Source organism: Lynx canadensis, chromosome C2, assembly GCF_007474595.2.
Source record: "Lynx canadensis isolate LIC74 chromosome C2, mLynCan4.pri.v2, whole genome shotgun sequence".
In the NCBI taxonomy this organism is placed as follows: Eukaryota; Metazoa; Chordata; class Mammalia; order Carnivora; family Felidae; genus Lynx; species Lynx canadensis.
In genome coordinates, this window is record NC_044311.2 from 37,460,942 (window position 1) to 38,006,438 (window position 545,497).

Below are 545,497 nucleotides of genomic sequence, written 5' to 3' on the forward strand. Positions count from 1 at the left end.
TGCTCACAGGAGCTTCCCAGTGGGCGCCCCGCGCTGACACCAGCACTCAGTTCCCCGGCCGCCTGCGGGGCGGGCTGCAGGCCTGAGGCCTAAAATTTATAGACACGCCCTTTTCCCCTTCCTTTACCTCGGGCTTGGGTCGGAATCTTGACTTTTCCATCCAACCCCATCCCCCAGGCTCGAAGCAGGAAAACCCCATCTGTCTTGGAAAAGGGGGAACTAAGGTGGTAACATCTGGGTCCCCAGGCCTTTGCTGGCTCACCCCTGGGGAGCAGCGAGGAGGGGGGTGGGGAGGAATAACTCTGAGGCATGTGTGGGGCACCCTGAAATTAATTATTCAGACAATGGGTTAGGGACCACTGGGGACGTGAGTTCTTCAATATCCGGGCAAGCAAGATCCACACCAGGCCAGGTCACCATGTCACTTAGAAGCTAAAGAGAAAATTGCGGCCCACACTCCCAAATACCCATACATTTTGTTCAAAAATGAGAACACTCTGCCTATTAATTCAGCGCCTGTGTGAAAAATCACCTATGAGCTTACATTCTAGTGAGTTGGGAAAGAAAATACGCAAAAGAAATAAGCAAAATGTAAACTATTACATGCTGATAGGTGCTATGGGGCGGGGGGAATAAGCAGAGAAAGTGTTTGAGGGATGACTTTTTATTAAATAGGGTGCTCAGGGAAGGGCAGAAAAGATGCCATTTAAGGAAATACCTAAAGGAGGTGAGGGAGTTGAGAGAGTACCTTTGGACTTTTCTCTGGGGTGGGGTGGAGACAATTTCTGCATAATTGTACATAGATAAACTCCTAGGAGTTCAAGAATGCCAAATGCAGTACTCCTCCTCAGACTCATTCTAAAATGCAAAAGCCCCAGTGGAGTGATTACCGAGCATTTTCCAGTAAAAAATCGATAGGATTAGTCTAGTTTTGACAGAAATGTTATTAAAGTTTCAAGTTAACGAATACTTTTCAAACACTCTATGCATGATACAAAAATGAGCAAGACAGAAAAAAAAAAACAACCCTCCACCCTCAAGGAACTCAAGTCTATCAGGGGAAATGGATTGTAAACCACTTCACTACAATGTGTAAACCACGATAGACACATGTACTAATGCGAATAAGATGGGTGGATGTTATTAAGGAGCTGTAACTTTCGCAGGATTTATCTATTGCGAAAATTCAGTGCTTAATTTTGGAGGAGGGCTATGGCTATTAGGGATTCTCTAATCTCTTTATAAGTTTCTAAAATGAGAGTCTGAAAACAATATTAAGTTGAACCGTATGAATTGCTAACATTTGGCAATTTTCATATGGCTCAACTTACTCTTATAAAGTTAATATAAGGATTTTGCTCTGTAATATATATATGTAGTAAGTGTTCAATAAATGATGGCAATTATGATCAATAGATAATACTGCTTTTGAAAAAAAACTATTTAAAAGTCAATGTTTCTTCCAGCACTATGAAATAAAATGGGCAGTGAAAGTTTCAAATTTTCCATATACTGGTTTGATCTAGCTGTGAATTTCCATGACCTAATCAGGGTATGCTGTAAAAGACACTAAATGCTAGTTTCACAGCAGGCCAAGAAATTCAGAATAAGGAACAGCTTGGTTTTGAAGCCAAAAACTGAAAATTCTCCAGAACAGAATAAATTGTCAAGTTGCCTCTGGGAGGAAAATTCATGTAAATCAATTTTTCGTTCCCACTCACAGTTCCAATTTAGCAATTTGCACAACAGTCAGCTCTCTTCCTTCTCTTTTCCCCATTAAGGGATCTTATTTCCTTTGAAAAGGAAAATAAAGCTTCCACTATCTCCCATGCCAGAGAGTAGATGTCTGAAATATGACAGAACACATATTGATTCTGCAAACACTTATTAAGCACTTATTGTATGCCAAGAACAGTGCAAGTCTTTGGAAATACACATATAAGTGCCCAAAGAGCTCCATTGACGGGTATTCCTTGTGCTTGGAATAATTCCCCAGTTCACCCACATCTCACCTACATATATGCCTTCTCATCTAAGCTGAGATTACTTTCCTCTGACTTCCCATCTCCAGCTCTAAAATTTTTTGCTTTCTAACATTCACCAAACTCGTAATTACTCATTTAGTATCTGTATTTTGGAAGCTCCTTGATATTCTGATTCATATCATCCTATTCACTACCCTTTCCTCAGTGCTCAAGGGAAGCTCAGTAGGTTTTTATTGAATGGATGAGAGTGCCACAGCCCAGCACAGTTGGAAAGAGGAAAGAAGCATAAATAAATAAAGTCTCTCCTTACAAATATTTGGGCCAACAAAGAAAGGATCATGGAAGAGACAGATCTGTTACAGTTAAACCTGAGGAGCTTCTATGAGCCGCCCCCTCTCCTGGTGCTGGAGGCTTGCTTGCTTGCTTTCTCTTTCTTTCTTTTTTCTTTCTTTTTTCTCTTTCTTTCTCTCTCTCTCCCTCTCTCTCTCTCTCTTTATTTGAGAGAGAGAGAGCGCGCGCGACCAGGGGAGGGCCAGAGAGAGAGGGAGATACAAGAATCACTTAGAGATCTTATTGAAATTCAGACTCTGAGTCAGTAGATCTGATGTGGGGTATAGAGTCAGCCTTTCCAACCAGCTTCCACCTGGTGCTGGTGCTGCTACACCAAACATCACACTTTGAGTAACAGGTCCTTTGATGACACCTTTTTATTATACAAAAAGATCTGTGGTTGTCTGGACGGTTGCAGATATGACTTTTTTTAAACAGCATCCTGTTTTCACACCTAATCCATCCAGTGACTGACAAAAGAAATAACACTTAAAAATGTATTAAATCAAGACCTCGTCTTCCAGAAACTGTCTTATTATGCACAGTTTAATCACGTTAATAGGGCACAGGAGAATCTAAGCCTTGGAATTTTCTCAGCCAGGGACACAACCTTCTTCTCAGTTCATTTCTGGAATGACTTAGTTGGTTAGGCCAGTGGAAGGATTTCACAGTCACTCTTTTTTATTTATTTATTTTTAACATTTATTTATTTTTGAGACAGAGAGAGACAGAGCATAAATGGGGGAGGGTCAGAGAGAGGGAGACACAGAATCCAAAATAGGCTCCAGGCTCTGATCTGTCAGCAAAGAGCCTGATGCGGGGCTCGAACTCACGGACCGCAAGATCATGACCTGAGCTGAAGTCGGACGCCCAACTGACTGAGCCACCCAGGCGCCCCCACAGCCACTCTTAATAAAAGTAACCACTTCTTAGTATCAAACCTAAAATCTTTTTATGATAAAATATTATATCCTAAAAATATAAAGTATAAGGAATAATGATAAACCCTATGTACCAGCTTAAGAAATGGACTAGTAACACCACTGGGGCTCTGTGTGTGCCTCCCCAGTGTGACCCTCCACCTTTCTCTCCCCAAAATAACCCTATTCTGAATTGCAATCTTCTTGGTTTTCTTGAAAATTTTAACACATATATATGTAACTCCAAGCAATATATTGCTTAGTTTTGCATGTTTTTGAACTATGTATATTTGGGGTCAAACTTTATTACTCATCTGCAAATTATTGTTATTATTTGTTCATTTCCTTTGAGTCATCTGTCTTGACATAGTTCATTCATTTTCACTGATGGAAAAAACAACAAAATTTACATAATCCATTCTCTGATAGGTATTTGGGTTTTTTCTCTATTCTGCTGTTATGAATATACTTGTACAACTCCTTTGAAGATGTGAAAGTTTCCATAGGATTTTAGTTATGTACAGGGGTGAGAGTCAAAATATTTAACAACTGGTAATACATAAATCTTTACTTGTTCTCCTTCCCCACTCCCACTCTGAGACAAATTCTTCTGTGCAGGTGGTTTGTTTTGGAAAATGATTCCAAGGAACAGGAATAGGGGCTGGGAAGCTTGAAACATGAGGGAGGAAGAGCCAATCCAAGGCTGTTTCTGAGATGATCACCTGCTGGAGGCCACTGAGGCTTGATAGGGAAGATTCTGCAAGGGCCTGTGAAGAACACACCTCAGAATTGTCCACTTAAGGGGTGTGTATTTGTATACTGGCTACCATCCCCATTGTTTAAAAGATGGACCATAGGGTGCCAACTCTCTAGCACCTCCTGGTTTGACCATAGGTGAAAATGACAGAGTGAATTCAAATCAGTTCCAAGCTGTGAGGCAGAGAAAGCCCAGCCCAGAAATTATGGTGATGCAAGGTGCTGTCAGGTTATACCTGGACAGCTGATTGCTGCAACAAATGGAATAAAAAGGTGGGCCAAGAAGATGTCAAGTGGACCAAAAGAAGACCAGTACTGATACAAATAATTGAATAATAAATGGAGGATAAGAGACAGCTCTTCCTTATGGTACAATTCTAACAAATAAACGTAGAGAAATAATGTAAGTAGAAAATCACAATTATTAGGCAAATAGTACAGGAATGATTGTTGCCACCAAGAAACGACCACAAAGGCTTAAACTAGTGAGTGAAAGTGTAATGGGAAACAGGATGTTTACGACCCCACAAGACACTTATTAGCCACAAAGGGGTGAATAGTAACCTTACAATGGCAGATCAAGGTTAATGTCATCAATAAGACTACATGCTAATGGCACTGAGAAGGCCACATCACTTTTGCAGCATTCTAACAAAAACGCAGAGCCTTAACCTAAACCTAAGAAAATATCAGGCCAACCAGAATTGAAGGGTATTCTAGAAAGTAACTGCCAGTACTCTTTAAAAATGTCAAGAAAAAAGACTGAGGAACTGTCAGATTGGAGGAGACTAAGGAGACATGAAAATAAGTGTAATGTGGGATCCGTGATTAAATCCTGGGCTAGAAAAAGGGCAGTAAGTTGGAAAATTGACAAGATCCAACTAAGATCTGTAGATTAGTTAATCCTCTTATATCAATGTGAATGTCCTGGTTTGAGTAAGATGTTAATTAGGGGAAGCTGGGTGTTGGGGGGAACTCTGTGTGCCATTTTCACAACTTTTTTGTTAAGTCTAAAATTATTTCAAAATACAAAGCTAAAAAACTAAATACTGGGGGATCTTATTAAAATACAGAATCCAGGGGCACTTGGGTGGCTCAGTTGATTGAGCATCCAACTTTTGATTCTAGCTCAGGTCATGATCTCACAGTTGTGAGATGGAGCCCCGTGTTGGGCTCTGTGCTGTCAGCCCAGACTGAGATTCTCCCTCTCTCTCTGCCCCTTCCCCACTCACATGTACTCTCTCTGAAAATAAAAAACAAAACAAAACAAAACAAAAGAATACAAAGTAAAATAAAATAAAATAAAATAAAATAAAATAAAATAAAATAAAATACAGGATCTGATTTAGAAGATCTGGAATGGGGCCTGAAATTACGTTTTCTGAAAAGCACTTTGGGGACACTAAAGCTACTGGTCTCAACAACGTATTTGGGACTTTTCTTCCCCCCCATTGTGTTGAAGTGAAACTGACATGCAATTAACTTGCAAAAAGTAAACGTAATTTGGTGAGTTTTGACATATGCATACACTCATGAGACCACTGCCACTATTAAGATAATGAATTTATTGTTGAGAATCAATTTTACATGGCTCTCTCATTTGTTTTTCTTACAAGAAGAGGCACTGAGGCCTTTGTCCCCAAATACACATCTCCATCCAGAACAGAGGGCATTTTTGCTTATTATCCACTATAATAAAAATAGTTTCTTCTGGAGTAAGCATTGAACATGTTTACTAGCAGCCCATTACAAAAGACTCAAATTTCCTCAGCTTGAGAGTCCTCAGCTGTACAGAAGACTCAGTGTGTGCACAGCATCAACCTGGACTGCTCCATGTAGGAGTTGAGTGGCAAAGGAAACCAATGTAAATATGAAGATTGTGATGTTTGCTATGCCATGAGTAAAAAGTCCTTAATCTCTGACCCAGGAGTCTCCTATCTTCTGCCAATATCCATAGAACTGTGGGACACTAACTTATTACTTTCCAAGTAGAGTAAAATTTTTTTTTTTTGCCTTTCTTATTCTTTTTTTTTCCCCAATATATGAAGTTTATTGTCAAATTGGTTTCCATTCAAGTAGAGTAAAATTTCAAACTCCTTTTCAGTTCTTGACAGCATTTGGTGATGAAGCCGAGATGCTGACAGAGACTGGACTTTGACAGGACGAGAGGCTTGTGGACTGCATGAGGATACAGGAATTTCCTAGTATCTGCTAGCTAATAATGTTCTTACCCAAGTGGCAGGTGAGAAGGAAGGGAAATTAGCAAATCTAATATATCTGCCCTAAAATCTTCACCTCTTAATGGGTTCTGTTCCTTTTTCTAAGTAGTAAAAAACCCATCATTATTCCCTACCATCCCCATTTTTTCCTACAATTTTTTACAATTGCAAGGTTCTTTAAAAATATTGCTATAAAATAAATTTCAGAAAAGTCAGCTCCACATTATCTCCATAATAGCCCCTTTCCTTATCCTCCTCTTTAGACTAATATTACTTTGACCTAAAATAAAATTAAAAGAAAACCCCTTTACTCTATTAAGTGAATGTCTATCATCCTTCAAATATCCTACTTTGGAATGATACCATGGTCTCCATTACAGTCAAGGAATGGAATCCAGACTGACTGAATCCTTCACCATCTGGATGTCACTTCACCATACTGGATGTGTATGTGTGCAAACCCGAAGCAATGAACAGAGAAAGACTAAATAAAAATGGCCTGAAAACATAATATGTATAGAAAAATCATTTACTTTTTCATTGTAGTTTCCCAAATAATTTTAGGTAATTTTCAGAAGGGATTTTTAACTACTAGGTTGATTCTATCATATTAGTATTTGAATTTTTCCTCATTATTTAAAATCTAAGTATTTAAAAATACAGTATATTGTCACAACAAATTATAGCATCTTTTTCCCACCGCAAAGGATTAACCCTCTTCTCTAGTAATTTCCCTTGTGCAAGAATGTAGAATATAGAATGATAAGTCTAACATGATCTAAAGAGGCAGGGTTACAGAAAACCTTTCTTCTCTGACCGTATTAAGCTCACATTTATCTTGAGTAACAATTGAGTAACATATGCTTATTTCTCTGTGACCTTCTTAATGTGCAAAAACCAAAACAGGAAATAGTATTAAAGAATTTCCAGGTAAAATTAAAAAACAAATCCAAAAGTTAAAGTGGAACTATGTAAGGGAAAAACTTACATAATACATTTCTATTGCAATGCATCCTAGATTTTAACTGTAGATCTTAACATTGATTTATGAGGTTCTCAATGACTATTTAGTATAATTCTGAAATTTGTAAAGAACATCAGAGAAATAAGATTACAAATTTGTTGATGCATATGAATTACAATCAAAATTGTCTTGCACAAATAGGGAAATTTCAAATTAGTTTTCCACAAAATCATTCTGAAACATTTATACAAATCAGCTTATTTTAAACAAAAATGATTACAAACATTATGATAGCTTATGTACAAAATATGTATTTGTACACCCTATTTAACATTCTAAGGAAAAGTATCCTTGAAACTTTTTTGCCATTATACAATATTACGACTATACTACACGAATACAGAAAGAATGTGAGAACTCTTCTGCTCCCTACATTATAATATCACATTCAAGTGCTGTATACACTTTGCCTAGAAGGATTTAGGAATGTTACTTAATGACTTCTTAAGTCACTGGACTGATTTTAAAGTTGTTTTTTTTTTTTTTTAAAGAGATTTAATCTAAAGATGGCTCATTTAGCAAACACCCCAATTAGCAAATGGACAAAAGATATGAACAGGCATTTCACTGAAAAGGATAAACAGATGGCAAAAAAGCACATGAATAGATGTTAAGCATCATTATTAATTAGGGAAATGCAAATTAAAACCACATTGAGAAAACTTCACACCTATCACTGTGGCGAAATAAAAAATTGTGACATCAAATGCTGGTGAGGATATGGAGAAACTGGATCTCTCATCCACTGCTGGTTGGAATGTAAAATGGTACTGCTACTCTCGAACAGTCTGAAAGTTTCTTGGAAAGATATGGCTCATTTAAACTCAAATCTTACATCATTTATATTCTAAATAGTATAGATATCTGTACAGATACAGCCACTTTATTTCAATAAACCAAATTTATAATAAAGGAGGGAAAGGCAGTAGAAATAGAATACAGAGAACTTCAGAAATAATCTGACTGTTCAGGTTCCTGTCTCTAACATTCCCACTCCCAAGATCATTCCTGCATTCCCCTAAGGGCAAAGGTCCCATGGGAATGTGGTGACAATATAGCCAGTAACTTAGAACCGATGCTGGTACCAAAATATTTATGACTATGAGGCTCCAAAACTTAAAAACATGTGATTCTGGATCACCTATTTGACTTCTCTGGGGTTACTATTTTGACTGGTTTGAAACAGATGACCCAGTATTGGGTATGCAAGATGATTCTGGGACCAGGCAAGTCCAGAGTACATTTTAATTCTAACTGAGAAACATGATCTAGATTTCCCAAAGGGATTCAGAGTCTTTGGGGGTAGCTCGGAGCCTTCTAGGCTATCTCTGGATGACTCTAGAATCACTTCAAGTCGAAGAACTCCAGGGTCCTCTTTCCAGAGAATTATAAAATTCTTGCCAAACTCTTGGATTAGATTACTTTTAATTAAAGCCTGGTCCCCGGTAGAAGTCCTCTGCAGAAGGGGCTGTTTCTGAAGTTACTTCCCTCTAAAGCCAGAGGGCTTGGTATTCTTAAGATTCAATCGGTGAGCTGTATACAATCAAATACACAAAACCTGTGAATGAACAGGCTTTAACCATACCTTAGAAAGTTGATACAACTATGTGTATTTATAGATGTGTATCTCTACACAAATATATAAACATGAAGAATTTAAAAATAAACAGTATGAGGATTCTAGCTCTCCTAAGTTGACCCTTGAACAACATGGGGGTTAGGAGTGCTGACCCCCTGTGCAGTCAATGTATAATTTTTGACTCCTTCCAAAACTAAACTAGCCTACTGTTGACCAGAATCCTTACCAATAATATAAACAGTTGGTTAACACACAGTTTGTATCTTATATGTGGTATACACTGTATTCTTACAATAAAGTAAGCTAGAGAAAAGGAAATATTATGAAGAAAATAATAAGGAAAATACATTTACAGTATGGTACATATATTTATGGAGAAAATCTGCATATAAAGCAGACCTGCACAGTTCAAACCCATGTTGTTCACGGGTCAATGTTGTCCTTCTTAATCCAACAAAACATATTTTATGTGCAACAAATATAAGCTGCTTCCTATCAACAAATGCATGTAAATCAAGGATAAAATATATGTGCAAAAAAAAGTTGCACTTATAAAGCAAAAATTCACCCAACCAATAGGAAGGCACAGAGTTAAGTTGTAGAAATAGACATGGTTTCTGCTTCTGGGAAGCTTCCAGTTTGATAGAAGTGTTGCAAGGAGCCAGATAAAAGAGTGATCATCTCTTTTGTTCAGAGATGAAAAGGAAGCAAAAAGGCAGATCACATCAAGATGTTTTACAGACTACATTAATCCTATAGTGAAGTCATCAACCCACTCTTCAAAACCACAGAGGATGCAGGCATGGGGATGAGGGTGAGTGGGTAAAAACAGCAGAAGGCAATTACAGCATAAGATTTTTTTTTTTGCCTTAATAACCAGTAAAGTAGAAACACTATTTAAGATACGACCACCTCTTTTTGCTAATAACCATTTCCTAAGACAAAATGAGGCAGAGAGAAAAGGAGTGTCACAGATACTACATCTGCAGAGTCTTCAATTTTCTTCTAATAGTCTATATTAGTGGTTCTCAATTGGGAGTGATATTGCCTCCTGAGGTCCATCTGGCAGTGTTTGGAGACGTTTTTGACCACCGCAACTAGGGGGATGCTACTGGTAGCTAGTGGGTACAGATCAGGGACACTGCTAAATATCCTATAATGCATAGTACAACATCCCAAAATAAAGAATTACTTGTACCAAATGTCAATAATGTTGAGATTGAGAAGCCATATTATGGTTGGATATAAAAAAATTAAAAATCAGTAAGTCTCAGTATGAAAGCAATTAGTACCACTTTAAGGATTGTACAGAAACATTCTCTTCTGATAAGATAGCTACAGATCTCCTAAAAATACCTGATTGATCCATAATAGGAAAATAAAACATGCTGAGAAATCTTAGCACAATTTTTTTTAAATGCAAATATTAGCATACAAATGAAAACAAACTTGGAAGATGGAAGGGATAATTATTTTGCTCAACTGATTTTGAATAGCAACTGTTTCTACAACTACAAAAGCAAATGTGGTCATGTTCCTGATTTAGGTCAAATCTGGCAAAAGATTTACTAAACTGTGCCACTAAAAAACAATGCGAGGTAGTAAAAATAAATTAACTCCTAGACAAACAGAAGGAAAAATTAGCCACTGATTTTTGAGATGCTCAATTCTGATGAGACATATTCTAAGTTACTCTCTCACATTATCTAAAAGGTATTTAACCTTTATTTTGTGGTTTTATGATGTAAAGAAGAATGTGAAAAAGAAATGAGCTAACAGATTTTTAAGTATTAATAATATTACAATTCAGTATATCTTAATACAGAAAGACAATTCTTTCCTATGAAACCATACCCACTGAGAAGCAGAATCTGTAAGAAATAGTAAAACAGCAGAGATGCTTGCATATGATCTGATTTTGGTTAAAAGGCCTATAAATGCTCACTAAGCTTTGTAAAAAGGACATAAAAAATGAAAAAGAATAAAAGAACACTATCTACATAATGGAATCTAACTTGTTACAGTGAACAAAACACCTCCACTTAACAAAAATATTTCCAAATCTTTGTTAATGGAGTTAATGATACCATTGGCTATAATGATTCCATCAAAAATGTTAATACTTTAAGAAGACATAGTTTACTGAAATAGAATTTGGTGAAATGCAATGTGGCCCCTAGATCTCTATCACATCTGTCACTGAAATAGATACATGTGACAGCAACCACAAAATTCCCTGCAACAGTCACTTTTTAAATTACATTAGTATTTAACAACTAGTTCTAGAACAGTAGGACTTCATGTGACAAAGCCTGACTAAGAGAGAAATAAATTCATTATTGCTACAAGTCTAAATGGAACCTAGCCCAAATAGAGAGAGGGCCAAACAGTATGAGAACAGGTTGGAAGGTAGTCTCCTTCCATAGGACAATTTTACACCAGGCCTAAAGCTACTCACAACTCTGATTCTTTTACATTTGTTTCTATCAAGAAAGTTTGATATTGTAGAACTGCCCCTGCTCCTTTCTGTGGAGCTCTGGCCCAGGTGGTTATAGGGCAATCATTAGCATGGATATACTCTGATTACCTCTGTCCGCTACCCACTGATGTTATCTGAGAGAGATGAGCAGAATGGACAAAAATAAAAGATATCTGGACAAGTTAAATACCGCAGTGAAGGCAATTCTTATGTCACCAATGAATTAGGGCACTTTCTTCAAATTAAGCACTGTCAATTAGGCACTTAATAAAAGCAAAAGACATTTATGCAAGCATCTCAACAACAAAGATAAAGAACAGGAAAAGAAAAGCAAGATTTATATTCACTAGCTGGATTTTGAAAAACAAAAACAAAAACGGGATGTTATACTTTAGGCAGAAGTTTTTGAAAGAAATGCTGTTTGAGGGGCGCCTGGGTGGCGCAGTCGGTTAAGCGTCCGACTTCAGCCAGGTCACGATCTCGCGGTCCGTGAGTTCGAGCCCCGCGTCAGGCTCTGGGCTGATGGCTCGGAGCCTGGAGCCTGTTTCCGATTCTGTGTCTCCCTCTCTCTCTGCCCCTCCCCCGTTCATGCTCTGTCTCTCTCTGTCCCAAAAATAAATAAACGTTGAAAAAAAAAAAAAAATTAAAAAAAAAAAAAAAAAGAAATGCTGTTTGAGAAAGAAAATATCTTCTTGTTCCTGATGAATCAAGACCCTTTTTAGTTTCATTAACTAAAGTTATTTTTCCAATACATACAGAATGTTCAGATTTTGGTTAAACAGGTAAAAATTAAGGCAGTGTCTTTAAGCCCAATAAAGGAAAGAACTGACTAACAAGTAAGCCTATCTGTGGGGCATATTGAGCTCATATTTGGATACAGTACTGAACAATTATAGTTTTAAATATAAAATATTAATGTTTCAAAATTTCGGCATTTCCTCATTCTTTCTTTCTAGCTGTGTGAACTTCATATAGCCCATTTAATTTTAAAGAATTAAAGGAACACTTGTCACTTAGTTTTGGAACAAAACATGAACGGTGCTTGACCCAGAACTAGTAACTCAGATAGCAAATGTTTGTATAGATAACTGACCCCGTATAAAAAGGAGGAGGACCCATAGCTGTAAAAATATGGCTGGAAATGGCTAATGTCCTTTGGAATTTACTATAAAACAGAAGATACAAAGTTTTGAGGTACTGTTGCCTTACAATTTACCAAGGTTTATATTAAAAAATGAGGGATTTTTTGTTTTGTTTTCAAAAAAGCACTGTTTTTTTTTTCTCTCAGGTTGCAAAGCTCATCTTAAATCTTCTCAGTCATCGTCGTATTGGTTATTATCCCTGAGCTGTGTCTCATCTGCATGTCACGTCAACCAACCATTCCACTTAGTGCTGCATCTTGTTATACCAATTCATGGAGCGTTTCACTGCTTTGACCCAGTTTTCCATACTCATTTCATATTCTTGCCATTTCTTCTGTGGCTTGAAAACCACTTCACTTTGCCTCAGTTTCTTTAGTTCCTCTTTGTCAGTCCAAAACCCTATAGGGAGAAAAAAATTACTCTCAAATTCTAAGGCAAATAAGGAGTCCATAAAGTTTATCCACAAACCTATGTGAACTGGTACACAGATAAACAACTATTGTTTATTTTTTTAACAACTATTGTTTTAAAACACAATCCAAAATATTTTGCTGCTTTTGAATTTTGTTAGATTGACTATCCCTAGGAATAAATACACCAGGATTTCACAATCTTTTGTTTCTAACTATCAGCTTTATTTCTGTGTGGCATGTTGCCAAAGCATGTCTAGAGCAACCTAACCCTGTCATCATTTACTTTCATAACTTGCTAGAAGGAAAAAAACAAAAAACAAAAAAAACCCCGAAAACAAACAAAAACAAAAACAAAAAACCCTCCACAAAAACCAAGTAAGAAAGAGTATACTTTCTTTTTACATAATTAAAAAACTAAAGATAAATTAAGATTTTTGTCATATATCCTGAGGTATGAGGCAACTCCTGGGATACTCGTAAATCCAAAGTTGGGATTGAATATAATAAGTAGTGTCTTTTTCAAACTACTGTATTTCATCATGATAATATTGCTTTGGCATATATTGTTCTTCACAAAGAGGATCGTGTGATTTATAATAAAAAGCAGCAAGAAAACACATTTATAACTATGACCATAGTTGCGATTGAGGTGTCTTGTGAATTAGGTATATCTTACCTACTTTGAAGTACTAACATAGTTGACAAATCTTCATGAAATACATTGTCTGTTACCAATAAAGCCGACACAAAATTCTTTGCTCTAAAATTTTGTCAGGTCACATTCTTTCTAATTTACAAAGTCAGCATTTTAGACTTACCTATACTTAAAGATATTAACTAATTTATATAAGTTATTAAAAGACTCAAAAATGGTTTTTATTAGTATAGTACAGTTAGATAAGTCTAGTCAGGAAATTAATAAGCATGTTCTTAAAATCCCTATTTCCAGAATTATTTACTAAGGATGTACATATTTTTTGAAGTAATTTTTTAAAATATGTATCAAATAGACTCAGTTTCTAGGTGAACTTTGAATATACAGAAGATGTGCATAGCCTTCAAGTCTCAGATGCTCTCTGTAGTCAGTGAAGTCTCTGTGAACTGGAAAGGTTTGAAATTCAATATAGACAAAAGTGAAACAGATAAAGCTCAAGCCACTATATTATGTTTAAGACAAATTTGTATGTGGTTGTTAAAGTATATTTAAAATGTTCAAGAGAATCTGACATTTTAGTCTTACAACATGAAAAGGTACAGAAGAATGTGATTTACCTTATAAATAATATTAGAATATTTATGAGCATTTGATTTACTGTAAATATAAGCTTAATTTCTTCATTTTGCAAAAGCTGTTTAAGTTCTTGAGAAGACTTTTTTAGTTACACTTGTAAGTTTGCTCAGTTAGGCATATGCAATTATTAAAAAGAAAATCAACTGTATTAAATTTATATTAGTTGAAATATACAAAGGAATTTAATAAATTTTTAAATGGGAATGATTATTTAAGAGAAAGTTATTTTCTTCAATTTAAATTTACCACACATTAATCAATGAACAAATGAAAGTGACTGGTGTAGTTTTATTCAAAATTAACAGATTTTTAGTAGAATAAGGTTTAAGTTGAACTTACAAGATTTCATGCTTTGGGGATTTATAAGTTTAACATGCTAAATATTAGCCTAAAAATTTTAACTGTAAGATATCCTGTTTTGTATGAACACTCTTCCCTTCCACAGAGGAACACATTAAATATTCCCAGTGCCCTAAGGCAGCAATGTTGCTTCCTAGGGAGCCCTCTAACTGAAGTCCATTCTTCACCCCTCCCAACTAATCCTTTCACTAATTGCCAAAGAGATCTGTTCAAATACAGATCTGTCCATGTCCCTCCCCTGCTTAAAATTCTTCAGTGGCTCTCCAGTGCCTTCATGATAAAGTTCAAACTCTTCCTTATGAGGAGTCCACCCCAACTGGACCTCTCTTCCTCTCCAGCCTTCCATCTTGCTGTTCCTCTAATAGCACTTACCGTAAAGGGCTGGGATATTGGCACAAGGTGCTTTCTTTATTAGACCACTTAGCTCTTATGGCTCCTCACCTCCTCACCTGCCTGTCTGCTAACTCCTTCAAAACTGAGCCTCCTTGGAGAGCCTATACCACTTGCTTAATGCCACGGCTGTTCGCCAGGTTTAACACACAAGTATAATAATTTGTTGACTTGTCTGACTGTACCTAGAGACTCCCATAGCAGGGACTACTTGTTTAAACCTCTTTATTCCCAGCAGTGACTGTCATGCAGCAGGTACTCAACCAATTTTCAATAAAGGAAAGAATGGAGTGGTTCCTAATGCCAAAGAAAAGCCTATCTACTCAGAAAGTCTACCCAGAGACCTTCCCTTTGCAGAAGACAGAGCGGCTGAGAATTAATTTTCCCTGCCTCATAATTCTGAGTGAAGAAGTGAAACGAGGATGGAAGAAGTACAACCAGACCATCCATAGAGGAGGTCACAGGAATATTTTGTGAGTAATGTGCATCTGTGTATGGAGCTTACTGGACACCAAGGTTTTCCAGACCCTCTCTATAATTCTGTCATTTGGGAAGAGAAATGCTATTGGCAAGAAACAGCCTGCAAGACAGCTCTCACTTTTATAAAATCCACACATACCAACAGCAAGGCCAGCTAGAGAAGCTGCACCAAGGCACGACATGTCTGTGTTGACAGGTCTCTCTATTTTCTCATTAATCAGGTCTGAAGTCATCTGCATGACAAAATCGTTCTTACAAACTCCTCCATCTGCCCTGTGGGGAGCAAGATATTTGAGATAAATTATTCCAACAAATGCATAAAAACATTATTCATCCTTTTTAAAAGGGCCACATATAATTTTTTAGATCCTTGATATTTTTTTAAGCTCAACTTTTTAATTCCAAAATTATATCACTTGGCACTGACCTGAGGATAAATAAAGGGCCTTGCTAGGTAATTTTCAAACATTTTTCCTTATTCCTAACATCAATTTTCTCACCTGTCCTGTTTGTCCTGGGACTAGTTTAAAATAGGCCAAGTAAATTAAGCCAACATAAAAATTCATTTGGACATCCCAGAAAAGAAAATTTGATGTTTCCATGTCAAAAAGATGGCCACACACCCGAAAAAGAGATTTTAAAGATGCTTAAGATAGGGGTGGCTAGCTGGCTCAGTTGGTGAAGCGTGCAACTCCTGATCTTGGGGTTTTGAGTTCAAGCCCCACATTAGGTGTAGAGATTACTTAAAAATAAAATCTTAAAAAAAAATAAAAACAGATCTTTATAATATACATCTGGGTGTTAAGATCATCTTAAATTCTATATTGTGTTATATTCTCTATAAATCCAAAATTAGCTTCCCTTTGCTCTCCAAATTCCTATGACCAAGAATTTTGTTGCAAAGAAGGTAGGCATATGTATATTTTTAATCCTGAATAGTCATAATGATGAAAGCACTAATAGCAGTTACCACTCACTTTGATTTCTAATTAAATCTATTGGAAACAAAGTTTACGTACCGGACTTTTGTCACAGGGATATTGATCTCTTTCTGCATCAACTCATATAACTGTTTGTTTCTAGTCAAAAAATCAAGATAACTGTTTAGAAGAAATTCATATCATGATAATTCCCTATTCTTTTCAAATTGAGAAAAAACTGTGGTTTTATATATATGATATTTATAAAATATGCGAAAGAAAACAAATATATTATGTTAACTGAAGTTGATATTAGATGGGGCCTTGGGCTTTTCACCTTGATAAAAGGGACCATATTTTTCATTTAGAATTAAATTTAATCTATTATCATTCCTACAAATAAAAATTTAAAGCAACCATTCATTTAATAGAAAGCTATAAAGATGACATACCATGCATAACACCTAATAGAATTCATCAAATAAGAAATTATCATTTTGTAATCAGAAATTTTTATTTTAAATGTTCCAAGTGTTCCACATTCATGACAGCCACATTCTTAATTTTAATAAACTACAAATGTGCCATAATGAAAAGATCACAGGGAAATATACAAAAAAGTAATTTTGGTGATTTAATCTTTGAGCATTATATTTAGAATTCTCCTTTATGAATAAGCATACAAAAACCTTTGAAAGTCCAAACTTTAAATCTTTTATGCATAAGAAATTAGATACAGTTGACCCTTGGATAACATGGGGATTAGGGGTGCCAATTCACCACAAAATCAAAAATCTGTGTAAGTTTTGACTCCCCCCCCCAAAACTTAACTACTAATAGCCTACTACTGGTGGGAAGCCTTACTGATAAGTCAGTTAACACAGAGTTTGTATGTTATATGTATTGCATACTATCTTCTTACAATAGAAAGCTAGAGAAATGAAAATGTTATTACTAAAATCATAAAGAAAGTACATTTACAGTACCATATTGTATTTTTTGAAAAAAATTCACATATAAGTGGACCGCACAGTTCAAACCCATGTTGTTCAAGGGTCAACTGTATTTTTTAAAAATCATTCTATTTTCAGATATCAGATCTAAGTGGTATTGGTACTATTAAATATTAAAAAAAAAGATGTTAAGGAAATTAGCAATAATTATGTTATAAACAGTATGAATTTAAAGGTATAAATGCTCATTCAAAATTAAGAAATTTCAGGGGCGCCTGGGTGGCTCAGTCAGATGAGCATCTGACTTTAGCTCAGGTCATGATCTCACGGGTTCGTAGTTCAAGCCCCACATCCGGCTCTCTGCTGTCAGCACAGAGCCAGCTTCAGATCTTCTGTCCCCCTTTCTCTCTGCCCCTTCCCCTCTTGCACTCTCTCTCAATAAATAAATAAAAACATTTTAAAAATTAAGAAATTTCATAATTCAGTTTAGGAGAAATTAATAAAAGCAAATGGCAATACTGTATGGGGAGAGGTTAGTTTAAGGCCGGTTTTGGTACCTGAAAGCTATTGATTCCAATATTGCTCGTACAAGATGGTATTTACTGGTGGAAGGCTTCAAACCCATAAAAGAGGCACATGCATAGGGGTCATCTAATGGAGCCTAAAGAAGAGATAGTAACAATTTTTATTATTGTTCTAAATTAAATCTATGGACTTAAAGACATATGCAATAAAAACATAGCCATGTTAGAAAAAAACAATGCTTAGAGGTAAGAAGTCTTAAAATAAATGACAGTCTCTAAACATGTTAACTATTAGGATAACTCTCTAATAGGACTTAAACAAGGTTGAGTTATAGATATTGGACTTAGCTATACCTTCTGTTGGAGCTCATACAAAGATAAGGGACTAAAGCAGAGTAACAACTTATTAAATATCTAGCCTTACAAGAGGAAATGAAAAGCAATTTTAGTATTTCTCCTTTCCTCCACGTGTGAAGTTTTTACACTGAAATTGTTTTTGTAAAGTAGCTTTTTGAGGGTATAAATTAATCTTAGTAAAAAACCATAATGCAGAATGTGTTTTTCAGTGTCGTAACTTATACCTAATATTTTGTCAGACATTCAAACTAAACTCTTCTATTTCTTAGCTTAATAGTCATATTGCCTAATATGAGAAATGACCCAGCCTAACATCTGTCTTTAAAAGAGCCAAAGTCTTGTAGCGTCCGGGTGGCTCAGTCAGTTAAGCGTCCGACTTCGGCTCAGGTCATGATCTCATGGTTCATGGGTTCGAGGCCTACACTGGGCTCTGGGATGACAGGGCAGAGCCTGCTTCAGATCCTCTGTCTACTTGTCTCTCTGTCTCTCCCCAAATTGTGCTCTTTCTCTCTCAAAAAATAAATAAACATTAAAAAAATAAAAGAGCCGAAGTCCTGAGGTAGAATTATGTATCTATCAGATGAATTTTGTATTCATTGCATCCCCAGAAATCCAAGACAATTCTAGGACACAAAGATGAAGAACAAAGACCCTTGCCAGAGCTTATGGTCTCACTAGGAAACATACAGAAGAACAGTTCCAACATCTGATAACAGGTCATGACAGAGGGACGTGCTAGTGCTGTCAGAAAATGATGGTCCCCAGGAAAAGCACCTTCTAGCTTCAGGGCCTTGACAAATCATCTCATTACCTGGAAAACTTTTTACTACCCCTTCTCCTAGTTAATCCTTCTCCTCTTCCAAAGCTTGGCTCAGATTCCTCTGGGAAAACTTTGATCCCAGAGACAAGGCCAAGCCACCATCATTGCTTTTACGGAGCCTGATGAACTTTGCTTCATATCATGTATATATAGCTACATATGTTTGTGTGGATGTTTGTTGAAACTCTATCTTCCCCATGGAAACTCATTTAATGTACTTCCTATGTGTCTCCAGGTCCTTGCAATGCATCTGGCCCCCACAGGGAATCAACACACACTTGTTCAGTCAATGAACAAACAATACTTTTCCTCATTATTTAACTGAAGAAATTCCATATTACATCTTATCTGTACTGTAGCTATGATTTTCCTCCTATTGTGATTTTATCCTGATAATTTTTCAAATTTATTAACATGTTTTGGTGATCCACTCAGTAAAAGCTTACTTATACAGTAACACTGGTCTATATCAGGTGGTAGAATACTGTATTAGTGCCTAGTAGTGTGCTATGGTTTTTTTTTTCTGCATAAAAATTACTCCTTCTAATTAATACACCACATAAAATCCTGGTATGACCGGCCTGAAATGACTTTTGTAAAAACAGCTATGGACATAATTTATAATTAGTAGTAGGTCAATTTGAGAGGGTAATAAAGTCCATAGACACCTAAACATTTCTTATAGGTTATAATGTCCCTGCATTAGTTAGTCCAAGTGAATCTGTCTTTGGGATGATATGGTAGGAAAAACACTGGGAAGTCCTTTAGGTCTGGTCACATCTCAACAGGGCAGACAGCCTCCAGCCACACCTTCAATCCGTCACTGTCAATCCCTTGAGTAAGCCTCCCAGACCATCAACCAACTAGGAACAGGGAGATTCTGTAAAGTTTTGCTTGGAGCCCTGAGCTAACCTTGCAGACCCCTGCCCAAGGCATAGACTACCAGCCTCGGCAGGCCATTGTCACCATGGGTATCTTAGCCTAAACTGCTGGGTACTTGTAAGATGGTTAATGTCAACATGCTTCTTGCCCATTGTCAACCTTGAACCTAAAGGCATCTACTGTGTCTTCCCGTTCTCATATTTTATGTTATACCATGAACCAGTACAACAGAAGAGTTAATTAAGAACCTGGACTCTGGAGTCAGAACAGCTGGGCCCCAAAACCAGCTCTGTTGCTCACTAGCTGTGTGAGACTAGGCAAGTGACTTAACAGCTCTAAATCTTACTTTCCTCATCTTCAGAACGGGATGATAAGAGTATCTTCTGCCTTGCTGAGTTACTGAGGATTAAATGAGACAATGCATGACATTTAGAACTGTGCCTGACACATAGTTCACTACAAATTTTATATTACTATTCTTGCTTACCAAACCCCTTCCCACTACTGACTTTCTTCATATCCCCTTTCTGTGCCTTCTGAATTCTCCCTTCTATTGTAAATTAATTCTCCCAAACCATAACCAATTCTGAGAAGTTCTTTCTACTTATTTTGTGGTTGCTGTAACAAACCTGCCTCTTTGCTGGGCAAATTGCTTCAGTTGTAGCTATCCAGAGGACTGCCAAGCTTCCATACCACAGGGACCAGAAGAACACTGTACTTCTTTTTTTTTTTTTAATTTTTTGTGTAATATTTATATTTATTTTTGAAGGAAAGAGAGACAGCATGAGCGGGAGAGGAGCAGAGAGAGAGGGAGACATAGAATTTGAAGCAGGCTCCAGGCTCTAAGCTGTCAGCACAGAGCCCAATGCGGGGCTCGAACTCACGAACTGTGAGCTCTAAAACTAAAGGCAGTTCTAATATTCTAAAATTAAAGGCAGTATCACAGATACTTGACCCTTCCTTTCCATTTGCCAATCCCTCGTTTTCTTTAGTTGTTGACATAGGCAGTTTATCAGCAATCTCCCTCCTATTTTCCAAACAGCTTAGAATCAACACACTATTGTCTGAATTAACTTTCGGTTTCTACTTAAGAGTTTCGTGTTACATTAGGAAATACTTGAGTTTGTAGTCCTCCTCCACCCTTCTCAAACCCACCAGATTGCCAGGTTGCAATCATTGCAGGGAAGGGACATATTTTATTAACGTGAAATTAAAAACCGCATCTGTGAGAGTTTCCTCTGATCTTTTGGGTTTTAGTAATACTTTTTATCATATATTTCATATTATTTTTACAGACATATGGATTGATGCAGAAGTTAAAGACAGCTGCCAAGATAAAGTCACTACTAAAGTCCCCAGCAAATATTTCAAAAGGGAAGAATATATAGTAGCCTAACTACCTTGGCTGATGACAACTATTCATCTAAAGCTTCCTCCTGAAATGTCAATCCAACAAATACTCTTCGCCCCCTGTCCTATGATGGATGCTATTTAGTTTCCTCACATTACCCTAAAGAGGACCTAGTGCAATCTCTATTATGTCATTTATAAACTTTTAGTCCTTCAGGGTAAAGTACATAGAAGGAAATTATTACAGATACTAAAATAATGCCCAGGGGCACCTGGGTGGTTCAGTGGGTTAAACGTCCAACTTCGGCTCAGGTCATGATCTCGTGGTTTGTGAGTTCAAGCCCCGTGTCGGGCTCTGTGCTGACAGCTCAGAGTGTGGAGCCTGATTCAGATTCTGTGTCTCCCTCTCTCTCTGCCCCTCTCTCTCTCTCTCAAAAATAATAAACATTAAAAAAATTTAAAAAAATAATGTCCATTTAAATGTCTAGTTTGGAAATATTATATTTTTAGAGATTTGAAACACTCTGATTTAATCCTTTTCCACCAGTTTCTACATTATATTATCCAAACTTTCAAATTTTGGACTTCAACTAATTGCCTGAATATAGCATGGACTAGAAGAGAAATTTTTGTTTTTTGAAAGGAAATAATATTTAAAGAATGATTAAAAGGATAGGATAAGCTTCCCCAAAAAAGGAATTTTGTTCATAATAATATACCTTAAAAGTTTTTTAAAAAGCCTTTGTAATAATATGCTAAAATCAAAGGCAATATTCATAGATCTTTCAAATAATTACAAAGTCAAATATTACAAAGTCATTTCTCTTACTGGGTTCACTTTCTGGTTAGGCAAAGTAACCAATATTCCACCACAACCAAAAGAAAATTTGATTTTTAAAAAAGTTAATGAAATTTATAACTGCACAATATACCCATACGTGTGTGTGTGTGTGTGGGAGAGAGAGAGAGAGAGAGAGAGAGAGAGAGAGAGAGAGAGAGAGAGAAAGAGAGACAGAGAGAGAGAGAGAGAGAGAGAGAGATATCTTAACATTATTTTTCTAATTCTCAACTTCTTCTAAGTAAAAAATGTCAATATACTCATACATTTTCCCCACTGGGAAATGGTTAATTTTGGTTATGACAAACTAATGCTAAGTCTTATGTAAAAGTTCTATACCAAACCTACCAACTTTTCATTTCCATAAGGATGGAGTTCTAAGTTGAATTTGCTCTGCTTTCTCATGGAATTAATGCTAGGTCACAGCTTCTCAGCCCTGGAATATACCTTCACTTTCATACTGCTCAGTGCCCAAACTTTCAAGTAAGGGAGTGGCAGATAAATAATTTTAAATGTAGGTATGAGGAGAGAAATGTCTGTTAATTGCCATTGACTAAGAAAAAAAAATACCTGCAATCCACTAAAAGATGGGACAAAACAGACTCCTTCAGAATCTTCCAAACTTTTGGCCATTTTTTCAGTCTCAGCAACATCTGTGAAAAGGTCTGCAAAAACAAAAATAACAACAACAAAAATGCTAAAATGAAATGGAGGGGTTGGAGAGGAACAAATAGAATTATGTTATATGACTAGTATTTACCTGCATCCACATTTATTATGAATACAGTATGAAAGGTCACTCACTTGAAAGCATCAACACCAAGGCCAATCTGCTCTAGTATTATCTGGGCTCTCACACTGCATAGTTTATGAGCCCATGGAAGGTCTTCTTAAATGGGCTCTGTATGCAGCAGGCCTTACTTTTTCCTTTAAAGATATTTGGACTGTTTAAAAATCAATTCTCTGCTTTTTTGGCATTAAAATAAATTATTCTCCTGAAGATAACACCAATCCTAGCTTTCTGAGGAAAAAATCATCTACCTATAGTAACCAAGAGAACCAAGTGAAAAACTACTCCACCTAATGGGTTCAATAAGGGGCCGGTAATAGGTAGATATATGAAAAGCCAATCTTTAAAAAACAAACAAAAAAAATCAAGATCTAATTAATTTAATATACTATTTTTACTGAAGTGTATAACATACATGTAGAAAACTGCACAAATCCCAAGTATACAGCAAGATGAATTTTTAGTGTGAATACACCTAGGTAAACAACATCCAGATCAAGATACAAACTTCTTTTGTTTAACATAAAGCGTGTGAAATTCATTCATATTGTTAAAAGTGGTTGCACTTCATTCTTACCCTTGTATAATATTCCACTGTGTGACAATACACAATTTATTAAACTATTCTACAGCTGATATGCATTTGGTTAGTTTCTAGTTTTGGGCTAATATACAGAGGCCACTTTGAGCACTCAGACGTTCTTTTGGGTGAACATATGTGTATGTTTCTGTTTGTTATATACCAAGGGATGGTAATGCTAGTCCTAGGGTCTACAAATTTAGGACTAACTTTAGAAGATACTGCCAAACCATTTTCCAAAGTGGTTATACCAAATTAAGCCTCCTGCCAACAGTATGAAACTTGCAGTTATGCCATATTCTTGCCAATAATTGATACTGTCTATGCTTTTCATTTTAGCTATTTTGGTGGATTGCATGATGGTTTGATTTTGTGTTTCTTTATTAACTAACAAAGTTGAAATCCTTTTCATTCATCAGTTGGATATCCTTGTTTGTGAACTGACTCCTGAATGAGCATGTAGGACAGATATCACAGATCAGATGAAAAAGCTCAAGAATCAGTCATAATAAATATTGAAGGCTTTGTACAGCCTCAAGAAAATTGTTTTAATTTTATTGCATGTTTTGTTATTCTTACAATGAAGAATTGAGTAAAGAGAAAAGTTTAAGAAACACCTATGTTAAAACTCAAGTTAATAAGGCTAGTTCAATAATATCTATAAATTTTATTCAAAATGAATTATCAGATCCATAAATCATATTCATTTGGTCAACATGTTCATACAACACATCAAAATATCTCTAGTACTTCAAAAACTAATTATTAAAAAATAACATTGGTTTTTAAATGTATACTTTAAACAAATCATGCCTAAATGTCTAAATTTTTCAATCAAAATTTGGAATAATGGCTGGATGGCTGGTCTGAGGAAAAGTTTTTTGGCGACAGGCAAAGAAACAGGAAAAAAAAAGAAATACAGTTAATTTACATTCTTCATTGGCTGTTCCAATGAATATACTTGCTTGAAGAACTTCTCTAAGTAATCTTCCACTTAAACTCTTCTCAAATGAGCTTACAATGTAAAATCTTCGGGAGTAAGCAGATTTCACTCCATCTCTCCCACTGAATACAACTAAGAATCCTGACGGAATGCATGGAAAAGCTATCTGAGGACTCAAAAGAATAAGGCCGGCAGGGAACTTGAAGTAATGCCACACCAGTGGTGAGTTTCCTGTTTTCACTTTCTCTGATATCAGGGACAGCCCAAAACCTAACACTTGGGTCTATACACTGGGTGCACATATGAAGTGCTTCCATAGAAGTACCCTTTCTGGTCTGAGGTGCAGGACTCAGGAGTCTCTATGGAACAGACAGTAAGTGACAGATAACATTACACACCTATTAGAATTGCAAAAATTAAAAAACAAACTGACAAAAATGACAATACCGAGCACTGGAGCAACACACACACACACACACACACACACACTACACACTACACACACACACACACACACACACGCTGCTGGTGAGAACGCAAGATGGTATGGCCACTCTCAAAAACAGTTTGGCAGGTTTTTGTTTTTGTGTTTTACAAAGATAAACTCATACTTATTTGTGTGTTTGTTTATATAACACATATAACATCATGTTTATACAAGCCAGCAATCCCATTCTTAGATATTTATCCTAGGAAGATTTTTAAAAAATTAAACAGATGTTCACATAAAAACCTGTAGATGAATACTTATAGTAGTTTTATTTATAATCACCCAAAACTGGAAACAACAGCCCACAGGTCCTCCAGCAGGATAATGGATGAACAAACTGTGGTATATCCATAACATAGATTATTGCTGAGTAATTAAATAAAATGAACTATTGATACATACAAAACATGGATGAATTTCAAAGGCATTAGGTTAACCAAAAGAAAGCTTCTCAACTGGTTATAGGATTCCATTTATAAAATATTGTGGATTCCAATATCCATTTATATGATTCCATTTATATGAGAGCCATTTAGAGGATACTGTGCAAAAGGTCAAAAGCTTCACAATACATAAGACTTCTATTTCAGTTCCCAACTTCTGTAATTCATCCAACCAGATCATTCACTGATGTAAAAGATTCAATGAGGAAAGAGGCTATGGGGAAACAGTATCAAACATTTCTGGCTGAGGGGCACCTGGGTGGCTCAGTTGGTTAAGTGTCCAACTTTGGCTCAGGTCATGATCTCAGGCTCAGGCTTGTAAGTTGGAGTCCCACATTAGGCTCTTTGCTGTCAGCACAGAGCCTGCTTCTGATCCTCTGTCTCCCTCTCTTTCTGTCCCTCCCCTGCACTCTCTCTCTCAAAAAATAAACAAACAGTAAAAAAAAGTTTAAAAAAAAACTTCTGGTGGAAATGCAAAATGGCACGGTTCCTACAAAGAGGAATTTGGCAATGTCTAACAAAATTACAATGTATTTATCCTTTGACTTAGCAATCTCTGTTCTGGGAACTTATTGTAAAAACATACCTCCAACAAAAAGAAAATCCATATGTACAAGGTTATTCATTGCACCCTATTTGTATTTGCAAAGTATTGGAAATTACTTAAGTGACCAAATACAGGATATTGGCTGGCTAAACTATGTATATACACATACTGTGCAGCTGTGAAAAGAATAAAGAAGATCTCTGTGAACTGATGAGAAGTAATTCTCAGAATATATTATTAAGTAAAAATGGCAAAGTACAAGAGAGCATATATAGTTTACCTTTTATGTAAGAAATTAGGGAAAATACAAAGCATGTATCCCAAATGTTTTTGCAAAAAGAAATTTATAAAGGATAAACCAAAAACTAATGATTACAAGATGTAGGGAGACAGATGAAGGGACAGGTGAGGGAGTCAACTTCTCTCAGCATATCTTTTTTCATGAGTTTGACTTTGGGAATCAAGTTAAAATTCCGTATCAAAAATATATTGATAATGTGGGGCGCCTGGGTGGCTCAGTTGGTTGAGCGCCCAACTTTGGCTCAAGTTATGATCTCATGGTTCCTGAATTCAAGCCCTGCGTTGGGCTCTGTGCTGACAGCTCGGAGCCTGGAGCCTGTTTTGGATCTTTGTGTCCTCCTATCTCTCAGTCCCTACCTCACTCATGGTCAATCTCTCTCTCAAAATAAATAAACAGTAAAAAATCTAAAAAAATATATATTGATAATGTTTTTAAAAAGGATGCAGGGGGGAGGGAACTAAAACTGGTAACAGAAACAAACAAACTCAACTCTATTTCAAATTAATAAAATCGTCGAAGGAAGAAGAGTAAGAACTAATCGAAGTAACTTTTGAATAGTGTTCTTTGACCATATACTCATATACCCTTAAAATAAAGGGAAAAAAACTTGCAAAGGATCTTGAGTAAATATTGTTTGTTGTAGTGGGACAGTCTAGTAATTCTGAAGATCTTTTGTGTATATTTCAAGGGAGAGTAAATGAATGCATATCAATGTTGTTGGGAGCCAGAATTCTCTATGTAGAAGAGATAAAAATATAGAACATAAAAAGACAAGCAAAGACCCTTAGGGGCTAGACTAGAATTGGAGGTGTGATATTTCAAAAATTGTTAATAAACACACACACACACACACACACACACACTTCTAGCCCTGTTGAAATCTGCTGCCAATCACTGCTGTTACATTCATTCATTCATTCATTCATTCAAGTAGGCTTGACACCCAGCATGGAGCCCAACACAGGGCTTGAACTCACAACCCTGAGATCAAGAATCAGACACTTGGATACTACCCAAAGCAATCTACATATTCAATGCAACCCCTATCAAAATAACACCAGCATTCTTCACACAGCTAGAACACACAATCCTAAAATTTGTATGGAACCAGAAAAGGCCCCGAATAGCCAAAACAATCCTGAAAAAGAAGGGGCACATGCACCCCAATGTTTATAGCAGCACTATCAACAATAGCCAAAGTATAGATAGAGCCCAAATGTCTACTGACTGATGAATGCACAAAGAAAATGTGGTATATATATATATATATAATGGAATATTACTTGGCAATCAAAAAAAGAAATCTTACCATTTGCAACAATGTGGATGGAACTAGAGTATATTATGCTAAGTGAAGTCAGTAAGAGAAAGACAAAACATCATGATTTCACTCATATGTGGAATTTAAGATACGAAACAGATGAACATAGGGGAAGGAAAGGAAAAATAAGATAAAAAGAGAGAGGCAGGCAAACCATAAGAGACTCTTAAATGCACAGAACAAACTGAGGGTTGCTGGAGCTGGGTGGGGGGATGGGCTAAATGGGTGATGGGCATTAAGGAGGGGACTTGTTGGGATGAATACTAGAGTTATATGTAAGTGATGGATCACTAAATTCTATTCCTGAAATCATTATTACACTATATGTTAACTAACTTGGATTTAAGTTGAAAAATAATAATAAAATTATAAAAAATAGAAAAAAAAAGAATTACTTAACTGACTGAGCCACTCAGGCGCCCCTTTATTTATTTATTTTTAAATTTTACTATTATTTTTTTAAGTAGGCTCCATGCCCAATGTGGGGCTTGAATTCATGACCCTGAAATCAAGAGTCACTCATTCTACCAACTGAGCCAGCCAGGCACACTGCCAATCATTATTTTTCAATACCATTTTCCACTCATAGGAATTAGGGCTTATTGGGAAAGTGGCTAATTCCACTTAGGAAGTAGGAAAAACCTAAGATGAGCTTAAAACATCTTGTGCCAGAAACTAATAAAGTGTTAAAAAAAAAAAAAGATATGGACATTTAAAGACATAGAGGATAATTTGAGAAGATTTTCACTGGTTAAATCCAGGACAAACTGAACATGAAAATAAAAAGAACTATAAGATTTGTAACCTGTTGAATAAGAAACCATGAGTTTATAGTGATAATAAGTAAATAAAAGGGGTGAAGTGGAAGCTCTTCACTGCACAATAGAATGCTAACTACTAAACACGGAAGGGATAATAGAGTTAGTAAACACCATTTTGCAACCATTGGAATAAAAACTGATCCAGGCAAGAATTATCAATGAATGCTAAATTTAGAGGATGGGGGAAATTTGATGAGAAATGGGGTATCTAGCTAGTTTCAAAGTATCTCCCCACATATTATTTATTACAAAAGTAAAAACAGTAATTATACAATGGAGAAACTGGGAAACATCTTATGCATGTGAACAAAATTTTTAAAGTTTATTTATTTATTGAGAGAGAGAGAGAGAGAGAGAGAAAATGAATGAGTGGGGGAGGGGCAGAGAGCAAGGTAGAGCACAGAATCTGTGCTAATAGCACAGAGCCTAACGCAGGGCTTGAACTCATAAACCACAAGATCATGACCTGAGCCAAAATCAAGAGGCAGACACTTAACCGAGTGAGCTGCCCAGGTGCCCCACATAAAATTTAATAGAACCAAAAGAAGACTAAAGGACACCCTGCATCTCCAGGTATATATTATAAGAAGGATACAGTTATCATTTATGTATGATATCAGCCAAAACTACATAAGATGGATCTAGTCACAAGAACCCAAATTAAAGGATATTCTAGAAAATAACTGGCCTATATTTTTAAAAAATGACAATGGCATGAAAAACAAAGCTGAGGAAACAGTTCCAGATTAAAGGAAATTATACCATTAAGCAATTTTGGATTCGATCTTGTAATGGGAAAAAAATGCCATGAAAGACATTATTGGGACATTTGACAAAATTGGAATAGGGATTATAAATTTCATAAGGGGTGCCTGGGTGGCTCGGTTGGTTGAGCATCTGACTCTTGATTTTGGCTCAGGTCATGATCCTACAGTCGTGGGATCCAACCCGGCTCAGCATGAAGCCTGCATAAGATTCTCTCTCTCTCTCTCTCTCTCTCTCTCTCTCTCTCTTCCTCTGCCCCTCTCCCCTGCTTGTTCCCTGTCTCTCTAAAATAAAAAAAAATTAGGGGCGCCTGGGTGGCGCAGTCGGTTAAGCGTCCGACTTCAGCCAGGTCACGATCTCGCGGTCCGGGAGTTCGAGCCCCGCGTCGGGTTCTGGGCTGATGGCTCAGAGCCTGGAGCCTGTTTCCGATTCTGTGTCTCCCTCTCTCTCTGCCCCTCCCCCGTTCATGCTCTGTCTCTCTCTGTCCCAAAAATAAATAAACGTTGAAAAAAAAAATTAAAAAAAAAAATAAAATAAAATAAAATTAAATTAAATTAAAAAAAATTTTTTAAGTATTACAGTATAGCCAATGTTAACTTTTCTCAAGTTTATAACCATACTTTAGATAAGTAAGAGAATATTCTTGTTCTTAGGAAATGCACCATGAAGTACTACAGGGAAAGGAGCATGATGCATGCAGTAGATTCTTAAAGAGCTCACGAAATTATAAAGATATTTATCTAGGGGCACCTGGGTGGCTCAGTTGGTTGAGTATCTGACTTTGGCTCAGATCATGATCTTGCGGTCTGTGAGTTCAAGCCCCGCCTCAGGCTCCGTGCTGACAGCTCAGAGACTGCAGCCTCCTCCAGACTCTGTGTCTCCTTCTCTCTCTGCCTCCACCCCTCCAGTCTCTGTCTCTCTCTCTCTCAAAAATAAATAAACGTTAAAAATTAAAAAAAAAAGATATTTATCTATCCCACAGCATATGGGACAGATGGATGGATGGTAGGTAGACCGATAAAGCAATCACGGTAAAACATTAAAAACCAGCAAATCTGGAGGGTGCCTGGTTGGTGGAAAGTGTAACTCTTAATCTCAGGGTTGTACATTCATTCAAGCCTCGTGTTGGGTGTAGAGATTACTTAAAAAATAAAATTTAAAAAAAAGCAAATATGGGGCAAAGCGTATACAAAAGTTTTTCTGCTATTTTTACAACTTTAAGTTTGAAATTATTTCAAAATGAACAGTTAAAACAGTTCTCATTTTTATCTCTCTCTCACTATATGCCTCACTGTATATATTCCCAGTGAAACATATATAGGTACCAATTCTTGGATATTTTAAAAAGAGATTTAGTTTATCAATTTTACTATTTATCATTTCTCAGTTTTATAATTTGTATATCCTTATACTATTTGGCTGGGAAGTTTATTATGCTTCTCTCCTTTTTCTTATTAGTAAGGATTCATCACTTTCCTCTAAGTACTGTTCTTACAGAATTATAGTCATTTTCTATATTTTTTGGACACTATCAAATTATGTTTCAAATGTTTTCCTTGGCCCTATGCTACTCAAGAAAAGACATTTCAAATTTCCACGTGGCTAAGTACCATTTATATATTGTTTTTGCTATTCATTTCTAACCATATTACATAATAGGATGAGATGTTCCACTCTATTGCTTTTCAACGTATGGAACTGAGAAAAGGATTTGTGTGTGTGTGTGTGTGTGTGTGTGTGTGCGCATGTGTGTGCGCACCCACGCATATGTGTTTAGAAAGAGATTTCCTTGAACTTGAAATGAAAAGATAAACGAACAGAAAGAAAAAATGAAGAACAGAAAAAATGCACACTTTGTGGTCTATTCTTGAGCAGCACTTTACCCCAGAAGTTATACACCATGGAATTAAACTCATTTATGGGAAGATGGGAAAAACAAATAAACAAACAAAAACAGAATACATTTTGAAACTTTTAACAGAAAAGTTTCTATAGAACAACCATATATTACACATAAAATATTTAAGCCTAGTTTAATTAGAGGCTCTTTTTAGTCTTAATTTCAATCTCTTAAAGAGATTTTTGTACATTATGTTCCTAATGTACAAAAATAAAGATTTTATATTATAGTAAGATGTCTTTTATCAGTTTGGTATAAGACCAATTCAAATAATAAAGAACAAAATCTGGCCTGCTACTGGGGAATAAAAAACTTTATTTTTTGAAACACACCTTATTTATTATATACTTTGCTTTGCCCATGTTGAGATCTTTGCTCTATTTTCTTTTGGCTAGAGTACCTCCTTGGGTAATTTCCTCAGAAAGTATATGCTGCATGGCCAGAAAATGTCCCTTTTGTACTTAATATGAATGCTATCTTAGCCTGGCACCAGATTACTGACTCCTTGATCTTTCTCCTAATATGTACATGTTCCACTTTCTAAATTTTACAACTACTTCCATGCCAGTCTAGTTTTTTTCTTTAGAAATAAACGGCTCTTCCTATCTTGAAGCTTTTCTTTATTCTTGGGAATCAGATAATTCATACACATAGGACTGTCTTAGTTTATCTTTTTTTTTTTTTTTTTCAACTTGGTAAGCTATTTCAGTCTGTGTAGTAAGGTCTTTCTTCTGCTCATGGAAATTTATTTCCAATTTGTCGCTTCAATTTTTACATTTTTGTAACTCCATTTCCATAATTACATTTTCATATGCCACAAAAGACTAGTATTCACATATTTTTTTCTCTTATCTTTCCTCTGTATCTCTTACCTCTTAGTTTTATCTTCTATTTGTTTCCTCTTCTTTGTTTTTAAATTTTCCCTGATTCCTATTTGGATTTTCAGCACTATTTTTTGTTTTATTAGTATTTCTTTTTACATTTTACATATCTTGGTTTTGTTCCTCAAAACTCTTTATGTTTTCCAGACATTTCTTTGTAATATTTTCTTTCATCCCTTTAAGTTTGACTTTTGTTGGTGTTATTTTAATCTTCTGTTTCTCCCATCCTCTCTGCCTGCATAGGAGCTACCTGTTGAGCTTGGTCACTTCCATTCAGGGCGCTGTATGCTCCTACACTGTGCTCTCTTTCAGGTCAGGCTTATGGGGTTATCAGGCAATGAGAGGTAGGGGAGCGAACTTTGGCTCTCTGGTTTCTGGAGATATGAGAAAGATTAGGCCTCCCCACTCAGATTGGAAGAGGGGCAGTGCAGACCAAACAGTACTGATGTCATTTGGCAGGCTCACCCAGGGATTGGCCAGGCCACCTTTCTTCTCCACATGATAAGGGGATTTTCTCCTGGCTCAGCAGGCTGGATCCATAGAAAACATGTAGAGTGTCTTTAGCAGCGTCTAGTATTTTCACCAATAACACTCAGGTAGTGCCCTCTACAGACCCTGGGCCTGCGTTGTCTACTTGAGAACTCAAGGCTTCATTCTTGCTGGGTTTCACTTCAGCTTCAGCAGGAAGCCACACTTCTCTTCCCCAGGAGGAGAGAGAGGCAGGACCATGAACTAAGATCCTATTCATCACCAGTAACATGTATCTGTTCACTCCCTAAAATTAGTTCACATGTGAGAAAATGCTTATCTCATTCTCTCTAATGAAGGATATGCTATCTCTCTTGGGAAGATAACCAGAGAGGAATCGGTTTCCTTATTTCTAGTAAATAAGAGTCCTCAGTATTTTAAATGAGCATGGGGAAGTCTTAGGGGATCGCCCAGAGCAAGCAGATGTGACGTGTAGCAATTAAAAGTGATACTGCTAGGGAAAAAATGTCCCCTGACCTGTGTTACTGGGGCACAGCAGAGAAACAAGGCTATGTAATATACAGGCTGTTCGTCAATCACAACAGCTAAAAAGTGGAAACAACCTAAATGTCCATCATCTGATGAATGAATAAATAAATTCTGGTACTTCCATATAATGGAATATTCAGCAATAAAAAGAAATAAGTACTGATATATGCCATGACATGGGTGAACCTTGCAATGTTATGATGAGTAAAAGATGGCAGTTACAAGATGCCACATATTGTTTGATTCTATCCACATGAAATGTCCAGAATAGGCAAATCCATAGAGACAGAAAGTAGATCCATGGTAGCTGAGGGGAGGTGGATAGAATAGGAAGTCAATGCCAGTGCATACGGAGGTTTCTTTTAGGGGGAATAAAAATGTTCTAAAATTAGATGGTGGTGATGGTTGCACCGTCCTGAGACATACTAAAGAACACTGAATTTTACACCTCAAATAGGTGAATTATTTGGTTTGTGGATTATATCTCAATAAAACTGTAAAATAAAAGCAAAAAATATTTACATAGACTGTTCTGCAACTGCTTCATCCCCTCCTTAATGTGCCATAGACAGCGTTCTGCATCAATAAGATATACAACTACACCATTACATGTGACCGTACAATGTCCCACTGTATGGATATACTGTAATGCTTTATTATTAGACAGGAACTTATTTCCAACTGCTGCACTAAACACCTATGCATGTACATGTCTTTGCATATCTGTCCCATTGTTTTCTTAGGAAACAAAGAATAGAATGAGGCCAAAGGGTCTGCACTCTATAAATTGACACATATTGCCTGCTTGTCCTCCAGAAAGGCCATACCAGTTAATATTCATCACAAAGGAGGGGTGCCTGGGTGGCTCAGTTGGTTGGGCCTCCAACTTTGGCTCAGGTCATGATCTTGTGGTTCATGGGTTCAGGCCCTGCAACAGGCTCTGTGCTGACAGCTCAGGGCCTGGAGCCTGCTTCAGATTCTCTGTCTCCATCTGTCTTTCTGCCCCTTCCCAGCTTGCACTCTCTCTCTCAAAAAAAAAAAAAAATAATAAACATTAAAAAAACATTCATCACAAAGGAAAACAAGAAGAGTTTTTTCTCTATGTTCCCACCAATACTGACCATCATCAAACTACTACTTAATCTCTGCCAATTACAGGTGACATCAGTTTTTAGATGTGTATTTCTTTGATTATTGAATTGAATTGCATTTTTTTTATTTTGTTTTGTTTTTTAGTAATCTCTACACCCTGTGTGGGGCTTGAACTCAAGACCCTGAGATCAACAGTCACAAGCTCATGTGACTCTGAATAGCATTTTTTAATAGTTATTTGATTTGTGATATCTGTACTTCTGTCCTTTGTCCATTTTTGTCATTTTTTTTTTGAGTTTATTTATTTACTTTGAGAGAGAGAGGGAGAGAGAGACAGAGAGAGAGAGAGAGACAGAGCATGCAAGCTTGGGGAGGGGCAGAGAGAGAGAATCCAAAGCAGGGTCCGCACTGCCTGACACAGAGCTCCATCTCATGACCACAAGATCATGACTTGGGCCCTAATTAGGAGCCAGACACTTAACTGACTGAGCCAGCCAGGTACCTCCACTTTTTTTCATCATCTTTATTAATTTTTCTGACGTATGCTACAAATTGTTCTTACCAAGTTGTTTTTTAACTTTGCTTATGGCATCCTTCTCCTTACACATTCTAATAATTTATGTAAATTTATTATTCTTTTTCTTTATGGTATCTGGCCTTAATGCCTAGCCTTTTACTATCCCAGTATAATAAAATAATGCCCTATATTTTCTAGTTCCTTTTATGTCTCATTTGAACAATCCATTCATTCCCTACTGATCTGTAGTCCTATGGCATTCTTGAATTCTTTAAGTGTGGCCTATGAAATCTGTTTATAAGATGACTTACCTAATTGTTGAGCCCATTTTATGACTGTACCAGTGTCTCCTGCATTGCTTTCAGCTAAGCATACAACTTCTTGCCCAATCTTCCACCCAATTAGTGGATAAAAGCCTTAGAAACAAAGAAACAGTATAAGTCAAATATAAATAGATAATTCATCCAGAGATGACTACAGTAGAACAATTTGATTTTCTTAAAAAATAGCAAAGTGGCAGGGTGCCTGGGTGGCTCAGTTGGTTAAGCATCCGACTTCGGCTCAGGTCATGATCTCGCGGTCCATGAGTTCGAGCCCTGCATTGGGCTCTGTGCTGACAGCTCAGACCCTGAGGCCTGTTTCAGATTCTGTGTCTCCCTCTCTCTCTGACCCTCCCCCGTTCATGCTCTGTCTCTCCCTGTCTCAAAAATAAATAAACATTTAAAAAAATAAAAAAAAATAGCAAAGTGGCTCTGAAGTCAGTGGTCTCACAAATTTCTAACCTCTTAGCCTTAGTTTCCTCAATTGTAAAATGGTCTACCTCAGAGAGCTACTGTGAGAATAAACTGAGTTAATGCATAAAAAGAACTTAGTGCAGTGCCTGATATGTAAAATGAACACTAAACATTAGCTTTTATTATCCATAGGTATGTCTATGTCTCTAGAAACAGAGGAATAGAACCAACTACACTATCTCATTTATTTGTGGAGGTTCCTAAGTAGAAACAACCTGTTGCAGTCAATGATCAGATTTTCTAGCTTCCATTTCCCTAGTTAGGGGAAAAGGAAGAGCTTGAGGGGGGATGGAAGGTAAGAAAAAAAATATATATATATATTAATATATATATATATTTTTTTAAGAGAAACCAAGCTTCTTTATTTTTTTTAATGTTTACTTTCGAGAGAGAGAGAGAGAGAGAGAGAGGAGAGAAAGCGCGAGCACGAGTGGGGGAGGGGCAGAGAGAGAGGGAGTCACAGAATCTGAAGCAGGCTCCAGGCTCTGAGCTGTCAGCACAGAACCCAACGCGAGGGTCTAACTCACAGACCATGAGATCATGACCTGGGCCAAAGTTGGAAGCTTAACCGGCTGAGCCACCCAGGCACCCTAAGAAAAACATTTTAAAATCTACCTCTTAGTAACCACAGTAGGAGACCATAGCCCAGATTAAGAGCCCACAGGCCTCTTAGAGTGTTCTTCCACAATCTAAATTTCTTGGTTTATACATCCTAGGATGTCTTCCATCAGGGAGATCAATTTCTTGGCAATTGCCATTACATATGCATGGAACACTAGTTGAGAATTACCACAAAAAAAATTTTTTTTTCACAAAAAGAATTGCTAACACATAAAAAGAAAATTTAGAGGCCTAGGAAGATGTTTTAAACACATATAACAAATTAGACAAATATTTGGAAAACGGACCAAAATACCCTAATCCTGAGTTTTTCTATAATAACATCTTTCTCATGTTTTATGCTTTTAAGGAAAGAAGGGAAATAGAAATTAACTAAGAATAATAACAAAAAATATATTACAGAGTGTCCTTAATATAAACTGGGAAAACAGTATCAGAAAAGTTAAATATGAAAATAAGTGATATTTGTCAATAAAAAAGATAAATTCTAACTACCTCCAACAGTATGTTGCACGCTATTTCCAGTATTAATATCCAAAAATGTCCCAGTTCCCATGGTAAGTTTCACGTCTCCAGTCTGGAAGCAGCATTCTCCAAACATGGCTGATTGCTGATCGGCGACCTACCAAAAATGTTCAAATGTAAGATGGCTGGTCCTTAGCAGTGGCCTATTTCACTGTATCCCACTGTCTCCTATACTATATTCTCATACTTCAAAATTTTGTTTTCTTTTTTCCTTTTCCTAAAAAAAAAAAATCCCTGGAAAGAACAAAGAGCAACAATAAGACAGAAGTCTCTCTAGGGAATGTGCCTCGGGAATTTTTAGTGGGCAATCTACTTTATGATGTTTAAGTGTCACAGGAATAATCTTAGAAATAAAGGTCAGAATAAAAATTGTGCAGAAAAAACAATGAAGATTTTTTAACTTAAAAGCAGTTTCATTCATTAGTCAAATAACTGACCTCACAAATTTCTCTTTTAACGAGTGATAGGTGTATGCTTAATCTAAATACATGTAGGTCGAAACCACACATTCCCAACCATACATTTTTGTTAGAAGAAAAAATATAACATCTTGTGAAAATAATTAAACGTACATATACATTGTTAAGTAACAAAAATTCAATGGGGTAAATTTTAAAGATCTAATTGGCTTTATTAATTGATGCATGAATTGGGCAGCACCCTATCTAGCAGAGGTGAGCTCCAAAGGGCTAAAGAAAAGGATAGTTTTTAGAAGTAGAGAAAGAGCAGAGAAAAAAGGAAACTATTGGCAAAGAATCCATTGTTTTAGGCAAGGTCACCTTCCTAAGGGGAACAGAGGAGTCTATGGTTAAACTTCCTAGTGCTGACCAGGGAATTCCCATGTTGACTGGTTAAGGGTTATATTTCTGGGGGGTTGAAACTACAGATAGATTAGCTGTTAAGTCTTGGTTAACTGGCTTGGGACCACAATTTGACGCCTGTGGTTTTCTTTTTAACAGTTTCCTCCCCTTTGATCAGACTCTCAGCTTAACTGAGAGATGTGATCAAAATTTAAAGCATTAGCACCATTCTCTGCCATCAGCTCCAGAGCTGATCAGTTGTTACTGGTCCTTTGTGTGTCACTCACAGGTCATGATGGTTTTTTTGCTTAATCTCTGTGACATTCACAGGTTACAACTTCAGGTTCACAATTTCTAAGTCAATTGTCCTTTTCATTCCTTTTCTGACATTCCAGTCTTAGGGAGATCATTTGCTTGGTGGTTAGCAGTTAACATGCATTCAAAGCTTTTGAGAGAATACAATGTACCAGGGGGATTATCACGATAACTACAAAAGATAATTCCCAGTGTTTTGAGAGCACTTCAGAGCCATAGTCCCCAAGACTGAAAACAATTAAAATCAAAGAAAGACCCTGCTGAAGAAGTTATTCTTTTAAACCAAGCAGTTTGCTCAGTGATCTTATGTAATTAAATTTCAATTTCCCCAGAAGGGTTAATCCAGATACAGCAGGTGGTGTTGGCCACAGCAGAGGTACCTCCTTGTTCAGCTAAAAGATATTCAGGGGCTGTCCTACTATTAAGAACAACTTTGGCCAAAGAGTCTAAGGATCTTTGTTGGACAGCAGTTGCTTTAGCAGCAGATTTTGCAATAATTTCAAGAATTGAGAAGTTCCTAATCATAGGTTTATTTACGCTTATCCCTAATAAGGGACGTAGGGACCTACCAAGAGGAATGAATCTTGAATCATAAAAGCCTCCCAAGCAGATCCTTTCTAGCTCAACAATGAAACTTCTGGGAGTTGTCCAAAGAAATGCCTTATTTTGCTTGTGAAAAGTTAGGGGGTCAGTTAGACTTTCTCATGGCCTGAAATAAAAGGTTGTTCTAAATTCCAAAGGTTTACCCCCTTAACAATGGCCTGGGGAGAAACAGATGAGGGCATTTTCTTTCCAGGTCAATGTTACAGTAAAAGAAAGGAGAAGGAGAAAGAGTTTCATGTTTAAAGTTTAAAGTCTTGATCCATAGTCTTGGGCAGAAGCAGGATGCCTTGATGTAAGCAATTTCTCTTCCTCATCAATTTGATTTGGAGGTTTCCAGTGTCTGTACAGGGCCTGGTTGCAGGTGGAGCCTTCACAAGCTGAGAGATATGTACTCAAGGCTCCATCCCTTCTGGTTTTGCAGCAGTATCAGTGATCAGGAGCCCTTGGTAAGATTCCTCTTCAAATGGTGCCTGAGAGCTACCTTCCTCTGATAATGTTTCCCGAATACCTAAATCTCCAGGCTCTACATTGTGACCAACAGGATCATTTGAATTGGAATCTGAGAAGGTTTCTTTAACTTGTTGATGATAGGCTTGAGCATAAGATATTAGAGGTTTACAGTAGTTGGTCTTAATAGCATGAGACAACAAAGGATCAGCACTTGTATACTGATAGAATTTCAATAAGTTTTGCGAGGTTTTCGTTAAGGCTCATAGGATTTGCCCTGTGAAATGGGTGCCTCGATTGCTGGAGATTGTGGAAGGTATGCCCCAAATGGGAAAACGTTTTCTAACAGTTTCTTTGCTACTGTGAGGGCATCACAGCTTTGCAGCAGGGAAAGGCTTCAACCCATCCATAAAACATACAAACAATAACAAGAATATACTGATAACCCATAGTAAATGGCAGTTGAATGAAGTCCAGTTGCAGGTGTTAAAAGGGGCCAGAGCAGGGAGGTCTGAGGCTCTGGGAACAAAATCAGTTTTTCCAGGAGGACTTGACAAATCAGAAATTCCTGGTAAATTGTTTTTGCAATATTATAGAAGTCTCCCTCCCAATGTCTATTCATAATTTGGGTCATCTTAAATGCCCTATGGTGCATGAAGGAATATACAAATTGAAAAATAGTGTTTGCCAGGGAGCTGGGAAGAACTAAGCAGTCATCTTGGTTTTCCGACAGCCCCAACTACTCATTTAATTGGCAATGTTTACCCATCTTAATTTCTCTGACTCAGCACCAGGCTGTTGTCATGTTATAGGACATTAGCATGGCAAAAATCTGGCAATGAGAGGACTTTTTTTTTCAGAAGCAGAATGGGCTTTATGCACATGTGCCAAAATCTTACAACATAAAGAAGGCTTAGTATTACTTCTTTTTTAAAAATTTATTTACTTAAATTCAAGTTAGTTAACATACAGTGTAATAATGATTTCAGGAGTAGAATTTAGCGATTCATCACTTACATATAACATCCAGTGCTCTACCCAACAAGCGCCCTCCTCAATGCCCATCACCCATTTAGTCCATCCCCTACCCCCCACCTCTCTAGCAACTGTTTGTTCTCTGTATTTAAGAGTCTCTTAAGGTTTGCCTCTCTGTTTTTATCTTATTTTTCCCTCCCCTCACCTATGTTTATCCATTTTGTTTCTTAAATTCCAGATATGAGTGAAATCATATATTTGTCTTTCTCTGACTGATTTATTTTGCTTAGCGTTAACACTCTCCAGTTCTATCCACATTGTTGCAAATGGCAAGATCTCATTCTTTTTGATTGCTGAGTAATATTCCATTGTATATACATACCACATTGTTATTCATTCATCAGTCTATGGACATTTGGGCTCTTTCCATATTGTGGCTATTGTTGATAGTGCTGCTATAAACATTGGGGTGCATGTGCCCCTTCAAATCAGCATTTTTTAATCCTTTGGATAAATACCTAGAAGTACAATTGCTGGGTCATAGGGTAGTTCTATTTTTAATTTTTTGAGGAACCTCCATACTCCAGCGTGGTTGCACCTGTTTGCATTCTCACCAGCAGTGCAAAGGGGTTCCTCTCTCTCCACATCTCTCCAACATCTGTTGTTGCCTGAGCTATTAATGTTAGCCATTCTGACAGGTATGGTTTTGATTTGCAATTGCCTAATGATGAGTAATGTTGAGCACCTTTTCATGTGTCTGTTAGCCATCTGGATGTCTTCTTTGGAAAAGTGTCTATTCATGTCTTCTGCCCATTTCTTCACTGGATTATTTGTTTTTTTGGGTATTGAGTTTGATGAATTCTTTATAGGTTTTGGATACTAACCTTTATTTGATATGTCACTTGCAAATATATTCTCCCATTCCATCCAATGCCTTTTAGTTTTGTTGACTGTTTCCTTTGCTGTGCAAAAGATTGTTTCCTTTGCTGTGCGGGGGATCTCATACCCCCCGCTGTTCAGGCAGCCCCCACAGAATAGCGAGGGCAGTCAGCTCACCCCACTCCAGCTCCACAACTCTCCTACATTTTTTCTTTGGCATGCAGCTGGGATTCGAAACCCTAAGTCTTAAAGGACCACGTGGATCCTCTCCCTTCCTCTGGGGTACAGCTAATGAAATTTTGGCTGGCACCTACAGGGTCTTTTGTCCTTGGGGAAGCAATAAACCCTCTTCCAAAAGCCTTCCAGGAAGGGAATGTTCTCTCCCAGTGAACCCTGGAGATCCCTATACCACCCTATGCACTCCATGGCCAGCTCCCTCCTCTCCAGAGGCATGAGCCACAGCTCTGGTCCAGAGAAAGTTGTGCACTTCCAAAACCTCAGAATTTGAGCTCCAAACATTGTTTGCAAAACACATCTGGGACCCTTAGTAGTTCTCACTCCCCAGTCCATGGTCCAGAGAGGTTTTCCCTCTTGTGTCAACTCTCAACCTCTCTCTCTTACCCTCCCTTGTCTCTCTCCACAGAAAGGGTTCCCTCCCCTCAGCAACACCATCATTTTTCTCTCCCCCAGTTCACTTCCATGTACCTCACACTTGCTAAGCTGTCTCCCTCTACCTGTAGGGATTCTTCTGTCACTCAGTGGATAGATTTCCTGGATGTTCCAAGTGATCAATACAACTGTGTTTGAGGGACAAGGAAAATCCCAGTCCCCCTACTTCTCCACCATCTTCAGTGCGACAGCCTCTTAATGAATCTTTTCTTGCCCATTATTACACTGCAACTAGTGATCATTTTGAAATGTAAATTCATTCATGCCCTCCCCCTCACACAGAGTTACTTAAACCTCTAGTGGTTTCCCAATCATTTAGAATAGCATTTCCAATGCTTACCAGAGAATAGAAAGTCCTGCATTATCCACTATGCTACGCATAGCTTTCTTTAATTTCATCTTCTAACACATTCCTCATGGTCATGAAACTCTGGGTGCTCTGACCCCTACCATCCCCTGATCTTTCTAAAACATTTACTCCCTCTTTGGCATCCACCATTCTCATTGCCTGGTACACTCCTCCCATATGTATCTATGTGATTGCTCATCACTTCTTTTGGATCTCTGCTCAGAAGTCACTCAGAGAGGCCTTCCTTGATTCTCATATTTGACAATGCTTCCCATGTCATTTAACATATCAAATAAACTTAAATAGTTTAGCAAATTCTTTGGAATGTTCCAGGCCAAAAAGACTTAAGCCAATCCAAAGTCCAAACAAACAGGGATGCCTGGGTGGCTTAGTGAGTTAAGTAGCCAACTTTGGCTCAGGTCATGATCTCACGGTTCGTGAGCTCGAGCCCAGCATCAGGCTCTGTGCTGACAGCTTGGAGCCTGGAGCCTGCTTAGATTCTGTGTCTCCCTCTCACTCTTCCCCTTCCCTGCTCATTGTCTGTCTCTCAAAAATGAATAAATATTAAAAAAAATTTTTTTAAGTGCAAACTTTGTCTTTTCAAAACAGAAAACCAAACTCTAACTTTGTACCAGCTTAGTTTTGATATTAAAATCAACTCATTCCAATGTGAGTCCTGACCACATATACAATTCCTTTCCAGAGATTCCTTTTTCACAAACTTTCTACAACTATTTTTTCCTAATAAATAAATACATCTCAATTCCTTACACCTTTTTTTTTTTAATCAAAACCATATATTTTACTTCCCTTGCATATGGAGATGTTTCCCTTATTATTTCTAGTAGTGTTAAACAATTGGGAACTGTCTGTTATACCAGCATTCTTTAGATTGGCAAATTTATAAATACATTTTATAATTTTTAGAAGCATATGCCTTTTAAATTTTCCAATGTAGCACTAATGATGTGGGGAACAAAGACAAAAGAAAAAAAAATAATTTCCTTACAACTTCGAGCCTATTGACAAGTCCTTGAGACAGGAAGTAACCTTCCCCTAGGTACTCAGCGGCCTCAATGATAACACTTTGCTAAGGGCAAAAGGCAATTTTAGCTTAACATTATCCTGACCTCCAGGATCCTGTAAGTCTCCTTTAACATATAAAAATTCTTTTAGAAACCTCCTTTATCTCTACGCCCCAGGATATAGGTTAGCAATCATCCTCCAAGCATATGGCCCACTGATACACATCTGAAGGGTCTCATGACTAAGGTTTTACTAGACAGAACTTTTAAATGACCTTTTCCTAACAACAGCTAGCCCTTAAAGGTCCTGGAAACCTTGTTTCCAAAGTTCCTTAGATTTATGCTATCCCTAAACCCCTCCCAAGAATGTATATAATCAGTCACCCGTCACTACACCACAGCAGCTCTTTCCTATAGGTCCTGTCCCCACGCTTTAATAAAACCACCTTTTTGCACTGAAGACATCTCAAGAATTCTTTCTTGGACTTGGCTTTGAACCCCAGCATTTCCACATCACTAAAACATCCAATTATATTTTAGTTTTTCTGTAATAAGAAGCCACAAGTAGATAAATCTATGTTCAATAATTAATGTTTTAGTATTTCATGTTATTTACGAATGATCTAGATATTTAATGAATTTAACTTAACTCATTACTTAACCTAACTCAGCAAAACCTTAAGATGTTGGGTTACCAAAAAGATTTAGGAAACTATTTAAAAGTTTACCTAAATTTTTGGGGCACCTGGGTGGTTAAGTCGGTTAAGAGTCTGACTTCAGCTCAGGTCATGATCTCACAGTTTGTGAGTTTAAGCCCCACGTTGGGCTCTGTGCTGACACCTCAGGGCCTGGAGCCGGCTTCGGAGTCAGTGTCTCCCTCTCTCTCCCCACCTCCCCAACTTGCTCTCTCTCTCTCTCTCTCTCAAAAATAAAAATAAAACATTTTTTAAAATTGGGGCAATTTTGGGACTGGTGAAGAAATAGGTAAACTTTGGATTGCCTCTAGAGCTACATTTTTAGTTTTGTAAAGATTGTAAGATAAGGACAGTTGCTTTCAATTCCTCTAAAAATTGGGTTGTAACTTAAATGACATAGGTTGATCCACCTATCCAACTATATTATTCTCGGTTTGCTTCATTTTCTTCTAGGGACATACTTTGAATTTTCAACATTTCTGGTGGTACTGAATAAACCCCCATGGGTGTAAAAAGGGTCCCCAAAGAGGTGCAAAGGATACTACCTTCCCTAGATCTAAAGTCACTCTCAATGACAGTCAAAATAAAGAACACTGCTGACAGTGTAGAACCTGCTTGGAACTCTCCCTCCCTCTCTCTCTGCCCCTCCCCATGTGCTATGCTCACGCTTGTATATTCTCTCTCACAAAATAAATAAATACACTTTAAAAAAGAACTTTCATAGGGGTGCCTGGGTGGCTCAGTTGGTTAAGTGTCAGACTTCAGCTCAGGTCATGATCTCATGGTTCATGGGTCTGAGCCCTGCATCAGGCTCTGCTCACAGCTCAGAGCCTGGAGCCTGCTTCCGATTCTGTGTCTCCCTCTCTCTCTGCCCCTCCCCTGCTCATGCTCTGTCTCAAAAATAACTAAAAACATTTAAAAAAAATTAAAAATGAACTTTCACCCTTTGCTGGCTCCTGCCAGTTTTTCCAGGAACCCCTCTGCAGGCTCTGATATCTACCAGAGTTTCCTCTTGACTGTTTCATGGAGTAATATAGCAGTGTTATCAGAAAATCCCTCAGTTTCAACAACTCTAAGAGAGGCCTATTTGGGTGTCCTCCTTTGAAGGTAAATACAGGGGTGTCTATAAGGCCATTAATGTGGTAGAGTTTTGTTTATCATTGTGCAGTCTTTTCAGAGTGGAAAAACAATTCAGACTGAGGATGAGTGGAATGAGTATTCCAAGGAGGAAAGAGCGGAGCAGTAGGAGTTACATCAGTCTTTTGTTTGGGGTTCTTCTTCTATCTTTAATTTTTCATTAGCCTTTTGCAATGAATCTTTTAATGAAACAACTTGGGAATTTTGAAACCTTTTGGAGGCTTCTGCTTGCCAATTAAAACAGGTATCTCATTCTGTTTAATTTGGGAATCTTTGCTTCCAAGTGCATTTCTTTTTTTTTTTTTTCTTTTCAATGTTTATTTATTTTTGAGAAAGAGAGAGAGAGAGAGAGGGAGGGAGAGAGAGAGCATGAGTAGGGGAGGGGCAGAGAGAGAGGGAGACACAGAATCCGAAGCAGGCTCCAGGCTCTGAGCTATCAGCACAGAGCCCGACGCAGGGCTTGAACTCAGGGACTGTGAGATCATGACCTGAGCTGAAGCTGGACACTTACTTAATCGACTGAGCCACCCAGGAGCACGCCAAGTGCATTTCTTAAATGATATTATCTAATTGGAATGTTCCCATAACAGCAATTGTATTTCTAGGTTGTAATTCCCTCGAAGGCTGGCAGCAGTTTGGTAGGATTCTAGGTGCAAATGGAGTTAACCCATATTTCTGTCCAGCCATATGTAGCTGCAAATGGGGTGTAACTCATATTTCCGTCTGGCCTTATTTTGGAACCCCCAACCTGATGGTTACTCAGCCAAGTTCCTCAGGACACAAAACAAGCTTAGGAAGATTGTGCCATTTTTGCAAGACACCTGCAACTGCCAGGACTATAGTTCTTAGACATAAAGTAAGCCGGGTGTGCCAGAAGGTGTCATGCTTGACTATTTAGAATTTAAAGATCCCATTAGCAAGCCTTTGGGGTTCCGGAGCTGAACTAATCCTTAAAAGGGACTTCAGGTTGGGGCTGTTGGGTTGGGGATCATGCATATTTTACAGTGTACCTTACTGTATACAAGTTTTCTTGAGGTTGGTGGGTGAACTTGTGTCAATCTAACCTACTCTGTGATCAACTTCTTCTATTTTCTTGAGCTGGTGAGCGCTCTAACACCCTTTAAATGCTCAACCTGCACCGACCAGTTTTTGCAGTTTTTTGGCATCTTGAGATCTCTGACAGCAATAGCTTTTATCGACACAAAACAAGACAAACATGCGCACCTTAATGTATCAGCAACAACCAAGAGATGTTACTGTGTCCTGGCCAAAAGAAGGCCCTGTGCTCACCACCACCAATTCTTGCTGGGTGGGAACCTTGCTGGGGTTTTCCAGCAATTCCAGGGAAATTGTGGTCTGAAAGGCTAGGGATTTGGCTCTGGGCAGACCCTTTTGTCAGCTCAGTTGGGCTCCAGGCAAAACTGCCAGCCCTGGGCATAACCTTCTGGCAGCTCAAGCTAACCCACCCTGTAAAGGAAAGCCAGTTAGACTGAGGGAGCTTGAACGCACAAAGAGCAGAGCTCAGAAGCAAGACGGAACTTACCCACAGCCCTCAGAAATAGCGAGAAAGACACTGAATTCAAAGGGTATGCGGGATACCATGCCTGCTTCTCTTTGTCCCTGAATGCTGCTGGAAATTCACTTTGGATCTTGTTGCTGCCTGCCACCCAATCTGTTTAATAACAAAAACTTTAACCGAGTAAATTTTAAGTTCTAATTGGCTTTATTAGTCAATTCATGAATCAGGCAGCATCCCATCTAGCAAGCAGGGGGTGGGGTGGGGGGGGGCTCCAAAAAGCTACAGCGAAAGAAAGATTTTTTTTTTTTAGTGTTTATTTACTTTTGAGAAAGAGAGAGACAGAACGTGAGCAGGGGAGGGGTAGAGAAAGATGGAGACAGAATCTGAAGCAGGTTCCAGGCTCCAAGCTGTCAGCACAGAGCCCAACGCGGGGCTCAAACTAAAAAAACCACGAGATCATGACCTGAGCTATAGTTGGACACTTAGCAACTGAGCCACCCAGGTGCCCCAGAAACAGGAAGATTTTTAAAGGGAGAGAGGGAGTGTAAAAAAGGAAATTATTAGAAAAAAAAAAAAAAAAAAAATCCATTGTTTTAGGCAAAATTGCCATACTATGGGAAATTTGCCTATCAGTAAATTTCCTAGTGCTGATGGAAAATTCCCATGTTGACTGGCTAAGGGTTACATTTCTGGGGTTTGAAACTATTAGGCCATGTATTATTAAGTCTTGGTTTACTAATTGGGCCATCATTTGGGGCCTTTGGTTTTCTTTCCTTTCTTTCTTTTTTTTTTTAATTTTATTTATTTTTAAGGCAGAGAGAGACAGAGCATGAGTGGGGATGGGGTAGAGAAAAAGAGGGAGACACAGAATTGGAAGCAGGTTCCAGGCTCTGAGCTGTGAGCACAGAGCCCGACACAGGGCTCGAACTCACAAACTGTGAGATCATGACCTAAGCCGAAGTCGGATGCTTAACCAACTGAGCCACCCAGGCGCCCCATCTTTCTTTTTTTTTTTTTTTTAAAGATTTTACTTTAATTTTATTTATTTATTTATTTATTTATTTATTTATTTACTTATTTACTTACTTAAGAGAGAGAGAGAAAGAGAGAGAGAGAGAGAGAGAGTGTCAGGGAGGGAGAGAGAGAATTTAAAGCAGGATATAGGCCCAGGCAGAGCCTGATGTGGGGCTTTATCTCAGGACCAGGAGATCATGACCCTCAGGTCATGATCAGTTGGCTTAACCAACTGAGCCACTTAGGTGCCCTAAGATTTTATTTTTAAGGAATCTCTACACCCAATGTGGGGCTCAAACTTCCAGCCCAGAGATCCAGAATCTCATGCTCCACTCACTCAGCCAGTCAGGCACCCATCTTTTTAAAAACATACAGCAATATTATAAGGATTAAAACTCCATCTGAAGAATACTTTGTCACTAACCTTCAATTCTTCCAGCCATACCTTAATCTGAACCTGTGTCTACCATTAGGTTGAATAAGTCTAATCCTCTCTAAGTGACCAGGAATTTGTAACTTAGGAATTAAATTCCCCTTCCCTTACCCGATTCCTCCATCTACTATAGCAACCATACATCTAGGGAAAGATGGTCTGTACTTCCTACTTAAGCTATTATAGGAAATCAAAGTCAAGGTCAGAGTTTCAACACCAGCCCCCCCGCCCCCCCCAACCAGCTGGTAAATCCTTGAGATTCTCTAAGTTCTAGCTCTTTCATCCAGACAGAAAGAGTACAATCAAGAAAATCCTCAAAAACCTGAAACAGCTAATTTTTCTCTCTCCCACAGTTTCTTTACTGGTACACGCTGGCTAAGGGTTTCATACAACCTAAATACAACATTCTTCTTTAAATTGTCTTGTCACTGTTTGGTTACACTGTATCAAATACAACTAAGCATTGGCTCTATCCCTGTTTTTTGTCTCAGAGTATCCAATATAAACCACGTTACTCAGAATACACATTTAAAAAAAAATTAACAGTTTTATAAGAAGCAATACATATAGAAGTAAGGAAAGATTATAAAGTGCTTTCACATAAGGCCCAGTGATCCCCTTTCCAGAATACAAAAAAATACTTCTGATTATATCCAGCGCACTTTAACTTAAAAAGAAAAAAAAAAAACACTCTAATTTTATTCTGCAAGGATCTTCTATGTCTCTTAAATCTAATCCCAACTATTCATATATATTAGTTTATACTCTACATGGAGAAACCCCCAAGTTTTCTACTTACCAAGGCCACTACTGGTATAGGCACACCAAATATCTCTTCATCCACTGATCCGAAATGGTGGCTTCAAATAAAATTAATTAAAAAGTCAGTTATAGCTCTAAAAATATTAATTCTAAAAATTTGGCAAATTGATTTCACATAGGCCAAAAAATTATATAATGGAGACACAAGCATCTCAAACAAATAATAAAATGCTTTCCCTACTAAAGCAAAATTTTGCTGGTTTCTGTATCCGATGTCCATTAATACCTCGTATCCCTCACAGGAGGCAGGAGAGACAGTGGTATTGAAAGCAGGGAGGTCAGGAGCCCACTCCAACACATCTGAGTATAAAAATATATCATCAGAATCCAAGCTAAATGATACAACAATTAGTGATTGAAAAGGAAGGGAAAAAACCCTTACCTTAAAAGGGTCAAATAGCCCAGTTGCACTGGCATTTGAAAAATCCGTGGCAAATTCAGCACCTAAATTTACATTGAAAATAATATATTATCTGATGGTGTCAATCAACAACTATCCCTAGTTTATAAATTAGACCTTTGGCCTCAAAATCATTCCAAAATGTCTATTTCCAGTACAAGGTCTCCAAAGGAATTTCCCACTTAATCTTTTTGAACTTTTAGAGTTTACAAAAGTACTTTCAAATACATTGTCACATCATGATCCCCAGCTTTAGGATGAGGAAAGGGGTTCAAAGATGCAACATGATTGCCTAGAGTGACCCAGCTGCAAAGTGGCACATGTAGTATTGAACGCATCTTACCACTTTTGAAATTAAGACTGTTCCTCCACCTTCTATTTGAGGGTTCATCACAATTTAAATATCACCCTCCTTGGGGTGCCCGGGTGGCTCACTCATTTGAGCGTCCGACTTTGGCTCAGGTCATGATCTTGTGGTTTATGAGTTTGAGCCCCACATCAGGCTGGCTGCTGTCAGCACGGAACCTGCTTCTGATCCTCTGTCCCCCTCTCTCTCTGCATCTCCCCTGCTTGTGCTCTCTCTCTCTCTCAAAAATAAATAAAACATTAAAAAAATAAAAAATAAAAATCATCCTCTTACAAATTCAAAATTAAGGTAACTTTACTATTGCATGGAGTTACTGGGGTACCAAAAAGCAATGTATTTGGGATACAGGAAGGGAAAAAAGTAACCTCTATTTTTTTTTAGGTGAATCATTTCTGTCATTTCTAGCAGTCAAATTTCAGTTACTTATTGTGGGGGAGGAGTGGAATCCTTGGGTGGCTCAGTTGGTAAAGCATCTGACTCTTGATTTCAGCTCAGGTCATGATCTCATGGTTTCTGAGTTTGAGCCTCACATCAGGCTCTGCAAAGACAGTTCGGAGCTTGCTTGGGATTCTCTCTCTCCTTCTCTCTCTCTGCCCCTCTCCCGCTTGCTCACCCACAATAAACAAACATTAAAAAAATTTCAAATCATGGGAATCTACTCTCGAAGCCAAAACTACACTGTATACACTGTATGTTAGCTAACTTGACAATAAATTAAAAAAAAAAGCAAATAAGTAAAAAAAAAAATTTCAGTCACTGGAGACAGATCCATCAGATCATCTTTACCTTTTGTGAGCTTGTGTAACAACCAGGTATCAATAGTCCCAAAGCAGCAATTATCTTCTTCAACTGCCTTTTGCACCTTGAAAACACAATGGCACAAAACTGACTCAAAACGGTTAAATTATTGGGGCGCCTGGGTGGCTCGGTCAGTTAAGTGTCCGACTTCGGCTCAGGTCATGATCTCGCTGTCCGTGAGTTCGAGCCCCACAACGGGCTCTGTGCTGACAGCTCAGAGCCTGAAGCCTGTTTCAGATTCTGTGTCTCCCTCTCTCTCTGCCCCTCCCCCGCTCATGCTCTGTCTCTCTCTCTCTGCCAAAAATAAATAAACATTAAAAAAAAATAAAAAAAAAACGGTTACATTATTAAGTACACAATTAAAGGCCAAAGAGTAAATACAATATAATCCCTTTTTTTTTTTATAAGAATGAATATATACAGGGGTGCCTGGGTGGCTCAGTCAGTTGAGCATGTGACTCTTGGTTTCAGCTCAGATCCTGATCTCATGGTTTGTGAGATCAAGCCCTGCATTGGGATTCTCTCTCTCTCTCCCTCTGCCACTCTCCCCTGCTCATGCTCTCTCTATAAAAAAAAAAAAAGGAAAAGAAAAAAAAGAAAAAAAAAAAGAATTTTTTTTAAAAAAAGGAATGAATAGGGGCGCCTGGGTGGCGCAGTCGGTTAAGCGTCCGACTTCAGCCAGGTCACGATCTCGCGGTCCGTGAGTTCGAGCCCCGCGTCGGGCTCTGGGCTGATGGCTCAGAGCCTGGAGCCTGTTTCCGATTCTGTGTCTCCCTCTCTCTCTGCCCCTCCCCCCTTCATGCTCTGTCTCTCTCTGTCCCAAAAATAAATAAACGTTGAAAAAAAAATTAAAAAAAAAAAAAAAAAAGGAATGAATATATACATAAAGAAACTATTTTTAAAATATACACCAAACAGTTCTAAGCAATTACTATAAGGTATAAAAGGCTTTAATTTCACATGAAGCATGTATTTTTGTGATGAATAAACAAACTTTGTTCATCACAAAAGTATATATATATATATATATATATATATATATATATATACACACACACACATTTTTTTAAACATAAGAATATGTTTAACTATAAGAGGTCTAAAACAGGGGATGGTACACTATGACCACAGTTCAAATCCAACCCATTGCTTAACTCTGTACAGCAAGTTAAGAATGGTTTTTAAATATTATAATTGTTTTTTTTTTTAAAGAATACTTTGTGACATATGGAAAGTACATGACATTCAAATTTCAGTGTCCACAGATAAAGTTTTACTGGAACACAGCCATGCTCACCTGTTTATGTATCATCTATGGCTGTTTTCACACTACAATAGCAGAGTAGTTATGACAGAAACCTCATGGCCTTCAAAGTTTAAATTATCACTAACTGGCATGTTACAGAAAAAATCTGCTAACCCTTAGTGTAAAGCATGCCACAGGAAACAAAAGTATCAAAAGCTCTTTAAAATAGCTAATAGAGAAAATGAAATGCTTATTGAAATATCATTATTACTATTTTTTAAAGAGGCTCTATGCCCAACATGGGGCTCGAACTCACGACCCTGAGATCAAGCATCTCATGCTCTTCCAAATGAGCCAGCCAGGTGCCCCCAAGATATTATTTCTTTTCAAGATATTATTAACATAGTAGAAACAGTGCCCTACATCACACTTTACCACCTCTCTCTTATTTATCCATCAAGACTAGCATTTCCTGGCTTTGCCAAACTTGTCATCCAATGGCTATATTCTGTGTGGCCATTATCTCACAACGTCATTACTTCCCTACTAGAGCCTAAGCTACTTAAGAGCAGAAACTAAATTGCATTCATATTTATAAGCGCAACACCTAGGAGGGTTCCTGGCATATAACAGATGTTTAAAAAATGCATCCTAAATAAATGAGATAAAAAGAATGACAAATGAATACACTTAAGGATGGATTATATGTTAAGAGTAGAAAGGATCAATAAAATGAAAATGACATAAATTCCAAAAAAAGAAGTCACTTGTAGATTGTTTGTAACAAGTATTTTGAAGATTCAAGTTTTGTAAAACTTAAGTATGGAGTGCTTAAAGTAATATTACTTTATTTCAAACTCTCTTTAAATTTAGAAATTGTGATTCTAAAATTTGTTCCAGATTAGACAAAGGTTAATCTGTATTTCAGTGAGTAGCAACAATGCCTGGCAAGTAGTAAATTCATCTGTTCATTCAAAAAATGTTTGAGAACCCAGTCCTCTGATAGGTAGTAGGTCGATATAAGGCTATGAAGACAGAGTTGATATTAGGGCTTCCCAAGGTAGGAGGAACAAGGTCAACTCTCCATGCTTTGAGAGAAGACTCCAAATGCCTCTACTCTATGAATAAGAGTAAACCAGAAAGACAGGTTTTCACAGGAACTGAAACTCAGTTTTAAATCATCTCAGTCACTAAAGTGGATTGAGGTAATCCCGGTGTCTAGAAAAATGGAAGACACATAAATCTTATCCAGAGCAAGAAAATGCTATGTTAAGGCTCTCATAATTTCTACACACAATTTTCCAAATACTATGTCTAGCTGATATACATACACATACATACAAATAAGTAACTAGGCTCACCGAACCCTTCAAGTTGTATATATTAAATATGTTCAGCTTTTTGTATGTTAATCATACATCCATAAAGTATTTTAAATTTAAAAGAAATGAAATAATCAGGCATCTGAGGAAACAAGAGAACATGAAAATAAAAGAGAGAGAAAGACAGAGTCCATGGGGCTACACATACTAGAATAGTCATGGACTTTAAAATACCATGCTAATTATGTGAAGAAAAAAGTTCTAGAACTAAAAAATTAAGAACTTAATGGATGGGTTTTAACAGCACATTAGAAGCAACGTAAGAGAGAATAGATATGAGAGAGAGGTTAGAAGAAAATATCCAGAATGAAGTACAAAGAGACAAAAGAATGGAAAATATGAAAGAGTGAGAGACAAACGGGATTTAATGAGAAGGTCTAACATGCATATAATCAAATTTTCTAGAAGGAAAGGAGATAAAGAGAATGGACTAGAAATGCCTTTTGAAAATAATGGCTGTGAAATTTTTATTTTTTATTTATTTTATTTTTTTTTTTTTCAACGTTTATTTATTTTTGGGACAGAGAGAGACAGAGCATGAACAGGGGAGGGGCAGAGAGAGAGGGAGACACAGAATCGGAAACAGGCTCCAGGCTCTGAGCCATCAGCCCAGAGCCTGACGCGGGGCTCGAACTCACGGACCACGAGATCGTGACCTGGCTGAAGTCGGACGCTTAACCGACTGCGCCACCCAGACGCCCCTGGCTGTGAAATTTTTAAAAGCAACAGAAGATACCAAGGAATAAACTCAAGACACCCTACAAACCTCAAGTAGGTTGCCACTCTTAGACAATAGGTGCAGAAAATGTATTTAATAAATTTAACATCCACTAATAATAGTCTTAGAAGGGGGGCCTGGGTGGCTCCGTAGGTTAAGCATCTAACTTCAGCTTAGATCATGATCTCACAGCTCATAAGTTAGAGCCCTGCCTAGTCAATATATCCTAGAAGTCCTTGTCAATGTTTAAAAGGAAAAGGCATTATTTCTATAACATCTTGTTACGTTAAAGAACTGCAAATGAAACCAGTGAGACGCTACTTCACACCTATTAGAATGGCTGAAATCCAAAACTGGTATCAAATGTCAGCAAGGATGTGGCGCTCTCTTTCACTGTTGGTAGGGGTGTAAAACAGTACAGTCACTTTGGAACACAGATTGGCATTTTCTTACAAAGCTAAACATAGTCTTACCATTGGATCCAGCAATTGCACACCTAGGTATTTACCCAAATAGGTTGAAATTTATGTTCATACAAAACCTGCACAAAAATGTTTATAGCAACTTTATTCACAAGTGCTAAAATTAGAACCAGCAGTGTCCTTCAACAAGTGAATGGATAAACAAATTGTAACAATCTAGGCCATGAAATACTAATCAGTGACAAAAAGAAATGCACTACCAAGCCACAAAAAGACATGGAAAAACCAGTCTTTATATTTCTTCCCTTCTGCTCCTGTGGGTTCAGTTTGCCATCTTTTGCCAGTGTCTTAAGGTACAATGTTAGATGCTTTGTTAATATAGTCTCTATACATGGGGAACCTGGGTGGCTCGGTCTGCTGAGTGTCCAACTTTTGATTTCAGCTTAGGTCATGATCTCACAGTTTCTGAGACTGAGCCCTGCATCAGGCTCTGTGCTGACAGTGTGGAGCCTGCTTGAGATTCTCTCTCTCTCCCTCCCCCCGCCACTCTCAAAATAAATACATAAACTTTAAAAATTAAAAAAATAAAAAATATATATAGTCCCTATACATAATAGTCTTGCTATTAATTTCTATTTAAACACTGATCTTGGTGCAACACATAATTTGGTATGTTTTCATTTTCATTCATCTCAAAGTATTTTCTAATTTCTCTTAGGATTTCTTCTTTTACCTACTGGTTATTTAAAAGTACATTGTTTGGGGGCACCTGGGTGGCTCAGTCAGTTGGGCGTCTGACTTCGGCTCAGGTCCTGATCATGTGTTCATGGTTTCGAGACCTGTATTGGACTCTGGACTGACAGCTCAGAGCCTGGAGCCTGCTTTGGATTCTGCGTCTCCCTCTCTCTCTGCCCCTCCCCCTGCCCACACTCTCTCTCTCTCAAAAAATTAAAAAAAAAAAAAAAAAAAAGTTAAAATTTGTGTAAAGTACACTGTTTGATTTCCATATATTTTTGAACTCTCCACATTTTTCTGCTAATTATGTTTAATTATGTTTTTAAGGATTTGATTTTATTTTAGCGTTTATTTATTTATTTTGAGAAAGAGAGAAAGAGAGCAAGCACGAGCAGGGGAGGGGCAGAGATTCCCAAGCAGGCTTCACGCTGACAGAGGACAGCCCAATGTGGGGCTTGAACTCACCAACTGTGAGATCAAGCCCTGAGCCAAAACCAAGAGTCAGACACTTAACCAACAGAGCCACCCAGGCGCCCCATAAGGATTTTATTTTTAAGTAATCTACACCCAACGTGGGGCTTTAATGCACAACCCTGAGATCAAGAGTCACATGCTCTACCTACTAGGCCAGCCAGGAGCCCCATATCTGTTATGTTTAATTTCATTCATTATCAGAGAAATATTTTGTATAATTTCAGTCCTTTTAAATGTATTAAGGCTTGTATTATGGTGTAGCATGTGATCTATCCTGGAGAACATTCCATGTACACTTAAGAATGTATATTCTGTTGTTACTGGAGATATCTATAAAAGGTCTAGTTAGCTTATACTGTTGGCCAAGTTTTCTATTTCTTTGTTGAGCTTCCGTCTAGTTGTTTTTTTGTTTTTTTGTTTTTTTTTTAATTTTTTTTTCAACGTTTATTTATTTTTGGGACAGAGAGAGGCAGAGCATGAACGGGGGAGGGGCAGAGAGAGAGGGGGACACAGAATCGGAAACAGGCTCCAGGCTCTGAGCCATCAGCCCAGAGCCCGACGCGGGGCTCGAACTCCCGGACCGCGAGATCGTGACCTGGCTGAAGTCGGACGCTTAACCGACTGCGCCACCCAGGCGCCCCCGGTCTAGTTGTTTTATCCATTATTAAAAGTGGAGTGTTGAAGTCTCCAACTATTACTGTTGAATTGTCTATTTTCCTCTTCAATTCTGTCAATTTTTGCTTCATTTGTTTGAGGCACTGTTACTACATACATATATGTTTATAATTGTTATATATTTCTGATGGATTGACTTATCATTACAAAATGTCCTTCTTTATCTCTAATAACATTTTTTGTTTTAAAGTCTATTTTGGGGTGCCTGGGTGGCTCAGTTGGTTGGGCATCCGACTTCGGCTCAGGTCATGATCTCCTGGTTTGTGAGTTTGAACCCTGCGTCGGGTTCTCTGCTGACAGCTCAGAGCCTGGAGCCTGCTTTGGATTCTGTGTCCCCCCTCTCTCTCTGCCCTTCCCCTGCTCGCACTCTGTCTCTCTCTGCCTCTCAAAAATAAAGAAACATAATAAAAAAAAAATTTTTTTTAAAGTCTATTTTGCAGGATATTAGCATAGCCACTTAGTTTATGGATGCTGTTTGCATGAGAGATCTTTTCCATCCTTTTACTTTTTACTGATTTGTATTTTTGAATCTAAAGTGTTTCTCCTATAGACAGCATGCAGTTGGATCTTCTTTTTTATCAGTCTAAAATCACAATGAGAGAGCACTATTTAAGTACCAAAATGGCTAAAATAAAAAAAAACAAAACCTGATAGTATCAATTATGATGGTAAATGAAATAAGAAGTCCTCTCATTGACTGATAGTGGGTATGTGAATTGTCAAAAACTGTGGGAAACTTTTTGACACTATCCACTAAAGGTGAAGATACACATATCCATTCATGCCCTAAAAATTCCGTTCCCATGTATAGATGTAACAGAAATGCATTTATATGTACTTCAAAGACAGTATTAGTCATAATTGCCCCAAACTAGAAATAACTCAAATGTACATAAACAGAAGGGATAAACAGATAGAGATATAATCATATATTGAACACTAAATAGCAATGAAAGTGTAAGAAAATTAATTTACACCCAATATGGGTATATTTCATAAATATAATATTAAACAAAAGGAGTCAGACACAAAAAAATAAACACGGATTCCATTTATACAAAATTCAAAAAAAATTCAGGTAAAACAAAAAGATAGTGTTAAGAAAGAAACATATAAGTAAAAAAGTAAAAGTGGAAAGAAAATCTGATACACAGTTTCATAATGTTCTGTTTCTTGATTTAAATAGTGCTACACAGGTGTTTGCTTCACAGTGTATCACTGGGTGGTATAGTTTTGTTTTGTTCCGTTTTCTATTATGTGTTATGACTCACAATAAAAAGGTTTAAAAAAAACTGAGTAAAGATTCCTTGTATTCTATCCCAATATGTAGTGGACACCTAATTTTCCCTGAAATAATCAAATTATTATCTTTATTCCTTTAATTTTGTCTTTCCTGTAGTCCATACACACACACATACACAGGCACACACAATCTTTCCTTACCTCAACCAGGTTCTGTAAAATCCAGGCCAATCTCAAAGAAACGTGCTGGTTTGTGAAACTGAACATACTGAATGCAAAAAATCGTTTACTTCTAGTGAAAAAGTGTAGCACTCGGCAGGAGCTCTGTATTAGCTGTTAAGAAAAAAGATATTTTAGGAAAATGCACTTAATGGTGTTTGATATTTCTATATTAATTCTACACATATGAAAACAAACCCAATAACAAATCATTCAACTACTTCTAGTGTTTTCAGCACCTAAGAAAATGAAGTAAAGCAATGTTACCCCAAGTGGACATTTGTATTCTAACATACGAGATATAACATATCTACTATGTCCTTCTTTAATAAACACAAAAAGCTCAAGATAAAGTCTTTTATTATTATTATTATTTTTAATGTTTATTTATTCTTGAGACAGAGACAGAGCATGAACAGGGAGGGGCAGAGAGAGAGGCAGACACAGAATCTGAAACAGGCTCCGAGCTGTCAGCACAGAGCTGGACGCAGGGCTTGAATCCACGAACTGTGAGATCATGACCTGAGCCTAAGTTGGACGCTTAACTGACTGAGCCACCCAGGTACCCCTCAAGATAAAGTCTTTAAAAAAAAAAAAAAGGGAAAGGGACGCCTGGTTGGGTCAGTGAGCAAAGCATGAGATTCTTGATCTCGTGTCATGGCTTTGAGCCCCACACTGGGTACAAAGATTACAAAAAAAAAAACCAAACAAACAAAAAAAAAAACAACTTAAAAAATATAAAAGAAAAAGAAAAGAAAAGGGGGAGAGTCAAGGGATAGGCTATATTCCTATATGAAATATATTTTGAATGAGGTTACTATTAACCCATAAGGGAAATTTCCCTACACACTAAGTACCTAAAATTGGGATATATGATTTCACTGAACACTACCTATACTTAACAAAATCAAAGATGAAATATATATATAGTTTTAAATTTGCTTCTTAGTAAGCAAAATCTTTAGTTAAAAAGAAAAAGCCTCTCACAGAAAACTTGCTTTGAGTTTTAAGGTTTGTAAGACATAGTAAAAAAAAGAAAAAAAATCAAAAACAAAAACTCTATCCTGCCACCTACTACAAGAATGCCAATGGACAATTCAACTTCTGAAACTGATGTTTTAAAGAATATTCACTTATAGAGAATTTACCGCCTTCTTGCATTTTTCCCTCTGTTATTACTCACCCCTCCCCTAAAAAATAAATATAAAGGTTTGGGTTTATTTACTAAAATAATAAGTGTAACAATGAAGAAAATGTATAGACTCAATTCTCTCTACATTTTAGTTTTGTCCTTTGTTTTTTAAGTTTATTTATTTTGAAAGAGAAGGAAAGAGAGAGCGGGGGAGGGGCAGAGAGAGAGAGAGGGAGGGAGAGAGAGAGAATCCCAAGCAGGCTCCTCACTGTCAGCACAGATCCCAATGTGGAGCTCAAACTCATGAACCCATGAGATCATGACCTGAGCCAAAATCAAAAGTCAGGCGGCATTCAACCTACTGACCCATCCAGGCATCCCTTGTCCTTTTTTTTTTTTTTCCTTTTCGTTTTGGTGAAAAGTTCTACTCTTAGCAAATTTTAATTATATAATACAGTGTTATCAATTATAGTCATGTAATACATTAGATTCTCAGACCTTATTCATCTTATAACTGAAAGTTATAGCCCTTTTAACTTCCTTTTCATCTCATTCAGTGCTCAAACTTCCTGTGTTTCTACATATTTTGCACTGTTTATTAAAAGATAAGATGTCCTTGGGGCGCCTGGGTGGCTCAGTCGGTTAAGCGTCCGACTTCGGCTCAGGTCATGATCTCACGGTCCGTGGGTTCAAGCCCCGCGTCAGGCTCTGTGCTGACAGCTCAGAGCCTGGAGCCTGTTTCAGATTCTGTGTCTCCCTCTTTCTCTGACCTCCCCTGTTCATGCTCTCTCTGTCTCAAAAATAAATAAATGTTTAAAAAAAAAAAAGATAAGATGTCCTTGGGATGCCTGGGTGGCTCAGTGGGTTGAGTGTCCGAGCTCGGTTCAGGTCATGACCTCATGGTTCGTGAGTTCAAGCCCAGCATCGGGCTCTGTGCTGGCAGCTCGGAGCCTGGAGCCAGCTTCAGATTCTGTGTCTCCCTCTCTCTCTGCTCCTCCCCTACTCATGCTCTGTCTCTCTCTCTCTCTCAAAAATAAACACTAAAAAAAATTTTTTTTTTTAATTTAAAAAAAGACAAGACGTCCTGAAAGTATTTAAAGGGACGACCCATAATCCTCCCTCTGATGTGTTATATGTTAACGAATGCCTCAAACTGAAAGAGGTTTTTCTTCCCTAAGAACACTATACTTTCCTCTATTTAAAAAATTGATTTCATATCCTTCTATTAAAAGGTATCTTCTATTAAAATGCAGATACCTGGGGTGGGGGAGCACACAAAAAGTATTAAGAGTTCTAACACCTGTACTTTTTTTTTAAGTTTATTATTTATTTTGAGAAAGAGAGAGCACACGCAGGTGGGGGAGGGGTAGAGAGAGAGGGAGAGAGACAATCCCAAGCAGGCTCCGTGATGTGGGCACAGAGCCCAAAGTGGGGCTCAACCCCATGAACTGTGAGATCATGACCTGAGCCGAAATCAAGAGCCAGACACTTAACTGAGTCACCCAGGCACCCCTAACACCTGTACTTTTATATAACATACGAACAATTAGCATTTTGTTCTTACATTTAACAAATATTTATTGAGTACCTTCTATGTACCAAGGGACTGTGCTAGTCCTTGAGAAACTAAAGTGAACAATATAGGCAGAGTCCCTGACTTCTTGAAATTTACACTCTAATGGGAAGAAAAAGACAAGTAATCAAATCAATAAATGAGATAATCTAAGACACCGTAAAATAAACCAATATTGAAGGTACCACCAAAAAAACAACAAAGAATCCTGTTAGTTAAATTACAATGAAATGCTAAGATATAATTGATGGTTAAAATGATTTTAAAAATTGATGGTTATGAATACATCCTGCTTGGGGCGCCTGGCTGGCTCAGTTGGTGGAATGTGTGACTCCTGGCCTAGGGGTTGTGAGTTCAAGCCCCATGTTGGGTGTGGAGATTAATTAAAAATAAAATCTTACAAAAATATATCCTGCTTAAAATCACCCCTTTAAAGTTAGAAAAAAAAAAGTATGTCTTATAATTCACACATTGCTGGGGGGAAGGTAAATGATGCAGCCACCCTGGAAAAAGTTTTCTGACAGTTTCATATAAAACAAAATATGCAATTACCATTTGACCTAGCAATTAATTGTACCTTTGGGGTATTATCCTAGAGAAATGAACACTTACGTTCACATAAATGTCTGTACACAAATGTTCAAAACAGGGGTGCCTGGGTGGCTCAGTCGGTTAAGCATCCGACTTCGGCTCAGGTCATGATCTCATGATTTGTGGGTTCGAGCCCCGTGTCAGGCTCTGTGCTGACAGCTCAGAGCCTGGAGCCTGCTTTGGATTCTGGATCTCCCTCCTTCTCTGACCCTCCCCCATTCATGCTCTGTCTCTCTCTGTCTCAAAAATAAACAAACATTTAAAAAAATTAAAAAAATAAAAAATAAAAAAAACACAAATGTTCAAAACAGCCCTATTTGTAATAGCCAAAAACTGGGATTTCACAGATGTCCTTAAAAAACAGGTAGTGCATCTGTAGCCCTGAATCCAACACAGCAATAAAAAGAAAAAACCTATTGATGCAGGTACAACTTGGATTCTCCAGGGAATTACACTAAGTGAAAAAAGCAAATCCCAAAGGTTTTATACTGCATCATTCTAGGTATATAATATTTTTGAAGTCAGAAAATATTTTTAATGAAGGACAGATTACTAGTTGTGAGGAGTGATGGATGGGAAGAGGCTGGAGAGGTGCACAGGACAGAGATGGCTGTGGTTATAAAAGAGCAACATAAGGGGCCCCTGGGTGGCTCAGTTGGTTAAGTGTCCAACTTCACCTCAGGTCATGATCTCATGGTCTGTGAGTTCAAGCCCCATGTCTGGCTCTGTGCTGACAGCTCAGAGCCTGGAGTCTGCTTCAGATTCTGTGACTCCCTCTCTCTCTGCCCCTCCCCTGTTCATGCTCATGCTCATGCTCTGTCTCTCAAAAAATAAATAAACATTAAAAAAATTTTTTTAATAAAAATTTTTTTAAAAATAATAAAAGAGCAACATGAGGGACCTTTGTAATGATGGTACAGTTCAGCGTCCCGACTGTGGTGGTGGTCATACAAACATATAAAAGAACTGTACAGAAGTCAGAACACGCCCACATACAAACAGAAAAGAGTACAAGTAAAATAGGGAAATCTGAATATGATCTACAGACTGTATCAATGTCAGTATCCTGGTTGTGATGCTATACTCCAGTTTTGTAAACTGTTACCATTGAGAGAACCTGCAAAGCCTATAAGGGATCCCTGTATTATTTTTTACAACTGCATGTGAATCTATAATTATCTCAATTAAAATTTCAGTTGAAAAAATTATACGTCTCAAAATCTGTGAAATATGATAAGTGCTGTGAAAGAAAGAAAGGGCGGTTTGATACAGACTGGACTGGGGGAAGGGGGTCATGCTACTCTATATAAATAAGATGGCAGGAAAGGCCTCACACAGAGGAGGTGGCAGGTGAGCTGGGCCCGGAAGGATGAGAAGAATCCAGTCATGATGGCAGGAGAGCCCCTTGCAGGTCTGAAGGTCTTAAGGTGAGAGGCTGCTTGGGTGCTACAAGAACAAAAGCAGGCTGGCAAAGCTGGAGCCAGATCCTTAGCAGCTTCAGGGAGGAAGGGGTCTGGGAAATGGTCAGAGTTGTAGACAGAGCTGATCCATGGTAGGGAGTTAAGATTTAGTGCTAAAAGCAAAGAGACGCCTTAGCAACCATTAAGCAAGAATCAGAACAACAGTGAGAGGAAGCATGGCTGCTGGAAAGACTGGAGGAAAACAATGGTGCCAGGAGATTGCCAACACACTTTAAATTTTTTTTTTTAATATTTATTTATTTTTGAGACAGAGAGAGACAGAGCATGAATGGGGGAGGGGCAGAGAGAGAGGGAGACACAGAATCAGAAGCAGGCTCCAGGCTCTGAGCCATCAGCCCAGAGCCCGATGAGGGGCTCGAACTCACAGACCGCGAGATCGTGACCTGGCTGAAGTCGGACGCTCAACCGACTGCACCACCCAGGCACCCCTGCCAACACACTTTAATTACTTCATCATGTTGCTTGGAGCTAGCCTTGGCTAAACTGACAACTTTGGTGCCATTTCTGGCACATACACCCTAAACATTTCTAGGAGCCTCAATCAGTAAACCATAAGGATCTGAGATAGGATGGGTGCAGGGTGGGGTTCCTCCACTGGCAGGACAGGCCCTGGAATCATGTGTGCTAAACTGTAAGAATCTGTGCACATTTTTTCCTAAGAGAAACCAAACTTACATCATGTGCATGTTCAATATCAAGTAGATGAAGTGCTTTAAATGCAGAGTTTTGTGTATGAAATCAGTTTTGTTTTTATCATTATTTTTTAATGTTTGTTTATTTTTGAGAGAGACAGAGAGTGAGTGAGGGAGGGGCAGAGAGAGAAGGAGAAAGAGAATCCCAAGCAGGCTCTGCACTATCAGCATGGAGCCCCATGTGGGGCTCGAACTCACAAACTGTGAGATCATGACCTGAGCTGAAATCAAGAGTCGGACGCTTAACTGACTGAGCCACCCAGGCATCCCTATAAATTGTATAATTTTAAATTATACCATTCAAAGTTCATGACATTTTCTTATAATCATTTTCAATTCCTTAATCACTCTTTCCTGTACACAGCATCTCTCAGTACTCAGCCTTACAAGTTATTAAAGCAAGGTACATCCTCATATATTAAACTAACAAAAGAAAAACCAATGTGGGTGACATTATGGCAAAAGTGTTTCTTTCACTCATGCATTGCTGGCATATTCTATAATATATTCATGTTTGTTTCCATATAAAATTAGTGTCTCCAAATAGTTATTGAGTCAAATCAATGCTCCAGATACTCTCTGAAGCACCATTCTGTAGAGGCACCTGAGTTGAAAAGGCATTTAGCTGTGTGGCATTAGAATATGTAAAATTGCAGCATGTAATATTAATTATAACATCACATATTGCAGGTCTGGCCACATTTGGAAAACTGTCTTACCCTCTGACTCAGTAACCCCACAGTTACGCTGCCACTACCACTATTGTCACTGTCATAGTCATAACCATTGTCATTTGCTACCATGATGTGGTAGGCATCAGATGAAGAGCTTGTGGCTGTCAGCCAGTTATGCGTCTTGATATCCATTCTCCACTTTTAACAAAAGATTATGAAATTTGCACATTTCTCTATTTTTTCTGGACATGGTCTGCATTTTGTCCACTTCTCCAAGAATGGTAACATGAATTCTCACTCACATGAGACCCTGGGGTCCATCCTAAACCTTCTCAGGGCTTCTTGAAGTGTAGTTGTTAAGTACTTTAGTCTACCACATATGCTTTTGGGTGACAATTATGAAGTTTCCCTGATGTGAGGAGTGTGCATATGTGTATTCTCTTCTCAACGTTCTAAAACAGCACAGGTAGGAGATTATACAGGTAAGGGACATTTACAGGGAAAACAGTAATATCTAAATCACAGAAGATAAGAAAAAGATTACCTTCATTAGGAATGAATTATTCCAAGATTTTACCAGCTCAATAGCTCTTAGGTCTTGCCAACTAATGAAGTTGTGAAAATGATTTCCCGTTTTCCTAAGAACGATAAAAACAGTATTTTGAGACTCAATATAAATCAGAGACTATAGTAAATAAAAGATCTGGCACAAGAGAAAACAAAATTAGAGGCAACACTGGAATATCAAAGTATAATTTAATTAGATGGGGCTTGCCGAATGATTTTTTCATTTTATAAACTGAACACATTTTGTAACAATTATAATGTGATAAAATGAAATTCTAGATCAAATTCTATCAAAAAAGATATTCTTTTTGAAGCAGTACAACGTGCACATGTCTAAAACAAAACACATCTAATAAGAAGGCCTTTAAAGACTTGCTTATACACTTTAAAAAGCAAGAAGCCAATGCTTCCTCCCTTCATTTTACTTGAAACACACAATCGGATAAAAACATCTGTATGCATCTGTATGCATCTGTAGCTACACAGAAGAGCTGAAATATTGCCTGACCCTATTTTTATACCTCTCACCTTTGGGACTGGCTTATCCTCTGAAACCTACTAAGCTTATCAAAATTTGTCCAGTAAGAAGAAATTCAACAAACTCTGGGTCAACACTACAATAAAAGTACAGAACTAAGAAATATCATAGAAATAAGTCATTTTCCTTTTTGGCTCCTGCAAATTCAACCACTGACATCTACTAATCTTTGACATACAACTCAGGCTTGCTGTCTACCCTATTCCAGGTGCCCCTCTGTGTGAGTTTGGCCACATTCAATTCCCTAGACTGTCATTTCCCACACTTCTTAAGCAGTCCACACCCATGGGCACATCCTCAACTTTATTACCTGGAAACATTCTACATCCAAAATTTTAACATTCCAATATATTAGTCAACACATCTTGCTATTATTTCAGTTCTCTCAATCTTACTCTCTACATACCTTCCCTTCAGGGGCACCAGGTGGCTCAGTCAGTTAAATGTCCAACTCTTGGTTTCAGCTCAGGTCATGATCTCACAGCTTCATGCGTTCACGCCCAGCTCTGCACTGAGAGTGCGGAGCCTGCTTGGGATTCTCTCTCTACCTCCCCCACTCCCACTGTTTCTGTCTCTCTCAAAGTAAATAAATAAACTTAAGAAAAAAATACCTTCCCTTCAAACTCACTGTAACCATTAATCCCTCAGACACTTGTCTTCCTACCAACCTCTCTCAGGCTTCCGTCCTTTCCTGCATCCCATGATCTAGCATACTCTCTACCCCGTGATTCTCTCTCTTCTTAAAAATTGTGGTAAGGGGGCGCCTGGGTGGCGCAGTCGGTTAAGCGTCCGACTTCAGCCAGGTCACGATCTCGCGGTCCGTGAGTTCGAGCCCCGCGTCAGGCTCTGGGCTGATGGCTCGGAGCCTGGAGCCTGTTTCCGATTCTGTGTCTCCGTCTCTCTCTGCCCCTCCCCCGTTCATGCTCTGTCTCGCTCTGTCCCAAAAAATAAATAAAAAACGTTGAAAAAAAAAATTAAAAAAAAAAAATTGTGGTAAGATATATATAACATAAATTTGCCACTTTAATCATGTTTAAATGTGTGGTTCAGTGGCATTAAGTACATTTCACAATGTTATATATTACCATCACCATTATTTCCCAACATTTGGGTTGTTTCTACCCCCTTGCCTTTGTGAATAATGCTGCTATAAAAAACACTGCTATGCAAGTACCTGTTTGAGTCCCTGTTTCATTTCCTTTGGATATATACCTATGAACAGAATTGCTGGGTCATCTGGTAAGTCTAGTTTTTGAAGAACTGCCAAACTTTTTCCCACAGTGCCGCACCATTTACATCCCTGCCACCAGTATACAAGAGTTCCAGTTTTTCCACACCCTCACCAACACTTGTTGTTTTCCATTTTTTTAATTATAGCCATCTTGATGGGTGTGAAGTGGTATCTCACTGTAGTTGATACGTGTTTCCCCAAGGACTAATGATATTGTACATCTTTTCATGTGCTTATTGACTATCTGTATATTATTCAAGTCCTTTGTCCATTTATGAATTGCTTTATTTGGATTTTTTTGTTGTTGTTGAGTTGTAATAGTTCTTTATATATTCTAAATATTAATTCTTTATCAAATACATGATTTGCAAAAAAAATATTTTCTACCATTTTGTGAGTTTTCTTTTCACTCTCTTAATAGTGTCCTTCCCTTTCATTTTTCACTTCTACTAATGAGAATCATAGCATTCACCTACATTCATGAACACGTTACTTCTTTTTCCTTCAGTGATCCAAACAGCCACCATTATCATTAGCACAAATCAGAGACATGATTTTCCTACTGTAGTCCTCTATCTTAGATGAAATTACAAAGCAAACACATCAAGATGCACACCAAGATGCACACCTTCCACATTACAGGCTGTAGTCAGTTTCCAGAAATCTAACTGCACATTTAAGATATCAATGACTAAATTGTCCTAGACATACGTATGTATTTTTTTTATCTCAGACTCGCAACCCTGAGATCAAGACCTGAGCTGAGATCAAGAGTCAGATGCTTCACGGGGCGCCTGGGTGGCTCAGTCGGTTGGGTGTCCGACATCGGCTCAGGTCACGATCTCGCGGTCCGTGAGTTCGAGCCCCGCGTCGGGCTCTGGGCTGATGGCTCGGAGCCTGGAGCCTGCTTCCGATTCTGTGTCTCCCTGTCTCTCTGTCCCTCCCCCATTCATGCTTTGTCTCTCTCTGTCTCAAAAATAAACGTTAAAAAAAAATTAAAAAAAAAATAAAAAGAAAAGAGTCAGATGCTTCACAATCCCAGACTTCAAGCTATACTACAAAGCTGTAATCATCAAGACAGTATGGTACTGGCACAAGAACAGACACTCAGATCAATGGAATAGAATACAGAACCCAGAAATGGACCCACAAATGTATGGCCAACTAATCTTTGACAAAGCAGGAAACAATATCCAATGGAATAAAGACAGTCTCTTCAGCAAGTGGTGCCGGGAAAACTGGACAGTGACATGCCGAAGAATGAACCTGGACCACTTTCTTACACCATACACAAAAATAAACTCAAAGTGGATGAAAGACTTCAATGTAAGACAGGAAGCCATCAAAATCCTCGAGGAGAAAGCAGGCAAAAACCTCTTTGATCTTGGCCGCAGCAACTTCTTACTCAACACGTCTCCAGAGGCAAGGGAAACAAAAGCAAAAATGAACTACTGGGACCTCATCAAAATAAAAAGCTTCTGCACAGCAAAGGAAACAATCAGCAAAACTAAAAGGCAACTGACAGAATGGGAGAAGATATTTACAAGTGACATATCAGATAAAGGGTTAGTATCCAAAATCTATAAAGAACTTATCAAACTCAACACCCAAAACACAAATAATCCAGTGAAGAAAGGGGCAAAAGACATGAATAGACACTTCTCCAAAGAAAACATCCAGATGGCCAACTGACACATGAGAAAATGCTCAACATCACTCATCATCAGGGAAATACAAATCAAAACCACAATGAGATACCACCTCACACCTGTCAGAATGGCTAACATTAACAACTCAGGCAACAACAGATGTTGGTGAGGATGCAGAGAAAGAGCATCTCTTTTGCATTGTTGGTGGGAATGCAAGCTGGTGCAGCCACTCTGGAAAACAGTATGGAGGTTTCTCAAAAAACTAAAAATAGAACTACCCTACGACCCACCAATTGCATTATTAGGCATTTATCCAAGGGATACAGGTGTGCTGTTTCAAAGGGACACATGCACCCCCATGTTTATAGCAGCACTATCAACAATAGCCAAAGTATGGAAAGAGCCCAAATGTCCGTTGGTGGATGAATGGATAAAGAAAATGTGGTGTGTATGTATATATATATATATATATATATATATATATACACATATATATATGTATATATATATACACACACACACACACACACATACACACACACACACACACACACACACACACACACACACACACAACGGAGTATTACTCGGCAATCAAAAAGAATGAAATCTTGCCATTTACAACTACGTGGATGGAACTGGAGGGTATTATGCTAAGTGAAATTAGTCAGTCAGAGAAAGACAAAAATCATATGACTTCACTCATATGAGGACTTTAAGAGACAAAACAGATGACCATAGGGGAAGGGAAACAAAAATAACATAAAAACAGGGAGGGGGACAAAACAGAAGAGACTCATAAATATGGAGGACAAACTGAGGGTTACCAGAGGGGTTGTGGGAGGGGGGATGGGCTAAATGGGTAAGGGGCATTAAAGAATGTACTGAAATCATTGCTTCACTATATACTAACTAATTTGGATGTAAATTTTAAAAAATAAAAAATAAAGTTAAAAAAAAAAGTCAGATGCTTAACCCAGGTGCCCCAAAGACATATTTTTAAAATGCAAATTGTACATTATGTCAAAATAATTTCAACATGGCTTTATTTTTTATTATTTATGATTAAATTTGGGGCAATTTTTATACTTCAGAGACTTCCAACAGTTAAGAAAATTAAAGAAAAATTAGTTGTCAAAAATATGAAAATATTTTAATAGTGTTCTCTGATGCATAAAAGTTTTTGATATTGATGAAGTCCAATTTATCTATTTTTTTGTTTTATTAACTGTGCTTTTGGTGCCATTTAAGAAGTCGATGCTAGGGGCGCCTGGGTTGCGCAGTCGGTTAAGCGTCCGACTTCAGCCAGGTCACGATCTCGCGGTCCGTGAGTTCGAGCCCCGCGTCAGGCTCTGGGCTGATGGCTCAGAGCCTGGAGCCTGTTTCCGATTCTGTGTCTCCCTCTCTCTCTGCCCCTCCCCCATTCATGCTCTGTCTCTCTCTGTCCCAAAAATAAATAAACGTTGAAAAAAAAAAAAAAAGAAGTCGATGCTAGATTCATGGTCATCAAAATCTTCCTCTATGTTTTCTTTAAAACTACAAAGTTTTATCCTTTAAATTGAGTCTTTGATCCATTTTGTGAGTTAATTTTTATATATAGTATGTGGTAAGGGTCCACATTCATACTTTTGCAAATGAAAATCCAGTTTTCTCAACTTTGTTGAAGACACGTTTTTCCACATTGCCTGGTTGGTGTCGTTGTCAAAAATCAGTTGGCCATTGTATTTGATTCCTTAGGCTGCCGTAACAGCTTAAGACAAAAGCAATTTATTGTCTCAGTTTGGAGGCTAGACGTCCAGAATCATAATGCTGCCAGGGCCACACTCCCTCTAAAATCTACAATGGAGTCCTTCCTTGCCTTGTGCTGGCGGTCTGTAGCAATCTCTGGCATTTCTTGACTCATTGCTGCATCACTCCAACCCTTCTCCTTCACATGAAATTCTCCATGTGTCTGTCTTCACGTGGCTGTCTTTGTATGAGGACATTAGTCACACTGAACTAGAAATCCACCCTACTGCATTATGGTCTCATCCTAATTTAACTAATTACATTCGCAGTGACCCTATTTCCCGAGGTCAAATTTTGATGAGCTGTTGTTGCTTCTGTTGGGTTATTTCCCCCAAATCTCCCTCACTCCTAAGTGTGAGATTACTGAGTCCAAGGGTAAGAAGACTTTCCAACTCCTCATATGTGGCCAAACCTGCAACAGTTGATGTTATAGTCAATATTGCATATTGATTATAATACCACTTCCAATGTCTTCTCAGCTAGGGTGCCTGTACCAGATGGTGCTTCAGGGAGCATCTGGAGCATTGGTTGTACTTGATAACTATTTGGAGACATTAATTTTATATGAAAATATTAATTTAATTTATATTAAATTAATTATTAATTTAAATATTAATTTAATTAAATTTAATATTATATATTTAAAAATATGAGAGCAATGTATGAGTGAAACACTTCTGCCATAATCTCACCCAGACTGTTATTTTGTTAGTTTAATATATAAAAATGTGCCTTGCTTTAATAACTTGTAAGACTGAGTACTGAGAGGTGCTATTTACAGGAAAGACAGAGTAATTATGGAGTTGAAAGTGGTTATAAGGAAATGTCATGAATCCTGAATTGTACAGTTTTAAATTATACTATTTATTATGTGTAATTTTATATCTTAATGTTTAATTTTAGTCTTTAACAGATTAATTCATCAAACATTCCTTAGGGTGTGACTAATTCCTTCAGTTAGTGAGATGCGTAAAACTTATTCCTTTGAAAATAAATGTGATAACTCTAGAAATCTGGTTTACCCCTTCCTCAGGGATTGCTGATTTTTCTTTCTTGAGGGTCGGAGTTGTTAGTGTGTGACTTTTCCAAACTATTATTGCAAAGTGTATATTCCTTGTTGTGTGTAGTCACTGAAGTTTCTGTGACTTCTGTTCTCTCTGTGTCAGTGAGCTGACAAAGATTTTCTTAAATGTCTGGCTCCAGAAAAAAAACCATTAAATCTCCCAACAGACACTGGTTAAGAAAGCCACTGCAGCTGAGAGGGCTGGAACCTAGGTAAGCAGCTGTGCCAGTCCCGTGGGGCACCACCAAAGCATAAACATCCAAATTTTTGTAGGACAGTGTCCCTACTGCTTGTCCTAGTATGGGAGCTCACTCCAGTAATGGGAGCTGCTTTTCCCATACCCACAGAAGCACTCAGGAGTAAAAGACAGTGGCCAGTTTGCACACACCCTCTTACCTGAGAGTAGTTGCCGCTACTTTCATCCAGCACTCCCCTAGTTGTTATAAGGCCTAATTAGGTTCTAGAGTTTTGAAGCAGTTTACTACAACCTCTCTTTCCAGCTCAATGGTTGCTTTGACCAATCCTCACAGGTTCCTACTCCATTATTCTGCATGAGGTCCTTTTTACCCCTTACCTTTCAAGTTAACCATCTATCTTCCCAATACCTAACCTGGGATCGTTCCAGCTTTCTTCTGTGTCTGCTTTCTTTCTTTTTTAAAAATTTTTAAGTTCTTTTTTAGTTTATTTATTTTGAGAGAGAGAGAGAGAGAGAGAGAGAGAGAGATAGCACAAGTGGGGGAGGGGGAAAGAGAGAATCCCAAGCAGGCTCTGCACTGCCAGCTCAGAGTCAGATGCAGGGCTCGAACCCAGAAAACCGTGAGATCATGACCTGAGCTGAAATCCAGAGTCAGAGGTTTAACCAACTAAGCAACCCAGGTGACCCTCCTGTGTCTGCTTTAAATGCCAGAACCTTGTGAACTGGTACCGATCCGTATGTATGGAATACAACCTAACAAAGCCTTCAGTGTTTCCTCATAGCCTCTCATTACCTCAACCAAATGTGATACAAGTACAATCCAGATTTCTCATCATTCATGAAAAGTATATACACTGTGGTAACCACTGTCTTCCTTATTTCCAGATTTACAGGCTCATTTCTATTTGACTTGACCATTCTGCAATACTGATTCTGGACCATCACTTCATCCTACCTAAAACTGTCACTTTCCTGGAGTGCCAGGGTGGCTCAGTTGCTTAAGCGTCCAACTTTGGCTCAGGTCATGATCTCATGGTTCAAATCTGAACCCCACATTGGGCTCTCTGCTGTCAGCACAGAACCCGCTTCAGATCCTGTCTCCCCCTCTCTCTGCCCCTCCCCTGCTGTAGCACTTGCTCTCTCTCAAAAATAAACAAACATTTAAATTAAAAAAAATAACTGTCACTTTCCTAAGCTTCCATGATATCACTGTGCTGTTTCTCCTCCTACCTCTCTAAGTATATGTTCTCTGGTTTCCTCTGCAAATATTTCTTCCTTTGACTTCCAGTTAAATGCTGGTATCTGCTGAGGGTTATATACTTGGTCCCCTTGTCTTTTTAACTAACTGTTGTCTGTAAAGAAATCTGACCCACACTCATGAATGCTGTCAGCACAGGACTACTCACCCATCTACAACTCTAGGGCCAGCTTCTCACAAAATTTCCATGCCCTCACAAATAGCTACCTTCTGCTTATCTCCTAGAATTGCTGCATGCCACCTCAAATGCAACACATCCACCCCAAACCTGCTGCCCCTCTTTCTCTAGCGTGCCACACTTGGGTTAATCGTATCCTTTAGCTGCTTCAGCCAAAAACTAGGGGGAAGTGGGGAGATCATCCTAAGTCCACAGGGATTCTGTTATATCCCTGGAGTTTATATTTTAATGGAGGGGAGAAACAAATGAGTAATTAAAACTATCATTTCATATAAGGATGATGCCATGAAAGAATGCATGGTAAAAGAATAGAGTAACTGGGGGTGGGGAGTGTTTTTAGGTATGAGAGCAGAGACTTGAATAAGCAATAGTCTTCAAAGACACTTCCCCGTCTTACTGTCATTCCTCTCAAATCCACTGTCTACTCTGATTCAAGAATATTCTTTCCAGGGGCACCTGGGTGGCTCAGTCGGTTAAGCATCTGACTCGGTTTCAGCTCAGGTCATGACCTCATGGTTTATGGGTTTGAGCCTCTCATCAGGCTCTGTGCTGACAGTGAGGAGCTTGCTTGGGATGCTCGCTCTCTCTCTCTCTCTCTCTCTCTCTCTCTTTTTGTCTGCCCCTCCTCTGCTCGTGCTCTGTCTCTCTCAAAAATAAATAAATAAACATGAAAAAATTTTTAAAGAATATTCTTTCTAAAATGTAAATTTGGTCATATTACCCTTCTGCTTAACAGCTTTTGATAATTTCCCACTACTTATAAAAGATAAACTCCTTACCACAACAAATGGCCTTTCCTGGTCTGGGACCTTGCCTTCCTCTCCAGGTACAACTCAATCACTCAAACATTTGAAGGCCTACTATGTGAAGGTACTGTTCTAAGTGTGAAGGACCTAGTGAGAATAGGGCAGACAAAAATCCCAACACTGGGGGCGCCCGGGTGGCTCTGTCAGTTGAGCGTCCGACTTCGGCTCAGGTCATGATCTCACAGCTCGTAAGTTTGAGCCCCGCGTCAGGCTCTGTGCTGACAGCTCGGAGCCTGGAGCCTGCTTTGGATTCTGTGTCTCCCTCTCTCTCTCCCCTCCCGTGCTTGTGCTCTGTCTCTCTCTAAGATAAATAAACATTAAAAAAAAATTTTTTTTTAAAGCCCAACACTCATGGAACTTCTTACACCTATGGGAGATATGTAATAAATAAATATTCAAATAAGTAAATAAGAATTTTGGATAATGATAAGTGATATCAAGAAAATAAAATGGTAAAGTGATGGGCAAATAAAATGGTCAGGGAAGGTCTCCTGGGAGAATGATCTCCGTGGTGAGGTCGGAATGATGAGAAAGAGGTAAGATCTCAGGTAAGAGCGTTCCAGATAGAGGGAGCAACAAGTGCAAAGCTGCTCCTAACAAAAGTAGGAACCAGTGGGGATGTTCAAGAAACAGAGAGCAGGCTAGTGTGGCTGGAGCACAGACTACGAAGAGGGTAATCAGAAGATCAGAGTCAGGAAGAAGTCAGAACCCTTGGGTATGGTGCCTTCCCTATTTCACCCTCTGAATTCCAAAGTACCTTTGATTCTTCAGACACTCCATACTCTTGTGCCTCCTGTTTATGCCCTTGATTTGCTCTTTTTACTTAGAAAGCATCTACTCATGGGGTGCCTGGGTGGCTCAGTCAGTTAAGCATCTGACTTCGGCTCAGGTTATAATCTCATGTTTCATGAGCTCGAGCCCTGAGTCAGGCTTTACATTGACAGACCGGAGCCTGCTTTTGATTCTGTCTCCCTCTCTCTCTGCCCCTCCTCCACTCCCATTTCTCTCTCTCTCTCTCTCTCTCTCTCTCTCTCTGTCAAAATAAACAAGCAAACAAGCAAACAAACATGAATATATTTTCTACCAGGGAAACCAAATACTCAATTACTCACTTACTACAGGACGAAGTCCTATGAAGGAGAAATACAGAATGCCATGAGTATCCTTAACAGAAGACCTTGCCTAGTGTAAAGGTCAGGAAAGGCTTCTTTGAGAAATGACAACGGAACTGAGCTCTGAAGGATGAGGAGGAACAAACGAGGAGAGTGAACACTGCTGACAAAATGTGTTACACATTCGAAGGTTCTCAGGATGAAGCATGGTGTGTTAAATGTTAGCACAGCTGAAGAACAAAGGGATAAGACCACAAGAAGAACGAGACATCATTAATTCATAGCATGGTAGAAGACAATCTAGAATACTGATCTTAAGAAGTAACACATATTCCAATATTCACTTAGCAGTGATGTGGGTTTGTTTTACCTATGTCAACAATAAAAAAACAAATGGAGGAAAAACACGACAAGCAATATGTAAATGAGTTGCCTTAAACCTCTCTAACACAGTGTACCATTCCGTGGTTCCTAATGTATTTCTATCATAAGTAATTGGAAAGAACCATTAACACAAGTATCAAGTACTACAATAAAAGATATATTTGGTACTGTGGGAACACAGTCATTTACATATTTGTATTATGAGACTGTCAATTTCTTGAGGGCTGGTCTTCTTATTCATTTTCATATTCAGCTCTGTAGCCAGCACACTGCCTTACTCCCTATAAGTCCTCAAACAGTTACTGAGTGAATCTCAGTTTGCCTGCATGACTCATAGTTTATGTTACTAATTGGCACACACCCTGATCTGAGGTTAGCTGGCAGAAGCCTCCCTGAGAGACACAGGGATTGAAGGAACAAAACAGATCCAATTTTGTAGAACAAACGAATTTAAAACAACCAAAATAGAGGAGATGTACTATAGCTATTGTCAGATACAGACTAAACACACCACTGACTAAATACATTGAAAAATACTTTAATCTGAAGAATACGAAGAAAAGTCAAGGCCTGTAAAAAGTTAATAAACACCAAGCATCTCAAGGAGGGGAAAGGAGGAAAAAAAAAAAAAAGAAAGTTAAATGTTTTAGGCTTACTGACAACAACAACAGGAAAACAATGTTTCTATGGCTGTGATGATAGAAATGGACGGTGACCGTAGGGGAAAGAAACAGTGAGTTGGGAGGAGGTGCTGGCCAGGTCTGGAATGCACAGTAGATTGTGCCAGGGTCCTGTCAATCTCTCTCTAGAAAATGAGCTCAGAGCTGTGCCCACTCACTCCTGTGCTGTATCTCAGCTCTTTGTTGGGGAGCTTGTAGATCTGCCAGCATTATGTGCTACATGGCACATGGTGCCCAGGGAGCACTATTTTAAGACTCTATTATTTTAAGGTAAAAGAAGCACAAAGCTTTGTGTGTGTGTGTGTGTGTGTGTGTGTGTGCATGTGTGTGCGTGTGTGTGTGTGTGTGTGTGTGTGTGTTGAATATCTAGTATTTCCTACAAGCAAAGTTTCCAAAACTCATGATGAAAGAATATGAACATCTCAAAAAAGGACAGCCAAGAAGAAAACTCAAAATTAATTGTCTGAGGAAGAAAGCCTATCCTGCCAAAATGACAACACCACCAATAAGGGAAGTGAATGGTCTTGGATGGTCTTGGAATCTGACCCTTCTATTTCTCCTAAAAGTGAGGTATGGTCCTACTGCCACACAAAAACTTTGCATCCTAGTATTTTGACCTTCCTGTCATGAATGACCTGGAATCTAGGTTCTGATGAAAACAATCAATGTGGCCAATGATCTAATCTCCAAATCCAACGAAACATGACACTTCCAATCAGTTGTTTCCCTAGGAACACTCTCCTGCCTCAACCTCCATACCACCCACTTCCCAGATATGTGTTTGTCCTGTCATGCTAGCTTTTTGCTTTCTGACTCCCAATTAGTTGGGGGGCAGGGTGGATACTCTCTGTCTAAATCCTCAGTCTTCTTTTCTTTTATCCATATAATCTCTACCAGAGAACACACCTTCTCTTCTGGACTTTATCTATGTCAACAGTTCTCAACTGGGAGTGATTCTACCGCCCAGGGGACACTGGGCAATGTCTGGTGATGTTTTTGGCTGCCAAAACCGGGGGGGGGTGCTATTGGTACCTGGAAAGCAGAGGCCAGGGATGCTGCTAAACACCCTACAATGCCCAGGATAGCCCCAACAACAAAAAATCATCTGGCCCAAAATGTCAACGGTGCCACTGTTTAGAAACCCTGACCTACACATATGACTTTAAATCCTTTACTCTTTTATCTGACACGTGTATTACCTATTTAAGACTCGCTGTGCCCAATGCACTGGGTGGGGAGCTGGGGGAAGGCACAGAGGGACTGTAGACACAGGCATTCATCTGAGAAGCATTATACCCTCAAAGAAAGAGCACCTATCTGGAGGAAATGAGCCATGCCTCAGTATAAACCAGACAAATGTTCTAACCACCTTTAGGGGATCTCCATATCCCCATGTCCCAAACCAAACACTTTATCATATTCCCTTCTACCCACCATCACCACCACCTAACTGGTTCCTCCTTTTATTTTGTCTATAATTTCAATCATTATCTTCCCAAACATCACTGGTAAATTTAAACTTCTTCCTCTTGCCCAGTACTGGATTAGAGGCCAAGTCCTTGTGAATTCACCCTGATTATGTTTCTTATACTTATTCTTACCCCTATATCTACCATTTTTCTTCCCCACTGCCCCATGCTCAAGATGCCCTTTGGTGTCTAGGGCTTTATAACAAAGAAACATTTTATAGAGTTTTGCTGTTGTTATCATTTTTATTTTTTTTTATAATTTTCTTTATATGAGAGACAGAGAGAGAGAGTGGGAGAGGGGGCAAAGGGAGAGAGGGAGAGAGAGAGAGAGAGAGAGACAACCCCAAACAGGTCCCACGCTCAGCACGGAGTGAGACATGGGGCTCGATCCCACAACCCTGGGATCATAACCTGAGTTGAAATCAAGAGTCGGACACGCAACCGACTGAGCCACCCAGGTGTCCGTTGTTAATGTTTTTAAAGAAACTCATGTTGAAGGTAATATAGAGGTAGTGGGAAGGGCATATGTTTTGGGGTCAAAAAAGATAATTTGGAATCTTGGCTATATTTATTAACTGAGTGGCCTTGAACCACTTACTTATTTCGCTAAGCCTCAGTTTCTTTCTCTGTAAAAAGACATATTACATAATACCTAATTAATAAGTATGTTTGTTAGGATAATAGAACCTGAAATATCATAGGTATTCACTATATGGTAGCCATTATGATATTATAATTATGTTTATACATACCTCATATGTTGTAGGCACTTAAATATCAAATTTGGAACAGACTGAAAATATAAACCATAATTATAGAATTGTGTTTATGAAATTTGTTAGAATCTCCTGAATCTTTTTAGATATAAGCTAATTTTTAAGATTTCAATCCATGCTTATTTGAAAAACTCACCTCAAAAGAAAGGAATGGAGAATTGTAATGACAGTAATAATATTTTTATTGTTATTATTTAATAGAAGTCAAGCCCAAACAACATGCAGGGAGTGTACTTTAAAACGCCAGAAAGCAAGCCACTTTCATCCCTCTTAACCAAGCAAAACTCTTAATTCATAAATTTAAAACTCCTCAAAAAGGTCTTACAGCAGCACACTCACTATGGTATGAACCCAGCAACAGAATGTTTATCAAACAACGTACTTACTTGTTCCATGTAATAAAAGTTGCTCTCTGTGTTGAAATGCCAAGACCAACAATTTGATTCATCTCTATTCCTGCAGCTAAAAATAAAGATAGGTAAAACACATGGGGGTAAAAGCCAGTGAAGTTTTCTTTATAATATTATAGTATGGGAAATAGATCATTCAATATAATCTTTAAGAAAAACATCTGGGTTTAGCATTTAGTAACATAACTGGAGCTAATAAAGAAAGCATTACTAAGATGATTTTGCAGTAATTTTTTACTTAAAGGGAAAAAGGTCATATTTGAATAATAGCAAAATGGGCTTTTGCTTTAAATGTTAGGAAAAAAATAAACAATACTCAAGGTTACTTGGATTGTATTTTCTTCTTGTAATACTAAAAGAATGGATCTTAATTCAAGCAATGATCAACCTGTGAAAATTAATACAGGGAAACCTCTCTAAAATGCAGTCACAGCCATACCACTGGGTCAATTACAGGAAGACCTATCAGTTACAGACCCCACGAAAAGAATCCTCAGCAGAAAAGAATTGACAATCACAGGTCCTGATAGGAAAAGACGTACACTGCATCTTCCATAACAAATCTACTACCCAAGCCAATGAGAAACCATCATCACCCTAAACTCTTGCTTGTCTCCCAATGGACCACAGTTCAAAACAAACCTTCCCAACTTCTTTCTCCTTTTTAACAAAATAACATTCCTCTTTTTTGTTTTTTGGACTAGCCTATGGTTGTTGCCATAGCTTGCTTGTCCCAAATTGCAATTCTGCTATTCCTGAATAAACCCCTATTTGCCGGTAAAACAACTTATTTTCAAGATCAACACACCATAATAGAAGCTGGTTGATGACAATAAAGGAAAATCCCCAGGGAAAGTATTATAATTAGTGAAGCTCAGATCTTATTTTCCATACAAACAGATGCTAAATGCAAATAAAACATGGGTTTTTTGATTCATATTTCTTAAAATACAGCTACTTGAGTATTTTTCATGATATTGTTTTAAAAGAGCAATTTATTCCACTAGGAAAAATAGGGACAACTTCAATTTGAGTACTGAGGAAGACATATCACCTCACATACAGTACTTCTTTCAAAAATATTTAACCTGAAGCTAACCATGAGGAATAAATCAGGACAAGCCCATAATGTAGGACTGTCTAATAAACTGGTCTGTACTTTTGAAAATTGTCAGTGTCATAAAGAACACGCTCTAGATTAAAAGAGACTAGATAGACTGACTGCTACGTGCAATGCCTCATCTTTGGCCGGATTCTGGATGGGAAAAAAGCTATTAATGACTGAGATAAGAGAGGAATATTGAAGATGAAGCATTAGAAAATATTACTGTATTAATGTTAAATTTCCTCTAAGATAAGTGCACTGTAGTTATATAAGAGAATTCCCCTTTCTTTTTTAAAAAATATTTTTTAACGTTTGTTTATTTTTTTGAGAAAGAGAGAGAGAGACAGAACACAATCAGTGGAGGGGCAGAGAGAGAGGGAGACACAGAATCCAAAGCAGGCTCCAGGCTCTGAGTTGTCTGCACAGAGCCTGACGCGGGGCTGGAACTCATGAGCTATGAGATCATGACCTGAGCTGAAGTCAGACACTCAACCGACTGAGCCACCCAGGCATCCTGAGAATTCCCCTTTCTTTGGAGATAATGTTCAAGTATTTAGGGAGAACAGGTTATTATGTCACAGCCAATGTTCAAATGGGTCAAATAAAAGAGTTTGCAAAGGATGGTAAACACTACTAAACATGTTTGAATCTGGGAAAAAGGTATACAGGTATTCCATGTACTACTGGAACTTTTTAAAATAAGTTTGACATATTTCAAACCAAAGAAGGTAAGAAGGAGAAGCAATTCAATCACAAAAGTGAAGTAAAAGATCTTTTGGAATTCACATTTATAAGTCATCTTTTGCCATGTTCTTAAAGAAAGTTGCATTGAAAATGTTCTTAAAGAGCTAAGATTTCAGACTGTCGCTATGGCCAGGACAGCACTTTGCATCAAGAGGCCACACAGAAAAACAAAAACAGGGGCAGCTGGGTGGCTCAGATGGTTAAGTGTCTGACTTCAGCTCAGGTCATCATCTCACAGTTTGTGAGTTCAAGCCCGGCATTGGGCTCTGTGCTGACAGCTCAGAGCCTGGAGCCTGCTTCGGATTCTGTGTCTCCCTTTCTCTCTCTGCCCCTCTCCAGCTCATGCTCTTTCTCTGTCTCAAAAATAAGTAAACATTAAAAAAAAATTAAAAAACAAAATAAAAAAACTTGTCTAACAATAAAGGTATCTCAAGTGTAAATTTCTAACAGCAGGAACTATGTGTTATAACTTTGTTAATAAATAACCTCTGGTATTTTGCACACAACACGAAATCACTAACTACAACTAGGAATGAAGAAGGAAGGTGAACCTTTATACTGCAGTTGAAAAAAGATTTAAGCCAGAGGAGAGAGTTGCCATTACCTTTCCTTGACAAAGTGGTTAACGGCAAACCACAAATGTTGGCTGAAAAATACTGGGAAATTGTGACCCCAGTAAAATACTATGTGTATAATTATAGCTTAGGCAACCCACAAAATCCTAAAGACTGAGGAAAACTCTTACTAACACAAAATATACTTTATTATTTTTATTTTTCTAAATCTAATTACCTTTAACAGACTCTTTTATTACAGCAAGAAACTGAAGCCAGAGAACATCAGGATCAATTTCAACCCAGCCAGTGTGAGGATAAAGACCTTCTACCTATTTAGAAAAAGGAAATTTAATAAAAACAACATTAGAGCATGTCAATAATATCTGGGTCTTAAAATTACTGGTTAAAATGATTAACAACATGATTTTATTATCTAATTCATTTTTATTGTTAAAATGCAAAATAGGAAATAAAAAGTTTTCTTTTGTTCATGACTTATAGAAAATTTTAGTTTTCTTTGTCCTTACTTTCCAAATTTATCTTTATTTTCCAAGTTTTCCAGAATGGAGATGTACCATTTTTGTAACAAGAGAAATATCTTTTTAAATATAAAAATCAACAAATCAAGTACCAGGTTCTGCTTCAGACTATGATGAAGGAAGCACACTCTACCCCGTCTCTCCCACTGAATGCATGGAGCAGCTATTTGTGGACTCCCCAACTGAACTGGTGGTAAGTTTCCCATTTTATTTCCTGATCTTCCCTGGCCTGGACTCAAGGCAGTCCACAAAACCAGAAGTGAGTACCAGGGCGCAATGGAAACTCCAAGAGAAGCTCTCATGTTTTGGCTAACAGAGAGAATGGGAGAAGTCCTCCATATTTCTTTTTTCCCCCCACTTTGCCCACATACTTTTGTACCTAGGCTATCTTGTAGTAGTGGTTGCACCAGTAATCACAAGCACCTAAAATACTGAAGGAGGTAAAACTTCCTCTCCAACCAGAGGAGCTGTGGCCCAAGACCCTCATGGCTTTTTTTCTCTCTCTGTGCTTCCTGATGTGTAGCCCCAGCTGTGGGCATAGGAAGTGCCAGCAGAGTAGGGTAATGAAAGCTCTAGCGTTCTGGCAAGAGTAGCCACAAGGGGAGGCTCAGGGAACCAAAAAGTACCAGGAAAATCTCAGAGAGGGAGGGGCTTGGGAAAGCTGCTCCAGAAAGTTGTGAATGAATCCCGAGGCTCACCTCAAAGCTGCACATGTGTGAATGTAATCCTAAACAGCATAGCAAAGATGTTAAGAATAGAACTAAGGGAGAGACCACTACCCAGGTGCCAGACTGACTACTGGGTGGCAAATACACAGGACAGATGCAAATAGTACCACCAAGATTTTGGAAATAACCAACAGTGAAACCAAAGTCCACAGAAGGGTAGCCTGAACCCAACTGCATTCATTGCCTGGTGAAAGAAAAATATCAACATTCATCATAAGATTTACATAAGACCCAGACTCTTATAACACAATATTCAAAATTCCATGATACAATCTGAAAATTATAAGGTATGTGAAGAACCAGAAAAATCTACCCTCACATGGGAAAAGGTAATAGATACTAACGCCAAGATGACAAATATCAGATCAAGACTTCAAAGCAGCGATTATAAAAATGTTCCAAGAAAGAAGGGCAAAGTATTTTGAAACAAATGCCAAGATAAAAAGTCTCAGCCAAGAAATGTTAAGACAAAAAAAATATTAGAACTGAAAAATACAATAATTAGGAGAATAGGGGAAAAGGAAAGATGATGGTCAAAGGGTACAAACTTTCAGATATAAGATGAGTAAGTTCTAGAGCCCTAACATTCAGCATGGTAACTATGGTTAACAATAATGTACTGTACACTTGAAATTGCTAAGACAACTGTTGTGAAGTGTTCTCAATATACACACACACATGCACAAATAGTGATTATGTGAGTTACTGGGTATGTTAATTAGCTTAATTGTGGTAATCATTTCACAATGTATATGTATACCAAAACATCATGTTGTACACCTTACATATATATACAACTTCTACTTGTCAATCATACCTCAATAAAGCTGGTAAAATCAATTTTAAAAAAAGAAAAATATAATAATTAAAATAGGGGCGCCTGGGTGGCTCACTCAGTTGAGCATCCAATTCTTGATTTCAGCTCAGGTCATGATCCCAGGGTCTTGGGATTGAGCACCGCATTGGGCTCGGCATTGAGCATGAAGCCTGATTAAGATTCTCTTTCTCTGTCCCTCTGCCCCTCAGCTACTCATGCTCTCTCTAAAAAACAAAAAACAAACAAAAATCCTGGATGGCCTCAATAGTAAAATAAAGATAATAGAAGAATGTCAGTAAACCAAGATAGATCCATAGAAATTATCTGACATAAATATAAGAAAGGAAAAATATTGGGGAAAAAATCAAATAAAGCCTCAGGGATCTATGAGACAAGAGCAAAAGGTCTAGTATTTATGTCATCAGACTCCCCAGAGAAGAAAAGAAAGAGTTCAGTGAGAAAAAAAAAAAAAAAAAATTACTCCAGGGAAGTAACAGTGCTAAAAATTTCCTAAGTTCAGTGAAAGATTTAAAATCTATATATTCAAGGGGTGCCTGGGTGGCTCAGTTGGTTGAGCGTCCAACTCTTCATTTCGACTCAGGTCATGATCCCTGGATTGTGGGATCAATCCCTGTGGGATCAGGGTCCGTGCTGAGCATGGAGCCTAAGTGCTTAAGATTTTGTCTCTTTCTCTCTCTCTCTCTCACTCTCTCATTCTTTCTCTCTCTCTCTCTCTCTCTCTCTCTCCCCCCTGCCTGCATGGCCTCTCTCTCTACAATTAAAAGACAAAAGGTTAATGCAGAAGGACAATGAGAAGAGAGCAAACAGGCTCAGACCTAGGTTTTATCAAATGTTGCTAATGATAACAGTGAGTGTGTGGGTGGCACATGGCTAAAGAGAGCAGAAAGATGATACTTCACTCCCTACTCAGATTGCACCACATCTTTATTCAACCCCGGCAGAGATTCCATGGTAAATTAGAGGTACCTCCAAAGGTTGGGATGCCAAATGAGGCTGAACACACAAGATCGGTTCAAAGTCTTTATAAGGATCCCCAATCCCCTCCTCCAGCCCCATCACTGCCCCTACCTAACCAAGCAGATGGTAAAAGGTTTACTCTCCAGAGGGACTGATCCAGAAGAGTTCTTTCCCTGGAAATACCAGATATAGCTGAGTGGGGTAAGACTACTGAGTGGTACTGAAAATATGAACAAATAACCAACCAAAGATCGAACATGTAAGAAAAGGCCAAAATAAAGAAAAAAAAAGGAAAGCTGAGGAGACAGTGACTATGTGGGGAGCATGAGGGTGACAAGGTCTGATATGAAAAAAGAATCCACTGAGTTCTGAGACATATTTAACAAAATCTACTCCCTTTCTATCTAATATTTGCTTTTTTCTAGGCAACGCTTTCATGACCATAGACAAATGGCTCAGCTGCAACAAACACTTCTTCATCCAAAAAAACTCAAAGTGGACATCACTGCCTCAAGTCTACAAACCTTCAGACTTGATGGTGGCACTCCACAGTCACTCCCCCCACTCCACCAGCCCAGACAGCTCACTATCCCCAAACATGTCACAACAGAGAAATCTCTTGTACTGAAGGAAGACCACACCGATTAGACAAAAGTATAACCAAAGCTAACAAGATCTGTTTTGTGGATTACAAACAAAACAAAAAGACAGCAACCAGAAGTTTTCAAGACAGAAGAGTACACAGTAGTAGAGGCCATACTGTTTTCTTTGAAGTGGGCTTTCTATCCTGTTCTTCCCACCAAGATGTTATTGTTTTCCATGGTTTCTCACAATAGCATGATGTTCCAATGGGGAACATGATAAACTTTCTCCATTTTTAAAATTAGAAACATCAAATATTGACATGTGGATTTAGTTTGTAACACCAATATTCAAGAATCTATAGAAAGATTTGCTTTTAAAATAGAAATTAGGGGCGCTTGCGTGGCTCAGTCAGTTGAGTGTCCAACTCTTGATTTCAGCTCAGGTCATGATCCCAGGGTCGTGAGATACAGCGCTGAATCAGGCTCTGTGCTCAGTGGGGAGCCTGCTTAAGATTCTCTCTTTCTCTCTCCCCACTGCCTCCCCCTATGCCTGCCTCTCCCCAGCTTGTACTTTCTCTCTAAAATAAATACATAAATAAAGATAAATAAAAAGTACAAATTACTTTAAAAGCCTAAAAACGTATCTCCGCTGCTAAAAAATGAATGCCACAAGAAATAAAACTGGTCTTCTGGAGGCCTGGTATTAGCCTCCTAACATAAGGGTTCATGTTTGGGATTTCAATTTTATGTAAAAAACTAACACAGCCTATTTTGTTCTTGTCTCTAAAGGGTGATCTCTTCACTTTTTCTTTCTCTCTTTCTCTTTGAAGCTATTTATGCAGCAGCATCAATCGAATCCTATACTAAGAGGTTTTGGGTTTCTACTATGCAGTCTTACCATCATATTAGCAGAGGTGATTTTCATCTGAGAAAATATACAAAAGTTCTGTGTCCAAACCAAAGTTTCATGAAGCAAACTGAATTCTTAATACTTTAATTAAATGCAATACAGTGATTTATTCTGTACCCATGAGGTAATAAACCAGGGGCTAAATAGCAATGTAGGCCAATTCTCAAAGAACTCCAGCTATCTGAAGTAAGTGACCGACCAATTGCTGATTGTTCCTTTCTAATTTGTTATGGACCAACAATTTTTTTTAATGTTTACTATTTATTTTGAGAGAGAGAGAGAGAGAGCATGCATGGGGGAGGTACAGAGAGAGAGGGAAAGGGAGAATCCCAAGCTGACAGCCTGGAGCCTGACCCTGGCCAATCCCATAAACTGCAAGATCATGAATGACCTGACCCAAAATCAAGAGTCTGACACTCAAGCGACTGAGCCATCCAGGTGACCCATGGACCAACAATTTTTTTTAATTTTTTTTATTGCTGAGAGACAGAGCACGAGAGGGGGAGGGGCAAAGAGAGAGGGAGACACACAATCCCAATCAGGCTCTAGGCTCATCGCCGTAAGCACAGAGTGTGAGATGGGGCTTGAACGCACGAAGGGTAAGATCATGACCTGAGCCAAAGTGGGATGCCTAACCGACTGAGACACCCAGGTGCCCCTGGACCAACAACAAAACACAATTAAAAAATTTTCTAGGGGCACCTGCGTGGCTCAGTCAGTTGAGCCTCCAACTTCACCTCAAGTCATGATCTCACAGTCTGTGAGTTCAAGCCCCGCATCGGACTCTGTGCTGGCAGCTCAGAGCCTGGAGCCTGTTTCAGATTCTGTGTCTCCTTCTCTTTCTGCCCCTCCCCTGCTTGCAACGTCTCTCTCAAAAATAAATAAACATTAAAAAAAAACCAAAAGACGCAATTAAAACAATTTTCTAGGGGCTCCTGGGTGGCTCAATCGGTTAAGTGTCTGACTTCAGCTCAGGTCATGATCTCACGGTTTGTGAGTTTGAGCCTGGCATTGGGCTCTGCTGTCAGTGCAGAGCCCGCTTTGGATCCTCCATCCCCCTTTCTCTTTGCCCCCCCCCCCCCGCTTGCATTCTTTCTCTTAAAAATAAATTAAAAAATTAAAATAAAACATTTTTTTTCGGAAAAAATTACATACAAAATAAAATCCCAAGTGTTTCAGTATTAAGGTCAACAGACATAAAATTACTCTACCAAACTGCTACACAAGTTTCTAAATCTTAGTATCTTTATCTCTACCCCAGATGCCCAGGGACTGCACTTTGAGAAGCAGTGCTATAAACTCCTACTACAGTTGGAGAGGCATTGCTAAAAACTCCTCAATCTAAGTGCTTCATCCGTTAGGGCAGGGACTTTTTGTATGTTCATTAATTCACATGTCTTTCCAGACACATCACAGTAGAGAGTGTGAGCAAAACATTCTTTGCTCCTGCTATTCAGAGCAATCTTGATTCACCTTTTTTTTTTTTTAATTTTTTTTTTCAACGTTTATTTATTTTTGGGACAGAGAGAGACAGAGCATGAACGGGGGAGGGGCAGAGAGAGAGGGAGACACAGAATCGGAAACAGGCTCCAGGCTCTGAGCCATCAGCCCAGAGCCCGACGCGGGGCTTGAACTCACAGACCGCGAGATCGTGACCTGGCTGAAGTCGGACGCTTAACCGACTGCGCCACCCAGGCGCCCCATCAACTTTGAGATTCCTACCTCATTTCTCAAAAGTTAATCATTTGCCCCTAATAAAATAGCAACCAAAACTTTGTATTTTCTGACAATCTGTGTCTCCCTTTGGTTCCAAATACTTCAATTCCTTAAACAAACACACATACAAACAACAACAAACAACAACAAAAACCCCACGACTGCCTAAAACAAAAGTACTGTGTGTCTAGAATTATGAGGGAGATTGTGTGAAAAGTATCATTGTGTTGTGATAAAGACTCATAAAAAGATGAGACGCATGCAGTCACTGAAGGACAGTGTTCTTTCAGGTTGGAGGAGGGTTGGTGTGCGTAGGTTTCTGCACAGGTAGCCAGAGAAGGGCCCAGCAAGTGGCTGGGCTCCCAGCTCTCTGTCCTGGTCCTGAAACCAGAATGAAATTCCCCCGTTTTCTCAAAGCAGTAACTTGGCTAGACCTACTCCTGGCAAGTGCTATGGTTGAAAAACACTGCTAAGGGGTTGGGAAGAAGAGAGGGAACTAAGCAAAAACAAGAGTCCAAGGGCTGATGGGAATGGTTTAGGTAACTAATGGCTCCTAACGCGGCAATCAAAAAAGATGTTGATATTGGAAAGAAGGGTAAAAACACCATATCCAATCAACATTATTTTTGGTGCACTTGTAGAAATTAACACTTCATTAAAATAAGAACAGAAGAACATCAATCTGTTGGTCACTTTACTAATAACAACAAGGAGTTGGGAGGTTTCTCAAATCAGAAAAAGCTATTTTTATCAATGTTCAAAGATGGAAAAGATAGGGCCCCTGGGTGGCTCAGTTGGTTAAGCGACGGACTTCGGCTCAGGTCATGATCTCACTGCTCCTGAGTTCGAGCCCCGCATGGGGCTCGGTGCTCACGGCTCAGAGCCTGGCGCCTGCTCTGGATTCTGTGTCTTCCTCTCTCTCTGTCCCTCCCTAGTGTGTGCAATCTCTCTCTCTCTCTCAAATATTAAAACAAACGAAACAAAAAAAAAATCCAAAGATGGAAAAGATAAAAGTAATGACAGCAGCCTTCAAAACTTATCCAATACCTCCCATATCCATGAAAGTCAGTCCCTCAGGTGAGCAACCAGCACTCTGAGAGCAGTTAATGAAGACAAATGAAGAATGGACAATAAATTCTGTTAAGATCTGAAAAATGTAAATGTAAATAAAGACGGGACTGGAGGTCTCCTAAGGAACTGGGGAAAACCTAGCAAGTCACAAAGCACCTTTTGGTTGGATACGCGCGGAGTGCCCTGCCCGGCCCTGCCCTACGAGTCTCCGCAGTCCCACGCAGGAAAGGCTGGAAGGGCGAATCCGCAGGTGATAGAAGCAAGCGAACGACCTGGTCACAAACCCGGCCCCTCCAGCCCTCAGCCAGAACAGGAAGGGCGCACAAGTGTTAGCCCTGTCCGGGGAGGAAATTCGGGTATCTGCCCGCTCCCGGTCCGCGGCTCGGGGCCAAGGGCCCGCCGGTGCTGCAGGTGGCTGCATGCAGCTTGATGAGGCGGCCCCACCCGCTCGCCTCCCGCTACTCGATCCCGCATGCTCTGCGCGACCGTGACCCGTGGCCCCGACGCCCGCTCCCCCGTCACCTTCTGCGCGCTGGAGCCGCGGATCAGCGCCGCGTGGTCATAGACGTGGCAGCGGATCACCGAGGTGCCCACGTCCAGCCCCAGCACGAAGCCTGCGCGAGGCAGGCCTGGCGCGCTCTGCTCCGGGCGCCTCTGCTCTGAAACCGCACGCACCCCGACCATCCCGACCCCGCAAACCTCCCCGCAACAACCGCCTACCGAGCGGGCGCGTTTATAAAGGCCCGCACCTCAGGGGCCAAGCGCGCCCAGCCGGGCCACCGCCCCCGGCCCGCCCCTCCGCGAGATCCGGGAAGCGGCCCGCCCCTGCCGCGGCCCCGCCCCGACGCCGTGACATCACTGCCGCGCAGAGATCCTTTCGGCGCGGGTGCTGGGCGCTGGAGGCCCTGAGGGTTGCGCGGAGGTGAGCTAGTTTTGGGAGGTGGTCGTCGCGTTTCTTTTCACCAAAGTTACAATTTATGACAGTTTTTAAAAATAAAGTGACCTGAAAAGAAGTTAAAAATTCATTCTGAAGTATATATTGATAAGCAGAGCCTAGCTCCTCCCGCAGACCACTCTCCCGAGAAAACCTGGTAAAATTTGTGCATGTAATACACATCGATAAATACTTGTAAATGAAATAACACACGAGGAGTAAGACCTTCTCCAGCCCTCTGGTAAGGAAGAAGGGACAAAGCGTAGGGTGGCCACTTTTACCCCCCGCTCCCCACCGCCCCCCCCCCCCAAGCAGTCTTTCAGACAGGACAGAAAGTCGCAGAAAGGCCTAGGGAAATTTTGAGATTCCTGTAGCTTCCTTTCACCAGCCTTCGCAGAAGGTGGTCCAGCTCCAAAGGTGCAGTCCTGATCTGTAGGGAGCAGGAAGGTGTTAATGCCTGCTTCAGCAGCCTCTCCACTACCACCAGCACTCCAAAAAAACCAGTGCCTGAAAATATTGATTATCTTCTTTTTGTAAAATTATGAAAGTAATATGGATACATGCTTTTTTGAAAATGTTTAACGGTACAATTAAAAAGTAAAGGATCTTCATTTTGAACCAAATTGTCCTTTTGACCAAACTGTCACATTAACCAACTTGCTTTCAGCCAATTTTACCAAACTGGGCTCTTTGGCCGTATTACTTGAAGCTTACAACATACACCTATGAGAGTATATTCTTTTGTCTCTGTATCTTGTTTCTTTCCAGTAGTACTCATTTATTCCAAATGGCCTCAGGATTACTTTCACCAGTGATGAAATTAAGAATTTTGACGAGTCATGTATGTGTTAATCCTTAGTATTGTAACTTGAAATGAATGACTAATGGGTTGTGTACTGATCAGAGTTTCCCAGAGAAACAGACCCAGAAGATTAGAAAGAGAGGAAGAGAAGGAGATTGAGATTTTAAGAAATTGCCTCACATGTTTTTATGTGTGCAAAGTTCCAGAAATCTGTAGGGCAGGCTGAAAGGCTAGAAATTTAGGTAAGAGTTGATGTTACAATCTTGAGTCCGAATTCTACAGACTACAGAATCATATATTCTGGTTCCTCTTCAGAGTGCATAAATCTTTCGCCTTTTATAAATTCAAATAAGTTATCCTATTATCAAAGGATCAGAGAATGTGAAAACGAGGACTTCAGCAACCACGTAGTCTAGTGTTTCTTAATCTGTTTCCACTCTTGAACAACTTTGAGACCCTGATGGATGCTATCTTCTGAGAATATGCTTATATACACAAAATTTGGCATGTAATTTCAGGTGTTGGGTATGGGATAAACTAAACATGAAGTTCTCAGGTTAAAAATCCAGAGCTGATTTCCCCAACCTGGACAGACAATTGCCTAGGAGAGGGCTGAGTAGCAAAGGGACACTGTGTTTCTTCCATGTTCATTGTTCTCTGCTGGCATCTCTTACCCTGCTCTGCTCTCGGGGCAAGGAGCCTGTGGGCTATAGGGCACAAGGTTCACAAACTCTGAAGGTCCCTTTGATAGTGGGCCAGTCCACTGTTCTTGAATCAGAGGCCACTGCTACTCTGAGCTCCACCACCTGGCGGCCCTGGTCTTTATCTGGCTCCTCACATTCTGGGCTTGGCCTCAGAAGGGCCCTGCTCTCCCTGGCTCTTTCCCACCACTGTCACTCCTTACACTTTCTCCTCTTACACCAGAGACCAGGATTACCACTCATTGTATCATCTCGTACACTCCCAAGAACTTGGATTCACTTCCTCAAGACTAGATCAGAAAGTACACAAGGACCACCACACCCTAAAGGGAAATGAATGGTGCTTCAAGGCTGAACCCAGAAACCTCAATGCCTTCCTGCCTCCAAGGAAACTAGTCACAGTCACCTGCTAGGCTGACTAACTGTCCCAGTGTGCCCTGGACTAGGGAATTTCTTAAAACATAGGATTTGAAATGCTAAAACCGGGACAGTCCTCCTCACTACTCAGAGGCTCTTGGGGTCCACCGGTGATTTTCTTTGGGACACTGGCTATCTCATGTGTAGATGTCAGCCACTGCTTTCTAGACATCTTGAGGACAGAGATGGGGGCTTAGTCTTCTTTTTTCCTCCAAGACACACAAAGTAACTGCTCGATGACTGAATGAATAAACAAATAAATTAGTATGTTCAAGTCCCTGTCCGACTCATCCGTGTGACAAGACAGAGAAGTCTTCATAGTCCTGCATGAATCTGGGCATGTCATATGGCCGCCAATGCAGACTTTCTAATGTGTAAGGAAGGTGTGGAGTTGTGCCGGCTGCCCTAAGTCCTGTATTTGGAACTGAGCCCTGGATACCCACATAAATATCAAGTCAGCTCCTTTTTCTTAACCTTTATTTTATGCACCCAGTCTGATTTGGAGTGGACTCCTGCCTCAGTTTCCCGATCTGTATTCACTCCTGTGTCTGGAGTCCTAGCCTGAACACCACTTCGAGACAGAGGTAAATGTACCATGAAGTGCATGAAGCTGACGCTTCATGCCCCCTACTTGAAGGGGCCCCTGCCAAGGTCCTGAGAAGAAACCTAGCCAACTTTTCAGAGTTCCATGCTGTATTTAGCATTTGCAAAAGTGAATTATTTTGGTATTTTTTTCTCTTCAAGCAGGCCCCCAAATTTTACAAGCTTCAGATCCCACAAAACCATAATCTTCCAACGCTTGTGAGTCCTCAGAAATTCCCTGTTTCTCAGTGTCTGCACTCACTCTTCCGGACCCCAGGTGGTGGTGCAGAATACTGCCACGCACCCACTCCGACTCACTGTTCTGAACTCCTTGCATACTGACAGCGGAAATCGAGTCTGTCCTCTGTACACAAATCTGAGACATCATGGTGGTAAGCACTGGCTTCCCTTCTTGGGGCCAAATTAATCCACCCCTGCCCACACCTCACCAGTGTTCCGCCAAGGTGCTTTGCCTGCCTTGCTGTTGAGCCCACTCACACCCTGAAGCAGTCAAACTGGAAGGAATGAGAACCAAGAACTTCAAATTCTCAGGCCTGATGCCCATCAGGATCTGAAAATAAAAGAGGACTTTGGGCCCCACCAAAATCAAGGGGAGAAGTGGAAATTGAAAGGAAGAATAACTATACTAAAAAAAAAAAAAAAAAACCCAGACTAGAGGAAGTTACTTCAGAACCCAAATAAATAAACAAAAGTCCATAGTCACATGCATCCTAGCAAACAAAGCATAAAGGAAAATGTGAATTTTATATCTGTCAGAAAGAGAAGTCACATGAGTAATTGCTGTGCCGATTACTGCACTTACACATGTGTGTTCAGTCCTGTGTGTTATCTCACTTAATTCTCTCCAGAACCCAGTAAGGGTCAGTGTGAACTTGCATGGTTAGTCCATGATGAACCCAGGATTCTCCCCCTGTACTGTGATTCTTCAGTGCACCTGAAACATCAACTGTTCCAGAGGTCAGCAATGAGAACTACTCCTCCACCTGATCGGTATGTCTGTACAAACCCCACAGCATCATTGCCACGATGTGTGGAAGCCTTCTTCCAGCCTTCAGAGAGGGAAGTGAATAGGTACATGGTCTGTCCAAACCTTGAGGGGACCTTGCAGAAATAGTGGCCTCTTTTCACGGCTGAGCTGCTGACAGTCTCAGAAAGGGTTACCATCTAATCTAAAGGAAACCATAGTCACACTTGCCATACCTGCCCAGGTATCTGCCCATCTCCACACTCTTAAGAGGCATCCTGTGTCAGAAACATGAGAAGGCTCATTCCTCTTTCTCTTAAATTCTCCCCACCTGAAGTGTATTAAGTGACAGGAAATCTTTTCATTCACTCACTTATCTGTGTATGTTGTGGGAAGGGAAAGAGCTTTATAATGCACAGGTTTGGGAACATGCCTTTTATGTTTATGATCATCCAGTGTCTGGAAAGTTCTAAAGAGAGGGCATTGCTTAAGAGGAGTATTCTACCTCCCCTTCTGATTTCAATCATCCTGTTTCGCTCATGGTCAGAAGCCTTTTATTCAACTATGGACATTATCAAATCTCCAATGAATGAGTTTTGTGAATTAAGATGAAAACCACATTAGAAAATGGCTAAAAACTTTTTGTTTAATTCATAGATACAAATAAAACTTTGTTTTTTGAGGAAAAATTTAGAAGTTCTGTATAAGGCAATTAAAAATCCAAAGAGTGGTCCTGCATAAGAAAATGTGGGAAATTACTGCTAAGCTTTCAATAATAAAGATTTCTATCTCTGCTTTTTGGCTAAGAAGCCAAAATAAAAAAAGGAAATTTCTTTTCACATATTGCTCAGCTACTGTTGTCACTATTTTCTTCCCTAACACCATAAGATTCTCATTTTTTAAAGCCAGGTTTATTGAGATATACAGTTCCATGAATTTTGATGTATACATCTGTGTAACCACCACCACCACTGAGATAGAAAATATTTCCATCACCTGTGAAAACTCCCTTTGCACACAGCACTCTGAATCATTTACCATGAGCATAAGGTGATATATCATCTGCAAACATAGCTCAGAATTCTTGAATTTAGCAGATTGATCTCAGTCATTTTAGATTCAGCCCATTACAAGAAGTTACAGTTTCCAGACTGACTTTAAATGAGCCCATCCTATGACGCATGGGCAAGATGTGTTGACCTAGGGGTTTTCACCAAATGACATACTTGTGTAAAGCTAAGCATAGTAAGTTACAATTCTGGGTTCATTTGTATGATTTGAGTAAATCCAAACTATTTGATATGATTGTTAGCAATGAGTACAATTTAGTAGGCATGTTTACATTTTATGTTGTCAAAGAAGGAAAAACCCTGCTTTGCAATGTAGTTACTACAACCTAGGCTAAGTGAGATAAATCAGACAGAGAAAGACAAATGCCATATGATTTCACTTTTATGTGGAATCTAAGTAACAAAACAAATAAGCAAACAAAAAACGGAATCAGGGGCGCCTGGGTGGCGCAGTCGGTTAAGCGTCCGACTTCAGCCAGGTCACGATCTCGCGGTCCGGGAGTTCGAGCCCCGCGTCAGGCTCTGGGCTGATGGCTCAGAGCCTGGAGCCTGTTTCCGATTCTGTGTCTCCGTCTCTCTCTGCCCCTCCCCCGTTCATGCTCTGTCTCTCTCTGTCCCAAAAAAATAAATAAATGTTGAAAAAAAAAATTAAAAAAAAAAAAAAACAACAAAACGGAATCAGACCTATAACTACAGAGAACACACTGATGTTTGCCTGAGGGGAGGCAATTGCGGTGGAGGGAGCAAAATGGTGAAGAGAAATGGGAGATACAGGCTTCCAGTGTATGGAATGAATAAGTCATGGGAATAAAAGGTACAACATAATGAATATAGTCCTTGATATTGTAATAGCGTTGTATGACGACAGATGGTATTTATACTTGTGGTGAGCTTAGCATAACATATGGAGTTGCTGATTCATTAAACTGTACACCTGAAACTAGTGCAATATCATGTATCAGTCATACTCAAAAGAAAGAAACAAAGAAAGGAAGAAAGAAGGAAGGAAGGGAGGGAGGGAGGAATTGGAAGTGTATCATGCTTTAGTATTGTAAAACAGATGAAACTTAGAATAAAATCTAATTCGGAACACACTGGAAAGAAAGAAATAAGGAACCAATAATAATAAACTAGACTTTAACTGAAAAAAAGTACAGTCAAGTCTCATTATTTACAGCAGTTATGTTCTGTAAAGACATCACCAAAACTGAGTTAGCAAACACTGAACTATTTCTCCTGGAGGCAATACAGGATGGGCACCTCCATCAATGACTCAATACATAACCTTGTTTTATGTGTGTTTCTTTTTAAAGATATTTATTTATTATATATTGTTGATTTATTAACATTGAACTCACAACCAAAGTACTATAATTTATGCCTGAATGAAGCTTATCTAACACATGTATTCTCTCTGTAGGGCACATCACAACCTTCTTATGCTTAGGGACACTACGCAGCATTTCACTACACACTTAGGAGCCCTTCTAACCGCAAAATCACCAATAAAAAGCACAGATGTGAAAAGAGTGGCACTAAATATTACAAAGAACGTCTGTTTACAGTATAAGAGCTGAAACAAGAAAGCAGAATGTTGCTTTGATGAGTGTGCACATCTGTCTCTGTCCCTGTCTCTCTCTCTTTTAAATCTGTTGTATATAGATTTAACAATGTGCTTATCGGTCTATTTGCTCAGCATTGCTTTTCATACCTCGTTCAATTTCCATCTTTCTAGGTCGATTTCTTTTTCTTAGATTATATTTGAAGAAGTAGTTCTTTCAGTGAGGATCTTTGAGTAGTAAACTTCCTTTATTTCTGAATATCTGAAAATAGTATTTCCTTACTTGCAAAAGACAGTTCACCTTGGTAAAGAATTCTAGTTAGTTGGACAGTTATTCTCTTTTTTTTTTTTTCAAATTTTTTTTTTTTTTTTTTTTTTTTTTTTTGGGACAGAGAGAGACAGAGCATGAACGGGGGAGGGGCAGAGAGAGAGGGAGACACAGAATCGGAAACAGGCTCCAGGCTCTGAGCCATCAGCCCAGAGCCCGACGCGGGGCTCGAACTCACGGACCGCGAGATCGTGACCTGGCTGAAGTCGGACGCTTAACCGACTGCGCCACCCAGGCGCCCCAGTTATTCTCTTTTTTAAAAAAATTTAAATATCTTTTAAGTTTACTTATTTATTTTTGACAGAGAGAGAGAGAGAGAGAGAGCAGGGGAGGAGCAGAGAGAGAGGGAGAGAGAGAATCCCAAGCAGGCTCCACACTGTCAGCATGGAGCTCAATGTGGGGCTTGAACTCACAAACCATGCGGTCATGCCTGAGCTGAAACCAAGAGTCAGACACTTAACGGACTGTGCCATCCAGGCACTGCTGAATGGTTATTTTCTTTCTGCACTTTGAAAATATTGTTGCATTGGCTTCTAGCATTGTCATTTCAAGTAAGTTTGCTGCTGGTCTGATTCTTTGTCTTTTGTGTGTACTCTGTCTTTTCTCTCTGGTATCTTTAAAGTTTTCTATTCAGATTTAATGTTCTGATCTTCCTAGAGGTGGACTTATTTTTTATTTATTCTTTCTCTTTTTTTCTGCTGTGCTCATTTGTTTTGTTTCTTAAATTCCACAGGTAAGTGAAATTATATTGTATTTGTCTTTCTTTGACTAACTTATTTCACTTAGCAGAATACTCTCTAGCTCCATCCATGTTGTTGCAAATGGCAAGACCTCATTCTTTTTTATGGCTGAATAATATTCCACTGTGTATCTACCACATCTTCTTTACCCATTCATCAATTGATGGGCACTGCTTCCATATCTTGGCTATTGTAAATAATGCTGCTATAAATAGATAGGGTTCATGTATCCCTTTGAATTAGTGTTTTTGTGTTCTTTGGGTAAAAACGTAGTAGTTTGATTGCTGGATGGTAGGATAGTTGCGTTTTTAACTTTTTGAGGAACCTCCATACTGTTTTCCACCGTGGCTGCACCAGTTTGCATTCCTACCAACAGTGCAGGAGGACATCCTCACCACTGCTTGTTGTTCCTTGTGTTGTCGATTTTAGTTTTTGATTTATTCTACTGGGAACATCCTGTTGTGACCTGTCAGTTGGAGGACATAGGTCTTCAGTTCTGGAAAATGGTTTGCTTTGTGCACATTGCCTCTTCCCATTCTCTGTATTGTCTTCTTAGGGAGCTCTCATCAGATATTTGATTTGAAAAAACTTATTCTGACACAATTTTAGATGTACAAAAAAGTTGCAGGGTATCACAAAGAACTCCCATATGCCTTCTACCCAGATTTACCAAACGTTAATATTTTGCCACATTTCGTCTTTTTCTATTTAACCATGTGCCCCTTTTTTTGAAGCATTTGAAAGTAAGTTGTAGGCACAATGCCCATTTACTCCTAAATACCTGAATCAGAGTTTTCTAAAAACAAATATATTCTCTTACCTAATCATCATACACAATACTATTAGCTAATCTAGAGAGCTTATTCAGATTTCACCAATTGCCACAATAATGCCCCTTACAGAAAAAGAAAATCCCAGATCATGTGTTGTAATCAGTTGTCTTGTTTTGTTTTGTTTTTTTTTAAGTCTCCTTTTATTTGGGACCATTGCTCAATCTTTCTTTGTCTTTTGTGACATTCACATTTTTGAAGAGTATAGGCCAGTTATTTTGCAGAATGTCTTTCATTTTGAGTTCATCTGATGTTTCCTCATGATTAGGTTCAGGTTAGGTACCTGGGTCAGAGTAGCACCCACGTGATATTGGGCTATTCTCAGCAGGGGTGGGACTAGAGTAAGCCAGAGGGTAGGTACTAATTATGCAGAATTTACGGAGATGTTCACTCTCAAGTACAGAATCAGCCCTAAGTGCGTAGCTTGCCTCACCCTAGTCCCAGGCCTGTTTCTCAATACATGGTATTAGGAGATATGTGTTATTGTTGGTTCATTGTGATATCTGTTGGACGCTGTTAAATAAAGTACATTCAGCCAGCTTACTTCATTGCGCAGTTACTATAACTTTTTTTTTTGTAATTAAGAAATGTCTTGGGGCGCCAGGGTGACGCAGTCAGTTGAGCATCTGACTTCTGCTCAGGTCATGATCTCGTGGTTCTTGGGTTTGAGCCCCACATTGGCCTCGCTGCTGTCAGTGTGGGGACCTGCTTTGGACCCTTTATCTCCCTCTCCCTCTGCCCTTCCCCTATTCATGCTCTCTCTCAAAAATAAATCAACATTAAAAAAAAAAAGAAATGTGTTATAAGGAGATACTTCGAGATTATATAAATATCCTATCACTTTTCAAATTTTTGCCCAGTAATTTTAGCATCCGTTGGTGACTCTTGCCCTAAGCAATTATTAAGGTGGAGGCCCTTGGGTTGCTCAGTCGACTGAGCATCCAACTTTGGCACGTGGGTCATGATCTCACGGTTTGTGGGTTCAAGCCCCACATCAGGCTCACTGCTGTCAGCCTGTCAGTGCAGAGCCTGCTTCGGATCTTCTCTCCTCCGCATCTATTTTCCCCTCCCCAGTTTGTGCTCTCTCTCTCAAAAAAAAAAAAGAAAAAAGAGTTTTTAAAAAATTACTAAGGTGGTTACCAATTTTTTTTTTCATTCCCTCATTCTTTCTACATTTATTACTTGCCTTTCTATGGTCAGGGCAATTTTCCCTTCTTCCCATTTGTTTGTATATTTTAAACATACTTCTTGAAAGTCTGTTTCAGACTGCTCTCTTATCTATTCGTCTTGGAGCGCAAATACTCCCAGTAGCTACGTATGTTCCCCCACATTTCCAGTGGTACAGTTTCTTCTGGGGACCTGTTCTCTCTTAAATTGTGAGATAATACATGGAGAGGTTCTCTGCAATGGAAATTCTTTATGTTGTGGGTTATGAAAGCACTCTTATAAAGCACTTTCAAGTTTGCCTTGGCCAGGGCCTAAAAGAGAGATTGAGAGGAAGAGGGGGAGGGGTAGAGAGAGACAGACAGACAGAATCCCAACCAGGCTCCACACTGCCAACACAGAACCCATTACAGGGCTCAAACTCATGAGCCAATGAGACCATGACCTGAGCCAAAGGCAGGAGTTGGACAATCAACCAACTGAGCCCCCCAGGCAGCCCTCAGATGAGTTTCTATGTTAATTTACCTGGTTGGAGCTCCCACCAAATGCGAGTATTGTGAATTCAGACCCAGCACTTGCTGGTGGGTGGCATAGGGTCAAGCAGTCAAGCAACAGTGCTCAAAAGTCCTAGAGCTCAAAGTCAGCCAGCTCATTCCTAGAGCTCAAAGTCTGCTTGCCACACTTCCATGTATTCAGCTACCGTGGAGAAAAACCCAAATGGATTTAGCACAGCAGGCAGCATGACTTCTTGTGTACATTGGGTCTTCTTGCCCCTGAGGCCCGGGTGGATACTATGCACACAGTGAGTCCGTGTCATAGCTGAGAAGCACCGAACTTAAGAAACACCCCCATCTTTTGAAGGAGCTGCTGGCAAATGTCCCCAACCTTTGCCCCTGAGGACAACGTTATCATTATTAGCCTTATCAGGAAATAAACCTGCCCTCAGATCCAGAGGGAGATACCGTCTCTAATCCCCACATCTGTTAGGTATATAAACATCCTTGAAGAGTGTAGGATAAAAGTTGTCACAAGACATATAGAAATGCCATGGAGAATCTCCCAACACAAAGTCACTTTTCCCACCTGAGCAGGAACTCACTGCTCTAACCTTAAGAACACTGAGAATTGCTTTTCTTGGTTTCAAGCATGACAGTATATAAAATATTTTTTGGTTGCTGTTGCTAACTAAGTATTAATCAGAATGTCTATTGATTTGACTGGGAGTGGAAACAGACAAGCTTCTGTATGACTCAGTGCTTCCTCCTTGCCAAATGCCAGTTTTTAAGTGTCTATTTCCTTTCTTAAGCTGTTCGGAGTATAGATCCCAACCAAACCTGCCACTATTTGCCAATGTCCATGCAGTACTACCAATGTCAGACCCCTGTCTCAAGTGTTTACCCTGAGTGTAATCATAACAGAAAATATAATAGAAAACAATTGGACAAATCCAGACTAAAAGATATTCTGCATAACCAGCCTGGAACCTTCAAAATACTAATGTTGTGAGAGATAGGAAAGGAAAAAAAAGCTGAGAATTTCATTTATATTAAGGTAAATTAAAGGGAGGTGACAACCAAATTCAATGTGCAATCCTAATTGGATCTTAGATTGGGGGGTGGGGAGTGATTTTAATATCCTGGAAATTTGCATATGACCTGTATATTAGCTATAGAATTCTATTCACGTTAAAATTCCTCATTGTGATAATTTGTGTTTTTGTAGGAGAATGTCCTTGCTCCTAGGAAATATATGCTTAAGAATTTTGAGGTAAAGGATCAGAAAGGGAGAAAGATAAAGAGTAAATGGGGCAAAAATGTCAATGACTGGTGAACCTGGGTGATGGGTATGTAGATGTCCATTATACAATCTTTGCAACTTTCCTATAGGTTTGAAATTTTTTATTTATCATTTTTTAAGTTTATTTATTTATTTTGAAGGAGATAGAGAGAGAGAGAAAACACGAAGAGGGGAGGGGCACAGAAAATGGAGGACAGAGGATCCAAAGTGGGCTCTGTGCTGACAGCAGAGAGTCTGATGTGGGTTTTTTTTTTTTAATTTTTTTTTACGTTTATTTATTTTTGAGACAGAGAGCATGAACAGGGGAGGGTCAGAGAGAGAGGGAGACACAGAATCTGAAACAGGCTCCAGGCTCTGAGCTGTCAGCACAGAGCCCGATGCGGGGCTCGAACTCGCGGACTGCAAGATCATGACCTGAGCCGAAGTCGGTTGCCCAACCGACTGAGCCACCCAGGTGCCCCCTGATGTGGGGTTTGAACCCACGAACTATGAGATCATGACCTGAACTGAAGTCAGACACTTAACCTATTGAGGCACCCAGGCTCCCCTGTTTGAAAGTTTTTAATATTTTATTTATTTTTGAGGGAGAGAGAGAGAGAGAGAATGCAAGCAGGGGAGGGGCAGAGAGAAAGGGAGACACAGAATCCGAAGCAGGCTCCAGGCTCCAAGCTGTCAGCACAGAGCCTGAGGCGGAGCTCGAACCCATGAACCGTGAGATCATGACCTAGCCGAAATTGGATGCTGAACCTACTGAGCCACCCAGGCGCTCCTCTGTTTGAAAGTTTCTAAAATGAGGAGTTGGGGGGAAATGCTCAACACATTTGTACCTTCATTTATGAAGCTCTTTCTGATAGATTTGAACAGTCTTTGCTGTATTCCACAGGGCCCTATAGATACTTCTATCAAAGCATACAGCCAGTTAATCTTCTGCACCCACTCCTGTAATGCCCCCGATTTAGAATCCGAGAGACCACCAAGGAGCCGATACCGATGCAAACGCACAAGGGTTTATTTGCAAGCTCGAGCTTGGGCCCAAGTATACCCAACACAGCGGAGCAGGGACTTGGACCCCTAGGTTAAGAGGCGTAGCAGTTTTATAGGGGCCAGTGGCCAATGAGATTGTAACACACACAGAAAGTTGCAGAGTCATGTCAGTCCACACGCAGGTGGCCAATTGAATTACAATTTACCCTATAGTAACTGTTTGAACTAGCCTATCACTCTGGTCAGAATTGGCGCACAAGTTTGGCGGGCAAAAGGCGGGGTTTGCATTCTTTGGCAGTTAGGGGTTCCACATTCCTATATGAGCCAGTTTCCAGTAAGGGTGTGCTCAGCGGCTTGACTAGGGTGGGGGAGTGTCTTAAGCAATAAGTAGGTCATGTGGGGGTTATACATGAGATGGTGGGTGTAGCACAAGATGGAGTTAGTCTTGCTCTGCTTGTCCAGGGGTAGGGGATTTTTGTTAAATACCTTGGGTCCTACACTCCTTTCCCTGGATAGAGACCCTCCTGAAGGCAGGGACTCAGTTTCTTTCATCTTTGTAGTACCACCACCAACTATATAGCCGAGGTGGAATAAATGCTTGTTGAATAGACCAAAGAAGGAAGCAATAATCTCGGAGTTTAGCTAAGCCCTTTTGGAAACCATTCCCATTTTCAGACCTTGCCAGTGAGCTCCTGGCATTGACTTCCTACCACGAGCTGCTCCTGTGATTGACATTTTTATAACACGACAGTTTGTTCATCAAACAACCTAAGTATGTCACTGTGAACTTCCTCACCCAGATTGAGTACGAAAATGTTAAATGAAACAAGGGTTCACTCTGATTCCTGAGATCAAAATCTTCAGTATGAGAGGAATGTGTTTATTCTGGTCCTGTTTCTTATCTGTAAGGCAGTTCTCCCGATACATTTTCCCTAAAGCCAAGGACCCTTTTTAAAAAAAAGAGATTTTTATCGCTTCTTGGCCTTTTGGCTAAGATCAAGTGTAAAAAAAAGAGATTTTAGTGTAAAGCCTGGTCACACTGACTTTGTTAGACTAAATAAATTTTATCTTTGTTCATGTGTTTTCTGTCCACTTATTTAGCACTTGAAAAAAAAGTTTAGTGGGACGCGTTGGCCTGTTTTTCCTTTTAGAGAAATTATAGTTACTAACTGGGTTGAATTCAAATAGTACTTATTAAGGGGTGCTTGGGTGGCGGCTGTTGGCTAGCTGTCTGACTCTTGATTTCAGCTCAGGTCAAGATCTCACAGTTCTTGAGATTGCGCCCCACATTTGGGCTCTGCAATGACAACGCAGAGCCTGCTTGGGATCCTCTCTCTCCCTCTCTCTGCCCCTCCTCTGCTCGCATACAGTCTTTCTCTCTCTCACAAATAAATAAACTTAAAAAATAAACCCCCCAAAACCAATAATACTTAATAAGAATTAGTTTTTGTTTGTCCCATGACTCTTGGGTGTTTACATTTTGGTATATATACCTTTCTTCATATGGATATATGTATTCCGATATACACATGAAAGGTAAAATCCCTCAATTGGTCATGTTGGCTATGATTTTCCTGGTCATGATACAGTTTGCCTAATGTAGGCCAAAAAAACTGCCTAGAACTATAAAGGCCAAGACCTCTTCTTATTTTTAATAGTATTAAAATTTAGTTTTTCTTGCTATAGCTTGATGAACTTTTGCCCACAATTAAAATATTATTTTGGAGGGTTAATGAGACTCATCATTTTTCCATTCTATTTAACGTCTCTGGTTACAAGAACAGGGTTTTTGCCACCTTTTCCGATAATAGGATTTTGAGACTTGAATTTCAGTTTAACCTAATGCCTCTTAATCAGGATATTCAATTCTTTTCTGAAAACTGGAATAGAGTCATCTGGAAAGTTGATCCTTTCACGTAAACAATGCACACATTTTGTTTAACCATGTTTTTAAAAATGTCACCTGTTGGAATAAACAAACCTTAGTCTATTTAATTAAAATTACAATATTGAAAATAAGAGGAAATTATTTGGAAAAAGAAGGGTGCTTTCTGGAATTAAAATAGACTTCATGCAAAAAAAGACACACAACCCAATTTCAGAACAGGCAAAGGACTTGGGGCACCCGGGTGGCTCAGTTGGTTGAGTGTCTGAATCTTGATTTTGGCTCAGGTCACGGTCGAGCCCCAAGTTGGGCTTGTGAGATTGAGCCCCTACTTGGGCTTGTGCTTGGCATGAAACCTGCTTAAGATTTTCTCTCTCCCTCTCCCCCTCCCCTACTCTCTCTCTTAAAAAAAAAAAAAAGTAAACAAAAAGAATAGGCAAAGGACTTGACGAATAGACATCTCTCAAAAGGAGATATATTATAAATGGCCATAAGGTTGCCATAAAACGCCATAAAGTTATATTATAAAAGGCCATAGGTTAAAAGTTGCTCAACGTCATTAAGTCATTAGGGAAATGCAAATCAAATGAAATGGTGGTCATAATTCTTGTTTAATGTTTGTTTATTTTTGAGAGAAAGAGAGAGACAGAGCATGAGCAGGGAGGGGCACAGAAAGAGTGAGACACAGAATCCAAAGCAGGCTCCAGGCTCTGAACTGTCAACAGAGCCCGACACGAGTCTCGAACCCACAAACCATGAGATCATGACCTGAGCCGAAGTTGGACCTTAACCAACTGAACTACCCAGGTGCCCTGGTCATAATTTTTTTTTTAAATGGAAAATAACAACTGTTGGTGAAGATGTAAAGAAATTGGAACCTTCATCCATTGCATCTTACATTTGTAAGATGGGAGAGCCATTGTGGAAAACAGTTTGGTGATTCTTCAGGAGACTAAATATCAGCCAGCAATTCCTCTCCTAGGTAAATGTTCTAAAGAAGTGAAAACAAGTGTGGGAATAAAAACTTGTGCCTGAATGTTTATGGCAGCACTATTAGTAACAGCCAAAAGGTGGAAACAATGCAAATGCCCATCAAATGGATGAATGAATAAACAAAATGTGGCACATCCTGACAAGGGAATAATAGTCAGCCATGACAAGGACTGAAGGGATACATGCTGTAGCATGAATGAAACTTAAGCACTATGCCAAGTGACAGAAGTCTGATCCAAAAAGCTGCTGTAACACAACATTTCACAAGTGCTGTCTTGAGCCAGTTTTGAAGTCATGGTTAAAATTTTCATTTCCCCTGCCCCTTTGTGGGTAGTTTGCTAAGAACATTCCACCCTAACTGCTTCCTTTTTGGGCTCTGACACTCCTGGGTTTTGACACACATTTCCAGCTGCTAGAGGCCCCTAGGTAACTAACACCCACGGGTGGCTTCTTCTTGCTTGGACCCACAGAATTATTCAAAATACTTGGTTCTCAGGAAGCTCACAAAACCTCTCTAATCCCACCCTGCTTGTCACTCATAAACTGCCTCCAACAAGTTGGACTTCCAGCTTATTGTTACCTTGTTCCAAGGTGCATCTCCCTGTATGGCCCTGTATGGCCCTAAGTTATCTACTTATATGAGACACCCAGAATAAGAAAATCCATAGGGGCGCCTGGGTGGCTCAGTCGGTTAAGCGTCTGACTCTTTGATTACGGCGCAGGTCATGTGAGACCGAGATGTGGGATTCTCTATCTCCCTCTGTCTATGCTCCTCCCATCTCATGCTCTCTCTCTCAAATAAATAAACATCAAAAGAAAAGAAAAGAAAAAATACATAGAAACAAAAATCAGACTTGTGGTTGCCAAGGGCTAGGAGGAAGCAGAATGGGAAGTGACAAGTGGAGTTTCCATTTGGGGTGATGAGAAAGTTCTTCAACTAGCTAGTGGTTATGGTCACACAACATCATGAACGTGCTTAGTACCACTGTGTTGTACACAGTAAAGCTGCTAAGACAGTAAATTTTTCTATGTGTATTTTACCACAGTAAACAACAACAGCAAAGCTACAAGGCAAAAAATAAAATAAGACAAGGTCTAAAAATAAAGACTGCACGTATGTGTTTTAAAGTATCCTGGTTTCCTATGAGTACAAGATGACAAAGTCTTGTCAACTTCTCTAAGCGTTGGTAACCTATTTTTTCTAAAAATAGACTGACTTTGATTGTATTAAATGCGTTTATCAAAAAAAAAAAATACTCTACATACTAACAGAATGGCTAACATTAAAGACAACCGGGACAAATTATCCTACTTTGGTGGTGGAACATAAGACAGTACAACCACTTTGAAAAAAGGCTAATGGTTTCTACATGAAACTAAATATATGCATATCCTATGATCCACAAATTCCAATCCTAGGTATTTACCCAAGATAAATGAAAAACAAATGTCCCCCAACAGACTTATATAAGAACGTCCAGAGCAGCATTATTCATAAGAGCCCCAAACTGGAAACAGCTCAGCTGTTCATCAGCTGGGGAATAAATCACACGCTATGTCCTTCGCACAATGGACTGCTATTCAGAAATAAAGAGAAACAAACTACTGATACACACAGCATGAATGAATTCTAAAACACTGTATTGAATAAAAGAAACCTTGCATGAAGAGTGTGTAACTACATTTTCCCATGGATACAAAGTGCTAGAAATGGCCAAATTAATTTTTGGTGAACAAGTTTAGAATAGTGGTTGTCTCTGAGTGTTTGGGGGTAGATATTTATTGGAAGAGGGCATGAGGAACTTTTCTGTGTGTAATGTTTAAGTTCTGTGTCTTGGTAATGATTTAGTTTGCACACATGCATATGTTTGCTGGAACTTATGGAATTGAACACCTAAGATCTGTGTGTTTCATTTTATGTAAATTTTACCTTTAAAGAAACAGAAAAGGAGGCACCTAGGTGGCTCAGTCAGTTAAGCATCTGACTCTTGGTTTTGGCTCAGGTCATGATCTCGTGGTTGGTCAGTTTGAGACCCACAAGGGGCTCTGAGCTGACAGTGAGAAGCTTGCTTGGGATTCTCTCTCTCTTCCTCTCTTTCTGCCCCTCCTGCGTGCGCGCTATCTCTCTCCCTCTCTCTCAAAATAAATAAATAATCTTTAAAAAAAGAAACAAAAAATAACCACTAAAATACTGAAATAATGACATGCATGCTGAATGCTGAAATATTTGGGGGAAAGTACCCTGATGTCTGCAACTGACTTGGAAATGCATACAAAAGGAAGATGGATTGTTAAATGGAAAGAGAGATGGGTAGGTGGCTAGATATTTGATAGAGTGAGAAAAATAAAATATTAATGGTAGAATTTAACTGGTGTGTATATGAATGGCAACTCAAGTAATTTTTTTCACCTTTTATGTGTGTTGGAAAAATTTTATAATAAAATATAGGAGAAAATAAATAATAAATGATATACATCACCAAACCCACCCTTCTTATTGTTTGTGGTCTTAAAACTTCTCAAGGAAATTGGACAGATATTTTTTAAAACAAGCCATGTACCTCAAATTCTAAGAAACAATTTTTCTTTGTCTAAAAATCTCCGCGATCACCAGGAACAGCAACAAAGCTTTTTTGTCCATCTTGACTGTGCTGACTTTTGACAGCTGGGCCAAGTGTTGGGAGCCAAAGGCTTGCAAGCTTCTTAGTATCAATTACTAAGCTCTAATAGCCAATTACAGTGTGAGCAGATGAAACCCTCTAATTCAGGAGAATGAATTCTTTATTGCCTGAGAGTAACCACTCTGCAGTGTCAGTCTCAATTTCCCTTCCCAGCCGATATCCAACTGTGGTCTTCTTGGCTTGTGTTTTTCCTTTACTCCTACCCTTTCACCCACTGTTGTCATGATATTTCTTAAAAAAAGAGCCAGCCATGTACACACTATGCAATAGTGTTATACAATAGCAAATGAACAATCCGTGGCATTATAAAGAAAAGATTTTGGAATGAAAGTGAGGAGATCTGGGCTCTAAATCTGGCTCTGCTGCTACATAATAGGTACTCGACCTCAGACAAGTCACTTAACTCCCCTGAACTTCATTTTATTAATCACTGCAATGGAGGAGGCAGGCTGAGAGGTTCTTCAAGGTAAATTCCAGCCCTAAGATTCAATGGCCAAGTTTTGAAAGTGCTGATCTCCTATTAGTACTGATTTCCTTACTACACGTTTCTCAATATCGTAACATTTCTCCAATTAGCCTTGACATTTAATTGTATTCATTTTTACTCTTATCAAAGTTAAACATGTATGTAGTTTATAGAATCAAACACTCAACAAGGCTTACTGTGAAAAAAAAACCCAGCAGCACACCCATCCCCACATTTATCCGTCCTCAGAAACACTTAAAAAAAATTTTTTTGAAACTGCACGAGGAGTTGAAAGTATTTAGATATTCATACTTGAATTGTTCTCACCTGAAGGGCTGTTGTTGCCTTCTTACAACACTGCTTCCATCTTTTTCTATGTTTCCTTAATGCCAGACCATCTGAAAGTGGGAGACAGATGTATGACACTTCACTCCTAAATACGTCAATGTGCATCTTCCAAGATCAAGAATATCTCCTACATAATTCTGTCATTGCTATACCTGAGAAAACCCATTCAATAATATTGCCCATACTCAAAGATCCCCATTGTTCCACAAAATGTCTTATCAATGAGTTTTTTTGTTTGTTTGTTGTTTTTTGTTTTTGTTTTTTCCTAACCTAGATCCAGTCAAAGTTCACACATTGTTTTTGAGTGTTAGGTTTCTTGAATCTCTCCCAACAGCTCCTGTCCCCAATCTTCCTCGGAAGAGATCAGGCCAGTTGCCTGGACTGGATTTGTTCCAGTTCCATAAATCCCATATTTTTTGACCGTTTCTGTTCATTAGAGTCAGGACAGACATTTTTGGCAAGAACACCACATTGTAGCTGTTGTGTCTTTCCCCTTACATCACAGCAAGAACCAGAGAATATCATCAGTCCCCTACTACTCTTGGCAACTACAGGTTCCCCCGCGATCCAAACACCATGTGTGTGAAAACTTTTGTAAGCTGAAATGGCAGAAAGTGAAGAAGCAATTACCATTAACTATGTGGAAAAAGTTTTGCACATCCCCAGACCCCAAAAATAACCTCTCTTTGGCTTTTGTGATACCTTAGGACACAGCTTGCTGACAGATGCACAAAATAAATGGAGATAAACACGGATGCTCACAGAGTTCAAAGCTGAGGCGGCTTGATGCTGAGATGCTGAGTATCCGCCCCAGGAAGGAGCTGGGCGCGGCCCCTCTTGCTCCTCCCTGCGCGCTGCCTCTACCACGGCTGGGCTGGCTGCAACGCAAGCCTGAATGCCATTTGTGCTTTTAGCCTTTCTTAGTAAAAGGGAACAAGCTCTTTGGATTTCTTTTAGTTAGCAAAAGCAGATACTGATTAGGTCTTTCATGAAAACAAAGTGGCAGGATGGGACTTTCAAAAAGAGGGATGCCCGTGTGCCAGGCTTGACCACTCGCCCAGGAGAGTGACCACCAGATGTCACGCTGTGAAGGTGTGCTCTCTCCTTTGTACTTAAGTCACCCACAGAGAAATATCTTGAGACTGTGAGAACATCTGATTTACAGATTTTGGATTTCTGAATTGTTCTGGAGGTAGAGGTTTCACGAGTCAAAAGTACCATTTTCCGCCCAAGGACCATGAGATAATAGGGTAGGACTGAGAAGAAAGTGAGAGACCTTCTCCAATTGCTTTATTGTTTTATTTCCTTTTATTTTAGACAGTCGCATTAAATCTTTTTGTATTTCTCTCAGTAGGTAACATACATTTTTTTCCCCCTCCAGTTTTGGGCACGATCTATTGATTTTCACCACGGAAAAGTACGCACACATTTCCACCCACCACCACCGCATATCTGCATCCTTTCCATCTTCCTAACACAGTTATAACATGATTTTGTTTGGATCACTGTCTGGTGTTTCCATTATTATAACCATTTAAAAATCCACAGTGGCCTAATGTATCAATACTATACTGTGTATCTTCTGTTTGCCCATCCAGATTCCCTCTCCACCCCTTCATTCTGCACGGTGTCTTGGGAGGCTTAGATATGCATGGACACCATCATAGGTGTCCCTTATACCATGGTTACCCAGTTGGGTTTGATCAATAAAGGGCACGAGCAGAATATTGAAGGGAAGACAAAATGAGGTCCTAGTATTTGTTCCCCAGCTTTCCTCCGTACGAGGTTGCCATGAGTTAATTGCTTTGTTCTGTAAAAGGCCTCAGTTCTTGTCAGGCAACACTCTATATAATGGCCTCTTTGGGCCAAGCAATGCCATGTTCTTCTTGCCTCTTCAGGCCTGGAGTGGTAATAGTTCCTATGTTGTTATTAGTCTTTTTAAAGTTTGGGCAAATCTGCCTGTACCCAAAAATTATTAGTCTCTTTATTAAAATCTCCTGAATTATGCCATCTATTTTTTTTGCTGGACATGTGTTATGATTATTTTCCTTGTCTGTAAAACTTTTCTATTTTCTCTGGAATTAATATGTGATCTGATTTTTCTTATTGAACTTATTAATTCAACCCAAATACCTTTTATGCTTTTCTAAAGCTCTGAAAATGTTCAGAAACATCAGAAATTTTCTCAAAATCCATTTTTTTTTTAGTTCATTTATTGAAAGGAGGGGGGCGGTCAGAGAGAGAGAAATCCAGGCAGGCTCCACACTGTCAGCAAAGAACCCCACACGGGGTTTGAACTCATGAACCGTGCGATCATGACCTGAGCCAAGATCAAGAGCCAGACACTTACCTGACTGAGCCACCCGGACACCCCTCTCAAAATTCATGCTTTTAAAGACATTCTTTTCTGGAGCTCTCTAACTTTTTCTAGTTTGTGCTGGTCAGCCTCTAGGCCTAATGGACAGCTTTCATATGGGGATCTACCTTTGTATCATTATGGAAATTATCTTCGCATGTGAAGAGAAACCTCTTTCCATTTGGTTTAAATCTTCAGTCTTGGCTTACATTCCCACTCTATTAGTGCACGTCATCTAGTAGTTTCCTGAGAAGGGATACTTACAAGGTAAATTATTTGAGACTTCTTATTTTTAGAGAGAGAAGGAGAGCACGAACAGGGGAAAGGGGCCAAGGGAGAGAGAGAGAGAATCCTAAGCAGGCTTCATACTCAGCATGTAGCCGGACATGGGGCTGGATCTCAGAACCGTGTGATCATGACCTAATAAGCAAAAATTAAGAGTTGAATGCTTAACTAACTGAGCCACCCAGGCGCCCCGATTTGAGACTTTTATATTAGAAAATGTCTTGGGGGCCTGGTTGGCTCAGTCAGTTGAGCTTTTGACTTCGGCTCAGGTCATGATCTCACAGTTTGTGGGTTTGAGCCCTGTGCTGAGCATTGGGCTCTGTGCTCACAGCCTGCAGCCTGCTTGGGGTTCTGTGTCTCCCTTTCTCCACCCCTCCCTCTCCCCGACTCATGCTCTGTCTCTCTGTCTCTCTCAAAAATAAATAAACATCAAAAAACATTTTTTTAAAGAAAAAAAAAAAAGAAAATGTCTTTATTTTATCCTAACATTTTATTGCTATTTGGCTAGGTATAGAATTCTATGTTAGAAATTATTTCCAGGGCGCCTGGGTGGTTCAGTCGGTTAAGTGTCTGATTTCGGCTCAGGTCATGATCTCGTGGTCTACGAGTTCGAACCCCACATCGGGCTCTGTGCTGACAGCTCAGAGACTGGAGCCTGCTTCAGTTTCTGAGTTTCCCTCCCTCTTTGCCCCTCCCCCACTCACTGTCTGTCTGTCTGTCTCTCTCTCTCAAAAATAAACATTAAAAAAAAAAAGAAATTATTTCCTCTCAGTATTTTGAAGTATTCGAACTCATGAACTGTGAGGTCATGACCTGAGTGGAAATCAAGACTTGGATACTGACTGAGCCATGCAGGCATCCCGCCCCCACTTTTTTTTGAGCCTGGAGTGGTCCAAGACTGGAAGCAGGGAAAATAAGGGACCGTTGCAAGAGGCCAAGTATGAGAGGAAGTGGAGTTGCATTAAGGCAGTAGTCATGAGAACGGTGGCAGATACGGGGGATGACATTGCACCAGGACTTGAGAACCAACTGGGTGTGGTGGGGGAGGAATCAAACACGCCTCGCGTTTGTGATCTATATTCTTTGCTAGTAATAAGTGTAGAAATACCACATGATGACATTATAGCAAACATAGAAAAATAATGATTTCCTTCTTCACTTAGTGGCCCTAAGGAAGTATCATTGGGAAAAGCATCACCCGATTACCCCAGAGATACTAGTTAAGGCTCTGCTGGTGTTTGATTAAGGTGAAGTGGGGAAAGTGGTTTGTGTGTGCTGAATCAGAAAAGATTTATTATTTAGCAGTGATGGACTCCAGTAAAAAAAAAAAAAAAAGAAAGAAAAGGTCACAAAAACTGGGTTAATGTTTGTCCCATAGCTGGTGCTGCAGTGTATACATATCCTGGGGTTTCAGTTCCTGGGGTCCTTGCTATGGACACGAGCATCTGTCTGATACTGCTAATTCGGACTCTGCATCCTATTCTCTGTCACGTTCCCTTATGAGGACTCTCTGATAGCACCCCGTAATGATTTTTCCTTTCCAGAGAGGACTAGATAAAGATAATGAGCTGTGACTAACATCTACCATTCTTAAGCATGGACTGTGTGCTCCTTCCCCAGAAGAGAAAATATATTGTTTTGCGGCAAAGTAAAAGAGCAAAATTCCCCAACAAAAGTCCCTCTTTGTCTGGAAATCATGCCAGCTTACTTTTTAATGTTCTGATTAAAGAAGAAAGAAAGAAAATTGCTTTTTAGGATGCTGAATGAGGTAGGAGCATTGTGTTATAAATACACAGTCATTTCTATATGAAGGGAACACAGTCTGTAGGCTGGCTCAGCCCTAGTTTCTCTTCCCCCTCCTTTGGAGTCCTTCCCCGAAAACCTGAACTTCCTGGCAGTGCCTGGCACATGGTAGGTCCTCAACTAACACATGTGGAACATGTTATTTCAAAGTATATCCTTCAAGCAGTGTTGGGGTTCTCCCTTCTGCCCTCCCAGCCCCACTAAATCTACCCCTGGTCCCCGCTGGCAAATCCTCCATCATTTTCTTGCCCTGTGCCAGAAAGCTCTCTTCTAATGCTATGTCACCTCTTGCTTTCTTTGCAGAAGATTTCTGCCCCAGATGTGTGTGGGGAATGCAGACATTGGCCTGTCTGCTATTACGTATCACGGGTCCAACAACACGAATCATTGGAGTGGGAACATGTTCTTGGAATGAACATAACTGAAGAATCCCTACAGACAAAACTGCAAACAGAATGATACATGCTTAAGTTTTGCTGCAAGTTGTCAACACCAGCTTTGAGAGAATCCTCTTTTTAAAACATTGTTTTATTCGTTCATTTTTCGTCATATTCCATTAAAAAAAAATCAGACAAGGAGAGATAGAAAACCTGGCAACCTTGGGGCGCTTGGGTGGCGCAGGCGGTTAAGCGTCCGACTTCAGCCAGGTCACGATCTCGCGGTCCGTGAGTTCGAGCCCCGCGTCAGGCTCTGGGCTGATGGCTCAGAGCCTGGAGCCTGTTTCCGATTCTGTGTCTCCCTCTCTCTCTGCCCCTCCCCCGTTCATGCTCTGTTTCTCTCTGTCCCAAAAATAAATAAACGTTGAAAAAAAAAATTAAAAAAAAAAAAGAAAACCTGGCAACCTTGTACCTAGAGATCTGTACTGTCTTTTCAGCCTGTTCAACTACAGATTTAGTCACAATAAGGATCTGACCAGGTCAAATTCCTCCAGGTCAAAGGAAACAAAGATAGACATACTGTTTTATAAGGCGGTCACTGCCATCTTGGTGCTGCAAACAGCTGCCTCAGTGCTGTTACTCCCGAAGTTTGAGTTGAATAGGAAAAGACATTGATTTACCTGGGGAAGCTATCCACCCTGATGGCTTCCTTGAAGTCAATTTGGATTCCTGATGGAGCTCTTTTGGTGCCTCCCTCTAGAAAAGCAGGGATTCAGGACAGTTTGCTTTGGCAGTCTAACATGTAGTCCATCTTGTGATCTTTTCAACCCGAGATACAATTCTAGACCATTCTGAGTGATTTCTTCAGTCAAATGGTCTTGGATATCCTGCATGATAGGTCATTTTCCATTAAAACACATCCTTTCCAGGTTAGCGACCTCTGCTGACACATGACAAACCAGATTCCAGAGGTCGTTTTACCACTGCTCCCAACTAGGCATAATATTGGTCATTCGACAACCTAAGCAGAGTGGATGACTTAGCGAGGTGCTTCAGGGAGCTCTTCTAACACTAACATTCCTGGATAGATGGATATATAATAAAGCGGGTAAAGTGTTGATGGTAGAATGTAGGTGGTGAGTATCTGTAGATGTATAATATTTTAAACTGCATTTTTTTAGGAAATTTTTGTAATGAGGGGTGCCAGGGTGGCTCAGTTGGTTTAGCGTCTGACTCTTGATTTCGGTTCCGGTCCTGATCTTGCGGTTCATGGGATTGAGCCCCATGTTGGATTCTGCGCTGGCACTGGGGACCCTGCTTGGGATTCTCTTTGTCTCCCTCTCCCTCTGCCCATCCCCTCGCATGTGTGCCTACTGTCTCTAGAGCTCTCAAATAAATAAAATTAGAAAAAAAGAAACGTTTGGTAATGAAATGTTGGAAAAAAGACAAAAAATTCCAGTAAGGGTGTCTGGTGCTGAGGTGTTCAGCACGAGCTCTTTTCTGCCAGGTTTTTAGAGAAGCAGGGAGCCTAGGAAGGGGAATAGCAGTGAGTGGCAGAGCAGGCCAAATCTCAGAGATATTTGTTGAGGGAAAAAGCCAAATTTAAGAATAATGCGTAAAGCATGTTGCCATTTATGTAAAATTAAAACCAAAGAACGATTGTAAGTAGTTAATATGTGCAGATAGTGTGTGCAGTATGAAAAAAGGCCAGAAGAATATACACCACACTCTCACAGGAATTACCTCTAGAAGGTGGTCACCAAGGTGTTACTCTTACCCATCATGCTTTAAAAATTTGGAGGAAATGTAGCCATGTATTACTTGTATAATTAAATTAAAATTTAATTAAAAAAAAAAAAGAAAGTGTGTTTGGAGATCCAAGAGATCTCTTTTGAATTCCAGCTCAGTTATGTACTATATCTTTGGATGCATTAACCTCTTTTTGTCTTAATTTTCTTATTTGATAAGCGATTTAATACTATTTTTATATAATTATTGTTTTGAGGATGAAAGTGTTATATAAAATGACTGGCACCTAGTGGACACCCCATCGATGGCAACTGTTATTAGTACTGAGCCTTCAGTACAGAACTTCAGGGCTATCTTCATGGAGACACAATGTTTTAATAAGTGACTTGCACCTTTGGGTAATACAAACTGTAATGCCTTGCAGCCATCACAGTGGAGTAGTGCCCAGCGTAAGGCATAATATAAGGGGTTGCTCCATCAATCTGTGCCCAGTTGTCTTTTGTAGAACATGGTGTGCTAATGTAATAAGCAAAGAACCTCACTACCATCCATGACCTTCTGGTTGACAGTGCTCTGACTCAGTGATACATTTTGGGCAAGAAATAGTTTATACTCTTGATAATCTGTGAATGTGGTTGCAGAAGTCAATACTTAACATTCGAATGGAAGTACACCAGAGAGGACCTCTGTTAAAGTATTAATGGGTTAGCCTGAGTGTCTGATTGTGGAAACTCTGATTCCACATTTCTTCTTTCACTTTGGTATCCAACCTATGGAACAATAGAAGAGCTCCCAAGAATTGGTGCAGCTGCCTCATTGGTACCAATTCAGTGGATTACTGAAGCAGCATTCTATGATTTCCTGTCTCTATTCTAGTCTCTATAATGTCACCAGTTTTCATTTTGAAAACAAATAGCCCCTTCCTAAAATCATGTTAATACTAATAGAAGAGCATTCTGGGGATATCTTCCCATCCCGACTCTTGCTCTAAAGCATGCTGCTCCACCAGAATGGGCCACAGCAGACATGTTTGTATTAGTTGGCTGACCTTACTTGCCTGGGCAGAGGTGGACACCTGACACAATTCCACCCATCTGGAGTTGAGATGGAGACATGCTAGCCCTAGGCTGGTTGCTGGTACTGAGGCAATGTATAGCTGGAACACGGAAGCCAGGAGTGTTCAATAGGCAGAGATGAGAGTAGGAGAGATAAGATATCCATGTTCTGGATGGCTTTTTTGTTCTTGGTCCAGGCCCCTTTGAAGCCCCGCTATGTTCTTGCTCTTGGATTCTAGGTAATTTTCCTGCATCCATATGATAAATCTTCTACCCCCACCCTTATTTTATTTTTTCTTGAGATACTTAAAATTTTTTTTTTGATATTTATTTATTTTTGACAGACAGAGGGACAGAGCATGAGCGGGGGAGGGGCAGAGAGAGAGGGAGACACAGAATCTGAAGCAGCTCCAGGCTCTGAGCTGTCAGCACAGAGCCCGAAGCAGGGCTTGAACTCACAGAGCATGAGATCGTGACCTGAGCCAAAGTCAGAAGCTCAACCGACTGAGCCACCCAGGTGCCCCTTCTTGAGCTACTTTAAGTGGGATTTTGTTATGTCCAAACAAAGCTGCTTTGACTAAGACAGCCTTCAGGATGAAATTAAAACACTTTAACATGGTCTGTAATGCTCTTTATGATCTAGTGTCTACGTTCACCTCCATTTTACCTCTTACCTGTCTAAATTGGCACCATACAATTCAGCCCTGATCAGTCTCCTCCCTCACTTGAGTCCTTTAAGCATAGACCACAGGCCTCCTGCTGGATCAGAAAAGAGACCCTGATACTTTCCCAGCCTGTGAGGTTCCCCTTTCTTGTGGACTTGTTATACTGGTGTTGTGCCTCGTGTTTACTTGTCCTTCTTTTACTGACTTTATGGATAGTCAAGACTAGGTCTTATTCTTATTTTTTTAAATGTTTACTTTTGAGATGGGGTGAGGGGCAGAGACAGAAGGGGACGGAGGATCTGAAGCAGGCTCCGCACTGACAGCAGACAGCCAGATGTGGGGCTTGAAGACACGAACCACGAGATCATAACCTGAGCTGAAGTTGGACATTTAACTGAGCCACCCAGGTGCCCCATTATTCCTATTTGTTAATGCTGTGCTTGTACTAAGTCCTTAAAAGATACCAATAAACAACAAATAAAATGAGAGTATATTTTTAACAAAACTACACAGTGTTGTTGTGAAAACTAGATTATGAAACCTGAACCTTATACTATAGCAAAGTGGTTAAGAGTGTAGGTTTTCAAGTCAGACTACTGCATAGGTAAAACCTATTTACATGGTAGGGTTATGAGGATTAAAGGGTATAGTCTGTGTAAACCATTTATAATATTGGCCTGGGATATTAGGCACTTAGTAATCAGTAGACTTATTTATTGATTGATTATCTAGGAACTCAGTGAAACATGGCTAACACTCCTACAATTGTAGGAATCAGGGGCTCCATAAAGCATTGGAAAATTCTTAATTTTCTTTTAACATTTATTCATTTTTGAGAGAGAGAGAGAGACAGAGCATGAGTGGGGAAGGGGCAGAGAGAGACACACACACACAGAATCAGAAGCAGGCTCCAGGCCCTGAGCTGTCAGCACAGAGCCCGACGCGGGGCTCAAACTCACAGACCACCAGATCATGACCTGAGCCAAAGTCGGATGTTTGAGCCACCCAGGCGCCCCAAGCACTGGAATATTCTAAAGGCAACCATTTGCCAAGTTGAAGGGGTTTAACTGGGATGGCCCTTTTATGAGAGCTGTTTACAGGCACATCATACAGTGAGCTTTGGTTACTATCAGGGTAAAGCTGTTTTGCAGGCCTTCTTTTATGTAAAAACTGTAAGAACTGCTGGACCAGGATGTGGTTGTTGCGTAAGAGCCTGGCTTAGAGAGGTCAGCATTTCCTTGTCAACTCACAGGCCGGTAGGAGCAGCTCAAAATGACCTGCCTTCCCCTCCCCTCTCACCACTATTACAGATGAGTGACCTGACCTACAGAGTCACAGAGACCACAGACCTCATAGCCCCATGGAGAGGAGACAGAGTGCACTGGAAGGTAACCCCCTAAGGTTCAGGTCCTGAGAACCTTGATTGTACTTCCTGGATTGTATTCTGTAAGATTGCCCCAATTTCTTGCAACAAATTTCCTTTCCTTAAGCTAGCTTGAATGGGTTTTGGTTTATTTAGTTTTGATGCTCAAGTCAAAAGATTGGTACCAAGATTGGAGAGAAGTCCAATGATGCTATAGAGTTGGGGTGAAGAGGAATGGTTACTATGGATCTCAATATGAGGAGCTGGCAGTCTAGGGGAATGGAGTGGGAAAATAGCTAGCTAATTTTCCATTGGTAAGTGTAGACCACAGGCCTCCTGCTGGATCAGGGAGGCACATACTGTATCAGGATGTGATTGCTCTTTAGAGTCTTGAGTGAAGTCTAGTCTCACTAGAGGCAGTCTGAGATTTATCAGGCAGACTGGGAGCAGATACAGTAGCAAGAGATGTTCTTCCCTCCTTAAGCCCTTCTTTCCAACTCCTTCTCACCCATACCATGGGAAGATTTTGGTAAAATAATGCATTGGAGTTATATTGTGAGACATGGCTAATATCAGCAAGATGTGAGTCTTGGTAGATTCCCCAGTCTTATGAGTAGAAATGAGAGCCTCTTTCTATGTAGCTCTGTAAGAACCTTCCCTTGCATGGTAGAAAAGATACAGGGGATCATGACAGGAAAAAAGAACAGAGAGAGAAGAGTCTCCCAGATGGCCAGGTCAGGCACAAGGACTCTACAAACTGGATACTGGAGAGTGACTCAGTGGGAAAAGCATAAAGGCATTTGGCACCATTCAGAGGACTGTATATTTGGGATAGATCTTCATATACAAAGGATAAATACTTATTTACTAACATTTGTAATACACCTAGTATGTACATAGTGCTTTATACATATTAACAACATGAAGAATGTTTTCTTCCTTTTAGAAGATGAAACTGAGGCTTATACCTTATGTAACTTGCCAAAGCTAATATAATGACTTATTTACAACTAGTAATAAGTAGAGAAAGGATCTGAACAGTGGCCATCTGAATATACAGTCTTCAGACTTTCTCCACTAACCATGCTGTCTCAGTTTAAATGACATAGATTCAAGATACAGATATAAAAAGATATAGGGTTTAAATGAATACTGTAATGTTTCTACTTTTGATACTAATGTAAATATACAAGAAAAAACAGCTTATGAAACCATTCTCAAGGGTTTAATTAAAATCCATATAGCATTTAACATGTATAGATGTTTTAACTCTTTCAATGACTCTCATATTTTAAAATCCTTCTGCACAACATTTTGAGGCTAACTTCATGCTAGAAATCTACAAATGTACAACTTAACACAAAAATACATTCGGAGTCCATTCCAATGCAAGTTTAAAACACTTTAATTGCAGACAATGTAAAGATATTTAAAAAACCAAAACTACAAAATGAGCACATAAAAGTCTTCCCTTTTGAATTTTTAATAAAATACTGCTCTGTATAAGATCTAATGAAAAATTCCAATTACTTATAAAATAGCTATGTGAGAAAAGAAATGAGTTAAGATACATATGTATGAATTATATTGTTTAAATGAACAGAATGTTGAACACTTTAATTATACAGCACACGATTTATTACTCATATATCAAAATAGATGAAAACCCTCAGAGAAGCAACTGGGTGCAAGCAAAAGAAAATGTAAGAGACCTGAAGCAACAAAACAAAACAAAACAACAAAAAAACCAAACCCCAAAACAAAGGAAAAAGCCCCTTAGCTGTAAAGGGAAAGGAATAAAATAACTTAAAGCAAACTGTGGACCAAATTCTCAGTCCTATTATTTCATGAGAAACAGTATGAGAATTTAGCTTCACAATACTAAAATATCTGTAGAAGCTTAATTGTTTGGCCTAGGCAATTTAATAGTATACCAACTGCCGAAATCAACAGCAATGGCTGTACTTCTGGAAAAAAATTAATTTTTACAGGTTTAACTACGTAAAACTATCTATTGGAAACCAGAGTCTCCATCACAAATTGCACTTGAGATGGCTGAATGCATTGATTGAGAAAGGCATAATTGTTGGTTCACCGACATACACACAAATACAAAAGCAGCTACATTCCTGATATTCTTCATTACTAAAACTATTTTATACATTTTTTTCCCTCTTAAAAAAAAAAAAAATCAGTGCCGTCGGAGCTTTTAACTCAGTGTTGTAACATTGACACTTCCACACGCCTGCTGACTCAGCACTGTTGTCTCTCTGTTTCAACACTGTCTCTTACTGCCCCCTGGTGGAAGATGGAGAAGTCTGATGGAAATACGAACCAGGTCAGTTTGAAAAATATTCATTTCTGGAATTTTAAGCCTTATCCTGACTACGAAAAGGAAGCTCCCATGAAAAAGACTATTCCACTGACAAAGCTTACAAAATATATGTAAAGAACACTGCCAGTTTGAGTACTATCACTATCTCTAGAAAAATGATAAAGGAACTTCTGTGATTTTTTTTTTTTTTGAGTAGAGAATGCCTGTCACAGTTATTTCTTTCCAATACATTAATTGTCCTCTACAGTAAAAATGTAATTTGAAAGCAATATGATCCTAAGAAAGATAGAAAGCTCAAAAAGTTGTGGAAGTGTACACAGTTGTTTTAAAAAAGATGCTCTGAACGATGAGACAAAGCACATTAGGCCTAATTTCAATGGAGATCTGGACAGTTCTATTTACTTAATGTAAAAATTAGACTACCATTATAAAAATGTATGATTCATTAATACAAATAGAACAGATGATTAAAAAGTGAGTGAATAAAAAAGCCCCTGCAGCTTATCTACTTCCTTGAGCTAGAAATATAGTCTGAAAATGCAGTGATTGATCTTATTTAATTAGATTGCTTCTTCTACCTCTTCACTGACCCTCCCCTTGAAACGAAGAATTTGGATTAGTTTGGAAATATCAGTCTAAAACCAAAGCAAATACCTGATCACCTGATCATAGAAGAGGAAATAAACAACAAAAAACCTGCATTAAGAGTTATTTCTCCCACCAACAGAAAAAAAAAACACCTTATCTTTTCAGTTCTAAAGGAACTACTTATCCCTCTGAAAAGCAAGGAAGTCTTAACTTGAAACCAAGGTACACACAGTGGCAAAAATAATTTTCCATGCAACTGTCTCTCTGATGTTTAAGACTTTAGTCTACATGATGTTTAAATCAATTACATTCTGTCAAATTATAAAACTCAGGTAATGATCAGGTAATGCAGGAAACGGTAACAAGGTATGATGAGACTAGAAGAATCAATCTTCAAAATTCATTTAATGCGCTCAAAAAAAAAAGAAATTATTGAATAAGAATATTTAGATTTAACTGCTGTAGTTATGTGGAAGCATGAAGCATTTGGGGACTCTCTTCTTCCGTGCCCTATACAGACCACAGCTTTCACTGAACGTTTATAACAGATTCAACAAATGGGCATATTTCTATACTTTGAGCTGGTTTGAGTCTGCCCCATCCAAAAGGGAAAAATTGTAAGTTTCCCATACTATCAGTGAATCCAGTCTCCTCAAGATTATCATGAGAGAAAAACAGCCTCTACTTCTCACAGCCTCCACAGGGAGGCACAAGTCCTGTTGATCTATTGACCTCATGCCCACATCTGGAATAGGTCTACAAGGGGGAAGGAAAAGACATGAAGGCTTGACCAGTATCTAGTCACTATCAAGCGCTTTCCTATTTTAATCTCTCTTTAATCTTGACCTTTAGAATACTATGTTTTTTAAAAAAGGGAGAAAACAAAAAGAAAACACTTTTACTGCCTACGCATAGAGAATTATCAGCTCACTTTGCTCAAACACGGGAAATATTTTTATGAGTTCGGTGGCAATATGCCTGTTGGAACTTTTCTTGGAGTTTTCAGAAGATGGCACATGCTCTGTACTCTAAAAAAGATGTGGGTTGTGCACTATTTTTAGAGGGGTCACATAGCAATGATGAGTGAGACAATTCTTGACTGCTGGTTTGTACAGGTACATAAGGTGAAAAATATTACACACTTTAAAGTAGTAGAGGTTGACAGAAAATTACTGTCATAATTTCACTTTTTTGTATTGTATTCCTATAATAGATGTTTCCTTTTAAAATAAATAGAGAGTCTGTGAGATAATGAGGACAAACATTGAGAATTATTTCAGCCTCATTATTCAATATCCCACTACAGATAAACATTCCCAACAAGGGAACGCTGGGAACCAATGAACATTTGAATCTGGAAAATTAACAGAAAATAAAATCACAGAAACTCACATGACTATAATAAATGCCAGATAATGAACATTTATCTCTTATACTAAAGGCACTACTAATATACAAATATCCTATTAACATATAGAGAAACTCTGAAATCAGCAGTTAGAGAAAGGAATCCATTTAGTTCAATGCCAGCATTAAAAAACAAATAGACTACTTTAAGACTCATGGCAGAGTTTTTAATGAGTTCAATGAAACTGGATATAATAATAAGCAGCTCCATATAAACATTATGGTTTCTACTCTTAAAAAAGTATGATAACTTACTTCCTTAAAAATATAAGCATATCACAAAAACTAAAGGATAAATATATATATAAAAACTCAGGCCCTGGTACCACTGAGAAGTTTTCATAAATTCTAAAATAATTTCAACAGCCATAGCTTGAACGCTACACACCCACACATGACATGCAAAGACAAAATGCCAGCGTCACTGAACAGTTCAGCATAAAGCTAAAAATGTGGGAACAGAATGAGACAGGCATTTGTCATGTAAATTAAGTACACCACAAACTGATTGTGCCTATATTATAGCACACCTTAAGAATTTTTTTAAAAATTAGAATTTCATCAGTCCCAAGAAGCACTACAAGGATCAACAGTGGAGCTCTCACATATGTTTAGGTAAGCAGGTAAAAAGCTATACAAAAGAGTAACACAATTTATTTCAACTAACAACATGATTAATAGATTTTACTTTACTCTGTTAGAAGGTTAATTTGTGGTCATTGTACCCTGTAGAATTTGAAACTTAAATTTATTAGAAATCACTAATGCTGGTTTTTGAGTAATCTAAAAAATTGTAATTACTTGCTCAAATCTAGATTGCTATTTATAGTTCTAAGCAGTTAAATGAAATACTCTGACCAATATTCTAAACTTGCTTTGGTACAAAATCTAGAATAAAGCAAAACTGGCAGCACCACCACAAGTGTGATCATTTCACAGCAGGTCTCAAGGACCCTCAGAGACAACAAAACCTAAGTTAAAATACTTATAAATAAGAGCCATTCTCCTGATAAACTTGTTACATCATTAAAAAGAGAAATAAAATCCACATTTGGTAAATTATACTTGAGGCCCGATTTTCACGCTCCATTTAATTATCCCTCAAGAGTGTCAAAATTTATTATTATTGCACTATGATGTCTACGTCATAGTTTAGGATGCTTCTAATGATGAGGCCAATAGTTAGAGTGGTACATTTTAATGCTTAGTCCACTGATACTATTTTAACACAAGGTTTAATTTAGCTTTTTTTCTTTTTTACAGCTTTACTGAGGTATAATTGATGTAAAACAAACTGTACATGTTTAAGATGCACAATTTGATATAGCATGAAAAGTGCCTGACAACAAATCAAAAATTTTAATTGAAACATATTATTTTAAAATAGCACATTCCAATTTTTTATGAGACACAGATATGTATTTCTAAAAAGCTGGCTGGAAAGAAAAGAAATTAATTTAATTCCAAGTACCAAATTTATTCAGAAGGTTTAGGAACACCAAAATTGACAGCCAGTTTTCTTGATTTTCTTCTTGAAGAAGAGCTTGGTGTTGACTTGTGGTGAGACATACTGTGGCCTTGGGAGGCGCCTTCAACTTGAAAAGAAGAAGCAGGTTGAGTAATTTGAGAGGACTTTAAGGAAGCTGATGAAGTCTCCTGTGGAATCACTTTGGTGACATTGGAAGATGTTGGCTGGCTAGTCTGAAGTGGGGTAGCTGGAGCACTCTGGGCCTCCTTACTCTCAAAGTTCTTTTTGTTTGCAACCCTTTTCTTAGTAACCTTTAAGGAATAAAAGCATCATTAATTAACAATGCAGGCAGAAAAAACTAGGGTCATTAAGCATGTTGCTAATATCTGTCAATAATGCTGACTTGTGATTTCTACTTATAATCTCCAAACCAGACTTCAGCAATTAAAGGCATTTAAATATTTAAAAATTCTCCATAACTTAAAGAAAATTTATATTCCTGATTTTAAAATCACTTGTGCTAGAAAAAAAATGTTACTTGCTGCAATTATTAATTATTAGAACACAAACTCAAGATAGCAGGAACCAGGTCAGATTGATCACCACTGGTCAAAATGTATTATTTTTTCTAAAAAATTATTTTTAATTTTTTAAAAGTAATCTCTACGTCCAATGTAGGGCTCAAACTCACGACTCCAAGATCAAGAGTCGCATGATCTACCAACTGAGCCAGCTGCCCCGACTAATGGTCATAATATATATTCTTAGCATGCAGGCCAGTACTGGACTTCTAGTTGGCCTTGAATCAGTAATTATTAAATAAACAAATTTTTCTCAATAGTCCTTGAGCATTAAAAAATGAACTCTCTAAAAAATACAGTAACTCTTGGGGCACCTGGGTGGCTCAGTCAGTTAAGTGTCCGACTTTGGCTCAGGTCATTATGTCGCGGTTTGTGAGTTCAAGCCTTGCATCGGGCTCTGTGCTCACAGCTCAGAGCCTGGAGCCTGCTTCGGATTCTGTGTCTCTGTCTCTCTCTGCCCCTCCCCCACTTGTGCTCTGTCTCTATCAAAAATAAATAAAATGTAATATATATATATATACACACACACACACACACACACATATTTATGTATTTATGCACACATATACATATATATACACATGTATATACATATGTACACACATGTGTACACATATGTACACACATGCATATGCATGTATACATATACATATGTCATATGTATACATATGTCATATATGATACACACACATACACACACACACACACACACACACACACACACACACACACATATATAGTAATTCTCTTTTCAGGTCTCACCTGTAGAGGTATGAACTGATTGTGCACACCACTCGGCATTCCCCCAGCCATGGGCATGGTCCCAGAATATGAAGCATGATGAAAAGGTTTCCCAGGAACTGGCACTGGTGGTCCCCATGGCATTGAGCCAAAGAGGTGAGATGATGAAGGCATTATATTAGCTGTTAAAAATCATGGAAAAGTTCTTTTTCAGTAAAATAGTACCATCAAAACCCTGAAATTTAAGACCTTCTGCTACCCTTTTTTTGGCTTTTATCATTTTGGCAAAGGGCATATATACACTTAACTTATGATTAATCTTGCTTACAACATTACACCTCGGGACACCCCCTTAGGACCATAAGCCATCTATAGAAGTCAGCTTATCATGCTGTCTGGCCTACAAAGGCCAATGGTATCATATACTAATATGAACTTCAGGAATATTTGTAATACTATTTAAAAAAATAATAAAAGGATCATGAAACTGTCCCTTGGGGGAGAAAAAGAGAGAAATCTTAAGGATCTCACCTGCCCCCAGTGCTAAGTTGCTTCCATAGTGATCCCAGCCTACAAAAAAACCAAAAAAACTCAAGTCTTGAAATCTGATCACTTTCATATGACATGTAGAATCTTTCTTTTCCCTATTCTAATATTTGTAATTCAAGGATTTAAAACATTACGTTTTGTTTCATATTAAAAGCACACTGAACCAGTGGTTTCCAAACCTGATTTCTATATCTGAGTATTTGGGGAGCTTGTGAAATACAGATTCCTAGGCAAGGCCTCAGACCTAGTAAACCAGACTCACAGAGGCCCAAGAATCTGTATTTTTTGAAGCACAGTTGACATACAGGATTATATGAGTTTCAGGTGTACAACATACTGACTTGATATTTATATGCATTGCAAAATGCTCACCATGACAAGCGTAGTAACTACCTGCCACCATACAAAGTTATTAAAATATTATTGAATACATTCCTTCTGCTGTACTTCTTCATCTCCCTGACTTGATCAGTACAAAACTGAAAGTCTGTATTTTTTAGTTCCCTTCACCTCTTGTGCCCATCCTCCAACTCCCTCTCTTCTGGCAACTACCAGTTCAATCTCTTTTTATGAGTCCATTTCTGTTTTGTTTGTTTTTAGATTCCACATATAGAAGAAATCATACGATATTTGTCTTTCTCTGTTGTACCTTGATGGACACTTAGGTTTCTTCCATATCTTGGCTATTGTAAGTAATACTACAATGAACATAAGGGTGCATACATCTTTCTGAATTAGTGTTTTTGTTTTCTTTGGGTAGATACACAGAAGTGGAATTGCTGGATCATATGGTATCTCTATTCTTAATTTTTTGAGGAATCCAAGGAATCTGTATTGTTCATGGGCTCCACAGGTGGATTCTTATTCAGTTAGTACCAGGGCCGCATATGGAAACTACTACATTAAACAATGACAAGTGAGACACTAGCACACTGCCACTGAAGGAAGATATGTACTGTGTTCAAAATTTCTTTTCAGAGAAGTAAAAAGGCAGCCAGACCTATAAGATAGGATAGTTTGATAATTCAGCCACTTAAAAAAGTTTTGGATCAGGAGAAAAGAATCATAATGTATTTTAGTATTCTGAATTAAACATGTACAAATTCTTGCATGAAAAAAACTTTTAATATGAAAAATGCTAAAAATATTTATAAAATTAGGCCTTGATACTACCTATAAGCAACTCTGGTGTCTGTCATAATGTTAAGAAGATCTATTTAAAAGGTGCTATATTGTTATTTATTTATTTATTTATTTATTTATTTATTTGAGAAAGAGAAAGAGGGAGCACGTGTGCAAGCAGGGCAGTGGTACAGGGAGAGGGAGAGAGAGCATCTTAAGCAGGCTCCATGTATAGCTTAGAACCCAACTTGGGGCTTGATCTCACGACTGTGAGATCATGACCTGAGCTGAAATCAAGAGTTGGGAGCATAACTGACTGAGCCATCCAGGTGCCCCTAAAAGATGTTATAGTAATCTTATGCATAGATCAACTCCACAATTTCCCCAATGAATCATTTTTCTAAACATAAAATACACTTTCCTCCATTTTTTTCCACTGGGACTTTTTCATATCATCAAGTAGGAATCTATAAAATAACTTAAAAATGTTAACCTGATGCTGAAGTTTTTTCTCCTGATTAACATTTAAATATCTTGGCTTTTCTGGGGCACCTGGGTGGCTCAGTCGGTTAAGTGTCTGACTAAGGATCAGGTCATGATCTCGTGGTCTGTGAGTTTCAGCCCCGCATCGGGCTCTGTGTTGACAGCTCAGAGCCTGGAGCCTGCTTCAGATTCTGTCTCCCTCTCTCTGCCCCTCCCCCACTTAGGCTCTGTCTCTCTCTCTGTCAAAAATAAATAAACTTAAAAAAAAAAAAAAAAGAAATCTCTTGGCTTTTACTTGTACTATATATATATATTCTCCAAAAGTCAGCAGGTATTTTCTTTATAGTTCAGTGAATTTCTGAAAAGAACCATCTTCCAACTTCCTACATGAGCTATGGCTGGCTACAAACTGAGAACAGGATAAGGAAAAGGAACTTTACCTTAATCTCAGTTTTCAGCCAAATATTTGTACTCTGTGCCTGGTGTTCCCGAATCTAGAGAGTCCTCTGGAGAATATACTTCCAGCGCTTTGCCTGAAGGTGGTATCTGAGGGGTGTGGGGTGGTATCTGAGGAGTCCCATCTCTCCACATACAGACTTTGAAACAATCCCCCTTTTTTCAGCCCATGCCTCATTGGAAGCTCTGATAGCTTCTGATACTTTCAAGCTCTGAAACTTTTAGGATTTATGAGGGAGGAGAGATGCTCATCATCTCATTTGGATTATCTTCTACAGATATTTTAGGGTAGCTTATCCCTGCTCTGCTAAATTAGTTATTACTCTGTGAATTGCTTTTCTCATCATGAACTCTTTCAAATCTCTAATCTGCTGATATTTCTTCTTTTAGCTCTCTGTCCTTATAAGTGTAAAAGGTTTACACTTTTAAAATAATTTATTGTTCAGTTTCATGTAGTTTGGGCCAAGAGAAGAGATAATTTGTTTAATATGCATTATTAAGTTTTCTAATGTTTGTAGTGAGGATTAGCTGTGTAGAGCTCCTACACTAATATCTCAGAAAATAAAATTTCTAAACCTGAAATAAACAAATGATTGGTTTTAAAATATAATGAGTAGGATATAAAGAAGCCAACTGCTATTAGGAAAAAGGGGTGATAAAAGAAAAGTTTAATAAGCTTAAGATTTAGAATCATAAAATTATAAAATGGTAGTCTCAAAGAAATCCTGGACAAAGTCTAGCATAAATAAGAAAATGGATTCCCAAAGAAGTTATATGATTTTTGCAAAGTCAGGCAGTAAAAGACCCTGGACAAAAAGAGTTCTGATTCCAGAGTGACCATTTTATTCCCTCAGAACACTAGGAAGATCCCAAATGGCTACAGGAAGCAGGGAGCTACCTGCTTGATAACTCAGGCTCTACATTTGAAAGAGGAAGACAGTTATGAGAGAATATTAAGAGACACACAGTAAACTTAGAAACTCCTCATTCTTCATTTTGAAGCTTCATCATCAAGGGCAGTTTCTTTCACATCCACAGCTTCAAAGCCTTATCTGTTCTTTATTCCCTCCACTTGTTTTCCTTCCCCCTTTCCCACCTCTGTTTTGATGTCTAACTTAAACCTAAATTCATCTGTCGGCAGCTACTGGGGAATAAGGGACTGCCTAGAACAAAGAACAGTCCTACTTCAGCTAGACTAGAGGCTACAGAGGGGAATGGTATTTCTAGATAAATCTGCAATCTCTAGTTCCAGTCTTATTTTTCTCACAATTCCTTCTTACATTCCCTAGATATTTAAATACATTTTTGGTTTCCTCAAAATGATGCTTCTTAAAAGAACTTTCTAAAAACAGAAACTCAATAACAAATATTTAAAAAGGCCAAGTATCTTACCAGTAGGTTGAGGAAAAACTGGAGGAATGGTTCCAGGTGGTACAGCAGGAGGATAATTTGGAAATATTGGTGGAGGAAAAGGGAAATTCACTCCTAAGGAGCCCTAAGGAAGTATTTAAAAGTTAGAAGACAATGCAACAAAAACATCTATAGAGATTAATTAAAAGTTTAGTAGAGAAGTCATGATTAATTCTTACCAACTGTTGTAACGCAAAAAGTGCAGCTTTTTCCTTGGCTTCATTTTCAGAATGGCACTGTGGCCCATGTACCAGTAAGCCATTAGATAATTTTACCTGGCAAACTGTCATCGTCTAAAAAAGAGAACATGAATGTCTATGAAGTTATCTGTCTAGGAGGTTGACCTTCTCCCCTCAAGCTTAAACAAGTAGAATACTTTCATGTGACATTCTATAAAAAAGAATTCAAAAATTCAACAAAGGACAATCATTTTAAGTTTTGGGTTGCCCTGCAAAATTTTAGAATTGTTTCTTTATCTTGCCATGTTTACAAAATAAAATGCTCTTTAAGCTAGCTGAAGGGTCAGGCATCCTAATGCAAATGAAAGCCAACAAAATTTTTTCCTTATACCAAGGGTTGGGAAACTAGGCCTTCTGCTTATTTTTATAAATAAGGGTTGTGTTTGCAACACAGCCAAGTCCCTTCTTTCATGTATTGCCTAAGTCTGTTTTCATACTATAACTGCCCAGCTGAGTAGCTGTGACAGAGACCATATGGCCCAGAAGGCCTAAAATACTTACTATCTAGCCCTTGGGAAAAAAAAAAAATTCTGACTCCTGCTTTACACCATCCTCCAATTAGCAGATATTTCATTAATATGAATTAACTGCCAAAATCTAAAAGACTTAGAGGTTATGTCCAATTTTATGTTCACATAGAAGTTACAACTCTTTATTACACATTTTTTCTTTTATAAAAAAATTTTTTTAAAAATTCTACTTTTTTAAAAGGTAGTCATTTTTATGTGATGTTGTGAGTTTAAGCCTACTTTCTGTTTTAGGTGAGAATATATTAACAACTTGGATATAAAGAGGATCAAATAACCTTTCCTATCGTCTGTGGTTCTCAAGGTACAGTCTGGGGCCCCTGGGGGTCCCCGAAACCCTTTCAGGAGGTCATTGAGGTCCAAACTATTTTAATAATGATATTAAGGTGCTATTTGTCTTTTCCACTCTCAGTTTCTCACAAGTATATAGAGGACAAAAAATTCACTGATATAGCTTTAGATTCTACACTGCAACTAACTTCTAAGGAAATACCATATTTTAATGTAGTATCAAAAAGTATCTACTATCTGCAAAGGCTATTAGAATTCCCTCCTTTTCTCTAACTATCAGTCTGTCTGGGGCCAGATTTTCTTCATGTATTTTAACCAAAACAAATCATAAGAGATTGATAGTAAGAAGCAGATATGAGAATCTAGCTTATTCCATTAAGCTAGAGATGGAAAAGATTTGTACAAGTGTAGAGCAGTGCCACTCACTAAAATTTTTGAAAGGTTATTTTTAATAAATAATGCTTTTAATTTTTTGTTTTAATTTCTAATACAGTTAATATAGATATAAAACAAGTAAGCAAAAATCCTTTGGGGTCCTCAAAAAAAAAAAAAAGGTGGGAGTTTATTAGGCCAAAGCTTTGAAAATTGCTGCTATAGACCAAGATCCCTAGCTCTATCAATCTGTCCAAGACTACGTGCTGCCCAGGTTCCTCTCTGTCAGCATCTCTGAGGGCTCTGGCATAAATATGAGTGAGCCATAGTGGGAAGAATAAATCTATGTTGCTCATAACGTACAAAAACTCTGCTCCATTATATTATTTTTAGCCAAAGATTTTCAGTTAATCTATTTAAGATCAGAGTTAAAGAACTTAAATAAATGGAACAGTAGCATACTATACCTGTGGTGTTCTAAGAAAGGAGAAATCTGGTTGTGGCATTCCAATAAGGGAACAAATTCGAGAAAGTTCAGTTACTGGTGTGGACACAGGAGGGATATGGCTGGGAGCAGGCCAACACACATGGTCCATAGGCTGAACATTATGGTATTCGCTAGTACTGTGAGGTTTATTCATGTAAGATGCTACCAAAAAAGAGAAAAGAATATATCTATATTAAATGATATACTGAACTATGCAGTTATTGTAGGGTTTTACAGATAACAAGCAAAAAATTGTTAAAAGGTGAAAAGAGGTATCTCCCATGAAGCAAATAGAAGAACTATCTAGTACTGCCTAAAATTACCAAGAATTCAACACAGATTTTTAAATGACTGTAACTGAGTAATGATTCATGATGAAGATTTTAAAACATGGTAAGTAGCTGACTGCCAAAAACTGACATCTTGAGAGATTAATGACTACATAGTTATTTTCGAGCAAAGCAAAATTTGAATAAGCAAATAGTTTTTTTTTGAGTTGATTTACAATTCTTTTTTTTTTTTTTTAAGTTTATTTATTTTTGAGAGACGGAGAGAGACATGGCATGAGCAGAGGAGGGGGCAGAGAGACAGGGAGACACAGAATCTGAAGCAGGATCCAGGCGCTGAGCTGTCAGTACAGAGCCTGACGCGGGGCTTGAACCCACAAGCTGTGAGATCATGACCTGAGCCGAAGTCGGATGCTCAGAGGACTGAGCCACCCAGGCACCTTATAATTAATTCTTAAGTTTTGAGGCTTTGGGTTCATTCTTGTCAAAATTCCATCCTACATTCTGAGACACATGGATAAATGGTCTTATTGCTCCAAAATGAAGCTGCTTAAAAGTTTTTCTAAAAGTAACCCTTTCAAGTGCTTTTACAGATGATTAAAACATTCTAAGAGTTCACATTCTTTAGGATGAACAAACTAATAGAACAAGAGCATACCCCAGTGAAGAATGAACCTAAACCTGTCACGTTATAGATTAAAAAAAAAAAAAGGTTAAGTTGCTAGCCTAAAGCCACACAACTTGCAAACTCTGTTACTTGGGCTGGATTCTGAGCTCTCGACTCTTAAGAGATATATTCTTCATTATTCTGAAATAAAAGTTACTTGTTTTTTGACAGCAAGACCATCTTTTTCCAGTTTTGTTATTCCAAGAGCATGTCTGTCACCAGGATAGTTTCCTAATAGCTACTCAAATTTTAAATTGATTATCTTATTATTCACTGGAATATAAAATAAATGAAGCTAGGCTCTGATTCTGTTCCAGATTTTGATGCTTAATGAAGTCAGTTCTGCTTATTTCAAACTGATGTTTGTTTGTTTGTTTGTTTGTTTGACCTGAGAAATTTCTGGCCCCACGTACTTTTGCATTAGTCATTCTTCCTGGTAGGCTTTTGCAGATAATTATACAGACAAAATACTGAAGTATAGGGGACAGAGACAGTAGGGGCAAATATGGATGTGTACTAAAATCTGGCTATGGGGCACCTGGGTGGCTAACTTCGTTTAAGAGTGTGACTCTTGGTTTCGGTTCAGGTCATAATCTTGCGGTTCGTGGGCTTGAGCCCCACATCTGGCTCTGTGCTGACAGTGTGGAGCCTGTTTGGGATTCTCTCTGCCCCTCCTGTGCTCTCAGTCAGTCTCTCTCTCAAAATAAATAAATAAACTTAAAAAAACCAATCTGGCTATGAATTTGCCAGATGGCATGCTATAGGCTTCAAAATTTTAAGGTAAGCACCCACTTTACAGTGTCTACCTCCATTAATTATTTATAATTGATTTTGTAGCTTCTTCTATTGGCCAAGCTATTAGAACATAATGCTATATCAATTATAGGTATATTGGTACCTGTAATATGCCAGACACAGTGCAAGCTGCTTTGTATGTATCATATAGTTATTGCAAGAGTCCTTTACAATGTTATTCTCATTTTATAAATATGAAAAAACCCCTTAAAATCTTAGTAAAGTTAAATAATGTATTTAAGTTACAAAACTATTTTTAAATTACTGAGGGAAAAAAAGCTAGAATGTGAAAACTTGTCTAGGTTTGGGCACTACAGAATGAATATCTGCAAAAGCACAATTTAAGTAATCATAAGAAGACATTTAGGGACTATAGAGCTATTAGTTACAGAGTTATATTATTATTTAATGACACAGCATAAAAATTACATTCTTATTTGTTACTCTTCATTATACTCTTTTAAAACTACAAGTAGTTTTATCTTCAAAAGCACATGATAAAACAACCCAAATGAACGGAACATCTGAAATGATATTGGTTACTAGTACTAGTACTTTGTTCACGTACTTAATTTCTTATTTTGTTGAGGCTGTGAGGAAGGTCCATATTCATCTCTTCTATTAGAGGAAACAGTGGCTTCATTACCAAACTGCTTCATTTCGTTCTTATGGTCCACAGTATCAGAGGCATCAATTTTTAGTATTTCTTTAAGCATCCGAGTTCCTTTCTGTTTTTGAAAATAATTGGAATGGAGATGGTGGGGGTAGGTGGAGAAAAGTTAACCTTAGAGTTACAGAGCTTATTAACCTTTCTTTTAGTGAGTTCTAGTGTTAAAAATTAAGATGATAATTACATTCAGGTAAGGAATGAGCAAAATCAACAGTCTAGAGTTGAAACAAAATGTCCACATTTCCTGCCACAGAAACAGTACTTATTCTTCTGCTTAACTTGACCAAATTACCTGGTGGCAATGTTTGAAAAGCAAACATACAGGTCTAAAAAAACCAAACATACGGATAACTAAAATGCCCAGGGAAGCCTGGTTTTCCCTACAAGATGACAATAATGATGCAACATACCAGTCCACAGGACATAAAAGTGTTGTAACAGTTGCATGGGGTATGTATGCATGCGCCACAATAGTAAAATTACTACAGACAGTACAAAAGCTCCTACAGAACACAAACCATAGCAAATGACTGTGGTGACAAAAGTTCTTCACTTGGAGGCTCTTCATGATGAGATGACTGTACTTCATTTTCTTTGGAGATATTCAAGGATGCTAAAAAGTTCTCAATTCCAGGGTTAGGCTAAAAGAATAAATATTTTGTGCATAAAGATGAAAATATGAGGACACGGAAAAAGCTAAGAATTTTAGGTACAAAAACGATCATTTGAATTTTCACCCAATCATCTTCCCAGCTGCTAAAGTTTGGCAACAGAAATTGAATAAATGGTCTTTTACCTTATCAACAGCATTTGGGTAACCAGTCAGAACCTTCTGGTTTTCTGAGACTTCTGCACTTTCATTTCTCTTCAATAGCTTAATATTACATTTGGCAGGCCCTCCAAATGTCTATAAAAGAGTTAAGAATGAGCTTTTTGTGCAAATAGCTGCCATTTAATAGTGTTCCAAATAAATTACTGCAAACTTTTTTAAGTGCCATTTTCTTTTATATCTTAAAAACGGGGCTTGTAAAGTTGGATGAGGAAAAAAATTAGATCTGCATCTTCATTAACTTCTAAATGAGATTTAGCATTTCCTTCAATTATGAATATTCCTTCAATGAAGCAATAGTGGTGATTCTAATTGCATTTCAATACAATTAATTTTCTTTCAAGTCTTAAGTATTTTAGCATTAAAAACACTATTCTGAGAAAGAACCCATAACAAAGTTTATAAATCCCTTCCTAGAAGAAAGGAAATTATAGCATAAGAATTTCAGAAAAAGAGGGCCTTAAAAGTCAACCATTACTGGTATCTAAATATTAATGGGTTCCATTTGCTGATAACCTGGCATGTGCCAAATATTCTGCTAAGGTGCCTTTTATATATTTGATATATGACTAACTTATAAGAGATAAAATTCTTAAAAAATTAAAAAATATGCATATAGAAAGTACATATACCATAAGTATATGTGTTGAATGTTTTTAGAATAAAAATTTGTTATTCTTTGATCATAAAATGCATATACTCTCCTTATCAATCAGCAGAGACTATACAAAGGCAAACATAAATAACCTCAGCTTCCTCCCACACCAAGCTACTCCACACACTTAACCATTAACTTTGCTATGTTGATCCTAAATGAATCATTGAATATACACATATTTCCACAGATTTTATACATACATACATACATACATTTATGTACGTAGGTATGTTTGTATGTATGTATATACAGACTAAATGTATCAAGTGAGATAAATCTATTTTTATCTCCATTTAATTAATTTTTATTTATTTATTTACTTTATAAAAGTAGGCTCCAAGCCTAGTGCTGAACCCAACGTGGGGTTCCAACTCATGACCCCAAGATTAAGACCTGAGCTGAGATCAAGAGCTGGATGCTTAACTGACTGAACCATGCAGGCAACCCTGCATTTTAAAGATGAAGAAATTAAGGAGGCACCTTGGTGGCTCAGTTGGTTCAGCGACCGACTCTTAATTTTGGCTTAGGTTGTGATTCCAGGGTTGTAGGATCGAGCCCCGTGTTGGGCTCAGCGCTAAACGTGGAGCTTGCTTAAAATTCTCTCTCTTCCCCCTGCCTCTCTCCTCTGCTCGTGCTCTCTCTCTCTAAAAAAAGAAAAGATGAAGAAATTGAGGCTATAATAGATGTAGTGAGTTGCTCAAAGCCACCCAACTATTAAATACATATCTGTTTATGTATTTATATATATGTATGTGTGTATAAGTATCTCTAGTTCCAAATCCTGACTCTAGCTGTGTAACTTCCCATCCAAGTGATTACGGATTTGGGCAACTTATGGATTTGGGCAGCAAAATTCAGATGCCACACAGCTACCCACTGTAATAAAAAGCTGGCTACTAGAATTTGATTTAAGAAAGCTTACCTGCTTATTTGACATTTTTTGTGACCGGCTCTCAGTTTTAGGACTCTTACACTCTTCTTTAACTAGAGACAAGAAAATAAGAATTTTGGTAAGTGAAAAGTATTGCTGCAAACTAGTGAAATTTACCAAATATCTACCACAGCAAGACTCTGTATTGAAAATTCACAGAATTCTAAGAAGACAAAGGCCCAGACCTTGAAAAACTTTTAATTTGGATGAGCGGAAGAAGATATACTCACAGATAACAACAAGAGAAAAGGAAAGGTGTGACATGTAAATGAGCCTTGAAGTATGTAGGTTTGCAAAGGGAGGCTAAACATTTCAGGCAAAGGAAATAACAGGAGAACAGAAATGGAAGCAGAAAGCAAGGAATGTATTTATGGAACTCTTACTAGACTAGTTCCACTGGAGATCAAGGAATATAATGGAGCTAATCCAGTAAGCAGTGGGCAACCAATGACAGAAAGGATTTGAGCAAGTAGTGATCTCATCAGAATTGTGCCTTAGGAAGATTAAAATATGGCAGTGGCATAAAGAGTAAGAGAAAAACTAGGAAGCTATTTTAGTATTTCTGTTAAGGGTAAATTGGGAGAATGGTAAGAAAAATGAAAAGGATAAATTAGAAGACGAAGGAGTAAAGGAAAAAAGAGGAAAAGAGGGAGGAAGGGACAAAGGAGGAAAGAGAGGGTGAGAAAAGAAGGAGGGAGAAGGGAAGGGAAGGAGGGTGAAGGGGAGATGAACAGAGGTGGTAAGAAATGAGCAAAAATAGGAAGACAGGGAACAGAAGAGGGTAAATAGAGGAGGGGAGAGGAGGAAAGGGAGGTAAGGAAAAGAAGAAGGGAAGGAAGTAATCTTGCAAAAATGAGGAAAAGAAAAAGCAAGTTAACATGTACTGACATTAAGCCTTTGTTGAGACACACACAACAAAACTGGAATTCTAATGTAGTTACATGCATTCATGTAAATAATAATTTGAAGAAAAATCACAATGCATTCCATTTAAATATAGAACCTTTAAGCTATATTTATCAGATTTATAGGGTATCAATCTATATTTAATTTAAAAACGTAAATGAAACAAAAATAACATATAGATACTGGTGCAAAGTGGTTGTCAAACTGAATCAAAGTTATAAAACCACACAATTTTTTTGAAAATAGCTTTTTAAAAAAATATTTTAAAAGACCATTATTATAATATATGTAAGATACACACACACACACACACACACACACACACATAAGATACATGCATACATCAAATATAATAAATTAGACTCAGGACTCCGCACTTGATATTTCCTCTGCTGGAAAGCTCTTCAAACGTTCTGCATAACTTACCCCATTTCACTCCCTTTTTTTGGTGTTTCTGCTCAAAACTTATGTCCTCAGAGAGGCAACCCTTGACCACTCTACTTAAAATACCACCCCTGGGGCGCCTGGGTGGCGCAGTCGGTTAAGCGTCCGACTTCAGCCAGGTCACGATCTCGCGCGGCCCGTGAGTTCGAGCCCCGCGTCAGGCTCTGGGCTGATGGCTCGGAGCCTGGAGCCTGTTTCCGATTCTGTGTCTCCCTCTCTCTCTGCCCCTCCCCCGTTCATGCTCTGTCTCTCTCTGTCCCAAAAATAAATAAACATTGAAAAAAAAAATTAAAAAAAAAAAATAAAATACCACCCCATCTATACTTTTTTTTTTTTTTAATTTTTTTTTCAACGTTTATTTATTTTTGGGACAGAGAGAGACAGAGCATGAACGGGGGAGGGGCAGAGAGAGAGGGAGACACAGAATCGGAAACAGGCTCCAGGCTCCGAGCCATCAGCCCAGAGCCTGACGCGGGGCTCGAACTCACGGACTGCGAGATCGTGACCTGGCTGAAGTCGGACGCTTAACCGACTGCGCCACCCAGGCGCCCTTTTTTTTTTTTTTTTTTTTTAAATTTTTGTTTCAACGTTTATTTATTTTTGGGACAGAGAGAGACAGAGCATGAACGGGGGAGGGGCAGAGAGAGAGGGAGACACAGAATCGGAAACAGGCTCCAGGCTCCGAGCCATCAGCCCAGAGCCTGACGTATACTTTTAATCTGCTTTATTTTTCATCATAGCACTTATAATTACTACAGATTATGAAATTTATTGAATAGGTTTTTTTGTCTATTACCGGTCTTTGCCTTAGAATGTAATGTCCATTAGGCTGAAAAACTTGTCTATCTTGTTCACTCATATATCTCTTGCACCTAAAACAGTACGTTGCACATAACAGCTCAATCAGTAGCAGCTGAATAAATAAATGAATGAATAACAACTGAGTCATATTTTGAACACAAAGAGCAATTTTCAGCAATTTGGGAATATTCTGATCAAGAGAAGAGAAAAAGTAACTGCAAGATGAAGATTCTTATCTCTGCATCTACATTCCCTACTGTGCCTGGAACACAGTAAACACTACTGAAGGAATGAAAAAAATAAAAATGTACAAATTATGTTAAGAGAATACTGCAACACAGTATACATATTTTTATTTATTAAGATTTTATTATTATTTTATTTTTTTAGAGAGAGAGGGCACAAGTGAGTGAGGGGCAGAGAGAGAGGGACAGGGAGAGAGAGAATCCCACAAGGGGCAGAGAGGGAGACAGAGAAAGGGACAGAGAGACAAGCAGGGCTCACTCGAAGTGGGGATCGTGCTCACCCAAGGGGGGCTCGACCTCACCTGAAGCGGAGCTTGAGCTTACCCGAAACAGGGCTTGTGCTCACCCGAAGTGGGGCTTGAGTTCACCAGTAGTGGGGCTCAAGCTCAGCTGATACAGGGCTCAAACTCACAAACTGTGAGATCATGATCTGAGCCAAAGTCTGATGTTTACCCAACTGAATCACACAGGTGCCTAATACATATTTTTAATAAAAAATTGTAATATAGGTTGGAGTAATTTAATAAGCAAATGTTTATACACAGAAAAGTAACTGGATTATGTTAAATAAAATTTATCTCAAAAAGTAGTAAGGAGACATCAGCAAAAATGTCAGAGTAAGGACTTCTAAAAGTTCTCTCCTCCATAAAAGCAGCAAGAAAATGGGCACAAATTACCAGAATCCAAATTTTCAGAACTATGGAAATGAATCAAAGGCTTTTAGCAATCCGGGGAGTATTTATTCAAGGAAAAAGTCGGACTCTCAGAACAGTGAGCTTAGGGGCTTTTTAACTTGCCCTAGTCTCAATCCCCACTCTATAATTCTATGCCAAAATCCTCAATAAAATACTAGCAAATCAAATCTTATAGCATATAAAAAGATTATACACCGTGACCTAGGGGGATTTATCCCAAGAATGCAAGGTTGGTTCACCACAGAGAAAACAATGAATGGAATATATCATTTTAATTAAGCACAGAAATAGCAACTGACAAAATCCAATATCCCTCCCTCCAAGGGGGGGTGGTGGTGGAAATCAACAACCTAGGAATAGGAGGGAAATTCCTCATTTAATAGAGGGCATTTACCAAAACCCCACAGCTAACATTACACTTAAGCTGAAAGACTGAAAGCTTACCCGAAAGATCAAGACAAGAAAAGGGTATTCTTTGCATAAAGATGGTATATACATCTGTGGAACAGAATTAACAGGCCAGAAATAAACCCATTCATCTATAGTCAATTGATTTTTAACAAGGGGGCCAAGAAAATTCAATGGGTGCCAGAAGAATTCAATGGGAAAAGAATAGTCTTTCAGCAAATGATGCTGAGACAACTGGATATCTACATGCAAAAGAAGGAATATGGACCCCTACCTCATACCATATACAGACACTAATAAAGACCTAAAATAAGAGGTACAACTACAAATCTCTTAGGAGAAAAGATGAGTGTAAATCTTTGTGACCTTAGATTATGCAATGGTTTCTTAGATAGGACACTTAAAGCACAAGCAACCAAAGAAAAGTAGAAAAGATAGATCAATTAGAATTGATCAAAACTACAAACTTCTGTGTTTCAAGGACACTATAAAGTTAAAAAGACAACCCACAGAATGACAGCACATATCTGTAAATCAAATATCTGAATAAGCATTTAGTATACAGATTTGATAAAGGACTCACACAACTCAAGGATGAAAAGAAAAGTAACTCAGTTTTAAAATCAGCAAAGGTGGGGTGCCTGGGTGGCTCAGTCACTTGAGTGTCTGACTCTTGATTTCAGCTTAGGTCATGATCTCACAGTCATGGGATTGAGCCCCATATCAGGCTCCACAATGAGCATGGAGCCTATTTGGAATTCTCTCTCTCTCTCTCTCTCTCTCTCTCTCCTTCTCTCTCTGTCTCCTCCCAGCTTGCTTGCTCATGCTCTCTCTCTCAAAATAAATAAATAAATACATAAATGAATGAATGAATGAATAAAAAAATGAGCAAAGGATTTGAGTAGACATTTCTCCAAAGAAAATATACAAATTGCCAATAGGGACATGAAAAGATCCTCAATTTTATTAGTCATTAATGAATCACAAATGAAAACCACAAAGATTTTACTTTATACCTACCAGGATGGCTAGAATAAAAAAGATGAGCAATAACAAGTATTATGGAGGATGCAGAAAAACTGGACTCCCATATATTGGTGGTGGGAATGTAAATGGTACAGCCACTTTGGAAAACAGTTTGGTAGCTCCACAAAAAGTTAAACATAGAGTTAACATACGACTCAGTAGTTCAATTCAATTGGGTATATGCCCAAGAGAACTGCAAACATATGTTCACACAAAAAACTTGTACATGGATATTCACAGCAGCATTACTCATTTTAGCCCCAAAGTGGAAGCAACCCAACTGTCCATCAATGGATGAATGGATAAACAAAATGTAGTATTCATACAATGGAATATTATTCAGCCATAAAAAGGAATGTAAAAATTAAAAAAAGAAAGGAATGATGTATTTATACACACTACAACACAGATGCACTTTATGTTCATTATGCCAAGTGAAAGAGGCCAGTCACAAAAAATCACAAATGTTATGATTCCATTATATGAAATGTCCAAATAGGTCAATCCACAGAGGTAGAAAGTAAATTAATGGTTTCCAGGTGCTGGAGGAATGACTGCAAAAAGGTATGGTGTTTCTTTTTGGGGTGATAAAATGTTCTAAATTTAGATAGTGGCATACGTTGTACAACTTTGTGAAAACACCAAAAAAATCACTGTAAATACTTCAAAAGACTGAATTTTATAGTATGTGAATTGTAACTCAATAAAACTTATTAATAAAAAAAAGCAGTTAGCATCATAAGTTTGGTTTATTCTGAACTTTAAACTTACATTTTTTGTGAGGCTCATGTTTTCTTTGCTGACATTTAACAGTGCTGTCAGTAAAGGCGGCTTTATGATGTTGAGTTACTTGACTTATTTCTTGAGGTAGAACTGCAATCTGAAAGTTAAAATTCTTATAAATGATTTAAGCAAACTTTTAATATTATAACTACTTTTCCTCAAAGTGAGGTTCAAAGTGATAGAAAAATTGTAGAACTCAATAACAGGAGAGCTGATATTTGAGCTCTAACTCTAAAACCCATGTTCACAGTACTGTTTCAAAGAAAAAGTATGCCATACGTTTAATTAGAAAATATTCTAGTTTTGGGTATAGTTTTTTGGGTTGTTCTATTTGATATCTACATAAAGCTATTTGTTACTCATATTTTTCCAATAAAGGCCTAAATATTTTTTAAAGATATTTAAATTTTATTTTTATTTTATATTTTGTAAAGACTTTTTAAAAAGCAGCTTTAGGTACAAAATGAAGCTGAGAGAAAGGTACAGAGACATTTCATAAACCTTTGGTCTCCACACATGTATAGCATTCCCCATTGTCAACATCCCCAACCAGAGTGGTACATTTGTTACAACTAATGAACCTAAATTGCATACATTTCATTATTACTTAAAGTCTATAGTTTACACTGGGTTCACTCTTAGGTGTTACATTCTGTGTGTTTGGACAAATGTATAATGATATGTATCCACCATTATACGGATTATTTTCAGTGCCCTAAAAAATCTTCTGTGCTCTGCCTACTAATCCTTTCCCCCTAACCCCTTGGCAACTACTGATCTTTCACTGTCTCCATAGTTTTGCTTTTTCCAGAAGCTTGAACACTTAAAAAAAAACTAAATAACAAATTTTAAAATATTTTATTTTTGAGAGAGAGAGAGAGAGAGAGAGCAAGGGAGGGCCAGAGAGAGAGGGAGATACAGGATCTGAAACAGGCTCCAGGCTCTAAGCTGTCAGCACAGAGTCTGATGGGGGGCTCAAACTTGTGAACCATGAGATCATGACCTGAGCCAAAGTCAGATGCTTAACCGACTGTGCCACCCCGACACCCCCACAAAATAATTTTTTTAAGTAGGCTTCATGCCCAGTGTGGAGTCCAATGCAGGGCTTGAATTCACAACCTGAGCTGAGATCAAGAGTCAGATGCTTAACTGAGTGAGCCACCAAGGTGCCCTGAATCCTTTTTTTTCATTTTTAAAAATTTTTTTTTCTTCAATGTTTTTATTTATTTTTGGGACAGAGACAGAGCATGAACGGGGGAGGGGCAGAGAGAGAGGGAGACACAGAATCGGAAACAGGCTCCAGGCTCTGAGCCATCAGCCCAGAGCCTGACGCGGGGCTCGAACTCACGGACCGTGAGACCGTGACCTGGCTGAAGTCGGACGCTTAACCGACTGCGCCACCCAGGCGCCCCCTGAATCCTTTTTTAAAAATCATGTTGAGCTGTCTAGAATTTGGTCATCAGATGAAAATTAGGCTGCTTATTAATGCTTCATGGATGTAAGTGATATACATGATCTCATATTTCTTGGAAATATGAAAGTGTTTAGCTGGTATAAATAATGAAATAGCACCCAATAACAGGAGCAGCATGCAGACGATTCTGAAGAAATATAGTATCAAATGTTGAGTTCTATCTCAAGGAAATAGGTAGTAAAATGACTAGTAGACTGAGATCTAGGGGAATTTTGGTAGTGAGAGAGGAATTTGGAAGGAACAGTAAGAACACATAACCTGAAGTGGGAATTATCTACTTGTGCAAAAGGAAAGAGACCAAACTTACTAAAACAGACCATTTTATCAAATATTTGGATATACTTTATATAAGAATTAGGTAGAGTTAGATTATAGAAGGTCTAGCTATTAGTTTCAGTTGAAACTAATGAATTCCACTAGTACTGAAGAGGGAGCCCTGTACATTCTAGAATAATATTGTTTTACGGATGGAATAATTTGAATAATATTGTTTTACGGATGGAAAAGAGGTCATCTAACTCCAGTGCCTTAATTTTACACACAAGGCCCCAGAGGACCAAGGAAGTTAGAGTTGCTCAATTTGAGTCACCAAATCTGATTTCCTGATTTTTAGCCTGGTACCAGATTTATCACACCACAGTGCCTCAGGGAATAAACTGACTTCAAACCCAGGTGCTCTTATTAGACATTTTGCCCAATTATGCCGCTGGGTCCACACAGTTTTGTGAAAGGATCATCAGGAAAGATCATTAGGAAAGATGCATCAAGCAGTACTGCGTAAGAAGGACCAAAAAGGAAAGAGATAAGAAGCAGGAAGCACAGGTAGAAGGTTAACCTGGGCTTAGGATAACACTCTAAGGTCCAGTTGTGGGAACCGAAAGGAAATAAAAAGATTTGGAGTCTCACAGCAAAAAAAAAAAAAAAAAAAAAAAAAAAGAGGAAAAAAGGAAAAAGTTTTTACTCCATGCTCATCAGATTATATGCCGTGGAAAATGGTAGTGTTAGAAATAAGGATAAGAGAGGAAACTTTAGGTGAGGTCAGTTCTAAAACATCTTGAGGTTGAGATGATGGTGGGGTATCCATCTACACCCGTCTTCTAGAAAGTTGGAGATACTGGCTTAGATCTTGATTGAGAGGTATGGATCACATAGATTGAGTGGTAATTAGCAGTGAGGTAAGAGCAAATGTCACCAAACAGTAAGGCAAAAGGGGGAAGAAAAAAAAACAAACAATTTGTTGTCCAGTTTTAGGGAGCAGTGCCCAGTGAATGGTTGGAAAAATAGAGGTTAAGAAAGAAGGTGAACACATGGCAGAAGGCCAAGAAGGGAGTCAGGGTAATGTTTCCTTTTAGAGTGTAACTCCTTCGAAGTAGCTGCCTATATTTTCTGCCTCTATTTTTTCTTCTCCTCTTCTCTCTTAAACCCACTCTTCTTGGTATTTCACTCTTACCACCCTACTTGAAACTGTTCTTGCCAAGATTCCTAATGACCTCAGATGCAAAAACTCTATGATTAATTCTCAGTTTTCATTTTAATTGATCCATCACCAGCATTTGACACAGTTGATTATTCTACTTGACATCCATTCTTCACTTGGCATTTAGAACACCACACTTTACTGGTTTTCTTCCTATCTCATTGGCCATTCCTTCTCAGTCCTCTTTGTCAGATTCACCTAATCTCTCTGACTCGTTAAAGATGGAATTCTCTAAGGCTAAGTTATTAGACCTCTTCTCTATTTACATCCACTTCCTTGCATATACATAGATATAAACATATAGATAAACAAATACATGCCAAATTTCTCTCTCCTCTGTAACTATCAGAGACACTGACTCTGCATCTCCACTCAAATTTCTAACTCTTAATCTTCCCTTAGATGTTTAATATATACCTCAAATTTACCATGACCAAAACTGAACTCTATATCTTCCTCCACAAACCTACTTGACCTGCTATCTTATCCATTTCAGGTAACAGCCCCTCTATCCTTTTAGTTACTAAGACCTTAAGAGTTACACTCTTTAATTCATTTTTTTTCTTTTAACCCCATATCCAATTTGTCATTAGATGGCAATCCCTTCCATATATGACTAGAATTTGATGACTTCTCACAGCCCCCTACTACCTTGGTCCAAGTCACTATCAACTGTACCTTGATGGTTCTAGTAGTCTCCTAACTAATCTGTTTCTACCCTGGCTCCTATACATTCTATTCCCAAGATAGCAGAAAGAATGATCCCATTAAAATATAAATTAGATGTCATTCTGTTTCTCAAAACCATTCACTGATTCCTTATCTCACTGGGTAAAAACCAATGTCCTTATTAATGATCCAGAGGATCCTGCATTGTATCGATGTATCACCTCTCTAATTACAACTCACCCTACTGACTGAGAACCATAAGTCTTTTTTCTCTACCTTGAGTACACCTGGATTCCTACCAGGGTCTTTGAATTTGTCTGGAATACTCTCCCTTCACATATCTACATGCCCTAGTCCTCATTTCATTCAAATCTTTACTCAAATGTTACCTGATAATTCTATTTAAAACTGCAAAACCTTGCCTCTACCTCTCCTGCCAACATTTTTTATCCTCCTTCCCTGAACTTTTCCTTAAACTTTTGTATTACCAATATGCCATATAATTTACTTATTTATTGTCCTCTCCTCCCAAGGATACCGATTGTTTGAGGGTCAGAGTTTTTGTTTTGTTTACGGCTATGTCTCATTGTATAGAACAATGTACATGGTAGGCAATCAAATACATGTTGAATGAAGTAATGAAATGAATGAATGATAATACAGTACTTCTAAAGAATGAGTAGTTAGCAGAATCAAATAAATTAGAGAGGAAAAGAGGGTTTGAAAATCTGGATATAGATTATATTTAGGTAGAAAGGATTTATGGATGATAAGCAAAATTTATAATAGCTATTGGCAGAGAAGACCTGTGTATTTTGTCCCTCTCACTTTTTATGTTTATTTTATCATCATTTCCCTTGATATTTTCTCCTCTCTACTATGATAAACTCTGATAATGCCACCATTATTGGAGGACATTAGAACAAAAGAGGCCTTCATGGTGTAGGCTACTGGTTTATAAACCTGAGAGAACATTCCCTCTTGACCTGAAAAGATAGGTCAGTAGCTTGGCAAGAAGAGTTGTGTTGTAGGAATGTATTATTATTATTATTATTATTATTTTTATTTTTTGTCTCAGTCAACTTTTTTTTTTTGTTGTTAGCAGAATTTCTTTTCTTCTTAATCTCTATTAGGGAATATGAATTTGCTCATTCACATTTAAGAAAACCAACTGCCAGAATAAAGCTATACATGCAAGTGAAAATGAGTAAGTTAATAAGTGCCATTAAGGCCTCTGCTGAACTTATTTAAAAAAAACTTTTTTTAATGTTTATTTATTTTTGAGAAATAGAACACAAGTGGGGGAGAGGCAGAGAGGGAGACACACACACAGAATTCGAAGCAGGCTCCAGGCTCCAAGCTGTCAGCACAGAGCCCGATGCAGGGATCGAACCCACAACTGTGAGATCATGACCTGTGCTGAAACTGTACGCTTAACTGACTGAGCCACCGAGGCACCCCAAGGCCTCTCCTGAATTTAAAATACAGTTATTATGATTTTGCAAACAACTAACATAAAATCCAAAACTGATTTAAAAGAAAAATTATCTGTATTCCCACTTATGAGTCCAAAAACTTTTATATATGGCTGAAGAGAATTCTGAACATTCGTGATTAAAAGCATTATTTCTCTTTTATGAGATTTCTGAAGAAAACTAGTCATTGCATACCCAAAAGAGAAATGTAAATCTTATTGTTGCTGTCTTTAAAGTTTATTTATTTTGAGAGAGAGAGAGAGATCATGGGAGAGGTAGAGAGAGGAAGGGGGAGAAAGAGAGAGAGAGATCATGGGAGAGGAAAGGGAGAGGGGGAGAAAGAATCCTAAGCAGGTTCCACGCTGTCAGCACTGAGCCCCACGCGGGGCTCGATCCCATGAACCATGAGACAATGACTTGAGTTGAAATCAAGAGTTGGTCACTTAACTGACTGAGCCACCTAGGCACTCTGTTGTTGTTTTTTTAAATTAAATGTCCATCAAACAAGGTATACTAACCTTCTCTTGTAGAGTTGGCTGAAAGTGCTGAACCTTTCCAGATCCCTGTAAGGACTGCCAAATGTTGCAAAATTCATCATCATCTTTACTAGGTACCTGGCAAAGCACAAAAAATTTCTTAAGGAAGTGAAACAAAAACATTAAGATTCATATTAAAAAATAAAATTAATTCACTAAAGTTAATTAGCAGTAGACAGGATCTTAACTTCGGTTATCTGAAATCTCAGTTCTTTTTTTCTGGAGCTCAGTAATCATAAAAATATTCTATTGGAGTGAAAATGGCCTTCATCATATGTAACTAGTTTTGAATGGTTTCACTGAAAAGTAAAATGTTTATTTCCTTATTTTTGCGAGACAGAGAGAGCACAAATGGGGTAGGGGCAGACCGAGAAAGGGAGACACAGAAGCTGAAATAGGCTCCAGGCTCTGAGCTGTCAGCACAGAGCCTGATGTGGGGCTTGAAGTCACGAACTGTGAGATCATGACCTGAGCCAAAGTCAGACGCTTAACTGGCTGAGCCACCCAGGTGCCCCAATTGAAAAATCTTTAAAGCATGACAAATGCTATGGATTATACTAAATCAATATCCCTATGAAAATATTTTTTTTGCCTTCCAATGTACTGATATATTAACTCATTCAAACTAGTATCTAATGATTTTATTCTTAAAATCTTCCTCTTACACAAAAGCATCTAATAGATTAAAAATCACCTATTACTTATGGGGAACTCTTTTTGTTCAGATTAAACTCTGAAAAAATATGCACCAAAATTTAATAGTGGTTACCTATGAAATTTGAGAGTATTTTTGCTTCTGTTTCCTTTGCTCTTATCTCCTTATCTGTGTTTTCTAATTAGTCTATAATGAACACATATTACTTGGATTAAAGTGAGGTTAAGATAAAAAAAAATGTGATTAAGATTTGGGGACATGGAATAAGGTTAAGTGTCTCTCACAAAACAATTCAATTTTGTCCCCAGAAAGATAAAATAAAGTAAATCACCCATGAGTTGCATAGTAGAAACTTGTAAATAACTTTTAATAAATTTAATTCTCTCCCTGTTAACGTTTCAAATTCATGTTATTTCGTAGTAGATATAACATTTGAGTTATATAAGAAAAAAATGGAAACTTTAGTTTCAAAGGTAAATATATGAAAACAAAACAGACATCCTCAGGCTATTTAAAAAATGTGTTTCTTCTTTAATATAATTAATTTTATAACAGAGGCAGAATGCTATCAGTAGCACTCTTTACTAGTCCATTAACTTAAAATAAATCTGAAATTGATTTGAACTAAAATTTTTTTAAAAACTAAGTCAAATTATGTTTCCACTTACAAAGTCTGCCTGTGATTTGTAAGGGGCAGAAAGAAATGAGACTAAGCGCCTTACTTGAGTAGGAACAAAAAGTGATTGCGGGGAATGGTTCAGGCCTCCCAAATGCCCAGAGGAAATTGATGAATTTGAGCTATAGTGATTCACAGCTGGTTGTGGTTTCACAATGGCTGTCAACTTCTGATTTCCAGTTTCAGAGCGACTCCCATGAGAAAGATTCACCAAGGCACTTGTTGGCAGTCGATAACCTCTACCAGGTGAGCACCTAAAAGTAAACAGTTATTTCAGGGGGAAATAATACTAAATGTGTTAGGGAGCAGACAAATCAAATTATTTTTGGGTGGACAGTCAGTCCATAATCTGAATTAATAAACGTTACTCTTAAATTCAGCAGAGGAACCTGAAATCATAGAAAGATCTCAATTTATAAGATGATACATTTCTGAAAAGTTTCTGAATAGACTACTCAGTGCTACCAAGTGGGGGAACAACTCTTCTACAGGTGTGGTGTGCAAGGGATGTGTGTATGTGTTAGTTTGCTCTCAGAAGGCTGGCAACAAAATATCTGAGTATAACTAAAAATTTATGAATTAAATGTCAAGCTTCTTTTAAAAACTGGGTTGTACAGTTTGGTTTATGAAAGACCAGGAGATACTCAAATGCGGCACTGTTCTCAGTGGACCTCTCCCTACACAATAGGGCAAATGTTAACTTTGATCACATTTGTCTCCTGATCAATTGCTGAGTCTAGCCTTTTTATCCTCACCTTCCCATCTTAAAGCTATGGACCCAGGAAGGCTTAATAGACAAGTATTTGTGATTTCCTTCCTTCCTAGCCTTAACAAAAATATTAGATATTAAAATAAATCTTCTCTTGTCAAAAGTTCTTAACTCTATTATGCACTTTTTCTAAGAATATAATCCTCTTATATTAAGAGATGATGGAGTAGAATTATTTTATGACAAATCTTTACATGATTTGTAGAAAATATGTTCATGAGAACTATACTTAAAGATTCTGCATTATAGAAATGAATGTACAGGTAATCTTTTACATAGCTCTCTATCAGTAAAGAAATCCAGTGCCTCTACCTAGGAGTGAAAAAAAAGACACCGAGAAAAAAGTTAATCATCTTAAAAATGTATCTTCTAAGTTACTGGGCTAAGGTTACTGGTGATCAAACATTTTCATGAAAAATAAAATCAGATATGAGATCCAGACTCTGCTGCTGCATTTGAAGATTGTAGACAGTTAAAGTCTTTCGGTAACAGGCACATTTGAGTTGTAAAACAACAGTAATAGCATTGTGAGGGTTACTTGGAAAAGGACTGACAATAGTGATTTTATGCAAATAAGCTAAACAAGGGGTGCCTGGGTGGCTCAGTTGGTTAAGTGTTCGACTCTAGATCTTGGCTCAGATCTCAGGGTCATGAGTTCAAGCCGTCTTGGGCTCCATGCTGGGTGTGGAGCCTACTTTTAAAAAGAAAAGAGACTAAACCAGAGTAATCAATTTTTTATTTAATTAGTCACTAATCAAAATAGAGGAGAAAAAGAAACTAAGCTAAATTCAGTTTAGCTTTCCAGCTAGTTTCTAGAAGGGAGACAGGAAACTGGAAAGGACTTCATTTAATCCTCACAAGAATCTAGTGAAGTATGTATCTTCATTATAAATGAGGAAATTGAGGGTCAGAATGCTTTTAACTACCTACCCAAGGTAACTCAAAGAATAAGTGAGAGAACCCATTCCATGTACCTTTCATTCTATCATAATCCTTTTTCCTGTACATTTTCTATCAGTGCTTCCCCCAAATAAATAAAACTCACCCATATTACTTTAAACAAAAAATCCAATTCTCTTCCTTTAAACCTGCTAACCTCCAGTTATCTTTTCTCTCCTTCATGGTCAAACTTCTCAAGGGTCAGCTCCATTTCCTGCCTCCTCAAACCACCTGAGTCTGGCTTCAGCATCCACAATTCCACTAAAATGCAAATCTGATGTCACAGCTTTGATTTTGATGACTTCACATTGCTTTAAGGATGAAGGCCAAGATACCAAAATCTTAACATGTCCTCAAAGTTGGCTTACAAGTCCCTGCAGTGTGGTTCTTGCTTTTCTCTTTTACTCTAATCTTGTTAAAGTTCAGACACACTTGCATTTTTTTTTTTTTGAATGACTGAATAGGTCCTTTGTTGTATGTTGTTATTTCTTCTTCATGACCACTTAACATTCTTCTTCCCTCTTCCTCCAGTTAGCTATTATTCATTCTTTAAGTCTCATCTTAAATACTTGTCAAGAAGGCTTTCTAGAATTCTCAGGACAAGTTATACTCTTATAGAAACCTGAACTTTTCCTTCCCAGCACTTCTCACATTTTAACTAAATAACTAATATTATAATCAGTTACACAATTATCTCCCCCACTAAAATGAAAGCTCTGTGAAAGTAGAAAGCATGTCTGTCTTACTCATTGCTACCTTCCCTGGTAGCAAGTATGATGTCTTGCATATAAGAGGAATTCAAAACGGAGACAAATAAGTACAGTAAAGTCACTGGTCACATGTTCATATTCACAAAGTATAATTATCATCAGGAAATACAAACCTTATTGTTAAGCCTCCGGGAAATTCTTCATCAAATAATACTTCAAATAGTACATCAGCTTCTCTGTTAGCTGTGAAAAAAAAAGAGATTTAAAAATCATATAATGAAAAATCAGCTTATAAGTTTTTGAACTTTGAGAAACATTAATTACAATTATCAAAAAGTAGTGCAGGGGAATACACTAAATGAAAAATAGATAAACTCACAGATTACCGGTATTAATTTAAAGCAAAATAATATTTTAAATTATACGCTTTGGGAAGATTATGTTTTTCTCTCTGCTTTTGTCTATGTTTGAAATTATTCATAATAAGGGGAGGGGCCAACATGGCAGAGAAGTAGGGGGATCTGAAGTTCCCTCCTCTCTCAAACAAAGCAAGGTTGAAGATAAAGGAATTTGAATTCCAAGAGTCTGGGAGGCAAAGAGACAGTAGCTTCCAGGAACCTACCAGGACAACCTGACGGGCCAGAGGTGTGTGACTGCGAACTGGGAGAGATAAATTGAACGGAGGGGAGGGATCCCCTTCTGCAGAGACAAAGGACAAGAAAGAGAGGCTGGGGAAGCATAGGACTGTATCTGGACAAGAGAAAAACCATGGACCTGGACAGAGAAAGGGCCAATCTCTAATTGAGGGGCTTTCTCTGGACTGGGCTGGCTGCCTGGATCACGCACCTGGGCAGGAGGGGAGTCAGCCCCAGGTTCGGTGGCTAGGTCAGGGGCACAGTCCACAGTGGGAGAAAGTGATCCTCTCCCTGGAGTGCTGTGGGACAGGACAAAGCCTGCCTGCCTCCGCCAGTCAGAGAGTGGCACTCCCCCAGTACCCGGGCACATGGAGCAGGAGTTTGAATCCCAGGCAAGCGCCAGGGCACAGGAGTTGGCTGGGCAGGACAAACCGCCTTGGTTGCACCCATGGCACAGTGAGGACGGCTTAAACAGAATGGTTTGGGACACCTGGTCTGTGGAGGAGACTGGGGCGTTGTCATTTTTCTCCCCATTACCAACAAGGTGGGGCTTCAGGCATCGGCCCTAGGGCCCACAGTGGAGATGTGACCTGCCTAAACCAAACCACACTCCTCTGCACCTGGTAACTGCATATCTGCTGGAGTGGGATTGACGCTGACAGACAGCACCAGACAGCCCCTCCTCCAGACCAGTGCTGTTGCACTGCCTGGTTTAATTCTCAGACAATTCTTATTTATAGATATGTTCTTCCTTCCTTTTCTCCTTCTTATCTCTTCCCTCCTCTAGTCTGGTTACTCTGGTTATTGGTTTGTTTAAGCAGACATATTTAATCCATTCTCTTGATACATGTTCCACACCTCCTTCTTTATTCTCCTCTCTCTCTCTGAATTAAGCCATATAGTTTCTGTCTGGACAATTTTATTTTCTTTTTCCCCTTTTTCCTCCTTTATTTTCCTTTCTCTCTCTCTCTCTCTGGATTAAGCTGTATAGTTTCTCTGGTCAACTTTTATTTTTTCTTTTTCCCCACCCCTGTCATTTCTTTGTATGGGATAAGGCCTCTTCTATCAGCACCGCTTCCACCATGTTGTTTACTTGTAGCTGGTGTTTCTGGCTTTTTGTTTTTGGGTTTTTTGTTTATTTGTGTGTTTGTTTTTGTTTTCTGTTTGTTTTTGTTTGTTTTCCTTTCCAGGGCTACTTTAACGAACAAATCAAAGCACACCTGGTAGAGGGTTCAAAACATCACTACGGACAGGGAGATAAAGTAACCAAAGTCACAACAACAGAGAGCAAGTAACACTCTCCAAAAAAACATCTTCTACAGGGCCAGGCCCTGGACAATGTATGACCCTTCTTTAATATGGTAGTGTTTGCAGGTGCAGGACACATAACAAGCTTTTAAAACACACATAAGGGACAAAAAAACTAGCCAAAATGACAAAATGGAAAAATTCTCAAAAGAAATTCCAGGAAGAAATGACAGCTAAAGAATTTCTCAAAACAGATATAAACAATATATGTGAACAAGAATTTAGAATAATAGTCATAAGATTAATTGCTGGACTTGAAAAAAGCATAGAAGACAGGAGAGAATCTATTGCTACAGAGATCAAGGAACTGAAAAATAGTCATGATAAATTAAAAAATGTTGTAAATGAGGTGCAAAATAAACTACAGGAGGTGACAGTGAGAAATGATGAGGCAGAGGGGAGAATACGTGAAATAGAAGATAAAATTATGGAAAAAGATAAAGCTGAGAAAGAGAGATAAAAAAATTCTGGATCATGAAGGGAGAATTAGAGAACTAAGTGATTCAATGAAATGGAACAATATCTATATCATAGGAGTTCCAGAAGAAGAAGAGAGAAAGGGGCCAAAGGTGTGCTTGAACAAATCATAGGTGAGAACGTCCCCAATCTGGGGAAGGAAACAGACATTGAAATCCAGGAGGCACAGAGAACTCCCTTTAGATGTAACTTGAATTGATCTTCTGCACGACATATCACAGTGAAACTGGCAAAATACAAAGACAAAGAGAGAATTCTGAAAGCAGCTAGGGATAAATGGGCCTTAACTTACAAGGGTAGACATAAGGGTAGTAGCAGACCTATCTACTGAAACTTGGCAGGCCAGAAAGGAGTGGCAGGAAATTTTCAATGTGATGAATAGGAAAAACATGCAGCCAAGAATCCTCTATCCAGCAAGCCTGTCATTCAGAATAGAAGAAGAGATGAAGGTTTTCCCAAACAAACAAAAACTGAAGGAATTCATCACCACTAAACCAGCACTACAAGAGATCCTAAGGGGGACTCTGTGAGTATTGCAAAGACCACTAAGGACCAGAGCCATCACTACAAGCACAAAACCTACAGACAACACAAGACTCTAAACCCGTATCTTTTTTTTTTTTTTTTAATTTTTTTTCAACGTTTTTATATATTTTTGGGACAGAGAGAGACAGAGCATGAACGGGGGAGGGGCAGAGAGAGAGGGAGACACAGAATGGGAAGCAGGCTCCAGGCTCTGAGCCATCAGCCCAGAGCCTGACGCGGGGCTCGAACTCACGGACCGCGAGATCGTGACCTGGCTGAAGTCGGACGCTTAACCGACTGCGCCACCCAGGCGCCCCTAAACCCGTATCTTTTAATAATAACACTGAATGTAAATGGACTAAATGCTCCAATCAAAAGACACAGGGTATCAGAATGGATAAAAAAAAAATAAGACCCAACTATTTGCTGTCTACAAGAGATCCATTTTAGACCTGAGGACACCTTCAGGTTGAAAGTGAGGGGATGGAGAACCACCTATCATGCTATTGGAAGTCAAAAGAAAGCTGGAGTAGCCATACTTATATCAGACAAACTAGATTTTAAACTAAAGACTGTAACAAGAGATGAAGAAGGGCATTATATAATAATTAAGGGGTCTATCCATAAAGAAGAGCTAACAATTATAAGTATTTATGCACCAAATTTGGAATCACCCAAATATATAAAAAAATTAATCATAAACATAAGCAATCTTATTGATAAAAATGTGGTAATTACAGGGGACTTTAATACTCCATTTACAACAATGGATAGATCATCTAGACAGAAGATCAATAAAGAAACAATGGCTCTGAATGATATACTGGACCAGATGGACTTGACAGATATACTTAGAACTTTTCATCCTAAAGCAGCAGAATATACATTCTTCTGAAGTGCACAAGGAATATTCTCCAAGATAGATCACATACTGGGTCACAAAACAACCCTCTACAAATACAAAAGAACTGAGATCATACCATGCATACTTTCAGATCACAATGCTATGAAACTTGAAATCAACCACAGGAAAAAGTTTGGAAAACCTCCAAATGCATGAAGGTTAAAGAACATCCTACTAAAGGATGAATGGGTCAACCAGGCAATTAAAGAAGAAATTTGAAAATATATGTAAACAAATGAAAATGACAACACAACACTCCAAACCCTTTGGGATGCAGCAAAGGTAGTCCTAAGGGGAAAATACACTGCAATCCAAGCCTACCTCAAGAAACAAGAAAAATCCCAAATACAAAATCTAACAGCACACCTAAAGGAACTAGAAGCAGAACAATAAAGAAACCCCAAACCCAGCAGAAGAAGAGAAAGAATAAAGATCAGAGCAGAAATAAATAATATAGAATCCAAAAAAAAAAAAAACCCAAACAAAACGAAACAAACAAACAAAAAAAACAGTAGAAAAGATCAATGAAACCAAGAGTTGGTTTTTTGAAAAAATAAACAAAATTGATAAAACCCTAGCCAGACTTCTCAAAAAGAGAGATGACCCAAATAGATAAAATCATGAATGAAAATGGATTTATCACTACCAACCCCTCAGAAATACAAGCAATTATCAGAGAATACTATGAAAAATTATATGCCAAAAAACAGGACAACCTGGAAGAAATGGACAAATTCCTAGACACCCACACACTACCAAAACTCAAACGGGAAGAAATAGAAAATTTGAACAGACCCATAACTAGTGAAGAAATTGAATCAGTTATCAAAAATCTCCCAACGGGGGCACCTGGGTGACTCACTCAGTTAAGCTTCTCACTTCAGCTCAGGTCATGATCTCACGGCTTGTGAGTTTGAGCCCCACCCTGGGCTTTGTGCTGACAGCTCGGAGCATGGAGCCTGCTTCCAATCTGTGTCTCCCTTTTTCTCTGCCCCTCTCCTGCTCATGCTCTGTCTCTTTCTCTCAAATATAAATAAATGTTAAAACAAAAAAAATAATTAAAAACAAAACAAAACAAAACATCTCCCAACAAATAAGAGTCCTGGACCAGATGGCTTCCCTGAGGAATTCTACCAGACATTTAAAGCAGAGATAATACCTATCTTTCTCAAGCTATTCCAAAAAATAGAAATGGAAGGAAAACTTATGGACTCATTCTATGAAGCCCACATTACCTTGATTCCTAAACCTGAGAGAGACCCCACAAAAAAAGGAGAACTACAGGCCAATATCCCTGATGAACATGGATGCAAAAATTCTCAACAAGATACTAGCAAACTGAATTCAACAACATATAACAAGAATTCTTCATCATGATCAAGTGGGATTCATTCTTGGGCTGCAGGGCTGGTTCAATATTTGCAAATCAATCAATGTGATACATCACATTAATAAAAGAAAGGATAAGAACCATATAATCCTGTCAACAGATGTAGAAAAACCATTTGACAAAATACAACAATGTTTAATAAAAACCCTCAAGAAATTCGGGATAGAATGAACATACTTAAACATCATAAAAGCCATATATGAAAAGCCAGCAGCTAATATCATCCTCAATGGGGAAAAACTGAGAGCTTTCCTGCTGAGATCAGGAACACGACAGGGATGTCCACTCTCACCACTGTTGTTTAACATAGTATTGGAAACCCGAGCACCAGCAATCAGACAACAAAATAGAATAAAAAGGCCATCAAAATTGGCAAAGAAGAAGTCAAACTTTCACTTTTCGCAGACAACTTGGAAAACCCAAAAGACTGGCTAAAAGACTTCTAGAACTGATACATGAATTCAGCAAAGTCGCAGGGTACAAAATCAATGTACAGAAATCGGTTGCATTTTTATACACCAATAATGAAGCAACACAAAGAGAAATAAAGAAACTGATCCCATTTACAATAGCACCAAGAACCATAAGATACCTGGGAATAAACCTAACCAAAGATGTAAAAGACCTGTATGCTGAAAACTATAGAAAGCTTATGAAGGAAATTGAAGAAGACACAAAAAAATGGAAAAGCATTCCATGTTCATGGATTGGAAGAATAAATATTGTCAAAATGTCAATACTACCCAAAGCAATCTACACATTCAGTGCAATATCAATCAAAATTGTACCAGCATTCTTCTCAAAGCTAGAACAAACAATCCTTAAATTTGTATGGAACCACAAAAGACCCTGAATAGCCAAAGTAATATTGAAGAAGAAAACCAAAGTGGGAGGCATCGCAATCCCAGACTTTATCCTCTACTACAAAGCCATAGGCATCAAGACAGTATGGTACTGGCACAAAAACAGACACATAGACCAATAAAATAGAATAGAGAACCCAGAAATGGACCCACAAATGTATGGCCAACTGATCTTTGACAAAGCAGGAAAGACTATTCAATGGAAAAAAGACAGTCTCTTCAGCAAATGGTGCTGGAAAAACTGGACAGTGACATTTAGAAGAATGAAACCGGACCACTTTCTTACACCATACACAAAGATAAATTCAAAATTGATGAAAGACCTAAATGTGAGACATGAAACCATCCATATCCTAGAGGAGAAAGCAGGCAATGACCTCTTTGACCTTGGCTGCAGCAACTTCTTACTAGACATGTCTCTGGAGGCAAGGGAAACAAAAGCAAAAATGAACTATTGGGGCCTTTGGAGTTTGCAGTTTTGAAGGCCTTGCAGTAAGACAGATAAAAGATGACAAAGATCTGAAAACATCGTAGTTTATTTAATAAAAGGAAGAGAATGGAGAGAACAGAAATATTATTAGATAGAATTGGCAGGGGTCTGTGACCTGTGTAGATAAAAAGGATGGAGACACCAAAGATGACTCCAAGGTTCTGGCTGAGATGACTTGGTCGATTATGGATGTCATAATTGAGATATGAGACACATGAGAAAGATTGCAATAAATTTAGATAGGAACAGAGAAGAATACATTTGGCAGAGAGGCTGATGAGATATATCTGGCAAGATTAAATTTATCCAAAATGCCAAGGTAAAGTGAAATAATTAGCTATAATAACGTTTTGAACTCTAAGCCCAAATTAATAATACAGTCACATTACTTGAGAATTGACTAACCCTCCCACTCCCCTCCATCTCCCTCTCTTTTTTTCTCTCCACCCTTCCCCTACTCCTTTCCACTTTATTGGTTCTGTTTCTCTGGAAAACCCTAACATAATATCTGATAATATCCTAGCCTGTGGTAGGAGTGGAGGGATGTCTGTATTTTTTATTAAAAAGGACTAGGCAAAAATGAACTATTGGGGCCTTTGGAGTTTACAGTTTTGAAGGTCTTGCAGTAAGACAGATCCTTTACTGCCCAGCCAAAACCAAGTCTGCAGAGCTCATCCAGTGTCCAACATCCAGCCGTACCTTTTAACCTGACACTTTTACTTGAAATCTAAACTCAAGAAAGTGAGGCTCAATGAGAGGCAGGAGTTTCTCCTCTGAAGGCTTAAAGCTCACCTTCTAGGTTCCCATTCCCCATCTGAGGGAGGGGCCATTTCTCAGAAGATTATTAAGATTGTAAAAGATATGAGGATTGTTCACTCCCTCTAGTAAAGATGACTATGGAGATGAGGTCTCAGCTGAGGACAGTAATGACAAATACTCCCCTTTTTATTCCATGTCCATGGCAGACATAGTTAAAAATCAATGACAAAGCTCTTTCCCACTCAGCATAGATACAATTTTAAAATCCTTCTCAAGACAAAATCCCAAGTAGTCACTATTACTGATAGGAGTGGTCAGAAGAAAGGAAACTTCTACGTTATCAGGGTCCCAAGACAACTTGACTAGAATACAATCCAATAAGCTCAGTATTTGAACAGCTGATGCATAGGGTTGAGCAGATAGCAGCAGGGGCTTGTTGTTTCATCACACCCATCTGACCCTTACCATTCCTCGCCCAAACAATCACACCAAGGTTGAGTGCCTGAGACAAGAAAGGACAGTGCTGCCAACACCCTGACCCCTTGGCACCTGATATGTTGCTTCATGCTACTTTGACTTTTTTTGGAATCTATGCTGCAAAGCAGCTCATGCCAGGCATCCCTCTGAGGCACATTTAGATCCTTAGTTGCTTCTTCCTTTTTCCCTCCATTTTCTCATATTTTTCTTTTTAATAAAAAATACACGACATAGGTGCGCCTGGGTGGTGCAGTCGGTTAAGCGTCCGACTTCAGCCAGGTCACGATCTCGCGGTCTGTGAGTTCGAGCCCCGCGTCGGGCTCTGGGCTGATGGCTCGGAGCCTGGAGCCTGTTTCCGATTCTGTGTCTCCCTCTCTCTCTGCCCCTCGCCCGTTCATGCTCTGTCTCTCTCTGTCCCAAAAATAAATAAACGTTGAAAAAAAATTAAAAAAAAAAAATACACGACATAAAATTTACCATCTTAATGATTTTTAAGTGTGCAATACAGTTAACTATGTACATTATTGCTCTCTGCTTAGATATAAAACACTTAATTTGTGTTTTACTTTACAATACAGAAACAGTTGAAGACACACCAAGTACTGAGATATTACCCCCTTTAATTCCTATGATGGTGCCCCGAAGGCCAACTGGAACTGAAAAGTTCTCTCTCACATTTACCACACGGTCAAAAAGACGAAATTCTGCATCTCGATCAGGAATGACTCCATGTTGCTGTTCTAAAGGCTGAAGAGAAGAAAGCTTTAATTATTATTAACTCTAATTTGAAATAGTTTTTCTATTACTATAACAAAAACATTGTGTTCTTTCTACACTTTCAAAGTAAAAACAACTTTGAATTCTTTGATAGGAAACTTACTCTGTACAGCAAATGGGGCTTCACTGTCACTCGTACCTTCTTATTATTCTTTCTTTGCTGAAGAAAAAAAATGTTTAAATATTTAAAAACATAAAATTATAAAATTGTTATTTGACTTTATATTAAAAATATAAAATTATTATTCATTTGGACATGATTATATTTAAAAAGCCAAATGAGTAATTAAAAGAATATTTGAAGTTCTTCAGATGCAGCAAGGAGGAATAATACATACTTAAAAATTTTTTTTAATTAAATTTTTGTTGAAGTATAAGACACAGAAAAATGCAAAGTTGTATGCATACAGCCTGTGAGTTTTTATGAGCTTATCTATGTATAACCATACTGAGTTCAAGAGAGAACATTAGTAAGCACAACATGAGAACTCCTGTATTCCCTCCCAGTTACTACCATTCCCCAAAATAACCTTATTTCTAACACAAAAGATTAGATTTATCTTTTGGAACTTTATGTAAATGTTATCCTACTCAAATACTTTTTTTACTCTAAAAAGAATTATATCTGGTGGCCAATGAAGATTTATATTAAAGGAAAAAAAGGTATGAAGTACTGATCTATGACATTACTGTCGGTTTTCTGGCTACTTATTAAAATTAAGGTGGCATTCATTTAACAAAGTCCTTGCTTTTGGAATCTTTCATGAAATTGGCTTTGATGTTTGAATTTTTTGATCATCTGACAAATGCCTGAAGAAGACTTTTGTCCCATCTTTACTCCTTGTTAATTTTGTGAACTCACACTCAAATTAAGCATCAGCTTCCTTTTACTGTAAGATAGAAATATTATTACCTGTTCTATCATCGTTTATATCCATTGCAATCCATAACTACCATTCACATTAAATATTTTTAAATGAATTCTCATCTACTAAGAAAAATGGCAGCAGTTTACTTATACGGCAGCCCCTATCTTTAGAACATAGTTTATGGAAATAAGCACAAAAGGCATAAAACAGCTCCAAGCTAGAGGCCATACAGTAGAGTTCATGTATTTATATATTGTAAAATGCTCAAGCCTTTAAAGAGAACCTATTATCTTTTATTACAAAGATATTTGATTTATTCTTTCAAATGAATCTTTACTGAGTTCCCTTTACATGCCATGTATTAATCTGGATGCTAGGGATAAAACTGTGACCTATTCCTTTAGTCTACTTAGAGAGACATACAAGAAATAAAATAAGGAAAATATATAGTATGTTTGATGGTAGAAAGCACAGAGAAAAATAAAGCAGGTAAAGGGGATCAGCAGTGTGTAGAGAGGTCACGATTTTAAACAGAATGAATAGGGGCGCCTGGGTGGCTCAGTCAGTTAAGTGTCTGACTTCGGCTCAGGTCATGATCTCATGGTTTAGTTCATGAATTGGAGCCCTGAGTCAGGCTCTGTGCTGACAGTTCACAGCCTGGAGCCTGTTTTGGATTCTGTGTCTCCCTCTATCTCTCTCTGCCCCTTCCCTGCTCATGCTCTCTCAAAAATAACTAACATTAAAAACAAACAAACTAGAATGAATAATGAAGGCAGTACAGACAAGATGTCTATGCTTCCAGCCCACAGCACACTAGGACTAATAGGGTACAAGTTATGCCCACTGACAACAGCAAAAGGAGAAAAAAATATATTTATTTAAGGTATGGTGTTTTTTTTGTTTTTTGTTTTTTGTTTTGAGAGAGAGAGAGAGAGAGAGAGAGAGAGCGAGCATGAGCGGGGGAAGGGGCAGAGAGAGAGAGGGAAAGAGAATCCCAAGCAGGCTTCACACTGTCAGTGCAGAGCCTGATGTGGGGCTTGATCTCACAAACTGTGAGATTATGACCTAAGCTGAAGTCAGGCGCTTAAACGACTGAGCCACCCAAGTGCCCCCAAAATAAAAGAAATTTAAAGTAATTTAAAAAAGCAGACACCAATCCTGGGCCTAGAGTACTGCATGTGAAAAAAAAAAAAACACTCTAAGCACTCTATACCTCTAAGCACTGATTAGAGGACATGGCAATCAAACCTGATTCATCAGGCAAATTTTAAACAGGAATTTTCACAATAGGCTCCAACCACACCTGCTAAATGAAAAACTCTGGGGTCTGGCTACTCAAAATGTGATCACTTGGGAACTTGTTAGAAATGCAGAATCTCAAGCCTCATCATAGAACTAGTGAAACAGAATCTGTGTTTTAACAAATCCTCCAGTGACTCATTTGCACAGTAAAGTATGAGAAGTATTGCTGTAGGGGTGGAATCCAGAATACACCTGTTAAAAAGATCCTTTAGTAATTTTGATAATTAGCTGAGTTTGGGAACCACTGCCCAATAAGAAAACTACTGATAATTCTAATGAAGATCCTACATTATAAAGAAAAAGTTTAATTATGTTCAGAATGTTCTATTTATTTTTTTTAGCTTTTTTCTCCTTTTCTCTATTATCCTAATAACATTATAACACTAAAAAGAAAAAAAAGCCACTCCTTGACAGCACCTCCTTAACACATTAACTGGTTTTAAAAACATTCCTGTCTTAATCTATATGCACACACATCTAAAAAGTGTTGCAACCAAACAATAGACTATAAATTTGTATATACATCTTTTGTTTGTAAAGTAAGGGGAAAATGTGTAAAGCATTTTAGAAAGTTCTTCATCCAAATGGATTAAAATAAAATTTGGGGACTTAAAGTAATTAACCTTCATTAAGTAGAAAACTCATTTCAAATACAATGCTGTACAAATATATTTTATCTTAGGATGAAAGATAATTTTTAAAAAATACAGGTTAAAAAAGAAATGCAGGTTTCTATCCTTAGATATCTGAGTGTGAATGAGTTTTCAAAAACTCAAACTCATGGCTTTAAGCCTTATATTTTCTTCGTAAAGAGAAAAAGTGTCATCCAGTAGTAATTTTCTAGACTGTCTTCACAGCTCTTGAGTATGTGATAAAAGAATTCAAATAACAATAGCCAAGCATCATTAGGCATTAAAAATAGGCAATATTAGAAGGAGTTTACATGTCCTAACTTAGTTAATCCTTTTGACGACCCTATGAAGTAGGTACTGTTTTATTCTCATTTTACCAATGAGGTAGTAGAGGCATGGAAAGGTTAAGTATCTTGTCTCAGGTTGTAAGTATTGAAAGAGGAATGGGGGAAGATGGTTTCAGAGCCCATTTCTAAACTTACTCTGCTATCAAGAGTAATTTGTTAGCAAAACAACATCATTTTAATAAAAAGGCAAATGTGTGGAAAATAAAATCAAAAGTTAAAAAAAGGAATATAATCAGACATAAATTAGAATCACTGAGTTCACGTTTTATTTGGTTGAAACACAAATGAATTAGTTGTAGAATGATATGCAGTCCATTTAATTTCAAATCTCATCAATCATCTTGGTTACTAAAAATTAGTACCTTGCACTTTTCGACTTCTTCCTCAATTTTCTCAACAATAGCTGCATCCAGAATTTGTAAATCACAAGAAGAACGAGACAGAGTACTGACAGGATGTCCCTTTAGCCAAGTAATAATTTCTTGAACTTTCTCAGCACTACATTAAAAACAATAATTATTTCACATTGATTAAAACTTTCTGAGGGTTTATACAAAGAGCCTAATATAAATTTCCTGAGGGCCGTGAATTATAAAAGATATCAAATACATAATTAATGATCACTAAACTTAATTGGGATTATAAATCTAATATAAACATGGACATATTACTTCTCAGTAATTTAAAAAAAACACAAAATTTGGGGCACCTGCCTGGCTCAGTCAGGAGAGCATGCAACTCTTAGTCTCAGGGTCGTGAGTTCCAACCACATGTTGGGTGTGGAGACTACTTACATAAATAAAACTTAAAGTGAAGTAAAATAAAATAAAATTATCACAAAATTAATTTAAAAGTACTTTACTGATATAAGGGATATAAAAATTATATGAAGATCTTAAAACAAACAAAAATATATCTATAAATATAAAATCCTTCCCACAAAAGTAATAAAATTCTTGATCAACTAGCTGCTGTACATTTCACTGGAACCACTAAGTTCAACTATGAGGCAAAAAATAACCACAAATTTTGCTTACCCATTCTCATTTTCTCCAGGCCAAATATCATCTTCATAGAACACATCCTCTTGGCTGTTTTTGGCTATATAACTAAATAGTTCTGGAGCTCTAGCCAAACAAACAAAAATACTACTTAGAATATATATACAGCTAACTCCACATAAACTTCTTATTATTTGATTTTGGATCTTAAGGAGACATATAAAATATACTGAGAGTTGATTATTACACAGAGTATTAATAAAGAATAGAGACTAAATGATTTAGTAAATGATTTAGTAAATGATTTAGTAAATGAAGACTAAATGATTACTAAACTGTAATAAACTAGTTACTTACAAACTTTAATTACTGACTCTAATTGTTCTTAGATCCTAATGACAGGTGATAAGTGGACAAAACAAAAATTTACAGGTTCATTTTCTAATTTTCATAACAAAGCTGAAGCATCCCATAATAAGAAAATTAAAATACATTAAAGGTTTCTTGATATTCCTCAAAACTTCACTGCTTCCTGAATATTGGAGGACTTTTAAATACATAGCAGATTGAATACATGTGCTTAATTTTTGCTCACTGCCCAACCTATTACAAGAAGAGTAAAGTATAAAAAAGGACATAGACCCAGAAAGGCATGAAAAAGGGAAGTGGAGAGTCTGATAGCATATATGAATTGTTAACAAAATTTTAGAAACTGGAAACTGGATGGGTAAGTATCAACTGGTCTGAAACATAGGGAAAGCTGTACCCTAACCCCCAGTGTGAGAAGTCAAAAAGCTAGATGATTTAAACTGTGCAAGTCTGCAAAAGCTCAGGAATTATGGGCTCCAGGTACATTTTTATTTATTTATTTATTTTTTTACATTTATTTATTTTTGAGAAACAGAGTGAGACAAAGCGTGAGCGGGGGAGGGGCAGAGAGAGAGAGAAGGAGACATAGAATCTGAAGCAGGCTCCAGGCTCTGAGCAAGCGGTCAGCACAGAGCCTGATGCGGGGCTTGAACCCATTAACTGTGAGATCATAACTTGAGCCGAAGTCACACGCTCAACCAAATGAGCCACCCAGGCGCCCTTCTAGGTACATTTTAATGGTGCAGTATGGGAGGGTTGAAGTTAAGTAAGCTTTTAGGTGAATATTTTGTATAATAAGCAGCTAGATGATTATGTGATTACTCACCTTCACTCCAGCACAAGACCTGTCTGTAGTTTATCTTTTAGAGAGGCTGAACAGGGGATGCTCTAGCTTTAGATATACAAGGCACAAGGAGATGGATGGGTAGATGGGGGATGAGGAGATGAGAGGGCATTAATGGAAGTGTAACTACTATACAATGTGTTGCTAGGAAGCAGGCTAAGAAGTGTAACTTCTTTAAGAAGCAGACCCTGAGACTGGACATAAGCATGCAGAAAGTTTATCAGAGAGCTCTTATGGAATCAACACAAGTAGAAGGGAAAAGAAAAAAGGAATGAAGCATCACTGGGTACAGGGAAAAGTTAGGCTGTGATCCATTGCTAAAAAACTCCTTGGGGGGTGCCTGGGTGGCTCAGTCGGTTGAGCGTCCGACTTCAGCCAGGTCACGATCTCGCGGTCCGTGAGTTCGAGCCCCGCGTCGGGCTCTGGGCTGATGGCTCGGAGCCTGGAGCCTGCTTCCGATTCTGTGTCTCCCTCTCTCTCTGCCCCTCCCCCATTCATGCTCTGTCTCTCTCTGTCTCAAAAATAAATAAACGTTAAAAAAAAAAAAATTAAAAAAAAAAAAACAAAAAAAAAACTCCTTGGTCAGTCCTACAGAGATCTCAAACTAGGATGGCCCTTAAGGATTGTCCTAAACTGGGGCAATGAGGTTGGCTGGGTCTTTACACCTCCTTGTAGATCAGGTGTTGGATCTGTGGGGGTTGTGGGAAGGGGATGTAACTTCAGGTTGAGGCAGTTCTCTTCTGCAAGGCAATTCCTGAAGAGAGCTCACAACTGAGAGCTGGCAGACAGCAGCATTCCAGCTGCCAAATAAATAGGTCCTTTAGTCTTAAAGGGAGGTTTGGAGAGTGTATCATAGTATCTACTACATAATAAGATCCTTTTTCCCTGCTTAATTTCCAAAACACTGGAAGTCAGTTTTGTTCCTCACATCTGTCCTCCAAAGAAAAGGCTGGAAGACACTTCTCTAGGAAAACTAGCCAGCCCAAGAGAAAAGACACACATATAGGTAGTGATATTTGGAGGACCTCTGCAGAAATAGCAACGTCCCACCTGAGAAGGCCCACCAAAGCACATTACATTTTCAATCAGCTTTTTGGTGCCTCACTCTTAACGTTTATTTATTTTTTGGGACAGAGAGAGACAGAGCATGAACGGGCGAGGGGCAGAGAGAGAGAGACACACACAGAATCGGAAACAGGCTCCAGGCTCTGAGCCATCAGCCCAGAGCCCGACGCGGGGCTCGAACTCACGGACCGCAAGATCGTGACCTGGCTGAAGTCGGACGCTTAACCGACTGCGCCACCCAGGCGCCCCTGTGCCTCACTCTTAAATATGATTAGACACCAAAGAACCACTGGACAAGTTAAAAAAAAAAAAAAAAAAGAGGAATTCAGAGAAAACAAAATATAGAGAATAGAAGAAGAAAAACTAAAACTACCATCTTCAGAGAAATAAAACATTTCATTCATTATAAGAGCAAGATACTATAAAAAAGGAATGTCAGAGAATTAAGGATGAACTCTTAGAAACTAAAAATAAATCAAATAGAAATAAAAATGATATGAGATAAAGTTGAAGAAAATCTCCCACAGAGTGGAAGTATAGCAATAAAGAAAATGGGTGAGAAGAGATAAAAAAAATTAAGAGGATTAATCCAGAAGTCTATCATCTAACAGAAGTCTCAGAAAGAATAGAAAAAATGGAAAGGAGGCAATTATCAAATAAATAATATTAGAAATTTTCTCAGAATGGAAGGGCATCGGTTTCAAGTCTGAAAGGACTGAACAGCGAAAAGAAAGAAGATACATACCAAGGCACACTTCATCACATTAAAGAAGGTTTTTTTCACGTTTACTTATTTTTTTTGAGACAGAGAGAGAGAGCACGTGTACATGTGGGGGAGGGGGAGAGAGAGAAGGAGAGAGAATCCCAAGGAGGCTCCACATTGACAGTGCAGACTCTGATGCAGGGTTCAAACTCATGAACTGTGAGATCATGACCTGAGCTGAAATCAAGAGTCAGGGGCTCAACTGACTGAGCCCATCAGGTGCCCCAACACATCATCACATTATTAAAACAGCATTGGTAAAGGGAAGATGCAAAAAAGATTTCAGAAACTGAAAATAGATCACACACAACGATTCAGAATCAGAATGGCACAGGACTTCTCACCAGCAAAGGAAACAAGAGCTTTTCAAATTCTGAGGGAAAATAATCTCCCATCTAGGATTCTACACCCAGGCCAGCTATTAATCAAGTCTGCTCAGGGAAGAATAAAGACATTTTCAGACATGCAAGCTTTCTCAGGAAGCTACTGGAGTAAGTGCTCCATCAAAATGGAGACAAACCAGAAAAAAGTAAGATATGAAAGCCAGGAAATAAAGGAATCCTACATAGAAGAATGGTGAGGGAAATTCCTAGAATGGCAGTAAAGAGAAAGTCTAGAACAAGAGCTGTGTGATAGCCCTGGAAAGCAATTAGTTTACGTTGAGGCAGGAAGACAGAAGGTTTTAGGAGGAAGTCTACAAAAAGAAAATGGAACCAAGAGATCTCCTGATCCGACCATATCAAGTTTTCCAACTATGACACACAGTTTAGGGCCGAATTAGTTATAAGAACACAGACAATAAGCAAATGATTAAACAAGATGTGGAAATCAAAAATGTGTACAAGGAAATGCAACCATAAAACTCTACAAGGTCCAGCTGTGACCATTTATATCACCTTAATCAAGTAAACCATAAATACAGATTTATTAAACTATAATGAAAGGGGAAATAAATATACATGTGTGTAGGGAGGTGAGGAAATAGAAAGGGGAGGTAGTAAAAGAGAGCTAAAGTTTCATCTTTCATGGTAGGAAATCAAGGCATATGTTAAGCTGAAAATCATGAAAAGTAGGGTAAATACAATGCTTTAAAGAAATACAGAAGTGAACAGAAGAAATAATTACATTTTCAGATGGCAATATGAGATTGAATTGTGTTCCCTCCCCAAAAGATTCCAGTACCACTCCTACTACCTTCAGAATGTGACTTCATTTGAAAACAGGGTTTTTATAGAGGTTATAAAATAAAAATGAGGTCTTTAGGGTGGGCTCCAATCCAACATGACCATGTCTTTATGAAAACGGGAATATGGTCACAGAGACAGACGTGCACAGAGGAAAGATGGCGTGAAGACATACAGGGAAAACACATGTGAAGATGGAGGATGGGAGTAACGCATCTACAAGTTAAGATCAAATGTGTGAGGCTACAAGAAGCTAGCAGAGAGGCATTGAATGGTTCCTTTCCTAGCATCTTCAGAGGAAGCACGGCCCTACCAAACACCTTGATTTTGGACTTCTGGTCTTCAGAAATGTGAGACAATAAATTTCTGCTGTTTTAAGCCACCTAGTTTGTGGTACTTTGTTACGGCAGCCCTAGTAAACTAGTAAGAGGATCCTAAATACAAGGTTAGAAACTGGTGGAACAATGGAAAGAACATTCAATTAGGAATCAGAAGTAAAGGTATTTCCTCCAAATCTTTGTGACTGAGTAATTCAAGTAACCTTGGTATACAGTTTTGTCATTTTTATCATGAGGAGCTGAGATTTACTGATTTCTTAGACCATTTCAGCAGAAGATTCTATAATTTTAGGACAGTAATCTATTATCCAGCTGGAGTTTTAAGACTCAGGAAAATCCACTGTGTGAAGAGCTGTTTTGTTCACCCATACCAATCTTCTTATTACTAACACAGACATACAAAGTAGTGAATTACTTATGATAGCAAATTGAGGAAAATTTTAATTAAAAGGAGGCCAAGGGGCGCCTTGCTGGCTCAGTTGGTGGACTATACAACTCCTGATCTTGGTGTTGTAGGTTTCAGCCCCACATTGGGTATAGAGCTTACTTAAAAAAAAATCTTTAAAAATAGAAAAATAAAAATAAAAGGAGGCCAATTATCATCATTCTTTTTCATTTTAAATAAATAAGTACAGTATTTTTTAGCTAATAGCTATGGTGCTTCATGATATAAAATTAGGTTTACATGTAATACATGTCCCATCATACCAAAGGAAATATTTTTAGTCTAAAATTAATATCAGAAAGGCAAAATAGTTACAACATTCCCACATTTTTGGATGCCTAATAGGACCTTATTAGGCACTTACCTCTCTAAGTACTCTGCAAGAAGTTGTTCTGCTGCAGATGAATACATCCATTCACTTCCAACTTTCTTAGTGTATCCAGGTACCTCCTCATTTTTTTTGTTGAATTTGAGATTCAAACCCACATTTGCTTTATGGTCTCCATGAGGGCTGAATGTAAACCACACACACACACACACACACACACACACACACACACACACACACACACGCACATTTTAAATTTTGTTCAAAGAATACAACGTTTAGCTTTCAATTCTTATTAATACTTAGTTTTGATTGTTCTTCTATAGTTTTCATGGTTATTTCCAAAGCAGTAATTGAAAAACTAGAGGAAAGGCTTCAAAACCCAAGTTAACAAAGCATATAAATAGATTATGCAATTAGAGAAGAGAATGAAATAAGAAAATGCAGGGAAATATACTATTGAGATTCACACACACCTTCTGATACCTTTTTTCAAGGTTCAATTTGTTAGCTGCTAAAAATAAGAACTGTCTTTCCAAACACCTACAACATGTGCCATTTAGATGAAAGATCACCATCAGAGGAATTTATGCATAATTTTTAAAGAAAATTCAGAGCAATTAATAAAAGAAAATAAATACTAACATAACCAGTTTATCTTTATCATTTAGTTTTTTTCTGCCACTTTAAGTAAATTTCTCTAACATAAACTTACTTTCTCCTAGATCCTCTTCCAATAAAAATACTTCCTGTAAACCTTGAAACAAGGTATCCACTCACTCCAAGACGACTGGCCAACACATATCCTGGGTTGTACTTTATAGAATATTTCTTTAAATATAAAAACAAAAAGGTCAATTATGGAAACACAAAGCATCAAATGTTATTTCTTTACCTTTAAAATCTGGAGATAATCAAGACATCACTAACCATTGGAATGTGGCAATATAAGGATTCTCAAAAGTAAGTGATCCATTTCCCTTTTTTTTTTTTTGAAAGGATCTGTAGGCAGAATTTTTCTGCTCCTCTCTCTCCTTAAAGGACAGAATTCCCAAGGATGAATGAAAGGGGGAGGAAATATACAATTTGTGAAACTGTCTCAAGAAATAAACTCTACTGTAAATAGACTCTACTGCAAATTCTGCAGGCAGGAACTATTTCTTAAACATTAATTTTCATATTCCAATTAGGGCCTAGTAAAATACCTGGGACATAATGAAGCCTTGATGATTATTACACTGAACTAAAACATGAGTATGTCATCAAAAGAGTTGCTACTGAGCAAATTTAAAATATCCTTCATATATGGACATAAGTGATATTCACTTCCCCTAATACTTACTATCATATAAAAGTAAGAAGTATGTATAGATTTATAGCTAATACAGTCAATGAAATGTAACCTTAATTTGTGCACTTAAGAAACTATAAAGATTATCAAATTAAAAAAAAAGTATTAGATCATATACTTTTTAACCAGGAAGCAATTACAAATCTAGTTCCTAAGCTACCATTTAATCCTAACATACATAATAATAACATATATTTTGTGTGGATTTCACATTCTATATTTATATGAATTTTATTCACATTTTTTATGTTTACAATAGTCCCCAAATGGATACATTTTTTAGTTGCATGAAATATATAAATTATTAAAATATGTTAATATGCTGGTAAAGAACACAATATAGTTTCTCCATCAAGTGCATTATTAGGTTTAGAAATAATACAGACGAATCAAGTATGCTTTCTAAAATAGACAGGAAGAGTTAAGGTAGTAGTTCTCTATCACAGGTAATATCACTTAATTTTTCTAATAAGTATTTGGAAATATATAGGGGCATTCAGTTATAGTAATTGGCACAGGCTACTAGCACTTAGTGTCTAAGGGTCAAAAATGTCAACTGTGCTGTCATATACAGGAGTCCTATTTTACACATTAGTTGTCTCATCTAAAATACCAATAGTAGTCCTTTTGAGAAATATTCAGTTATGGTACAATTAAAATTGATGAAGATCATCACAAATATTCTAGAAAATGTAAAATAAAAAGCAAAGGGGGGCCTGGGTGGCTCAGTTGGTTAAGCGTCTGACTCTTGGTTCGGCTCAGGTCATGATCTCACAGATTGTGGGATTGAGTCCCACACTGGACTCTGTGCTGACAGTGTGGAGCCTGCTTCGGATTCTCTCTCTGCCTCTCCCTCTGCCCCTTCCCTGCTTTTGCTCGCTCTCTCTCTCAAAATAAACAAACATTAAAATTTTAAAAAAGGAGAGAACATTGGAGTAGAGAAGAAGAAGGCTTGAGTAAAAGTTGAAAAAGGTATGTAAAGAGAAAGCACAGCAGATAGAGAAGGCATGCCTAGCAACACTGTATACTAGAAGTGGACAGGCTCATTCATATCTAGAAAAAGCTAGGGATGGAGGAAAATAGATGTTCTTCTACTAACTCCCAGAATAGAGACCTCCAGCATTTTTATCAAATGGGCCACTCTCCTGGTTTCCTGACTGTGCTTTCTGAATTCTTTCTCCAAGAGACTTATTTGCCTTCCGTAATGTTTTCTCAAGTGTATGCTGATGCCCAATGCCTTGAATTCATTTTATAGGATATAAAGCTTTAGAATTTACTATTAGAGAAAAATAAAAGTGTAAGTAGCAATAGCTGACTGTGAATTAATTTCAGTTAAGTTAATTATCCAATGAATCAATAAGAATATATATGACAGATATCAGGATCCTCCTCCCATTGTAGCAGGGAAAACTAAAAGGAGCCCAGTGAACATCTCTGGAGAAAAAGGTTCTGAAAAAAGTGCTGTGAATTTAAATGCAGTTTCCCCAATTTTCTCTTGTGACTGCAGTAAGGCCATTTGTCACTTGTAACTAAAAAATGTAGGCTTTGATTAATTATGAAAAGTTAAAAAAAAAATCTAAGTGTATTCCCAAAGGGTATGGTAAAAAATGTGCCCCTTCTAAGCTTGAACACGATAACCCGTAATAACTGTTATAGATCAATAATGGGATGTCAGTGATTTCCCCTCCCCCAAAGATTTGCATGAAGTTCGAGCATAGATTCCACACTTATTTTTAAATAATCCTAGATGCAACTGTGAGGGAATTTAATCACTATTAAATAAAATATTTATAACACATTCAAAGAAGGTGGTAAAAAATATGCTTCTAACACTTTCAAAGTTCATCAGTTCTAAATTAAACAATATGGACTACAGTACTCACATGCTGGTTCTGTATTAAAGCATCAAGATTGGGTTCACATGGAATGCTGAAAACCACACGAATCCTACCTTCTGTAATCACATCTCCCGAATCCTGAACCTTGGACGAAAAAAAAAAAAATCACAGTATGTTTTATAGTCTCTTTCACTATGTTTTATGTACTTACTTTTCTACTTATTTGAAGGGTTTATTATTTCTGAAATACAGTAAAACAGTAAAGGTGGCTATGGGAGATTCTCTTAGAATTTATAAATGAATGTGATTATATTGTAAATTTGAGTCATTGTACCTTGCTTTAATAGCTGTTAGTCTTTTTTTGTCTTTAAATTAACTTTTTTATTTGCAAATAACTTTAAACTACCAAAAAGTTGCAACAAAACCAGGTCAAAGATCACTTGTAAAACATTTACCTAGATTCACCTAATGTTAACATTTGTTTAAATATCTGTTTTAACATTTGTGCTCTGTGTACAGGTACATACACATAATTATTTTTCTGAACTTTTTGAGGGTATATTATATATATCGTGTCCGTTACCCCTTAATATTTTGGCGTGTATTTCCTAAGAAGGATATTTTATGATGTACATGATGTTCATCTGTCTCTCACTGTGATATTTATTAACTTTGATCATACCAAAGATACTGCTCAATTTCTTCACTGTCCAATTATAGTTTTTTTTCTTCCACTTGCAACAAATTAACTGTCTGTGGGAAGATATTTTCTAAGACCATGAAAATTTTTCATGGAAATATTTTCATGGTCTTAGAAAGTATCCTACTCAGATAACAAATTTCCCCTAGATTTAGTTTCCAATGATGATTGTTGCCACATTTAATCTTTATCATAATGCTTATAAAAAGATAGTTTTCCAACTTTAGCACTCTCTCCACATTTATTCTTGACATGATACTATAAGCAAGAGCCCTTCCATTCCCTATTTAATACTGCTGTGGAATCATTAATTCCTATTTTACCAATTTATTATTTTGGTATTCAAACTGTCCCAGATTTGGCCAGTAGGAGTCCCTTGAATCTGGTTCCTGTGTTTATGTGATATGCTCTCATTAGTCATTTGAGCACTTCCTTACTTTCTGGCCTAACAAGTGTTTCCAGGCTGATCTTGTACCTAACCTAGCCCTGTAATGGGCCATTTCTCTGAAAAGCTTTCGGTGGGGTATGTTATTAGAAGTCAAAACCTGGAGATTATGTATGTTTACTGTTACCAGGGTGTCTTTGCTTCGTAATCCTTTTGAGCAAACAGAGCTAGAAAATATATGTATGTATGTATGTATGTATGTATGTATACATATATATCCATATACATGTGCCTATATACATATGATACACACATATATTTTAAAAATCATGAGTTCACATTAATACCTCCAAGTTTAATCTGTCCCCAGATTCTTTCTTGCATTCTTCCATTTCATATATGCATATATCTTTTTCCATGTGAGAACTGGAGTTCCTCAAACATCAACACATTTACAAGTTCATCAACCCAATAATACATCTACAATAATTTCAGAATTGCTTTTTCCATACCACCACAATAAACAAACCTGCTCTGTAAGAGATTAGGATTTGAATTCTTTTTTCCCTGCCTCCTGACCCCAACCTGCTCAAGACTAAAGATATAAAGCCAAATGCTGTGTTCCTAAGTTAGACAAATGAATTATTTTTCCCCCCTTCAGTATTACATTTTATTTTATACTTAAATGAAGAGAGTTAAATAACTCTACTAACTTGAAACAAGAAAGAAATGTAATTAGTAACAATAACAGAACTAACTTCTCCAGTGCAGCCATAATAGGGGGTTCCCAGCATAAAGACCATACTTCTAAGAGGAAACAAGTCATCCAATGTTTTGATACTGGAGAAACGGGAGTCAAAAGCTCGGATGTCCTATGTAGAATGAAATATAAAAGTAAATTATTATAATCAAAATTTCTATGGATTGCACATCAAATTTTTCTTCCTGTGGAGTTAGGACTACGCTGTCTGCAAATGTGAAATGTAAAGATTTTCTATGTAACGGTACTAGTAACTAAAATGTATTGACTTTATGTGCCACTCTTCTAGGTATTTCACACATTTATTAGTTCATTTCATTTTCAAGACAACACTCTGTAGCACAGATTATTTAGCCTCACTTTATACCTGAGGAAACTAAGGCACAGAAAGGTGATAAAATCTTTCCTAAGATACTGTTTTGCAAGATTACAGTATCAATACATGCTTTAAAAAATTTTTGTCTCAGGGCGCCTGGGTGGCTCAGTCAGTTAAGTGTCTAACTCTTGGTTACGACTCAAGTCATGATCTCATGAGTTCGTGAGTTCAAGCCCCACTTCAGCTTGTGTGCTGACTGGGCAGAACCTGCTTCTGATTCTCTCTCTCCCTTTCTCTCTGCCCCTTCTCCACTCTCTCTCTCTCAAAATAAACAAAACTTAAAAAAAAATTTTTTTGTCTTATCACACCAAGATTACAACAAACACAAAACCAAATGCCTTTTTTTCCCCCATTAATTTATTTGAGGCAAACACTTTTTGGAGAATAAAAATTTTTTTAATTTAAAACTGTGTTAAGCTAATGCTAGGATTTTTCATTAGAGATGAAGTTTAATAAATAAATAAATAAATAAGTAAATAAATAAATAAGACAAGCTCCTTAATCATACACAGAATGGGTGACTGAGCATAAAATAATCCTATAAAGACTATAGTTTTTGAGGCGGCTCAAGATGGCAGCATAGGAAGATCCTGAACCCATCTCCTCCTATGGACAGAGCAAATCTTCAGCTACATCTAGAACAATTAGTTTCTTTTGAGAAAGACCTGAAAACTAGCCCAGCTCCTCCACAACAAAAGATAAAATGTACACATCAATAAGGATACGAGAGGCAGAGACATACTGTTGCCAAAAACCCCAGCCCTGATGTGGAGACCCACAATTAGGAGTGATCTCACAAATATGGAGCTTCTTCCTGAGGAGGTGCCCTATCTTCCTGAGGAGGTACCCCAACTCTTGGGAACTACACTAGAGAAATAGGCCCCCAAAATGTCTGGCTTGCAAACCAATGTGGCTTATGTACGGGAGACTCAAAGGGCTATAGGGAAATGAGATTCTGCTTTTAAAAGGCTTGTGTGCAGATCTACTTGCCCTGAGACCCACGGTCAAAATGGCAATTTGAAAGCACCTAGACCATATGGGGAAATGATTCATCTGTTAACCTTAAAGTGTCTGCAAGAGGGGCAGGGGCCTGTTGGGACTTTTTCTGGGAACAGAAGCACTGGCAGGTATGCCCTACAGCCCTGCTAAAGCTGGCAGGCACACCCCACCCCCATGTATATATGTGGTCTTTCTCTACACATACATACACACACACATACAGGAATACTACTCAGCCATAAAAAAGAATGAAAATCTTGCTATTTGCAACAACATGGATGGACCATGAGGGTATTATGCAAAATGAAAGAAGTCAGACAGAGAAAGACAAGTACAATATGACTTCACTTAATATGGACTCTAAAAAACAAAACAAAAACTGCGAATAAACTGAGGGTTGATGGGGGTGGGAGGGAGGGAAAGTGGGTGATGGGCATTGAGGAGGCCACCTGTTGGGATGAGTACTGGGTGTTGTATGGAAACCAATTTGACAATAAATTTCATATTAAAAAAAACAAAAAAACAACAACGAAAAAAACCCCAAAGAAGTATTGGCCCAAAAAGTCAAAAGTCATGGCACTGAGGAACCTTAACTTACAGGAGGGGACTAGACACTGTTTATCTTTGTATTTGAAGCAGACAGTATTGTATCTGCCACATAATGGACACTCCAGAAATATCTATTCAACCAATAAACTTGTGCAGATATATGAAAGAAACAAAACAAAAAACCAAAAAACAAACAAACAAACAAAATGCAACACAACTAACAGATACAGAGAAACAACTGGTGGCTGCCAGAGGGAAGGGGTTTTAAGGGGATGGGTGAAATGGGTAAAGGGGTTTATAAGTTAAAAACTAAGAGTTATAAAATAAATAAATCATAGTGATGTAAAGTACAGCATAGTGACTATGTCAATGATAATGCACTGCAAAACTTGAAAGTTGCTAAAATAGTACATCTTAAAAGTTCTCATGAGAAAAAAATTTTTGTAACTTTATAACAAAAACTTTATAATGACAGATGGTAACTAGACTTATATTGGTGCTCATTTGGCAATGTATACATATATTCAATCCTATAGTGCACCTGAAGCCAATATAATGTTACATGTCAATTATACCGAAGTAAAAAAACTATAGTTTTTTTCAAATTATATTAAATAATAATCTCCATACTGTTTTCCAGTATGGAGTTTCCTCAAAAAAATTAAAAACAAAACTACCCTATGACCTAGCAATTGCACTAGGTATTTATACAAAGGATACAAAAATGTTGATTTAAAGTGGCACAGGCACCCCAATGTTTATAGCAGCACTATCAACAAGAGCCAAATAATGGAAAGAGCCCAAATGTTCATCAACTGATGAATGGATAAAGAAGATGTGGTATATATATACAATGGAATATTACTGAGTGATCACAAAGAATGAAATCTTGCCATCTGCAACAATGTGGACGGAACTAGAGGGTATTATGCTAACAAGTCACAAAGAAGAGAAAGACAAATATATTATTTCACTCATATGTGGAATTTAAGAAACAAAACATATGAACATAGGGGAAGAGAAAGAAAAATAAGATAAAAAGAGAGAGGGAGGCAAACAATAAGAGACTCTTAAATACAGAAAATGAAATGAGAGTTTCTGGAGGGGTTTAGGGTGGGGGAATGGGCATTATGGAGGGCACCTGTTGGGATGAGCACTAGGTATTACATGTAAGTGATGAATCACTAAATTCTACTCCTGAAATCATTATTACACTATATGTTAACTAACTTGGATTAACATAAAATTCAAATATTAAAAAAAAAATTTCTACTTTACACTGCTGCATTAGTCTTCTATTTACAAATAAATATTAATATGATACACTCTTTTCTTTATACAGTGTGAAATAATGTACATTAAGATACAGTTGAGAACTGATGGAGACTTACCTTGACAATAGTTTGATAAACAAAAGGAAGAACTTGTTTTGACCACTGTTTCTCAAGACGAACTTCACCATTTTGATTTATTTGGTATTTACGACCTGTGAGTAACTGAACATACACAACTGCAGATGTTTCATTTATTATTATTCCTTTTCTTCTTAGGTAGCTAAAAGAAAGTATGAAAAAGAAATGTAGATATGAATGATTGTGTATGTATTCTAGAATGTTAGTAAAACTACTAACTCATTATCAAGTGCTTAAAAATTTTTTAAATAAATATGCTAGCAGTTCTGAGTACCTAACGTAAGATTTTTTGCATTAGTTTTTTTAGTCTACGGATACCTCTCCCAATATCTGTGTGATTAAATAAGAACTCAATTAAGATGTGTAAGAAATTCTTGTATTTCATAATCACTAGAAGGGGATAAGAAAAAAAAAGTGAAAACAGCAAGTGTTGGAAAGGATATGGAGAAAGTGGAACACGTGCACATTGCTGTGGGAATGTAAAATGGTACAGCCACTGTGAAACAGTTTGACAGTTCTTTAAAAAGTCTAGCAATTCCATTTCTAGGTAAGTACACAAAGGACTGGAAAGGTACTCAAATAAATATTTATAAATGAATGCATAGCAGCATTACTCACTATAGCAAAAATGTAGCACGAATCCAAATGTCCTCCAACAGATGACTAGCAAAAGGTGGTATATCCATACAACAAAATATCTGGCCATAAAAACAAAGAAGTACTGATACATGCTACAAATTTTAAAAACATGCTGAGTGTAAGAAGTTAGACACAAAAGGCCACATGCTATATGTGTTCCATTTACCAGGACAGGTGGATCTAGAAAGAGAGAAGGAGGTTGACAGGAGCATTCAGTGGGCTTTTTCAATCTAAAGTAGAGGTTGGCAAACTATAGTCATGAGCCAAATCCAGACTGCCTCCAGTTCTTGTAAATAAAATTTTACTGAAACATAGTCATCTATTTATTTACTGTCTATGATAGCTTTTGTGTTACAACAGCATAGGTGAGTAGTTGTGACAAACACTGTAAGGTCTACAAAGCCTAAAATATTTACTCTCTGGCCTTTACAGAAAAAATTTGCTGACCTCTGATCTGATGATACAATCATTCTCCATCCAAGGATATTTTCCTATCTCCTTTCCATTTCCTATTTCTAGAACTCCTATCAGAAAAATATTTAAAAAAAAAAAAAAGAAATTCTGACTATATATTTTTTCATCTCTTCATGCTTTTGTACTGTATGTTGAAGAAATCCCTCAGCTTTACCTTTTAGCTCACAGATTCAATTTTTAGTTTGCCTATATTACTATTCAGGCCATATACTGAGTTCACAGTATCATAATTTAAATTTTTATATTTGTGTTTTTATATAAATATATATATATATCATATGAATATATTATAAGTATAAATAGTATATAGTTGGATAACATTATTGTATATGTTTTTTTCATAGCAGCTTATACTTCTCAATGGTGGTAGGGGTGGTCTGAAATAAGCCACGCCATCTTAAAAAAGTTTTCCAACAAATTTTTGAAATGTAGCATTCTACTACCATTTTCTAAAAATTCAGTGGGATTTTTTTCCTACTACTTCACTCAAAAGTTATTTAGCCAGTAATCTTGCTACCAATAGGACAAGAATATCACAAGAAAGGAAAATTATCTATCTATCTCTCTCATGAAAGTAAATGCAAAAATCCTAAACATAATGTAACAAATCGAATCCAGTTACATATAAAACAGATAATACATCATAGTCTAAGGGGATTTACTCCACGAATTCAGGGGTAGATTTGTATTTTTTTAATTAATTTTTTTAATGTTTATTTATTTTTGAGAGAGAGACAGAGACAGAGTGTGAGTCGGGGAGGAGCAGAGAGAGAGGGAAACACAGAATATGAAACAGGCTCTAGGCTCTGAGCTGTCAGCACAGAGCCTGATGTAGGGCTTGAACTCACAAACTTTGAGATCATGACCTGAGCCGAAATCGGTTGCCCAACCGACTGAGCCATCCAGGCGCCCCGTGGGGTAGATTTGCATTTTATATTCAATCAACACTGGGGTGCCTGGGTGGCTCAGTCAGTTAAGAATCCGACTTCAGCTCAGGTCATGATTTCACAGCCCGTGGGTTCAAGCCCCGCTTCGGGCTCTGTGCCAACAGCTCAGAGCCTGGAGCCTGCTTCAGATTCTGTGCCTCCCACTCTCTCTGTCCCTCTCCTGGGTCACGTTGTCTCTTTTAAAAAATAAACATTAAAAAAAATTAAACAAAAATTTAATCAATGTAATTCACCAGATTACAATTTTAAAAATCATATGATCATTTTGATAGATGCAGGAAAAAAAAAAACTGACAAAATCACTATCAATTAATGATATAAACTTTCAACTAACTAGTACTAGAAGGAAATTTCCTTAATCGGATAAAGAATATTGATTAAAAAAAGCCTCTACAGCAACCATCATATTTAACAGTGAATCGTTTAAGGCTTTTCCCTGAAATTGAGAATAATACCACAAATTTATAACAAAAATTACAAATATGAGAAAGGTAATCAAATCAGTCACAAAAAAGGGCAAAATATCTGAACAGGGGGCACCTGGGTGGCTCAGTTGGTTAAGCGTCCAACTTTGGGTCAGGTCACGATCCCAAAGTTTGTGAGTTCAAGCCCTGCCATTGGGCTATCTGCTGTCAGCACACAGCCTGCTTCAGATCCTCGGTCCCTCTCTCTCTCTCTATCCCTCCCCCATTCATGTTCTCTCTCTCTCTCTCTGAAAAATAAAATACATATTTAAAAAAAAATCTGAACAAGCATTGCCCAAAAGAGCACATTCAAATGGCTGGCAAATATGAAACAGCCATCAAGGAAATGCAAATTAAACCAAAATGAAATATCACTGTATTAGAATGGCTAAAATGGAAGAGACACTAATAAGTATTGGTGACGGCAGAGATAAAAGATATTCTTACAAATTGCTGGAAGAATGTAAATTGATACAATCACTTTATTATTTTTTTTAATGTTTATTGTATTTTTGAGAGACAGAGAGACAGAAAGAGAGAGAGAGAGAGAGAGAGACAGAGACAGAGCATGAGTGGGGAAGGGAAAGAGAGAGAGGGAAACACAGAATCCGAAGCAGGCTCCAGGCTCCAAGCTGTCAGCACAGAGCCTGATGAGGGGCTCGAACTCACAAACCACGAGATCATGACCGGAGCTGAAGTCAGCGCTTAACTGACTGAGCCACCCAGCTGCCCCAATACAATCACTTAAAAAAAAAAATTATTTTTAAATTTATTTATTTTGATAGTGTGTGCACAGACATGATCAGGGGAGGGGCAGGGAGAGAGAGAATCCCAAGGAGGCTCTGCGCTATCAGCGCTGATAGCACAGAGCCCCATGTGGGGCTTGATCCTACAAACCATGAGATCATGACTTGAGCTGAAATCAAGTGTTGGACACTTAACTGAATGAGCCACCCAGGCGCCCCAATATAATCACTTTACAAATCTTTTTGGTGTTATCTACTAAAGCTGAGCTGAAGCATTATCCTATGAAGCAATAATTCCACTCTTAGATATGTACCTAACAGTAATGCATACATACGTATTCACCAAAAACCCCAAACCAGAAACAACTCAATTGTTTGCCTACAATAGAATGGAGAAATAAATTATCCTATATTCATACAACATAATTTAATCATTAGTCAAAATGAATGAACTAAACGATACATAACAACACAGATGAATATGAGAATCACAGTATTGAGCCAAAGAGGTCAGGTTAAAAAAGAATACATTCTGTGTGATTCATACAAAGTTCAAAAATAGGAAAAACTAATCTCTAGGGTTATAAATCAAAATAGTTACATTTGGAAGAGAGAAGTGAATGTTAATGGCTGGAAGAGGGTTTAAGGGACTTTGTGGGATTATGGCAACTTTTCTGTTGGTTCTATTTTGTGACTTGTATTCTGTTCATGCGTGTGAAAACTTACCAAGTTTATACACTTATGATTTGCATACATTCTTTTCTATGTATGTATATATACTTCGATAAAAACTTTCTATTAGAAAAAAAACCCAAATAGTAATTCAGAACAATATCTTTAAATTTTCAAGTGGTAGGGAGATTTTCTTTCTATTTTCCTTTTACTTTACACTTTTATTGCTTTTGGGTCAGTTTTGTAGTCCATATATATTTTTTTAACACCTGAATTTTTTTTTTAATTTTTATTTTTAAGTAAACTCTACCCCCAATGTGGGGCTTGAACTCATGACCCTGAGATCAAGAGCTGCATGCTCTACTCATTGAACAAGCCAGGCACCTCTAGTCTGTGTTCTTTCTTTTATTATTATTATTTTTATTTTTATTTATTTTAATTTTTTTAATGTTTATTTCCTTTTTTTTCCCCCACCGTACTGTAATATTTATTTATTTATTTTTTTTATATATGAAATTTATTGACAAATTGGTTTCCATACAACACCCAGTGCTCATCCCAAAAGGTGCCCTCCTCAATACCCATCACCCACCCTCCCCTCCCTCCCACCCCCCATCAACCCTCAGTTTGTTCTCAGTTTTTAACAGTCTCTTATGCTTTGGCTCTCTCCCACTCTAACCTTTTTTTTTTTTTTCCTTCCCCTCCCCCATGGGTTCCTGTTAAGTTTCTCAGGATCCACATAAGAGTGAAACCATATGGTATCTGTCTTTCTCTGTATGGCTTATTTCACTTAGCATTACACTCTCCAGTTCCATCCACGTTGCTACAAAAGGCCATATTTCATTTTTTCTCATTGCCATTTAATGTTTATTTCTGAGGCAGAGAGAGACACAGCATGAGTGGGGGAGGGTCAGAGAGAGAGGGAGACAGAATCAGAAGCAGGCTCCAGGCTCTGAACTGGCAGCAGAGAGCCCGATGCGAGGCTTGAACTCACAAACCGTGAGATCATGACCTGAGCCGAAGTCGGTCACTCAATCGACTGAGCCACCCAGGCACCCCTATTTTTTTTTTATTTTTAAAGAATGTTTTTTAGGTGTTTATTTATTTTAGAGAGAGAGAGAGAGAGAACACAAGCAGGGGAGGGGCACAGAGAGAGAGGGAGACACATAATCTGAAGCAGGCTCCAGGCTCTGAGCTGTGAGCGCAGAGCCTGATGTAGGGCTCAAATTCATGAACCGCGAGATCATGACCTGAGCCAAAGTTGGAGGCTTAACCAATTGAGCCACCCAGGCGCGTCTCTTTGTTTTTTAATTGAAGTGTAATTGACATACAACATTGTATTAGTGTTAGTATTACTACACAGGGAGATACAAAAATGGCATCTGCTAGCTTTGGTACTAGTAGGGTAGAGGAAGAATGTAAAAATGGCACCTGTCAATTCAATGCCTCAGTCCCTAGAGAGAATCCTAACAGGCCTCTGTCCTTCCAACAATTACCTTAAGGTTGTCAGCAAATGAATTTTCTTCCCATATGGTCTAGATTTTCAAACTGCTGCTTTTACCCTACCTGGGTCCTGGGATAAATGAGTCTGTGTATGAGCTCTTTAAGAGGAGAATCTCAGGAGCACCTGGGTGGCTAGGTAGGTTAAGCGTCTGACTTCGACTCAGGTCATGATCTCACAGCTTATGGGTTTGAGCTCCACATTGGCCTCTGTGCTGACAGCTCAGAGCCTGGAGCCTGATTCAAATTCTGTGTCTCCCTCTCTCTCTGTCCCTCCCCACTCATATTCTTTCCTTCCCTTGAAAATAAATAAACATTAAAAAAAAAAAAAAAGAGGAGAATCTCCATTTCCTACAGCTCTATGTTTCTCCTGGATATAAGCCCCGTTGTTTTTCAAAGCCAGATGTTTCGGGGCTCGTCTTTCTAGTTCAGGTCCTGAGGGTTAAGGTAAGTGATAGTGGGCCATTAAAATTTTTAAAAATACTTAATATATCTCTTCTAAGTTATAAACAAAACTATTTTTTTTTTTTTTTTTTTTTTTTTTTTTATTGAGAGAGAGGGCATGATTGAGCAAGGGGCAGAGAGAGAGGGAGAGAGAGAATCCCACACAGGCTCCACGCTGACTGAAAAGGGGCTTGGACTCACCCGAAGCCGGGCTTGAGTTCACTTGATGCAGGGTTTAAGCTCACGAACTGTGAGATCATGACCTGAGCAGAAGTCAGATGCTTAACCGACTAAGCCACCCAGGTGCCCCAACAAAACTATCTTTTAACTTTCTCTTATGTAAAATGATAGTACTTAAAAATTAGTTCTATATTTTTATTTTAATTTTTTTTTTAACGTTTATTTATTTTTGAGACAGAGACAGAGCATGAACGGGGGAGGGGCAGAGAGAGAGGGAGACACAGAATCGGAAGCAGGCTCCAGGTTCTGAGCCGTCAGCCCAGAGCCCGATGCGGGGCTCGAACCCGTGGATCACGAGATCGTGACCTGAGCTGAAGTCAGATGCTCAACTGACTGAGCCACCCAGGCGCCCCTAGTTCTATATTTTTATTAAGTTATTAATAATTGTTGTTTATCACCAATCCTTTGGTAACACCACTTTTTTTTGGTTGATTCATCTCTTGCTTGTTTGAGGTACAAGGTTTTGGAACTCTTCTGCAAATCTTCCAAGTATATCATCTTCTCCATAGCATTCCATAAAGAATGTCCTTGTTCTTTTCTTCCAGTCTTCTGTCCTTCTCCAATTCCTAATCCTTGTCACTCCATTATATCCTCAATATCTACCTCTTTAATTGAAGGTATCATCAGTTCCCTCTGTTATCTCTCTCCAGTAGTAGTAGCTATTTGTTTTCATACTGTGTATGGACTAGGAGAGAAGGTTGGTGTTCCCACTGTGACATCCTTCATAGTAAACTACCCTACTCTTCCATTCTACCCTTATGTCTACCATTATCCAGAGTGCCTTCAATGTTTACATAATAATCTACCCAATACCACAGACACTGTTTCACAATCTCCCTATCTCCAATAAACTTCTCTTCCATTGTAGTTCAGCCATCTACTCCCACAGCTGTGACTTGGGTCATGACATCATCCGTAATGGTTTCACCTCCAAAATCATTAATCCCAATATTTTGTTGTCTAAAAACTTGTCCATCCAACTTGCTTGTTCAGCTACTTTTGTTTATGATTATCTTAATTTGGGATCTCCAATCCACGGATCCTTCTACTTTCAAACTATTAATCTTCTACTTTCTTCACTTCTCTTTCTATCCCACTTAGATTCCATTGTCCACTATTTCAGTAATATTCCTACTAACATCCTAAACTTCCTTGTGTCTTTGGCTTTTCATTGTATCCATCTGGCAAAATCCAAGGCTGGTTTTTCTAAGCCGGTTACTGATCAGCTGAACTCTAATACCAAAAGACAGGGTGGACTGTTATATTACAAATTCATGACACTGAACTTCAAAATGGGCCCTCAATATTGCCTTATAATTCAACCACGTTTTTTTGATCAACTGATACTCTTCCATTTTCCCCAAGGACTATTTTCAAACCTCTTCTACTTTACTCAAATTTAAGACCAACCTCCCTTTCCCTGCCTCTGTCCTCAAGAGCTGAATTCAACATTTACTTTACAAAGAAAACAGTGGGCATCCAATGAGAGCTCCTCATCTGCCCCCATGCCAAACACAAACCAACCTATAGTTGTATACTACACTGTTACAATAGAGGAGCTATCTTTTAGCCTTTTTAAGAACCTATCTTTTTCCATCATCAAATACATTGTTTTCTTTCTTTTGAATTGCACCTCTCTTCTCATTTATTTTTACACATAATCCTACCTCTCTGAATCAACCAAAAACCAAGTCCACTCAATTCTATATCCTTCTTCAGATATGTCTTAATGGTAGTTTTCATTAGAAAGGACATGTGTTACACAAAAATACAGAAATGTTTTAGTCATGTCATATGTACTTAGAAAGTTTCTAAAAATGAAATCATGTATTTCGGTACTCATGGAAGTATTTCATGTGTTATGTTCACAAAAAAGGGATGTACTGAATTTAGGAGAACATGTCTTGGATATATGGAGCTATAACTGAAATAAATGATAGGTTCTATATTCTTGTTGTATAAGTCTTAGGGATAGTCTGTATAAACGTTACTACTAATCGTTAGAGCCATGAGATTTTCATGCTGATATAACGTGCAAAGTTACAAGTAAGTGAGGTAAACCCTCAAGAGCAGAGTATGAGTGGGCTTATGAATTTCACCTTAGAAGACAGATTATAGAAGACTTTGGGATGTTTGGGAGGAGGGGACAAAATGTGAGGTGATATGAGGGAAGAATATGGTAGTAAAGAAAAGCAGTCTAAGAAAATGGTGACCAGAATAGATAAACCTAAGGGCCTATGAATCCACATAGCCTTATCTACCCTACTTGGTTAACAAAAGATCCTGAACTGGCAGGGACTAAAAATTATTCTCTTGTGTGAACCAGCATCCAATTCCCATCAACTTCAGTGGTCTGTTGCCTTGATTGTTCTTTCTGCTCTTTGCTGCCATCACAGAAGATCAAGTCCATCCATATGGAAAAGAACAGGTAGAACAAGGGGTCAAGAGCTTTTGGTTTACTTCACAAATAAAGTTTTTGGAGGTGTTTATTTACTCCCATTATATCTCCATTTCTGTTACTGTCAATCATTCCTCACCCATACTAGTCTGGCTTACAGCCCCACTGCTCAATCAAAATAGCTTTTACTTCATTAAGGGGGCACTTTTCAGGATGAGCAGTGGGTGTCATATGTAAGAGATGAATCAGTGGGTTCTACTCCTGAAGCCAAGACTACACTGTACATTAACTAATTTGAATATAAATTTTAAAAAAAGTTTTATGAGAAGAGTTTTAAAAAGTTTGTTTATTTTTGAGAGAGAGAGAACAAGTGGAGAAGGGGCACAGGGCGAGGGAGACAGAGGATCCGAAGTAGGCTCCGTGCTGAGAGCAGAGAGCCCGATGCAGGGCTCGAACTCAGGAAACGTGAGATCATGGCCTGAGCTGAAGTTGGATGATTAACCAACTGAGCAACTCAGGTTCCCCCACAACCAAAAAAAATAGGTCTTACTTTATCTTCTTTATAACATCTGACATGGCTTACTCCCTTATTCTTGAAACACTCTTTTTTCTTTGATTTTCATGATATAACACTTTCCTGGCTGTTTCCCACCTCTCAGAATGCCTCGTTCTTTTTCATTTGTTGCCTCATCTTCCTCATTTAGGGTTCCTTCTTAATTCTAACACTCCAGCCACATTGGCCATTATCATTAATGTTATATATGCTACTTTTTCTCCTGGCACAGAGACTTTGTATGTACCTTTTACCTCATCTTGAAACCTACTCCCTTTTCATTCTTTGCCTAACTCCTACCCTCCTACATTCAGATACTAGTTTAATCAATTATTTTCCTTAGGAAAGTTTTCTCTAAGACAAATGTCTCCTTACTAGGTCAAACTCCTCTATTATGTAGTCTCAGAGAACTACTCCTTCAAAGCAAGTATCATAATTGCAGTTTGATCAAAAATTTACACAAGACATTAATGTCTATCTTTCATCTGCGAGCCATAAGTTTCATGAGTATAGGGACTGTGATTTTATTCACTACGGTATCTGCAGTTCCTAATTTCTATACCTAGTAGGTATCAATAAATAATTGTTGAGTACATAAACAAATATCTAAACTCTTACAGTATTTTGAATGACTTTCTTTTCAAACAAAGGAGTTGAACAAAGCAATCTCTATTCATTCAAACTAACATTTATTGACTGCCTAGTGCATTAGTCAAGGAATGAGAATAGTAATGAAAAAATAGATATGTTCCCTACCCTTAGCATAATATCTCGGGAAAAAGTCCTTAAAGTAATCACACAAATAAGTTTATTATTGTGATTTATGCACTGTAAAACAAAATTCAGTATATTATCAACCAAGACAGGAGTATCTAATTACTGTGAGAAGGCAAAAATACACTCTACCTCCTGAGAGCTATCTCCTTCTTTGACACTGGGATGTTTTTGTTGTGTTTTGTTTTGTTTGTAATTTAACTTTATTTTTTATTTTTTAAATTTACATCCAAATTAGTTAGTATATAGTGAAGCAATAATTTCAGGAGTAGATTCCTTAATGCCCTTTACCCATTTAGCCCATTCCCCCTCCCACAACCCCTCCAGCAACCCTGTTTGTTCTCCATATTTATGAGTCTCTTGTTTTGTCCCCCTCCCTGTTTTTATATTATTTTTGTTTCCCTTCCCTTATGGTCATCTGTTTTGTCTCTTAAAGTCCTCATATGAGTGAAGTTATATGATTTTTGTCTTTCTCTGACTAATTTCACTTAGCATAATACCCTCCAGTTCCATCCACATAGTTGCAAATGGCAAGATTTCATTCTTTTTGATTGCCGAGTAACACTCCACTGTATATATATATAACACATGTTCTTTCTCCATTCATCCATCGATGGACATTTGGGCTCTTTCCATACTTTGGCTATTGTTGATAGTGCTGCTATAAACATGGGGGTGCATGTGTCCCTTTGAAACAGCACACCTGTATCCCTCGGATAAATGCCTAATAGTGCAATTGCTGGGTTGTAAGGTAGTTCTGGTTTTAGTTTTTTGAGGAACCTCCATACTGTTTTCCAGAGTGGCCTGTACCAGCTTGCATTCCCACCAACAATGCAAAAGAGATCCTCTTTCTCTGCATCCTTGCCAACATCTCTAATTGCCTGAGTTGTTAATGTTAGCCATTCTGACAGGTGTGAGGTAGTATCTCATTGTGGTTTTGATTTGTATTTCCCTGATGATGAGTGATGTTGAGCATTTTCTCATGTGTCAATTGGCCATCTGGATGTCTTCTTTGGAGAAGTGTTTATTCATGTCTTTTGCCCATTTCCTCAGTGGATTCTTTGTGTTTTGGGTGTTGAGTTTGATAAGTTCTTTGTAGATTTTGGATACTAACCCTTTATCTGATACGTCATTTGCAAATATCTTCTCCCATTCTGTCAGTTGCCTTTTAGTTTTGCTGATTGTTTCCTTCGCTGTGCAGAAGGTTTTTATTTTGATGAGGTCCCACTAGTTCATTTTTGCTTTTGTTTCCCTTGCCTCCACAGATGTGTTGAGTATGAAATTGCTGCAGCCAAGATCAAAGAGGTTTTTGCCTGCTTTGTCCTTGAGGATTTTGATGGCTTCCTGTCTTACATTGAGGTCTTTCATCCACTTTGAGTTTATTTTTGTGTATGGTGTAAGATAGGGGTCCAGGCTCATTCTTCTGCATGTCGCTGTCCAGTTTTCCCAGCATCACTTGCTGAAGAGACTGTCTTTATTCCATTGGATATTGTTTCCTGCTTTGTCAAAGATTAGTTGGCCATACGTTTGTGGGTCCATTTCTGGGTTCTCTATTCTATTCCATTGATCTGAGTGTCTGTTCTTGTGCCAGTACCATACTGTCTTGATGATTACAGCTTTGTAGTATAGCTTGAAGTCTGGGATTGTGATGCCTCCTGCTTTGGTTTTCTTTTTCAAGACTTCTTTGGCTATTCGGGGTTTTTTCTGGTTCCACACAAATTTTAGGATTATTCTAGCTCTGTGAAGAATGCTGGTGTTACTTTGATAGGCATTGCATTGAATATGTAGATTGCTTTGGGTAGTATCGACATTTTAACAATATTTGTTCTTCCTATCCAGGAGCATGGAATCTTTTTCCATTTCTGTGTGTCTTCTTCAATTTCTTTCATAAGCTTTCTATAGTTTTCAATGTATAGATTTTTCACCTCTCTGGTTAGAATTATTCCTAGGTATCTTATGGTTTTTTGTGCAACTGTAAATGCGATCAATTCCTTGATTTCTCTTTGTGTTGCTTCAGTGTTGGTGTATAGGAATGCAACCAATTTTTGTGCATTGATTTTATATCCTGCAACTTTGCTGAATTCATGAATCAGTTCTAGCAGTTTTTTGGTGGAATCTTTTCGGTATTCCGTATAGAGTATCATGTCATCTGTGAAGAGTGAAAGTCTGACCTCCTCCTGGCCGATTTGGATGCCTTTTATTAGTTTGTGTTGTCAGATTGCAGAGGCTAAGACTTCCCATACTATGTTGAATAACAGTGGCGAGAGTGGACATCCCTGTCTTGTTCCTGACCTGAGGGGGAAAGCTCTCAGTTTTTCCCCAATGAGGATGATACTAGCATTGGCTCACTCATATATGGCTTTTTGTCATCTTGAGGTATGATCCTTCTATCCCTACTTTCTTGATGGTTTTTATCAAGAAAGGCTGCTCTATTTTGTCAAATGCTTTCTCTGCATCTATTGAGAGGATCATATGGTTCTTGTCCTTTCTTTTATTGGTGTGATGAATCACACTGATTGTTTTGTGGATATTGAGCCAGTCCTGCATCACAGGTATAAATCCCACTTGGTCATGGTGAATAATTTTTTTAATGTATTGTTGGATCCGGTTGGCTAATATCTTGTTGAGGATTTTTGAATCCATGTTCATCAGGGAAATTGGTCTATAGTTCTCCTTTTTAGTGGGGTTTCTGTCTGGTTTTGGAATCAAGGTAATGCTGGCCTCATAGAAAGAGTTTAGAAGTTTTCCTTCCATTTCTATTTTTTGGAACAGCTTCAAGAGAATAGGTGTTAACTCTTCCTTAAATGTTTGGTAGAATTCCCCTGGAAAGCCATCTGGCCCTGGACTTTCGTTTTTTTGGCAGATTTTTTATTACTAATTCAGTTTCCTTACTGGTTATCAGTCTGTTCAAATTTTCTATTTCTTCCTCTTTCAGTTTTGGTAGTGTATATGTTTCTAGGGATTTGTCCATTTTTCCAGACTGCCCATTTTATTGGCATATAATTGCTCATAATATTCTCTTATTATTGTTTTTATTTCTGTTGCGTTGGTTGTGATTTCTCCTCTTTCATTCTTGATTTTACTTATTTGGGTCCTTTCCTTTTTCTTCTTGATCAAACTGGCTAATGGTTTATCAATTTTGTTAATTCTTTCAAAGAACCAGCTTCTGGTTTCATTGATCTGTTCTACTGTTTTTTTTTTTGGTTTCGATAGCATTAATTTCTGCTCTAATCTTTATTTTTTCCTGTCTTCTGCTGGTTTTGGGTTTTATTTGCTGTTCTTTTTCCAGCTCCTTAAGGTGTAAGGTTAGGTTGTGTATCTGAGATCTTTCTTCCTTCTTTAGGAAGGCCTGGATTGCTATATACTTTCCTCTTATGACCGCCTTTGCTGCGTCCCAGAGGTTTTGGGTTGTGGTGCTATCATTTTCATTGACTTCTATACACTTTTTAATTTCTTTAACTGCTTGGTTAGCCCATACATTCTTTAGTAGGATGTTTTTCAGTCTCCAAGTATTTGTTACCTTTACAAATTTTTTCTTGTGGTTGATTTCGAGTTTCATAGCATTGTGGTCTGAAAATATGCATGGTATGATCTCGATCTTTTTGAACTTACTTAGTAGGGCTGATTTGTGTCCTAGTACATGGTCTATACTGGAGAATGTTCCATGTGCACTGGAGAAGAATGTAGACTCTGCTGCTTTAGGATGAAATGTTCTGAATATATCTGTTAAGTCCATCTGGTCCAATGTGTCATTCAAAGTCATTGTTTCCTTGTTGATTTTTTGATTAGATGATCTGTCCATTGCTGTGGGTGGGATGTTGAAGTCTCCTACTATTATGGTATTACTATTGATGAGTTTCTTTATGTTTGTGATTAACTGATTTATATATTTGGGTGCTTCCACATTTGGCACATAGACACTGGGATGGTTTTGTATAATGTTTTTACATTTTCCCTGTTTATGCATCTTTGAATAAGCATATTATGGCCTATTAGCTCCAAAATTGTATAAGAGGCGTCTCCTCAAATTCCCCATTTATCAATGAATGCTATTATAGTTTTAATAGGAAGGGTGATGGATATACATTTATAACACCATTCCATGTGCCACTGCCAGCCTCTATTATTCTGTTTTGGTTTAGAGGATTCTAGTATTTGGATGAAGAATGGGAAGTACTGTTATGGTAGGATCATGGAGGAGGGCCAGCTTCTTAGTTATTTGGTTGGTACAGACCTTGCATTTCTAAATTCAGGGCATATGGGACTTAGATGTAGGAAAGGTAGGAGAGTGAGCAGGGAGTAAGGGTGACAAAAAAAGGACAATTTCCTTCCTATTTTCATTACTACATATGGCCAAAAATTCAATGGCCTTATGATTAGTAAAAATAAGTCTCAAATGCAGGCAACCTTAACTATTATTCCCAGTATTATGTGATTCTGTCTTTTTTTCTTTTGTACATCATCAAGTATTTTAGTGACAAACTGGGCATGGCTGTAACTGCTGCTAACCAGGTATTATTTTAAACTAGAACTCATTATTTTCTTTAGAACATAAAATGAAGATGTAGTCAGTATTCAGAGTGATTACTATGTTAAGCAGAAAATAAGTCAGAGAACAAGTGCATTAAATCACATTCTACTTTCACGACATTAAATATATTTTATGACACTCACTATTCTGAAATTCCTTGTACTTCTTTTGTCCAGTTAGATTGTTCTTTGTCTCCAAGATGGACCACTTTAGATGGTGGGGCAGTTCTTCCTAAATAAAGCTTCTGTGTTCCTGGAGGTTCTTCCAAGTAAAATCTTAAAAGATTAAAATAAAATTAAAATGTATTACCCCCAAATTTGTGGTTTAATATAGTGTTCTAGTAGTATGAGTCTTCAAAGTGAAAAGGTTTCTACATGGTTATAATAGCAAAAAACCGAGCCTCCTTTTTTTTAAACTGTAATATAAATTTCAGGACATGGACTTGTAAAAATTTTCAATCAAAATATAAGAATTATTACTCTTTCTCTTAAAAAAAAGATTAAACACAGGGGCACTTGGGTGGCTCAGTCAGTTGAGTCTCTGATTTCGGCTTAGGTCATGATCTCGCAGTTTGTGAGTTTGAGCTGTGTCAGGCTCTGTGTGGATAGCTCAGAGCCTAGAACCTGCTTTGGATTCTGTGTCTCCCTCTCTCTACCCCTCCCCAACTCATGTTCTCTCTCAAAAATAAACATGAAAAAAAAATAAAAATAAAAATACTTAATAAAATATAAATTTTTATAGAATTAAAAAATACTCTCCAATGCAATAAAGTATTTTTACTAAAAAGCTTAACTTGATTCTGATCAAACCACTATACTTAACTACCAGTTAACAGGAAATATATGGGATGGAGGACCAACTTAAATGAAACTATGAAGAGACAATCAAGTACATTCAGAATTCTACAAAATAACTGACCTGGACTCCTCAAGTAAAGAGGCAAGGAAGTTAGTTTAGCCAGGTCCCAGGATATAAAATCAACGTACAGAAATCAGTCGTATTTCTAGATATTACCTTGGGAAAGTGACATTTAAAATATAATATCATTTACAGCTGTAATCATTTACAGCTCCAAAATAATTTAAGCAGAGTAATTCCTTCTGCTTTATTTTTTAAAATGTTTATTTATTTATTTTGATAGAGAGAGGGAGAGAGAATCCCAAGGAGGCTCTGAGCTGTCAGCACAGAGCCCAACATGGGGCTCAAACCCATGAACTGTGAGATCATGGTTTGAGCTAAAATCAAGAGTCAGACACTTAAGCGACTGAGCCACCCAGGCATCCCCTTTCTGTATTATTTTTATCTTTCTCAGTTATTTTAGATATTTTTGTTCTTTGCCTTTCCATAAAAATTTTAGAATATACTGTTCTGTATCTATCAAAATCTGGGAGAGATTTTGATAGGAATTGCTCTAAACCTATAAATTAATTTGGGGAGATTTGTTATCTTTACTATGTTCTGTTTTCTGATCCAAATGGATCTCCATTTATTTCAATCTTTGATTTCTTTCATCAGTGTTTGCTTTCTTCAGCATACAGATCCTATATGTAATTTGTGAGATTTTTACCCAAGGTCAGACTTACTACAGAGCTACAGAAATAAGACAGTATGGTACTGGGATAAAAACAGACATACAGATAAATGGAACAAAATGGAAAACTCAGAAGTAGACCCACACAAATGTACTCAACTGATTTTTGACAAAGGTGGAAAGGCAATGTAATGGAGGAAGGCCATCTTTTCAACAAATGGTGCTGGAGCAACTGACTCTTCATTCCTATTTCTGTGGAGAGGTCTGCTGCTAACCTTATGTATCCACACTCGTAGGTTAAGGACCTTTTGTCCTAGCTGCTTTCAGAATTCTCTCTTTATCTTTGTATTTTCCAAGTTTCACTACTGATATGACCTGTTTTTGTTGATTTTGAAAAGGGGAGTTCTCTGTGCTTCTTGGACCTGAATGCCTGTTTCCTTCCCCAGATTAGGGAAGTTCTCAGCTATAATTTGTTCAAATAAACCTTTTGTAGGGGAAGAGAAGGAGTAAAAAAATAAGATGAAAAAACAGAGGGAGGCAAACCATAAAAGACTGTTAACTAAAAAGAACAAACTGAAGACTGCTGGAGGGGAGGTGGGTAGGAGGGGGAATGGGCTAAATGGGTGATGAGCATTAAGGAGGGCACTTGTTGGGATGAGCACTGGGTGTTACATGTAAGTACTGAATCATTAAATTCTACTCCTGAAACCAATACTACACTGTATGTTAACTAACTTGAAATAAAATCTGGGAAGCAAAATAAAAAGTATATGGCACTTTCCATATGCTTCCATATAAATGGAACACTTCTATCTTCATGAAAGAAGAAAAAAGAACATTCATTCATAGACAAATATATGAACTTTGACCTAAACCTCATACCAAATATAAAACTTAATTCACAGTAGATCATATATTTAAACGTAAAAGGATGAGGTAAAATTATCAAGTAAGCAAAACTTTTTGAATAAAATATAGGAGAAAATCTCTAGGACCTAGAGCTAGGTAAGGAGTTCTGACTAAAAGCATGATAGGTAAAAGAAAAAAGTGATAAACTGGACTATATCAGAAAGGTAGGGGGACTGAATTCTGATGATTAAAAGAATACTCAAGATTTCTTATATCCTCAATAAAAGCAGATACCTATAGAGGAAAAAAATTCACACTGGCATTGACCTCTCATCAACAAAATTATATGACAGAACACAACTGAAGTAGGTTTGCAGAAAACTAAGGGAAAAAGGATTGGGCCTCCACAATTCTAAACCTAAGTATGAGGAAAACAAAAACGATCTTTTGGATATGTTGTAACTCAGAAAATGTAAAATTTTCTCTGAAAAAAAGTTACTTTTGAAAGTTCTAGATGCATGAAAACTAACATCAATCAGATCAAATTTATGTGAAATAAAGATAAACAATGATAAAGAATAACTAAATAATCACTGATACAATGATTGAGAACTCGAGTAAAATAAGAAATTACTCCTTAAATAGATGACCTGTATTTTTAAAAATTAATGTATTATTTAAATAAAACCTGGGAGAGGCATGGTAAAAGTAAGGTTATATATGCTATTGATTCTTGTCAAAGAAATACATTTACTAAATAATATAATAACTGCTAGCAAAAATTAGGATATAGAACTTTTAAGTTATTAAAAGGAAAAGAAAGCAAAAGAGAAAAAATAATAAATGCATCTAAAATATCTCAGGGATGTATTGTGGTTAAACATCGAGTGATGTGATTAGAAGACTAATTTCACTAGATTGTATAAATATTTTTATAATAATTATATCAGTTTTAAACAGGATCAATAAAAGCCATCAAGTAAGCAAAACAAATATAAATCTACAATGTATACGTCAAATCTTACTTACTTAGTTTCTCCGTCTGATACACCAACAACTCTAGCTTCTTCAAGATGAGGCCAATTAACAAAGACAGATTTTCCAAGCACTGAAGAAGCTATATTTTCTATACTCTTAAAGTAAAAGCAGAAAAGTTCACTCATGTTTCAGGTCCAGGAGAAAATTTTACAAAGGCAAAATTAAATAATTAAAAACTAGCTTGCATTTATAACTATCTTTAAAATCAATAAAGACTCAACTTAATAATTAAAACAGGTATCAAATACCATTTACTCACTTGTGTCATTTATTCCCTATGCTCTTTTCAACCTTTCCTGCTCTTTTCAACTTTTCCATCTACTTGAATTCAGTTAGTTCTAACTACTTTTTAAAAAAAAATTTTTTTTAAATTTTTTTTTTTTCAACGTTTATTTATTTTTGGGACAGAGAGAGACAGAGCATGAACGGGGGAGGGGTAGAGAGAGAGGGAGACACAGAATCGGAAACAGGCTCCAGGCTCCGAGCCATCAGCCCAGAGCCCGACGCGGGGCTCGAACTCACGGACCGCTAGATCGTGACCTGGCTGAAGTCGGACGCTTAACCGACTGCACCACCCAGGCGCCCCTAAAAAAATTTTTTTTTTAAATGTTTATTATTGGGAGACAGAGAGGAACGTGAGTGGGGGAGGGGCAGAGAGAGAGGGAGACACAGAACCTGAAACAGGCTCCAGGCTCTGAGCTGTCAGCACAGAGCCCGACGCAGGGCTCGAACTCACAAACCACGAGATCATGACCTGAGCCAAAGTTGGACACTTAGCCGACTGAGCCACCCAGGTGGCTCCCATTAGTTCTCTTAATTTGTCTTCTCTAAGTTGTACCTTTATTGCTAACGACTTTTTTTCTTTCTAGTACATTTCTATGATTTCTGTTTAGTTTTTTTTTTCCTTTTATTTTAAAACATATTTTTAAGTTGTTTTTAACCATGTGCCTTTCCTTACCCTTTATTTTAGTATGAATCTGTTAAAGGTGACCAAGTTTATCTTCCTCTTTACCAATCTCTTCTTATTAGAGAGGCACTATGACCAACTTAAAGTACTTTCCTGCACTATAAACATTATGACACCAGGAAGCTCGTCTCCTTCTCATTTTCTCAACAGCAATGGTAGTTACTAGTAAATTTTTAATTTTAATCCTGAATGAAATTACTTGGTGAGAAAATAGGTTTCAGTGAAATTAAACAGAAGAGCACTGACCTATAATGTATTACTGTCCGTAATAATGGCCAACATTACTAGAAATAATGTTTAGCAAGAAACCTAGGTTCTTAGGTCTGCTAATGGTCCCTTTTCTAATCTCCATTTAAGTTTCTTAATTTGTAAAAGTAATGAGTTGGAACAGATGCTTTACAAAATTCTATATAGTTGTAAAATTCTATGATTCTATTATTCTCATGATAATAATATCATGTACAATTCCATGATTTTCTCATGGAAATGGAAAAGTGAAAAGACAGCAGAAATGAGAAAAGGGCTATTATTCATTGTTTCATACCATATAATCAGATAACAGAATCTAAGAAATCTGATTTCATTTCAGTCTGTAGTTGGTATAATGAAATAAGAACCCTAGACTTAAAATTAGGAATCATTGGTCCAAATTTGCGTTCCACCTCTTTCCAGCTATAGAATCTTAGGCAAATCATTTAAACCCCACTGAGACACAGTTTTCTTCTGTGAGAATAAGAAATAATATCTACCTCACAATGTTTATTTGGTGATAAAATAACATACACAAAAGCCTTTATAAACTATAAAATGCTATGTATACTCTGTATGAAATAATATGCTAGGTAAAATTCTAGTTTTAAAAGGAAATATTATAATTATTATTTTGATTATTAAACAACTTTTTGGTAGAAAATGAAGTATAACTACACATTTTCATTCAGTTCTTTTCTGTTTATTATGCTTAATTATTATTAGCACATGTTTAACAATTAGAGATGACCAGTTTTAGACTTCTGCATTAACTTTTAATTATATTCAGACATTTCTTAATGTCAACATATAAAACAAAACAATGGTTTCTGGTAAATAAAACAAGTTTCAACATTAAAATTAGGATCCCATAATTATCCTTTTCTCCTCTATACATCTATTTCTATTTCATTCTCCCACTTCTCCCCTTTAGTTTTCAAGGGAAAAGTTGTCAGTTTCTCAGGTTAATCCTTTCACTTAAGGCCAAGATGAGACTCCTTAATACCTCACATGGGGTCTTCTTATCATAAACATCCCTTCCCTCTACACTATCTTTAAGACCTCCTTTCTCCATTAGCTCTACCTCTCTTCTTTTAACATGGATTTAGCTTGTTAAACTGTCTGTTCTCTACCTACAGTTATGTTTCTAGACCTCTTTCAATGATAATCTTAACTGAGGGCCTAATACCTGCTATGTCTAATTTACACCTACCTAGTCCCCGGATTAGAAGTTAGGAATGAAATCTACTGGAATGAGATCCTCAAAGGCCAATAATGGTGCCTGAAGGACAAATTCACAGACCTTGTTTTATTCTTCTTGCACTGTATGTAGTATCTACTCCATATTTCTGTGATATTACTTAACTTGGAAGTCATTTTCTCTCAACTCTCTGTATGTTATTATCATTTTCACTGGTCCCTTTTCCACCCTTTATAACTATGGGTATTTCTTAAAGCTCAGATCTTAAACCCTCAGAGTCTATTTTCTTCAGGAAAATGAGCTCCAAGGCCCGAGCCATCATCTCCTTGCTGATGACTTTATATCCTTATCTCCCTCCAAGCTCCAGCTCCAGGTATTAAATTGCAGCCTTTCTGGGCTGAGGTTTTTTCACCTGAACCATAGAACACAAAACATAATTTGACTATTTTCCCAATTCTCCCAAGAACGGTACACAGCTAATCCCACTCTAAATGTACAGAAGATAAGTTAATCTACCACATTCAAATGGATGACTTAGGGCATCCGGTCTTAGATCTCTTAATAGAACTCTTACTGAGAAAGACTGGCAGGGCAGCTCCAGTTAAATGTCTTAGCATTGCCTTAAAATTTCATCATTATTTATCATTAATCCCCTCAAACCAGAGACTTCCCACTTTAACTTCTTTATTTGGAAAACAGCAATTATTTTCTAGTTAATTAGGCTGGATATCTGAGAGTCGTATTTAGTATTTTCTTCCTCTTTTCATCCCCTATGTTATATGAACAAATGATGAAACTTGTCAATTTTATTAGTCTTGTTCATCCAGATCTATTACTATTTCCACAGTTTTTGTCCTTAACACCTAACGCTTCTGTAACCACAACCTCTGAACTTTCAGGCTTTTTTGTTTCTTCCATTTCTCTTTTGTGCAGTTTAGTCTATTATATTGCCACCAAATTAATCCTTATGAGAATATGATTTCAAGATAACAGTTATGGGGGGGGGAAAGTCCAAACTCCTTTTAGCCTAGTATTCAAGGTCCTCCATAATCTGGCTTCAATCTGTTTTTTCAACCTTTTATTCTATTATTTCCCAACACAAGTCCACTGCTTCAGTCAGGTTTACCTAGTTCTTCTCCTCAAATATATCACATTTATTCTAAAAAAGGAAAAAGTATTAAGAAAAATTTAGGACATACAAAAAGGTTAAAAAAATATGATAATGTATCACATATTTATTTTTGACCACAATTTCCAGCTTAAGTTACTCCTTTCAACTGGAATACCCTTCCCCTCCTTTTCTTCGCTCTGTGGCAATCTTTCTCATAGCACTCAGCTCAAGCCTAGTCTCATCTACAAGCCTGTACTTAACTCACACAGCTTATCTCCTTTTCAAAATTTGTAGAGCATTATTTGCTCATTAGATCACAATTACATGTGTTCTTTAAAATCTGGGTAAAGGTTTCTTTATTTCCTATGAACTTTTGAAGTTACTACATGTTATACCTCTTTGATAAACACACTGAAGCTAGAACAGTTTTATGCATAATAAGCACCTAATAATATACAATAAAGAAAATACTTACAAGTTCATCTGATTCTGCACTCAGTAAGATTTCTAACATCATGTTTTCTCCACGACTACTTTGTTGGAATACTTGAACCCCATTTTTCTTCAAAAAAAACTTTAAAAGAATTCAGAGAGTTTAATTTTAATTCTTTCTCCATAATCACTTTACATTCAATAAGGTGAAAAAATTCTGAACTAAACAGCCACTGACTTTGTGTTTGATGTGTTTCAGAGTAGGAAATCCACAGAAATATAATGCCTTCTGGTCAACCCTGGTTATTTTGTTCTTGCTTATGTCTACACGCCAAGCATCTAATGATATTATTTTATACCTAGAAAATAAATCAAGGCATTTAACATTCATACAAATTACAAGCAATCACAGTTTTTCAGTATTCCCTAGAATTTTTTGCAAGAGTCATCCTTGCTTTTAAGCAAGGGAATGACAATTTGTCTTTTAAGACAAAGAAAATATACAGCAGAACAACCCAGATTCTTTGTTATTATTGATCTAGACCTAAATGTGCCTATAGATTACTGAATGGAAGTTTTCCCCATTAACTTAAAACATATATATATATATATATACACACACACATTTACGTATATATTTTTATATATTTAATTTAGAAGCAAAGGGACATATTAAGCACATTACAAATCTCCGTATCTTCCATGTTCTAAAACCCAGATGGAAAATAAACATTTCATAATATCTATTTCATCTTTCTCTTTGCTTTAACAAAAGGGAAAAGTGCTTTCCATGCCAATAGCACTCTTGCAACCGTGGTGAACGTTCCGAAAACCTGCTGGACTTGCTGCAAGAAGTGTGGCAAGCCCCAACCCCACAAAATGACACAGCATAAGAAAGGCAAAGATTCTCTTTATGCCCACGGAGAGTGGTGTTATGACAGGAAGTAGCGTGGCTATAGTGGGCAAACTAAGCCAATTTTCCAGGAAAAGGTTAAAACTACAAAGATTGTGCTGAGGCCTGAATGTGTTGAGCCCAACTGCAGATCTAAGAATGCTGAATATTAAGAGATGTGAGCATTTTTTTAAAAAGTTTATTTATTTATTTTAAGTGAGGGGGGCACGGGTGGGGGTAGGGGGGGAGAGAACACATGTGTGCCACTAGGGGAGGGTAAGAGAAAAACTGAGAGAGAATCTTAAGCAGGTTCCATGCTGTCAGTGAAGAGCCTGACATGGGGCTCAAAACCACGAACCTTGAGATAATGACCTGGGCTGAAGTCAAGAGTCAGACGCTTAACTGACTAAGCCACCCAGCCGTCCCTAAGAGATGCAAGCATTTTGAACTGGGAGGAGATAAGAAGAGAAAGGGCCAAAATGATCCAGTTCTAAGCTTCATATTATGTTACATTATGAAGACAATAAAATCTTGAGGTTACGTTCCAAAAAAAAGGGAAAAGCATAACTGGGAGATATTCACTTTAGCTGCCATCTGGGTAAATGATTTGCAGGGAAAATGAGAGAAAAGAAAAAAAAACAACAAAGACATTTTAATGAGGAAGAAAAAGAAGAAATGAGTTTCAGGCAAGAAAATATAGAAACACTTTTATTATTTTTTTCTTCTTTCCAGTTGGGTGGTTGGGAATATAAGAGGCAAAGTCATAACATATTAAAGTAGACACTGACAGTGGAAACAAAAATTTGTATCTCCTGTTGAGGTAGGAGTACAGATAAATTCTAGAGAGGAAAAATTAAAACCAAAAAAACTAAAAAACCTCAAGTTTAACAGAAGACAGAAAGGGAGAAGCAGAATCTGACCAAAGCAGAGTACCACAGAAACAATTCTGAGAGGGAGATGGTATGATCTTTTGCAAGTTGGGTGTAATTCATTATCAACTGACTATAACTATCATAAATTATTTGTTAATTCTCCAAATAGATATTCAAAAGCTTCCCCCAGGCCCCAGGGGGAGCTGCTTATTGCTGTTGTTGAAAAATTACCAAATAACATTACCTTGTGCAACAACGTTCTATGGCAGGGAACTTTTCTGGCCATGGTGAGGGGTAGGTGAACTCTGTGTCTCTATCATACCAGCACATTAGGCACTCACTATGTTGGTTTCTTTTCCTCTCTTCCTTTTTGAGGGAGTGATTACATGTTTCCATGGCTTCCAACAATCGCTTCTAAATTTAAAGATTGAAGACAGGGGTTAAAAGTATAAAAATTATGTAATCTCAACATACAGAATAGATCTTTTCCCTCAGTATACAGATTCATTATTTGTGGTCTTGAAAAACAAAAATCTTAACTCTCTCTCTCAAAAAATAAAATAAAATAAAATAAAATAAAATAAAATAAAATAAAATAAAATAAAATAAAATAATGGGGCTGTTACAACTACTTATCCAGCTGGAAGAAAAAGCACATACACTCCCAACTTCCTACTATATACAAAAATATGTATTAGAGTAATATGACAATAAAAGTATTAGAAGAAAATCTAGGAGAGTATTAGTAATTTGAGGTGATAAATTCTTATTTAAGTAAGATTGGAGAAAACCTAACAGTCTTAAGGGAAAAGACATTTTTTTTTAATTAAAAAAATAATTTTTTTAAATGTTTCTTTTTGACAGAGAAAGAGAGGGCATCCACACACATAAGCAGGGGAGGGGCAGAGAGAGAGAGGGGGATGGAGGATCCAAGTGGGCTCTGTGCTAACAGCAGACAGCCTGACACGGGGCTCAAACTCATGAACCAGAAGATCATGAGCTAAGCTGAAGTTGGACTCTCAACTGACTGAGCCACCTAAGCGGCTCAAGACATTTTTTTTAATTTTTTTTTTTTTGTATTTATTTTTGAGAGACAGAGAGAGACAGAGCGTGAGCAGGGGAGGGGCAGAGAGAGAGGGAGACACAGAATCAGAAGCAGGCTCCAGGGTCCAAGCTGTCAGCACAGAGCCTGAGGCGGAGCTCGAACTCATGAACCTTGAGATCATGACCTGAGCCTCAGTCGGACGCTTAACCAACTGAGCCACCCAGGTTCCCCTAGACCTTTTTAAACAATACATAACGCATGTGACAGAAGATTTATCAGCAAATCAAGAGACAAATGCTGTGTTAGAAAAGAATATTCCTAACATAAAAAGAATTGATAAAAATTCTTTTTTTAAATTCTTTTTTAAATTCTTTTTCTAAAAAAAAAAAAACAAGGAAAATGAGGGAAAGGATATAAACAGGCAATTTACAGAGAGAAAATGCAAAGGGCAAGCACATATATAAAAATACATTCAAATTAGGGATCACAGAAAAGCAAATTTGAATAATGATAAAATGGCACCCATCATCAGCAGATTGGCCAAAAATTAAATGAAGCAATAATATCCAGGTCTGGAGAGACAGAGTAGGGACTAAACATTGGTGAATCAGACTAGACTTTTTGAAAAAAAATATAAAAAAAAATAAACATACATTCCCATTACCCAAGCTATCCCACTTTTGGGAATCTATCTCAAAAAAATAAAATCTCCAGCACCTAGGACTGCATAGACAAACAAACAAATACATAAATACATAGCTACTTTTATCACAGCATATTATGTATAGTGGCAAAAGAGATGAAGATTGACAAGAAGCTGCAAAATTAGTACAGAGTGTTCCCATGTACCTTTCATCCAGGTTTTCCCAATGATAACATCATACACATAGCCTCAAGTATATTATCAAAATCAGGATAATGACGTTAGTACAACACTTTTAACTAAAGACTTACTCAGATTTCACTGGTTTTTGTATGTGATTTCTTATGTGTACAGTGCTACAAAATTTTTATCATATGTATGGATTCATATAACCACCACTAAAACTAGAATAAACAACTGTTACATCATCATGAAGAAACTCCTTGTTGCTCCTTTATAATCACACCCTATCCCCAATCTTCTTAAAAATTTTTTTTTGGTTTTTAAATTTATTTATTTTTTTTATTTTTAATTATTTTTTTAAATTTGTAATTTGACTTTACTTTTTATTTTTTAAACTTTACATCCAAATTAGTTAGTATATAGTGAAGCAATGATTTCAGGAGTAGATTCCTTAATGCCCCTTACCCATTCAGCCCATCCCCCCTCCCACAACCCCTCCAGCAACCCTGTTTGTTCTCCATATTTATGAGCCTCTTTTGTTTTGTCCCCCTCCCTGTTTTTGTATTATTTTGTTTCCCTTCCTTTATGTTCATCTGTTTTGTCACCCTATCCCCAATCTTCACCCCTAACAACTGCTGCATGTTTTACATCACAATCATTTTGTCATTTCAAGAATATTATAGGCAAACAGCCTCTCCTCTGTTGTCCAGCCTGGGTGACTCCTTTGGGCTGTATTCACTAAACTTCTATCTCCATAGGAAAAAAAAGAATACTATATAAATGGAACCATATAATACATAACATTCTGACTTTTTTCACTCAAGTGAATTTTTTTTCATCCAAGTTGCTTATATCAATAGCTCTTTATATTGCTGAGTAATATTCTACTAAATGGATATACTACCTTTTGTTTATCTACTCTCTCATTAAAGGACATATGAATTTTTTCCAATTTGGGTTATTACAAGTAAGTTGCCCTGAATATTTGTGTACAGGCTTTTGTGTGAAGACAGTGTTAAGTTTTTCTAAGATAAATATCCAGGAGTGTGACTGCTGGATTGAAGAGTAAATGTATGTTTAACTTTATAAGAAACTACTGAACTATTTTCCAGAGTAGCCTCCTAGACTTTTAGTCTGGTAATTGTCTATGACATTTTCGAAGCATTTATAGAAAAAGTGGTATGAAGAGTAAAGAAGTAGCAAAATCCGGAAAAAATTATAAAATAAAAAATTTAAAGATCAAATCCTAGACTTTGAGTTTCATGTGTAATGAGATGAGATTTTTGGGAGAGGTCAGTGAGTTTTGTATTTGGACAGGATGTGAATTTTGGCCCAAGGGCAGACTAGCAGACTGTCTAGTTTGGGCATCTGGGTTATGCTGGTCTAATCAAATATGTTTAAAGGGGCGCCTGGCTGGCTCAGTCAGTAGAGTATGTGACACTTGATCTTGGGCTTATGAGTTTGAGCTCAACGTTGTGTGTAGAGCTTACTTAAAAAAAAAAAAAAAAAAAAAAGATGTGAAAAAAATACAGTCGCCCTATTTAAAATATATTGGAGAGTGACTTTCCCTCTTCTATTTTCCAAGTTTGTGTAAAAGTGGTATTTCTTCCTTTAATGTTTGCTAGAATTCACAAGTAAACACATCTGAGTTGAGAATTTTCTCTGTGGGAAGGTTTTAAATTATGAATTAAATGTCTTTAAAAGATACAGGACTATTCAGATTAAAAATTTTTTGTTAGTTTTGCTGAATTGTGTCTTCAAAGAAATGTGTTCATTTCATTTAGATTGTTGAATTTGTTCACATAATGTTGTTCACAATATTCTTTAACTGTCCTTTGAATATATGTAAAATCTATAGGATACCTCCTTTTCCATTCCTGATATTGCCAATTCATCTGATTTCTTTTTCCCTCCCTCTTGTCCCCTTCCCCCGATCTTGATCAGTCTAGCTAGGATTTTATCAATTTTATTAACCTTTTTAAAGAACCAGCTTTTGGTTACACTCATTTTTATCTACTGTTTGCTCATTTTCTGTGGATTTCTGTTCCTATTTTTATTTTTTCCTTCATTCTGCTTGGTCTGGGTTTAATTTCTCATTTTTTTAGCTTTTTGTGGTAGGAAGCTTAGATAATTTATTGTAAAACCTTTTCCTTTTCTTTTCTGTTTTTTTTTTTTTTTTTTTTGCAATGACATGGATGGACCTAGAGAGTATTATACTAACCAAAATAAGTCAAAGAAAAACAAATACCATATGATTTCATTCATTTGTGGAATTTAAGAAACAAAACAAATGAACAAAAGGGGAATAAAAAAGAGGCAAACCAAGAAAAAGAGTCTTAACCACAGAGAACAAACTGATGGTTACTAGAGAAAGGGTGGACTGGGCAGGGGGCAGTGTGGAGAGAAGTTAAATAGGTGATGGGGATTAAGGAGGACACCAGTTGTGATGAGCACCAGGTGTTGTATGTAAGTGATGAACCACTAAATTCTGCACCTGAAACTAATTTTACACTATATGTTAACTACCTGGAATTTAAACAAAAACTTGAAGGAAAAAAAAAAAGAATATATGTGTGTACATATAACTATTGCGGGCACTGACCTCATCAATAAAAGGGATTAGGACCACAGCTTCCCACTCCTGTTGTTTCCCATTTAGGTCAGTTTTAAAATCAGGCGGATAATATTCTATAATTGGTGAGTCTTCACTGGTCATCAAGTGCTATGGAAAGATAAAGAGGAACAGAAATCAAAGAACTAATATCAATATAACTTTTGTTAATATATTTACAGTATTTGCTCATGTTACAGTTTAAAATTTCTAAGCAAGGCAAAACTAAATTTTTACATCTTGGAAATATTGCAATATACTTGCTATATTTTGATTTTCAACTATACGACTTCTAATTTTACTGCTACTCATCACTTTGCCATTCCAATGTCCTACTTATATAGTAAATCCATCTTTACTCTGAATTTCAACTTTCCCTTTTCTATCTTTTGTTGTCTTACCACTTTACAAGGCTCACTTAAATTCTATTTTCAGACTTCATTTCACAGGCTGCCAACAGTCCTCTATTTTTAACCTTAAACAGTTTATTTTTGTGTCCTAATCAATTGATTTTGTTAAGTAATGTAAGGACGGTATCTAAGATAATTTAAAAAGAAAAAAATCCTAAAATCCAAGAATCTCTTCACCACTAAGAGCAAAGATAAAAAGTCCAATAAAAAGATGTTCTTATTAGAGATCTTAGAGTAGATGAAAGAAGCATAAGGATATCTTCTAGGAAATGAATATGAAGGATTATGGTATAATATTTTTTAAAGAAATAAAGTAGCATATTTCTCAGAGTAGTACTCAAAATATTTAATAACCAGTATGGCATGGGCACAGAACAATCAACAGATGTGGCTGTAAAACACCTGCATGATTAAACTGGTCAAGAGTAGTTGAATACCAATTCTTAATGTATCTGAACGTAGGGAAAAGAGCATCAAACTTAAGAGGAAAGGGAGGTCAGAGGCCAGGATGAAGGACAGATAATGTTTTAGGAAGATGAAGAATGGACCCTGACAGTCAAATAACAAAAGGTGTGTGTGTGTGTACACTCCACTTCTTGTGTGCAAGTGTGTCTATGTGTGTATACTTTAATTCTTGGGACCAGACCACAGAATTAGAAGAAAAGATTGATATCCTAAAAGAACTAAATGAAGTTTGCCCTCAGAATCAGTTTAGTAGGCTTAGTGTAACTGTGGTGACCCAAATACTCCTAAAATATCTTCCTCCCGTTATGCAAACTATATTAACCAGAGAAAAGCCTTTCATTCCACAATTTGATAAACTAAATGCTTAAAACCTAAATATAAACTGAGATAATACCTCTGTCGAGATAAAGGACTCAATAGAACCATCCCTATTCTAATAAATAAAGGGTAAAAGAACAGGAATTAATCTATAATTGTTTGGACAAAGTAAATGGCTTCACATTTTGCCTGTCATAGTTTACTTTCATCAGTGCAGAGACAAACTGAAAATGTGCTTAAAGGTGCTGAAAATAAAGAAGTCATGTTCTGAATGGTTTACAAAAATTGTATGCATTTTTAAAACAAAGCTAACTTTGTTTTAAGCTAACGCTAAATCAAGGGGTTATTTTTCAAGACATCTGTGTAAGAAATATTGTATTTGAAACTGGAAGTCAATATATTTAGCTATTAAAGAAGTTTGGATATTACATTTCTAGGCTTGGATGAAGAGCTCCTAAGTATCAAAAGGGACATAAAAACATTTTAGTTTAAAACCCACCTGGTAGCACGTAGGAAGTAAATTTTTGCTAGCTGCTGGAAGTACAGCAAGAAGCTGTTCAAATGGCTTAAAAGGTTTTCCTAGTTCAAAATGGATTTTGAGTGTGCTGATGTTGCGGATATCAGATAGGAAAGGTGCATAATGGTAGGGATAATACCTGTAAAACAAAACTGAGTTTTAAACAATTGGCAACTTTATGAAACAGATCAATATATTAAATACATAGTTTTCCTTATTTAACAACACAGCAATAAGTCTAAAGGAAAAAAATTACCACCCATAATTTTATCACTTGATTTAAGAAATCAGCAGTGTTAGAAAATTTAGGTCAAGTGGTGGCAACAAAAGTTATATTACCTTAATTTTCAAAGTATAATTTTACAATTTCAAAATTGGGATGTATCATGTAATTGAAGGATACATCTATATACATATATATATGCAGTAAATAAATATATATACATATATGTATATACATGTAAATAAATATAAATACATATACATAAATATATACTATATATTTAAACATACATATACACATATACACATATGTATATACATATACATATATGTACATATATACTATATATTTAAACATATATAAATACATATACTAAATATATATACATACATAAATACACATATATATAGACATACATGTCTATATATACACATGTCTGTGTATATATATATTAATATATAAATATAAATATATATAATGGTTCTTTTATATTGAGTGTGAATATTGAGTGTGAATCATTCTTGGGCTGAAGTAATGAGGTAGCCAGAAGACATTTCAGTTATAGCACACATGAGCTGGAGCCTCTCTCAAGAGGGTAGAGAGAAGACAGTCTGAGCTCATGTGGCTGTTACTAGTCAGTCCTAAGAATGTTTATCTTTGAACTGGTATATATATTATCATGTTTGTGATAGGATTAAACCATTTAACAATCATACACACTATTTCTAACTACAGGTATAGATATTTTTACAAAGCCTTGAACACACAATTTTTCAAAAATTATAATCTTAATATTTGACTAAGTATACTACAAAAATAAAGAAATATTTTTATATTCCATAATTATGACATTTCAAAATGATGAGAAAATTCAGGAGGTAGAATGGTATGCAGAATGGAAAATGTATAAACTTTGGAATCAGGCTTAGACTTGATTTTTGGGTATATGACTTTAAAAATATTATTTTCTAGGGGCACCTGGGTGGCTCAGTTGGTTAAGTGTCCGACTTTGGCTCAGGTCATGATATCGTGGTGTGTGAGTTCGAGCCCCACGTCAGGCTCTTTGTTGACAGCTCAGAGACTGGAGCCTGCTTCAAATTCTGCGTCTCCCTCTCTCTCTGCCCCTCCCCTGCTTCTGTTCCCTCTATCTCTCAAAAATAAAATAAAACATTAAAAAAAAGACTCCTTTCTAAAGTAATAAAGATAACTGAACGTCATCTGTAAAAGTCACACAATACTTTATATAGTGGTGAGGATTATATGAGAATATGCTTTTCAAGCACCTGGCCTTAATGTCTGATAAATAATAGGAACAGCTTATAAGCACCCCATTAAAAAATGGAAAATCAAGGATTTTCATCATTAGGATGCTCTTCAGAGACGTCCTCAGAATTAAGTTAGTTACTGCAAAGATTTTTTTAAAAGGTTATTAAGTGAAATCGCAACTAATACACATAATTTGCATTGGTTTGTTTTGTTGTGTGGTGCTTTTTTTTTTTTTTAATATGAAATTTATTGTCAAATTGGTTTCCAAACAACACCCAGTGCTCATCCCAACAGGTGCCCTCCTCAGTACCCCTCACCCACCCTCCCCTCCCTCCCACCCCCTATCAACCCTCAGTTTATTGTCAGTTTTTAACAGTCTCTTATGGTTTGGCTCCCTCCCTCTCTTTTTTTTTTTCCTTCCCTTCCCCCATAGTCTTCTGTTAAATTTCTCAGGATCCGCATGAGAGTGAAAACATATGGTATCTGTCTTTCTCTGTATGACTTACTTCACTTAGCATAACACTCTCCACTTCCATCCATGTTGCTACAAAAGGCCATATTTCATTCTTTCTCATTGCCAAGTAATATTCCATTGTGTATATAAACTACAATTTCTTTATCCATTCATCAGTTGATGGACATTAGGCTCTTTCCATAATTTGGTTATTGTTGAGAGTGCTGCTATAAACATTGGGGTCCAAGTGCCCCTATGCATCAGCACTCCTGTATCCCTTGGGTAAATTCCTAGCAGTGCTGTTGCTGGGTCATAGGGCAGATCTATTTTTAATTTTTTGAGGAACCTCCACACTGTTTTCCAGAGTGGCTGCACCACTTTGCATTCCCACCAACAGTGCAAGAGGGTTCCCGTTTCTCCACATCCTCTCCAGCATCTATAGTCTCCTGATTTGTTCATTTTGGCCACTCTGACTGGCGTGAGGTGGTGCCTGAGTGTGGTTTTGATTTGTATTTCCCTGATGAGGAGCGATGTTGAGCATCTTTTCATGTGCCTGTTGGCCATCTGAATGTCTTCTTTAGAGAAGTGTCTATTCATGTTTTCTGCCCATTTCTTCACTGGATTATTTGTTTTTCGGTGTGGAATTTGGTGAGTTCTTTATAGATTTTGGATACTAGCCCTTTGTCCGACATGTCATTTGCAAATATCTTTTCCCATTCCGCCAGTTGCCTTTTAGTTATGTTGATTGTTTCTTTTGCAGTGCACAAGCTTTTTATCTTCATGAGGTCGCAATAGTTCATTTTTGCTTTTAATTCCCTTGCCTTCGGAGATGTGTCAAGTAAGAAATTGCTGCGGCTGAGGTCAGAGAGGTTTTTTCCTGCTTTCTCCTCTAGGGTTTTGACGGTTTCCTGTCTCACATTCAGGTCCTTTATCCATTCTGAGTTTATTTTTGTGAATGGTGTAAGAAAGTGGTCTAGTTCCATCCTTCTGCATGTTGCTGTCCAGCTCTCCCGGCACCATTTGTTAAAGAGACTGTCTTTTTTCCATTGGATATTCGTTCCTGCTTTGTCAAAGATTAGTTGGCCATATTTTTGTGGGTCCAATTCTGGAGTCTCTATTCTATTCCATTGGTCTATGTGTCTGTTTTTGTGCCAATACCATGCTGTCTTGATGATGACAGCTTTGTAGTAGAGGCTACAGTCTGGGATTGTGATGCCTCCCGCTTTGGTGGTCTTCTTCAGTATTACTTTGGCTGTTCGGGGTCTTTTGTGGTTCCATACAAATTTTAGGATTGCTTGTTCTAGCTTCAAGAAGAATGCAGGTGCAGTTTTGATTGGGATTGCATTCAGTGTGTAGATTGCTTTGGGTGGTATTGACATTTTAACAATATTTATTCTTCCAATCCATGAGCACAGAATGTTTTTCCATTTCTTTATATCTTCTTCAATTTCCTTCATAAGCTTTCTATAGTTTTCAGCATACAGATCTTTTACATCTTTGGTCAGGTTTATTCCTAGGTATTTTATGCGTCTTGGTGCAACTGTGAATGGGATCAGTTTCTTTATTTTTCTTCCTGTTGCTTCATTGTTAGTGTATAAGAATGCAACTGATTTCTGTACATTTATTTTGTATCCTGCGACTTTGCTGAATTCACGTATCAGTTCTAGCAGAATTTTGGTGGAGTCTGTTGGGTTTTCCATGTATAATATCATGTCATCTGCAAAAAGTGAAAACTTGACTTCATCTTTGTCAATTTTGATGCCTTTGATTTCCTTTTGTTGTCTGACTGCTGATGCTAGTACTTCCAACACTATGTTAAACACAAGCGGTGAGAGTGGACATCCCTGTCTTGTTCCTGATCTCAGGGGGAAAGCTCTCAGTTTTTCCCCATTGAGGATGATATTAGCTGTGGGCTTTTCATAAATGTTTTTTATGATGTTTAAGTATGTTCCTTCTATCCCGGCTTTCTCGAGGGTTTTTATGAAGAAAGGATGCTGAATTTTGTCAAATGCTTTTTCTGCATCAAATGACAGGATCATACGGTTCTTATCTTTTCTTTTATTAATATGATGTATCATGCTGATTGATTTGTGAATGTTGAACCAGCCCTGCAGCCCAGGAATGAATCCCACTTGATCATGGTGAAGAATTCTTTTTATATGCTGTTGAATTCGATTTGCTAGTATCTTGTTGAGAATTTTTGCATCCATATTCATCAGGGATACTGGCCTGTAGTTCTCTTTTTTTAATGGGTCTCTGTCTGGTTTAGGAATCAAAGTTATACTGGCTTCATAGAATGAGTCTGGAAGTTTTCCTTCCCTTTCTATTTTTTGGAACAGCTTGAGAAGGATAGGTATTATCTCTGCTTTAAATGTCTGGTAGAATTCCCCAGGGAAGCCATCTGGTCCTGGACTCTTATTTGTTGGGAGATTTTTGATAACTGATTCAATTTCTTTGCTGGTTATGGGTCTGTTCAAGTTTTCTATTTCTTCCTGTTTGAGTTCTGGAAGTGCTGCTGTGTGGTGCTGTAAAAGAAAGCCTAGCAAAGGTGCTATCAAAACAACATAAACTATCTCATCTCCTAAAAGTCTCTACTTTTCCCTGGGTTTGTTATTTTTCTATTTTGGTGGATGGTTTGGAAATGTAGATGGAACTTGCTGGAAGAGGAAGCATGATTATTATTACTATTTCCAGGAAAAGCAAATAATTCCTTTCTCATTTTTTTTACCCTTCCCAGTCTAACATTGAAATAACCCATTCTTTAATAATTACTCACTAGAACAATTTTTTCAAGTATACAATAATGTAGCAAAGAATATAATGAACAACCCTATGTAACCATCACTCAGACCCAATAATTATCAAGACTTTGTCACAGCTGATTCCTCATGATAGAAAATTTTAAATCCTTAGATTTAAAGAGCTTTCATTATTGGCCATTTGCTAGGGCTGGAAGCATCTTTGTTACACAAAAGTCTTTAAAAACTATTTTCATATAAGAAAAGATTACTGGTATTTCATTTAAACTTGGCCATATGTGCCTTTTTAAAAATGCCACCATAAATAGGAATAAAGAGAAAAGAGAATCCCAAATGAGATTATAGTAATGAATCATTATTAAAAAAAAAAAAAAAATCAAAACTTTATTTTTCTTTTATTCCCTCACCAGCTCCAGGACTGAACTCCATGATAGTAATAGTGCAAAATCCACTGTATTGCCTGAACATAACATGCAGCTTGATCAGCCAGGAAGTCACTAAAAACAGAAAAGCATATTTTAATTATAACATTAATTTTTGAAGACAGGTCATTTATCTTTAGAGCACAATATCTGCTGATACACCCTGCCTCACATATGTTTTATATAATCACTGAATAAGTTAAAAACTGTAATCAGAAAAATTCCAAAATATTATTTAAAACAAATTCCATTCTGTCAGATTAAAGTTTTTCATATAGTTTTCCTAAAGCGATTATTAGAAGACTTAAACCTACTGTGCATATTTATTCAGTCAGTGTACTATATGTGTGATTTAAAGTTTGAGGATATGGCCAAGGAAGCTTTCTAAGAAGTGTCACTACCACTCCTAAATAGTCAGGGTGTAATGGGATACAGGGATGGGAAACTATCAGCGAGGATGCCTGAGAAAATCACAGGAGGAAATCAGGAAGACTGTAGAATCTGGTTATAGCAGCTAGAAGATACATTGAAAAGTGCTATCCCCACTGAACAAAATTCCCTCTAATCGTTTCTTTCTCAACCATAATTTAAGGGAAAATATTTCTACACACAGACACAGACAGACACACACACACACCTTGGGCTAAAACCAAAAAATAGCCATAAACCTTATTAGTGTCTGTTATCAAAATTTAGGTACAGACGCAATTAGAAATTCCAGATATAAATATTTCTGGAAAGCACACTTTTGAAAATGAAAATTTTTTCATTATTAATGAAGAAAAGCATTTTTATCACCTAACAGCAATTACTATTACATTTTGGTATATTTCTTTTCAGTCTTTTTTCCGTGCCCAGGTTTTTTTTTTTTTTATTGTAATGAGAGTATACTGTATATATGATTTTGTGTCCTGCTTTTGAAATTCGTATTTAATAACATACTATAAGTATCTTTTTAAATTATTATGAACTTTTTATAAGTACCAGTTTAGCAGTTCTACAGATTCTGGAGACAGTGTTATGGCAAGATGGTGACTGTCACAAAGAGGAGATGGACATGATTATGATGACATGTAGATCATTTCTAATTCTGTACTATTATAAAAAACTGTGTAATAAACATCCTTGTGTATATAAGGATCTTCTGTGTTTAAGTTTATATTTTTAAACAGATTAATAATTGGAATTATTGAGTCAAAGGGATAAATAGTTTAACTTTTTGGACACGTACTTTCCAAATAATTTTACCAGTTTATATCCCCATCAGTAATTAAGGAAGAACACTACCATCACTCCTGGACCAACATCAAATATAACAATTTTAAAAGATTTGCTTATTTGCTAGGCAAATAAATGGTATCACATTTTAATAAGTCTATAGTTTAATATATAAAAGAAAAGGAAAATAAAACAGATTTATTAGCTATCAAATTAAGCATTTAGTGCCAACAGCAGGTATTATAGCACTATATAACTATAATCAAGGAAAGATAAGGACTAAATAAAGGGTTAGAAGCATAACTATTTTAAATATTTTATTTCTCAAGTCTCAAAAGTCTTACATGATAATAGTAGTTGACAAAGCTTCAAATGATCCGGTGACTTGTACTAGAATTCCTATACCTCTAGTTACTGGAGGTCAGTATGAATATAGATGAGAAAGACTATGTCTAGCCTAGAAGACAGTCTGAGAGTACATAAAGCAACATCTGAAGGCTTGGGTCTATCTCTGGGCAGACTCTAGAAAAAATCTAATACTTAGTACTTTATTATATTAAAAAAATAATAGTATAGAAAATATCTAAGTATAACACGTAAGTATGAAAAAAGGTACATGGCATTTCATGAAGCTCTTATTTCACTTATAGAGAAGCAGCCTCCTCTAGTGGTTAAGAATATAAACTCTGGGGGTGCCTGGCTACTCAGTTGGAAGAACATGTGACTCTTGATCTCGGGGTTATGAGTGTGAGCTTCATGCTGGGTATAGAGATTACTAAAAAATAAACAAACAAAAAAAAAACACAAAAAAAAGGGAGAGAGAGTATTAAATCTGGAGCCAGACAGCCTGTGTTCAAATCCTGGCTCTGCCACGCACTGACTATGTCACCTTGGACAAGTCATTTTAAGCCTCTCGATTCCTTAGGGTGTCTGGCTAGCTCAGTCAATAGAGCATGCGACTGTTGATCTTGGGGTTGTAAGTTCAAGCCCCATATTGGATGCAGAGATTACTTAAAAATGAACTCTCTAAAAAACAAATGAATCCACTTTAAAACAAAAAAAAAGCCTCTCAATTCCTTAATTTCTGTTGTAAAATAGTAATATTTTACTTATCTTATAGAATTGTGAGAATTAAATAAGTCCATATTTTAAAATGCTTAGAATAGCTCCTGGCACGTGGTAAGCACTTTATAAAATTTTGTTAAATAAAATACAAATGTGTAGTTCATACTGTGAGCTACAGTTTAAAAGTGTGACAGCCACCATTATAGAGGTCAAGTTCTTAAGGAACTTTTGGACTAGGTAATTAACCTGGGGCCAAGCCAGATAGCCTTTGAAGTAAGTGTGATGTGCAAATGGAATATGGAAAGCAAAAACAAAACTAACATTTTCTACTTGACAATTTTTATCACAGGAATATAACACATTAGTTAATATCACCTCCAAAACCATAGTAGTTGAAAGACTGACACTACAATAATTTACATAGCCAAAGAATTCTCCTCTCCCACTACCTTAACTATCAAAATTATGCTGTTTTCTGAAGAAATGCAAAATATGATTTTTTTCTATTTTAAAGTAAAAACATTGGCAAAAACGTACTCAGATACTACATCAACTCCCATCTTTGTCATGTAATATGTTCTTTTATATTGTCTAAACTCAGTTTCAAATAGGTCATCATCTTCAGTCTCATCTTCTAAATTATCTGGAAAAAAGGACAGAAAGAGAGTGGCTGACAATTATGAATATTCTGTTTTTCCATCTAATGCTTTGATAAATACATATCAAAGCAGATGCTTATATGCTATCACAGAAATCTGTTTTATCCAATATTATTGAATTAATACTAGCTAAGGAAAGATATAGTAACTATTCTGTCAAAAAAATAACATATACTGAATACAGAGTTTGTGCTCACCTTTAGAAGTTACCACTTCTTCTCCATTTTTGTCTAAAGCAGCCCAACATATGGAGGAGCCTTCCTGGCCCTACAAAAATTATAAATCAATATAATAATTATTAATATAATTATAATTTATAAACATATATATAATAATTACATTCCATGCTCATGGATTGGAAGAATAAATATTGTTAAAATGTCAATACCACCCAAAGCAATCTACACACTGAATGCAATCCCAATCAAAACTGCACCTGCATTCTTCTTGAAGCTAGAACAAGCAATCCTAAAATTTGTATGGAACCACAAAAGACCCCGAACAGCCAAAGTAATACTGAAGAAGACCACCAAAGCGGGAGGCATCACAATCCCAGACTGTAGCCTCTACTACAAAGCTGTCATCATCAAGACAGCATGGTATTGGCACAAAAACAGACACATAGACCAATGGAATAGAATAGAGACTCCAGAATTGGACCCACAAAAATATGGCCAACTAATCTTTGACAAAGCAGGAACGAATATCCAATGGAAAAAAGACAGTCTCTTTAACAAATGGTGCCGGGAGAGCTGGACAGCAACATGCAGAAGGATGGAACTAGACCACTTTCTTACACCATTCACAAAAATAAACTCAGAATGGATAAAGGACCTGAATGTGAGACAGGAAACCGTCAAAACCCTAGAGGAGAAAGCAGGAAAAAACCTCTCTGACCTCAGCCGCAGCAATTTCTTACTTGACACATCTCCGAAGGCAAGGGAATTAAAAGCAAAAATGAACTATTGCGACCTCATGAAGATAAAAAGCTTGTGCACTGCAAAAGAAACAATCAACATAACTAAAAGGCAACTGGCGGAATGGGAAAAGATATTTGCAAATGACATGTCGGACAAAGGGCTAGTATCCAAAATCTATAAAGAACTCACCAAATTCCACACCGAAAAACAAATAATCCAGTGAAGAAATGGGCAGAAAACATGAATAGACACTTCTCTAAAGAAGACATTCAGATGGCCAACAGGCACATGAAAAGATGCTCAACATCGCTCCTCATCAGGGAAATACAAATCAAAACCACACTCAGGCACCACCTCACGCCAGTCAGAGTGGCCAAAATGAACAAATCAGGAGACTATAGATGCTGGAGAGGATGTGGAGAAACGGGAACCCTCTTGCACTGTTGGTGGGAATGCAAAGTGGTGCAGCCACTCTGGAAAACAGTGTGGAGGTTCCTCAAAAAATTAAAAATAGATCTGCCCTATGACCCAGCAACAGCACTGCTAGGAATTTACCCAAGGGATACAGGAGTGCTGATGCATAGGGGCACTTGGACCCCAATGTTTATAGCAGCACTCTCAACAATAACCAAATTATGGAAAGAGCCTAATGTCCATCAACTGATGAATGGATAAAGAAATTGTAGTTTATATACACAATGGAATATTACTTGGCAATGAGAAAGAATGAAATATGGCCTTTTGTAGCAACATGGATGGAAGTGGAGAGTGTTATGCTAAGTGAAGTAAGTCATACAGAGAAAGACAGATACCATATGTTTTCACTCTCATGCGGATCCTGAGAAATTTAACAGAAGACTATGGGGGAAGGGAAGGAAAAAAAAAAAGAGAGGGAGGGAGCCAAACCATAAGAGACTGTTAAAAACTGACAATAAACTGAGGGTTGATAGGGGGTGGGAGGGAGGGGAGGGTGGGTGAGGGGTACTGAGGAGGGCACCTGTTGGGATGAGCACTGGGTGTTGTATGGAAACCAATTTGACAATAAATTTCATATTAAAAAAATAATTAAATAAAAATCTGTTAAGCGAAAAAAATGAAAAATAAAGCAGTCCAACATATGGAGGAGCTTTCCTGGCCCTAAAAAAATTATAAATCAATATAATTATTATTAACATAATTATAATTATAAACATATATAATAATTAATTATAATAATATATCATACTTATAATTAATTATACATATAAATCAATGTATCAAGATATATTTCAAAGTAAGACATTTAACAGGAAGATTTAAAAAATATTTAAAAGAACTGAATGACCCTTTAGTGACACACTGTAAAAGTTCATTTAAAAAATAATCCTCAGGGTGCCTGGGTGGCTCAGTTGGCTAAGTATTCAACTTCAGATTTTGGCTCAGGTCATGATCTCACTATTTTGAGATCGAGCCCTGCTTTGGGCTCTGTGCTGGGTGTGAAGCCTGCTTAAGATTTTCTCTCTCCCTCTGCCCCTCCCCTGCCAGTGCATATCTGCCTGTGATCTCTCTCAAAATAAAAAGTAAATAAATAAAAATAATCCTCAAATACTGTGTAAATATTTTTGGTTTTGTATCACTTTTTCACTAAGTCTTTATTGTGTTGAATTTCTCAAAAATATGTAATGGGTAATTCTCATCTATTGTGTTAACATAATCTATTCATTTATAATTGATTCCCACAATTATAGATAGTACATATTTTCCATATCCCTGGATTCCATCATTCTTTTTCTTTGTTTTAATTTTTTTAATGTTTATTATTTTTTTTTTGAGAGACAGAACACAAGCGGGGGTGGAGCAGAGAGGGAGACACAGAATCCAAAGCAGGCTCCAGGCTCTGACCTGTCAGCACAGATCTCACAAACCGTGAGATCATGACCTGAGCCGAAGTCTGAGGCTTAACCAACTGAGCCACCCAGACGCCCCTGGATTCTGTCATTTTTATAACTCTGTTATATTCTCCACTTCCAAATTTTTCTCTCATGTGACTCATTTGCTTTTCTATAGTTCTCTCATCTCATCACATTCTTCACATCCTGCCCATCTGTTTTTCCTCCCAGTGATCTTAACTTTTCTTTTATTTTCTGATTGCCTATCTACTGCCAGTGACTCTCATTAGTTCTTCTTATTCCCTTATCTCCATTTCCTTTTGTTCATCCAAACTAGGGCCTCTGCTAGTGCTTGGGCTCTTCTTCTAGTTCTTCTCATTTTGCCAGTATCTCTAACATTAACTACATATGCCTGAAGACTTGGGAAGCTTAAGGAAGGAGCTGAGATGGGTACAGCCAGGGATTACTGATGTATAATTTTTTGAGTACATGTTCCCAAGAAGTTGCTGAGCCTGTTTTCTTAAGAGAAATAACACAGTAGAATGCAAACTGACTGCTCCTAAGTTCCAATAAGGAAAGCTAACCAATTAGGACTACACTAGAGAAAATCAGGGTAACTGCTCTTCCTGGAGCAAGAGTTACTAGGCTTAAGCCTAGATAGAACCAGTATAGCAAGGAGAGTACAGCAAACTCCTCAATTTTATCAGAACCCCAAACCTTCAGAAGTACAGAAAACTCCAGAAGAAGTTTATTTTCCAAGCTAATACATATAAGACATTCTTTAGAGTTTATTATTAATGCTTTGTACGGTATTAGCATATTGTGAATGATTCTATTATTCATTTACTGAGCACCTAACATTTATTAGATATTGTGCTATATTACTCTAGCCTATTGGTATATTTTATATATAAATTATTTCTATAGAAAAATCACTGATCTAGTTAACATATCAATATTAAATGTTATATAAATACCCACATTTTACAAAAGATAACTGATTTTCTGGGCACTTATATTTAGAAGTTTTGCTACACTTATTAGTAGAATGGATGAGCAAAGAGAACAGAATATTCTTCAAGGGTTAAAAAGAAGTTGATTTTTAGGGGTACCTGAGTGGCTTAGTCGGTTAAGAGTCCAACTTTGGCTCTGGTCATGATCTCACGGCTTGTGAGTTTGAGCCCCACGTCGGGCTCTGTGCTGACAGCTCAGAGCCTGGAGCCTGCTTCAGATTCTGTGTCTCCCTCTCTCTCCGCCCTGCCCCTGCTCAGCTCTGTCTCTTTCTCTCTCTCTCTCAAAAATAAAATAAACATTAAAAAAAAAGAAGTTGATTTTTAAAGATCAGATTTAAATGATAGGATCTAATAGAGAAGAAACCAGTTTTTTTTAAATGTTCCATGGAAGAAAATAAAAAATGAAAATGAAATGAGGCAACTACAAAAATCATAAGAAGAAAAGTGAGAAGCATGGAATATCAGTTTTACCTTAACAGCTAAAAAAATGAAAGGACACCTAAAAAAACAGACACCTTTGATTTTTTCTTTTCCTTGTAGTTCTTGGCTTCTTCTGCTGCGACACCCGCTGCTTCATTGAGGTACTTGTTACCAACTTTGCTTTCAAACCACTTTAGGTCCACAAAAACTTCACTGAAGTGTTCCCGATCAAACTATACAAAAATATTTAAATTCGTTTAAAAATAACTGAAGTATATCTGAAAGAATACAAATGAAACTTTTAACAGTTGCTACTTATGGGGCATAGGATATCAAAGAATGTTACTTTTTTATGCACATGGGAACCTCATCTACTATTATGAAAGTTAAAAATCAAAAAGCATTAAAAATAAAAATAATAGGTGAAATTATACAGAATAATCAATTGGAGTAGAAGTACCAAAACTTTTTCTTTAAGTATTATGTAATTGGTTTGTGACCATTTATAGCTACCCTGGGACAGGAAAATAATACCTAGTTACTTACATCTGATAGTTTCACAAGGTATTTCTCGAATCGAGGTAAGTTGAGATGGCCATTTTCATTAATATAACCTAAAAGGAACAAAAACTAAATTTGTACTAAAAGTTAACATTATTTTTTCAAAACAATTCCACAAAATTCTTTTTACAAAATGTTGAATGTTGACATTCTACTAATCAAGAAAAACACTCAAGTGTTGGGCAATATAACTGGTGCTAGTTTCTATGACACTCATCTGACAGTAATATAAAATATGTAAGAACTGAAGCAAAATAAATTCCAGGTCCACATAATAATCCTCCTACATTTCCAACAAGTGTAGGAGGTGAAATGTGGTTTCTTCTGGTGAGCATACCCTGTAATTAATCAGATTATCAATGCAGAGTTAGTTATGTCTTTAAGGTTCAAGTTTAAAAATGCAGCGAGGATGGGGCGCCTGGGTGGCTCAGTTGGTTAGGTGTCAGACTTCAGCTCAGGGTCATGAACTTGTGGTTCTTTAGTTTAAGCCCCGTCGGGATCTGTGCTGACAGTTCGGAGACTGAAGGCTGCTTCAGATTCTGTCTCCTTGTCTCTCTGTTCCTCCCCCACTTGCTCTCTCTCTCAAAAATAAATAAAGATTAAAAATAAAATTTTAAAAATGCAGCGAAGCTTAAAATAAAACTTATCATTAGAAGATAATTAATTCTTATAATCTAGGCATGTAATTTATATGAAAGCTGTAGGGTAGCTAAAGATAAAGATAAAAGAAAAGTATAATTATAATAGATACTAAGTTCAACTCATGAAGTTGGACGCTTAACCGACTGAGCCACCCAGGCATCCCTCTTTCCCTCATTTTATATCTTCTACTGGCTTTCTTAAATAATCAAAGGCAGAGATTAGTTAGGTATCAGTAAATGAGGCTGCTTAACTCTTGTCATTTTCTTTGCTTGTGAACCACTGAACATTATAACCTCAGAGCTTACTGTCTTAGACCAAAAGAAACCCCCAATTTTTTTCCTACTTTAGCTGTGCATGCAATAATCTAATAAACTGAGTCACATTTTTACGGTTAGCTGAGTGAGTGCTAAATTAAAGTAGCCTCAAAAAAAATATTAAACTTTTCTTACCACCAAGTTCTGGCAGGATGGTAATATATGTTCCATAAAGAAGAGGCAGTGCATCATGATTAATATGTAAATGAGGTAGATGGGGGATAAAATCATTGCCAACAAGAAATCCCATCAAAATCCAATCATCTATTATCCTTTCAATATCATATTTAAATGTGATCTTGTCCTATAGCAAAATGGAGAAAAAGTCAACTTGTACGGAAATTCTACTTACACATTTTCTTTGTACCACAGCTATATTAATACTTACTTTCAGTACTGAAAACTCATAGTCAATATACTCTCTCATTAAAGATAAGTGTAGGAGGTGAAATGTGGTTTCTTCTGGTGCGCATACCCTGTAATTAATGAGATGATCAACACAGAGTTAGTTGTGTCTTTAAGGTTCAACTTTAAAAATGCAGCGAGGATGGGGAGCCTGGGTGGCTCAGTTGGTTAGATGTCAGACTTCAGCTCAGATCATGAACTTGTGGTTTGTGAGTTTGAGCCCCATCGGGCTTTGTGCTGACAACTCGGAGCCTGGAGCTCCGATTCTGTGTCTCCCTATCTCTCTGTTCCTCCCCCACTTGCGTGCTCTCTCTCTCTCTCTCTCTCTCTCAAAAATAAAGATTAAAAATAAAATTTTAAAAATGCAACGAAGCTTAAAATAAAACTTATCATTAGAAGACAATTAATTCTTATAATCCAGGCATGTAATTTATATGAAAGCTGTAGAGTTGCTAAAGATAAAAGATAAAAGTATAATTATAATAAAGTTCAAATAATTGGTCTGCCTTATGCTTTTTTTGGAAAGATTTTCAGAATTAAGAAAGCCTAAATAATAGATAACAGATTTAAGAAACCAGTGGTTTCTGCCCATTTAAGGCTGGCCACGAGCAGAAAGCATACATATAAGTGAGTATATACACTTTTCTGCCTACTGCAGTACAGACAAAAGCTTCAATGATGAGGCTCCATCATTTCTTTCTTCTTATCTTTCCCTGGCTTGGTATAGGGGACTATATTCCTAGCTATTGGTCAATACTTCAAGCTTAACCAGAAGTGAGAATATAAACTGACAATAGCATTTAAAATTTTTTTTAATGTTTATTTATTTTTGAGAGAGAGAGAGAGAGAGACAGAGTATGAGCAGGGGAGGGGCAGAGAGACAGGGAGACACAGAATCTGAAGCAGGCTCCAGGCTCTGAGCTGTCAGCACAGAGACTGATGTGGGGCTTGAACCCACAAACTGGGCGATCATGACCTAAGCTGAAGTGTGACGCTTAATTGACTGAGCCAGCCAGTTGTCCCTAAACTGACAACAGCATTTTAAAAGGATTATGTATCATGAGCAAGTGGATCTATCCCAGGAATCCAAGGATGGCTCAATGTAAAAAAATAAATCTATGTAATAAATTACATTAATAAACAAAGGAAAATCACCATACAATTAACTAGCAAAGAAAACATTTGTCAAATTCAATACCTTCCAAGATAAAAGTACTTAGCCAAGTAAGAATAGAAGGAAACTTCCTAAACATGAAAAAATGAATTTATGAAAAACAAACATCTCATATCATATTCCATGTTAGAAGACTGAAAGCTTTCCTCCTAAGATCAAGGATGCCTGTTTTCACTATAGCTATTCAACATTATACTGGAAGTCCTAGCCAGGGCAATTAGGCAAGCAAAGAAATAAGAGGCATACAAACTGAAAAATAAGAAGTAAAACTATCTCTATTTACAGATGTCATGATTCCATATACAGAAAATCCCATAGAATCCCCCAAAATTGTAGGATACAAGATCAACACATAAAAATCAGCTGTGTCTACATACCAGCAACAAACAATCCAAAAAAGAAATTAAGAAACAATTCTATTTAGAATACCACGCAAAAGAGTAAAAAACTTAGGAACAAACTTGACCAAAGAGGAAAAAGAAAAAAATCAAAGGCAAAAAACTGAAATCATAGACACAGAGAATGACGGATGATTCCCAGAGGTAGAGGAGTGAGGGCTGGGCAAAATGGGTGAAGGTGGCAAAAGGTGAAAACTTCCAGTTATATGATAAATATGTCCTGGAGATATAATGTACAGCATGGTGACTACATTAAACAAAAATTTTTTTTTTTTAATTTTTTTTTTTCAACGTTTATTTATCTTTGGGACAGAGAGAGACAGAGCATGAACGGGGGAGGGGCAGAGAGAGAAGGAGACACAGAATCGGAAACAGGCTCCAGGCTCCGAGCCATCAGCCCAGAGCCTGACGCGGGGCTCGAACTCACAGACCGCGAGATCGTGACCTGGCTGAAGTCGGACGCTTAACCGACTGCGCCACCCAGGCGCCCCCAAAATTTTTTTAATAAAAGGGAAAACAAATAAGAAAAAAAAAACCAGTAAAAGACTTACACACTAAAACTACAAAACACTGTCAAAAGAAATTAAAGAAGACACAATGATTGTAAAACATTCTGTATTGATGAACTGGAAGACTTACTATGAAACTGTAAATAGTACCCAAATGGACGTACAGATTCAATGCCATCCCAATCAGGTTTTTCACATAAACAAAAAATCCCAATGACATTTTTTTACACAAACAAAAAATCCATCCTAAAAATGATTAATCTTATGAGACTCCAAACAGCCAAAATAATCCTCACAAAGGAGAACAAAGTTGGAGGTCTCATCCTTTCTGATTTCAAAACTTACTACAAATTTTCAGTAATCAAAATACTGTGGTAATGGCATAGAGAAAAACACAGAGATCAACTGAATAGAATACAGAGCCCAGGAAAAACCCTTGCATATATGGTCAAATGATTTTCAACCACGGTGCCAAGACCACCCAAGGGGAAAAAGACAGTCTTTTCAACAAATGATTTTGGGAAAACTGGATATCCACATGCAAAAGCATGAAGTCGACCCTTACCTCATACCAAATATAATAATTAACAACATGGATCAAAACCCTAAATGTAAGGGTTAAAACTGCAAAACTCTTAAAATGGGAAAACATTTTACAACATTAGATTTGGCAATTTCTTGGATATAACACTAAAAGTAACAAGCAACAAAAGAATGGACATCGTCACAATTAAAAATTTTGTGCATCAAATGACACTATCAGCAGAATAAAAACGAATGGGAGAAAATCTTCACAGATCATGTATCTGTTAAATGGTCACTATTCTTAATTCAATTGCTCTTCTTTCTTCTAACATATATGCAGTATGATTTACCTTTGTGTCTTTTTGCCACCAAACCGAACCTCTTCTCTTAAAAGAGAGAAATGTGCCTCATGACTTGTTAATCCAAGCATAATCTGTTGAAAAATGATTAAAAAATGTTTCTATTCTCTCATTTTTTATAGTATCAGGTTCATACAAGCAATGAAATTAAAAACATTTCTATGTAGAAAAAAAGAGGCTTATTTAATAAAAACATCAGCACATTATATAAATATCAAAATCTGATCCACTCATAAGTTATGAATGGTGTAAAATGAATGCACTTTTCTAAAAAAAAATGTTTACCTTAGACTCACATCACCGTTGTAACTGCCATCCTGCCCACCCTCCACAAAAATCCCCAAAACCTTCTCTAGGTTTTCACACCTTTCCATCCGCCATGGGGGAAATGGGTAAAAAATTGGAGGTTGCAGCTTTTCCATGATAGAGGAATGTTAAGACTCTTCTGGAGGCCAGAATACCTCTACTATGTGAAAATTAAACAAACAAAAAACTAGAAAAGGTCATCTTCATTTAATTTTCTCATATAGTATTCTTTCCTTTCCTTTTCTATTTTAGAGAAAGAGAGTGCGTGCACAAGCAAGGTAGGGACAGACAGGGAGAGAGAGAATCCTAAGACAGACTCTGTGCAAGCACTGAGCCCAATGCGGGCTCAATCTCACAACCCTGAGATCACGACTGGAGTTGAAATCAAGAATGGAACGCTGAATCAAATGAGTCACCCAGGAGCCCTTCTCACATAGTATTCTAATGTCCAAAGTAAGTCATTCAAATAGTCTAGTGAGACATATCAACCAACTGCAACATATATTGTTTATTTCAACCTAATTCATACAAAACAAGACGAAACATTTCTGAAGCAATCAGGAAAATGCGAATACTAAATGGCTATTTGTATATTAAACAGTGATTATTAATTTTTGTTTTATGTATGATAATGGCATTATGGTTATTTATTTCAAACAACCCTTCTTTAGAGAAAGATTAAATGATATAATGTCTGGGATACACTTCAAGAGTCAAGGGAAGTAGGAGAAAGGAGATAGATGGTTAGGGATAAGAAAAGGAAAGTAATTTAATATTTAGAGTATTTATTTTAGGTTGAAAATTATTTAAGGTGGATAAAGCCTATAGGAAGTTTCATTATTTTATAACTTCTCTATGTTTGAAAATTTCTGTAATAAAAAGTTTAAATGAAAAAAGTATAGTAAAGTTATTTGGGTCATGGAGTTATCAGATCAGGTATTATTAAAATTTATGTATCAAGCATGAGATTAAAAAGCCCCCTCTACCCTGACCACGGCAGAGTATTCATAGCACAAGGATCAGTCAAGTGTGAACACTAACTACAGAGACCTGCTAATCATAAATTATGGCAAGAGTTTTCTTTTTTTTTTAAATTTTATTTATGTATTTTGAGAGAGACCGTGTGCATGAGCTGGGGGGAGACAGAAAGAGGGGGAGAGAGAGAGAGAATCCTAAGCAGGTCTGCACTGTCAGCACAGGGCCTGATGCGGACTTGAACTCTTGAACTGTGGGATCATGACTAAGCCAAAACCAAGAGTTGGACGCTTAACTGACTGAGCCACCCAGATGCCCCAAAAGAGTTCATTTTCTAATTGTTTTGAACTGTGCTGATGGCAGAAGTAGCAACCATTATTATGTTTCCAATACTTGTTTCTACAGCCAGAAAGCTTCTTATAAAAGTCTCTTAGATATTTAACTAAAATGGCATAAGGTTGTAATAAAAATAAATGTTATACCTACCAAGTCAGCATCTAAACCATAAAGACAATGTCTGGTGTTTGGATCATGATCTGGCTTTGCTTTCTCAGATCTGATAAATTCCATGATTTTATGTTCTCCTTCTCCGGGAGTCTAAATACGTGTTAAAAAAAAATGTGGTAATATGCTGTGCGTTAGAATATTAAATTTAAAAATATCTTTAAATAAAAAAAGATAATAACCTCATGGCCTGAGAAGTAGATGGTAACTCCTTGCCACGATTTATCTGTAGAAATTTTCATATTTACAAAATACTTCAGATGTTCATGTAACCTGGCCATGAATTCAGTCCCTATAAATAAAAAGTTTTAACAAATTTAATCTGAAAAAAATAAAAATAAAAAATTTAATCTGAGAGAGACAGAAAAAAGAATGAGTTCCCAGAAACAACATGAAATTGGATCTGAGTATCCAGCTGGGTAGGAATAGCTAGGTAATCCTCCAGAGGAAAAGCCCTCATGCCTTTCCCTAGCAAATATTACAATGTTTCTCATTTCACTGCTCACCGTAAAATGAAGTTAATTTCATGTAGCTAAATCAAGAAATATTACTATTGCCTGAGAACTATGCTTCAGTATCTTCACACAAGGGCAGAGTTTCAACTCTAATGAATCTCAATCTTCTATTTCCTCTGCTGGCTTCTGAATGTTTTTTAAGGCCTGTAGCTATAATCAGATTACTAACAACAACAACAACAACAACAACAACTATTATTATTATTATTGTTTACCTGGAAAATTATTATTCTGGAAACTGAATTTACAGTGATTATGTTTCAGGAAAAGTCCAGAGGGTCAATAGTCAAAGGCAACACGGTCTTAAACCACATCAGGATAAAACTGGTCATTAAATCAACCAATGTATGATAAGAACACTTAAGTGAAAGACAAAATTACCATAGTTAGTAAAGAGGTCATGAAAAAAAATAAGATTTTAAGTTTTTTTCAAAGTAGAAGATTATAATGATGTTAGACAAAGCTCTAGTAAGTACAGAGTATGTTGTTGCATATAAAACTAATTTAAAGTTATAATACTAATAAATTAATTTACTCTTAAAGTCACAGAATTTTAACTGCCTTTAAGAAATATGATAGGAAGTGCTCCGGACTAGGAGAATGGTTTCTTATCCTACATAACAGGCTAGTTCCATGGATGTGACTCAACCTCACTGAGTCAGTTTTCATACAAACAAATGGTGGGAGTAGGACGGATCTTGTAAGATCCTTCTAGGTTTAGAAGTCTGCATCTGGGAGAGTCCTATCCACAGCTGCTCTTATCAACATCTGTAAATCTGTATAGTGGGTCTTCATAGGAGCACTTATAATCAAGGTGATCAAGATATCTCATGAGAAGACACAACTGGGAAAACCGAAAATGGAATCTTAAGGACAAAATAGAGACCAGAAAAAAAAATACATCTGAAAAAATATTTACATTTACATTTAAATCTCTCAAAATTTTTCTTTCAGTGAATTTACCTGGTGTAATACAGTTGGAATCAAATCTGGCCTCTGTAGGAAGAGTTTCTCCTTTTTCTAATGCCTTCTTTATTTTGTCTTCTGCCTCCTTTGCTGACCTTAAATGTTAAGGGAAAAAATATCTTAAGGTTTTTGGGGAAAAGTACAGATCTTTACATAAAGTAAACTGTTATTTAGATGCTTTTGTAACTAAAATATTAATTAACCAATTTGAGGTTCAAAACATAACACAAGCTTTGAAATGATTATAATTGATAAAGATAAGCCTCAGAATTGTTTGTTTTTATTTATTTAAAGAATTGAGTTTTTCAGATAACTATAGAAGGAGAACATTACAATAGTATAAAATTGATACAGAAAATTACAAATACTTATAAAGTAATTCTTTAAAAAAAATTTTTTTAATGCTTATTTATTCTTGAGAGAGAGCGAGTGCATGAGCATGAGTGGGGGAGGGGCAGAATGACAGAGGTACATAGAATCTGAAGCAGGCATCAGGCTCTGAGCTGAATAGCACAGAGCCCTATTCGGGGCTCAAACTCCTGAGCCGTGAGATCATGAGTCGAAGCTGGACACTTAACCGACTGAGCCACCCTGGTGCCCCAAAGTAATCTTTTAAAACTGACCCAGAACAATACAAATACTTATAATTCTCTTCTTAACTATATAGCAAATCGATTCTACAAATAAGTTCAAAAGTAGAGCATTAAGCATTCATTATATATACATTCTACACTAATAATATCAAACAGGAAGCACATTATTAAAATGATCTCTAAGAATATTACATAAAAATAATTGTAAAATTGTAATTGCAATTGAGCACAATTTGCGTTTCCTCATAAAAAACATTCATGAGACTGAAGCGCTGCCCGCTGCACTAAGAAGGTACATAAAAAACATTTAAAATCAAAGCCTAGTAACATTAATGCCATCATGATTTGCCAAAATTGTGTCACTATTGAAGCAACAGGATTTACTAGAAAGAAACGTGAGTTTTAGAGTCAGATGGACCTAGGTTTGAAAATAGGCATCCCAATTCCCAATGTTCTGCTTCTCCTGTAACCCGTCTGTGGCACACTGTATACCATGTGGCATTTACATTAGGAAGCTCTGCTTTATGTACTTGATACTAGCTCTATCTACTGTGCCTGCGGAACTGCATTTCTATGATAAATAACTCTTCTTCATATGTAACTTCTCTCTCTTACCAACCCCCTCAAGATAGCAAAAACTCTGAAGATATCAACTTATTTGTAATTTCTCCAATAGAAGCCATTCTTTGCTCTTTTCTCTCCTTCCTTCCTTTGACTGGACAATTACTCAATGTTACTATGTGACAAGTTTTGGAGATATAACAGAAAGGATTCCTATTTTCACAGAGTTTACACTCTAGTGGGGAGACAGAAAAGTTAACAGCCCTAATGTTTAATGTGGCTGCAATATAGAGAATGTATGGGACAGGGACAAGGAAAGACTATTGAAGCAATCCAGGTGGAAGATTACGGTAGCCTAGGCTGAGACAGTAGCAGTGAAGATGAAAAGAAGGAAATATATATGACAAATTTAAGAGAATGGATAAACAGGAGGTAGGTATAGAGAATGAGGAAGAAGTCGTCCAAATTGCTCTTGAGACTTTCTGGTTGAGCAGCTATTTGCATGGTGTTATTATTCACTGCAATAGAAAACAGAAGGAAGGCAGTTTTGAAATGGGAGTTCAGTTCTGAACATGTTAAGCCTGAAATGTATCTATGGTATCTAAAAGGAGATAGTTAGGAGACATTTGGATATACAGGAGTTGTAGAGAGAGATATCCACCAAGAAGATAAATCTGGGAGTCATCAGTATAGACACGGTAATTAAAACCACTGGATAGGATCACTCAGGACCAAGGACAGGACCTTAAGAAAAATCAGTATTTAAGAAAAAGGCAGAGGAAGAGAAGATAACAGGGAGATAAAGAAGGTGCAGTCAGAGAGAGTGTGGTTACATAAAGGTCAAGGAAAGGAAGTTCAAGAAAGAAAGAATGGTCAACATTGTTAAAAACTATAAATAAATGAAGTAATATACAGAGAGAATTCTAGCCATACAAAGTCTATTTGTAATCTTGTAAGGGAGTTTTAGTGGTAGGGATGAAAGCCAGACAGCAGCAGATTTTAAAATGAGTAAGAGATACAGAAAGATGATAAGTAATTAAAAGATTATGAATGGAGAATATAGTCTCTGTGGAAAATGAGAAAAAGCTGACTGGAGGATTCAATGTCACTCAATATTGTGTCAGCACAATACCTAGTAAATGCTTTTGATGGCTATGGTGGATTGGCCCTCAACATCCATTTCATTCTCCTAGTTTGTCTTCTGATAGGGGAGAGGTTAGAAAGCTAAAAAATTAAATTCTGAGGCTTCCTTGCAGCTAGGTGAAAGGATATAACTTAGATTCCGTCAGTCAGATACCTCCATAAAAGATTTGGAAGGTGGAAGTGTTGTGTGCTGAAGTGTATATGATTGTTGAGGCACTGGGTTTATAGGATATGTGTATTTTATCAATAATAGAAGAGTTCCCAATATTCAGTAGTTTCATAGGTGCTGAGAAGCAAGGGGCAGGGCAGATCTACCAGATACACTGGGGCTCTGGAGCTAACAGATACAGTGGTGGCTTCCTGATTGCTGAATTACAACTAAAGTGATTTATTTTTGGAGCCAATAGTTCAGGTAGTACCTTCTTAATCCCTGGATCACAGATAAAGGAATACATTCCTGGAACCACCTCTTCTGGTGGGGGCCTGTGAACTCCTCACCTTCCTGAATGCTGTAGTAATAGTGCCACTGTGGGTTCACTTCTATAGTGCTATTCTGAAGTCACTCTTTAAGGCTCACCTAAATTCCCATCCTTTTGGCTCTTAAAATGATTTTTATAAGCACCTAATTCTTTGCTTTATATCCCCTTCTGCTTAAAATAGCCAGGTTTCTATTTCTGCAACTGAACAATGACTGACACAGTGGGCTTATATAATCCTTTCTCAATACTAGATTTTCTAGTCCAATAGCTCCCCCAAATTAGTTTAACAAATACCAGGGGAATCTGGTAAAAATGGTTTCCAGGGCCCAATTTTTAGAGATTCAAATTAAGTAAGTCTAGGTTGGTACCTGAGACTCTAAATTTACCAAGAGATGGTACTTGTCTTTAAAGATCTCACAGATAGGGCGCCTGGGTGGCTCAGTTGGTTGAGTGTCCGACTCTTGGTTTCGGCTTGGGTCATGATCTCACGGTTTGTGCTGTTGGCACTGAGCTTGCTCAGGATTCTCTTTCCTTCTCTCTGCCCCTCCCCATCCCACATGCACCATGCTGTCTCTCTCTCTCTCTCTCTCAAAATAAATAAGTAAACATTAAAAAAAGAAATTTCACAGGTGTTCCAGTATCTTCAAGATCTTTCCTCTTTTGATATTTAAATCAGTATTTTTTTCCATCCTTTTCCCATTCTCACTGCTAGCCTTCTCCAAGGTGCACTCCCACCTTCCTTGATCATTTCCATATTTTATTCACAGGTGCCCTTTCCACTCCGTTACCTGCTGTTGTAATGAAAGGATTCATTATGCTAACAACCCATCAAACACACAGAACTCAGGGTTTCTTTCCATCAATTCTAACATCCCTCTTAACTTTACTTATCCTACTCATAAATAAGAACACAACATGATCTCATTGTTTTTAAAAACTATTTCACATGTCCAGGATTTTGACTTTAAAACTCTACGTACCTCTTCTCATTTTTACTTTTCCTACTGTCCACCTCACACACTGGGGCGGATAGTACCTCAAATGTCCTAACTCAGCTCTCTTCTCATACTCCACCAATCATTTTCTAGTCTTACTTGCCTTTCTAACCAATTTGGACCAATGCTCAATCAGAGTCAGCATCTAGCCCACAGTCTAGGCATTTAACAAATGTTTGTTGAATTAAATTGTCAACGATGTTTCCATTAGAACAATCTCTCATTTCACTTTGTAGTTCTCTGGTTCAGGACAGACTACTAGTGGAGTTTTCTCTACTACAGTTGACCCTTGAACAACACAGGTTTGAACTCTGTGGGTCCACTTGTATGCAGAATTTTTTTTTAATGTCTATTTTTGAGAGAGAGAGAGAGAGAGAGAGAGAGAGAGGGAGAAAGTGCACATGAGTGAGGTAGAGAGGGGAAGAAAGAGGGAGACAGAGGATCTGAGGCAGGCTCCATGCTGACAGCAGAGAGCCCAACGTAGGGCTTGAATTCACGAACGGTTATATCATGCCCTGAGCCGAAATCAGATGCTTAACCAACTGAGCCATCCAGGTGCCCCCACTGATTTTTTTTTCAGTAAATATGGTTCAGTACTGTAAATCTATTTTCTCTTCCTTATGATTTTTCTAATAACATTTTCTTTTCTCTAAGCTTACTTTATTGTAAGAATACAGTATATAATACATATAACATACAAAATATGTGTTTATTGCTTATGTTATTGCTAAGGCTTCCAGTTAATAACAGACTATTAGTAGTTAAGTTCTGGGAGAATCAAGTTATATGCACATTTTATATGTGCAGGGATTGGTGCCCCTGACCACTGCATTGTTCAAGGGTCAATTGTACCACTATTATCAAGGAGAAGTTTAAAAATTTACGAATGAAAACAATAGTAACTTTACACAGCCCAACACAGCTTTGAGAATGACACTTCACTTCGGTTACTAATTTGTTTACTTGACTGATATAATGTGACATAATCAGTTATTTCCATTTCTGGGGGAATTTAGGCAGAAAAGAAACATGAAAAGAAGATGCACTGCATTAAGCCAATTATCTTTAAAATAATACATTTTATTAATCTAAAGAGTATTCTCAAATAAACCACAAATGCTTTACCTAAAACGCCTCCCACGCTGCTGGTTCATCTTTGCTCGAGGAGCCACACCATCAACAGCCATAAAGAACACTTTCCTAGGTTTAATGATGCGAAACAACACCTCCAAGTAGTGAAAAATATCAGTAAAGATTTTATCGTCTGAAATTCTGAAGTGAACATCATCATCATTAGGATGGGAACATTGATGTATGATTCCATTCATGTCCAGGTACAAGTTGTCAAATTCAGGAATCTAAAAAACAGAAAAATGATAGAAATCATTACTATAACCAACTATGGATATCTAAGTATATATATATATATATATATATATATATATATATATATATACACACACACACACAATGGAGTATTACTCGGCAATTAAAAAGAATGAAATCTTGTCATTTGCAACTACGTGGATGGAACTAGAGGGTATTATGCTAAGCGAAATTTCTCAGAGAAAGACAAAAATCATATGACTTCACTCATATGAGGACTTTACGAGACAAAACAGATGAACAAGGGAAGGGAAGCAAAAAATATAAAAACAGGGAAGGGGATAAAACATAAGAGGCTCTTAAATAGGGAGAACAAATAGAGGGTTGCTGGAGGGGTTGTGGGAGGGGGGATGGGCTAAATGGGCAAGGAGCTTAAGGAATCTACTCCTCAAATCGTTGCTGCTCCATGTGCTAAGTTAGATGTAAACTATAAAAATAAATAAATTATAGAAAGAAATAAAATAAAATAAAGTAAAATAAAATAAAATAAAAGTACATTCAAGATTTACTGTTTGCTTCAAGAAATCTGAAAACCTGGATCAAAATCTCAAGGTGATTTTTTTGAGAAGGTGGGGGTACTTTACAAAGTGATTCCACTTTCCTTAGGAGAATAAACAAGCGGGGCGCCTGGGTGGCGCAGTCGGTTAAGCGTCCGACTTCAGCCAGGTCACGATCTCGCGGTCCGTGAGTTCGAGCCCCGCGTCAGACTCTGGGCTGATGGCTCGGAGCCTGGAGCCTGTTTCTGATTCTGTGTCTCCCTCTCTCTCTGCCCCTCCCCTGTTCATGCTCTGTCTCTCTCTGTCCCAAAAATAAATAAACGTTGAAAACAAAAAAAAAAAAAAACAAGCAAGGAAGAATATTAAAAAGTAATGAAGGAGGGGTGCCTGGGTGGCTCAGTCAGTTAAGTGTCCGACTTTGGCCCAGGTCATGATCTCACGGTTCGAGGGTTTGAGCCCCACATCGGACTCTATGCTGACAGCTCAGGGCCTGGAGCCTGCTTCAGATTCTGTGTCTCCCTCTCTCTGCCCCTCCCCTGCTTGTACTCTGTCTCTCTCTCTCAAAAATAAACATTAAAAAGTAATGAAGGAAATCTGCTTTATATATTAAGAATTATGAAGGTTTGATTGAACCAAATAGTTTAGAAGCAGTCTAAGTGTATACAGAAATGTAGTATATAAGAGGCATCTTAAACCAGTGAAAGAAAGGGATGGGGCACCTAACTAACAATTTGGAAATAAAACAGTTGGAAATATAAGATGTATTTCATCTTATAACAGAATAAATTACAGAAGGATTAAAAATTTTAATGTGAGAAATATAAGTAAAAAAACTATATACAAAAATTTTGGTAATTTTAGGGTGGAGAAAGCCAGATATCATAAACCAAATGGTGAAGCTGGCAATCTAAAAATGTATTTTTACCTCTATAAGGTTAAAAAAAAAAAAGTGCCATAAACAAGATCAACTGAAAATGACAAAATGCAGGGAAATGCTTATCAATCAGGATAAGGTCCACATTCCCAATATACAAAAATTTCTCAAATGTAAATAAGAAAAAGAGCAAATTTTAAAAGCATGGAAAATGCACAGCAATTCAAAAAAGAAGAGACACTATAGTGTGATAAACACATGAAAAATTGTTTAACATCCCAAAATTTCAAATTAAAATAATGTATCATTTTTCCGGGGTGCCTGGGTTAGTTGAGTGTCGGACTTCAGCTCAGGTCATGAACTCATAGTCTGTGGGTTTGAGTCCTGCGTCGGGCTCTATGCTGACAGCCCAGAGTCTGGCGCCTGCTTCAGATTCCGTGTCTCTGTCTCTCTCTGCCCCTCCCCTGCTCATGCTCCATCTTTTTGTCTCTCAAAAATAAACATTAAAAAACATATGTCATTTTTCCGATCATGTTAGCAAAGATTAGAAAGAATGACGTTACCCAGTTATTGGCAGGTTGTGGGGAAATGGATATTTCATGTTATTAAAAGTTAATACCTGGCGTTTATTAAGCACTTATTATTAGGTGCCAAAAGTTGGGCCAAATATTTACATTCATTATCTCACTAAATTATGATATAATAAAAGAGAAATATTTAGATTCCCCATTTTACAGAAGAAGAAAATCAAAGGGCTAGAAAAGAGAGAGAGCAATGGCATTTACATCCAGTAGTCTAGATGGGAATATAAATTAGTGTAACTAATACAAAAATATATATCAAAATTTGAAGCATATACATCTTTGACCCAGGATTTCTACTACTGGAAATTTATTCTGAGAAATAATAAAAAATATGCACAAAAATGTAAGCATAAGAATATTAATGACAGTACTGTTTGGAAAAGATAAAAAAAGAAATTAAAACACCTAATAACAGGAAATTGATGATGGTACGTCCATCCACACAATGGAATATGACACAGCAATTATAAATTATGATACAGATTCATATTTGACATTAGTATGTATAATACAGATGGTCAAATGATAAAAGTAGGCTATAAAACAGCAGGTACATTATCCTATTTATAGAAAATATTTATCTACATGTGTATCTGCATATAAAGGTTAGGACTATATAGAAACAAGATGTTACTGATATTTAACCTTAGATGATGGGACTGCACGAGTGGGGGAGAGGGGGAGAGGGAGAGAAGGAGGGGGGAGGGGGAGAGGGAGAGAGGGAGGGAGGGAGGGAGAGAGAATCCCAAGCAAGCTCCACGCTCAGCTCAATGTGAGACTCGATCCCACGACCCCAGGGCTTTGACCCGAGCTGAAATCAAGAGTGAGACGCTCAACTGACTGAGCCACCTAGGTGCCCTTCAGTTGTTTTTTATTTTCCTTTGGACGATGTAACAGCTTTTACATCTTTCTGTATTATATTTACATAATGGGCACAACCTTTATAATCTGCAAAAAAACCTGTAATCGTCCTTTTAGAAAAGAAATTTTAAAAATTCTCTTAGGTTTCAGATTAGTAAAAAAAAAAATACATAATGATTGAGTAATCACTGGCTAATTTGCAGTGAAGAAAATGAGAACATGCAATAGAATTTTGCTCCTTCAAAAATACATAACACTAGAAAAGGGAGGGATGGAGGGAGGGGGAGAGAGAGAGACAGAGACAGAGAGACAGAGAGAAAGAGAGAGAGAAATCCAAGAAAAAGACTCTTAACTATAGAGAACAAACTAAGGGTTACCAGAGGGGAGGTAGGTGGGGGGGGGGGGGGGGAAATGTGTGAAACAGGTGATGGGGATTAAGGAGTGCACTTGTGATGAGCACCAGGTGTTGTATGGAAGTAATTTTTACACCTGAAACTAATACTGCACAGTATGTTAACTAACAGGAATTTAAATAAAACTTGGGGGAAAAAGACATAATACTGAGTTGTTACATCTGTAAATTAGCAGTTCTGAGGTTATCTTCTACTTTCACCTCTCCTCACCCTTGTATCTAATTAATCACTGAGGTTTTGTTTTTTAAATTTAACTTCCGAAATGTTCCTATCATCTTGCCCTCCTAATCATTCCCGTTGTCTTGGGCAATCTCATCATTTTCTCCATCCCCAGATTGCCTGCCTTAGTTCAAGCCCTCAGTTTTCCAACTGGACTGCTTGCTTAGTTTTTTCTCTCATCACAGCGTGGCCATTTTTCCAAAACATAATCTGATCATGTTGCTTCCTTACTTAAACCCACATGATACCTTAAACCTTTAATGCCACAAAAGGTTCTGTATAATTTGGCTGTTCTCTCTCCCACCAATTCCATATTCTTTCCTGTTTCCATATATATTCCACAAGCTAACTACACACAGTACATTCCTTAGAAAGCCCTAAATGTACTGGGCTGTTTAAAACCCCTGTGATGTTACAGATGCTGCTCCTACTTCCTGAAACACTTCTCTTTCCTTTTGCTCTTTCTTCTGCTGCTCTTGTAGATTTTTGACTCAACTTTCAAGATCCAGCTCAGGCATCTTAAAAAAAATTTTTTTTTAACATTTATTTTTGAGAGACAGAGACAGAGCATGAGCAGGGGAAGGGGTAGTGAGAGAGGGAGACACGGAATCTGAAGCAGGCTCCAGGCTCTGAGCTGTCAGTACAGAGCCTGACAAGGGGCTCGAACCCACAACTGCGAGATCATGATCTGAGCTGAAGTCGGAAGCTTAACCAACTAAGCCACACAGGTGCTCCAATCCAGCATAAGTAAATATCTTTGTCTGAAAGCTTTCCCCTACTTACCTAAGGGGAAATGATGCTTCTTTCTCTATGTCATATCTTATTTTTGTGTTCCCAATGCATACAAGAATGCCAGGCACATACATTTACATGCGTTATACATTCTTGTTGAATGCTTAATGTAATGTCCTGCTAGCAGGAAAGGACAGACATTATACTTAAGCATTTGGTCATGTTTAGAACTCTTGGCACACTGCCTGACACAGAGTAGCAAATAAAAAATATTTAATAATCAAAAAATGAAGCTCTGCCTTTATTGAATGTGACAGCACATGTGTAACACTCACTTTTTTTTTTTTAATTTTAGAGAGAGACAGAAAGAAAGTGTGAGTTGGGGAGAGGGGCAGGGGGAGGGAGAGGGAGGGAGAGGGAGGGAGAGGGAGAGAGAGGGAGGGAGAGGGAGGGAGAGGGAGGGAGAGGGAGAGAGAGGGAGAGAGAGGGAGAGAGAGAGAGAGAGAGAGAATCGTAAGCAGGCTCCATGTTCAGCCCGGAGCCCAACATAGGGCTTGATCGTGGCATTGACCCTGGCATCAATGACCTGAGTGGAACTGAATGAGCCACCCAGGCACCCCAACACTCACTTCATTCACACTGCTTTAAATTGTGGTTAAGTATTCACATTTTAGTATCTACTATTCTCAAAACAGTAGTTTCTTTTTGTTAGTATAACTTTGTATCCTGTTTAGCGCTGCTACAAAATGCCTTTTTCATAAAGACAATATAAAATTTACTTTTCAAAAGAGCTGTTAGCAATTCTTTTTTCTCAGTTCTTTAATCCTATTTATCTTAAACAATCCCAAGATTTTGTTGCTTCATTTTTTAATATGCATGTTTTAAAACGTACTAAATATACAACATATATTTTAATATGCAATGTTTTTACATACTATGTATTCTTTATAGGTTATACAATATGCTAGAGTTAATAAGTTCATTCACTCAATAAACTTACTTAAGATCTATTATGTACCACAAAAGATGAAGTTGTAATGAGGAACATATATATAATGAAAACTTAACCCTTACAAAACAAAGGTCATACAAACAAGATTATAAACTCTTGGAACATATGCAGTTCTCTTTGTGATTACAATCTAGTACAGTGCTATTATAATAGCTAAGATCTGTTAAGCACTTGCCATGTACTAGACAGATTTAAATGCTTTACAGTTAACCCTTGAACAACATGCGTTTGAATTTAACAGGTCTACTTATATGTGAACTTTTTTCAATAAATACAGTACAGTACTGTAAATGTATTTTCCTTATGATTTTCTTAACATTTTCTTTTCTCTAGCTTATTTTATTGTAAGAATACAGTATATAATACATTTAACATACAAAATATGTGTTAATTGACTGTTTATGTTATTAGTAAGGCTTCCAGTGAACAGTAGGCTATTAGTAGTTAATTTGGGGGGAGTCAAAGTTATACTTGGATTTTCGACTGTGTGGGGGCTTGGAGGGGGCCGGGGCTCTCAATCCCAGTTTCAAGAATCAACTGTATGTGCATTCACTTATGTAATCATAGCAATCCTAGTAGTATTATCTCCATTTTGTAGTTGAGAAATCTGAGTCACAAGAAGACTGAGTCACTCACCCATAGCTAGTGAAATGTTGGAGCTAAATTTTAAACCAAGCTGAACTGCATTAGAGCAGTGTTTCTTAATCTTTCTTTCATTATTGCTCTTCTTCCAGGTAGTTCTTAATACTTGTTTTTCCTTAATCAATACCTTCCAATGGAATTTCAATACCACAGACATACTGTATTATCTGTTCACATACGAAGGCACTTTAATATGTAAAGTTCCACCCTCTCAACAATTTTGGTTCCCTTGTTCCTGTTCATAATGCATACTCTAGTGCCTTCAATTTTTAAAACTGTGGTAAAATATACGTAACATAAAATTTGCCATCTTAACCATTTTTTTTAAGTTTACTTATTTTGAGAGAGACAGAGTGCGCGCAAGTGGGGGAGGGCAGAGAGAGACCGAGAGAGAGAGAGAGACACTCCCAAGCAGGCTCTGGACTGTCAGTACAGAGCCCAAAGTGGGGCCTGAACTCAGGAACCATGAGATCATGACCTGAGCCAAAATCAAGGGTCAAATGCCTAACCAACTGAGCCACCCAGGCGCCCCCATCTTAACCATTTTTAAGCGCACAGTTCAGTAAGTGCATGCACATTGTTATGCTAGAGCCTGCAATTTTAAAGCCAAGCTTCTCTATGCATTTGCTACAAATTGCACAGAAGGAAACACAAGCTGACATTTCCATTTTAAAGTGTCTGCTCTTGTATAGGGGGGCATATCTGTTTTCTCTTTTACTGTATTTGCCTCAGAATGATGCCTTGGCAAGTCAGTTACGAGAATTCACAGGAGGCCAAATAGTCCTATCCTTTAAAACCCCTTAGTTACAAATACTCCTATGTAATTGGCCTACACAGTCTTTTAGTGAATATTCTGCAGTTCTCCTGTTCTCAGGTCCATCAGCTGTTGCCTCATTACTTCCTTTTTTCTCTTGCAGGGATGCCAACACCAACTGGGGCTAGAAACTATTAGTATTTTGTCCTCACCTACTTATATTTGGGTTCATAGGGATACGATGTTATGTGGTTTTGTCATAAATGTTCTGTAGATTTCAAACTTTGCTACCTACTTCATTTGTTTTTATGTGTGGATTCAGAGAGACCAAAAACTATGCTGTTATCATCACCACCACCATCTTCCCACAACCTATTCCTCTTCCCAACCCCTTCCTCCCAGGACTAGCTTTTGAATCACTGTGACTTACTTAGTCTTACCATCTTTTAAATACTGCTTAAGAGAGTAGCTGGTAACTCTTTAGAACATTTGCTCTTTTTGTTGTTGTTGTTGTTAACTACACAAATCAAACATCTGTGAAAGACAGTACTTTGATAAGCCAAGTTTTAAGCCTTTTTAAATCTATCATAAAATTGCCTTTAAGAGATTATTTTTTGTTCAGTAAAAAAAAAAAAAAAAAAAAAAAAAAAAAATTCCTCAAGATGTTAAGAATCAAAGACAGTTTCATCAAACCAAATTCTGTACCAAAGAGTACAGAGTAAAAATACTATTGAACAAATTATGTTATTAAGCCAATCTGAATAACAATCACATTTCTTCACTTCGGAGATAAAGTGACTGATGCACGGCAGGCACTCAGCTATTTGTTGAATGAATGACCCAGGAAAAGCCAAAGCTGGTTGTCTCCATTTCAGCAATGTACTTAGTAACCCTTTTTAACCCTCTTCTCTGGAAAGAAATGTCTCCCTAATTCTCACTCAATCCATGTTTCAAATAAATGAAAGATAACCTGTTGTTTTGGAATTCTTTAAGTTTTTCTTCATATACCAAAACTGACTCGAATCCAACAACAAAGAATCCCTTCTGGAAGTTTAAGCCTATCTTTATGCTTATAGTACTTGTAAAAAGATTAACCCATAATTTAATAAACAGCATGATGGTTTGGGCTGGATTATTTCCCCCCACTATTAACACAATGTTATCCATCATTACTGATTCAATTAGCTATACAAATATCAAAACTTTTTTCCTGTAAAATATAAAATGGACAAGAAATCTACCCAAATCATTAAATGTGATAAACACGAATACATCACCCAAAGCCTAATAGATAACTGCTTGCTATTTCTTTTCACAGTTCCACTATATAAACACTTCTGGAATCTACACAAAAAACGTCGCACTGGGATATTATTACATGCCGGATTATAAACCAGACACTACTATTACTACTATCAGTGCTCTAGCAATCCATTTCTTTTTCTCCTCTCTCTCTCACACGCGCGCACACACACACGCACACTCGCACAGTGAAGCCTCCAATTAACTGCCGCTGCCGGTCCAAGTGTATTTTGTTTCTTTTGGAACTCGGGATTCGTACGGCCTTTGGGATGATCGAAAAAGAGTAACAAAAGGTATCATAAATATGAACCATCAGCCAGGTCAAAGCGTCTAGGCGTTGGGGGTGGGGTGGGATGCAGGTCCTGATAAAGGAAAGTAAACAAGGTGACTCAACTGCGGAGGAAGTTATTATCGTTGGTACGTGGGTCTGTTGCTTTGGGGTGGGGGGTTGGGAGGTACTCAGGACACCCGCTCGGGCTTTGCTGTCTCTATAAGGGAAGACGCAGCTCCTTGAGCAGGAAAGGAAAGAATTCACTACAGCGTTCCTCCCCAGGATTTAATTTCGGAATCGCGGAAGGCCCTGCCCGGCAGCAAAGCTGTCAGTGTCACAACTGCCGCGATCCCCGTGACTCTGCCCAGAGAAACGAAACCTGCGTCTTCGCCCCATTCAGAGCATCAGGATATCCTCAAACCTTCTCTTCCCCTCTCTTTGCCGCTCATCCCGCAGACGACGAGCAGAAAGAGGAGGCTGGGGACCCCAGTCCCAGGGCGGAGAGGGCCGCGGGGCCCCGGGTTCTGGGCCTTCTGAGACGCTGCCCCCTCGCTCACCCACCTGATGCTCTTTCACCACTTCACTGAGGCAGGGATACCGCTCCGAGATCCATCGGTAAAACTTGGGGACTCCCATCTCGACCGTCAACACTAATTCCAATCAGGGCCAAACCGAAACCAAACGCCCCGCCGGGGCCTACGCCGCAGCCTCCGGCCGTCGCTCCGCCGATGACAACACACCGCTCGCCCGACCATAGAGAGCGCTCGCCGGGCCTAGAGCGGCCGATTCGAGGCCGCATCCCCGGGGCGGGGCTCTAATCCTAGCCGCCGCCGAACGGCGGTGGTTACGTTCAAGAGCAAGGCGGCGTTTTGGTGCGTGAAACTTTGTTCTGGAAATGCCGGTTGATGGAACTGTGCTTTATAAATGGACGTGGAAGTGCTGTGAAAACCTCACGAGCCTGCTGGAAGATTTTTGGAACACTGATTTTTGTCCTGATTGCTTGTGTCCTGGGATTACTAATCTCAGTATTTTTCAACACTGATTTGGGAAGATCTGGTGATTTGGTTGTTTGGCGACGGGTGAAGCGCTTCTCTGAGGAATTGGTTTAGTTTTGTTTGGCGAGGGAGAGGTTTTTTCCTTTGAGGAATATAACTCTATAACAAAGTCTCTTTTAAAAACGCTTTTTTTTTCCGAATTATTTGAAAAAATTTCCTAACTCTTCTCCTAACCCCCAGCCAGCTTCCTCAACTCACCGTTAGGCCCCCAAAGGTAATTATATATACTTATTTTCACATTCATGTCTCCTGGTTTATCGTGTTTTTCCCCCATCACACTCTAAACTGTATAGTGAAGCATAATTCTATCAAGCGAACTTAAGTAAAATTCTGTTATGGTGAATTTTCCATTTGAATGTAATAACCTCATTACTTTTAAGTATTGTGAATTATTTTAAATCTCCTGAAAGAAAATTTACAAAAAATTAACATTAAAATATCTTTAATTTTAAAATATTAACGAAATTTTAACTGTCTTCTAAGACCACTAGATTCTGTATTCTGGTAAACTCTCAGTATGGCAGCATCTTTAAAATTACATTAGTTTTCATAGTCATACTCTTTTTTTCCTATTACATTTTCAACCATACAAAAAAAGAGTCTTATTAAGTGAACTTGATGTGTGCTTTATGTTTATATGTTTCACTAGACTGGACAGTCAGTTCCTAGAGGCAGGGGAGGTAGCTTGGTGCATAAATCTAGCATAGTGCTCTGTCCATAGTATTTATTCAATATTTTTTTTTTTGTTCAAATGAATGCTTTTTAAAAAACATTTTTTAAAGTTTTATTTATTTTTTTTTAAGTAATCTCCACACCTAACATGGGGCTCCAACTCACAACCCTGAGATCAAGGATTACATGCCAGTCAGGCACCACTCAAATGAATCCTTATGCTAGCTAGTACTTAAAATCAGAGTTGTAAAATGCAATGAGGCTGGCTTGTTTTAAATACATCTTTTTAGAGCATAAAAACCTAAGATGTTACATTTCTCCAGTTATAATGAACATATATTAAGAAAGCAGTTTTCTCTCTCTCTGCTCCTACCCCACTCACACTTCCTTCAAAAACATTAAAATTTTTTTTAAAACAAAGTTTATTTCTTAATAACAACATATATTATTTTAAATATTATTAACAATAAGGGAGTTAATACCAGTTGCTCTGAGAACATAAAGAAACTTATTTATGTTGTACTTTGGAACTGAATAGATATAATCACAGATTAAAACCAAATGCATTAATTTTAGATAATTAACATATTCTTTGAAGTAATTTCATTTCACATATATGGAGTCCAACCAAGGTACATCTGGCATAGTAAGTTTTCATCAGTAGCTTCTTGTATAAGGTAATGCACATGTCCTTCAATAGATAATGGCAGCCCTGTCACTCTATTTCGGGTCTTGATTACACCTTGCAGTCGCTGCTCGATGTCAAGAACATGGGTCTTGGCCTATAAGAAGAAATTAAAAATCGTAAGAGCTAAGACCCCAATAACACGTGGATGTTGATCACTTGAAATTACTACTTTTCTGTTATTTAACAAATGTTTACATCCTTTTATGGATCATTACCCTTTTTGTAAAATCAAAGACAAAAGAAATGAAACAAATACTACATGAGATACTGATTTTGAAGCTTGCAATGTTAGTTATGATTTTATTTCTTTTTAAAGTAATCTCTACACCCAAGGTGGGCCTTGAATTCACAACCCTGAGATCAAGAGTTGCATACTCTACCAGCTGAGCCAGCCAGGTACCACAAAGGCTTGTAACATTAATCTAACATCAACTGATATGGACATGTTTCTGGACTATGTAAAATACCAGGGAATTTCTTCTACATTACAGTTCTAGAAAAATAATAATTTAAAATCGACTCTGAAAATGTTAGGACTTAAATATGTGAATGAATAATAATAGCAACAATACTGTAAAAGCCTAATATTTAGATTACGTTACTATGAGTAAATGGGACTTCTAAGCTACTTGGAATGGTACACATTTCTCTCAATAACAAAAAATATCAAAATGCAAAAGTCAGAATGACGTTATTACAATAATAATCCTTAATCTATTCTCACTTATTAAAAATTATTATCTGCAAACTCTGAGACTTCAACTAATATTAGTACAGAGTGAATTACTACACATTAAAGCTTTGTAAGTTCAGGTAATCTGTGTTCCAAGTTTTTTCCCACTATATCTCATTATTGTGAGCTATCTACAGTTAAACAAGAACTAGAGCTCAGAGTATTCAGTGGTCAGTCACTGATAGCATTTAGAATCAATTCTCATTTATAGAGACACACAATGTCAGCTCATATCAAGCTACACCTTCTACTAACCTTTTCATTGACAACTTCCCCGGTTTCATTCAGTGGTGCTTTGGAATGCCCTTTCACTGGTTTACTCCATTCCACCAGAGGATCATGTAGAAAAGTTTTTAAGACACTAAAATGTAAACAAATGTGGTAACGTGATGTTATTTTTGTAAAAGAAGTCTCTCTAAAGTCAGCACCTAGGTGAAAAGTAAGTGAAGGATGAGAAGCTAATGGTAATACTCTTACAACACACATTACTACTGCATCAGTAACATCTGTGAACTTACTGTTTTGGGGTGAGGGACTGAAAGGAAAGAGAGGGAAGAGGGAAGGCAGAGAAGGATCTGAGGTATTCTTGGAGAGTACAGTAAGGTGAGTTCTGTGTGCCATTTCTAAATGCATACTGTGAACTTCAAATACAACTACCTATGGAAAAACCCACTCAGTTTTCTTATAGTCAGTATGTCCAAAACAAAACTCATTACCCTTTCTCAAACTATTTAACGTGTATTCCCCAAATCAGTAAAGAACATCATTCACTCATTTGCTCTGAACAAAAATCTAGGAATCATCCTAGAATCATCAATCCTCCTCTTAACACTCAATTCTACCTCCTAAACCCCTTCTACTTACCTTCATTTCTATTGTCACTACCTCATCCAATGCACCATCATTTTTCTCTGAGTTACTCTAATAGTCCTCTAACTGGTTTTCTGGTCTCTAGCCCAAACTGCAACTGTAATTTTTCTACAGTGCAAAATATGATTTCATTTTCTCTTTTTAAAATTTCTTCTTAAAAGTTTAAACGTGTAAACCAGCCCCATGTGGACTTTTCATAATCTAGCCCTGCTCATCTAGGCACCATGATCATAGCACCATCTACTCAAAGTCTACCCTCTAGAAAACAAAATTATATTTCTTAGGCAGTCCATGCCTTCACTTGCCTTGATATTTCTATCACTCAGAATACTCTTCCCGTTTGACGGTCAATTCCATTTATCTTTAAGGTTTCAGCTACTTCCTCCAGAAATTATTTCCTGACTTCCTCCAATTGGGATAGGAGCTCTTAGTATTTCACAAGATACTATACTTCCTCTTTCAGAGAATTTGCCTTCTCCTATGTCTAACTAACCAGTATGTTATACCAAAATGTATGGTAAACAGCTTGAAAGAAAGAAGGTGGATACATGAGCTTTAAAAGTCCTTTTTAAAAACTACATACTACAGCTAACATGTTTAATGGTGAAACTTCTATACCCCCAAGATTAGGAACAAGATAAAGATGTAGACCTCTCACCTTGTCTATCTGATATTCATTTGCTAGGGCAATTAGGCAAGAAAAAAAAGGCATGAGATTGGAAAGGAAAAAGTAAAACAATTTTTATCTGCAGGCAATGTGCTGTTATAGAGAGAAAAATCTTAAGGTACCTACAAAATAACTATTAGAACTAATAAATGAGTTCAGCAAAATTTGCAAGATAGGGATAAATACACAAAAATCTAACACGAAAAATGAATACAAAAATGAAATAAAGAAGAAATTCCATTTAGCATAGTATTTAAAAAACACGTAGAAGCACATTTAAAAAAATACAAGACTTGAAAACTAAAAATTATAAAACACTATTGAAAGAAATTACAGAAGAATTAAATAAATGAAAAGACATCCAATGTTCATGGTTGAGAAGACTCAACATTTTTGAAATGACAATACTCCACAAACTAACAGATTCAATGCCATACTTATTAACATCCAGGTTGGCTTTTTGCAGAAGTTGACAAGATGACCTTAAAATTACGGAAATGCAAAGAATAGCCAAACAATCTTGAAAAAGAAAAAGTTGGAGCACTCACAATTCCAAATTTCAAAATTTACTACAAAGCTACAGTGATCAAGATAATGTGTTATAGGCATATGGTTACACATAGAGATCAAGAGAACAAAATTGAAGAGTCCAGAAATAAAGTCTTACATATATGCTCAACTGATTTTTCACAGAAGTGCCAAGACAATTAAATGAAGAATAATATTTTCAAAAAATAGTGTGAGGAAAACTGGATCTGCACACTCAAAAGAATAAATATGGACCCCTACCTCACACTAGAAACACAAAATAACTGAAAATGACCATAGATCTAAATATAAGAGCTAAAACTACAAAACACTTAAAACAGAGGCATAACTGTTCATGATTTGGATTATGCAATAGTTTCTTAAATGACACCAAAAGCACAAACAACAATAAAAATAGATAAATTGGACTTCATCAAAACTAAAAACTTAAATGCTAAAAAGGACATCATCAAGAAAGCAAAAAAGACAATCCACATATGGGAGAAAATATTTGCAAATTATGTATCTCTTAAGGATCTACTACCCACAATATGTAAAAGAAGTCTTACAATGCAACAATAAAAAGACAAATAATTCAATTTAAAAAAAAATGGAAAGGATTTGAATAGTTATTTGTCCAAAGATGATATACAACTGACCAATAAGTGCATGAAGAGATGCTCAACATAACTGATCATTAGGGAAATGCAAGCTAAAACCATAACGAGATACCATTAGGTATACCACCCACTAGGATGGGTAAAGTAAAAAAGACAGGTAAACAACAAGTGTTGGTAAGAATGTGGAGAAACTGGAACCCTCATACCTTGCCATTGGGATTCTAAAGTATTACCTCAAAATGTTAAGCTTAGAGTTAACATGTGACCCAGTAATTCTACACCATACCCAAGAAAACTGAAAACGTATATCCACATAAAACTTGTACACAAATGTTCACAGCCACACTTTTCACAATAGTCAAAGGGTGTAAAAAATCCATTGTCCATTAGTTGATAAATGGATAAACAAAATGTGATATACAATAGAATATTTGGCAATAAGAAAGAATGAATTACTAATACAGGCTACAACATGGATAAACCCTGAAAACACCATGTTAAGTGAAAGAAGACACAAAATGCCACATGTTGTAGGATTCCATTTATATATGAAATGTTCAGAATAGTCAAATACATTGAGACAGAAAGTAGATTAGTGGTTGCTAGACAATGGCAGGGGAGTAGGGATGGAGAGTACCTGCTAATTTCTTTTGGGGGTGATAAAAATGTTTTATAATTAGATACCAGTGATGGTTGCACAATCTTGGGAATATGCTAAAAACCACTACAGTACACTTTGAAACAGTTAATTTTACGGTATGTAAATTACATCTTTTAAAAAACTGAGATATAATGGACATACAACATTAGTTTCAGGTGTACATAACTTGCTATTTGTATATATTGCAGAATGATCATCACAAGAAATCTAGCTAATATCCATAAACATACATAGTTACAAATGTTTTTTCTTGTGATGAGAACATTTATTTGTTTGCTTATTTAAATTATTTATTCACTTAACTAATCTCTATACCCAACATGGGGCTTGAACTCACAAGCCTGGGATCAAGAGTCTCATGTTCTTCCACCTGAACCATCAGGCACCCCCTTCGGACACGGACTTTTAATATTTACTCTCTTAGCAACTTTCAAATACACAATACAGTATTATTAACTATAGTCACCATGTTGCACAAAATATTTCCATGACTTAATTTATTTCATAACGAAAAGTTTATACCTTTTGACCACCTTCATCCATTGTCTACCCTCCACCCCCACCCTCTGGCCACCACCAGTCTGTTTTTTATGAGCTCAGTTTTTGTTTTTCTTTTTTTACTTAAGTTTCAATTTTAATTTCCATTAACATAGTGTTATGTTAGTTTCAGATGTACAATAAAGTAATTCAACAGTTCCATACATTACCCTGTGTGCATCATGACAAGTGTAATCCTTAGTTCCCATCACCTATTTAACCATCCCTCCACTCCACCTTGGTAATAACCATCAGATTGTTCACTATAATAAGAGTTTGTATCTTGCTCTATTTTTTCACCTTTGCTTGCTTGTTTTATTTCTTAAATTCCACATATGAGTGAAATCATATGGTATTTGTCTTTCTTTGATTGACTTATTTCACTTAGTATACTTTTTAGCTCCATCCATGTCATTGCAAATGGCAAAATTACATCCTTTTTTATAATTGAATGATATCCTATTGTGTGTGTGTATATACCAAGTCTTTTTTTTCCTTAAATTTATTTGTTTAAATTCAAGTTAGTTAACACACAGTGTAGTATTGGTTTCAGGAGTAGAGCCCCATGATTCATCACTTACATACAACATCCAGTACTCATCCCAACAAGTACCCTCCTTAATGCCCACCACCCATTTAGCCCATTCCCCTACCACCCACCTCCCCTCCAGCAACCCTCAGTTTGTTCTCTGTATTTAAGAGTCTCTTATGTTTTTATCTTATTTTTCCTTCCCTTCCCCTATGTTTATCTGTTACATTGCTTAAATTCCACATGAGGGATATCATACAATATCTGTCTTTCTCTGGCTGATTATTTAGCTTAGCATAATACACTCTAGGTCCATTCATGTTGTTGTAAATGGCAAGATTTCATTCTTTTTGATCACTGAGCAATATTCCACTGTGTGTATGTATGTGTGTGTGTGTGTGTGTGTGTGTGTGTGTATACACATACATCTTCTTTATCCATTCAGCAGTTGATGGACATTAGGGCTCTTTCCATACTTTGACTATTATTGACAGTGCTGCTATAAACATTGGGGTGCATGTGCCCCTTATAATCAGCATTTTTGTATCCTTTGGATAAATACCTAGTGGTGCAATTGCTGGGTCATAGAATAGTTCTATTTTTAATTTTTTGAGGAACCTCCATACTGTTTTCCAGAGTGGCTGCACCAGTTTGCCTTCTCACCAACAGTATAAGAGGGTTCCCCTTTCTCTGCATCCTCGCCAACATCTGTTGTTTCCTGAGTTGTTAATTTTAGCCATTCTGAAGATGTGAGGTGGTATCTCAATGTGGTTTTGATATGTATTTCCCTGATGATGAGCAATGTTGAGCATTTTTTCATGTGTCTGTTGGTCATCTGGAGGTCTTCTTTGGAAAAGTGTTTATTCATGTCTTATGCCCATTTCTTCACTGGATAGTTTTTTTGGGTGTTCAGTTTGATAACAAAATCTATAAAGATAAAATCTTTATGTATTTTGGATACTAACCTTTTATCTGATATGTCATTTGCAAATATCTTCTCCTATTCCATCGGTTGTCTTTTAGTTTTGTTGATTGTTTCCTTCACTGTGCAGAAGCTTTTTATCTTGACGAGGACCCAATAGGTGATTTTTGCTTTTATTTCCCTTGCCTCTGGAGACATGTGCTGTGGCCAAGGTCAAGGAGGTTGCTGCCTGTTTTCTCCTCTAGGATTTTGATGGTTTCCTGTCTCACATTTAAGTCTTTCATCCATTTTGAATTTATTCTTATGTATGGTGTAAGAAAGTGGTCCGGTTTCATTCTTCTAAATGTCACTGTCCAATTCTCCCAGCACCATTTGTTAAAGAGACTGTCTTTTTTCCACTGGATAATCTTTCCTGCTTTGTCGAAGATTCACTGGCCATATATTTGTGAGTCTATTTCTGGGTTCTCTATTCTATTTCATTGATCTAGGTCTCCATTTTTATGCCAACACCATACTGTCTTGATGTAATACAGGCTAAAGTCTGGAACTGTGATGCCTCCAGCTTTGGTTTTCTTTTTCAACATTACTTTGGCTATTCAGGGTCTTTTGTGGTTCCATACAAATTTTAGGATTGTTTGTTCTAGCTATGTTAAGAATCCTGGTGGTATTTTGATAGGGATGGCATTGAATGTGTAGATTGCTTTGGGTAATATAGACATTTTAACAATATTTATTCTTCCAATCCATGAGGATGGAATGTTTTTCCATTTCCTTGTATCTTTTTCAATTTCTTTCATAAGCTTTCTGTAGTTTTCAGCATACAGATCTTTTACCTCTTTAACTAGGTTTATTCCTAGGTATTTTATGGTTTTTGGTGCGATTGTAAATGGGATCGATTCCTTGATTTCTCTTTCTGCTGCTTCATTGGTATATAGAAATGCAACTGATTTCTGTACGTTGATTTTATATCCTGCAACTTTGTTGAATTCATATATCAGTTCTAGCAGTTTTTTTGGTGAAGTCTTTTGGGTTTTCTATGTAGAATATCATGTCACCTGTGAAGAGTGAAAGTCTGGCTTGTCAATTTGTATGCCTTTTATTTCTTTCTGTTGTCTGATTGCTGAGGCTAGGACTTCTAGTACTATGTTGAAAACTGTATCATATCTTCTTTACCCATTCATCAATCAATGGACACTTGGGCTGCTTCCATTATCTTGGCTATTAGAAATAATGCTGCTATAAACATCAAGGTGTATGTATCTCTTTGGATTAGTGTTCTTGCATTATTTTGTAAGTGCCCAGTAGTGCAGCTCGTGGATCATAAGGTAGTTCTATTTTTTCTTTTTAAGACTCCACATATAAGTGATCTCACACACTTCTCTGTCTTATTTTCACTTGGCATACATGCCTTCAAGGTCTATCTATGTTGTCACAAATGGCAAGATTTCCTTCTTTTTATGGCTGAATAATATTCCACTGTGTATGTATATGTTTGTGTGTATGTGTGTGTGTGTGTGTATATACATATACATATACATATACATACATCAGGCTTTTTTTACCCATTCATCCATCAATGGACACTCAGGTTGCTTCCATGTCTTGGCTGTTATAAATAATGCTGCAATGAACTGTAAGTTATACCTTAATAAAGCTATTATTTAAAAAAATTCACTTCGGGGCGCCTGGGTGGCTCAGTCAGTTGAGCATCCAACTTCAGCTCAGGTCATATCTTGCGGTTTGTGAGTTTGAGCCCCACGTCAGGCTCTGTGCTGACAGCTCAGAGCATGGAGCCTGCTTCGGATTCTGTGTCTTTCCCTCTCACTTCCCCTCCCATGCTCATGCTGTGTCTCTCAACAATAAATAAACATTAAAAAAAATTTTTTTTAAATACAATACAACAAAATAAAAAAAATCACTTCAACCAATGCAAAGTGGCTTCTATTATTTAAAAAACATATTTAGGAACCAATAATTACACTCAAGATTACTGTTAAATTGTTTACATAACATAAATACCTCATTAAAGGCTCTCTTTGATCTCGCATCAGCCTCATTGTAACTTCACAAGCTCTTCGAAAAAGACCTTCTGTTCCCATAGGACCCATTCCATTAACCATATTATGAGTCAGCCGAAATGGAACAATTTCTGGAACTTCAAAGGTTTCCCCCTTAAAACAAGGCATTTTATTAAAAAGTAGTATTAGAATTTTAAAATCTTTGTGCAAAAAAAAATTAGAACTTCAAGTCTAGACTCTTTAAGCAAAGTGCAGAGATACCTTCACAATATTTATATTTTTATAATATGTAAATATAAAAATATTTGTAACCACATTAAAGGCCTATATCATGAAGGAGCCTACATCTCTACCTTTGATCTAACCGATGGATGGATTCACCTATCACTGAATTATTATAGTGAATATTACTATAGAGAAATTTTTATGCATTCAATATTTAATCTCATATTAACTTCCTTAATGTCCTTCTTGAGTAATATAAAATAAAAACAAATATTCTCATATTTTTCTTTTTTTTTTTTTTAAGAGTTTCACTTTAAAGCAGGGAGGGAAAAGAAATAACCAAATGTTAGATGCTCATACTGATGAGAGTATACAACATATAGTATAATGAAGTCCAGTTCATTTATTTTCTACCATTCTCAACCTGCCTTTCATAGGGCCTTTTCATCCCCAAATTTATTGACTCAGTTTATTATATGATTTAACAAATACCAGTGGTTTATCTTTTGATTTAATCTTATTTGTATCTGTAACCTGTCTTAGTTCCTGTGACAGCAGACGGCAATCAATACTGGGGATATGAAAATAGGGAGTTAATCTACCAGTATGCCTTCCAGGACACTGGAAATTAGAGGGGGCCTGAGGGACCTCAGTCCAACTAGCTTAATTTATTCTTAAGCCCCTCTGGACCTAAAGAATTTTCTGGGATGTCTGCCAGAGATCTGTGTATTTTGTTTAAATTCCTGGATGATTCTGATATGCTGCCAGGTTTGGAAACCATCATGTTAAAGTACTGTCTCTTTAGAACTGAGTCTCAGTAAAATGAACTGATCTGCCCATATTCACATAACTAAGAACTGAGTCAGAACTTGAATCTTTGGATTTCAAGTTCAGTGCTAGTTTTCCTATATCACTCTTTTGAGTTCTCTTCATCCTAAGTTGCTTTACTGAGGACTCTGGGATCCACTGATCAAAACCAGTCAAAAAAACCCTCAGTGTGACTCAACTGTGATGATAACTGCTACCAACGGGTATATCTAGGAAGAACAGTTGTTAAAAAAGGCAATTGGGAGAAAACATACAATTAACTAGAATGAGTCACATCACTTACCTTATTGAAGAGACAGTTGAAATCCACATGTACACATTCACCAGTCAAAGAATCAAAGAGGATGTTTTCACCATGACGGTCTCCAAGCCCCAGGATATAACCAACCATTGACATAACTGCAGTGGAACGACAGTATGCTGACCTGCTACTGTACCTAAAGAAAACACAATGCCTATCACATATCCTTATGCCACTGATTTAATTTAGATTTAATTTTAAATTTAGAATTAAAAAAAAAATTTTTTTAAGTAATCTCTAGCCCCAATGTGGGTCTCAAACTCACAACCTTGAGAACAATCACACACTCTACTGACTGAGCCAGACAGGCACCCCTAAGATATTTTTTAAAACATCTAACCATAATAATGTATTATTTTCTGTTTAATTTACCATGATGTAGGATCAGGGAATGTCCTCAGAAACCACTCATGAAAAACAGGAGGATGCCTGGGTAGGAGAAATTCTTGGAATACTTTGAGTTTTTCAGACAAAGCTGCGGCTTTTGGTAGCATACACTGGCGAAGTTCTTTTCCTGTCATATAAACTCCTACAAGGTAGAGTGGTTTTCATTAATCACACAAGCCAAATAAGGGGCAATTTTTTTATTGGACAGAAAACATCCATTTTTATTCAAATTGTTAATTAAAAGAATGGAAAATTTTTCATAAAGTTACCTTCTGATATTATAATAAAATAATAAAATGCATTATGTATGTTCCCTTGTAATTATCCAAAGTGAAGCTTCTTGTTTATGAAAATGAATGTCAACTAAAACTAACGTGGAATCAACTGATTCCAGAAGATATTACTCAGAATAAATCCAACGTGAGGAGTACCCCTGGAATTGTAAAATGCTGTAGTCCTCACTAAAATTGTACTAATCTCTCTGTTAATCAGCATGAAGTACAGGTCCACACTGAATAATTATTAAAAAACCTACAATGGTGCTTTGAAATAATTTACTGTGTGAAGGCTAGCCTATAAGATTCATAGTATAGCTGATTCTTGAGCTAATCTTGTACAATGCAAATCATCTGGAGAAAAACAAGAAATTTTCCTTCTGATATACTGGTGAGCTTATATTAGATGGGTGATATGACTACAGTCTATAAAGTGCCTTTCAGGCCCACCTTGGTTTAGATACTTTTTTTTTTTTTAAGAGAGAAAGTACGAATGGGGGATAGGGGCAGAGGGAAAAGGGGAGAGAGGCAGTGAGAAGGAAAGGTGGGGAGAGAGGAAGAGAGAGAGAGAGAAAGAGAAAATATCTCAGTCAGGCTCCATGCTCAGCATAGAGCCTGATATGGGGCTCAATCCCACAACCCTGGGATCATGATTGGAGCTGCAATCAAGAGTAAGATACTCAACTGACTGAGCCACTCAGGCACCTCGGTTTGGTGCTTTTTACACCCAAGACAGAGCCAAAGTTTTAAGGATAAGTTTGAGATTTGATGTTTTCAGTCTCAAATGTTACATAATTCCCATGTGTTCACGGTATTTAAAAAAGTTTTTTTTAATATTAAAAAAAAATCCAGTAACAATAACTAAAACTTATACAATATTTCATCCTTCCAATAAAATAGTCAATAGTAAATTCCTTGGAATAAGAGTCCAGTGTGTGAGTTTCAGCTCTACAACTTATCAGCTTTGTGAACGTGGGGAAGTTACTTAACCTCTGTACTGTACATAAAATAGGGATAATCACTTAACAATAAAAAACAAGGCATATAACATACTTAGCACAATGATACAGTAATTTATAAATGTTACTTATTGTTATGGGTTAAATTGTACCCTAAAAAAATGTGTTTAAGTCCTAACCCCTGGTACCTGTGAATGTGACCTTAATTGAAAGTAGGGTTGCTGCCCATATAATAAAGTTAAGATGAGGTCATTATGGTGGGCCCTTAATACACTATGACTGTGTATAAAATACTGTATAAGAAAACAGACATATAGACTTAGGGACAACACTGTATGATGACGGAGAATAGAGCTAGTAAAGTGATGAGTCTATAAGCTAAGTAACATCAAATATTGCTGAAGACAGCAGAAGCTGACAGAAATGCATGGAAGTTTCTCTGCTAGAGCTTGCAGAGAGATGGCCCTACTGACACCAAGATTTTGGATTCACAATTCTCAAATTGTGAAAGAATATATTTCTGTTGTTTGTAGCACTTTGTTACAGTGGCTCTAGGGAAGATAATAACTTATTTTCTACCTTATTCTGATAACTTCACCTATCATCCCATATATTCTTCATCTAGCTATTCTTAATGTCTGTATCTTTTATAACAATAGTACAATTACCTAAGGAACTCAATATTGTTACAATATTATTAACTAACCTTTAGACCTTATCAAATTTCACCAAATGTCCCACCACTATCCTTTGTCTGGGCCAGGATCCAATCAGGATCCCTTATTACACTCAGCTGCCATTATCTCCTTAATGTCCTCAAATGTGAGTAATTTTTGTCTTTGTCTTTGATTACCTTGAAATTTTTTAAGAGTTCTAACCAGTCATATTTTTGTTTCTCCACTGTAAAGTTACTACTTTTCTTCCTTTTTAATTAAGAAGTAGCTTATGGGGAGATACTTTGAGACCCTACAAATAACCTTTTGCCCATTAATTTCAACATCTATTGATAATCGCTGCCTGCAATAATTATTATTGTGGTACTTGCTAATTGGTGATTTTCTATTTCCATAATTTCCTCTACATTCATTAACTACAAGGAAGATCTATTATGTATTGTAAGGAAGAACTGTTCCTACTTCCCTACTTATTTATTGAAGCATTTATTTACATCAGTGTGGACTCATGTCAATTTTATTCCATGAGTTATAATCTATACTATCATTATTTATTTTCTTGCTCAAATTATCTGAGGCTTGGCCAGTTGGAGTCTCTAATTCCAATCTAATACTTTTGGCTTTATTCAAACCTTCTTTCTCCTTTTCTTTCTCTGACAGTGGAAGAAAACTAGCTCTCATTATCCATAATATATTTATTCATTTGCTAAAGTTGAGTATACAGGGGCGCTTGGGTGGCTCAGTCGGTTAGGCATCCAACTTCAGCTCAGGTCATGATCTCACAGCTCATGGGTTCGAGCTCCGCGTCGGGCTCTGTGCTGACAGCTCAGAGCCTGGAGCCTACTTCTGATTCTGTATCTCCCTCAGTCTCTGTCCCTCCCCTGCTCATGCTCTCTCTTCCTCTCTCAAAAATAAATAAACATTAAAAATAAATAAATAAAAAATAAAGTTGAGTATACATGTAAAGTAGTTTCAGAATTGCTAACCAAAACCTCTGTGAAAAACAAATTTTCATGTATATTTTTGTAAGCTACATCAAATTTTTCGGGATAAAGATAGAGAAGGAAGGTGTAAAGACAAACACCTTAGTACTTCTGTATATAGACTATCATTTGACCTAGAAATTCTACTATGGCTTATTAAAAAAAAGGTACAATGAGATATGTTAATAACAATTATACATGTTAGTAGATTTTATACTCATTATATATTTGTACTTTAAGAATTCATTTTAGTACCCTTTTCCTTATATAGTTTGGTCAGAATAGGTCTCAAGCCAGCAGTGTTGTTAACCCATTCAATAATCCCACATTCATCATTCAGGGGAATAACTGCGTATGTTCGGATATGAAGTTCTCTTCTGCGAGATTCTGCATCTTTTCTCAAGCACTATTAAAAAAAAAAAACACATAAACTTAAAAATTCAGAATTCTACATGTCATGTCAAATATATCTAAAAATTATTCATTTCATAGCAAAAGAATGTCAGTGAAAGTTTACTCTGTGGTATAGATGAATAATTCTTCAGAATGGTAGGAAAGGATACTACTAGGATAGTATCCATCCTCTTTTTTCCAAATCATTAAAAATGCCTTGGGCAAGTCCCTCTTTTTTAATTATTGACTGAGAATTATTCACTATTCATGGGCAACCCATTCACTTTTTTAATTATTAACGTGAGAATATTGTGTTGAAAGTATTAAAGTTGTATATTCAATGACAAAATGTTCTTTCACTGTTTATTGCTTTATAGATATTACTGAAATATTAAGTCCTTAGGTACAAAGACTGCTATTTAATTTTGATTATCTCAAAAATTTATAAACAAAAAAGTATGAGTTTTATGATGTCCTTAAAATTTTTATTTTATATATCGTATAAAAGTTTTATTTTTATTCTTGCAGCTTGATATTACAGCTTCATTTGAAAAACTATCTCCTAGCAGAAGAAAGCTTTTTACATCTCATTTGATTAATTCTGAATTAATTTAGGAAAGGATAAACAGTATTTTGTTTAATTCTGGAACTGTAGGACATAAACAGACTAAGCATACAAGTATAATTGCAATTTGTCCAATTCAAAAGCACAACCACTAGCCAAAAACATATTTTAAATGCCAGGAATAAGTAGGCTACATAAATGTCAGCCAAACAGTATAATACTAGAATTTACATGTAAAGATCAGTTTGTGGTCTCCTAGACAAACACAGACTGTAGTTTTTGAAAATCAGGCTACTGTATCTGACCATGGCAATGAGGAGAATAGTAACAAAATAAATTAATCAGTAACAAAACTGAAAAAGATACATTTATAAACTAAAGCCAGGCCATCTAATACTCCTAACCAGAAAAACACTCAAGGGAGCTTCGGATGAACATACTAATTGGTTTAACAGTCAGTGAATTAAGTTACCAATTTACCAAACATTTAAAAAAAAGTTTTTTAGGGGCGCCTGGGTGGCTCAGTTGATTGAGCGTCCGACTTCGGCTCAGGTCATGATCTCACGGTTCCCGATTTCAAGCCCCACATCGGGCTCTGTGCTGACAGCTCGGAGCCTGGACCCTGCTTTGGACTCTGTGTCTCCCTCCTTCTCTGCCCCTTCCCTGCTCATGCTCTCTCTCAAAAATAAATAAAAATATTAAAACAAAACAAAACTTTATACCACATTAAAAGCCCATTTCAAAGGCAATATGAAATGAAGGACTTTTTTAAAAATTTATTTAAAATGTTTGGGAAGGGCGATTGGGTGGCTCACTCGATTAAGCATCTGACTTCAACTCAGGTTATGATCTCGCTGTTTGTGAGTTCAAGCCCTGTGTTGGGCTCTGTGCTGACAGCTTGGAGCCTGGAGCCTACTTCAGATTCTGTCTCTCCCTCTCTCTCTGCCCCTCCTGTACTCGTGCTCTCTGTCTCTCTCTCAAAAAACATAATAAACATTAAAAAAAAAAAGCATCCAATAGAAAATATTTTCCCTCATTAACACGTCTTACACATTTTTCTCAATATAATAAAGGTAATCTAATTTTTTAAAAAGTTACATGAACCCAGCAATTCCACTTCTGTATACACACTCAAAAGACTGAATGCAGGAATTCAACGAGCTATTTATATACCTATGTTCATGGCAGCATTATTCACAATAGCAAAAGGTAGAAACATTCTGTGTCCCTTGATAGATGAATGAATAAACAAAATGCAATATACACATACAATGGTATATTATTCAGCCTTATAAGGGAAAAAAATTCTGACACATTGTAACATGGATGAAACCTGAAGACAATACCAAGTGAAAAAGCCGGTAAAAAAGGCCCAAAACTATATGATTCCACTTCTACAAGGTGTACCTAGAGTAGTCAAATTCATAGAGATAGAAAGTAGAATGGTGGTTACCAGAGGCTGGGGAGGAAGAGGAATGAGGAGTTATTATTTACTGGATAGAGAATTTTGGTATGAAAAGATGGCAAAAGTTCTGGAGAGGGATGGTGGGGATGGTTGCACAACAATGTGTATGTACTTAATGTCACTAACTGAACAGTTAAAAATGGTTAAAATGGTAAATTTTATCCCAATTAAAAAAAAATTAAGTGAAAACAAAAAAGGTAGTACATTTCATTCTCTTTTTAAGAATGATCTATTTGCATACTGAAAAGTTCCTATCACAATGATAGTAATTACTGTAATTCTAAAATTAAAGCAAACTATCTCCAAACCTTATTAATCAAGGAATTAAATTCCATCAGTCTACAATCCTTTCTCAGGTCATCTTTAGGCTTACACATCATGATGTAGAACTTTCCATCTGATCCTTTTAAAGAGATCTTCTTTGGTTTCTGAAGGGATGCAAGAATTTCCACCTAAAAGATGATGAATTACATATAAGTTAAGGTCAAGATTCTTTAAATTTGTTATTTTTTATTTTTTTTGAGAGTGTGTGTGAGTAGGGGAGAGGGGGAACAATAGAAAAAGAGAAAGAGAGAGAGAAAGAAGGAGGGAGGGAGAGAGCGCGCACGCACACCTGATGTAGGGCTCAATCTCAGGACCATGAGATCATGACCTGAGCTGAAATCAAGAGTCTGCCGCTCTACCAACTGAGCCACCCTGGCACCCCCATTTAAACTTTTATATTTAAAAATTGTGCTACCTAACAAAAAGAATATAATAACCTATATTGTGTAGTAAGTTTATTATTTTAATGATTTCTTTTTTTTTTAATGTTTATTTATTTTTGAGAGAGACAGAGCATGAGCAGGGGAGGGGCAGAAAGGGAGGGAGACACAGAATCCGAAGCAGGCTCCAGGTTCCGAGATGTCAGTACAGAGCCTGACATAGGTCTCAAACCCACGAAATGCGAGATCATGACCTGACATGAAGTCAGACGCTTAACAAACTGAGCCACCCAGGTGCCCCTTTAAAGATGTCTTTGATCGTAATCACCTATCATCTATGAAAAGAATGGGTTGCCCATGAATAGAGACCCATTTTCACCCATTAGGAGTGGATATAAAGTACAAGGATTACTTTATCAGCAATATAAGTGCTTATACATCTAAACTTAGGTATTCTCTTCAGAACAGTCACAATGTTTAAATGACTTTTGAAACATTTTTCAGAGCCTGTCTTCAGAGCTGTAGGCACTGTTTTTAAATCTTATTTTTAATGTTTATTTATTTTTGAGAGAGGGAAAAGACAGAGCACAAGCAGGGGAGGGGTAGAGAGAGAGAGAGAGAGAGAGAGAGAGAGAGAGACAGAATCCGAAGCAGGGTCCAGGCTCCAACCTGTCAGCACAGAGCACGATGCAGGACTCAAACTCATGAGCAGTGAGATCATGACCTGAGCCGAAGTCGGACACTAAACCAACTGAGCCACCCAGGTGCCCCTAAATGTCTTTAGGGTAAGAAATGATTATCAATTTAATGTAACTTGATTTTTGAAAAAAGAAACTCTTTCCAAAATCAAGTCTACCTAATAAAGTGAGTCAATAAGCTGAGTATTATTAAGTTAAAAACAAAACCTGATTGTAAGTAAGAATGATTTCATTATATGGTTTAGTATCTGGCTATGAAGCAATTAAATGTTTTGATCTATAGACTTGCTGGAACAAACACAGTTATGAAAAGTATTTACTTAGGGGGCGCCTGGATGGCTCAGTCAGTTGAGCATCTGAAATCGGCTCAGATCATGATCTCATGGTTCATGAGTGCAAGCATGCGAGCCCTATGTTGGCCTCTCTACTGTCAGTACAAAGCCCCCTTCGGATCCTCTATTCCCACCCTCCCTCTGCCACTCACCCACTCTCTCCCTGAAAATTAAATAAACATTAAAAAAAATTCACTTAGAAATGCTCTAGTACCATTTCTTTAAAATAGTCATATATTTAGGTGCCTAGGTGGCTCAGTCAGTTAAGCACCAGCTTTGGCTCAAGTCATGATCTCGTGGTTTGTGGGTTCGAGCCCTGCATCAGGCTTTGCGCTGACAGCTCAGAGCCTGGAGCCTGCTTTGGATTCTGTGTCTCCTTCTCTCTCTGCTCCTCCCCCACCACTCACACACATGCACTCTCTCTTGCTCTCTCTCTCAAAAATAAATGAACATTAAAATAAAATAAAAAATAAAATAGTTACATTTATAGTTACATATTATACTTCAAAAAAAAATCAAGTTCTTCTTAGCTGAATTTTGTGTCCTTCCAAAGTATAAACAAAAACTATATTTTGTTCTCATTTTTTTCTCCATTTTTAGGACAAAAGAAAGTATGGAAAAGTCAAATTGTGGAAAATAAAAATTATACTCAAACTAAAACAATATGAACATCTAAAAAATCAAAATACTCAGTTAATCATTTTTTTAAGGACACTGTCCTAGGGGTTATACATGATTAAAAGGAAAATAAGTCTAAATATTGTGTGTGTATATCTTACAATGCACAAGGGAAGATAAAATGTATATGATTGAAAAGCTGACGAAACAAAGGTAGCACATGATTAGAAAAAAACATGTAATGTTAGCAATATGTACTAGAAAAATTGAGAAGAGAAAATGTGTTCAAGGGAGGACATAAAAAGCTAAAAATTCTGAAGGAACCATCTCCCCTAGTATGCTATTTAAGATGCATGGCTCTTGTTCATCATAATACACATTAAAAAAGTACCAGTCTTCTCCATATGGATATTTTTATGGGTCACAGATCTTGGGAACATTTTTAACATTTAATTTTGTCCCACTGGTATAAAGTTTTACTTTTCTGTACTTCTAATCATTTTTTTCTTTGTAAATACAATTTACTTACTCTCTGAGAAAGACACCTTTAAACTTACTTTGCCGTTTCTAACTTCACTAAATTTTAAAATTGTAGTTAGTTATGTAACATTGAAGTTTACCGTATCATCAAAGCTGGCAATATAGGCCCAATGCCCAGGAAATGGCTCGTGGTTGGCATGAGCACCCGGAATTGATGGAAGAGTAGGTATCATGACTGACTGTAAAGGAATGAGGATTTCACTAAATGTTGGTTCTTCTACCAGCTTTTTAAGCATTTTAAAATGAGTGCTCATGCTTAATGTAGAACTACTTCCATCCACCTGGGGGAAAAACAGTACGTTTTAATTACTCTGTGTTTACCTTGAATTGTAGAATGCTTAATTTCAACCAAAACAAAAATTTCATTTCTACAGTATTTTAATTACAATGGTTAAGCAGTCAGTGGTTTTCTAAGAATTTTTTATACATCTCATTTTACCTACTCTGTATTCTTTCACTGCATCAGTAATAGTACCTATACCACAGGGCTGTTTAATGACCAAAGGAGATAATAAAGGAGATAATAGAGGCATATAGTCTATTATCCCCTATTACAAAATCCAAAAAGTTGTGTAAATCAAACCTTTTATTCAGTACTAAATCTCATTTGGCAGCAAAATGATACCTGAACTTCTCACTTAGAGCAAAGATTAGTATGTTTTACTGCAGAAACAGTTATGTAACCGATTATGGGACATTTTAACAGAATAACTGCAGTAGGGATACTCAATATTAAGTACATACACTGCATTACCTTTAAAAATCTGAAAAATTCTGAATTCCTAAATGTAGCTGGCTACAAAAATTTCAGATAAAGAACTGAAAACTTATACATGTATAGCATTTAGAAAAGTGCCAGTGCATAGTAAATGTTTACCATTATCATAACACCATCTTTGATAATGCCAAGTACATCAAAGGTCAAATAGGACTAATGCAGATAGCGAAAACATATTTTTCTTTCAAGGCGTTTATTGATGAAGGGAAGGTGAGACAGAATAGTCTGTATTTTCTTATCTATAAAGAGCTAATAGACTGAATATGTATGTAAAGTGAAATCTAGCTATTTACTTATAAAGAGTCTCTTTCTCCCTCCTTATAACTATCCTCATTCCCTACTTTTACCTTTTCTAGGTATTCTTTAGGGTACTTTTCCAATTCCTTGGGTAAAAGAGTGGGTTACCCCTTAAGCATGTTCATTACAGAAATATACTGAAAAAAGTAGTTATTAAACTAGATGATAATCATCTCCTTTCTTCCCTATGATTCTATCAACTCCTCAAGGCAGCAGAACATGTCTTATTTATCTTTGTTTCAGCATAGTGCCTGTTCCCTCATAGGCAATGAAATAAATGTGTACTGAAAGAATGAAATGAAATGAAAATCAAAACTCCAATCTTCTTTCCTCTCATATCTGTAGGTTAACATGTAAGTTTTGAAACTTTAAAGATATGACACAAAATAATAACAGAGATAACTATGAGTATTTTACATATTTATATTTTTAGAGCCTATTTCATATCCCTCTACTTAAATTATTTCTAATAGATATGGATAATTTACTCTCTGAATAATCTACATTAAAAAGAGCTTTTAGAAATTTTTGAGTATATTTGTTTGAGAGAGGGACAGGTTAGAAAATTTAAAAACAGCTTTATTGAGGTTAAGTACACAATTTGATGAATTTTGATGTATGTGTACACTCATTTGTTAGAATTTTCACTTAACTAATCAAATGAAAGACAACCAGCTAAAATCATATAGAAGTTTTGTATAAATTATCCAGTACTGGTCTATAGGTAGTAAGATTTATGATCATACCGGTTTATTGCACAATTCTAGAAGCTTATCTGTTAGGCGAGTTGCATCTCCAACAAACTTTTCTAAGGATTTTTTCATATGAATAGCTTTATTTAGGATTTCCTTGCATCTGTTCACACGCATGGGATAAGAAGACTGTCATAAAAAAAATTAAATGTAGTTTTATAAAAGATTTTTAAAAAATAACAAAATTTTGACACAAATCAACTTAAAAAGTATTCATGATGATGATGAGAATTTATACTATTCAAATTTCCTGGTAATCAATTCGGCAATGCTTTCAACAGCCATAAAAATGCTGTTATCTTATGAATTCTATTCTTAGAATTTATCCTGGTAGAATAATCAGAAATGAGAATACAGATGTGTCTAGATGTATTACAAGAGTAAAACTATGGAAAACCAACAGTTAAATAAATTACAGAAAATAAATTACTATAGAATTTTATATAATTATTAAAACTGTGTCTTCAAAGAATATTGAATTCATACGAACATGCTTATGGTAACAATTGTAGGTGAAAAATATCAAATTCTCTAACTCTATAATCCAAATTTAGCATTAAAATATGCATAGAAAATATACATACAAAAATACGGAAGAATATTAATGGTAGAATTAGTGAATTTTAGTTTTCCTTTTTAGATCTCTGTGTATTTTCCAAATTCTCCAAAATATTTATAAATATATTTATCACCTTATAAATGCTTATTAATAATGCAATAAAGCTTTTCTATTATTAAAAGTTTAGGTACTTTAGATAAAACACTTTGAAAAAAGTAGGCTACCATTTTTATACCATGCACTAAAAGTTTATTAGACTTCATAGAGAAACAGGATGCTGAATTCTTTGACCTTAACGTACCTGTCCTTTCATTTGATATGGTACATATTCCTGAACTTTAAAATGACATATAATGCTTTAATTTCTCTTTTTTCAAGTATTTAAAATTAATGTTTTACTACTAATCTAAGAAAGAAACAATGGAACTTACATCTTCATATTAACATTAAATAATCAATGCCATATAAAATGGAAAATGACACTGTAGTGACTATTATATTACCTTTGACACAGCTGTCATCATCCACATTGCTTGTTGAGGATAGGCCAGAAACACTTTGGCTATAATTTCCATTAAGACAACAAAAACTTCATCGTGAGAATGACAAATTCGGGAGATCAACTGTGAAAAAGCAGTCAAAAACTGATATGGTGCTAAGTGATTTGTGTGCTCTGTAATAACCTTGTTTATTTTAGCTAAATCATTTCTCATTTGTACACGATCAGAACGGCCAGCTGGAAAAAAACAAATCAAAGTTAAAAAAACAGTGAAGAAAAAACAGTTAAAATATTCAGGGTCACTGAAAAACTCAAGGGCAATTAATTTTCACTAGAAACACAGAATAAGCCACAGTTCATTGTAATTTTTAGGATAACTTATTTGGTTTAAACTAGTTCCTCTCAATATGTGTTGGGTTCTTGAACGAATGAGAAGATTCTCATTTGCAGGCTGTGAACTGCAACAACTAAGTCCATGCGTTTAGTCCATGGACTAACAACTAAGTCCATGCATTTTCTCTTTTCTTAACTTTAGTTTCTTACTCACACTTACATGCAATCTTAATTATCAAATTTATTTCTAGCTTTTTGTAAGTTAGATTGCCAAGCCAAATGTGACTTTATGCTAAAGTTAAAATTCTTACCCCTTGAAATTTTTACATAAAAAAATTATACCTTTTTCCCATTCATATGCCTTAGCACCAAAATCAAGCCATAGTGATAACATTCGTGGCATTGACTGATATATGAATTGGTTCCCATATTGTAGAGATCTGCAATTTTACAGAAAAAGAATGTTATTAACACAGTGCTCTTTTTTTACATTATGTAGATTAAAATGTAAAGACTTAAACTACCACTTGAATTTTGCATAGCCTTCTGACAAAAATTATGTTGTCAGTATTTCTTCTTAGTAGAGGTTACCTTCGACTCCCTTATCTCTTTTTGTTACTATATTCTTCACTAAGCTCCACATTGCCTATGCCAAGAAGAATGAATGGAATGTCATTATTACTTCTTAGGAAGTAATATGTGAAAATATAAACAGTAGGCATGAGACAATACACTATTTGATTATAATACACTGATATATATAAAATCAAGTTATATTTCACCTGTTATCTAGTCTAAGAGATAAGCTCTTTCTACAAGTCTAATGTCAAAATGATTTTCATATGTATTTCTTAGCAGAATGGGCAGGAAGGAGACATTCCATTGGTAATTAATTATAACCACTAAGTATATTACATTAAGAGTCTTCTAAAATTCTAGGGAGGGGGACTCAGAAGCTGAGGGTCTGGAATGGGAAGGGCACTTAATTTTCATTGTATAATACTGGTACTGCTGAATTTAAAAAAAATGTACACACACACACACACACACACACACACTACTTTTTCCACTAATAAAGTTTAGTTTTTAAAAGGAAGAAAGAATGATATAAAGAAAAAACATATCTTATCTAAGGTTAAAGACTGAATCAGTGGCGAAACAGAAAACGTCCTGAACACATTAAGATCTGTGATAGGGGATTCTGGGAAGATGGCGGCGTAGGAGGACGCTGGGCTCACCGCGCGTCCTGCTGATCACTTAGATTCCACTTACACCTGCCTAAATAACCCAGAAAACCGCCAGAGGATTAGCAGAACGGAGTCACCAGACCCAAGTGCAGACGAGAGGCCCACGGAAGAGGAGCCAAACCTCCGGCAGCGGATCTGACTCCCTCCGGCTGCCACAGGGCCCCTCCTGAAGTGGATCACCTAAGGAGAAGCGAGCTAAGCCTGCCCCCCCTCCCACCGTGCACCTTGCCTTCCCACCCCAGCTAATACGCCAGATCCCCAGCATCACAAGCCTGGCAGTGTGCAAGTAGCCCAGACGGGCCACGCCACCCCACAGTGAATCCCACCCCTAGGAGAGGGGAAGAGAAGGCACACACCAGTCTGACTGTGGCCCCAGCGGTGGGCTGGGGGCAGACATCAGGTCGGACTGCGGCCCCGCCCACCAACTCCAGTTATACACCACAGCACAGGGGAAGTGCCCTGCAGGCCCACACCACACCAGGGACTATCCAAAATGACCAAGCGGAAGAATTCCCCTCAGAAGAATCTCCAGGAAATAACAACAGCTAATGAGCTGATCAAAAAGGATTTAAATAATATAACAGAAAGTGAATTTAGAATAATAGTCATAAAATTAATCGCTGGGCTGGAAAACAGCATACAGGACAGCAGAGAATCTCTTGCTACAGAGATCAAGGGACTAAGGAACAGTCACGAGGAGCTGAAAAACGCTTTAAAGGAAATGCAAAACAAAATGCAAACCACCACGGCTCGGATGGAAGAGGCAGAGGAGAGAATAGGTGAACTAGAAGATAAAGTTATGGAAAAAGAGGAAGCTGAGAAAAAGAGAGATAAAAAAATCCAGGAGTATGAGGGGAAAATTAGAGAACTAAGTGATACACTAAAAAGAAATAATATACGCATAATTGGTATCCCAGAGGAGGAAGAGAGAGGGAAAGGTGCTGAAGGGGTACTTGAGGAAATAATAGCTGAGAACTTCCCTGAACTGGGGAAGGAAAAAGGCATTGAAATCCAAGAGGCACAGAGAACTCCCTTCAGACGTAACTTGAATCGATCTTCTGCACGACATATCATAGTGAAACTGGCAAAATACAAGGATAAAGAGAAAATTCTGAAAGCAGCAAGAGGTAAACGTGCCCTCACATATAAAGGGAGACCTATAAGACTCGTGACTGATCTCTCTTTTGAAACTTGGCAGGCCAGAAAGAATTGGCACGAGATTTTCAGGGTGCTAGACAGCAAAAATATGCAGCCGAGAATCCTTTATCCAGCAAGTCTGTCATTTAGAATAGAAGGAGAGATAAAGGTCTTCCCAAACAAACAAAAACTGAAGGAATTTGTCACCACTAAACCAGCCCTACAAGAGATCCTAAGGGGGACCCTGTGAGACAAAGTACCAGAGACATCACTACAAGCATAAAACATACAGACATCACAATGACTCTAAACCCGTATCTTTCTATAATAACACTGAATGTAAATGGATTAAATGCGCCAACCAAAAGACATAGGGTATCAGAATGGATAAAAAAACAAGACCCATCTATTTGCTGTCTACAAGAGACTCATTTTAGACCTGAGGACACCTTTAGATTCAGAGTGAGGGGATGGAGAACTATTTATCATGCTACTGGAAGCCAAAAGAAAGCTGGAGTAGCCATACTTATATCAGACAAACTAGACTTTAAATTAAAGGCTGTTGGGGCGCCTGGGTGGCGCAGTCGGTTAGGCGTCCGACTTCAGCCAGGTCACGATCTCGCGGTCCGTGAGTTCGAGCCCCGCGTCGGGCTCTGGGCTGATGGCTCAGAGCCTGGAGCCTGTTTCCGATTCTGTGTCTCCCTCTCTCTCTGCCCCTCGCCCGTTCATGCTCTGTCTCTCTCTGTCCCAAAATTAAATAAACGTTGGAAAAAAAAAAAAATTAAAAAAAAAAATAATAAATTAAAGGCTGTAACAAGAGATGAAGAAGGACATTATATAATAGTTACAGGGTCTATCCATCAGGAAGAGCTAACAATTATAAATGTCTATGCGCCGAATACCGGAGCCCCCAAATATATAAAACAATTACTCATAAACAGAAGCAACCTTATTGATAAGAATGTGGTAATTGCTGGGGACTTTAACACCCCACTTACAGAAATGGATAGATCATCTAGACACACGGTCAATAAAGAAACAAGGGCCCTGAATGAGACACTGGATCAGATGGACTTGACAGATATATTTAGAACTCTGCATCCCAAAGCAACAGAATATACTTTCTTCTCGAGTGCACATGGAACATTCTCCAAGATAGATCATATACTGGGTCACAAAACAGCCCTTCATAAGTTTATAAGATCTGTGATAAAAGAGGCACTCTGACATAATTAATCAGCACATATACAGTTCTCACACTTACCTGCCAAAATGAAGAACTATATACCGAATGAGATCACCCTGCTTTTCCATCTTGTTATCTGTGACCATGGGCATCAATTTGTCATAGTACTTGGCAAGATAAAAATGCCCATCTTCCCACTCTGGCAGGAACAAGGTCACATCCTGTAAAAGGGAATACCAGATGTTCACCTAAGAAACCCCCAAACTATGCTGGGAAATAAAGTATGAATAGATGATTAGGGATCAAAAGTATGAGACCCACATGGAGGCAGAGCAAAGTCAAAGGAACAATGATTCTTTGATTTGGATAAAGAATAGCTGTTTTCTTAAAAAGGTTTTCTTAGGATAGCTGGTTGGTTCTGGTGGGTTGTCCACTGGCCAACATGAAATAGTGCAGAATAATCAGCTATTTAGGAAAAGAAAACTCCATTTACATTGCCACTTTATATGATACATCAAAATAATTTCCAGATGGATTAAAGTGTTTTATGAATGTGTGCATATATATTTTTTTATTAAAAAAAATCTCAGTGAAAGGAGAATATCAAAGCCCTGAGGACAGGGTTTAAAAGCATAAAAATATGGCTAAAAAAAAAAAAAAAATTACATCTTATTTTTCTCCAAGATCTGTCACAGATAATTGTCCTCCCTCTCAACTTCATAATCCGGTTTCTAAGAATTCACCTCACACTCACTCCTCAAACTATTTCTTCATGGTTTCAGTCTTCAGTATTCCACTAAAGCAGATCCTTAAATCTAAAAGATCCTTTCCAATTCTGGTCTCATTTGAACTCTCTTCAGCATCTGTTTCTGTTGTCCTCACCACTTCCTCTTGGAAACACTTTCTCCCTTGACTTCTGTGAGGCCACAGTCTTCCAAGTTTTTTCCAACCTTTCTGGTCACTCTTACTTTGTCCCCTATATCATTTCCTTTCCCTTTTCCTGCCTTGTGTATTTATTTTAAAATAACATTATTTGAAATGTGATGGAAAATACATAGGATGGCTGACTACAAAAAACAAAAAAACAAACAAAAAAAACTTTTAAATGAAGTTCCACTCTTAATTCAAGCAAGTTTGAGAACATAGTTTGAACCAGGAACCTTAAATCTTGAGTTTACCCTGAATCTATTCTTGAAAATTTATTATAGATGGCAACCTGCCTGTGGATAGAGGAGAGAATGACATGACTAGATGTATGGAACAAATGGTGGATTCATATGCCCAACCAGCCACAGGGACAAGGCTGCCAGTGTCCCTTCCCCATGTAGTCACTAAAGCAAAGAGGATGAAGGAAATATACAAAAATTTTCAGGTTTAAAAAATTTCAGGATTAGAAAATGCTTGGGCTTCTCTCTCTGCCCCTACCTTGCTTGTGCTCTCCCACCTCTTGTTCTCACAATAAATAAATAAACTTAAAAAAAAAAAAAAAATGCTCTTCCAACTAAGCCAGCCACGTGCCCCCCCAATCCTACAGGTTTTGATAGGTTGTATTTTTATTATCATTTAGTTTATTATTATAGATAATTTTTAAATTTCCACTGCAATTTCTTCTTTGATTCATGGGTTATTGGGAAGTAGCTCTCTCACAATACCATCAATGTAAAGCTTAATACTTAGTAAGGAAGGTATACATTGTGTTTGTTCAAAAAATTGCAGGCTGCAATGTGATTACCTTTAGGAGGGCGAAAGGGTGGGTCATAGAGTACTAATAATATTCTACTTCTTGACCTGGGTGATGGTTTCTTGAGTGTATTTGCTTCGTGATAATTCTTCTTATGCTATCTACACTACTAAAAAGTCAAAAAGTTTCCTGGGTATTTTTATACATGTGTTTTTCCATACAGACTTTAAAATCATTTTATCCATTTGCAAAAACAAAAAAAGATTGAACTCTTAATGAAACTGCATTATACATATACTTGCCTTATATTTTTTCATAACTGCATTGCTTTCAAAGTTAGCTGTTTCTTCCATAAATCGGCCCACTAGCAGCATAGCTCGACCATGGATTAACATGTTCTTACTCTCGGTTGGGGTTTTATTTTCAGGAAAACATAATTCAACACCCTTCTGAAGAACAATTAGTGCCTGGTGAACATCACCCTAAAAGGAAAAAGGAAACAATATTGCCTTTTAATTTAAAACATATTTCTGTTTTTGAAAAACAAAATTGTTAGCATTTAAAGACCATTAAGTATATTTTATGTATAAATCTTTGTAATTTCATGTTCATGTCTCATTTCCCTCCTGTGAAAGTAAAATCCTAAAAAGGAAGCATTGCTTCAAATCACATAGAGCTCAAATTCATTCATTAATTCACTCATTCATTCTTACAGTCAATCAAAGTACAAGAAACTGAACACATATGTAGATGACTAGGGATAAACACGAATAAATCAAAATCTCTGGTTTAAAAAAGTTCATAGTCAAGTGAAGAAATAGACTATATAAAATAGCAACACGATGTGAAGTTCTATTAACAGAGGAATATATATGGGTATAATTAAGGACAGAGAAGGGACGCTTCTAAATCTACATGAAGGTACAGGAAAATGGAGGAGAGCAACAGTCAGGAAAGGTTACCAAATGAAAATTTAAATTAGGTCTTAAATAATAAATAGCAATTTTCTTGAAATGTATTCAGTGAAGGACATTCTTGGTAGAAGGAGGAATAAAAATTTTACGGGAAAAGGTAAGTAATCTGGTTTTACCTGACGCCTAAAGGGTCTATGAGATAGTGACAAGTGAAGCTGAAGAGGGAGAGTGGAACTCGATCAGGAAAAGCCTTGTGTACTTTCTAGAGGTCAGACTTCATAATAAATGTATGAAGAATACTTCAGAAGATTTATCAGAGGAGCTACATGATTCAATGTCCATTTTAGAAAGATCACAGATTGCAGTGATGGGCACAGAGGAATAGGCAAATTAAAAAAAAGGCTATTAATATTATTAGAGGCTGTAAATGTTAAAAGGCATGCATGAAAGCAACAGAGATAAACAAGAGGGAGACGATTCAAAAGATGTTTCTTTTTTAACTTTCAAATATACAATATGGTATTATTAACTATAGTCACCACCATGCTGTACATTACACCCCCATGACTTTTCTATTTTATAACTGGAAGTATGTATCAAAATATCAAAAGATGGGGTGCCTGAGTGGCTCAGTCAGTTAAGCATCTGACTTTGGTTCGGGTTATGATCTCACGGTTTGTGAGTGTGAGCCCCACATCGGGCTTTCTGCTGTCAGCACAGAACCTGCTTCAGAGCTTCTGTCTCCCTCTCTCTCTGCCCCTCCCCCAACTCACACACACTGTGAGTTTTCATTTATTTATCTCAAACATAAATAAACATTAAAAAAAAATTCAGGGTGCCTGGGTGGCTCAGTCAGTTGAGCGTCCGACTTCAGCTCAGGTCATGATCTCATGAGCCCCACATCAGGCTCTGTGCTGACAGCTCGGAGCCTGGAGCCTGCTTTGGATTCTGTGACTCCCTCTCCCTTTGCCACTCCCCTACTTGTTCTCTCTCTCTCTCTCTCTCAAAAACAAAAACATTAAAATTTTTTTTAAAAATCCAAACTGGGGTACTTGGCTGGCTCAGCTGGTAGAGCATGCAACTCTTGATTTCAGGGTCATGAATTCAAGCCCCATGTCTACAGGTAGAGTCTACTTAAAAAAAAAAATTAACAGATGGATGATGGTAGATTTAGTCTCCAATTGGATGTGGAAAATGAAGGAGAGGAAGAAGTTCAAGATGATGCCCTGATTTCTGTGTTAGATGAGAGGATTCAATAGAGTCTATGTAGAAAAATAGAGAATATAGGAGAAGCAGTTATTGACTGGTAGATGATGAATTGCATTTTGAACACAGTGAATTTAAGGCATTACAATACAGACTAGCACTAGCTCAGAAAATGATCAGGGAATGACAAATACAGGCTGAGTCATTACTTTCGCCTCCACAATAACAGATGGCATCAGCTATAGTTGCTAAATGTCAATTTTCAGAACATGCTATGCTTACTACTAATTCTAGACTGGTGGCAAGCATAAGGAAATATATAAATAACAGCCATTTAAATCTGTGGCATAACCTTTGCAAGTAGTTCAGATACTCAAAAAGCTTCTTTCTCATTACCATTGCTTTTATCTGGGGATTGCTGGGCACTTTTGTTCTTATGCTAAACCCTTCCTGATAGGCTAGATTAGAAATTAATCTTGAGTGAAAATGGCAAGTCTACCCAGAACTAATTATCTGCCAAGGATATAAGTAGGGAACAGTATTATTTTCATTTAACAAATAAGTTTTTGAGTGCCTATTGCACACTCTGTCTATATACAGAGAGGGTAAAAACAAAGTAAAAATTGGCTGCTTCCCTCAAGAAAAAAAAGGAGGGCAGATGAAAACAAAGAATTGCACTTTCAGCTTGAATGGAAAGCCATTTGGGGACTTCAGGAAAGAAGAAATGGTTTCTTCTAGATTATGGTAGAATGATGAAGAAAGGCGACAGGAAAAGAGTCTGAATTGGGATTAAGGATCATCTCTTAGGCCTTGGTAAGACATACATAATCTACAACATCATATTTATGTATATATATATCATATATCATATCATATATCATATATATGATGTATATATCTTATATATCATATATCATATATATATACACGATACACACACACACACACACACACACACACACACACACACACGCTGACGTTCCCTTGGCCATACCTTGGACCACAGCCACTTTGCTCTTTCCACATACAGTTCAGCAAGTCGTGATTCTCCAGCATTTAGGAGAGCATTGTAGGCTGTTTGGTGGTGACCAGCCTTCCTAGCTACTCTGGCACTCTGTAGCCAGCATCCTCCAACCATTTCATTATAATCTGGTCTAAATGAGTATGACAAAAACAGACAGAAAGAGAATTTTTAAGTATATTCAACAATTTAAAAATATCTCTTAACATGGAATCTTGTTAATATACTATTTCAAAGAAATCAAAGAAATTTGATTTGTTAAAAAACTAATTTTAATTTTCCTAGGGTGGTCAATTTTTGTCAATTACAAGTCTATGAAAACTTTAATACTAACTTTTATCTGTACCTCTGCCAGATATGTTTTGAACATAAAAAAAAACAAGATACAGTGCATACAAAAGTAATTCTTAAGTACTAGGTTCATTTCAACTATACAGATTTCAACTACACAAATGATAACAGAAAAACACAGATTCAGAGAGAAAATCAAGAAAGATAAATACTCCCAAAGGATATGCAAGTATAATAATAAATTCATGATAACTGACATAAAAAAAAAGTGTCAAACACCTTTTGTTGAGGCTTAACAAAGCTCTCCGGAGAGCCAGGATGGGCTCTTTGGCTCTGTAGGAATTCTGGGTCATTTCTAGTCGAGCTACCCAGTTTAGAGAATCTTCTTGAGAGGTATCACCTGGAGACTGTTGAAAAAGTGGTTTGATGCTATGCTCCAATTCACACAACATGTGCAATCTGAAGACAGATAGAGCCTATATTAAAATGTTATCATATTCAGCCCCTTAATCTCATATACAAAGCATGTACTTAAATTAGCCATGAAGAATCTAAAATGTACAGTCTTCTTTGGAAGAACTTTAATCTTATATATTCTTGGTATATAAACAGTAACATTTTTATCTTTTTAAATTAGGTATTAAACACCAATAATGTTGATTTAAATGTTTCGTGCTTTGCTATGGTCCCCGATTTCCTATTAAGTAAATTGGAGAAGGGTATATAAAACTAAATTCAAGTATATGAAAATCAAATTTTATTGCCTATATGAAGATAAAAGAAAATACAGATCCATTATGAATCAACATAAATATTTGCATATGCCTGACATAGCTGACAGTAAATAACTGTGAAATGAATACAATTTTAATTTTTTCTAAGAATGATAGAAACCCTCATGACACATTCACAGAAGTTTTTTTCCATATATAATATGCAGTGTCTATGACTCAGTGTTCGAGGATGCAGTTGAGTATCTACAGAACAGAATCTCAGTGGTGCAATCTATAGTTTCATTAAACGGTTTCCAAATGGGCTGATACAAATTATAGTAAATTCTTTTAACTGTAAAAAAAAAAAAAAAGTTCTTAACTTATCTTTTCAATGATAACATGTATTATTTTTCTCAGGTGAACTAACAGACCTGAAATGTTTTCCATCATTTTCTTCCTTACCTCTAAAAGTTAATTTTCCTTCCTCATAATGTAAGGCCTACATTTTGGGGGAGGGAAATGTCAAATGTATTTCTAAGTGAGAAGAAGAGGAAACTAACAAGTACTGAGCACCAAAGTGCCAGGCACAGTAAATGTCTAGACAATATGACATTACAACAGGACAAATATGTTTTTCTTATTTTTAGAAATCTCATAATTGCTTTTCCAATGAAGAGGATATACATTAGAACATTAAAAAACAAAATTATACGGTGAGGGGTGCCTGGCTGGCTCAGGTGGTAAAGCATATGACTCTTGATCTCAGGGCCATGAGTTCAAGCTCCATGTTGGGCACAGAGATTACTTAAAAAAAAAAAAAAAAAAAAAAAAAAAAAAAAAAAAAAATCAAACCAAAACCAACCAAAACAAAAAAACTATAGGGTGACCATAAGATAAAGGAGTGAAAGAGCCACTGTATGTAGATACACATGATACCAAACATACCATCAATTATTTACTAATCAAAACATTCCAAATCTATCAGAAGACACTTACAAACCAGGAATATAAAATGGACCCTCCCCCACAAATACCTCACAATATATTCATATCCTCGTTGATAAGAGCCTCTTTCAAAGCTTGCAGCTGAAAGAGGTACAATTTGTTCTGCTCTCACTAGTTTCAGTGTGTCATAAAAAGCTGTGACATCTCTTTTTTTGGCTGATAATAATAGCTGTCCCAGTCTGACACTCCATGTTGTAGATTTCCCATCTGAAAAATAAATGTAGAGTCAAGGAATGCCATGGGGCCCCAAAACAAGGTTTACTTCATGTGTAAAATGGTCAGCAGAAATACTGAACAGATGGTTTCATTCTACTTTGAACAAGAAGGCAATTATAAAACAAGCTGAAAGATTAATTATAGATGGTACTCAGCTACTTAAGTCTGAATATTTATAGTATATTAAAACTGCTTATACTTTAAGAAGTAATTTTACCTGCTGCCAAATAGTTTTCCACCAAATCCCACTGTGACAATTTCCAAGCTGCTTCCACTCTGTATGTGTTTAATTCATCTGTCCATTCAGACCTATTAAAAGAAGCCAGTATCAACTAAACTTTATTTAAAATGGCATTTAGAGATTTTTTCATTGTTTTAGATACTCTATTTATTCTATTTACTGTATTTGTATTGTGTTGTACTTTGTACTTAAATACAAAATGATAATCTCTACCCAAAAAAAACCCTTGATTTTTAATGTTTCCATTCCCCTAAAAAACATTTTTTCAATAATTACTTCTTGTTCTTTTTTTAAAGTATATTTATTTATTTTGAGAGGAAGAGAAAGTGTGGGAAGAGGAGAGAGAGAGAGAGAGAGAGAGAGAGAGAGAGAGAGAATCTCAAGCAGACTCTGTACTGTCAGAACTCTGTCAGTGCAGAGCCCGCTGTGGGGTTCAAACTCACAAACCGTGAGATCATGACCTGACCCGAAATCAAGAGTTGGACGCTAAATGGACTGAGCCACCCAGGCGCCCCTCAATAATTACTTCTAATTTTTTTTTTCAACATTTATTTATTTTTGGGACAGAGAGAGACAGAGCATGAACGGGGGAGGGGCAAAGAGAGAGGGAGACACAGAATCGGAAGCAGGCTCCAGGCTCTGGGCCATCATCAGCCCAGAGCCCGACGCGGGGCTCGAACTCACGGACCGCGAGATCGTGACCTGGCTGAAGTCGGACGCTTAACCGACTGCGCCACCCAGGCGCCCCAATAATTACTTCTAAAGGGGCAATTTAAAAATGCCATTGACCAACAAATTAAATTGCGCCATATATTAGAACAGAATTAATGCCTGGATAATTACAAAGTGCAGTTTTAAGATTAGCTGTGTGCTTAACTTGAACTAAGGGCAGGGGGAAAAAGAGCCAACTGAACATATACAAATTCAGAGGTAAGCAATTCTAAGAACTTGGGATTTTGAATTAAGTTTAAGGCAAAAATAGAGGAGCTTGCGGGTACTAGGTCAGGAGCAGCTCAGGGTGCATAAGGTCACTCAATAAAAGGGCTTAAGAAAGTTACAAATGACGTGTCAATGGCATAACAAAGGATATGAAATAAGCTGCTTAAATTATGTATCTATTCTTAAACTATTTTGAGTTACTTTAAAATTTGGATTTGTAGAGGTGCCTGGGTGGCTTGGTCAGTTAAGTGTCTGACTCTTGATTTCAGCTCAGACTCTTGATCTCACAGTTCATGAGTTCAAGCCCTGTGTCAGGCTCTGTACTCACAGCACAGAGCCTACCTGGGATTCTCCCCCTCTCTCTCAAAATAAATAACATTTAAAAAAAAATCTGGATTTGTAAAACAAGTATGATATAGGTAATTATTTTTTCTAAACATTCTACTTATATGACACTAAGATGGATAATGATATTGTGGATCATGACTATATAGAAGCCAGACTTTCCCAGTATTTCTTCTTTAATAATGTTTATTTATTTTTGAGAAAAAGAGAGACAGAGTGTGAGTGGGTGAGGGGCAGAGAGAGACACAGAATCCAAAGCAGGCTCCAGGCTCTGAGCTGTCAGCTTAACCAACTGAGCCACCCAGGCACCCCCATATTTCCTCTTTATTAATCATACCATTTGAATATCCGATATATGCTAGACCCTGCACTGAGCACATTTTTCCATTTAATTATCTAACAACACAGAAAGGCACACATATCCTCATAGTATAAATAAGGTAACAGAATCAGAGAGGTTAGGATCAATGCCATAAAAAGCCCTCTTTGCTCTTTCTGTAGTAAAAATACATTTAAAAAATGTAAAACAGTGATTTTTTTATTAAAAAAAATCTAAAATAGCAGTATAAAAATGGAACATCCTCTAATTTCTAAATACAAACTCCACCAAAAACAATTTAGAACAAGGCTAAAAGAAATACAATAGAAATGTAGTTTGGGGCACCTTGCTGGCTCAGTCAGTGGAGCATGAGACTCCCAATCTCAGGGTCATGAATTTGAGCACCATGCTGGGCATAGAAGTTACTTAAAAATAATATTAAAAAAAAGAAATGTAGTTTTCAAAAAGTCCAGTTGTGAATAACTTTACAAGCTTATCACCAGATGCCAAAATATCAAAATTTTAAGATCAAAATCTGAGTAGAATTAGCAGGATTTGCTATCTAGAGGGGATGTGTCATACCAAGTATTATACCAAGAAGTACCAAAAGGTAATGAGGACCAGGCTGTGAGAACTTATCCCCATAAATAGGTTCACTAAAAAGAGTAATTGTGTAGGTCAAGTACATTCAATAATTTTGGAGGAATATTTGTTTAAATGCAAATATTCTTGGGGAGCCTGGTGGCTCCATCAGTTGAGCATCTGACTCTTGATCTCCACTCAGGTTCATGGACCCTGCATTGGACTCTGTACTGGCAATATAGAGCCTGCTTGGGATTCTCTCTCTCTCTGCTCCTCCCATTATTACACATACACTCTCTCTCTAAATAAATAAATAAAACTTTTTTAAAAAATGCAAATATTCTCCCCAAAGAAAACACATCCTCTCAATGATCACTTGCTCCAATATGATAGAGCAATCTTTTTTTTTTCTTCCAAATTTTTATTTAAATTCTAGTTAGATGGGGCGCCTGGGTGGCTCAGTCGGTTAGGGGTTCAACTTCAACTCAGGTCATGGTATCACGGTTCTGGGGGTTCGAGCCCTGTTCGGGCTCTGTGCTGACAGCTCAGAGCCTGGAGCCTGCTTCGGATTCTGTGTCTCCCTCTCTCTCTGCCCTTACCCTGATTGAGCTCTGTCTCTCAAAAATAAACATTAAAATAAATAAATTCTAGTTAGTTAACATATAGTGCAATATTGGTTTCAGGAGTAGAATTCAGTGATTCAACAGTTACATACAATATCCACTGTTCATCATAACAAGGGCCTTCCTTAATACCCATCACACACCTAGCCCATCCCCCACCCCTTTCCTCTATCAACTCTGTTTGTTGTCTATATATGATAGATCAGAAGCCTCTATGTATCCCACAACCAAAGAGAAGAGGAGTCTAACTCTACAGCATGTGTAATAACGAAACTTGACACCTAGGTTTGAGCCATGACGAACCTTCCCAAATTACTTTACTTATGAAGTCTTTCAACTAATTTAGAGAAACATCTAAAACATACAACCATTCTTTACCTGCTTCTGCAAAGTTTCTTCCCTTGTTTCATAAATTTCATTACTGTGAAACCATCTGATTAACAGTGAGCTTCTCTGCTCTCAAACACTATAGACTTGAAGTCTTTGCAAATTACAGTTGGGAATTTATAGAAACTATACTTAGCAGAACTGCTTTGACAGTTCTAACTAAAAATAGTGGCCTGTGTGCTCTCTGATCAACTAAGATACCAACCCTTTTGATCTGATCTCACTGCCCAGAATAGTCAGTTGGCATCTGGCAAATATATCAAGAAATAAGTACTTTAGCTCTCCAAACAATGCAGCTTCGAGAGCAGTACAAACCTCCACAGTTACTCCCTAGACCAGAAGAACTATGCAGCCTTAATCTTTGCCACACATACATACTACTTTTTTGCATCATTTTCTTGCTATAACAAACCCACTTTCTTTAGGAACGGAAGGCAGCTTTCATTTTTATCAATCCTTTATGGAAAAAACACAGAGTCTAGAGTGGTATTCTGTAAACCAGTCACAAAATTTCCTCTTCCCCAACACAGAAAATAACTGGTGCTAATAATGTAGACAGAGCTTAGATACTTTTTGGATATGTTTGTACGAGCCTCACCAATAGCAGGTGAGCTCTACAAGGTTTCTGTCTTAAAGCAAATATAATTCAAGAAAGACTCTTGGGACAGAAGATAAGCTGTTAAGACACATGAAAAAAATGCTCAACATAACTCATCATGAGGGAAATACAAATCAAAGCCACAATGAGATACCACCTCACACCTGTCAGAATGGCTAAAGTTAACAACTCCGGCAACAATAGATGTTGGCAAGGATGTGGAGAAAGAGGATCCCTTTTACACTGCTGGTGGGAATGCAAACTGGTACAGCCACTCTGGAAAACAGTATGGAGGTCCCTCAAAAAATTAAAAATATAACTGCCCTACAACCCAGCAATTGCACTACTAGGTATTTATCCAAAAGATACAGAAGTGCTGATTTGAAGGGGCACATGCACCCCAATGTTTATACCAGCGCTAGCACAAGAGCCAAAGTATGGAAAGAGCCCAAATGTCCATCAACTGCTAAATGGATAAAGAAGATGTGGTACACACACACACACACACACACACACACACACACACACACAATGGAGTATTAGCAGTCAAAAAGAATGAAATCCTGCTATTTGCCACAACATGAATGGAACTAGAATGTATTATGCTAAGCAAAATTAGAGAATGACAAGTATCATGATTTCACTCATATGTGGAATTTAAGACACAAAACAGATGAACATAAGGGAAGGGAAGCAAAAATAAGATAAAAACAAAGAGGGAGACAAAACATAAGAGACTCCTAAATACAGAGAACAAACTGAGGGTTGCTGGAGGGGTGCTGGGTGGGGGATGGGCTAAATGGATGAGGGGCATTAAGGAGGACCCTTGTGATGAGCAATGGGTACTATACGTAAGTGATAAATCACTAAATTCTACTCCTGAAACCATTATTACACTACATGTTAACTAGCTTGGGTCTAAATTAAAAAAAAAAAAAAAATATATATATATATATACATAAATATATACATATATACAATATATACATAAATATATACATAAGTATATACAATATACATAAATATATAAATATAAATAAAATACACACACACACACACACACATATATATATATATATATATATATATAAATAAGATAAACACATTTGGTACCAAAAAAAAGGTAAGCTGTTAAGTGCTAAATCAGCTTATGACAAAGTAGAAAAAAAAGTTTTGTTGCCTATCTCCAGCACCATGAAAACATAAAAGATTTCATTTCTTTGCTAAATGTTATGTCAACTCAATTCACTGATTAAAATTTTTTGATTCAGATACAATAACAAAAGAAAATCCATTTTTAAAAATTTTTTAATGTTTACTTATTTTTGAGAGATAGAGACAGTGCAAGTGGAGGAGGGGCAGAGAGAGAGAGGGAGACACAGAATCTGAAACAGGCTCCAGGCTCTGAGCTGTCAGCACAGAGCCCAATGCGGGGCTCAAACTTGGGAACGGCGAGATCATGACCTAGGCTGAAGTCAGATGCTTAACCGACTGAGCCACCCAGACGTCCCCGTTCTTTTTTTTTAAGGTTTATTTTTGAAAGAGAATGAGCGTGCCTGCACAAGGGAGGGAGGGACAGAGAGAAAGGGTGACTGAGGATCCAAAGTGGGCTCTGCTTGAAACCAGAGAGCCCAACTCGGGGCCCAAACCCACAAACCACGAGATCATGACCTGAGCCAAAGGTGGAAGCTTAACAGACTGAGCCACTGAGGTAGCCCAAAATACAATCATTCTTTAAAAAAAATATTACCTGTGGGGTGCCTGGGTGACTTATTCGGTTAAGCATCCAACTCTGGATTTCGGCTCAGGTCATGATTATGGGTTCAAGTCCCACAACAGGCTCTGCGCTGACAGCGTGAAATCTGTTTGGAGTCTATCTCTCTCCCTTTCTTGACCCTCCCCACTACTCTTTCTCTCGAAATAAATAAACTTAAAAAAAATAAAAAAAATAAAAATTACCTGTTAGCATGCACTCCATTCACCTGAGTGATTACAGTAGACAGCTGTCCAAGACCTAACATGGACTTCACTACACCATGATAATGAATAATCTAGAAATTTAAAAATATTTAAAATAGCAATAATCACTTCAAATATATGGTGGAAAACAAAAACTGTTTAACTGATATTCAATAAAAAGTACTATTTGCCTCACTAAACCTACTCTTCTTAGTTCAGCAATTGATTTGCATGGTGTAATGGTAAAGCCCCCAATAATGTCCTAATATATGTGAGTATTAAAAGAATACACAGACAACCTAAAAAATTCTCACAGTGAATTTATTATTTTTTCCAGATTTGGTTTAACTTTTGGTGCAAATCAAATATAAATGTAATGAGTACTCTTTAATATTTTGTTTAAAGATTATTTACCATACTATTTCTCACGCAAAAATTAAAACTCAAAGCTCATAACATTAAAATAGATTTAGGGCTGTAGTAACTAAAAAGTTATACAGGGTTATGCAATATTCTTTAAAATTGAAAACACGATTGTGAAAAATAAGGATCCTGTATGAGCTTCTGAGAAAATGAACATGTAAAATACAACAAAAAGCAATACTGTAAGATTAGAGAGAATCTAAGCCAAGGTCATAAATCAAGAATTGTAAATTCCCCTCCTGTCCCAGTAAACAGGAGATATGTTAACACACCCCCATTTTAATTATAGCTTAGTATTTCTAAGGGACCATTTCAGAAATTCATAAAGGTTGGTAGGGGGCATATAAAATCTGAAAATGTTTCCTAGGCTATAGAGAATAATTGTTATTATTAAAAAATGTATGTCAAATTGATACTTTTAATTGCAAACAAAAATTGTATAAATTTTAAAGCAAATGAGCACACATTAATATAAATATACTCCTCAACACACATCATTCATTTGGGGGATTTCTAAGGTCACAGAAATTTGGCATGGGAAGAGATTTTTGAGATCCTCTAGCACATGTCTAATTTCATCAATCAGGAAACTCAAGCTCAGAGATGATTAAATATTTTCCAGACACTAGTAGAGACAGTATTGAAACAAAGGTTTCCAGAGTTCCTTGTTCAGGGCTCTTTTCATTATGTTGCTTTTCATTTATTATCTTACCTGGTCTGGTTCTAGCTGAATAGCCCTGTCATAACAAGCAGTGGCATCCCTCAGTAAGCCAATGCTTTCATGTTCAAGGATCTGTTCTTTCAGAGACGGTTCTGCCTTTCGAAGTGCGCTTACTCCAGCCACTCCATCAGGTTCATGCATAGCAGCATACAATTTCTTTGTTCAACCATTAAAAAACAATCAAATAAGAGAAAAAAACACAACTGGAACTAAAATTGTAAAACCACCAGTTTATGTGAATAGAGCACATGAGAATTTTTCTCAAAGCAACAGTAAGTATTTGCTTCAAGACAGATTTCACAGTAAAATTATAAACTTATTTACAAACATTTTATTATCTTAACACTCTTGTTCCACTTAAAATATAAATCTACATTAGTAATTGCTATTGATGAGAGTCACAAAGAACTTAAAGGTTCTCAACTCTCTTTAAATACAACTTATGATAAATCCTGTTGAATACAGTTTATAAGTGTTTGCATTTTAAAATTTATAAAATTTTTAAACAAGTATTTTATTTTATTTTTTTTTTTTAAATTTTTTTTCAACGTTTATTTATTTTTGGGACAGAGAGAGACAGAGCATGAACGGGCGAGGGTCAGAGAGAGAGGGAGACACAGAATTGGAAACAGGCTCCAGGCTCTGAGCCATCAGCCCAGAGCCCGACGCGGGGCTCGAACTCACGGACTGCAAGATCGTGACCTGGCTGAAGTTGGACGCTTAACCGACTGCGCCACCCAGGCGCCCCTAAACAAGTATTTTAATATACTGATAGGGAGATGCCTCAAATCTGAGTTCGAAGGAGATATTCAAGTTGAAGATAAAAATTTGGGAGCACTTAGCACAAAGATGTCCTTTAAAGGCAGGGGAAAAGATGGCATGCTCTAGGAAATGAATAGAAAGAAGAGAAAGGGTCAGGGTAGGAGACGGGAGTACTAGTATATTACTAGGCAAAGAACTAGCAAATAAAACTGAGAAGAGAAAGCAGAATAGTTTATTCTTTTTTGTTTTTTTTTTAAACATTTTTTTTAACGTTTATTTATTTTTGAGAGAGAGAGAGAGCGCGCGCGCGCGTGTGAGCGAGCATGAGCGGGGGAGGGGCCGAGAGAGAGGGAGACAGAATCTAAAGCAGGCTCCAGGCTCTGAGCTGTCAGCACAGAGCCTGACGCGGGCTCAAATTCACAAACCGCGAGATCACCTGAGCGGAAGTCGAACGCTCAACCGACTGAGCCACCCAGGCGTCCGGAGAAAGCAGAGTAGTTTAAAGGAACCTGGGCAATGTGATATCCCAGAAGCCATGAAATAAAAGCAAACGTCTTAATGAAAGAGGAGTGATCAAATGATTCTGTGAAATTAAGAAAATGAGAACTAAGAAGCATTTATTGGATTTGGCAATATAGAGGCCACTGATTTTCTGAGTAAGAGTAGTTATCAGTGGAATGGAGATAGAAGTCATGTTGGGATGGTCAAAAAATGAATGGAAAGTAAAGTAAATATAGGGAAGATAAACAGTTCTTTTCAAACTGGCTATGTAGGGAAACAGAGAGATGGGAAGTATCTGAAGGGGAATGTAAGACCAAGGGAATTATTAAAAATTAAGATGGGGGCGCCTGGGTGGCTCAGTCAATCATCTGATTCTCGATTTTGGCTCACGGTTGTGAGATCAAGCTCTGTCTAGGGCTGGGAGTGAAGACTGCTTCAGATTCTCTGTCTCCCTCTGTTTCTGTCCCTCCCCCTCTCCCACTCACTTGTAGGCATGTGAGGAAAAAAAAAAAATTAAGGGAAGATACCAGAGTATGTCTATATACTCGGGTTGAGGAAGATAAATTACTGATTTTAGAGAAAGCAGGAATATCTGAAGGACTGAAATAAAGAGCACAAGTAGAAGGAATGAATTTTGACAGGAAGGGATCCTTCAAGAATAACAGAAGAGAAAAAAAAAATGATATGGTGCAGAAGTCAGTGTATTTTCAAATTTGGTAGACATTTGGCTTCATTTTCTTTTCTTTTTTAAGTTTATTTATTTACTTTGAGAGAGACAGAGACAGCGTGAGCAGGGGAGGGGCAGAGAGAGAAAAAGAGAGAGAGAGAATCCCAAGCAGGCTCGGCAAGGTCAGCACAGATTCTGACTCAAACTCATGAAACAGTGAGACTGTGACCTAAGCTGAAACCAAGAGTCAGATGCTTAACTGACTGAGCCGCCCAGGTGCCTCTGGCTTCATTTTCTTAATGACAATAAGCAAGATTACCAGTTAAGAGTAGGAGAGGAAACAGAGAAATGAGAAGATAAGAAATAATCATCTTGAAGAGCAGGAAGGTAGGCTATTAAAGAAACACAGGACTAAAGGCAGTGTTAAAGAGTACTGCTGAAATCTCAGATTATAAACTTAAAGCAAAAGTAGTTCAAAACCCACTGTGTGATTTTTCTCCAGCAATGTTCAATTGCTTAAATGCAGACACTGAGAAAGCAGATGGCTTGAGTTTATCCAGGGATGGTATTTTACAAAGTGAGTATCACACAGTGGGTGAAAAGACAAGGGAGTTAAACATCTTTGTAAGGGAATGAATTTAATAATGAAAATAGACTCAAAGCTAGACAAGGAGAAAAATAGACAGGAGGAGGCTAATATTCATCCAAATACTACAAAGTACTGGGGTACCTGGCTGGCTTAGTTGGAGGAGCATGTGACTCTTGATCTTAGGGTTTTGAGTTCAAGCCCCACGCTGGGCGTGGAGATTACTTAAATGAAAAACTTAAAAAAAACAACAATACTACAAGCTACTAATTTTTAAGTTTCTCACTGCCTTTTGCTTTTCAACTTGGAAAAAGTCTATCAATTTTGACTTTTTTTTTTTTTTTTTTTTAACAGGGAGAGAGAGAGAGCATGAGCAGGGGAGAGATGCAGAGAGACAGAATCCCAAGCAGGCTCCATGTTCAGCATGGAGCCTGACACGGGGCTGGATCCCATTACCTTGGGCTCATGACCTGAGCCGAAATCAAGAGTCAGATGCTCAACATACTGAGCCACCCAGGTGCCCCTCATTTTGGCCTCTTTTTTAATCCCACTGTATTAGCCCCATCTGCCTTTTTTCTCCCCTTTCCCTACACAATCAAAATTTTATCACCTAAACCATTATTTCACTAGCACTGTCATGCCCAATTCCTGTTACAACCAGCACATCCCCCTTCCCACTCATCCCCAAATTCAGGCCCACATTTCTCATGAGAATAACAATGGCTTGCTTCCCTTGCATCATGGCTCTTTCAAACCCTCCCTCCATGAATGCCATAGTCATTTCTTCCATTGCACTTCCCTGGTTCAAATCACCTAAGAATTCTGGACAACTTAAAAGGTCCTCTATGTTTTATCTTTCCTCTGCCCAAATCTTTATCGTTCTTCTGCCATTCCCAAACTGACACTTTACTCTTTACCATACACCACGTTCTTTCCCAACTCCACACTTTTGCCAACTCCATATGGATGCCCCTGTTTGAAATATCTTGACCCCTTCTTTTACATATCTACCATCCATTCTTTAAGACCCAGCTTAGACAAGATCTCCAAAGAGCCTGTACTAATTCCTTGCTCACATATTTCCATCTCCCACCCCGCCCCACCCCACACATAAGTGCCTTTCCTCAGGGCACAACTAGTATTACACCAAACGGATGTTTATCTCTCCCCACTAATCCGCAAGTTTCTAAAGTGCTTATAAATATCTAGTACCTAGCACAGCATATAAAACACTCAATAAAATGTTCAATAAAATGAACGATATAAACATAAAAGATCAGCAATATTAAACAACATTAAGTTTAATGTATTAATTTCAAACCTGTAAAAATCCAAGATGCTCCTGAATATTTTGTTTCTTTTCTGTAATAAATGATTCAAAGTGCATTACAGCTCGTGTATATGCTTTGGAGCGAAAGGAAGCTACTGCCAGAGTATCCTGAGGTATGAGGTCTAGAAAACGAGTTACACTCTGATAGTCTTCATAATCCGCAGTAGATACTAGATTATAAAAAGACAATTGAGTAAAGACTTATAACATGAAATTTTAAGTGTCGATTTAAATTCCTATTTATTCATTTTAAATTCAATTTCATTCACTAAAGTTAACAGAAATGTATTAAGAATATCATGCTTAGAATGTAAATACCAGTAGGATGATTGCTCAAAGGATTCTTGCTCCAACTCCCACCATTATTACTTACCTTACCTTGGACAGTTATTTAACTTATTTGAGCTTCTATTTCCCCATATATATAAGGGAAATATTAGAATTGTCCTTCCTTCTTTACAATGTTGTTGTGAGGATTAAATGTAAATCTGTATTATACCATATGATTTCATTCATATGTGGAATTTAAGACACAAAAGAAATGAGCAAAGGACAAAAAAAAAAGAGAGGCAAACCACAAAACAAACTCCTAACTATAGAGAAGAATCTGGTGGTTACTAGAGAGGAGGTGAGACGGTGATGGGTGAAAGAGGTGATGAAGATTAAGGAGTGCACTTGTTATGATGAGCACCAATGTATGGAGGTACTGTATCACCATACTGTACACCTGAAACTAATATTACCTTGTATGTTGTAACTGGAATTTAAATAAAACTTAAAAAAACCCAAAAAACTAAACAAATGTACTAAATACTGAAAAGATACAAAGATGATACAAAAGATACAAAAATGAGTTATTTATTAATGATAATTATAAAACCACTAATAGTGTATAACAGTAGGGAAACAGCAGAATTATAGAAATAGCTTTCTTTTTAAAGTTTAGAATTGTTGGGGTGGGAGGGAGGGGAGGGTGGATAATGGGTATTGAGGAGGGCACCTTTTGGGATGAGCACTGGGTGTTGTATGGAAACCAATTTGACAATAAATTTCATATATTGGAAAAATAAAATAAAATAAAGTTTAGAATTGTTAACAGGCTATTTTTTCCTATGTTGTTATGTATACAACAGCAACTACTTTAATGAAAATTCAAAGTAAAACACTTTAACACTTATAAATTTCTTCAAAATTTAAAGAATCAAGATGGTAAATTTAAAAGAAGTTATACGTAAAGTAAGTCCTTGATTCCATCAAAATCTGTAGATCATTCAAATTATGAGAGATGTTAAAAATATTGTACTTTTGTTTTTGTTTTGGGGGGAGGGGCGGGGGGGGAAAGGGGGAGGGGGGGAGGGAGGGAGAGAGGGAGGGGGGGAGAGAGAGAGAGAGAGAGAAAGAATCTTAAGCAGGCTCCAAGTCCAGTACCCAGTGCTACATGGGGGCTTAATCTCATGATCACAAGATCATGACCTGAGCCAAAATCAAGAGTTGCACGCTTAACTGACTGAGCCACCCAGGGACTCCAAAGATATTGTACTTTTGAACCATTACAAATGTTATTCTTAAAAGCTAGTATTTCCCTTGCAATGTTAGTAGGAATAGTGATAAAGTTCAGACTTAGTTTTCCAGTGACATTTTCATGTGCAGAAAGAGGAATGAACATGTAATTGTTAAACCAATGGAAAATATATTAATAACTAGCCATAGTCCTCAGAGAAACAATCCCGCAGATATTTGTTTGAAAGTCCAAAAAAACTGTTAGAAAAATAACAAATTCTTGTGCTTAACAACAGGAATGTACGTGGTTTCCACAGGTATATGAACAAGAGGGAGATGCTCACAAACTGAGGACTGCATAAGTGAAGGTCTCTTTAAGGACTGTTGGTCAATTTTTTCAATTAACCTCAAAATGTAGGAGGTAAAACATGACATTTCTATTAAAATTGCTGAGGTATTCAGAAGTAGAATGAATCTAATTCTTAGCAAATGCTTCTATCCTAGGGGTAGGTGTTATTTTTAACTCTAATGAAATTCCACCTTAGTGGGAGCTGTAATATCACAGGGAAAAAAATGCACATGTTTGGTATAGCAGGGTGTGATGTAGTAATGCATATCAAGCATATTTGGAGAGTTTGCTGAATACCAAACACTACCAGAGACAGGAAAAACAAAAAAATAAAATGAATGAAATGAATAAAAAATGGAAAACAGAAATAGGCCATAAAATGAAATTAAATCTCTCTTGAAATTTAAAACATGTGAAAAAAACTGCAAAGAGTATTTCACAAGTGAAAAAGGATAACAAACACTTTACCACATATACGTACATGTATGTATATGTGTATGCATATATATGTATGTGTATACACACACAGTACACTGAAGGGACACAGAGTAAATACACCCAATACACTGAGAAGACAGAGTAAATGGGTTAGCAGTGAGGAGTCAGTTACTAACAATATTAACATGTCATTTATTTCACACTGTACAATATATACATTCATCATTTCATTTAATCCTCAGTCTTCTAAATGAGATAATATTAATCCTATATTATACAATGAAAAATTAGGCACGTGTCTTTCTAAGGAAGTGAGAGTAGAATTTAAAGAGGTTTTCTGACTATAAATTCTCTTTTTCTCAGTGAAAAGGCTACCTTAGGATGAAAAAAGGTGTACAAGAAAACACAGGTCTTTAAAAAGCTAATGCTTAAATTACAGAACTGATACAGGAAGCAGTTAATTGGTTAATAATTAAGTGAATAAAATAAACACATGTTATGACTCACCTATTGAGTCTACCTTATCTCTGTTTGATTTGCTTTGTGGAAATTTCTCTGCATTCAGTGCCTGAAATTTGTGTCTTGCCCATTGTGTGAGATGGTCAAGCATGGAGAACACAGTCTGTGTACTTAGTTGACACAGATCAGATGCACTGTCTTGGGTATTTATGGTATGCTGATCATCATGCTTTAGAACTGCCATAATTTCTGCATAAACCTAAGAAGAACTCATTTTATGGTTAATAATAGGTCTATATACTATCATTTTACTACTATCTAACTTATAAGACAAAGTACTCTAAGGCAACTGTAAGTCAGTATTGGTAATTTTATAGTCTCTAATAAAATTTTAAATGTACCTACCATATAACCCAACAATTCTATTTTTTGGAATATACCCTCAACACACATACACAAAACTCTTTCACAAGTAAGAATTGCCATGATGCTCACCATGGCATTGTAAAAACAAAAACTTGGAAATAATCATTATTATGGCAATAAACAATGGTACAAGTATAAAATCGAAGTACTATATTATACAGCATTAATTTTAAAAAGGGTGGTTCAATAAATATATATTGGTAAATAAAAAAAGAAAACAAGCAAGTTACAGAACAATTATCTACAATGATGCCATAAAAGAAAACCAAAACCACTCTTAGGTGGATCCTGAGAAACTTAATAGAAGACCAGGGGGAGGGGAAGCGGGGGGGAAAAAGTTACAGAGAGGGAAGGAGGCAAACCATAAGAGACTCTTAAATACTGAGAACAAACTGAGGGTTGATGGGGGGTGGGGGAGAGAGGAAAGTGGGTGATGGGCATTGAGGAGGGCACTTGTTGAGATGAGCACTGGATATTGTATGGAAACCAATTTGACAGTAAATTATATATATATATTAAAACACAATATAGAATAAAAAAAAAAAGAAAACCAAAACAGAACCAATTGCATTAAAAAATAAAAATGTCGTGGGGCACCTGGGTGGCTCAGTCGGTTAGGCGTCCGACTTCAGCTCAGGTCATGATCTTGCGGTTTCAGTTCGAGCCCCACATAGGGCTCTGCGCTGACAGCTCAAAGCCTCAAGCCTGCTTCGGATTTTGTCTCATTCTCTCTCTGCCCCTCCCCCACTTGTGCTTTGTCTCTCAAAAATAAATAAATGTAAAAATTAAAAAATAAAAAATAAATAAATAAAAATAAATAAAAAATAAAAAGGTCTAAAAATATACACATTGGGGCACCTGGGTGGCTCAGTCGGTTAAGTGTCCGACTTTGGCTCAGGTCATGATCTCACGGTTCGTGGGTTCAAGTCCCGCAGCTAGCTCTGTGCTGACAGCTCAGAGCCTGGAGCCTGCTTCGGATTCTGTGTCTCCCTCTCTCTGCCTCTCTCTCTCTCTCCTTCACTCTCTCAAAAATAAAAATATACACATCAAATTAATATCAGTGATGACTTCTGGAAGTATGGGATCAGGAATGGTAGTCAAAGGGCACACTTTTACTTGTATAATTCAATTTTTACATTAAGAACATAGTAATATGCTCTTTATGCCATTAAAAATAATTATTAAAAAAACTGCTATATGTATGTGGTTAAAAAATTAAACTTTACAAAATATCATAAAACAAAAAGTAGAGATGCCTAGGTGGCTCAGTCGGTTAAGCATCTGACTTCAGCTCAGGTCATGATCTGGTGGTTCATGAGTTCAACCTCTGTGTGAGGCTCTGCATTGACAGCTCAGAACATGGAGCCTGCTTCAGATTCTGTGTGTTCCTCTCTCTCTTTCCTTCCCCTGCTCATGCTCTGTCTCTCTCTCTCAAAAATAAACATTTTAAAAAAAATTAAAAAAATAAAAGCAGTAGTAAAATATTCTCCTTCCCCTATCCTAATCCACATTACTGTTTACTATCAGTAATTTCTTATGTCAGTAAAACACTATCAGTAATTTCTTATGTACTCTTTTGTCAAAAAGTTCTATGTATACTGGGGCATATTAATATGTATATATTTTTTAATGTTTATTTTTGAGAGAGAGAGAGTAAGTGTGTGAGCTGGGGAGAGGCAGAGAGAGAGAGGGAGACAGAGTGCCTGAAGCAGGCTCTGCACCGATTGCAGGGCTCAAACTTAGGAACCGTGAGATCATGACCTGAGCCAAAGTAGGACACTTAACTGACAGGTGCCCCTACAATATATACTAATTTTCTACACTAAGCATTATATAATTCTTTGATCAATAAAAGGTTAAAAAAGATTTTCAGGCATTTAGACATGTACATACATAGCCATATACTGATATACATTTCCTAATATGTAGCTTTTCTAATACTAATTACATCAGACAAATGTTTAGACAAACAGAAACCAAATAAAAGGCATCTCTCACCTCCTGCTGATCTTCTTGATTACAACCCAACAAGGCATACACTAGAATATGTGGAAGAAGATAGATAGTCACTTTGAAATCATGTTTCATCATAATGCTACAGCAGGTGAAGATTTTACTGGCAAGATCATGCCGAACCTGTAAACCCAAATGGTTTAGGGACAGTTAAGTCATTTTATACATTTTATTCTATTGATTAATGTAAACACACACACACACACACACACACACACACACACACACACACACATATGAGATAATTTATCATTGCAGAGTGGGTATTCTCTTATTTAGAGGCATAGAGAATTTCAGACCACGACCTATTTGGTCACTCTAAATAACTCAAAGTGCCTGAACTGCTGTGACCCCTACAGACAATGTCAACCACTTCAAAGTAAATGGCCTTCCCCGCCAACCATTAATTTATGGATGCATCATGTTTTGTTACAGATTAACCTCCCTAATTACAGTATATTTTATTTAGCTAACATTAAATTCAGCATATTAACTCCTTGAACACACACATGAGTAACCAAAATGTATACTCTGGGTCAGTACATTAAGTATAAGACTCACATTTTTAATAAGTAATAAACAGTGATTAACTATAGGAAAAAATGAAAGAAACAGAAAACTAAATTACTTGGGATTACAATCAAGTTTTATTGGTATGCTCTAACCTTAGATTTGCCAACATTACTGGTCTCTTATAAAATTTAAAGATTTTTTTCCTTCTCAAATATAAACACCTCACTTAACAACAACAACCTAAGCTAAATTAAAGATTCCAGATCTGGAAGTAATTAATGCAATGGTATTCTACATTTCACATAATATATGGTCAGTATGTTCATAAAAACATGAAAAACTTTCTTGAAATTATCAGATAAAATTATTATAATAATATTTTTAAAAATAGAAATATGAATTAAAAACTAAAGTTGTAAATTTTAAATATGCCTTAAGCATTTCTTGGAACACACAGAACCTTTCTGTCAGGCATGTAAAAATCTCATATTAGGAAAACATCAGAAATATACCTCTACTTTTTCATGAAGTTTCATTTCTTATAAATGTTTATTTTTATTTTGGATGAAGTTCAGATAATGTATCCTCTTTTAGAAGAAGCCACAAAGGGATGATATATCTTTTTATTATATAAAAAAATCTTTTTATTATTAATAAGCCTTCAAAATCCATTTACATCTTTTAAACAGTTATCGTTTCACAATGTAAAATGAACAGACATAATATAATAGACATTTTGCAAAAAATCATAGTAATGTGCTTGATAAAATAATTACCATTTTACCCAGAAACTAGTAACAGTAGAGAAACTGTTACTTTCTATTAGTGAATGCTTTCTACAAAAATGTCTATCACTATCAGCACAATTCCTTCAATACCTACTATTTGTGCTACATATATTCAGATAGATGTTCTGGTTTCCTTTAGAATTTCTGTTCAGTTAACTAATTCTGATCAGAGTTCTCTTACCTTTGTTATAAGATAACCTGCCCAAGATGCTGACCATTCTGCAAAGTTATTACCTAATTTACTTAAGTAAATTGGCTTCTTTACTCCAGACCAATCTGTTGACTTCTGAGAACTCTTATATCTGTAATTTTGAAAATTTGTTTATTAAAAAGTATATAAATATATATCCACCTGTTTAGAACTTTAGTATAAAACATCTAAGAAACTATTTCAACTCCTTCACTGACTACCCCACTACTGCCTTGCCTTTATTCAAATATGGTTAAAGACACTACTTTTCCTATATCCTTAATAATGGGGTAGGAGATCATTCTTGCATACCCCAAGTACTTCAAAGTATTTGAGTGTGTCTCCTCCTACCTCTCAATGCTCCTTTTAGATCCTTCCAATTTCATTCTTGTGTAATAATGACTTGTTCCTTTGAGGTTCAAGACACCCAGACATACCATTCTTTGCTCTTCATTATGGGCATTCACCAAATTCAGTGATAATCAAACTCACTGATAGCTTTATTACATCTCTCAGTGTTTTCTTTCTTTCCAAAGTCTACCACCCTGAGTGACTTCAGAGTCTGTCTATACCATCTAATCAAACTCAAACCTTCTCAACGACTTTCTCCTCTACTTCTTTATCAGGGCTCCCTTGTCAATACAAAGAAACTTCTTCGCTTCCAAAATGAACTATTTAGATATCTTACTCTATAGCCCTAGTTTCCTCCTAAATTTCCCGTTACCCAGTTATGCTAACACATTGGCTCTTCATCACTGAGATCTTCTGTCCCTTGACCGTGCTAAACTCTCTTGATCTGTAACACCTTCCTTTCATTACCTCTTTCCTTAACCAGCTTGGTCTTTATGGTCCTTCACTTCAAGAACTCTCATTAATATTCTTTACCCACTCCTTTGCCCCACTATCTTTACCAGCTACATCCCTCTGTTTCTACATATAAAAGGCTCTAAATTTAACAGGTTTTATGGGGTGCCTGGGTGACTCAGTCAGTTGAGCATCCCAGGGTCATGGGATCAAGCCCCCCAACACTAGGCTCTGTGCTGAGCATGGAGCCTGCTTATGATTCTCTCTCTCACTGCCCCTCTCCTACCCTGCTGCTGCTTGAGCTGTCTGACTTAAAAAAAAAAAGTTTCTAAATATAAAGAGGTAACTAGCAAACAAGGCCAGGCACTGTACCAATGCTCAACGAAGTAAAATAATTTATACATGGTCACATATCTGATAAGCATGTGACCTAGTATACTTCAAATCATAGTTTCTAACTAAAATTAATTTATAATTTTATAGATTCAATCAGTGTTAACAAAATTATTAAAATTTAAAGAGATTACAATATACTTTTTTAAAAAGTAGAGGGAGAAAATATCTTCATGAGGAGGTGAAGGGTGAAAATCTAATCTCTAACTGGGGTTTACTAATGACTTTGGAACTAGCTTTAAATTTTTAAGTTTCTATATTAATTACACCTATCAAGAACTTAAACTCATATTTAATTTAAAGTAGATTTTCAAAGTATTACTGACTGAAACAGAAAAATCAATCCTTTTAGCTTTAATAAATTTTAAATAATTAAAATTATAGAATTTAACCAATGCACAAACTGTAGTTTTTGACAAGATTATAGGCATATTCACAGTGGAAAATACATTATTAGACATACTGAAAATACTTTTAATGGTAAAAAGTTACATCAAAAATAACATTAATTTTATAATGTTAAAAACAATTTTACAAAAATTGTTTTAACGAGCATACAGACCTAGTATTTAGATGAGGTTCCAGGATTTCCCGAACATGCTCAGGAAATCTCCTCCACAACTGGTGACCTGGGCCATCAGTCTGCATCTCTCTGCAGTCATAAATAGAAAGTAACTCCTACAAATACATATTTTACATTTGTAAATCTTCAGTGAAGTAGATAAACCTTTCTGATCATCAACATTCTACACATAATAGTTACAAAAATAATTTAAAAATATATAGAATTATAAAAGTTGTGAACTTACTTAGGACATGTATTTCAATGCTTAAAACCATTTAGGTAACTTAGTAAAGGTCCCAAAGCTGTGGTAGTACTTGAACATGAAGGAAGTTTGTGTTCTATATATGTAATATATACGTGAAATAAGATTAAGAGCTATTTGGAGGAAATACTGGAAATGTCTATATTTGCAGAAGTATAATTTTTAGAATTTAATCTTTTCTGAATTTTAATGAAAGCCACTACAAATCCAAAATAGTTTTAAAAATTCAAGGTATCTCAAATTCTAGGTATAAAATACTGAGCTCAAAACTGTCAATTGGCTGGCTCAGTCAGCAGAACCTGTGACTCTTGATTTCAAGGTTGAGAGTTCAAAACCCACACTGGGGGTAGAGTTTACTTAAAAAAAAATTGTGAAAAAATGCAAACGTTAAAGACCACTTTACTATTCAAGCCCTCAAATTAAATGGTTATATTTTACTTTCCTGAAAATAAAACAAACGATATTTTATAAATGAAGAAAAAAAATCTTTGGCTCTAGTATTAATATTCAAAACAAAACAAATATGTTAGGATATTATATCTTTTATCACCTGAGCCCTTTCAATTCCACTGAAAATGACCATATGTAATAGATGTACTATAAGAACTGTCTAGCAAAATATGTACTTTATACTTATATTAGTCTATTTTAGTAAAAGCAAGGAAATATATGAAAAATTCAAATACAGAAATATCCAGAACCCATTTTCATTTAATTTTAAAATATTTTTAGGGGCGCCTGGGTGGCTCAGTTGGTTAAGCATCCGACTTCGGCTCAGGACATGATCTCATGCTAAAAGCTCAGAGCCTGGAGCCTGCTTCGGATTCTGTGTCTCCCTCTTTCTCTGCCCTTCCCCTGCTCATGATCTGTCTCTCAAAAATAAATAAATGTTAAAAAGTTTTTTTAAATATTATTAAAATTTTGTTTGAAGCCAGCTTTTTTTTTTTTTTCAACGTTTATTTATTTTTGGGACAGAGAGAGACAGAGCATGAACGGGGGAGGCGCAGAGAGAGAGGGAGATACAGAATCGGAAGCAGGCTCCAGGCTCTGAGCCATCAGCCCAGAGCCCGACGCGGGGCTCGAACTCACGGACCGCGAGATCGTGACCTGGCTGAAGTCGGACGCTTAACCGACTGCGCCACCCAGGCGCCCCTGAAGCCAGCTTTTTTTGATGTTTGGCAAAGTCACTCTAGTTAATAAAAAGCCTCTTTTAATTAGGGAGATCAGCAATTCTTTTTGGGGGTCACCATTTATACTTTCAAAAAGATCAATATACTTACAGTTGCAGACTTTGCTTCATATTTAATTGAAAAACACAGAAGGAATCCAAAAAGACCTCCACAACTTCCACCCACATACCTATCCAGCCTGGCATTATCAGCAGCAGAGCCCATACACTTTCTCTCCTCTTACTACAGATGACTTGCTTTTGTTTTTAATTAAGCCTACCCCTTCCACTTGCAAACTATACTCCACAACTCTTTGCCTATTAAAAAATAGTATTCCACCCTCTCTAACTTTTTTTTTCCTTCCCCTCCCCCATGGTCTTCTGTTAAGTTTCTCAGGATCCACATAAGAGTGAAAACATATGGTATCTGTCTTTCTCTGTATGACTTATTTCACTTAGCACAACACTTTCCAGTTCCATCCACGTTGTTACAAAAGGCCATATTTCATTCTTTCTCATTGCCAAGTAGTATTCCATTGTGTATATAAACCACAATTTCTTTATCCATTCATAAGAGACTCTTAAAAACTGAGAATAAACTGAGGGTTGATGGGGGGGTGGAAGGGAAGGGAAAGTGGGTGATGGGCACTGAGGAGGGCACTTGTTGGGATGAGCACTGGGTGTTGTATGGAAACCAATTTGACAATAAATTTCATATTAAAAAAATAATAAATTTAAAAAAAACGGGAAAAAAAAGTATTCGATCAGTTCTCTCCTTACATTATCATATTCTCCACTCTGCTGAATTGTTTCCAAGCAACATATAAACATCTGTTATTTTTCCTATCTGCATTCCTCCTTCCTTCCCAGCTACTATCTCATTCTTCCACTCTCCTTTATAGACACTTTCTTGTCTTCTGGAACACCACATTCTCCTACCTTACTGACAGCTCCTTCTCAGTTTTCTTACTTGTTCCCTCCTCTTCTCACTGACCTCTCAATGTCCAGGGCTCAATTACCAGAATCTTTTCACCTGGATCATAAGAATCTTTTCACTTGGATCTCCCTCCAAGAACACATCCAGGATCATAATTTTAGATACTATCTGTACAATGAATACCTCCAAATTTATATCTGAAACTCAGACCACTCACCATGAATTCCAGAACTGAATATCTAACAAAACAAAGACATTTTTAATTGAAAAAAATACCATGAAAAAAGACAAGGAACATCAAACTGGAAAAATATTTATGATGTGTGTGACTGACAAAGGGTTAACTTCTATTATATACAAATACATCTTAAATAGCAATGAAAAAATAGCTCTATATCAAAAGAAAAATGGGCAAAGATCATCTAGAAAAAATTCACCAAAAATGCAATAAATACATAAAGGATGATACACCTCTCTCGTAATTAAATACTACTAAAGTAAAATGGTACTATTTTTCATCTGTCACATTGACAAAGATGTAAAATTTTGATAAAATGCAGGTTTGTCAAGGAAGCATAAACTGGTAAAACTTTTTTTGATAAAATTTATCAAATGTAAATTCTGTGTTTGCTCTCAGACATATTTTAACCTCTAGATGTTTATATTATTGATATATTCACTCAAGTGCTCACTGAAGCATTTCTCTCAAAAGCAAAACACTGAATACATCCTAAATGTGTTAAATAAATTTCTTAAATTTGTTAAATAAATTTCTTTCCAAAGAATTTCTATGTACTGACATGGAAAATAACCCAAGACAGACTTTTGAACACAAAAGAAAATCAAGTTACAGAACATGAAGTAATATGATCTGTTTGTTTGGTGAAGACATATAGATTTGTTAAATAAATATATAGAAAATTTTCCAAAGTATCTATAATAATCTGTTAAGAGGGTACATTTCTGTACTGTGAAATTTTATCATGAACTTACGATAATTTTGATCTTTGATAATGAAAATGACAGTTTACAAAAATAAGTTTCCAAAGTATACATTTACAACTTATCAGAATTCGGTAATGTAAAACCAGTACTGACTATACACATTCTTACCTGAATGGCATAAGCAGCTGAATCTTGAGCCCGACTGTTATCGGCATACGCAAGGTAAGCTCTTGTAAGTTCCATCAATAATCCATAGGCAAAGCTTGAATCTTCTACTCCAGTCTCAATAAAAACAAGAAAAAAACAAAGGTAAGGTGTATCAATTTTTTACACTGTACCGTGCCTTATGTAATTAATTTAACTTAGTTACCTAAGTGAATTTAACTTAGAAAAGGAAAGGACATTAAGAGTCAAACTAAGTGTGGTACCAAGGCTAAAACATAATCTGTAGCCAAGAAGCCCAACCTAAGGCTGTTTAGGCTATTAATAAAGGGCATTTGAATCATTCAACTTTTGCAAAGCTCCAAGTTTCATTTTTTGTTTTACTGTTGTTGAAGATTTTATTTTTAAGTAATAGCTACACCCAATGTGAGCCTTGAACTAATGACCCCAAGATCAAGCGTTGCATTTTAATCCTTAAACTGCAGGGGCACCTGGGTTGTTCAGTTGGTTGAGTGCCCAACTCTTGGTTTTGGCTCAAGTCATGATCCCAGGGTTAGGAGACTGAGCCCACAGTGGGCTCCATGCAAGTGTGAAGGCTGCGCTTAAGGTTCTCTCCCTCTTTCCCTCTCCCCAGCTTGTGCGCGCTCTCTCTAAAGTAAGAAAACAACAAAAAAACCCAGAAAATTATATATATAGCATTTCCTCAATTGCATTTTGTAGAAGCCCAGTCATTTGAGACACTCCAAGAAATAATTTTAACAAACCCTCCTCTTGGAGACTGACAGCGTGCATACTAAGTGATACAGATGCTGTTTGATTTGGTTTTAGAGGATTTCCCAAACTCATTTGACCATGGCAACTTTTTATACACTATTAGGACACCCTGGGAAATTAGTTTCCCATGAAAACACTTAGCAACAGTGTTGAAATTCTAATATTTAAATAATCAATTAGGTTTTAACTATTATCATTAGATTGGAAGCTTTTTTATTTATTCATTTTATTTATTTATTAATTTTTGAAAGAAAGAGTGCACACACACAAGCAGAGTAGAGGGGCAGAGGGAGAGAGGGAGGGAGAGGGAGAGATAGAGAGAGGGAGAGAGAATCCCAAGTAGGCTCCACACTCAGTGTGGAGCCCAATGTGGACTTGATCCCATGACCCTGGGATCATGATCTGAGCTGAAATCAAGAGTAGGGCGCTCAACCAACCAGGCACCCCTAGGTTGGGAAGCTTTTTAAAAAGAACACAGCACACTAGTCTGGACTCCTACTTTATTATAGTTTTGGGCTCTAGATCTCTGTAACAGTATTAAGGAAAAAATTTAGAAGTTACCTAAATTGTCTAGTTGAGATCACGGTGCCACTAAGGATAACCTGAACAGTTCTTTGTAAATGAAATATAGAAATTTGAATAGGACAGAGAACTCTTCTTGTCATCCCAAATTACCATTACTTACCACAAAAGTAAAATCTTTTCCTTGGCTTTCAGTTGTTGAGAAATCTAGTCGACCTGGATCTACTGCCCCCAATTCCCCTAAACATTCCCCACAGAGCAACCGAGCTTGAGAATTTGCATCCTGGCAACCTTTCAAAAGCACCGTTACCAGCTGGGAGATAACAGGTTCCACTGTTTCACTATCTGTTGCATATTTTATCAGTTTTTCCTAAAAGTAGAAAGAAAATTGTACATAATTTTCACAAACTAGTATATTTTCCTAACTAGAAAGCTTAAAAATATTAAGGAATACCTGACATAAACACTGACAAAATTAAATTCCTGTATCTGCAGTATTTTCAGCTAGTTTTTGATGAGTTCACATAACATAGTTCACAACATATTCTGTAAGAACATTGTTTTAGAAATTTTTAATCCTTAATCCATTAAACAGTTACTATCATTATACTAGTATACAAAAATAAATAAGACACAGACTTATCCCAATGAGTTCACAGTCTAAGGGGAATACAGATATGCAAATAGGTAATTAAAATACCATATGATATGTATAATAGCAAATACATTTAGAAGGAAAGGAAGCAATGAAGAAGATGAAAAAGAACTCAGAATAACTTTTCAAGGACAGTGGACAGATATTCACGTAAGTCAACAAGGAAGAGCTATTAGGTAAAACAAGAAGACTGAAAAGTATATTAAAAAACTAGGTAGAGAAGGACAAAAAAATAGGGAAATGGTTCAGTGGTGGTGATAAAACAGTATGTTGGTTCACGTAATCTTTTTTCATCAATCTCCTGAGGATGCTGAAAACCTGTTAAGTAAGAAGAGACTATTTTCAAGCCAATGGAAATTTACATACTGTACTCGTGTAACCACTTTGGAACTACTTCTTTTATACTATTTTCTCTCTATCAAAAGTAAAGCATACGTGAACATCTCAAACTTCATGTTGAAACTATGGTTCAAATTAGAGTAATCACTTCAAAAGAAAAATGAAAAGCCATTTTAACTCTTCCACAGTCTTCAACAGTCTATCACTTAAATAACATTATAGGTTAATTCAGGCATAAGTACCTCAAAAATGAGCTCATAATAAAAATAGCAAAACTAATATATGAAATTATAAACATTTACTCACTTGCTAAAACTAGAAAATATAAGGTCACTTTATTTGGCAGAGATAAATGCAGTTCAATGTAATACATGTTATGAAACACTAAATGAAAAGTAAAATACACTTATCTACTATGTACTTAAAAATGTTTTCACTTCACTTTTAGGTTAAATTGATTTTTATTTTTCAGCAAAGATACTGAATTCCAAAAGAGTTTTAAAAATGAGTATGTGTTCATTGCCTCTATTTAAAAATGCTTTTTGAAATAAGCCATACAGAGAAAGACAGATACCATATGGTTTCACTCTTATGTGGATCCTGAGAAATTTAACAGAAACCCATGGGGGAGGGGAAGGAAAAAAAAAAAAAGAGGTTAGAGTGGAAGAGAGTCAAAGCATAAGAGACTCTTAAAAACTGAGAACAAACTGAGGGTTGATGTGGGGTGGGAGGGAGGGGAGGGTGGGTGATGGGTATTGAGGAGGGCACCTTTTGGGATGAGCACTGGGTGTTGTATGGACACCAATTTGACAATAAACTTCATATATTGAAAAAATAAATAAAGAAATAAATAAATAAAAATGTTTTTTAACATTCAGAGCCAATCTTATCATTTTCCAAATGCCTAATCAGTTGTTAAAAGAAACCTGTTTGCTCTAATTATTTGAAATACCATTTTTATCATATCCTAAATGTCCATTTACATAAAGGTCTACATTTGAACTTTCTATTCTTTCCCCCTGGTGTGTTTATTCATGCACCAGAATCACATTGTATTAACTACACAGGCTGTAGAGTATGTTAATGTCTGGTAGAGATACTAAACCCTCATGGTTACTTTTTCCCCTCAGAGTTTTCTTAGCTATTTTTATGTTGATTTTCCCATATAAGCATTGGTATGAACTTTTGTTTTTCTAAATTTTTTTTAATGTCTATTTTTAAGAGACAGAGAGCACAATCAGGGGAGGGGCAGAAGACAAAGAGAGACATGGAATCTGAAGTAGGCTCCAGGCTCTGAGCTGTCAGCACAGAGCCCAATGTGGGGCTTGAACCCATGAACTATGAGATTATGACCTGAGCTGAAGTCAGATGCTTAACCGAGTGACCCACCTGGGCACCCCTAGTCTGAACTTTCCTAGTTAACAAAAACAAGCAACTTGTTGGCATTCTTTTGGGATAGCATTAAATTTATAAATTAATCTAGAGAGAACTGAAATCTTTGTAATATTGAGTCAACCTAACATAAATAAGGGATAGTTTCCATTTGCTTAAACCTACTACCTTTTTGTGTCTTTCAGGGTTTTTCTTTATTGGTTTATCTATTTCTTATTATGTTTATTACTAAGCATATTCTCTTTTTCTGTTACTGTTGTAAATTGGGTCTTCCAACAAATCTTCCACCTAGTTATTGCTTATTATATAAAAGTTATTTTTTATATGTTGATTTTATATCCTACCTTACTGAATTAGTTTTCTCATCTGAGTAGTTTTATTGATAATTCCCTATAGTTTTTCATCTATAATAGCATATCATCTGCCCAACATATGTCCTTCTGGGATTTTACCACAGAAAATCACTTCAACCTGAGTACCATCAGTGATCAGAAAGATCTTAGATGGTTGTTCAGTTTTATCTATAGTCTGATTTTTCTTTTTTTTTTTTTTTAATTTTTTTTTAATGTTTATTTATTTTTGAGACAGGGAGAGACAGCATGAACGGGGGAGGGTCAGAGAGAGAGGGAGACACAGAATCTGAAACAGGCTCCAGGCTCTGAGCTGTCAGCACAAAGCCTGACGCGGGGCTCGAACTCACGGACCGTGAGATCATGACCTGAGCCGAAGTCGGACGCTTAACCGACTGAGCCACCCAGGCGCCCCTAGTCTGATTTTTCTAACATAGAAGAAAAAATTCCCTGCTATCCACTGACCTTAGGTATCCTTTATATCCCTCAAAAACGGATTCTTCCTTACAAGTAAGAAGCATAAAACTGTCATTTCTTTAATGTTAATGACCCTCTGGGGGCTACCCATTAAAACAAGGCTTTTGCAGGGGCGCCTGTGTGGCTCAGTTGGTTCAGTAACTGACTTCAGCTCAGGTCATGATCATGGTTCATGGGTTCAAGCCCCACATCGGGCTCTGTGCTGATGGCTCAGAGCTTGGAGCCTGCTTTGGATTCTGTGTCTCCTTCTCTCTCTGCCCCTCCCCTGCTCATGCTGTGTGTCTCTCTCTTAAAAATAAACAAACATTAAAATAAATAAAAAAATAAATTTAGAACAAAGCTTTTTCAGGGTCAGTCCATCAAAAAGGTCAAGTATAGAAGGCTACAGCAGCCATCCTATCAACTGTCATACCATCTTTTATGGTTTCCTTTTTCATTACATTATACCCAATTGTTTGTTTAGCCAGTTTTACCACAATTTTAGCTCTATTTATTTAAAGCACCTCCTTTCAACATATTCCTGAAGTATCTTTTCCTCTCCCTCTGGTTAAGAACTGAACTTTTATAAGAATATCTTTTGCATTTGCTTTCTCATGGACTCTCACAGCATCTACTACAAAGACTCTTTGACTTCGAACCCTGTTTTCTTATATCAGTTTCTTGTTCAGGTATTGCTACAGGTTCAGCCATCCTCTAGAGCTGCAATGTCCAATATGATAGCCACCATCCACATGAGGCTATTTAAATTTAAACTAAGAAAAATTAAATAAAATTAAATACCTAGTTCCTTATCATACACTTTAAGTGCTCAGGAGAGCCACATGTGGCTAGCAGCTATAACTGGACAGTGCAGATACAGAACATTTCCATCCTCATAGAAAATTCCTTTGGATAGCACTATTCTAGAACTTATCTGAATTGCTTTCAACACTGATGTTACTTTCTTGTCATAGGTGGGGGGAAAAAACCCACTTCCTTCTCTCTTTTTTTGTAGGTGTTTTAGGCCAGTGGGGATACGGCTACAAAGACATGTATCTCTGGATTCCTTCCCTTATTTTCTTATCTTCGTTGGTTCCTCCAAGCCATTATCTTTAGTTTTCTTACTAACCTAAAGTAAATTTATCCAGCTATAAATTGATTCTAAACTAAATTAACCTGTACTTAAAAATACCCAATAACAATCTATGGACATTACATCTTATTCAGACTACTTTATGTGACCTTCAAGGCTCTTGTAAGTACATTTACTTTCTTACTATGCCTAGCTAATCTATTAGCACTGGGGCTTTACATTGAAGGAAGGCTTGTTAGGGTATTACCACGTGTGATCTTTGTTTTGTGACACAGGTGGAAAAGTTGGGCAGCTGTGGCTTTTCCCTAAGAATATAAGCAATTTCCTTAAGTTCTCAGATTTAGTCATTTACATCTAAGAAGTGATAATCCATACAAAGTTTCCTAATATTTGACCAGGACCATGTCATCCACTTAGAAACAACCTAAACTAGGAAACCTCTAGGCCAAGAGGAGAAATCCTCTGCTATTCATAAATCCCTATATAAAATAAAAAGCTAGAAGCCCTTTAAGTTACCTGAAACCCAGGTAGAGGTTTGGGGCAAGGGGTAAGCACAGAGTAGTTTCGATGAAGTAAGTGCAGGGCAGGGAATGAAGCAATTACATTGCCCTGTAATTGGCAATGTGGATTCAGTTAGGCGAGTATAAAACCTACATTCGAGGAGATTCAAGGCTCCTCACCTATGGTAGGACCATTTCCACATAAGCTGCTACCCACATTGGTCACACAAGTTCACTGACCCAGAAGTCAGAAAGAGAGAAAGAGAGAAAGAGAGAGAGAGAGAGAGAGAAAAGGAGAGCATGAGTGGGATAGGGGCAGAGAGAGAGGGAGACACAGAATCTGAAGTGGGCTCCAGGCGCTGAGCTGTCAGCACAGAGTCTGACATGGGACTCGAACTCACAAACCATGAGATCATGACCTGAGTTGAAGTTGGACACTGAACTGACAGAACCACCCAGGCAGCCCACCATCATGTATATCTTTCATCCTAAGTAACTTAAATGCTTCCTTCTATCATGAAAACAAACATAACCTGGTTTAATCCCCTAACTCATGAGAGTGTTAGGCTTTCACATCTTATAAACTCTTGATATGCAAAAATGAGTACCTCAGTTAATTTTTGTCTATTTCATAGCCTTACAGTGATCTAGTACTTTAAACACCAGTTCTCACGGTCATCAAGGTTAGAGCCAATCTACGGTATGTTGCCCAAGAAAAGAATAAACTTCACTGGCATCATAAAAGAGTAAACTTAAAAATTTAGTTTCTTTAAAACAAGAATTCAGTCAAAATGTAAAATGGCAAAATTACTGAGATTTTATATGACAAATATCTATAGGAAATTATATGAGAAGACACACGAACTGCTGCTATTGTGTACACACACACTCTTACTCAGGAAGATGCAGTGACCAAAAGACAACTGTCAAATTATGACCCTTCAAAACAACAACAAAAAACTCTGCAAATTCGCAGTATTCAACCTCAAAAGGGATCTCATGGATTAGTAATTCTAAGATCTGATAATCTTGGTAAAATAAGAATTACTTCTTTCATTGAATCTACTGAAACTCAAGCAAATATGCCAACCTGTCATCTTTTCTTTGAGCTTCCTACATTTCTATAGCTTTTTAATTATTTTAGTATACCTGATTTTTATACAAAGTTTCCTTCAAGCTCGTAAGAGCATGAATACGAACATCTACATTTTCATGTTGAATTGCTCTCATGGATAGCTGAAGAGTTGTCTGAAGATCAGTACTCTCAGAGGTCTCCTATATAAAGAACACAGAGAGATACACCTTATCAGTTAATGACTTCAAAAACCACAATTTCATGCCATGACAATTTCATACCATAGTTTGTAGCACAACATAACTAGAATCCTCCCACAGCTTTTCAGGGCATGAAGCTATGGCAGCTTCTTCTTTGGGGGACTGTAAGTAGGGACATAGTAATCTGGGAAGTAAGGGCACAAGTACTATATTATTTGCTTTCTATGTAAAAATCTATGTAATCCAATAACGTCTTTGACCTAAATACTGAAATTCCCTTCTAAAAAAAGTATCATAGCTGTGATAGGATTATCTAATCATAAAAATAGCCATTGGAATATGACTATATTATTCCTAGATGTGATTCTACAGAACCTCTGTTCAATGTATTGGAATTTGGGAACAATTTTGTATCAATGATGCCCTAAGACATAAATTAAAAATTAAATACCTTTCTGTATTCCTGTAGAACTGCTTGTATCTTTTTTAATTCTGGATGATCAGGTAAAAAATATATTTCATGAAGAAAATCTTGCACAGCATCCCTAATAGTTAATTGGAAAACAAAAATATTATATGCAAAGAGTATGAATAGTAAAAAAAAAATAAAGCAGAGGTTGAAACTATAGCTAATTTAAGTCACACTGAAAAGTGCTAGCGGGGTTCCTGGCTGGCTCAGTCAGTAGGGTATGTGACTCTTGATCTTGGGGTCATGAGTTCAAGCCCCAGTAAGGGTGTGTGTGTAGAGATTACTTAAAAATAAAACAAAAAAATCTTTAAAAAAAAAAGTGCTAGTGGATTAGTGATGTGCAAAATATTCTTCCTAACCATGTCTAGTGGTTAATAGTGGCAAATAATCAAATCTAAGAAAATCACCCTGTTGTAGTAGGTTATGTTGGTGGCCCAAAATAAACTCTACTTCTTCATAGTCACTTCCTCTTCAATTTAGGCTAGCTGTGTGACTTGCTTTAACAAACAAAATGTGGCAAAATAAACGCTGTGCCAACTTAAGGCCGATGTGTTAAAAGGTTTGGCAACTTCTGGTTTGGTGCCCATCAGAGACCTAAAGTCACCATATAAGGTCACCAGCATGGACAAGCTACATGAAAAAAGAGAGACTCCAAGAGTACATGGAAAGAGACAGAAACTCAGTCAAGTCTACCTGCTGGCTGACTGCAGCAACCAACCAAAGAATCTATTGCTGAACCCAGTCCTGATTGCAAAATTATGAGTAAATAAAAATGCTTGTCACTTTAAGACACTTGATCTTAGAGTGGTTCATAGTGCAGCAATAGATAGCCAAATCCAACCTTAAAACACAAATTCTCATAAAGAATTTGAAAAAAAATATAAATCTTATTGAGGCTATAATTTTTAATTTGCATCAAATATAATACTCTAATCTATCTGAATCCCAATAATAGATTTCTAAATTCTAGTCTTCATTCACTTATGCCACAAATACATATCAAGTAACTATCATATGCCACTATGTGCTGGACACTAGTGATATAACAATAAAGGAAGCTGAAAAAAATTTCTTTATTCAGGGAGCTTAAGGTGTTCTAACTAGCACGAAATGAAGGAGAGATTTTTTTATATGAAAAGGTAGAGAAATAACTGCTGCATAATAAAAAGCACTGATACACTATGTAATAATCCAAAAGTATTTGAAAGGTGATCTACATCAGTGTTTATGTTTTTCTATCATACTCAAAATATCAAAAGCACTTTATTGAAAAAATCCCTACATTAATCTTTTCTTCTGTACCTTTTCCCTGCTTAGACAGTTATTGAAAATGATTAATGGGAATAGCAGTAGCATGTGTATGAGTGGGTAAGCAGGTAAATAAATAATACTTAAACCCTTTTCAGAAACAAAAAACTACAACATGTAACATTAAATGCAAATACAGAAACAACTTCAAAATGCATACAAACAAATTCTAGGCTAAATTAGCAGCTGGTTTGAAATACAAAAATGGGAGTAATGTACGTTCTTCATACAGGTAAGCTACAGCACAGTCTGTTTTGGGAAATCTTGAGAAAAGGTTTTAAGAAATAAGATGTGACCAGATTTTGGAAAGCCTTGAACATCAAGATAAGCAATTTGAAATTCATCAATTAGTAGGTGGGAGAATCACAAAATGTCTCCATATGCTGGAATAAATTGATAAAAGAGATGTTTTTAAATATGAACAATATGAAGAAATGGGATAAAAGCCTAAAGGAAGGGAGGCTGGTTAAGAGACTAATGCAATGAAGTAATAAGAGTTTCAACTAAGGAAAGTTATAGAAAGTAGGTGAACATTCCTCTTAACCTTTTTCATATTCAACTATCTCTTTTAAGCATGAGAAGAAAGGTAAACTTAGCCTCACTTCTTTCAAAACTGATGAAAATAATTTTGACTTGTTGATCTACTAATGTTTTAAATACTATAATGAATCAATGTCACAACTGAAATAGTATCAGTTCGATATGCACTGACTTAACGCATGTCAATTTTTTTTAAAGCGTGTCAATTATTTTTGTCTGATGGACTCTCAATTAAAAAGAATGGGAGCAATTCCACATTACCAGTAGCAATCCTAATGTCCTGAGACATAAATATACAGTAATAAAAAGTTGTAATCTTTACTATTAATTTCTATTACAATAAATACCTGTTTTCAATTATGAGGTAGTGAAATATAGCTGCAGTTTCTTTAGGCTGGATGTGTATGAGAGGCAACAAAGCTACTATCACATGACTGAGAAGGGAACCAAGATAAGCATGGTCCAGGCAACGAACAAAGCAATCCCAAGCTCTATGTGAAAAAATAAATAAAAGTTAAAAATCACATTATTTTTATTATTAGTAAAGCTCCATCAATGAGTTATTAGCTGGGCAAACAATGATACATACAAATATTAAGATTACAAGGCAGCTGTAAAAATGGAATAAAGATCAGTACTATATATGCAAAACAGTGATTTCTTTAATGCATCAAGTCAAAAAAGCAAGGTAAAAATAGTGCTTATAATATGCTCCCTTTTGGGGCAGGGTTCATAGGAAAATAAGGGTGTGAGTGTGTGTGCATTTGGTTTATACTTTTAAAAAGAGGAGAATTATACAAAAATTAAGAAAAATAGATACTTATCATGATCAGAAATTAAAGCTAGATTCACAAATTTGAATTTCAGACAATGTTTATGTTTTACATGAATTTAAAGAGGGAAAAAAAGCACTTCCAAAAATTTTAAACAAACTAAAACAACTAAACCTAACTTAATATCAAGTGGGTGGCATATGTACACAGAAGAGAACTGCTTCACATGACTTTAAAACGTATTATTCAGACCCTCCATCTCCAATAGGTACAGTCTTAAGGACAAAAGGACCTCTGAAAAAAACAAAAATCCGTATGTAAGAAAGAAACAAACAAATAAAGGAAAAAAGGACCTTCAAAAAGCTTAAACTGCATTGAGTAGTCTGTTAGTAGTAACACTGAAATGATATTAAGTCAAATTAAATTAGAAATCCCATATGCCAAAATCTCAATGGCCTGAAAAAAGTGTGGGAAAGGGTCTTAAGGAGTGAATCTGTTTTTAAAATATATTTAAGGGGCCAAACAACCACATGTGTGACACATGCACCTTATTTGGATTCTTATTCAAACAAACCAACACCTTTGGGAAAACAATCTTTGAGACATTTGGGGAAATCTAAATATGGACTCAGTTTTAGATGATATTAAGGAATTCCTATTAATTCTGCTAAGTGTAATAATTCACGATGGTTGTATTTTTTTTTTTTTTTAATGCTTTACCCATTAGATACATCAGAGGTATTTCTAAGTACAGTGATTTGATACTGGGGTTCTCTTTAAATCATTCCAACTAACAATAGGTGGAGGTGGTCAGTTAAGTAAGATTAGTAATGTTGATAACTGCTGAGGTTGGGAAATAGGTATGGAGGGGTTCATTATACTATTTCCCAGTATGTTAAAAGATTGCACACTAGTGTATCTTTAAAGAAGTAAACATATTCCCTTTCAATACAAGTATTCTTTCCATCTTTATTACTCACAGTCTGAATCCCTCAAAGAGATAAGAATTCAAGTTAGTGCTACTGGGAAATGCAAATACTCTAATGAACTCAGGCAGTCATTTACCTGCAACACAATTCAGGAAAATCATCCTTGAATCTCAGGCCAGTTCTTAGCGTGGTCATCATCTTCACCCTCACAGAACTGACATGTTTTGGTCCCATCAACTTCATCAAAGACATCAAACTATTCAAAGCCTATAAAGTAAGTAGGGATTTAAAGTAAAGCCTATAAACAAGTCCACAGGAGCAGATGAGCCCTAAGGTAAAGTACATCCCACCCACATCTCAGAGTAGTACCTATTTCTGGCAACACAATGTCTAAATGTTGGTCAGTTCATTCTGTTCAAATTCTTATGTAAGTAATGAACTTGAAAAATACAAGCTGAGTTCTGGTGTTTTTTTTCTCTTGTGAAGGTAATTTGTTATTTTTGTCCTGGTGGTCCTTTAAAACCGTAATTTTCAAATTTATTAAGAACATTAATACCTATTGTTTAATTTTCTTCCTGTTCATCCCAAATTCCTATGTGGCACATGCATTTCTGTCCTAATGGTGCTAATTTCAACATACTCTGAATTTAGTAAAATAAACAAATAACTGATGACATACCCCCAAAATAATGTACACATTTTACTGTATGTGGAACACAGAATCAGGACTTGTATCAACAGCTCCAGGTTCTAATGAAAGGGTAAAGAAACTCTCTAGTAAACCTTACCTCTGTGCCAAAACATACAAGCTTCACCTGGGTGGTTCAGTTGGCTGAGCATTGTTGGACTCTTGATTTCGGCTCAGGTCATGATCCCAGGGCCGTGGGATTAGGCCCCACATCTGGCTCAGTGCTGACAGCACAGAGCCTGCTTAGGATTTTGTCTCTCTCTCTCCCTCTCTCTCTCTCCACCCCTCCCCCACACTGACACGTGCTCTCTCTCTCTTAAAATAAAAAAAAGATTCCATGGAGACAGAAGAGAAGTTACCTAGGGGATTAAATTTACCAGTTGACACCAACAGAGTAAGTACTGGCTGCTGAATTAGAATTTAATATTGTATCATGTCTTTCCTGGTTCCTCAAGGTTATTAAGAGAAGAGTATAGACTGAAATAAAAGCTTCCACTCAGATTTTTTTACTGTAATTTTACTGACTGCAAAGATGGAAAACAATAAAAAGGGAAATTTAATCAGTACGAAAATTCTAACTCAATCTAGGAACAAAAATTTCCAGTTGTGACCAACTGTTACAGCAGTCATACTGAAACTTCACTGTGCCAAATGCATTTATTTTTTTTTTTGAGAGAACAAGCATGCAGGTGGGGGAGAGGGAGAAAGAGAATCCCAAGCAGGCTACACACTCAGCACAGAGCCTGACCTGGGGCTTGATCTCCCGACTGTGGGATCATGATCTGAGTTGAAATCAAGACTCAGATGCCCAACTTACTGAGCCACCAAGGTGCCCTGTGCCAAACACATTTAAACATAAATCAATAGATACTGAAGTTACTTAACTTTACATAACTTAACAATTTTCAGTTTTCAGAAACACCATGGGCCATAACTCATAACACACCAATTTGGACCAATGAACTCAATTATGCAACTTTTGTTTGAGCTATCAGAGACTGCTGGTCTCTTTTCTTCCCACTGAGCTAGACGGGGTGAGGTCATGAGCCTGATGCCATTGGGGTCATCACCTGGCACTTATGTACAAAGTCAATCCAGGGGAATTTGAGCTAAGAGATGAATTCTGAGAACACTGTATCCAAAGCTAAGTTATGCCCAAAGCTATATTATTCTTACACTTTTAGTCACAGAGCCAATAAATTCTTTTAAGCCAGTTTGGGTCGGGTTTTTGGTCCTTTATAAACAAAAGAACTATAAGCAATATAATTCCTCTTTTTAGAGTCCCTAAAAGCCTATAAAGGAAAATAAGGATTCAGAATGTCATGTTTATTTATCATCTTTGAATGTTTGTAGCTACAAGCCAAAGTCATATCTCCTATGTATTCTATATGAATTCCAGAACTTTGCAACTTAACTATCAGTACCTACCATTTTCTTATCTTCAATGCCAACACTGGAGCTCAGTAACTGCATGTTAAAAAAGGCCAAAATTCCCAACAACTTAGGTTGCAAGTAATCAGCCTAATGAAAAAAAAGAAACACATAAAACAGATTTTATGTAAGTTTTATACAGATCAAATTTCATAAATCAGTAATAATTTATTCAACTAACATCATTTCTATATTACCTAACTATGTTAAGAGTACTGGAAGTAAGCACTTGGTGAATTTTCTCTAAAAATATATATTTTCACATCTAGTATTTTAAAAATTAGTGAAGCTGATTTATAATCACCAAGACAAAATATGATTAAACAGTACTCTACAATAAAAAACCTGTGAGCTTTTGAATTATGGAGTGTGCTGGGGTGGGATCCTCAGGATGTGACTCACACAAGGACCCAGAGTGGAGAAGATATTTAATTGTTATAAGAATGGAAAAAGACTAAGTGTCCTTATCTAGAACATTTAGAGCTAAGACAGAAAAAAAAAGTACTTGAATAAGGAAAAAATAAGCTGCTAGAACATCGGTCTGAAACAGAGGTCAGTATCATCTGAGGTAACACAGGTAAAAGGGAATAGGATTAATTTTTTCTTGAAAGAGGATCCTGGAGGAAAGGGTATGGGCTTTAAGTCAGCCAAACCTGGGTTTGAATCCCAATTTTGCCCTACCTAGTGTGTGATGCTGGATAAGTTACTTAACTCCTCTGAGTCTGTAAAATGAGAACACCTATTGCACAGAGTTGTTATAGAGATTAAATAAGATAACATGCATTAAGTACTAAGAATATAGTAAAGTGTTGCTTCTGCAGCAGGAGTCATTATGGGGAGCAGCAGCCATGGCTCTGCTCTACCCTCTGGCCATTGGCCTCGACGAGAGCGACAAGGTGACTAAGAGCATGAACAAGTTGAGGTGTAGCAGCTGCTGCAGGCGCCTCATCAACCACACCAAGTTTGTGTGGCACGTGATCTGAGAGGTGTGTGGCTTCACCCTGTGCAATGGAGCTGCTCAAGGTTTCCAAGGACAAGTGCAATGTCAAGTTCATCAAGAAAAGGGTAGGGACACACACACATCTGTACCAAGAGTAAGAGAGAGGAGCTGAGCAACGTCCTGGCAGCCATGAGGAAAGCAGCAGCCAAGAAGGACTGAACCCCTCTCCTCTGTACGTAATAAAGCCTTTTTTGGGGAAAAAAAAGAATATAGTAAAGTGTTACATTTAAGTTGTTAATATTATTACAAACTGGGAATGCAAGTACCCTGCAAAGAATATTAAAATATTTATAAATGGGCAAGGAAGGGGGCAGAAAAAGCAGGAGAGGAGTGGCAAAGCATTTTCCAACTCCACAATTAAGTTGCATTGGTTGATGTTGAGGCACCTGATTTAGGTATCTACAGATTACATACAATGCCAAGAGGAGAGAGGGGCAGGTGGATGTGTACTAGCACATAGTAGAAAGTTAGGTGTTGATCATGTCTCTCCATATTAGATATGAGGACAAACTTTTTTCTTGCCAAGCACAGAGAATCATCTGTTTGTCAATCTAAATTACACTTAATTTGCAAACTTCTGATTTGGATTAAGACTCATTTTAGGCTTAATAAGCCACAATTCACCAATCACATGGATCCAGCTCATGCTTCTTAAATGAAAAGCAGATATAGATGGCACTCACAGTCTGCCAACATTCTAATTGTAAAGCTCTTGCATTTAGACAATAATTCATTAATCTGCCACTCACTAAATATGTATTATGTATGTCTAGAATATGGTGCCAGGTATAGGTGGCAAGATCAGCAAAGTCACTTTCCTCCTATTAGCTTACATGGGAGACTAATACGAGTAGAAGACATTCAATAAATATATAAATAAGGTTGAGATAAGTGCTAAGGGAAAAACACCCTTATCACATGATAGAGAAGAATTGGGATGTGGGAGTTTAGGTAGGGTGATCAGAAAACTCTGAGAGCTAAAGAATGAGGAAGATTATTCCAAGTAAAGAGACTAAGGCAAAGGCACTGACACAGAAAAAATCTTGATATTTTTAAAAACCACAACAAAACAAACAAGAAGGGAAGAAAAGTGTTGCATAATATGAGGGTGGAAAGGTACGTCAATCACATAAAGCTTATAGATTTCATTTTAAGAGCAACAAAAACCATAAAAGGAATTTAGACAGGGGAATGATATGAATTTGTATTACCTACAAAAAGAGCATATCAATGCTGTGTAAATAAGTGACTAAAGACATAAGGAGGGAAGAGTGAAAGGAGAGAACAGTTAGGAGGTTTTTGTAGTTGTCTCCAAGAAAGATGATAGTCACTTACAAGAGGGTAGTGGCAGCAGAGAATGAAAAATATACTTTGGAGATAGACTTGCTAGGGTTTGCTAACACTTAATTATGAAGGATGAAGAAACTGGAGGGCTCATGAATGCCTCCCAAGTTATGATCTGAGCAACTAGGTAGACAGTGGTACCATTTCCTGAAACAGAAAAGACCAGGAGATGGGAATGCAAGCTGGTGCAGCCAGTCTGGCAAACAGTATGGAAGTTCCTCAAAAAACTAAAAATAGAACTACCCTACGACCCAGCAATTGCACTACTAGGCATTTATCCACGGGATACGGGTGTGCTGTTTCGAAGGGACATATGCACCCCCATGTTTACAGCAGCACTATCAACAATAGCCAAAGCATGGAAAGAGCCCAAATGTCCATTGATGGATGAATGGAGAAAGAACATGTGTTATATATATACAGTGGAGTGTTACTTGGCAATCAAAAAGAATGAAATCTTGCCATTTGCAACTACGTGGATGGAACTGGAGGGTATTATGCTAAGTGAAATTAGTCAGTCAGAGAAAGACAAAAATCATATGACTTCACTCATATGAGGACTTTAAGAGACAAAACAGATGACCATAGGGGAAGGGAAACAAAAATAATATAAAAACAGGGAGGGGGACAAAACAGAAGAGACTCATAAATATGGAACAAACTGAGTGTTACTGGAAGGGTTGTGGGAGGGGGGATGGGCTAAATGGGTAAGGGGCACTAAGGAATCTACTCCTGAAATCATTGTTGCACTTTATGCTAACTAATTCGGATGTAATTTTAAAAAATAAAATTTAAAAAAGGAAAAAAAAAAAAGAAAAGACTAGGAGAGAAACAGGTTAGGGGAGGGAAAATGAAGATTTCTAACAGACACGTTATGTTTGGACTTTAGATGTTTACTAAGATAGACAAGTAGAGATGACAAAGAGGAAGCTGGAGAGGCTGTTTGCCATCCTCTCTCCAGATCCATTCTCTGGCCTGTTCTGTGCTTGAGAAGCTAACCAGATTTCATTACTCAAGATCCCTTTCATCTGGCTTCCCAATGAATTCAGTCAACAGGAAGCACCACAGGGGAACAGGGATTAGGAGAAAAGAGCAAGGGGTTTAAAATTCCTGCTCCCTCGGGGTTTTGAGGTGGTTCTGGAACTGTCTACACTCTACAATGACAACCTTCTCCCTGAACCATTGCTCTATGCTTTCAACCAGGTTCTGTCAATAACATTTCTTCTTCTTGGCCAGGACTATGGGGAGCATAAATTTTCTGCTATTCCTAGTCCCTATATTCCTTAACATTTCCTGCTGGTTCTCTTAACCTTGCCCAAGACAATGAAAATAGCCCTTCATGAAACTATTTTCGGTTAAACATTTTTGTTTGTGCCATCCGTTTCCTGCCAGGACCTAACTTACATAAATCCACAAGTCCAAAGCTCAGGAGAGGTCAGGATTGGAATTTCAACAATGAAATCATCAAAATATAAATCAAATCAAGCAAAGTACCAGATGAGACCAGATTCTCTCTCATTTAAGGAAAGAATAGACAAAAAGACCCAATTACATAGTCCTGAATCAATCTAACATTTAGAGGATAAAGTAGAGGAAAAGAGCCAGTAAAGACTAAGAATGAATAAGTAGACAGTGGGGAAAAAAAAGAAAATAAAAAAAGTATAGTATAAGAGATGCCATATGAGAAGGGATGGTCAGTTGTACTGAATACCACTGAAAGGTGAAATAAGATAGGAAGAGAAGTGACCATTGGATTTGACATCAGGCAGACTGTTTCTGACATGGACAAGAATTTCAGTAGAATAGTGAGAACAAAAACAGATTAAAATGAACTAAAGAATGAATGGGAAATGAGAAAGCAAACATAGAAATCTCTGAAGATATTTTGCTGATAGACCTTGGAGTCTCTTGAAGGAATGAGGGCAATCAAAAGAAAAAATAGGATATATACATATTTTTTCACATGAAGTAAAGTGACTAAAAATTTAAGAGAGGGAAAGAGGGAATAACATGTGTTCCAACTTTCCCTTAAATACAACAATGGATTTTAAAAATAGAATTGACAAAATTAGTATGTTGTGCCAAAGAGGTAGTTGGAGGTAGGGGAAGGGGGGCACAGCACAAATGTATTCCAATCTATAGTTAAAAAGTAGTGGATAAAAATTAATTTGAACATTTTTACCCTGTGAAAAAATAAAACCTATAATCATTTGGAAACATATTTTTCAACACTAATATATTTTGTTAATACCTTGTATGACCATAATTTAAATCCTCAACCTTTCTAAAATAAAAATCTCAGCCTGAAATTTAAACAAATCTCTAGCATCTGGAAAATGCATACAATATCTACTTCTCCAATCTCACAATTAAGCTACAAAAAGGCAAGAAACAAAAAGTCATATAACATATTCCTTACCATTAATTCGGGAGATGTGATCTCTCTGGGGCCCTGATATGGATCATCACTAGATGCAAATGATGCAAGTATTGACAAACCATTGAAAACCTGTTGATAGTGTTCTCCAATACGTAGCAATAATTCATTATGCAGTCCTTGGAAATCTTGTCTCAATAGGCTTCCCAATTCAATTTCTGTTTCATTCTAATCCAAAGACACATTTAAAAAAAAAAAAAATTTGGAAATAAGTATATTAGTAAATCAGGAGCTCTAGATCATGTGACAAAATTTACTTATGGTATTTAAATTTTGTCTTTTCTTTTTTAATGTTTGTTCATTTTCGAGAGAGTGAGAGTGCGCATGGGGAAGGGGAAGACAGAGGGGGACAGAGTATCCCAAGTGGGCTCTGCACTGACAGCACAGAGCCTGATGTGGGGCTCGAACTCACGAACTGTGAGATCATGACCTAAGCTGAAGTCAGATGCTTAACCAACTGAGCTATCCAGGTACCCCTATTGATGGTAATTTTAAAAGGTATTGGAGGAGTGCCTGGGTGGCTCAGTCGGTTAAGCGGCCGACTTCGGCTCAGGTCATGATCTTGCGGTCCGTGAGTTCGAGCCCCGCATCGGGCTCTGTGCTGACAGCTCAGAGCCTGGAGCCTGTTTCAGATTCTGTGTCTCCCTCTCTCTGACCCTCCCCCGTTCATGCTTTGTCTCTCTCTGTCTCAAAAATAAATAAACATTAAAAAAATTTAAAAATAAATAAAAATAAAAAAATAAAAGGTATTGGAAAGTGATTCTAGGGGCACCTGGGTGGCTCAGTTGTTAAGCATCCAACTCTTGATTTCAGCTCAGGCCATGATCTCATAGTTCATGAGTTCAAGCCCCACATGGGGCTATGTGCTGACAGTGCAGAGCCTGCTTAGGATTGTCTCTCTCCCCCCTTTCCCTCTGTCCCTCCCCCACTCGCGCTCATGCTCACAAACACTTGTTCTCTCCCTCAAAAATAAATAAATTTAAATAAAAAAAAAAAGAAAAAGGGATTCTAATCTCGATTTCTCCAGGTACATCTCCCATGGGGTACAGGTAATGAGGAAAGTAATTAAACTTCACTTTCAAATAAAATTTCAAAAAGTCAGTTTTCTTAAAATATCATCAACTCATTATTCATAGACACATAACCCCTAGGAGAAAATATAATATAGTGGCTTAGAACAGTCTTTGTGGTCAGACTGCCTGAATTTAAATTCCAGGTTTGTTTGTTTTATTATCATTTTTTAATTTTGAGAGAGAGAGACAGAGCGTGAACAGGGGAGGGGCAGAAGGAGAGGGAGACAGAGAATACCAAGCAGGCTCTGCACTGTCAATGCAGGGTCCCTGATGCAGGGCTTGATCATGACCCGAATCAGACTCTGACTGAGCCACCCAGGTGCCCCTTAAATTCCAGTTTTGTCACTTATTAGTTGTGTTGTGACCTGGACAAGTTACCTAATCTGACCTCTCCCTGTTTTGGTTTTCTCATCTATAAAATGGAAAAATAATAGCATCTTTATCTCATTGGATAACTATAAGGACTGAAATGATCCATATAAATTCTTTAGTAACTTCTGACATGCAGGAAAACACTCTATTATTATCATTCTATCTCTACAGGAAAACACTCTACTATTGTCATTCTATCTCTACAATACAGATTTTCTTCCTCAAAATGAATAAAAATACTCAATATTCAATAATTCTCATGCAGAAAGGAATCTATTGCTGCCATATCATGAAACACATGAAATAACTAACATCAGAGAAAAGAGTAGTCACATATGTATATCTGACGGTTTCTCCTACTCCAATATAGTTTCATATTTTTTGAAAGATACCATTGCTAGTGTGATACCCAAAAAGACATATAAGCTATAATTTTAAATCTAAAAAAACTAGCAAAATACTGAGTCAAATATAATCAGAGCACTAAAAAACTAAGCAATACACTAACATTATCCCACAGTTGAGATTGCCTCTTCCTATAAATATAATTACTTGCATATAATTAGTCAACTTAGAGTTCCAATTAATTAAAAATTCAAAAATATGGGCCACCTGGCTGACTCAGTTGAAAGGGCATGTGACTCTTGATCTCGGGGTTGTGAGTTCAAGCCCCACACCGGGTACAGAGATTACAAAAAAAAAATTAAAAAATAAACTTAAAAAAATTTCTAAGGGAGCCTCAGTGGCTCAGTCAGTTAAATGTCTGACTTGAGTTCAGCTCTGGTAATGATCTCAGATCAAGCCCTGTGTTAGGCTCTGCACGGACAGCATGAAGCCTGCCTGGAATTTTCTCTCCTTCTCTCTCTGCCTCTTCCCTGCTTGCATGTGCATATAGGGGGTCTCTGTCAAAATAAATAAACTTTAAAACAAAAATTCTAAAATGAAATGAGTTGAGAACCTGATCCATGAATGGATGATCATCACACGCCATTATGGTGAAATGACCAAAAAAATAACAAAAGAATATTTCTATTATAATATGATCCTCTAGGCCCCAAACAAAGCTTATTTACATGATACCATTTGGACTTATATTACTCTAGAATAAGCTCTAAATTATTTACTCTTCTCCCTACAAGAACGTTAGAAAAGCTTTCCTATAATGTTAATTTAAACGAAAGAGTAAAACACACAATTATTCAATTACCTTCAGATAATGAAGGGCACGTTCTAATTCATCCTTGGAACAGGAACAGACCAAATGAGAAAAAATATATTTGAAGTTATTTATTAAAATTTCTCTACGATTGACATTTAACTGTTTTCCTAAAGTTCGAATGAGAGCAGAGGCTGCAGGGCTTGCTTTGGCAGCAAGGTCAGGGAGCAGAACTTGTAATGTCCTCTGAAAAAGAAACACTATAATTACTAAAAAGTACATTTGTCCAGGTAATAACATATTCACATAAGTTGTGTACAAAAATATTTTAAAATACCAAACAAATTTGGAGTCCATATGTGATCTATATAATTTCAGAATTTACCATTTATGCATTCAACAGATATGTACCAAGCATCTATGATTCAGGCACTACGGATAAAGCCGCAAAAAAATAGGCAAGGTCTCTGATGGCACACAGTTCACATTACAGCTAATGTAGAAGTATAAACCAATACATAAGTAGAGAAGAAAATTTCTCATGAGTATGTGTTAAAATATACTCATGCTCTAAAGGCAGAAGTTCCAAGTTTGATTTTTTATTTGAGTTAATTTGGATTTTGACAACAAGCAAGAGTAACCATAAATACAATATTTTAAGTTTTTTTTTAATTAAAAAGCTGAAAAAAATTAAAAGTGCTGCAATATTAAATAAAAACATTTTAATGCACTCACCATCCTCAAATGGCAACAAATCTATTTTGATTTTGGTCTATTTCCTTTAAGATCTTACTCATAAAACAAACACACAATTCCAAACACAAAATTGTTGGCCTTTCATTTATTCCCTACAACATGTATCTAAAGAACACCTACTACATGTCAATCATCATAGGTACTAGAGATATAAAAATAAACAAGAATCAGGCCCCTCCCCTCAGAGATGCTTACACCTTACTTGTGTTATGCCTTTGAACTTAAAATTAATTCTGTAAGACTAATATAACATTATAAAATAGTCTACAAAGTATTAACAATTATTATATTAAGGGTTCCACAATGGTCTACAGCCCAAATGTTAGACATTTCTTTTCAGCATTTTGTTTAATTTTGTACTTCGAAAATGCTGCAATAAACATCTGTACTTTTTGGTTCCCAGAGGGAAATTACTGAATGAAAAGATAAGAATATCTTTATAATCCTTACTGTATACTATCATATTTCCTTGCAGGATTTGACCAATTTACAAGCAACTTAAGTTTGTTAAAATATAATAATGTTGCAGGGAGAAATACTCAGTCCTAACAGTATGGATCACTATTACAATTCACGAAGAGTAATGATAACTTTGTCTTTAGGAAAAGGTAAGAAGACAATCTACTCCATCTTTCAACCCTTAACCATAATGACATTTCAAAGACTTCCCAAACCACTCCCTACCATAAACTCTGTCATCTGAATTCACACAAGATCATATATACCAATAATTTTGTACTATATTGCTCTAACTCCTTAGAGGTAAAAATGATATTAGACTGTGCATTACCAATGGAACCAATCATAGCACTAAAGACATAAGGGTTCAGTCAGCTGAATTAGTCAGCATTAATCAATTAGTATTAAATTTTCAGGATAGCAAACCATATAGAGAAATAACTCTATCACGAACTTAAATTTTATAACATCAGTAACATCATATCAAAGTCAAAAGAAAACATACATATTTGAAAATACAGGATCTACATGCTCCAGATTTTCTTTAAAATAAGACTAGAATGGAATAAACACAAAATACTGAATTGAAAACAGTTAAGTCAACCACACTTTGCAACTTACAGTAAGGAAACGATTAAGATCAGGAAAGTCAAAAACATTGGCAATTTCAGACAAGGTATTTAAAGCCATTTCTCTCTGGTGAGCCACATCTTGTTTCCGCATCTCAGCATTCTGGCATGGAGTACTAGGAAGTGCTGTCATCTGACTGGAGTGGAGAGATTCTACTAAAAACTAGAGCAAAACAATTTGTTAATTTTTTCACACAAAGAAGAAATTTAAAAAAAATTTTTAGGGGTGCCTGGGTGGCTCAGTCAGTTAAGCCTCCAACTTCAGCTCAGGTCATGATCTTGCGGTTCGTGAGTTCGAGCCCCACGTCAGACTCTGTGCTGACAGCTTGGAGCCTGGAGCCTGCTTTGGATTCTGTGTCTCCCTCTCTCTCTGCCCCTCCCCTGCTTATGCTCTCTCTCTGTCTCAGAAATAAATAAAACATTAAAAAAAAATTAAAAAAAATTTTTTTAATGTTTATTTTTGAGAGAGAGAGACAGAGAGAGACAGAGAAAGACAGAGTGTGAGTAGGGGAGTGTCAGAGAGGGAGACAGAATCCGAAGCAGGCTCCAGGCTCTGAGCTGTCAGCACAGAGCCTGACGCGGGGCTTGAACCCACAAATGGTGAGAACATGACCTGAGCTGAAGTTGGACACCCAACTGAGCCACCCAGGCGCCCCAACACACAAGGAATAAAATTTAAAGACTACTTTCTAAGTTAACATAAAGGATAGTATCAATGCCCTAAACATATTACCTGAATTAGCTTACTTGATTTTTGTAACAGCCTTCAAGAAGTAGATGATGTCACAACCTCCCTTTTACAAATGGAGTAACCAGGTTTAGTTAAGAAATTTAAGTATCTTGTTAAGGATCACACTCCTAACAGGGCAAAGCCAGTATTTTAACATATCCCTAACTTTTCAGCCATGAGTTGAATCAACCTTTTTTATTTATGTATTTTTTAGTTTTTAAATAAAATTTTCTTTATTTGCTGACAAGATGATATATAGAAAAAATCCTAGAGACTCCACCAAAAAGTTATGTGGATAAAGAAGTAATTAATAGAGGTGCCTGGGTGGCTCAGTCGGTTGGGCGTCCGACTTCGGCTCAGGTCATGCTCTCGCGGTCCGTGAGTTTGAGCACCGCGTTGGGCTCTTGGCTGACAGCTCAGAGCCTGGAGCCTGTTTCAGATTCTGTGTCTCCCTCTCTCTCTGACCTTCCCCCATTCATGCTCTCTCTCTGTCTCAAAAATGAATAAACGTTAAAAAAAAAATTAAAAGAAGTAATTAATAAATTCAGTAAAGTGGCAGGACACAAAAGCAACATACAAAAATCAGTTGCATATCTATACACTAACAAAATACCCAAAAAAGAAATGAAGAAAACAATCCCATTTTAATAACATAAAAACTAATAAAATATATAGGAATAAATTTAACCAAGAGTTGAAAGACCTATAGCATAAAAAGTGTAAGACTTTGATGAAAGAAACTGAAAACACAGTAAATGGAAAGACATCCTGTGTTCAAGGACAGGGAGAGAATATCGATAAAAGATCCATACTACCAAAGTCATCTAAATATGCTAGTGTAATCCCTATGGAGATCCAATGCGGAATTTTGGATATTCAGTGAATTCCCTATCAAAATTTTAATGGCATTTTTCACAGAAAAAGAAAAAAAAATTCTACAATATGTACTGAATTTCAAAAGGCTCTAAATAGCCAAAGCAATCCTCAGAAAGAACAAAGCAGGAAGCATCACACTTTCTAAATTTTAAACTATGCTACAAAAGCTGCAGTAACCAAAACAGTATGGTACTGTCATAAAAACGGTATATAGAAAAATGGAACATTATCAAGAACCCAGAAATAAACCCTTGCATATACTATCAACTAATATTGGACAAGGGAGCTAAGAATACTTAATGAGGATAATCTCTTCAATAAATGATGTTGGGAAAACTGGATAATCACATGAAGGAAACTGAAACTGAACTTCTAGGGTGCCTGGGTATCTCAGTTGGTGAAGCATCTAACTTCAGCTCAGGTCATGATCTCATGGTTCCTGAGTTCAAGTTCTGCATTGGGTGAGCTCCAGCCCCATATCAGGTGAGCTCAAGCACCACTTCGGGTGAAGAGAAGCCCTGCTTCAGTTAAAAACATGAGCCCCACTTTGGGTGAGCCCCACTTCTCTCTCTGCCCCTCTGTGGGATTCTCTCTCTCTGCCCTTGCTCACTTGCACCCCCCCAAAACAAAGAAAGAAGAAACTGAACCTCTATCTTATACTATTCACAAAACTTAACTCAATGATTTTTTAAAAGATTTCTTTTTTTATATACATATACATTTTAATTTTATTTAAAACAAGTTAGTTACATATAATGTAACAACGATTTCAGGAGTAGAATTTAGCAATTCATCACTTACAGAGAAACTAAAGTGCCTTCTACATAACATCAAGCCATAAAAAAGTTTATCAGTAGAATAAAGGCTAAAAAAGAAAAGCATTTTTTTTTAATTTATTTATTTGGGGGGAGGGGGGGGAGAGGGGCAGAAAATCCCAAGCAGGCCTCGAGCTGTCAATACAGAGCCTGACTCAAGGCTCAATCTCAAGACCGTGAGTTCATGACCTGAGCCGAAATCAAAAGTCAGATGCTTACCCAACTGGGCCAACTAGGCACCCCAAAAAGAAAAGCATTTCTTTTCTTTAAAGTTTTATTTATTTATTTTGAGAGAGCGTGCACATGCACATGTACACTAGCACACGTTCCACCTAGGATGGGACAGAGAGAGAATCCCAAGCCAGCTCGATGCTGTCAGCACAGAGTCCAATGTGAGGCTCAATCTCACAGAAGCGTGAGATCATGAGCTGAGCTGAAAACAAGAGTTGGACGCTTAACTGACTGAGCCACCCAGGCTCCCCCCAAAAAGCATTTAACAGATTAACAAGAGAGCATAGTAATTCAATATATTACTAAAAGATATTCCCCTCTCCCATTCATAATATACATCTTTAGAGCAAGATCATAAAATATAGAACTTGTAAGTTTTAGGTTCTCTTAAATAAACTGAATACATCCTTTAAAAATATACCCTTTAACGCAAGACAAAAAAAAAGTATAAATGGTTTTTTGTTTGTTGTTGTTGTTGTTGTTTTTTAACTCTTGCAAAGTATTGCTATTTACTGTAGTCAAGACCAGTGCTGACTCTCACCTGACAGATGGGTTTCTTATACTGGCTGAAAAAGTTCTGCAGTTTAACACTCTTAGCTGCAACCAGAGCTCTGATTTCTGTGTATGCTGCTCCAGAGACAGATGCTGACTTGGATAATAAACAATGCAATAAGTGCAAAAGTGCAAAAGGTACCAAATCTCCTTTTGCTGCCCTAAAAAATTTAAAAAAGGTTATCATCAATATCTCAAATATAAATGGAAATCCATAAAAAATTCATGTTGATATCACATTTTTTTCTATAATTTCACATCTCTCGTATTACCATTTTTAACACCTGGCAAATAAAAAAGGAAGTATACAAACACTGCCAAATATACCTTCCAATATCCCCTGTTGTAAGAATCAAGGTATCCTTCAACTCATTATTTCTTGAGATTTGAGCATGTGTATATGCTTCCTTCATTCTTAAGACAAAAAGCTAGAATAATAAAATTAATCAGTTAAATTAGTTTAGAGCCAGATTAATGAAAACACAAATGTTTAAAAATAAAAAATATCAACCTCTTTTATAAATCCATCTTCAGAGTCCAAGGATTCCAATATATGCTTGATATTTCCACTAAAAGCCACTCTAACATCCTTGTCTGGATCTTCCATTAAATTTAATAAAGTTCCAAGAACTGTTTTTACATCTGTTTCATCTTCTCTAAAATCAAGGTGCTTACAAAGATGATATAAATTATCTATGAAAGCTAAAGGGCGAGAGCATATAATACCTCATATTAACACTTCAAATATCAAAGTTTTACAGTAAAAATGTTATTAATAAATATACAAAGAATTCTAACTTGCTTATAATGTCAGTTTCAATTAGTAGAAATTGTGGAAGACTAAAATGAATGTTTACAGATTAAAATTTACTTTATACTTAATAAAAGTTATAAATAATTTAAAATTCTAGAATTAAAAATTTTTCTTTAACATTTATTCATTTTTGAGGAGAGAGGGAGAGACAGAGAGAGAGAGAGAGAGAGAGAGAGAGAGAGTGGGGGAGGCGCAGAGAGAAAGGGAGATAGAATCTGAAGCAGGGTCTATCAGCAAAGAGCCTGGTATGGGGCTTGAACTCATAAACCACGATGATAACCTGAGCTGAAGGCAGATACTCAACCCAATAAGCCACCCAGGTGCCTCACTTCTAAAAATTATTTATTTATTTTGGGGAGCATGTAAGCGGGGAAGGGGCAGGGAGAGGGGGCAGAGGATTGGAAGTGGGCTTGACAGGCTGACAGCAGCAAGCCCAATGTGGAGCTTGAGCTCACCAACCTTCAAGATCATGACCTGAGCCCAAGTCAGATGCTCAACTGACTGAGCCACCCAGGGGCCCTTAGAATTTTTTTAAGTTATAAAATGACTACTCACTTAAGACTTTGTACATCATTATATTTTACGGAGATAGACTTAAAAAGCACATTTCATTAATCTAAAGAACTGTGAACTATTAGCTTTACTGTTAATCCTGTATTATAAGATTTAGGGAGTCCTGGAAACTACCTATTATAAATTATTTTTTTTTCAACGTTTATTTATTTTTTGGGGGACAGAGAGAGACAGAGCATCAACGGGGGAGGGGCAGAGAGAGAGGGAGACACAGAATCGGAAACAGGCTCCATGCTCTGAGCCATCAGCCCAGAGCCCGACGCGGGGCTCGAACTCACGGACCGCGAGATCGTGACCTGGCTGAAGTCGGACGCTTAACCGACTGCGCCACCCAGGCGCCCCTATAAATTATTTTTAAAACTTGGGAACAAGTTGCAACTTTCTACCCAAACAAATGGATCTTCTAAGTATTTGTGTAAATCTCATGCTTCCAACAAACTTATACAACATTGCTACTGGAAAAGTGACGAAGAAGATACAATCTACAGATAGTCCTCAGTAGGGCAAAGCTTCTAATTATTTGAAGTTCCAAAGGTCCAAGGTAGTGGCAGCAGACATATTAAGAAGCTTCCCCAGTCTCCCTAAAGAGCATAGGGAATACTGAACCTCACGATATTGGACCAAACACCAGGTATGCCCAAGTCGGCAAATCACATGAATATTTAAAAATCCAAAAATTACTTCCCTTGTTAGTTCTGTGATGCGGTCTAATGCCAGACAACCCATTTATAAATAACCATTACATGACCATTGAATCTATCAAGTAAGTCTAATTTCTTAAGGCTTCAGGCTAATTCTATTAATGATTTAAAAAAGAGAGTTTAGGGGCACCTGGGTGGCTCAGTCGGTTAAGCATTTGACTTTGGCTCACGTCATGATCTCACGGTTTGTGAGTTTGAGCCCCACATCGGGCTCTCTGCTATCAGCACAGAACCCAACATGGGGCCTAAACCCATGAGAACATGACCCGAGCCAAAGTCAGACGCTCAACTGACTGAGCCACCCAGGCGCCCAGAAAAGGTTTTAAAATGTTAAATAAATCAGGGGCACCTGGGTGACTCAGTTGGTAAAGCGTCCATCTCTTGATTTCAGCTCAGGTCATGATTTCACGGTTCGTGAGTTCCAGACCCTCACATCTGGCTATGTGCTGACACTGCGGAGCCTGCTTGGGATTCTCTCCCTCTCTCTGTCCCTCCCCCACTTGTGCTCAATCTCTCTCAAAAGTAAATAAAGTTAAAAAAAAAAAAAAGATGTTAAAACATTAAATAACTCATAACAAATCACTCACCAAGTTTCACTGGACTAGGTGTTTTTTTTTTCAGTAGAAAAAGGAATGGCTTGCAAACAGAAGCTTTTAGTTGAGAAGATGAACATTCATGTTGAGAAGTGACTTTTAGGCTCTTACAGAATAGGTCAATATGTCCATGTTCAGAGAAAGGTTCTGTTAAAGAACTTGTCAAATGAAACATGCCATGAAGTGTACAGACAAGTTGACCAAGAATAGAGGCAAATTCTTTCTTGACAAAGTCGGAATCATCTTTGACTTTATCTCTGGGGAGAAAAAAGAAAATACACTAACTAAACCTTGCTTAATTTTGTGGTCTAAATAGTCTTGCTTAATTTGGGGAAAAAGTAATGGTAAGACAAAGCCTAAAAGGAAGAAAACTTAAATTTCAAAACAAAAAGCAACATTTGTTGCATACACTCAGCAATATACATATATTTGCATACAGTATGATCTTTCCAAGCAAGTTATATATTCAAATTAAAATATTAATACATACATAAGAATCTTGGGAACTCTGTTACAAGAATTCTGCTGCTGCAACAAGATAAAAAATCCATTAACACAACTAGCCCGGATTACTTCGTGGGAGCTCTGTAGGGCCCAGCTGTAAACTGCTGTTCTCCATTCAAGGAATATTCTTCTTGGAAATAAAGTTAGAAGAAACACACACTGTGACTGTGCCTGTGGTGCTGAAAAAATTAAGTCTATTAAAAACTATTTCTAAATATTAATTTTAACTTATATACATATCAATATACACATTTATATATATTTATACACATTTATATTTATACACATATATATTTATATACATCATACACATTTATATATATATATATCCATTGTCATAAACTCAAGTAACATCTCAAATATATATATTTAATTAAAAGCTCCTTTTTAAAAAATAAAGCACATACACTGAAAAACATCTACATACAATCCTACTACATGTAACCAGAGAAATGCAACTAAAAATCACACCCATCAGATAGTTAAAAAAAAAAAAAAATTCTTTTAGTTACCTCCTTACCATTTTTCTTTTTTTTGACAGCAAACATTTTAGTCTGACAAAGTGAGGATGTGAGACAACAGAAATTCTCTCCTATTTTGCTAAAAGGAATGTAAACTGGAATGGCATCTTTGGAGAACAATGTGGCAGAATACTTGGGGTGTGCAAATCCTATAATTTTTTCAATTTGTTACTTTTTAGATGTCTAATTACTTTTTGAATTGGTAAAAATGTACTTTTTAAATTAATGAAAAAAAAAAAAACAGCAATGTGTTAGAAGTCCCATATAGACATGAGTTAAACCACACACACAGAATTTTGTGACCACTTACAGCAGCTATCAGAAATCCTCTGGCTTAATACTAGAAGATTAGTGGCAAATGTAGTCAACTTTAAAGAGCCATCATCAGAATGGGAATGAATCCATGGAAGTGAGAGCATTCCACATAAATCTTCCAGTATATGATCTTCAAATGAAGTTTTTACTACAGAAACACACAACAGGTGATTATAATTTTTCCTTAATCATATTTAACTGTGTCTTGTTGCTCAATAAAAATAGATGTTCTAAACATCAAGTGGAATTACAGCATTCAATAAACAAAGGTTCTTAACATAGAGATGATGTTCTGAGGTCTGTAACCCAAAGAAATTAAACGTGACTTTACAAAGATACGCATCCATGCATTTTCTCAGCATTCTTCAGAAATTCTCAAATAAAAAAAGTTAATAGTTATATTCTACACTGATGACCTTTAAAGGTTGTTTTGTTCTACTGTGTATTTATACTCACCGTGAATATAAATTAGAGCATCATATATTTTCACCACTTTATCAATAACTGCCTCCAGGTCAGGTTTCTGAACAGATTCTAACAAACTCCTACAGCTCTTAAGCACTTTTGTGTAAAAATCCAAAGACATCCAAGTTACCACTACTGAAGGTTTCTTCTTACATTTCTGTTGACAGTCCTCGAAATTATGGCTGCAGTTAATACATTTTAAGAAACAGAATTACAATAAATTTATTATAGTCCAACCTAATATTGCAGTTAAGTCAAAAGAAATTGTGAGTATAAAACTAACACAATTTTAAACCAATTCAAAGTAAATATGCACGTCAATTAATATGCCATTATTATTTTAAGCTTAGTCTCTTTACATCAGTCCTAGGATTTGGTAATTAAAATAATCTACAATATTTAAATGCAGTATCCCAGGCCTAAAAAATGACAGAAGATATCCCTGCATAATTATTAACTGGCTTGGTAAACCCTTAATTATAGAAGAGTAGACTGCAGTCTAATTAGCTATTCCTTCAAGTTGTTTCAAATTCTAAATGTAATACAATCTGAGGTAATATAGTTTCTCTAAAATCTCTTTCATAACTTTTTATTGGCTAATTAAGAGTCAGAAAATACAGAATAAATGACCATGTAAAAAGTTAACAAAGAGTTTTAGTCTATAACTTGGCAGTAAAAATAAGACTACATCTTCAGAGATGATTCACACTTGCTTTTTCTGATAGAATAAATAACCATCTTAAAAGTACTAAACTGAAAATATACTTCCAAGGAGTTCTAAATCCCTACTCTTATTATCAAAAGGAAACGTTCTTTTGGCTAAATGTTTGACTAAAAGAACAATGAGTTTTGAGTTATATAAAAATGTGCCCTGCTAGTTTCTAATTATATGTGCGCAGGAAAGTTCAGACAGAGTCTTGTTAGAGGAAGTAATTAAGAGGAACTGGAACACCAGGTTACCCTCGAGCTGGACCCAGAACATCAGAGGCTCCTCACCCCTTCTTCTCCTGTCCTTAGAATATATACTCTACCTACTGGTCTCATAGTGGGAGCTGTTCCAAAGAAAGAGCCTGGAGAAAGTAACGTGTTGTTGAGACCATGTGGACTGAACACATGACTTAGTCTCAATTTCTCTAAACCTCAATCTCCAATTTGTAAAGTAGGCATAACAGCATTTACCTTACAGAACTGTTGTAAAGATTAAATAATATATGTATAGTACTTAATACAGTACCTAGCATTTAGCAGGTGCTCAATAAAAAACAAATTACCTTTCCATTTCACTAAAAAAATGTATGTTCTCAGGTCACAAAAATTGAGTGAATAATGAGGTCTCCTAAAACAATACATCCAAATTTATTACAGAAAACCCACCCAGAAAATACAAGTTGTTTTACCAGTCCATGTTTTGATGAGAACAATGAACAGTACACAGAGCAGTCAGTTGTAGGATAACCGTGATTCCTTCTAAAGTCTCGGTAACAGGATTCTTTAGACCACCACACTCAAGGGAAATCTGAAGGGATTCAGCTTTCTGTTTCAGTGTACTCCATAATATGCTCTTTTTGTTCATATCCACATGTTTAATTCTGTAATTTATTATAACCACAGTGTAAAGATATTCATTGGTTCAAATGTGAAAAATATTTAAAACAAAACATAACATGTAACGCCAACTACTGAAATTTATAGTACAATGTATTTAAAACAACTTTCAGGGCTAACTGCAATATGGGAATTCTTTGATCACATTATACAAAAAGTTTATTTGTTAATGTATTTTAAACTGCTGACAGATATGCAATCTCAGAGATTTTTCAGATACTAAAAAGTTAAATTAGACAGGCAAGTAATAACTTAAAAAATCTTTTAAGTAACCTTATGTAGCCATGTTATCTTTCATACTCGAATGGGCTGCAAGTATTAAAATATTTTAAGCATTCCTTTGACTACCTTTAGAAAGAACAATGGTATGTATTTAAGTCAAAGCACTTAACTAAAGATGATTTTTAAAAGTGAATAAAGTTTTATTAAATCACTAAATACAAACTGAATGAAGGTCATACTCCTCAGTCTGTTTTGGTGGTCTTTTGGAAGAGTTTAGAGATGAGCTGAGTCGACGTCTTTTGGATGATATTACATCACTATTACTGCTGAGGTTTTCCTGTTGAATTTGGCACTGAACTTCCTCAATGATTTCCATACTTTCCATTTTTAAGGCGGCATAAAGTGGGCCCAACAAATACTGAGAAAGTAAAAATAATTTCAAAAACTATCTCTTAGAAAATGTTATTAACAGACTGCAAAAATTTATTAGGTTGTAAGTTTTTTAATAAGGTAAACTATTTTCAGAGTCTCATCAGGTAAAACAAAGACCTAAGTTAATCTATATAATTTCACAACCTATAAATAGACATATATGTGGTTCTGTACCTACAATTATGGTTGTACAGTCTTAAAAGTCTTAACATAAATTCTCTCATCTGTTTTTCCTTCCATCAAAATACTACAAAGAAAAATTCTATAAGGAAATTACTAAACTCTTTCATACTACAAATCCAGCAAGACTTTTAGATAAAGTATTTACTCAAGTTACTGCACATTTTATTGTACTGCCTGTCTCTCACAGTCCAAATAAGAAAAAAAGGCATAATTTGGCATGATTAGTACTATGTAATCATAGGTTTCCTACAAGTGATTGATTATAACATGTCAAAGATAAAATCTAGGTGAGTGCTCAAAGTTTTTGTAATTAAGTTGATAACTGGCCCCCTTTTAATAATGCACTAAACATGCTTACACTTCACTAAGCCTACTTTAAAACCTGCTACCCTATTGGCAGTTCATTACCAACTTAGTGAACAAATCTTTCTCAAATCAAAGTAAAAATTCAGAATAAGGAGCCAAAGTGGATTGTGAAAATCATTCCATTCTGAATATACATTATTAAAGACAATCTATTTTCTAATACATCTGACATATATGCTTAAGTTATAAACAAAATACATACTTATTAAGAAACCTTAAAAATGACTTACCTCTGCATCTACCTGAAATCCAAGCACATCCACAAGAACTTTACAAATGTTTCTCACATAAACCTTCCTGACTTGTAGAGCAGATTCATACCCAGCTGGCACATATTTAAGGAAATACTGCAGTAAGTGGCACAAAGCTGCTTTTAGCAAATCAGACTTAAGCCGCATAAGCACACCATCTTCAAACATGACACAGAGTTTTTCCAGCAGCATATTTAAATAGACAGGTTCAATATTTCTATAAGCTTCTGCTTCAAAGGGAAATAGTGTTTTTATCAGCTTTGATAATGGCTCTTCACAGAGTTTCAACTGGTCAGCATCCATTTCTACAAGATGTTTTAATAATTCCAAAAATGACCGGAAAAAAGTGCTGGCTGGTTGTGCTGGTAATCCTCCAAGCTCAAAGAGTTCAGTTAAAAGGCTAATTGCTAAGGATTTAATTTTTGGACTACCATACTCTAGCAGCATACAACCTATCTGCCAAAGTAAGAGTTCTTGCCTTCTAAAAAACACAATTGCAATAATACGAATAAGAACTGTTAATAAGGTGACTTCAATAAATTCTAAATTTTGCATGTTCATGAATTGCAAAGGAGCTGGTTGTAAATATCCCACACGTTCATCTAATTGACTCAAAAATCGGCTAACTACCACTGGCCATTCCACAAAGTGTCCCACTGCATTTCTTTTATGGAGGCAAATCACATCTTCAAAAAGATGCAGTAATTCCTTTGTTAGTACTCCAAAAATTGCAGGACTCTTGCTCTTAAAAAGAAATAATAATGAGCAGATAACTTCACAGATTTTCTTGTGTAACGTATGACAGGATGGAGTTGCTGCAATCCGCAGAAGTCTTGTTATGATCCAATTACTGAATTCTTTGAAATAAAAAATATTAAATAAGTCCATCAGAAATGTTAATTAATTTGTTAAATGCTTGATGATTCATTAAAAAAAATTTTTTAATGCTTATTTATTTTGGAGACACAGAGACAGAGAAATAGAGAGAGAGAGCGAGAGCGAGAGCAGGGGAGGAGCAGAGAGGAGACACAGAATTTGAAGCAAGCTCCAGGTCTGAGCTGTCAGCACAGTGCCCAAAGGGAGCTTGAACCCACAATCCGTGAGATCATGACCTGATCGGAAGTCAGACGCTTACTGACTGAGTCATCCAGGTGCCCCTGATGATTCATTTTTAAAGTATAAACTTCACTAACAAAATAGTCTAAAACATTCCTTACACAATGGAAATACTGAACAGTAATTTAGAATACCAATTTTCGAGTCTAAGTCCTAGCTTTTCACTTACTGGTTGTGTGAACTTTTCATCTCTCTGAACCTCTAACTTCATCTATAAGAAGGGAGTTCTAAGGGTTACCATGAGAACGAAGTAAGATGATATATGTGAAATTCTCAGCATAGTGCTTGAAGTTCAACAAATGGTTACTATTATCACTCCTTCAACAAATATTTGAGTGCCAACTCTGTCCCAGGTGCACAAAAACAAATCAGTCACAGTCCTCCTGATTCCTGTAATACAGTTTCTAAAACTTTTTGATCACAACTAAGATACATTTTATATCATCACCCAGTTTACATATGCATATTTATTTTATTTAAATATATGAAACAAAAGTTTCATGAAACAGTATTTATGACATGCAATGTATTATGATATTTTCTAATTACATTTTATCTTCATAACCTATTAATGGGTTGTGACCTGTTATTTAAAAAAGTGTAGTAAAGAATATAGACAGGGATGTCTGGATGGCTCAGTCAGTTAAGTGCTGACCTCGGCTCAGGTCATGATATCCGAGTACTTGAGTTCAAGCTCTGTGTCGGGCTCTGTGCTGACAGCTCAGAGCTTAGAGCCGGCTTCGGATTCTGTGTCTCCCTCTCTCTCTGCCCCTCCCCACTTGCGTGCACACTCTTTCTCTCTTTCTCTCTCTCTCTCTCTCTCAGAAATAAAAACATTAAAAAAAGTTAAAAAACATTTTTAATACTCTATGCATTGTACAGAAAAAAAGATGATAGCTTTACATCTTTTTATAAGGAGGCCAATAAAAGGGCAAAAGTAGTAGGAACAATAAGGATAAAGCCTGGAAAAAAGCTTCAACATCTAGGAGTTGTTCTTCAAGGGCTAGATAGGAAATATTTTAGGCTTGAGGGCTTTATGGCTTCCATGTCAACTACTCAATGCTGCCTTTCTAGTAGTTACATACAGTAAGTAAATATTAAGTAAAAAACATGGCTTTTGCAATAAAACTTTGTTTACAAACACAGGCAGGAGGCCTGTGGGCCACGGTTTGCTAATGCCTGATCTAGAAGAAAGAGATTATCAAAAACAGAAAAACGAAAACTGCTTAAGTGCCCAATGGCAAATAAACAAATTTGGTTATTTCTGTTCCATCCTGGGTATCTAGTTTAAAACTAAAGAAAACAATAAGGATGCACAAAACAAAATTAACAATTGCCATTTTGCTCCTTCACGTTTATAGCAAATTTGACCAAAATATGTATAAAATGTATGTTATAATTTAGAAGAGCAGAAGAGGGTAAATTTCATAAAACCAGTTGCAAATGAATGGACAAATAGAACTCACCAATACTGTCTTTGACCTCATTTTGCCCTTGGCTTCCATTCACATTTACAAACATAAGTGGGGAGGACTTCATTATATGCTGGATGAAATCAAGCAACATCACAGAGGTTGGCTGGGAGTCAGTTTTCTTTACAAGTTCTAGAGCAACTAAAATAATAAAAAATTCATCTTAAAGAGGCATGACAAATGAAATGACAGTTCTTTTGTTAAAAAACTAGACTTTGGTGACCAGAATTGTGTCTAATACATTGCTCAGGATAAACTGATGGGGCTAAACTCCATGGTCCTATCTTTCTAATTTTAAATGTTTAAAAACCAGGCACATTCATCTATTATACATCCATTCACCAAATATATATTACAGGCCTACAATATGCCTGGCACTGTACCAAAATCTGAGGGGGAAAAAAACTTTACCTGAACAGGTGAGGGAATCAGATAAATAAGCTGATAGTTATAATATAGTATGTTAACTGCACTAATCCACCGTGCAGGAAGTGAGTGTCTGGGAAGATGCTGTGAAGGAATAGATTCCTAGATGATGAAAAGTTGGTCAGAGAGGTGAAGGGCAAGTGGTCTAAAGAGAGGGAAGGGAGTACTACATGAAAATACATTATGCAAGTAGTTAGTAGCCCTTTGTTGTTTTTCAGCAACTCATAATTTTATTGATTGAAAAAAGAAAGGCTAAATGACTATTAAGTCATTAAATCTGTGCCAAATTTGAAATTAAATTTATAAACCATTAGCCAAATGCTACTTTATATTACCCCTTCTGTGTAATTTTAACAGATGTGACCAATGGGACACCACGTCGCCAGGTTGGTAATATTTGTTTTCTACACTGCCACAAACAGGAAATAGTTATTTCAACAACTCACTGGAACCTCTTACCTCCCACAAAGTCACTAACTTGTAAAGAATATTTAAATGGCATTTGTTTCTCAACCACTAGTGAAAGACCTAGCTAAAATAGGGTGCACATGATTAGAAATGGCCAACTATTTTTTATCTATTATAATATCATATATCAAAGAACTCCATAGCAAGTAGCAGAAAATGTAGGAAAAGCAGGAAAATAGAATTACTTTAAGCGACTGAACCACCCAGGTGCCTAAAAAATAGAATTACTTTAAATGCTTAAGTCACATTATGTACTAAGTTAATATTGTAGGGGGGCCTGGGTGGCTCAGCTGATTAAACATCTGAGTCATGATTTTGGCTCGAGTCATGATTTTGGCTCAAGTCATGATTCCAGGATCATAGGACTGAGCCCCATGTTGGGTTCTGCACCAGGTGTAGGCTGCTTAAGATTCTCCCTCTCCCTCCCCGTGTATACATAGTGCATGTAGTCTCAAAAAAAAAAGTTAATGTTGTAAGTAACTTGTTTGAAGATAGTAACTATCATAGATACTAACTCTACATTTAAAACTACATGGACAAAAATGCTAGCATAATGTATATATGAAAAAGAAAACAATTTATAAAACTTCTATAAGAAATAACTGTTTCTTACCAACGTTTACATCTGTAAGTATTCGGTCAATGAACTGACACAGAATTTGTCTTGGCTTCTGTACAACTGTATTATATTCCTCTGGACTGGCACTAAAACACAAATAAAGAGTTTTTAACCCTTAAAGAGACAATTTCATTCGTAAAAAACTCTCTAAAGTTGAATTTATCAAATGTGTTTAGTTTTAATGTTGACATTCATTGTATCCTTCTGTTTAAAAATGAAAGAAAAATCTAAATACATGTTACTGATTTAAAAGGGAAAAAACATGCTATATGACACCACAGGTATCCAATATGCAAAATCTAGACCTGCCCTGCCCAATACAATAGCCATTATTGATGTAGCTATTGAACACTTGAAATCTGGTTAGTCCAAATTGATACGTGCTTTAAGTAAAAAATATACATCAGATTTTGAATATTTGGTACCAGAAAATATATATCCATTAATAACATTATATTAATTATATGTAGAAATGACAATATCTAGATATACTGAGGTAAAAAATATTATTAAAAATTAATTTCACCTATTTCTTTTTACTTTATGTAATGTCACTACTGGAAAATTTTAAATTCTACATGTGGCTTGCATTTTATTTCTATTGAGCAGTGTTGACCTAGTCTTGGCTACAGAACAGCGTCTTCAACAAATAAATTCCAAAGGCAAAAAAAAGGGGGGAGGAAAAACCTATAATCAAGACTTAAGAGCTCTATCAATCAATGATAATCTATGATCCTGCAATGGATTCTGATTAAACAAAACAAAACCCCCCAAAAAAACAAAAATAAAAACTATTAACAAACTGTATATGACAAACTGGGAAAATTTAAACACAGACTAGATATCTGATGTTATTAAGAAATTACTTTGGGGGTGTCTGGGTGACTAAGTCAGTTGAGCATCTGACTCTCGGTTTCAGCTCAGATCGTGATCCCAGGGTCGCACTGGGCATGAAGCCTGCTTGAGATTCTCTCCCAATGTCTCTCTCTCTCTCTCTCTCTCTCTCTCTCTCTCCCCCCCTTCTCTCTCCCCCCCATGCCTCTCCCCCACTCAAGTGCACACTCTCTCTCTCTCTAAAATACAAAAAATAAAAAGTCTAAAAAATTTATTTTTTTATTAAAAAAATTTTTTTTAACATTTATTTCTTTTTTGAGACAGAGAGAGACAAGAGTGTGAGCAGGGGAGGGGCAGAGAGAGGGAGTCACAGAACCCAAAGAGGCTCCAGGCTCTAAGCTGTCAGCACAGAGCCCAACATGGATTCAGACTCACGAAACCCAAGATCATGACCTGAGCCAAAGTCAGATGCTTAACTGACAGAGCCACCCAGGCGCCCCCAAATTTTTTTAATTTAAAAGAATACATATTTTTAGGTGAAATAATGGTACTGTGATATATTTTAAAAGTCTTTAGGCTTTACAGATAAATGCTGATATTTATGGAAGAAATGATGTCTAGAATTTGCTTCAAAGTTGGAGCACCTGGTTGGCTCAGTTGGTAGAGCATGTGACTCTTGATTTCGGGGTTATGAGTTCAAGCCCCACATTTGGTGTAGAGATTACTTAAAAGTAAAATCTTAAAAAAAAAAAAAAAAAAAAGGAACTACCTGGAATTTGCTTCAAAGTAGTATGAGTTGAGAGAAAGAAGGGCGTGAATTGATAGTTGTTGGGTAAAATGGGCAAATGACATACTATTTTTCTTCTTTTGTATGCTTGAAATTTTCCACAATGAAAATTCAATAAAATATTAGGGAAAATTACATACATGAGTATTAGGACCAATCAAGAAATATAAATATTAGGAGGAGATACAATAATTAAGCGGAGCAATAGTATCCTAGAATCAATGAATTAAACTTGAATTCCATGATTTGGTACAAACCAGCACAAAACAGCATGTAAGAATATAGTACAAAGTCTGTATTCTACCACATAGGATGAGGAATTCTAATCATTCATATAATCAACAAACATTTACTGAGCACCTATAATGTGCCACAGTACACACCAGAAACAATCTCTGGGAGAGGTGACAGGTTAGTGGAGGAGACTGATAAGTCAACCTAGGCCTCTATCCAGGGTGGACTGTGAGGCCATTCACCAAAAGAGCTAACACATGAAGAAGCACAGGTCCGGGGAGAAAAAACAAAACCAGTTTTAGAAACACTGAATTTAAGGTCTCAAGAGAACAACTAAATGGGATGTACAAAAGATTGTTAGAATTAAAGTTCTGGTCCTTAAGGGGCACCTGGCTGGTTCAGTCAGTAGAGAACGTGAGGTTTGGTCTCAGGGTCATGAATTCAAGTCCCAAGTTGGGCACAGAGTTTACTAGGGGGGGAAAAAATTAAAGCTCTAGTCCTCAAGAAATATCTAGCCTAGATATATAGATTAAATTATCATTATATAATAACATCTACTAAACAAGGCTAAACATATTATCTGCATTATTACATATTTCACAAGCAATAAGTTTGGGACATTAAACTCTAATTTGCATATGAGGAGCCTGACATTCATGGAGATTATATAATCTACCACCACTACAGCTAGTAGTAGTGGAAGCCCTGAAAATTAGTGCAGAGTAAGAAGTAATAAGAAAGCCAAAGAAAGAACTTTAAGTTAAAGGAGCCATGAAGAAGAAAGGGAAAGAACCAGAGAAATAAAAAGAAAAATGTTATGAGGTATATTCTAGAAACAAAGTTAGAATTTCAAGGAGGGAGCTGTCAACAGTATCAAATTAAATTAGTTTGTTAAAATGTCCTTTGAATTATTTTTTATTATGGTCAAATATACTTAACATTTATTTTAACCATTTTAAGTGTACAGTTCCATGGCATTAAGTATGTTCTCATTATTCTACGCTATCACCACCATCTCCAGAATTTTTATCTTCCCAAATTGAAACTACTAAGTTACCAAAATCACCAGTATTTACACATAATAACCTTAGGTATATAGACTCAAAGACCAAGTAGTTTTATTTTTACATGAAAGTGAAAAAAACTTGGTACCGTTTATCTTATTATTTAAACCAGCCTTGGCCAATGGAAACAATGCAAGTCACATGTGCACTTCAAAATTTTCTAGTAGCCACATTAAGAATAGAAAGCCACGTGGGTGGCTCAGTAGGTTAAGTGTCCAACTCTTGATCTCAGCTCAGGTCTTGTGATCTTAGGGTCGTGAGTTCCTGCCCCACATTAGGCCTTGCACTGGGCATGAAGCCTCCTTAACAAAAAAAAAAAAGGGAGGGTACCTGGGTGGCTCAGTCGGTTGAGCATCGGCTCAGGTCATGATCTCATGGTTTGTGAGTTCAAGCCCCACATTAGGCTGTGTGCTGACAGCTCAGAGCCTGAAGCCTGCTTCAGATTCTGTGTCTCCTTTCTCTGCCCCTTCCCTGCTCATGCTCTTTCTCTCCCAAAAATAAATAAACGTTAAAAAATTTAAAAAAGAGAGAAACAAACAATAGTTTTCTTCATAATATATCCAAAATATTATTTGAACTGTAACTGATATTAAAATTAAAAAAAATTTTTTATATATATAGAGACAGCGTGCAAGCAGGGGAAAGGGGCAGAGGGAGAGAGGGAGGGGAGAGAGAGGGACGGGGGAGGGGGGGAGAGCGGGGGGGGGAGAGAGCGAGTGAGAGAGAATGAGAATCTCAAGCTGACTCCTTGCTCAGCATGGAGACCAACATGGGGCTCCAATCCACAACCTGAGCTGAAATCAAGAGTTAGATGCTCAACCAAATGAACTGCTCAGGTGCCCTGAAATTACTAAAGTGATTGTTTTACCTTTTTTTTTTTGTACTAAGTCTTTGAAATTCTTCTCAACCTAGACCAGCTGTAGTGGCTACCATATTATATGACATCACAGATTTAAATATAACAAAAATTTATAAAGTCTGAAATTACAAGGTAACATGAATTGTTTTAGACAAAATCAAATGAGTTTATCTTTATAAACTAAGTGTAATTTAGCAAGTATCATTTAGAAATGTGAATGAGGAGGTGTGTCAGGAGAGGAATCAGGACCCTAGGTGGTGGTTGAGTTTTCTACAAAGTTTAATTTTGTATAAAGATCATTCCTATTATTTGTGTCATTTTTGGTCAGTTTTTTAAAAAGGTGAATTGAGGGGCGCCTGGGTGGCTCAGTCGGTTGAGCGTCCGACTTCAGCCAGGTCACGATCTCACGGTCCATGAGTTCGAGCCCCGCGTCAGGCTCTGGGCTGATGGCTCGGAGCCTGGAGCCTGTTTCCGATTCTGTGTCTCCCTCTCTCTCTGCCCCTCCCCCGTTCATGCTCTGTCTCTGTCTGTCCCAAAAATAAATAAAAACGTTGAAGAAAAAAAAAAAATTAAAAAAAAAAAGGTGAATTGATTATCATTCATTAGATGTACTATTAGAATAATGACTCATGGGAGAGTGAGCACTTATTATACAACCTCTACCTTGGAATGGAGCTAAGAGGGTATACCTTTTTCAAAAAAGTAGGGGCACCTGAGTGGCTCAGTCAGTTGAGCATCTGACTCTTAACCTGAGGGTCATGATCTCATGGTTTTGTGAGTTTGAGCCCTGCATCAGGCTCTGTGGCCACCATGTGCGGAGACTGCTTGGAATTCTCCCTATCTCTCTGCCCCTCTCTCCCACTCGCTCTCTCAAAATAAATAAACTTAAAAAAAGTAAACAGGTAATTTTAACACAGCATGGTTGTATTAATAGAGCCAAGATAGAACACAAGAGGGTCACTTGGCTCTGAGCAGAGCCTATCAGTCAAAGCTCCCTGAAGGAAGTGATACAAACCTAAGTCCCTAAGGGGCTAGGCAGGTAAAATAAGGGAAAGGAGGAGTATTCCAAGCAAAAGAAACAGCACGAGCAAATGCTCAGTAGTAAGAATGAACACAGGATGCTCTAAAAGCTATTAAGAGGTTCTATATGGCTAAAGAAGAGGGAGACAGTAAATAGATGAAGCTGAAGAGCAACTATAAGGTCAAAGTTCAAAGAACAAACTAAAGAGGTTGGATTTTGTACTGAAGGCAATGAGACATCAAAAGGTTCTAAGTAGGAGTGAAGAGTCAACATGTTTTGGAATTTTTTTGAGAGAGAGAGAATGCATGTGCGTGCACACACAAGCAGGGAGAGAAAGGAGGGAAAGGGGGGAGAAGGAGGGAGGGAGAGAAGGAGAGAGAAAATCTTAAACAGGCTCCACACTCAGCAGATCATGCTGACTTGGGGCTGGACCCCATGACTCTGGGATCATGACCTGAGTCAAAATCAAAAGCTGGGCATTTACCGATTGAGCCATCCAGGTGCCCCGTGTTTTTAAAACTTGAATTTAATTACATTATTTCCCTGTTTAAAGCATTCCAATGGCTTCCCATTGCCCTTAAAATATAACTCTTATTCTGACCTGTAAGGTACTAAAGGATCTGGCCCCTGGCTACTCCTCCACCCTTAACTCTCACACCAGTCCCCTCTTTGCTTCCTGTGTTTCATCCTTCTTCCTATTCTTTTGCTCATTCCCACTTAGAGACCCTTATACTTCCCATTCTATTTCAGATACTGGCTTATCATTCAAATCTCCTCTTAGTGGCTAATGTTGCTGCTCCCCAGACTTTCATCTCCCTCCCACTGCCCATTTAATATTTTAATGGCAACTATCACTGCCTGAAAATATCTTGTGATTATAAAGTAATTTTAAGCAGGAAGGTCAGAGAAGGCCTCTCCAAAATGACATCTGAACAGAACCAGTCTGTTCAGAGAGAAGAAACAGCAAAGTGCAAAAGACTGAAGGCTGGAATGACCTTGGTGCGTCAGGAAAAACAAGGCCAATGATATTGGAGCAGAGTAAGGGAAGGCTATGTGGCCACGAGGTCAGAGGCAGGCAGAGGCCAGAAAATGCAGAACCTTAGAAGCCTTGGGAGGAAGTTTGGATTTTATTCTAAGTGTGCTAGATAACTAATGGAAGGTTTTAAACAGAGAAGTAATGCTGTATAATATACAATATAATTTATGGTTGTTTACATCACTTTGGTTGCTGAGTAAGAAATCCATTATAAGTGGGTAAAATGGAAATGAAGAAATTAGCTGAGAAATTACAATAGCCTAGATAAGAAATTATAAGAATAGCAGTGGAAATGGCGAGAAATATATTTTACTTTATTTTTAAGTTTATTTATTTATTTTGGGATAGGCAACTAGCAGGGCAGGGGCGGGGGGGGGGGTGGGGAGGAGGAAGGGAGGGAGAGAGAGAATCCCATGCAAATCAGCACTGTTAGCGCAGAGCCCAATGCGAGGCTTGAACTGACGAACTGTTAGATCATGACCTGAGCCAAAATCAAGAGTTGGGACACTTAACTGACTGAGCCACCTAAGCGCTCCAAAAAGTAGATTTTAAAGATAGGGTTGGCAGGATGTGCTGATAGATTATTAAGGGATAAGGGAAAGAATCAAGAATAACTCCTAGGCTTTTGGTCAGTACATTTACAATAACATAGGGAAGGAACAAGTTTAAGGAAAATAAGTCAAGAGTTCTGCTTTGGATATGCAAATTTTCATACTGGATATAGATGTTCAACAGTATGCAATCTAATAATATTTCTGGGCTAGAGATATAAATCTGGGAGTTATCAGAATATAGATGGTATTTAAAGCTATGGAACTAGATGAAGTTATTTAGGGAAGAGTAAAGATGAAAAAAGGACCAAAGATGTAGCAAAAGGACATGGGGAGTCAAGAATGATTCCTACATTCCTGGTTTGGAAAAAATGAGTGAATATGGTATGATTTACCTTGATATCCCTACCTCAGTGAATGAGAGGGGGGGGAAAGTAGTTGATATGTGTAGAACTTGTATTGATTATGTTGAGTCTTAACTGCTCATAGCACACCCAGCTAAAACTGCCAGTATATAGTTGTTTAAATAGCTCTATAGGTGATAGATATGATTTGGAGAAACACATTTGGAATCATCAAATAGCAGATGGATAGTTGAAAGCAGGAGTGGATGAGATCACCCTGAAAGACTATGTAGAGAAAAGAGTGCTAATAAGAAAAAACAGTGAAGCAAAATTTATCCCTGAGATAGAAAAGCCCACATATTAAAACAGTGACACCTCACTTTTTTCAGAAATAGAACTGCCAGTCAATTAATGAAAAAAAAAGGGGGGGGGGGGAGAAAAGGCCTTTTTGGTTGGAATCTGAAACTCAGCTCTGAAACTGTTTTTTTTCATTGTTTCAGATTTTTAATACTGCCTTAAAAAGGCCTGTTACTCTTTAACTATCTCCGTATACTTTGAAATATAAAATAATTGTAATTGGAACAGTTATTATAAATCTAAGTAGATAATTCCTAAGGCAGTATTTGTTTAGTCAGAACATATTTTCATTTCAAATATATAATTAAAACTTCTCACAAAGTCAGAACACAACTCATAGTTTGAACAGAAAACTTCAGTGTTTAAATCTCAACATTCAGTAAATTAAACAATATATACATTAGGTTGCTTTGGAATACAAATCACTCATTTAAGTAAATGGGATATAACTTCTAACTTGTGTTAAAAGTGAAGAAATCCTTCTTTATGTGAAGACTTGACCAAAATCAATTAATCCTATTATGGTACAAATCAAACTCTACCGACACAACACATTAGAGATCTGGATACAGATATAACTACAGTTGGAAACTAGATGCTCCTTAGCTTGGGGGTAGTGAAAGAAAAAGGCATACTTGGATCAGGCCCCCATTTTTATTACTTTATTAATAACAATGCTTACTTTATTTAATGAAGAACTGTTATCTTTTTGATTTTGCTTCTTCAATTTTTGTGACTCAGTTTTTCTTTTTTTTTTTTTTTTTAATGTTTTTATCTTATTTTTGAGACAGAGAGAGCACAAGCAGTGGAGGGGCAGAGAGAGAGGGAGACACAGAATCTGAAGCAGGCTCCAGGTCTGAGTTGTCAGCACAGAGCCCGAGGTGGGGCTCAAATCCATGAACCGTGAGATCATGACCCGAGCCAAAGTTGGACATTTAACCGACTGAGCCACCAGGTGCCCCTCTGTGACTCAGTTTCTCACTGAATAGTGATAATATTTAGTCCATTCTATATCAGGGAGATTCGGTGAGACTGAGTAAGCATGAATGAAGCAGTTGCAATGAGAAGATCATGAAAATTAAAAACTATTGTTATACAATTCTCTATCAGTCAGTTTTTCTATTCTTTCACTTAGAATGGCTACAATTGAATGAAATGAAAGGTAACTTAAGCTCTGTTGATGTAAGAGGCTATAAATAAAACCAAGATACTGTTACTTTTATTAACAATCTCTTAAAGGAAGAAAAAAGAGGGAAGAAAAGTATTAACCAGTTAATTCTACATTAAAACAAGGTGGAGAAAAAATCCTGAACTTCACATTGAGCCTAAACATGAAATCTGTACATCAATTTCTTAAAACGAGCACTTGTATTCATGCTACTTTATAAAATGTTAACACAGAATATGCTTGCAACATTCATGCAAAGTGAAATAACACACACAAAACCAGGATAATTCAGTTAAGACATGTGTGGTTCCTTCATTTATCCTCTTATGTGATTGAGGAAAACTAAATATCCTTGTATGGCCAACAAGTAGAGATGAACACAACTGAACCACAGAAAAGAATTAAATATCCTATGGGCTTTGTATCAGTTTTGACTTCGTGTTCTAAGTTTTCAAACAGCCTAAAAAATTCCAGCTGATAGTTCAAGTGCAGTAGTGGTACAAGCCCACAAGCAGTGGGTTACAATTTAAAAAAAAAAAAAAAAAAAAAAAAAAAAAGGCAAACAAAACAACCCTGCCTTCTTTCAGGCCTGGTTGCGGGAAGGTTGCCAGTGTGCTGAAGGGGGACGGCAGCCATCAACATCCTACCCTTCTTTTCAGGTAGGACACTGGTTTACCTGATTTTACTCTTCTGTTTACAGAAACAGGCTTTTGCAGATAAAATAAAAATTTAATATATTAAATTATTTCCAAACTTTGGAAACATTCTGTACACGTTTATATTTTGTGGACGTTGTGGCAAGGTCCCTGGGTTTTCTGACTAAAATAACAGATTGGGGGCTGACTGATCAAATATAGGAGTCCCATCTTCAGAACGCCCTGTGGTTTCACTTTGAAGAAAGAAACCAACTGCCTTTTCTAGCAATTGGCCTTCTTTGCACAAAAAGAGAACTGATGATTTTTCTTCTAAAAGAAGCAATTTGGGTCAAAACGTAAAGCTAAAAACCCAATTCCTCCACGAGCGATCACAAAAAATAGAAATTGGGGAAAGTTCGTGGGTCAAGTCCCTCATCTATGGACATAGGTTTCTGGGAAGCAAGTAAGTAGAAAGTGGCCAAAAAGTGGTCAGAAGGGACCGTTCCTTCCAGCTGCAGAGGGCAACCCCGGGTTGGGAACAAGCTCCGGGGCGCCGCTCTAGAGCGGTCAGCGAGCGCCTCTCCTCCCCTGGACCGGCTTTCTGAAGGTCTGCGGCGACGACCCGCATATCTTTAACCGCCTAAGGGAGAAGCGCTCAAATCAGTCGCGGAACACATCTACAAGGGCCGGGGTTGACGGGTTCGGGGCAGGCACGCGCGCCGCAGGAGAGGGAGAACACGTGAGATTCCGGCCAGGCCCATCGGAGGAGGACGCGGGACCCAGAGCGGCCGAGCCTGACCCTACCTTCCCAACTCCCGCAGCGCGGGGATCATAGACGCCAGCTCCAGGCCGTGGTCGCCCATGTTGAGGATGCGCCGCACTCCTCAACGACGCCGACACGGGCTCCCGGCGTCTCCACAGCTACCTCTGGTGGGAAGGCGCGGTATCCGACGGTGGCTCGCCGGACCCAAAACTCCTCCCGGAAGCCACTGCTGGTGGAGCTCGCCAGGCGCCTCTCTTTCTGCGTAGGACCCGGGGGAGGCCCGGAAGCCGAAAGGGGGTGGGGCAAGCAGGCTGAGCGCGCTCAGGTTTGGTTTCCTACCGTGTGTCCGACGTAGGGAGGAAAGCGGGGCGGGCGAGATTCGTGGCGAGTTTTAGTTTTCAGCCGCCCTCTTTTGCTACTCCTAGCCTGGGAGGCTCACCGAGGCAAGACCCCTGGTTCTAGAGAAGATATAGGCATGACGGGCACCAGCCTTGCCTCCCTCGCATCACAAACGTGAGAATTGATCTCCCCGTGGTTGAAAGCCCTCAGGTTCCTACCACTCTCCAGGCATCCTTTCTGATGAAAGATAAGAGACTCCTCCCTGTCCTGTTTCAGCAGGTGTTTTTCCGCTTGAAGTCACTCAAGCTTCCTTGAGGGTATTACCTACCTTTAATATTTAAAAAGGGGGTTGAACGTTTTTGCAGGTGTCTTCATCAAATCACCAGCAGTACTGTGTATAATTTATGTCACCGTTATGGGCGTCAATTATCCATGATTTAATTTTTAAAGTAAATCAGTGGATTTGGGCTGTAGACTTTTTTTAGTCCGGCCCAATTTGTTTATTTGAAAAATGGCCATTAGAAGAGACTCAACATGTCAAAATTATGTATTTAATCAGGCAAAGCTATGCAGTGTGTTTACATTTGATCCATGGTACAAGAGGATAATTGTTGGTACAGTAGCTGAAAAGAAACATCAAAGTGATGGAATGACAGCCAAATATGCTCCTGCCTCAGGGATTTTGCATTTGCTGTACCTTCTGCCCTAATCTTGAACACTCCTCTCTTTCGTCACTCCTTTTCAGATGTTTGCTGAAATGTCACCGGAGAGCCTCATATAGTATATAGCACACTTACACTCTTTTCCACTCCATTCTGCTTTATTTTTCTTCAAAGCCCTTAGAACCAAATTATACGTTACATATTATTTATTGACTGCCTCCTCCAATTAGACAATAAACTCCTGAGAGCAGTATCTTGTCTTATTCACTGTTTAGATACCCACGACCTAGAATAGTGCCTGGCACATAGTGTTCAGTAAGTATTTATTAAATAGTTGAATGCTAGAGTGAAAAGAACATGGGATTAGGAGTTAGAGGCTCTGCACAAGCTCTTATGCCATCTGCTAGAAATTATATGACCTCAGTAAAATTATTTAACCTCTCTGCACTTCAGTTTTTCATCTATCAAATAGGATTAATAATATCTACCTCACAAGATTATGGTAAAGATTAAATAACAGGTAATAGAGGTAATAGAGTCACAGACCCTATTACCCTATTACCCACAGACCCTTTACTAAGACCCTTTTCTTAGTAAAGTAAGGGAGATATACAGTATATGCCAACAAAGATGAATCTTGACAATAACGAGTGAAAAAAGCAAATTGCAAAGGGATACATAATAGTATTGTATTATATGTCATTTTAAAACCACAAAATAAGACTTTGCGCAAGGTGTGTATACATACATATATAACAAAACTATAAAAACATGGCTGGGAAGGGTATATATCAACTCTAGGAGAGTTGTACCCCTAGAGAGAGAGAGAGAAGGGAGTGACATGATGACATTTCAACTTATCTGTGAGGATTTTCTTTTAATAGGATCTGAATTAATCATGGCAAATTTAGGGGCGCCTGGGTGGCTCTGTCGGTTGAACATTCGACTTCGGCTCAGGTCATGATCTCCCGGCTTGTGAGTTGGAGCCCCCCCCATCGGGCCCTGTGCTGACAGCTCAGAGCCTGGAGCCTGCTTCAGACTCTGTCTCCCTCTCTCTCTGCCTCTCCCCTGCTTGCACTTCTCTCTCAAAATAAATAAACATTGAATTTTAAAAAATCATGGAAAATTTAACATTTGTTGTATTTGCGTGGGTGTTATATTACTATTTGTATCTGTATGGTTATGATACTCCAAAATTTTTAAAAAGTAAATATACTTTTTTAAAGCTTGGATTAGATTATACATAGGAAAGGTTTATCAACGAAAAAGTAACAAATGTTAGATATTATTTTTAGATCATATGAAGAAAGATTATAAAAATTATAATGTTATATGGAAGACAACAACTGAATAGCATTAGGATTCCGAAAGAGTATATATTAGAAACAATAGAGCTTTGAGAATCCAGTTTAATTCAAAAAGTTATTTTTAGGCAAGATATTTTGTTAGATACTTCTGTGACACAAAGAGGAGGACAATAAAGTCAGTCTCAAATAGTGTGCAAACTTTAGATATATAAGGGCATCATATGAACTCAGAAAATTAGAAGTAAAGCAGAATCTGATGAATGCCACAAGAAATAAAAACAACATGTATTGGAAAAATAGAAGAGGAAGAAATTAAGTATACTCTAGAGAGGAAGTGGACCAGGAAATTCCTCAAGGATAATGTGGCACCACATCTGAGATGGGACATGAAGAATAAACAGGATATGAAGAGGCGAAGACTGGAGAAGAAGAATATTTTCTAATAAGAGGCAGCGGTATGAACAAAAAGCATATGGAGGGAGAGACTAGTGATCCAGTTCAGCTGATGTTAGGGAACATCTAGAGTGGCCCAATTGAGATACTTGTACAAATCTCAGTAAGCTCTGGAGAGGCACTGGAAGATTTTATATAAAATGACAGTCAAAGGTACACTCAAATCAGGCAGAGCGGTGCAGGACACAACAACAGGACAGTAGCAGATCAAGAAATCAAGTTTCTTTAGCAGTAGATCAATAAATGAGCAATTGTCATTATAAGCAGACATCCTCCCTTAAGGTACTCATATATTTCTCTCCCCCAGCACACTTTTTGAGTTTTTCATACAAGCTAATTCTATTTCTTCACCTCCCACTCAAATCCTAAACCTATATGAACTATTCCCTCTGCCTTATTTGCTTCTCTTAAATGCTTCTCACCAAAGTCACGGTGGCTTTCATACAGCTTCCTTCAGAAGATGTTGATCAGGGACCTGGCTGACTCAGTTAGAAGAGCATGTAACTCTTGGTCTCAGGATCATGAGTTCAAGCCCCACATTGGGTGCAGAGAGTACCTAAATAAATAAAACTTAAAAGATGTTAACCAGTCCTTTCCTTTTGTGACCCCTCAGCAGCGTTTGACAGTGTAGATGAGTACCTTTATCTTAGGACACTTTCTCCCTTTGGCCTATGTTACTCACTTGTTAGCAATGCTTACTTTGCCATTCAACTGCTGTTATTCCTCAGGATTCTAACTTAACTTCCTTTCTCTTTTTATTCCTATGTGACCTCATTCACTTTTCAGACTTCAGTTAGTTTTCCACCTGCTTATTACTCCCAAATTCAGCTCTCTCTCTGAGCTTTTTATTTCATATGCCTAACTTTGTACTGGATTTTTCATCTTAAATTTTTCTCTGGTGATTTTTTTTAAGTTTATGTATTTATTTTGAGAGATAGAACTAGCAAGAAAGGGGCAGAGAGAGAGAGAGGAAGAGAGAGAATCCCAAGCAAGCTCTGTGCTGTCAGCGCAGAGCCCAAAATGGGGCTCAGACTCACAAACCATGAGAACATGACCTGAGCTGAAATCGAGAGTTGGATGCTTAACCGACTGAGCCATCCAGGTGTCCCCTAGGTCCTTTTTTTTCTGTGTTTAACTTTTTAATATGGAAGGTTTCAAATATATACAAAAGTAGAGGGAATAGAATAAGGAACCACCCAACTTTGACAATTGTCACAAATGGCCAGTCTTTGTTTCATCCATCACCACCCCTCCCATTTCCCCCCTCCCTAATTGTATTATTTTAAAGAAAATCTCCAGCATCTAATGAATTTATCTACAGATACTTCAGTTTGCATCTCTTAAAGATAAGGACTAGGGGTGCCTGGGTGTCTGTATTCTTCAACCCCCCCCCTTTTATTCTTAGGGGAGTGGAATGTGGGGATGGGGAGAGTGAGTCAGAAAGCAGAGAGGATGAGGTAGGTGAATCCTGTCCTTGAGACCTTGGTATTTCCTAAGCCCAGTGTCTCATTCAGGTTGACAGGGGGGCACCAACCAATGTCTTAGAAGTTTCAGCCCACATGTGTATAGAATTGTCTGTCCCCTTTGATGATTAAAACTAGGGAGGAAAATGACCACCAGGTGGCACCAGAACCCAAGTGTGAGCAAAATGGACTTGGTTCTCAGAAGTCCAAACTCCTGGCTGCTCTGCAAGTTCCATCATGTGTTGCACTTTTTTTTTACTCCGTTTATGGTATTATGTCAGGATTTTACTGAATAATTCACATCATAAAATATACGCTAAAATAGAAATCTTAAGGAAACGAGATAAAAATACAAACAATTTTACAAGTTGATTTCTACACTGGAATGGACTTCAATATACACTTCCTAGGTACATGCTACTTGAAATTTGCATTTTAAATACTTTTTAATAATTTTCATTTTTTCCCAATTTTATTGAAAAATAACTGACACATTTACTGTGTAAGTTTAAGGCATACCACATAATGGTTTTATTTACATATACTATGAAATGATTACCACAATAGGTTCAGCTAACATCATCTTAACCTACAGATACAATAAGAAGAGGGGCACCTGGGTGGCTCAGTTGATTAATTGTCTGACTTTGGCTCAGGTCATGATCTTGCGGTTCAAGAGTTCGAGCTCTGCGTTGGGCTCTGTTCAGAGCCTGGACCCTGCTTCAGATTCTGTGTTTCCCTCTCTGCCCCTCCCCTGCTTGTGCTCTGTCTCTCTCTCTCAAAGATAAATAAACATTAAATAATAAAAAAAAAATAGATACAATAAAAAGAAAAGAAGAATAAAAGAAAAAAATATTTTCTCCCTGCGATGAGAACTCTTAGGATTTACTCTGTTAACAACTTCCCTATATACCATACAGCAGTATTAGCTATAGTCATCATGTTGTACATTATATTCCTAGTACTTATTTATCTTACTGGTAGTTTGTACCTTTTGGCTACCTTCCTCTATTTCTCCTATTATTACCCCCTGCCTCTGCTAACCACAAATATGATCTCTTTTCCTGTGAATTTGGTGGGATTTTGTTTGTTTTAAATTCTACATGTAAGTGAGATCATATAATATTTGTCTTTCTCTGTCTGACTTATTTCATTTAGCATGATGCCTTCAAGATACATCCATGTTGTCAGAAATGGTAGGATATCTTTTCTACTGTAAATCATGCTGCTATGAACATAGGAGTGCAGATATCTTTTCAAGTTAGTGTTTTCATTACCTCAGGATATATTCCCAGAAGTGGAATTGCTGGATCATATGGTAGCTCTATTTTTAATTTTTTGAGAATCCTCTGTACTCTTTCGTAATAACTGTACCAATTTACAATCCCGACGACAGTGCACAAGGCTGCCCTTTTCTCCATATCCATGCCAATATTTGTTGTCTCTTGTCTTTTTGATAATGGACATGCTAACAGGAGTGAAGTGATATCTCACTGTGGTTTTAATTTGCATTTCCCTAGTTACTAGTGATGTTGAGCATCTTTTCAGGTACCAGTTGGCCCTAGATGTATCTTCTTTGGCGAAATGTTTATTCAGGTCTTTTACCCATTTTTTTCCTCTTTCTTTCTTTCTTTCTTTCTTTCTTTCTTTCTTTCTTTCTTTCCTCTTTCTTTCTTCCTTTTTTTTTTTTTTTTTTTGAGAGAAAGAGGCAGAGGGAGATGGGCAGAGGGAGAGAGAGAGAGAATCTAAAGCAAGCTCCACACTCAGTGCAGAGCCCTATGCGGGGCTTGATCTCATGACTTTGAGATCAGAGATCATGACCTGAGCCCAGATCAAGGGTCGACTGCTTAACCTATTGAGCCACCCAGGTGTTCCCACCCATTTTTTAATTGGGTTATTTGTTTTCTTGTTGTTGAATTCTATGATCTCTTTCTTTTCTTTTAAGTTTATTAACTTATTTTTGAGAGAGAGAGAGAGCACAAGCGCAGGAGGGGCAGAGAGAGAGAGGGAGACACAGAATCCAAATTGGGCTTCAGGTTCTGAGCTGTCAGTGCAGAGCCTGATGTGGGGCTTGAACCCACTAACTGTGAAATCATGACCTGAGCCAAAGTTGGACCCTTAACTGACTGAGTCACCCAAGTGCCCTGTATGAGCTCTTTCTATATTTTGGATACCAACCCCTTGTCAGGTATATGGTTTGCAAAAATGTTTTCCCAAATAATGGATTGTCTTTCATTTTGTTGATGATTTTATTTTTATTTTATTTATTTTTTATTTTTTGCTGTGCAAAAGCTTTTTAGTTTGATGTAATCTCACTTATTTATTTTCTATTTTGTTGCTTGTGGTCTAGATGTCATATCCAAAAATTGTAATGTATTATTTTTCATTTATAGTTTTGTTGATTTGGGTCCTTTCTCTCTCTCTCTCTTTTTTTTTTTTCCTTTTCATTAATCTATTGTATGTATTGTATGTATTGTAATGTATTATTTTTCATTTATAGTTTTGTTGATTTGGGTCCTTTCTTTTCTTTTTTCTTTTTATTAACCTATTATATGTATTGTATGTATTGTAATGTATTATTTTTCATTTATAGTTTTGTTGATTTGGGTCCTTTCTCTCTCTCTCTTTTTTTTTTTTTTTTTCCTTTTCATTAATCTAGCTAGGGGTTTGTCAGGTTTATCTTTTCAAAGAACCAATTCTTAGTTTGGTTGATCTTTTCTGTTATTTTTCTTTTCTTTCTTTCTTTCTTTCTTTCTTTCTTTCTTTCTTTCTTTCTTCTTTTTTTCCTGCATTCATATTTATTATGCCCTTTCCTCTGCCAACTTTGGGCTCAGTTTGTTCTTGTTCTAGTTCCTGAAGACATAGAGTTAGGTTATTTATTTGGGATCTTTTCTTGCTTCTTAATGTAGGTGTATATTGTTAACTGGTTTTGCTGCATCCCAGCAGTTCTGGTATGTTGTGGTTCCATTTTTCTTACTGTTTTATTTTCTCTTTAATTTCTTCTTTCATCCATTTGTTGTTCAAGAGAGTGTTGTTTAATTTTCTTGTGTTTGTGAATTTCCAATTTTCTTATTGATTTCTGTTTTCATGTCATTGTGGTCAGGGAAGATACTTGGTATGATTTCAGTCTTCTTGAATTTTGTGACCTGACATATGGTCATTCCTAGAAAATGTTCCATGTGTGCTTGAGAAGAATATATATCCTGCTTTTGTTGGATAGAATGTTCTGTATATGTGTTTGTTAGTTCCACTTGGTCAATAGCATTGTTCAAATACACTTTTCCTTATTGATTCTGTGTCTGGATGATCTATCCATTGTAGAAAGTGGGATATTAAAGTCCTCAACTATTTCTCCTTTTAGCTCTGTTAGTTTTTGCTTTACGTATTTAGGTGCTCTGATGTTGGGCATATAAATATTTACAATTATTATATCTTCATGATGTATTAACCTCCATTATTATGTAATGACCTTCTTTGTCTCTTTACCATTTGTAGTGTAAAGTGTACTGTTTCTGATATAAGTATAGCTACCCCTGCCTTTTTGGCTATTTTTGCTTAAAATGGCTTTTTCCATAATTTCACTCTTAGTCTATATGTCTTTAAGGCTAAAGTGAGTCTTTTGTAGGTAGCATGTTGTTGGATCTTTTCTTGTTGTTTATTTAAATCCATTCAGCCATTCTATGTCTTTTGAGTAGAGAGTTCATCTATTTGTTTAAAGTAATTATGACAGGTAAGGGCTTATTATTGACATTTTGTTGTTTTTCCAGTCATTTTCCAGATCTGTTGTTCCTTGTTCCTTATCATGCTTTCTTTTTTTGTGTGTTTTGAAGTCTTTTGGTATCAGTATGCTCTGACTTTTTTTTTAAAGAGTTTTTTTTAATTTTTTTTATTTTTCAATATATGAAATTTATTGTCAAATTGGTTTCCATACAACACCCAGTGCTCATCCCAAAAGGTGCCCTCCTCAATACCCATCACCCACCCTCCCCTCCCTCCCACCCTCCATCAATCCTCAGTTTGTTCTCAGTTTTTAAGAGTCTCTTATGCTTTGGCTCTCTCCCACTCTAACCTCTTTTGCTCTGACTTTTTTATTGTGTTCTTTTGTGTGATTACTACAAGATTTTCCCTTGTGGGTACTATGAAGCTTACATAAAATAGCTTAAACTTTTAACACCTATGTTTAAATTTGTAACAATTTAATTTTAATAGAATTTATTTACTTGACATTTCTTGTCCCCCTCATCTTTTAAGTTATTGCTATGACAATTTACATTTTTTATATTGTGTAATTAAGAATAGATTATTGTATTTATGGTTATTTTCTCTAAGTTCATTTTTTTTAACTTTTAAACTAGAGTTGTGAGTTATGTACCACTATTACCATATTATAGAATCTAACTATGCTTTTGTATTTACCATTACCAGTGAGATTTATGCTACCTATTTGTGTTTTTATGATGTTAATAGTGTTATTTTACTTCTATTCAAAAAACTCCCTTTAGCATTTCTTGTAGGGCAGGTCTGGTGGTAATGAATTTTTTCAGCTTTTGTTTGTTTAGGAAAGACTTTGTCCCTACTTCATTTCTGAAGGACAACTTTACTGTTTAGAGAATTCTTTTTTTTAAATGTTTTTATTTACTTTTGAAAGAGAGAGAAGGGGGGGTGAGAGAGAGAGAGAAAGAGAGAGAGAGTGTGCACGTGCACAAGCAGGGAAGGGGCAGATACAGAGGGAGACACAGAATCCAAAGCAGGCTCCAGGCTGTGAGCTGTTAGTGCAGAGCCCAATGTGAGGCTCTAACTCACAAACCAAGAGATCATGACCTAAACTGAAGTCTTACACTCAACTAAGCCATCCAGGCACCTCTGGTTAGAGAAGTCTTGGTTAACAGTTACTTTCTTTCAATTTTTGAATATGTCATCCCATTCTCTTCCTGGCCTGAAAAGTTTCTGTTGAGAAACCCACCTACAGTCTTATGGAGTTTTCCTTATATGTCACATCCTTTTTTCTCTTGCTGCTCTTAAAATTCTTTGTCTTTGACTTTTGACACTTTAATTACAATGTCTCATTGTTAACTCTATTCAGGGTCAACATATTTGGAATCCTTTGGGACTCATGAATCTAGATGTGCATTTCTCTCCTCAGGTTCAGGAGGTTTTCCATCATTATTGTTTTAAATATACTTTCTGTCCCTTTCTCTTTCTCTTCTTCTTCTAGAATTCCCATAATGTGAATGTTGTTTCTTTTCATTGTGTCCCATAATTGCCATAGGCTTTCTTTACTCTTTTTGATTCTTTTTTTTTTCCCCCTCCTCTGAGTTATTTCACATGTCCTATCCTCTGGGTCACTGATTCTGTCTTCTCTATGGTCAAGTCTATTTTTGAAACTATTAAATTTTTCAATTCAGTTATTGTATTTTTCAGCTTTAGGATTTCTGTGTTTTTTGTTTGTTTGTTTAATGGTTGCTATTTTTTTGTCAATTCTCTTGCTTTGTTCACGCATAGTTTTTCTAATTTTGTTTAGTTATCTGTGTTTTCCTGTAGTTCACAAAACATCCTTAAGAGGATTATTCTGAATTCTTTGTCTTACAGCTCATAAATCTCCATTTCTTTAGGGTCAATTATTGGACCTTTATTGATTTCCTTGCTGGTATTGTATATAGATGATTTTTTGTGATCTTTGATTCCTTACATTTTATCTCTGCATTTGAGAGATGGGGCTCCCCTTCTAGACTTCTCAGGTTTGCTTTGGCAGAAACAGTTCTCTTCACTAGCTCAGTTTGGTTTCTGGGTATATCTGCTTGTGATGTCTGGGTGGATGGGGCCGGCTATTACAGTATAGTTTGGAAGAAGGCAAGTGTTTGAGCTCTAAGGATGGGGAAGGGGGTGTATGCCACTGACTGAGAACAGTTGGGTAGGATTGCAGGCTTGGCTCCCTACCCAAGTAAGGTTGCAGGATGGGTTCTGAGGATGCCTAAATTCTCTAGCCAGGCTAATTAAGTGGTTGGGTATATTCAGTAGTAGATAGGGCTATGAATTAGCTTTCCTACCCTGGCAGAGTAGCAGGCCAGAGCCCAGGGCCTGTGTACTTCATTGTTTGGGGGCTCAAATCAGGCCTGAGTATGCTGTGAATTCCCTGGTCAGGTGAGAAGGCCGTTTTTGCTGTGCAGATGAGGAAGTCATGGGCTGTGCTCATTATTCATGCGCCGCTGTATGTAGAGCTGTTAAATGGGCTGTGCAGCTTCCTGTGTGCTCCAGTTAAGCTTTCTGATCAGACAGGTTGAAAGCTGTAATCAGCAATGAGCAGGGCTATGAATTAGATTTCCTGCCCAGAGGGCAGCAGAAGCTCTAAAACTGGAAAAGCTCTTTGTTGTCCCAGATCAAGGCAACCTATACCCCATGTTCTCTGGCTAAATAGTGCTATTAGCTTTGCTCTGCAAATTGTCAGCTTTGTCTGCCTCTCTCTCTGCTTGAGTGCCCCTGGGCCACACAGCTTTCAGGTGTTTTCATAGACCTTCTGGTCAAATGGGGCTGGGAGTCACTCTCCAAAGTGGGTAGGGCTGTGGCTCATCTCTTTTCTTGGGCATGACAAATTGGGTTCTAGGGCCAGCAAAACTCCTCATTTGAGGATCCAAATCAGGCAGGTCTGTACTTTACGAGGTTCCCTGGTCAGCGTGTCCCTGACTTGGTTCTGTAGATGAGCAAATCCGCTGGTTGGGATTACTACTTGGGCATAGCAGTTACGGACATGGTTTGCCAAGATCCATGTGCTGGTTGTTGCAAGCCCTTCCTCCTTCTTCGTCACAGTCATATTCCCAGGGCTGGGCCCCACAGATTTCCCTGTAATTCCTGTGGTGTAAGATCAGAGTAGGGACTCCCCAAAAGTGACCCACAGTGCTGGGGAAGGCTGGTGTTCCCTTGGGGCTTTCTTTTCCCACTGGAAGAACTGAAAGGTCAGGAGAGGCTGCACCACATGGTGCTGGACTTTCCCGAGTGGCAATACATTCAACGTGTAGCTGCTTCTCTTTTCTAATGCAGTCTGTCTTGGTCTCTGAGGTGTATGAGGGTGCTTCAGCCTAGCCCCTGTGTTCTAGGATTCTCTCAATGGTGTCTTGTTCTTGAATAGAATGTTGCTCTTCTTGTGAGGGGGAACGATGTCAGGAACAACTTATGTTGCTGTCTTAGTGACATCACTCTAATAATTTTCATTTTCATTTTATTTTATTTTAATTTATTATTATTCTTTTAATCAATACTTTATTCATTTAGTTTTATTTTAGACAGAGAGAGCATGCATGAGTGGGGGAGAGGGACAGAGGGAGAGAGAATCTTAAGCAGGCTCCACGCTCAGCACAGAGCCACACACTGGGCTCCATCCCATGACCCTGGGATCATGACCTGAGCCAAAATCAAGAGTCAGACACTCAACCAACTGAACCATCCAGGCATCCCAATTTTTATTTCTTTTAAGTTTATTTATTTATTTTGAGAGAGAGAGAGAGAGAGAGAGAGAGAGAGAGCAGGAGCTGGTGGGGAGCAGAGAGGGAGGGAGAGAGAGAATCCCACGCAGGCTCCTCACTGTCAGCACAGAGCCTGACTCAGGGTTTGATCTCATGAACAGTGAGATCATGACCTGAGCCTAAATCGAGAGTCAGACACTCAACCAACCGAGCCACCCAGGTGCCCTTGGAGTTGTTTTACACAGCAGACAGAGCACACTTTTACAACCAAAATACGATTATGCCATTCCCCTGCTTCAAAAATAATTTTGACAATATGTGTTGAATATTGTCAGACAGATTGATGGGTAAAAAGGGGCACATATCTATTGGTTGTAATAGGATAAAACCTACATTGACATAGCAGGTCAACATTCTGAAACTTAATAACTCAGAGTGAATGATCCTGTACAGCCAAACTGCATTAACAGACTTGTCCCATTTAGTAGAAACCCTGAAAAAAACAAATTACAAAAACCATCTAGTTCTCACAGAGGAACTTACAATATTTAAAAAACTTAAGCATAAAGCTGTTTGTCTTTCTATCATTGTGGCAATCTCACATCTACTAAGGCTATATAATAGAACTGGTGTATTTGGAGATGATTCAGAAATAAGGCCATGGAATACTTTCTCATGTATCAAGGATATCTTTATCTCAGTAATGAATTATCATTTTTATTGCTAAACTCTTAAGTATGACCTTAAGATTATATCAAATTTGTTTGAGTGATAGTGATTATTTGGGGTTTTTTGTTTTTTTAATTTAATTTAATTTTTAAATATATATATATTTTTAATTTTTTTTTTAACATTTATTTATTTTTGAGACAGAGGGAGAGCATGAACAGGGGAGGGTCAGAGAAAGAGGGAGACACAGAATCTGAAACAGGCTCCAGGCTCTGAGCTGTCAGCACAGAGCCCGACACGGGGCTCAAACCCACGGACCACGAGATCATGACCTGAGCCGAAGTCGGATGCTCAACCGACTGAGCCACCCAGGCGCCCCTAATTTAATTTTTAAGTAGGCTCCATGCCCAGCATGGAGCCCAATACAGGGCTTGAACTCACAACCCTGTGATCAAGACCTGAACTGAGATCAAGAGTCAGACGCTTAACCACCTCAGCCACCTAGGTGCCCTGTGCGGGTAGTGATTATTTGTATTTGCAGTCATCACTTTTACTTTTCTCAATATACTTTTATCTGTTACAAATGTCATTATCCTCCCACTAGTTCTTTAATGTAAATATGGGGCACCTGGGTGGCTCAGTCAGTTGAGCGTCCGACTTCAGTTCAGGTCATGATCTCATGGTTCATGGGTTCAAGCCCCGTGTTGGGATCTGTGCTAACACTTCAGAGCCTGGAGCCTGCCTCGGATTCTGTCTGTGTGTGTCTCTCTCTCTGCCCCTCCCCTGCTCACACTCTATCTCTGTCAAAAATAAATAAACATTAAAAAAAATTATAGTGTAAATAAAGCCAGAAGGAAGAAGATTCTGAGTTCTCAAGCTTGGGCATGCTTTAGAATCACCTGGAGGGCTTATTAAAAATGGATTCCTGAGTCTCAGCTCCAGAGATTCTGATTCAGTGGGTCTGAAAGGGAACTCAGTAATTTTGCTTTCACATGATGCTGATGCTGCTTGTCCGTAGACCACACTTTGAGTTAGCACTGTGTTAGAGCAGTCGTTCTCAACCTTGACTACACATTGAAATTATGTGGGTGGGAAGCTTTTAAAAAGTATTTGGGCACTTCTAGAGATTTTGATTTGATTGGTTTATGGTAAGGTACTTAGGTATATATTTATATGCATTTCTCTAGTTATCAGCAAGTTCAAGCATCTGGTTGTATGTCTATTGTCATTTGGATTTCTTTTTCTCTAAATTACCTACTCAGGACTGTATGTGTTTTTAAGTTGGTTGTGTCTTTTTATTTATTTATAGAAACATTTTAATGTATTGTGGATATTAACTATTTTCTGATTTGTATTCTGAGAATATTTACTCTCAGTCTGTCACTTGGTTCTTGTCACAGAAACTTTAATTTTTATTATATCAAGTATATCTTCCTTTATATCTTCTGGGTTTTGAGTCTTGCTTAGGAAGGTTAACCTCATAGTTAAACGTGTTTTTCTGTACTTTTTACTTTAATTCCGTACTATTCATTTTCTCATTTATTTACTGATTTACTGATCAATGTTGAGAAAGACAACTTGTTAAACAGATGGATAGTGCATTTGTCAGGATTGAAGTCTCTTTTGCTAGTTTAAGAATAAAGAGGTTTGTCATGGGGGAGGGGAAGGAAAAAAAAAAAAAAGAGGTTAGAGTGGGAGAGAGCCAAAGCATAAGAGACTGTTAAAAACTGAGAACAAACTGAGGGTTGATGGGGGGTGGGAGGGAGGGGAGGGTGGGTGATGGGTATTGAGGAGGGCACCTTTTGGGATGAGCACTGGGTGTTGTATGGAAACCAATTTGTCAATAAATTTCATATATATATAAAAAAAAAAAAAAAAAAAAGAAATAGAAAAAAAAAAGAATAAAGAGGTTTGTTAAGAGATATAGATAATTTACAGAATCTTTGGGACTCCATCATGGGGATACAAGTAATCCCCAAATTGCCTATCAAGGCAGCACTAACTCTGAAAGGATCAGGAAGGCTGCTAAAAGATGGTGCTTGCCTCTCTTCTCATACAATTTATTTTCAACCAATGCCTTATATGACTTGGTGGAACTTAAATCATATCTGGAACCCTATCTACAGATGGATGTGGGAAATGTAGAGTCTGGCTTTCCAGGAAGGTATCCAAGAAGAGAGTTGGGGCAATCCATAGAATCTGTTAATATGTTACTGACTGATCCATAGTTTCTCATTAATCTGTATGCCCTTGTCTTCATAGATGAAAATATATTTGGGGACAGTCAGTAGTCTCTGCCACATTCCAAAACTCTTTTTCCCATTTTCTATCTCTTCAGTTGATGTTGTACATGATTTTATTTTTTTTCTGGTAAGGATGGTCAAGGTGTCTGGGGGAGGATGGGGAAGGTAGTGAGCTGCCCCTGATCATCCTTCTATGCACTCAAGCTGTTTTTTCCAATGCCTGTTAGGCTCACTTCATTCTGGGATGATTACTCAGCTTGATCTTTATCAATTTTTAATTTCCCATCGTCTTTGTTCTGATATCTTGACCATCCATTTAATTTTTTTATCTCAGTCATCAAAATTTTAAATACCTAAATATCTAGTTACACTTTTTGTACATGCAACATGTCGTGTTTCTCTAGTGGTATTAATTATACTTTTCAAATGTCTTCTGATCTCTAGCTCTGTTTTCTCTAATATTAGTAGTAGAAATATACAAATGGTGTCTCTCTTATGTTGATCCTTCCTGCCAAATGTGTGGTAATGTTTAGTTATCTGTTCAGTTTTATATTTTAGAATCTCTGTTCACTTTGCCTTTTGGTTAACTATAGCTGTCCTCTGCCAGTTTGGTGTAAGGAAGAGCACTGGAGAAGTAAGGATATGATGGCAGTTTATCTTTAAGGTGTGAGAGACTCATGTTCTTCCTGGAAGTCTGTAGGTACCTTGGTCACCATTTAGAACCAGTTGGGGAGGTGAAAGTTGTTGACTAGCTTACCTACTCTAAGCCTCTTTCCCTGATTTCTGTCTCTAATGAGTTCCTCAGTGCCTGCTTCCCAATTCTTGATCTGTTAATTTTGAGAGTGCACAGCCTTCCCCTTACTGCTTCTTCCTTTGCTCTGGACTCCTCAATAAGATTTGAGATGAATTTCCCTTCCTTTTACTGAGATATGACCCTATCTGTAGTCTGTCTTTTCTCAACATTGCTGGTTTGCTGATGGCAGTTTTTATTCTTTTCCTAGGATATTTTTTACTTTTAAAAGTTATCTTCTTGGGGTGCCTGGGTGGCTCAGTCAGTTAAGCATCTGACTTCAACTCAGATCGTGACCTCATGGTTCGTGAGTTTGAGCCCCACATCAGGTTCTGTGCTGACAGCTTGGAGCCTGGAGCCCACTTCAGTTGCTCTCTGCCCCTCCCCTGCCCGCACTCTCTCTCTCAAAAATAAATAAACATTAAAAAAATAAAAATAAAAGGTATCTTCTCTAATTTTCAAAGGTTTTTATATGGTAAGTAGGATATAGATGTATGTGCTTGGTTAACTATTTTGATCCAATCTATATAAAGTTGTGTTTGTGTGTGTGTGTGTGTGTGTGTGTGTGTGTGTGTGTGTGAGAGAGAGAGAGAGAAAGGAAGAGAGAGAGAGAGAGAGAGAGAGAGAGAGAGAAAGAGAGGGAGATTTGCATTATTTTCTGTTTTATTTATCAGATTATTCTTTTTCCTCCCTATGATGTAAAAAAATAATAATAAAGCCAGAGATGAACTGAATATTAGCCCTTTTCACATATAGTTTTCTTCTCTAGTCCCTTATTCTAGGAAAAAAAAAAGGGGGGGGTCAAATAAAGTAACTATGTTCCTACATACTTCCTGGTATTACCCAGGGTCATTCAAAACACACCTACTTTTCCTGAAATGGGAGGTAAAATTGGTACCCATAAGTAGTCCTCGATTAGGATCAGGGCTGGGTAGCAGTTGGGTATTATCGTCATAAACATTTCAGAAACTATCAGGCTCTAGGGAACTAACACTGACCACATTCACATAGACTCACTTTATAACCCAGAATGTTTGGTGGGTTTTTTTTTTCCATTTAGAGTTTGGGATATATTATAACTTGGAGGGATTACTTGTGATAATAACACATATTTGGAGTAGGATTCGAGCTGGAATCCTTTCTTCACTGTTTGTTCACACTCTGTTACTCAATATTTCTGAGTCTCCACTTTTGTCCTTGTGAGCATTAAAATGTGGTGAAGAACAAAAGGTTCTTGCAGCAGCTAGCACATAGAAAACATGGAACAGGCATTAGAGATGGTGGTGAAGATGATGGTGGTGGTAAATTTCTGCTCTTTCTGGTCTCCTTCCCAGTATCAATAAGCCTGGAAAATAAATTAATAATCCGGAGGCTCCGTGGGAAATGTGGAATCAGCAAAGATGGTCTTTAAATAAAGTACAATTTTCAATTTAATTTTTATTTAATTTTCATTTAGTTGTCTTTATTTCGAGAAAAATAATTACTATTTTGTGCCTCTGTTTTCTCACCCATAAAATGAGGATAGCTTATTAGGGTTGTCATGGATATTCAATGAGAAAACATTATAAAGTGCTTAAAACAGGGACTGGCACATATTAAGAGCACAATAACTTCTCTATGTTATTATTAATATTAATATATCACTAATATTTTATATACACTGTAGAAGAGACAAAATTATCCCTATTTTGATTTATGTTGGTGCTTTTATATTTTTCAACCAAAAGTTGGAACACATGATTGGACATAAATTCACATGATAAAAAAATATTAAAATTGGGACTATTATGAAAAAATTGGAACATATGGCTATTATAACTAGAGTATATATTTTTGATGATCATAATAATACTTGTGCCCACCAATTAAAGCATCTTCTCTCTGTAAATTCTTCCTACCTGATGCCATTATTTCTGTTGATTTTTGATCAATCTGAAGTATGTTGATTTCAAACTATTGCTTTTTTAATTATCAGGGGAACTCTTTTATCAAATAAAATCTCAGAGAATACCTCAATATGAGAATGATAGTGGGCTCTTGGAACTGTAGTCCTTGACCCACAGCCCTCCCTATTTATCATCTCCATGATACCTCAGGCTCCAGAAACACAGTTTGAAAACTTTATTTCTTATTGTTAGAGATATAATCAGTTCAGCAGATAATGGTTTTCTTTATAGTTATTATGCCCTGGTTGTGCATTTCTAATGATATACTTTATTTGCTATTTTATGTTTGTAGATACTCTTGGGAAATACTTTAATCAGCAATACATTTACAAATCACATCTTGGGGTTGTTTACTTTTAGAGATGGGTTGTTTCAGATAGTTTATACTGATTATTTTTTGCTTCTTCCACAGAGGATGAGTTCTCTTTCTTTCTTTCTTTCTTTCTTTCTTTCTTTCTTTCTTTCTTGTTTTTGTTTTTGTTTTTTTTTTTTTTTTTGTCTTCCTTTCAAATCAGATTACACCATATCTGAGTTCTATACTTCCTCATGAACTTATCTTGGTCAATATTCCCACCAAGTAAAGACTCATAGGAATATTTGATTAATTATATTCTTATCTTTATTAGGGAATAATTTATGTAAAATAAGTTTCATAAAATTAAAATGCCCAATTTAGTTTCGACAGTTGTATATTCCTTTGAAATCTCCACTACAATTAAGACAAGATTTCCATCATCTCCAAAAGATTTTTACTGCCCTTTTACAGCTCATCCCTCCCTCCATCCGTGGCTGCAGGGGAATATTGATTTGCTTTTTGTCACTATAGGTTAGTTGGGACTTCATGTAAATGGAATCAATCATACTTTTGTCTCTGGATTCTTCCACTTAGTGTAATAATTTTGAGATTTATTTATGTTGAAGACTCTATGAGTAATTCTTTCCTTTTTTGTGGGGTTGTATTGTATTGCATAGATATACCACAGTTTGTTTAGCCATTCACCTGTTGGGTTCCTTCTGGTTTGGGGCTATTGTGAAACAAAGCTGCTATGAACATTGGTGTTTAAGTCTTTGTGTAAATATACGTTTTAATTTCTCTTGGGTAATACCTATGAGTGGAATGGCTGAGTTACATGGCAGAGGTGTGTTTAATTTTTTAAGAAATATTTTGTGAGAACTCATGTACTCAAGTCTTCCTGTGTATCTGGGCTCAGATAAGGATACTAAATCCACTGATTTCTCTAGGTGGAAGGCAAGTAGAAATCCTTATCAGCCCATTTATTTCCATATTTAATTGCTTATCACTTACTTTGGGTTCCTCAAATGATTTCAACAGCCTTCTTTCTTCTTCGTCTCTCCAGCCCTGCTGATACCATTTCAGGATTTCTTGGGTACCTATTTTGTACCCAGTACTGCACTAGACACTAAGGGACCACATAGGACTTTGAGTTAAAGAGGCAACAAAATAGGGACCCCTCGTGTTGCCTGGACAGAACTGGAGGGATCAAAGCTGTAGATTATGCTACAGGCAAAGTATGCCCAAACTCCTGAGGCTGCATCCCATTTACTTGACTCACATGCTAGAGGAAATATCCCACCTTTGTTTGAGTGTGAGCTGTAGTTATTTATTTTTAAAGCAGGTGTGGCTGTTAAATGAAGAGGAAGTGTTATGTGAAATCCTAAAAGGGGGTTTGGTGGTGAGAAAACTTCCCTGTTTTAATACCAAATATCTTTTCTCTAGACCAAGGGTTCGCAAAGAGCGGTACCAGGACTAGTAGCATCAGTTTACCCTAGAAAGTGTTAGAAATGTACATTGTTGGGCCTCACTATAGACCAACTGAATCTGAAATTCTGGATGTGTGATCTATGCTTTACCAAGCCCTCCGGCTGATTCTGATTCATGCTCAAGTTTGAGGACCACTCTACTAAGCTCTTTCCAAATGGGTAGATGGTCAGCTTTAGGCTTGGAGCAGGGTACTTTCTGGGTAACTGTGGGCAATAGGGATAACGTTGCAGCAGCGCCCATTCACCTCTCCCAGCACCTGCAACTCCTCTTCCACTCCCGGGCAGAACTCCGGCTCCCGGGTTCTGGTCCTCTCCCCTAGGAACCGCAGCTAAAACCCGGCAAGTGGATTTGGAGTTTGCTGGCTTGGGTGCCGGCCGGGCATGCGTAGTGGTGCGAGCGCAGCAGCTAGGTGGCCCCGGCGTGGTATCTGCAGAGTGGAGCTGGGGGTGTTTGGATCCCGAGCCGGAGCTGCGCGCTCGACGCCTGCGGCAGGTACGGGGCGCGGTGGTGGGGTCCGAGAGGAAGGCTGGAAGAATAGGCAGAAAACAAAGTTTCACTTTTTCTCTGTAGCACAGCGGCTCGAGGGGAGTCTCTCCGGTTTCCCTCGCTCGAGAGGCGGCTCTCCGAGCCCGGCTGTGCAGTGCGGCGCCAGCAGACCTCCGGGTGTGCACCTGCCCAGTCCGGCAGCCTGGAGTGCGGGCAGGTGTTAAATCATGTATTTATGCTGCTTACACAGTAACCCTGAGAATTGAATTATGATTCCCTGCTTGAAGTTAGGCATTTTGTTAACTTTTCTATATTCCTCTCTCTCTCTTAAACTTTGGGTAGCTGCTTGACGAGGCTTTCTGATCCAGCCTGTTTCACTTCAATTCTGCGAGTGGTATATTTGCCTTTGGCCTTTTGGTGCATAAGATCAATAGGGCTGGAGTGAAATCGCATCCGTGGTTTCTGGTTTTGGTGCCGTTCCTGGAGCAAGGGGCCCCTGGATGCAGTACAAAAAATGTCAACTTTCAGCGAATTTCCTTGCCAGACACTTCAAGCATTTCAGCTGCATTTTAAAGTAGAAACTTTATAAAAGATAAGACTCCCCCCACCCCTTACTTTTTCTCCGTTACTTCTGTTTCAGGCTTCATTTAGTGCTATTAAAACGAAGTGGTCTTTTAGATGAGTAACGAGTTCTTACTTTTCTGTCCTTTATTTATCCGGTCACATCTTATGGCTCATCCAGAGATATTTTACCCTGGAGCTGCGGTATTGGATACACTTGTAGGAGGCTAAGGCCCTGCTGCACAAATTTGTTGGATAACTCGTGAGCCACAGAATTTTAGGTAAGGGGGCACACACTGAACATTATTTAGGTAAAGTATTACATTTATGATGTGGGAGACATATACATAGAATTAATGAGTTTAAGAAAAAGAAATTTTTAGTTCAGGAAGAGAAACCTATATGGAAAGGGAATACAGATACTTTCCTTTCCCTTCACCCCCCCCCCTTTCCCATGATGAATGTTTTAATACAGAAATAATATACAGTTGGTTTAGTTTTGGACTATAGAGACCATCGAGGTCAGCCAGTTCAGCTGCTTCAGTTTACAAATAAGAAAAACGAGACCTATGAGGTTAAATGACTTGCTGTTGCTGCTAGAGCCCCTCCTTGGCAAAAGCTGGGCCTTGGGCCCAGGTTTTCTGATTTTAGGGCTCTTTTAACCCTGCTGATACTCTCTTCCCAGTTTGGGTAGATTATTAAACTTTATTTTTCTCTTCTACCTTCTTACATGTAGTCTAGTTGAAGCAGAAAATTAGTCATTGCTTATTACTAAGCTTGATAGTACCTTGTAAACACCTTTCAAAAAATGCCCTCTCACTCAGGCCCCACCTAACAATTTGGTGGTTTTGAAACCTCCCTCCTTTTCTTGCCTCAGTCACACTGGGCCTTTGGCCCAGAATGTCTTTTTGCCTCCTTCCCTGAAGTCCTGCCCATACTGCAAGGTGTAGGTCACGTGTGATCTTGTCTTAGAAGACTTTCTTGATTACTGCAGCCAGAAAGTAGCTCTCCCTCTTCTGAACCCTATAACATTTATTACTGTTGTCTGTGCTGCTAGTGTCCCCCTCATCTTTAGTATCCCTGATTATTGTATATTAGCATGTGTTCCAACTTCCCAACAGTTTGTAAGCTCTTAGAGCTTAAAGCCTATGACTTCGACATCTCATCCAGCACTAAGTATGTTCTCAGCCACCATTTGTGGGAGGGAGTTGAAGTATGGACCATTTTGTAAAGTGATTTGATGTGGATATTGTATAATATGGAGGAGGCCACCTTAGACCTGTAGCAAGACAGTGGCCAAGTCAAACCAGCCTATTGGGTGATTCTCATATTCTGATGAGAGATTATGGATCAGTTTGGAGAGTGCTGGCGAAGGGGTAAAATCATAATAGGGGAGAGTTGCCCAGGCCTGCATTTAAGCATGTTGGCTCTTTTTTTGTTTTTGAACATTTTTTAAAAGTTTATTTATTTTGAGAGAGGGAGCATGCGCACAAGCAGAGGAGGGGCAGAGAGAGAGAGAGAGAGAGAGAGAGAGAGAGAGAGAATCCCAAGCAGGTTCCACACTGTCAGTGCAGACCCCAATGCAGGGCTCAGTCTCACCAAGTGTGAGGTCATGACCTGAGCCCAAATCAAAGGTAAGATGCTTAACTGGCTGAGCCACTCAGGCACTCCGGAAAAAGTTTTTGATAAAAGACTAGATGCAGAGGAGAAAAGATCTACTGAAAATGAGTTTCAGGCTTGGTGTGTTGGTAATGGGCTTATAATGTTTTTATCTTATAAATACCTCCAGTTGTGACATTATCTCTTTCTGTTTCTTATAGTTATTGATATGGTTGTTTCCCATTCTAGATGATAAGCTCTTTGGGGAATGGTTAACTCTTCACAATGCTAGGCAAATAGCTTTGCAATATTAGACAGTAGTTATTGCATGAATAAATAAGTGTATTTTGGCTTGGGGAAGGTAGGCATTTAAAATCATAGAGCTATCCTACTTACTTTATCTAGACCATTCCCTTATTATTATTTTTTTTTCTTTTTCAACGTTTTATTTATTTATTTATTTATTTATTTATTTATTTATTTTTGGGACAGAGAGAGACAGAGCATGAACGGGGGAGGGGCAGAGAGAGAGGGAGACACAGAATCGGAAACAGGCTCCAGGCTCTGAGCCATCAGCCCAGAGCCCGACGCAGGGCTCGAACTCCCAGACCGCGAGATCGTGACCTGGCTGAAGTCGGACGCCTAACCGACTGCGCCACCCAGGCGCCCCTAGACCATTCCCTTATTATAAGAAGAGAAAATGAGTTATGCTTAACTAATAAGCTAGTTGGTGGTGTAGGCAGAGCCTCTGTTCACATCTCCTCACTATTAGCTCATTTCATTAACTTTTTGCGGTTATTGGACTCAAGTTTAATTTGAGTTGGCAGCAGGGCACTCCAGTTTGAGATGTTCTGTGGATCAAAAAACCTCAGAGAACAATGTAAAAGGAGGTATGGGGGAACTTGGTGGCCACTGGGAGGGTGTCTGCATCATTGGAAGAGATAAGACACAAGCCATAAATGGCCGTTTCCAGGTTGAGTACACAGAGTGAGGAGGGGTCAGGCTGCAGTCCTGAAAGTCTGCACACAATGGAGTTGAGTCTGGAAAGAATATGGTAGCCTCGCTTCTGTGGGGCAGAAGACCTTGGACTGAGTGTATTGGGGAGATATATTTTACACTACCACGAGGTGTTAGGTGATGGCTGTAGGGATAGGTTTAAGAGAGAATTGTGATCAGACTGTCTACTTGGAAAAACAAGACAGAAGGCAGTGGTTCTGAACTCAAAATCTCAGTTCAAAAGGTGGTTTGGAATATTTGTTTACTTGGAACAGATGTTGCAAATAGCCATTTTGCAAATCAAAACACAGCCTTTTCATTATGCACACAGCATTGAGGGGGTTGTTGATGGCACATCTCTTCCACTGACATTCATAATGTAGTTGATCACCATCTTCAACTGGTAGTGATGCTTATTCTTATAAAGCAGTTAAGAAGAGAGAGCAGCTGAGAGGACAGAGCTTGAGAGATGATTTACCAGGGTAGAGGGGGAGGTTTGGCCAAGTATAGAGGGATTACTTCTTTTTTTTTTATTATGACATCAGTCAAAATTGATGTCAGTGTGGACTTGTTGTGGTTGGAGGTGAGCATAGATACCTCAGGGAAGGCCCCCAGGTAAGAGATAACAATTTACTTTTTTAAAATAATGTTTGTTTTGAGAGAGAGTGCATGTGTGCGCACACACTCGAGCAGGGGAGGGCCAGAGAGTGAGAGAGAGAGAGAGAGAGAATCTCCTAACTGTGAGATCATACCTGAGCTGAAATCAAGAATCAGGCACGTAACCAACTGAGCTACCCAGGTGCCCCTAGAGACAATAGTTTAGAGTCAGAACTGGCAGTCCCCAAATTTGACCAGTGAGTTGCCCTTGAGAAAATGCCTCCCATCCACCTCTTGATGAACCTAATTACTCTCTCATGGGAGTCTCAACATGGAATCCAACTGAAAGCATTCTTCCCTCTCTGTGCTGAGTCCTGTCAATTCTCGCTTCTGTTTCACTTTCTCCTGGTTTGTGCTTTCCCAGGGCATGTGGTATGGATATGAAAGGAAAGGCCCCTAGCTTCTGGCCTCCATCCATTTCAACCCATCACAACATCCAAGAAGTCATCATTATCACCCAGCTCTTTCCCTGAACAAAGATCCAATTCCACATTTTCTTCTTGATGATGATGAAAATCAAGGAGAATGAGAAAGAGGCCTTTGTACTATGTGCAAGTTTATGGGTTATAAAATGGTTACACAAGCTTGATTGCTGGAAATTTTGCTGACATAAAAGATCACAGGATGTGAGGGTCTTTCGGCTTTAATGATCTTTTCTGTACTATTCTGTCTCAAACTACTTATTGCCTATTTTTGGTGAGAAGCATGTAGCATGGCTTCTGTAAAAGCAAGTTGCTTTTTAGTAACACCATGAGCCCAGAAAGGGCACATGTTAGAGTGATGATTGGGAGTTTCTTATTTAAAACACTTGTTTCATCAGAAGGTATTTTATCTTTAAGTAGAGTTACAGATAGTTTGCTCATAAAGCCCAATTGTGAAAGAACTTTAGACTTGATAAGAAACTAAATTTTTATTTACTTTTAAGCAATTCAGAGCTATAAAGCTACAAGAATATTTGAATGATAACTCACTGCACACAGACATGCCTCCTTCAAAAAATCCAAGCCAACCACAGAGGAAACATGAGAAACTGTCTTTTCCAATGGTGAGGTGGATGGATGGTCTTTGTAAGATGGAAGGTTTGTAGGGTGCCTTCTTCATGATAAAAAGCAAAAGGTTTTTGGGGAAATAGTTGACATTTATTTACTTTATTATTGATAAATTCAATAAATAGTTTAAAGATCCAAGAAATAACACCTTTTTTTTCTAATTTAAAAAATGATGAAATCCCCTTCAGTTTGCTGGAGAACCAAGAAACCAGCGATTTTAGCAGTTGCCGTCATAATAGAATTTGGGTTGAATTTGAGTTTAAAACATTGGTAAATGTGTGTTAAGAGGACCAGGCATGGTAATTAAGCATTGGACCAAGGTCTACTTGTCTAAACCTTATTCCCTACAACAAATTCCCAATTGGGGCCCTCTGCACTCTATGAATAAAAGAGTAAACCTACCCCACAGATCACAGTTGTAAAATCCAAAGTGATGCATGACAATCTGTGACCTCAAACTGATGTTGATCAAGCAATTTGAATACCTTAGCTAGAAAGTACCAGCTGCATTCACACATTGTTCCCATAGCTGGTGCTCAGAATCTAGATTAAACTGTTGAAATGAAAGAAAAGCATGTTCAGAACCAGCTCATTTCCAGTGAATGATCAAAGTCACAAGTAGACTTTTTGTCTCATTTCACTTTGTCATCTTAAATGCCATCCTTTGTAGCTATATTGGTTCCTCTTTTTTTTGTCCTTGATGATACATGCTCAAAGTGTACTGTTTATAGATAAAAATCAATGCAAAACAGAATTTTGAGGTTTGATAAATGAGCCTCTGCTTAGGTTTTAATGCTATTCATCAATAATTTGGTGGAAAGACAGTACCAAGTTAGTACATAATTGAACCTTTAGCTCAATATCAAGTTAGTATTTATAACCTTTGGGAACAAACCCAAAATTTTCATACTCCTGAATTCTTTCATCTGAAGACTCTCTTAGCATTTTATTCTGATGAAGTGTCCCTTTTTCCTTTCTCTGTCCTCGGGTTTAGGTTCATTGGGACATTCTTTTGGTCCAGGTGGTATTTTCAAGAGTGGCTTAGTTCTTGCAGAGTTTAAGTGTTATCAGGTCAGCAAGGTGCCAGCCATGAAACACAGCTCACATAAATTCAATGATGTTTTTTTAGCAAAGTTGTCATGCAAGTGAATTAATTTTGGAAAAACAACAATAATAGCAATTTGTTTTATCCCTTTTCTTATCCTCAAATAGCCCAAGTTAAACTCAAAATCACTGTGAATGGAGGGGTGCCCGGGTGGCTCAGTTGGTTAAGCGTCCAACTCTTGGTTTCGGATCAGGTCATGATCTCACAGTTCGTGGGTTTGAGCCCCGAGTCACGCTCTGTGGTGACAGCATGGAGCTTGCTTGGGATTCTCTCTCTCTCCCTCTCTCTTTGCCCCTTCCCTCCTTGTGTGCTCGCGGTTGTGTGCCCAGTTTCTCCCTCTCTCTCAAAACATAAACGAATTAAAAAAAAAAGATCACTGTCACTGGAGAAAGGTTATCTGAGAATCTCTGAATGCATAATGGTTAATCAGAATGAGCTCCTTTGGGTAATTTAAAGTTTCGATACCTGAAATCATTTGGCTTGTGTTCAGGGCTGCGGATGAAGAGGCAAAGTCTGACCTGATGAAAAGGGAGGCCTTCTAGTTTAATGATCAAACAAGACAGTGAATGTGAAAGCAATTAGTAAACTATAAGATAAGGAGGTAAGGTATTTATTGATAGTTATAATAATTTTCTGACTTTGCTGTCTTTCACTGATAAATGGCCAAGACTGTGAGATTGACTTGCCTGCTTGAGGGTACCTAGTTAAAAGGGACAAAGATGGAACTCCTATCTGTGTCTTCTAATTTCAGCATCTGACAAAATGTCTGAGCTCAGCATGGGACCATAGTGCTAGCCAAGACAGATACAAGGCCCTGTCCTCCTGGGGCTTCATCTAACTCCAAATCCAGTGCTCATCCAATCAATCCATATTTTACTGAGCAGAGGGAATAATTTCTCAATGAAATTTATATTTTTTATAAAATCCTAAATATGTTTGTGGCTAAGCCTTGACTATGGTGCTCTTTAAGAGATTTCTCCATTGCCAGAGGGGCCTTCAACAACTGCCCCCTGGACTTCAGATGTTCCTTGATAAGGATATTTATTAATCTTCATTAGGGCTAGAGGGCTTGGATGACTCTCAGCAGGCTGCTCATTGTCAATCAGAGGCTTACTGCAGAAGAATAATTTTCTTTCCTCTACCAAATCAAAGGGCTGCAGTTGAATAAAGGAAGGTGAGTTGGGGGCAGAGCTGTCAGTGAGACATGTCCTTGTACTCATGTGTTTGCAGTCAGATGGAGGAAGCAGACACAGGGACAGCCTGTGACAGGAGTCAACACCAGGAGGAAGGGCAGAATGAAGGTTTGGGAGAGCCATTAATTTTGTTCATTGGGTTGAGGAAGGTGTCAAGACTTTTGAGCTGAGCCTTGAAAACACAAGTTCAGTCTATTGAGAATAGATGGAGGAAAAAACATTCCGTGGAGCAGTGACAGCAGGAGCAAAAGCGTGGAGACGAGAAAGAGCTGACCTCTTTGGGAAACTGCAGGTACTTGAATGTGTTCTAAAATGTAAGCATGCATAAGAATCGCCTGGAGAGCATGTTGAAAAACAGACTGCTAGGTCCCATCTCTAGAGTTGCTTATTCTTTGGGTCTGTGATGGGGTTGGAGAATTTCATTTCTGCAAGTTCCCAAGTAAGGCTGATAATCTAGGAACCACACTTTGAGAAACAATGGGCTGGAATAAAGGAAGTGTGCAATAGATGAGCTAGGGAAAAAAATAGTTTTCTTTTGAAACTGTACTGCCTTCACAAAATTGATGTTTCAAGTTTTTTTTTGTTTTGTTTTTTAATTAGTCTTGTTTACCAAGTGCCTTGTGCCCCTTGCTGTCTGTCCTCTAGAAGTTCCTTATCCACTCTAGACCCCCACTCCCCAGTTCTCGCTAGAAATCAGTCCTTTTCTTATATCACGTATTTTTAAATAACTTCTGTTTAGTCAGTATGGCCATTCCACCATGGAAAGCTGAACAGCCAGCATCAGCTAGATGATGTTAGGAGTGAATCCCAAACCAAGTATGGACCACTGGTATATTCAAGGGGTACATACTTGGGTTTTATTTTTGCTAATCTGGATATAATGTTAAACTTTATTCAGCAAGTATTATTGGAATAGTTTGTAAGCTCTGAGCTAAGAGGTGGGATGTACACAATTGCAAAAAGTTCCTTCCCTGCCCTTAGAAAATGTGTAGTCTTATAGGAGAGTTGAGATGCATGAATTCATGGCTCCAGTACAGGGCAGCTGGTGCCACGTGCTGTAGGAATGATAGAAGCCAAGAGTGATGGGGCTGAGATGAAGGAAGGCTCTCTTTCCATTGTAACAAGTAGGGGAGGCAGGACAGAGTTGAGGGAGTGATGATTTATGCCATCTTCTGATGTTTTATGCATCTTTGTAAGCCAGCTGAAATGAGGGAGCATTAGTCTACATATAGCAAATAATGAAGGAGGGGGCATTTGAAGTGGGTGGTCATTGAAGGTTGGCAGATGCTCACCAGGGAGAGAATGGTCAGCAGGGAGAGGAAGAGGCATTCCAGACAAGGGGTGACTGAACCTCAGAATGGAGGTGTAGCAGGGAAGTGCAGGTCCAGTTGGGGATGAATACTCTGGTTCACTTTGGGGAAGTGCAGGGTGATAAGACTGGAAAGGCATTTAGGGAATGTTGTGGAGCATTTTGAGTATGAGGTTATCGGGATTTGGACTTCAGTCTTCAGGCAGTGTTGGGTCATAGACTTACCTTGGCTTACTCTATCAGTTCCCTCCTAACCCCCAAACACATCAGAAGAGGAGGAACCCTCTTTCTTACAGTGCATTAATCTATAGTTCATACTCTCTTAGATAAATACCTAAAAATACTTTTCCTTGGTTTTGATTTTAATAGGTCATCTTTTGGATTTGCAAAAATTATCATTAATGTCTTTCAAAAAATATGTAAAATGTAAAAGGTCAACTGGTTTGAATTTCTGAGAGAGATGATAAAAATGAAACAAAAATAAATAAATTGCTAGGTCTAGTGATTGTAGTACTTGTTCTGGATTGTTCTGGGAAAACAAGGGAATTCAAAAGTTAAGGCTAAAGATATCAGTATGGTGTCCTCAGCAGATACTTTGAAGCTGACTTCAAGTGCTGAAAGATTAAGGTAAATGACAATGTGGTGTCTCTTCAGAATTGCTTTAGCTATAAATGGGGCAATGTCTACTGGTTTAGTACTGGTTTAGAAGAGCTTGTGTCTGGGCGTTAAAGGGCACTAAGACCATGTGGTCCCTTTTGTTCATCTTTCTGGGGGATGCTCACAAATGGGAAAGACATTTATGACTCATTGGAGATTTTGAGAATCTTCCGTGTGTATCCCCTAAAAAGTGTCCTGTCCTGAGAACTACATTGTTCTTGGAAAAGCAAAAAAATGTGGATTTGTGAGTAGAAGTTGCTACCCTGGTGCTACCACTTGCTAGCTGACTGATAAAAGAAGCAGCATAGTGAGTGGAACAGAGCTAACTGACTCCCCTTTGCCCACAATCTACAGCTAAGAGGTGCACTAGGTGGGGGAGTAATGCAGCCCATTTGAACCTTGGTGGTGGTGGTGGTTTGTATTTTGTTGTGAATTAAATAAGATAAAATAGTTAAATTGAAAGGTATCATACACATTTTAGATTAAAATCTTCTAATAGGGGCTTCTGGCTGGCTTAATCAAGAGGGCATGTGACGCTTAATCTTGGGGTCATGAGTTCGAGCCCCATGTTGGGTTTAGAGATTATTTAAATGAATAAATAAATAAATAATTAAACAAAAAAGAATGTAACTTTTTAAAAAAAATAAAATCTAATAACACTAAGATTTATTTTAAGTTCTTGGGGCCACAGATGTGGATGGCCATGTAGAGTGTGAACTGCTGCCGCTTTTTTTTTTCTTTTTGAGTGTAAGCTTCTTGAGGGCAAGGTTATATCTAACTTTTTGTCTCCATTGCCTAATGCATAGTCAGAACTTGATAAGTTGTTGAATGAATATAAGATAAAAAGGAATTAATGAATGGATGAATCTATACCCACAGCCTCCCCACCACATACTTAGTACTTTCTAGCTTCTACTTGCTTATAAGGACTTAAAATCTATGGTGCCTTATTTTATCTATCTATCTATCTATCTATCTATCTATCTATCTAGATACCAAGCTCTACACCCAATGTGGGGCTCAAATTCATGACCTCAAGATCCAGAGTCCCATGTTCTACTGAATAAGCCAACCAGGCACCCCCTGGTGCCTTATTTTTAGACTGCTAACCCCCTTGTCTGTTTTACTGACAGTAAATCTTGAGAGATACCCCGTCCGTTTTCAGGAGACAGATGCATAGCATGAGTTAAAATATAAGGATCTTTGTAGATTCACATGAATTCTGAACTAATTCCAGAAATGAATTAAATAATAATATATAATAATGTTTTACTTGTAGATAATGTATATAAAACTCATTTTACCTCTGAAATAAACTGACACATATAAGTTGAAGTTATATTCCTTTTGAACTACTTTATATTGTTTTACAAGGAATCAAATTAGGAGTGAGAGAGTGGCTTATAAAGATGCTCAAAGAAATGTATATTAATACACTGATCTACTAGAGACTTGGATGCCTGTTTTTCCTGCAGGTCAATGAAACAAGAACCGTAAGTAACTTTATTCTACCTGAGTTTTACAGTTTGTCTAATGTTAACAGTACAGTTGACCCTTAAACAACTTGGAGGTTAGAGATGCCTACCTATTCTCTCATTCTCCCCTGCAGTGGAAAATCCACATATAACTTCTGAATTCCCAAAAACTTTACTGATGATAGCCTACTGTTGACCAGAAACCTTACTGATAACATAATAGCCTTACTGAGGGGCGCCTGGGTGGCTCAGTTGATTAAGCATCCGACTCTTGATTTTGGCTCAGGTCATGATCTCATGGTCACGGCTTTGAGCCCTACATCATCGTCATCAGGCTTGTGCTGACAGTGCAGAGCCTACCTGGGATACTCTCTCTCCCCCTCTCTCTCTTTGCTCCTCCCCCAGCCCCCCTTCATGCATGCTCTCTGTCACTCACGAAATAACCAAATAAAATTAAAAAAAAAAAAAACTAAAATAAAGTCTTAGTGATCACATGAACTGTTAGTGAACACATATTTTGGAGGTTATATGTATTATAATGCTATATTCTTACAGAAAAATAAGGTAGAGAAAAGAAAATGTTATTAAGTAAATTATAAGGAAGAGAAAATACATTTACAGTACTGTACTGTATCGACAAAAAAAAATCTGCCTATAAGTGGACCCATGCAGTTCAAACCTCTGTTGTTCAAGGGTCAATTGTAATTCAGTTCTTGATTCATGAAATTAGACTTGATTAATATGGGCAAAAATTCATCTTTTTAATTTTGAACAAAGTAGTTTGGTTTTTGAAATTATTGTATTTCCTGTTAATATAAATCTGAAATGTGTAGGATAAAAAAAATTCATGTTGCTGAATTTTTACTGAGTTATATTCTCCCTGTGTGTTATGTATTGTGCTGTGGGCGACAAAACCTTAATTGAAGTTTTCTGCAAGGTTAGTATTCAGTTTCTCATAGGACTGGGACAATTAATGGGAGACTGAAAACATTGTAATTTTCTAGTAATTCAGAGGAAATGACTGCATTCTAAGGTAGTGTACTGATAGAGTGGACCATGATACTCATTTTGCAAGTTAATTTATTAAATATCAGTGGGAATATTCTTTTGCATCCTATTTCACATCTCAGGCACACTTTAGGAAGGCCTTATGTTAGAGATATTGTCCATTTAATCTAAAAAGACTCATTCATGCCTTCTGTGTGCATAGGTTCTTTCCATTATGTTATGCCCTTAGGCATTTTACTAAGGGTATTACAAAATCAAGCAGCAAGACTTCTCAGGGAAATTAAAGTTTTCATATTAACCAGACATTGTTAAAACCTTTGCCTTGACTAGGATTAAACAGTGTTCCATCAGTGTTCTTGGTGCTCATGATGACGTTGCCTTTTTTTTTTTTTAAAATAACAGCTTTATTGAGGTTTAATTTACATACCATTCAATTCACTCATTTAAAGTATAAATCCATTTTAGGATATTTTACTGTATCCGTTAACACTCCTCATTTCATACCCACCCCCTGCTTAGGCAATGGCAAATCTACTTTCTTTCCCTGTAGATTTGCATATTCTTGAAATTTCATATAAATGGAGTCATACAATATGTTGCCTCTTGTGTCTGGCTTATTTCTCTTAGCATATTGTTTTCAAGGTTCATCCATGTTGTAGCATCAAAATTTCACTCTTTATGGCTGAATAATAGTCCATTGTGTGGTTCCTACCACATTTATTGATCAGTTGATGGGCATCTGAGTGGTTACCACATTTTGGCTATTATGAACATTGCTGCTATGAATATTTGTGAACAAGTATTTTGGGGGGCATTTGTTTTCATTTATCTTGGGCATATATCTAGAAGTGGAATTTCTGGGTCATATGGTAATTTGTTTAACATTTTGAGGAATCACCAGACTGTTTTCCAAAGTGACAGCACCATTTTACATTCCTACCAGCAATGTATGAGAGTTCCAGTGTCTGATCCTCACCAGCAATTGCAATTTGTTTTTGATTACGTCCATTTTGATGTGAAAGTGGTATCTCATTGTGGTAACATTTTTTTAAATTAATAAACTTTATTTTTCAGTCCAGTTTTAGATTTACAGAGAAATTAGGTAGATGGTACACAGACTTTCCACGTGCCCCACACTGACACATGGATTACCCTATTAAGGTCTTATACTAGTGTGGTACATTTGTTATAATTAATGAACCAATATTGTTACATCATTATTAGCGAAAATCTGTATTTATATTTCCTTAGTTTTTATATAAAATCCTGTTTCCATTCCAGGATCCCATTGAGGATAGCACATTACATTTAGTTAACATTTCTTAGGCTCCTCTTGGCTGTGATAGTTTCTCCGCTTTTCTTTGTTTTTTTTCTGATGACCTTCAGAGTTTTGAGTAGTAGTCAGGTAGGTTGTAGCATGCCCCTCTGTTGGAATTTGTCTGAATTTTATTTTTTGTGATTAGGCTGCATTGATAGTGGTTTTTAATATAAAAATTATTACATGGGGGAGTGTACCTGGAGTATAAAAATACATAATCAGAATTGGAAAGCGGCAAAAGTATATAATTAATAGGAAATTCTTAGGAATTCAAAAAATTCAGTTTCCTCTGGGGAATGAACAGACATTTAACTCCAGGTATTTTTTTTTTCTAGCAAGGACTTGATCACATTGGAAGATGATTAGATAAAGTGATAGAATTTATCATTCTGATAGTCATTAGACACCATCTAATCTAAGGGTAAAGCCAAAGATATATTTTTCACTGCCTTATATGTACCCAAGAATAATGTTTTGCTTGTAATAAAACACAAAGTTAATAGAAATTCAGATTGACTTTAAAAATTCCATGGTTCTGAGGCAACAAGGGTATAATGTATAATGACTATTCCGACCACCATCAATTCCAGTAAATCCTCTCAGAGGCTCTGTGAAGGGGGCAGGGAACTGAGGAATAGGGAGGCTGTGTCTCTTGGCCTGAGTCACACAGCTGTCAGTAGTTGAGCTGAGATTTGAACCCAGGACTGTAGAAGTTTATACCTTACTGTTGTCCAAGCCAGGCTCCAGAATTTCCAGTGGTTTTAAATCAGGAATGTATTGAAGGACATAGGCTTGAGTCCTTATCTTACTGGATATTTTTACTGCCAGCTGGAGGAGATAGCATGTCTCTGTGTTCACGGCCCCATTGAAATCAGTCTGTCCAATTAACAGCATACTTGTTGATTTCTTGCTAACAAAGGAGAACTGAGCCAGTTTTGCTCAGGTCACTACGCCATCTTGTCTGCCTGTGGCCTAGTAGTTCCACTGCCACATGGGTCTCCTGAAATGAAGCCTGAGGGTCATAAAACAGGAAAAGAACCACGTGGGAGAACAATATATTCAGCTAAGATTTGTCAGTGGTTACATTACTCAATGTACATCGCTTATTGTATGTCTCAGTAAGATCTTGAGTTTTAGTAATAAGTGAATAACACAGAGAATTTGGTCTTAAATACTTACCTTTGAAAAAGGGTAGGTGTGGTAATAACCTTTAAATGCACTTGAAATGAAATAATAAAGATGCACAGAAAATCTGAGGAAGGTTTGGGAAATTTCCCTACTTGATTCAACTAATCCTTGTAAATGGCCCAAATTGGTTGATCACAGACTGACACAAGTTTTCTTTCTGCACAGATTTTCTGTGTGAGTTAAGATAGGGTAGGCTATATTGCAGTGACAAATGACCCTGAAATCTCCATTGATTTCTTGTTACACAAATGTCAGTGTGCTCTGGCTGTTCTCCAGAACAGCTAGCTCTTCTATATGCAGTGACTCAGAGACCCAGGCTGCTGCGATTTTTGTGATTTTGCTGTTTTAACAGGAGGCTTCCAAACCATCTTAGCAGGGGAAGAGGAGCTAGAGGGTCACATAATAGCTCTGAATTGCTTTGGCTTAGAGTGACATACATCACTTCTACTCACAACCCATTGGATAGAACTAATCACATTCCTGCTGGAAGTGACAAGAAACACATGACTCTTCATGAACAGTAAATGTCTTTGCTTTGTCTTCTTTAAAGCAAGAGAATTGGTTAGTTTGACAACAAAACAAAACAAAACAAAACAAAGCCAACCCCAAAACCTAACCCACCCCCCAAAAAACCCAAAAAACTCTAGTAAAGAGAGAAAAATATAGGTAATTACTTGGTACTAAATTCCAAATGAACTTTGACATAAACTAACAAATTAATAATAATTTAGGTATGGCTGATTCAGTAACTTGATATACATTTGTGGATATCAAGGTTGAATCTTCTAAGGGAATACAGAAAAACTTATAAGAAAAATTTGCTTTTTTACCTTATAATTCTTCAGGTGATGATGATTAAAGCTTATATTTATTGAGGTATTCTATTAAATGTTTTACATGAATTAAATAATTCAGATTGAGGACTGTGATTTCATGTCCATGATAAATATTCTCCAGTTCCAGCAACTTGCCTTGTTTGAAATGATGCCTAGATTAGACCTGTCACCATGCTGATACCTTTCCTCTAGAAACCAGATTGTCACTATACTTTTATAGTTGATGCTCCCTAGATTGAAGGTGGCACTCTGGATGTTGTCAGACTAACATAGATTGCAGTGAGATCCAATATTTACTGTGATTTGGATTTATACTTGTTTTTGCCACTTTAGACTTTGCAGACTTAAAAAAAAAAATTTTAGGGGAGGGGGAGTGTGACTGGGGGAGAGGGGCAGAGGGAGAGGGAGGGAGGGAGGGAGAGGGAGCGAGGGAGGGAGGGAGAGAGAGAGAGAGAGAGAGAGAGAGAATATCTTAAGTAGGCTCCACACTGAGTGTGGAGCCAGATCCCATGGTCCTGAGATCATGACCTGAGCCAAAATCAAGAATTGGAGGGAGGCTGAACTGTTTGAGCCAGTCAACGCACCTGCAAACCCTTATTTTTTTTAACGTAAAAACATTTTTTTAATGTTTATTTATTTTTCGAGAGACAGAGTATGATCAGGGAAGGAGCAGACAGTGAGGGAGACACAGAATCCAAAGCGGGTTCCAGGCTCTGAGCATGGAGCCTGATGTGGGGCCCGAACCCATGAACTTTGAGAATCATGACCTGAACCGAAGTCAGATGCAACCTACTGAGCCACCCAGGTGCCCCTTAACAATTTTTCTTTTTTTTGAGAGCGAGAGAGAGAGAGCACCTGATCAGGGACAGGAAAGAGAGAATCTTAGCAGGTTCCACGGCTGAGATGGGGCTCGATCTCATGACCAGGAGATCATGACCTGAGGTGAAATCAAGAGTAGGACGCTTAACCCACTCAGCCACCCAGGTGCCTCTCCTGCAAACTTTTTTATAGCCATATTTAGAAATAAGTTTGTAGTGAAGTAAGCCCATAGGAATTTTTTTTTTTATAAATGTTTTTTTCTCCAAATGAATTCTCCTCAGTTGTGACTTTGTGATGCCATTTTTTCCTTTTCTTAAAAATACACTACTAGGGCATCTGGTTGGCTCAGTTGGTTGAGCATCAGACTCTTGATTTCAGCTCAGTTCATGATCTCACAGTTTGTGAGATTGAGCTCCACGTCAGACTCTGCTGACAGCTAGGAGCCTGCTTGGGATTCATTCTCTCTCTCTCTCTCTCTCCCCTCTCTCCCCTCTCTCCCTCTTTCTCTCTGTCCCTCCCCCACTGGTGTTTTTTTTTCCCTCTCTCTCTCAAATAAAAATTAAAAAATATACTACTGATGAATGCAGAACTCCTGTGTTAGTTTGTCTTTATGATCTGACCTTGTTATTAGGTGTAGCCTAAAATTCCACCATTAAAAGTATAGGATAACAAAGACCCTAGTTGGGCTGTACGCACTGGAGCAGTCCTCTCTTGGTCTGTGTTTGAAAAAGGCTCTTTGTTGTTTGAGAACAACTATCCTTAAGATACAGGAGGAGCTCCACCTTCATGTTGATATCATATTTATTCATCAGATATTTACTGAAAATAGTTTAGGTCAGACATTGAGATAGGTTCCAGCAGTTTCTACCCTTATAGAAATGACAGTCTAGACCAAGGGTTGGGAAACTTTTCCTATAAAGGGCCAGATAATAAATATTTTAGGTTTTGTGGGTCATGTGGTCTCTGTTTCAACTACCTTACTCTGCTCTTGTAGCAGGAAAGCAGCCATAGACAATAGTAAATGAATAAGCTTGTTTGTGCTCCAATGAAGTTTATTTATGGGTGCTAAAATAATTACTGTAATTTTCATGTCACAAACTATTCTTTTGATTTTTTCAACTGTTTAAATATATGAAAACCATTTAGAGGTCAAGGTTGTATGCAAGCAGGCAGTGGGCCAGATTTGTGTTTAAAAAACCCTTGATGAGTAACCTGAATTTATTTACTCTTGGGCTGAACCAGCTCTGTATGGTTTTAGTCGTACAAATAGATAGTGAACTGCCTTATTGATTACTTAAATTATTCAAATTCAGTGTTTGAACATAATTAACCTCATCTAGGCATTTATTCAATAAACAACTCTCCCATCAGTTATTGGTGAATGTCATTTCTTCAAATTAAAATTATATGCCTATAATATACATATAATATGCAGTGTGCACACACATATATTACTTAAAAATTTTTTTAATGTTTATTCATTATTTTTGAGAGAGAGAGCGTGCGCAAGCAGGGGAGGAGCAGAGAGAGGACACAGAATTTGAAGGAGGCTCCAGGCTCCAAGCTGTCTGCACAGAGCCTGATGCGGGGCTTGAACCCACGGATGGTGAGATCATGACCTGAGCCAAAGTTGGATGCTTAACCAACTGAACTACCCAGGCATCCCCACATATATTACTTTTGGGACTGCTGACTTTATGAAAATCATGAATCACTAACATTTAAAATAATACCTAGGATCTGTTGGGCGCTTACCAAAATGTCAGGCCCTTTCTTAAGCCCTTTGCTATTCATTAATCCTTCCCTAAACTCCATGAGGTTGGTATTATTCTCATTGTCTTAATTTTTTGGCTCTGAAAACCAAGTCTCAGAACAACTCGCCCAAAGTGATATAATTAATGAAAAGCAGAGTCTATATTCATTCCCAAAGAGTCAGGGCTCCTAATGCTCTCTTATGGCTTTTTGGGGACTGAAATATCTTTACTAAATTAAACTGTTTTTTTTTTTAATTATTACAGTGCAAGAAAATAGAAACGGTGACTAAAATTAAAAAACTATTTTTCCTGGGCACCTGTGTGGCTCATTCAGTTAAGCGTCTATCTTCGGCTCAGGTCATGATCTCATGGTTCATGGGTTCCAGCCCTGCGTGGGGCTCTGTGCTGACAGTTGGGAGCCTGGAGCCTGCTTCTGATTCTGTGTCTTCCTCCCTCTCTGGTGTTCCCCCTCTCATGCTCTGTTTCTTTGTCTCCCAAAAATAAATGAACATTAAAAAAAACTATTTTTCCTAAGAAGTAAGTATATAATTGAAAAAAGAAACATTTAGGAAGCAAGTATTCTAATAGTTTTCACTGATTTAATTTTACTTGCTTCTGTCTGTGAGCAAAGTTAATCAACTCAGATTCTAATCTGGGATAAACAGAGATCTCTGAGATCTCTTCTGAACTGAATCTTCACTGAGAATCAGGGCAAGACCAGATTTACAGAGTGTTGTATCATGTCCAGCTCAAAAAACCATAGATACTTTATATTTGTGTATAGAGTTTACAAAACACCCTCCTGCATGTGACACATTATGTGGAAGCCCTCTGTAATTATATTCCCAAGGGATCTTGTTAGTATTCACAGTGGGCTGGCTATTCCACTGTAGATACAGTATTAGCCCTCCTTGCATTGTTTCTTCAGCTGGATCTGTGGAAAAGTTAGATCCCAAAGTGAACACAACCTGTGAGAGATTCCTAGTAGACTACTGAAAATTTCTCCTGGTTCACTTTTGGATCTGTTTCATGTTGAACTAGGAGGAAAAGCACTGTGGAATCCATTCTTGTCCTGGAAAGTCTCTAAGACAAAAAGCGAAGTAGTTATAATATATTTTATTTTCCCACTGAAGTGCTGGCCTTGGAAGGAGAGAAGTGAAAAAGAGAAGGAAGAATTTTAAAAATCAAATATTCCCCTTGACGACTGACCCACTAATCTAATCTTTTTTTTTAATTTTTTTAACGTTTATTCATTTTTTTGATAGAGACAGATCGTGAGTGGGGGAGGGAAAGAGAGAGAGGGAGACAGAATCTGAAGCAGGCTCCAGGCTCTGAACTGACAGCACAGAGCCCGACGCGGGGCTCAAACTCACGGACCGTGAGATCATGACCTGAGCTGAAGTCGGACGCCCAACCTACTGAGCCACCCAGGCGCCCCCCCACTAATCTAATCTTATGGGCAAAGACCAAGAATTCAAAAGGTACCCAAACTTGTGCCACTCTGGGGCAAGTCTCTGGCCATGACACTGTGGTCATTTGATGGTGGATTAGCAGGACTTTCAACTGGTTCATTGTACATGCAAATAACAGATGATTCAAGACAAAGAAAGATCTTTGTATGCTTTTATTTCACTGTGATAATTTCCTAATTAGGTAATGATTCTCCTTTCTCCGTGGTCTCTTTCTTTATTTTTGTTTTTGTTTTTGGTCTAGCTTATTTTTAAATGGAAAGGGTTGCCAGGTGACGGTCTTTCCAAAAACAACTTTTATATGTAATTTAAAATTAAGTGTGCCATAAATTTCTATACTTGGTCACTTTTGATTATGGAATTTCTGCCCTAAACAACACAGGATGTGGCTACTTTTTCTTTCTTGAGTCCTTATCTATCAGGGAGCTAGAGATGTTGAAAAGGAGATTGGTTGTCTTTTTATTTTGAGACCTTCTACCCTCTTTGTCCTCACCTCCACTCTCCATGAGCCTGTGCCACTTTGGGGTAAGCACTTGTCCATTTGTGCATGATTCCTACAATTTTGGCTTCAGGACTGAGAATGGAAGCAACAACCAACTGAGGAGGAAAAAAAAATGCATGTATTTTGGTCTCTCAACAGCACAGTACTAATAATTTGAGTTCAGGGGTAGCTCAGGAAATTAACAATGGCAAGTAATAGAGCTCATGCTTAACCACTGTTCATTTATGTAGGCTCTATGGGAAATGAGAGTAGCCAGGGATCATAGGATTGTGGCAAGCTGTTTATACCTATCTAAAGGGTGCAGCTGTCACTGGCCTAACCCAGTGCTACCATGTGGAAATGTGGGCTCACTATTGCTAGACTTCCTGATTCTAAAAGAGAAAATAGAAATCTGAGTTTTATGTTAATCCCTAATTTTATATGTTCACTCCAAAATGTAAAAGACACTTAATGAGCCACATCCAGGCAGGATGTGGTCCCTGGCTGCCATTTTGTCTCTCGGCGGCCAGGAGAGCCTTTTAGGTTGGTGAAAAAGAAGTTACGAAAGCCCTGAGATGGGTTCCCTAGGAGCAGCGAGGTTATAACCTGCAAGGCTTGGCATGGGTTTCACTATTTCCTGTCTTTTCTGTTTGCTGAGAGACTGTGTTTTAATTTTCTGCTCTTCTTAAGGAAAACCTTTTGCTATCCAGATTTCTCTCCTAGAGAAAGAGGGACTGGGGATATTGAGCCCTGTTAAGGGCTCCAGGAGCTGTGTGAAACTGAACACAGATGGGGCAAGACTAGCTACACCTTAGGGTTTGAAGCTAAGGTGTCACTTGAGAGTTGAGACTCAAAAGTATCATCTGCAGGAGGGGCAGGACATAGCAGAGAATCAGAGCTGCTGGACCCAAGGATGGAAAATGTGTAGAAGGGGTGGTTAAGAAGTGCCCAGTGGGGTGGCGGGGTTGGGGGGAGCTTTGCTTAGCTGTGAGTAGGGAGGGAGCTATTAAGCCAGCCAACCTGGTCTGGACAGTTGTTGGTGATTGACCCAGAGAAGTAATCGAGGCTGAATTTCCTGAAGGCCCTATATCTTTTCTCCACTTTGGTGATACCTACATGTTCTTCAAGAGCAGGAACATTATTCAGTATGCACACTTGATGTCATTTGGCTTTAGCATTATGGCTTAGGCAAGACAGGGCCACTGCTTGCAAAATGAGGGCACAGCTTTTGGAATTCCTAGTCATTGCCACAATCATAATGCTGAATGCTCTTGGGTTGAAGGGGCTGATAATTCATACTATTGTTCTCTTTATTCTCTGAACTGATTGAGAAATAAATACAGACCTCTCGGAGTTCAGAATACCACTTTATTATTGATGGAACTGGACCATGATTGCAGCCTGTGGCCAAATGGTCTTCCTCATACCTTTTATCCCCAAATCTTAGCTTCTGTCTACCTCATTCCAGGCAGACTTGCTGGACGGTTGCCTTGGGGTTGCTTACCAGATGGAGGGATGGGAGATCTTGTGTCCTGAGGACAAGCTACTGCTAAAGAGAAAAGGGGCAAGGCACATCAGGACCATGGCATTGAATACTTTAAACTCATTCGGCATAGCAGTGGGTTCCCTAAGTGTGGTCCCCAGACAAGCAGCATCAGCATTGCCTCAAAACCTGTTAGAAATGCAGATCTCTGATCTCCAACACAGATGAACTGAAGCAGAGACTCTGGGGTGTAGGGCTCAAAAGTCTGTATTTTAATAAGCCCTCCTTGTGATTATGGTGCAGTTAAAGCATGAGAATCACTACAGTAGAGAAATAAGTTTCCATGGACCCCAGACACTTATCCTCTCGCCAGTGAGCTAAGTCAGTTCCCTTTCTTCTCAGGAGAGTGAGAAAGGAGTGTAGAGAAGAAGCCAGAAGTGCTGCTTTTATAATAGGCCCTTATGGAAACAGAAGATAGGAGAATGGCCTTCCCCTCAGCTGATAATCCTCCTCTCTCCAGAGGACTGTAGACTGAGAAGGACCAGCAGGTGCAAGCATGAAGACTTTCTTTAAATGCCCCTTTTCTCATCTGTTAACATTGCCTACCTTTTCTCTAAAGAATGAAGGAGAGGCAGAGGAAAGAATACAAGCAGGGAGAGGGAGAACACTAAAATATATAGGAAGAAAATAATGGAATAGGTACTGTATTCCAACATCATTCTTTACAATTTACTCTTCATATATCTGTATTTTATTAAGTTTTTACTCTCTGATTTATTTTCCTAGTTGTGACCCCAACTACAGGCCATTTAATGATGATAGTATCATCTGTCATCAGCATGGACTCAAGAACGCTGGGCTCTTTGCTTCCAGTTTGTGTCTATTCAGTTTCATGTTACTGAATTGTGTATATTGTTCAGTGACATGATTGTGTATGTTCTTCTTATTCACCTGGATGTTGAGACTGTTTAGCTTGCTTTGTGACCTTAAGCAGGTTATTCAGAGTCTTCATATTAGAATGGAGGCCTGGTTAGCCATTAAAATACTCAGCACTGGCAAGGGCTGGTCTCAAACAATCCATGTGGTTGGCATTTTATGTTCTAAGGTGAAAAAGAGATAAATTCCCTAACTGCTTGTGCTGGGAAAAATGGTGGGGTTTTTTTTGTTTGTTTGTTTGTTTGTTTTATTTTTGTTTTTGTTTTGCTTGAGCCAGGCTTTTTAGAGGTTTGAAATAAAATTGTGCCTCATTAAGTACATAGAGCCTCAAAGAGATAGGGATATTATGGTTAATTTTACTTATTTATTCCCCCCCACCAACAATACAGCATCTTTTAAACACACTCAATTCCATGCAGTCCAGAGTGGAAGCTTACTTCCATTAAATATTTAATCTTTCCAGATACTGTTACAGGAATGAAAAATGCTAAAGAATTCAAATTACCTCTGCTGATAAATATTTTGTGCAGACTTCATCTAAAAATGGAATTAATGGTGGTGTTAATAATCACAGTAACTGAATAGTTACTATGTTCCAAGAGCTGTGCTAAATTGGGGTAACAACTCTATGGGTAGGAAGGACTTGTCATTCCCTTTATACAGATGAAGAAACTGAGGTTCAGGGACCTTAAGTGACTTGCCCAGAACACTCTGTCAGCAAGAGCAAGAGCAAAATCAAGTCTTAAGTCTGTTTGTACCAAAACTGTACATACTGTTAACTGCCTACTTGGCTAGATGGGCTCGCTCCTGGGCTAACTCCTGACAAGAATTGCACTGGGCTTCAGTCAGAATGGGAGAGATCTTAGGTGGTTGGTGAGAGAACGGTTGATGGGAATACTTCAGCAGCATTAATCATTCATTAGGGGACAAAATTTTGAAAATCTGCATTTTGATATTATTCAGACTTCTAGGTCCTACCCTAAAACTTCTGAATGATAATCTTTGGGGAGGAGACCCAGGAAACTACATTTAACATAAGCTCCACAGGCTGAGTTTGTGACTGCTGATGAGAACCATTGCACCTAATTACTGGGTGGCCTTTACTGTCATTTGCAGTTATCCCTGGGCCCCAGTCTATTAGGATTAAGAATAAGGCACCCTGTTCATCATTATTGGTAGAATCTTGAATCTTTTCATTTTTGTAGTGTTTTTCTTTTTAAGCTGCTAAACCAAATATTTGACTAAATTCCAATATGTGTGTATATCCTATTGAAGGGAAAATTTATTTAAGGAGAGTCTTAAAGCCAACACTGGCCCTTCCTTATGAACATACTATTCTTTTCCCTCTGCTTCTCCTAAATGATAGCTGTTCTCTCTTGTGGGTAATCCAAGGCCAAAGTGGTAAGAACATCCTGTTCTGAATAAGACCATGTGAGCCTGTGTTAGTGTTCTTTTGCTCCCCTAGTGAGATGCCACCAATTTAGTGACTTCTACAACACATTTGTTACCTTACAGTTCTGTAGGCCGGAAGTCATGGGTCTCCTCACTGGGCTAAAATCAAGGTGTTGGAGGTCTGTTCCTCTCTGAAGGTCCTAGGGGGAGGATCTTTTCCACGGCTCATTCAGATTTTTGGCAGAATTCAGTTTCTTGAGGTGATAGACCTGAGATCCTCATTTTTTTAATTGGATATAAACTGAAGGCCATTCCCAGCTTCTGGAGGCCACCTGTGTTCCTTGGCTCATGGCCCCTTCCATCTTCTAAGCCAGCACTAGAGAATCCAGTCTTTTTACATTTAGAATCCCACCTCCTTCTCCTCCTCCTCCCCCTCCTGCTCCTCCTCTTCCTCCCCTTCCTCCCCCTCCCCCCACTCTTCCTCCTCCTCCTCCTCCTCCTCCTCCTCCTCCTCCTCTTTTCTTACCCTGCAGGGGAAGGTTCTCTGCTCTTAAGGAATTCGTGTGATTAGATTTGGTCTGTCTAAATTATCTAGGATAATTTGCCCCATCCCAAGGCCCATACCTTTAAGCACATCTGCAAAATCCCTTTTGCCATGTAAGGTAACATCTTCACAGGTTCTGAGGATTAGGGCATGAGCACATTTGAGGGGAATTATTCTGCCTGCCACTGACCAAAGCATTGTATGCCTTTGCTGACAGATAAGACAGCAGTGGTTATCACTGCCAGCAGGGTTACAGGCATTAATGTTGATGTGTCTGGGAAAATGTGATTTAACTGGCTATTTTTCTAAATTGAAATCATCTCAGGGCCAGATTCCAAAACAAGTAGTTTTGGAAAGGATATTTCAGGACTTTTGTATAGTCAAGGAGAGCTATGGTGGCACTTCTCTCTGTGTGTTACAAAGGGAAGTCATTCACATTGTGCCTGTTTCTAGGGTAATTTAGATTCAGAGGAAAATTATGATGTGAAATAGGGACACTCATTCAACCAGGATATTTGCTTTTAGTTCCTCATTGTATGCCCTATGCTGTCATACTTCCACACCTTTGTTCATGCCCTCTTAACTGCCTGGTGTGCCCTCCTGTCTTTTCTTTCCACTTATCTGTAATAATACACGTGTATGACAGGTTTTGACACCTAGTCATTCTAGAAAACATTTTCCAGGGTGCTGACTGTATGGCATCTACTCGTTTTCCCCAGTAGATGACTTAAAGTAATAAAAAGAATCCATGTCATCTGTCATTCTTTCAAAAAGCATTTTAAATTCTCTCTCATGTCTTCTTCCATAAATCTGCACAGCATTAAAAGATGCCCTTACAACATCTTGGACGTAGTAGGTACTCTGAACTACTTATTGAATTGATTCAAAGTAGCAAACTTTAGTGACTGCTTATATTATCGATACTCCAAAATTCTGCAAGATATGCGCATTTATTATTTCATGTTGTCAACAAAAGGACATTGCTAAAGAATGTCTAATTTCAGGAATAGAACTGGAATTGTTAGAGGTAAGGTTTCCAATTCATCTTTTATTGAATATGTTAATTTCTATTCTGTCAGATTACCCAGTGTAATATAGTGGGGGCAGAGGGGTGGGCTTTTTGGTTTTTGTCCATTTCTGAGTCTATAACTGACAGGCAGTACACATGCAGACAACTGTACAAATCATGAGTGTATATATAACTTGATGAGTTTTCACAAAATGATACTCCCATGAAATAAGCACCTATATCAAGACACCAGAATTATTACCAGCATCCCCCAAACCTTCCTGCTTCCTTCCAATTAGCATTAATCTCAAGAGTAACCATTATCCTGACATTTGAGAAGTTTGACAAATGAGCTATTTTTAAGATACAGGAAAAAATTCTTACATTGTGAAAATAGTTCTCCAAGTAAGAATACGTGGGTTTCTAGAGATGTAAAAAAAAAGTGGCTCTTGCCCTGAAGGTGCATTGCAACACAAAACAGTACATTCTTTTCTAAATGTTCTTGCTTTATCAAGTAGTTTCAGTTACATAAGCAACTTGGAGTCAGGTTATTATTTTCCAATATTTATTGATTCTGTATTTGTTCCAGCAACACTTTTGCCTTGAATATTCACAAGTCGTTAAAAGCGCACCATGTTGTTGGCCCTGAGCAGTGTCTTGGCACTGTATCGCTTTCTGCGTAGTTTTTATTGAGATCAAATCAGTATATTCTCTCTGGAATTTTGGCTGAGGTTCATAGTAGATACTCCAAGAAAAAACTCTTGTCAGCAAAGGTGGCGGTCACCATACTGCATGTCGTAACTGTCTCCCACAGAACCTCCCAGCAGAAGGGAAAGTGACGTTGCTTGTAACAAAATGGATGGATAAAATATTAGAGAAGTCTAATTCAGGGATGTTTATGGCCCATTCGTTTTCTCTGTTCAGGGATGTTGAAGCATTATTTCTAAAAGTAAAACATTGGAAACCACCTTAGTTACCAACATGAATACTTAAATAAATCATGGTACAGGTACAGTCATAACGTGGACTGTTAATGAAACATGAAAGGCATGTTTTCAAAAAAATGCTTAATGGTAGGGGAAAGGCCTTAGTAACGTTAAGTAAAACTATATAAGACTAGAAATTCATAATATATTGGCCCCCTGGTTGTTTCTGAATGGTGTGCTTGAGAGCAATTTAAATTTTCTTATTTTCTAAGTATTTTCCACTTTACAAATTACTTTTCAAAAATCAGAAAATAGCCATATAGGATCCATTTTTTTTTTAATTTTTTTTTTCAACGTTTATTTATTTTTGGGACAGAGAGACAGAGCATGAACGGGGGAGGGGCAGAGAGAGAGGGAGACACAGAATCGGAAACAGGCTCCAGGCTCTGAGCCATCAGCCCAGAGCCTGACGCGGGGCTCGAACTCACGGACCGTGAGATCGTGACCTGGCTGAAGTCGGACGCTTAACCGACTGCGCCACCCAGGCGCCCCTAGGATCCATTTTTTAAAAAAAGGCTGCGTTGGGCAAGTAACTGACTTTTCCTGTGAAGTGAAGTCCTTGAGAGAAATCAGACACAGCAAATCCTTGTTTTAGTCAGGAAGTTAGCAGGATTCCACACAACAACAGCAGGGTCACAAACATCCATAGATAGTCCTCCTTAAAATAATGTAATTTTTTGATGTGAGAATCATTAGTGGTTACTTCATGCAACTTTCTGTGTAGGAATCCCTAAAGAGAACATTGTACCCCCAAAATGTACTTTGAGCCTGTGTTGGAACATGCCCAGTGAAGAGAACTTCACTGTTCCAGAGGTAGCCCAGGTTGGCTCTGGACCCACTTGGACAGCATATATTTCCTTGTATCAATGCAGAAATTTTTTGGTATTTTGGCCTAATGGTTCTAATTCGGCCATTCTGTGGCCACATAGAGCAAGAGTAAGCCTTCTTCAATGTAAGTGCCTTTTAAATATATGTCAGTGTGTTTTTTAACAATCACTGGGGTAGAATTTAGGTATAGTAGACCTCACCCACTTAGACAATTTGATATGTTTTGATAGATGTATACACTGACAAAATCATCACTGCAATCAAGGTGCAGAGTTCCAAAGTTTCTTCATGCCCCTTTGCAGTCTGTCCCTCCTTCCACCCCTATTCCAGGCAACCATTCATCTGATTTCTGTCTCCATAGCTTAGTTTGCATTTTCTAGAATTTGATATAAACAGGATCATACGGTACTTTTTTTTTTTTTTAAACTGGCTGGTACCATACAAACCCTTAACTTTTTCTTTCACTTTGTGAAGCAGTTTTATAACAGCCATTCTTTACTTTTATGGAGGCATCATAAAATGTGTCTCACACTTCCTCCTCAGAGAATTAACCATTCAGCAAAAATGGATTATAGATTTTATAAGTGAACCTATTCTTGCGACACTTAAAAGTGGAACTGGACTGGGGTGCCTGGGTGGCTCAGTCAGTTAAGCATCCAACTCTTGATTTTGGCTCAGGTCAAGATCTCATCGTTTGTGGGTTCAAGCCCTGCCTTGGGCTCTGTGATGACAGCTTGGAGCCTGCTTGGCACTCTCTCTCTGCCACTCTCCAGCTCTCTCTCTCTTTAAATAAATAAACAAACAAACAAACATTTTTTTTTAAAGTGGAACTGGACTATAACCTTTGAGGCACTTTCTAGCTTGAATGATGTATATGTCTATATAATGATTCCAGTTAGTATTCAAAGGTAAATTTTGTACATTTCCTTGAAATGAGTTCAGTGATTATAAAAAAAATTCAGTAAGATGTAGGATTTGTTTTGTTTCTAGGTTTAATGCAATTTCCTAGTTATTTTCAGGATACTCTCCATGTATACTTAATTGCTTAATGACGTTTCACATGGTGAAAGCAAAGTTGCCATTTCAAAATTTAAAGTGGCAGATATAAGACCTCACAGGACAGTCCCATTCCATGGGAAGAAGATCTGCTTGAATGGAATCTAAAGACTAAACTGAAAATCCTAGTATATTTTAAGCCATATTCATAATCAAGCAAGTGATGATGACATCTACATTTTGCATCTTTATTTTTTTATAGCTCCAAACCACACCCATGTTGTAAGTTGGCCTTTCTACTTGAGACCAAGTTCTTTTGAGATTAAAATCTTAGTAGTAGGCAGAATACTTCAGTTTGGCCTTGCTTATTTTCTTTGGCCAAACACTGACTTTGACAGAGGATTAATTGAAGGATAGTCACATCTTACACTGAATTTTAAACCTTCTGGATTGTTTTCTTGGATCTCCAAATCTAAAGATATAAGACCAACAGAAGCAGGTATGCAAAATTTTCCTTTATGTTAATAGCAGTAATCTGGCTTCAGATTCTGAAACTGCTTTTTTAGATATATTTGTTAAATTGAGATAAACCCCTCATGTTTTGTTTTGTTTTAGTGCATTTTTACTTTGGGATGCTAGATGGCTTTGCATAATCAATGCAAATAGTAACCTTGGTGTGAGGGTCACATAATTCTTTGTTCTCTTTTAATATTTCTGTTTTGAAAACTATTTCTTCCTTAAGTAATACTTGTTAGGTAAGAAACTGCTGTTTTGGTTTATTCAGGGTTGGTTAAAATTCAGTTTGTAATTTTTTGATTTGGCTTTAATTTTTCCTTTAGAAATGTATATAAATTCTTAGGAATATGCTAACATACATTCTTTCTGTGCCCTTTAGAATGTGTATGTATAATTGCTTCAAAACTTGAGTCTTTCAGTCTAATGAAACACCTCTTCCAATCTATGGTTTAATCATGGATAAGCAAAACTTTTCTTTTTTTTTAAAGAATTCCACAGATAAGTAAAATAAATGGTAATAGAAGATGTTGCCAGTATTGGGACATGGTGAAATAATATCTAACCATATGGAGTCTGAAAAAAATCATTGAAATAAATTCTTTATCATTATTTTCACTCTTCTACATTTTTAAGTACCAGAATGTACTTGGAAATAGTGCTCTCACTTAAAAGCTTTTTTCCCCATCACTGTTTCATAGAATTTGGGAAGAGGCTGATGGCTTTCAGAAAATTTCCTTATATAGTGTACAAATAAGCATTGTTGCCTTTCACTGTAAGCATTTTTAATGGTTTCTGCAATTGGCTGGAGAACCATATATCTTTACCCTAGCAGCCTCACCTGAGCTCTTTTCTTAGTAAAACAGAAAATGAGCAGTTCCCAGCCCATGTAAAGCTGAGAAGGTCTTGAATGATGCATGTCGAGGAAACTTGGATACTGATACTGCTGGCAGTTTGCATAGCTCTTAGTGACAAAGAATTAAAGACTCTTAAGTTTTCTTAAAAGGGACCAGCTTCTAAAAAGTTAAGTATGTTTCCTTTGTGCAGTGACTTGAGCTCTCAAACCTAAGTAGTAAGTTAAGACTTATCTGCTCAGCTTTGTGAAGGAGTCAACCACTTAAATTTATTTGTATGCATCATAGAATAGAGTTACTCTGTGGCTCTTCTTAGAGAAACAAACACATCATGACCAGTGAGTCCTGGAAAGTAAGTGCCATGGACAAATTTCACATAGTTCTTAAAAAACCTTTTCTGGCTTTCTAAGGAGCCAGAATTCCCTTTTCTGTATTATGCACGGAGTCCAACAAAGGCTGTGCCCTTGTGCCAGTCCTTTCGTAATGAACCAGCCAAATGCTCAATTGTGTTCTTGCAGAGGAGGGGGATAACATTCCTTTATGATCCTTAGTTTAGATCAGCTTACCACCCAAAGCATGATATTTGATTACCCTTATTATGTTACTTTGCATAGCTACAAATGTTACTAATGGCGTGGCCTTATCTAGCCATTAAAAAAGTCCAAGTTCATGCCGACTTACTTTCAGTGCTATAAAAGGACCTATTGCTAAAGACCCCAGGAATATGAGCCTGTGGAGAACAGAGTGGCACTTGGGGTTAGGTATGCACTGTGAGCATACATCGCGAACTCCTGAAAATAGTCCACTGAGTGCTTGGCTGCCTGTTTTTTCTAAGTAGTGATTTTAATCTCTAATACCCATTGTGTCTAGGCCTGAATTGCTTTAAGAATTATAAAAGTTTACTGGCCTTTTCTGACTACATCCTTTATATTAGAATTCAGGTTTTAGAATTACTTCTGTTTCTTTCCTTCCAAATGTTTCTAACCCAGTTCTCAGTCTTGCAGGATAGAAGAGATGCTATCATTAACCAGAAGTAGCAAATGGTGGGAAGAATTCTCCCTTTACTTATTCCAGTTGAGGCTGGACACTGAGCTCTTTCTTCTTGGAACAGTGGTCTCCAGCCTTTTTTTCATTGTGCTACTCCCATCAGTAAAAACGTTTTATATATGCCACTTCCAAGAATATATTTGTAATAACTAATATCTCATGGCATAATATACACGTAGGGTACTATTTATTGTCAGTGACAGTGTAAAACTGTATTTTACATAGTCTTGATAATTTTGAATCATTTGTCCAACTTGTGGTCACATTTGCCTCTTCTATTTTCTAATGTAGCTGGTGAAGTCTCATTAAGAGTGGAGGTGTGGGGCGCCTGGGTGGCGCAGTCGGTTAAGCGTCCGACTTCAGCCAGGTCACGATCTCGCGGTCCGGGAGTTCGAGCCCCGCGTCGGGCTCTGGGCTGATGGCTCGGAGCCTGGAGCCTGTTTCCGATTCTGTGTCTCCCTCTCTCTCTGCCCCTCCCCCGTTCATGCTCTGTCTCTCTCTGTCCCCAAAATAAATAAACGTTGAAAAAAAAAATTAAAAAAAAAAAAAAAAGAGTGGAGGTGTCTGCTTCTCCATTTTCTTACACTTGTATGCTTAATATATTTTCAGTACCCAGTTTCTGTGCAGGCATCATTTAAAACTACTTGTCCATTTAGTGAAGGTAGGCTTGCTATCAGCTAAGTTATATAATTCACTAATCCACTCACCCAGGCATACATAAATCTCAGGATGTCAGAAATACTGGAGATGGTTAAAGGGGCAATGGCCCACTGTCTGGCTTCTGCTCTGTGGAATTTCACTCCTCTCTTGGGGTGTCTCTTGAACTGTTTGTGACATGGGATCCTGTGTTGTAAGGACCAAGTTAGGCTGCTTGTGAAAGTACGTATGTTAAATATTTGTAAATCTAATTTCATCCCTAATACTTGTTTCTAATATTTCCTGCTCTCTGGTGGAGATCTTTGTTCTTGGGGTCTTTTGAGGAGCTAAGGGTGTCGCCTCAGTCTTTTGATCTGTAAATTGAGGGGGTTGGACTGGATGACTTTTAAGGTTTTTTTATCTGAGATTTTTATCCCGTTTAATTTTTTATCTTTTTTTTTTTTTCTTGTACATGCCTATTAACTCATCCTCATAAGTAAGTAACTGTCACTGCTTGGAAGTTATTTCTATAAGGAATAATTTTCAGAAATAAAAATGACAGTATTAGGATATGCTTTTTAAGTTAAAACTTTAGACATATCTGTGACACCAAAACATAACTTTAAAAGTCTCCTTACTCTTCAAGGCCCGCTGAGTTTAAATATTATCCCCTCAGGAAAATCTTTGTCAGACCCATATTTACTTCCTCTTTTTTTCCTCCTGTATAAGTCTGTACATTTTTATCAGTAGATGTGAACTATGGTTCTATGTGTAGATGTTTGCCTTTCGTGAGGCACAGTTATTTATTGCTCAGCAATATCAGCAAGCCTTGCTGAATCATTTCTGTTTTCCACTGAAAATGTTGAAGAAATCTGTTGAGAACAAGTTCTCCAGGAAATTACTCTAAAATGTTTTCTTCCCAAGGAAACTTTTTGGGTAAATGTTGGGGCTGGAGTTCTTATCTTGGAGTCTATAAACCTCTAGGAGGTCCATGAATGGGCTTCTACAGACTCCCTGAAATCATATGCAAAATTGAGATCTGTGTGCATTTTTCTGGGCACAGTGCCCATAGCTTTTTATCAATAAAGGCTAAAAATCAAAAGACATTTAAGAATCAATGTCACAGGGAAAATGTAGGCATTTCAAATATAAACTCTTCATCTAAATTTATATTTACTTCCTGACTGGATTTTCATCACTTTTGTATGTTTTCACTTCTCTACAGCATTTTGTGGCCTTACCATACAAGTCAGTATTTATAACAATACTTAGTAGCATAACCTTGAAAATGCCACGCTGTATTTCCTACTAATTGCATACTCCTGGCATTATCTTACTTAGTAATGATAATTCTTATTGAATGTAATAAGTGAATATATTACTTCTTAAAAAAAAAGGAGAATTTGGTGTTAAATTAGAATGAAGAAAGTAAAAAGAACCACATATGGAACTGTTTTGTAAACCTCTATGCTAAGTCATCTAATTTCAATGTCTATATAAAAGAGGCTCAGATCTCTTCCTTGAATATTGTGTGGAAAGATGATTCCCTGCTTTCCCTGTCATACTATTTCATGTCTCCATTGCTCTTGGACATTCAAAAGTCATTGTGGTTTATCCAAAGGAATACAGGATTGGGACTGAAGCACACTGTCAACAGTACCAGCTTTGACCCTGAGCAGCGGATGAGCTATGCTATGTAGGTTGACCTCTTGGAATCTGTTTCCTTATGTGTGAAATGGGAGTAAAATAATATAGGGAAACAGATAATACTATCACATATAAAATTAGTATTTTCAGTTCAGCTGACCGGATTGATGTAGGTCAAATGTGATCACGTATGTGAAAGTGCTTTATAAATTAGAAATTTATAAATTTATAAATGTGAGACTGTTTCTCTTGATAATGGCACCTGTTCCTTACAATGTCATGGTGGTCTTCCTTAGTCTTTGGTTTTAGGCCACCATGAAGAATCCATTTCAAATTTATTTTTTCTTTCACAAAGCTAGGTCATTATTATTAGCTAAGAATGAAACGTGTAGTGAGTTTGCCCTGAGACACTTATATTAAGTGAATAAACAGACTCACATGAAAACACACAAATAAAAAACATGAATGTTACTTTAAGATACTGAAATTAACTAAAGTAAGATTTTTCTAAGATTGCAAAAGCTGAGTAAGGGTCAGTCTAACTCTGTAAGCAGAATAATTAAATTACCCTGTGGGAGCTCCCGAGTACCTTCCTGGGCCTAACCTTATATGGAGAAGTAGAAATGTGGACCTTGACACTCTTGTTTGAATTATACCACTCTAGCACTTATTAGCTGAGTGGTATTGGGTGAGTTACTTGACCTTAGTGAGCTTGAGTGTCTTTATCTGTAAAATGGATATAAACTTCTACTTCTGGAGGTTGTTTCAAGAATTAGAGATAATTTATCTAAAGTGCCTTGCACACAGTAGATTCTCTTCGTATGTTCAGTATTAGTAACTTAAAAAATTATCATGTTAATTCTAGGTTTGTGTATTCCTGTGTCCAGGCTGGTCAGTTTTAGACCCCATTCATCATTTAAACTTTCATTCTGGGTGCTCTTTACTTAAGCTGAAGAGCAAAGCCTGACATACTTAAGCTTTTTCCTCTGTATTCAGAAATTGAAATGTTAACTTAGGGGAGTTGCTATCTAATTTGCTTTGAAAACATATTTTCTGTTATATTTTCTTAAAACCAGATGAAGAGGATGGTTAAGTAAAAGTAAAATGTGTTATAGAAAGAGGGATCACTATATACAGTTGTAAGATATGCCCTAATGTGATATTATTCCACTTCAGTTTTCTTTCATGTTTCTAGTTATAAAATAGTGCAAAAGAATAGTGAAAATAATATAATATACATACATTTTCTCTGCCCAGATTCAAGAAATGTCAGCAATTTGCCATTTATTTAATGTATCAGCTCTTTACTTTCTGTAAGGAGTAAACCATGTGTCAACAGTAAACCAACAGTCCTGAAGTTGGCATGTTAATTATTTTTCCCACCCGTCTTCTTATATTTTTCCACTAATAATATAAAGTACCATTTTAAATGCTTTAAAATTTTTCACAAATTCTTTGCTATATACTTTTTCTGATTTATATCTCTCATGTTAAAACAAATACCTACTTCATTTTAACTGTTGTGTAGTATTTCACTAAGTGAGTATCCTATAATTATCTAGTTACCTGATGAAGGAATTCAGGTGGTTTCCTTTTTATTTTTATTTTTATTTTTTTGATATTGTTAACAAGGCTGTGCTTTTACTTTTATTTTGGTATATTTATATAAGAGTTTCTCTGATAAATTTCTAGAAGTGGAATTGTGGGTCATAGAATATGCTCTTCATCTCTTTCAGATATACACCACTTTGGAGAGCAATGTGGTGTAAGATGTTAGGTCATTGTTTTCATTTGCCTTTTCCATCATATGTAGTTATTAAAATAATGTTTAAAATCTGTGGCATAACCCCATTAAAAAAATCATACATGTATCTAGGTATGTTAAGTATACGTGAGTATTTGTAAATTAAAATAGTCCAGAAGGCTACCTCCCAAGTACTGCAGTTGTGTTAGATATTTTTTTTTTTTTTTTTTTTTTTTTTTTTAAATTTTTTTTTTTTCAACGTTTATTTATTTTTGGGACAGAGAGAGACAGAGCATGAACGGGGGAGGGGCAGAGAGAGAGGGAGACACAGAATCGGAAACAGGCTCCAGGCTCCGAGCTATCAGCCCAGAGCCTGACGCGGGGCTCGAACTCCCGGACCGCGAGATCGTGACCTGGCTGAAGTCGGACGCTTAACCGACTGCGCCACCCAGGCGCCCCTGTGTTAGATTTTTATACTGATCATGAAATACGTGAGCAAAACAGGAAAATTTGACCCATAATTATAGGGACTATCAACCAAAACTGACCTAAAATTGACATAGATGTTAGAATTATTAGATAATGACATTAAAACAATTATTACAACTGTATTCCATATGCTTAAAAGAGTTAAGTGAAGACATTGAAAATACTTGAAAAGACTTACATTGAACTTCTAGAGATGAAAACTATAAAATGCAAGATGAGCAATGCACTGGATGGTTTATGACAGATTAGACATTGTAGAAGAAAAGAATAGTGTTCTTGAAGACACAGCAGTAGAAACTATCCAAAATGAAACAGAGAAAAGAAATTACAAAAAAATTAAAAATATCCTCAGTGATCTGTGGGACTTCAAGTGACCTAATATACATGTACTTAGAGTTCCTAAGGAGGAAGAAAAACAGAAAAAATATTTGAAGAGATCATGGTAAAAATTTTTTCCAAATTTGACAAAATGTATAAGCCTACAGATCCAACAAGCTCAATTAACCAAAGCAAAAAGATACATGAAGAAAACTGTATCAAAACACATTGTAATTAAATTGCTTAAAACCAGTGCTAAGGATAAAATCTTAAAAGAAGCCAAAGGAAAAAAAAAAAGACAACTTACATAATTACATACAGAGGAAGAAAGATAATGTAAATTTCTCATTGGAAACAATGTGCATAAGATAGTGGAGGAACACTATTAAAATACTGAAAGGAAAACTGTCAACTTGGAATTCTACACCCAACAAAATATCTTTCAAAACCAAAAATGAGATAAAGACTTTTCAGACATGTAAAAAGTGGAAAAATTCAAGGGTAGACCTTCACTACAGAAAGATCATAGGAAGACCATGAGGCAGAAAGAAAATGATACCATAAGGAAATACAGATCTATACAAAGGAATGAAGAGCACCAGAAACGGTACTGTATAGGTAAACTATAAGATTTTTTTCTTATTATTTAAATCTATTTAAAAGGTAATTATTTAAGTAAAATAGTACGGTGAAGTATGGGGTTTGTAACATATGTAAAATGTATGGCAAAAATAGCCTAAAGGATTGGTGGGGAAAAGTGAAAGTATATCATTGTAACATCCTTATACTATGTGCGGAATGGTGTAATAGCACTTGAGGATAAGCTGTGATGAGTTAAAGATGTATAGTACACACCCTAAAGCAACCACGGTAAGCCAAGAAAGGAGATAAAATGGAATTATAAATAATATTTGAGTAACCCAAAAGCAAATAGAAAAAGAGGAAGAAAGGAAACAAAGAACAGGTGGAACAAATAGCAAGATAAGCGACTTAAACCTAACCATATCAATAATCACATTATAAGGTTAATGGTCTGAACACCCCAGTTAAAAAGCAGAGATAGTTCAGATTAGGTGAAAACACAAGACCCAGCCAAATGTTGCATTGAAGCCACACCTTTTAAATATAAAAACATAGATAGGCTAAACGTAATGGGATTGGAAAAAATACACCACGATATTACAAACCAAAAGAACGCTGGACCCTAGCTCTATTAACATCAGGCAAAGTATATTTCAGAGCAAAGACTATTTCTAGGGATAAAGAAGGTAATTTCATCATGACAAAGGGGTCAATTCTAGTTATCTACTTAATAGCAGCTCTTTAAGATAAATGAAGCATAACTTGATTCAACTGCAATAAGAAATACATCCACAATTATAGTTGAAGATTTCAACTGAATAGAAGCAGTAGACAGAAACTTAGTAAGGATGTAGAAGACTTAACGCTATCATCCAGCTGGACCTTTTTGGTATTGATAGAAGACTCCACCCAATAGCAGCAGAATATACTTTCTTTTAAAGTACACCCAGTGTTTACCAAATTAGGTCATGTGCTAGGCATGTTCTCTCACCATAATGGAATTAAATTCAAAATCAAATTAGAGAAATACACAAGTATTTGGAAACTGAGTAACCACTTAATAACCCAATGATGAAAAAAGAAATTAAAAAGGGAATTAAGTATTTTGACCTGAATGAAAATGAAAACTGAAAACACAACATACCAAAATGTGTGGTGGCACAAGAACAGACACTCAGATCAATGGAACAGAATAGAGAACCCAGAAATGGACCCACAAACGTATGGCCAACTAATCTTTGACAAAGCAGGAAAGAATATCCAATGGAATAAAGACAGTCTCTTCAGCAAGTGGTGCTAGGAAAACTGGACAGCGACTTGCAGAAGAATGAACCTGGACCTCTATCTTACACCATACACAAAAATAAGCTCAAAATGGATGAAAGACCTCAATGTAAGACAGGAAGCCATCAAAATCCTTGAGGAGAAAGCAGGCAAAAACCTCTTTGATCTTGCCCGCAGCAACTTCTTACTCAGCACGTCTCCAGAGGCAAGGGAAACAAAAGCAAAAATGAACTATTGGGACCTCATCAAAATAAAAAGCTTCTGCACAGCGAAGGAAACAATCAGCAAAACCAAAAGGCAACTGACAGAATGGGAGAAGACATTTGCAAATGGCATATCAGATAAAGGGTTAGTATCCAAAATCTATAAAGAACTTATCACACTCAACACCCAAAACCCAAAGAATCCAGTGAAGAAATGGACAAAAGACAGGAATAGACACTTCTCCAAAGAAGACATCCAGATGGCCAGCCGACACATGAAAAAATGCTCAACATCACTCATCATCAGGGAAGTACAAATCAAAACCACAAGGAGATACCACCTCACACCTGTTAGAATGGCTAACATTAACAACTCAGGCAACAACAGATGTTGGCAAGGATGCGGAGAAAGAGGATCTCTTTTGCATTGCTGGTGGGAATGCAAACTGGTACAGCCACTCTGGAAAACAGTATGGTGGTTCCTCAAAAAATTAAAAATAGAACCACCCTATGACCCAGCAATTGCACTACTAGGCATTTATCCAAGGGATACAGGTATCCTGTGAGTTTGAGCCCTGCATAGGTAGCTTCAAACAAACATTTAAGGAACAAATAATAACAATTCTATACAAACTTCTTCAGACTTGTAGGAGAGCATACTTCTCAATTCATTGATGAGACCAAAATGATTCTGATCCAAAGCCAGACAAAGAAATTACCAAAAATACCCCTAAAGAATAAACATTTACTAAAGGAAAATGAAAACATATATCCATAGTCAGACTTTTATACTTATGTTCATAGCAGCTCTTATGTAGCAGTTTAAATCTATAAGCAACATGAATATCTGTGATTTGTGCATACAAAGGAATCCCACTCAGGAATATAAAGGAATAAACTGTTAAAACAGCAACATAGATAAACCTAAAAATATTTATGCTGAATAAAAGAAGTCAGAAGAAAAGAGTATGTATACATGATTCTATTTATATGAAACTCTAGAAAATGCAAACTAATCTGTAGTGCCATTAAACCCATTATTGGTTGCCTGGGAACAGGGAGAGATGGGAGTGAGGTATTACAAAGAGCGTGAGGAAACTTACAGGAGTCTTATGTTCAGTGTCTTGATTATAGTGATGGGGATAGTATATCAAAACTTCAAATCTTGTACTTTAAAATTTTTTTTTTCAACGTTTATTTATTTTTGGGACAGAGAGACAGAGCATGAACAGGGGAGGGGCAGAGAGAGAGGGAGACACAGAATCGGAAACAGGCTCCAGGCTCTGAGCCATCAGCCCAGAGCCTGACGCGGGGCTCGAACTCACGGACCGCGAGATCGTGACCTGGCTGAAGTCGGACGCTTAACCGACTGCGCCACCCAGGCGCCCCAAATCTTGTACTTTAAATATATATATTTCAGTGTTTGTTAATTATATCTCAATAAAGCTATCAAAAATAAATGTATAGTTTAGAAAAGTTGTTCATGAAAAGTTGTAAGATCATTGGGGAGGATGTGGATAGGGGTGGGGTGCCTGGATGGCTCAGTCGGTTAAGCATCTGAGTTCAGCTCAGGTCATGATCTTGCAGTTGGTGAGTTCGGGCCCCATGTTGGGCTCTTTGCTGTCAGCACAGAGCCTGCTTCAGATCTTTAAAAAAAAATTTTTTTTAATGTTTATTTTTGACAGAGAGAGACAGAGCATTAGCGGGGGAGGGGCAGAGAGAGAGACATACACACAGAATCTGAAGCAGGCTCCAGGGTCTGAGCTGTCAGCACAGAGCCTGACGCAGGGCTCAAACTCACAGACTGCAAGATCATGACCTGAGCCGAAGTCAGATGCTCGACCGACTGAGCCACCCAGGAGCCCCAAGCCTGCTTTAGATCTTAAGTCTGCTTCCCTCTTCCCCTCTTCACCTCGCTCTCTCTCTCTCTCTGTCTCTCAAAAAAAGTGGATAGTTTTATGCGTAAGTTATGCTCCTTTACTGGCAGAACATTTTCGAGGATCAATCATGTTGTGACATATATTGTATTGCATTCCTTCTCATTGCTGAATAATACGCCATTCTATGGATAGTATCACATTTTGTTATTTCATCGGTTGACAGGCATTTTGGTCATCTTAGCTATTATGAATGATGCTTACGAAAAGCTTATGCAGGTATAGTCCAAAAAATTAACTGTAGTTTTCAGGTATGTGTGTATTTTTAGTACACGAATTAAATATAGAAAAGAACAAAGCAGAAAGTTAAAGGTTATCCAAAAACCCCATCACTGTGCCATTACTTTTTATCATGGGTAAACATCATTCCGATATTTCTACGTATATAAAATATGGAGCTGTTTTAAATGCAAACTTTATCTTTCTCCATTCTTTTCCCTCTTCTTACTCCCCTGCTGTCACTGCTCCCAAAGAGGCTGCCTAGCCTCATCAGATGTGATCAGGTACAATTAGCGTACCAAGTGTGAGTATGGGAGCCAGGAGACCTCTCTCCCCCAGCCTTCCTCTCTGTTCAATCCATCTGAGACTCTGAAATTTTTAGAAAGAGAATACAGCTCTTTATTCTATAAATTATAAAAGTAGTTTAAAGCATATAATCTCCTGAAAGAGGTGACAAAGTAATGCCTGGCCTTTCACATATGCTCTTCCACTTGATCCTGACAACCCTGTGAAGTGTAGGTATTATTTCTGGTATTACGAGGCATATCCAGAGAGGTCAGGTACCCAAGAGTCTATAGGCAGTGAGAGGTAAATCCAGCCTTGATTCTTGGATTTGTCAGGTTTTATAGCTCAGTGGAAGGCAAGAAGGCACAGGATGCTGAGAAGGAAGGCTGGGCTGCTACCCTGAGTTAGGGCAGAAATGCTGGCTTGAAGGGTTGGCCTCTTCAACAATCCATGGCCCACTTAACTGGTCCGTGAGCACTTTCTTTAGAACAAAGGGACAACAGTAATATTTCAGAGCTGGCAGAAACATACCTGCTTTAAAAAGACTTCTGAGGTGTTGTGTTTAGTATATGTGTTAAAATGCAGCCATAGCATCTGTGTCTTTGAGGCTCATTTTGGAATGTAATGATGTATTACCTTGTATGAGATTTTTAAAAATGTTTTATTTATTTTAATTCCAGTATCGTTAACATACAGTATTGTATTAGTGTCAGGTGTACAATATAGTGATTCAACAAGTTCATACATCACTCAGTGCTCATCACAAGTATACTCCTTAATCCCTGTCATATATTTCACTACCACCCCCACCACATCCCCTCCCCTCTGGTGACCAACAGTTTGTTTTCTATAGTTAAGAGTCTGTTTCTTAGTTTGCCCCCACCCCTCTCACTTGTTTTGTTTCTTAAATTTCACATATAGGTGAAATCATATTATATTTGTCTTTCTCTGACTGACTTAATTTCACTTAGCATTATAGTTTCTAGCTCCATCCATATCATTGCAAATGACAAAATGAAATTTATGGCTGAATAATATTTCTGTGTGTGTGTGTGTGTGTGTGTGTGTGTATCAGTATCTTCTTTATCCATTCATCTATCAGCAGATACTTGGGCTCTTTCCATAGTTTGGCTATTGTAAATAATGCTGCAATAAATGGGGGTGCATGTATCCCTTTGATTTAGTGTTTTGTATTTTTTGGGTAAATACCCAGTGGTGCCGTTACTGAATCACAGGGTAGTTCTATTTTTAACTTTTTGAGGACCTCCATACTGTTTTCCACAGTGACTGCACCTCTATGCATTCCCATCAGTGGTGCACAAGGGTTCCTTTTTCTCCACATCATTGCCAACACCTGCTTTTTCTTGTGTTTTTGATTTTAGCCATTCTGACAGGTGTGAGGTGATATTGTAGTTTTGATTTGCATTTCCCTGATGATGAGTGATATTGAGCATCTTTTCATGTGTCTGTTGACCATCTGGATATCTTCTTTGGAGAAATGTCTATTCATGTCTTCTGCCCATTTTTTAATTGGATTATTTGTTGTTTTGGGTGTGGACTTGTATCAGTTCTTTATATATTTTGGATACTAACCCATTATCAGATATGCCATTTGCAAATATCTTGCAACCATTCCATAGGTTGCCTTTTAGTTTTGTTTATTGTTCCTTTTGCTGTGCACAAGTTTTTTATTTTGATTTAGCCTCAATAGTTTATTTTTGCTTTAATTTCCCTTGCTTAAGGGGTACCTATTTAGAACAATGTTGTGATGGTTGATGTCTGAGAAGTTCCTGCCTGTGTTCTCTTGGATTTTTATGGTTTTAAGTCTCCCATTTAGGTCTTTAATCCATTGGTATAAGAAAGTGGTCCAGTTTCATTTTTTTGCATGTAGCTGACCAGTTTTCCCAACAGCATTTGTTGAAGAGACTGTTTTTTTTTCCAATGGATATTCGTTCCTGCTTTGTCAAATAGATTGGATTTTTTTTTAAGCCTCTGTAACAAGGATGAATTCTCAGGCCTAAAAATTTAGGTGTGAATAAAATATCTTTATTTTTGTACAATACAGTTTCTATTATCAGTACCTATATAGTGGAATGCTTTTCTAGTCATACAGGGTGAAACAGTCATCTAAGGCTAAACTTGGTGGTCTTCTTCCCTGGTGGTATTTAAGTTTTCAGAAATTTCATCGTGTCATGGCATGGGTTTGAGGGTAAAGAGCTAAGTTAAGAACTGTTGTTTCTCTGACATTGGCTTCTGATGAGACTTAGGCTCCTGTATAGTCCCTGGACGTGGATGCTCTCTTTGCTAACATCTGCTGAAATATCTGAATTACCAGTTGGTCTGTGGCCCATGTGATGTCCCTTCATTAAGGTCCTGAATCCCTGGGGCACCTGGCTGGCTCAGTTGGTAGAGCACGTGACCTTTAATCTTGGGTTGTGTGGGTTGTGTGAGCCCCACACTGGGTATGGAGATTACTTAAAAATAAAATTAAAAAAAAATCCTGAATCCTCGTCAAATCCACCTGGCTTATTAGTGGAATGGTGGAGGGTATGGGGTAGGGGGATTACAAAACAGTAAGTTAAGTTACTAGTGAGCAATCTCACCCCATTATATGTGAGATTGCATCTCTCCCCCCAGTTCTTGGTCCTCCCTGGAACACTTTATGAATCACTTAGGTGTATAGAAGCCTCTCTCTCATCCGTTAATTCTTAGTGTCCAGAACACACCATCTACCCTGTGATGCTTCGTATAACATCTTAAAGAAAAATAACATCTTAAAATAAGATAAAAGGAGTGTAACATCATTTTAACATCTTTTAACATTTTTTCCTGAATTTTATTGCTTACACACATGATACTAACATTGCTATTTAACTTTCTATTTGTGTTTCTCACATCTTCCCCCAACTAGTTTGTAAGTTTCTGAAATGCCTAGACCAGATATTAAATGTCTTAATGCTTTTCACAGTTCTTAGCATTGGGCTAAGAGCATAGCTGGTTCTCAGTAAATACTGACTGAATTAACAAATGGATTTAAACTTTTTGAGTACAGAGAATAAATCTATTATCTTTTTTTTTTTTTTAAGCAGGGTTCTCACCCAGTGCGGTGCTCAATGCAGGGCTTGAACTCATGACGCTGAGATCCAGACCTGAGCTGAGATCAAGAGTCAGATACTTAAGTGACTGAGCCATCCAGGTGCCCCTTTATGTTATTCTTTCTACATGTATTTCTAGTGCCCAAGGAAGCCTAGAATAATCGTGTCTGCTACATGCAAATGACTTAAGGTACTGATTCAAATCAGCTAGGAGGGGCACCTGGCTGGCTCAGTTGGTTGAATATGCAATTCTTGATCTTGGGGTTGTGAGTTCGAGCTCCATGACGGATGTGGAGATTACTTAAAAAAATAATAAATAAAAAAGCTTAAAAAATCAACTGGGAAAATTTTATAGAATAGGGAAGATAAAATGAGTGTAATTACATGCATGGTATGTCAGGGATAGGATATAAGTACAAGGCCAGAAAAATCAAAGACCTTGCCAGTAGTATTTATGATGTGAGTTGTTCAAGAGGATGTTAGCAAACAGAGGGTCTATGACTCTAATTCACTTCTCTGAGGCAAAGGAAAAAAACTCTACTGAGCATATATTTGGTAGTATTTTATTGATTTTCTACACTTGCATTCAAATAAAGAATTTTTATTGAACACCATCTATGGGTAAGCAAGGTAGTGGACACTCATATTCAGAAGTGATCGCAGGAATGCATAGTCCTTGGTAGAGGTAGGATCGACAGAAGATACAGTGTGCAAACTGGCATTCACCACAGAGTGTTGAATGAGTTTCTTTGGCATTGCTAGGGGACATAGCTGCTTGGTCTGAGGGAGGTGAGGAAGACTTCACCAAGAAATGGTATTTACCTGGATCCGGAATGATTACCAGGAATCTGCAGGATGTAGAAAGGCTGACGAGAATTCTTAGAAAAGGGCATGTGCAGAGGGTCGGTATTAAGGAAGAACTAATGTGTACAGGATCTGCTGGTGTGCTCAGTATGACTGTGGCATGTAGTGTGGGCAGGGTGATATCTTGTGGTATAGGGACATTTCATTAGATACCAGCTTGGATTTATTCTAGTAGTACATCAAAATTTATTCCCTCCAGTTTTCAAAATTATTAACTGCTATGTAGGAATGGTTAAATGTGAATCTCTACTTTTTTCCTTCCATCACCTCTGAATCTATTATAAAAGTAATATATGATCATTGTCGAAAATAGGTAACTATATAGAAATAAATCACTCAGTCTCACCACCCTCTCCTCCCAGATAGCTCCCGTTACCAGTTTTATGTTAAAAAATTCTTTCTTTCTTTTAAAAAATTATGGGCACCTGGTGGTTGAGTCCATTAAGCATCTGACTTCAGCTCAGGTCATGATCTCACAATTTATGGGTTTGAGCCCCATGTCAGGCTCTGTGCTGGAGCCTGCTTCAGATTCTGTGTCTCACTCTCTCTCTGCCTCTCTCCTGCTCATGCTCCCTCCCTCTCTCTCTTAAAAATTAAAAAAAAAAAATTATGCCCTGTTTTTGTTTTTGTTTTTGTTTTTGTTTTGCTTATAAATGAATTCTTTCTTTTATCTCTGAATATTTCAGCCACACTTAAAGTCTCTTTCATGATTTCCAGTTTGGAAGTCTTTTACTGTCTGCTGAGATGATGGGTTCTTACCTGATTTACAACTGTGAGCTCATCTTCAGAGCATTTGCTTTTCTTTAGTGGAGTTCGGTGTATGCTGTAGGCAGTCCAGGTGTTCCTATGGGGCAGTGTTCCTTCTGCTTGCCAGATCCACGTGGTTTCATTGGTTTCTTAGGACCTGCTCTTGCTTGATTTCCCACTTCATTTCTGGTACCAGGAGATTTCTTTTGCTTGCTCAGGCTTACATACATATTGAAAAAATGCAAAGATTTATATTTTATCCAACATTTCTATGTGTTTGAAGCAGCAGGAGGAACTTAACCTATTGCCTCTGTCATTTTAGCTGCCCACTCTTTCTTTGTGTAGATATAGACTTTAAACAAAGTTGGGAATATATTACATGTATTGATATCTCCTTTGTTTTTAACCTGATAATATATTGTGAGTTTTTTCTCATATTCTTTGAGGACATTACTTTTATTTTTATTTAAACAAATTTTTTTTAATGCTTATTTATTTTGAGAGAGAGAGAGAGGATTGCAAGCTGGGGAGAGAAGGAGACACAGAATCCAACGCAGGCTCCAGGCTCCAAGATGTCAGCACAGAACCCGATGTGGAGATTGAACTCACGAACGGTGAGATCGTGACCTGAGCAGAAGTCCTACGCGCAACCGATTGAGCCATCCAGGCTGTTTTATTTTTTATTATTTTGTTACTATATTTTAAATTTATTTTTTTAATTTACCTCCAAGTCCGTTAGCATAAAGTGCAACAATGATTTCAGGAGTAGATTCCTTTTATTTTTTTAATTTAAAAAAATTTTTTTTTAAATTTACAAGCAAATTGGGGCGCCTGGGTGGCTCAGTCGGTTAGGCGGCCGACTTCGGCTCAGGTCACGATCTCGCGGTCTGTGAGTTCGAGCCCCGCGTCAGGCTCTGTGCTGACAGCTCAGAGCCTGGAGCCTGTTTCGGATTCTGTGTCTCCCTCTCTCTGACCCTCCCCCGTTCATGCTCTGTCTCTCTCTGTCTCAAAAATAAATAAACGTTAAAAAAAATTTAAAAAAAATTTACAAGCAAATTAGTCAGCATATAGTACCACAATGATTTCAGGAGTAGATTCCTTAGTGCCCCTTACCCATTTAGCCCATCCCCCCTCCCACAACCCCTCCAGTAGCCCTCAGTTTGTTCTCCATATTTATGAGTCTCTTCTGTTTTGCCCCCTCCCTGTTTTTATATTATTTTTGTTTCCCTTCCCTTATGTTCATCTGTTTTGTCTCTTAAACTCCTCATATGAGTGAAGTCATATGGTTTTTGTCTTTCTCTGACTGACTAATTTCACTTAGCATAATACCCTCCAGTTCCATCCACATTGTTGCAAATGGCAAGATTTAATTCTTTTTGATTGCCAAATAATACTCCATTGTATATATATACCACATTTTCTTTATCCATTCATCCATCGATGGACATTTGGGCTCTTTCCATACTTTGGCTATTGTTGATAGTGCTGCTATAAACATGGGGGTGCATGTGTCCCTTCAAAACAGCACACCTGTACAGGAGTAGATTCCTTAATGCCCCTTACCCATTTAGCCCATTCCCCCTCCTACAACCCCTCCCAGTAACCCTCTGTTTGTTCTCCATACTTAAGAGTCTCTTATGTTTTGTACCCCTCCCTGTTTTTGTATTATTTTTGCTTTCCTTTCCTTATATTCATCTGTTGTATATCTTACAGTCCTCATATGAAAGAAGTCATATACTATTTGTCTGTCTCTGACTGATTAATTTTGCTTAGCATAACACTCTCTAGTTCCATCCACGTAGTTACAAATGGCAAGATTTCATTCTTTTTGATTGCCGAGTAATACTCTATTGAGTGTGTGTGTGTGTGTGTGTGTGTGTGTGTGTGTGTATACATACACACACACACACACACACACATATATATATATATACCACATCTTTATCCATTCATCCATCAGTGGACATTTGGGCTCTTTCCATACTTTGGCTATTGTTGATAGTGCTGCTATAAACATTGGGGTTCATGTGTCCCTTGGAAACAGGATACCTGTATCCCTTGGATAAATGCCTAATAGTGCAATTGCTGGGTCATAGGGTAGTTCTATTTTTAATTTTTTGAGGAACCACCATACTGTTTTCCAGACTGGCCTGTACCAGCTTGCATTCCCACCAGCAATGCAAAAGAGATCCTCTTTCTCCGCATCCTTGCCAACATCTGTTGTTGCCTCAGTTGTTAATGTTAGCCATTCTGACAGGTGTAAGGTGGTATCTCCTTGTGGTTTTGATTTGTACTTCCCTGATGATGAGTGATGTTGAGCATTTTTTCATGTGTCGGCTGGCCATCTGGATGTCTTCTTTGGAGAAGTGTCTATTCCTGTCTTTTGTCCATTTCTTCACTGGATTCTTTGGGTTTTGGGTATTGAGTGTGATAAGTTCTTTATAGACTTTGGATACTAACCCTTTATCTGATATGTCATTTGCAAATGTCTTCTCCCATTCTGTCGGTTGCCTTTTGGTTTTGCTGATTGTTTCCTTCGCTGTGCAGAAGCTTTTTATTTTGATGAGGTCCCAATAGTTCATGTTTACTTTTGTTTCCCTTGCCTCTGGAGATGTGTTGAGTAAGAAGTTGCTGCGGGCAAGATCAAAGAGGTTTTTGCCTGCTTTCTCCTCAAGAATTTTGATGACTTCCTGTCTTACATTGAGGTCTTTCATCCATTTTGAGTTTATTTTTGTGTATGGTGTAATATAGTGGTCCAGGTTTATTTTTCTGCATGTCACTGTCCAGTTTTCCCAGAACCACTTGCTGAAGAGACTGTCTTTATTCCATTGGATATTCTTTCCTGCTTTGTCAAAGATTAGTTGGCCATAGGTTTGTAGGTCCATTTCTGGGTTCTCTATTCTGTTCCATTGATTGGAGTGTCTGTTTTTGTGCCAGTACCATGCTGTCTTGATGATTACAGCTGTGTAATACAGCTTGAAGTCTGCCTAGTGGCTCTTTTAATTTTTTTTTTCAACGTTTATTTATTTTTGGGACAGAGAGAGACAGAGCATGAACGGGGGAGGGGCAGAGAGAGAGGGAGACACAGAATCGGAAACAGGTTCCAGGCTCTGAGCCATCAGCCTGACGCGGGGCTCGAACTCACGGACCGCGAGATCGTGACCTGGCTGAAGTCGGACGCTTAACCGACTGCGCCACCCAGGCGCCCCAACCTAGTGGCTCTTTTAAAAGGGTATTTTGAGTAGGTCAGTGATTTTTCAGTTTAGAAGTTTTTTTCTCAGTCTTCAGGAGCTAGAGTGGCTGCTAACTTGCCCTTCTTTGTTATTTGCTTTTCCCATTCTGTCTTCTAAGAAAATCAGATCCTTAGGTGGAAGGTGTGTTTGGTGACAGGATGATGGGTGAAAGAGTGCAAATTGCAGAAGGTGAGCAAAGAGTTGAATTGCTCAACATAAGAAAAGTTGTTGGAATGGAGGTTAAGGAAAGAAATACCTTGTAGGAAGGGAGGCTGAGACCTAAAGAAGGTGGTCCAGGATTTGTAGCACAGAAGGAGGTGCTATCCCAGAGAGGAGTTTTGGGGAAAGATGTGGTAATTAAAGAAAAAATGTGCCGAGTTTTGTCCAATGGTATGCATTGTCAATTTTCTTCTCCACCTCTCCACAAAATCTTAAGTAAAAAGTTTCTCATTAAATGCTTGTTAGGCTGGGTCTATTGGGGAATACGTTGAAGATGATGGGCATAGTGTAAGAGTCAAGTACTGGATGGGGAGAGTCAGGGAGAGCTGGACCTCCTGAAGTAGCCCTGACGAGACACCAGGGTGCTGGACTAAGGCAGTGACAAGTGACGGTGGAGAGGAGGGTGTATTCCAGAATATGGAGGTAGGATTTGGTGGTAAGTTACAGTTTTTTGCAGGGAGAAGGTAGTGGAGTCAAGATGACCTTGAGTCTTACAGTGTGAGAGGCTGCATACATAGGAGATGTCTCAGATGAGTGGGACTGACCTGGGGAAGAAAAGTCACTGTTTCCAGGCTTGTAATTGGGGGTGTGAATGCTAGTGCTTTTGAATGGATGACATGATCCCAGAAGGGTATGTATCTGTCTTGCTCACTGGACAGAAGAGTCCTCCCCATTGTTCCTCTTCTCTTATAAGGTCTGAGGTTCTGGTTTGGCCCAGAGAATGAGAGGGATTTCTATAACAACTAGCATTTGTCTTCTCAAATGATCGTATTGAGTAGGCCTTAGAGCTAACTTTGATTGAATTCAAGAAAATAAGGATTATAATGTGAGAGTTGTAAAAAAAATTATACCTTTACAACTTATTATTCAAATTTTCTATATCCTTATTTACTTTTGACTCATTAAACTATCAGAAATTAACATTTCCTATACTAGTTGTGCTCTTGTTAATTTCTTCCTTTATTTCTAAAGTTATACAACCCATGGCATATAAACATTAATGTCAGTGTGTCTTAATTTTGACTGCATTTGTGGTTAGTGGTTTTTGCTTCAGGTCCTCTTTGGTTGTAAATACTTTCAACCAGCATTGCCAAAGACTTGTTCTTCAGCTCTGAGCATAGCATTGACTCCTCAGTGTAGATGCCCGTTCTGTCATCTTTGGAGGAGTGTGGACCGGATTTTATAAATTTTATAAGTCATTAAAATTCACTGTGTCTCAGTTTCTCTATTGGGAGACCTATGTCTAATAACGAGTTAAAGAGGTAAAATGGATGCTTGGAAAGTATAAAATACTCAATAAATATAAAGTACTGTTTAATTTTACTAATGCCAAGATTCTGGTGTGAGAAAATTTCCAGAGCTGGTAGTGGGCACTGCTTCCTTCCATTCTCCAAAGCAAAGGGTACAGATACCTCATAGTTCTTGGGCAGGTATCTAATTGCATTGTGGAAGCATCCATCTCTTATGAGTAACAAAGGCCCTAACCTGTTATGGTCAGCTAGTAGAATCCTTCTGTGGTTGCATGTAGACTGTTAGAAGAATGAGAAAACCATAGACGTGTTAACTGTTGTACTCTTAAAAAAAACCGTGATGATAGTTTTAATTCTTCGTGATATGGCATCCTTTGCAATTGTTGGAAAATATTTTCTGGCACTAATGCTTTTTAGCCATAATTTATAGAAATTTGGGATTTTAGGAAAGATTTCTATGAGTGCTTGAAAACACACATATATGATAATTCCTTCCTTTGTCAGTTAATAAAGAGGGTCAGGGTTTCTGCAAGTTGTGAAGTGCCTCCAGGTTTCAGCTCCTGACAACACTGTTTTAATTTATTGGTGTAAAAAGTGAAACACTTCACATTTAAACTGATGTGTGTTTTGGAGGCTAAAGCTCAAACCCTGACATGGAAACACCCTGGATAGGACTCCTCTGCTCACTTGGGCACAAGTTGGACAAGAATGTCTGTTGCTGTGAATCATTTACTTGGAAATTCTTGGGTGGAAATGGTGGGAAAGGATTATAAACTAGGAAGTAATGCCTGGATTATTCTAGAGCCCTCGAAAGTGACTCACAGCTTCCTTTTCTCTGACAGCTCCCTGGTGTTTGTATTGAGGCATTTATTCTGAATGAAATATTTGGCATCATAGGCGGTTACAGTCTGGGTAATTACCTCCCTAATGTATAATTTCCAGTGAATAAATAATACATGGAAAATAGGAACAAGGTATTTTTGTACAGACAGAAAAAAATGTAATGTAAAAGAATTCATACAGTTCTCACAAAACTCATTTAAATCCTTCCATACATTCTCTAACATTTTAGCAAGACAGATCACACTGTCCACACTTCGCCCTAATGCTACTACGTTGGAAAACCAGGTTGTAGGGCAGCTTCTAATAGGGAACAATCACAGGGTGTATAACTTGAGATATAGGGGCAGAAGGAGATGTATGGAAACCGCCACTTTGAAACGTAATTAAGGGCCTGGACTTGGAAAACTCCCTAGGCGTGGATCCCAGCTCTGCCACTTACTGGGAAGTTTTGGGCCTCAATTTCTCTAACTGTAAAATGGGAATTATAAAATTACCAACCTCAGAGAATTGCTGTGTGGATTGAGACAATATATGTACTACTTAGAACAGTGTTTGGTGTATGATGAGCACCTATGAATGTTTATTACTATCAAAGGGGTAGGGGAAGTCTCCCTTGCCTTTTTTGGACTGCTGTTGTGTATGAGTGCTGTGTTTTGTGGGGTTTTCTTGGATGGAGAGTTTGGGGGAGATTTTATGAGTCTTGTTCATTTGACCTTCAGATGTTCTTAACTGGGTGGGATGAGTTCAGGTCAGGAGAAGACTGGTAGAATGGCATGCTTGCATTTGCTTGGGAGTCCGAATTAAACCTTGCTTTTTTGCGTGATGCAAACACAGAGCCTGTGCAGAAGGCAAATGAACCTAGGACAAAGAGATTCTCTACAGCTGTAGGTCTTCTGGATACCCCCTGAGCACAGGGTTGGGCATGTGGCCTGAGCCCTGCCAAACAGACTAACATCCTGGGGATTAGACTGTCATTCACAGCTGGTGATGGTTGAGGCATCTGGAGACAGAGTTCTAAAGTGGCACATCATAGTTTCCACTGTGGAGCTCCTTTAGAACTGCCTGGCACCTGTCCTTCCAGAGGCTTCTTGTTCAGCCCTCCCTTCCTCTTTGAGCCAGAGTGTTCCAGTGTGTTCCTTTTTGGGCAAATTTTGCCAGTCTTTGTTGCTTACAATGAAAATACCTTAGCTGGCACAAATACCAGGTAGGAAGATTAAATGTTTCCATCGTCAATAGGTAAGGGGATACAGGTGAAGCCAAGAGTCTTGGAAATCATAGAAAATTCCTTTTTAGAGAGTATGGCTTACAGTGAGACAATAAGTTGTTTTCTGAGGTGCATAAGGAGTGAATTGTTGACCTATTTGAATGGAAAAAGAAAGAATCTTTGGGCTGGCCAGCATTGGCCTGCTCCGATTAGAAGATGTAGCATGCAGGCATCTTTGGAGATCGCAGGGGTTATTTTTCATGTCAGAAGTAGCTATTACCAATAGGCAAAAAAACAAGCTTGCTTTATTTAAATAAGATGATCTTCATTGTGCTTCATGGTAAAGTGCCAGGAACTAAAAATTTGTATTATAACTTCAACATTAGGACTGACTTAAAAATATATATATATATATATGCAATAAACTGAAGAACTGTAACACCCTTTTGTGGAAGGATTTAGAAATAATAAAATTAGTAAACATATTAAGTGGATTTCTTTTTTAAAAAAAGGCTTTCAGAGGAGTGACATCTTTTGAATAAGATCACTCACCATCACTGTCACCAAGAGGTTAAAAGTGGAGTTTTTAAGTATTTATATTGTATTGTATCATTTTACCACCTTGAAATTTTTAATTAGAGAAGTAATAGAAGATACACCATTGCTCTCAAAAACTTAAAAATTTCAAGGTGATAAGGTGCTGTAATACAATATAGATACTAAGTCTGAGAAATTGGAGTTATCTGAGTACTCTGTGGGGAGTCCACTAAGAATTTTCTTCCTTAGTGCAATTTTCATCTTTCTTTGCCTTTTCCTGTTTCAAGGTCCAGCTCAGATGGCACCTGCTCTGTAAAGTCTTCTTTGAAGACTAGAAGCCGTCAGAAGATTCTTCCTTTCCTACTTATTTCATTCTGGCTTGCATTGTGGTTCTGGAGGTGGCATCCTAGCTCATTTTGAGGGCTGACTCTTTGGTAGGGGCTCTGTCAGGGGCCATGTTGAAAAGGGGACCCTGAGGCAACTCAAGGCCTTGTGGGAAAGAGCTGTGATTGGTGAATGACGTCTGCAGTGGGTGAGGGAGTCTCATGTGCTTGCCATTGCTGTCATCTGGGGTTTATTGGCTCCCTTACTAGATTGTAAATTCTTTGAGAGCCAGTTCCATATGTGAGTCACCAGTAGATTACCTCCAACATTTGGAACAACACCTAGCACCTTAGATGTTTCCAGTAAATGTGCTGAGACGCAATGAGGCCAAAGGAGAAATTTATGGTGGAATTTGAGCTCTGCTTGGAGGGCACATGAAGAATTGAATGTGAAAGAGTAGAGTTTCTCGGGACAGGAAAAGACATGAAGGAAAGTTATGGGACAATCAGGAAGAGGCCTTGGGAGAAAGAGGTCTTTCTCAGGGTAGATTGGGAAAGAAGAATTGTTAACAGGGAGGGATTGGAGTCTGGAGGCATAGTTTTACAGCCAAAAATTATTGAGGCTATATTCTGAAGAAGGAAATGGTAGTATTAAGGAACAACAACCAAAAAAAAAAAAAAAGAGAGAGAGAGAGAGAATTTAATTATGGAAGACATCAGCTTTTGGAATGGTTTCTTCTAGAATTTAAAAATAGAGAATAATTAGGCAGCTTGTATAATTTTGAATAGTGATATAGTGACATCTCATGGAATGATTGTAAACTGGAATCCAAAACAACAATAAAAGCAGCAAATAGATTTGATTTAAAAACCTGTTGTTTCTAATGTTCTTACTTAAAGTTTATTTCAGGCCACTTTCTTTCAACATCTGTAACTACATTAGACCACTAATCATGTAAAAAAAAAAATGCTATTACAAGACAAGATGGAGGGATGCCTCACTGGCTCAGTCGGAAGAGCATGCAACTCTTGATCTCAGGGTCATGAGTTCGAGCCCTACACTTGGTGTAGAGATTACTTAAAAATAAATAAATAAACTTAAAAAAAAAGACTAGATGGAGAGTTTTGGTTTTTTCATCTTCATTAATTCCTGAATTCCTGTCTGCCATATATCTTCCTTGTTCCCTTTGTACTTTGGAAGCACATTACTGTGCCATGCAGCAAATTATAATGTGGGTCCCATTGAGGTTTAGATGAAGTACCCCTTTGGAAATTGAACTAACTTACAGGGTCTTGATACTTGGGTGTACCTGCTTTCAGTGAGCTGTTGGATAAACCTGCAAACATCTTAGATGTCTGTTTTTTTACTGTCAGGTGTTTGGTAAGTTGCTCTCCCCACGGCCCCGCACCCGCCCCGTTACCTGCACTGCATTAGTAATTTCCTGACTTTAATGATTTGTTGACTCTGAATGTTTTTTTTAGTGTAGCTGGATTGCCCTGCCCTGCCTCACAACAAAAAGGCCTGCCATTCCTCATAATATATTACTACTGAGTTTGTCATCTTTTTTAAAAAAAATTTTTTAATGTTTATTCATTTTTTTGAGAGAGAGAGAGAGAGAGCACAAGTGGGGGAGCAGCAGAGAGAGAGGGAGACACAGAATCCAAAGTAGGCTCCAGGCTCTGAGCTGTCAGCACAGAACCCGATGGGGGGCTCAAACCCACAAACTGAGAGATCATGACCTGAGCTGAAGTCAGCAGCTTAATCAACTAAGCTACCCAGGCGCCCCTGAGTTTTTCATCTTTACCTAGAAACGAATTAACAGAAATGGGAAGGAGAATCTTTCTGGATAAAGGGAAGGATAAAAGGTGCAGAGAAGCCATAAGCCTGGAGGCCTTTAGGCTATGAATGTAATCTTCAGTGCTGCTGATTGCTGTGGGAGCAACCATAATCTAACTTTTTTGTACTTCACTAATGCACTGAGCTTTCTGAGATCAGGTGTGGTGGTGGTGGTAAAATACAAATTATGACAAATACCAATGATACTGTGATAGTGTTGAGTGGTGACAGATGGCGCTACAGTTGTGGTGAGCACAGCACAACATATAGAGATGCTGAATCACTGTTGTGCACCTGACACTAATGTAACATTGTGTGTCAACCAAACAACAACAACAGCAACAACAAAAACCTTAAAACTATTGTGCTTCTTATCTACATGTAAACTTAGAAAATATAATTATGATTAATTTTCTTTCCCAGTTCGGAATGTTTAAATATTTTCTATTGTTTGAGGAATTGACGCCCCCCCCCCTTACATTTTCTTTTTGTAAACTATGTCTGTTATTACTCCTCATATATCAGTTTGGACTCTTGGTTGCAAGCAATAGAAACTTAGTTTAACTGGCTTTAAAGAAAAATTGTTTCAAGTAACTAAAGACATAAAGGCTTTAGCCCAGTGGGATTTAGCACTTAACTCTGCCCAGACAGGTTTTCTCTTCACCCACTGGCTCTGCTCTCTGCTATGTTGGTTTTGGCTTAATTCTCTGCTTCAGGTCTTCCCCTTCTGGAGGCAAGATTGATGTGGCTGTTCTGGCCTGTACTTCTTCATGAAAAACTGATCCAGGGGAGTTTGTGGGACTCTTATTACAGAAAGTTCCACAAAAGCTTTAATGTCTCATTGGCTCCAACTGTGTTACATACCTATCCCTAAACCAAATCCCTACAGCAGAGAATATGATGTATTGATTGGCTTGGACCTGGAACTTCACTCAACTGTTATATGTGGATTATATGGAATGAGCGGAACCCCAAAACTAAAATTGGTGCTGTTACCAGGAGAAGGGAAATGGTTACTGGAGAAGAAAACAAAACAAAACATTGGGAAATGATATTTGAAGTATTGATGGTATTGTAACATTATATGATAGCAGTTTGGGGAACATTAGTATGGTGAATTTTCTCAGAGAGTCAGAGAAGTCCTAAAGTGGAGGTGGGAGTGGGGGAGAGTAGGTGGGATATAAATAATAAACGAGAAGGAAAAGATCCTGGGATGATGGGCAGATCCAGTTACCTGAGCTGGGAATCTGTGATTAGTGGGCTCCTGACCTGCTGGCTCCTCTTCTCTCAGAGAAGCTGACACTTAGAAATATCCCTTACTGGGAGCAGGGATGTGGTGAGTGGTGCATAGCAGAGGTTGGGTTTTGACACATTAAGAGACAAAATGTGTTCTTCAGGCTTTTAGACTGAGCTAATGTTATGCGAGTGTTTCTAGAGAAACATAGCTCTACCAGGTTCCCTTGGGAGACCAAGTGAGGTCACATGGAATTAGGGAGGTGTAGAAGCAAAATTAATAGACCAGAGTTTTGATCTGACCAGAGTTTTGATCTGACACACATGGTGTTTTATCAGTACACACATGGTGTATATACACACACACACACATACATATATATATATTTTTTTTCACATATATACATATATATATATATATATATATTTACTCCTTTGTAAAGGAATTTGGGGGAAATGGACAAAAATTATTTTTGAAAGATTTAGAAAAAACACCTGCTATATATAGCCAAGTGGGCTCAAAATTTTGAATACCATCTTTGTGCCCCTAATACTGGGTAGGGTGAACAGGTGCTCCGTAAGTTGTGAATAAATAATGAGTAAGTGGGTGAGTGAATGAAGAGAACCGGTTATTGAGGTATGGAGATTCTTTCAGTCTCTTCACTCACCTGTTGGTGACACATTTCGCACAGACAACTGTTCTGCTTGGCACCTTTTTTACCTAGTACTCTCCCTGCTCTATGAAGAGAAATATTACCATTAGTGAATTTTAGTAAATTTTCCCCACATGCGTAACACATTAAGGCTATTGGAAACATAAAAATCAGAAAACCTGCATCTTCTACCTGTATAGAGCAAACAGTGAGTTTAGGAAGGTGAATGAGATTAACAAAGTGTGACTATCACAGGGCAGTACATGATCAAGAATAAGTTAATGCATGTGAGCTGAATAACATATAAAAGCCAAGGTGAAAACAGGCTATGATGCTAATGCAGGTGGGAAGGAGGTAAGGACATGAGTGTGGCGGGCAGACCATGGAATGGAGAGTAGGGGGCAGAAGGCACATGAATTAGGTGGTGTGGGGACTGATGAAATGGTTGATCCTTGGAACTGAAGCAGAAAAAAGCCCCAACATTAAGATATCTGTATATTATTATTTTTTGTCATGTTTGTTTTTGTAGATTGCTAGGCCACCCTTTAAAAAGAAGTCACAAATGAGTTAGTTTGGAACTAAGTGTCACTGCCTCACAGATGTGTTATACCTGGCTTAACTCTTCATATTGGTGCTGATTATGGTCTCTACGATTGTGCAGGCACTTAGGCAAATTGGTTTTGCTTATCTGAGAATAAAGTTACATTTTTATAACAGTTACCCTTTTAAGACAGTTTGGGATTTTGCCAGTTTAGGCTTGTTGGCAATCCAGTTGATGACTTATCAGGAAAGTTCGCCAGCATAGCTGCCCCTTGTAAAATGAATAAAAAAAAAAAATGGAGCTCAGTTCTTTCAGTGCAGAAGGATGCTCAGGAGAAATGTGAATTATATCATACCCATTTAATAGCTTTCTCTGTCCAAAGAGGGGTCAGGCTGGTGTGTAATATTTAATAAAGTCAATGGTCTCCCAGTTCATATTTATATTAGAAAGTCAGTAGACATTCCAGTTAACTAGAGAAAATCTGATGAAGTAACAGTTTGCTAGGGAATATGAATGTTTGCGTTTTGCAGAATGATGTCGCTCCCTGTTGTGAAATGTGGTTGAAAAAAGATTGCTGGAAATACAGAAAAATGAAAGTATTTTCTAGGTTTCCTTTAAACTAAAAAGGAAACTCTTCAGTCATATTTCTTAGCTGCTTATTTTTTTCATATAGTGACTTATTCTACTGACCTTGTGATCTTTAAACTTGTACTGGGGAGCTGAAAATAGAACATAGTGAGAAAAGTGGAACATTGCGGTGGGAGATGAGAAGTTTATGAAGAAGAGGGGGAAGATATAGGATGCCATAGTATTGCCCCTCCCAGAGATACTGCCATGCTCCAGAACCTCTGAGCCTAGGCACTTCTCCAGAAAATTGGAGGATTTTTTTTTCCATAAAAAAGGACAGGCTTTTTCCATAAAAGTCAGGTATGAAAGAAATATCACATTTGTGTATGTTCTTTAAAGCAAATTTATTTTTTTAGATTAAATATAATTTATTGTCAAATTGGTTTCCGTACAACACCCAGCGTTCATCCCAACAGGTGCCCTCCTCAATGCCCATCACCCACTTTCCTCTCTCCCCCACCCCCCATCAACCCTCAGTTTGTTCTCATTTTGACTGTGATGGCTCATCCTGCCTGAGTCAGTCAAGTGCTTCTCAGGCACCTGGAATCTGCCCCTCAGCCTCTCTTGTCCTGGGGTCTTAAACAGAGCAGAGGCTCGCGGGAAGCTCTTCTGTCCTGGATCATCAGTCCCCAGTGTCTGCCTGGGAAATGCCCGTTACTCACAACGGTGCATTCCTTCAGCACGGATTCTCCTGCACCTTGTCTGCCCCTGTCTCTGCCACCCTTGTGGCCACAGTCTTCCTTGCTGGCATCTGCAGATTTCCCTGTTTGCCCATGGAGACAATTTCTCCCTCTCTCTGTCTTCCTTATCTAGTGGCTTCTCAGGGATTTCCTCCTCCTGCTGCCCCATTCCCAGAACACCCAGTAAACCCTGAGGAGGTTTGTGCTTCTACCCGAGGACTCGGAACTGCAGATTCCAGGCTGGTTTTGCTTTCTGTGCTGCCAGCATGCCTGACAAGAGGTAGTTACTACTTTAGTTGAGGGGTGTGACTGGGCGGGGGAGAAGAAACACAATTCTTCTTGGAGAAGAAACACAATTTGATATTTCAATAAATTATTCTTCTACAATAATATTAACTGTTTTGACTGTTCAAGATTGAAGTACTTGAAAAAATGTTTCCCCATGTCCTGAGGGACTTTGGGAAATTTTCTCCTGTTCAAAACATATTCTTGTGTTACCTTTATTATTTTATTGATGTATCATTTTTTTTACTATCTGAACTTAAAAAATTATCTCGTGAATTATTTAAAACAAAACAATTCTTAAAGTAGGTACAGAGACAGTATAACCAGTATCCATATACTGAATGCTCAGATTGAACAGATGTTAAATTTTGCCATAATTGCTTCAAATTTCTCTTAAAAAAATGTAATGGATCCAGTGCCAGCTCCCAGCTGTGCCCCTTTCCTACTTCTCCATAGAAAACCACTATTCTGAATTTGTTGCATCACTCCCATGTGTTTTTAAGTTTTACTATATATGTTTGGCAACATATGTAGTACATACATGTGTTTTTATAATTCACAATAATTGGTACATATACTGTATGTATCTCTTAGCACTTTGCTTTTTCCAGTTACTATGTTTTTAAGAAACGAGTGTAGTTCATTTATTTTGCTGATGTATAAATAGTCTAATAATGTATTCATCTGTTAGTCTAAAGAAAACAGACATTTGCCCTTAAAATATAAATTTGCCCTTAAGGGGCGCCTGGGTGGCTTAGTCAGTTAAGCATCCGAGTCTTGGTTTCAGCTCAGGTCATGATCTCTTGGTTTGTGAGTTCAAGCCCTATGTTGGGCTCCTCACTGTCAGTGCTGAGCCTGCTTGGGACTCTCTCTCTCCCTCTCTCTCTGCCCCTTCCCTGCTGTGCACGCTCTCTCTCTCAAAATAAATAAACTTAAAAAAAAATTCCCTCATATCCTTAAAAAAAGTTTTGCCTTTAAAATATAAATCTGATGAGCACTGTAAGGGTTTATCAGTCACCTATACTTAAGTGTGAAGTGGTCATCAGTCTTTTCTTTAAAACTACCTGTGATGCTTGCAGTGAGAGAATAGGGATGCTAATTGAACTACATGTAGATTTTAAGGGTTTAGAGGCATTAGAAACAGATTTGATGTTGATTCTCTCTCTCTCTCTCTCCCTCCCTCCCTCCCTCCCTCTCTCTCTTTAAACCTTCCTTAGGTAACCTGTGCAGCCCTCTAATTTACATTTAAGGGAGGACACTTGTTCAATCAATAGAAGAACAGATCAATACATAGTAAGCTCATGTATGACATTAGCATAGCTCCAGGCCCATTGAAAGCCCTCAGTAAATATTTGCCATTATTTTTTATATTACTAGAGAAGGGGGAAGTAAGGAAAAAAAGGGAATTTTGGAGGATAGATTAGGGGGCAGGCTGCCTCCTCTGTGTCAACGGCTACCTCAAGAACTCAGGATCTCAGGTGACCAGGGCTAGGGCCACAGGGGGAGGAGAGAAAACAGAATAGCCCAGAAACCAAAAGGTGCCAGTGAAAACAGGTTTGGTCCCTCACAGTTGGGATCTTTACAGTTGGTAGAAAGGTTTCAGAATCTTCTTGGTCTCAAGGGCTGTTCTTAATGCCTTTTCGCCGAAACTGTTCTGGATCCTGGGGTTTTAGATCCTATAAATTATAAATGGCTGCTTAGACTAATTTTGGTAAAGTTTTTAAAAAATTTTTGTAATTTTTTTTTTTTTAATTTTTGAGGGTGGGGAGGGGCAGAGAGAGGGAGAGAAGGAGACACAGAATCGGAAGCTGGCTCCAGGCTCTGAGCTGTCAGCACAGAGCTAGCTGTGGGACTTGAACCCAACAAACTGTGAGATCATGACCTGAGCCAAAGTCGGACACTCAACTGACTGAGCCACCCGGGTGCCCCAATTTTGGTAAAGCTTTTAGAGGTTCATGGAAGTTAGAAATTTGAGGGAGGATAAAAGATCAGATCCCATTTCATCTAATTGGGAAGTTCATATTTAGAGTATACTTCCTTAACTTTCTAAATATATACTTTGTTATGTCAGGATACCCTTGAGGATTAGGAGCGGGGGAGAAAGGCTTTAATTGGTGAAAGAAAGTTTTTTATTTTTTTTTTTTAATTTTTTTTTTCAACGTTTATTTATTTTTGGGACAGAGAGAGACAGAGCATGAACGGGGGAGGGGCAGAGAGAGAGGGAGACACAGAATCGGAAACAGGCTCCAGGCTCTGAGCCGTCAGCCCAGAGCCTGACGCGGGGCTCGAACTCACGGACCGCGAGATCGTGACCTGGCTGAAGTCGGACGCTTAACCGACTGCGCCACCCAGGCGCCCCAAAAGTTTTTTAAATTATATGGGCTAAAAAAACAAAGCGGAGAAGGAAAGCAGTTTTGGAATTACTGAAGAAAAAATGGCACATAACAAAATCTATGGGAAGATACAGCTGTCTATAGAATTCAACATAACCTGCCCCGTTGGTGAGTCTCTGGTCAGTGATCCTGGCTGCCTTTGGGCTGCATCTTTCAAGATAACTCTGAAATACTGTGCTCTTCTGAGCTATCTCAGGCATCCAGGTAGGACTCTTTCCATGCCAGGTGTTTGGAAGCTGGTTAAATGCTGTGTTCCTCATTTCTAAAACTGCAAAGTGAATTCTAGTAACTGCCTTCTGGAGGGTTTCAGGACTGGCAAATGATGTGCCTGATAAATATGAGTCGATCTAGCAAGAATTCTTCCTCCAAAACTTTACAAAGAATTTTACAAAGGCAGCTTTCTTTTAAAATGCAAATTTTTATTTCACAAGTATATAATATATTATTTTTTTATTATTATTTATATATTATTTTATTTATTTTATATAATATATTATATAAATTATATTATTTAATTTATATATATAATTATATAATTTAATATATAATTATATAAATTATTTTATATAATATATTATATAATATAATATATAAGTATATAATATATTATTTTTTATTATTATTTATATATTATTTTATTTATATATTATTACATAAATTAATGTGTATTATTATTCAAATACATATTTATGTGTTTATATGGCTTGTGACCACATTATATTTGGGAGAATGCAGAGTACACGGACCTAGAGACAAGAATGAAACACAGTTTGGTTCGATGACAGCTTAGTGATGAAGCCATGAGTTACTCACTTTCACACCTTGAAAAAGTTACTCATGACTATTTAATTTATTTAAAAATTAAATAGGGGCACCTGGGTGGCTCAGTCGGTTAAGCGTTGGACTTCAGCTTAGGTCATGATCTCACGGTGTATGGGTTCGAGCCCCGTGTCAGGCTCTGTGCTCACAGCTCAGAGCCTGGACCCTGCTTTGGATTCTGTGTCTCCCTGTCACTCTGCTCCTACCCCACTCATGCTGTGTCTCTCTTTCTCAAAAATAAATAAACATTCAAAAAAATTAAAAATTAAATAGTGGGCAATGGTATATTTTTTAAAACCCGAAGATTTAATTATACTTTAATTAGAACCAGACCCCAGAATAACTGTAAGATACAGAAATTTGGGGAAGAACCCCCCAAATTCCTAAGCAAGTATGTATACAAGTGACAAATGAGCCATAACACTCTTCGAGGACTTCACACGATTTAAAACGATTTTTAACTGATCAGTGAAAATGTTAATGTATAAATTATTTGAAAAATTATGTGCTTACTTTATTCTTTTTGTGGACATTATTCATGTCTTAACATTTTACTTCCTGACCACTTCCTTTACATTTATAAATGCTACCCTTCTCTCAAACTTGAAATGTTTATTTTACTGAAGGAGCGGGGTACAATGTAAATGAAAATTGTGCAGGCTACTGGGAAACACGTATGCCCTGTGTAAGGACAAGGCGTAAAAGACAGGCATTCCTTCCATTCCTTCCCTCTGCGGACTCTCTTATTGTCTGGCCCACCTATGCTGGGAAATAGTGTTATGGGGTATCTGTTCCTATTTGTTCCTTGTCAGGCAGACTTCTCAGGTGATTTCTTCTAGAGATTTTACTGCCTGTGTATTCTGTATTGCTTAGATAAATGTTTTCAAAGGGCTAATGTTCTTTTTATAACATTGTTTTTTCTAGCTATAAAGACCTGAAGGTAGTCTTTTCTTCGAAGATGGAAAACAGTACCACTACCATTTCTCGGGAAGAGCTGGAAGAGCTACAGGAAGCATTTAATAAAATAGGTATGCTTGAGAAAAACTAAATATGACATTGCTATTCTGCTTGATGTCAGACTTCCAGGAATGGAATACCCTCTATTGGTTTTACTACCACCCATTTACCCCTAGCTTTATCCTGTTTCTCCCCCCCCCCACCCCCCCATCTAGGTTTCACTGGATTCTTTCTTTCTGAAAGATAAATTAAGACTGGCTTGAATTTCTAAGAGAATTGGACTTTGAATTCTTTGATAATTTCTTTGCTGAGAGTAATCCAGGTTAATGAATGACAGTGTAACTGAATACGTTTAACATGATATCCTCATTACAGAAAGAAAATATAGAAACACTTCCTTGTTTATAAACTGAACTCTGGCCTTCACGTTTGTTGCTAACAGTAACACTTTCTGACTTCACACAGAACATTTTAAAATCTGAATATTGTTTTTAAAGGCTGTGTGTCTTATTTTTCTTCTTTCACTTTTTAAAGCCATTCAGTGTTTTGTCTTTATGACATTATCATTTGATGGCTTTGTATTTTTCTTCCAAAAAAAATTCCCTCATACTCTTTTGGATCAATTCTTCTGCACTTTTGCTCCTAGGAAACCTGTTGCAAACAAGAAGATAAATATCTTTTGCTCTAGTCTGCAAATGCATGCAAGTGAAAGGCGAGCCCAGTGAAAGGATCTTGGGATGGTGACACCACCAATCCTGCTCCTCCCATAGTAGGCTCCTTCTCTGGTACAGAGGAGCAGTCTGTGGGGCACCTGGGTGACTTCAGCTCAGGTCATGATCTCTCCGTCTGTGAGTTTGAGCCCCATGCCAGGCTCTGTGCTGACAGCTCACATTCAGATTCTGTGTCTCTCCCTCTTTCTCTCTACCCCTTTCCCACTTGCACTCTTTCTCACTCTCAAAAATAAATAAACGTTAAAAAAAAAAAGACAGTCTGTGAGAAACGGTCAGATAATAGACTGGGGTGGACATATCATGATCACAATTGATCTTGTGCCTAGATTTCTCACAAACCTAGTGAATCATGACTAAAATTCATGTAAATGAGATGTGGTACAGAATTTTAGAGACCAATATAAAGAGAAAAGAAAGATTGAAGTTTGAAAAAGAAAGCCTCTCCAGAAAGAAAAAAGTAAAGCTGTCAGGAAACTCACAACTTACACATCATTGCTATGAAGTGAAGTGAGTTGTACAAATCTCTGGACCCTTCCACTTCTCCCTGCACAGCCATCCCCAGAGTAACTCAAACCTTCCGAATACAGTCTGCATGGTGGCTGAATTAGGCTCACAGTGAATGCCTTAATCTTGTTTTTTTGTTTTTGTTTTTGTTTTTTGTTTTTTTGAGGACAATATATTTGTCATTAGAGCATTGCATGAATATGGTATGGCCTCTAAAAGATTATTTTTAATAATAAATTTTATAGAGTACTATATGCAGTGCCCAGAGTCTTTTCAAGACAAAAACTAGGCAGTTATTAGGACATTCTGCTCATTTTGAGTGTTGAAACAGAGGAAATAATAAAAATGTATCCCTAGTCTGCTATTGGTGTTATTTTATAGGTGCAGTTTGGTAGCTTGAATAAAAGTGCTGCCTAGGTCTTGGTAGAAATGAATGAATTAGTAATCTCTTCTTTGTTTAGTACATGAACTTTACTCTTTATGACTCATGGACATATAATCCTGCAATATTTATTTAATGATATTTTGAATAAATAATTCACTGATGGAACAAATCTGACAGCCAGATAATTTACTCTGTATGAAGGCAGTGCTAACACTAGCATAATATGTACTAGCTTTATTGACCAGATAAATTGTTCCTTAAGAACCTACTATTCCCTCTGATAATTTGTACGAAACAACCTTTCCCAGAGGCAGAGGGACATGCCCATCCAACTTACTAGATGGGATATTTTGGGGTCTCTAGGGAGAGATGAGAGGTGAAAATATTTGTCTTTTTTTCTTTTTTTTTCCTTTGTAAGTTATGGTAAAATAGACATAAAATTTACTATTTTAAGAATTTTTAAGTGTCCAGTTCAGTGGCATTAAGTACATTCATGTTGTTATGCAACCATACCACTATCTCTATCTTTAGAACTCTTTCATTTTCCTAAACTGAAACTCTCTACCCAATAAATACCAACCCCCCATCGTGAATAACATTCTATTTTATGTCTGTACCACATTTTGTTTATCCATTCATCTGTTGAAGGACATCTTGAGTTGTTTCTACCTTTTTGCTACTGTAAATAACGTTGCTATGAACAACATTTGTCTATCTCAAAATATACGAAACAATTCTGAACTTGTACTAAATAATGATATTTTGCTCTAAGTTCGAAGAAAGTGATATTTTTATTGCAATGTCCAGTAGTTTAGCTTATTAGCTGACTTTTGAGATTATAGCAGTATTTTGGTTATTGGTAGATTCTATTTTAGAAACTTTCCACTTGTTCTGCACACTATTAAGTCTAAAAGTTCTTGTCTTTATAATTAATTGAGTATAGTGAGGACAGCTCTTTTCCTGAAAGGAAAAAGTAAAATACAGGAAACACAGCAACTTTTACCAGATGAACGAAGAAAGCCTATATAACAAGGTGGATCCAGGCAACTAATCAGACAGTCCAAAGCCATGTTGCCAACTCTGGGCAGAAGTGTTTTGTGTTGCCTTTGTTCTATGTCAAGAAGTGTTATCTAGTCTCTAGGGAAAACCCAGGGAAGGGCATCTCAGCGATAACGTGAAAACACCTGGAAACCCTTCCAAGAGTCCAAATATAGGTGTGAAATTATTTCTTGAACACTTGATGGAAAAACTCCATCAAACATGGTTCGGCCTACATAATGGTATCATAAATACATAATGAAGAAGCAATGAATTATTAACAAATGAAACAGAAGTGCCACCAAGTGAAATGTAGAACAGAGATACCTTATGTGTATTTAATATGATGCACATATTTTATAGAGAATGTGGGGCCTGCAGATCCATTTTGTAAATTCTGTGAGGTTAAAGTCTGGATGGGTGTTCTGCTAAACCTGAGTTTTTCATCTGTCAGAGCATTGTTCAAACTGTGCACTTAAAATACACATGGTAGTCCTAAACCTATGGGGATAAAGTCCATTTACTACGAATATTTTGATAAAGTGTATAGACTCCCTTGTACAGTTCAGGTGCAGGAGAAAATGTTACCGCCACTTGTGAGACAAACCTGAAAGGTTCTACCTGCCTGTGAATCTCCCATGAGGCCTTCAGGGTGCACACCTTGAATAAAGAGTGCAAATGAGATTTGACAATTCATAATTTATCTTTACAGACATTGACAACAGTGGGTATGTTAGTGACTATGAACTACAGGACCTGTTTAAGGAAGCAAGCCTTCCTCTGCCTGGCTACAAGGTGCGCGAGATTGTGGAGAAAATTCTATCAGTGGCTGACAACAACAAAGATGGCAAAATCAGTTTTGAAGAGTTTGTGTCAGTAAGTAATTCAGTTTTCTGGTTACTGATCTTTTTGCTTTGAGAAGAGTTTTAGTAATGTCATTGCTCTCTGGTCAAATCTGGGTTCAGAGACCAGAAAAAACACTGCTTTAAAATGATGAGTAGGATGAAAACAACAATAGTGTCCACAAATAATTCATAAAACAGAGGGGAAAAAAATTCTCAAGTTGTTGGAAGTCAGATTTAAATAGTAATAGCTTATGTGCTAGTAAGACTACAGTTGAGTTCAGTGCTTATTGACTATCTGTGTGTATAGAATGTTTTAATGTCTCAGTACTTGGTCTTGAGAAATGGAATATTTTTGTGTGTGACTGAAATAGCTAAGGTATGGAAGCTATGGAAACTGGTTATTTCCTCATGCTAAGTGATATCTTTAGTTTCAGCAAATGCCACCAGGTAAATCCCAATGCTGGCTATGATAACATGGGTGTCATTATTAAAAAGTACCTCAAGGCTCAGGGAACCGAACAAGATGAAAAATAATACATGACTCAACTGACAAAAGAAAAGTAGATTGTAGCACTGAATATTGAATATCTTGTGTTTCAAAAGGTCAGGCCAAGAGAGATGGCCACACTGCCATTGCCAGCCAGCAGTTGAGTGAGCTGCCACACCCTTCCACCACCACCACCGCCATGACTGTATTTTTCATATGAAAATATAACCATTAATGTAATTGATTAAATATTTGTGAAATGTGAACCGTCTGGTTTTGCATCCTTTGTTCACTAAGCAAAGATTTGAGCTCCTTTCTTGCTAGGTTCTGCTAGGCACTGTGTGTGAATAATGCAATGAACAAAAAGAGAGACGATCCCTGCCTTCAGGGACTTTACATGTGGGGAAGCAGGGTCACACAAATGGCTAAAAGAGATCTATCGTAATTGCTAAGGTAGAGCAGTATGGGTCCCTTGAGAGTTCATAGTAGAAGGAGCTGAACTTGCTGGTGAGGCTAGAGATCCCAGGGATGCAGAGAACGTGTCGGAAACTATGAAGACCGAGCTGAGATCTGAAGTAAGATGTTAAACAGGTAAAAGGGGTTGAGTGGGAGAAATGAATGATGTGCGAGACAGGCTGGCTTCAGGGTTGGTGGATACTCTCAAGCACTTGGAAACAAGTTGAGCTTGGATGGGGGGAGATGGTGAAGGTAAGGAATGCAGCTAGAGAAATAAGTTGGGGTCAGGTCATGCAGGATCTTGTAGGATTTTCATTTTTATCGTAAGTACAATAGGAAGCCAGTGATGTAGGAGGAAGAGAGTGTAACGTGACATGATCAGATGCGAAATTTTAAGAACTCACTCTGGAGTCACCTGCATGGCCCAGTTAGTTAAGCACCCGACTCTTGATCTCTGCTCAGGTCATAATTTCACAGTTCATGAGATGGAGCCCTGCGTCAGGCTCCACACTGTTGGCACAGAGCCTGCTTGGGATTCTCTCTCTTTCCTTCTCTCCACCCTTCCCCCCACGCATGCCCTCCCCCACCCCAAATGAATAAACTTTAAAAAAAATTTTAAAATTAAAAAACAAAAAACCCAAAAATACTTCACTCCGGCTGCTGCTTAGAGTACTGATTAAATTCAGTCTGGCCAGTCACAAGAGTGATTGGGAGAGGGTGTTTGTCCAAGCTATGTTATTTCCTGTGACACCTGACTTATTTATTTTAACATGTATGCATTTGCAATGTTCAGACAAGCAAATATCTTCACTAAAGCATTTAAAAATCTTCATCATGTAGTTATTCTTTAGTTTTCAATACAAAAGATCATGACAAGTGTAGGAGAATAATTTCAATGCATTCAATTTAAGCTTAATAATAACAAAGTTTCTTTTAGTCCTTGCAGTGCAAACGTTTGTACATTTTGTGTTATGGGTAAAATGACATGAGCGCTGTCTATGCACACAAGCAATAAGGGTGAGAATCCCAGATGAGGATTTATTTTGATGTCATTCCAAATAAATAAAGAAGTCTAAATAACTTGTAATTCTTCATGTTGAAAGGTTTTTTATGATGATTTGACCAAGGCTCAATTTTACTTATATTCCATTCCAGCTGATGCAAGAGTTAAAAAGCAAAGACATCAGTAAGACGTTCCGCAAAATAATTAACAAGAGGGAAGGGATTACTGCTATTGGAGGAACATCATCCATTTCCAGTGAGGGCACACAGCATTCTTATTCAGGTAACTTCCAACTCTAAGTTTGATCTTTCATTCATTGACTCATTCACTGAGTCTGATATTTCATCAAATCTAAGATGCTGTTCATTGTAATTCACACCATTGTTTTATGTACCATTGAAAGAAAATCAGACTATAATGTGCCATCAAATTTGACATGCCTCTCAGTTTCAGAGCTGTCAGGATGAAAAATTGTAGAATCACTGAAATCAGTGGGTCCCTACTATGTGTCAGGCACAGCACACAGCACACAGCAAAGAGATTAGAAAGAACAAAATAGAAATTGTTTACATTTCGGCATTGACTGTGTTCAGTCATGACCTCTGAATGGATTTTTCATCTTGACTGGTGAATTGAATTTGCTTTTAGGCCTGATCTGAGAATTTATGGAGAGGTTTATTGCAAGGACGTTTCCCTTCCATTTTCCAGGACCTGAGATTCCTGATTATCAAGCAACTGGGTGACTAGAGAGCACAGTACCTGATTTGCTGAATCTGATAGAATCACTGGATTGTTGCCCGGTGGGAAATCCAGAGTCACATTAACTCTTAAGATGATATGTCTTACCCCATGTTAAGCTTACTTCTCGTGGTCGAGATGTCTGAGAACCTTTGGCCCAGTTCCTTTTGTTCATAGGAGTATAATTCGAACTGTGCTCTTTAAATTATTAACAAAAACTCACTGTAACTTTTCCCCCTTTTCCTTTGAGATCCGAATCTGTTAATTGTCCTGTTGATTGTTTTCCTTTCTAACTGGATTTTTCTATGGCAATATACTCACACTTTTCCCACCCATTGTAATTTTTTTCTATCCTTTTCCCACTAGAGAAGTGTGGTTAAAGTCATTGGCCTGTAAATGCTACGTCTATTTTGATAGGGATTCAGTCCTTAATTCCATTTCTACCTACGCATTCTAATGAAAATGTTGTCAAATTTTAAAAGATTTTAAAAGATCTTTTTACTGAGATAGAATATGCATTTAGCAAAGTGCTATAATCTTACTAGTACAGCTCAGTGAATTTTTGCATGTGTAAACATCCATGTAACTGCCACCAGATCAAGAGAACACATTTCATCACTTTCACTGGTTCCTTCATGCCTCGAACAGGAACTGTTTCTCCCCAGAGGAAATCACCTTTCTGATGTCTGTCACCATATATATTTTTTTCTCATTTATTGTGGTATAAGAGGCACATAGTAAGAGCATACAGTGTACTATTTTTAAGTATATGGCTTGATGGTTGATGATTTTTTTTTTTACATAGGAATATGTACATGTGTAAACGATTACCCATGTAAATATTACCTAGAACTAGGTATGGAGTATTTAGTAGCTTTTAAAAAAGAGCAGCTTTATTGAGATATAATTGAGATGCTATGAAATTCACCCTTTAAAAGTGTATAGTTCAGGGGCGCCTGGGTGGCTCAGTCGATTGAATGTCTGTGCAGGCAGTGTAGAGCCTGCGTGGGATTCTCCTCGCTCCCTGCCCCCCCCCCCCACCCACTCTCTCTCTCCCTCTCTCAAAATAAATAAATAAACATTTAAAAAAGAAAGTGTACAGTTCATTAGTTCTTAGCACATTCACAGAGTTGAACAGTCATCACCACTGTCTAATTTGAGAACACTTTCATTACCCCAAGGAGAAACCCCATGCTCATTAGCAGTCCCTCCCAATTCCTCCTTCCCCTAGCCTCTGGCAGCCATTACTCTAGTTTCTATTTCTGTAGATTTGCCTATTGTGGAAATTTCATGTAAATGAAATCATACAGCAGTGGCCTTTCACTTGAGAGTTGACAGGCTCCTTCACTGGCATAATATTTTCAAGGATCACCCATGTTGTGACATACATTATACGGCATTTTTTATTGCTGTACAATATTTTGGTTTTTGGATGATATCACAGTTTGTTCTTTTGTCTGTTGATAGACGTTCAGGTTGTCTCGGCTATTATGAATAATGCTGTATGAACATTTGTATACACATTTTTGTGTGGACATATGCTTTAACTTATCTTAATACCTAGGAGTGGAATTGCTAGGTCTTTTGGTAACTCTGTGTTTAACATTTTTAAAAGCTACCAAACTGTTCTACAAAGTTGCCGCACCATTTTGCATTCCCACTAGCAATGTATGAAAAGTTCCAATTCTTCACATTCTCACCAACACTTGTGATTGTCCATTTTGTTTATTATAGCCATCCTAGTAGTTGTGAAACAGTTTCTCAATCCCATTTCCTATACCTGGAACATCTTTCCTTTCCCTGCCCATCTTAAAAATCCATCTTTCAAATTGTACCTTCTCCATAAAGCCTTTTCTTGACCACCCCAACTGGAAGTGATTCTTTCTTTCTTTAAATTCTCTAAAACATTGCTTATATCTCTCTTGTGGTGTATTTATATCCCTTATGTTGTATTTCTTTGTATATCTTTATCATAAAGACACAAAGTTACCACAAATGGAACTAAAATGGAAGGTACCATATCCCATTGATGTTTAAATCCCTAGATTCTAAGTCTCTGAGGAGGTATGTATGGTGAAGCAAGAAGATAATCTTAAAAGGCAGATTATGATATGTACAAAAGAGAAATATTAGTAACTGCGTCTGTGTGTGTGTGTGTGTGTGTGTGTGAGTGAGTGATGGATAACATTTTGGGAGTGCCTGCCAAATATGCCCTTAGGGAAATTACCTAATTCTAGGAATTGGGGAAGGTCAAGTCACCATACGCTACTCTGTAATAGAAATGGGAATTATGGGGCACCTGGGTGGCTCAGTCGGTTAAGCAGCTGACTCTTGATTTCAGCTTGGGTCATGATCATGGTTTGTGGGATTGAGTCCCACCTTGGGCTCTGCACTGACAGTGCGGAGCCTGCTTGGGATTCTCTCTCTCCCTTTCACTCTCCCTCTCTATTCTTGTTCTCTGTCTCAAAATAAACAAACCTTAAAAAAAGGGAACTATTTTCTTTGAAGATTTATGTTGTTAAATGATTTTTATATTTACAGAGTAATAATAAAGCAGTAGAACATTTTTCTTTTAAGTTTTCTTCCTATTCTTCCCACTGCTTAGCTCAACAATATTTTCTGTCTAAAGACCAGTGTACCCACAGAAGAAGTGATATGTTGAGAAGTTGAGGATGCAGATGACTGAGAATCCTCATATCTAGACTTGCATCAGCTTTCTTATAGTAGGAATTCCACAGAAATGGAGCTGTTTTATTCATTCAAATAACTCTTGATTGAAATTAGTATTTCTGTTATAAGCCCCAGATCACAACTCTGTAAATTTTGGTGGGGGTTGTGGAGTTTATTGTTGTGGAAATTTGTTTCTTGTATTTTTAACCCTGGTGTGTGTGTGTGTGTGTGTGTGTATGTGTGTAATCTGACCTCTGAGTGTCAGCTTCTGATTCATTAGCTTTCAGGAACAATATGTATTAGTAAAGATTTTAGAATCAAATAGAATATTTATTGTGCTCATTTAAGCTATACATCTTCCTGTCCCCTAATATATCAGATGAAAAAGTGGAATGAATTCCCCTTTCTCTTTAAGCCCTTATGCCCTCTTAAACCCTTTAGTATTTTAGTAGAGTTTTAATAATAAGCATTTATTATCTTTGAACATAAGTTAAAAAGTATGTTTTTGTAATATGGTTAATTTTGTGCAGTGAGGTTTGCTAACTAAGATTTTCTGTTTCCAGAGGAAGAAAAAGTGGCTTTTGTTAACTGGATAAACAAAGCTCTGGAGGATGACCCTGACTGTAAACATCTCCTACCCATGAATCCTCATGATGGCAGTCTTTTCAAATCACTTGCGGATGGCATCCTTCTTTGGTGAGTCAAACTTTAGGTTCAGGGAGATATGTTCTTTCTGTCTCCATTGATGAGCATTCCATGAAAACTACAGTTCTGCGAACAAGTGTGTAGGTATTAAAGAATTCATATTACATAGAAAATTAAGTACCAGAGCGTCCCCACATTTTTCTTCAAAAGCAATGTCTTCTTTTTCTGGTGACTTTTCCATCTATTTCCTTAATAATCCCAGGAAAACTTTGAGTTATTCCTCTGATGTATTTAAAAACATTCACAGGGGGCACCTGGGTGGCTCAGTTGGTTAAGCATCCAGCCTTGGTTCAGGTCATGATCTTGTGGTTCACGGGTTCTGCCCCATGTGGGGCTCTGCGCTGACAGCTCAGAGCCCGGAGCCTGCTTTGGATTCTCTGTCTCCCTCGCTCTCTGCCCCTCCCCCATTCATACTCTGTCTCTTTCTCTCTCAAAACTAAACATTAAAAATAAAATAAAATAAAAACGTTCAAAGGGTTTTTTTTTTTTCACTTTCAATAAGGGAGTATTGACTGGGACAGGGACATGAGGACATGTAAAAGAAAGATCTCATTTGTGCTTAAATGAAATTAATGTTTTAAATCAATCTTGTCATATCCTTGGCTCTTTGCAGTATGTTTCTGCTCACTAGGCTGTAAACTCTCTCAGAGCATTTCTTTGTCTCTGTTGTGTGTACCGTAACTATAGTTCCAGCATACTTCTTTGTACAAAGCAGGTGTCTTTTTTTTTTAAGTTTATAAAGATAGAGAAAACTTACAAAGAAGAGAATAAGTATCACAGATATTCTTATTACCCATAATTATCTATCATTAATATTCTGGCATATTTCTTTCAGTCTTTTTTCTGTGTTTTTACTTAAAAAGAAAAAAAAAACCCAACCTACCCTCAAGTACAAGGTACTAGTTTTTAGAATATAATATGTAAAATAGACCTTGACCTCCACCTGTAATGCTGATCTCTTCCTCTGACCTTCAGAGGAGATTCCTATTATGAGCTGAATGGATATTTTCCTGTCTTTATTTTTTGTTTATTTTTATTTTTTATTTTTAAGAGAAAAAGAGGGCATAAGTGAGCAAGGGGCAGAGAGAGAGACAGAATCCCGAGGGGCAGAGAGAGAGAGAGGGAAGTGGGGCTCACCCAAAGTGGGGCTCGAGCCCACCCGATGCAGGGCTCGAAATCATGAACTGTGAGATCATGACCTGAGCTGAAGTTGGATGCTTAACCAACTGAGCCACCCCAGCACCCCATCCTATCTTTATTTTAAAATGTAAAATAGATTCTAAAATCTAGAGATAAATTTTATATTAATTTCTTTTAAATGTTTGAAGTTTTAGAAAAACCATGTCTCTGGCTCTTTCTGCAACAGTAATTTTGACACTGTTGATACCACTTTATGAAACTTGGTTTTTTGAGGATTTCTTTGTTTTACATTTCAGATTGCTGAATGTTGATGGTCATTAAATGACATAAAGACAGGACTCACATAAAGAAAATGCAAGTTTTAAAAACTTAGGAGGAAAGGCTAAGATTACTATTGTAGTGGGTGATGGATTTGTTTTAGGTTAGGGAATATTTCTTAAGTTTTAAAAAGTAAGTCCCCGATGTGAATCACAGTATAATATTTAAAGAAATGGATTGTTATTACTTTTCAAAATTTAACTGTTTTGTCTACTTGCAAAAACAAACTAAAAAGTCTTAAATTATTTAACTGAAATTATTTATCTTAAATAAACTCGGAGTCTTAAACTAAATTATTGTCATTTTCTCTTTAGCAAGATGATCAACTTATCTGAACCAGATACAATTGATGAAAGAGCCATTAATAAGAAAAAGCTCACCCATTTCACTATTTCTGTAAGTATTTGTCCTTTGCTACTAATCATGTTACAGTGCTGTAAAATGTAAGGCCTTTATTAATGGGTGGTTAGGCCCAGGTGAAACCTTTTTTTACTCCAGTTTTATTGAGAAATAATTGACATACATTACTGCGATGGTTTGACTTACATATATTGTGAAACGATTACCACAATAAGTTCAGCTCATATCCATCTTTTCATAGAGTTACAATAAAAAGAAACAAGGACAAAAATTTTCTCCTTGCAATGAGAACTCAGAGGATCCACTCTCTTAAAAACTTTCCTGGATATCATACAGCAGTGTTAGCTATAGTCATCATGTTGTACATTACATCCCTAGTGCTTAACTATCTTATAACTGGAAGTTTGTACCTTTTGACCACCTTTCTCCAATTTTTCCTCCCCTCACACTTTGCCTCTGATAACTGCAAGTCTGATCTCTTTCTCTATGAATCTGGTATTTTTTGTTTTGTTTTGTTTTGTTTTAGATTCCACATATAAGTGAGGTCATATAGTATTTGTCTTTCTCTGACTTATTTCACCTAACATAATGGGTTCAAGGTCCATTCATGTAAAATGTTTGATTTAACGTAATTTCAGTTTCCATAAAAACTAGGTTTTTATTAAATAAAATTCAGCTGCATTTTGTACTGAATGAAATTAAGATTCAAAGTGCTTTGAATGAACTTAAGGTAGTAGTATTCAAGTTATATAATTGTAATCATTCAGTTGTTTTTACTTATTTTTATTTTTTTAGGTTTATTTTTGAAAGAGAGAGAGAGTGCATGCACATGCATGTGAGCAGGGGAAGGGCAGAGAGACAGGGAGAGAGAGAATCCAAAGTAGGCTCTGTGCTGTCTGCACTATGGGCTCTACCCCACAAACCCATGGATCCAAAATCAACAGTTTGACCCTTAACTGCCTGAGCCACCCAGATGCCCCGAGTTGCTTTTCCAATACAATTTTTTCTTTTTTCTTTTTAATGTTTGTTTACTTATTTTTGAGAGAGAGAAATCACACACAAGCAGGGGAGGGGCTGAGAGAGAGAGGGAAAGAGAGAAACCCAAGCAGCCTCCGTGCTGTCAGCGCAGAGCCTGACATGGGGCTGGAACTCATGACCTGTGAGATCATGACCTGCGCCGAAGTTGGACGCTTAACCGACTGAGCCACCCAAGTGCCCCCAAGTTGCTTTTATTAACAAATATTTGCTTGATACTGTTGTTCTTGGTTGAAATAAGAGTACTGTATAGTTTTACCACCTGTTTTACTATTTCACAGAATTTGGGTTATTCTTTTTTACTATATTGTTCTGTAGTCAGCTTCTCCATTCAAGTCTTATTGAGCTCAGGAATTTATAGTCACCACACTTTTCCCCTCAAAATCTCTAGAGCAGTGGTAGATATTAGTATTTACTAAGTACTTACTAGTTACCAGTCACTGTTCTAAACAAACTGATGAATTACCTCTTTGACTCTTCCCAGCACTCTTAAAATAAGATACCTATGTTTTTACAGATGAGAAAATTGAGGTACTGAGAAATTACCCAGGATATAATCCCAGTGGTCTAGATCTAGAGCCCATCCTTATAATCACTATGGTATACTGCCACTCTTGTATCATGGTAGCAATAGCAACTAGTTAATACACTAGCCACAGCTGCAGCTATTAAAAGTGAGCTACTGCTAAGCTCTATCCTTCATTTCTATTGGCAAATACAATCCTTGATTCTGCTAAAGTTGTTTAGTCTCTTTTATGAGGAAGCTACAACCTTGGGGCAGTTGGTACATGGTTTATCTTGGACTATTAAGGGGTACTCCCATTTCCTGTTATCCTTGAGAAGTATTGAATTGACTGTTGACTAACATGGCTTTCTTGTCTCCCACTTTCCAATAAGCCAATAATATTGCATAATCCTGGCAGGAATTCTTCAAGAAGCCATTTCCGATTGCAGTTGCGAGAAGTTTATTTTCTTTCACATCTTGTGTCAGGATGCTTTGTTTAGTATCTAATGATTGATGAAAATATTCATATATATCATAGAATACATGTGTCACAAAATTTTTTATGGCACTGACCCTGAAATGCAGTGTTTCTCACTATTGTACAAATTTATTGTTTGGTTTTACTTTTAACATTTGTATGCTGTATGTTAAAGAAAATAAAAAATATTATCTAGCTATTTTGCAATAACTACAGGATGGGCCTGAGGCCTAAATCTTTTACAGTTTTATTTTTAGAGATAACATTCTAGGGGATAATAGTCTAGATTTTTAGGAGGCTTGAAAGAGTATTCCAAAATAGAATGGGAAAAGACAGATCTCTGAAAAGGAGCAAAGTGTTAATTTGGATATTAAATCTGTCATATTGAATCAGTAACTTTAGAGCTCTGGGAATAGATCTGCTGGGATACTACCAGTTTTCCATGAAACTTTATCCCAAAGAAGCCTCATTCAATTTGTAAAGGACTGCAAAGTTGCGATAATCTAGTTTTTTTACCTCATGATGACGGGTTTATGTAGTATTGTGATGTATGAAAGAAGAGAAATAAGATAGGATGAAAATGACATATAATATCTATGAGTTGCAAGGGAGAGAGATTGAGTAGTAAAGAGACGGTTAAAACCATAGGTTTTTTTTTTTCTTGACTAGGGTATTTTGCTTTTGTAAATACTACGTATGTTTTAAAATCTGAATTTTCACAATCTATTGTTTCTAATTTACTTTCAAAACTAGTTGATAAGACTTGAAAAGTACTTTCTCACATGTATTTTTCCTTGTGGCAATTCAGGAAAATTTAAACCTGGCCTTGAATTCTGCCTCAGCCATTGGTTGCACAGTGGTCAACATTGGTGCACAGGATCTCAAAGAAGGAAAACCTCACCTGGTCTTGGGACTTCTCTGGCAGATCATCAAAGTTGGTCTTTTTGCCGATATTGAGATTTCCAGGAATGAAGGTAGAACCATAAAAAATATTTACTTTTCATTGACATCTACTTACTATGGGAAGAATTTATATTTCATTGTTTTCCTCTCAGCTCTAATTGCATTACTAAATGAGGGTGAGGATCTAGAAGAGCTGATGAAGCTTTCTCCAGAGGAATTATTGCTGCGATGGGTGAACTACCATCTGACCAATGCAGGATGGCGTACCATCAACAACTTCAGCAGCGACATTAAGGTTTATATTTTAATGCTCAACGTTGTGACATAAATAAGGACATAGAATGTAAAAACGCAAAAGGTGTTCAGACATAAACTTGAAGTGTAATTCATAATGACACAGTGTAGAAAACGAAACTTTGTGTTTTTCTGTCTGAAGTGGAGCTCCCAATTATAATTGCAAAATCTTTTCTTTAAAAAAAAATGAGTTTCAACTGATGGTTACCAGAAAGAAAGAGGATGGGGGAATGGGTGATGAGCACCAGGTGTTGTATGGAGGTTTAGGGTTGTTGTGTTGTTGTATACCTGAAAGTAGTATTAACTGTATGTTAACTAACTAGAATTTCAATAAAGTCTTAAAAAATAAAAAGGACAGGGGCGCCTGGGTGGCGCAGTCGGTTAAGCGTCCGACTTCAGCCAGGTCACGATCTCGCGGTCCGTGAGTTCGAGCCCCGCGTCGAGCTCTGGGCTGATGGCTCGGAGCCTGGAGCCTGTTTCCGATTCTGTGTTTCCCTCTCTCTCTGCCCCTCCCCCGTTTATGCTCTGTCTCTCTCTGTCCCAAAAATAAATAAACGTTGAAAAAAAAAAAAATTTAAAAAAAAAAAAATAAAAAAAAAAAAATAAAAAAAAATAAAAAGGACAAAATACTCTTTTTGCAATAAAAAAAATTGGTTTATTGATATTTAAGAAGAAATACAACTAGCTGTGAGAAGGCACTGTGCCAGCAGATAAAGTACTTTACCATTTCATATGCCACAGAAAGACTAAATTATAATGAAGATGTCAGTCTGTTAATTTGAACTAAAAATTCGTCTGTTCACTGGACGAGAGGCCCTCGTGGACCTCTCCAGTCCAACACTCTTACTCCCACTTTGCCAATAACCAGCTAACAGGAGACCAAATATCTGAGGGCACAGGGAATCGGTAGACAAAAGGAATTCTTCGGGTATGTTTCTCAACCAAAGTAGCCTGCAATGCTTCCCTCCCTACTGGGAGAGCTTGTTGAGGAAACTGTAACATTCTGTATGCCTAACAGCTCTCCCATGGTCACTTCCCTGGCATGCATTGCCAAACTCGGTCCCTGTGACTCCTTCTTCTCTATATTTCCCACCCTCCAACCCCAGACTAATCAGCATTAGCATTTATTTGCATTTTCTGTAGATATATTAACACCTTCAATCAGATTATGTTTTTGTCATAATGGGCTTAGATGACAGTCTCTTTCTTTGAAATGACATTATATTTCTCTTTCATCTATTACATGCTCATTTAAAATTTAATCACTTGATTATAAAAGAGCTGATATTCTGTGAAAAAAAATAAAATAAAATTTTATTTTGGGGGTGCTCTCTTATTTTAAAATTCAGTTCATCAGATATTTATTAAACCCCTCCCGTGGGGTATTCTGCAAGGCACAGGGGATACAAAGATTTAACTCTTGAGAAGCTTACCAGTTACACAGGCAGGTACACACTAGTAGATGGATGTTTCAGTTATCTATTGCTATATAATAAGCCACTCAAAATGTTATAGCTTAATTTTTATATTTATCGGTATACCCAGAAAACTTATTTTGGGATTTTGTTTTTACCTATAGGGAGTTTTTTCCCGTTTCTCCTCAATGCCTTAATTAATAAATGAGTATGTCGACACTCTTAAGAAGCATTATTTGGAAATAGGGAATCTTGAAATAAACCCCAATGATGTCTAATATGATGCTCATAAAATTGTATTATGTACTGTGTATCTTCCTTTCAAAAGGTTAGGATGATACAGAAGCCCAAAGGTCTACTGCAGAAATAAATGAATTCACTTTACCCTTAAAAAAGAAAACTTAACAGCTTAAAATAATATTGTTTCTCATGATTCTGTGGGTTCATGCAGCTTGGTTGAGTGGTTCTACTTCAGATGGTTTTGGTTGGGATCACTAACTCATTGGCATTCAGCTGTCAGTTGGACTGGTCTGGAGGGTGCACGAGGCCACCACTCACATGTGTAGTGCTTCACTGTGTCTCCATGAGGCCTTTCCACATGGCTAGACTGGGCTTCCTCACAGTCTGATAGTCTCAGATGGTTGGGACTTCCTACATGGAGGCTAACTTCAAGAGGGAGGAAGCAGAAGCTATTAAGGCTTGAGCTTGGAAACCCCAGAATATCACTTTCACTGCATTCTGTTGTTCAGAACAAGTTACAAGGCAGTTCTGAGTTTATTGGCTTGGAGGGTTAATGGCTGGAGGGTTCCAGAAGATAATGCTTGACCCTAATCTTAACCAATGCTGATGCTTCAGAGCGTAAACAAATGAAAAAGTGAGGAAGGATATTCCAAGTATAGGGAACAGTGTTGCTAGAAGCTTTGAGGTGCAAAACAGCATAGTGTATTCAGGAGCCTATATAAGTTTATAAGTAAAGTTACAAAGTTATTCCATTCTTCAAGATGAGGACAGTTTCTTCAGTTTGAGTACTGTTTTCCTAAATCAAATGATGCTTTTATTCATTTTAAAAGTTCTATTTCATTTCTTCCCTTGAAGGATTCAAGAGCCTATTTTCATCTGCTTAATCAGATTGCACCTAAAGGTGACCGGGATGATGGACCTGCCATTACCATTGATCTTTCAGGATTTAATGTAAGTACAGTTTTTGATTAAAAATTTTATTTCGATAAAATATACATAACAACATTTACCATTTTAACCATTTTAAATGTACATTTCACTGGCATTAAGTACATTTGCATTGTGTACCGCCATCACCACTGTCCATCCCTGAAACTTTGATCATTCTATAGTGAAATCTGTACGCATTAAACAATAACTATTCCCTTCTCCCCCAAGTCCCTGGTAACCACTGTTCTACTTTCTATCTCTATGAATGGAGAGATAGCATGGAGATGCGGGGCTCGAACTTGCGGACCGCGAGATAGTGACCTGAGCTGAAGTCGGACACTTAACCGACTGAGCCCCCCAGGCGCCCCTCAATATGTATTTCTAAAAGATAAAAAAAAAAAACCTTTAAAGATATAACCATAATACCTTATCATACCTAAAACATTAACAATAATCTGTAATATTATCAAAATATTTAGTCAACACTGACATTTCCAATTGCCTCATAAATGTCAGATTTTCTTTTCATAGTTTATTTGGATCAAGATCTAAATAAGATCCACATATTATAATTTGTTCATGTCTACATTAGGAACTTTTTATTGTTGTTTAATAGCATTGAATCTATCACTTTCTCTGATTTTGTTTACATTTTTACTTTTTTGTAACTGGTGCACAGAATGAGGTAAAATTCTTGGTCATAATATACGCTCATCATGAACCCATTCATGTCCCTTTTTTTATTTATCTTTATTTGTAGTTGTTTGTTTTAAAATTATAACAAGTCCGTCCGTATGAACCCTCAATCCAAGAAAGCTAAGACCTTGATATTAACTTACATTTAGCTCTATACTTCCCTATTCCATCTTTCTGCCTCACCTTAATATGATAATCACCATCTTGAATCTTATGTTCATTGTTCTTTTGCTTTTTTTATATAGTTTTCTTTCAAACAAATATATTCCTTACAAAATTACCTTTTTCATTCATTTTACTTTTTAACTTCACATGAAATTTATTATCTTGTATTTAAATTACTAATACTTATTTTGAATTATATTCTAATATTGCTAAGAGTCACTCATATTGTTGTATATCACTGTGTACATATAACACAGTTTATTCATCTGCTTTCCTGTTGACAAGTATTTGGTTTGTTTCCAGGATTTTGCACTTGTGAAAAGTGCTGTCCTTCTGATTTTAATATGATTTTATTTGTATCCCAGCTTGGTTTTCATTGAGAAAAGAATTTATTGAAAATATTATTCAGGGTAGAATGGTTGAGACAACTAAGCCTCTTAGCCAAAAGGCACTCCAGTATATGGCCTTGACCAAATTATCAATAATTTGACCAGTAGGAGCTGTTTGATATGATATTTGAGAGTTTTGTTGAGTATTGCAGCAATGAGGGAGAAGTATTCCTCTGATCCCAGCAAGAAAACTCAAGAGAAATTGATTTAGAATTTCTGCACATTCTGACCTTATTTTGACCCATCATTTAATATATTTCCAGAAACGTGATTGCTTATAAATATGTATATCAGTAAACAATTATGGCAATCAAAAGTTTGACCATTTTTGTCTTATTTTGTTATTTAGGAGAAAAATGACCTGAAGCGTGCTGGATTCATGCTTCAAGAAGCAGATAAACTGGGCTGCAGACAGTTTGTTACTCCTGCAGATGTGGTTTCAGGCAATCCTAAACTTAATTTAGCTTTTGTAGCTAATCTGTTTAACACATACCCATGCCTCCATAAGCCCGATAATAATGACATCGATATGAATTTATTGGAAGGTATGTTCTTTTTGCCTTAAATTGCTTCACTGTATGTATCTTCTTGTGGTGTTGACCTGCTTCAGTGTCAGAGGTAGGGAATGATGGTGGGAGATGAAGTTTACTGTGTGTAGGCATGTGCATCCATTAAAACGTTCAAATAGGGAAAGTGGTTATTGGTTTTGGTTCAGAGAGAATGCTGGGGTAAATCTTACTTGTCTGTCATTTCTGCATAAGAGTTTAGTGAAAACTATCATACATTTAAAATAGTCTCTTAAATGACCACATAACTCCACCACCAATATGGACAATGAATTATCTATTGGAAAAAATAATCACTTTGTAGCTTTTTTTCTCCTTTGAAAGCTACAGTTGGACTCCAGTATTGTTCTCTTTTTAATGTTTTTAATGTACATGAAAAAATTTTAAATATTCATTACTTGTCTTGTCGTGTGTGGGCTACTGTTATCTGTCTCATAATTTATAATACTTTCCTATTTTGCTTCATGAAATGCAGATTTGACCCCTCCTAATGTAGGTACTGTATTTAGTACTTTTCTATACTCTAAATGTATTCATTCTGAAATTCTTTTTATTAGTACTATTTATTCTTTCTATCTGAGTTGATATTTATTTTTTGCATTGTTCATGCTGTGTTTTTTCTCTCTTAATATGCCTAAAGAATGATGACAAGGAAGAAACACAAATGAAACTTACTTAGAATATCAGAGCAAGGTTTGATTATGTAAACTCTCCACCGAATTTGCCTTCTATAATGCTGGGATATTATAGTTGTAAATACATTTAAAATCAGTTTTGACAATTGGATTTCATGATGTAAAGCCTTTATCCCTCTCCCGTGAATAAACAAACTTACCTTTCAACACAAGTAATCTTTGAAAGGATCTATTTAGGTTCTATAACATTTTTTTTTTTGGTATTATTTAGCTATGGTACATTTCTTGAATGTCATTGAAGCTTACAATATATGAATCATAACAACAAAAACATTCTCACCATCTAGTTCTTTGTCCCCATCTTTGTTTCCTAGCCTCTCTTCTCTTCTTCTCTCATTCTCACACTCTCACAGATACACCCAAACCCACAGTAGTATCAGAACTAAAGGTAAAAACAATGGCAGCATTCAGAGCTAGGGACTGATCCTAAAATATTCTCACTAGTTGCCCTGGTCTGGAGAAGGCAGTCTTCAAGTAGGGATTCTTGGCGGGGAGAATTCGATGTTGCAGTGCTCATTCTCTCACGTCGCCCACTGTACTCCCTTCCCTCCCTGGGGAGATAGACTGAGAAATCAGTTTCATGTTCTTCTCTTTGACTGCCACAACCAGAGGTCCATTTCCTTGATGCTTTATAATTACATGTTTTTGATTAATGAAAAAAGTTTCAGATTTAATAAATATATTCTTTGAGGAATATGATTAATTCAGTTCACTCTTCCTGAGGTCCATAAAATAAAGACTATATTCTTTACATAGATTTGTACTTGAGAGGGAGCATAGATAAAAGTGTAGATCTTTCAGCAGAGACATTTAGGGTGAGGGATTAGAACTTAAAAAAAATTAAATAAAAAGGGAGACTGCTAAGTTTTTATCAGTCTGGAAAATTTCAAAATCCCTCTGTATCTTACAATAGAAGGCATTGTTTAGAGTGGCATATTAAATATGATCTGCTTTTTATAGTCACTGAATTCTTGCTAGATATCTTTTCCAACTTGCTCGCTCTCCTATTTGTCATGTTTGAATTCTTTTGCTAGTGTTCAGCATGCTTTTGGAATTTTTCAGTGTGAATAGGATTGCTAAATATTTCCATTAGTATTTACTCTATTTATATAAGAAGATACTATGGGAAATATTTATCAATCATCTTTATTTATAACATATGTATATCCTGATACATTTGCCAAAAATGTATGTAACTTCGACTGTCATTGGAATTTTTCCTCTATAAATTTGTTTTTATAGATCCTTATGAAATTTGAAGCTTGACCTTACCACATCCCATATTCATATATTAGTATGTCCTCATTGGCAAAGAACTTTGTATGGAATTGAGAAAATTAAAAGCCCAACTAAATATAAAAACTTCACATTAAATTGAGCCAAATTCTGAATCTCAGAATCCATTGGTGGTGATAGAAAATATATAGGCCACTGAATTACACTTTGTTCAAACTGTGGGTCCACCATTTAGTATCCGAGTGACTTCTGTCAGCCTTGGTTTTTTCATCTGTAAAAACAGATTAATAATACTAATTTTGAAGAATTACAGAGCAGGTTAAAATGACCTTTCATGAATGAAAGGGTTGAGCATACAATATGTGCTCAGTAATAGTCAGGTTGGGAAGAGGAAAACACTTAACATATCACTTAGCACATTTAGTGAGTGTTAAATATATGTTAGTTCCTTTTCTTTCCTCTTAGTAGTCTGCTTGTAATATATTATGTTTTTCTGAAACTTTTTCAATTGCAGATAAGTTTGACCCTGAAAATGAAATGTCTTATAGTTCTTTCTATCTTTTATATCAGCAATTAAGATTTTACTTCTAAGATTGCTTTAGTTGTCTGCAATACAGACAACCCTTACAATCTGGAATACATATGTTTTTGTAATGCTTTACCATGGCTCTTGCACAAATGCATAGTGCTTCTGGCTTTGAGCATTTATTTACCAAGACAACTGGAAATGGTATTAGATAAATAAATGCTCACATGTATAATCTATTTTACTTTCCAGGCATAAGAAATTAAAATAATAACTATAATTAGTAGAGAACAGTGGGAAGAAATACAAACCCCTGAAGCTTATAACAGTTTCAGAACTCAGTCAAAATATGAGTATCTTTTTAATATTATTTGCTGTATTATCAGGTTCAGCAGAGTTTGGATATTGTTTCAATTAAAAATTAGACTATTGTTACACTATCAATGTTTGTAATTTTAAAACAGAACTTGGATTTTCCTAGAAGGAAATAATGCAAAAATCCTCTAATTACTAGAAAGAAATCTATTATAGATTGTAATAAAGAAACAACTAAAAGGTAAATCCAAGTCACATGTATCAAACTGTTGATGATGGTATGTTTATATTTATGTCGCTTTAGGGAAAGTCAGATACTTAATTTGCAGTTGTTTAATAACTCCTATAAGCAGGCAAGCATGGTGTCTGGGAATATTTAGTTTCACTTGGTTAACTTTTTAAAAAATTTTTCACATAGGTTATTTATCATAAAGTGATAGTGGCAGATACAACAGACTGGCCAGTTACCTTTTATGCAGGCCAGAGAAAACAAAATTTAAGAAATTATATGGCTATATCATTTAATAGAGCAAGAATTAAAGTAGATTCTGGGAAAGCTGTTAGGTATTAATGTAGAAAATCAAATAAAAATACAGTGGACAGATTATTTCCTGAACAGCTGTCACAAAAAAAACAAAAACAAAAACAAAAACAAAAAAAACAAAAAAACAACCCAGAATCCTTTAGAATTTATGAGGTTTGGTTGCTCTTCTAGGTATGCAGGTTTATACTATCTGTGGCACTTAGTCTGAAGATGACTGCAGGGATGGCTCTACTGGCATGGGCCCTGAAGCTGAGACAGTTATAGATGTAGAATGCCAAATCATCCTGGGAATCCCACATGAGTCAAAGTCTGGAGAGTGACCTGAACTTGCCTATGGTTTAGAGGTGATGAGAGGTGTAAATGTTCTAGCTTTTCAGGAGTGATGAGATGTAGGTTAGACCATTGCATTGTCCCCTACCTTTGCTGAAAACAAATAATATTGCAGATAGTCACTTAGGACTGTTTGTAATCTAGGGGATGACTAGAGTGTAGACATGGCAGGGAGAGTCCATCTTGCTGTCTGCCCACTTTGTGGTACACTATAGCTCATGTTTTCCTTATAGATGGTATGAGCACTGCTATGAAGGGGATGATCAGAGAGGTTAGGTTAAATAACAGTGCGTGCTGGAGTTTCTTACTGAGGTGATCTTTGAGACCTAGGGACTTAACTGTGATGTCTTTCTCTTAGCACCCTGTGTGTGGGGCTGTGTCCCTCATGTAATTTCAGTAGTGACAATCTAAAATAACTCAGTAAGCCTGTAAAATAGTTATATCCCTTCATTGCTTATTTTTTTAATTTAATTTTTTATTTGAGAGAGAGCGAGCGAGCATGTGCCAGTGGGGGAGAGGGGCAGAGAGAGAGAGGGAGAGAGAATCTAAGCAGGCTCCACACTCAGCACAGGGTGTGATCCCATGACCTGAGCCGAAATCAAGTGTTGGATGCTCAACTGACTGAGCCACCCAGGATCCCGCCTCACTGCTTATTTTTATATTATCTGTAATTGCCTCTCCCCTTTATTGCTGTTTGTTGTGATGAAAATGTAGGTTTGTGTGTCCAGAAACTTCTCTGTGTAAAACCAAAACCTATACAAATTTGGAAACACTGCATTGGGAAAGGCATAGCTTTTGTTGCCTTGACTGCTATGTTGCCTTGACTGCTAAAAGATTTTGTTTCATTAATTTTTAGCCAATTCTTTTTGCATATAAAAACTACAGATATGACCATGTAAGTTTCTCTGTTACTTTCTGGACAGAGAAACCCGTAACTCAGTAGTTCACAGACATCAAGTTAGGACTCTAGATAGAGAAATTTAGAGCAAATGGAAGTCTTCTAGACAGAGGGCAAAAAGGGACTTTGGCAATAAGAGGTTCCCCCTCCCCTAACTCCCAAGAAATTGTAGTATCACAGAAACCACAGCAAAATATGTATTGCTAGTTTGAACCTGCTGGGATGGTTTAAAACATATTCTTTGATGCCTTTTGTCCTGAATCATCAGTATGAAATTGTGTCTACTCTAGGAGAGAGCAAGGAAGAGAGGACATTTCGGAACTGGATGAATTCCTTGGGGGTCAACCCATATATTAATCATTTGTACAGGTAAATATTTTATTGTGTTTAGCTTAATGGCCAGAGTCCAACTTTTCTAGTTTCAAACCACAGGTATGTTTACATTAGAACATTTTGTAAAGATCACGAGAATTTTAACCAACATTTAGAAATTCAGAATGCTAGGGATTGGCAATACGATGGATATTTAAGGAAAGTATTATTTTAAAAAGACCAGAATATGACAATATTAGTTATAATTTTTGATGACATAAGCAACCAACTTTACCTTTGGTAAAGATAATCCATCTTACTCTTTCATAATTACTGATGAGAAAAATAATAAATTGTTTCAGGGACGCCTATGTGTCTCAGTCGGTTAAGCATCCCACTCTTGATTTTAGCTCAGGTCATGATCTCACGGGTTGTGAGTTCCAGCCCCATATCGGGCTCCATGCTGACAGTGTGGGGTCTGTCTGGGATTCCCTCTCTCCCTCTCTCTTCTCTTGGCTTGTACTCTCTCTGTCTCAAAATAAATAAATAAACTTTAAAAGGAGAAAAATAATAAATTATTTCAACTGTAACAGAATAGTGATGTTTTACAAATTGTTCTTATCATTATATCAGTATTTTTAACTATAATTCACTTTCTATTTTTGCCAAAATCTACCTCAATTATTCTGTAATTTGTTGTGTATATTTTTATTTAATTTATAGAAATAACTTTTTGTGAGTAATTGTAATTTACCTTGTCTTTTCTTGTTCAAAAATGACAACACATTATCAACATTGGTAGGACTAAGAAAATATTTTACTGAATCATTTCCCACACTCTCTGGTAGTGCTAACAATGTGTCTTTCTAGGTTTGGATAAGAGGAAAACCTTTCTTCTTTCTTTATTATAGGATCTACCAGCCTGCCTTTAAAAACGCAAAAGAGGGTTGCCTGGGTGGCTCAGTTGGTTGAGCATCTGACTCTTGATTTTGGTTCAGGTCATGTGATCTCACAGTTTGTAGGATCGAGCTCCACATTGGGCTCCCTGCTGACAGCACAGAACCTGCTTGGGATTCTCTCTCCCATTCTCTCTGCTGCTCCCCTACTTGTTCTCTCTCTCTCTCTCTCAATAAATAAATAAACTTTAAAAAGTTGGTTCAGGAAAGCATCTTGAATTCTCTGGAAATCATTTCAAACTGTCTGGGCTTCAGTTTCCCTATTTGCAAAATATGAATAATGATACCATACTAAATAGAAATATGAATTAATTTAAAGTAAAAAAGAAAAATTCATGAAATAGAGGAGAGTCCAGAACCAATACAAATACTTTAGTAATTTATTTATTTTTAAAAAGCTTTTTTTTTTTAAAAAATGTTTGTTTATTTTGAGAGAGAGTGTGAGCAGGGGAGGGGCAGAGAGAGAGAGGGAGAGAGAGAATCCCAAGCAGGCTGTGCATTGTCAGTGTAAAGACCAATGTGAGGCTCAAACTCATGAACTGTGAGATCATGACCTGAGCCAAAAGCAAGAGTTGGTGCTTAACTGACTGAGCCAACCAGGTGCCCCTTTAGAAATTTTTTTTATACAAAATTTTCCGTGCGCTTTTATAAATAGCCCAATCAGCTCTTAATTACCTTCATAATAGACTTTATTCTTCCATCATTCAGCACAGAGCCCAGTCCCCTTCATTGCCATAGGTGTGTGCTCAGAGTTGCAAAGTAAACTGTCATATGAATCTTAGCAAAACAACTCCGTGAACAAGCTGTTGAGGGAGAAAAGCCATGCAATACATCATAGAGCTAGCAATTTAAAAAAATCAATTGCTGTTGCTTTACATCCTTAGCATACAGAATTGAAAACAGACTCAACGGATATACTTTGAGCACTTCAGAAGAATGTGTTTTTCTGAATCCAAAATACTACTATTCTTACTTTAAGAACGCCTACTTGCTCATAAATTCTTTCCTCTTAACCTTCATTATTTAACGTGAACAGCTGCCTACTTTGTAGCTATTGCGATTCTTATGAATTTTTAAAAAGTTTTAAAAATCATATGTAAGTAATACATGCACTTATTCTCACTGTACAAGTTTCAGGAAGTATGTATGTAGAATAAAATAAAACATGATGATACTTTCTTTATATCTCCTCTATTCCTTTTTTCCTGCCCAGAGGTAATTGCTATTAACAGTCCATAGCACATATAGATACTTAAATACTCTCGATTTTGAAAATAAATTTTATACATAGTAAACTGCATGTAGTGTTCTGCCAGTTGCTTTTTTGAATATAATATGTCTTGTAAAACATTTCATGTCCGTACATAGAGATATACCTTATTTTTCATGGTGGTCCAGGAGTCAATAGTATGGATAGTTTATTCAACAGCCCGCTATTGCCAGGCATTTAAGTTGCTTCCAAACGTATGAATACTGTTGCAATGAATGTCTTTGTACATGTATCTTTGTAAACATTTAGAAAAAATTTTGGACAGATTCCTAGATTAGAAGTTCTGGGTTATATGATACATCCTGTCATTTTTTTTAAGCATTAAATTACCCTGTTGTATTTTTGAAGACCTAAGCCTGTCTCCATTGTGCTTAATAAAATTCCTCCTCCTTCATCATCTTTTCCTCTTGTTTTAGTGACCTTGCAGATGCTTTAGTGATCTTTCAGCTCTATGAAATGATCCGTGTGCCAGTCGACTGGAGCCATGTCAACAAACCTCCTTATCCTGCTCTTGGAGGGAACATGAAGAAGGTGAATGAGATAATCACCAAATATGTGTTATTATTGTTCTAATATAAACCAGAGGATTTGGAGTTTCATAAAGCTTGGTAATTTGTGGTCTGTCTCCATGACTCTGATTCAACCCAAAATGTGTTAAGCTTACTAGGCCTTTTATAAGTGTGCTTTAATAAATGTTTGGAAACATGAAGACAGTTCTCTCAGCCAGACACTTTTACTGTTTTTATCTTTAACAGGTTGTAGTACGTAATGTTCTTTGAGGTACATCATAAGTGCATTCCTGTTTTATAAACATCAGAACTTGCTAAGTCTTTACTGGTTATTTTGTTAATATCTTTCGACAGATATTTATTGATTACCTACTACCTGTACAGTGCAGTGTAGGGTACAAAATAATACAAGGCATGGTCCTCAAGAAGCCTAAAAAATTAGATATGTGTGTAAACAACTACAATATAGTGCAGAATACATAGAAGTAAATATGAGTTCTAAGGAAGAAAAGGCCACAGGCCACGCTTATTATGAGAAGCTTCATGCAGGAGGTGTAATCTGAGATACGAGTTTGAGAAATGGATAGAATTTTGTGAGAAGGGGACTGGAGAGGGGCTGAGGATGAGGAAAAGGAATAGTGATGGGAAAATATAAAATGCATTTCTGGGAATTGGGGAGAATAGGTTAGCTATAACAGAGGATTCCGATAGGTAAGAAGTATGAACGCTAAAAATTTTGATTGGAGCCAGATGTTGAGAACCTTGAGCTTGTGCTTTACACTAGAAACAATGGGAAGCGATTAAACATTTTTGGGCAGGACAGTGACTTGATTACAGTCGGTGGGAGACTATCAGTGGCAGATGAATGATAAAGAGAAGTGGTTGTCTTCCAGTATTCTTCCTCAAATAGGGGATGTGTGGTGTCCTTCATGTTCATGTCTGTCCTCTTGAATTGCTGCTTTAATATTCAACTTTAGTTTTGTTTTTGCTTTTCCTTTTTACCGTCTGTATCAGGATTATTTGCTTTCTAAAGTAAAATTATGTAGGACTTTAAAATTTTTGTATTTTAACTTTATCCTTTAAAGTATGAATAATTTGAATACATAATACAAATTATGAACTCACATTGCTATAATTTATCAGTATGGCTATTTTGAAACTGATCTGCATCCTCATGATTTAAAAACTATCTCTAGTTGAATAAATGGAAATATAACCATACTCCTGTATAGAAACATTAAATCTTATGAAGATATTACATTTTTGCAAATTAATTTATAGGTGGAAAATAATTCCAGTTAGAATTCCATTGAGTCTCCTTTTGTGTATATATGGGCATATATACGTGTGTTGCAGGTTGGGATTGATAAAGTTATTCTAAAATTCCGATGGAAGAAGAAACAGGCCCAAAACATCAAGAACATTTTCTGAGAATATTGAGGCAGGAGGTGTTAGAAAAAATGTATAATTTTATTATAAAGCTAAAATAATTGAAATAGCTTAATACATATATAAGAATGAAACGGAATAGTCTAGAAACCTAAAATATAAGAACTTAATATATGACAAGATTCTTGCTAAATTTGATAATAGGGAAAGGAAAGATCACCCCAAAAATGATGCCAGAACAACTGGTTAACTACTTTGTTAGGGGAAAAAGTGGTCTTCACCATTAACCAAACAGAATGAATTCCAAATGGATTAAGGTAAACAATTAAAGGATTAAATGTAATAAAAAAATGATTACTCTTGGAATGATTTAAAAAACTACAAAAAATTGATATAATAGATTACATATAAATTTAAAACATCTCTGTGCAAAAATAAACATCATAATGAAAAACAATAAACTTGGTAAATTATTTGCAACAACTATGGTAAGTAGTTAATATTCTTAACATGTAAGTAGTCCATACAAATTAATTACTGAAACCCAGTTGCTATTACTAAAATTGTAATAGCAAAATGTGAACTTGAACAATGTGAACAGTTCACAGAAAAAGAATGATGGATAATACACTTATGAAAACTTTGTACCTGCAATAAAGAAATGCAATTTCAGGGGCACCTGGGTAGCTCAGTCTAAACATCCGATTTCAGCTCAGGTCATGGTCCTGTAGGTTCGTGGGTTTGAGCCCGGAGTTGGGCTCTGTGCTGACAGCTTAGAGCCTGGAGCCTGCTTCAGATTCTGTGTCTCCTTCTCTCTCTGCCCCTCCCCCGCTCATGCTCTGTCTCTCTCAAAAATAAACATTTTTTAAAAATGCAATTCAAATAAACAATTGGATTACATTGCATCCAATATTAGAGAAAGTATTACATTTATATAACTTTTCTAGAATCAGTTTGGTAATACTGATCGCTATCTCCAAAAAAGTCCTTTGACTTAATGGTTTCACTTCTTATTATCTTTTCTAATGAAATAATCAGTCAGACAAGAAGTTGTATACCAAATTGCTTATCTTAGCAATGTTTATAGAGAAAAAAAACCCTAGAAAACCCATATGATGAAGTAAAATATACCATTAAAAAGTAGTAGTATTTTTAGTGTTTTAATAATAGTGACATGGAGGGGCGCCTGGGTGGCGCAGTCGGTTAAGCGTCCGACTTCAGCCAGGTCACGATCTCGCGGTCCGTGAGTTCGAGCCCCGCGTCGGGCTCTGGGCTGATGGCTCGGAGCCTGGAGCCTGTTTCCGATTCTGTGTCTCCCTCTCTCTCTGCCCCTCCCCCGTTCATGCTCTGTCTCTCTCTCTCTGTCCCAAAAATAAATAAACGTTGAAAAAAAAAAATTAAAAAAAAAAAATAATAGTGACATGGAAATGAACAGGATACAAAATTGCATATATACATAGGAATCAAATTTGTTTAAAATACACACACACATTCAAAAAGGACTTCTATTCTTCAAATCTCTAGAATGAGTATGTATGTATAGACTTTATAATTAAATTATTTGTTAAAGGGACTATATATCATAATAGTGAAGTAAATGGGTAGCGTAATTATAAGAGATTTATATTTATATTTTTCAGTATTTCTAGGGATTGGACCACCTACAGTTAACATGTTATGTGATTTGCCTGTAATTCTTTTGTGAGTAGAATTCAGAAAATTTTGTTAACTAATTTTATGTAATGTTTCAAAATCAAAATGTCAGATGCAAATTTTTTTTTTAAATTGAGGTATAGTTGACACACAATGTTACAGTAGTTTTAGGTGTACAACATAATGATTGGACAACTATACTATGCTCACCACAAGTATAATTGCCATCTATCACCATACAGTGCTATTACAGTCCCATTAATTATATTCCCTATACTGTATCTTTCATCCTGGTGACCAGTTCATTCCATAACAGGAAGCCTGTATTACCTACTCTCTTTAACCCTTTTTATCCATCCCCCTCCTTCCCTGTACAACCACCAGTTCTCTGTATTTATTTTGTTTTTGCATTTATTTTGTTTGTTTTTGCTCACTTGTTTTTTAGAGTCTAAATATATGTGAAATCATATTTGTCTTCTCTGGCTGACTTATTTCATTTAGCATAATACCCTCTAGGTCTGTCCATATTGTCGCAGAAGGCAAGATCTCATTCTTTTTTATGGCTAATATTCCATTGTATGTAGGTACCACATCTTCTTTGTACCATCTACTGATGGGCACTTCCATATCTTGGCTTTTGTAAATAATAACTCTAATAAACATAAGAGTGCATAGATCTTTTTGAATTGGTGTTTTCATTGTCTTTGTGTAAATACCAGTAATGGAATTATTGGATTGTATGGTGTTTATATTTTTAATATTTTGAAGACCCTCCATACTTATTTTCCACAGTGGCTGCACCAATTTACATTCCCACCGACTGTGTACAAACATTCCTTTTTTTCCACATCCTAACCAACACTTGTTATTTCCTGTCTTTTTCTTTTCTTTTTTTTTTTTTTGGAATAGTTTGGGAAAAATAGGTATTACTCTTCTTTAAATGTTTGGTAGAATTCACCTGTGAATCCATCTGGTCCTGGACTTTTGTTTGTTGGGGGATTTTTGATTACTGATTTAATTTTATTATTACTAACTGATTTGTTCAGAATTCTTCCTGATTCAGTTTATATAAGATTGTATATTTCTAGGAATTTATCCATTTTTTCTAGGTTGTTCAATTTTTTGGCATATGATTTATGTAGTTGTCTCTTACAATCCTTTGTGTTTCTGTGGTGTCAGTTATTCTCTTTCATTTCTGGCTTTATTTATTTGATTCCTCTCTCTTGAAGAGTCTGGATAAAGGTTTATCAATTGTGTATACCTTTTCAAAGACCAACTCTTGGTTTCTTTGATCTTTTCTATTTTTGTTTTTATTCTCTTATATCATTTATTTCTGTTCTGATATTTATTATTTTCATTCTTTCTATTAACTATGGTGTTTGTTCTTTTTCTAGTTTCTTTAGGAGTAAGCAGATGCAAAATATAACAGGAAAACAAACTACTCATTTTATCTGGAATTTGAAATAGGCGATGTCACAAGTGATTATGTAAAATTCTTCCTTTCACCATATACTAGCTATTTATAGAATGAAACATAACACCTGTAATAAATTTAAAATGTTTAAAAAATGAAGGAGTACCTACCCAACAAAGTATCACAGAGTCTAATTTTATAGACTTTGGGCATTCATCAGCAGACATCACTTTACTTCATTTGTAAAGTTCATAAAGTTGTGCCACTTAAATAGTCTTTTTTCATTATTTTTTCAGTATTTCTTTTCACTTGGAACCCTGTATCCTATTGTGTAATTTTTCTCATTTTCCCAATTATCTAAGATTCATGTTTCTAAAGCATTTGCAGTGCTTGGTAATCATTTCTCCCCTTAACTCCATTAAACTGCACTCTCCAATTTTTTCTTGCTTTCTTTGTGTTTATTCTTACCTCTCACAGGTTCTTCATGTTTTAGCCTGACACCTCTGGAATTTCCAAGGCTCAGTTCTTGGCCCAGTGCTCTTAACTTTCTATATTTACATCCTCAGAGAGCAGATCCATTTTAAGAGTCTTTAATAGTACCATAAACATAGGAAAGCTGCATTTCTTACTCTTTCTCTAGTTGGTACCTCTCCAGATCTTAGAGGTTTTGCCAATTTGGAATCAACTGTTGCCAAAAAATAGAACACATCTTTTCCCTAATGGTAGCATCCATTTCCAGGTAACCTTTCATTGTGGTCGAATCAACATGTTAGGCCTCTAGTAACCCTGAGCACCCTTCTCCCCATCATTTCCCTTAAGAATTTTGGTCAAACTAACTATAAAACAGACGGCCCTTCATTGAAACACATTTTACACCTAAGTGATTATTATTATAATTTGCTAGAAAATTCTCCCGATGAAACAGGTATCAGTGGCAAATATGTTGGTTTTTCTCTCTCCTGTTCACACTGTTACATAATCAGGACTTTGATGCTATTTTCTACAAATTAGGAATCTATTCAATTTCTTTTTAATTCTGTGCATTTCTATAGGATACATTTCTTATTACGTAGACTGAATCTATAGTATAATATGATTATTAGGAAAAAGAAAGAATTGAAAATTATTGTCTCCTTGTATTTTAAAAAAATGCATACTCCTCAGAGCTCTGATATCTTCAGCTATAAAATGGGAATAGTTGTAAAATGGGAATAATAATTATTTCCTTAATTTCAGTGTTATTATGAAATGATATTCTGTCATATAAACTAAAGATATCTTCATAATTATTTTTCAGATAACTGAACAAGGCTAGCATATTCAAGAGATATAGTTTTAAAACCCGTTTTTATACTAAAACTTTTACTTATTATTTGTAGATCGAAAACTGTAACTATGCAGTGGAGCTTGGGAAGAATAAGGCTAAATTCTCCTTGGTTGGCATTGCTGGGCAGGACCTAAATGAAGGGAATGCAACACTTACTCTGGCATTGGTATGGCAGCTGATGAGAAGGTAAAAGCCGATATGTTTATAGCAACACTTTTTCCTTCAACAAGTCATATGAACTAGTATTTTATCTATTTTTGAAGAATAAAAAACAGGGGGGCCTGGGTGGTTCAGTCAATTAAGTGGGTGGCTCAGGCGGTTAAGCAGCTGACTCTTGATTTAGGCTCAGGTCATGATGTCCTGGTTCATGAGATCCAGCCCAGCACTGGGCTCCGTACTAACAGCCTGGAGCCCACTTGGGATTCTCTCTCTACCTCTCCTTCTACTCCTCTCCCCCTCCGCATGTTTGCATGCTTTCTCTCAAAAATAAATAAACATTTTAAAAAAGAGTAACAAACAAGAAATATACAATGCAAAATATATTTTTAAATGACTTACTGTTGATAATATATTTTGTTTAAAAGTGGTTCAGTCTAGGAGCGTCTGTATGGTTCCATCTGTTAAACGTGCAACTGTGGCTCAGGTCATGATTTCACGGTTTGTGGGCTCGAGCCCCACCTCGGGCTCTGTGCTGACAGCTCAGAGCCTCAAGCCTGCTTCAGTTTTTGTGTCTCCCTCTCTGCCCCTCCCCCCATCATGTTCTGTCTCTTTCTCTCTCTCTCAAAAATAAACATTAAAAAGTTTTTTTTAGAGGCACCTGGGTGGCTCAGTAGGTTAAGCATCCGACTTCAGCTCAGGTCACGATCTCACCGTCTGTGAGTTCGAGCCCCGCGTCGGGCTCTGGGCTGATGGCTCAGAGCCTGGAGCCTGCTTCCGATTCTCTTGTCTCCCTCTCTCTCTGCCCCTCCCCCGTTCATGCTCTGTCTCTTTCTGTCTCAAAAATAAATAAACGTTAAAAAAAAAATTTTTTTTAAAAGTGTTTTTTAAATAAATAAAATGAAATAAAAGTGGGTCAATCTAGGGGTGCCTGGGTGGCTCAGTCAGTTAAGTGTGTGACTTCGTCTCAGTTCATGATCTCGCAGTCTGTGGGTTCGAGTCCCACGTTGGGCTCTGTGCTGACAGCTCAGAGTTTGGAGCCTGCTTTGGTTTCTGTGCCTCCCTCTCTTCATGCCCCTGCCCCACTTAAGCTCTGTTTCTCTCTCTCTCTCTCTCTCTCTCAAAAATAAATAAATTAAAAAAAAATTTTTTTTAAGTGGGTCAATCTCTAAAACTAATCACTTTTATTAATTCCTCTTAAAAACTGCTTTGTAAGGGGTTGTTTTTTTAAAAATACCATGTGGTAGTTTTTGTTTCTGATTACTGAGCTTTATAACTTTAGAATGTGACTAAGTGCAAATAGCAGAGTAAAATTAGAAATATTTATAAGAACCAAAATGTTTCTTAAATATTTAAATGTTGATATAAATGATGTGAGAGCAAATTTCACCTCTTTTCTCTCCCCTTTCACTGTCAAATGTACATCTTTCCTGTTATAGGTACACATTGAATGTGTTGTCAGATCTTGGAGAAGGTGAAAAAGTAAATGATGAAATTATTATTAAATGGGTCAATCAGACGCTTAAAAGTGCAAAAAAACATACTTCTATTTCCAGCTTCAAGGTAATCAAAAGCTATTTAAAATTTTGTTTTTGTAAGAAATTAAGTGTAGGAAGGAATTTTTATTAGAAATTACATTGGTTTAGATTCAGAATTACATTAACATTATATCTCAGAAACACAATTTATGAACTTAGGCCTGCTAGTTATTTGGCATGTGTAAAGCAAAAGTATAGTTTGAACTCTTATATTTTTGACTGGTTGTCCTATTGAGTATAAATGCAGATTAATATTATCAACTCTGGTCATCTAATCTTAAAAAAATAGAATAGAGCCAAAAAACCCAATTGTCAAATGAAAAAGAAAGATTAAAAAACCATTGTTTATATAGGACCTATAATGTTTTGTGCTCCCTAGCAGCAGTCTCAGAATTGTATTGACATCATTTCCAAGGCATAACAGAGCCAGCCAAACCGATTCAAGTGGGAATTGAGAAAACTGGTAGGAAAAAAAATATCTTGTTATCTGGCTTCATAATGGCACTTAACACTCACTTTTGAGCATTTGTGGATGATTCATAAAGCACTTAAAATGTAATCTGTACATACACACCCACTAATTTTCATGCATTTCCATTGTGTTTCGCTTTTGCATGCAAAGTGATGTTAGCTACAACTAAGCATGTCTGCTTGTACACATTCATTCAGTGAGCCTTGTGTTTGTGCTTTTATTATGTGAAAAATATGTGAAAAATCAGCAAATTTTTTTTAGTGATTAAGAGTGCAAACAGATGAAACCCTAAGCTCTCCTAAGAGTTATCTATCCATCTTTAGTTTTTTCTTTGGCTTTGTTCTATATGCTTAACAACATTTTAGAGCAGAAAAAATTTCAGAAACTGATAAATTCAATTTTTACTAAATAGTGAGCCCCAAAGGGATTTTAACATGACAACTAGAATAAGTCAGAGATGTTACCTGAGTCCTAGTTCAAGTGTGTTTCTCTTTTTGCCATCTTGGAAGGAACTAATGACTTTGAGTTTTTGTTGTTGCTTGTTAAAAAAAAAAACACAAGAATTTTCAGTCCATGATTTGTTTTTATATATTTTAGGCGTAAAATACAACTTAAAAATGTAAAACAGGAAAGGGGACATATAAAATTCTCTAATTGATAGTTATCAAAGCTGTTGTAATGAAATTTTACACATTTGTACATTAGTTGATGAAAAATAATAAGCATGTATATAATTAAATCAAATACAATAATAAAATATTTAGAAACAAATACTTATTAAGCTTTTACTATTAAGTAACATTTATAGGTAAAGAAAAAGATACAGAATATAAGAAATTAATTTGTCCCTCATAGTGTTCACCATTTATTTGAAGAACAAAATTTTCATAATTGGCATTTTCATAACAAGCTAGAAGAAGGCCCATCTTGAATAAAGGCAAGTCAAAGGTTAGGAGAAATAGTTTGGCTGGAGAGGATGGTTCCTAAGGGAGTAGTGCTGGATATAGTCTGAGTCAAGATTGTGGGGGAGTCTGGCCTTAATAAAAGTGTGTTGGTATAAGGACTAATGTAAGAAAAGTGACTGTTTTTAGAAATACTCTTCTGAATGTGGTGGGCAGGATGGATTAGACTAAGAAAGGTGTAAATGCTAGGACAATGCCTAAGAAGCTGAAACAGGTGTGAAATGATAAAAATCTGATTGGAGTTGAGGGTGGGCACTGGGAATGTTAAGAATAGATAGTTATTTGCTATTGCAAAAGAACAGGTAGGATTTGGCTTCTTGATTTGAGGAAGCACAGGAGAGAGAGGAGTTAAAACTTGATGTTTTAGGCCTGGGTAATTGAAAAACAGATAACACTAACAAATGGGAATGTCAGGATGTACAGTTGCTTTCTGGAAAAGGTGATGAGTTCAATTTTAAGCTTGTTGAATTTGAAGTAATGTTCAGGAAATAAGCTGGATGAAAGGAAATATTAAAACTGGGAATACAGACTTGGTGATCAGTTGAATAGAAGAGATAGTTGAAAAATGTGAGTACACAGATCCTTTAAGGGAGAGAACTCACAAAGAAAGGCAAACTTGAGAGTTGTACTTAGATCCGAAGTAACAGAAACATAATGCAAATGTGCTTGGCATTTATTTAGTAGATGCTCAATAATAAAATCTTTAAAGAGGCTGTAGTTAAGAAATGTGGCAGCAAATGCTAAAAAATAGTTGGGGTGGGGAGGCTTTTTTTTTTCCAACTGTAGAAGACATTATATTTGAAGGCTACCATAAATGGTACTCGTAAGAATCTATTAATTATAATCAAGGCAGTGCTATACTGAGAAATTTTAGAAAAGACAAATTTACCCTTTTCAGTTGCAAAGTAATTTTCCCTCAGCAGGAAGATAAGGAAGTGTACGAGCACTGAGTAGTACGTGGAATTATTGAATCACTATATTGCACACCTGAAACTAATATAACATTGTGTCAAACTACACTGGAATTAAAATAAAATACAAATAAAAGAAGATAAGTAAGTGGAATATCAGCCATAACAATAATCATAATTACCATTGAGTGCTCTATGTCACCATGCTAAGCACTTTTCACAGTTCCTTTTAATTCTCTCAATAATTCTATAAGCAAAAAGGAGAACTTTATAAAAGTTAAACAACTTGCCCACGGTCATACAACTATTGAGCAGCAAAGCTGGATTTCATTTCCAGATCTAACTGCAGGTTGAAAGCCAGGCTTTAGAGTTGTATGACCCTGGATTTGACTTCAGCTCAGATACTTATTAGTTATGTGACACACTGCTCATTCATCTCATAAATATTCAAAGCTTACCCTGTAGTAGGTGCTTTGCTAGTCACTGTGACTACATAATGCCCTCAAAGTGCTCACTGTTCAGTAAAGAAAGCAAATAAGAAAACAGGAATCACTGTGTGGGGTGTCAGCAATACTATAAAAACCAGGGGAGTAAGGAGAACATGAGAGGGCATGTGTTTTGTAAAAACCTTAGTAGTTTATACTAACAGCTGGACTACACCTCTTGATGAATAAAATTGAATTTACTTCTGGCTCACCATTCAGTGTCTTTGTGACTGTGGGCAGGTTATTAATTTCTCTATTCCTCAGTTTCCCCATATTTAAAATGGAGAAATAATACCTATCTTCTGAGTTTGTTTCAGACTAAATAAGTTAACGAATATAAAGAGCTCAACAATACCTGGTACATATTAAGGGCTCACTACACTACTGGTATGGCAATATATAAAGGGCATCATATGTGGAGAGTTTGCTGTTAAGCTATTTCGAGAACTCTGGCTGCCACATCACTGTGTTTGCACTTCTATTTTCAAGAATGACAGAAAGAACAATGGCATGCAATGTTCTAATAGTAATGTGTATCACATTAAGAGAAAGGGATGATACAATTCATTATCTTGAAAATCAAGCCAAACTCTAGGCTGTCTTTGAGAGTCTAGACATTTTTGCTTTTGTAATTTATTTATAATTAACTTAAGGAAAGATGATGAAAATGTACATGCTAAACTGAGGATTTTACTATAGGCCCTGTCCCCTTTGCAAAAGTAAAATGTCTTTTACTGATAATACACAGATCAGAAGAGTTGAAAGACAGGCCTGTTTTCTTGGAAATAGGAAGATAAGGGATCCAATATAACTCTTGAAACTTAAATCTTTCATTCAATTCAATAAAGTTTTTCCCATCAGGAAATAGATGAAAACATTGTTTCCTTACATCTAAGTGAAGAAATGTTTAAAATACCACAAAATAAAATAAAATAAAATAAAATAAAATAAAATAAAATACCACAAAATATTATATACTTTCAGCTATGAGTAAAGTCTGAGGATCTTATGTATTACATGGTGACTATAGTTAACACTATATAGTATAACTGAAATTTGCTAGAATAGAAATTAAATGTTTTTACAAAAAAAATACACACACACACACACACATATATGTGGGTGATGGATGTGTTAATTAACTAATGGGAGTAATCCTTTCACAACATATAGGTATATCAAATATTCAGGATGTACACTTTAAATGTCTTACAATTTTATTTGGTAATTATACTTCAATGAAGCTGAAAAAACAAAAGAACAAAATAATTTTCCCCAATCTTACAAAAAACCTTACACATATGTAAATAACTAATCAAAATACAGCACAATTAAACCAATTGTCTGTTTTTGAATCATCATAGAAATATTATATGAAAAGGAAGTACACAGAAAATTAAAATTTATTATAGAATGACATAAATGTTAAGTTTAATTTTAGGAAGAAAAATGGTGTACATTAGAGTCATCTAGAAATCGTATTAAAAATGTAGATTCCTAACCCCATCCACAGATAACCTGACTCATTAATTTGAGTATAGCAATAAATTTGTGCTTTTAACAAGCGTGTCAGGTGGTTTTCATGTAGGTGGCCTGCAGACCACACATTGAGGCAAAAACAGGAAAAATTTTCAGAAATAAGGAAGATGCCAAAAAAACCAGATCCAGATTACCAGCATCAAATAGACTTAAGGACCCTAATTATTTTTACCCCTCTACTTCTATTCCCCTCCCCCAAAAAAATCTGTTTCACAAAACAGAACATTCCTGAAAGTAAACAATATAAATTTTTCTAAAATTAATAAATGTAGTGGCTCATAGATCAGGGCCCAAAAAAGTAGCCTTCTTCATATGGCTTCAAATTGTTTTTTTCAAAAAATTTATTAATTTGGCTAGGAACTACAGTAGATGCTTTCACTTATATTAATAGTCCCAAGAATCCTGTGACAGTCTCAGGGCGGCGATTAGGATGCTGCCTAGCAAACACCTAGCAAGCAACGGTGCTTGCTTTTGACTTCAGGTAACAGAAACCCACTTTAAAGTGGTTTAAACCAAAAGAAAAGGTACAGAGTAGCAGAAATCCAGAGGTATCGTAGATTTCAGGGTTGGTTGAGCCAGTATTTGAAGAATTTCATGTAGGACTGAGGTTTTTGTCCATCTCTGCTTTGCCATTTACAGTGCCAATTTCACCCAAAGCTGGTTTTCCACTTGGTTATAGAATAACTGCTGGTTGTGACAAAGGTTTCATCCTCTCATTCACATCCAAGAGGAGGGTTTCTGGTTTTCCATAGCTCTTCCAGAAAATAGCAAGGGCCTCACATTAAATTAAATTAGGCCCAAATTAAATCACTGTGCTAATAAGATGAGATTACTCTATTTGGTTCAGACTAGTGTTTTTGTTATTCTAAGGAGTCTTTTTAGACGTTCTTTTCCTAAATACTCCGCCCCATGAAATTTTAATGCCATAGATATTACTGTATGTTTATACACTTTATGCTTTATACATAAAAAAGAGTAAGTTTATTACCCTACCCCCAGAATGCATGGCCTAGACTAATTCAGGATCACCCTTGGAGCTGTGGATTGGGTCAGCTTTCCTTGAAGCACATGTCCATGTGAGGGAGGCATGGATGTGGGTTCTGTTAGGATGGAGAAAGTAGTAAGGAATGAGTAAATTCTGGGTAAGCAAGCAACAGTGGCCACTATTCAAGCTGAGACACAGAACAAGTAATTTTTCTTTCAAGTACTGGTAAGTGGTAAAATCAATTGACCAGGATTTCTGATTTGAACTGCAGTAATCTATCCACTAGAATTCAGTTGTTCATTTTTAGTTCACCTTGGAGGTAACTTCAAAAATGGAGAGAATCTTGGGCATTAGAGTCAGACAGTCATGGGTTCAGTTATTGGTTTTGTACTTACTGGTTGTGTAAACAAGTCACTTGAGCTCTGTGAACTACATTTAATTCCTCTCTAAGAGAGATTATAATTTCTTTATTATCAGGCTGTTAGGAGAATTAAACAAGCTGAACATGTAAAGCAACAAGAATAATGCCTTTGTAAATGTTAGTTCCTTTCCACGACTATTTTCAGTTTTGTTTCTGAATTTTAAGTGAAGGCTTAGGAATTCATGGTCTAAGACATATATTACTAGAACTTGTAAAACTATTAATTTAAAATTCATCTCCTATTCCCTTTCAAAAATTGTTTATTTTTTGCAGAATGGATACTGTAGTTAGCATACTTTAGGAACTGTCACATCTGCAAGCCTTATTTGGATATGGTGACAACTCTACATGTAAGCTCTGTAAAGACTGAAGGAAAAGCATATTTTAAATGGTTTATGATGTGTGCTGTTTGCAGAAAAGCCGAACGTTCAGTATAAAGAAAATTTATGTTGCTCTCAGTTATATGGTTATGACCTGGTCTGCCATTTATGAAAATTAAAAGTAAGATGTTTATGAATGTTCATCAATTCTTTATTTTCTAGGACAAATCTATCAGCACAAGCTTACCTGTCCTAGACTTAATAGATGCCATCGCACCAAATGCAGTTCGTCAAGAAATGATCAAGAGAGAAGACTTATCTGAAGAGGACAAGCTAAACAATGCTAAGTAAGCCTTTTATGGTTGGTTGGTTGGCTTGTGTGTTTGTTTATTTAGTTAGTTATTAGTTTGAGAGAGGGGGGCGGGTAGAGGGACAGGGGCCAAGGGAGAGAGAGAATCCCAAGCAGGCTTTGCGCTCATCATGGACCCTGATGTTGGGGCTCAATCCCATGATCCTGGGATTGTGACCTGAGCCGAAATCAAGATTTGGGCACTGATCCAACTGATCCACCCAGGCACCCTGCCTTTTATGGTTTAACACAGTGGCTCTTTAATTTCTTAAATCCTTACACATAAGGTTACTATGTCTTTATAACATTTTTAAGTACAACTTAAATGGGGAATATGATTAAAGACTTTCAAACTTAACTTTCTTGTAAAGTTAATCTTATCAAAATATTTCATTCTTTTATTAACATATATTAAGTGAGAACATAGTAGATAACAAATACTAAGATATTTTTCTTGTCGTTTGAAGATACGCCATTTCAGTTGCTCGAAAGATTGGTGCCCGGATATATGCCTTACCTGATGACCTCGTAGAAGTGAAACCAAAGATGGTTATGACTGTGTTTGCATGCTTAATGGGAAAAGGACTGAATAGAATAAAATAATGAGAAACATTTAATATGATTTTCTGCCACATTAAACACATTGAATGCCTCACAGTTTACAGATTTCTGAAATGTAGTGGGTATAAAACCAGAGATTATTTGTATGCTTAAAATAGTTGTATAATTCATTAATGAATTAAATATCTTGTTTCTACTGGTTAGAATCTGTCAACCTTTTTGGATAACACAGTTAATTTACCAGTAGATACTGATATGTTCATTATCAAGTCGATATTTCATAATTAAATTATTTTCATTTCCTGAAAGTCTTATTTAAAGCAAGACTAATTCATTGTTTTTCATGGTTCAAAAAGATCAATACAAAAATTTTTTGCAGGTCCTGCTGTGTTTTGATTTGTGTGTGGATGCGTGTGTGTGTGTGTTAATTTTGATCATAAATGTATTCAAAGTCATAATCCAGTTTTATTTTTTCCAACTATATGAACCTTAACTTTTCTGTAAATTTCTATATGGTCTCAAATTTTTAAGTGACAAGTATTGTTCATTAACATTAAACTTTTTTATATATGAGAACTAACTCTTGAAGAAACCCCAAAGTACATTCTCTTGTATAAGTAGCAGGAGCTTTTTACTTAAAACTTAATTTTAATTGTAGATACTACATATGCTAGTTTGGTAATAGAACTTTAACTATGACATGCAGCATATATGTTGGTAGATTGTTATTACAGAAAGATCTGTGTACATATGTATTTTTTGCATCTGAATTACCCAGGTTTTCTTAAATGGTATATAAAACTAGTCAGTCAGCCAACCATTAAGTGCTTATTGTAGTCCCACGATGTGTGTAACACTTGTCATTATGTAGATATCTGGTACATGAAGATTTCTTTTAGAAATATTCATTTTGGATGTGCATATAGTTATTTTCCAACTGACTTCTTCCACATATTTATAGCAAAAAATTGGCTAGAACATCTCAAGACATGTTGACACTATACTGTTAGCTTCATATTACACATGTTAATTTTGATCTATAGGAAGCCCTAATTTAGAATATACCCACTGAATATCTTTAGTAGAAAGTAACACAAAGCTAATATTGAACATAGAGTATTTTCAAATGTTTTTTCCACAGCCTCCTACAAATTGGCAGTGTTTGGTTACTGCTTGTGTTACTTGGGAACAACTAACCTTCAGACCTATTTTTGTGTGAATTTTTATCAGTAGACAGATTCTGCTGCTAAAAATTGAATTCAGAAATCTATTTTCTCCATCTTCCACTGTTAGTGTAAGTGAGCAATACTGCTTTGCAACAGAAATGCTGTCACTTTGTCTCAGTGTGAATGAGTAGTCTAAATCCCTCTTCTACCATTGAAAACCATACATGTTGGTAAGAGTGAGACTACTCATGTGTTTAGAATAGAATTTTTTAAATGAAATCAACAAGTGGAACTTTGAAATATATTCTTCTACAAAAGAGATTTCCTTTCCTTTTATATTTTAGTGATTGTTTTCTTACATGAAGATTAAGATATGTTCTTGCTCTAAGAAATTAATTAATGTTTTCCCTTTTGATTTTTTTCACCATTATATTTACTAAGTTATCTGATTTACATGAAATTTGGCACTTTAGAGTGTTCTTTTTCTCCTAAAATAATAAAAATTCTGTGTATGTACAAATGTGTCAGTGTTTATTTCATTTAAAGAATATACAACCTTGAAAATTAATCTATCATAAGTTTATTTTCAAGAAAAGAAAATAACTTTTTTTAATTAGTAAAATAAAATTTGTATTAGATTTTTTTGGGGGAATGAAGGTGGTTCTCTGTTTTGTTTTTGTTTTTGGTTTTTCTTACCAAATCATACTGCCTTCTGGTTCTTTAATATGAAGTTTTTTAGTAAAGAAAACTGCATTATTACTACAATTTAGTTTGTACTAAAATAATTTGAGGTAATCAGTTCATTAATATACATTTGTTATGAATCAGGTAAAATGCTAGAAATATGGGGATTCAGCTGAGAAAAATATAGACAATTTCCTGACTTCATAAATCTTGCATCTGAGTGGAGAGAGATAATAAATAGGAATTTTAGGTAGTGATAAAATGCAGTAGGGGAAATAAAATAGTAATGTGATAGAGACTGACTTGGGAACGGGGGTGAAGTCTTTTAGTTTGGATGCTCAAGAATGGTCTCTGTAAGGATGTGATATTCAGACTGAAATAGGAATGAGGAGGAGATAGGTGATACATGTTCAGCAGAGGGAACAAAATACAAAGGCTCTGAGCCAGGAAAAGTCATAGGCATTTAAGGAAAAGAAATAGGTAAATATGGCCTAAGAGGAGTGAGGGAGAGGCACAGAGTTTGGAGACGTAGATAGGATCTGTCCTACTTTTAAGACCAGCTCTGAATCTGGATTTTTCTCTTCTCCAGCTGAAGTTGTTGGCTCTTCTTTTGTACCTGCAGGTTGTTGAATTGCTGTAAGTAATGTGTTGCTTCTGAATCTTACACGCCATTGTTCCCCATAACTCTGTTATTGATCTTACTATCACCAATGCACAATAAACTCATCATATAGGGGATGTTAAAATACTCCAATTTATGCTGCATAAAATATGTACCAGTGAGGCAAGAGAGAAAAATATGCTGCATCTGAGATGATTCAAAAAGTTTTCTAAAGAACAGAATGCATTTGCAATACTGGCTTACTTTGAAAAAGGAAAAATCCTCGAATACTTTGCCTCCTAGGATTATCTATGAACATACGGTGGAATTCCTCTGAATCTAAGAAACTAATCCAGCTGCTGTGAGAGTTCTTATGGATGAGAAATCACAAACCCAGAAGCTTGAAAAGACCAGATTAAAATGTTTTTTATACTTTTGAACCATCTGAATTTTTACCCTCCAACACTCTGGAACTTTTGGATGGATCAGGGTTAGAGTTGTTCTGCTACTGAGTAAAAATTTTACTAGACTATGAAGACTGTAACTACATACATAAACAAAATGTGTAAGTAAGCACATATATATAAACCCACATATGTATTTCTGTGTTCAGTGGCCACAAATTAACACTGAAAAATTTTGATATTCCACCAAATATACAAACTTGGAAACGGTATAGAATGAGGGAGATTTGTGATAGAGATAAGCTAAAATGATTCAATAGATAATCGGCCATTTTGGAGTAAACACATGACAATGTTTGGAAAGGTGGCCAATCTTGTCATCTACCTAGGGCCTCTTAGAGAAGATCTAAATAAGACTTTGAATGGTAAGAAAGATTTATATTTAGAAAATTTGGTAGTGTTGACAAGAACAGATATAGAGCAAATCAACCTGAATAGAATAGGAAGTACTTCCCTCAAATATAAGATATTCTGAAGTAAATTTATGTATTGGCTTTAAAAACCTAAAGCACCAAGGGCACAATTTTGATTTTTGTATAGTTGTTGTGAGAAGCAATAAGAATTATTCAAGAGATATAATTTGTAGTTTTACCCCCTAGTTTTAAAGGTGAAAAAATCTACTTTTTCAAAGCAGTTTAAGACGAATTTTTAATGTTTATTTATTTTTTTTTTCAACGTTTATTTATTTTTGGGGGCAGAGAGAGACAGAGCATGAACGGGGGAGGGGCAGAGAGAGAGGGAGACACAGAATCGGAAACAGGCTCCAGGCTCCGAGCCATCAGCCCAGAGCCTGACGCGGGGCTCGAACTCACGGACCGCGAGATCGTGACCTGGCTGAAGTCGGACGCTTAACCGACTGCGCCACCCAGGCGCCCCTTTAATGTTTATTTTTGAGAGACACAGAGAGAGAGAGAGAGAGAGAGATGGGGGGCGGGGAGTAGAACGAGTGGGGGAGGGACAGAGAGAGATAGAAAGGGAGACACAGAATCCGAAGCAGGCTGGGCGCTGTCACCCCAAAGCCAGACTTGGGGCTCAAACCCACCAACAGTGAGATCATGATCTCATGACCTAAGCGGAAGTCAGACGCTCAACGATTAACAGACAGCTACCCAGGCGCGCCCCCCCCCCCCCCGCTCCCAGCCTCGAATCTGCTTTAAATAAGTTTGCTTTAAAAATAATTATTCAGGTAGGTAGTACTTCAGTTAGCGCTTCAGTCAGCTTTTGCTCAACACACATTTATAAAATCAAATTTATAAATGTGAAGACAAACCTCTGGAAGGACTGTAATTAGAGTAGATCCTAAAAATATGCTTATCCAATGGTTACGGGTTGGTACACGTGAATTACATGTGAATAAAGGTGTACCATCAGGAATGTTATGCCAATTTTATATCACAGACAAGTTGTTAAAAAACAGTCTAGAAATGAGTATAGCTAGCCCAAACACACAGACAAGGTCAAGTCCGGTGGCGTGGCCAGGCAGAGGACCCAAACACGAAATATTCAGACAATTCCCTAGGCGGGGTCGACTAAACGTTAAGTCGTCAGAGGCTCAATTAACCATACCCATGCGTATTTATGTGCAGCAGGAGACGGTAAATTACCTCAAATCAGAAACCCAGGTGTGGGGAGGACGCACTGGGGTCTTCGCCTTTTCCTTAGCAATTAGAAGCCTTCAGAGGCCGCAGCTGACAGACGAGGAACGGGGGGCGGGACGCAATAGACCCCGCCCCCACGACAGGCCCCGCCCACCACCGAAACGGCCCCGTTGTCGTCGCTATAGCGGAGCGGAAGATGACGTGAGGAGAGTCGCGAACATCTCCAGGCGCAGCTGGGCTGGCGGTTCCCACATCCCGGGAACCCGACGTGCGCAGAATCGCTCTAGGAGCTCCTTTCCCACAGATCTCTCATCCTCCTCCCGGGCCGGGCCGCCCCCCGCGCGGCCCCTGCGGCTCCTGGCACGGCCCCGCGCTCGGCTGCCGCCCTGGCGCGCGCCACTCTGTCGTCCCCGGAGGGGCGCGGACCGGCTCGGCCCGGGCGCCGGAGGCTGGGGAGGGGGCGCTGGCCCCGGGGCCGCGCATGCGCCGCCACCAATCTGGGGCTGTCGGTGGAGGGCGAGTGCTGGTTTCGAGGGGAGGCGACGCCCTTTGGGGCCAACGGGCCGCGCGCTGAGGCGGCTGTGGGAACGACTCATCCCTTTTCCAGCCTTGGGGCGGGGCTGGGGTCGGGGTCGGGGCTGGTGGGGGCCCCGCCTCCGTCTCCTGGCCTGCCCCCTTCATGGGCCGCGATGATGGCGGCCCTGTACCCGAGCACGGACCTCTCGGGCGCTTCCTCCTCCTCCCTACCTTCCTCCCCATCCTCCTCTTCGTCGCCGAACGAAGTGATGGCGCTGAAGGATGTGCGGGAGGTGAAGGAGGAGAACACCCTGAATGAGAAGCTTTTCTTGCTGGCGTGCGACAAGGGTGAGAGCTAGGCCCCTTTCTCCACTTCAGGGCGCCCCTGCCCTGCACACCCTTCGCCCTCTCCCCAGCCTCACTTTGGGGCACTCTTTCCTCACGCGCCGAGCGTCTGTACCCGCCGCGCCCGTTTTCTCGCCCGGGCCGCCCGGCGCCGCCTCTGAGAGTGGAGCTGGCGGGCGGGAGCAGCCGGCGAGCAGCCCTCCGAGCGCCGCACCTGGGGCGGCGGTTCTGGCCGTGGCCTCCCTTTGTGGGGTTCCGTATTTAGGTAGCGATGTGGGAACCCAGACCCTCGGGTTTTAGCCCCCGCCTCTGCTACTAACCCCCTGAATGACTTGGTCTCCCTCTCGGGGCTTCTGTTCTTTCTCTCTGGAAGCCCAGAGGGTTTGTCTAGTTTTGGATCTTCTAGTCCGAAAATTCCATGACCTTGTTTAAGGTTCCTTGTGTTTATGGGCTCTCAGCCATACTTGTATTATTTAGCTTCAGCCACCCAGTGCCTTGGTGTTCATTGACTGTTGAATGGCATTCGGTATGTCAATATCCTAGGGGGAGATAAAGACAGGCGTGGAGAAATTATGCCTTAGTGCCAAACTTTTTTTTTAATTTACGGAACTTTGTTCGTGCTTTTCATTGGAGAAGAAAGTCTATTGCTCCTGAGTCGTCTTCGGGGAAAAAATGGTAGTGCAAAACAATTACAGGGCAAAAATGTGAAATATGTTTAATGAGTTTTCTTTAAAAAGAAAATAAAAACCTAGAAATCAATTGTTTTTATGGCCATAATAAAATCTCTTCATTTAAGCATGCTTTCTGTTGGTACGTATAATAATAGGAATGGGAAATTGCCCTAAGACAGCCTTTATTTCCTACATGTAAGAAAGAGCTGTGATTTTTCTCTTTCTAAATTTATTAAGTTGCCTTACAATGGCCATGCTCACTTAGGCACACTGTTTAGGATCATGCACACTTCCAAAACATAAACCCAAAGAGCAGCTTACACTGTGAAAGGATTAACTACAGAGGATTTTTTTTTTTTTGTCTGTGTGTATGAGCGTGTTTTTAATAAATCACAGCCTCTCTAACCTCTTACCACTTTTGAAATAGGATTTTATTTACACAACTTTTTGAAAACATTGACATGTAAACAAAGTCTACCTATGTGTGTTGTCAGACACTTTTACGTTCTTATGTAATAGTATTAAATTAGGAAAGCCTTTGTTAAAGTCCACCATGGACACAGCTTTGAATAGTCTTGGAAATGTAAAGAAACATAGGATATATGTTTATAACCTCACAAAAGTCATTGTCGATTATGTAAAGTTACTTAGTATTACTGAAGTGGGTTATCTGAGTTCTCTTCCCTCAAGGATTCTCCCGAGAGGGGAAGGGACAAGATTGTGTTATACTAGAATGAGTAAGTGGCTGCTGCATCTACCCCAGCTTACTGAGCTGTGGTTATTTTAAAGCAAGCAAAGTATGTCAAGAAAGGGCATTTAATGTTGCTGTCAAATTGAGGACAGAGGAATGCCATATGTGGTTGGAGTAAGTACTTATATGTATATTTAGAATTATTGCATGGTATACCTCAAATTAAAGTTTTAATATGTAATAGTTTTGAAGCCTATCTAGTAGTGTCAGTTGAAATAGCTTCCAATTCTTTGTCAGTTTCCCATTTTGTAAAATCATTAAGATTCTTGGGAGAGGTTTGGATTTTTGGGGCTGGGGTGAAAAGTAAATAAGCATGCTTTTTTTTCCCCCTCTATAATAGAGACAAAAAAAATTTTTTTTTGCTTATCCCAAGCAGGCTCCATGCTATCAGCACAGAGCCCGATGCCAGGCTTGATCCCAGGAACTGTGAGACATGACCTGAGCTAAAATCAAGAGTCTGCTGCTTAACCAACTGAGCCACCCAGGCACTCCTAGAATTTTTTTAAATGAGTGCAATTAAATAGGTATTTTCTGTTTCAGGTGTGTTAAATTCTTGGCTTAGATTTGGAAAAAATGGCTTAAATTACATATATTTATGGTATGTTTACATTGGAAAAATAAATTGGAGTTATAGCAGTACTTTTTTGTTTACATGTTTGTATTCACTAATAGTGTTAAACTTTTAGTGTACCTGAACCAAATCTAAAAGTGAGAAGTTTGCTGAAGTAGCTATAGCTTCCACTGTTGGAGCTTTCACCAAATCAAATGGCAAACATTTACTAAAACAGCCATTAGGGTAGATTGCATATACTTTTCAAAGATGATTTCATTTCATCCTGACAACCCCATTAGCCAAATCTCTTGTTATACCTATTTTACAAATGAGGAAAATGAGGCTTAGCAATGTTTTAAAATCACTTTGCCCAAGGTTACATTAGCTAGGAAATGGTAGAATTGAGATCTATATTGAGCCTCCGCTCTTAGCCACTGTGTTACATTAATCTAGTTGTAGCTGAATGAATGAAAATAATTTGTATTAGAGAAGACATCTAAATTTGGACTTGTTAGTTAATGATTAAACTTGCTCTCCTATGAATGTTTTATAAACCTTGTTTCTGTGGATTCTATTTATCCAATAAAAGTAAAAAGCTTTAATAGCGCTAGAACAGATCCATTCTAGAATATCTATATTTATCTTCCTTTTCACTTAGCAATCCTACTCTACATGTACAAAATGATTATAATATATTCCACTTAGGGAGAATTCCTAAAAGATAAAGTGGTCATTGTGTATGTTAGTGGGTGGGTGGCTTTTTGAAACATCTGTACAGATTGAAGAGCAAAGAAAAAACCTAGGAAAGAAAAAGATTTTATGTTTGATTTTATAGTTTGTATAGCTGGCTTTTATGTAAATGAGCTCAATAGATACAGGCAAGTGCTGATCAGGTAGTGGCTACTTAATAGTGGCTGTTATTTATCTTGAAAGTAGGTCAGAAGCATGTATCATTGGTTCTTTGTGTAAAATTTAGACGAAAAAGTCAAAGTTCCTGTACCAGTGACATCAAGTTAAGTCTGTTCTCACCTTCCCCCCCCCCCACCCCGTCCCTAGTAAAATTCTCAGCAAGCACACTCATATTCTTTATAGACAGAATGCTGCAACTCAGGTGAAAGTTAATTGAAACAAGGGCTGGCTATTTTATGAAATACTAAGCAAGATTCTTATCACCTGCCCCTTTCCTCTCTCTTTGAGAGTTAATGTGATAATGAGCCACTTTTATTTGTGGAGCCTGTGGTTTACTCAGGCCTGCTGGCTGGAGAAAGGGTTAATTTCTTTAGGCTCTTTTAACGCAACTGGAGAGGATGGTAGCTTTTAGTATGCATTCATGAGCTACGCATGTATTAACCCTTTAATGTGCTGACGATCAGTTCTTATGCAGAAAAATGGAGTGATGAAAAGACCTTAGTCTGGATTCATTCCCTGTCAGCTTCCCATGAAGGGTATTTTCAGGAAATTCTATGTGCAATTAATGAGTCAGGATGCCCCTCTTGAAATTTCAGTATGGGGGCACAGGAGGGATGGAGAGAGCTGTCCTTGGGCTCAATCTAAAGTCTTGGGTCACCTTTGTGATAGGATTTTGCTGCATTGTGTGGGAGGGCGCCTTGATGACTGAATGCTTACATGAACTTTGCATACGTTTGGGCTAAGCATGCTTTTAAGATGGGTGACATTTTTGGGAGAAGTAATACCAAGCTGCCGTATTAATAACACCTTAATATATTTAATGGGGCTTTTTTTTTTTTAGCTATTTGATGTAAAATAAATTTTATATAAACTCATAAAGGATATAAACTAAAGTTTTATTCAACTTGCAGCATCACTGTGAATTGGGTCTCAAGTCATGTACCAGACTCTCATTACAAAGTAAACATTGCTTCTAATTGTTTTTCTAATGGATTCAAGAATATACTGTTAATAATTCTTAATTTATCAACTCACTATAAAAAAATGTATCACCTTCTATCCTGTATAATTTTTTCCTATAGCAGATTGAATCTTTTTTGCCAGATGATATTCATTATCATTAATAGTCTTCATTAACAGTCATAAATGGCTAAGAAATTACAGTAATTTCTTTTTTAAAAATATTCAAACATACCATATATATGAGTATCTTTAATTTTGAAGGTTTCACTTATAACAATATGATTACAACTCATGGGGGGCATCTATGATAAATAGTGGGGTTTGCACATTTGGGTAAAACTACATTTTTTTAATAAGTTTATTTTTAGAGAGAAAGAGAAAGAGAGTGCATGTGCACGTGCCTGAGTGGTAGAGGGGCAGAGAGAGGGAGAGAGAATCCCAAGCAGGCTCTTCACTGTCAGCATAGAGCCCGACTTGTGGCTCGAGCCCACGAACCATGACCATGAGATCATGACCTGAGCAGAAGTTGGATGCTTAACTGAATGAGCCACCCAGGTGCTTCTGGGGAAAACTACATTTTTAAGTCATCTCCACTGTAAAAGTCTTGTGGGTATTTTATTTTTTTAAGATCTGGTTCAAGCTTATTTGAAGTTTGCTATAGAGTTAACATTTTAATCAGTGTTGTCACTATTTGTATTTATAGATCCAGTAACTGAATTTGATCATGTCTTTGTATTTTTTTACTTCGTCATTTTTTTCCTTTTAATAAAATCTTTTAAGTGTCTTCAGTTAATAGTTCAATTTCAATGCTGCTGTTGAGGGGCGCCTGGATGGCTCAGTCGGTTGAGTGTCCAGCTTCGGCTCAGGTCATGGTCTCACACTTCGTGAATTCGAGCCCCACATCAGGCTCTGTGCTGACAGCTCAGAGCCTGGAGCCTGCTTCAGATTCTGTGTCTCCCTCTCTCTCTGCTTCTCCCCTGCTCACACGGTGTCTCACTCTCTCAAAAATAAATAAAGATTAAAAAAAAATTTAAAAGAATGCTGTGGTTGACACACTCAAAAAGTTTGTTACAGAAACTTGGTTTCAATAGCTTTACAATTTTTTTTGACTGATAAATTCTCCCATACTTCACAACTAACTGAAAATTTGGATACTATAAAATTAAACTAAACTGAGCAACATTAATGCTCCCATTTTAGTGATACTGAAATTTACTGTCACATGCCTGAAAATAAAATGAGGTGCTAATGAAGAAAAAAATGGAATCACCTATTCTTAATTGATATTGTAATTTTTCTCCACTGTCTTTCTTAAGAGTTTAAGTTGGCCAAGGTGAATTTGTTGCTAAGGATTCATGAATTACTCTGGTATTTATATACTGTTTCATTTTTATTTATTTATTTATATTTATTTTTTTTATATAATTTATTGTCACATTGGTTTCCATACAACATCCAGTGCTTATCCCAACAAGTGCTCTCCTCAATGCCGATCACCCACTTTCCCCTCTCCCCCACCTCGCCATCAACCCTCAGATTGTTCTCATTCCTTAAGAGTCTCTTAATGGTTTGCTTCCCTCCCTCTGGGTACCTTTTTTTCCCCTCCCTCACCCCCATGGTCTTCTGTTAAGTTTCTCAAGATCCACATATGAGTGAAAGCATACGATAACTGTCTTTGTCTGACTGACTTATTTCACTTAGCATAATACCTTCCAGTTCCATCCACATTCCTGCAAATGGCCAGATTTCATTCTTTCTCATTGCCAAATAGCATTCCATTGTATATATAAACCACATCTTCTTTATCCATTCATCAGTTGATGGACATTTAGGCTCTTACCATAATTTGGCTATTGTTAAAAGTGCTGCTATAAACATTGGGGTATGTGCGCCCCTGTGCATCAGCACTCCTGTATCCCTTGGGTAAATTCCCAGCATACTATTGCTGGGTCATGAGGTAGTTCTGTTTTTAATTTTTGAGGAACCTCTGTACTGTTTCCCAGAGTGGCTGCACCAGCTTGCATTCCCACCAGCAATGCAAAAGAGATCCTCTTTCTCCTTATCTTCGCCAACATCTCTTGTTGCCTGAGTTGTTAATCTTAGCCATTCTGACAGGTGTAAGGTGATAGCTCAGTATGGTTTTGATTTTTATTTCCCTGGTGAGTGACGTTGAGCATCTTTTCATGTGTCTGGCCATCTGGATGTCTTCTTTGGAAAAGTGTTTATTCATGTCTTCTGCCCATTTCTTTACTGGATTATTTGTTTTTTGGGTGTGGAGTTTGGTGAGTTCTTTATATATTTTGGATACTAACCCTTTATCTGATATGTCATTTGCAAATATCTTTTCCCATTCCTTGGGTTGCCTTTTAGTTTTGTTGATTGTTTCCTTTGCAGTGCAGAAGCTTTTTATCTTGATGAGGTCCCAACAGTTCATTTTTGCTTTTAATTTCCTTGACTTTGAAGATGTGTCAAGTAAGAAATTGCTGTGGCTGAGGTCAAAGAGGTTTTTTTCCTGCTTTCTCCTCTAGGGTTTTGATGGTTTCCTGTCTCACATTCAGGTTCTTCCTCCATTTTGAGTTTATTTTTGTGTATAGTGTAAGAAAGTGGTCGAATTTCATTCTTCTGCATGTGGCTCTCTAGTTCTCCCAGTACCATTTGTTAAAGAGACTGTCTTCTTTCCATTGGATACTGTTTACTGCTTTATCAAATATTAGTTGGCAATGCATTTGTGGGTCCAGTTCTGGTTCTCTACTCTATTGCATTGGTCTGTGTGTCTGTTTTTGTGCCAATACTATACTGTCTTGATGATTACAGCTTAGTAGTAGAGGCTGAAGTCTGGGATTGTGATGCCTCCCATTTTGGTTTTCTTCTTCAATATTATTACTTTGGCTATTTGGGGTCTTTGTGGTTCCATACAAATTTTAGGATTGCTTGCTTTAGCTTTGAGAAGAATGCTGGTGCGATTTTGATTGGGATTGCGTTGAATGTGTAGATTGCTTTGGGTAGTATTGACATTTTGGCAATATTTGTTGTTCCAATCCATGGGCATGGAATGTTCTTCCATTTCTTTGTGTCTTCTTCAATTTTCTTCATAAGCTTTCTATAGTTTTCAGCATACAGATCTTTTACATCTTTGGTTAGGTTTATTCCTTGCTATTTTATGGTTCTTGGTGCAGTTGTGAATGGGATCAGTTTCTTTATTTCTCTTTCTGTTGCTTTGTTATTGGTGCATAAAAATGCAACCAATTTCGGGGCGCCTGGGTGGCGCAGTCGGTTAAGCGTCTGACTTCGGCCAGGTCACGATCTCGCGGTCCGTGAGTTCGAGCCCCGCGTCGGGCTCTGGGCTGATGGCTCAGAGCCTGGAGCCTGCTTCCGATTCTGTGTCTCCCTCTCTCTCTGCCCCTCCCCCGTTCATGCTGTGTCTCTCTCTGTCTCAAAAATAAATAAACGTTAAAAAAAAAAAATTAAAAAAAAATGCAACCAATTTCTGTACGTTGATTTTGTACCCTGCAACTTTGCTGAATTCATGTATCAATTCTAGCAGACTTTTGGTGGAGTCTATCGGGTTTTCCATGTAGAATACCATGTTGTTTGCAAAAAGTGAAAGTTTGGCTTCATCTTTGCCAATTTTGATGCCTTTTATTTCATTTTGTTTTCCGATTGCTGATGCTAGGACTTCCAACACTATGTTAAACAACGGTGGTGAGAGTGGACATCCCTGTCGTGTTCCTGATCTCAGGGGGAAAGGCTCTCAGTTTTTCCCCATTGAGGATGATATTAGCTGTGGGCTTTTCATAAATGGCTTTTATGATGTTGAAGTATTCCTTCTATCGCAACTTTCTTGAGGGTTTTTATTAAGAAAGGATGCTGTATTTTGTCAAATGCTTTTTCTGCATCTATTGACAGGATCTCCTAGTTCTTTTCTTTTAATAATGTGATGTATCACATTGATTTGCGAATAGTGAACCAGCCCTGCAGCCCAGGAATGAATCCCACTTGATCATAGTGAATAATTCTTTTTATATGCTGTTGAATTCGATTTGCTAGTATCTTATTGAGAATTTTTGCATCCATCTTCATCAGGATATTGGCCTGTGGTTCTCTCTTTATGCTGGATCTCTGGTTTGGGAATCAAAGTAATGCTGGCTTCATAGAATGAGTCTGGAAGTTTTCCTTCCATTTTTATTTTTTGGAACAGCTTGAGAGGGATAGGTACTACCTCTGCTTTAAATGTCTGGTAGAATTCCCCAGAGAAGCCATCTGGTCCAGGACTCTTATTGGGAGATTTTTGATAACTTATTGAATTTCTTCACAAGTTATGGGTCTGTTCAAATTTTCTGTTTCTTCCTGTTTGAGTTTTGGTAGTGTGTGGGTCTTTAGGAATTTGTCCATTTCTTCCAGGTTGTCCAGTTTGTTGGCATATAATTTTTCATAGTATTCCCTGATAATTGCTTGTATTTCTGAGGGATTGGTTGTAATAAATCCATTTTCATTCATGATTTTATCTATTTGGGTCCTCTCTTTTCTTTTGGAGAAGCCTGGCTAGAGGTTTATCAATTTTGCTTATCTTTTCAAAAAGCCAACTCTTGGTTTCATTGATCTGTTCTACTGTTTTTTGGACTCTGTGTTGTTTATTTCTGCTCTGATCTTTATTCTTTCTCTTCTGCTGGGTTTGGAGTGCCTTGCTGTTCTGCTTCTAGTTCCTTTAGGTGTGCTGTTAGATTTTGTATTTGGGATTTTTCTTGTTTCTTGAGATAGGCCTGGATTGCAATGTATTTTCCTCTCAGGACTGCCTTCGCTGCATCCCAAAGTGTTTAGATTGTTGTATTTTCATTTTCATTTGTTTCCATATATTTTTAAATTTCTTCTCTAATTGCCTCATTGACCCATTCATTCTTTAGCAGGATGTTCTTTAACCTCCATGCTTTTGGAGGTGTTTCAGACTTTTTCCTGTAGTTGATTTAAGTTTCATAGCATTGTGGTCTGAAAGTGTACATGGTATGATCTCAATTCTTTTATATTTATTGAGGGCTGTTTTGTGACCCAGTATGTGATCTATCTTGGAGAATGTTCCATGTGCACTCGAGAAGAAAGTATATTCTGCTGCTTTGGTTGTTGCTAAGAATTCACGAGTTACCCTGGTATTTTATATACTATTTCATTTAATTTAATTAATTTATTTATTTTGTTTATTTATTTTTAAAGATTTTATTTTTATTCTCTACACCCAATGTGGGGCTTGAACTCACAACTCCAAGATCAAGAGTCAAATGCTCCACCAACTGAACTAGCTAGGTGCCCCCAATACTATTTCATTTTTTTTAATGTTTATTTTTTAGAGAGAGAGTGAGTATGTGTGCATGTGCAGGCAAGCAGGGGAGGGGCAGGGAGAGAGGGAGACAGAGGATCCGAAGCAAGCTCCATGCTGATAGTGGAGAGCCCGATGTGGGGCTCAAGCTGGCGAATTGGGAGATAGTGACCTGAGCCGAAGTTGGATGCTTAACAGACTGGGACACCCAGGCGCCCTAATAGTATTTAATTTTTTTAAATTGCTATCTAGGACTCACTACATTGTTTTTATGACTGCTGGTGGGGTTGCAGCCTGCATTTTGGAAAACATTAGTCTAGAAAGATCATACTGAGTAAACAGGAGAGTTGCATAAGGTTAATGGAGAATGGTTGTGAAGCTCAGGTCCCATAGGGATTAATAAGCCACAATAAAGATTTTGGCACTTATTTGAGGTGTGATGGAAAATTATAACAATCCCCAAGATTTTTTTTTAAATATTTATTTATTTATTTATTTATTTATTTATTTATTTATTTATTTTTGAGAGAGACAACATGTGAATAGGGGAGGAGCAGAGAGAGAGGGAGACACAGAACCTGAAGCAGGCTCCAAGCTGTCAGCGCAGAGCCCGACGGGGGCTCGAACTCACCAACTGTGAGATCATGACCTGAGCTGAAGTCAGATACTCAGCCAACTGAGCCACTCAGGCACCCCTAAAAATTTTTTTTAAAGTTTTATTTATTTTTGACAGAGAGACAGAGCATGAGTGGGGGAGGGGCAGAGAGAGAGGGAGACACAGAATCTGAAGCAGGCTCCAGGCTCTGAGCTGTCAGCACAGAGCCCGACGTGGGGCTTGTGCTCACAGACCGCGAGATCATGACCTGAGCCTAAGTCGAAAGCTCAACGGACTGAGCCACCCAGGTGCCCCAATCCTCAAGATTTTTGAATTGAATGATAGGAATTTTAAAAATATCAACTCTGGCTGCTGGGTGGACAGTGGATTAAAGGAGTGGGGCTAGAGCAAGGTGGACAAAATGGCCCACAGGCCAAATCCTCACCACCTGTTTTTGTGAGGCCTGCAAGCTAAGAATAATTTTCACACTTTGCATTTCAAGTTATTGGAAATGAATCAAAAGAAGAATAATATTTTATAATATGAAAATTATATAAAATTTGAACTTAAGTGTTCACAAATAAAGTTTTGTTGGAACACATTGGAGTTCACCTGTGTACATATAGTTTGTAATCACTTTTCTGCAGTAAGGCAGACTTGGGTATTTGCCCATAAAGCCTAAAATATTTACTCTGTGGCCCTCTATGGAAAAAGTATGTTGACCCTTGTATTAGAAGTGCAAGCAGCTATTATCAGTAAAGAATCTATTGCAGAGTTCAGGAAAGAGATGATAGTGGTTTGGACTAGGGTAGCAGTATACATGAATACAAGGGGATGAGTATGGGAACTATTTTGCAGAGGGGGCTAAGAAGTCTTGCTATTGAGGGGCGCCTGGGTGGCGCAGTCGGTTAAGCGTCCGACTTCAGCCAGGTCACGATCTCGCGGTCCGCGAGTTTGAGCCCCGCGTCAGGCTCTGGGCTGACGGCTCGGAGCCTGGAGCCTGTTTCCGATTCTGTGTCTCCCTCTCTCTCTGCCCCTCCCCCGTTCATGCTCTGTCTCTCTCTGTCCCAAAAATAAATAAACGTTGAAAAAAAAAATTAAAAAAAAAAAAAAAAGAAGTCTTGCTATTGAATTGGCATATGGGTGGAATTGATTGAAAAGTTATTTTTCCTTTACTGAAAAAGGAACCATCTAGCCAAAAAGTAAACAGATTATGTTGCATTTTCTTCTATATATTATATTTTAAAAGATGAAAGATGCATGTAATTATTAAAAGCAACTTTAATATAAAATGAAAAGTATATATTTGTCTGACATAAAAAGGCATTTAAATTGTAATCCTTGCTCTATAACTAGCTTCTTCCTATATATTTTAAATTTACTAATCTCTTTTCTACATATACGCTCATCCTAAATTTTAGGATTGTTCTGGGTTTAACAGTATAGCACATTGTTTTAAATGGCTTGCAAAGGTAAACTTAGGTGGAATACTTAGAAACCTAAACTATAGTTTCCTATAGGTTCTGTGAGTATAGTATGTAATATTTCATTTGCATATGTGTGTCAGCTATCTCAAGGTGGTACTTTTTATTATCTTTAGGGATGAAATTTACTGATTTGGTTTTGATTTTTAAGTTTCTTTTTTCTTGTATAGCCCCCTGAGTATAATGGAAGTAGTCTTTGAAACCTTAAAGCTAGAGTATCTGACATTTGCAATAAATTACTCTTTAAACAGCAATCTAAAGTTTTAAAACGTAGCAGTTGTTTCTGTTCATTTGCTGTACCTACAGTTTATAAAATTTTGTAAGAATTGTATTTATACAATTCTTTATACTTTTCTGGCTCTATCAAAAGGCTGACTAGATAATCTGAAAACCCTCTGCTTCAAATCACCTAGGAATGCTAGCTAAAATACAACAAACAACCATTTAAATGAACAGTTGAGCTTTCAGGAAATTAAGGGAAACACTCAGGATCCAAAAGTGAGAAAAAAGACTGAAAAACAGAGGAGTGTCCTTAAAACACTATACCTGTAGCAAAGCTGTAGATGAAGAAAAGAATCCATCCACCAGCACTGGGAGACTACAGAGAAGCTTGTAAGTAAGAATCTGCAGATATAGTCCTGTCTCTTGTTGGCTCGGAGTTTAATATTACCTACTTGGTCCATGAAAACCTAAACTGAGAAATAAATAATGAAAAGGATTGATAGGGGAGCAAAACCTCTGAGTTATGTGGAAGAAACAAACTTAAAACATCCTTGATGTGACAAGCTTTCAAACTAGGTTGCCAGGATTCCCACAGATAAACTGCATAAAGATGAGTTTGCAATGCTCAATTTAAAAATTCAGAAGACAGTCACCCATTATTGATAATCACTAGGCACAACAAATAGGATTAAATCCTTAAGACCTGATAAGTATCATATAAAAACCATAAAATAAGTATGTTTAAAATGACTAAAATCTTAAGGAAATGAAAACATAAGGAAGTAAAACAAAAGATTTGGAAAGTAATCCAGTAAAACTTAGAGAAAAAAAAAGTCATTAAAAAAATAAATGAGTTAAAGTGATTGAATAAGGAATAAGTGAGATTTGGACACAGTATCAAGAATGCAAGAGAGAGAGCAAGAAAGAGGAAAAATAAGAAATGTTTAGAGACACAAATTGGAATGAGATGATCCAACATAATGTGTGTGGTTTGTTTTTTTTTTTATGTTTATTTGAGAGAGAGAGAGAAAGCACGCACATGATGGGGGGAGGGTCAGAGAGAGGGAGACCAAGGATCCGAAGCAGTCTCTGCATTGTCCCATGAACCATGAGATCATGACCTGAGCCGAAGTTGACGCTTAACCAACTGAGCCACCCAGATGCCCCTCCAAAATAATGCTTAATGGAAGTTCCAATAGAAAACAGAGTAATATGGAGACAAAGTAATATTTGAAGAGGTAATGGCTGAAAATATTGCAGAATTAATGAAGGGCAGAAGTCCTTAGATTCAGCAAGCTTAATGAGTCCCTAACAGGATAAATAAAAAATTAATCCTCCCCTAGACACCTCATGAAACTTAAGAAAATAGAGTTTTTATGGGTAGCATTTTCCTACCACTAAGATATTGAAATAAATTCACCTTAAATAAGGTTTAAGATGTTACTTTCCAGTAACAATGTGAAATTTTCACTGGTCTATCTGTATATTCACTATTCGTCTTGTGACTAAGAGCTTCACTTTTTGAAGTTTTTTTTATAAGTTTTTGCCATGGAACATTAGTAGCTAAATATTAATTAGCAGTGCTATGAGGAAAATATTTCTTTTCGTGACTAGTTTTCTTATTGAGGAATCTAATGAAGTATGCCATCAAATAACTACCATTCAACTTCTTCCAAAATGTGTGGGAACTTTAAAGTCATTGACTAAAAATAGTAGCAAATCTTTGAAAAGTTTTAACAAAAATCTGTTAGTTTTCCTTCTTGTCCACTCATTTAGTTCACTTTTAGGATTTTTTCTTTCTGTATCATGAAATTACTCATTTCTTTTTCCTTGTGGTTTCCATTCTGATTGTTCTTTTCCTGTTTATTTTTCATACACTTTTGCGGAGCAACTATATTTGCAAGTCACTTAAAATGGTCTATTCCTCCTATGTTTCAAAAGTTAAATAAACAAAACCCACCTTGCTTTATTTAATTAGCCCTTCTTTTTTTATTTATTCCACCTTATTATTATATTACTGCACTAGCTAGTCAACAGATAAATATAATGGGCCCTCGGTGAAAATGATTACCTCCATAAATAATCTCATTTACCCTGTTGGGTCAACTCTTTTGATGTGGGCTGGAGTTAGGCGGAAGGTAATCTGCATGCTCCCAACACGTCAAACTTCACTTTGAAATATTCTGACTTCAGCCCTTACCAGCATTAATTATTTATTAATTTATGAAGTGAACATTCCCTGGTCATGTAAGCAGATGATGAGGCGAGTGAGTGAGTGAGTGAGTGAGTGAGTGTGTGAGTGTGTGTGTGTGTGTGTGTGTGTGTGTGTGTGTGTGTATGTGTGGAGAGTGGGGAGAAGAGGATAGGAATCTCTGGCATCCTTTCCTCTTACTATGCATACCTACTAGCATGTATACATTCACACTGCTTTTCCAAACTAGGTTTTCCCCTGTAAAACCACTTCTTAATATTCTATGCTTGTTATTAGATCTTATTTTTAACCATTGTTATGTGCTAGTAAATGTGTATATGAGATGTAAAACTAAATCCGTTAAGCTTCTTTTATTTTTCTAGCTTCCAGTCTGTACTTTTGGACATTCTGTATTATTTAAATATCTTCTAAAAGTTTCTTTCCTTACTTATAGTCAGTCAATTATGAATTTTAAACTTAACAACTTTTGTTTCAAACTGCACACTTAAAATTTTACTCCTTATGTTTGCAGTTGTTGTGCATACATTTTATCAGGATATAAGTTTTTCAGCAAGGAAATGTTCCCATTTTCTTTGCACATTTCCATATGCAAAATGAGTTTAGATTTTTAAATTTTCTTTTAAATCACCAGGCTAAGTTTTTACAGTCATTCTTATCTAATATGTCTTGGATATTAAATTATGTTTGTATATTGTTATTTAGGTGACTATTATATGGTTAAAAAGATTTTGGAGGAAAACAGTTCAGGTGACTTGAACATAAATTGCGTAGATGTGCTTGGGAGAAATGCTGTTACCATAACTATTGAAAACGAAAACTTGGATATACTACAGCTTCTTTTGGACTACGGTTGTCAGGTACAAGGCTAGATAATTCTATCCAGTAGCTTCTAAGTACTGTTAGTTATGCCATATTTTCTTCTTTCTTTCTAGTTTTCTTCCACTCCCCCCTCCCTTTCTTCCTTCTTTTTTTTTTCTTTCTTTCTTTCACCTTTATTTGGTCTTGAGCCACTAAAAGTTTTAAAAACAAACCATGAAAAAGCCTTTTTATAAAAAGTATATTTTGACTTGATTTATCTTTTTCCTCCCAATTTTGACTTTTTCCTTCCTTATAAATGTTTTATAACATCTGACAGGTAAATTATCATGACTTATTAAAGATGGCTTTGTTTTTATTACTTATGTTATTACTGTTTATATTATATATCTAAAAATAGTACAAATGTTCTGGAAGTGTCAGGGAAACAGATTTTTCTGTGGCCCGTGTAATTTACAAACAAAAGAACAAAATGCTCCTGACTCACAATGCAATTTTTAACTTGACTTTTATTTTGTCCTTTTAAATTTTATTAATTTTTCCTTTTTGTCTGAAGTTTAGTGTTTGCTTATAACTAAAAGTGAAAAAAAATTTTTAACTGGAAAATACAGACCTTTCTGTTTGTCTTCATATCAATTCAGGTAGAAAAGCAGGCATGCATATAAGTCTTGAAAGAATTCAGTCAAGAGATTGTGAAGGAAATTTAATAATATTATTTTCCTTTTCTTTTGGGTTTGCTTATGATGGGAGCACATGAATTCTTGCACTTCTTTTTTTCTTTCAAATAGCATGATTGTTTGCTCTGTTGGAGCTTCAAATTAATGAGGCTTTTTATTTTAGTGGCATCAGGAAGCACTCACAGAAAATTTAAAAAATATAAGTAAGTTTTATGTGTATTTTTACTGTGTGTATATGTACATATGCATTACAATATATGGCACTTTCTGTGTACATGCATATTTGGAGTAGAAAAAGAAATTGCCTTCCCAGCAATCCAGTTATCTAGAACACCACTGAGAACCAGAAAGTAACAAAAAAACATCTCTGAGCAGTAGGTGCCGTGAATTTTTCCATTTATGAACTTTAGTCAATAGAGTACTGGAGCTCTCCTTCAACTTTAACAAACTTATAATACTTACTCTTCTAATCCATAGAGAATTAGAGGGGCAACAGAAGGGACATGAGGGCTGCAGAAAAACAAAATGGGGCACAGTACCTCTGACTCTCTTTAATAAAGAGGTCAAAAGCATTACATATCTGATAATCTCTGAAGAAGTTGTATGTTGGGATGGTAATCATTGTTTATAACAATGGCCCAGAATAAGTGAGGAAAAGTTAAATTATATTCAGTACCTATTGTTTTGGAAGAAAGAAGAATATGTATAATACTTCTGAAAGCAGAAAGCTTCCATCAAAATAGTTTAAATTTCAAAGTGAAACACTTAAAGGCATAAGCTTCAGTGACCTAGAAAATAGTTATAAAGAAGGACCCTGATGATTCTGGATAAAAGAAGTATTATAGTATGATAATCATTTTTATCTTTTTACATACATGATCCTGTGTATATAATAATTCTGCAGTATACATGGTTCCTGATCACATTTGAACATCATAGCCAGCCTATATAGCTGTTATATTTTATAGACTGGAAAACTGAGGCTCATAGACTTTAATGAATTGCCCAGAGTTCTAAAGTGAGTAAGAGGAAAGCCAAGATTTGAACCTGATCTTCTGACTGCAAATCCCATGCTCTTTCCAGTTCACTGTGTTCTGTCTCAGGTTATCTCCATCTTACCTATCAATCAACAGATGTCCAAAGCCTTTGGTTGGGTGTGATTGTGGAAATGAATAAGTAAAACATGAGGTCTGTACTAAAGGATATTAAAACTAATTGGACAATGAAAGTATAGTTGACCCTTGAACAATACAAATTTGAACTGCATGGGTCCATTTATATGTGGATTTTTTACAGTGTAGTACTGTAAATGTATTTTCTTTACCTTATGATTTTCTTAATAACGTTCTTTTTTCTAGCTTACTTTATTGTTAGAATACGTATATAATACACATAACATGCAAAATATATGTTAATTGACTGTTATTGGTGAGGCTTTGGTCAACATGCTATTAGTAATTGAATTTTGGGGGAGTCAAAAGTTATATGCAGATTTTTGAGTATGTGGGGGGTGGACACCCTTACCTAACTCCTGTATTTTTCAACTGTACATATGAATTTCTAATCAGTTAAATAATGCAGAAGTGTATTTGATAAGTACTGAGTGTATTATAATACTTGACCCTTGTGTATTACTTTGAGGTTAAAAAGTGCAATTATGTATTTTATCTTGCGTTATGCTAGTGGCTCTCAACTGGACAATTTTGCTCTCCAGGGGACATTTGATAATATCTGGAGACATTTTTGGTTTCGCAACTGGTGGATGGACCACCACTGGCGTGTGGTAGGTGGAGGGTAGGGATACTGCTAAACATCCTGCAGTGCACAAGACAGCCCTACAACAAAGAATTATCGGGCCCCAAATGTCAATAACATTACTATTGAAAAACCATGTTTTATGGTTAAACTTTTGTGCTTTACAACAGATGTTTTGGAAACATAGAAAAGAGAAAGTCACTGTGTATCTGCTATCAAGGTTTCATGGAAGTGTGTCACTTGAGCTCAGCTTTCAAACATTAATAATTACCAATATTTATGTAGTGCTATTGTATGCTAGGAATCTTAAATATATTCACTTCTTTAGTCCTCACCACAGCCCTATGAGATAGGTACTATTATTATTTCCATATTATAGTGGAGAGAACCAGTATACAAAAAGGTTAAGTAACATGCCCAAAGGTACAACACAAATGGCAGACTTGGAATTTGAACCCAGGTTCTGGCTCCAGGGTCCATGCTTTTACCTACTATTGAAACTACTCTCAAAAATGTACAGATAGCTCTGGAATAGGAGATGTGGAAAAGGATGTAAACAAAAGCACATGCAATGTATATTTTTGAGACAATGGATAATTTAGCCTTCTGAGGAAATTATTTGGGCTGGATGGTAGTGGGAAATATCTGGAAAAATAACTAAAACAAAACTAATGAAAAGGGCCTGAATGCCAGGCTAAGGAATTTGGGTGTATAGATAGTGGGGTCATTAAATGATTTTTGAGGAAGAATGTGATGTGTCCAGTAATATTTTAGGAAAACCATTCTAGTGGCTGTGTTCAGTATAGATTAAAAAATGGAAAGTGGGGAAGGCCATAGCTTGGGTGAACAGTTTTTACAGTAATCCAGATATGAAGAGGTTAAAGCCTGAACTAGAATAGTAGCTACAAGAATAGGAGGAAAAATGGCAGATGTGAAAGATGTTATGAAGGAAGAGTTGATAGAACTTAGTATTTAAATTTGGAGGGGAGAATTTAAAAAGTCTAGGATGATTTGGAAATGTTAAACATAGGTGGCTGGGAGAAGGATGAAAGAAGTTAAGTCAAGCGTGGGGCAGAGGAATGTGAATTCTGGTTTTAGTCCTATTTATTTGGGGGGTATCAGGCAGTCTCCAATACACAGTTACACATGAAGATTAAACCTCTAGGGAGAGGTCAGGCTGGAGAGATAGAGCAGTCATGGACATGGGATGATCACCTGCATCATGAAAGTGGATGAAATTACCGAGGAGAGCAAAGGGCTCATGCTGATTCTTTCTCAGGGAACATCTATGCTAATAAAGGCAATAGAAGGAAAGGGTTCCATTAAAGGAGTTTGGGATAGTGCAGCATTGTGAACACCAAAGAAAGAGTTTTAATGTGTTGCTTAGAAATCAAAGAAAATGAGGGAGTAGAAAAGGCACTGGATTTTGAAACTGGCATCAGTAGAGTTAGAGAACATGATATGCATGGGTTTGAGAAATTTGACAGAGTGAGAGAAAGAAAACTTGAGTGGTGAAAAGAAAAGACAGGATCAAGTCAGCTTAGCAAGAGTGAGGAAGTATTTCATGTTTTGGGAGATGGGAGCTAGGACTGTTTTTTCTGTAAATGAAGGACCAAGTGCCTATAGAAGAAAAACATTAAATAGAATACCAAGGTGGAAAACAGCTTTGGAAAGAAAATAAGAAGCTTCTTACTTTGAGCTTAGGGGAAAGAGTATGGGAATTGTTGAAAAGACATTCTGAGATGGGAAGGAATATAGCAAGCACCTTCGTTAATACATGCTAAGTATACATATTGAATACCTTGGTATAAAGGAGGGATGGTCAAATATTTGTGAGAAATTGGGAAGCAAAACTAATGACCTTTTGTCCTAACAGTATTTTAAACATTATTTGAAACTTTTTCATTCAGAACTTCCTTTGATTTATCAAATAAATATGATGTGTGCAGAATAAGTTAATCGTAACTCCTTATTTACACGATTTTTTTTACACAAATAGTTTTTATTCCTGAAGCTTATCCTTTTAAGCATTGAAAGATTTAACATGAATCTTTCTTTATTCTTCACAAAATAGTGTATCTGAATATAATTTAACTTTACCATCATAAGTGGGAATCGTTGAGAATATAATTGTTTTATTTTGCTTTATATAATCTGAAAATATTAACATGTTTGTCCTTACATTACATGGCTTCAGACTGCTCTGTATTGATAGCGATTTTGCTATATTGATATTTTATCTTTTCATTGGTCAGCTTTTAGCAATTTTTTCACTTCTTTCTACTTTGTTAGTTTTAACCTAGCTGTTTCCTTATTCAGTAAAGACTTGGAGAATACTTGGGAAAGCCAGTTTTCCTTCATTTATAGACAACTCTTAAGTCAGTATGGTTGAGGCAATTCCTCCTGGGAAATAATGCCCATGAAGTTAGTTTGTGACAGCTCAATATAGTTATTTTGGAAATTTGCAGTTGGATCCATGGCTATGTTTCAGATAGTTGGAGTTGACTGGTGCTTTGACTTGAAGAGCAGTGCCATTACTATAATTAGCTTTATAGGTTAAAATTAATCATAAGTGAAATGTTTAGTAGTAATGAATACATAATTCTTTTTGTTTGCTTCACCTGACCAAGTATGGTAAAAACTGAAGAGAAATGTTTGCGAAGTAGAAGAATGATGCTAAATTCAAAGAATAGGCTACAGCCCAGTGAACCCTAAAAGTTTTAAGGGATAAAATAATTACATTTCTCATTAGAGTGGGGGGTTTTTCCTGTGGCAATATATAGGCAGTTCCTAATGATTGAATGTGGCCCCCAATTCTTTCTTTGGTGTGCTTAGTCCTATTTTTAGATATCCAAATAAAGTCTTCCATTTTTAGTCCTATTTTTGACATCTAGAGAAAGTGAATGGAAGTTTTATTCTTTTCAGCTACAAAGAATACTAAAGATCTGATAGAGTTTCATTTTCAAAAGAGAGGATGTTGATATAGATGGTTGTCAAAGACTATGACAGTTTTTCAAGTGTACAAATTGAAAATAATCGGGTTGTTTTTTAAGATTAAAACATTATTTATCCCCATGTTTCCCTTCTCCCTTTATAGCTTTCTTTAAGAAAACAAAACAAAACAAAAAGAAACACAGAAACCTGAGGTCACAGTTGCCAAGTATAATAATAGGACTGTAGACTTTGTTGCAGTGTTGGAAAGTCCCTATTCTCAGCTTCTATTTACTTTTTCTTCCAGTCAAAGTTGGAGTTTCAAAATGAACTATAGTTTGGGATTTTTAAAACTATAAAGTCACTTCTCCATCTTGTCTCTAAGGACATTGGTGGCCTAGTTTTTTGTGGCTTTTACTTGATAAGATTGCTAATATCAATGTCAAATTTGTACCATTTCAGTCAGCCATGTATGTTTTAAAGTTGAGAACAGAGGGCTCCCCTTATCCTCATGGTTGCATTGATGATAATTTTTATTAGATTGAACATACCCTGTACCAGTAGTAATAGTCCTTGGCAATTTCTTTAATACATCTGGAATGTTAAGATTCTTTTGGTTCAAAGTTCAAAAGTAAAGATCTTGAAAAAAATTTTCAACTTTAAATATGGCATGGATCCATTAATAAACCCTTCTCTTCAAGCATTTATTATTTCACCGGTTTATGCAATGAAACCAGGACAGAAATTTGTGTGTGTTGTGGTACACAAAAGTACTGCTAAGGCCAGCAAATGTACTATTTATTTGGACAGTCTAAATTTTTAAATATTTAATATTACTGTATATAATACAGTTTAAATTTAAAGAGTTTTATTTAGGAATTAGTAAAAATAAATAGTTTACCTTTTTATCCTCCATTTTCATTTTTAACCTTTTTTTTTTTTTGAAGTCCGCAGATGCACTTTTGGTGGCAATCGACTCTGAAGTAGTGGGAGCTGTTGATATACTACTTAATCATCGACCAAAACGATCATCAAGACCAACTATAGTAGTTAGTACTCTTAAATATTTATTAATTTGGATTTTTAAACCAAAATAGATCTGCCCCATTGCCATTTTTTTCTTCCCCTAAATTTATTTTGTTCTAAAGAAATAGTTTTTTTTTACTGTAAGGTATTGCCTTAAAGTAAGTAGACACTTTGAAGAATAATTAATACTGCTTTCAGGAAACCTTTTTAAAATTAGTGATATTTCCATAACTTTGTCAGTGTGGATCAGTATTTTTAGTTTTGAACATTCTATAGATTAAGTTGAAAATTCAGGTTAGTTTCCAAATGGATCTACGAATTAAATATATACAGTGAAACCATAAAACTGGAAGAAAATGTAGGTGAATATTTAAGTGATTAGGAGTGGAAAGACTTTGTAAACTTAAAAGCAAAGGACAAAAATCATAAAAAGCAATGGCACCACCATTGGCTGTATAGAAGTTAGATTTCTGAAATTCAGACATTGAAAAAATTTAGAAAGCAGATGGATAATTGGAAAATATATTTCCTATATATCACAAATTAATCTTAATAATTGACAAATTGATGAAAAATATCAAGATGAGAAAAGGACATGAAAAACATCTCAGAAAAAGATTAAAAGTTACTACTAATAACACATGAAATACTAATTTTTGCTTGTCAAATTAGCAAACATTTTTAAAAATAATGATCATTGATTGCAAGGGAGTAGTACAGTCTCACAGACAATTGGTAGGGAGGGTATTTTGGGAAGCAGTTTGGCAGAATGTGTCATAAACAAGAAAGATGCTCATATTTTTTAGTGCTTCCTCCTCTAGAAGCTTGTCAGAAATGTGGACAAAAATGTTAATTGTAATCTTATTTGTAGCAATGAAAAAACCATATGACACAATTTAAACACCCCCAAATAAAAGATGGGAAATAGTAATAATTACATATATATTAAAATGGTATTTTTCAAAGAATATATACAAACCTGAACAAATATCACATAAGAAGTCAAAAAATGAGAATAGTAAACTGGACATACAATATATAGTCCAAAGTTAAAAACATGCACAGACAAGGAACTATGAAATGTAGCAAAATGTTACCTCACAGCAGTCATCTCATTGCTAAATTAAGGGTATTTTTTGTGTTACTCCTTTTTTCTTTATTGCTTTTATAATTAGGAAGATAGCCACTAATCAAATTCTACTTTAAAAATGATATATTTGCTATATATCAAAATTTAGCAATTACAACCTTCATTATTGGTGAGGAGGTAGTAAGACAAGCAGTTTAAATAATTGCTGGTTGTGTAAACTGGCTATACTCAGAAAAATATTGTTTTACAAAAGAATTATAACTTGGTTACAGATTATCTGCCGTTATCTGAGAACAATGAGAAACTCTGCTAAATTGCATACTTTATCACATATTAACTGAAATATTTTACTTTCATTTAGATATTACAAAGTTTGTGTAAGCATGACTTTCTCCAGAGGAGTGTACCAACTAGTTTAAGTTGTGGCGAGAGACCAACAGGAGCAGAGAAAATAAGGCCAAGAATACAGCCCCTGTCCAAAGGGTCAGAAATATCTAGACTCCTATTCAATTTTCTGTCACCTGTCTTGCAGTCATGATTATATTTTGGTATACTTATTCCACTTTCTAGCCTTTTAACCCCTTTACTTTTTTGGCAGGGAGTAGGGGTGTAACCTGCCAGGGTACTGGAGCAGCTGACTGGCATTCTTTTATCACCATTACCACTGTCAGTCGAATCTTGAGTTGTACTCAGTGAAAAACACTTTGTACTTCATCTGTAACCGAAAGGCTTATCCAGCCTTTGCTTGAGTACTTCCAGTGAGGGCAGGATCACATTTTAACAGCCCTAATACTTTTTGACAGGCAGTGTCAAATATTTTTATACACTTTTTTTTTTTTTATCATTTCAGTGAATTCATTCTGTATTCTTGGCTTATCAAAATTGTCTATTGATAAATTTTGACTTTCTAATACAGGTGGGGTGTTTTTTTTGGTAGTATGTAGATTATATAATGAGCAATTAAATTATGAATTTTAACCTTCTAATAATGTTTTTCATGTTAAGTATGTTTTATAGGAAAACTGAGGACATTTTTCTTTTAAGAGAATAAATATAATTTTCTTCTCTATAACCAGTAATAAGGAGAGAAAGGGCTAAATTTTTAGACTTCTTTCTTATTTTTAAATAAATTCATTAACTTAAAGTCCCCAATAAATAAATGGGAAGTACATAAACTATTCATAAAAGAAGAGGAAAACAGCTTAAGTATGTCAAAAAATAGTAAAATTTAACTAGTAAAGTAAATATTTCATGGTAGTTTTTTTTTGTGTGTTATAAATTGGGAATGACCATGCCTAGTGCTGCCTAGCTAAAGTGTGAAATGGGTACATTCCTATATTATTGGCAGTGTAAAATATGAAAAGAATGTTGGTAATATATATCAAAAGCTTCGAAACTGTTCATGGCCTTTAGACCTATTATTCGACTTCAGGGGTTCTGTGGTTAATGACTTTATCCTAAATTTCAAAAAAGCTGTATTCATAAAGATGTTTGTGGTAGGTTGTTTAAATAAAGAAAATAAAATATCTTGAGCATAGATCTATGAATTTTCTTAAATTGCATACTAAATTCTAAATACACGAATTTTATTTCCCAGAAATTCTGGGCTGTAGCTTTTTTTGCCCCCCCCCCTTTTTTTTAACAGAGGGTGAGAGAGAGAGAGAGTTCAGATGGGGGAGGGACAGAGAGAAAGGGAGAGAGAGAATCCCAAGCAGGGTCCATGCTGTCAGCATGGAGCCTGATGCAGGTCTCAACCCCATGAACCGTGAGATTATAACCTGAGTGGAAACCAATAGTCAGACAACTGGCTGAATCATCATGGAGCCCCTGGGCTGTAGCTTTATGAGATTATTAAAAGGGTTCTTGGAGTTCAAAATATTAAGGACCATTGTTTTGTTTTGCTTTGTTTTGTTTTGTTCAATGTTTTATTTTTTATTTTTGAGAGAGAGAGAGAGAGAGAGACAGTGAACAGGGGAGGGGCAGAGAGAGGGAGACACAGAATGCAGAAACACAGTCCAGGCTCCAAGCTGTCAGCACAGAGCCCAATGCAGGGCTCGAACTCACCAACCGAACCGTGAGATCATGACCTGAGCCGAAGTCAGATGCTCAACAGACTGAGCACTCCAGGTGCCCCAAGGACCATTGTTTTTAATCATTAATGCCAAATCACTTATATCAAAGATGTCCCTAAAAGGAGGTGTAATAGAGGTCTAGAAGGAGATACTATAAAATGTTTGTTGCTTTGGAGGAATATGGGAATTTTTATTCTTTCTGCTTTTCTATATTGTTCGGATATTTTATAATGTGTATGTATTACTTTTATGATATTAATAAAAATTACCAAAAAAATTCTGTGAACTTGATAAGCTTATGCAATGGAATCAAACATATCTCCCGGAAATGTGTGTGAAAAAGTGAGAAGTATTGGGAAGAGTATGCAATAGTCATAAAATAATCAACCATTTTATTTAACCCTGATTCTTTATTTACATAGTTTCTTTTTTCATGTCATGCCATCACCAGGCCCATGAGCCCATGTAGTGAAAGCAGAAAGAAACTATTCATAAAAGAAGGCTCCAGTGTAATACAGACCTGAGTTCTGATCTGCATTTTGCCACTCTGTTGCATAGCTTGGGCACATTAACTTCTCTGAGCCTCAGTTTCTTCATGGGGATTATAATGCTCAATTTTGCAGGCTAATATGGGGATGAAATGAGGTGATAAATGTAAAGTGCCTAACAGTTTCAGGAGTGACTCATTAATAGTAGTTAGGATTGTTAGTGTTTTCGTGCCTTTGTAACAGGAAGTAGTATAGGTATTGATTGGGAATATGTAGAGAATTCTACAAAATGAAGAGTGCTTCCTATTTACTTATCCCTTTCAGGCAGCTTCACTGCTATCAGTGTGGCAAGATTTGCCATAGAGGTGGAATTTTTAAAATTTTTCTCATGCATTTATACTCTGCCTATTTTTAACATTCCTGTTTTTCCTTTATATTCTTTTTCTAAGATTCTTGTTTTCATTGTCATGCATGTTTCCATAATCTTGTGAAAATTAAACACTTTTTTCTAAAGTATTTCTCTAGGTATCTTCACTTCTTTGTTACAAAAATAGAACTCTAGATGTATGAATGTATCCTATTGAAGATTTTTGACTGTCATGATTTATTGTATTTATTAATTAAAATTGAGTTTTCAGGTTTCAAAAAAAATTTAGTCCTGGTAAAATGTTATCATATTTCTTAATATAATTCTTACGTTCTTTGTGCATTCTGATATTTTCATTTCATTTTCAGATAAATGTGTTGTTTTGCAGTCATAAATAATAATTTTGGACATTTATATAAATATTTTTCAGAAACTAATGGAGCGAATTCAGAATCCTGAGTATTCAACAACTATGGATGTTGCACCTGTCATTTTAGCTGCTCATCGTAACAACTATGAAATTCTTACAATGCTGTTAAAACAGGATGTATCTCTACCCAAGCCCCATGCAGTTGGCTGTGAATGCACATTGTGCTCTGCAAAAAACAAAAAGGACAGCCTCCGACATTCCAGGTTAGAAAGTTAAGGTTTTGATGAATAGGTGTGTGATACAGTAAGGTATGTCAGTGAAATTTTTGTTGTTTATCTTTCTATGCAGCTTTTAAGAAATATGGTACTGGGATGCCTTATAAAAGCTAAACTTCTAGTTCTTTTGCTTAGTATGAGTTTTACATTTTTAAAAAATGTTTACTAAGTGATGAATAATTAGCAAAATCCTTCAAATTATGAAAGGTTTACCTCATACTTCTACTGGTGGGGCTTGAAGACACTTTGCTTTTTGAAAGCAGTTTATGAATCTAAGAGAATTTTCAAATAATGGAAGGGGTGGAGATACCCCTTCTTATTTATAAGGAAATAAGTATTTTCTGTCTGACTAAATATTTAACTTATTATGCCTCTTACTTCCCCTTTCACACAGTATGCAAGTTTTTTTCTCTTCCCATTATCCCCAGTCAAAATGTTGAGAACAACTGAGGAGAAAATGAACAAGAAAGTATCCCATTTTGGACAGGTTGAGCAAGATCACATACATGGGCATGTTGTATAAGGTTCTGGGCTAGACTTGAGATCTAATTTTCAGCATAAGCCTATATATAAATCATCTATGTAGTAATCAAATATAGTTGAAATTGTATCACATATAATATTTACTGTGGAAATGTGGTCTCGAAGTCCTAAGAAGCCTGTTGACAAGCTGTTTTTACAGTATATGAAATTAGCTTTAAAGCTGCAAAGTATTCACCCTTACTTCTTCCTTACCTTAAGAACAGATCTTTGGTAGATTGACAGATAGTGACAATCCATAAATTGAGAAAGTCTCCTGGGAATCAATTTAATGTTTATTTGCAGAGGTTGAGCTGAAAAATTTTTCTATTTTCAAGTTGATTTACAGTGAGATCTGTGTTTCTTTTTGATAAGATCAGGTTGATAGCTATGGCTTTATCATTTACTTTTTAGTTTTAAAATGACTAGTCTATAAGATGACCAACAAAAATGATCTTTAAGGCCTCTTCTAGTTTTGAAATCCTTTATTAATATTAAATATAAATATTTCCAGATTGTATGCTTGTTAGATAGGTGTGTAGTTGAAGCAGCTGAGGGTAGAGGAGTTGGAGCTGGAGAGAACACTCAGCCTGGCTTCGTTTGAGGCGGGGAAGACGCTTTGTTCTGAAATCTTTTAGAGAAAGAAAAGAGAAAGGAAACCATAAAACAGACTCTTAACTATAGAGAACATACTGAGGGTTGCCAGAGAGGAGGTTGGCGGGGGGATGGGTTAAATGGGAGATGGGTGTTAAGGAGGACACTTGTAATGAGCGCTGGGTGTTTATTATATGTAAGTGATGAATCACTAACTTCTACTCCTGAAACTAATATTACACTATATGTTAACTAACTGGAATTTAAATTAAAACTTGAAACAAAACAAAATAAAATAAAGTAAGATGAAATAAAATCAGGTAATGTCTTTCATCTTTTTTTTTTTTTAATATTTTTGGTTATACTGTATCCTTTGCATTTGTAGATAAAGCTTAGAATGAATTATCATTTTTTATAAAAATACTTGCTTGAATTTTTTTTTTTTTTAAGTAGGCTCCACACCCAACATGGGGCTCAAACTCAAGACTCTGAGATTAAAAGTCATGTGCTCTACTGACTAAGCCAGCCAGGCACCCCAAATTTTTAAGAGAAGTTGCATTAAACCAATTTGGAGAGAATTGCCGTGTTAATAATATTAAATCATTCAAACTGTGAACATGGTATATCTCTCCATTTTATTAGATCTTCCTAATTACTCAGCAGTGTTTTCTAGTCTTCAATGTATAGGTCTTATACTTCTTGTTTACAATTCATTCCTAAGTATTTTATCTGTTTTGATAATACTGCACATGAGTTGCTTTCTTTCATTTGCAGATGGTTCATTGCTAGTATATAGAAATAAAACAGATTTTTTTGTATACAGGTTTTGTATCTTGTGATCTCACTAAACTCATTAGTTCTAATAGGGTGTTTTGTTTGCTTGCTTGCTTTTTAGATTCCCAAGGATTTTTTACATATAAGATTATATCATCTGTAAATAGAGATAGTTTTACTTCTTTTCCAGTCTTTGGGCCTTCATTTTTCTTGCTTTATTACACTTACATTTTCTTGCTTTATTATCCAGGGTGATGTTGAATGTAAGTAAGACAATATCCTTGCCTTTTCTGGACTTTCTATTTGGGAAAGAATTCAGTCTTTTAACATTAAGTATGATGTTAGCTATAAGTTTTTCATTGATTTCCTTTATAAGAATAAGTAAATTCCTTTATACTTCTAGTTTTTGAGGGTTTGTTTTTTTTTAAGTCAAGAATTGATTTGGGATTTTTGCCAAATGCTTTTTTGCATCTATTAAGTTGCTCATATGGTATTTGTTCTTTATTCTATTTATATGATGTATTATATTAATTTATGTTCAGATGTCAAACTAACCTTGCATTCCTGGGATAAACTCCACTTGGTTGTGTTATATAATACATCTTAGGGGTTACTGAATTCATTGTGCTAATATGTTAAGTATTTTTGTGTGCATGTTCATGAGGGATAGTGTTCTATAACATCTTTTTCCTATGTCTTGTCTTGCTTTGACATCAAGAGAACACTGGTCTCATAAAATAAGTTTTGAAATATTTCCACCTCCTCTATTTTCTGACACAGTATTGTTTAGGACAGACACTATTTGTTCCTTCCTTACATGTTTGATAGAATTCATCAGTGAAGCCATTTGGATCTAGATTCCTTCTTGGCAGGATGGCTTTTAATTTCTAAGTCAATTTTCTTAATATAGGGTTCTTTGGATTTTCTGCTTATTCTTGAATCTGTTTGATAATTTGTGATGGACTAGGAATTTTTCCATTCCATCTATGTTGTCTAATTTGGCATAAAGTTGCTCATATTCCTTTAATATTTTTCCTTTCTGTAGGATCTCTTTTTATTTTCTTATTTGTGTCTTCTCTTTTTTTATTGGTCATTATAGCCCAGAAATTGCCCAGCTACAGTCTTCAGGTCAAATCCAGCCCACCAACAGTTTTTATAAATAAAGTTTTATTGAGATATAGCCAACCATTCGTTAATTTATTGTCTGTTACTGCTATCACTATATAACAGTAGAGTTGAGTAGTTCTCAAAGCCTAAAATGGTTATTATCAAGCCATTTACAGAATGAGTTTGCTGATTCCTAATCTACCTAAAGGCTTGTCAGTTTTATTGATCTCTTCCAAGAAACATTAATTTCATTCTTCTCTGCTGTTTTTCTTTTTTATTGCTTCTGCTTGGATTTTTATTATCTCTTTCTATTTATTTTGGGTTTGATTTGCTCTTCTTTTTCTAGCTTCTTAAGTTAGAATTTAGCTTATTGATTTTAGATTTTCTTTATTTTTAATGTAAGTATGTTCAAGATATTTTCTAATTATTTTGTGATTTCTTTGATTATTAATATTATTATTATACTTCCTTTTTAAGAGAAGTTTTAGGTTTAACAAAACTGAGCAGAAAGTACAGAGTTCCTACATACTACCAAATTCACTCTCTCCCCAGCTTCCTGAAGATCAGCATTCCTCACTTGTGTGATATCTTTGATTCAATAGATGAACAAACATTGACCCATAATTATCACCCAGATAATTAGGGTTCACTCTTGGTGTTGTACATTCCAAAGGTTTTGACAAATGTATAAGGACATGTAGCCACCATTCATAGTTTCATAGAAAATAGTTTTACTACCCTAAAAATCCCCTACATTACACCTATTTGTCCCTGCCTCACCTCAAACCCCTGGCAACCACTGATTTTTTTTTTTTTATTGTCTCAATGGTTTTAACTTTTCTGTAATGTCATATAATTGGAGTCATATATAGTATGTAGCCTTTTCACATTGGATTCTTTCACTTAGTCATACACGTAAGTTTCCCTCATGTAAGTTTCCCTCACATGTTTTCATGGCTTGACAGTGCATATCTTTTTAATATTGAACAATATTTTATTGTATGAATTTTCTACAGTTTGTCCATTCACCTACTGAAAGACATCTTAATTGCTTCCAAATTTTGGCAGTTATGAATAAAGCTGTTAGAAACATTCATGTACAGGTTTTTGTGTGGACATAAGTTTTCAATTCATTAGATAAATTACCAAGAAGTGTGATTGCTGGATCATATGGTAAGAATATGTTTACTTTTACAAGAAACTATCTTCCAAAGTACCCACACCATTCAGCATTCCTACCAACAAAGAATGAGAGTTGATGGTGCTCCACATCCTTACCAGCATTTGATATTGTTGGGGTTTGGATTTTAGCCTTTTTAATTGGTATGTAATGGTACTCATTGTTGCTTTAATTGCAGTTCCCTAGTGACATATGATGTTGTACATCTCTTTATATGCTTATTTGCCATCTGTATATCTTCTTTTGTGAGATGTCTGTTCAGATCTGTTGCTTATTTTTTTATTTATTTTTTAATGTTTTTAATGTTTATTTATTTTTAAGAGAGAGAGATTGAGAGGCAGAGCATGAATGGGGGAGGGGCAGAGAGAGAGGGAGACACAGAATCTGAAGCAGGCTCCAGGCTCCGAGCTGTCAGCACAGAGCCCGACGTGGGGCTCAAACCCACAAACCATGGGATCACCACCTGAGCCAAAGTCAGACGCTTAACCGACTGAGCCACCCAGGCGCCCTTGTTGCTTATTTTTTAATTGTGTTGTTTGTTTTCTTATTATTGAGTTTTAAGTGTTCTTTGTATACTTTATATACAGAGTCCATTATCAGATATATTTTTTGCAAATATTTCTCTCAGCCTGTGTCTTGTCTTTTCATTCTTTTCATTCATGGTCTATTTATTTGTTTGTTTATCTATCTTATTTATTTAAATGTTTATTTATTTATCTTGAGAGAGAAAGAGAGCTAGCACATGCAAGTGGGGAAGGGGCAGAGAAAGAAGGAGAGAGAGACTCCCAAGCAGGCTTCTTTCTGTCAGTGCAGAGCCCCATGTGGGGCTTGATCTCAGGAACCCATGAGATTATGACCTGAGCCAAAACCAAGAGTAGGACAATTAATCAACTGAGCCACCCAGGTGCCCCCTGGGTTATTTTAAAGTGTGTTGTTGTACTTGAACATACTTGGGGATTTCCCAGATTTCCTTCTACTGGTGACTTCTAATTTAATTTCTAATGTAATTAATTGATTGGAGAATATACTGTATTTAAAAAAACATTTTTTTAATGTTTATTTTTGAGAGAGAGAGACAGAGACAGAGCATGAGTGGGGGAGGGGCAGAGAGAAATAGAGAGAGACAGAATCTGAAGTAGGCTCCAGGCTCTGAGCTCTGAGCACAGAGCCTGACATGGGGCTCGAACTCACGAACTGCGAGATCATGACCTGAGCTGAAGTCGGACGCTTAACCTATTGAGCCACCCAGGTGCCCCTACTGTAATTTGTAAATAACTTTATTGAAGTATAATTCATATATAATAAAATTCACCCTTCTGTAATATGCACAGAGTTGGACATTGACCATCATTATCTAATTCCAGAACATCTTATCACTTCAAGAAGAAACACCATGCTCATTAGCAGTTACTCTCCCAGCCCCTGGAACCACTAAATTTACTTTCTGTTCTTGTGGGTTTGCCTATTCTGTATATTTCATATAAGTGAGATCTTTCAAGCTGACCATCTTAGTGGTCATTTGCTTATCTTCTTTGGAGATGTCTGTTCAAATCCTTTTCCCAGTTTTTAATTGGTTATCTGCCTTTTTATGGCTGAATTGTAAGAGTTCTTTATATATTTTGGATACAAGTCCTTCATCAGATACATGATTTGTAAATCTTTTTTCAGATCCTGTCAGTTATATTTTTACTTTCTGGATGGTGTACTTTGAAGCATGGAAGTCTTATATTTTGGTGGAGTCCAGTTGATCTCAATTTTGAAATTATAGCTAAGATACCATTGCTTAATTTGGAGAATGCACTTTTTATGATTTTGTTCTTTTTTTTTTTAAACGTATTAAGACTAGTCCTATGGCCTACTATGTAGTCTAACATAGAGAATATTCTATGTACTTTTGAAATAATGCATATTTGGCTGTTTTGGGGTAAACATTCAATAAATATCAGTTTGAACATACATTCTTTCATAGCATTTGAGTCTTCCTTATCCCTACTGGTTTTCTATCCATTTATTCTATCAATTTCTGGGAGAGGAATATTAAATCTCAGAATGTATCAGAATATATAATTTATCCTTGTCAGGTGCAGTGTTCTGTAGATGTCTAGTTGGTTAATGGTCTTGTTTAATTTTTCTCTTTCCTTTTTCTCTTTCTTTATATCTTTTGTCTGGTTGTTCTATCCATTTTTGAAAGTGGGGTATTAAAGTTTCTAATTGTTATCGTTCAGTGTCTATTTCGTTTCTGTTCATTTTTTCTTCATAATTTTAGTACTTATTGTTACAAATATGTTTATAAATGTTATATCTTCTTGAAAAGGTTCACCTTTTATCATTATAAAATGTCTGTCTTATCACTAGTAACAGTTTTTTTTTTGTTTTAAACTCTGATGTTAATATGGCTACTCTAGCTTTCCTGTGGTTGCTGTTTGCATGATACATCTTTTTCCAGACTTTTACTTTCAATGTATTTGTATCTTTGAATCTTAAGACAACATATAGTTAGATTATGCTTTTTTTTTAAATCTAGTCTGACAACTTCTACTTTTGATTCGATTGTTTAAACCATACACATTTAATATTATTAACATAGTTGTATTCACATATGTCATTTTTCTTTTTGCTTTCTGTATGTCTCCTTTTTTGTTTTCTATGTGTCATATCTTTCTTGTTCCTCTATTCCTTCATTAGTGCTTCCTTTTACATTCAGTGTATATTTTATTTATTTATTTTAAAGTTTTGTTTTTGTTTTTTTAAATTTTTATTTGTTTTTGGGAGAGAGGGAGAAAGAGCACAAGCAGGGGAGGGGCTGAGAGAGACAGAGACACAGAATAGGAAGCCAGCTCCAGGCTCTGAGCTATCTGCATAGAGCCTGATGCGGGGCTCAAACTCATAAATCATGAGATCATGACTTGAGCCAAAGTCAGACACTTAACCGACTGAGTCTCCCAGGTGCCCCTACTTATTTATTTTAGAGTGAGAAAGAGAATGGAAGAGGGGCAGAGAGAGAGAGAGGGAGAGAGGATATCCCAAGTAGGCTCTTTGCTGTCAGCACTCAGCCCAGCATGGGGCTCGATCTCATGCACCATTAGATCATGACCTGAGCTGAAATCAAGAGTCGGGTGCTCAGTTGACTGAGCCACGAGGCACCATGAGTGTATATGTTGTAATGTAGCATTTTAATATTATTAATGAATTATTTATTATATGTTTTCAGGTTTGTTTTTTTTTTTTTTTTACTGGTTGCCCCAGAGCTAATCATAGGCATCTTATCAGAATCAGCTTCAGATTTATACTAGCTTAATTCTAATATATGGAATGCTATATATGTGTGTGTGTGTATATATATATATATATATATATATATATATATATATGTAGTCTCTTTTCTATCCCTTTAATTGTATTATTGTTATACATATTTCATCTATTAATGTTATAAACCCAACAGTGTATTGTTATTATTTTACTGTCATCATTTCCTTAGTCTATTATAGCTGTAGTCCTGATCACTTATTTTGTGCTGCTGTTGGTGAATACATTACACATGTATTACATTTCTCTGTTATCATAGGCCAAACAGTACATTATTATTTTATATAATTGCTTTTTAAAATCAGTTAACAGAGAGAAATCTGTATTTATAGTGTCTTTTATAATTATATAATTTTGCTGGTGCTCTTTGTTCATGTGGACTTGTATTACCCATCTGGGATCACTTGCTTTTAAGAGCTTTCTTTAGTATTTCTTCTAAGGCAGGTCTGCTAGGAACATATTTAATCAGTTTTTGTTTTTCAGGTAAAGTTCTTATTTTGCTTTTACTTTTAAAGAATAATTTGGGTGGTTATAGTATTTTTGATAGTTTTTTCTTTGAGTGTTTTGAATATTGAATGCTCCCTCTATTGTTTCTACTGAGAAGTCTGCTGTTAGCCTTATTGGGGTTCCCTTGTAAATGCCTCATCATTTTCCTCTTGTTGTTTTCAAATTTTTCTCCTTGCCTTTGACTTTCAGCATATTTATCATGATATTTCTGTTTGAGTCTCTTTGTATACATCCTTCTCAGAATTTGTTGAGTTTCTTAGACGTGCAAGTTGTTGTTTTTCAGTACTTGGTAAATTTTGGTAAGTTGTTAGCCATTATTTTTTCAAAACTTTTTTTCTTCTTTTTCTTGTGTCCTGGTATACCCATTATGAGTATGTTGTTGTACTTTAAAAGTATTACATATCTCTGTGGATTTCTGTTCATTTTTCTTCATTCTTTTTTTTCCTCTTTGTTCCTTGGCTTGCATAATCTCTATTGATATATCTTCAAGTTTTGTAGTTCTTTCTGTTACGTCCTGCATTATTTTGCTTAGGGCTGTCATAATAAGATACCACACTGGATGACTTAACAGAAATTTATTGTCTTACAGTTCTGTAGCCTATGAATCCAAAGTCAAGGTATTGGTATGATTCATTTATTCTGAGAACTCTGAAGGAGGGATCTGTTCCAGGCCTCTGTTACTGGCTTATAGATGGCCGCCTTCATGTTCAGAGAGTGTTCTCCCTGCATGTGTACCTGTCTCCACACTACCCCCCACGTTGTTATAAAAACACTAATTATATTGGATTTAGGCCCACCTTAATGTCTCATTGTTACTTGATTACCTTTGTAAAGACCCTGTCTACAAATAAGGACACATTTTGAGATACTGGTGGATAGACTTCAACATATGAATTCTAGGGGTACACATCTCAACCTATTGCAAGCTCCTCTAATGAATTGAAAATGCAGTTATTGTACATTTCAATTCCATAATTTCTATTTTGTTCTTTTTCATAATTTCTATCTATTTATTGATATTCTCTGTTTGATGCAACATTGTCATCATGCCCTCTTTTACTTCTTTAATCATACTTCCTTTAGTTTTGGAATATATTTATAATGGCCACTTTGTAATCTTTTTCTGTTAAATATGACTTCTGGTTACTTTCAAAGGCAGTTTCCATTACCTGGTTTTTTTTTTTTTTTTTTTCTTTTTCTCCTTGGGTATGAGACATGTTTTCTTATTTCTTTTCATGTCTCTTAATTTTTTACTGGAAACTAGACATTTTAGATAATATAGCAACTCTGTGTGCCAGTCCCCTCCATTTTCAGGGGCCTATTGCTGTTATTTGTTTTATTTTATTTTTTTTAGCAACTGGCTGGATTATTTTAGTGAAATCTGTTTTCCCCCTTAGTTGCTGTTTGGTGAGGGACAGCTTGACTTTTTCTTGCACATCTAGTATTTCTTTGTTTGAAATCTGGACAGTCTAGTATATATTATAGCAAGTCTCAATAATCTTTTACTTTTCTAAGGTTTTTTAAAAATTATTTTTCTGGTCTGCTGAATCTTGTCTCCCTGTGAGGTACAATCATTGATCTCTGTGCTTAGCTTATTTTTTTTTCTTATTTTTATTTTTTAGCTTTGATTCTTTTTTTTTCATATTTATTTTTTGGGAGAGCACAAGTGAGGGAGGGGCAGAGAGAGGGGGACAGAGGATGTGAAGCAGGCTGTATGCTGACAGGCTGACAGCAGTGAGCCCAATGTGAGGCTCAAACTCACGAACCAAGAGATCATGTCAGATGCTCAACTGACTGAACCACCCAGGTGCCCCTTAGCTTTGATTCTTAAGGGTCATTTTAGGGTCTCTGTAGGTGAGCCACTAATTTGGTAGAAGTTATGTTAATACACTTTAGGCCTATAAGAGTTCTGCTGTCTCCTGATGAATCTGTGGGTTAGTCAAAGTTGCAGCCATTTCTCAATAGTTCTTGTCTTTTCTTTTTACCAAACTGTCTGATGTTCTCCACATATGCCTAATACGTTAATCTGCCAGAGATCTCTGGAGACCTTGTATGAATTATTTTATGGCTTTTTTCACTTCCAAGATCTTGCTGTTAAATTTCTAGTTTGTCTACTGTTTGTTTCTACTCAGACTCCAAGCTTGGTTTTATAAAACTGCAGGTTTTCCTTGTTCATCTCCTCCAAGTCCAACCCTTTCAGCCATCAGAACTGTAGGTTTTTGCCTCCAGTCGAATTGATTTTCCCCTTTAAGCACAAAAGTACAGGTTTACCAGTCTCAGGCTGGAAAACTGCAGTTCTCCTTGACAGAACTTGGGGGGCAGAGGTGATGGAGGTAGCCTCAGGCAAGAAGACCACAGATTCGAACCATTCTTACCTGAAGCTCTAGCAGTTTTTCAGTAATTGATTCTCAGTAGATAATTTCCACTGCCCTCAAAAGGTTGATTTTTTAAAAATACAGCTAACTCTTGAGCACTGTGGGAGGTAGGGGCACCAACCCCCTGTGCAGCAAAAGAATCCATGTATAACTTTTGACTTCGCAGAAGCTTAACTACTAATTAGTCTACTGTTGACTGGAAGCCTTACTGATAGCACAGTCAGTCAACACATATCTTGTATGTTATATGTATTATGTACTATATTCTTGTAACAAAGTAAGCTACAGAAAAGAAAATGTTATTAAGAAAATCATAAAGAAGACAAAATACATTGTTAGTACTGTACTGTATCAAAAAACCCACAGAGGTGGGGCGCCTGGGTGGCACAGTCGGTTAAGCGTCCGACTTCAGCCAGGTCACGATCTCGCGGTCCGTGAGTTCGAGCCCCGCGTCGGGCTCTGGGCTGATGGCTCAGAGCCTGGAGCCTGTTTCTGATTCTGTGTCTCCCTTTCTCTCTGCCCCTCCCCCGTTCATGCTCTGTCTCTCTCTGTCCCAAAAATAAATAAAATTTGAAAAAAAAAATTTTTTTTTAAATAAAAATAAATTAAAAAAAAAAAACCCACAGAGGTGCCTGGGTGGCTTAGTCGGTTTAGTGTCCGACTCTTGGTTTCAGCTCAGGTCATGATCTCGTGGTTTTGTGGGTTTGAGCCCTCCATTGGGCTCTGTGCTGGCAGTGTGGAGTCCGCTTGAGATTCTCTGTCTCCCTCTCACTCTACCCCTCCCCTACTTGCTTTGTCTCTCAAAAACTTGAAAAAATTTTTTTTTAAATCCCACGTAAAAGTGAATCCATAGAGGTCAAACCCATGTTGTTCAAGGGACAACTGTAATTGTATCCATTTCTATACATATTTTTTGTGTGTAGTGGAATCATTGACCTCTTCACACCACCATTACTTTGATAGTATTTTGAATACCAAATTGATAGATTTTATAAAATGAGTCAGCCCCGTTACTTGTCAGATTCCATCTAAGTACTTTCTATACAACAGTACTTGATTATTACTCTAACACAATTGGTTGCCACCATTACTAGCTGTCACTCTTGCTGTGCATTTTGTCGTTAATCCTTAATATATTTTGAGACATGATAATGTTGGTTAATACAGAAGTCATTTTTTTAGACATAATCTGATAAAATTAATATAGAAATATTGATAGAAACAGAACAGTTGCTTAGTTATACAAATTTTTCTCAAGTTTTTGGACAGTTTTGTTGTCGGCAAATATCTCTTTAGAAATCCTTAAGACAGCTAAACTTGTTTTATTGAATAGCTAACTTATAATTGGATTTCACAAATACTGTTTTCTTAAAAATGCATTATACAAAATTTACTTTTATATCTTAAGTAAGACCTGAAACCTATACGGTAAATAAGGAATATTTCAGTAAGTTTGTTTAAATAAAAATTTATGGGCACCTCAGTGGCTCAGTCGGTTTAGCATCATATCCTCTGTCCCCATCTCTCTCTGCCCCTCTCCTGTGCATGCAATATTTCTCTCTCTCAAAAATAAATAAACATTTAAAAAAAATTAAATTCCCATATGGGAAAGTTCAATTGCAAACAAAGGAAAAAGACAAACAAGAAACTGAGAAAAAGTATTTAGAACACTTTGACTAGACAGAGGGCTAATTTCTTTGATATGTAGATCTTACAAATTGATTAAAAAAGACAATTATCAGAAAAATAGGCTAATGAAAATGAACAGGCAGTTTACAGAAGAAGTATAATGGATAGTGAACATACAAGGATGCTTAAGCTTATAAAGAAATGCAGAATAAAACAACTCTAGAATTACAGTTTTTATCTGCAAGAGTGGCAAAATATTGATGATGATGTAGGGAGAAATGAGCTCTCCTTATTGTTAGTGCTTTGGAAACATGTTAGAATTTAAAATACACATGCCATTTTATCCAGCAATTCTAGTATGCAAAAGATATGTGAACTAAAGAATATTCATTGCTGCATTATTTATAGAAGTAAACAATTAGAAGCAACTGAAATTTCCATTAATGGAGATCTGATGAGCTGCCATCAAATGGAAAACCATCCAGTTTTAGAAAAAAATGACATGACTCTATATGTAGTGACATAGAGTTGTTCCTTTACATAGTATGTCTGATTATGTTTGTGTGTGAATTGAAAATATCAGGAAGGTATTGACAATTCTCCATAATGTGACCATCTTTGAAGAGTAGAGTGGTGGAAGGAGAATTAGGGACCATCATGTTTCTGAACTGCTTGCTGTTTTTAATAACAAACATGTATTAATTATGTTTAAAAGAAAATACACATTATATAATACCTACCAAATTGAGAAATTAAGAATTATATGCTTACAAATTAAAGATATATAGCAAAAGTTTTCTGCTTTGCTTCCTATTTATGTATTGAATATGAAACCTAATTAGTTTACAGAAGGTAAAGGGACATGCTTTTCTGTTAGAGAATGTGCATAAATGAATGATTTCGTTCCTTTTTTTTTTTTAAGGAGAGAGAGAGCACTAGTGGGGGAGGGACAGAAGGAGAGAGAGAGAGAGAGAGAGAGAGAGAGAGAGAGAGAGAGAGAGAACGAACCTTAAGCAGGTTCCACATCCACCACTGTGAAATCATGCCCTGAGCTGAAATCAAGAGTCGGACACTTAACCAACTGAGCCACGCAGACACCCCAATGATTTCATTCTTAAGATTCAAAATATCTTTAAAAAAATAACCTGGTTGAGTAAGTCATATGTTACATATATCTAGCATATGAAAGCAGTCTCATCACTGAGGAAAGAAAAATTTAATAATCATTCACATCATATTCAAAATGTATTAGTTATTAGCATATTTCATTTAAAATAATATTGGGTTCAGGAATAGAAATTTTTTAATTAAATTGGATTGTAGAATACAAAGACTTATTTTTTTTAAGTCTTCTTATGCAGGTTATCCTGTAATAAGTATATTATAGTTGTTTTCTTTTAATTTTACAGTACTTTAATTTTAAATTTATGAAAATCATAGGTTAAAAATACTAATTATATGTGTATAATACATTTATTTTACATTACGGAATCGAATTTTATCACAGGTTTCGTCTTGATATATATCGCTGTTTGGCCAGTCCAGCTCTAATAATGTTAACAGAGGAGGATCCAATTCTGAGAGCATTTGAACTTAGTGCTGATTTAAAAGAATTAAGCCTTGTGGAGGTGGAATTCAGGTGGGAATGAATGGAAATTGTAAATTACATCTTTTTTTTTCAGAATCTCTTCAGCCTGAGTTTTTTTCATAGACCAAATTAATGTTTATTTTTATTTACTTCTGATCTAAGGGAACCAGACCTTGCTGCCACCTATTTGGGATTTACCTTCAGATTCAATGGAATAGACCTTGGTATTACTTAGGTCACTCCTTCCCCACCTGCCCTTTGCCATTCTTGCACCATCCTTAAGCACCGCCCCCCCCCCCCCCCCCCCCCCCCCGCCGCCACCTTTATTTAATGTTGCCAAAGGCATTCTAGGACAGTGTAAAGAATAGTGGAAGTGATAGCCTTAAGCAAGAGCAAATTTATTTATAACTCCTCTGTGTTCTACCTCCCCTCATTCCCAGATTCTGTAATCATACCTGGAGCCTGATCCTTCATCACTTTCAGAAGCATATAGAATGCTTTCTGTGTTTCAGGGCCATTCCACACACACAGACATAGTCCCTTTTCACCGTTTGGTGAGATTTTCTATTAGGAGACATAACATGTGGACATTAAAATAATACTGGTTAAGAGGGACGAATGCCACTCTGAGTTTTCTTCTGAAACGAAGAGTTAAATGTAATTTTGGCGCTTTGTATATTCAAAGAATCATTGTTACAGTTTCTCTGAGATAGTTAAATCGGAGGTACAGAAAAAGGCTTTGGAAAAACCAGCCTATTAAACTACTGATTTAAATATTAAAAAAAAAAAATAGTCCTTAGAGAACTACATTTTGTAGACTTGAGGAAAAGCTTTGAGACTTCCCCTTGTGTTCAAGTATCCCTGGTGCTCTCCAAAGAAGGAGGAATTGATCAACATTTCTTGCCAGTTCCTGCTGTAAGGTTTCTGGGGGGCAGGCTATGCCTATCCCTACCTTTCCTTTTAAGTGTAGCTGCTGTGGGAGCCCCATGTCTTGCATTATACTCCTCTAGTGACTTGACAAGATTGGAAAAATTCAAACTTTTATTTACTGGAAGGGCAATAAGAAGATTGCAGTTGTCTTATGCCTTAATAGCAGTTAAGTCCTTGACTAAAAAGCAGTGTGTTCTTGATAGCTCTGCGTTCTAGAAACTTTTTAAATATACCTGTTCATAAGTGTTCAGGTTTGGAACTAGTATAGTTCAATTTGGATAAATTAAAATTTATTTAAACCTGTTATTACATAAAGTATATATTTTGATGAACACATGATTAAAATGTAACTTGTTGGTACTTTTAACTTTATTAGCACATGAAGCTGTTAGTAAATTATTCCTTTTAAATATGAAGAACTTCCTGTTATAGTCATATAATTGGAGTTCTGAGTTACCATGTAAAATAGAATTTATTCAACTCCTTCCAAAAAGGATTTAAAGCAATTGCCAAGATTATACTGTAATCATAGGATAACAAAGTTAGGTTTTGAAGTGATCATAGAAGTGATCATTTACTTGTTTTACTTGTTCCTGGGTTTTATAGACAGGAAAAGTGATCTATATGAGTTAGATATCTTACTGATAACAGCATCTAATTAGGAACAGAGTTGTAACTAGAACATAGGACTCTTGGCTTCTTGTTTACTGTATTTCCAGCTAAACTATACAGCCATTTAGTAGTTTTCTAGTAATTTGTTCAAGATTAAGCAAAGTAGATTAATACAATGTATTAGTTTTACCTCTGAATTTAGTGGTCTGTCAGTGTTTACCTAAAGATGGGACCTCTGTGTAACAACATACACTTTTGATGAATATTCCTATCTGTAATTAGATTCCTAGACTAAGAAGCAGTAATATTTTATTTGTTTAAGAAATCCAATTAGTATTCTTATGTAGTTTTGGTTATATAGTAAATGCAAAGAGTGGATGAGAAAAATGTTAGCCTCTGAGGAAATTTTTTAATTCTTTGAGTTATAATTTTCTGTAAGCTGGTCATAGAAAATCCTATTGTATACAATCCTATTGTAATCATTGGGAAATTTTTCTATTTTCCCTTCTTCTCCCATTAAGGAAAAAAAAACTGAATAAAAAATTATTTTCTGAAATCTGACCCTAATTGATTCATATATATTTCTAACTTTATTTTCAAGTTATTACACTACGACGTAAGTTTAACGAACCTGATGTTTTTAAAGAGGATTATCTGCTAAAACTTAATTTCTCACAAATTGGTTGATTTAGGCCTGCCTTTAACCAGCAGTTAAATCCTAAGTTTCAAGAAACAGTGATTCTGAAAGAAAATTCTTTACTAGGAGTATTTCAATGTCTTTCCTTCCCAACTTGAATTTTGTTCAAGTGAACGCTTTAAAAGTGAATCAGAATACTATTTTAATATCAGAAGTAGCATAGAACATGTTATAGACTATTATTGAAAGCACCTCTGGTTGAGTTACATAGTAATATTTATTGGATAGCCTTATTATTATCTATTGTTTAGATAAGTAATGTAAAAGGAAGTTTTATAACAAACTTACAGAGAAGAAGAGCAAATGAGTTAAGTGAAGAACTGGTTGACAACTATAATCCGAACTTCTAAGAATATCAGTATATATAAGGAAATACTGTGCTCATCTAAAATTATCATTGTGAGCACAGGCAGTATAATTGTGTTACAGTTTTCCCCAAAGCTTTGGAGAATTTATGCACCAGTAGATTCTTCTGACCATCAGCACAAAATGACTTCAGATTTTGTATGACCCTATTAGAATTAAAATGTTACCAAGTAAATAATTTTCTATTGAAAACAGCTTAGAGATTAGAAGTGACATTTCTAATAATAGACTGTTGCATCTTGCAGGAATGATTATGAGGAATTAGCCCGGCAATGTAAAATGTTTGCTAAAGATTTGCTTGCACAAGCCCGGAATTCACGAGAATTGGAAGTTATCCTAAACCATACATCTAGTGATGAACCTCTTGACAAACGGGGATTACTAGAAGAAAGAATGAATTTAAGTCGTCTAAAACTTGCTATCAAATATAACCAAAAGGAGGTATGAGGTTTTCTGTGATATACATAAATTATTTCCTCCACAGTAGTGGAGTGACTCAGAGCAATTACTTAAGAATTAATTAAGGTTATGACTTAGAGTAATAATGCCTTACTGTTTAAAAATAAAGTATCAGATATCATATTTTCTGGTTCTTATTTGTTAATTCATTGAAACCCAAAGGTGGAGAGGCACATGATATGATAACTAAATTGAATCTGGCTCTACTGGCATCATCCCTTCCTATTAAGGGAAATACCTATTTCTAATCCACACACACACATGATTCAGGAACTTGACGAAGGAAGGTATGCATTTTAAATTTTATTTTTTGAGACAGTTTACTAACAATGAGTGTTTATTTGTAGATAATGATATCCAATTAATAGTATGAGGTATTGGTAAATGGTGGTTTTAAGATATTTCTTCTAAGACTCATTTTTATTTTTATTTTTATTTATTTATTCATTTTTTTAATATATGAAATTTATTGTCAAATTGGTTTCCATACAACACCCAGTGCTCATCCCAAAAGATGCCCTCTTCAGTACTCATCACTCACCCTCCCCTCCCTCCCACCCCCCATCAGCCCTCAGTTCTCATTTTTTAAGAGTCCCTTATGCTTTGGCTCTCTCCCACTCTAACCTCTCTCTTTTTTTTTTTTTCCTTCCCCTCCCCCATGGGTTCCTGTTAAGTTTCTCAGGATCCGCATAAGAGTGAAAACATATGGTATCTGTCTTTCTCTGTATGGCTTATTTCACTTAGCATAACACTCTCCAGTTCTGTCCACGTTGCTACAAAGAGCCATATTTCATTCTTTCTCATTGCCACATAGTACTCCATTGTGTATATAAACCACAATTTCTTTATCCATTCATCAGTTGATGGACATTTAGGCTCTTTCCATAATTTGGCAGTTGTTGAAAGTGCTGCTATAAACATTGGGGTACAAGTGCCCCTATGCATCAGTACTCCTGTATCCCTTGGGTAAATTCCTAACATAAGACTCATTATTTCATACTCTTTTGTAATAATTTCATAATCATTTTATTATGTTCTTGGATTGTTTGGGCCAGGAATTAGGAAAGGGCACAGCAAGGATGGATAATTTGTCCTTGCTTCTCTATGTTTAGGGTCTCAGCTGGTGATAGCTCAGATGATTGGGGGCTACAATCATCTGGAGTCTTCGTCACTCAAATATCTGGTGCCTGAGCAGCAGCTGAGGACTGAGACAGGGAACTCATGAGGGGCTGGGTGCTCAGGTGGGTGGATCCATAGAGGGTGGGCCACCTGAGCACTTACTACTGGAATCATGGAGGGGCATAGCCATGATGGTGAGTTGACTATGAGGAGATGGTCTGAGAAGCCTCTGAGGGCTGCCCAGAGTGCCTGCATGTAGCCTAGGCTTCCTCACAGCATGGTAGCTTCAGGACACTTTATATGGCCGTTAATGGCTCCAAGAGCAAATGTTCATCAAACAAGGTGGAAGCTCAGTGGCCTTTTGAAACCTACCCTCAGAAGTCACATAGCATCACATCTTCCAGCTGATTAAAGCAATCAAACCTTGTTGAATTGAAGGGTAGGAAACACTGATAATCCACCTCTTGATGAGAGGAGTAGCAAAAAATTTGTACCACAAACTTAAAACATTTCCAGTTGAAATGTTGTTCTTCCAATTACATATTTAACATTGCTCTTAATTAAATCGTCATTATAGAGAGGGATGACAAGGACAGCAATCAGTTCTGAGATTGCTTTGATATTTGGGGGAAGGGGAAACCACTAAGTTTGGGATGCTACTAAACTGGTTAGTTTGTGAGAGGAAAAGCTGTTTCTCTCCCTAGTATTTCATCTTAGAGACAAATTAAGATTCCCTAAGAGCACTGCAATCTAAGCAGAAGAATGGAGAATGAAATAAGACTTCAGTGCCAAAACAAGTATAGTATATTAGGAAATTTCTTTTCTTTTTTTTTAAGATTTTTAAAAATGTTTATTTATTGTTGAGAGAGGGGTGGGGAGGGGCAGAGAGAGAGGGAGACATAGAATCCGAAGCAGGCTTCAGGCTCTGAGCTGTCAGCACAGATGTGGGGCTCAAACTCATGAACGGTGAGATCATGACCTGAGTCAAAGTCAGACACTTAACCGACTGAGCCACCCAGGCGCCCCCAGGGTAAATCATTTTAAAACAGAAGATTGACCTGTTAGTATTTAGATATCTGAATGACATTATGATCTCTTGTGCTTTGGTAATTTCAAACCTGATCACATTATTATGTCCAGAGTTCAGAACCCTGGTGTTGTCCTGCACAGCATGCACATTATATTGAGAAAATACTGCTTCTGAAATTTGTAAACTCAGAAGCCTTTGTAAACTTTGGTAAATTTATTTCTGTACTTAAACTAGAATTTCCCTCTTATTTGGCAATATTTTTCCTTTTTTTTTCCTTACATAGAATTCAGTCTTAAGCAGATTTAAGAGTATAATACATTTTAAGAAGTTTTCAATGTTTTCATGAAGCGTAAATATGTCTCATGTTTAGATTTTGATTGCTATCTTCGTATCTTGGTTTCTTATAATTGAAATCCTATTAGTTCTTTGATCAGTTTTTTTCTTTGGATTGTGCTTGTTAACTTTGAAATTTCACAAACATTATGAGACTGTCTATAAATTAAAATTTGCAAAATGGCTAAGTAGGCTAGTGATAATCATTAAGTAATGACTAAGTAAGTGATAATATAATTAATACTTATATGCTGCATGCTATGAATCAGGCATTATTATTCTAAGAGCTTTACATTTAATCCTTGCTAATAAGTTTATGAGCAGAGACTATTATCACCATTTAATAGGTGGGAAATTTGAGGCTTAAAGAGGTTTAGAGACTTGGGACGCCTGGGTGGCTCAGTCGGTTAAGCGTCTGACTTTGGCTCAGATCATGATCTCACAGTCTGTGAGTTTAAGCCCCTTGTCGAGCTCTGTGCTGACAGCTCAGAGCCTGAAGCCTGCTTCAGATTCTGTGTCTCCGCTCTCTCTCTGCCCCTTCCCTGCTCATGCTCTCTCTCTCTCTCTCTCAAAAATAAATAAACATTAAAAAAAAAAAAAAGAGGTTTAAAGACTTGCTACATGGGGCGCCTGGGTGGCTCGGTCAGTTAAGCGTCTGACTTCGGCTCAGGTCATGATCTCGCGGTCTGTGAGTTTAAGCCCCTTGTCGAGCTCTGTGCTGACAGCTCAGAGCCTGAAGCCTGCTTCAGATTCTGTGTCTCCGCTCTCTCTCTGCCCCTTCCCTGCTCATGCTCTCTCTCTCTCTCTCTCTCTCAAAAATAAATAAACATTAAAAAAAAAAAAAAAAAAGAGGTTTAAAGACTTGCTACATGGGGCGCCTGGGTGGCTCGGTCGGTTAAGCGTCTGACTTCGGCTCAGGTCATGATCTCGCGGTCTGTGAGTTCAAGCCCCGCGTCGGGCTCTGTGCTGACTGCTCAGAGCCTGGAGCCTGCTTCAGATTCTGTGTCTCCCTCTCTCTCTGCCCCTCCCCTGTTCATGCTCTGTCTCTATCTCAAAAATAAATAAACGTTAACAAAAAATTAAAAAAAAAAAATAAAGACTTGCTACAGGTCAATTATTAAATGGCAGAGCCTGGATTTGAATCCAGGTAATCTGGCTCCAGAGTCTGTGCTCTCAATCTTTACATTCTTTTATTAAATGTAAGAAAAACAAAAAACAAAAATTATGTGGATTATATAGAATTGATTTTAAACTATTATTAAAACTTTGAATGTCAAATAATGGTATTATCAGATTGTATTTAGAGGTTTTCTTTTTTCTTTTTTCTTTTTTTTGTATGTGTGTGTGTCATTTTCAGTTTGTCTCCCAGTCTAACTGCCAGCAGTTCCTGAACACTGTTTGGTTTGGACAGATGTCAGGCTACCGACGTAAGCCCACCTGTAAGAAGATAATGACTGTTTTGACAGTTGGTATCTTTTGGCCAGTTTTGTCACTTTGTTATTTGATAGCTCCCAAATCTCAGTTTGGCAAAATCATTCACACTCCTTTTATGAAATTTATTATTCATGGAGCATCGTATTTCACATTCCTGCTGTTACTAAACCTATATTCTCTTGTCTACAATGAGGATAAGAAAAACACAATGGGGCCAGCCCTTGAAAGAATAGACTATCTTCTTATACTGTGGATTATTGGTAAGTGTCAAGTTTGTCCAAAAAGTTCTGCTTTTATTTAACCATTTAATTCTCCTTTGCTTGGTGGCATTATAAACATCTGTGTTCGGTTTATAATTTTACACTGTTTATACAGCAAGAATTCGAACACTTTCATGATCATTGAAGACTTATCTAACACTATTCTAATGATATATGATCCTGAACTTATTTATTATTACTTAATTACATGAAGTTAAAAATTCTTTATTTTCAGTCTCTAAAATTGTTCATGATCATTAAAAGAAAAATTTTGCTGATGAATGCTTTTTTTGGTATAAGGGTATGAATCTTAGGTATTTTGAAATGTGATACATATTATACTTGGTTGCATTTTAAGAGTTAACTATTTTGTTTTATTGTATCATTAGTTTTCCTTTTAAGAACCCATGAACTTATGAGGTTACATTTTTATCTGTTATAGAAACATTATTTAAATTTAAATTTAAAGGTTTCCCTGGTGACTCACTCTATATAAATCAGTTCTTTGTAATGATAGCCAGATCTCTTTAGAAATGACAGAGTTTTTAATATAAGATACTTTATTTTCTGAAAATTATTTTTCTAAGTATTATGCTGTATGATACAAATTTGAAATGACCTGTAGTTTTTATAATTCTTGCCCTTTTCTGTGGGCAATGGAGGAGAGTTGAGGTATAATCACATCGTCTATTTATGGTCTTTTTTTTTTTTTTTAATCTTTATTTATTTTTGAGAGAGAGGGAGAGACAGAGTATGAATAGGGGGAGGAACAGAGAGAGAGAGGAAGACAAAGATTCCGAAGTAGGCTTCAGGCTCTGAGCTGTCAGCACAGAGCCCTACACGGGGCTCAAACTAACAAACCACAAGTTCATGACCTGAGCCGGAGTCAGACGCTTAACCAACTGAGCCCCTATTTATGGTCTTTTAATGACGTCTTTATTTCCCTCTGGATCTTCAGCCTTGTTTTTAAACTCAGCATTTCTCACCCGTCTTTTCACTATTTGCTATAGAGTAAAAGGATGTTAAAATTTAGTCTTCTATGGTATAAAGCATTGATTTATCAGTATGTTCTTCATTGATTTAATAAATACGTTGAGAAAAATTAAAGTATCATTTTAACTTTTAGTTCTCCATCTATAAAATTAATCTGCATGTTTTGGAACTTTAATTTTTTTTGGAAGTTAATTTCAAGTAACTTGATTTCAGTCAGAACTTTTACTTTTAGTGGTGTTCAATCCATTATGCATTAATGTTTAAAATTAGGTAGATAAAGTAAAAATAATACACATCTTGGATATGTTAAAACATTCAGTTGGTGATGCAGAGCAGTCAAGAACATTGTTGAGTTTTGAAGAGGGGTTTAGAGATATTATTTATTATATAAATACAGGTCAAATTTAGAGGTATAAATTTGAAAGTCTGCCCACAGATAGTATTTAAAGCCATTAGACTAGACTGGATAAAGTCACTGTAGGAGTGAGCATAATAGAGAAAAGAGTCAGGAACTAAGCTTTTGTGGTGTGTTTGTGTGTGTGTGTGTGTGTGTGTGTGTTTCCTTATTTTTCTTATGCTTGTTTCACAAGCATCATTTATTAAAATCTCTCTCTGGGAAAGATATTGTCATATAAAACTTAAGGTTTTTTTCTTTCAAATTTTGAGAACTTTTCACTAAAAAGTTCTTATTTTTTCTTCCGGATGAGACTATAGTTTGATGTAAGTTGCTGTTTATTTAATATTTTGAGTTTTAATTATTTTTTAGTTTATTATTGAATTAAGAACATTATCTGATTTTTTTTCTTCCTTTTTTTAGGGATGATTTGGTCAGACATTAAAAGACTCTGGTATGAAGGGTTGGAAGACTTTTTAGAAGAATCCCGTAATCAACTCAGTTTTGTCATGAATTCACTTTATTTGGCAACTTTTGCCCTCAAAGTGGTTGCTCACAACAAGGTGACTATTAGCTATGTTAATTGGAGACATAAATGAAGTTTGTGTAGGAAACGTAGCTATATAACTCAAAGTTAACGTTGGCCCAAATCTGTACCTGATGTGTTTTCATTTTAATTTCACTATCCCAGTGTAAGGGAATAGTGTATGTTGTTTCCTCCCTTCCAGTAGTTTAAAGGATGTTAATCACTTTTAAATGTTGGTTACCTGTTATATGCCAGGCTCCATGGTTGCTACTTGCTATACTTTATCTCATTTTATCCTCACAGGGACTCTATGAGACAGATGTCCTTATCCCCATTTTGCAAGTAAGGAAAAGGAAACTCAGAGATATTAAGTAACTTATCCAAGACCACACAGTAAGAAACCAAGACTGGATTTAAATCCAGGTCTGTCTAGGCATTTTCTTTCTACCAAATGCCGATTCCTTATATCTGAGTTAGGTTCATTTACCTCATTAACATGTATCTACTTAAAGTGAGAACACAAAGATACTTCAATTGATTAGTGTTAGTCTTCTTTATACCTGCCAGAAAAAAGTTTTATCTTTAAGAATTCATTATAGTGTTGTACACATTCCAAATAATGATTATTAAAGAGTGATGTAAATGTGATTATTTTTTGATGCCTCTTTTTAAATTCAGAATTTGACAAAAATTTAGTTTTATATGCATCTTATAATTTTACCAAGATGTAAGCTACTCCAAGCCCAGAAAAGATAATTGATTTTAATTATCTTTGTTTAAGCCCTAAGTTTAGAATTCTTCTAAGGTGTCACAGTCAAGGAACTAAGAGATAATAATATTTTCTTGTTTTTGGACTAATTTATGGACTATAGAAAAAGAACACTGATTCACTTACACATCATTTTACTTTGTTAAAAGAAAACTGCATACTTTTAAATGATCAGTAGTATGGAACATGTTTGTTAGGTATTTTCAATGACCAGATTTGTGAAATTACTAAGAAAATTAAAAAATGATCATACATAGATAAATGGCTCAATAAAGAGGTTGAGGGTCATTGGTGTCTTTGATCTCTTTAGTTCTAGAAGTGGAGTGCTCATATAACTTTTTATCCAAACCAGGACACTTTGAGAGTATAAGGGGGCATTAATGATTATGCCAGGAAAACTGGTATATAATTTGGGACTATTCCAGACAATTGGAACATGTGGTCGCTCTATGTCTGGGTATAATAATGCACTCTCTCTCCCTTGGTATTTGGAAGAGAGAAGAACTTTTAGGGTTCATACTAGAAACCTGAGTTAAAGGGCTAATTTAAGGATTAATTTAATATGATAGCTAATTAACTGAGAGCAAACATACTTAAATTTTACTTAATGCTTAAAGTTTGTGTTGTAAAATTTAAAGAAACCAGTAAACATTTCATTCATAAAAAGTTTAATAACATTTTTAAAAAAATGTTTAATTTTTTAAAACCCAAGAATTTCTGAGAAAACCTCTTATTATATAGAGTGATATTGCCTCATGTATGTAGAGATCTTTTATTTAGTTAAAACAATGCTATTTGTATTAAAAGAAGAGAACCTCATAAAACCTAAAAGGAGATCTCCTAAAATAGACATAAATAGTTTTCTTTCAATAGTCAGAATACTGGTTTTTATTTTCCTAAGTTGAGAGAGCTATCTATCTTTGCCTTTTGTTCCTAACTTTAGTTTCATGATTTTGCTGATCGGAAGGACTGGGATGCATTCCATCCTACTCTGGTGGCAGAAGGGCTTTTTGCATTTGCAAATGTTCTAAGTTATCTTCGTCTCTTTTTTATGTATACAACAAGCTCCATATTGGGTCCATTACAGGTAAATAATTAATATTTCTTAAAGAATATTTGTTAGATGTCATTATTACTATATTTTTCTATTGATCCACTAGAACATTGTTCTCTCTGATGTTAAAGTTAAACTTTGCTTTTGAAAATAATTAACAATTGAGAGGACACTGCATGTTCATCTACTTCGCTTTTGACTGAATGATAATCCTGTGCTTTCAGGTATTCAGACTTTATTAAGCTGTGGCCCATTGTCCCTCTCCCCTCAGTTCATAGACATAGATGTGTTTAAAACGTAGTTATACTTAAGACAGTAGAGGAACATGAAAATCTTGTGTTTTGACAAAATGAATCTCACATTTAAAGTTTTAAATAGTATATATGAGGGAGGTGTTGTGCACAAAGAATTCATACTTAATGATGATTTTGAAAATATGTAAGCTATATTTCTAAAATACTCTTTCACTTTGTTTAATAAATATTAAATGTAATAGGTTGGAAAATGACATTTTTAGGCTAACAAATTTCATAGAGTTCATGTAGTCCAGCTTTATGCCTTAAACTACTTTATAGCTGAAGAAATTGAGCTTTTGAGATGGTGATTTGTTCAGAGTAGAATGGTTATTATGCATGAGGGTCCAGGACTAAATGCTAAGTCCCTTTACATTAAAGAAAGGACTCATAATTGTTTGAATTTACCACAGATTGTAATAGTGATTGTTTTTAGAGAAAGGGGATCAACTCTGGTAGGTGAGTAGCTCTACATATATTGTGAGTTATGAGTCTGAGAATCTGAGCAATATTCAGTTTTTCTTGATGAGTCGAAATTTGTTAGGGATGTAGATTTTAAAAACATTTTTAAAGGAGATATTTTTAAAGAAAAGGCATAATTATGTTCTCCAAATAGAGATATGAAAATAAAATATGTAGGAAAAACTTGGTTTGATTTGGCTTGTGCTATCATCGTGCAACAGTATTTCCTGGAGTGTGAGTTCCTTAACCAAGTCCTGATTAATTCACAGTGCACATTATCACACTAAAGCTTGTAAGAAAGAGATAAAGAAACTTGTTTAACCTTGTTCAAACTATCATGACATAAACTCATTTAATGTGATACTCATTTTTCATTAGATATGTTCAGGTCTCTGTTTTTCTCCAAAAAATAGTATGTGAAACACTGATTTAGACTGTTATTTTGATTTAATTTTGCCACTAATATCTTCTATGACTGTTTTAGTCAATAGTCAACAGTCTTATCACTGTGATATCACTAAGTTTCTTTCTTTTTTTATATGTATCACCAAGTTTCTGTATTTTTTTAATATATTTCTACAAAGAGTTAAAAAGGAAAAAGTATGCTATTATTTCTTAGTGAATTATCTATTTTTCTTAGAACTATTGAGTCAGGTCTTCTGACTTAATCTCTTCCCCAAAGAACTATATAGATGTGTATACAAATACTGAATAAGTAGGTTTTTGTCATTTCAGCCGTTGTGTTTTTCTTCTCCAGCAGGACAATTTAGATTGTCGCAATGGCCATAGAACTGACAGATGATTTAGGTGAAGCCAACAAATATTTATTGTGTTCTATTTTTTAAAAAGGTCTGCTGGTTACTCATAATATATGCTTAAACATTATGATTTAGTTAAGCAAATGATTTTTTAACATTATCTTTATTGGGGCACCTGGTGGCTCAGTCAGTTAAACATCTGACTCTTGATTGCAGCTCAGGTCATGATCTGAAGGCTTGTGAGATCAAGCCCCACCTCGGGCTCTGCACTGACAGCATGGAGCCTGCTTGGGATTTTCTCTCTCTCTCTCTCTCTCTCTCTCTCTCTCTCTCTCTCTCCCCCCCCACCTCCTTCCCCCCTCCCTCTCCCTCCCTTTCCGTCTCTGTCCCCCTCCCCTGCTCATTCCCTCTCTCTCTCAAAAGAAAGAAAGATTTAAAAAAATAAATAGAATAAATAATCTTTAGCAAGATATGCTTTGCATACAGTAAAATAAACCCATCTTAAATATATAGTTTGATGAGTTTTTCAAAAGTATAAATTTGTTTAATCACTACCATAATCAAGTTAGCATGTGCATCACCCCAAAAAGTTTCTTGACACCTTTTTGCATTTAAAACTCCCCTTACCCTCACCCCAGACCACTGTTGTCTGGTATAGGCTAGTCTCAGAACTGAAGGATTTGGAAATTCAAAAAGAATTAGTTGGTATTGCAAAGCAAATCTTCCCAGACAGAAGGTTGTCTGCAATTTTTACAGTGTTACTGTTCCTCATGGTTGCAAGCTCCCTGTTCCAAGTCATTTTATCAAGTCTGTATCCTACAGAGAGAAGGGGAAAGACAGAGAGCAAAAGCCAGAAAATATGGGCCAACTGTCTTTCTCTTTTTATCAAGAGAGCAATCATTTTCCCTGGAGCCCTACCACATATTTCCACTTATAACTCATTGGCCAGAATTTGGTCATATGGTCATTTGTAGCTACAAGGAAGTCTGAGGAGATGAGTACTTTCAATTGCCCCCCAAAAAATCAAGGTCTGGTTAGTCAGGAAGAGAACAAAGAATAGATATTGAATAGGAATCTATAGATTCATATTTTCAGGCTTTTACTTAAAGATATTTTCAAATAAAGACATTTGTGTTACAGTGTAGTCTTACTAACATGACAGATTTGTATTGCATAGTTCTTCCAAAATATTCTAGAAAAAGTTCTTGTAGAAAATTTAGAATACATTTTTCTTCCATTTTGTTCATCATAAGTAAGGAACTCAATTGAAAGGGAGTAATCCAGTTATGAATGTAAAACTAGAAGTAAAATGCAAAAAAAAATTGACAATAAGTTAATTACTTTAGCAAAAGAGCAACTTTATTCCTTTACATATATAACCTGTTATGTCAGATAATGTTTTTATGTGATTACTGTGATTATCTCCATTAACTTTTTTTCCTTCCAAATATTTGCAGAAGTTGACAGACTTTTATTTTAACTGGTTATATAACCTGTGGTAGGGGTACAGATTACTCCCTTGGTTAGGGTGACCATATTTTATCATCCAAATGGAGACACTTTGGGGAATGAAAGGGATGCTATTTATTACTAACTTGGGAAAACAAGTGGAAACTGGGACTGTCCTAGGCAAATCAAGGTCACAGGAATATCATATAGTGGAATATATAAAATGGTTCTATATTCAGCAGTGGTTGAATCCTCTATTTTAGTACTTGACATTTTTATGATTATGCTCATTAAATTTGTAACTTATGTCGTAGGTAGACTCTGGAAGGTGGCTTTCTACATCTGGCCCTACTTACTTTGTAGCCATCTGTCGCTAAACTCATCTCTGTCCCTTACTGAAGTACTTCTCCATCTGGGCCAAGACCAGTCAGTAATCTCACACATGTCCCATGCTATCCCAATTCCATGACATTGTTTATGTTATTACCCTGTTTAGAATGTCCCACCCACTCCTCTACTTGTCAAAATTTTATTCATTCAGTGAACAGTTTTTGAGTGCCTGGTAAGTACTAGACACTGAAAATACTAAAATGAGTAAGCTCTGGGGCACCTAGCTGGCTCAGTCAGAAGAGCATGCAACTCTTTGATCTTGGGGTCGTGGGTTCAGTGTTGGGTATAGAGATTACTTTAAGTAAGTAAGTAAGTAAATCTGAAAAAAAAATTAATATGCTCCAGTATCTCCTTAAAGAACTCAAGTACACTGAGGGTGACAAGCAAACATGACATTTACAGTGGTAATTGCTGTCATAGGCACAGCTCATAGAAAGGGCACTCACTTCAGTTTAAGGCACCAGAAGAGATGACACTGGAATTAAGCCTTGAAAGATGAGTAGAATGGAGGCGGGTTAGGCATTCCAGGGAGAGGGAACATGTGCCAGTGTTAGAGCTCCTGCCTCTGGAAAATCCATTCCTATGCTCTTGCTCCCCTGCTAATGAATAACTCCATCCAGTGAACTTGGTACTTTGAACCTCCAATGAGCACTTCCTAAAGCTTGTCTTAATTGTAAGACAATTAAAATTTAGCTTGTCTTAAATTATAGACGGTGTTGTCTCTACTAAATTAAAAATTCCTTGAGGGTAGGGACTGTATCTTTATTTTTTCATCTGCACTTTACTTACTGCCTTGCCATAGTAGTCACTTACTATTTGATAAATTAAATGGTCTTGGGTAAAGACAAATGCTGATTGGTGTGTGAGAAGAATAAAGCTGTTGGGCTATATCTACTACCTGTTACTGGAGCTGCTTATTCAGAATAATAACAACCACCACATTTGTTTAACATTTCATGTGGGCCAGGCACTGTGCTAAGCGTTTTCGCCTTATTTCATCCTCATCACAACCCTTGTTATTTTTATTTCCATTTTACAAATGGGGGATCTAAGGCTTAGAGAGGTTAAATAGTTCACAGAACTAGAAAGAAGTAGTCAAGAGCTGAACCTGAGTCTGTCTGAATCCACAGACCAGTCTGCTCTTCAAAGTTCTTCTGCTTTTATAAAAGAAGGATGCTACCTAATATGCTTCAGCAAATGTAAGAGTCATGATTGGACATAAATCAGTAATGTTACACGTTTTAACAAAAAAAGACCTAAAGATAGAATCTAAAAATAAAGTGGTAATTATAATAATAACTGTTAACATATGGGCCCTTACCATGGATACTATTCTAAGATCTTTATTTACATTTATTACCTCATTTAATCCTCACAGTTGTTCTAAGGGTTCAAATTTTGCTCTGTAACTTACTGTTACTGTTACTCATCTCTGTGAGTCTCAGGTTCTGTGTCATTGTTGTGAGGATTAAATGGGTCAGTATATATAAGATGCATCTCATAGCAGGTTTCCTGACACATGATGAACTTTACATAAATCATTAGAGCCGTTTCTTCATTTCCTTTATAGTTAGTGGAGTTAACTGTTGCAAATCTGAAAAATAATACAAAGAAACTTGGAAAATAAGTGTAGCATCTGACACATAAACGCATACTTTATTCATAGTGAATCATTTGCCTTTACTGGATAATTAATAGATTTAATTTAGTGTTCTGTATCACATAAATGGCATATTATTGTCATTTGCAGTGAGTAAAGGGTGATTTCATTTCAAAGTGCCTTGCATTTTAGGGTATACTGGGGATGGACATTTTTCTTTGGAAGCATAAATGTTACACTTAGAGGGAAACTTAGAGGTCATTAGTCTAGGAGTTCCCAGGTTGGTGAGACTCAGAATCACTAGGGTTGCACATCAAATCTGTATATCTAAGTCCTGCCCTCAGAGATGCTGATTAAATAGATTGGCATAAAATCTGGCCAAGTTTTAATAGCATGTAGATGAGTGAGTTTGATGTAGCATATGACCATCCCTATTATAGGTCAGGAAACTATGGCCCAGCTCACAGAATGTTAGAAAAAAAGACTTGGTGTAAAATGTTAATAGTTACATCTTTTTTGGATATTTATTCATGTATTAATTCAATAAGCTCATTACATGAGAATGAAATCCTTAATTTTTTAAATATAATTTATTGTCAAATTGGCTTACATACAACACCTAGTACTCATCCCAACGAGTGCTGTCATCAGTGCCCATCACCCACTTTCCCCTTTCCCCCACCCTCCCATCAACCCTCAGTTTGTTCTCTGTATTTAAGAGTCTCTTGTGGTTTGCCTCCCTCCCTCCCTATTTGTAACTATTTTCCCCCCTTTCCTTCCCCCATGGTTTTCTGTTAAGTTTCTCAAGATCCACATATGAGTGAAAACATATGATAACCTGTCTTTCTCTGACTGACTTATTTCACTTAGCATAATACCCTCCAGTTTCATCCATGTTGCTGCAAATGGCATGATTTCGTTCTTTCTCATTGCCAGGTAGTATTCCATTGTATATATAAACCACATCTTCTTTTTCCATTTGTCAGTTGATGGACATTTAGGCTCTTTCCATAATTTGGCTATTGTTGAAAGCACTGCTGTAAACTTTGGGGTACATGTGCCCCTATGAATCAGCACTCCTGTATCCCTTGGATAAATTCCTAGTAGTGCAATTGCTGGGTCTTAGGGTAGTTCTGTTTTTAATTTTTTGAGGAACGTCCGCACTGTTTTCCAGAGTGGCACAGCCCCAAATTTTTAATGGGAGAGCTAAGATAAAAATCACAAAGTGATGTTTCAGAAAAGCTCTTGCAAGGAGTTAGAAGCAAGAATTGAATTCTACCTCTGCCATCTATTCTGTTAGCCTGAGCAAGTCACAATCTCTTTGAGCTTCAGTTTGTCACTTGGAAAAAGAGAGATAATACTAGCCTTTCTGATCCTACAGGATAAATAAAAATACATGATACCTCTTGGAAAATGGTAGAGAGTTATATAATAAGGCATATAAAAAGTAGCTATGTGTTCAACATTTTAACTAATATGCTGGGCTTTGAAGCTTATTGATATGGTGCCTGCTCTTACAGCCTGCTAGAAGAGACAAACATAAATATTGATATAAAGTGAAAAATATGATTTTAGAGATTATGGACAAAGTACTTTGGAGCATAACTGAGGGGGTGCTTGGAGAGAATCTGGACAGCTTCTTAGAAAAGGTGACATTTGATCTGGGCCTTAAAGGGATAAAAAGCTTTCCTGGCAAAGAACAAAGTTACATGTACAGAAACATGAAGTCATAAAAGCATGGCGTGCTTAGAGAAGACAGGATGTCTTTCGTATTTGGACAGTGGGTGGCAGTTGGGAAGATGAGGGTGAAAAAAATAGACTGGGCTGGACTCTGAAGGCCTCTGTGCCAGGAATTTGAATATTATCATACATGCAAAGGAGGTTTTGAGTGTGAATGGCTTGATCAGATAGAATTTTTAGACAGGTAATTATGGTTATTTCTGGAGGAAGATTTGGAAGGAGAATGACTAGAAGTTGTCATTATTATTGCTTCATTTTTTCAGCAAGTTTTATAATTTAACACATGATATGAACCCTAACGATACCAGCCTTCACCCTATCAGATATTTGGCATGTTTTTGCTCTTCTACACAGTGCTCTGTGTGTAGGGTCTTTGCCTCTTTTAAATTATCTCCTAAGGATAAATCTCCAGTAGGGGCGCCTGAGTGGCTCAGTGGATTAAGTGTCTGACTTCACCTCAGGTCATGATCTCACGTTTGTGGGTTTGAGCCCCACGTCAGTCTCTGAGCCCTGTATTGGGCTCTGTGCTGACAGCTCAGAGCCTAGAGCCTATTTCGGATTCTGTGTTTCCCTCTCTCTCTGCCCTTCCCCACTCCCGCTCTGTCTCAGTCTCTCTCTCTCTCTCTCTCTCTCTCTCTCTCTCTCTCTCAAAAATAAACATTAAAAATGATTTCTTTCCAAGGTACTTCGGTATAAAGCTATCATTGATTAAGAAGGAAATGTATTTCTTCTCTTTCTCACACACGTAAAGCTTGCTGAGTTTAAAAGCTCCCTATTTCTTCTCTCAAAATTTTGCAGTGGGAAGTGAGGAAAGCACAAGACTTCAAAAGGTACTACATGGCCTAGTCAAATGTGCAAGCCATGCATATTGGACCTCTTCACTGTTGCAGAGTCCAGTTTACCAGGCTGTGGTGTGCCTAAAAAATTTTAGCACCCCTCTTTTACTTAATTGGCTGGCTCACTTTAGTGGGTTAGAGAGGTTTGGCCACTTGCTCAATGTCACTACCATTTTGTATCAGTGGTAAGTGGCATATTTTATTTTGGTAGGTTTGAGGCAGTTAGACATTTTATTTGAAGCTGGATTTAATTAACTGTGTAAAATTGATCTGGTAAGTTTTGAGGAAGGGTTATTTTTAAACCCTATTTTTTGAATAAGTAATAAATGCAAAAAAAAAAAAAAAAAAAGAAATGCATACAGTAAAGAAAATTCAAAGGAAGAAAGTCTGCCTTCCAACCCCAAGTCCTACCTTCCATATTTAAGCACTATTAAACAGTCTCTTGTGTAAATTTCCAGAAATGTACTGTGCGTATTAAATCCTATCTATACGAAATATATATCTGATTTATACTTTAAAGAAATAGAAATGGGATCTGTTATAATACTATTCTATACCCAGCTTTTTTGACTTAATATTTTATAGACATTTTTCTACACCAGCACATATAGATGTACTCCATTCTTTTTAACAACATTTAAGATGTTCTAATTTTTTTGTGACCTCTAACAGTGCTGCAGTGAAAACCCATGTATATACGTGCATTTTGCATATTTCCTATCTATTGGCTAAATGCCAAGGGATAGAATTGTTGGGTCAAAAGGATAATGTCAAATTATTCTCCAAATTTGTATGCTAATTTAAATACCAAGAATTTATGAAAAGTACCTATCACCCAGATTTTGAAAGAGTATTGGAGGACAATGAAATTAGGCTTGAATAAAGCTCCCAGACACACTACATGTGACTACATTACAAAAGATACCCATGTTAATTAGACCTATTCATCTGGTTTGCACACATATTTTCTTATAATTGACCTAAAATGAAAGAAAATTGACCACCTTGGCAAAAAAAGATTAGGGCAGTCCTAGAGGAGGAAATGCTATCTTTGGAGAATTGGTTTAGAATTGGTCACAAAAAGCAAATTAAATACTTTATGTCATATGATTTTATAGTTGTAAACTTTAAGAAGCCATAAAAAACATAAGCGTTTATTTCCCTTTAGGCTTGAGCAAGGAATTTTCCTTCTATTCCTTGCAAATTAGGCCTTTTCTTAAATCTCCATGTCTCAGCCTCTTACTTCTTCCCAGCAGTGTCCTCTGCAGACCTGGTCCAGATTCAAGAAATGTGCCATCCAACACTAACAGTGCTGGCATGATTAGGATGGCTTTTTTTTTTTTAATGTTTACTTATTTTTGAGAGAGAGAGAGAGAGAGAGAGAGAGAGAGACAGTGTGAGCAGACGAGGGGCAGAGAGAGAGGGAGACACAGAATCTGAAGCAGGCTCCAGGTTCTGAGCTGTCAGCACAGAGCCGGACATGGGGCTAGAACCCATGAATTGCGAGATCATGACCTGAGCTGAAGTCAGATGCTTAACCAACTGAACCACCCAGGCAACCTTTTTTTTTTTTTTTTTTTTTTAAAGTAGGCTTCACACCTAGTACAAAGCCCAGCCAGGGCTTGAACTCACACCCCTGACAACAAGACCTGAGCTGAGATCAAGAGTCGGTAGCTTAACCAACTGAGCCACACAGGCGCCCCTAGAATGGCTTTTTGTTTGTCAGTGAGACTTTTGATGTCTTAAAAGTATGGAACTATCTTAACCAGATGGAATCAAAGGAATCATATGTTTGTTTTACTTTTATTGCCTGGTCATTTAATACTTAATATTTTGTTTTCCTGATAATTTTAATGAACACCTATATAATATATTCCACAGATTTCAATGGGACAGATGTTACAAGATTTTGGAAAATTTCTTGGGATGTTCCTTCTTGTTTTGTTTTCTTTCACAATTGGACTGACACAACTGTATGATAAAGGCTATACCCCAAAAGAACAGAAGGACTGTGTGGGCATCTTCTGTGAACAGCAAAGTAATGATACCTTCCATTCGTGAGTGTCTTTTTAAATTTTTAGTAAATATATTTCTCTCTATTGTATTATATATGAATTAGTACCTATAGAAATAGAACTTCAAATTTTCTTTAAGACATTCCTTTTTAATAAATACTTACTTTTTCATTAATCATGTTGTAGTTTTCTTTACATAAATAGAATCTTAAGCAATTAACAGGCCCACGATATTACATTGTTTCCCCTGCTGCTTGTCTTAACAGAGGAGTTCTTGGCATTTTGTACACTGTTAGGATTTGGGGCAGGACAGTTTTCTGTCAGTCCTGCGTATTGCAAGATGTCTCTGCTCTTCACATATTTTTTTATTAAAAATTTTTTTAACGTTTATTTATTTTTGAGAGACAGAGCATGAGCAGGGGAGGGGCAAAGAGTGAGGGAAACACAGCATCTGCAGCAGGCTCCAGGCAATGAGCTGTCAGCACAGAGCCCAACTCAGGGCTCGAAATCCCGAATTGTGAGATCATGACCTTGAACCGAAGTTGGATGCTTAACCAACTGAGCCACCCAGGCACCCCATACTTTTCACATATTAAATGTCAGCAACTGTCCATTATTGTTACAGGCAAAACCATCTCTCATATTTTCAACACTTCAGTAGGAGGTCAATAGAATTGAGAATCATTAGAGCTTCATAAACAATTTTTTTCTCTAATTTACTGTATCATAAGAACTTAAACAACCAGTTGTGAGGCAGACAAAATACCTCCCCTCATTTTTAAGTAGCATAATGGAGAAGGGGTGTGGAGTTAGGTATTTGTTGTGTTTGTTATGTACCAACTATTCTTTAGATACTTGGATGTCATCTTATTAAGATTAAATGAATAATAAGTATTTATTTAACACCTTCTATATAACAGACACTGTTCAAAGTACTGAGTGAATGAAGTACCAGTGAGCAAAACTGCCTCATAGAGTTTATATTACAGTGAGGTGATATAGTCAATAAAAAGAGAAATAAAATATATATTACACAATAAAAAGGACCAAAGAGACAAAGCTTGGCCAGGCTTCTCCCTATGTGTGAGAGGTTGCAATTTTAAATAGACCAGGGAAGGCCTCGCAAGAGATGACATTCAGGTAAAGATACTAAGTTGATGAAGGATCAAGCCATGAAGAAGATAGTTGGAGGAAGAGCATTCACCGATCCAAGGAATGGCAAAGGCAAATGCCCTGGGATGGGAGTGTGGCTGGCTGTTCAAGGAAAAACCAGGAGGCCACTGTGGATGGAATGTAGTGAATGAGGGCAAGTTGTAAGAGATGGGGTCCAAAAGGTAATGAGGATCATGTAGAATGTTGTTGATCTGTGATCTTTGTAAGGACTTTGGGCTATTGAGATTGAGAGCCATTTGAAGTTTTTAAGCAGAGGAGTGGCAACATCTAATTAGGCACAAACAGGGTCTTAGAGGCTGCTATGTTGATAATACAAAAGCAGTAGGAGGTTAAACAAAATAATTTATCCTTTTAAGTGTATTTCTTTGTTTAAGACATATGTAAACTGTTGGGTTCAATCTCATTCATTTTAAAATGTATTCTTGGATTATCAGTGTTTTACTTATGGAATGTTAATATGAATGAGTTCTTCATTTTTGCTAATTAAGTGCTTTAATTTTCTTTTAAACAGAAATGTAATTGTCTTTACAGGTTCATTGGCACTTGCTTTGCTTTGTTCTGGTATATTTTCTCCTTAGCACATGTGGCAATCTTTGTCACAAGATTTAGTTATGGAGAAGAATTGCAGTCCTTTGTTGGAGCTGTTATTGTTGGGACATACAATGTCGTGGTTGTGATCGTGCTTACCAAGCTGCTGGTGGCAATGCTTCATAAAAGCTTTCAGTTGATAGCAGTAAGTATTAATTCTTGTAAAAACTTTATATTCTTTCAGATCATACCAAATGTATGTAGTAGATAAGGCAGCCAAAGATTATAAGAATTAAGAATTAGTATTATTTTAAAATTAAATACAGATTAAAAAAAACTTTTTAACGTTTTTATTTATTTTTGAGAGAGAGAGAGAGAGCGCGCACAAGTGAGGGAAGGTCAGAGAGAGAGGGAGACACAGAATCTGAAGCAGGCTCCAAGCTCTGAGTTGTCAGCACAGAGCCTGACACAGGGCTCGAACTCCTGAATCGCGAGATCATGACCTGAGCTGAAGTTGGATGCTTAACCAACTGAGCCACTCGGGCGCCCCTAAATATAGATTTTTTTAAATGTAAGTAATGTATATTAACTACAACTCTTGAACCAAATTTTTACCTACAAGCTGTGTAAACATTTGGACATCAAACATTTGGACCATGTAAAATGATTTCCCCCCCCCCCATCTCTCTCTCCTTTGCCCTTCCCTCCCCCGTGTGTGTGTGTGTGTTCACATTCTGTGTTGCTTTTTCATTTGGCTGTTACAGAATCATGAAGACAAGGAATGGAAGTTTGCTCGAGCAAAGTTGTGGCTTAGCTACTTTGATGACAAATGTACATTACCCCCACCTTTCAATATTATTCCTTCACCAAAGACTATTTGCTATATGATTAGTAGCCTCAGTAAGTGGATTTGCTCTCATACATCAAAAGGCAAGGTTAAACGGCAAAACAGTTTAAAGGTAAGATATTAAAATTGCAACTTGGAAATTTTAACGATTCCTAATCACTGATGTTTCCTAGAGTGTAAATATGCAGGCTCCTTAAGGCCTGGGACTGTCTGATTTTTTTTTTTTTTACTCATATATCCCTAATGCATGGCATAGTATCTAACATAAAGTAAGGATTCAATATGTGAGAGATAGAGCTATCATTTTTTTTTTTTTATGAAATCTTGTCTCAAGTTTTAAAACATGGGAAATATTTAGAATGCCAATTCTGTCAGCATAGATAAAGATTGACTACTGGAGCCATCTCATTTTTCTAGTTTTTCTTGAAAGTTATTCATTACATGAATAATTCAGTTCATGTTGCTATAAACCAGAGGTTGGCAAACTTTTCTTTAAAGGGCCTATTAGTAAATCTTTTGGACTTAGCAGACTGAGACAAAATCAAAAATACTTTATGACTATAATAAGTAATATAACAAGAAAGAGCATAAATTTCCACAAAATTTTTATTGGTGAAATTTAAAATGTAACATTAATTGAGTAATAATTTAATAATTTTTTGTAATACAGATCTAATGAAAAGAATGGAATTCCATTTTGGGGGGGAATAACATTTTGTTTAATTGGGTCTCAAAATCAGTATTCCCTATCATCAAATTAATTATAAATATTCATCTGTAAAAAACCACTCTTCGCTCACAGGCCATTAAAAAACAGGAAACAGGACGTACTTGTCCTGTGGGTTGTAGTTTGCTAATCCTTCCTATAAATTGAGGATTCCTAAGAATATTTTTAAATCCAGAGAAGCATATAGGTGAATGAATAAAACAAATAGGCAGGCTGTATCTGTTTTAAACAAGTGATGAATATTATTTTGTAACATATAGTCCCAAAAATATAGCCCAATAAAACGTGTTTGTATCTGTGAAAAATCTTAAAAATTCACCTCATTTAAATATTGTTTATAAAATTGTATCATATAATTGTTTGTTTTGAAGGAATGGAGAAATTTGAAACAAAAGAGAGATGAAAACTACCAAAAAGTGATGTGCTGCCTAGTGCATCGTTACTTGACATCCATGAGACAGAAGATGCAAAGTACAGATCAGGCAACCGTGGAAAATCTAAATGAACTACGCCAAGATCTTTCAAAATTCCGAAATGAAATAAGGGATTTACTTGGCTTTCGGACTTCTAAATATGCTATGTTTTACCCAAGAAATTAACCATTTTCTAAACCATGTAGAGAATAATTTTCAGTAATAAATCTGAAAGATTGGATTTGCATAATTTGCAATTAAATCAGTGAGATATATATTGAATTAAAATGAAGAATTATGTAAAAGCCATTCTTTAAAATATTTATAGCATAAATATATTATGTAAAATATGTATATAGGATTAGTTTTTTAAAACCCTCTATTAGTAGCTTTTTTGCAGGTGCAAAACAGATTAAGTAGATAGATTTTGTTAGCATGCTGCTTGGTTTTCTTACTTGAACAGTGCTTTAAATTTTTTTCTTTTTATGTTTAAGAAGGGCAGTTATAATTGTGCACATTGCCAGAAGGTTTTGTAAAGTGAAGATCAGCAAATGTGGGCTGGTCTCCATCCATAGGATACACTTGAAATATAGTTAAGTCATGGTTTTTAAAATCTCTGTTTTAGGAGTTCACATTAGTTCAGTGTTTATTGTTTAGGAGTATAGTTTAATCTAAAATAATAGTCTATTTTTTTTTATTTTGTTATAGTCTTAAGTAACAAAGAAAAACCTCTAATGGATATTTGAATCTGTTTATGTCTCTATAAATTTTAAGTCACTTCACAGTTTTTGTTATTGTAATATATTTACTTTTACATGGTTGTATTCACTTTATATTTTTTGTTTTTTTTTTCACTTAATAGTATTTTATATATACATTTCCATGTATTGGTATAGTCTATATATTTAAATTTTTATGGAATTATATAGTTTTTGAAAGATATAGTCAGTAGACTTTTCATTTTATAGAAATAGAGTATTTGAGTATGTTTATAGGTTTGCACAGGTATTTCACTAAGGTTAGGCATTTGGTGGCTTTTAATTTTTCTTTATCATAATAGTGCTACAGTCTTTTTCATTTTTCAGTTTGGAGTGACTGTTCATAGTTATAAAGCTAACCCAAAATAAGGATTTAGAAGATACTTTATCATATGTGGTCACAGCGTGTTTTGTTTTTGTAAATTGGAAGACCCTTTAATGCGAGGATTTATTTATATTTGGACTAAGTTTCTTGAACTAATCTCCCAAAGTATTTTCCACAGAATTTAACATAGCTTCTATAAAAGTGACTTCTTGCTTATTTGTGGATCACTCTTACTGCTTAAGATAAAAAGCCTTGATTTTTTTAAATTGGAGAATAAGATATGTAGTAAAAATTTTTTTCCTGCGTTCATGTGAGGGATGTAGTTAAAAAAGTTTCACAGGCTATTGCTTGTATTTTCTTGCAGCATTTCCAGTTAAGAGGTTATTAGGTATATAATTATCTTCTTAACTGAATTTCAGATGATGTTAAGGCCACAGGGTGCAGGTAACCCTAGGTCTATAAGCCCCACTGGTCCGGGGGGTCATTGTCTAAATATATTAGTATTATGCTTCATCTTGCTTTTTACTTTTTATTTTTTAATTTCCAAGTTGTAAGTGTTCCCTCTTTGGGGCAAATTCTTATAAAAATGTTTATTGTAAAGTTATATATTTTGTCTACAATGGGATTATGCACTTCCCAGTTGGGATTTTACATCAGGATTTTTAGTCATTCTAAAAAATACCTAATTATTAAAATATTTATAGAGTGCCTACTGTATGCATGAATTACTTATAAGGTATATTTTGGATGACAGCATATTGTAAGAAAAAAGGTAAATAAAACTTGACATTAGATTATAAGTTGGTGGGATCTGTTTATTGTATTATCATATACTTTTATACTTTTGTGTTGAAATATAATTCACATGGCATAAAATTCACTCTTTGAAAGTGTACAATTCAGTGTATTTTTTTTTTTTTAAATCATGGTTAGAAAGATCTAAAATGTAAAACATCAACATCGGACCCCTCTGTGCCCCTTTCCACCTCCAGTGGCAAACATATTGAACTCTTTTAGCTATTTCTTGTATTTATAAATACCATGTTTTGAAATAATATGTTCACACAAAGACCTGTGTCTGTGAACATTTATAGCAACTTTATTCATGATCCCAAACTAGATCGCTGAAAACAGCCAAATGTCCATCAGCTGGTGAATGGATAAACAAGGTGTACATCCGTATGGTAGGTATTTATTTACTGGGTTATACAAAAGAATTGTATCAGAGTTCAGTCAGAGAAGCAGAACTACTAGGATATTTGCAGGCATACATGTATACATGTTTGTATAGTGATTTATTTACAGGGATTTGCTGTTACACGTTGGAGTTGGTTAAGCAGTCTCTGTGAGTCTATTGTTTGCATCTAATACTAGAGTTAAAGTTCACATGGTAGGCAGTTGACACTGAGACCTGTGTCACTTCTTACTGTCTCCAACTTTGACGATGTGTGTATCCTGTGTGAAAAGTTGCCTTTTGCCAGGTTGCTAAACACACACCTGGCCCAGGAGTCCAAGAAGCTGAAGGAGGATCCAAGGAAAGGTGAAACAATGTAGGTCAGACTGTTGTCCCACCCCAAAAGTTGAGCCAGCAGGTAAGTTACCCCATGTTCAAGCTATAAAAGTGCCTGCATAAGAAATGAGATCACTGCCTCTTCACTTCTGCCCTTCAAATTTCACTTTAAAATGTGTCTTGTGGGGCACCTGGATGACTCAGTTGGTTAAGCCTCTGACTCTTGATTTTGGCTCAGGTCATTATTTCAGTTTGTGAAATTGAGCCCTGTGTTGGGCTCTGTGCTGACAGCACAGAGCCTGCTTGGAATTCTCTCTCTCTGTCTCTCTCCCTCTCCCTCTCCCTCTCCCTCTCCCTCTCTCCACCCCCCTTCTCTCTACCTCCCCCCTCCCCCCCCCCAAATAAACTTAAAACAAAAACAAACAGTGTGCCTTGTGGTTTACCCTAAGGGTATGTAAGAAAGAAAATCCTGGGAAACATAAATTAGCCTAGCCAAGTTAATACAGGGACAAACTACCGATCTATGCAATAACATATGTCTTTTTTTTTTTTAAATGGCTTTTTATTTTTGAGAAAGAGACACACACAGAGTGCGACTGGGGGAGGAGCAGAGAGAGAGGGAGACACAGAATCCAAAGCAGGCTCCAGGCTCTGAGCTGTTAGCACAGAGCCTGACATGGGGCTCGAACTCAAGAACTGAGATCATGGCCTGAGCCAAAGTCAGGCGCTTAACCGACAAAGCCACCCAAGCCCCCCCCATAGATGAGTCTTAGAAGTATTATGCTAAGTGATGAAAAGGCTACATACAGTATGATTCCATTTACATGACATTCTAGAAAAAAAAAGCTATGGAAACCCAAATCAGACCATTGGTTATTAAGATCTAGTGGGAGAAGCCTGATTGCATAATCAAACGGTACACTTAAAAAGGGTGAATTTTAATGAATACAAATTATGCTTCATTAACCTGAAAAAAATACATAAGCCTACAACTTACTAAAAGAAAAAAATAACAGTAGACCTAAATCATTATTAGTCCAAAGAAAACAGTGCTTATGCAAGTTAGTAGCCCATCATTAACACAACACAGTGGGGTGAAATATAGTAATAAATGCCAAGGTAAATTATTTTGTACTATTTTTTCAAAATAATTTTGGCTATTCTAGCTTTCTTCCTGTCATATAAATTTTGGAATTGGTCTATCAATTTCTACCAAAAAAGGTGGTTTTTATTAGAATTGCATTAACCTTGAAATTTTTGTTTTCCTCCAAAAATACATTTATAAAATCCAAATAGGCTGAGATTATAGGTCATGAGGAGTAAACCAATTGGGCCTAATTATTCAGAATTACATTAAGAAAATATTAATGGTGGGGCGCCTCACTGGCTCAGTTAGTGAAGGGTCCGACTCTTGATTTTGGCTCGGGTCATGATCTCATGACTCGTAGATCAAGCCCCACATCGGGCTCTTTGCTGATAGCAGGGAGCCTGCTTGGGATTCTCTCTCTCTCCCTCTATCTCTGCGCCTCCCCTGATCATGCACACACATACTCTTTCTCAAAATAAACAAAAAAACTTTCAGCCACATAAATGACAGGTAAGCTCCATTTTCTTCATCCTGCATTCTAGGGTGTATCTGTCTCTTCATTAGAAAAGATATTTAATCCATCCTTCAATTTTAGGCAAATTATTCTTGTTGAAAGATATTAAAATTATCAAGTGCTATGTGAAAAGAATTTTAAGGAGCTGCTTCAGTAGCTCATCCAGAAATTTAATTAATTTTGTGAGGTTATTTTAATATTCTAAATTTTAAATATTTTAAACGCATCCCCTCCCCTTAATATTTCAGTGGAAATAGCAAACAGTCACTGTATTTTCTATAATGGTCATTTTAATACAGAGGATTTCCTTTTTCTAAGTTATAAAACTAGACAGAAGCAGCTCTCGTATTCTCTATATCCTCAGCTTAAGTACTTTGTTGATGGTGAATGGCACAAATTTGTTGAATGAAAATTTAGCTTTATCTGCTTGTGTAATATCCTAGACACTTACCTAACAGTTGTGTGTTCTAGAACTTATTTCAGCAAATTGGGTTGGAAGAAGACTTAGATCACCTACTTCAATCTTCTCATTTTATAGGTGAGAAAATCGCCATTTTAAGTAATTTGTCTAAGACTGATTCATGACTGACCTGAGATCCTGAGCTCAATTTATTGTTTGTGTAAGATATATCCCAAAGCTTTACTTTTTTGATTTATTTCTCATTGTAAGTTCATCTTGGTCACAGAGTGGAATTTAAGATGTCTTAAAAGGCCTTGCTTTTCTAAATGAATAGTTTATTAAAGACTTAATTTATGACCAAGGACAGAAACAGACCAATGAGATGAGGAAGAATTAGGAGGGAAAAGAAGGACTGTGAGGTAGTAAGCATATATAAAAAAATCAGGAGTCAGTCCACCCAAAACATAAGCCAAGGCATGGAGGGACCAAGGGTTTAGAATGGAGAAACTGAATGATTTTATTTCTGTGCAATTTTATACCCTGATCAATTTGGTTATTCAAGGATCTAGAAACAATTTAAAATCTGTAAGGGATCTCAGGATCCAATTCAACTTTTTCATTTTACAGATAAGGAAACAGAAAGTTCTCCCACTGATACACTGTGAAGGAGAATACAAGTCTTTGTCTGCTTTGTCCAGGAAGCTCTTAACTGCATTATGTCACTGTTAATACTAATTTCTTATAAATTGATCAGCTTTATGAAATCTTTAAGTTTGTAAATTTTCTTAATATATTTCTGTTCTCAAAAACTTCATCTCACTGTTTATTTATTTTTTTTTCAACGTTTATTTATTTTTGGGACAGAGAGAGACAGAGCATGAACGGGGGAGGGTCAGAGAGAGAGGGAGACACAGAATCGGAAACAGGCTCCAGGCTCCGAGCCATCAGCCCAGAGCCTGACGCGGGGCTCGAACTCACGGACCACGAGATCGTGACCTGGCTGAAGTCGGACGCTTAACCGACTGCGCCACCCAGGCGCCCCTTCATCTCACTGTTTAAATGTAACCTAATCTTGGGGCACCTGGGTGGCTCAGTCAATTAAACATCTGACTTTGGCTTAGGTCATAATCTGGCGGTTCATGGGTTCAAGTCCCACGTCGGGCTCTGTGCTGACAGTTGGCAGCTCAGAGCCTGGAGCCTGCTTCAGATTCTGTGTCTCCCTCTCTGTGCCCACACTTGCATTCTGTCTTTCTCTCAAAAATAAATAAGCATTAATTTTTTTTTTAATGTAACCTAATCTTAGTATCAGAATATCCCTGAAGCAAAATATAACATTTCAAAATTATAATCAAATTTTAGCCTTTTTAAGCCTAATTGTTGACTTTGTTTTTTAGAGGAAGAAATAAATTACAAAAACAAAGAAGTCCAGTTTTTAAATTTTTTTAAATTGAAGAACAGTTGACGCACAATGTTACATTAGTTTTCTGGTGTACAATAGAGTGATTCGACAAGTTTATACATTATGCTATGCTCACCACAAGTGTGGTTACCATCTATCCCCATACAACACTGTTACAGTACCATTGATTATATTCCCTATGCTGTACCTTTCATCCCCATGACTTAAACATTAGAACATTAAATAACAACTTTAAAATTCTTCAGAACAAATCTCTATGTATGTCCCAGAGCTACTCTATCTGAATACCCAATTCTATACATCCATGCACGCTCTCACACTTGTACATCCTATGTTAAAAAGAGGCTGTTTGTGTATGAATAATGACCCTCACATATTTAATTCAAGATGCTTAATTATAAAAGATTTTTAAAAATTCAATGTTTTGTCCTTGGGTTAGGGGTTATATACACATCTAAGGAACAGACTTGTGAAACTATCAATTCTAATCACTTACCCGCAGGGTTTTGGGGGTTTTCTATTTGAATTATATCATATTTGCATTATAAAAGTCTTACTTCTTCCTGTCCAATATCATTTATTTCTTTTTCTTTCCTAACTACATTGGCTAGGCTCACCAGTAGAAATGTTGACTTCAGGCATTTTTGTCTTATCACCGATATTAAAATGCTTTCAATATGTCACCATTTGCTGGAGGTTTTCTCATCAGCATAAGGAAGCTCTTCCGTTTTTAGTTTCCTCAATGTTTATTTTGTCTTGAATAAATATTGAATTATATCAAATGCTTTTCTGCATTGTTAAGTCAAATGATTTTTCTCCTTTAATATATTGCAAGTAAGGCTAAGAAACCTTCCCTCCCCGTTAAGAGTTGACCTGTGTTTGGGGTAACCGGGCGGCTCAGTCGGTTAAGCGATGGCTCAGGTCATGATCTCACAGTTGGTGAGTTCAAACCCCGAATCAGGCTCTATGCTGACAGCTCAGAGCCTGGAGTCTGCTTCGGATTCTGTGTCTCCTTCTCTCTCTGCCCCTCTCCCCCTCTCACTCTGTCTGTCTCTCTCTCAAAAGTAAATAAACATTAGAAAAAAAAAAATTGACCTGTGTTTAACTCCAGCTTAATTTACCTAGTAATCTGATATTACAGCATGTCAACTATGTTGCTAGACAAATTTATTTGTGGTATAAATGAACCCTGGTTGGTAAATTGCATTGGATTATGAGGAACTATAATTGAACTATAAATACCTGATAGGGGACCTGCAGCTTTAGGTCTTCCTGAGCATGTAACTCTTAAAAGGAGGCATGTCCTCTGAGGTGTCTGGAAGCTATGCCTATGGAGTTCATACAAGAGATACTGGTTTCTGAGGAGATATGAACTTTAAGTTGGAGTGTCTGCACCCGCCTTACGTGAGTCAAGTCTCCTGGCATCTGAGACATTATCTAGGAAGGCCAAAGAAAAGAGCTCATGTGATCTGGTTGTGTGAACTGCTGCCAGAATGCTGCACAGGCTCCTAAAGTAGAAAGTCTGACCCTGTCCTGTTAAGCTCTGATCCTTGTGCTATAGCTTTTTGGGGATCCTGCTGAACCCCAGGGAGAAAGGCCTGTGGTTGTTTAGTTGCACCTAAATCTCTCTAGTTGGCATAGCAGATCTATTAGCGCAGTGAAGTGTGAACATTGATTCCCTAATGGTAAATCGAGCACGTGTTTCTGGGGATAAACCCAACTTGATTGTGTTCTATTTTGTTTGTTGGATTTTGTCTGATAATTATTTTCTTTTTGCACCTATGTTCGTAAGTAAAATCAGACTGGATCCTATGTTTGCTCAAGTTTTGGTATTAAGATTATACCAATTTCATAAAAAGAATTGCTATCTGTGACTTCTTTATTTATATTCTGGAATAGTATATGTGAGATTGGCAGTGTTTGTCCCTTGGATGTTTGGTCCACTTTCTAAGTAAAACTATCTGGACCTGGGGTTTTATTTGAATAAAGAGTTATAGTTACTATTTGGATTTCTTTAATGGTTATAGGACAATTTTGGCATTCTGTTTCTACTTGAGTGAGTTAAGTAACCTCCCCCCTTTAGAAGTTTGTCCACTTCATCTAAGTTTTCAAATATATTTACATGAAGTGGTTCATAAGACCCTTTTGTTACCTTTTAAGATTCTATAACATCAGCAGAAATTTTTATTCCTAAATTGTTTTCTTGTTCTTTTTACTTCTTTTCTTGCTTAATCTTGTAAAAATTTTGTCAATTACTAGTCATTTTGGAGAATCCATTTTTGGCTGTTAATTTTATGTATTTATGATTACCGTTTTACTCAATTTCTGTTCTTATTTCCTTCTACCTTTTAAAAGTTTAGTCTGTTCTTGTTTTACTAACGTCCTAATGTGTGTCATTCACAAATTATTTTTCACCCTTTTATAATGTCAACATTTAATTTTATAAATTTTAAAGTGTTACTTGAAGTGTACTTTGAAGTGTTCCTCTACACATTTTTAAATTTAATGTTTCTAGGGACACCCAGGTGGCTCCGTTGGTTGAGCATCAACTTTGGCTCAGGTCATGATCTGGTGGTTTGTGGGTTCAAGCCCCAAGTCAGGCTCTCTGCTGTCAGCACAGAAGCCTGTTTCAGATCTTCTGTCCCTCTCTGCCCCTTCCTCACTTGCGCTATCTCTCTCAAAAATAAACATTTTTAATTTTTTTTTTTCAACGTTTATTTTATTTTTGGGACAGAGAGAGACAGAGCATGAACGGGGGAGGGGCAGAGAGAGAGGGAGACACAGAATCGGAAACAGGCTCCAGGCTCTGAGCCATCAGCCCAGAGCCTGACGCGGGGCTCGAACTCACGGACCACGAGATCGTGACCTGGCTGAAGTCGGACGCTTAACCGACTGCGCCACCCAGGCGCCCCAAAAATAAACATTTTTAAAATAATTTAGTGTTTCTACTATTGTTCAGTTTTTAATACTTAATACTTTCCATTATAATTTCCTTTTTATTATAAGTTATTTAAAAGCACATTTCTCAATTTCCAATATCAGGGTTTTTTTTCTTGTTTTCCTATTGTTTACTTTTGTTATTAATTTCTAACTATTCATTATTTTTGGAGAAGGATGTCCATATGATACTTATGCTTTGAAATTTGTTGAGATTTCTTTTTTTTTTTAGTGTTTATTTTTGAAAGAAAAACAGAACGTGAGTGGGGGGAGGGGTGGAGAGAAAGGAAGACACAGAATCCGAAACAGGCTCCAGGCTCTGACTGAACCACCAAGGCGCCCCAGTACATTTGTATTTCTGTCATCAAATTTTGTGATATTTTCCCTGATTTCATTTTAATGTCTTGCCTTCTTTTTGTTCTCTGCTAGTTTAAAAATTTCAAACTATGTAGTCTCTTATAGTTGCCATAGATATATTTTTTTAATATTTAAAATATTTAATATTAACAGAGCATGACCAGGGGAGGGGCAGAGAGAGAGGGAGGCACAGAATCTGAATCAGGCTCCAGGCTGTGAGCTGTCAGCACAGAGCTGAACGTGGGGCTGGAACTCAGGTACCTCGAGATCATGACCTGAGCGGAAGTCGGATGCTTAACTGCCACCCAGGCGCCCCTCCCTAGATGTTTTAATATAAAGGCTTAAGTTCTCAAGGTTCTAAAAGTAGTATTTTTATCCTTCTCTCTCTCAGTATAAGGGCCTTAGAATACTTAGGGCAAGCTCTCTCACTGCCACACACTTCTTTAAATGTTTGTTTTCTACTTGAAGATTTTTTTTTGCAAATTTGTTGGCACGTATATAAATATGTCCATGAATTCAAGCAATAGGAGTTTCTGGCAATATTACTTAATTTGCATTAGAACTACTAATCTGAGCCTGGCTGGCTCAGTCATTTAAGTGTCTGATTCTTGATTTCAGCTCAGGTCATGATCTCAGTTTGTGAGATTGAGCCCCTAGTTGGTCTCCTCACTGATAGCATGGAGCCTGCTTGGGATTCTCTGTCTCCCTGTCTCTCTGCCTCTCTCTCTGCCTCTCTCTTTCTCTTATGTGCACTCTCTCTCTCTCTCAAAAGAAATAAATATTACAAAAAAAAATTACTGGGGCGCCTGGGTAGCTCAGTTGGTTAAGTACTCTATTGGTTTCAGCTCAGGTCATGATCTTGCAACTTTGTGAGTTCGAGCCCTGCACTGACAGTGCAGAGCCTGCTTGGGATTCTCTCTCCCCTTCTCTCTGCCCCTCCCCCCACTCTGCTGTCTGTCTCTCTCAAAAATAAATAAACTTAAAAAAAAGCACTAATCTGTAGCTGTTCTATTATAAGGCTTTTCTTTAAAGATTTCTATTATTAGTTTATTTCATTTCAGCAGTCTGGAAGGTATAATGGGAGCCCAGTAGCACTTTCCTACAGAAAGAAAAAAAGAAGATAAATGTCTTCAACTAAGGTTAACCTTTGAGTAAGGTAAGTAATGTAACAGAATTTAAGATTTGGGAACTTTGCAAGATTCATATATTTTTGTTATGGGAATTGAATTGAATTCAAAGGATGAAAATTAAGCTAGCAAGACCCCCTGAAACACAGCAGAGGATCTGGAAATGTTTTATGATGTATTAGTATGATCACCAATTTGTTCATCATGTGTATTTGATTCCCCAAGTACAATTAGCTAAAAACAAAAACAAAATGTAGTCAATTACACTTTAAAAAGAAATAAAATTTTTAAAAGAAAGAACCCCTAAGAGAGAAATAATTCCCAGAAGTCATCTATCTAGTCTAACTCCTTCAACTCATAACTGAAGAAACTCCACTTTAGTCAAAATAAGTGATTTATTGAACAAGAAAGAAATTAAGACATGGTTTTTGGACCAAAAAGAGCATTGTCACTATTCAGCTTATCTGTTGTGAATAATTAGAAGACAAACCAGTGTAATACATTATTAACCACTATTTCCCTAAACAGTTGAAAGTCTTGTTTCAGAGATGTCAATGATTTAAATAGTTCAGATTACTTTTCCCAGTTTTTACCTCACTGTGACTCAAGCACCCACTTGGAAACCAATGGAAGTCTTCCCGCAGGTTAACGCAAGAGGCTGATAGCTGCACACATGTTGCCTTGTTGCCTATAATGCACCAATTAGAAGAGATGAAGGAGAAAAAAGACTAAAATCTTTTTTTTTTTAAAGTAATCTCTACACCCAATGTGGGGCTCAAGCTCATGTCCCTGAAATCAAGAGTGGCATGTTCTAGTGACTGAGCCAACCAGGTGCCTCAAAATACTAAAATCTTTAGTAATCACTTTCACGTCTCATAACATGCATTCTTGAAAGGAAGTCACTTGCCTTGAGAAGGTTAGAGTCAATTAGACTTCTATAGTTACATCCTGGCTGGGCATAGCCGTGAAGTCCTGATGATTGGGAGGGCCTTTCTAAAAGATGGCACTGGCCAGTGAAGTTAACCACTGACTCCTGTAGTTCATCCACTTTCTCAGCTGGTGAATTCTCTGGTACTGATGGGCAGCCCAGTGGGAGAGGTTAAGGAATGATTCCTGATCCCACAAGCAGCCCACATTCACTGCTTGCTTATGCTTGCCCAGCTACCGAAACAGAGGGATTCTTCCTTTTGAAATTCCTTTTTTTTTTTTGCCTTTTGAATGTCTGGTCACCTGTAGGGTTGGGAATTATTGTTTTTACCCAAAAGAATATTTTCCTTATTTCTAAAACTTTGGTTGTACCATGAGAGACCTTGTGATCCAAGTCTTGGTTCATCCCTGATGTTCGTTCTACCTTCTTCAGACAGCGATGGTTTGTCCCCTCTTTCGCAGCTCCTGG

At 37.1% G+C, this 545,497-nt stretch overlaps 5 protein-coding genes, 1 non-coding gene and 1 pseudogene across 17 annotated transcripts; 4 read left to right on the plus strand and 3 right to left on the minus strand.

Moving 5' to 3' along the window:
• Positions 1-11,951: 11,951 nt before the first annotated feature.
• GK5 (glycerol kinase 5) lies at positions 11,952-87,519 on the minus strand. 3 transcript variants are annotated; one of them, XM_030329405.1, is made up of 16 exons: positions 87,240-87,519; positions 79,610-79,703; positions 76,945-77,020; positions 63,408-63,501; positions 56,703-56,834; positions 49,596-49,671; positions 48,425-48,486; positions 48,269-48,342; positions 48,020-48,080; positions 36,331-36,457; positions 34,732-34,836; positions 22,583-22,677; positions 17,799-17,902; positions 16,388-16,447; positions 15,508-15,641; positions 11,952-12,833 (listed from the first exon to the last, which is right to left on the minus strand). In XM_030329405.1, exons 1-16 carry the CDS (start codon positions 87,399-87,401, stop codon positions 12,679-12,681), a joined length of 1,611 nt encoding a protein of 536 aa, XP_030185265.1. In that variant the 5' UTR covers positions 87,402-87,519; the 3' UTR covers positions 11,952-12,678. The 3 variants fall into 3 exon arrangements, with proteins under 3 accessions (XP_030185265.1, XP_030185267.1, XP_030185266.1); XM_030329407.1 differs by having other exon boundaries at positions 87,438-87,512; XM_030329406.1 differs by lacking the exon at positions 34,732-34,836.
• A 13,063-nt stretch (positions 87,520-100,582) lies between these two features.
• On the plus strand, positions 100,583-100,768 carry LOC115524415. The gene has a single exon (XR_003972099.1). It is a non-coding gene; the product is annotated as a U2 spliceosomal RNA (small nuclear RNA).
• Positions 100,769-116,844: 16,076 nt separating this feature from the next.
• Positions 116,845-238,913, minus strand: XRN1 (5'-3' exoribonuclease 1). 4 transcript variants are annotated; one of them, XM_030330621.1, is made up of 43 exons: positions 238,717-238,913; positions 229,734-229,966; positions 224,835-224,932; positions 223,539-223,648; positions 223,339-223,449; positions 221,563-221,645; positions 218,590-218,677; positions 218,337-218,505; positions 217,231-217,298; positions 216,780-216,917; positions 212,661-212,730; positions 212,342-212,447; positions 209,507-209,596; positions 204,380-204,536; positions 202,679-202,798; positions 198,450-198,619; positions 196,680-196,800; positions 196,485-196,583; positions 192,473-192,576; positions 189,207-189,338; positions 174,661-174,823; positions 171,344-171,457; positions 169,546-169,644; positions 167,027-167,142; positions 166,348-166,494; positions 161,012-161,101; positions 160,337-160,472; positions 156,928-156,984; positions 156,662-156,794; positions 148,393-148,462; positions 145,848-146,055; positions 144,453-144,548; positions 138,828-138,936; positions 133,523-133,584; positions 131,910-132,020; positions 131,632-131,754; positions 131,012-131,171; positions 128,675-128,856; positions 126,958-127,071; positions 126,761-126,863; positions 123,290-123,328; positions 122,780-122,940; positions 116,845-121,747 (listed from the first exon to the last, which is right to left on the minus strand). In XM_030330621.1, the coding sequence occupies exons 1-43, from the start codon at positions 238,789-238,791 to the stop codon at positions 121,445-121,447; spliced, it is 5,238 nt and encodes a 1,745-aa protein (XP_030186481.1). In that variant the 5' UTR covers positions 238,792-238,913; the 3' UTR covers positions 116,845-121,444. The 4 variants fall into 4 exon arrangements, with proteins under 4 accessions (XP_030186481.1, XP_030186482.1, XP_030186483.1 ...); XM_030330622.1 differs by lacking the exon at positions 123,290-123,328; XM_030330623.1 differs by lacking the exons at positions 229,734-229,966; positions 238,717-238,913 and adding an exon at positions 224,087-224,230 and having other exon boundaries at positions 224,835-224,865.
• Positions 238,914-240,286: 1,373 nt separating this feature from the next.
• ATR (ATR serine/threonine kinase) lies at positions 240,287-342,696 on the minus strand. The gene is made up of 47 exons (XM_030329307.1): positions 342,597-342,696; positions 332,897-332,988; positions 331,384-331,530; positions 328,781-329,658; positions 327,809-327,987; positions 327,140-327,331; positions 325,734-325,924; positions 325,273-325,425; positions 324,428-324,620; positions 323,932-324,194; positions 321,768-321,958; positions 321,584-321,684; positions 321,246-321,417; positions 318,045-318,215; positions 316,260-316,454; positions 313,590-313,775; positions 308,824-308,916; positions 306,844-306,974; positions 305,353-305,496; positions 303,140-303,233; positions 302,563-302,688; positions 296,792-296,998; positions 295,339-295,452; positions 291,856-291,971; positions 290,088-290,208; positions 288,591-288,728; positions 286,215-286,425; positions 283,412-283,590; positions 279,566-279,730; positions 278,431-278,522; positions 272,655-272,746; positions 272,251-272,428; positions 270,783-270,962; positions 270,186-270,345; positions 267,374-267,553; positions 265,469-265,611; positions 262,163-262,260; positions 261,492-261,724; positions 260,424-260,558; positions 258,683-258,883; positions 256,019-256,162; positions 253,543-253,693; positions 250,382-250,538; positions 249,992-250,145; positions 248,657-248,808; positions 241,559-241,664; positions 240,287-240,664 (listed from the first exon to the last, which is right to left on the minus strand). Exons 1-47 carry the CDS (start codon positions 342,653-342,655, stop codon positions 240,491-240,493), a joined length of 7,932 nt encoding a protein of 2,643 aa, XP_030185167.1. The 5' UTR covers positions 342,656-342,696; the 3' UTR covers positions 240,287-240,490.
• Positions 309,675-309,985, plus strand: LOC115523360 (annotated as a pseudogene).
• A 19,357-nt stretch (positions 342,697-362,053) lies between the features above and the next one.
• PLS1 (plastin 1) lies at positions 362,054-466,648 on the plus strand. 2 transcript variants are annotated; one of them, XM_030329310.1, is made up of 17 exons: positions 362,070-362,159; positions 362,896-362,995; positions 423,867-423,970; positions 427,270-427,433; positions 429,501-429,630; positions 433,320-433,452; positions 435,234-435,315; positions 438,106-438,271; positions 438,353-438,495; positions 441,005-441,100; positions 442,679-442,874; positions 447,730-447,808; positions 450,394-450,508; positions 456,322-456,455; positions 457,865-457,988; positions 464,281-464,405; positions 464,875-466,635. In XM_030329310.1, the coding sequence occupies exons 3-17, from the start codon at positions 423,901-423,903 to the stop codon at positions 465,008-465,010; spliced, it is 1,893 nt and encodes a 630-aa protein (XP_030185170.1). In that variant the 5' UTR covers positions 362,070-362,159; positions 362,896-362,995; positions 423,867-423,900; the 3' UTR covers positions 465,011-466,635. The 2 variants fall into 2 exon arrangements, with proteins under 2 accessions (XP_030185169.1, XP_030185170.1); XM_030329309.2 differs by lacking the exon at positions 362,896-362,995 and having other exon boundaries at positions 362,054-362,159; positions 464,875-466,648.
• A 3,347-nt stretch (positions 466,649-469,995) lies between these two features.
• On the plus strand, positions 469,996-534,489 carry TRPC1 (transient receptor potential cation channel subfamily C member 1). Of its 6 annotated transcripts, XM_030329954.1 has the most exons (13): positions 469,996-470,345; positions 484,713-484,867; positions 491,137-491,238; positions 495,663-495,865; positions 509,379-509,510; positions 512,310-512,505; positions 516,363-516,699; positions 518,510-518,649; positions 520,325-520,468; positions 529,845-530,020; positions 531,683-531,884; positions 532,444-532,638; positions 533,625-534,489. In XM_030329954.1, exons 1-13 carry the CDS (start codon positions 470,171-470,173, stop codon positions 533,850-533,852), a joined length of 2,385 nt encoding a protein of 794 aa, XP_030185814.1. In that variant the 5' UTR covers positions 469,996-470,170; the 3' UTR covers positions 533,853-534,489. The 6 variants fall into 6 exon arrangements, with proteins under 6 accessions (XP_030185814.1, XP_030185816.1, XP_030185810.1 ...); XM_030329956.1 differs by lacking the exon at positions 491,137-491,238; XM_030329950.1 differs by lacking the exon at positions 509,379-509,510 and having other exon boundaries at positions 470,106-470,345.
• The last annotated feature ends 11,008 nt before the right edge of the window (positions 534,490-545,497 follow it).

Coding starts and splice junctions, on each gene's coding strand:
- ATR (XM_030329307.1), bottom strand. CDS start 342,655: ATGGGCGACCACGGCCTGGAGCTGGCGTCTATGATCCCCGCGCTGCGG. Junction 332,989..342,596: donor GCGCTGCGGGAGTTGGGAAG/GTAGGGTCAGGC, acceptor TTTGTGTTTTAG/TGCCAGTCCAGAGGAATATA. Junction 325,426..325,733: donor TGCTCTAATTTATATTCACG/GTGAGTATAAAT, acceptor GTGTTTCTGTAG/TAAAAACTTCATTTGAAGAT.
- GK5 (XM_030329405.1), bottom strand. CDS start 87,401: ATGGTCGGGGTGCGTGCGGTTTCAGAGCAGAGGCGCCCGGAGCAGAGC. Junction 34,837..36,330: donor CGTGCAACATACTGTTGGAG/GTAGTTAGAATT, acceptor TTTGTTTCTAAG/GCTTTTATCCACTAATTGGG. Junction 12,834..15,507: donor TCTAGCTGGCCTTGCTGTTG/GTATGTGTGGAT, acceptor TTCTCCCTATAG/GGTTTTGGACTGACAAAGAG.
- PLS1 (XM_030329309.2), top strand. CDS start 423,901: ATGGAAAACAGTACCACTACCATTTCTCGGGAAGAGCTGGAAGAGCTA. Junction 423,971..427,269: donor GGAAGCATTTAATAAAATAG/GTATGCTTGAGA, acceptor TTATCTTTACAG/ACATTGACAACAGTGGGTAT. Junction 464,406..464,874: donor GACAAGCTAAACAATGCTAA/GTAAGCCTTTTA, acceptor TGTCGTTTGAAG/ATACGCCATTTCAGTTGCTC.
- TRPC1 (XM_030329954.1), top strand. CDS start 470,171: ATGATGGCGGCCCTGTACCCGAGCACGGACCTCTCGGGCGCTTCCTCC. Junction 484,868..491,136: donor TTTTGGACTACGGTTGTCAG/GTACAAGGCTAG, acceptor TTTTTTTTGAAG/TCCGCAGATGCACTTTTGGT. Junction 532,639..533,624: donor AACGGCAAAACAGTTTAAAG/GTAAGATATTAA, acceptor TTTGTTTTGAAG/GAATGGAGAAATTTGAAACA.
- XRN1 (XM_030330621.1), bottom strand. CDS start 238,791: ATGGGAGTCCCCAAGTTTTACCGATGGATCTCGGAGCGGTATCCCTGC. Junction 167,143..169,545: donor CTTTAATACAGAACCAGCAT/GTGAGTACTGTA, acceptor TTATATTTAAAG/AAATATTCTATAAAGTACAA. Junction 131,172..131,631: donor CACCACAGTCATTTGCTATG/GTTTGTGTTCTG, acceptor TTTCAAAAACAG/AAAGGAACTCGGATGCTTAA.